Source organism: Chrysemys picta, chromosome 2, assembly GCF_011386835.1.
Source record: "Chrysemys picta bellii isolate R12L10 chromosome 2, ASM1138683v2, whole genome shotgun sequence".
Lineage (NCBI taxonomy): Eukaryota > Metazoa > Chordata > Testudines > Emydidae > Chrysemys > Chrysemys picta.
Genome location: NC_088792.1, coordinates 244,079,653 through 244,656,368, shown reverse-complemented (window position 1 = coordinate 244,656,368; position 576,716 = coordinate 244,079,653). Strand labels below are relative to the sequence as shown.

Below are 576,716 nucleotides of genomic sequence, written 5' to 3'. Positions count from 1 at the left end.
ATAATTGACAGCCCTAATACAAAGGTTACTCTCCTGTAACCAGAGTTGTTTGAGATGCATTCTGTGCACTGACACTCATGATATGTGCAGCTTGGATTGTGCAGTGCCCATTGGAATGCCCTCAGCTCTGAACAGTCAGAGGATGAGGGTATAAAAACAAGGGATGCTGCACCAACACCTCAGTTCCTTCCAACCTTGGCTGAAAATCTGGTTAAATTACCTGAACTCTGAGGAAGAGGGGAAAGTGGGCGGGGAGTGTGAAATGTATTGTCCATCATGAAGAAATCTAGTTATTTCTTTTTCACATGACCTCTGAACATTTCCTGTATGGGAGTTTAGGAAGTAGTTTTCCCTCCCAGGAAGGTGGGAATGAGGCGGAGGACTAGTTAAAAACCAATTGGAGGACTGTTCTGCCAGAGTGTACATCAGACTTAAAGATCAGATCAAGGAAATGACATTTCACACACATATAGATAGAGCTCTAAGTGACTACTCTGTCTATCTCTGCAACAGGAATGTTTCAAGGCAAGCCATAGACGGTGCTTTGTTGCAAACTGAATTTGCCCGAGAACACAATTGTATAGGTTTTCTTATAACACTCCTCAGTGTAGAAAAATTGCTGGCTTGTTTTTCCCCCTAAAGGAAACTAGAGGAATCAGGTTTAAAAGCATAATGAATCCTCTTCCCCTAGTTGAGGAGCAAGGCATTTCACATGGAGCTGGTGTCTATTCCTGCCCTCCAGCAATTTTTTTGGCATTTGTTGTTTTGCTTTTTCACTAACAGGTCTATGTCCAGCTGATTGCATTTGATGAAGATTGAATCTGCTACAAGAACAGGAGTACTTGTGGCACCTTAGAGACTAACAAATTTATTTGAGCATAAGCTTTCGTGGGCTACAGCCCACTTCTTCGGATACATCCAAAGAAGTGGGCTGTAGCCCACGAAAGCTTATGCTCAAATAAATTTGTTAGTCTCTAAGGTGCCACAAGTACTCCTGTTCTTTTTGTGGATACAGACTAACACGGTTGCTACTCTGAGTCTGCTACAGCATCCTTCAAGTATGACTAATGTTGATCTGGTTGGTTTCAGCTCTGTTGGTCTGCTAGTGTACTGTCTTTCCCTGCTAGGTGACCAGCCATGGGATAAATGCGTCATTCCCACAGAGCCATGGCTTCCTTGCCTAATTGACTGGAATGAATTCCACCCTCTTTTCCTTGTTGACATAAAACATTGCTGTGTTGTTGCCTGTAACCATTCACACTACTCAGCCTTGAAGTTAGGGAAGGAAAGGGTCCAGCAGTTTTCCCTCAATTCTGAAACACATCTGAAGCTTCTGCTCCCAGAAGATCCAGTGGCATGCATGCTGAAGTCCTGATGATGTGCTCCTCACCCTAGACTGGCAGCATCTGAGATCACCATGACAGAGGGAGAAAGAGGATCAAAAAATAGCTCTCTGCTGACATTTTCATTCTTTTGTTTGCCACTGAAGGCATCTGAGTGCCACTTTGGGCAGTGAAAGTCACATGCATTGGGTGTACATAATTCTCCAGGCAGGGTTGAAGTGATCTCATTCTTAAATCGTGATAATGGGGTTACATAAGTTGCTAATAACATAAGGTCTATCAGCCTGAGGAATAATATCACCTGTTGAAGTGAACTCTCCTGCAGCGACTGACTGTTGCACTGCAGGTTCTCATAAATTGGTGTTCTTGGAGGAAGACTTTGCCTTGAGTCAAATCCAAAACTGATCCAATAAAGGTTATATTGAGGTCAGGGTCAGTGTGGGACTTTTTACAGCAGATAAACAGCTACAAGCTCTGAACAATTTGGATGTTACCTCTGGCCTCCAAGAGATCTGCCTAGGATGTTGCTCTTGTCAGCCAATCATCTAAATTAAGGTAGATGTGGATGCCCTGCTTTCCTCAGGTGACTTGCAGCTACAGAGAGGCATTTCATGAATATCCAAGGCACTGTGGAAAGATCAAATGAGAGGACTTTGTGTTAGTAGAGATATTATCTTATTATGATTTTTTGGCATTTTCTGTGGCTGATGCCAATATGAAAATAAACATCCTTCAGGGTGAGCGTCCAAAAACAGCCATGAAGGGAAAAAGAAAGGAATAAGAGACCCAGGATGATCATGTGGAATCTGACCTTGATAATGAGTTGAATTCACTGAGGTCCAGGATTGGATGAAGCTCCCAGCCCTTGTTTCCCCAATATCAGCAGGAACTTCTTCTGTTGTCTCCATGGGTAAGAGATTTCACCTTTTCTCTTGGCATGTTCTCATGAGAAAGATTCCTGAAGAGGGACAGGTGGAAGGGTGGAGAATTGAATGTCAGCCTCATTGAATAATTTATAGGATCCATAGATCTACTCTATTCTAATCCATCCATCTGAAAAAGTTTGGTAGGTAGTCTTCAAAGTTTGGGGAAGGGTACACAGTGGTTACAACTAAGTTTAGGTAGTCCATCATACTGTCAAACTTGAGGCCTTGAGGTGCATTGGCCAGATGAAAGCAGTGCTCACTCGAGGCCATCTTCTCTAGTCCAAAACATTCAAAATCTTCAGTGCACGTTGTAAAACATCTATTTTTTCAGGGTTTGAGGTAATACAGAGATGGCTGAGGGCTCATATGCTTTGCTGAGGGTTGGTGTGTTTAGGGAGGATGTGGTATTGTTAAGGCACTTTGGTTTAGGAGAACATTTTCAAACACAGTTGCCAGAAATTGGGAACCTAAATATAAATGTAGTCATGTACTCAAGTGGCCTGATGTTCAAGAGTGCTTAGAACTCACAGCTTCCAAGGGCAATTGTGGATATTCAGCATCTATTAAAAAACCCAAGGTAGATTTGTACAAAAGCAGATGCATAGCATTTTTTGTAATAGCAGATGCATCTTTAGTCAAAATTTGAATTCCCTTACCCTTATGTAACACGTGTGTTAACTTAGTGCCACCCTCTGTTCAACCAGTGGCTTTATTTCAGTGGTGCTGTAAATATCCAGATTGTGATATGCTTTAGGATCCTTCAGATTTAAAAAGTAATATAAAAATATTTTGTTACTTACATTAAAGTCAAATTTATCATCTACCTACACCTGAAAATATCTGTAAATCAATATATTTTCATCCCTACCCTGAAATAAAATCAGACTGCTCCTCAAAAATAAGTTGACTGTATTGATTATTCTCACGTGATCTACTTTTTAATACAGTATACTTCCTATCAGGACATTCATTTGTGGCCAAGTATTTTGTGTTCGAATGAGGCATATTTTAGTAAAGACTTCTAACAACGGGGATCAATGAAGTTGGAAATGAAAATACTGCTTCATTCATTTGGAAGCCTAAACAGAATATACCATTACACTGTAACTTTAACTTTAAAGCTTTTTTCCCCCTCTGCAAAGCTCATATTTCATTATGTTTCATTATATATGTTCTCATGTGATTTGAGTTGCTCTCTAAAAACTAGTGTGCACTACAACTATTTTTATAAAATCATTTTTGAAAGGCATTCCTATTTAGAGTATTTTATTGAATGTATAATATAGTAAGACATTACTAGAGTGCACATTAGTAAAAATGTAGCTGTACTGTGTATAAACACTTTCATGACAAGTCAAGTCTTCGGGCAAATAGGGACTTGTTTAATCAGAGAAACAAGTCTTCTAGACAGCACCTTTGATTTTAGCATGCCAAGCACTGCAGTCTTTTCAAAGTAAAGCCAGTCAGCATGATTTTCATTGCAGTCAGGGCTTGGGGAGCAGTCTAACCCAACTTTGATAATATGGAGCCAGATTCAGCAATAGCATACGTAGATGCAAGTACCACTGAATTACTATTAATGTGTTGTGTCCAAAAGTATGCTAGCACCTAAAATGCCCTGAAGACCATGCTATCTAAAGACCCAGTTCTGCAATCAGATCTATGTGGGGGGACCTCTTCATAGGGATCCCTATTGACGTCTACATGAGCATAAGTGTCTGCCTGCATGGATCAGATTGCAGAATGTAGCCCTAATTTCACACAATGCAATGACAGGACAAGCCAAACGGTAGATAAAACTGGGGATCACAATCACAAGATTGAGAGGTTAGTCAACAAAGCTGTGCATACAGCATCTCCAAACAAGGTTTTTTCTTTCATGTGAAATAAAGTGTCACAGCAGCTTCATTTCTTTTAGGTGTCACAGTTGATGTGGGTTTTAAGAAGGGAATCTGAATGAGGGTGGTAACCTGGTGAACCAGAGCAATTTAGTAACTATAGGCTCCAGTGGGAAAAAAAAGGTGTGTAGATGGCTGTGTGAGAAGACTTTAGAAGTTGGGTTTCCTTACACTTTGTCTGAATTTGGTTCCATGCACATATTTTAAAAAATGCAGACTATATCAGATACGTTTCCTTCCTGGCACAGCCTCCAAATATTCTGCACTGATTATCTGGGGCATTCTGGACTAATGGGGACCAGCCACAAATTTAGAATATTTTAGAGATTCTTCTGGAAACAAAACCACATTGTGTGATTTGTAGAACCCTGAGGATGAGAACAATGAGTTTGAATTTGATGTGAAAATTTGAAGTTAATGAAGGGGTTTGAGCAGGTGGACTGATGGTGTGAGCACAGAAAAATACTTTAGCAGTGACATGTTGTGGAGGGGAAAAGATGTGAAGAAAAAACAGAAAGGAAGAGCTACAGATATCAAGGCACAATACAACTGGGAAAGGAAAAAGGGTTTTAGCTATGAGGACATTAAGGAAAAGGAAGATCTTTGAGGCAATCACCATCAACAATGGACTCCAGATCTCCCCACTGGCAGGCAATATACAATTTTTTGGCCAAAACACAATTTGTTTTGTGTTGTGAAGTTAGGGATTGAAGGCAAGATCCTCAGTTGGTATAAAACATCAGCTGAGAGTCTGGCCCTAAATTTAATACAGGGTCCCCCTGATATTCAGATTCAGAGGACAAAGGTTTTTAGTTGTTTGTTGATGCTGACTTTAATTTCTCTTTTTAGAAATAAATTTCCCCTTTATCATCTCCTTTATCAGCTTCATGCATTTGCTAGTGATTAGGAGCCAGCAATGTCCTCCTGTTTGATTGGCAAACCAGTTATCTGGGGAGGAGGAATGAAATAAAGAAGAGATACTGCTAGAGGCACAATGCCCTTTACTCTTCCCCCAAAATTAAATTACTTGAGCTTATTAATGTGTTCTGCTTTGAAGTAACCCCCTGAAAAAAAACTTTATATATATATATATACTTGAATTGCAGGATGATTCTCAAATGATTGCAGCTGAGTTGTGGACAAGACATGGAGAATTGTGGAAAAGTAATAATGGTATTATTATTTGTGGTTTATTAATTGTGATAATTTGGAAAAGCCAGAGAAGATCTATTTGTTTAAAAAAAATTGCTGGAACAATATAAACACTCATGTTTTATGTTATGCATGCTAATTTTTTTTATTTTTTTGGATAACTAGATATTTTGCTGCAGCTATTACAGTCATTAATGCCCGGGGTCCCACTGTCAGCCCCACACATGGCAGCTGCCCAGCTGACAATGTGGTGAAAGCCTGTGATGGGGTGGACTAGGCCCAGATGCCCCCTGCTGGAGGCCTCAGTGTCCTATCACACCCCCTCCCAGAGAGGAGCAGAAGAGGAGTCCTTCAAGTGCCTAGAGTGGTTGCAGGGAAGCAGCCAATGAGGGCAAGCAGGCTCACATAAAAGGAGCCGCAGGGCCAGAGTCAGTCAGTTGCTGTCTGGAGTTGGAGGAGACTGGAATGTGTTCCTAGCTGGTTGAAAGAGCAGCAGGACTACAGACAGCTCTGTGCTGGCAGGGCCTGGGGGAACAAAGAAAGAACTCCTGGCTGGCTGCTGGGGCCAAGTTAGGACTGAGTCCAGGGAGGGCCACAGGAAGAGTGTCTCCAGGGAGGAAGCCCTGCGAGTATGGCCCCATACCAGAGCTGGGACAAGTTAAAGAGTACATACTCTAGAAGGGGTTTGTTCTATTTCACATACAGATGGTGTGTGAGAATTGGCCAGAGGGCTGAGTCACTGAGAACCCACCTGAGAAACCAACAGGGGTCACCACAAACAGAGAGTGCAGGCACACACACTCACCCAGGGGGCTCTTGCAAGAGATAGGTGCCACCCCCTTACAAAGCCTAGTATTGTGGGATTTGCAATTGTGCAAATTAAGTAAATTATTTATATATAAAATTAAATTAACAATTTCTAGCGGGGTGCAGTGTCATGGTGTTTTTCAAATATATAAAATTGTGCTTCTGGAGCACTTGCAGTAGGTGAACTGAGAAACTACATTGTTCTGTAGTTTCTTAGTGTACTACCACATCGCAAAAAGAGCAAGCTCTCAGTAGTATTGAGGAGACTACTGATGACCCAGTCTTAGGAGCCTTAAAAGAAAACTGCAGTGGATTACAGAACAGTCACAGATCACTTGATCCAAACTAAAACTATATTTCTGCTAGGTAGTATATATATGAAAGATTTAATTGTTAAACAACAAAATAGCAATATTTCCTGTATCAACAGGAAGATCAGAGCTTTTGGGAGTGATGCAGGGAACTGCAACAATCACATACGTAAGAAACAGTAGTTTTCGACAGTTCCATGGGCCTAGTTCTAATAGAAATACTACATAAGAGTAACTTTACAAACACAATTAGTCTCCTTGAAATTACTGAGATTACTTGTGTGTGTAAATTTACTCCTATACATCTATGTCTGCAGGGACAAGGCCTTAAGAAAGCTCTATGAGCTTAAACTCACAATATGCAGAGCACTCAACACCCCAGTCAAGCAAGGCACTTGGCAAGACTAAGTCCTCTATTTTTTGTGGGAGTTTTGAGAGACTGTTCTGAGCCTGTGGAAGGAAGAGCAGGAGGAAAAGGGAGCAGATGGCATATTACACTATATTTGTATTTATGGGTGAAATTTTCATCTTCCAGTCTTGATGCAAAAAGCTGCACTTCCTATTAGAATGATCACTTTAAAATGGCAAACACCGGAGATTACATAGCTTCCAAATACATATCAATGGAGAATTCAATATTTTCAGATGGTATATTAAAATATGGTCTTATAATGTACTTGTTTGTTATACATATTCTTATTAGGTAATTTTTCCTGTAGTCATTTAGGGCTCGATGCAAAGCCCATTGAAGTCAGTGGAAATAATTTCCATTGTGTTCAATGGTGGTAATGACCCTAAAGCAATATTAAAAAACAATCTCATTACAATGTTCCTTTAATATGCTTGGAGATTTAAAACAAAATTAGAAACCTTAACATATATTATTGTAATGTTCTTCCTGTCTTTTCCCCTGCCTTCCTCTGTTTTGTATGCTTAGCCATGAAAAATCATTTCTAAACTTGTTTGACCTGTATTAAGACTTTGTAAGGTCACATTTGATTTAATGCAACGTATTGTGACTCTTCCTGCTGAGTTTAGTCATAAGATACAAATCCTTTGTTAGTGGTAACATCCAGCACAGCCAGATTTGTCCCAATGTCTGCACATCTAGTTTGATGATCCATGGTGTATGGAGTAACACAAGTAAGGAGCTAATTTTTTTGTTAGCTCCCCCTGAAGAGATGGTACACTTGAAATAACTCATGACAGACAAGAAGTAAAAAAAAAAAAGCCTAACCAGGGACCTGTTCTCTTTTCTTATTATTTGTACATTATCACTAGCTTTTGAAGAATTGAAGGAAATTGGAGACATGGGCTCTATCTGCAGGGTCCCAACAGCATTAGGCACAGAGAACCAGATTCTTAGCCCATACTCTGCCAGCTTTGTGCTGCTCCGGCAAAACAAGCTATCAGAAAGCCAGCTTAACCAGACATCTCAGAATTCTCTGTATGGCATACTGGTCCCTTGGAGCTACAGCCTGTCAATAAAGTTTAGAGCAGCCTCAGTATTGCTCTAAATTATGGTATTGACCTGGCCAGCATGGAACCAGACCCAGGATCTGGGGCCTGCAAATGGCTCCCTTGTTACTCTCCCCTCAGCTGCATCCAGGTCATAATGCACACATTTGAAAATCTGGGCCAGACACTTCATTTTCCTAATACTTTGCCAATGAATATACTCTCATCTATCTATACTAAACATCGTACTTAGTAAGATGCAGAGGTGAGTATGTCTCAGCACTTCAGCTTTGACCTTTCCTCAACATAATGTTAAGTCAAGACAAAGTAAATTGTCATTTGACCCGTGAAAGATATCCTTTAAGAAATGAATGCGTTGCCCATCTTTTTCCATAGAAGTGCATGAGATAATTCAGTAAATCCAACAAGCCCCTGTTTTCTTCTTTTAATGATATTTTGATAATGATTGGACCATCTGGGTATTAATTTTATGTCAATAACCTGCTCCCAATGTCAGGGCCATAGCCATCCTATTAAAAGAAAACAAACCACACAAAATTCTTGTGATGTGGGAAATCTAAAAAACATTTAAAATAATATATCTGCCCTGTTTCTTCTAATAAAGATGCCAGCTGCAGATGACAAGAGTGGAATTAATAGTAATGGTTTGTTTTAATTGTTTGCAATATCTATTGTTACCATTCTGTACTACATATAAATAAACAGCAGTTCCAACTAAATGAAACTGAATTATTCTGTATAATTTGTGAAATCTCTGCAGCAATTTATACTTTTAATGAACATAAGTACCTTTTACAAATACTTTTTGACTCCATCTCTCTCTTTATTAATCCTTTACCTCCTGAATGGGTCTGGTAGCCCTGAGGGTTTATTAGACTAAAGATTAATGGGTGTGTTTTACCTGCAGGTTTATTGTCAATGAATAATTATAATATATGCTCAAATGAATAAGGCAGCTTTCAATTATTCCTTCATACACATCAGTTTCTTCCATTTAGAAAATGCAATGTGGTCTTACATTGAAAACTTGTAAGCCCGAGGGTATCAAATCTTTGCTTCTTTCCTTCCATTACCATCATCCATTAATTATGCTGATACTTGCTGTTACACAGTGTGTCCTCTCCTCCTACATGCACACACAAACACATGCTAAACTTCTTAAAACATCTTGCTGGAATACTTTAATGAGCAGAATTTGGAACAGCAGTGGCAAGAAATAATGTTGGCAGCAAGATGGGAATTTTGACTTGCATTTCTTTTTCATACTACCTAGAGACACTTGGGAAATTACCATCAAAGTGTTCCTCCCCCATCCCTCCCCACCCCCATCAACTACAATTTCTGCAAAGAAAAAATTTCCATGGGAAATTTTCCTAATGGAAAATCAAAATGAAATGTTTCATTTCCAGCCAAGCAGACCCAGATCAAAATGCAAGTTTGACAAAACAATCAAAATGTTTCCCAGGAATTTGACATTAATCTTTGCCTACTTGACTACTGTGGCAACTCATAAGAACTGTAGGTCAGATGCCCTATTCTCCCCAATGTGCTGATTTCCCTAGAGGGACAACATCTTCTATGATGCACCAGTGTTCCCTCTGGTTGAACTGATCTAGCGCATCATGGGAGTCACATCATCACAATGCATCAGACATATGGAAGACCCAGCCCACAGATGAGAATGGGGACATGAGACACTTGTACAACTTATGAAACACTGCAGCAGTTTTGGGTGACAGTGCTTAATGATGAATCAAGCTAAAACAAACTAGTTTCAGTTCAACAGATCAAAATGACATTTCAATTCAGGAATGTCAAAATGTTTAGTTCTCACTGGAAGTGTCAACATGAAATGTTTTGACATTTTAATTTTTTTTTTATTTTTCCATTTGTGAAAAGCTTAATATTTTCACTTTTCAACCCAATTCAGGATATTTCAGATATCAGAATGTCCCATAAGAAGGATGTCCCTATTGTCTACCAGCTTTAATACTAACTCAAACAACTAGTTCAGTGAAAGGAACATGTTAGAGGAAAAACATAAAATGAAGTGTCTGTGTCTGAAACAAAATTACTATTAATAAGAAAACATGTATACTATACAATAAAGGAAGGGAGACAAAATGAGAAGCTGTAGTTTGTAGGAAAATTTTGGGCCATGTATTACCCTTTATCTTTGTACAATATTAATAGACAGGAATGGAAGATGTGTGGATCAAATGAAATATATAAACCAGAAGAGGGAAGTAGTACAGAAAAGTAATATGGTCATCCTATATTTATTTCGGATGTTCAGTTAATATTTCTGTTACAACTTAAACAAAAACTACAGGAGTTCACAGAGAAAAGTACATATGTCAATATTACCTCTGACAACAGATAATTTTGCTGAATTCTCTCAAATCCAAGTTAAAGTTTGCCTCTAATACTTTGAATTAACACATTATGAGTAGCAGGACTGGGTGAACCTCAGATGGTTTGGAGATTTGGTTCTGTCTGGATACAAATGCTCTTGTGCTTATCCTAAGCTTATCAGAAACTCTTGCTTAAAAGTCAGGCTGGAAAGCTGACAAGAACTGACTTTTTAAGAAGTTTCCAGTAATTCATAGTATTGGCCATCAGAAATGCCATGATTACTCTATCCAGGCCAAGTAAAACAAACAAACAGACAGACAGATGTGCCCCCTCCTCCCCAAAGTGCAATTTCTGATGAGTTGTAAAAAATTCAAAATTTTTATTTTGAAATATGAAGTTCAATTCAAATTTGGCTTAAATCGGTTTTTATTCTTACCAAACCAGCTGAGCTGCTCTAAGGAAATACTATTTAAAAGAAAGGAGAGTGGTAAGCTTTTGGCTTTATTCCAGAAAATCAAAGTATCCAAAGTTTTCTGTTTGGTACGGTATTTAATTGGGGCCCTTTACACTTACATACTTGATAGTAATATTTGAGAGGAAGTCCAATGAACTTACAAGCTCAGGTGAAAAAGCCACTGAGCTCGCAAGCTTAAATTTATGAATTTATGGCTCTTTGCTCAATACATTCCTCAAAATAATTCCTTTGCTTCCCCTAAACAGCATGGCTTTTATAAGACCCCCAAAGACAGCATGTTGCAGAGAGCAGCTGATCCCCAATTTCTCATTCTCCTTGAACCCTCTGCCTATACTGAGGGCCCAATGAGTTGTTTAGAGACTGAGGGAGAAAATACAGAGGAGATGGTTGTCCTCAGCCTTTCACTGTTTTTGCACCATCTACTCTGCTTCAGAGGACAGCATATGGTATGTAGTTCTGTAAGATTCTGTTTTCAGGTCCTTGTAAATTTGTCAAACGATAACCATTTGGGCTGAAATTTACCTTACTGAGTGTCAGTGTTTGTCTGATTTTTTTATTATTTTCAGCTACAATGGTCATGGGATTTCCAAGAAGGCTAGGAAAAAATATTGTTTTGCCCATGTTAAATTCCAGCAAAATTGTCTTTGAAAAGCTCTAGTTCCCCCAGGCTTTGGAGCAGGGACTTAAAATTTTGCTACCTCCTTGAAAATCTGTCCAAATTTGGTTAAGGTATAAGCCTTTTGGTGGGGTGGGGTGCATGTAGTTTGCATATGCTCAGAAAAGACTTTAGGTTTTAGCAGGTAAATTTCCCAAAGATTCCATCCACACTGAGCACGTTCCAGCTGACATCTGAGCAGAACTTTCCCTGTAGTTGCAGCTCTAGACTACTGCGGGCTGTGTCAGATCCAAGTTGGTGTACCTTAACTGAGAGCAGGCAAACTATGTCTGCTCCCTCAGCCCAGGCAGCATGGAGGAGAAAGCTCCCTGATTCAGATGGAGAGGGGATGAGCCAGACCAGAGGTAAGGGGAGTAGATTGGGAAAAAGAGCCTAGGGGTGTCTGAGTTTCCCCCACACTGGAGGCTGGTGAATGGGAAGAGGGGAAATAGGACTTGGAGTTGGGATGGGAGATTGGGACTGACTGGGCAAGAGACTGGAACTTAAAACCAGTGGGGCAGTGGGGAAGGGGAGATTGGTCTAGTGAAGAGGTGGGAGAACTGGAACTGGCTGGGCAAAGAGACTGGGACAAGGAACTGGGGTGGGCAGAGACACTGAGATTGGAACTGAGAGCCAGTGGGGTTGGGGGGAAAGAGAGTCCACAGGGCAGGGTGGAGGAGAGATCAAATGAGGAGCCTAGTGGGGACTAGCTGGGAAAGGAGACTGGGAGTCTGGAAGGTCATGACTTGAGCTTGCTGGGCATGGGATGAGAACATGAGGAGTGAAGATTGGGACTGGCTAGGTAAGGAGAATGGACCTGGGACAAGGAGCTAGTTTGAGGGGAAAACAGGGACAGGTTGGAAGGCTGAGGGCTTAAAGGGTCACACTGGTGGGGGAGATGGGCAGAGATGTGCCCACTAGACTACACTCCATTCCAGCACTTGGAATAGAACCCAATATTCCTAAATCTCACTATATCTTGGCAGGAAAAACCACGGTTCCATCCCCCTCTAGTGGTCCTGCCCTGGGGATCAATTAGGCAACCTTCATTAGTGAAGGAGACTTGTCTACATGACCCTTCCCCATTGGCTGGCATATGTGTAGCGAATAAGGCAGGTGATTGCAGAAAGTGAATGAATGGTCACATAATTAAGGCTGTGAAATGCTGCCTTGGAGAATTACATTCTATCACCGTCCATGCCACAGAGTTTAGTCTACTTCCTCAAACCACACTTTTCACAGGGGACCACTAATCATGTGTTTCTCATTTTGTGGATGCCTGACATGAATCATAGAATCATAGAATATCAGGGTTGGAAGGGACCTCAGGAGGTCATCTAGTCCAACCCCCTGCTCAAAGCAGGACCAATTCCCAACTAAATCATTCCAGCCAGGGCTTTGTCAAGCCTGACCTTAAAAACCTCTAAGGAAGGTTTAGTGATCAATGGCTCCATGTCTAGTTGGCAGCCGGTTTCAAGTGGAGTGCCCCAAGGGTCGGTCCTGGGGCTGGTTTTGTTTAATATCTTTATTAATGATCTGGAGGATGGTGTGGACTGCACTCTCAGCAAGTTTGCAGATGACACTAAACTAGGAGGCGTGGTAGATACATTAGAGGGTAGGGATCGGATACAGAGGGACCTAGACAAATTAGAGGATTGGGCCAAAAAAAACCTGATGAGGTTCAACAAGGACAAGTGCAGAGTCCTGCACTTAGGACGGAAGAATCCCATGCACTGCTACAGACTAGGGACCGAATGGCTAGGTAGCAGTTCTGCAGAAAAGGACCTAGGGGTCACAGTGGACGAGAAGTTGGATATGAGTCAACAGTGTGCTCTTGTTGCCAAGAAGGCTAACGGCATTTTGGGCTGTATAAGTAGGGGCATTGCCAGCAGATCGAGGAACGTGATCGTTCCCCTTTATTCGACATTGGTGAGGCCTCATCTGGAATACTGTGTCTAGTTTGGGGCCCCACACTACAAGAAGGATGTGGAAAAATTGGAAAGAGTCCAACGGAGGGCAACAAAAATGATTAGGGGTCTGGAGCACATGACTTATGAGGAGAGGCTGAGGGAACTGGGATTGTTTAGTTTCCAGAAGAGAAGAATGAGGGGGGATTTGATAGCAGCCTTCAACTACCTGAAGGGGGGTTCCAAAGAGGATGGAGCTCGGCTGTTCTCAGTGGTGGCAGATAACAAAACAAGGAGCAATGGTCTCAAGTTGCAGTGGGGGAGGTCCAGGTTGGATATTAGGAAAAACTATTTCACTAGGAGGGTGGTGAAACACTGGAATGCATTACCTAGGGAGGTGGTGGAGTCTCCTTCCTTGGAGGTTTTTAAGGCCCGGCTTGACAAAGCCCTGGCTGGGATGATTTAGTTGGGAATTGGTCCTGCTTTGAGCAGGGGGTTGGACTAGATGACCTCTTGAGGTCCCTTCCAACCCTGATATTCTATGATTCTATGATTCTAAGGAGATTCCACCACCTCCCTAGGTAACCCATTCCAGTGCTTCACCATCCTCCTAGTGAAAACGTTTTTCCTAATATCCAACCTAAACCTCCCCCACTGCAACTAGATCCATCCTCTTTGGAAACCCCTTTCAGGTAGTTGAAAGCAGCTATCAAATGGCCCCTCATTCGTCTCTTCTGCAGACTAAACAATCCCAGTTCCCACAGCCGCTCCTCATAAGTCATGTGCTCCAGCCCCCTAATCATTTTTGTTGCCCTCCGCTGGACTCTTTCCAATTTTTCCACATCTTTCTTGTAGTGTGGGGCCCAAAACTGGACACAGTACTCCAGATGAGGCCTCACCAGTGTCGAATAGAGGGGAATGATCACATCCCTCGGTCTGCTGGCAATGCCCCTACTTATACAGCCCAGAATGCCGTTAGCCTTCTTGGCAACAAGGGCAAACTGTTGACTCATATCCAGCTTCTCGTCCACTGTAACCCCTTGGTCCTTTTCTGCAGAACTGCTTCCTAGCCGTTCAGTCCCTAATCTGTAACAGTGCATGGGATTCTTCCGTCCGAGGTGCAGGACTTTGCACTTGTCCTTGTTGAACCTCATAAGGTTTCTTTTAGCCCAATCCTCTAATTTGTCTAGGTCCCTCTGTATTCTGTCCCTACCCTCCAGCGTACCACCCCTCCCAGTTTAGTGTCATCTGCAAACTTGCTGAGAGTGCAGTCCACGCCATCCTCTAGATCATTAATGAAGATATTGAAGAAAACCGGCTCCAGGGCTGACCCCTGGGGCACTCCACTTGAAACCAACTAGACATGGAGCCGTTGATCACTACCCGTTGAACCCGACGATCTAGCCAGCTTTCTATCCACCTTATAGTCCATTCATCCAGCCCATACTTCTTTAACTTGCTGGCAAGGATACTGTGGGAGACTGTATCAAAAGCTTTGCTAAAGTCAAGGAATAACACATCCACTGCTTTCCCCTCATCCACAGACCCAGTTATCTCCTCATAGAAGGCAATTAGGTTAGTCAGGCATGACTTGCTCTTGGTGAATCAATGCTGATTGTTCCTGATCACTTTCCTCTCCTCTAAGTGCTTCAGAATTGATTCCTTGAGGACCTGCTCCATGATTTTTCCAGGGACTGAGGTGAGGCTGACTGTCCTGTAGTTCCCCGGATCCTCCTTCTTCCCTTTTTTAAAGATGGGCACTACATTAGCCTTTTTCCAGTCATCCGGGACCTCCCCCGATCGCCATGAGTTTTCAAAGATAATGGCCAATGGCTCTGCAATCACATCCGCCAACTCCTTTAGCACCCTCGGATGTAGCGCATCCAGCCCCGTGGACTTGTGCTCATCCAGTTTTTCTAAATAGTCCTGAACCACTTCTCTCTCCATAGAGGGCTGGTCACCTTCTCACCATACTGTGCTGCCCAGTGCGGCAGTCTGGGAGCTAATCTTGTTCGTGAAGACAGAGACAAAAAAAGCATTGAGTACATTAGCTTTTTCCACATCCTATGTTACTAGGTTGCCTCCCTCATTCAGTAAGGGGCCCACACTTTCCTTGACTTTCTTCTTGTTGCTAACATACCTGAAGAAACCCTTCTTGTTACTCTTAACATCTCTTGCTAGCTGCAACTCCAAGTGTTATTTGGCCTTCCTGATTTCACTCCTGCATGCCTGAGCAATATTTTTATACTCCTCCTGGTCATTTATCCAATCTTCCACTTCTTGTAAGCTTCTTTTTTGCGTTTAAGGTCAGCAAGGATTTCACTGTTAAGCCAAGCTGGTCGCCTGCCATATTTACTGTTCTTTCTACACATTGGGATGTTTTTTTCCTGCAACCTCAATAAGGATTCTTTAAAATACAGCCAGCTCTCCTGGACTCCTTTCCCCCTCATGTTATTCTCCCAGGGGATCCTGCCCATCAGTTCCCTGAGGGAGTCAGTCTGCTTTTCTGAAGTCCAGGGTCCGTATTCTGCTGCTCTCCTTTCTTCCTTGTGTCAGGATCCTGAACTCGACCATCTTATGGTCACTGCCTCCCAGGTTCCCATCCACTTTTGCTTCCCCTACTAATTCTTCCCTGTTTGTGAGCAGCAGGTCTAGAAGAGCTCTGACCCTAGTTGGTTCCTCCAGCACTTGCACCAGGAAATTGTCCCCTACACTTTCCAAAAACTTCCTGGATTGTCTGTGCACTGCTGTATTGCTCTCCCAGCAGATATCAGGGTGATTAAAGTCTCCCATGAGAACCAGGGCCTGCGATCTAGTAACTTCTGCTAGTTGCCAGAAGAAAGCCTCGTCCACCTCATCCCCCTGGTCTAGTGGTCTATAGCAGACTCCCACCACAACATCACCCTTGTTGCTCACACTTCTAAACTTAGTCCAGAGACTCTCAGATTTTTCTGCAGTTTCATACTGGAGCTCTGAGCAGTCATACTCCTCTCTTACGTACAGTGCAACTCCCCCACCTTTTCTGCCCTGCCTGTCCTTCCTGAACAGTTTATATCCATCCATGACAGTACTCCAATCATGTGAGTTATCCCATCTGTTATTCCAATGACATCATAGTTCTTTGACTGTGCCAAGACTTCCAGTTCTCCCTGCTTGTTTCCCAGGTTTCTTGCATTTGTGTATAGGCACTTTAGATAACTCGCTGATTGTCCCGCTTTCTCAGTCTGAGACAGGAGTCCTCCCCTCTTGCACTCTCCTGCTCGTGCTTCCTCCCAGTATCCCATTTCTCCACTTACCTCAGGGCTTTGGTCTTCTTCCCCTGGTGAACCTAGTTTAAAGCCCTCCTCACTAGGTTAACCAGCCTGCTTGCGAAGATGTTCTTCCCTCTCTTCGTTAGGTGGAGCCCGTCTCTGCCTAGCACTCCTCCTTCTTGGAATACCATACCATGGTTGAAGAATCCAAAGCCCTCTCTCCGACACCACCTGCGTAGCCATTCGTTGACTTCCACAATTCGACGGTCTCTACCCAGGCCTTTTCCCTGCACAGGGAGGATGGACAAGAACACCACTTGTGCCTTAAACTCCTTAATCCTTCTTCCCGGAGCCACGTAGTTTGCAGTGATCCACTCAAGGTCATTCTTGGCAGTATCATTGGTGCCCACGTGGAGAAGCAGGAAGGGGTAGCGATCCGAGGGCTTGATGAGTCTTGGCAGTCTCTCCGTCACAGCGTGAATCCTAGCTCCTGGCAAGCAGCAGACCTCTCGGTTTTCTCGGTCGGGGCGGCAGATAGATGACTCAGTCCCCCTGAGGAGGGAGTCCCCGACCACCACCACCCTCCTTCTCTTGGGAGTGGTGGTCATGGAACCCCCATCCCTAGGACAGTGCATCTCATGCCTTCCAATCGGTGGAGTCTCCGTCTGCTCCCTTCCCTCAGATGTATCATCTACTCCACTCTCCGCATTCACCTGTGGAGAGAACATGAAAACGGTTGCTCACCTGTATCTCCATTGCTGGTACATGGACGCTCCTCTTTCTTCTTCTGGAGGTCACATGCTGCCAATTTTCTACACCATCCCTCAGTACCCTCTGCGCAACCTGCTCCAATTCTTCAGAACGTTGTGCCTGTAGAAGCATATCCTGACGTCTGTCCAGGAAATCTTCATTTTCTCTTATGCAATGCAGGGTTGATACTTGTTGCTCCAGACCTCGCACCTTCTCTTCCAATATGGAGACCAGCTTGCATTTTGTACAGACAAAGTCGTTTCTGTACTGTGGAAGAAAGACAAACATGGCACAACCTGTGCAGGTTACAACAACTGAACGCTCACCTTCCATATTACCTTCCTTCTAAGAGCTTCCTCGGCTGTTGCAGCAACTCACAGAAGCCCGCAAGATGTAAGGCTCAGTGGGCTCTCTGACAGATCCCAGGTAAACTCCCTCTGTTAGCCTCCGCTGTTCGCCGCTCAGCTGGTTTGCTGCTGACTGCCTTTTTATACCACTCAGGCCCACTCAAGGCCCACCTGGAACAAAGCACTCCCAATTCACACTGTTCAAACAAACAATCAAACAATCAAGCACACGGTCAAACTGACAAACTGTCCGCTGCAACAGACACTCAGATACTCACCTACACAGCCCCCCTAATGCAGCACTTAGCGTACCTCCAACAGACACTCAGATACTCACCAACATAGCCCCTGCAACAGACACTCAGAATCTCAGGTCCGATTTGCAGACAAGCTGAACAACAGCTGCAGCTGAAGTCAATGGGAGCTGTGCTTTGAACATACAAAATGCTCTATAATGTTAAGTACTCCAAAAATATCAGGTCCTAAGCATCTCAAATGGGCCACCCAAAGTTAGTGGACTCTGTTGACATTAATCTCTCTGTACCTCGGTGTCTTATATGTGAAGTGGGGACAATACCCACTCAGCTCAGAGGTATTATGAAAATAAATTTGTTCATAGTTGTGAAGTGCTCAAATACTTAAGCATGGTAGAATTTGATCAAAATTAGAATAAATATCAATGATTAAAAACAGTTACAAATAGAAAAAATCTTAAATAAAAATTTATACATTTTTAGTTGTTGGAAATTAAAAAGGGGGTAGAGTGGAATTAAGGTTAGGGCAGCACTGACAGTGGGGCTGCAACCTGCTCCCTGTACAGCTGAGGGGCCCAAGACACTGGGATGCAAGGTGCAGAAGAGACTGGCCTGGCAGAGCAGAGACCCTCTGGCCAGGACAGCAAGGAGGAGGAAGAGCCCTAAGCTGTTTGGGAACTGTTCCCACAGTTAGGGGGGAGGGATAGCTCAGTGGTTTGAGCATTGGTTTGCTAAACCCAAGGTTGTGAGCCCAATCCTTAAGGGGGCCACTTAGGAATCTGGGGCAAAATCAGTACTTGGTCCTGCTAGTGAAGGCAGGGGGCTGGACTCAATGATCTTTCAGGGTCCCTTCCAGTTCTATGAGATAGGTATATCTCATATATTATTGTTATGGTTGGTGAGTGAGTGAGCAAGCGAGCAGGGCTGCAGAGGGCTACCCCTCCTTGGCTGTGAGGTCAGTGAAACCTAATAAGGGGAGCCGGAGGTGGGAGGAAGGAGCCATGGCCACCCCACTTTGTATTGTCTGTGTGAGTGACGAGGGGAGGGGAGGAGTGAGCAAGGGGCAGAGCCTCGGGGGAGAAGAGGTGTTGCAGAAGTGGGGCCTTGGGGGAAAGGGTGGCATGAGGGCAGGGGGGTGGAGCCATGGTTCAGGCACCTGTGCCCCTCCAACTTTAGGGAGCTTCTGCCACTCCTGCACCTGACTCTGCAAGTGCAAGATGTGAGGAAGGCTGTGGTCCTGCTAAGGCAGAGCAGAGAACTGTGCTAGGGGTCCCCCAAGAAGGAGGATGAGTCCCCAGCTGCAGGGGAGGCCACCCCAGTGTTGAATGGCTCCTGCCTGGGGATGGAACTATTCAGCAGCAGGGTGGCTGCCCCTGAGAACAGGGCTCCCCCTCCTCACTGTCCTGCATGGAGGGATCTCTGCTCTGCAGTCAGGGCAGGCAGGGATCAGGTGTGAATGGCCCTGCGGCTGTGCAGGGAGCCCTCTGCAACCTGGGGGTCACAACTCTACTTGCTCACTTCCATGAGGACACAGACACAGAGGCAGTGACACCTAAACCCCACAGGCATCCCGACTGTTACCAGTTGATTTTATTCTACAACATCCACCAACTTTTATCGATAGAAATCTAATCCTCCCAAGCCTACAGATACTATAGTGATGAGCGCCATAGAAGAGCCCATGAAGTTAATAATTCTCTCTTTAGAGTAAGGTTTGAAAGTGTGCAGTAAATATGAGTTGGGGACACAACACACTGAACAATCAGGATAACACAAAATATAGAATTGCTGCCTATTCTGTGATCATTGTCCATCCTTTGCACTGAATGATGCAGGGGACCTGTGGGAAAAAATAATATGTGATCATGTAATTGAAGATTGTACCATCATGCATATGGACAAGAAAGCAAAATTAAGATTGCCCAGGCAGTCTTAATTCTGGCATTTCCTAAGTTTTGAGTATTTGACTGCCATTGACTTCAACAGGAAATTTCTCACTTGGAGCTCCTGTGAGGCTGTGCTCTATGTAAATCTCATTCTGCCAGGGGAAGGATTAACCTATTCCCTTCCTTTCACTAGATACTGGGGCAGTGCTGTGGGGAGGGAATTACAGAACAGGCTTATGAAATGGAGAGTGAAGCTTCATTATTGCTGCCCACGCTGTGCTGTGAAAAATGGGCAGCTGAGCAAAAAGATTTGTTTGGATTTAGACTCAAGTTTGTGCAAAGTGTTACTGCACAAACAGAGTGCCAAAAATTGCTTCTAAAAATATAACCCTACTAGAAAAAAAAATCTAAACACCATTAGTTCCAAGTCCTGCCTTTGATTCAGAGGTAAAAAATACTATTCTGATTCCATATTTGGGTATTTTCAGGATCACGCATCTTTGACAGGCATGGCTGTGCATGATTTTATGGCAGTGTTTCACTATGATAGTGAGAAATGATCTTTCAAACTGTAGTGGGGCAGTTGCCCCACTTTGGCAGACAAAGGGTTAATAGCTAGGGTTACCATATTTCAGCAAGAAAAAAAGAGGACGGGAGGAGCCCCGCCCCTGCCCCTCCCACTTCCCGCCCCCCAGAACCCCCAACCCTCCCCCCGTTCCTTGTCCCCTGACTGCCCCCTCCTGGGACCCCTGCCCCTAACTGCCCCCCAGGACTCCACTCCCTATCTAAGCCTCCCTGCCTCTTGTCCCCTGACTGCCCCAACCCTTATCCACACCCCCACCCCCAGACAGACCCCTGGGACTCCCACGCCCCATCCAACCACTCCCCACCCCCTGACAGCCCCCCCCCAGAACTCCCAACCCATCTAAACCCCTCTGCTCCCTGTCCCCTGACTGCTCCGATCCATCTCCCCACCCCTGCCACCTGACAGCCCCCCCCCCAGAACTCCCAAACACTCCCCCCCCCCGCTCCTTGTCCCCTGACTGCCCCCTCCTGGGACCCCTGCTCCTAACTGCCCTCCAGAACCCCACCCCCTATTTATGTACAGGCGTGACTACCTGCCCTTTCCTGGTTACTATATGCGGCCAGTCCGCATCCACATCCAGTAGTTAAAATAAATAAATAAATAAACTAATAATTTAAATTGGAATTTCATCCATTAATAAGTATTTATTATATAGTTAAAACCATTCTATTGAAGGGCAGATATTAAATAACACTGAATATGTTAATGTTCAAAACAATATTAAAAATTTGAAAATTTAGAGCATGGAAACCAAAATAGCTAAAATTTAGTTTTGGCAAGATACACGGAATGGAAACTCCGGGATCTTTACCTGTCACTGAATATAGCCATCATACCAATAGTGGAATATAAAACAAGTCTACATATACTCTCCTTAAAATTTTTACTTCTGTCCATTCCCAATAATTGTAACAAATCATTATTACCTTCACTCCACTTGCCACGCGCCCCAAGCACAAAACCAAAGAAGTGGATATTTTTACCTCCCGTTAAGTTTTTAATTTCTTCCTCTAAATCAAGATAATAAGCCACCTTCTCACTGTGGGCTTGTTCCAAACTTCCGGCATTATCCTCCCATCGCACTGTAACATCAACCACCACTGCTGTATCTCCTTTTATAAATATAATATCCGGCTTTCTTAACTCACCCTTACTATTTCTCAAATGGGGCTCTATCATTGCCTTCCACCCTAATTTACCAACCTTATCTACAACTGCAGACACTACTCTATTATGCCTTTTTATCCTAGCATTCTTAGTCTTATAACATTGTCCTGAGATATGGGGAACAGTCTCCCGCACTTTACCGCACCATCTACAAAGAGCATTCACACCTCCTCTTCCTCTTGCTAATGTCTCCCTAGTAGGATAAATATTTGCCCTAAGCTGCAATGCTGCGATATACGCTGACGATTTAACTTTACTAGAGTTTCTAAAAATCGAATTACTAATTAAATCATTTTTAAAATATTTTATCCCTATTCCCTGACATCTCAGTTCCGACCATCTTAAAAATTCCTCTTCCCTCCATTTCTTGGGATGAGATGTTACTGCACTAAATGACAATATTTTATCCACAAGATTTTCTCCTGCATATAGATAAGATAGGTCCATCCAATCATCTCTCGAGACAATATGTCTCCTCCATTTACGAATTAACATATTTGGGATTTGCACACTAAACTTAGTGAGAGCTAAACCACCATCCCTACCTCTAGAATAAAATATCCCATCTGTGGTACACTGAGGTAAATGTAAAATCTCTTTAACTATTTTTCTAACTAACACATCAAGATCGTCTAAAAGATTAAAAGGGGGTTCTATTAAAAGAAGATTATAAAATAGCTTCGGTAAGATGTATGTCTGTAAAATTAATATTTTTTGGGCCGGTTTTAATGGGGCCTTAATTAAATTCTCACTCCAATCTTTCAATTTTTCTTTAAGTACCGGTCCCCCTACACCTATCCAGGGATCTATTCTAGCCCCTAAATATTTTTCAAAATCCCCTGGTTGAACATATTCAATCTTCTCTGACCCTATCTGCCAATTATCCTTAGGATTAACTACATAGGTTTTATGTTTAGTTAAAATATGAAAGCCTTTCGTTTTCTTCACATTAACAGAGAGATTAGTATTTTTACAAAACTCCTCTAAGATACCCAAATTTTTGATCATTCCTTTATATGAGCTACTTAAAATTGCCAAATCATCAGCAAAAGCCAATGACGTGACACTATTACCCTTAACATAAAAACCACTTCCTTCTACTTCTAATCTAGTTAAAAGGGGATCCATAGCAATATTAAACAAAATTGGGGACAACGGGTCACCCTGCTTGACCCCCCTCCTAATTAAAATAGACTCAGTAGCTTCATCACCCACCCATACCCTAGTTGTGCAATTATCATAAAGGTCCCTAATAATATCTATAAAATGTTCATCTATACCAAATCTTCTCAACCCGGCTATTATATGTCCGTGTCCCACAGAATCAAATGCTTTAGCCAGATCTACGAACACTATTGCAATTTCATTCCCATTTCGTTTAGCCCCTTTAATCAAATTATCTAATATAGCAATATTTTCCTCACACCCAGGGGCGGATATAAACCCTTTTTGTCTACTACATATCTTAACTGTTTCCACCAGTCTTTTTGCTAATATTTTGGTATAGATTCTAATCCAAACTGACCCAATTGTCAATGGTCTCCAAGATGTTAACTTCTTCATTTCCTCCTCATCTTGTGTCTTTGGTATTAAAATCGTTCTATTTTTCTTAAATTCATCTGGTACCTGTCTATTTAGAAACCATATATTAAAAATTTTTGTAAGTATTAAGGAGTCTAAATTAAAAATATCCCACAAATTGCTCACTTTTACTTTATCTGGGCCAGGAGCACTATCTTTTCTTATTTCTGTTAAAGCTATTCTAATCTCATCCACAGAGATCGGACTCATTAATATATCATTATCCACATTCTCTGTGGATGATGGCCACCCTATCATATTACCATGTCCAATTGTTCCCAAAATATTTACATAGTATTCCTCAATTTCTTTCATAGGGATAGCACACTTAGCCTTATCTGGCTCTCCCATTATAATGCGAGTCAATCTTCTTCTATCCTTATCAAATAATTGTTGATAGAATTTATACTTAGCTTTCTTTGTAGCATATCTCCTAATTGCATTAAATTGCTTCCTTCTCCCCTCCTTTCTAATCTTCCCTTTTCCTTTATTCCTCAACTCTATTTGACTTTCATTTCTAGGGTCCTGTCCCTCTACTAATGAATAACATAATTTTTCCAACATTGCCCATCCGAGAGCTTTTGTTAAATCCTCCTTTAATAATCCTTCAATTTCCCCTAAACTATTTATTATTTCTCTTCCCTCCCTACTTTGTTTTCCCCGTTTACATATTTTCTCCACTAAATCCACTTCTGGATGTCCTTTTAGTGGGAAAATCCTCTCTCTTGGGGGCGGAATTTCTAATATATTTACTCTAATGTCCTCTACCTCAGTCACTTCCTCCCTATCTCCTGTTACCACTAACTTCTTCTTTGCTAATTCTCGTCTTTTATCTGCTATTTGTTTATTCGTTTTGGTCCTCATCTCGCTCTCAATACATTTATTTATATTCCTTTTCCCAATATATTTCCTTTCCAACTGTATAAGCTGCGCAACCTCATCTTTAGTCCATATACGAGATCTAGTTGATCCCTCTTTGATCTTACTTTTAGCAGCCATATCTTCTTTTCTTTGCTCATTCCTCACAGCAGGGTGTCTATGTCTACAGTGTTGGCTCAATCCAGATCTAGTATGAAAACCAAGCCCACAGACCGAGCACGTATGGCTCTTCATTGGGGTATCCGCCTTCTTGGGTATGCACTTGGGGTAGTGGCAAGCTATATTATGATATTGAGAAGATTTTCCACATTTACTACATACAACTCGTATGGCTTTACTTTTATGAACCACATTAATGTGTTTGGCCCATTTACCAAATGTTGGTAATATCTGGGGACATGTTGGACAATTAAAACTATCAACGGGATACTCTAAATAAAAAACCCCATCCTTCCACGAACTACTTTCTAATATATTTATATTACTACCAATACTGTTAAGATCCTTATTACGATCCCTATTAAAATCAGTACTTGATTCCCTAACATATGGATCATCAAATGTACTTAAATACTTAAAATCTGGATTAAAACTGTCCATAGTTAAATCATTAAAAGTGTCCCTTGTAAAAACCATCGGTAAGATAGATAAAATCTCCTCACCATGATCATCACAAACATTCTCCTCTACCTCCTCTCCATGCTCCACTGGGAGGACTTGATTCTCACTCTCATTCTCATGAGACTTCATTATAGTCCACACCATTTTATCCATTGGTCCAGCGACCCTGATCACACCCCTAATATATTTAACACTGTCAGCCGGGGCATCAAAGCCAACAGCGGGGGCGTTATTAACCCGGTCCAGCGCCAATCCGGTATAAAAATATAAATTACTTTTTTCCATAGCTAAAAGATTTACCCTTCTCAGGGGGAAACTAACCCTTTCCAGGGGGAAACTAACCCGTGCCTGGGGGAGACTACCCTTACCAGGGGGAATCTAACCCTTACCAGGGGGAGTCAACCCGTACCTGGGGGAGGCTACCCTTACCAGGGGGGCATCCATGTGGCACCATATGGGGCTGCCCAACCCCATCCCACACCCCACTGAATGTGGGATGTGGGTTCGTCCTCCGCAATCCGCCTGGCTATCCAAGCCAGTTACCGACTCTCACCACGAGGAGGTAGCGGTTGGACTTGCAATCCAGAGGCTTTCCTCAAAGAGGGGTCCCAAACAGCATAATGTCGAGCTCTAATGGGTGTGTGAGAAAAGGCTCAGATCTTGGTAGGGGTTGCCCCTATTGACCGGGCTCACGCCCACCCCCACCTCACCGATAACCCATTCTCTCACTACCCTCAGGCAATGTTTCCGTCCAAGCCCGACAGCTGAGAGGGTCCAGAGACGCATGGAGAGCCATTAAGAGAGCCAAGACTCCCTGTTCCTTGTCCCCTAACTGCCCCCTCCTAAGACCCCCCCCAACTGCCCCCCAGGACCCTACCCCCTACCTGTACCCTGACTGCCCAAAACTTTCTCCACTCCCCCCCAAAAGCCCCCCCCCCCCCGTTTCTTGACTGCCACCTCCAGAACCTCCCTGGCCCCCTTACCCTGCTGCTCAGAACAGAGTGTTGGGCTCTGTGCAGCCGAGCCGGACACGTGGCTGAGCTCCCCAGCACAACAAAACCCGGTCCCTGGCCCTGCACAGTGCTGCCGGACCGGGCTGCAAGGGAGCTGCCGGCTCAGAATGCAGGGCGGATCCGGCTCCTCTACAGCTGCTCCTGAGTCCAGCCCGGGACTTCCCTGCAGCCCTCCCAGCCGCTCACTCTGCTGTGCCGGGGGAGGGGGAAATCCCGAACATTGTGAGTGCTTTACAAATTCCCCCCGGACGCTATTTTTAGCACAAAAAGGAGGACATGTCCGGGTAAATCCGGACGAATGGTAACCCTATTAATAGCAGCCCTTGGAGCGGCTGCACAGAACCTGTCCAATCATAGAAGGCTTAGAGGCAGGCAATGAGGGCCTGGCTGGGCCCTATATAAAGGCTGCAAAGCAGAAGAGATGAGAGTCTCTCCCTGACAGGCAAGGGAGGAGGACTGGCTCCCAGGGATAGCACCTTAGATAGAGCAGCACTGGGCAGGCTCAGGGGAGCAGAGGGAAAGCTCCAGCCTGATACCTGCCAGGCTGAGGCCCCTGAAAGAAAGGGCTGAGAAGGTGCAAGGGCTAAAGGGGAAGTGGCCCAGGGAGCGTGAACAGTAGAGGGGAGAGGAGGAGGGCAGGACATGGCTGCCATCAGAGGGTCCCTGGGCCAGGACCCAGAGTAATGGGCTGGCCTGGGTCTTCCCCGCCACCCCTTGCACTGCACCTGGCCGTGGAGGAGCATGGCCTGATACAGACTGTGACTTGCCCCTGAGGCAAGGGGCTAGACTTTGGGGCTGCAGTTGGCCACGAAGGCAGGTGCAGATTGAGGACTGCTGATACACCCCCAGAAAGGGGGAGAACAGAGCAGGGGCAAAGCTGGAGGGCTATGTCCAGAAGACGCCGCCGCAAGCCAGGGAGCAACACGGGTCCCAGACAGCCCTGGAGAGCAGAGTAATGGGCGGGACACCACCTGCAGAGGGCGCTCCATGGCTAGGACAGAGCTAATTCCCAGAGCAACCAGCAGGAGGCGCCGCGGTGGTGAGCACGACCTGTTACACAAACATACAACAATGTAAAACGAATCTCTGGAGTGAGCAGGGCCTGCCGTGTATCACAAATGGACAATGACAATGTCTAAAGGTATAAAGAAATAATACAGATATATTCCTTCAAGGAGAAGAATCCACATATGGGTCCCATAATGGCTGGAATGAAATGTATCCAAGATGGGATAGATGAAAAAGTGGTTATGTTATCTCAACTCTGGAAATCTAACAGCAAGAGTAAATAATATATTTGCTGGCAATAGAATAAAGCTACATGCAGAATACCAAAAATCCTTTCCCAAACAGACCATCTTGAATCTCAGGTTATTTTAGTAAAGATACAGCAAGGAAAAATGATGGCTATTGTGAACTACTTGGCTTGCTGTTCTTACTAAACTACACTACATGACCATTGGAGACATGGTCTCCTGAAGTTGTCTGTTCAAGATCTATGTATAAAGCCCTTTATTGCCTAACAAGATTTGAATTTGTACTTTATGCTGCTTTAAAAACGTACCCCTAAATGGCTACTCTACATCCATAGGACCAAGTCATTACCATACAATAACAAAGGGAAGGGTACTAATGGTTTAAATTAATATGTGTAAGTATGGCATATATTCCATTTGATTTGTTTAAACAGCTGATTATCATACAGACTGTCTTGTCTGAGCTAAACTACAGAAAACACTATGTAACTGTGTTAGACTGTAGCCTGATGTTCAATGTGATTCTTGTAGCTGTTCTTAACAGGACCCTTCAGACAAACAGCTTCTCACTATGCCTTTGCTCCACATGTACAGGAGCTCTCTTGCCATTCTAACTTCCCTCCTGTAAGTAAATCACTAGTTCTGCTTAGTAAGCCAGATTTTACTCATGACAGCTCTTGAAAATATGTCCAGCTTTGTAGAGGAACAACACCAGGCCTGTTTTAGAACAGACAATTGAACATAAAGAAACCACCCTTCTCATGCATTAAGCAAGTCACTCACTAATAGTGAGCAAATGGTGGCATATGGTGGTAATACCATTTAAACCAGCCCTTTTGACAGACTCCCAAATACTTCAGTAACAACTGTCATTTGAGTTATTTCTTTCCTCAACTGTGGAGCATGGAAGGCCCAGCCTAAGATGGTTGGGGACGGGAAATATCCTTAATCTCCTGATAAAACCTCATTACAAGAAGAGTAATTCTTGAACAAGAGACTGGCAAAGAAGTAAAACTGGCATCAGTAGGAACCGAAACTAGCACTACATGCTATTAACCTGATTCAGTTTTCACACTAGTGTAACTCCATTGAAGGAAATGGAGTTCCTATACAAACATAACAACTGAATACAATAAGTTGTGTGAAGAGTCCTGATTTTAAGACCAGATGCAAGTGTAACATCAGTACAACAGGCTAGAATCCTGCCATCTAACACATTTCCCTAGCATGTGTTGTGTAGGTTAGGCTCAGACAAGACATTGACTAGATGGCAACAACCGTATCCAGAGTGATAAATCTAATTAAAATGGCCATCCAAATTCAGCCAGACAAGAATCACAGAGGCGAGGGGAAGGTGGGAACTAAGCAGCAGTGAAAGTAAGCCAGTCCAGTCCGGCATACCGGTAAGAAAGTGGCTGCCGGTACACAACTAACCATACCGGCAGGGCCGCTGATGGAGGTGAGGGGAGGAGGGAAGGGGCAGCTGCCCCGGGGCCCGGTGATTAAAATGGCCAAGGGCTTCCAGCAGCACCTGGAGCCCCTTGGCCTTTTAAATTGCCGCTGGAGCCCTAGGCTCCCAGTAGGGTCGGCTCCAGCTTTTCTGCCGCCCCAAGCAGCGCAAAAGAATAAAAAAAATAAATAAAAAAGGCGGCACTTTGGCAGCAGCTCAATGGCACCGCTTGATTCGGCAGTGGGTCCTTCGATCCCTCTCTTCCTCTTCAGCAGCACTTCAGCGGCAGCTCAAAGAGGAAGAGTGGGACTGAGGGATCTGATGCCGGATTCCCGCCAAAGACCAGGAGGTGCCGCCCCAATACCGGATGGGCCACCCCTTTGTATTGGCCGCCCCAAGCACCTGCTTCCTTAGCTGGTGCCTGGAGCCTGCCCTGGCTCCCAGCCATCACCGCCGTTACCCAGGGCCCAGAGGCCCTGGCCACTGCTGCTGCTAACACATTAATGGCCAAAGCCCCGGGCCCTTTAAATCGCCGCCAGACCCCGGGTGGTGCAGGCCGAGCAGTGCTGAAAGGCTGGCTGGGGGAGTCTGGCCCCAGCCCTGCCCCATTCCATCCAGGCCCCTGCCTTCTGGGCCCCAGAGTCGCCACCCCCCACACCTTGCCCAGGATCCCGGCTGCCCTGCATACCAGTAAGTCCATTAAATTACTTTCACCGCTGGGACTAAGGGCATGGCTACACCAGAGAGCTTACAACGGCACATCTGGACCGATGCAGCTGTGCCATTGTACTCTCTCTAATGTAGCCACTCTAAGATGCCAGGAGAGAGCTCTTAAAAAATAAAACAAACAATATTTACCCACAATTATCATCTATCCTACGTCTACGGGAATATTGTTCTATTTCAAATACCATGTTTTAGTAACTATTGCTAAAGACTAATAGCAACCACCACGATTCCCCCTTCATCCCAAAAATAAAAATAGCCATTAAAATTAACAGTTTAAAAGATAATATTACAAATTGTAGGTAACTAAAAGAACCAACTCCAACTTTTCATGCCTGGTAACTCAGAGTCATAAGTAATTAACCCAAGTCTTTTGGAAACAATTCCTTCTGAAAGCTCCCTGCTGGAGTCTTTTCAGTTGACTGGTTCTGTTTTTGATTCTGCATATCTAAGTTTTTCACTCTCTTCTGCCAATGGTTGTTTCAGTCCTGGACAGTAAATTTTCCTCTTAAGAGTTCCAAAAATACACACCCTACTAGTCGCTACCATTGATTCTGCCCAGGGTTTCACTTCAGGTCTAGAATTAGAGATTTAAGTCAGAAATCTGAGTCTGCAAAAGCTATTTAGTTCACAGTCTGCCTCTTTCTCTCTTTCTCTCTGTGTAATGGAAAGTCAGAGTTACACTAGACCAACTAATCTGATTGCCTGTGTATCACAGGCCACCCTCACACAACACTTGTACACTATCCCCAACATCCAAAATAAGATCAAAGTGTTACAACCCACAGGAGACGAGACTATTATGTGCCACAAGCAGTGAACAGGAGGGACAGAGGTGCACCACTGCTTGAGGGCCCCTCCCTTGCAATGCAAGGGAAATAATTAAGTGAGATCTACCCAGATATTCCTGGCAAGTGACCCGCACCCACAAACTGCAGACGAAGGCAAAACAAAAAACAAAAATCCCAAGGTAATTTCTTCCTGACCTCACATGTGGTGATCAGTTAGACCCTGAGCATGTGAGTAAGACCCAGCCAGCCAGGCATCTGAGATAAAGAGCATGCTCGTGCCACCTCAGAGCTCTGGCCCACCCCATCAACATTCCCATCTGCGACTATGGCCATCTGTGATGCTTTGAGGAAAGAGATTTTAAAAAGTTGTCCCAGAATACATTGAGGAGGAAAAACATCCCTTTCTGACCCCTGCTGATGGCCATCTGAAACCCTGAAGTATGAGCTTTAGTAACATAAGACAAACCAAAATGGAACGCCAGAGCTGTTGAGCCCTGCCCCCTACCATCACAAGCAAGCCCATCATACAGTTGCTCTCATAAGTTTGTCCTGCTCTCTCTTAAGACTAATTAAGTTGTTTGTTCCCACAACTCCTTTTGGGAAGGCTGTTCCAGATCCTCACCCCTCTGATGATTAGAAGTCTTCTTCTAATTTCCAGCCTGATTTTGTTCATGGCCACTTTGTACTCATTTTTTCTTGTGCCAACATTGTCTTTACCTTAAATATCTCTTCACCCTCTCTGGTATTTACAGACAACAATTAGATCCCTTCTCAGCCTTCTTCTTGCTAGATTAGTGGTTTTCAACATTTTCCATGTGCAGACCCCCTAAAAAAAAAACTGAATGGAGGTGCAGACCTCTTTTGAAATCTCAGGCATAGTCTGTGGACCCCAAGGGTCCAGAGACCATAGATTGAAAACCACTGTGTTAAACCAAACAAGCCAAGCTCTTCCATTCTCTTATCATAAGATAGGCCCTCCATTGCCCCTACTAGCTCTTCTCTGCACCTGTTCATCTTTTTAAGTTGAAGTTCATCTTTCTTGATCATGGGTGACTGATATTGTACCCAGTGTTCTAAATGAGGTCTTACCAGTGCTTTGTATAAGGCATTAATTCTTCTCTCTGTACTGGAAATGCCTCACCTAATACATCCTAGAAGGCATTTGCCTTTTTCACCGCTGCATCATGTTAGTGGCTCAGTCGTCCTGTGATTGACCCACATCCAGCTCTTTCCTGCTCTGTCACTTCCAACTGATGATTCCCCCCAGCTTGTAGGAGAAATTATTATTCGACCCTATGTACATGACCTTGCACTTGGTACTTTTGAATTTCATCCCATTTCTGTCACTCCAGTCTTCAAGGTCATCCAGAACTTCCTGAATCATATTTCAATCCTCCTCTGCATTGATGATGCCTCCCAACATTGTATCGTCAGCAAATTTCATTAGCACACTCCTAATGGTCTGTGCCAAAATCATGAATAAAAATATATTGGTACCAAGATCAATCCTTGAGGAAATCCACTAGTAACCTCCCTCCAGGCTGATAATTCACCTTTCAGCACAACCCATTGCCTTCTTCCCTTGGGCCAATTCCCTATCCATCTTACAGTGCTTGCACTTATCCCTGTCTTGTCCAATTTAATAGTTTCCCATGTGGTACCATATCAAATGCCTTACTGAAGTCCAAGTATATTAGATCTACTAAACTTCCCCTATCTCAAAAAAAATCAGTTTCTTTTATCAAAGAAGAAATATGACATGATCTACATTTGGTAAACCCATGTTGCTTTACATCCCCTTTACTTCTATAAATTATTCTTTCCGTCACAATTTGTTCTAAAACATTGCATATTACTGAGGTTACTTCCCCACCACCCTTTCTTAAATATAGGTATGACATTAGCTAGTCTCCAGGTCATATGGTGCTTCCTCTGCACAGACAGATTTACTAAAAATCCTTGCAACCAAAGTAGCAATCTCATGTGCCAGTTCTTTCGGTATTCTGGGATAGAAGTTTAGTCCCCCCAGTCTGAGTGTATTAAACTCTAAGGCATGGTCTACACTATGATTTTAATTCGAATTTAGCAGCGCTAAATCGAATTAACCCTACACCCGTCTACACAACATAGCCATTTACATTGAAATAAAGGGGTCTTAAAATCGATTTCTGTACTCCTCCCCGACGAGGGGAGTAGCACTAAAATCGACATTGCCATTTTGAATTAGGGTTAGTGTGGCCACAATTCAATGGTATTGGCCTCCAGGAGCTATCCCACAGTGCACCATTGTGACCGCTCTGGACAGCAATCTGAACTCTGATGCACTGGCCGGGTAGACAGGAAAAGACCCACGAACTTTTGAATTTCATTTCCTGTTTGCCCAGCGTGGAGAGCACAGGTGACCACGCAGAGCTCATCAGCACAGGTAACCATGCAGTCCGAGAATCGAAAAAGAGCACCAGCATGGACCATATGGGAGGTACTGGATCTGATTGCTATATGGGGAGAGGATTCCGTGATAGCAGAACGATGTTCCAAAAGACGAAATGCCAAAACATTGGAAAAAATCTCCAAGGGCATGATGGAGAGAGGCCACAATAGGGTCTCACTACAGTGCCGCATGAAAGTTAAGGAGCTCAGACAAGCCTACCAGAAAACCAAAGAAGCAAACGGAAGGTCCGGGGCAGAGCCGCAGACATGCTGCTTCTACACTGAGCTGCATGCAATTCTCGGGGGGGCCGCCACTACTACCCCACCTTTGACTGTGGATTCCGAGCAGGGGGTAATCTCAGCAATGCCTGAGGATTCTGCAGATGGGGAAGATGAGGAGAAGGAGGATGACGATGAGCTTGCGGAGAGCACACAGCACTCCGTTCTTCCCAACAGCCAGAATCTTTTTCTCAGCCTGACTGAAGTACCCTCCCAACCCCCAGACAATGAGGCCATGGAAGGGACCTCCGGTGAGTGTACCTTTGTAAATATAAAACATGGTTTAAAAGCAAGCGTTTTTTAATGATTAATTTGTCCTGAGGACTTGGGATGCATTCGCGGCCAGTACAGCTACTGGAAAAGTCTGTTAACGAGTCTGGGGAGGGAGCAGAAATCCTCCAGGGACATCTCCATGAAGCTCTCCTGGAGGTACTCCAAAAGCCTTTCCACAAGGTTTCTGGGCAGTGCAGTCTTATTCCGTCCTCCATGGTAGGACACTTGACCACGCCACGCTAGTAGCAAGTAATCTGGTATCATTGCATGACAAAGACTGGCAGCGTATGGTCCCAGCGGTTGCTGGCATTCAAGCAACATCCGTTCTTTATCTTGCTGTGTTATCCTCAGGAGAGTGATATCGCTCATGGTAACCTGGTTGAAATATGGGAATTTAATGAAGGGGACAGAGGTAGCCGTTCCTACTGGGCTGTTTTGCCTCTGGCTGAAAAGAAATCCTTCCCTGCAGTTAGCCAAGCGCACGGTGGGAGGGGGGGGATCATTGGCGCTGAGCTTTTTGCATTTGGCTAGCAGGGATCTTCCCTGAGACCAGCCATGCAGTGGGGGGAGGGGTAAAGTGATTATCCCAGAGACTTGGATGGGGCGGGGTTAGTTTGGTTTCTGCAGGGATCTTCCCTGATACCAGACACGTGGTGGTGGGGGGGGGGAGCGATAAAGCAATCATCCCAGGGAATTGGATGGGGGGAGGGGGTAGTTTGGTTTCTGCTGCTGCACGTTAACAGGAAAACCGCAGCACTCCGTCCCGAAGGCTATCTCAGATAAGGCGGCGAAAAAAAAAGGACGAGAGACACTAAATGTTCTCTGAAATCATGGAATCCACCCGCAAGAAAAGAGCTCATCTGAATGAATGGAAGGACACGGTATCAAAGTACAGGAAAGATGCCAGTGAACGTGATGAGCTCGAGATGAGAGGTGGCAGGTTGCAACGCTGGGGCTCCTGCGTGATCAAGCGGACATGCTCCGGCATCTGGTGGAGCTTCAGGAACAGCAGCAGGATCACAGAGTGCCGCTACAGTCCCTGTATAACCACCCTCCCCCCTCACCATGTTCCATAGCTTCCTCACCCAGACGTGTAAGAATGCGGGGGGGGGAGGTGCAACCTCCCACTCCACCCCAGTGGACAGCCCAAGCAAAAGGCTGTCATTATTTTGAAATATTTTAGTGGCCTTTTCCTTCCCTCCTATCCTCCTCCCAAACCCCACACCCGGGCTACCTTGTCAGTTCTCTCCCTATGTTTATAATCAATTAATAAAGAATACATGATTTTTAAACGATAGTGACTTTATTTCCTTTGAAAGCACGCTGATCGAAGAGGGGAGGGTGGTTTGCTTACAGGGAATGAGTCAATCAAGGGGGCGGGTTTTCAACAAACAGAACTTTCACACCATAGCCTGACCAGTCATGAAACTAGTTTTCAAAGCTTCCCTGATGCGCAGCGCTTCCTGGTGTGATCTTCTAATCGCCCTGGTGTCTGGCTGCGCGTAATCAGCTGCCAGGTGATTTGCCTCAGCCTCCCACCCCGCCATACAGGTCTCCCCCTTACTCTCACAGAGATTGTGGAGCACACAGCAAGCAGCAATAACAATGGGAAAATTGGTTTGGCTGAGGTCTGAGTGAGTCAGTAATGTGCGCCAGCGACCTTTTAAATGTCCAAATGCACACATTCTACCACCATTCTGCACTTGCTCAGCCTGTAGTTGAAGAGCTCCTGACTACTGTCCAGGCTGCCTGTGTATGGCTTCATGAGCCATGGCATTAAGGGATAGGCTGGGGCCCCAAGGATAACTATAGGCATTTCAACATCCCCAATGGTTATTTTCTAGTCTGGGAAGTAAATCCCTTGCTGCAGTCGTTTAAACAGAGTAGTGTTCCTGAAGACGTGAGCGTCATGAACCCTTCCCGGCCATCCCACGTTGATGTTGGTGAAATGTCCCTTGTGTCCATGTCCATGTCCTCATCACTCTCGTCGCCGCACTGCCGTAGCCTACTCCTCCTAGCCTGGTTTTGCAGGTTCTGGTTCAGCATAAACTGCACGATAACGCGCGAGGTGTTTACAATGTTAATGGCTGCTGTCTTGAGCTGAACGGGCTCTATGCTTGCCATGGTATGGCATCTGCACTGTTCACCCAGGAAAAAAGTTGCGAAACCATTGTCTGCCGTTGCTTTCCCGGAGGGAGTGGGAGGATGTACCCAGAACCACCCACAACAATGTTTTTGGCCCTATCAGGCATTGGGATCTCAACCCAGAGTTCCAATGGGCGGAGGAGACTGCAGGAACTATGGGATAGCTACCCACAGTGCAATGCTCCGGAAGTCGACGCTAGCCTCGGTACATGGACGCACACCACCGAATTAATATGCTTAGTGTGGCCGCATACACTCGACTTTATACAATCAGTTGCCAAAAATCAAATTCTATAAATTCGGATTAATCCTGTAGTGTAGACGTACCCTAAGTTTTTCTTCCATCTCAGATGTGGTCATTTCCATTTCTTGACACTCATTTCCAGCAGCTACATTGCCTTCATGCATATATTCCATATGATCTTACTTATGGAAAACCAAGGCAAAGTATTCATTTAGTTTTGGGGCCATACTAGATTATCTTTAGTCTCCTTCCTATCCACACTGCATAGTGGTTCAACCTCATCCTCCTTAGTCTCTTTTTATTCATATAACTAAAACAACCTATTATTTATTTGCATTACCTTGGCAAGAGATAATTCAGTTTGACTTTTAGCAATCCTCGCTTTATTCCTACATTTTCTAACCTCCACCATGTACATAAGAACATAAGAATGGCCATACTGGGTCAGACAAAAGGTCCATCCAGCCCAGTATCCTGTCTGCCAACAGTGGCCAATGCCAGGTGCCCCAGAGGGAGTGAACCTAACAGGCAATGATCAAGTGATCTCTCTCCTGCCATCCACCTCCACCCTCTGACAAACAGAGGCTAGGGACACAGTTCCTTACCCATCCTGGCTAATAGTAATTAACTGGACTTAACCTCCATGAATTTATCTAGTTCTCTTTTAAACCCTGTTATAGTCCTAGCCTTCACAACCTCCTCAGGCAAGGAGTTCCATGGGTTGACTGTGTGCTGTGTGAAGAAGAACTTCCTTTCATTTATTTTAAACCTGCTGCTGAAATGTAGCTTTGTTTGCTGATCAACCCCCTTTTCCATTCCCTTTAGGCTCTCTCCTTGGTACTAATAACTTTCAAGGTGGTTATTCTTACAGCTGGGTTTGGAAACATTTCCTACAAGGATTTTCTCCTCTTTCTTGGGACTTAAGGATTTAAATGCAGAGGAAGCTTGAAATTTCTTTCAGCTCTTCAGCCCAGCTGACTTCTTTAAACCAAGTCCCTAAATTTTCAAAAATCTGACCTTTTGTCAACTATGTCTTTTATTTCAACCTGGTTTTGATTATTCTTCCATTTAATTTAAATGGAATCAATTTGTGATCACTCAATCCAAAGTTATTTCCTATCCATAATTCATGTTTCTTGGCAAAAGTAAAAATTGTTTCTTAAATCCCTCCAAGAGTCCTGACCAAAACTAGATACAATCAGATAATCGGGTCTTTGAAATGTGGTCTCTGAACTAGGCAGATAAGCTATTGAACTATGTCCATTAAATCATAGCTTTGTGTTTTCAGTGGTTCATCTCTCAGACTGCAACCAATCCTCAAAGCATGTTTTGTATTTGTAACAGGAAAAAATGGTTTGGAAAGAGGAGAGATGTAGATATATCCCAGGCAGAGAGCCTGACCCATAGAGAACAGGGGTACGAGGCACCCAAACTGCAACTCCTGTGAGGCTGTGGCAGCCTTGCTGAAACAAAATTATTTGTTTTGCTGAAAAGTCAAAATATTTCTGGGGATAGGGTGGGGTAGATTTTTTCTGTAGAGCTGGTCAGAAAATGATAGAGAACTTCTGGAACCTTTACCCCCCATTCCATCCCAATCAAGAGCTATGGACAGAGGTGTCTCTCCCAATCAGTTGTGGTGGATAGTCATAAGAGGATAAGCCAGAAGTCTACGGAGGAGACAAGAATGGGTTTGGATTCAGGTTGCAACTTGGTATGTTGTTCCATAAAACAATGGAAGAAAGGAAACTAGCTGAAATTCTCTGACAATATCAGATGTAACTCTTTCAGGGGGTTAGATACAAAGACACAAAGGGACAAACTCGGGTGGAATGGATGCATCTACAAAAGTATGCACCACCCTTGAAGCCTGTTTGAAAACACTGAAAACATTCAGTTACACATGCAAATTGGCATATGTGTGTTACAATAATGAACAATTACATTACATTAGCACCTAAAAGTCCAACTAAGATTAGGGCCCCTATTAGGGTCCACAAGGTACTGTACAGACCATATTAAGAGAAAATTCCTACTGCAAAGAAATTACAATCTAAACTCATAAGACAGACAAAGGGTGTTTGAGAATGAAAGTATTAACTTCATTTTACAGAGGAATTAAATGATTTGCCAAGGTCACACAAGTCTGCAGCAGAGCTGGGAACCTAAACAGAATCTCCTGAGCACCAATCCAGTATCTAAACCACAACTACCTATTTTTATGCACATGTAGCACACTGGCAGGGGTGAATCATGTCCTCCCCTAGCAGGTGGTCTACTAGATTATAACAGTCTCCTACAGCCAATTAAGTTACTTCAGTTCAGATGACAAGTCTTCTGTTGTGGTGCTGATGGTCCCAGGTTCAAACTCTTCCAAAGGTCCATCCTGAGGATACCTACCCATTGCATCAAAGTGAAAATTTGGCTCATATAAATATACGTACAAACATAATCTAAGTTGGTATAATGGGCCATTCCTATCTGCTGGCTGCTAGGTACAGCTCAAGCTGAGAATTATTGGATGCGTGCCCAACTGTTCCACTCTAATTGCCTATAATTTGAGGCAGAAGGCAGATTGTCATATGCCTAGTTTCAGAAATCCCGGGAGAAAATGTACTGTGGGGATTGAGGGTTGTATTCAGTACAGTTATTTTACAGATGATCCAGAGGCATCAGTTGGGGCTCAAAAGAATGATTATGTAGTCCTCGGACATGTTGTCCCTAGCCATGAAAATATAACACAAATATACAGAGGGATAGCCGGTCTCCTCATTACTCCCCTGTAATAGGGGGCAATCACCTCCGGAGTGCCTCCTGCTGTTGCATGCAGTACTGTAGGCCTTTTTCCACATCTGGCACCCCCTGTAGGTTGTCAACCCTGCCTGTCAGGTCTTCAGTTGCTCAGCTCTCTGGCCAGGTCACACAGTCCAAAGGAACCCTTTCCAGGGTAGCAAAGAGTCTAACAAAACTCTGTCTGCTCCTCTCCAGGCCCTCAAAATTCAGCCCTTTCCTCAGGCTTCTAAATGAGCCTTCTCCCCCTTTTCAGGGTTTACACTCCCAATGAACTTTGTCCCTTTCTTGGGATTTACACCACTTTGCTGGTGTTGGTGGGACCCAGACCTGCTTCTTACTTCAGGTTCCAACCCAAGGGCCCTATAAACAGCATCCACGTACCACTCACTTCAATTGATTGCTGCTACTTCCTTAGGTCTCTTCCCACTTTTATCTTCACCCCTCACCCTAGGGTTAAAGTTCTCAGGTCACCTCACTCACAGCTTAAGCAAATGCAGTCAGAACCAAACTCTGGTTATCCCTCAAGCTCCTCTGGCCAGAGAGGGGCTCCCTTCTTGCCCCTCTGATCCCTGCCAGGAACTGAACTGATAAGGCCATGAAGCAACTGCTATGTGAGCCTGCTGGGCTCTGACTGTCAGCTTCCATACAGCCTGTCTAGGCAGGCCTGTGGGACCCACCTTCACTGCCCCTTTCCAGTGGCAAGGTGTAGTTTAGGGTTAACATATTTGAACATTCAAAAAAGAGGACACTCCACCGGGGGTGTCAGCCCCGCCCACGGTCCACCCATGCTCCTCCCACGCTCCGCCCCAGGTCTCACCTTCTCCCCGCTCAGCCCCGCCACCGCACCCCTCCTCCTCCCCCGGCCCGCCGCTGGCTTGCTGCGTCCCTCCTCAGTCCCCCACTCACCGCTTGCCTCCTCCCACCTGCCACTCACCTCCTCACTCCCCTGCCAGAAACCCTCATGCCCGCCCTGACAATCCCCGCCTGCCGCTGGCTTGCTGCTTCTTGCCTCCTCATCCCTGCCCGCTCACCCATAGCTGGCTCCCTCACCGCTTGCCTCTTCACCCTCCCCGCCCACCACTTGCCTCCTCACCCACCCGCCCGCCAGCCAGCCAGCCAGCCATTGGCGCCCTTGCTGCTCGCCTCTTCACCCCCCTCCCCTGCTCACCTACTCACCCCCACACATGCTGCTGGCTCACCACTTCACCCTGCCCCGCTCGCCAACTCACCCCTCCTGCTGCAGGTCCCTCTGGCTCCTAGGATCAGGGGCAGCCGAGGTGTCTCCATGTGCTGCGCCCGCCACAAGCACAAGCTCCATGGCTCCCATTGGCTGGGAAAAGTGCCAACGGGAGCTGCCAAAGCCGTGGAGCTGGGCTTGCAGATGCCGGCAGCATGCAGAGAGCCCTCTGTCCCCCCGACCCAATCCTAAGAGCCAGAGGGACCTGCTGGAGAGTGAGGTGGGGAGTCCCGCCGGTGCTTACCTGGGGCAGCTCTTTTCTTTTTTTCCTTTAAAATACAGTACATTTATCTCTAATGAAAGTTGCCATTAGAGGCCATTATCAGTAGCTGTAGTGGAAGTTTCCCCCTCTCTGTTCTATTATGCTGCTCAATTCAGTCCTGGAGTGATTGCCTCCACTTCTGAAAAGGTAGTTCACAGCCATTGTTTGCTTTGTTCTTCTGCTGAGACTGCCAATAAGGTGCTCATTACTGCTAGGTGTGGGGTTATTTACATATTCACAAGGTACTGGATGAAGACCACCAACTCATTTCAAATAAGCCAAACAGCCTTCAGATGGTAATGATGTTAAATTACTAGTATCCTGTGCGGGATTTGAACTGGTGATCTCTGAAGCTTATTAGCAATTCCCCCAATTAATGGGAACACATAGACTGGTAGAAAAATAGGCTTGGCAAGAGTACATCCAAGTTCAGGACTTACACAGAATGTCGGAGTATACTGGAAATTTTGACCTTCAGTATCTGATCTCTATTCTGATACTCAAATCTCAATTTCACTGCATGAAAAACAATGTAAATGGCGAAAAGAAGATTTTATGGGCTCATTTTCACATGGCAAACCTATCAAATTCACCAATTTGAATTTCACATTAAATGTAAAATATATGCATTTTACATATATGTATCTGCTTATGAACTCTAGTCCCCATTGGTAAAGTATGAGCTTATTATCAACTCACTGAATCTACTGTGTAGTCCTTCTCATGGACTGATTATTGTGTGTAATAATGAAAAACTGTCGAGGTGTTGAAGGAGGCTTTAAGAAGACTGGTAAGTAAAGAACAGATGATTCACCATTCACTATAAATAATGCCAGCTATAGCATGATGCTATAACTTGCAGTCCTCTGTGAGACTTGGACCCACTTTCTCCTTAGGGCCACCATGTCAAACAATATCTACAACTATCTGCCTAAAAAGCTCATAGAATTTTCCTTAATAAAATCTTAGTCTGTGCTATTAGTATTTCATAAACCCCTCAGAGAGTTGCAGGTAAAACTGCTAAAATAATACTCGAGGAGAAGTGATAGCTTGAGCTGTGAATAAAAAGGATGTGAATAATGTTGTGTAAAATATATAAGAAAAAGGACATTTTTTTGCTGAGATCACAAAGGCTCTTATCAGACAAATGGATCTGAAAGGTATAGGTCAAGCTGATTCCCTGGGAATCAGTCATTGCCATAGCACAGAATGGACACTGTCCGCTGATGGAGCTTTATCTTTTTGATGTTTTTGAGGTCCCTTGAAAGGTTAAAATACTCTCGACTATGTATTAAACAATGGGGAACGAGTCACTTGGAGTGGTTCTACTAAGCAAGGGCTATCAGTAATGTTTTATTTTAACTAAGCATACAGTGTTCGTTGGGGACGGACAGACGTGGGTTGAGTAGAAGCTTGATCCAAAGTCCATTAAATTCAATGAAAAGACTCCCATTAACTTCAATGGGATTTGGATCAGGCTGTAAGTGCTCTTTGGGATATTTATGGTAGTGTCTCCCCCTCTAAAGCCTAATTTTAGGTTTTCTTCTTGATATTGTATGCATTCAGATTTGAACAATACTGTTTCCGATTATAGTGTTGCAATATAAAAGGTATAAACCAAGCCACCATTTCATGCATCACCAAATATCAACTGTTCTTTTCTTTACCCTCTCCTCCCAAACCACCCTATTTCATTCCCTGCCCTTTACATTTGTTCCACTCATACAGTATTGAGGAAAACCAGACTAATTAGCTTATTAGAATCCAACTGCTGTTGGTAGTAAAGTATAATGTAGGCCGCAGTATAAATAAGCCCTGAGCATCAACTTTATTCAATTTCTATTTTTGTCTATTTTCACATTCAAAATTCTAGTGATACTAACTAAAAAGAGAGAGAGAGAGAGAGAGAGAGAGAGGTCTTTCCTTTGAAAGAAAATGAAAACTGCCTTCTTCAACACTAAAATCACTCCAGGAAATAGTCTTTTTCAGTAATGCACCACTGAGGAAGACCTATACCTTATGTGATGGTTTTAGGTTAGGCCAAGAATGTAATCATCACTTTAAATAGAAACTGAACATTCTTGCGTACAATCCTGGGAAATCTATAGAAGTGTCATATTTTTTAAAATATATTCTGATTTTTTAGTGAGGCTAAGCGGTATTGAATTGGTTCAGAATATATTGTGCACCTATTAGACTTAAGTGGATAATTGCCTATATTGTTTTGCATATTGAATATCAAAATAGTCCAAATTCTGCTCTGTTACGCTGACGTAAAATATTAGATGACTGTATTTGCATCCAAACAGCCCAATCTGTGATGTACAAATGCAGTCGCCTCCTGTATAGTAAAGGATACTTTACAGACCTGAGATGAAATTCTGGCTCTGTTGAAGTCCATAGCAATTTTGCGATGGACATCAATGGATCCAGTATGTTACCTCTATTCTTTTAAATATGATCAGCTCTATATTTGACTTTCCTGATTGTTTGGTGGTGTGCCCTACTTCCCTAATACTTGATCTAATTGCAGTGATGATATCTGCTTGGATTCATCAAGTGAAATCCTAGCCCTACTGAAGTCAATGGGAGCTTTGCAATTTACTTTAATAGGGCCAGACTTTCATCATCATGTTTGTACATCAGTTCTGGAAGTAGCACCTTTTTATCAGCACCCGTTGATGCTATTAATTTCATTCATAAAAAAACATCATTTCTGAAATATAGGCCTATCTAGTAGCTTACCTAACAGTGAACAGAAATGACTTAAAAACATGAACATAAATAACTGATAGTGATCCCACACTACTAATGGACTACATACCCTCTGTCTCAATGTCTCTTCTGTCACAATGGATTCAAAATTATTCTTCCCTGGATTTGAAAATACAGTTTCTTCCTCCTGTATATTACAGACTGATAATATCAACAAATGCAGAAGAAATACCAAGAACCTTGACAGATTGCATGGAAGTCTTGGCAGGCAAAAGTCCTTTCACGTCACCTTTAAAAGTGTATTTACATGTAATGCTGAACTGTGGATACATAGTCTGAGTTTTTAAACAATTTTTGAAAATATATTTATTTATTTAAAAAGCAGTTCCACCTTTAATGAGTCTTTTAAAAAATCTCTAGGTAAAGAAACAGAACTTCACTCATAATGAAAAATATTCAGGTAGACTTGTCTGTGTATAGGAAAATTACTTACCTTTAGTAACCAGAGTTCTTCGAGGTGTATTGTTTACGTGTGTTCCACTTCTGCTGGTGTACATGCACCTTATATGCTGGAGACTGGAACACTTTGGCCAACAGTGTCTGTCGGTCAGACCTGCTCTTCTGATGACTGTGAGCTACTCTCCCCTCGAGATGATAAGGGGGCAGAATGACCAACCAACCCTCAGTTCCTGCACCACTATCGAGTCCAGGCTATTAGACTCAGCAGTCGTGAGGAAAAGAGGGTGGGTCATGGAACACATGTAAACAACACATCTCAAAGAACTTCAGTCACTAAAGGTAAGTAACTTTCTTTTTTGAGTGCTTGTTTACATATTCCATTCTGGTGACTCCCAAGCTGTATGTAATAGATAGAGGAGTCTAATTAAACCAAGACTGCAAAACAGACTCTGAAACTGGGCATTTGAACAAGTTGCCTGAACTAAAGAATAATGGCTAGAAGAAGTATGTATACTGATCCAAATAGCAGCCCTACATATATCAGCTATGGGCATTCCCCTAAAAGAGGCTGCAGAAATGGCCTTTACTCTGCTAGAATGTGACCTAACATGACCTGGGCATTCTATACTGGCTACTTCATAACAGTATGCAGTGTGACACCAAATTAAAGATTCTCTGACTTGAGCTTGCCTGACCCTTGAATCTCTTGGCAATGGAAATAAGTTGCATAAGGGATGGTCTGAATGGTTTTGTTCTAGTCAAATAAAATGGCAGAGCTCAGGAGAACATTTAGAGTACATGATGAAGCCTCACCCTTGGTTGAATGCGGCTTGGAGGGGTGGGGGGAACAGGTAAGTGAAAAGACTGATTTAAATGAAAATCACAGATTATTTTGGGAATAAAATTTAGGTTGTGGCCCGAGTGTAACTTTATCCCTGTGAAAAATTGTAAATGGGGATGCCGCCAGGAAAGCTTGCAATTCACAGACCCTGCATGCTTCTATATACTTGCAATGAGGAATGATATCTTCATAGACAAATGACTCAAATGAAGGTCCCATCAGGCTGGTAAGTACCTGTCACGGCTGTATCCCCACTTTGAACTTTAGGGTGCAAATGTAGGGGCCTGCATGAAAACTTCTAAGCTTAATTACCAGCTTAGCTCTGGTCCACTGCCACCATCCCAAGGCTAATTTCCTTCCCTGGGTAGCCTTGAGAGACCTTCACCAATTCCCTGGTGAATACAGATCCAAACCCCTTGGATCTTAAAACAAGGAGAAATTAACCATTCCCCTCCTTCCTCCCACCAACTCCTGGTGAATACAGATCCAACCCCCTTGGATCTAAAACAAGGAAAAATCAATCAGATTCTTAAAAAGAAGGCTTTTAATTAAAGAAAAAGGTAAAAATCATCTCTGTAAAATCAGTATGGAAAATAACTTTACAGGGTAATCAATCTTAAAGAGCTCAGAGGACTCCCCTCTAGTCTTAGATTCAAAGTACAGCAAACAAAGATAAACACTCTAGTAAAAGGTACATTTACAAGTTGAGAAAACAAAGTAAAACTAAGACGCCTTGCCTGGCTATTTACTTAAAAGTTTGAAATAAGAGAGACTTGTTCAGAAGGATGTGGAGAACCTGGATTGATGTCTGGTCCCTCTCAGTCCCAAGAGCGAACGAACTCCCAAACAAAGAGCACAAACAAAAGCCTCCCCCCCCCCCCCCAAGATTTGAAAGTATCTTGTCCCCTTATTGGTCCTTTGGGTCAGATGCCAGCCAGGTTACCTGAGCTTCTTAACCCTTTACAGGGAAACGGATTTTGGAGTCTCTGGCCAGGAGGGATTTTATAGTACTGTACACAGGACAGCTGTTACCCTTCCCTTTATAGTTATGACAGTACCATATAAAGATTAAAAGATGGAGGGAATTGTCTTATTGGAGGAAAGACTCTCAAAAGACCTTTCACAAATGTTTAAACTGAAGGATGAGAGAAAAAAAACTGTATGGTCTTAAATTGGCGGATGATATGCAGAGATAGCAGCCAAATGAACACATAAAGAGTTTAGCAATAAACCACAGATTTTCAAGGGTAATACATACTCAAGGATATGAGGGACTGATTTCTCTTGTGCAGAAAGATTATGTTAGTAAGCCCAGGATGAAAAATACTTCCATTTTGAGTATAAGTTGTCCTTGTAGACGCTTTCTGCTCTAAATGAATATGCTCTGTAGATCAGCAGACCAATTCTTATCCAAGTCTCTTAGCCAGGCAGTTTCCATGCCAGGAGGTGTAGCAGCAACACATCTGGTTTAAATGGTGTCCCATTGTTCTGAATAATTAAATCTAGTAGAAGAGGTGTTACAGAGATATTTCTGATTTCTATGAAGTAGTATTGCTAAAGCCAGTCTGGGGCTATTGGGATAACTGAGGCCTTGTCCTGTCCGACCATCCTTAAGACACATGGAATCAGAAGAATTGGGGGGAAAAGTGTACAACAGACACTGAGTCCAGGTGATTAAGAAGGCATCTCTTTAAGATCCCGAATGCTGGAATCCCTGGGAACACACTTTGCATTTCTTGTTATGTTCCATCGCAAACAGATCTAGGCGGGTGCACCCCACTGATTAAAAATGGTTGAAACGTTTATGGACTATTCATGATTCTGAGGAAAATGCCTTCTTAGATGGCCTGCCAGACAATGTAGGCCTGGAAAGTGAAATACAGTCAGTATTATGTTGTGCTGGATACACTGGTTCCATAGAATGATTACTTCTCTGCACAAGATCATTGATCTGGTTCCTCCTTGTGTGTTTACGTAAAAATTTTTAGTGGTATTGTTGGTTCTAATCTGTACACTCTAATCTTTGATATGAGGTAGAAAGGCATGCAGGCATGCCATATCACTCTGAGCTCCAGGAGGTTGATATGAAGCCAAACCTTTCTTTGAGACCATTGAACATGTACTGTAAAGGTGTCAAGGTGGGATCCCCAACCCACCAATGTAGAATCAGGCACTACTGACTTTGTGGAAAGTGCTGGGGAGAATGGAATGCTCTTGCAGGTCTGATGTGGATCTTTCCACCAGTTGAGAGAGTTCAACACCTCTTGAAGGAAGCGTATCCCCATATCTGGCTTGTGAACAACAGGGCAATAAACCATCCATAACCATATCAGAAGACACCGAAGATGCAGTCTGGGAAATGGGGTGACCAGTGTACCTGAAGCCATGTTACTTAAAAGCTGGAAACATGACCGTGCTGTAGTACATGGGATCATTTTGCAGTTGATTTATCAACTCCAGCATGTTGTCAAATTTGGTTTATGGTAGGTATGTTCAAACCATTGTGAAATCAATGAAAGCCCCCATAAATTCTATCTTTTGTGCTAGGACTAACAGACTTTTTCTCATTTACTTTCAGTCTCAGTCTTAAGAACAGATGTATGATGTATTGAACACTGCTTATTACGTGCTCTGTAGACAACCCTCTCACTGACCAATCATATTTCTCTTTGGCGTGTGCCACTACCATAACCAGACATTTTGTAAATTCTCAGGGCCATCATCAACCTGAAAGGCACCAATCTGTACTGTTAACATGTATTGCCCACTACAAAATGCAAATATTTCTTGTGTGCTGAATGGATATGGAGCAGCTAATATGGGACTGAATTAATAAATAATTACAGGAGTGTAATATAATTAATGCCAATCAATATGGAACATGGGAAATATATTCTGTCAAACTAACTTGATTTTTTTTATTACAAATTTTGTTGGTAAAGGTAATAGTGTTTGATATAATATACTTAGATTTGACTTGGTACTGCAAACATTTTGAGTAAAAAACTAGAATGATACAAAACTAACATGGTGCACATTAAATGGATTAAAAGCTGGCTAACTAATAGGTCTCAAAATGTAATTGTAAATGGGGAATCACTGAGTGGGTATGTTTCTAGTGTGATTCTGCAGGAATCAGTTCCTATTTAACATTTTTTATTAATGACCTGGAAGACAACATAAAACCATAACTGATAAAGTTTGCAGATGACACAAAATGTGTAGGGTGGTAAATAATGAGGAAGACAGGTCACTGGTAGAGAGCAAACTGGATCACTTGGTAGTCTTGGCACAAGAAACAATACGTGTTTTAATATGGCTACATGTAAATGTATACCTCTAGGATCAAAGAATGTAGGTGTACTTACAGGACAGGGGACTCTATCTTGGGAAGCAGAGACTCTGAAAAAGAATTGAAGTCCCAGTGTACGGGTGTGGCCAAAAGGGACAAAGCAACCCTGGGATGCATAAATGGGGGGATTGTGAGTAGGAGTAGAGAGGTTATTTACCTCTGCATTTGTCACTGGTATGACAGCTGCTGGAATACTGTGTCCAGTTCTGGTGTCAAAAAGGATATTGATAAACTAGAGGGGGTTCAGAAAAAAGCCGCAAGAATGATTAAAGGATTAGAAAACATGTCTTATAGCATTATACTCAAGGAGCTCAATCTATTTAGCTTAAAAAAGAGAAGGGGTGACTTGATTACAATCTATAATTACCTATGTGGGGAACAAATATTTGATAATGGGCTCTTCAATCTAGCAGAGAAAGGTATACCACAATCCAATGGCTGGAAGTTGGAGCTAGACAAATTCAGACTGGAAATAAGGCATAAATGTTTGACAGTGAGGGTAATTATCCATTGGAACAATTTACCAAGGATCATGGTGGAGTCTCCAATATTGACAGGTTTCAGAGTAGCAGCCGTGTTAGTCTGTATCCTCAAAAAGAACAGGAGTACTTGTGGCACCTTAGAGACTAACAAATTTGTTAGTTAGTCTCTAAGGTGCCACAAGTACTCCTGTTCTCCATTATTGGCAATTTTTAAATCAAAATTGGATATTGATGCTGGATGCTCTGGGAATTATTTTGGGGAAGATCTATGGCCTGTGTTATACAGGAGGTCAGACGAGAAGATCACAGTGGTCCATTCTCACCTTGCAGTTTATGAATAAGCCTCTCTGGTAGAGATGTATGCAAAATGTCTAATAATTTATGGCCTTTTTCTTGACAACTCTGAACTGGGATCTCCAAAGCTTCCACCATTCTGTAAACCAATTCTTGAAATGACTTATAATCATGTAATGAAGATGCCTGAGGAGGAGCCATAGCCTCATAGTGTGAAGAAGAGGATGAAATATTCTCTTGAATAGTTTCAAAAACTTGTTTCTGAAATATATGTTCTTGTAAAGATTGACTGGAGAAAGGTCCATTTCAACAATATGTACAGACTGCCGTGACTGCTTTTGCATGACAGGTGGATCCTGGGGGTGAAGGAGATCTGACTCTGGAACTTGAAGCTGAGAAAGATTTTGATCTATGATAAAGCCACAGAGGCCAGCAAAATAATCCAGTATATCCACATGGATAAGATGAGTCTGGCCAGGACTGGGGGTACCAACAGGGCGCTTTTGAATTGACATGCTTATATTTATTCCTATGTCTACCCTGACCCTCAAACATATAGGTGTCATAAAAAGGTATCCCCAAAGGGTAAAAGGGTGAATCATCCCTGTTCTCAGAAAAGCATGAAGGGGAATACCCATCCTCCTCTTCTAAGGGGAGGCAATCGTGATGGGTTCTGAGAATTACCCTCTGAGTGGGGCTTACCACAGTAACCCCCAGCTGTCTTAGAAGCATCCTGTCAGGACTGAGATCCCCACTTTGAACTTTAGGGTACAAATGTAGGGGCCTGTGTGAAAAACTTCTAAGCTTAACTACCAGCTTAGCTCTGGTTCGGCTGCCACCATCAATGGATTCCCTCCCTGGGAAGCCTTGAAAAACCCTCACCAAATCCCTGGTGAAAACAAATCCAAAACCCCTTGGATCTTAAAACAAGGAGAAATTAACCATTCCCCTCCTTCCTCCCACCAACTCCTGGTGAATCAGTTCCAACCCCCCCCCTGGGATCTACAACAGGGAGAAATTAACCATCCCCCCTCCTTCCTCCCACCAACTCCTGGTGAATCAAGATCCAAAACCCCTTTGGATCTAAAACAAGGAAAAATCAATCAGGTTCTTAAAAAGAAGGTTTTTAATTAAAGAAAAAAGGTAAAAATCATCTCTGTAAAATCAGTATGGAAATTAACCTTACAGGGTAATCAAACTTAAAGAGTTCAGAGGACTCCCCTCTAGTCTCAGGTTCAAAGTACAGCAAACAAAGATAAACACTCTAGTAAAAGGTACATTTACAAGTTGAGAAAACAAAGGAAAACTAACACGCCTTGCCTGGCTATTTACTTACAAGTTTGAAATAGGAGAGACTTGTTTAGAAAGATGTGGAGAACCTGGATTGATGTCTGGTCCCTCTCAGTCCCGAGAGCGAACACCGTCCCAAAACAAAGAACACAAACAAAAGCCTTCCCCCCCCCAAGATTTGAAAGTATCTTGTCCCCTTATTGGTCCTTTAGGTCAGATGCCAGCCAGGTTACCTGAGCTTCTTAACCCTTTACAGGGAAAAGGATTTTGGAGTCTCTGGCCAGGAGGGATTTATAGTACTGTACACAGGACAGCTATTACCCTTCCCTTTATAGTTATGACACATCCCCTGAATGACAGAAACATCTAATAAGGGGGAGTCAGGTTGCATGGAAACCGCCAAATCAATTCCTGGTAATAACAAAGCCCATGCTGGGTATACTAATACAAAGCTGGTATGTTAGAAGCAGCAGCAGCAGGCTTCCAATGCACATGCACAGACAGCTGCTGCTCAGTCTGAGGATGCCTGCACTGAGCAAATCAGCCCCACAGGGGCTGTAACTGACCCAGCCCTCAGAGAGTATGATCAGAAGGAACCCCTGCTACAGACAGCTGAGAGCTGACCAGGAAAGGAGGGCAGTAGTGCTGGTTGCAAAGCTCTGCTTGGGTGCCCATAATACGAACATGGGCAAAATCTTCCAGGCTCCATCCTGCCAAACAGAGGAGTAAGGGGATGCTTCCAGAGCTTCCTTCTTCCCCGAGACACAAAGGGTGGAAACAAGCCTTTTTCTCTTTGGGGAAGTGTTGTGAGGAGATCTTCCATTGTGCTCTGAGAGGAGTGATGCCTGTTACCACTCACAGCCACAGGAGCAGGCAGAATCCCAGAGATTAAGGCAGTTGCTGGGACACTTTTCAGTGAAGACTGTCCCAGACTAGGGAAATCCCGTCCCTCCATCTGGTTCAGAGATTAGCCTCCAAGCTCTCTCTAAAAAGATCATCATCCTGTTGTCCCTAGATTTAGCTGCACTCTTAGGTTAAGTCTGCACGTGGCGCTAGGGGTGTGATTCCCAGCTCGCACAGACTTGCGCTAGTGCTCATTGAGTTAGCATGCTAAAAATAGTGTAGCAGCGGGAGCATGGGCCATAGTGAGCGGCAACATGGACTAGCCTATGCCTACATAGACCCCATGGGTGCATATTCAGCACACCTCTCCTGTGCTGCCACTCACTCTTGCTCATGTTTCAGCTGCTACGCTACTCTTTTTAGCATGCTAGCTTCATGAAAGCTAGCACAAGTATGTCTGCACACTGGGAATCACACCCCCAGCTCCAAGAGTAGACATAGCCTGAGTACAGGTTTTACAGGCCTTACATTTTAAATGTCCCTCACTTAAACAGTAAAGACAGCTTGAATGTGGGTCACTAATGGGCTTAACAGCCTTAGAGGACTTTCAGCATTTAATGTCCCACAGAACCCCCTCTCTAGGGGCAGAAAATAAACCTAGAGAAATCTAAAACCTACTAAAAACACCTCACTAATTACTACGCTATATACCTATTCTAAATAAGTAACTAATTACATAATTCTAATAAAATACACAACTGAAAAGAAGAGTTGACACTGCTATCTGTGTCATCTCACAGCCGGGAGCAGTTGAAGAGAAATGAGGATCAATTGGTCACTTCACCCCTTCTATACTTTGAGCGGGGAGAGGCTTAGGTCATCAGGGGAGTAGGTGTGACCAAAAGCCATTGCTGGCTGAAGTATTACAACCTCCAGGGCATGAGGCGCATTCATATTACTAGAAATGGAACACATGTAAACAAACACTCAAAAAAGACTATTTAAATATCATTATGCTATTTCCCTCCTTTTTTCATTTATATTTTGAATTGTTTTAAAGCACTGAAGATTAAGATCACAGTGGAAGGTGTTTTCATTTCATAATTATTCTGTGTGTGGATTTAATTTGTAGAAGAAACCACTGGGTTAGCATCCAAAAGTTATTTGATATTTTCATAGCATATCGGGAAAATTACAGAAGTTCTTCTTTTCTACCTTTTAAATTACATGTTGTTGGCAACTAATATATGCATTCTGGATATATCATCAAATAATTCTAGTTTCTGGAGAGTTAAATCTTGAAAATCAATATATCTTTTCAACAACTTGCAGTTTCTGGAATTCTCATCAATAGTATTTTCCCTGCAATAAACAGCAACAAATACAGAAGACATTTAGTCCTTACCCAATCAAGAGGTTTGTTAGCAAATTAGTGAGTGTAGTGAGTATAGTAGGTGGTACCTATAATAACAGATAGTAATTTCTACCATTTATATGGTTTAAACCCTGACTAATTAAGCTTCAACTCACCCATGTGAGTTCCGGTGCCTGAACGAGGATAAGAAAAAGTAAGAAGATAATAACATTTTTAAAAGGGAAAAAGGGAAAAGAGTTCACCTAGCAACACAAAGGTGCAGACTGCTGCTTCCTTTTGCTTCAGGTACAGAGTGAACCAGGTAGCAAGAGAGAAGAAGTAGGTAACTAAAGACAGAACAAAGCAGAAAAGTTCCGCAATTACGGCTGATGTTATGCAAACAAAGCAGTGAGGAGGAGTGTTCTGCTGTTGCCGCCTAGCTGCTGCAGAGACAAAGCAGTGAGCGGGAAGCAAGCAGCCATCTGGCCGACCACATGCAAGCAGGCAGAGAGAGAGACAGACAGACACTTTAGTCTGCACTGAGGATCTATAGCCAGCAGAAGAAGCCAAATCTCAGGTTTTGAAAGCTCTTTACAAAGGTCATTTTGGCATTGTACTTTAGCCTGGAGTCATGCCTGGTGATTGGGGATCAACAAAGATATTGAGAGGAAGACAAAATGCTGTACTATGTGTCAGCAAATTCAGCACAATTCTGGCCCAGCTTGTCTACAACTTTGGTCATCGCCTCAGCCTTCTGGGACTTTGCCAGATCTTTAGAAGGTTATATGGTTTTGATTGTAGTTGACGTCCATTCAAAATGGCCAGAAGTTTTTAGAATGACTTCTACTACAGCTACCAAGACCATTGGACATCTTTGTACCTTGTTTAGTCAATTTGGTGTACTGTTACAGTTGGTGACTCACAATGGACCTCAGTTCTGTTCTGAAGAATGTCAAAGGTTCCTAGCTTCCAATGGAATTCAGCACATACATTCTGCTCCAGACTATCCTGCTAGAAATGGACTAACAGAATGCTTTGTACAAACACTTAAACATGCCTAAACAGCTAACAGGTCTCCTTGAGTCATCAACAGAAATTGGAAAATTTCATGTTTGTCTACAGAACCACACCACATATTACTATCCAGGAGTCACCTGCAACTCTTTTCTTGAAGGACCTGTTGTGTCCTGATGGTGCCTTATGTGTAGCCAAACCCCAAGCTATGAAACTTGATTGACCATGTGAGACTCATCATCATTCTTTTAATGTAGGAGACTTAGTGTGGACTCATAACTGCAGTTGTGGAGTGAAATGGGTACCTGGAGAATGTGAAAAATGCGCAGGACCTGTTTCAGTCATGGTAAAATTATCACAGCCTTGACAAGTACCAGAGTCCAGGGATGTTGCAGGACGACTTTCTGTTCCTCCGCTCAAAACTCCTTCCATTACAACTCCTAATTTTGACAACTTGGTGGAGGAAACCTTGGTACCAGACCCAGTTGATTCTGTACTAGATCCAGTTGGTTCTTTACTCTGAACTGTTTCTGTTGTCCAGGACACTGCCACACCACTAGCATCAAGTTATCTCAAGACAGTGCAAAAACCAGTTGTGCGCCTGAACATATAAATTGTTTAGTTAGTGAGTTGCTATTCCAAGGCAGAATAATGCCTTGTAACTGTAGTAATCAACCTTCAACTTTTACTTAGGTTATATAGTGTTTCATGTTAGTCATGTAAATGATAATGTGTATATATATTTGGGAAGTTTTTTTAGAATAGAGTGAAGGAATGTGTTTTCCAGTCCCTTTAAATATTTGACCACTCTGCCTCGCCCCAGCATAAAACCTCACTTTCATGTTGTTTACAGTTCTGCTGCTGAACAATAAAGTCTCCACAGAAGACAGCTGTGTTTCTATCACCTCCCTCTGTGGTAGTGTCTATCTCCTTCTCTGTTGAATCCAAATATAACACTTGGTGAAGACCAAGTCAAATGAACTACCCTTTTTCTGAGTGGGAGAGTTGAACAAGGGTGGCAGGTTGAATGAAAAGGTGAGGGAATGTGCATCTTAGGAATTGAATGGGTCATAAACATGGATGTTTAAATCATCTGAATAAAGTGTAGGAGATTGTGAGGAAAGAAAGAAGTATGAGGCTTCATGGGTATTGAACAGAGGTCTGCTAGTCCTCAGGCAATCTTCACATCCCAGCCACCATCCAGCAGCTTGCAAGTAACTGGTGGTCTGAGTGGCTAAAGGAACCATATCCCCTCCAGAGGTAATGAGCATTGGAGTCCTGATTAAAGGAGTGCATGGCCCCACCGATTGGTCTGTCTGCACTATTTAATCCAGAAGGAGGCACAGGATGTTGTCTGGGCAACCGGGTGAATTCTTGGCTGGCTGTTATGTTGTTCTCTGCCTTTTTGCCTGACTCCTGAGCCCTGTTCCCTTGCTTGTCTCCTGCTTTCCTGACTTCTTCCTGATCCCTGGCCCTGTTTTCCAACTCCAGCCCTGACCCTCAGCTTGACTCCCAACTCAGATTCCGGTTCTGACCATTGGCTAGACTCTTGACACTAGTTCTAACACTTGGTATAACTCTCAACTTTGGCTCTGACCACTAGATATGACTGCCCAAGCTCGGGTACTGATGAGCTGAAATCAGCGAGGAAGGCTGATCAGGAGGAATTGGGTGAACAGTATGTGACAGCAATATGAGGGAGAGAGGAGAAAAGTGTTGGAGCCTGTGTTGCTCCACAGAGGAGAGAGTGGGAAAGGGGGGGAAGAAGGGGATGGAAACAGCAGGAATGGGAGGGATAGCTTAGTTGTTTGAGCATTAGCCTCCTAAACCCAGGGCTGTGAGTTCAATCCTTCAGGGGACCATTTAGGGATCTGGTGCAAAAATCTGTCTGGGGATTGGTCCTGCTTTGAGTAGGGGGTTGGACTAGATCATCTCTTGAGGTCCCTTCCAACCTTGATATTAAAAAAAAAAATCACCATTACAATCTGATTCAGGTTAAGGGTGTGTGTGACAAAGGGCAACTTTGAGGCCTCTGTAGGGCCAGGAGCTGGACAGAGCAAGATACGAAGGGACAGTTGAGATCTTTTTAGAGATGGGAGAGGCATTCCCAAGATACCAAGAAAAGGGTAGAAAAGGGAAGGATTGGCACAAGGTTAGGAAGGATGGCATGAGAAGGGCAGAGGTGATGGTAGGCATGGGTGGGAAGTTGGAGAGCAGGCCAGGGTTGGGGCAAAGGCCACCACAGGTGAGGAAGAAAAGAAACAGGAGGATGTGGGATATGGATTTGTGCTCGTGGGAGGAGGGAGGGATATCATGATGGAGGGGAGCAGGCAGAGCTAGTGGGAATTATAGAGAAGCGCTGATCTAAATAACCTCATGCAGGATTCAGTGTCCACATTTTAAAACTGTGCTCTGGATTCTGCACGGTATTTATTATTCAGCATGATGGGAACAAAGTGAAATGCATCAACAGAGCCTGCAATCCTTGCAGGAGGCCACACGTTACACCTTTGGGGCTCAGCCTAGTTTAGTTCATGGCATCGGTGTGAAAAATAAACCATATTTTCACCTGGGTAGCCATTCCATGTCAAGAACGACACATGAAATATATTATTAGAGTATTTGAAGGGAAAACACATCTGCATTCACTAACTATCTCGCTGGCAAAGTCCTGCTAAAGAGTCAAACCTTAAATTAAACCTTGGGTAATAAATCATAAATGATTTGTTTTGAAGATCCCTGTGTGCCACATACAGAAAAAAAAAGAGAGCAGAAGAGAGAGTAGGAGACAAAATCCTGGGTAATTCCATTCTCAGAACTAATTACTTCAGTGTTTAGTTAATAGAAAAAAATAGGGGTTTTGTCACTGAATTACATTGCTTTGCTCTGTGATGATAATAAGAACATTCATAAAAATTCAGGTATAAAGGACCAAAATCAGTGACTGTGTCTGAGGGAAGAAAAGCTCTAAAGCTACATTTTTAAATCCAAAAGCCAGTCATATAGACATTTGTCTAGTAATAAATTAAGCAGCACTGATGTGCATGCTTTGTATGCATTGCTTTAAACAATCTATTCATAAAAGCTTCCCAATATAGATAAATTGTCCTTTTAAGAGAAAGCTTTCTTATCAATAGTGAATCCTCACAATCAGGTATTATGTCAGATTTTTAAATCCAATTTCCTAGAAGGGGGCGGTGTGTACCAGATTAATGAAGTAAAATCAGGTTATGTGCCCTCATGCCCCCCAAAATAAATGATCAGACAACAAAAAAATTGAAACACACATAGAGAGATAACTAGAAGCAGCTGTACCATGTTACAATAGCTACTTTTCTTCTGTTCTTAGTAACCATTAAGAAGTACCAGAGTTATGCCTTTAAAAATAAACTCTTTAAGTGAGCTGTCACCAAATTAACCTTAACTCTGCCTTTGTGTGAATGCCGTGCCATACAGGCCTTAATTACATGAACAAATACTATATCTCAATAATACTATAATTTCATACTCTTAGATAATCATGTGTACCATTTTCTAGTCCTGTGTACTGCTGTATGTTTATGCAACACAAATCTGAATGTACCTTAACTCATTTTGCACACATTTTTCAGCAGCAGTGCAGCTAGAGGTTAAGTGCTGGTTGAGTCCTGTCTATACTATTTTTTGCACCATGTCAGGAAGACAATAGCATTTAAACCATTGCTAACGGTGGTGGAGATACTTCATTGTTGAAAAACAGGTGCAAAATATGCTAATGTAGATACAGTAACAGAGCTCATAGAAGTTGTTTATATGCAGCCAATACTGTGAATATTTGTATACAACAAATGCATAATAAAAATACAATAAAATAATTGTGAAAATTTGCTGATATATATAAGTCATGTAAGATCACAGCTAAGTTAGGTTTTCAGTTATGTTCCTCATCACCTGAAATCCACCTACGAAAGACTGTACTGTTGCTTGAAAAGATAATGCAGTACTCGATACTGACAATGGCAACAATTTTCAAACCTGGATCCCTCAAGTTGGGATCTAAATCCATTTTTACATACCTAAAACAATAACAGTGATCCAATTTGCACATGAAGGGGAAGAATAATAATAATTAATAATTAGGGTTGTTGAGCGATTTTAAAAAATCACGATTAATCACACGATTAATCACGCTGCTTAATAATAATTACCATTTGTTTAAAAAATTGTGGATGTTTTCTATATTTTCAAATATATTGAGTTTCATTACAACACAGACAATAAAGTGTACAGTGCTTACTTTATATTCATTTTTATTAGAAATATTTGTACTGTAATAAACAAAAGAAATAGTATTTTTAAATTCACCTAATACAATTACTGTAATGCAATCTCTTTATCGTGGAAGTTGAACTTATTAATGTAGAATTATTACAAAAAGCATTCAAAAATAAAACAATGTAATTGAAATCAATATATTTGAAAATGTAGAAAAACTTCCCAAAATATTTAATAAATTTCACTTGGTTTTCTATTATTTAATAGTGCAATTAAAACTGCGATTAATCATGATTCATTTTTAAAACATGATTCATTTTTTGAGTTAATCACGTGAGTTAACCACAATTAATCAACAGCCCTATTAATAATGCATTTATATTTCACAAATAAGTTGAGGATTCTCAAATTTAATATTGCTCAAAACCCTGCACCTTATCTGTCTGGATTTCTTTCTTCATTATACCGATCTTTCTTATACTATAGATGAGTGGTTTTTGTTTGGTTAGTCAAATGTCACTGCAGAGGAAGAATCAAATCATAGAAATTTGTCTGACTAAATACAGAGTAATCCAGATGCCAGTTAATGTAGTGCCCCTTTTTTCCATACGTAGGTGCACAAAAACAGGACATCAAAAACACAGTAGTAAATACATAATTGACATATCATCAACAATAATAATAAAGGAACAATCCTTCCCACAAAAGATTAAGACCCCACCTGTTTAGCGCATTCAGGAGAAGCCTGTGTAAACAGGTAGGTTTTATAAAGTGGCCAGGTCATCAAACTTGGGCTTTTTTGCACTAAGAATAAGGGAATAAAATTACAGAGTCAATAGGACTCCATTGGGAATGCCTTGCCCAAGGCATCACATGAACAAATCAAAGACAATAGAATTAGCACAAGCATTCTAGATGATCTCAACTACTGTCTTGGAGCAGGTCCAAAACCTAAAAGGCTTCATAGAGCAAAACCAGTGTCATCAATTGCATCTGGAAAGGAACTACAAGCCAATATAGAATATGGAGGACAGGAATAATATGTACCATGCACAAGCCACTGTTAAGTAGGCAGGCAGCCACATTCAGCACTAGTGGAAATTTGTGAGTGAATTTCCCTCTGTAGGATTCATTACGATAGTTGAGTCTGGAGGTGGCAAAGATTTAAATAACTGTAGAGAAAGAATTTGAAAGACAAGGACAAAAGCTCCTAGTCAAGTAAAGGTGGGAAAGCACTCTTGCCCATTGTTCCTATCTAGACTTCTAAAAGCAGCTGAGGATCTGACAGCCCCCAAGGTCGTGAACATGAGTGATAAAAGGTGGACATTCGTCCTCATTAAAAGTGTGGGAGTGGTTTACCACTATCATCTCCTCATTCCACTATTCTCTACCTACCCACCCATCTCAGTTCAGTCTCATCCAAACTTAAGTTGAGCCATTTATCTCAGTCAAACCATATCCTCAATCAGATCCAGGGAAAGACCAGTGATCATGCTGCTTGAGTCCAATGACACAGATATAGGTCCTGGTTCTCAGTTATACTAAGAAGTCTATGCCATTTTGGGGAGCATAAAGGGGCCTAAAAGTTAGTGGTAATTCCCTGACCAGAGTTAAACTGACATAAAAGTTCTTGAGTCCCATGCTCCCCACCTGTGGGGTAGGGGGTGGATTTACAGTGAGGACAGAGTGCACTGCTCTATGGCTATTCTCTGATTTCCAAAGCCTATGTCAGTCATGCTGTACATTCTTTAATGTACCAAGTTTAAATTTCTTGTCCTTTCCTTCAAAGCTCTGCATAGCTATATCATCTCCTACCTATCCTGCCTGCTCTCATCGCATCGTTTTCCCCTGTTCCTGCCCTTTCATTCCACCAGTGCTAGTGGCCTTGAGGTCCTGTTTGTTCACTTCACCCATAGTGGTCTCTACACTTTTTCCCACCCTATTCCCTATATTTGGAACATCCTCACTGAGCTGGTCTGCCAGACCACTACTTTCTCAGTCATGTCCCTCCTAAGCCCCTACATTGGACACAATGCACGCAAGAGATGAGTCAGTACACCTACTCATTTATTTCATGTATATTTGAAACGAAAATCATTGGGCTCACTATGCTGTACCCTAGTCTTAGCTGAGTAGCTGTGTAATCCTACTGCTATAACCACTGTCCTTCCCCTCCATCTCGTTTCTGCTGTCTTGTTTCCCATTCATCACATTATGACTGAACTTAGTTCTCTTTCTCTGACACACACACACACACACGCAGAATTACTTCAGCTTCAATTGAAATGCAATAATTAACAGGCCATAGCATGCTGCACAATAGTTTAGCATAGGAAATGATAAATAGCATATGCAATTGAAACTACAGGGGAAATGTTAAATAGGCAAAATGCAATTATTTAGGCAAATTAGCAATTGCCCAGGACACTAGTGCCAACTCTCAGACTACTACAAAAATTACATAGTACTATAATATACAGTAGTAATTATGCTTAGAATTTCTATAGCACTTTCCTCTCCAAAGTACTTTATAAGTATGAATTCATTCTCACAACACCCTTGTGAATCAGTGAAATATGCTTTGTTATACTTTAAAGACCACAGTTGACCAGGACATTGCTTTAACATCTCAGCTCCAATAGCATGTTGCCCCATAACACCATACTGGGACATACCGACTCAAAGAGCCGAGCCATCTATAGACTCACCAACAGTACCTTGCAGCATATCAAACTGTACTTGAACCACTCCTAAAACAAGTAATGTGCAGGCCCGGTGGTGCTTAACTCATGAGATAACATACCAAGTGGGATTATGGCAGAAGCCTTCTTTTTAAGAATAATCATGGCACTGTTTTCTACCTTATACATTAACAAAGATCTAAGGTGGATTTTGCAGTCCATATTATGACTATGTGACTTTTTCTTAGCTTGTCAAAATTCGATTTCTGGAGTTCAGCACAGCATCCTCAAGTGCAGAGGGCTAAAAACATGAAAAGGTAGATAGAGGATGAATAATTTGCTTCCTTAGTATCAGTTTGATCCCACTCAGTGTCAAGAGATAGTAATGGGGTAATATTAATTAGTTTGTATTCATTAGTTAATATTTGTACAGTTCTTTGAGGATACAAAGTGCTATATAACTACTAAGCATTATTACTATTAATCTGTTGAATCTCTTGTATTTGTACTGCTACTGCCCTTTGGGTACTATGAAAATTGAATACATGACTAGAAAGTTGAGTGCACGGTCATAGAAATATAGGGCTAGAGGGACCTCAAAGGGTTATCAAGTCAAGCTCCCTGCCCGGAAGCAGGATTAAGTAAACCTACACCATCTCTGACAGGTCTTTGTCCTGCCTGTTCTTAAAAACCTCCAGTGATGGGGATTCCATAACCTCCCTTGGAAGCCAGTTCCAGAGCTTAATTACCCTTAGAGTTAGAATGTTTCCTAATATGTAACCTAAAGCTCCCTTGTTGCACAGTAAGCCCATTATATCTTCTTCTACCTTCAGTGGACATGGAGAACAACTAACCACAATCCTCTTTAAAACAGGCCTTCAAAACTTATGCCCCCCCGCCCCCTGACTAAACATGCCCATTTTTTTAGACCAAGTTTTCTAAGCGTTTTTATCATTTTTGTTGCTCTCCTCTGGTCTCGCTCCAATTTATCCACATCTTTCGTAAAGTGTAGAGCCCAGAGTTGCACACAGTACTCCAACTGAAGTCTCATCAGTACCAAGTAGAGTGGGACAATTACCTACCAGGTCTTATATAGGCTACCTCTGTTAATGCACCTCAGAATATTAATCTTTTTTTTTTTTTGTAACTGCATCACATTGTGACTCATATTCAATTTGTGATCCATTATAACCCCCAGATCCTTTTCAGCAGTGCTACCACCTAGCGTTATTCCCCATTCTGTAGCAGTGCATTTGATTTTTCCTTCCTAAGTGTAGTACTTTTCACTTGTCTTTATTGTCATCTTGTTGACTTCAGACCAATTGTCTAATTTGTCAAGGTCATTTTGAATTCTAATCATGCCCCAAAGTGCTAGCAACTTCAATGTATTACTAACCTCTGCTTAGGCCATGCTGCTGCTGTCAGGAATACTTGGAGACGTTGCAGAATTACCTATTGGAGAGTCTCTTTCCTGTTTCAGATGGCTATCTTCTAGTATGAATAGAGGGGGTCTGACCTCACTTATGCTGGTGTTACACTGGTGTCATTTCACTAACTTCATTGGTGGTACTACTGATTTACCCCAAAGTGAAATAAAAAAATCAGGCCCATTCTTTGTCTCTTCACAGTATTACATGTACTGTTATTGTTAGCACTGACAAGAAGATCCACTGTTTGTGTTAATGCCCAGAACAGCTCCTTAACTAGCTTTGCTGCTGCTGCTGCTCTGTTTGTATAGGTTATTGTTACCCTTCTTGCTATCAGCATCATAATAAAGAGAACATTTTTCCCTTTTATGGTAACTTCCATGCAAGTTTCCCAAGCATTTTATAAACGTTAATAGATGTAGCCTTGAGGTAAGTATTCCCTCTATTTAATGGAGAAGAGACCGCTGCTCAGAGAGGCTAAGTGACCTTCCCAAGATCCACACTGCTAGACTCTGGGAGAGTCAGAAATAGAATTGTTGTTTTGACTCCCAGTCATCTGCTTTAATAGTCCAAATAGTCCGTGCCGCCCAAACCTCCTCCCCTCCTCCCCGAGCGCCGCGCCGCATCGGGCCGCCCAAATCCTGAGCGCCATGCCGCGCCGGGTTGCCCAAACCACCTTCCCTCCTCCCCGAGCGTCATGCCGCCCAAACCCCCTCCCCTCTTCCCCAAGCGCCGCGCCGCGTCGGGCCGCCCAAATCCCGAGCACCATGCCGCGCCGGGCTGCCCAAACACCCTCCCCGCCTCCCCGAGTGCCGTGCCGCCCGAACCCCCTCCCCTCCTCCCCGAGCGCCGCGCCGGGCCGCCCAAATCCCGAACACCGTGCCGCACCGGGCTGCCCCAAACCCCGCCCCTCAAGTGCCGGGCCTCACCGGGCCACCCAAATCCCGAGCGCCAGGCCGCCCCAGCCCCCGCCTCCCCCCCCCAGTGCCGCACCGCTGAAACAAAAACAAACAAACAAAAACCTTGAGCGCCCCCCGCCACCCCAAGATTGGTCGCCCCTTCCAAGGTGCCGCCCCAAGCACATGCTTGGTCGGCTGGTACCTGGAGCTGGCCCTGCCCTCACCTGTGTAAAACATTGGCAGAATTTACAATATTGTCCCCAGTTGCCTGTGGTTATCCCCTTAAAAAACCCACGAAGACACTTTGCCCCATCTTGAGTGCCCCCCCCCAGAGGCCAAATTCACCGTGCTTAGGGTGTTCGGAGAGATGTGTGTTTGCCAAGGGACAGTGAAAAAGTTATCCATTTGTAAAAAGAGGTGTATTTTACTACAATGATTCGATGCTGTGTGTGAACTAACAATCATGCTTCTGTTTATTGTTTCTCGAGCTTCTGCAGATGTGGTTTTCTGGGGAACCCTCTACACGTGGCAGAGCACCTCCATCAGAGAAGGAAGCAACCAAGGCAGAGCAAGGAGGACATGTTCTGAGAGGTGATCCAATCCTCAGAGGCCGAAAAAAAGAGAACACAGGGAGTGGAGAGAGACTTTGAAGGAAAAATTTAAAATAGAAAGGAGGACAGAAAGGAAAGTGAGGAAAAAATTGTAAAGGGCCAGGAGCAGATGATAAAAGTGATGGAGGAACAAACAGAAATGTTGTAGTCCCTAATCACAATCTAGCAGAACAGAGGCATTCCCCTTCCCCACCAATATAGAATTGCTTTCCATGCCCTCCCCCAATTCCTCCCACATGTTTCTTGCAACTTCCTGGAACGTCTTGGTATCCCATTCACTCCACCCCTTCAGACAGCTGATAGCTGCACTTACACACAGCTATGAGAAACTACACTGCCCTGCACTCTTGTCTCCCTCCCCACCAAACGTTTTTTGTGTGTTGTTAATTGACATTTAATAAAAACAAACTCTCTGAGAGATAACCAATCTTTATTTGTCTCCTACACATGGTGTTTGCTGCTGGTAGTAATAAAGAGTGGCAATTTGATCATTTGCTGACTACAAATCCCGGTCAGGAATCATCACAGTTTTCATGAAAGGCAGTAAGTTAACAAATCATGGCAGAGTGCTGTATAGAAAGACACATTACTGGTGCTCATTGTCAAAATGTTGCCTCAAAACCTCCTTGATTCAAATAGCCCCATGTTGTGCACCTTTAATAGCCCTGGTATCTGGCTGCTCAGAATCAGCCCCCAGGCGATCCGCCTCTGTGCTCCACCCCAGGGAAAACTTCTCACCCTTAGCCTCACAAATATTATGGAGCATGCAGCAGGCTTCTATGATCATGGGAATATTTTCCTCATTTAGGCCTAACCTGCCATAAAAGCAGTTCCAGCATGCTTTTAATCTGCCAAAGGCACTTTCTATGGCCATTCCGCACCTGCTCATCCTATTGTTGAAGCACTCCTTGCTGTTGTCCAGGTTTCCCGTGTAAGGCTTCATGAGACGTGGGAATAAGGGATACACTGGGTCTCCCAGGATCACTATGGGCATTTCAACATCCCCCACTGGGAATCTTCTGGTCTCAAAAGAAAGTCCCTGCTTGTGAGTTTTCTGTACAGACCAGTGTTCCTGAAGATGCGTGCATCATGCACCTTGCCAGACCACCCCACATTGATGTCATTGAAACACTCACAGTCATGGTGATCTTCAGGTGCCTGCAATACCATAGAGAATTTCCGCTTTCTATTGATGGATCCATCACAAAATGGTCTGGGGCCAAAATTGGGATATCCGTGCCATCTATCGCCCCGCCGCAGTTAGGGAATCCCATTGCCGGAAAGTCATCCACTATTTCATGCACATTGCCAAGAGTCACAGTCCTTCATAACAGGATGCTATTAATGGACATGCACACTTGCATTAGTGCAGCCCCAACAATGGACTTCCCAACTCCAAACTGATTCACAACTGACGGGTAGCAGTCTGGAGTTGCCAGCTTCCACACAGTGATCATCACATACTTCTTCACCGAGAGGGCAGCTCTCATTTTGGTGTCCTTGAGCCGCAGGAGGAAGGGCAGGGGGCGAGCTCCACACACAGTTCTACATCTGAAAATTCTGCAGCCACTGTTTGTCATCCCAGACCTGCATAATGATGGGATCCCACCACTCTGTGCTTGTTTCCCAAGCCCAAAAGTGACAGTCCACCATGTGCAGCTGCTCTGTGAATGCCAAAAATAATCTGGTGTTGTTTCTTTCCCTGGCACACAGCAGGGCAGGCAACTCTGATTCCTGTTCAGATTGGGAGTTCATGATATAATGCATGGCCAAAAGCTGAAGTACTCAATGCTGGTTTTGCCTCGGTCTTCACAGACAAGGTCAGCTCCCAGACTGCTGCACTGGGCAGCACAGTATGGGGAGGAGGTGAGCAGCCCTCCATGGTGAAAGAACAGGTTAAGGACTATTTAGAAAACCTGGACATGCACAAATCCATGGGGCCGGATGCAATGCATCAGAGGGTGCTGAGTGAGTTGGCTGATGTGATTGCAGAGCCACTGGCCATTATCTTTGAAAACTCGTGGTGATTGGGGGAGGTCCCAGATGATTAAAAAAAGGCAAATGTAGTGCCCATCTTTAAAAAAGGAAGAAGGAGAATCTGGGGAACTACAGACCAGTCAGCTTCACCTCAGCCCCTGGAAAAAGTCATGGAGCAGGTCCTCAAGGAATCAATTTTGAAGTACTTGGAGGAGAGGAAGGTGATCAGGAATAGTCAACATGGATTCACCAAGGGCAAGTCATGCCTGACCAACTTGATTGCCTGCTATGATTGTATAACTGGTTCTATGGATATGGGAAAAGCGGTGGATGTGATATACCTTGACTTGAGCAAAGCTTTAGATACGGTCTCCCTCAGTATTCTTGCCAGAAAGTTAAAGAAGTATGGATTGGCTGAATGGACTATAAGGTGGATAGAAAGCTGGCTAGATCGTCAAACTTAACGGGTAGTGATCAACGGCTCAATGTCTAGTTGGCAGCCAGTATCAAGCGGAGTGCCCCGGGGTCAGTCTTGGGGCCGGTTTTGTTCAATATCTTCATTAATGATCTGGATGATGGGATGGATTGCACTCTCAGTTCGCGGATGACACTAAGCTGGGGGGAGAGGTAGATATGCTGGAGGGTAGGGATAGGGTCCAGAGTGACCTAGACAAATTGGAGGATTGGGCCAAAAGAAATCTTATGAGGTTCAACAAGGACAAGTGCAGAGTCCTGCACTTAGGATGGAAGAATCCCATGCACTGCTACAGGCTGGGGACCAACTGGCTAAGCAGCAGTTCTGCAGAAAAGGACCTGGGGATTACAGTGGACAAGAAGCTGGATATGAGTCAACAGTGTGCCCTTGTTGCCAAGAAAGCTAACAGCATATAAAGCTGCATTAGTAGGAGTATTGCCAGCAGAACGAGGGAAGTGATTGTTCCTCTCTATTCGGCACTGATGAGGCCACATCTGGAGTACTGTTTCTAGTTTTGGTCCCCCCACTATAGAAGGGATGTGGACAAATTGGCGAGTGTCCAGTGGAGGGCAACAAAAATGATTAGGGAGCTGGGGCACATGACTTACGAGGAGAGGCTGAGGGAACTGGGGTTATTTAGTCCGCAGAAGAGAAGAGTGAGGGGGATTTGATAGCAGCCTTCAACTACCTGAAGGGGGGTTCCAAAGAGGATGGAGCTCGGCTGTTCTCAGTGGTGGCTGATGACAGAACCAGAAGCAATGATCTCAAGTTGCTGTGGGGGAGGTCTAGGTTGAATATTAGGAAACACTATTTCACGAGGAGGGTGCTGAAGCACTGGAATGGGTTACCTAGGGAGGTGGTGGAATCTCCATCCTTAGAGGTTTTTAAGGCCCGGCTTGACAAAGCCCTGGCTGGGATGATTTAGTTGCTGTTGGTCCTGCTTTGAGCAGGGGGTTGGACTAGATGACCTCCTGAGGTCTCTTACAACCCTAATCTTCTATGATTTTATGATGTGTTCATAACAGTGGCCACAACAGTAGAGAGCAGTGTGGTATCCATCTGTTCAGACAGAGATGATGGGCGCACAGTAACCAGGGGCTGTTGAAAAATTCCGTGAAATGCAGTCAGAAGGCCTTGAAATGATGGGACGGACAAAACTGCATCGTGGGACTTTGAGCCTGCACCCATGATGCACTATAATCCACTTCACCTTTCCACAACTCCTAGCTGCAGAAAGTGGCAAGTAGCATTGTGGGATAGCTACCCACAGTGCACTGTTCTCATTGTTAATCCTAGAGCACCAACTGTGGACATGCTCTGCCAACAGTAGGAGCGTTGTGTGAACATGCACAAGCAATGTGATTATAACAGTTTTTGATTGTCGGCATAATTTGCATTGACAAAACTGGATAGTGTAGACAAGCCCTCAGTCACTCCCAGACCAAATCAGTGTATTCTACTATACCTAATGTTATTATGCCTCATCTCCCTAAACGCTGGCCTGGACTGAGTAGTAATGGAAGTACATCTGTGCCTCTATATGTCTGCTTTAACTAGTGTAACAGTAGGTCCCTTGTCCTCTCTGTAAGCCAGACACTAGAAGAAGACATCACATGAACTTCTACGCATATAGATATAAAATGTACTGGCTATCTACATGTCTCTATTTATACCACACTTATCGTTGAGGTATCCAAGTAGCTTACAAGAAAATAAAACAGGTGGTTCATTGCCAATGTTTTTCCCCTCCCTTCCCATCCCATAGTAGTGATGAGCATTAATTACTAGAGGACAGCTAAGGCACACAGTTGTTTCTTGCTTTTGGATCTAAAATCAGTTTGATTCATGTCAAAAACTGAGACAACCAGCTTATTTTGCATAAGTCACTTAATAGTTATTCAAAGCTTCACTCTTTATTTGGCCTGTATTTGAACATGTGAGTAGAGGTGAAAGGGTCCTTAACCCATTACCTCTACCCAGAGCTATCCTACTCCTATGGATCAGATTCTGAGAAACTGTCTCATGTTGAATTGTACCTTACTCCAAGGTAATCCCAATGGAGTAAATTGGAAAAAGAGTATCAGAACTGGCCCTGTGTGAGCTAGGGAAACTTCGGTGGTGCAGTATATACATTTTAATTATTGAAAGAAAAGAACATTAGAAGTTGGTACTAGTCTTGACTGCAGCTGTAGAAAACTGTAATGAGGTGAATGTTTTACATGAGAAATTAGCGTTTCCTTTCCTAAAATGCACCAGTGGTCTCCAAGTTCTATTTGTGCTTGAGAGATAAGCCAAATGCCATTACTCTGTCCTGCAGTAGTCTGTATTTTTAGAACAGATGAAATAACCAACACTTGCATTTTTTACATCTGTGATATGAGCCAATAACCCCATGAAATTGGATGAGCACTAACCTTCTGTAAAAAACGATTAGCCCTATGTTCTAAGATAAAAATAATAAAATATGAAAAATATTTGATGGACAAGAATTGCTTTTTCTAAGATGACAATTATGTTTCTTTGTGAAATTTTTAAGAGCAATATATTTTTTCCAGAAATATATGAAGCAGTGAGTAACATTTATGATTTTAAAATTCAGTGAAATACAGAAGGCAGCCTCAGAGTGATATACTTTTCTCAAAAATAATGTGCTAACTGATATTTCTATTCATGCCTTTCATTTGTAAAAATACTCTGAGTGAGTGCATGCAGGGCAAATTTGCCAGTGGTGATATGAAGGAGACACTATGCCTTAAAGTTCCTGTGCTGAGCTTGATGCTTTAATAGGCATTCTAAGAGAGTGCATTCTACGTATTGTTGGACCTCAAATTAAAACTTGGTTTTTAGATATTATATTGTATTTGCTTGGGGCATTATGGAAAGTTTTTATTTTTTCAAAAAGAATATTTTATATAGAATGCATTTGAATTTGAAAGGTAAGTATAAGCTTGGAACACTTCAACAATTTCAGCTTCAAGCTTACAATAGTTCTTTCTGAATACTTTATACTTAGGTTCTGGCTTTTGTTTTTTATTTTAAAAAATACTTAAATGGCTCACAGTACTAATTTAGGCTTTCATTAAAGGCACATATTTAAAGTAACAGTATCTGCATATAGTCATAAGACAAACACGATACGAGGTAAAATTTCCAAAACTGTCTACATGACTTAGGCTCCTAAGTCAGTTTTGAAAATAGAACTTAGGCACTTAGGCGCCTATGTGTCACTGACAGTCAAATGGGCTTAGCCTCCTAAACGTGACTTTGGCACTTTAACATGGGATGTAGGAGCCTTAGACCCTTAGGCACTTTTGAAAATGCTACCCACTGGGTTGACAGCAGAAAGAATAAAATACCAAAAGAGGTGAAAGTGCAGCCGTACATTAAATGTTAGACTGGTATCTTTAACAATCTATGCAGTATGTGTTGCTGAACCACACGAAGGCTATTAAGACTTTAGAGTAGATATTAACATGGGTCAACAAAGACAACAGTCCTCAAAAATCTAAGCTATGAAAGATTTAACACAAAGCAGTAGAACTTTACAATGCAGGGTGGCTTTCTGTATTCCAAAATTTATTTTATAGTACAAGTATTAGAGCTTCTAGATATTATTTCCATAGTACCTAGGAGCTCTAATCATGGACCAGGACACCCTGTGGTAGTCACTGTACAAACAGAACCAACAGATAGTCTCTGCCCCAAACAACTTACAGTCTAAGTACAGAGTAATGTTATATAAGTACAGAATTCCATTAATATTGGCAAATAATAGAGAAGAGACATTCTTTCAGCTGAGATGGAGGCTCAATGAGGTGAGTCATTGAGTGTAACAGATACAGAAAAAGCTGTAGCTGAAGAAAAAGCAAGAGCTGAAGAGTAATGAGTAAAGAGTAAAGCCAAGAGTAATGAGATTAAGGGACAGAGAAGAGTCCAATGCAAGATGAAAAGAACAACTGGGAAGAAAAATAATGCAAAACAAAAATCTTTATGGTAGTCTGGAGTAACGGAGGGTTTAAAAACAAGGAAGTCAGTTTGAAACTGGATCTTGAAGTAAATAGGGAAACAGGAGCAAAAGTAACAGAGGGTCCTGTGGCACCTTTGAGACTACTTCTGTTAGTCTCAAAGGTGCCACAGGACCCTCTGTTGCTTTTTACAGATTCAGACTAACACGGCTACCCCTCTGATACAGGAGCAAAAGTGTACTCATTTGGAAACAGGAGCAAAAGAGTCATTCTTCTTTGTATCTGTAAGAAGTTGAGTAGCAGCATTCTGTTCATGATGGAGTCTGGAAAACTGGGACTTGGGGAGCCCATAAGCAAGGAAAGTTACACTTGTGAAGCTGAGAGATAAGAGGGATGACGATTACCTCAGAAGAGGACCTGGGACAATGGCATATATGGAAAATAGTGCCAAGGTGGTGACAGATTTGCAGAAAGTTGAGGAAGGTTGAACAGACCTTTCTTCTATCTGTGCCAGTTCAAGGAAGCTTCACTTCATCCTGTTAGACTGACAGGGCCACAGTGATCCATGCATTTGTTCTGTCTAATCTTGATTACTGCAGTGCAGAGATAAAGTTGCTGATTGCAAAAAGGCTCTAATTTATTCAAAAAACAACAGCCCGTTTATGGTACTTAGCAACACAGTCCAATGAAAGCGCATCATCCTGTTCACATACTCTGCTTCTTACACTGGTTCCCAATTGAAAAAAAAAAGAATCCATATTCAAGGCTTCAGTCCTCATCTTCAGAACCTTCCCTGCTCCCTGTAAATGGCCTAACCTATGTAAAGGATTGTTTCTTCCTCAACAACCATGACTGCTTTCAGCGGCTACATCCCACTGGAACAATGGAACTGTCAGCCATAAAAGTGAGAATAGCAGCCCAGGAGATAGACAGCTTTCTTGGCAGCTGGCCTAAAACTGTGAATCTCACTCCCAGAGTTCATCAGAATGCCTTCAAGCATAACAAAGTGTAAAATACACTTTTTTTGACCTAGCTATTCCGCACTACCCACATACTTCAAAAACAGAAAAAAACTAAAAATGTCCCTTCTCTGAAGGATGGAAAGTGAGAGAAACTGAGGTCATATGTGTTTCTTTTAAAATTTGCAAGGCTCCTAAATACTATGGTGATGAAAACAGTTAAAACATAGATTGGATAGATTAGATAAAATAGATAGGGTAAAATATGATACTAAGCGTATGGAGAGCAGAGACAAAGTTAAGATTTGAGTTAGGAAGGGAGGAGATGGAGTTCTGTTTAAGACTCTCCTCCTCTTGAACGAAAGAGACACTTGTGTCTTTAGGAAACTTAGCTGAAGGAAGATGAAACCAAATCTCATGTTTACCTAATGAAAACCAGCCAATAAGATAGAGATGGAGGTTCCCTCAAATGCGTCAAAGAATTATAAAAACAGATTAGAATCACTGGCATAAAATGAACTCTAACAAGATCTACAATGGCTGTATTAAACATACTGTTAAAATGATCAAGAGGGTAGGGGTGAAAGGCAGACAGAAAAAAATACCCAAAGGATTTAAAATTGAATCTTGTGGAAAGATCTTGGGTCACAGAAGAAGTCACTATTAGAGACAAAGGAAGTGTGATTTGATAGGAGAAAGAAATCAGAGGTGCCTCTGTGTAGCTATGGATGTAGTCCAGGAAGATGGAATTGTCCACATTGCTGAAGGCCACACCGAAGCCAAGGAAGATGAGTTGTGAGTAGATGCCAGAATAATTCAAATCTACTTTTTTATATTACAGATTATGTGAAATATACTCAGAGGTGAAAGTAAACCGGTACGGCGTACCGGCAAGAGCCAGTATGCCGTGCCGGACTGGACCGGCTTCCACGGCAGTGATTTAAAGGGCCCACTGTGGGGAGCCCCAGACCCTTTAAATCACCGCCGGAGCTCCGGCAGCTGGGCTCGGGCAGGGATTTAAAGGGCCCAGTGTTCCTGCCGCTGCAGGGAGCCCCAGGCCCTTTAAATCACCGCTGGAACTCCGGCAGCCGGGCTCAGGCGGGGATTTAAAGGGCCGGTACTCCTACTGCTGCGGGGAGCTCCAGGCCCTTTAAATCACTGCCAGAGCTCTGGCAGCCGGGCTCCTGTGGTGATTTAAAGGGCTCGGAGCTCCGCGGCGGCCGGAGCCCCAGGCCCTTTAATTCGCCCCTGAGCCCCGGGGTGATTTAAAGGCCCTGGGGCTCCCAGCCACAGCCGGAGCCCCGGGGCCTTTTAATCTTGAAAGGCTCCACCTCTTCCGGTTGAGGCCACGCCTCTTCCGGTTGAGGCCACACCCCCACTCAGGACTCCGGTGTACCGGTAAGTCCTTTAAGTTACTTACACCGCTGAATATACTTTGAGGAAAAGTACAGTTTTCTCCCTGCAAAGCAGAGTAAATTTTCACAACAAACCTGAATCCTTGGATGTCAGTTTCCATCTTTATTTTGAATGATCCATTTGACGCAGGGTGGGCCAGCTCTGTAGACCTTATTACTTGAAGAAAGGAAATTTTCATGAAAGCACAAATAATTTTTCCTCTTCTTGTTTGTGATAAGGTCTACAGATCCATTACAGACTTTTATAGAAGCGTGCCTTCAGGGTGGGAAAGCAGGATCATTCTTCAAATATAGAAATCCAAAATGATATAAAATACCTCCTCCATTTTCACCTGGGCACTAAGGTGTAGAGAAGACTTCTGCCAGAAGAAGGGAAATGACATTGTCTGAAACTGGATGACTAATATGTAGAATTTGGTGAAATAATGGCCTAATGGCAGATCTCAGTACAGGGGACATGAGGTATTTTCCCATATATATCAGTGCTCCTAAAGACTGAATATTGATGCTTAACTGAAGGAAGACTATTTTTTGAATTTACTGAGGGAAAAATGCTATCAGAGCTGTAAGGACTACCTGTCTGAATTAAAAGTAGAATACTACGTTCTCTTTGTGCTAAATTATCTGTTTGAACTCATATTTAGCTGTGACACTCAGAGTACTTTTCCTAGACCTGAAGAGGAGCTATGTGTAGCATGAAAGCTTGCCTCGCTCACCAACAGAAGTTCGTCCAATAAAAGATATTACCTCACCCACCTTGTCTCTCTAGGTCTCATTAGAGAAAGCTACCAACTTCAAATAAAAACTTCCTCTGACAATATAGTACCCGTTGGGAGGCCTACTTTAATGGTCAGGAAATATAATCTAGTTAGTGTTGTAAAGGAGCAGAATGAGGTTCCAGGAAACTGTTCTCCCCCAGCACAGGACAGTTCATCTCTAGGGTTGGGCTGATCATGTTCTTCCTACTTATTATGAAAACCCTGTAAAAAGAAACTGACTCTCCTGAGCAGAATAAGTCTGTTATCCATGAATGGGGCCATACTCTGAGACCGCATCTGAATCATGATGTGCCAGATGGTAGATTAACTGTCTTTCTGGTACCCATTCTCTGAACTGATCTGGGTGGATCCCTTCAAAAAATCTGATTCTCTGCATTCATCAGTTGTGGGAAATGGAGTATATACAAATGGAGCTAGATCTCTGCCAACAAATGAGATACAGTGAGATGCGGAAGGGATGCCCCGAACTACCAGATCATATGAGCTCTGGTTCACTGAAGCATGCCTATGTATGAGATCAGAATTCTTAAGAGGCTCACATAAGAACTTTTTTTGTTCTGTGATATCACTTGTTTTCCATTAGACCATCTTTGTATGTCAACATTCTTCTGGCCTTAGCACAGGCCTGTGACTGAGTTATGGTGATACCACATGTCTGTGTTTGTCCTGAAGCTAAGATATTCCAAGAACCAGATCGTTCTGTGTTTACTTCAGCTTTCTCTCTGTACAGTGCCCCAATTAGAAAAATTGTCCCTGCTGACATAAATAAATTTGCTTCTTCCATAAAGCCAATATTATTGCTACCTTGACTGTGGAGAGAGAGAGATCCTGAGAGCACACATAAGATCAAATAGTAATGACTGAAGTTTGGAGAAGAAAAAAGGCTGTCATCCACCTGCACTGCGTAAGAATTGTGTGAGGATGGTAAAATCACAGTGCTTAAATGATAAGACGGCATTACCAACTTCTTTAGTTGTTTCAGGCAGGGACCTGCTCTGCTTGTCCCCAGTTCTCTGAAGCTAGAAATAGAAGGAGGAACCAGTTGCAGTGCTCTAATCTAAAACAGATGATGGATTCCATTCATACTGTGGCCTTTTCACAGGTTGCTGAGACTGGGAATGGGACAAAGCTGTTCCTAAAATTCTTGCATAGCTCTATAGTGTGCCCCCTCTGCCCAATGACTAGTCACTTCATTCGTTCAAAGCTATAAGTAGCCCTTTTGCTCCCAAACTGAAAGACCCTGGCACCAATTGGGGGTCTAATTACAGATAGGCTAGGAGACCTGCAAATAGTTCTGAGGCAATAGAGGGCAACTATATACCCTGCACTTATTCTAGCTACCTCTTGCAAAGGTACTTTTTACTGTTGTCCTTCAAGGATTGCTTCAATTTGCCATGTGATCTGTATTCCTTTCTATAGTGTCTGTCAAGAGTCAGGATAGCAAATTCACTTTTTTGATGATTCTGAATAGCATCATCTTTCTGTAAAATTTCCCACTGTATCACAAAGATAGCAGGGAACTAACATGTCTGAGCATCTGATCCCAAGGGTCAAGCCCCACATAATTGCATGAAACAGATTTGAATTCCATTCCCCCCACCCCCTTTCTTTCTATGGAGAAGTCCTCAGGCCATGTAATTTTTATGTTGAGAGGAACAACCATTGAAATATTGACCACCCATGTTATCTTTACTTGTGAATGTATACAGAGGAAGGTAGGGTGTCAGAAATTCAGGTTTTTTTGTTTATTTTTGTTGGCCTGATGCCACCTGACAGTGTTCATGCCTAAAGGAGAGGACTGAGACAACTTTTGCCTGGACTTGGCCACTTGTGAAGGCTCTGTATACTGAGGAGGCCACTTTTTCAGTTAAAAATCTCTACCAGATGCAAATGCCAAGTCTCTGATCACCAGGAAAATAGCCACATTTATCTCCAGTAGTGATAGAAGGTTAAAAGTTCATTGGTACGTGTTGACCAGTTCTTTTTCCTGCTATCCAGAATGCACCGCTTCACAGACAGGCACTTGAGATGAAGAATTATGTTGTTTATTTGCTGCTTTAGTGAGTGATCGGTTCACTGGAACAGGGCACAGCATAGGATTAAGTACAAGTGCTAGGGTTACCATACGTCCGGATTTTCCCGGACATGTCCGGCTTTTGGGGGCTCAAATCCCCGTCCGGGGGGAAATCCCCAAAAGCCGGGCATGTCCGGGAAAATCGGGAGGTCAGTCGGGCCCGCAGGGAGCCGGTCAGCCGGGCCCGCGGGGAGCCGGGGGAGCCGGGCCCGCGGGGAGCCGGGCCGGCGGGGAGCCGGGTCGGCCGGGCCCGCGGGGAGCCGGGTCGGCCGGGCCCGCGGGGAGCCGGGCCGGCGGGGAGCCGGGTCGGCCGGGCCGGCGGGGAGCTGGTCAGCCGGGCCGGCGGGGCCCGCGGAGAGCCGGGCTGGCAGGGAGCCGGGTCAGCCGGGCCCGCGGGGAGCCGGGCCGGCGGGGAGCCGGGTCAGCCGGGCCCGCGGGGAGCCGGGCCGGCGGGGAGCCGGGTCAGCCGGGCCCGCGGGGAGCCGGGTCAGCCGGGCCGGCGGGGAGCCGGGCCCGCGGGGCCGGGAGCCGGGGGGTGCACCGGGCCGCCGGGGTCCGGCAGTGCTGGGCGGGCCGGGGGTGGTCGGCCGGGGCCGGCACCCCAGGGCCCGAGCTGACCCAGGCTGGAAACGCCGGGGGGCCAGCCTGGGCCGCGCCTTCTCCCCCTACACCCCCCTTACCTGCTTCAGGCTTCCCGCGAATCAAATATTCGCGGGAATCAGGGGAGGGGGCGGAGACTTTGGGGAGGGGGCGGGGTTGGGCGGGGCTGGGGGCGGGGCCGGGGGCCGTGGAGTGTCCTCCATTTGGAGGCACAAAATATGGTAACCCTAACAAGTGCACACCCACAGTCAGGTGCTGGCCTTAAATACATTGTTATAAAGTTATTCATTATCTATTGTACAAACACTTTTTCTGCCTAACACTAGGATTAGTTTACTAAATCAGTTGTTTACCTAATCAGGTTGCTGGCTCAGCTTTTTACCTGCCTGTTCTTTCCTTGACAGACAAGTAGGCATCTTTTCACGTCCCAACACCTAAAATATACCTTCTACGTATTACATCCTACAGTGTGTATTAAGGTAACTTCTGGCCTTATGAAATGGAGGCTGGGATAGAAAGAAAGAAATGGTGGGCCAAGAGGCCTCTTACTGCCTTACAAGATTATTCGCACTGGGACTGCTGCCCCTCTCTCATTGCTCCATGGCCAGCTGCTGTGGGGAAGAATTGGTGGTGGTATGGCATGGCAACCTGCAACAGAAGCTGGAAACAATAAGCTAGATATTCGAGCAAGGTAGGACCCTGTTACAGCTAGTAATGACAGCCCAATAGTTAGGACATGGAGATCCACAGCAGCTGTTGTCCCTAGATGCCTATTAGTTTTCCTTTTAGGTGTGGCAGGAAATCTCTGTTACACCTTCCCAAGGTGCATGAAAAGGGATATATAGCTACAGTTTGTCTAGGACAGCTGCAGACCTCCTAAGCATAGTTTTATAATACTCAGTCCCTCCTGCCTGACAGAGTGCCTATTCTCTGATGGGGATTTGCTTGTTTTAAATATATTTGGTTATTTGATTCTGTAAATCTGATTTGGAATGTTGGCCTTCCTCCCCTAAGAAGGAAGAATTCTCTCTGGGAGGGGAGGGGAAGGCATGCATGCTTGGAGGAATCAGCACATGGCTATGGTCTAGTCTTTTCTGCATTATCTCATGCTGCACTCTGTGAGCATGAAAAGGATAATCTGGCACAGAGGATTATCTGCCCTGCTACACTCCATCAAGGTGAGCAGAAGCAGCATGCTGCTTTTATTATTCACTTCCCCCGCATTGGACAATAAGATAATAATCTCTCTCTCTCTCTCTCTCTCTCTCTCTCTCACACACACACACACACACACACACACACACACAAAGTTCAAAAATCAAAAGATCAATTTTTTTTTAAATCCTCATGAGTTTTTGGGACAATCATGAATTTTGGGGTTCTAAGTCATGATCTCTTGTAATTGGCAATATTGTGGCTCTCTCAAGGAAGATGTTGGTTCAAGGATGGGCTCCCCAGAATCTCTACCTCTCTGTATTGTGAGTATCCACAGGGGCCAGATAGGTTTGTGTGCCCCTGGAGGCCTCATCCTTGGATAGGTGTAGGGAGCCCCAGGCGGAGGGTCTGTCATAGAGGTGGCAGCAGGGGGAGGGGACTGAGCCCAAAGCTCCCTTACTACACACTCTGGCCATTGGCCGCATCCATGCTGCATCTGGCATCCTCCATCCATGACCCATGGGGAAGCAGAGGGGAGCAGGATGAAGTAGTTGAGCTCAGAGGTATGGCTGTTGATGTGAACTACAGGGCCTCAGGCAAGATCTGCTGTCCAGTGTGCTGCTCTCCTGGCTTCACTCCCCGCAAGGAAATTGGGGGGGGGGGGGGGGGAGGGGCTACCTGCCCCAGAGCCAGTACTTTTCCAATTGCCTGCTTGGGGTAGGGTGGCTGAGGCAATCCTGCCCAGACTGGGCTGTGAGAGAAACTGCATCTTGCATGCAGAGCCAACCAATTTCTTTAACGAGACCCCCAGTAAGGGGGTAAAGCAAGACAACAGACCCTTCCTTTTGCCTCTGTTTTTTACAACCTTGTTGGCTCCTTGAAGTCAGCAGTTCATCAGCCACTAAACACCTCAGAAGGGGAAACAGAGATGAGGGGGACAGCTTTCTGGAAGGCAAATCCAGCCCGGGGACACAGCTGAGAGCTAGATAGATGTGATATTGAGCTGAACTGCTCATGTAAGTCTTGAAATGAAGTCTGGGAGTTTCCTGAGAAAGCTGTGCAGCAGGGAGGCCTGGGGGAACCACCAGCTGCTGGGGAGGCAGAACAAACTGGAGGAGATGTCAGGAGGCAGAGTGACTGCTGCTAGTGACTGACAGGTCTGGTCCTGCCCCAAACCCGCAAGTAGGCTGACATACTGATTGCTGTGGATGGGTGGACCTTAGCATCAGGGTGAAGGGGCGTGAGGGAGATTGCTGCACCACTGCAAGATTTAACCCTAAATTAGATAAAATAATGATAGGGAAGGGACATTGAACTATTTATGTAATTTGAGTAGTTAAGATAAAACAAATGGCTTGTTGGCTCCAGTTTCATTTTTAATATACATGGACTGAATTTATAACATATTTTATGTTGTAAGGTTGATGTAACAAAATGGCTGGATATTTACCACATTATTTAATTGGTTAAAATTAACTTTTACTGAAGTATGCTATTGCATACTGTTGGTGTAAAGAAATGCCTGAAGATCCATTCATATTTTCGAAGAAAGCCTTTTCATACCTCACAATTTCCATTGATAAATTTGCCAAAAATATTGAAGCAAATGCAAACACTGGTAAAACTTCAGCGTACTTTTATATCAAGTCTTACAAGGCCTTCCATTTGTTTTAATTAATATCAAATAAAAATATTAGTTTCTGATTTAACTGACAGTGCCAATTATTGTAGTAGTTTCCCTGTTTGGCAGAATGTTGCTGGGAATACAAGATACTCCAAGTAACTGGGGCAATTCAGAAAAGAATATTAAGTATTAATGCAGCTTAATTAGCAGTAATAATATACAATAAAGAATACTGCAATTATTAATCAGGATCAGGTCCCTGTTATACTAGGTAGTATACATATTTACTGAACAGTTATTACAATAACATAGGGTGAAAAAAATAAATTCTGTGTAGAGTACCAGTGCAAGGCTTACATACAAATTTTAATCCCATTTAAATCCAGAGGCTTTGTGCTGTCCCTCTACACAAGGGTGAATTTCATTTCATAGTGAATACAAGAACATCCAAGAAATTGTTTCTATTTTCTCAACAGATTTTTTTTAAACACACACAGAAGACTTAGAACAAGTTCAGTGAGGCAATAACTGAAAATTTCTAGCACATGCAGATGTACTACCTGTACTTAAGACACAAGTTGACCAAACACAAATCAATTAGTTCTCTGAGGAACTGACAGCTTGCTCAGGGGAGCCACTTCTGAGCTGGAGATATACCTGGATTCTGACTTGATGAAGGTACATTGACAGAATATATTGTGCTAGTTTAAGAAAAATTAAGAAAAACCTTAACACCAAATGACAACAAACAAAAGGATTTCATAAAATCTCATTTTAAATATTCTCTGACAGAAAAGTAATTTGATCATCTTCGTTTCAGCTGCCAAAGGCACTCATTCTATACCCAGTGCATCCTTAATATCTATATAGCTTGAGAAATGGAGACTAGAGACAGCTGCCAACAGGTTTAGTTCAATTTGACATTATAATATAACCCTGCACTTTTGTGCTTTTCTAATATCTATGCAATGAAGCAAGATATACATAGATGACAATGAAAACTAGAGGTAAATAAATCTCTCTCTGTAACATTTATTTTTCTTCCATCAAAAACCATTTAAAGAGAATGTCAAAGTGACATTGTTAAGCACTTGAGTGTCAGCAAGTGACAATTAAGTTTGCAAATGCAGCCTTAGTTCATTGCCCTTGTAACATTTAGTAAGGCTTTCGATACGGTCTCACATAACTTTCTCATAAACTAGGGAAATACAGCCTAGATGGAGCTACTATAAACTGGGTGCATAACTGGTTGGAAAACCATTCCCAGAGAGTAGTTATCAGTGATTCACAGTCAAGCTGGAAGGGCATATCGAGTGGGATCCCACAGGAATTGGTCCTGGGTCCGGTTCTGTTCAATATCTTCATAAATGATTTAGATAATGGCATAGAAAGTACACTTAAAATCTGCAGATGATACGAAGCTGGGGGGTTGCAAGTGCTTTTGAGGAGGATTAAAATTCAAAATGATCTGGACAAACTAGAGAAATGGTCTGAAGTAAATAGGATGAAATTCAATAAGAACAAATGCAAAGTACTACACTTAGGAAGGAACAATCAATTGCACAAATACAAAATGGGAAATGACTGCCAGGGAAGGAGTACTGCGGAAAGGGATCTGGGGTTATAGTAGATCACAAGCTAAATATGAGTCAGTGTAACACTGTTCCAAAAAAAAAAAAAAAAGTGAACATCATTCTGGGATGTATTAGCAGGAGTGTTGCAAGCAAGAAATGAGAAGTAATAATTCTTCAATTCTATTCTGTGCTGATTAGGCCTCAGCTGGAGTATTGTGTCCAGTTCTGGGAACCACATTTCAGGAAAGATGTGGACAAATTGGAGAATAACAAAAGGAGAGTAACAAAAACAATTAAAGGACTAGAAAATATAACCTATGAGGAAAGATTGAAAAAAATGGGTTTGTTTAGCCTGGAGAAGAGATGACAGAGAAGCATAACAGTTTTCACATAAAGGGTTGTTACAAGGAAGAGGGTGAAAAAATTCTCGTTAATCTCTGAGGATAGGACAAGAAGCAATGGGCTTAAACTGCAGCATGGGAGGTTTAGGTTGGACATTAGGAAAAATCTTCCTAACTGTCAGGGTAGTTAAGCACTGGAACTAATTGCCTAGGGAGGTGAATCTCCATCGTTGGTGGTTTTTAAGAGCAGGTTAGAGAAACACCTATTAGGGATGGTCTAGTTATTACATAGTCCTGCCTTGAGTGCAGGGGACTGGACTAGATGACCTCTCGAGGTTCCTTTCAGTCTTACACTTCTATGATTACTGAAGAAACCAAGGACATGGTACAGATACTGGAGTGAATATTGTATACATCCTGGGTTTTGAGCCAATGTAATTTTGTGGCTGAGTATAGGGAGAAAAATTCTACATTTGAGGAAAAGGTTGATATTTTTTAATGGGAGATTTGTTTTAAAAAGATAAAAGTGGCCGTTGTCTGAATCTTCTCAGAGGTTTGGAATGTTAGCAGTCCCACCTGGGATGGATTAATGATCAGAGTGACAGTGAGTGAGTCAAAGGTGCACAATAAATGTATTTTTCTGAGTGACTTTGCAGTTTATCATATCAATATTACTGCTGCCTATGTGATATATATAGGGAACCCAAGAGAGTGTGGTGTGGTAAAAAATGTTTTATCAACATGAATGATGTGAGTCCTTCCAAAAAAGTGTCAATAAAACCTTTGTATCACACTATGTACTCTGTCTATGCCATACATATTACAGAAAACTGTTTTAGAGTTGTTTTACAGAGCTTCCAATTTTTTATTTGGATTATTTTTGTAATCCTCCACCTGCCTATAGTCATATGCTTTAGTTACAATGAGTAGGGTTCCGTATCTGTCATGGAGGTCGGGGAAGTCATGGATTCCTTGACATCCCATGACCTCTGTGACTTTTGCAGGGACCAGCTGGCTCTGGGGTCAGTTGCTCAGGTGGCCCCTGGGACAGCCACACCAATTGTTGCTCTGGCGACCCTCGGCAGCGGTCCCGGGGAGGCTGAAGCAGCTGCAGTCTGCGTCTCCAGGCAGCGGTCCCCATCCATCCAGCTGGAGCAGCCGCAGTCAGGGGCAGCGGTCCCCGCCAGTCCGGCTGGAGCATCCGCAGTCCGGGGCAGTGGTCCCTGTCAGTCTGGCCGGAGCATCTGCGGTCTGGGACAGTGGTCCCCAGCTGATGGCTGGAACAGCCGCATTGCGCGGTCCCAGAGCAGCCACGGTCTGCTCAGTGGCTCCCAGCTGCCCCACTGGAGCAGCAGCAGATCGCGGCCCCAGCAGCTGTCCCCGGGTGGCCAGCACGGTCCTCAGCCCCTGGCAACTGGTGCCGCTGGCCCCGGGTGGCCCCCCCTCAGCAGCAGCCCCCCCATGGCCCTCCATCAGCCCCTTCTCCCAAGATTTAATCACAGGTATTTTTAGTATAAGTCATAGACAGGTCACACACCGTGAATTTTTGTTTATTGCCCAAGACCTGTCCATGACTTTTAGTAAAAATACCCATGACTAAACTGTAGCCTTAACTATGAGCCCAACTGTATATGGCTCCAAGAGAGCCTTAAATACACACAGAGCTGTCCTAAAATAACTTTGAATCAAAGCCATGGCTTTAATTGTTTGATATCATGGGTTGTTCAAGTGGTAGGAATCTTCCAGTTCCCAGTGGGAAGATGGCTGGCTAGATCGTCGGGCTCAACGGGTAGTGATCAATGGCTCCATGTCTAGTTGGGAACTGGTATCAAGTGGAGTGCACCAAGGGTCGGTCCTGGGGCCGGTTTTGTTCAATATCTTCATTAATGATCTGGAAGATGGCGTGGACTGCACCCTCAGCAAGTTTGCCGATGACACTAAAATGGGAGGTGTGGTAGATACACTGGAGAGTAGGAATAGGATACAGAGGGACCTAGACAAATTGGAGGATTGGGCCAAAAGAAATCTGATGAGGTTCAACAAGGACAAGTGCAGCTGCACTTAGGACGGTAGAATCCCATGCACTGCTACAGACTAGGGACCGAGTGACTAGGCAGCAGTTCTGCAGAAAAGGACCTAGGGGTTACAGTGGACGAGAAGTTGGATATGAGTTGACAGTGTGCCCTTGTTGCCAAGAAGGCTAACGGCATTTTGGGCTGTATAAGAAGGGGCATTGCCAGCAGATCGAAGGACGTGTTCATTCCCCTCTGTTCGACATTCGCCTCATCTGGAGTACTGTGTCCAGTTTTGGGCCCCACACTACAAGAAGGATGTGGAAAAATTGGAAAGAATCCAGCGGAGAGCAACAAAAATGATTAGGGGGCTGGAGCACATGACTTATGAGGAGAGACTGAGGGAACTGGGATTGTTTAGTCTGCAGAAGAGAAGAATGAGGGGGGATCTGATAGCTGCTTTCAACTACCTGAAAGGGGGTTCCAAAGAGGATGGATCTAGACTGTTCTCAGTGGTAGGAAATGAAAGAACAAGGAGTAATGGTCTCAAGTTGCAGTGGGGGAGGTTTAGGTTGGATATTAGGAAAAACTTTTTCACTAGGAGGATGGTGAGGCACTGGAATGGGTTACCTAGGGAGGTGGTGGAATCTCCTTCCTTAGAGGTTTTTAAGGTCAGGCTTAACAAAGCCCTGGCTGGGATGATTTAGTTGGCGATTAGGTCCTGCTTTGAGCAGGGGGTTGGACTAGATTACCTCCGGAGGTCCCTTCCAACCCTGATATTCTATGATTTTATGATGGAAATCTCTACCCTTCAATTATACAAAGTTCGTGTTTATTTCCCCACAGTGCTGGGAAATATCAGATTTTAAAGTTGGCAAGGCTCTATTTGAATTAAGAAAGAAATATTACCTAGTAGACCAATACTCAATTTGAAAATTATACACACACACACACACACACACACACACACACACATATCAGGCGTGGCCAAACCGCAGTTCGTGACTCACATGCGGCTCTTTTACAGTTAAACTGCAGCTCACGAAGGCCCCCCCCCACGGTCCTCCCCCTTTTTCCTCCTACGAGACTGGGGCAGGGGGAGCTTCTGCCCTGTGGCAAGGTGATAGGGGTAACGGCTTCTGCCCTGTGGGGACTTGGGGCTTTAGATCCATGGGAGGGGCACTTCTGCTGAAGCCCTGGGAGGCGCCCCCCAGAAGCCTCAAGCCCCAGCAGGCATATCCCATGGCTCTCAAATGTCTGAAGATCATATGCGGCTCAGAGGGTCAATAAGTTTGGCCACCCTGATTCATTTTATATATATATATATATATACACACACACACACAGTCTATATCTATAATGTTACACTGCTGCACAAGACATTAATAGTCACATCATAAAACATTGTAAACTGCAGTAAACTCACCATGGGACTTTAGATGAGTTAAAACAAATAATTTCCCAGAATTGAAAAGTGATTCCCTTTGGCAATTCTCTTTGATATATCAGTTCAAGCACATAGCACCCACACCTTTACAATGCACAATCAAATGGATTAACAGAAAAGTCAGTAGTAATAGCGAAGTGTTTGATCAAAACGTCACTGGCAGATTCAAGCGCAATACTGCCAAGCCCAAGTATTCAAAAATTATGAGTCAGGATGAAAATAAATAAAATGATATTTTAAATAATGAGATTGGTGTAAAAACTCATAATATTTTGGGGATTCTTTTAATTTGTCTTCTGTTTTCTGAGCCTGTAGGGTGCACTTGCTTCATATTTTCAAGTTTTTCTCTGCACCAATGAAGGCTAGAAAGTTACCCTTTTAACACACACCGAAATTCTCAAAATATCTTGATTCCAGCAGCTGGGGCTTTAAGAAAACACACCAAATATCTTGAGATTCACTATTAAAATTATGTATGTTGGCAGATCTACAAGTATTCCACATTTCCCACTGTTAGAATATCACAACACACCACATCACGCTTTATTGCCTTGCAAGATCTTATGGACGGAAGTACAAAAATATTAGTGTCAACATCTAACAAGTTTTTTGAGCCAAATTCCATTTATCCTGAAGTAACTACAAGAGACAGAACACCTGGAATCTATAACAGAAGATATAGTATAACAAGAATGTCAGCCAGTTGTCCCATTGTAAATGAAGAAAAAAACAGTGGCTGGCAACCTATCAGCATAATAGTTTTACCATCTGCACCATCATTATTTGTCATAACCATTCTGGAGGGTTGGTCCTACAGAAAGAACACAAGACATCTAAACAAATACATCTAGGATGCTACTAATAGTGCACATGTGCTGAAAGAAGCAACACATGCCCACCCAGTCACTGACAGTAAAAAAAAAAAAAAACCCTGCACAAAAATTAACAGAAACAGGCTCCAAATGACAAATCAACCTTAGCAGACAAATAAAATAAGGAGTTTGTGGTCAGAAAGCCATTGAGGTTCAGCTGTAGTAATATTCTTGATAGGCAATCACTGCAAATCAGAACCAATATTTCAACTACGGTAGAACCTCAGAGTTACAGACACCTCGGGAATGGAGGCTGTCCATAACTCTGAAACGTTCGTAACGCTGAACAAAGTGCAGTTCGGGCTACAGATCCAGCAGTTGACGCTCCAGGCCAGGATTCAGCAGCAGCTGAACCCCTACTCAGCCCCACATGATTTTGTGTGAGTGACGGACTGTGTGAGAGAAAGAAAACAGCATGTCCCTTTCTGGGGTGGGAGGGGTGAAAGCTGCCCGGCGCTGTTCCTGCTCTGCTGGCTCAGGCTGCCTTGGGCTGGCAGCCCCAGTGTCTTGCTTTAAGTGGCTGCCTTGGGGGTGGGGATGGGCTGACAGGCGGCCCACATGTACCTTCCTTCAAGATGCAATACAAGCACAGTACAGTACTTGCTTTTTTCCATTTTTGGGGGGTTGCTGCTGCTTCCTGATTGGTTACTTCTGGTTTCACATGGTGTCCGGTTGACGGTCAGTCCTTAACTCTGGTGTTCGTATCTTTGATGTTCTACTGCACTGAAGTTTTACGTTGCCGTCCCTGATCTATGTCGAACACAGGGCCAGCTCCAGGCACCAGCGAAGGAAGCAGGTGCCTGAGGCGGCCAATAGAAAGGGGCGGCACTCTGTCTGTTGTTGGGGAGGCATGTCCGGGTCTTCAGCGGCAATTCAGTGGCGGGGCCTTCACTCCCTCTCTTCCTCTTCGGCGGCACATCCGCGGCAGCTCAATCGTTTTTTGTTTATTTTCCCTTCGCCGCTTGGGGTGGCAAAAAAGTAGCATGGTGAGGTTTGCATGGCGATTGGGGACTTGAATGTGTCCACAAGTTATATTAAAATTTACTTATTTCTATTTTTTTTCAGCTGAAGTCTTTTACTCTAGGAGCATTACAATATTTTAAATAAAAAAAACCTAACAATATAAAGTATATGCTGCACTCACTGATTGACCTGTACATAGAATTAAAAATAAATGTACGCTATTGGAATAAGTAACAAAGCTCCCTTTAATGATGTTTCAGTAGATATATCAAATTTCAAGATGGTCTTGGGTCTGGCTCTCCCTGTTTGTTAATAAAGTGAGCTCAAGACAGGCTCCCAGTGGGTCTGCCTCAAAATGCATTTTTATCCCTCTAAAGCCTAAAGATATCACAAAAGCCATCATAGCCCCCCACTTTAAATATACTATATTGGTCAGTCTTCAACTACCAGAGAAAAGAAAATTGCCTTCCAGGCATGCTACAAAGCCTAACAATGCTGGGTAGGAGCAGACCTAGGTGGGCAGCAAGTGCCTCATGAAGAATAAAAAGTGTCTTTCAAACTGAGGCTCCAGCTCAAGTGCCTCCAGTGAGCACAACTTCAGTTATATTTATTGCACAAAGAGACAATAATTCCTTTCAGGTCCCAAATCATTGATTGTGAGTGATTTTTCAGACCAGATTCGTTACATAAAATAGACCATAGAATTCCATCCAGTAATTCTTGAATCCAACTCAACAACTTGAACTGGAGTGCATCTTTCTAGAAAGATGATATAAAGACTCCAAGTAAAGGAAAATTTATCACATCCCTTGCTAATGTTTTCCAGTGGTTGATTACCCTTCCTGTTAAAAATATCGCATCTTATTTCCAATGTCTGTTTTTCTGACTTCAGCTTCAAGCCAATGGATCTTCTTATGCCTTTGCCTGTTAGATTAAAGAGGGCTCCACGAGTAAATATCTCCTCTCTATGTAGGTAAGATTTAGGGCTGTAGAGATTTAAATCAACATCTTAAACTGCACCTGGAAACCTACTGGCAGTCAGTGCAGATTACAGAGCAAAGGTGCAACATGCTTTCATTGTGATACATGACTTATTAAGCAGAGACCCACATTCAGCACTACCTTCAGTTATTAATATCTCTATTCTCCAGAAAGAGTTCCAACGTGCATGATCTGTCTTTTGGGACTATTTAACTCAAAGACATATCTTAAAGGTAGGCTGCAAGTAGATGTGACAGTTTATCTGAAATAAGACTGGCAGCCAAAGAGATTGGGATAACATTATATAGCAGTAATATGAGTTTGCAGTTTAGTGACCAACACACTTTGGGCAAGATTCAGTTAAAGTACTTAGTTACACCATGTGGTAAACTAATACAAAATACTTACTAAATACATAAACAAAAAGTTTGTGCTGGAATAAGTCTTATAGATAAGACAATTAATGCATTTGGTATAACTCTCTAAATTTGGCTTATTATGCACAACATTGCAAAGATTGTTGTTCAAGCTGTCTTCACTGTGATATTAATATAGATTTAACTGGCAATAAGGATACTAATACCTCTCAATACAGGACAGTGTAAATTTATTGTATTTGATTTAATGCATACAAAGGTGAAATTCACATCAGAGAAAAGCAACTGCGCAGGTCCTTGCACATCACTTAATCTGCCATTTTAAGGTCTTTGGTGAGATTACAGGTCCTCAGAACTGAGATGAATTTTATCGATAATAAATGTGTAAATTTAAACATCGTAAGTGTTTATTATGTATTATGATAAGGGTCGAATCTTGAATTCTTTCCTGTTTTCCTCGACTACTTACTGGAGAGAACAATTATATCTTGCTTCATTGTTTAGACATTAGAAGAGCTCAGACCAGGTACACAGTGTTATTATCTGGTTAATTCCTATCTTATGAATGATGTTAATGGGAAATTTTCCTGCGTGAGGACTGAGAACACTGAATGAGGACTCCGAGGTTTGAGCCAGAGTCTTGTTTTTTATATTTGTATGGCAGTAGCATCTAGTGGATCCAGTTAGTCAGTTAGAGTCATACAATAGGTGTGATTAATAAAAATAATAAGACAAACATGAATGTATTATTATTATTATTGGGCCAGATCCTCAGGTGATGTAAATCAGCATAACTGTGTTGCCTCCAATGGACCTATGTCTCTTTATATCAGCTGAGGATCTAACCCAATATATTGCTATGGCAGGAGCAATCAGACAGGACAGTTACACACCGTCATACAAGTTCTTTTTCTTGGTGTGTAAGCAGTGTAGTCTTTGAAGAAATGTTGTAGTTTTGTGATGAAGATTTCTTTAGGGGAAGCTGTTACAATCAGCAGGAAAGTTTTCTCTCTGCCTAATCTCTCTAACTAAAATCAATTCATGGTGCAGTGTTACTCCCTGGGAACTAGGTATTGGTGTTTTAACTGAGATTCCTGAAAGATGGGATTGCCGGCATGCTGTCTGACCCCCGCTGTTTAAGGACTGGTGTATATTGTGTAAAATAAACAAGTTGCACTAAGAATATCCCAGGCTCCATGTCACTGCCTTCCTCTCTAATTGGGAACTGATCTGTAAGGCCATCTGCTACTACTTGGCACATTGGCAACAATATTTAATTCTTAGCACCGTATCACAGGGGAAGATGCTGCATTACAAATGCAGAATTCTGGACTGAGGACTTTACAATCAGATATGAGCTGATACAAACCAAACATTTTAAGAATGAAGCACAAGTCAGGATTGGGACAAGAAATAGCCTTAGGAGATTGATGACCGAAAGCTAAATTAAATAAGTAGATTTCAAAGCGAGACTTGAAGAAAAAGACAAAGAGCACTTGGTGCCCAGGACCAGAATCATAGTTCCAACACCAGGGGGCAGCATGATTGAAATTATGAATTCAGGAGAGTGTAAGGAAAAGAAAAAGGGAGCATTAAGAAAGAGAAATGGACAGCATGAAGAGCACTGAAGGAGGTACAGAACTAAATAAGGACTGAGGCACAGGTACAGATGAAGCCATGAGAACATTAAAGGTGAAGATGAGGAACTGAATTTGACATGGGAAAGGACAGGAATCAATGGAGGGCTTAAGAGGGTCCGGACAAAGCGTTAGAAGAAAGATTATTTTAACTGTGGCATTTTGGATAGGCTGGAGAGAAGAAAGCTAAAAAAACAGACAGGAGGCTGGTCAAGGCAAGAGGTGACCAAGGCACAGACTAAGGTTTCTAAAGATGGGACAAGAGGAAAGGGCTGATTTTAAGGAGGATATAAATCAACTAGGGACTTCTACGATGCCCATGTAAATCAAGTGGAGTCTTTCTATTGGCTTCTGTGTTTGCATCTCCAAATAGAAAGTGTAGGCTGAACAAGGGATTCTATAGGTAAAGTAGTGGAAAGACTAAAATGGTAAAGAAAAGTTGAACAAAGATACTGAACCAATGTGGGAAGAAATTATAAGAAAACAATGATTCATCCCAGAGTCTGAGAACAGACACATACTGTAACTTTTATGATTGCATTCTTACTGTGACTCAGGGATAAGTGAATTGATTGACTTACTGAACATTTTGTTTTGCCGGCTAGGCTTTCAGAGACAAAATAAAACATGCCTGACATCTAACAAGTGTCAGTGTAGGTTGATAATTGCTGTCTCTGATACATCAAAGTATGTTTTTCTTAAAAAAAAACTTGGACAATTGTAATGCAGTGGCAAACTGGTTAAGATTGTACATTAAACATATTTTCAACTTGTTCTTTAGCAAGGCAGAAATTACTTTATCTCTTGAGATAAAGTAATTTATTCACTGTTTATCCCTGGATCACTTGAAAGGAAATGTATGGGACTACAGTATTAATTACGTATAAATTTCCCACTAAATGCTTTGCAAGTAATGTAATTACCACTTCAGTATTTGTAACTGACACATACTTTTTTGCAGTTTAATAAACTTGTGAATTACTTTAACATTAATATTACTAATAGGAAAAAAGTACTGAAAAGTGGTAATAGTTAATGAAGTCACTAATTGGCATAAGCCAAGATGGTTTCATGTACATGCCAGTCTACAATAACTTTAATATTTAAATATTTTTACTAACTCCATTATGCAAATCCTTAAAAATAACCTCACCCACTTTCCCCCCCAAAAAAAGAGAAAGAAGGGGAATGATGAGAATGTATTTAGTTTCTGTGTTATTGGGGGCAACAATTCATCGGGAATTATAGAATAATCAACATCTTGCAAATGAAACATTGTTCCTGCTTCCATAAATCCCCCTATAGTCATATTTGCAAGTATCTAATTGCACCTAATATTTATTTACAAGAACATTCATGGACACCATTATAAATTCCAGTGTGAATTAATATCTGGAAGAACATATGCTGCAAGTGCCCTGGCAGCCATTTTGAAAGCTCTTTATGGATTAGGTGATGGTAGGTTAAGGAAGGAATGAGGTTGAGGAGGAGATGGGAAAAATAAAATTATTAAAATAAGCAGCATTAGCAAAGGGGGGGAGGAGAGATTGTACAGGGGGGCACTGGCAAAAGGTTCCCTAATCTTTAAGGTACATAAGAACATCAGGGTCAGGGATGCTTCTGAACATCATGCTATGTGCCTAGAGTGAGGTATTGAAAGGTTCATAAATGAACCTCCCCCTACCCCCAAAAAGACAGAGATGACGAGAGTACCACTGAGCAATTTTGGACCTACAAATTGAAGGAACAGGAAGCTGCCTCCACAGATGAGCTCAGTTCCTTACCAACAAAAAGCCCACCAGTAACCTGATGTCCTATGTATACCAACAAGTTCATGTGTGGGTGTGACATAGCACTGTGTGTGCCCCCTTCCAGGCCCCAGCACATGTCCTGTATCCCCAGTGCTCTGTGTTCCACTGTGTCACCCCACCCAAGGCTGTGTCACTCAATTTGTTCCCCTGGATTTTGTGTCACCATTGCTCCCTCTTCTCCACCTCCAGTGTCACCCAAATACCTGTATCCTATTTGTGCTCTATTTCTTCCCCTGTGCACTCCCCCCGCAGTGTTCTGTGTCCTCCAGGGGGGTCTTCTGTCCCTCTGGATCCTCCCCGCAATGCTCTATGTTCCTCCTCTCCTGTCCTTTTTGAACCAGTCTCCCCAATATGGTATGCCTGTCCTTACAGCAGTTCCTTCCTCGGTCTCTTCTCATGGTCTCCAGGCAGGAGGAAAGAATCCCTTCTGCTGCCAATGAGCACAGACCTCAGGAGCTATTCTGGATCCTTCCCTCTGGTTCCCTATGTTGACTGAGTTAGGTACTCCTTCTGCCTTTTATCCTGAGTGAAATATCCACTTCTGCTAGGCAACACCACATAGGATGGACGGGGCAGATGCATAGCTTGTGCTCACAGCAGTACATTTAGGGCTGGATCCTGTCTTCCATTCCCTATCATCCAACACAAGATCAAAGTTATGGGAAAGGAGAATGGGAGACCGTGTTTCCCCCCAGCCTGAAAGCTGGGCAACAATGCCACCTCATCCCCATTTACATCCAGTTGTTACACCTATGAGTAGGTGAATCATCAACTTCAGAACTGTAATCTCTGAAACTTGGGACCTTTAGGGTGTGGTTTATTTACCATTACTGACAATGAACATGTCTGGCTTTTGAGCTGGCAGCAACTCTGTTGTGGTATGTTTTAAACGTTGTCATTCCAACACCATTTTGGTGCCAGCTACAATGGCATTTGGTGGACAGTGAGCTGCAGGGATCCCCAAGAAATTTGTTCTTACAGCCATCCAACACCACAACAGCTAACATGATAGCAGCCCTTATAGACAGATTGATGGCAGAAAGAGGACTATTTATTTGGTGATAGTAGGAAGGCAGTAATGGGCTGGTTCCTTGCAAGGGAAACCTTTGGTCTTTCAGTTGTTAATCAGCTCACTGACAGAGAGATAGAAGATGAAGCTTTCTGTCTTTACTGGTGACTATATCAGTTCTTACCAAAACAGGCAATGGCTACACCCTGCGAATCAGAACATCAATACCCAGACCCATTCTATTATATAAGTATAATAAAGAACACTAAAAATAGACCTTTCATGGAAGGCCCTTCATCTCTCAAGTCCTCTTCTCCACCCATAATGGTCCTATTGGGATCCAGGAAGTGCTAAAGGATCCCCCCCAGCCTAATGGGGGGTGTCCACAGGACCTGGTGACCAAAAAATTATGGGGGACAACTAATAAAAGAACAGGGACAGGAGTGAGGTCAAAGGGTCAAACGAAGTGAACCAGACCCATAATGGTGGTGGGTTGGGAAAACAGATCTTGAAAGTAAGGGTACGTTCCTTGGGCTTGGAGATCTTTCTCCTCAACCTTGTCCCAGCCATTATTTCCTTCCCTCCCCATCACTAATACTCCACTGGGATCGCTCTGCTGTCCAAAAGTTGGTTGGTTTTTTTTCCACTTCAATGGAGCTGAGATTGTATTAAAGCTCATTAAAGGGCAGGCATGCCTTCCTGTTCCAGAGAGCAAATTGAGGTCCTGAGCTTTAATGAACTTCAGCAATGAAGAAATAATGCCAGACTCAACATTTCATCTTTTGTTATTTGGCAGGTGCTTTTTTCGTTTCCTTTGCTGCTCCTCTTACTTTATGTTCTTAGAAAGTTAAGACATCTGTACACAGGACATTACAGAGTAACTAGCAGCTCATCTGTTCCATCATACTAAATACACATTAGAAAGTAGAGAAACATAACTTGAGAGTAATTCTAGAATGACATTTGCAATACAAATAATGTTTAGCTGCTCCAGTTTCTTCCATGCATTTTTCCCTTCATGTGCCAAATTTCCAACCTCTGCTCCTTAACACCTATTGCTGTCAAAAAGACAGGACAGTCAGATAAGAACAGTAGAAACACCTCAGCTATGTCACTAACATCATCTGCAATACTTTAGCTACTTGAGCATATGCCATCATCAGATACAAGATATGGGGCTGAACTCTTACCTCTTTTGAATATAGATTGTAAGCAGTTTGGGGCAGGGCTCGTGACTTTCTAGTCCAATAAATCTTCAGACACACTGAGCCTTATTCTTTGCTGTCTTGATGGGACAGCTATTGAAGTTAGACATTTTAAAATCAGCAAGCCTGGATAACTTGCATTCAAGAGTTTTAAATGAGCTGACTGAGCAGCTCACAATCATTAATGTTGATTTTCACTAAGTCTTGGAACACTGGGGAAGTTCTGAAAGGCTAAAAGGAAACTAGATGATCACAATGGTCCTTTTTGGCTTTGGAATCTATGAATATAACCCTGTGGTGTAAAACATTATCATATCTGACTTGTAATGTTTTATATCCAATATTCACTCATGTAAACTGGGTACAAGCAACCACACAAGATGTAAGGCAGTGAAGAATCAGGTGTCCTCTTATTGAAATTAAAATGATCTATTTCCTGAACATATATTTTAAGAAACTTAAGGCTAAGCTACATTTATAAGATTAGTTTTCTAGCGTTCAGCTGAGTGTCTTAAGAGAAAGGCTTATGACTTCAAGCATAGTTTATTTTAATAAAATAAAAGTAGTAAATACATGCAAAAATATATAATGCTAGACACTCGCACTCACAGTTCTCATCTCTCATTACCAAAATACAGTTATGTTTAGCTTTTTAAAATGAGAGAACACCAGAGTAGTGCTCAGATTTGTTTTTAAGATGTCACTTTTCACTGGATGAAGAACCAAAATAGTGCATGGGATATTTCAGCTACTTATATGAAGTAAGAGTGATTTTTGTGCTTATATTATACATCCCATTCTGTCTCTACTTATTTCAGTGCAGAACGATAGTAATGAGCCCCCAAACCCAAATAAATACTTTATAGCTAATAAAAGGGAACTGGCTAAAAATCAAAATGTTGTTTGCTCTAAGGAACCTTTTAAAATTTGGGAAAAATAGGAAAAAAAGGCAGATTTGTGGGTTCAAGAGTGCAATTTCAAAATAGTCCAGTACTTAAATTAAACCACAATCATAAAAATGTAAAATTTAGCATCATTACTAGAAGCATTTCAAATGTCTCTATTAGCTAAATGTGTAAAATATGGGTGAAGGATGAAAGTTGAAGAAACAAAGGAAATTTTTAGCCTTATATGAGAACAATTGTTCTAAAGATTATTGGTGTAGGATTCAGTGAGGATGTAATTTTAATTATGTATGTATGTATTTAGGATGAAATCTTGCCAGCTCCATACTTGCCATGGAAGGTCCCAAATGTAGTGAGGCCCCTATTGGTCTCTTTCTGAGACTGCATCAATTAACTGATTAACTGTAAAGACAAAGGAATGGTCTACACTGGGGGGGGGGGTGTCGGCCTAAGATACGCAATAGTGTAGCTGAAGTCGACGTATCTTAGGTCGACTTACCTCGCATCCTCATGGTGCGGGGTTGACTGCCGCCACTCCCCCGTTGACTCCACTTTGCCTCTTGCCGCAGTGGAGTAGAGGAGTTGACGGCAGAGCGATCGGGGATCAATTTATCGTGTCTACACTAGAAGCAATCCCCGATAGAGCGTTCACTACCCGCAGATCCGGGTAGAAAGAAATTGATGTGTCAGCACTGTTAGTGATTTCACCTCAATCATTTTTGTACAAATATCAAGCTAATGTGGTTATTTCATAGGGTTGGATAGTAAAGAAGTTAATGATTGAAAAGCCCTATTAGACCATCTTATCCAACCCATTCTCGGTGAGGAATGACTTCCAACAGCACATCATTAACTGATAAGGTAGCACTATCAGGAAGAGTTTGAAGACACTTGATTGAAGTGTATAAGCTTATAATGGAAACTGTTCAATCCCTCCTTTTTATACTGTCCTATCTTGAAAGGATAACGCCTCACTCAATGAAATTAATGACTGGCAAATTTACAACAAAGGGAGAATAAAAAGTATATATTCATAAAACATCTAGTCAGCTCATAGAATTCACTGTCACAATCAAATGATATAGTCGAATTTAAATATGATTAGCTAATTTTATACTAAATAATATTTACAGAGAAGCATTCTAAAATAAGGGTAAACAGATCTCATGCTTCCGTCATACACTAAATTATCATCAGACAAAAGAAGGAGCTTTCCCACTTGTAATAAGCTATACCTCTCTAGCATCCCCTCGGGGAGAGAAGCAGCACCCACTCTGTCTATGTGTCCAGGGTACAGCCCTTCCATCTGTCCCCTTACTAGGCATGGGTGGGTGTTAAAGTAGTCCACATAAAAGGTCAGAATGCTTCCACAGTCTGCAAAAGTCAAGCCCTGATCTTTTGGGAAGCTAAAGAGAAAAGGTCAAACTGAAAGGAAGTGGCCCCTCTCATTTCTGAGAAGGCACTGAATCGGGGCAGATGCAAGGCTCTCAGGCTGTTTTCCTGATCAGTAACTCCTGCTTCCAGGGGCTGGGGAGCTATGAGTTGCAGTCTTGTTCTTTCAGAGTACCAGCCTGGACAGAGCCAGGGTCCTCCCTTTTAAGGACTTGCCCATCTTCAACCTTGACAAGCCTCACAGGGGCACCAGGTTGAGGTGTACTGGGCCCAGAATAGCTTTTTAATCTCTTCCTGGCTGCGGTGGGAATCTGCCCCACCACACCACCCCTGAAATAAATAAACAAATATAACTGAACACGTATATTTATTTGTTTTACTTTTCTTTGTAATATTAGCTATTGGCTATGACCACAAGTAGGACAACAGACTTGTATGGCAAATCTTACAAATTTTCCATTCAGCTCTACTAGTGTATCAAAAAAAGTTTTCAACAGAAATTGGGAAATGCTTTGACATATTGTGGGGGAAATTTAGTGCTATTTTTAAAAAAAAACAGCTCTAGTTACTATGACTCAGATCTAGAAAGGGGTTTAGATGCCACTATGAGACACAGAAACCCTGCTCAGCTGCTGCCTAACCCCATAGGAGCCTAAACTCACTCCACTCCTAAAAACCCTTAAAATTTGCACTGTTAAATTGCTCTAGGAACTAAAGTTTCTGCCTCTGGGCACATGCACTGCTGCCTCAGGCAGGCATCCAGCTGCATAATTCATACCTCAGCCCCACAGCATCCCCAAACCAGGTGAAGATAGGAGTGCCTCGCATATTGCTTGTGGGGCCTGATCTGGTAGAGCTGCACTGAGCACTTGTGGGAGTCACTGGTTCAATTCCCTCCTCATGAGACGGGATTTGAACGGAGGTTCCCTATCCCTCAGGTGAGCACCCTAACCACCGGACTATAGGACATTCTGATGTGGGGATCTCCCTATATTGCTGTTCCACTTTGTGTTCAATAAATAAATAATTGGGCCAAAGAGAAAGCATAAGAATGATTGCTGCTGCTTCTCCTCCTACTCCCCCCAGTCATTTTATGTGGAGTTAGGCAGGCACCTGAGGGGTTCTCTCAAGAAATGGTTTAGGTACCTAAGCCACCTGACTCCAAGAAAGAGGTTTCTGGCTGTGCATTGCAAGCAGACTTAGGTGCCAAACTCTATGAGAGGGGTGGGGCTTAGGGCACACCTCTCTTATCAGCATCTCCCATTGGCTAGCTTAGGCGCCGGGAGCTGCTTAGCATGCTGTGTTTGTGGATCATGTTCTCAGGCACCTCCTCCTCTCCCATGCATCATATAGGGAGCGTAGATGCCTAACTCAGACTTTGTGGATTCCAGTGATCTACAAGGTGCCTAAAAATTTTACTACAACACCTAAGTGATTTTGTTGATCCAGTTCTATTCCCAAATAAAGGCACTGTCACTAAAAAGCTTTGAACAATATAAAGATTAACATACCGTGGCATAGTGAATTTACCTTTCTTGCTCTATTTCCACTTAGAAATAGAGGAAATACCACAATATATTTAATTACTGTAACTCAGTACATGTTAACATTAAAAAAAATTATTCGGGGCAACCACTGTGTAACTGCAACAGACGTGTTTATAGGGTTTTAACTTTTTATTTCCTTTCAGCTACTCAGAGGAACAAATATCATCCAGCAAAGACTAAAAACTACCCTGCTTGCTCATTATGCTTAAATGAAATTTAGGTGTATAATGTTTTAATATATCCAGAATGGAAAAGAAATGCCTGATATCAAAGATAAGCTGAATTGGTTCACTCACTACTGTTAAAGTGTAAAATACCAAATTTTGGAGGGGAATCAAACAAATGCAGCATTACTTCTTGCACTTAATTATATAAAACACACAATGACTGAAGCCACAGATAATTCACTCTAAAAACATTGTGCCGAATTATTAAAGGATGAAATTCTATTCCCTTGCAAAAACCTTATGTAAGCTGATTTTGTACAGGAAGACCAAGGGAGGGGTTTGGAGAATGGAAAATATTACAAGGCTTATGGACTTTAGTACTACCTGCAGCCCACTGTCCCCTTGAGCATGCACATGCACACATATACTGTGTTTGTAACCTGTCAATATACACAGTTCACATAACTCAGGAAGTCAGCAAAGCATCAATTTGCATTCAGAAATTATTTTGGCAACCTTAAGGGTTAGAAGATTAAATTCTTAGAAGATTAGTAAAGGATTGGACCAAATAAATGTCTCTTCCTGCTCACTGTGACAGACCTGTCCCGCTAATGAGATTTCAGATGCCCCATGACTACTCAGTTGAAAAATGTACCACAACGTTTTGGATTCTTTCTATCTTCAGCTGTATCTTACTGGGCATTTGTAAAGTATATGTAAGTATTAATTTTCTTGCATTGTGATGTACCTATCTATGTAAATTTAATGAGAGGTTTTGATTTTGTATATCGATTGTTTTCTTCACCTTTAAATTTAATGAGTACGCCTGCCTGCCTTTTGGAACAGTTCAGGATGGATGCTATTAGAAAGTTAGTCAGAGACTCTGTGGTCTCTATCTTATGGAGATTACAGAAAACAAAGAAAGAAGCTAGAAGTATGTAATCTAAAATAGAAGTCATTCAGGCTGAAGGTACATATTTTGCGGTTTATGAAAACATAATACACATGTCAAGGCTGATTCCCCACTCTGCCACTTTGAGTGCAGAAGGTGGGGGCCTGCAAGGATTCTAAAAATTAATACTGGCCACTCCAGGCTTATATAAAACTCCCAAAGTTACAGCTTTTTTCTGACCTTGGATGGCTAGATGCTGCCATCACCCAAGTGCAAAAACCCCTTTGAGAACCCAGGAAAGCGCACTTGGGAATTCCTTCCTATGGGGTACACTCAAGCCCTTTCACCCACCCTCTGGGGAAGAGATGAGAAAGAAAACAAAGGAAATCAGCTGTTGCCACCAGCTAAGTAAACAACATCTGCACAAACCACTTAGGAAACAAAAATCCAATCCTGTTGTTAAAAAAGGTAAATTTTATTAAAAACAAGAAAAAAATACATTGGAATTTAGGCTTTTTGCTAGATTAAGAAAAAAATTTACAGGAATTAAGCATCAAGAGAGCTCTCTTGAGGTCTAGCAAAACAAAAGCACCTGGGGTTAGCACAGAGGAGTCCACAAGCAATAAAGAAATAAAAAGAGATAAACCTAATCACCTCGTCCTAGACATTTCCTGATCTACTTACATATCTGGGGCTTGGTCTACACTACCCCCCTAATTCGAACTAAGGTACGCAACTTCAGCTACGTGAATAACGTAGCTGAAGTCGAAGTACCTTAGTTCGAATTTACCTTGGTCCACACTCGGCAGGCAGGCTCCCCCGTCGACTCCGCGGTACTCCTCTCGCCGAGCTGGAGTACCGCAGTCGACGGCGAGCACTTCCGGGTTCGACTTATCGCGTCCAGACTAGACGCGATAAGTCGAACCCAGAAGTTCGATTGCCAGCCGCCGAACTAGCGGGTGAGTGTAGCCAAGGCCTGGGGTTTCAATGAGTAGTTTCTAGGTATGATCTGATGATTTTTCATACCTGGACCAAGCTCTTACAGCATAGTTCCAGCCCTGTCTCTGCTCTCCTGGAGAACACAGACAAAGGGGAAGTTTTTTCCCAATTTTAAAAAGTTCTAGCCTTCCCATTGGCTCTTTTTGTCAGATGCCCACTCCCTTCCTTTTATCTATGTTCTCTTTAACCCTTTACAGGTAAAGTATGTAGAAAACAGCTACTAACAGGGATTTTATAGCTAGCTGGCTGGCTGGATGTCCATAAAAGGGAGTTACCCACCCTCCCCCCCTTTCATTTATCACAACACATAACCTGAAAAAACTATATAGGCAAAGATGGTGACTGCAAAGGTTTTGAAACTAAATTGTAGGTAAAATCTACAGAAGGGAAAACTGAAACTGGAATGCAGGCTTTGAAAGAATTTAGGGAAATTCTTTTTCTATGAGCCAATTTGTCTTTGATAATGTAGTTTATTATTACAAAACATGCTGACCTACTTCTTTCTGGTTAACAGAAATTCAGAACCAGTCCATGTTATAGTTTTATCATATATTTATATTTTCTTCTGAACTCATATTTTATTATAGTTCAGTGTGATTTGACATTGCAAGCTCAAAAGACAGTTATGTTTATAGCCATTCTTGTCCAGATTCTACAGAGAACTAGCAGGTATAATTATACTCAACATGTCTGTTAGGTGTTGTGGCATGCCTTTGTGTAGACTAAAGTCACATTTTATATAATATTCTACTATCTTTGTTTTCTTGTTGCTCAGCAGTGAGTCCTGTGGAGAAGCGGAAAGGAACATTATTTCCTGTAGTTCACCATCTGTAGATGAGGTGATTATTGTTTTAATTGCTAAGTAACTCAATTTCTGCCCTGTTTGATTTCATCCAGCATAGAGAGTTTGCTTTCTCCTCTCATCACTATTTCGCTTTAATTCGTATTTTACTCATGCACCAATGTAGAAGTACGTGAAGGTTTCTAACAACTAACACAATAGTAGGTACTACAGGTGGCACAATTGCTGATTCATAGTTGACATGTTTTGTGTAGCTCCAAGTGTGACATTAGGTAATTGGCTAATTTGCATATAACCTTAAACATCTCTTTTAAAACGTGTATTTAATGTTGGTGGAGTTACATTATTGAGCTGACACCAGATTTCCCATGCAGAAACTGAGTACAATATGACTTAGGTCATAAGTGAGGTATTAATACTGCCCCCATAAACATATCCTCATGAAAGCAAGTTGGTAACCATGTTTTGTACACTCAAGCTATCTATTTGGTTTCACACATGCATCCTTTGTTGGTCCAGCCATATTTTTAAGAAATAGTCTATCACAAAGAATTATTGAGAATTAAGGGACAAAATATCAAAAGGTAGAGACTAAGATATGCAAAAAATATATGAGTGTATGTGCATATAAAAATCTGTTTACAGTAGACGCATAGAGAAATTTGTGCCTGTAGCTATCCATTTGCACACCTAATGAGGTAACTTGTGCCCACAATGTAGTTGTGTGAAATCCTACTGGGGGAGTTTATCAAAGGCACAAACGGGAATTGGGGCTCAGCTTCCATTGACTTTCAAAGGGAGTTGGAAGTCTATTTTCCCTTTGTATCTTTGAAAATCTTCCCTTACATTTGACATGAACATATGTTCCCCATAAGATCTACAATTTGTGGAAGTCTTAAATCCAATAAACTCAGCACTGTATTTAGGGAAGTTGAAGGGTAAATCAGTCTTTTGATAATGGGCAGTAATTAGTGACTGAAAATTGAGTTTTCTTTTGAATAATATTTTCAACTGTGATGGCTGAAAAATAGGGCATTTTTGAAACTGCAAATTTACTTTAAATGTTAAATATGACCTTTTATAAAGTAAAAGCCATTACACTTGACCTCCCAAGGCCTTTTAAACTGCTGATAGACAGCTATGCTTTAAATGTTTCACAAAATGCTAAAATACCCTGAAAATCTTTTCAAGTCATTTGCTGTATGTTTAAGGTCCATTATTTAAAATTTGCAAGTTCATGTAGTTCAAAGTGAATTAAATAATCAAAGGAAGATGAAAATCATTAATCAAACATATTGCCATGAAGTGAATGTGAATATATTCAGATATTCATGTTTCCTAATTATTTTAAGAACTTTTGAAAATACCAACATCTCATTGGTTTAAGACCCATTTCTACTGAAATCTGAAAAGGGCACCATTTGCATCCTATTAAATTATGTTTCTACAGTACAATTTATTTGTATATAGCATCACTGAAATGCAGTATAACAATGCTCTATCCAGAGTCAGGCAAACTAAAGAGAAATTGATGGCGTAAAGTTGGTATTTAAAGGGAAGAAATGACTCAATAGTTCAGAAAGAGAGAGAGGAGTGGGAGTTCTAGTAGGATGGAGAACAGGAAGTCAAGGTTGAAAGGATTGGAGAGAGCAGAAATGAGGACAGAAGTAGAGAAAGAGGGCATCCTTGAAGTTGTTTAGATTAAATACATTTAAGCTGATATGGTTTTGTTTGCTGGGAAAAGAAAGTAACCCAGCTGCAGAATTCTGGTGATTCCCTTGAAGTTTAGGCAGCAGGAAATTAAGAGACCATAAAAGAGGAAATTGCAATCATCAGGAAAGGAAATGATTAAGGAATACGTGAGGATTTTAAGAATTTGAATATGCCAATGAAGGAGAGAAGAGACAAACCCACACAATTCAAACTTTACCTATTTAAGCTGTCACAAGCAACCTCACGAAAGACTCTGCTCAAGGCAGATCCTCAGCCAGTGTAAATTGTCAAGCACCATTGAAATCAGTGGAACTATGCAGATCTGTGGTCTAGTCTCTGCATTGTCTAGGAGGACAAATTGCTGCCAGAGGTAGATGTGTAAATGGATCTCAGCTAATTTAGTGGTAGCATTAGAGAGACTATAGTGAAATTATACTCCTGGGGTAAGTAAACAGTTTATTTTAAAAAAGGTAAGACTATCCTTTTAAAAGATCTATGTCTGTGTGAATTTTGATTAAATGTTTTGAGAAAGTTACATGATGTACCTTTTGGAGAAAAAAATAATTTGTAATGTAAAAAAAAAAAGTGATTCAGTTTGAAGGAAGAGCCCCAAGAATACAGGTCCAGATTCTGATACACTGACTGATGATAACAGCAACTTACACCGCAATATCCCACTTGAAATCAGTGGGACTACTTGTTGAATAAGGTACTTCTTGATGCAAGTAAAGATGATGAGTGTTCAAGTCCAGGGTAAAATCCTGGCTCCAAGCAAATCAATTGAAAAACTTCCATTGACTTCAATGGGACCAGGATTTCAAAGATACGTGTAAGTTTAACTTCAGATTTAATTGCAAGTTTGTATCAGGTTAAAAATTAGAACATGTATTAGTGGATAATTATAGTTTAAATCTTTTTTTCCTCCAGTTTGGATCCACCTGGTTTAGATAGCCATTAGTGATGAACCTGAGCAAGACAGCAAGAGGGTGCAGGAGAGTGCACTAAAATGGGTTGAATCCTTCCTGATGGGATGCAGCCACCAAATAGTGATGGGAAACTGCACCTCCACCACTAGATCCCTCACTTGTGGAATCCCACAAGGATAAATTCTCTCTCCAGTCATTTCAAACATATCTGCATGCAACCATTAGGTGAACTAGTCAGACAACATGGACTCAAGTGATAGCAATATACAGGTAACACACAGCTCTACCGATCCTTTACCATATCCTTTACATCACTACTACCAAGATGATCCAGTGCTTGTACAAGACCAATACATGGATGACAAACAGTTGGTTGAAGCTGAACCTGAGCAAAACAACGGTGATACTGATATGCAGAGGAAAGAATTTGAAGAATTTGTAGCCATAGTGTCATCGCCTTTGTTTGAAGGCTCATACCCACAACTGGTCAATTCAGTCTGTAGCTTAGGAGTGCTCCCAGATGCCGCACATAGCAGCACAGAACCAAAGAAATGTAGGACTGGAAGGGACTTCGATATGTTATCTAGATCTAGTCCAATCCCCAGTACAGAGGCAGGATTAAGTATTAGCTAGACCACTCCAGACAGGTGTTTCTGGAGTAACCTGTTCTTAAAATCCTCCAGTAATGGAGATTCCACAGCCTCTCTAGGTAATTTGTTCTAGTGCTTAACTACCTTGACAGTTAGGAAGTTTTGCCTAATGTCTAACCTAAATCTCCCTTGCTGCGATTTAAGCCCATTGCTTCTTGTCCTGTTCTCCATGGATAAACAGAATAATTTGTCACCCTCCTCTTTATAACAATTTTTTATGAAGTTGAAGACTTCTGTCCTGCCTCAGCCTTCTCTTCTCCAGACTAAACAAACCCAGTTTTTTCAATGTCTCTTCATAGGCCATGTTTTCTAGACCTTTAATCATTTTTGCTCCTCTCTCCTGGATGTTCTCCGGTTTGTTTACATCTTTCTCAAAGTGGACACAGTACTCCAGTGGAGGCCTTATCAGTGCTGAGTAGAGTGGAAGAGTTACTTCTTATGTCTTGCTTAAAACACTCCTGCTAATACATCCCAGAATCATGTTTTGTTTTGTTTGTTTTTGGCAACAGTATTACATTGTTGACTCATATTTAGTTTGTGATCCATTATAATCCCCAGATTATTTTTTGCAGTATTCCTTACTAGGTAGTCATTTCCCATTTTGTATGTGTAAATACAGTACTTTGCATTTGTCATTATTGAATTTAATCCTATTTATTTCAGATGATTTCTCCAGATCATTTTGAATTCTAATCCTGTCTTCCAAAGGATTCACAACCACTCCCAGCTTGGTATCATCCACAAACTTTATAAGTGTACTCTCTGTGCCATTATCCATTAAAAATATTTTCTATCATTTTGGTTAACTGGGAGACTCTGTCCCATTCTAGTGGATGGTGACCTAGCCACAGTTATTTATGCTTTTGTCACCGTTCAGGGGTACTACAGAAATGCAACATACCTGGGCATGAAGCCTCCAGAACTTCGGAAGTTCCAGCTGGTACAGAATACTGCAGTGCATCTCTCTAGTGACATTGGCTACTGGAAACACATCAAAATCTACCCTTCCCTCCCGACACTGGCTTCAAATCACATTCAAGGTCTTGGTTCTTGTCCTCAAGGTGTTCAGTGGACTGGGTTCCAAGAGAACAACTGAAGCTCTGCGATGAAGACTGTGGTCAACAACTTTGCTCCTATTGCACAACAAAGATCTCTACAATAAGAGTAAAGTTCATCTGTGAGAGAGACAGAACTTTCTCAGATGCCAGTTCAAGACTGTGGAATGAACTCGCACATGAACTAAAGACCATTACAAACCACAACACTTTCTACTCCAAATGCAAGGTGCATTTCTTTGACCTAGTCTTCTCTAACTTACAGACATGTTGCTATAAGTTAAAAAAAACATTCCACTGCACGTACTTCTTCCCCTAGGGAGAAGAGAAGAGAACAAACACATGACAGCTCTTACTTACATTACTTAATGCACTGGGGGGGGGGGCATTTGGAGACTATAGAATAAGAAACTGTATAGAATAACCTAGACTAGAAAGGATGAAGTTCAACAGTTCTATACATTCTGTATGAACAAGCATCCAACCCTGCTGTGAAGTTCTTTGTTCTGGAAACTGGTTGTAAAGTTTGTAATAGGCTCTTTAAAAAACTATTTCCAGTATTCTGTTGGTACTGACTGTGGAAGCTCAGACCTCAGCAGTGCTTAGGAGGGTTTTTCCATGTTCAAAATATGTGGATATTACAGACTGATAGAGATAAAGTGGTTCAGATTTCAGTTGAGGTTTGCTTATCTTTGTATGTGTCTATATCCATTTCTGGTCCCAGTCAAAACCAGAAAGCTTTGGGATACATGCATTTTGTTTTAAATTTTAGTTTTTCTGAAATCCCCCCGCCCCCCACACACATTTTAATTATTAATTCCATGCTCATAACTGTAGCACAGCACGTTAGTAATTTCATGCTTCACTCATTTTATCCAAACCACTTTTTATAACCTTCATGCTAATTCAGTAGCCACAAGAGGCACAGCAAAACTGTAAAATGGCTGGGACTAGCCGGCTGCCAGGTTGGTAGTCTCAGAGACACCAAAAGCTGATAGCATAGGGACTAAATTATCTACTTTTATGTGGCAGTTCCTCCAGATTAGGAAGAAGCACCCTACTGGGAAATTATGGGGAGACTGGCAGTGCCATTATACTGTGCACATTGTATCTGTTTGGTATGTAAGTAGAGAACTTCATTCTTACTCTGACAAAAATCAAATAAAAGAAAAAAAGAGGGTAACAGCTGTGATTCATGTCAACCAATTGAGTTAAATACATACATTTGTGACCACCATTAAGAAGTCACTCACCCACTGCAACAACGAGGAGTCCGGTGGCACCTTAAAGACTAACAAATGTATTTGGGCATAAAGTTTAGTGGGCAAAAACCCCACTTCTTCAGATTCATGGAGTGAAAATTACAGATGCAGGCATTATTATACTGACACATGAAGAGAAGGGAGTTACCTTACAAGTAGAGAATCAGTGTTGACAAGGCCAATTCAATCAGGTTGTATGTGGTCCACTCCCAATAATTGATGAGGAGGGGTCAATACCAAGAGAGGAAAAGTTGCTTTTGTAGTGAGCCAGCCACTTCCGGTCCCTATTCAAGCCCAAATTAATGATGTTAAATTTGCAAATGAATTTTAGTTCTGCAGTTTCTCTTTGAACCCTGTTTTTGAAGTTTTGTTGTTGTTGAAGGATGGCTACTTTTAAATCTGGTATAGAATGTCCAGGGAGATTGAAGTGTTCTACTGGATTTTGTATGTTACTATTCCTGATGTCTGATTTGTGTCCATTTATACTTTTACGTAGAGACTGCCTGGTTTGGTCAATGAACATAGCAGAGGGGCATTGCTGGCACATGATGGCATATATATCATTAGGAGATGTGCAGGTGAATAAGTTCCTGATGGTTCCTGGGTTAGTGTTTCTGTGGCGGGGTGTGTAGTTGCTGGTATTTGCTTCAGGTTGGGGGGCTGTCATCCATTGTCACTCACCCTCTGCAACACCATGGCACCCCCATATTCACCACTGTCATAAAATTATGATATGTTGTGTACAAAGTATGCCTTGTGAGATATCATTCTGAAAATCTTGATCTGCTAAAGATTAATATCTTTTTATATGTGCTATCGTATGTGAAGTTATGAAGTTTTGCTATGTATGTGTTACTGAAAGATGTTGTGAAGTTGGAAACACTCACAACTAGCCTTTCAGGTATAACAATGGAGTAGCCTGATAGTGTTAATTGCTGTAATCAATACCCATCTAGGGAAAAATCCACGATTGCAGGAACTTGATATAAGGAAGTTTCCTCAGAGGGAGCATGTCGACAATAGAGAATGTTTGGCCAATGGGTGCAGATCTCCCACATCACATGCATAGACTTTCCAGCAAGCTGGAAGAACCTATAAAAGATGAGGAGTGACACCATGACTGGTCTTCACTCCCCCCGCAACTCAACACCTGAAAGAACCTCTGGAATACAAAGGATTTTGAATGGGGGGAGGGGAACCCAAGCTGCAAAGCAGATGCAGCTTGTGCCTCAAGAATCTGTTAGCCTGCATGTATCATCAGTCAGGGAGAGATATTGCTGATTCAAACCCTATCTAGTTTGTAGGAGACTGAGATTGCGATTTTGTTTAAATTTCCTAGGTAAACTGCTTTGATCTGTTTGCTATCACTTAAAATCTATCTTTCTGTAGTTAATAAACCTGTTTTATATCTTAACCACTGTGTCTTTGAGTGAAGTGTTTGGAAATCTTAGCTCTGGTAACATAGCCTGTTGCATATCTTCCCCACATCGAGGGGGAAGCAGACTAATTTAATGAGCTTACAGCATACAGACTCTTGTGCAGTGCAAGATGGTATAATTCTCAGTGTATACTCCAGTAGGAGTACAAGGCTGGGGAGCTTGGAAATTGGTTGGTGCCTCTATTGTTGGCTTGGAAATTGGTTGGTGCCTCTATTGTAAAGACTAAGGTGACTCAGCTGGGTGTGTGGTGCCACATGCAGTCACGTTGGGTGATAACAGTCCTCAAATAAATAATGGTGTGAGCCCCCCCCTCCCCCCCCCCCAGAAACCTGGGAAATTAGATATACCACTCTGCACACCCCATCTCAATGGGCAATACATCCCCACTCACAAGCACTGAGTCCAGAGGTTTAAAACAAAGACTACCTTATTGGGGCAGTGGAAGGGGCAACAGAATAATTTGAAGAAAACCCAAAATTCATGAATTAACAATGTTAGGTAAGACAACCCTCCCCCCACAGCCTTAACAATAGTCCCAACCTCAGTCCTTGTCTGCTGTCATAAGTGGCTGCTGCATTCAGTTAGTGGTCCTGGGTTAGTGGAATATAAGGATTCTGGCAGGTCAGCGCTACCTGTTCTGTTCAGTCACCTGACCCATCTTTAATTGCTGGGTAGAGAGGCACATAGAGTGTCCCTTAGATAGGCTGCTGCTCTCTCTACAGCTTCAACCCAAGTGACCTCATTCTGCAGCATCCATCTGTAAAAGGGATATTGTCACTCCTCCACCCCCCCCCAAGCACCTCCTTTCAGTTGAAAGTGTGCAGGCTGCAGCCTGCCTCAGTTTCTCTCCAGAATGGGGGTGAACTCACCTCTCATGAGTGCCCCCTGGCTAAGTGAGTGTGCCTGTGTTTGTGGTGTTCCAGGGTATAAGTCCAACAGGGGGCCTATCGCAATGCGCTCTGTAAGGTCCTCAATCTGTAGCCTTATCTCTGGGCTCACTCCTCAATCAGTCCAGTGAGGCTATCACAGTACCCTGCTTCAAACTGTGTCTCAGCCCCTTCTGTGCTTTTTCAAATTGTCCCTGATCCTCAAGCAGTCCCGGCCCTCGTAGGGGCCACATCCCCATAGGGTTCCCTCCCTGGAGGCTCTTTGCCTTTCTAGGCCTTCCTGGACCCACCTATTAGTGACCCAGCTGAAGAGAGTTCAGTTTCCCTTCTGGGGTGTATCAAAGTCCAGGCCACTTTCCCAGTGGCTCAGGGGACCTGGGCCTATCCTTTACTCTGAGTCTCAGCCCATGGACACTATAGATAACAGCCATCCACCATGCCCCTCTAAATAAACTGCATTGCTGCTAAAATTCCCTGGGCCACTTCTCCATGGTCCCAGTTCATTCTTTGCCCTTATCTCAGGGCCTTGTCCTGCTTGAGTCCCAGCAGCCAGCCTGGAACTCCTTTGCATCTTCCCCACCCCAACAGCAGTGCTGTCTCCAGGCCCCTGTAGCTCCCTCAGCAAGGCACACTCCTCCAGCTCTAGCAAGGAATTGAACTCAGGCTGGTTCTGCAACTCTTCTTATAATAACCTCCTGGGCCCTGATTGGCTCCTTCCCATACAGCCACTCTAGGCAGCTTGGAGGAACTCTCTACTGCCCTTTACAGGGGCAGGGTGTGGCAGGGTCATGAGGCCTCCAGACCTAGTCCATCCCAACATACCCCCTCAATGAAGTAACAGATCACTGGTAACAGCCAGTCAAGGAGAAGCAAGTCAGATGCTCTACTTTACAACAGAGGTCAAGCCTTCTGAAAAGAGCACTTGTACAATGGTTTAAAGACTCTATCTCAGAGCCCAGGTAAAACTTAAGCCCCAGAATAATAGACTCTAGGTTCCATCAGCAACTCCTTCTGCTGTAACGCCTCAGGCTTCTCTGCTGCCTGGAGAGCTCTTCAGTCTTTCCCCTGCTTGTTCAGGGTCTCTCCTAGGCTTCCCTGCCTAGAGAGCTTTTGCCTAGTCTAGGATCCTTGGGAACCTCTTTTTTCCTCAGGAGCTTTTCTAACTGAGCTCTGCTAAGTTTTTTTTTATTAGGGCCAGATGCTCCTTACTTATTAATTGCCTTCCAGCTACTTAGAGGCAATTAACTATCCCCAGTTTAACCTGGGTTGGCTCATTGCCTTCAGTAGAGCCTGTCACAGGTAGACTGGGCATCTGACTCCCTTAAAAGGCCAAACCTGTTACATCGCTGCCTACCAGTGCTCTCCGTCACCTCAAAGCCACCTCAGCTCTGTGCCATCTGTCGCTTTGAAGCTTCCTCTGCTCAGCTCTTTTTGGAGGGATGTCTTTCCCCTCTCTCCCCCTTCTGAGTGCTATTGCAGTTCCCTTGCCCAACTGTGCCTAACTGCAGTCTTAGCCCAAGAACATTTAGTGTCAGTCTTTCATGCCTTCATTTCCCCCACAGGGTCAGTAGCATTTTATTGCCTTCAACCTCAAAACTTAACTGGATGTTAACCAAAATGCCCCATACTTGTGTCACATAGGGTATGTCTGTACTGCAATTAGACACCCAGGCTCTAAAACCCTGTGAGGTGGAAGGCTCCCAGAGCTCGGGTTGTAGCCTAACCTCGAACGTCTTCACTGAAATTAAACAGCCCCTTAGCCTGAGCCCTGTGAGACCAAGTCAGCTGGCACAAGCCAGCCGCAGGTGTCTAATTGCAGTATAGACATATCCATACTCTCTACGGCGTCAGGCCACCAGGCTTAAAGGTGCACGAGGTTTCCCTCCAGCTAAAAAAAGAAATTTTGGAGAGTCAGGTTAGATTTACCTCCTACTGTATCTTCAAAGCTATTGACTATCCCCACAGCTCATTCACTTGTTATTTATAGTGAAACAGAACAATAAAGTTACTTTGGGTACAAGGTTTTTGACTTGAAATATAAGAAAACAAAATGGCCTATCACTTTCTCTTTTAACTATTACCACCTTTTATTCAAAAAATGTAGTGACAAAATTGAGCCCTATTGATTATAAATGAAGGTAAACACTTAAAAAAATCAAATAATTATTTACATATATTGCAGGATTCCTCAAATTTTCTAATTTTAGGCTACTGTGATTTAAAAAAAATAGTCTGCTGGGACTAAACAATGTCACACATTCTACAACTAAGACTTATCCGACTATGATTTCATCCTGGGGGGAAACAAAACAATAACCAAAAAGTTTCATCCTTTTAGTCAAATCATTATATCAGCTTTTATTTGCCATTTTAGTGTGAAATGAGCTGGAAATACTTGTGCCTCTTCCTGGAGTTCATGAACATATCTGTAGTCGACCACAGCAAGCCTGGGCCAATTTCAGAAAAATGACAGTTGCTATTTAGTTAAGTAGACACAGGCTTCAGGAGCACAGTTGTGATTTCCAGGTACAGTGCTTGCATCTCAGAAACATTTGCCCTTTGGTAGCCAAAAGTTGAGATGTTTGCTAAGGCCATTGCTATTCAGTCAGTGCCTATGTAATTCCAATAGCATAGGGACAATACAGAAGGCATGTTAAAAAACAAACGAGACTGATAAACAGATAATCAGTGAACCATTTTGGATACATGGGGAAGAAGAAGGTGTATGGTTAGGTAATTTTATAAGTTAATTTGCATTGTATCATGACTACCTGTTCCCTCATGGATTTTGCACCTTGAAAGGTGTAGTCCTTATAAAGACTGTTTGGACAATTTTTGGACATCCCTCGCCTACAACATCTAATGTCCAAGGAGGATGAGGAAAGTAAGGAGTCAATTAAACCAATACAGTTGTTCCTGCTTATATAAGATGTGAATTTGGCATCATCTTCAAACATAGTTTATTTCCATTCTCGCTAAAAATATTTTGGCTTTTCCTTTTCTGATATTTGCAGAATTTTGTTGTCAGCAGCAGGACCCATCTTCTAGCTATTGACACTGCTTTCTGGAAACCCCTATGTAACCCACGGGAGAGTGCGCTGCAAGTCTCCCGCTGTGCTCCATCTACAGAGGATATGATCTATTACAGCCTCAACTAAGGAGAGTTGATTCTTTAGCTCAAGCTGTAGCAGCTGATGTTTTTAGTTCTGTAGGTAATTGGTTCAGTCCCTGGAATGTCAATCCAGACACCAGCCATCACATTAGTAGGGGTTCACCCAACATATGAACCACTGTAGGCCTCAGATGTTCAGGATGAACTTTCTCTTTCTAGAGGAACTATGTAAACCAGTGGTTAGTGTCCCCCACTCTGTGCCCAATCTATTGAGATCATGAGTATGTTACAGCTCTCATCTACAGAGCCTAGCTCTTGAGCTCAAGCTGTAGAGATTGATGCTTTCAAACTCTGGAGCTCTCCAGTTCAGTCTCTCAGGTCAACCAAGATGGCAACTTTCACAGACTCAAAATTTTATATAAAATCTCTGTAGTAGTTAATGATACTTTTTCATTATATCCTTTACCCTTTATGCTGAATATGCAATTTTAAATTAAGAAACGTATTTGACATATTTTTATAAAAATAAGTATAATATACTTTATTATGGAACCATCATTTTCTAAAATTTCTAAAATCATCATCTTTCAGCATATGGCAGACTGAACAAAGACAATATTTCTACATAATTATAAAAAATTTTCATAATGACATTTATCAGTTCATTATTAGTAGATTTCTGTATTGTGGAAGTGAGCACATAGTACTGAAACCTGGGCTTAGACACAAGCACCAATAAGTGGGCTGGGAAAATAAGAGAGAACACTTCTTGACCTTTGAAATTTAGAAATGGGATAATATCTGGCAATGTCATGTGGCCAAATTGAGTTGAAAAGAAAGCAGAGTTATTCTCTGAGGCCCTCTGATGTTGATCCCTGGATTAAGCCTTGGTTGGTTCCCAGCTTTGAATATGTTAATAAAAGATTTGGCCACCGGTTGTTGCATTCAGTTTGAGAAGAGCATGGAAGCTAACCCAATCCAAAGATTCAGTTTATGCTATCTTGCTACAGTGGAAAAGCAGTACCTTAGGACAAGTTTATTATAGGCAAATACATATATATTAGTTCACACCAGATCATCAAGTTGAAATTTCCTACAAATCAGCAACACAGCACTGAACATGTTTGCCAAGTTCAATTAACAAGAGAGCTATACAGATACCTATTCTCCCACAGGGATGTCTTACATTGAGGCAAAATTCATCCCTGTGCAGAGGTCAGACCAAAATCTATGCACCACTTCAGTCTCACTGAAGGCCTTGTGCTCACCTTTAGCTTGCCTTACCAACAGTAAGTAAATCCATATCTATCAGACGCATAGTAAATGGCAGTCCCTGCCTCAGAAAGTTACAAGTTACATCCAGTATTCCTATTCAAAATTTAATTCTGGTTCCTTACTTTATAAGGTTCTGTAATTTGCTAAGAATTGGAAATAGATATACCTCAGTATTATACTCTTGAATTTAGCATTGAGTAAATATTCATGCATGATTTTACTTACATCATTTAGAACCAAATCATGATACTGGCATGAAGCTCATATGATCATATAACTTAAAGAAGGAAAATAAATCAAATCCATTCTCCCCTGCCATGGCAGAATATTATTTTCCAATAGAAAACCATGTCAATGAATACTGGCTAAAATGTGGCCCTGTCCCAATAAATTACACCAGGAAATAAATCTATTTTCAAAGAACAAGGATCATAGAATCATAGAAGATTAGGGTTGGAAGAGACCTCAGGAGGTCATCTGCTCCAACACCCTGCTCAAAGCAGGACCAACCCCAACTAAATAATCTCAGCCAGGGCTTTGTCAAGCCGGGCCTTAAAAATCTCTAAGGATGGAGATTCCACCACCTCCCTAGGTAACCCATTCCAGTGCTTCACCACCCTCCTAGTGAAATACTTTTTCCTAATATCCAACCTAGACCTCCCCCATTGCAACTCGAAACCATTGCTCCTTGTTCGGTCACCTGCCACCACTGAGAACAACCTAGCTCCATCCTCATTGGAACCCCCCTTCAGGTAGTTGAAGGCTGTTATCAAATTCCCCCTCACTCTTCTCTTCTACAGACTAAATAAGTTACCTCAGCCTCTCCTCGTAAGTCATGTGCCCCAGCCCCCTAATCATTTTTGTTGCCCTCTGCTGGACTCTCCCCAATTTGTCCACATCCTTTCTGAAGTGGGGGGCCCAAAACTGGATGCAATACTCCAGATGTGGATTCACCAGTGCCAAATAGAGGGGAATCATCACTTCCCTCGATCTGCTGGCAATGCTCCTACTAATGCAGCCCAACATACCATTTACCATCTGGGCAACAAGGGCACACTGTTGACTCATATCCAGCTTCTCGTCCACTGTAATCCCCAGGTCCTTTTCTGCAGAACTGCCGCTTAGCCAGTCACTTCCCAGCTTGTAGCAGTGCATGGGATTCTTCCATCCTAAGTGCAGGACTGTGCACTTGTCCTTGTTGAACCTCATCAGATTTCTTTTGGCCCAATACTCCAATTTGTCTAGGTCACTCTGGATCCCATCCCTACCTTCCAGCATATCTACCTCTCCCCCCAGCTTAATGTCATCCGCAAACTTGCTGAGGGTGCAATCCATCCCATCATCCAGATCATTAATGAAGATATTGAATAAAACCAGTCCCAGGACCAACCCCTGGGGCACTCCGCTTGATACCGGCTGCTAACTAGACATTGAGTCATTGATCACTACCTGTTGAGCCCAACAATCTAGCCAGCTTTCTATCCACCTTATAGTCCATTCAGCCAATCCATATTTCTTTAACTTGCTGGCAATACCGTGGAAGACTGTATGAACAGCTTTGCTAAAGTCAAGATATATCATGTCCACTGCTTTCCCCATATCCACAGAGCCAGTTATCTCATCATAGAAGGCAATCAGGTTGGTCAGGCATGTCTTACCCTTGGTGAATCCATGTTGACTGTTCCTGATCACCTTCCTCTCCTCCAAGTGCTTCAAAATGGATTCCTTTGGGACCTGCTCCATGATTTTTCCAGGGACTGAGGTGAGGCTGACCAGTCGGTAGTTCCCCAGATTCTCCTTCTTCCCTTTTTTAAAGATGGGCACTATATTTGCCTTTTTCCAATCGTCTGGGACCTCCCCCAATCACCACGAGTTTTCAAAGATAATGGTCTGTAATCACATCAGCCAACTCCCTCAGCATCCTCGGATGCTTAGATCCGGCCCCATGGACTTGTGCATGTCCAACTTTTCTAAATAGTCCTTAACCTGTTCTTTCACCACTGAGGGCTGCTCACCTCCTCCCCATAATGTGCTGCCCAGTTCAGCAGTCTGGGAGCTGATCTTGTCTGTGAAGACCGAGGGAAAAAAAGCATTGAGTACTTCAGCTTTTTCCACATCATCTGTCACTAGGTTGCCTCCCCCATTCAGTAAGGCTCCCACACTTTCCCTGACCTTCTTCTTGTTACCCTTCACATCCCTTGCTAGCTACAACTCCAATTGCGCTTTGGCCTTCCTGATTACACCCCTGCGTGCTTGAGCAATATTTTCATACTTCTCCCTAGTCATCCGTCGAAGTTTCCACTTCTTGTAAACTTCCTTTTTGTGTTTAAGCTCACCGGAGATTTCTCCGTTAAGCCAAGCTGGTCGCCTGCCATATTTGCTATTCTTTCTGCACATCGGGATGGTTTGTTCATCATCTAGTCTGTTTCATTAAGGCCCCAACCTTTCCTGCAATGAGCTCCATGTGGGTGCAGGCTGTGGCAAAGCAAAGCTCATTTGAAAATTAGGGCCATAGTAAAAATGGTTATAACAAATATCAAGGTTTATATGCTAGCCACAATCATGCAGGATCAAGACCTCAGGACAATTTGGAAGAATTAGTCACTGCTAGAAATAGTCGCCGTAATCTGTAGAGCATTGAATCAGCACTGAAAAATGTTGAGGTGTAGGAATGTAACTGAAGTTAAATGAAATTTCAATATACAGCAGAACTTCATGTTTCATGTGCTACATAAAAGAAACTGAGAGCTGGGGCCTGTTGGATTTGTACCCTCCAGGCTAGGAGAGTCTGGAACTTACTGTTTTGCCCAAATGTAGAAGAAAAGGAAGTTGCTGCTTGATACTAACTTTCTTTTAATTTCCTGAAGAGACTGACCACAGCTGCGTTTTACCACTGGATCATGTGTGCCTGAAGAATTCCTAAAGAATAATTGGAAAATGGTTAAAGTAAAAGGTTTTACTTAGCACCTTTGTAGTTAGATAACATTGTGGAGAAAGAAAATATTTGGCACTCATTAAGTCCTGGAGATTTGATTAACAGCATTATAGAAAGAGAACTGAAACTAGTTCACCAAAGAGTAGAGCATATCTTTCATCTTCCACCACTGCTACTTACAGCTTGACCTTAACCCAAGCTCTTTTGCTACAGCAGGTGTGATAGATGAGAGATAATAAGAGACTAGATGGTTCAGAGAAGAGACTGTTGCTTTAACAGCACAAAAGCTAGTGATCATATAACAGTTGCCAGGCATCTCTCAAAGGAGGTCATACTTTGAACTATTTGCTCTCCCCCAACCCACACACAAGGTAAGCCGGTTGAAGCAGAGATCCTTTCAAAAGCATAAACTATAGCCTAACACACACTTCCCTTTTTCTTCACTCCATTGTTCTTTGCAAGATGGACTGCATATATTAAACTGCTGGTTGAAGAATAAATCTTGCTATTCACAAAAAGATTGTAGAGTTAGCTCACCTCCATGGTAATATCAGACTGCCAGGCATGTATTTGATAGACAATTTGTCAGATTTACCTCCTGAATTGATAAGGACATTGCAATATAAATATATAAGATATGGAAGCCAAACTGGGAAACAGCATTGCTATGTACTTTTTAATATTTTGAATGTCTTTGAGATTTGACCCTTTTCTGAATTTCAAATATTCAGAACACATTCGGTGCATTTATGCTGGTACTTGACTTCACGAACATTGGCAGATTGAACAGACTCTTTCAAAGGGGCATCATTCATTTTAGTCATGATATTTAAACATTTATGTGACCATTTACATTTTGAAGAAACGTTCAAACTGCAATCCTCACAATACCTTTGTGAAAATGTGTAACATTATCTCCATTTTACAGATTGGGACACTGAGACACATTGAGTTTAAGTGATTTAAGACTACACAATAAATCATTATCAAAGGCAGGATCACAGTGTTATGTTGCCATGTGGCAGGTAGGCTCTTTTTCACCTTTGAAATCAGAAGACTTCAATTTAATTGAATTGAGTTAAACTGGATGGTTATTTAAAGCACAACTAAGAAGTGAAGGAAGACTTACAAAGATGTGTCCATGGTTAGTTTTAAAATAAATGAATACACTGGGCTATACAAACAAGGCAAGACTATAAACTGTCTAGTGTTTTTAAATTGAGTAAAACTGTCATGATTAAGTGTATTTTCTTCTCTAATTATCCCCTTTTTGGAAAGGAAAGTAATTCACCCTCATTTGTTATCATCATCACCGCCCCCACCCCACTGCTTAAGGAATAGCTGTTTTTAAAAGGCTGGTAAGGGTTTGTTTCTGATAATGGAAAAGATACAAATTTGGCCTTCCACATAGCGATTTGTTACTTGGAGAAAAAGTGACATTCTGCTTTCTAGAATTTTTATCAAAATATATTTTTATATTGTAGCCTCTCTAGCCTGCAGAGCTATCCATACAGCATTTCCACAGTAAAACATTGCCACTGCGGCATATAAAAACAAGGGAGCATGATTAAACATGGCAAGATGGTGCAAGGGTTGTTTCATATGTGTTTTTAAATAAGGAAGCAAGCTCTATCAATTCTTTGAGCCTATTGGGGAGTGGGGAGGTGAGCTTCCATGACTGTGTCTTCAGACATCTATATCTGTGCAGAAGGAAGAACATGGGTTTAAATTCTGACTTGCTGAGAAAATATGTCATTAATTGATTTACTCATATGGAAAACTCATGCAATGGGTAGAGAAGAGTGCACACATTTACGAGAATAAATACAGACATAGGGGAGCCGCAGAGAGTTTCACCATAGAAGGACATTGAATATGGATGTAATGCGGTATTTGTAGAACACCATGTAACTGATTTTTAAAAAAAAACACAACCAAAGTTAAATGGCATTCAAAAGGACAGGCCAGCCCTTCAGCAATTTGATCCCAGGCAAAGCTGCAACCAGAAAGTTACAGCTGTTGAAATCAAGTCAAGAGTAGAGTCAGAGAAACCAGAGATGGAGCCCACCAGAAAACTACAATTGTACCATTTGGGAAGAAAAATTCTTATGTTCTCCAGGTTACTTTCAGGGAAATAAAGCTACTAAGCACACACTGAATGTGGCCAAAGAACTGGTTCTAATACTACAGAAGGGAAGCAAGAGAACATAACCAGGAGCAAACAGCAAGGGAAAACACCAAAGAGAATATGCATTTGCAGGCACTTATTTACTCCATGTAATAGGATGATAGTCCTGTATCCATTGGGTAAGTAACAAAAAATCCCTTCAAATCGAACATGCTGAACCAGTGTTAGAAGTAGCGTGAATGTCTGTGTGTCATTTCCCCCAATATACCAAGGCTAAATATCCTGAATAGGAATGCAAAGCTGTTAAGTCAACCCTGCATTAAGTTTCAGGGAAATTACTGCTCAGCTAGGCTGGCTGTTGTGTCCTATTAACTCCAACCGCCTATTAAAGAGTGTTTCTGCATCCAGTAGGAACTAGACCACAGGTGGGCCTGGAGGGAAATGCTAGAAGCAGAAACAGTCAAGACTGAGGTGGAAGCTTAAGCTAGATTCATGTTTTCTAATTGCTCCTGAGCCATCAATACAAACACTCCAAAAAGGGATACATTTTGAAGACTAAATCAGAACTTGTGTGCTCTGTTGAGGATGGAGTAGGGACTCAGCCCATTCAAAATATTTTATTATTTATTTTTTTAAGTATAGTCTTATTGTTTAGAAACATGAATGTATCCAGAGAACACAAATCTATGCAGATATTTTCCATTATTGGGCCCATCCTTCATTCCTTGGGCCCTCACCACACCCACTAGATTTCAGCAGATGTTCTGGGATACAAGGAATGAAGGCGCAAACCCATTGAAGCATCTGGTACTGAAATAGCCCTTTAGTCATGATGGTGTGGAGTCTAGTGCTTCCCAGAGCTCTCAGGTGTGCAAGGTTGAGCATGTCCACAGATACACCTTTTCAGGCAATGCAGATTACACTTCTCTCTAGAGCTAGCTGACTCCTTCGTGCAGGTGCTGAGGAGTGAGGAGAAAGGTCACACTTTCTCCTGTCCTAATATGGACTTTCACTTTGTGCTGGAAGAGGAGCACAGCAGGAGAGGGGAACAGTGGAGCTGGCAGCAATGGAAGGGCGGTGCCAGGACAGCAGAGAGCAGAGCCCAGGCTGCAAAGATCAACCCTACAGGAAGGGGACCAGAATGACCCTGTGCAGCAGGCAGGATGACTCATCTGAGCTCACACTGCACTCTAGAAAGCACCAGAGAGTGTACTATAAAGGGAATTAAAAGGTACTTACATCCTAAATTGAGTTGGGTTGGCTGGACAATTGATCAGGTCAGCGAGCATTAATCTGTATATTTAGGCATTGGAGACTGGGCCCTTTGCCCTATTTTTAGAGGAAGATAAATGTGTAACTCCCTTTAGTAGTCTCCTGGGATCATTCGTGGTACTGAGGGAGGGCTCACTCCAACTCAGATAAAGGTGTTATCCTATGGGTAAGGGTAGTCTCCATTTCTAGGGGTTAGTTGCCTGTCTCCCAAAAAGGGGCTTGGTGCTGAGTTAGAGGCACATGACCTGGTATCCCTTCAACCAACCCGAAGGAGTCACCATCTGATAAACATAATTGGCTAATTTAAGCGGTGGAAATTAACCAGCATCCATATACAAACTCTAAGGAAAAGATGGATAATAAAACATAACACTACAATATAGAATTAACAGCTTAAACTTCTTCACCAAAGGCAAGGTTTCACAATACTTTGAAATCTAACTAGAGATACTACTTCAATGGCTTCAGTGTACGAGCAGTGATAAGTTTATGGAAGGGATGGTATGATGGGATAGCCTAATTTTGGCAATTAATTGATTTTTGACTATTAATGGTAAATATGCCCAATGGCCTGTCACGGGAAACTAGATGGGGTGGGATCTGAGTTACTACAGAGAATACTTTCCTGGGTGTCTGGCTGGTGAGTCTTGCCCACATGCTCAGGGGTTAGCTGATCGCCATATTTGGGGTCGGGAAGGAATTTTCCTCCAGGGCAGATTGGCAGAGGCAATCTTTTTTTGCCTTCCTCTGCAGCATGGGGCATGGGTCACTTGCTGGAGGATTCTCTGCACCTTGAGGTCTTTAAACCACAAATTTAGGACTTCAATAGCTCAGAAATAGGCCAGCGGTTTATTACAGGGGTGGGGGTGGGTGAGATTCTGTGGCCTGCATTGTGCAGGAGGTCAGACTAGAAGATCATAATGGTCCCTTCTGACCTTAAAGTCTATGAGTCTAAGTGAATGAACAACATCCCATAAGCCACAAAATATCACAGGAAAAGCTCTTCTTTAGTAGGGATTCTGTATGTATCACTTTATTAAGTTATTTGCAATGGTGTTGTGGCCATATTGGTCCCAGGATATTAGAGAGACAAGATGAGTGAGGTAATATCTTTATTGAAATAACTTCTATTGGTGAGAGAGAGAAGCTTTTCAATTGCACAGAGCTATTCTTCAGGTCTGGGAAAGGTACTCTGGGGCCAGGTTTACACTATAGACCTATCTCGGTATAACTAGATTGCTCAGAGGTGTAAAAAATCCACACCCTGGAGTGACAGTTATACTAACCTAACCCTCTGTGTGTAGACAGTACTACATTGACAGGAGAGCTTCTACTGAAGCCACCACCTCTTGGAGAGGTGGATTAACTATGCCAAGAGAAGAAGCTCTCCTGTGCTGTATGTGAAGACAAGCTCAGAGTATCACAACCAAATACAAGGTGGAACAGATTAGTTAGCATAGTATCAGAGTAACAGCCGTGTTAGTCTGTATCCGCAAAAAGAAGAACAGGAGTACTTGTGGCACCTTAGAGACTAACAAATTTATTAGAGCATAAGCTTTCGTGGACTACAGCCCACTTCTTCGGATGCATATAGTAGTTAGCACATTTCAAGGGATCATTCTAGGTGAAGTGGCTATTAACATCCCTGCAATCAGAGAATAAAAGAGGTGGGTTGGTGGTTTACAGATTCTTGTAGTAACCAGTGTCTTTATTAAAACTGGTCTTTTTAATAGCAAAGTTATGTATTTAAGCTCAAAGGCTCATCTTTTGTATGTGTTGTGCAGGTTTCCCTTGAGGACAAGGACTGAGATGTCATATATGGAGTGATAATTTTGTGAAAAGTGTTTGCCCATGGTTGATGCAGTGTTTTTGTCTTTTGTCAGTTTCCTGAGTGAGTTCATCTGAGAGCTTATTGATTTCTGGTTTCACCCACATAGTTAAAGCACTGAATGAGGTACACCACATGCTGTGATAGGCTTGGGTAGGGCTCATGGATTAAAGGTGAACATAAGACCATAAGAACGGCCGTACTGGGTCAGACCAAAGGCTCATCTAGCCCAGTATCCTGTCTACCGACAATGGCCAATGCCATGTGCCCCGGAGGGAGTGGACCTAACCAGCAATGATCAAGTGATCTCTCTCCTGCCATCCATCGTCATCCTCTGACAAACAGAGACTAGGGACACCATTCCTTACCCATCCTGGCTAATAGCCATTAATGGACTTAACCACCATGAATTTATCCAGTTCTCTTTTAAACGCTGTTATAGTCCTAGCCTTCACAACCTCCTCAGGTAAGGAATTCCACAAGTTGACTGTGCGCTGCATGAAGAAGAACGTCCTTGTATTTGTTTTAAACCTGCTGCCTATTAATTTCATTTGGTGACCCCTAGTTCTTGTATTATGGGAAAGGTGCATTGGGGGTGCTGTTCATCATCAGAGCAATGGAGATATGTCTGAAGGTTTTGCCTCTGTTTTTCAGGCAGAGTCTGATGCACTTTACTAAGATCAAACAAATAAGCATGAGGGGGCAGGGATAAGGGCACATGAGAGAAGAATTCCAAGTAATAAACAGGATAAAATTCCAGCCTCGAGGCAAGAGGGAACCAGTGGAGATGAAAAGGCAAAAAGAAGAGAGGAAAGAAAGATAAGAAATCAGTTCAAAACTCTTATCACTGAGAAATCAGCATGTAAAGTATGAACCTGTTCCTTATATAAAATATGTAAAGGATATATTTCCAGAAGAATATTACAATAATCTGTGTAAGTGAAGATATCCACAATGGCATGCACCAAAGGGTTTTATCTGTAAAATCTAAGTAGTAATATAGCAGTTTTATACAATGTATTTATTGCTATCTACATTTTAATTTGGAGGCATTAAAATGCCTTTTAATAATGGTTTCTCAACAGTCAGTTGATTTGTTGTTATAAGTCTCTTGAAAGAGACTGAGCATTCTGGTCCATCAGTGTTATATGTCGAATAATGACCTTCCTCCTCCTTGCCCTCAACCTCCTCCCCTTTTAAAAAAAATCCTTTCATATTCTACTCTCAGAAAGGCAGCATTGGTCCTAGACAGAGTAAAGAGATCCATGTTCTGTTCTAAGCACTGCTGGGGGGAGGGATAACTCAGTGGTTTAAGCATTGGCTTGCTAAACCCAGGGTTGTGAGTTCAATCCTTAAGGGGGCCACTTAGGGAATCTGAAGCAAAATTAGTACTTGGTCCTGTTAGTGAAGGCAGGGGGCTGGACTTGATGACCTTTTGGGGTCCCTTCCAGCTCTATGAGATAGGTATATCTCCATATATCATATCACCAGGGCCATAACTAGAGCAGGGCAGGCACTCGGGGTGCAACATTGGGTTGGTGTGCAGGATCGCACACAATGGTGTCAGCCCCTCTTCCCCCCTCCCAGGATCAGGCCCAGCAGTGTCCGGCCACAGCCCAGGGTGCTCAGAGCTCAGGGCCCTCTCCCTGCAGGATCAATGGGCTCAGTGACCCCGGCTGGAGCAGGCTCTCCCCAGCACTAGGACTGCAGTGGCAGGGCTCTGACTGGTGGGAAGAGCTGCACTCTACATGCAGCCATGCACTGGAGGTAGGAGGTCGGCTGCACCAAGTGCCTGGGGGCACTGTGCAGGAAGGGGGTTCAGGGAGCTAGGACCACAAGGGGGTGCAGGGGTTAGGGACAAAGGGGGGTGCAGGATGGGAATGGACTGATACCTGCATGTCCTCAAGCGAGGTTAAAAGCCGCAAGGATTGATAGCTTGTTTGTGAAAGCACCAGTGTCTGTGGACTTTAACATTTTTATCAGTGCAGGGCTGTTTGTTTGTCTCAGACATAAGGGAAAGTGCTGCCCGGGGACACCACCATTAAAAGGCTCTTTCTTTGGTCAGGTGCAAAGCTGCTAGGAATTAACCTGGTAAGCATATCCAGGCTAACAGAAATCTAGGGGTGACCTATGTAATATGCAAGAAGTTAGTGCAACAAGTATGGTTTGTTCTCTATGTCAGCCTCTTGCTGTCCTCTTCCTCCTCCCTAGGCCATTGCCATCTTTACTGTGCTTCTGATTTTGTAAGCTCCTCCAGGGAGCATTCCTGTCTTTTTTATCTACCTATAAATACTCAGCACTTACATCGCACCTTTCTCTGAAAGATCTCAAAGCACTTTACAAACAAGTGTAAGTGTAATTACAAATGAGGCAATTGAGGCCCCTACAATTTAAGCCTGAGATTACATGGTGGGTCAATGGCAGAACCAGGAACTGAGCTGACCTCTGCGGGCTCCTAGCTCAATGCCCAGTCTATTCAGCCACGCTGCCTATGCTTGCAGCACATAGGCATCTTAATAAACAAGTCTGCACTAAGGCAATGTTCCTCAAACCCCAGTCTCCTCTCCACTCACATTGGACAATTGTGGATTCATTAGTCAATGTTTGTAAATCACAGACTCGGGAGATTAAAAAGACCAGTTAGATCATCCAGTCCTTCTCCCTGCCAACACAGGATTGTGCCCACTTGTGCATTTATTAGTAATTGGTCCAGGAGAATTTTAAATGTCCCGAGCAATAGGGTTTCCACTGCTTTCCTCAGGAGATCATGCTGAGGACATGAAGAGCTATGTTACATTGTTCTGCAGCATCAATCCAAAGCATTCCTGTTTATAACACTTAGCTGTTAGACTGCATTTTCTAGCTCTCAAAAAGTAGGATCCATGAAGCAGGTGCCTAAGCTGTCTGATTCCAGGTGGTGAGTTCCTGTTTGGGGACTGCTAAACTGACATAGATGCCTCAATGCAGCTTGAATGTAGGTGCCTATCTCTGAGAAAGGGGCAGGGCTTAACACATGCCTGTTGTTGGCCTCTCGCATTGCCTAGCTTAGGTAAGAAGCAGCAATGCTGGCTTTTGTGGATGGCATTCTTAGGCACTTATCATTCCCCGTGCATTGTACAGGGAGCCTAGAAGTCTAACTCAGCTTTGTGGATCACGCTGCGTTGCTGTGAGTTTCTAGGTGCTGTGACACTCAGCGTTGCAACACGTAAGTGCCTTCATGGATTCCACCCTAAGTACTTTACAAAAAGGGAGTCGCATCATTAACTTCATTTTGTAGATGGAGAAACTGACCAGGCAGAGTGACTTGCTACAGTGATTAGAACTGGGAGGCAGATCAGATTCCTAGACTTGCGCCCAGCCCAGTAGACCCTAGTTGCTATCAGTACTCTTGCTGTGCTTTGCACCATTACTGCAAAATTCTGCCATGGGAAATGCCAGGTATTAATTATTACTATTATTTGGGTGTCATTGTTTCCACTCGCACTTCCTATCAGACAGCCCCTGTGCCTTTGCTGATGGAGAATCATGTCTTGCTCTTTTAGATACTGTTCATTTGCTTTGGGATGTGGCCTTATAATTTCATTAGAAAAACAAAACAGGCCAACGCCATTTCTTTTTGTTTTGCTTTCTCCCTAGATCTTGTCCTCATTTTGATTTGCAGGTAAAATGCCGGTGGCTTAGATATGTGGGTGGCTTTTTTAAAATATATACTTCAGACAATACAATGAGGAAAATAACAGGGCCTAGGAAAGAGGAAGATACCTACTTTAGCTGAGACATGTTTTAAAAGGGTTGTGTGTATGTGGTGGGAGCTGGACTAGCCATAGCCTGCTGTAGAAAATCACATTTCATTTCAATTCCCCAGGATGAAAAGGTGATGCTGGCTAATTTGAACCCAGTCATTAGGACCCCATTTCAAAACTCAGAGTCAATTAAACTCTTTTCTCCTCCCCAGCTGTGAGCCTTGGTTTGTTGTTGTTAATCAAGAAACAGGGAAATTGCTTTCACCATAAAACTTGCACTTTCTTTGCTGGAAGCAAAACACTGATCTGGTTTTGCCTGATGGAAGAGGTTTTTATGACTGCTGGAGATGAGAGTGGGAATGTCCCCCAGAAGAAAGCAGTTTAGTACCACTTCCATGCGCTAGGATGGGACAGGCAGATTACTGACCAAAGTCGGAGGGGCCCAGCTGGAGTCCAGCGACGGTGGTGGATCCCAGTCACTGGGACATGTACTACCAGGCAGGATTCTCTCTCTGGAAGCCACACGTTGGCATGGGTTTTAGTGGGGGGAGGATTAAATTCCAGAGAGGCACATTTGAAATCTTATAAAATAGATATTACAGAATCTTTATAAAATAGCTACTACAATCCCATTGTAGTGACTCCATTGTAAACTCTAGCCTTAGAGATATGGTTGCAGAGCACTGGAATATTGCTTTCTGTAAGGGCTCCTAACTCATGATCTCTGATTTACGTGGGGAAGCTTCCCTTTATTTCCCATGTACACATTCTGGAGATATGAACTACTCTAGTTTGCACTCTTATAATGCCTTCACTTCACCAGTGAACTATACCTTCCACCATCCCTTTAAGTATCATCCTTTTTTTGTATAAGGGAAAACTGATGCACCAAAACATATGATCTGCCCAAGATCACAGAGGAGGCAAGTGGCAGAGTTACAGAGCCGTAACCAGCATGGGGTGAACAGGGCAGCCATCCAGGGTGCAAAGCCCTGGGGGCAAAAAAATGATGAAAAGAACAGTAGGGGGCACAAAAACACTTGCTCACCCTGGGTGCTAAAATGCCTGGTTATGGCTCTCTCTGCTGCTGACCTGCTGTGTGTCCTGAGATATGTCATTTTACCCCTCTCTGCCTCTGATTCCCCTCCTACCTTTTGTCTTAGCTACTGTAAAATCTTCAAGGCATAAATTGTCTCTTACTATGTCTTTGTACAGTGCCTAGAACAATGGGACCCCGATCTTGACTGCAGCCTCTAGGAATGACCATAATACAAATAATATTAATCCATTTATACTGGTGTAAGTACATTGACTACTTCAATCCCATTTTACTAATATTGGCTTCAGTAGTTGCTCTGGAGTTCACCAGCGTAACTGATAGCAGAATCTGGACAACAGTATTTTAAACACAATGGATTTTTTTAAAAGTTACCAGTTATAAACATAGGGAAAATAGTTTTAGTACAATATATTTAAACTATTATAGCAAATAGATATTGACAATCACTATGCTGCACTTAAACAGAAATCATTACTCTCCACTCCGCTAATGTAACAAACTGTAAAGTGCTACCTGTGTCCACATTCTCCATTTCAGGGATGCAGGGGCTGAGCAGGACTTCCCCTGCAATTGCTTCTCCCAGGGGCCACTGTTCAGAACTGATAGTAGAGAGTCACTGTCTCTCCTATGCTCTTAATGCTCCCTCTTCTGGCATTCAAAGCATGGAGAAGGAAACAGTCTCACTTGCACGAGAAAGGGGGCAGGGGGAAAGGATACAGAGCAGGAGCTCAGGATGGAGAGAGACAGAGTTAGAACAAGAGCTGGGAGGGGAAACAGGAGCAGTGAGAACGTGGAAGAGCAGGGCATGAGACAATAAGGATAGAAGCACAACAGGACAAGGAGAGACTGAGAGTTCAGGAGAAGGGAGGTCTAACCACTAGAACACATTCCCCTATAGAACCTGGAATTCCTGAGTCTGCACGTTCCTTTGCTCTCTAGCAATTAGCTGTGAAAACCACTGGTAAAGTATGTGTCCCCATCCCTCTGAGAGGCAGATCTAATGCTAAAGTGTAGAGGACCATGATTTGAATCTAAAGATCCTGGTGATGACACATGTAGGTTGTGAATATGGTTCCACATGATGAAATGTTTGGGTTTTTTTTCAATTTTTTTTAAACATAAGATAACTTTTTTAATGTAACTTCCAAAGCCAATGTTAAGGTTGCAAAGTCAAGTACTCAAAAGTTAGGACAGGCCAGAATTAAGGTTGCTGGTGCAAAAACACACAAATGGGCTAAAATATTATGATAGTCTTTAATTACATGATATTGCACTATTTTTTTTCCACGAGATCCTTGACTCATTCAGTGCACAGGACAGATTATGCTCAGGGGATGAATCAGGGTTATTGCCCCTCCACAGTTAGGGAATGCCATTTCTGCAAAGCCATCCACTATTTCATGCACATTTCCTAGAGTCACGGTCCTTCGTATTGTGTCCAGTTTTGGGGCCCCCACTACAGACAGGATGTGGACAAATTAGCCTATCCAGAAGAGAAACTAAAAGCTGTCCATTGTATATTAGCATGTTTCTCCCTTTGTATCAGTTAATTTGATATTTAAGGGTACATCTACACTACAGCGGGGAGTCGATTTAAGATACGCAAATTCAGCTACGTGAATAGCGTAGCTGAATTCGACGTATTGCAGCCGACTTACCCCGTTGTGAGGACGGCGGCAAAATCTACTTCTGCCGCTTTTTGTTGGCGGCGCTTACTACCACCTCCGCTGGTGGAGTTAGAGCGCCGATTCGGGGATCGATTGTAGCGTCCCAACGGGACGCGATAAATCGATCCCCGAGAGGTCGATTTCTACCCGCCGATTCAGGCGGGTAGTATAGACCAGACCTATGATAAGTTCTCTGTTGCCAGAGCAAGTTGCTTTGAAGTCCCATTATAATGAATACTTTGACATTTTAGCAGCTAAGTTAAAAATAAATAAAGGTCCATAGCAATAAATATTCAGACTAGTTATAAATTAATGGACATGAGGTTCTTCCCAGTTTGTAGAAACAGGTCATAGGGGCCAAAAGGCCTGCCAAAAATTAACAATAGGTTTGATAAAGGTATCTTTGAAGTCCAGTAACCATTGTCTGGATCAGTATGGCATTACTTCATGAATTTTCAATGTCAGGGCATTAAATTTATAGAAAGAATTTCATGAAGTTCTATTATTTAATGTGACAGAGCTGTTACAGGCATTTTAAGAGACTAACAGGTACCTTCTGAAAGTTGAATGAAGAACTGATTTGTTAACATAATGGAATTTAACCACAAGCAGGCAGTCACAGTAATGATGTGTATGGTGCTTTTGTGAGAAGAGGCTAGATGTTTTATAAGAAGTGATGCAAGCATTTTACTGGATGTTAACATACTAGAATGTATGACTGTGTGTAAGAAAGGGGTTTAGCCCAGGTTGCGGATTAGCCTCTAAAAGATTTGAGACATCACATAAAATACATTATATACATCAGTTTCTAAATCGATAGTTGAAAACCAATGTAATTTTATTTTTCACCCAATTTGTAACTCATCTCAGGTATGAAAATGGGTTCTGTAAGGAAATGGTTCTTAGCTGAGTTTTTGTACCTCATTCATCGTCCCATCTCAAAAAAGATATATTGGAATTGGAAAAGGTTCAGAAAAGGGCAATAAAAATGATTAGGGGTATGGAACAGCTTCCATACGAGGAGAGATTAATAAGACCGGGACTTTTCAGCTTGGAAAAGAGATGACTAATGGGGGATATGATAGAGGTCTATAAAATCATGATGGGTGTGAAGAAAGTAAATAAAGAAGTGTTATTTACTCCTTCTCCTAACACAAGAACTAGGTGACACCAAATTAAATGAATAGGCAGCAGGTTTAAAAAAAACAGGAAATATTTCTTCACACAACGCACAATCAACCTGTAGAACTCCTTGCCAGAGGATGTTGTGAAGGCCAAGACTATAACAGGGTTCAAAAAAGAACTATATAAATTCAAGGAGGATAGGTTCATCAATGGCTAATAGACAAGATGACGGGTTTCAGAGTAGCAGCCATGTTAGTCTGCATCCGCAAAAAGAACAGGAGTACTTGTGGCACCTTAGAGACTAACAAATTTATTTGAGCATAAGCTTTCGTGGGCTACAGCCAACTTATTCGGATGCATAGAATGGAACATATATTGAGGAGATATATATACACATACAGAGAGCATGAAAAGGTGGGAGTTGTCTTACCAACTCTGAGAGGCCAATTAAGTAAGAGGAAAAAAAACCTTTTGAAATGATAATCAAGATAGCCCAGTACAGACAGTTTGATAAGAAGTGTGAGAATACTTACATGGGGAGATAGATTCACAAGTACTCCTGTTCTAAAAGACAGGATGGGCAGGGATGGTGTCCCTAGACTCTGTTTGCTAGAATCTGCGAATGGGCGACAGGGGATGGATCACTTGATGATTACCTGTTCTGTTCATTCCCTGTCGGGCACCTGGCACTGGCAACTGTCAGAAGACAGGATACTGGGCTAGATGGACCTTTGGTCTGACCCAGTATGGCCATTCTTATGTGATCATCTTAGGGTCTCGGTGCTTTGTTATACAGATTCCTTTCTGCAAACTTCTTAGAGTGCCAGTTGATCAAAGCTTTCTTGCAGCAGAATCATGGAGATTTTTGGCTGTCATATACTGTATATGGTACAGTACTTGGATAAGGTAGTAATAACATTTTGCACTTATATTGCACCTTTCATCTAGATAGCTGGGTGTGCTTTAAATGTGACAATGCCCTTTACAGACAGGAAAACGGAAGCCAAGATTGGTCAAATGATTTGGCTGTGGTCAAAAGGTGAGTCTGACTGTGGGGAATCTAAATCGCTGATTCCCAGTGCCCTGGTCTAGCCACCGGAATACACTTCCTCCTTTGGCTTCATCCCCAAAGGATCTAACCTAAGAACCGCATTGTCTTGTCAATGTTTATTACCTTTACACCGTTTGTTCTTTCAGTCAAAGTGGAGCTGGCATATAAACTCGTCCAAGTAAATCTCTGTTACAGTTTCTAGCAGCGTTGTCTCTTCACATCTCTATCTCTCTGACAACTGTTGCTGGAGAAGAACCTAACTCTCATCAATTTAGAGGCAAGACATTTCTCAATCTGGCCTCATTTTCCATGAGGGATTTGGTGGCTCTCAAAAACAAAAAAAATCACACTGGTATCTAGTATTTCCTTAGTAAATTCAGCTTGGGTCGGGGGGAGAAATAATAAGCTAATACATTTGGGGAAGAAGAAGAATTTTTAAAAAAATTGTATTTTGTGTCAAGAAAAAAAACTGGAAAAAGTAATGCCTAAAGAGACTAAAGAAAATAGTTAGACAACAAATCTAACCTGAGTTTGAATTCTCATATACTTTCAAAAACAAATATAAAGTCCACTACATTTTTGAGCATCATACACAAAGTCATCAGGTCACCATGCAGAGAAGTAATAGTCGCTTTATATAGCTGTGGTGTGACCACATTTGGAATATTTCATTCATTCATGACCACCACCTTACCACAAAGGTATTTCCAAACCAAAATTCAGAGAAGAACAACAACAATTGTTAGGCGCTGGAGGAAATGATATAGTCAGTGGCAATCCTCACCCCCCACACACACCATCACCAAACCCTATGTTTATGCAGAGCTAAGGTAGCTTGCTGGTATGTGGTCCCCTTGCAGAATGCTGAATTGAACAAGACTTAAACTTTTGAAAACCAGGAAATGCACAGTTAAGGATTGCTCCATGCTGCCTTTACTCTGCCTTCTTTCAGCAATGCCCCAATGCAACCCATTAACACAAATACCATTACTCTGCCAAACCCACACATGCTGTTGCTGAAATGTACAAGCTCTTCACCTCCTTTAACAACTCATTCACTCTCACTCACCAGGATTCTACCTAACACTGTTAAAAGGGCCAAAAGAAAAAGGTTGCCCACATCACATTCCCTCTACCCTCTTTGACAAATGCATCAATACACATAGTGCCAAGGGCCAGCATGCGTATGTGAGATCAGATTCAGGAGGTTCCAGATCCTGGCATACAATCCCACACTTAGCCAACTCCACAGGAAGAATACCACCCATGTACAGTTTAAGAACCACTTCACAGCCTTTAACAACTCCTATATACTTACTGACAGGATTCCATCTCAGCCTACACTTTCACTTAAGCACCATCAAAATGTTAGAATCTTCTCATATTCCATCTCACCTCTGACAGTGTTTGTAATGAAAGCCCTGTGCATTGCTGACATACTGTACACCATAGGCTCCAACTTTCTAATGTGCCGGGGGGGGAGGGCTCCCCTGGCTCGGCCTCAGGCCCCACCCCCACTCCGCCCCTTCCTCCAAGACCCCACCCCTGCCCCACCTCTTCCTGCCCCGTTCTGCCCCCTCCCCTGAGCATGCCCTGTCCTTGCTTGTCTCCCTCCTGGGAAGGCATTGATGGGAGGCTGCCACTTTTTTTTTCTGGGGGTGCTCAAGGGGGGAGCACCCACGGAGTTGGCACCTATGGCCTACACAATTCAGCGAAGAAATGATGCATAATATATCCTGAAGGCACATATGCACCTCTTCCTTTTCATCAAATGAGAGGATGCAAAACAGATCTCCTCATATCATTATTACCTTAAAGTGTGGGACAGAGTTGTAATCCATAGATCTTACAAACGCACTTCTACCAAGCCGAGCTAACTACTGCTTCCAGGACAGTTACAGCTGATACTGGCCACACTCACTTTACCTAGAAAGCATGCAGATTCTAAACACTGAGACTACTCTTTTATTACAAAGGGCATTGTCATTAGTGGACTGTGATAAAAGCCCTACATCCTTCTAATTATATAACATAGCAGTTCTGTACTGAAGTGATCCATACTGGATCCTGAAGATGCACATGCAGCATTTCTCTTCGTTCTCACATCAGACGGTACAAAACATAGATCTCCTCATATAATCACAGCTCTGTCACATATCTCATAGTAATCCACACATCTCCTATATCACAAAAACACCATTACCAAGCAGGCCTGACTACTGCCACCACCACTTGGCGCAGGTACACCCAACACGCAGACTGCACCTGGGGTGTTTGCAAATCACTCCCATTGGCTATTGCCAGCTCCAGTGGAAGAGAGGGTACGTGGCGTGGGCAATCTTTTCTTGGTTTTGTTTTTGCTGCTCCCCTTTCGGCCCTTTAGTAGGGTTTGATGGAATCCTGTGGGTGATACTGAATGAGTCGTAAGAGGAGAGGCAGAACTTGCATATTTCAGTAACTGGGGATTGGCGTAAGGTTATTATACATTTGGGTTTTCCTGGACGTAGCCTCTTTTTTGAGCTTCCTCTTTTTTTTTTCCTGGGCAAATTTTTCAAATAACAGGAAATGTCCTGGGTTTTGCAGAGCAGAGAAGCTGCAGCTCAGGAAGAGCCCCAATTGGTCCACTTCCTGATTGGTCCATTCCCCTGCAAGCCACAGCTGCCAGATCCAGCCCACCCAGGCCCCAGCTGCCAGCTCTGGGGAGGTTGTCCCACAGGGAGGCACTGGCTGACGGCTGTCACTGTGTCCTGGGCTTGCCCCAGCTGCCCTGCCACCGTGACCGTGAGCGACACTGCCCCCTACCTCCAGTGAGTACCCCCACCACAAGTACTCCCTCCTTTCCCGTCACCCCGCCTTCCCCCTGCTTTCAGCAGTGTCCTCCTTTTGGGAACCTGAAATATGGTGACCCTAGACTGGCAGAGTAAAGTTGTGTGTGTTAATGGGGCATAATATGTGTCACAAGACAGGGTTCCTTCCTGCTGTATTCTTCTCTGCAAACTGTCCTAACACACATAAGTAGCAACTCCAACACCAAGTACTTCATTTATAGTATTTTATACAAGTCCTTTCCCCCCACAATATAAGATTTTTACCTTCTTCGTAGGCAGATATCTCACATCCCTGAGATTGCAGGCTTCTCTGGTTCATCCAGTCCTTAACCACTTATCTCCTCATTTTGGCCCATGTGGGGACATTTGCCAAGTGGTGGCAGCCTTAGACTACTCATACTCCATCACACTGGGGCGTTGCTGAAAGAAGACAATCTTTTTTACCTTATTCTAGTTTAAAATCTAAAGGCTTACCTAGATCAAAATCTTAACTTCCAAGCCTGGTGATTCAAAGCCTCCTGGGAGGGGTTGGCCACTTGGCAGCTGAGTAAGTGACTCCTTAGTGATACTTATGGATCAAAAAGATAGACTGTAAAGACCAGGACCCAAGTAATGTAAAGGAGGCGGGAAGGATGAGTGACCTAGCCACAGGTATAAATTTTAGAGGTCTCCTATCAGAGCCCTTTTGAGCAGAGAGAGCCTGCAGCAGACAGAGAGCACAATGACAGACTGAGCTGCCAAGGTAAGGAGAATCTGGCTGCAGTCAGAGTGCAGCTGAGGGATTTTAACAATCGGAAAGGTACCTGACAGAATAAAGAAAACCAAATACACCTAAGAAACTTAAGCTATCAAAACAAACACCATAAGAGTAAAAAGGCAGGCTGAAGACCAGCAGGAGAATGTGGGGGCTACCCCTTATTGCACTGAGTGCAACATGTATGAATATCTGCCTGGTGGGCAGGTGGCGTGTGTGTGTGTGTCTGCAGTGCAAGAAACTCATGGCTCCCAGAGACTGACAACGGGCTCTTTAGACTGGAGTGGAGTGAACTGGAGATACAAAGGGAGACAGAGAAGTAAATAAAGAAGACCTTCAGGGACAGAGTACCATGGTCTGAGAGCCCACATGCTGACAAGGAGGATTAAAGTCTCAGAGCAGGAAAACATCAAGCTGGAGCGGAGGGAAATGGTCCCATAGTTAGGACCCACATTACAGATGACATTATGATATCCTCTTGCACCGAGGATATCCCTTCAGGGCTGAGACCCCAGTTATTAGAAAGAGACAGGCAATAAAAGTGGGGAATTCAATTATTAGAAATATAGTTAGTTGGGTTTGTGGTGACTAGAGAACTATATGGTAAATTCCCTGCCAAGTGCAAAGATAGCAGCACAAAACATCTAGGGTATGTCTACACTACGAGAGTAGTTCGATTTTACTTAAATCGAATTTTTGGAATCGATATTGCAAAGTCGAACGTGTGTGTCCACACTAAGGACAGTAATTCGACTTTGTGAGTCCACAGTAACGGGGAAAGAGTCGACACTGGAAGCGGTGCACTGTGGGCAGCTATCCCACAGTTCCCGCAGTCCCTGCTGCCCATTGGAATTCTGGGTGGAGCCGCAAATGCCTTCTGGGTAAAAAAAATGTGTCCAGGGTGCTTTTGGGTAACTGTCGTCATCCGTCCATCACTCCCGCCCTCCCTCCCTGAAAGCGCCGGCGGGAAATCAGTTCGCGCACTTTTCTAGTCAGTGACAGCGCGGACGCCACAGCACTGCGAGCATGGAGCACGCTACGACCATCGCTGCAGTTGTGGCCGCTCTCAACGCCTCGCGGCTTATCATACACCTTTCCCTGAGGCAGATGCAGATAAGTCAGGCGAGGAGGCTACGGCACCGCAGTGAGGGCCTGAAGTCTGAGAGTAGCACAGACCTCTCAGAAAGCACGGGACCCAGCGCCGAGGACATCACGGTGGCAATGGGTCATGTTGATGCCGTGGAACGGCGATTCTGGGCACGGGAAACAAGCACTGAGTGGTGGGACCGCATAGTGCTGCAGGTCTGGGATGAATCCCAGTGGCTGCAAAACTTTCGCATGCGGAAGGGAACTTTCCTTGAACTTTGTGAGTTGCTGTCCCCTGCCCTGAAGCGCAATGACACCCGGATGCGAGCAGCCCTGACTGTCCAGAAGCGAGTGGCCATAGCCCTCTGGAAGCTTGCAACGCCAGACAGCTACCGGTCAGTCGCAAACCAGTTTGGGGTGGGCAAATCTACCGTGGGGGTTGTTGTGATGCAAGTAGCCAAGGCAATCGTTGATGTACTGCTGCCAAAGGTAGTGACCCTGGGAAACGTGGAGGCGATCATAGATGGCTTCGCAGCGATGGGATTCCCAAACTGCGGTGGGGCCATAGATGGAACTCACATCCCTATCCTGGCACCGGACCACCAGGCCAGCCAGTACATTAACAGAAAGGGCTACTTTTCCATGGTGCTGCAAGCACTGGTGGACCACAGGGGACGTTTTACCAACATCTAGGTGGGATGGCCGGGCAAGGTTCATGACGCTCATGTTTTCAGGAACTCTGGTCTGTTTAGACGGCTGCAGCAAGGTATTTACTTCCCGGACCACAAAATAACTGTTGGGGATGTGGAGATGCCTATAGTCATCCTCGGGGACCCAGCCTACCCGCTAATGCCCTGGCTCATGAAGCCCTATACTGGCGCCCTGGACAGTGAAAAAGAACTCTTCAACTACCGGCTGAGCAAGTGCAGAATGGTGGTGGAGTGTGCTTTTGGCCGTCTCAAGGGGAGATGGAGAAGCTTACTGACTCGCTGTGATCTCAGCGAAACCAATATCCCCATTGTTATAGCAGCTTGCTGTGTGCTCCACAATCTCTGTGAGAGCAAGGGGGAGACCTTTATGGCGGGGTGGGAGGTTGAGGCAAATAGCCTGGCTTCTGATTACGCACAGCCAGACAGCCGGGCGATTAGAAGAGACCAGCAGGACGCGCTGTGCATCCGGGAGGCTTTGAAAGCTAGGTTCCTGACTGAGCAGGGTAACCTGTGACTTTTAAGTTTGTGTACAGAGAAGCTGAACCTGCCCCCGTTTCTTTACCCAGTTAATGTTGACTATCCTCTCCAGTTACATACCCCCTTCACCCCCCTTCCAACACACGTTTCGAAATAAAATCAGTTCTACTTTGTTAATGAACACCGTTTTCCTTACTACTGTTTTCGCAGGAATTTTTTAAAACTGGGACGCAGACTGTGGTGGGGAGCGGGTGTAGTGTATTGACGCAAATGAAGCTTCTAAACTCAAGGGTTGACAGGCTCCGCTGTGGTGGGCTGGTTGTTTCAACGGAGCCTGTCACCCCTCCTGATCGGGACTGTGTGTATGGGGCGGCTATGTGACTTTGTGGCAGGGGGAGGACGGTTACAGATCTCCTGCTGCGTGGCTCTGTGATCCTGCATAAGGACCACCGCTTAAGATCTGTAACTGCCCTCCCCCGCCACAAAGTCACAGAGCAACACACCCCCCACCACATAACATGAAAACCACCTCCCAGACTGACCAGGGTAACTAATCACTGCACTGTGTATGTGCCCTGCTGCTGTACCTGCCCCCGCCTATGTACCCTGCCAAAGGTGACTGTCCTGTCCAATTACCAACCCCCTTTCCCCTCCTCCTCCAAAAGAACATGATGGAAACAGTAGTTAACAGAAACGTATTTTTATTATCAACTACACATGGAACTGGGAGGTGAAACTTGGACGGGGGCTTGTGTCAGGCGGGAAGGAAAGAACTTGTCAAATTTTGGGGAATGAGAGCCTTCTGCTACTAGAGCTCTCTGCAGGGGTGGAGTGAGAGTTATCACGGACTCTGCCGCCCCTCCTTCTTTGGACTTTGGGTGAGGTGGGTATGGGACTTGGTGGCGGGGGAGGGCGTTTAGAGATAGACTGCAGCGGGGCTCTGTCCTCCTGCCTCCGTTCCTGCAGAACATCCACAAGGCGCCGGAGCGTGTCCGTTTGCTCCCTCAGTAGTCCAAGCAGCGTTTGAGTCGCCTGCTGGTTTTCCTGCCGCCACCTCTCCTCCCGATCCATGTTTGCTTGGTGCATTTGGGACAAGTTCTCCCGCCACTGGGTCTGCTGTGCTGCCTGGGCTCGGGAGCAGGCCATAAGCTCCGAGAACATGTCCTCCCGTGTCCTCTTCTTCCTATGCCTAATCTGCGCTATCCTCTGGGAGTGTGATGCCAGGCTAGGTTGTGAGACAGTCGCAGATGTGGCTGTGGGAATGGGAAAAAGGGAGTGAATTCCTCAGAAAGATAAATGTAGTTGTGAACAAAGAACATAGTCTTTCTCTGTGAACAAGACCATGCACAGCACCTATCACATGCGCACTCAGCACAAGGTCGAATTCTCGGCCTTCGCATTCAGTGCCTGGGGTCTTGCACAGCACATTTGAGAAGCGGGGCAGGACAACGGAATTTCTGTTGCAGGCAGACATGGTAAGCCGTAGACTTGTGGCAGCTTAAAACTTTAATATTAGCACTGGCCTCATTTCACATTGAAAGCAATGTCAGTCCCTGCTGCCAGCAATCCGGCAAGCAGGAACTCTGCCCCTGTCCCACCCCGTCGCAGCTGTCCCCGGGAACGATCCCTGTAGGCTGCCCCTCTCCCGCCTCCACCGCGTGGCTGCAAACCAGCGGTTACAGTTCTGTAAAGGAACGGGCAAGCAGTCCCAACACTAACATTCCCCTACCTAATTCAAAGCAGGTCACCATGAGCGACATCACCCTCATGAGGATCTCTGACAGCGAGAAAGAGAGAATGCTCCGGGAAAGCCTCCAAAGACCAGGGCCGTATGCCGCCCTGCTGTGCAGAGCAATGATTCCCGAGTACTTGATTGTCTCGTGGCGCGGCAACGTGTCGTACTACGGAGGACCCAATAAGGCCGCTCTCCCCAGGAACCTGATGCAACGGCTTTCCAATTACCTGCAGGAGAGCTTCATCGAGATGTCCCAGGAGGATTTCTGCTCTATCCCCGGACATATAGACCGCATTTTACTCTAGCTGCAGTAGCAGTGACTAAACAGTAGAGCGGCTTGGGCAGGACAATCATGCAAAACCGGACATTGCTAGATTTTTTTTCAATAGTTGCACTGCCCATGACTGAACCGTTAAGCGCCTAGGGCAAACTAATCATGAGAACCCATTTTTTTTATTGTTAATATTCCTGTTCTGTTAAAAATAAATGTTTAGATGTTTACAACACTTACTGGCTGATCCTTCCCCAGATTCTGTGTCCGGGGTAACGGCTGGGGACGGTTGGTAGGGGATCTCTGTAAGGGTGATGAAGAGATCCTGGCTGTCGGGGAAATCAGTGTTGTGAGCGCTGTCGACTGCCTCGTCCTCCTCATCTCCTTCCTCATCTTCCCCGTCCGCTAACATGTCCGAGGAACCGGCCGTGGACAATATCCCATCCTCAGAGTCCACGGTCAGTGGTGGGGTAGTGGTGGCGGCCGCACCTAGGATGGAAAGCAGTGCCTCGTAGAAACGGGATGTCTGGGGATGGGATCCAGAGCGTCCGTTTGCCTCTTTGGTCTTCTGGTAGCCTTGTCTCAGCTCCTTGATTTTCACGCGGCACTGCGTTGCATCCCGGCTGTATCCTCTCTCTGACATGTCTTTAGAGATCTTCTTGTAGATCTTTGCATTCCGTTTCTTGGAGCGCAGCTCAGAAATCACGGACTCATCGCCCCACACAGCGATGAGATCCAAGACTTCCCGATCAGTCCATGCTGGGGCCCTCTTTCTATTCTGAGATTGCATGGCCATCACTGCTGGAGAGCTCTGCATCGTTGCCAGTGCTGCTGAGCTCGCCACGATGTCCAAACAGGAAATGGGATTCAAACTGGCCAGACAGGAAAAGGAATTCAAATTCAAATTTTCCCGGGGCTTTTCCTGTGTGGCTGGTCAGAGCATCCGAGCTCGTACTGCTGTCCAGAGCGTCAACAGAGTGGTGCACTGTGGGATAGCTCCCGGAGCTATTAGCGTCGATTTCCATCCACACCTAGCCTAATTCGACATGGCCATGTCGAATTTAGCGCTACTCCCCTCGTCAGGGAGGAGTACAGAAGTCGAATTAAAGAGACCTCTATGTCGAACTAAATAGCTTCGCGGTGTGGACGGGTGCAGGGTTAATTCGATGTAACGGTGCTAACTTCGACATAAACGCCTAGTGTAGACCAGGCCTTAGATAGCATTATAGTTAGTGCTAGGGAGGAGCCAGTGGTTATTGTACATGTAGGTAACAGTAAATAGGGAAATGTAGGAGAGAGGTCCTGAAGACCAAATTTAGGCTAAGAGATTAAAGTCCAGGACCTGCATGGTAGCAGTTTCTGAAATTCTTCCAGTACCATGTGCAGGGCCAGGAACAGTAGCAAGATCTCAATGCATGGCTAAGGCAATCCTGTATGAAGGAGGCATTTAGGTTTATTAGGAACTGGGAAACCTTTTAGGGAAGGAGTGGCCTATCAGGAAGAGATGGTCTCCACTTAAACCAAAACAGACCCAGATTGCTGGCACATAAAGTTTAAAAGGTTGTAAAGGTATTTTTAAACTAAGGACTAGGGGAAAGCCAATGGGTGCTGAGAGCACATGGTTCAGGCAGAAGCAATTCTTGCTTCAGTCCTAGGTGGAGTGCAGGATCTGGTCCAAGTGGTGAATATAGCTGAACCACTAGTAATAATGACCAAAATATAATTATATTTAACATTCTTACAGGGGGGATACCAAAAAACTCACTACATTAGCATTTGATTTTAAAAAGAGTAGCTATTCAAGAATGAGGACGATTGTTAGATAGATGTTAAAAGGAGCTGTCACAAGGGTTAAATGTCTGAAAGCAACATGGGAACTATTTGAAAGCACCATCAGAGGCTCAAACTAAATATATACCCCAAGTCAGAAAAGTCCATAAGAGGATCAAAAGAATGCCACCATGACTAAACAGCAGAGTAATGGAAGCAGTTAGAGGCAAAATGTCATCTTTTAACATTTGGAAATCAAATCGTAGTGAAGATAATAGGAAGGGGCACAAAATGTAGCTGGTTTCGTGTAAAACTATAATAAGGCAGGCCAAGAATGAATTTGAGAAACAGCTTGCTAAAGATGAAAAAAACAAACAAGATTTTTTTTTAAGTACGTTAAAAGCAGGAAGCCAGCCAAACAGAGACTAGGGCAACTAGATGACCAAGGTGATAAAGAAGCACTCAAGGAAGATAAGGCCATTGCAGAGAAGCTAATTCTTTACATCAGTCTTCACTACAGAGGATGTGAGGGAGATACACATGTCAGAGCTATCTTTTGGGGACAACAGATCTGAAGAACTGTCGCACAGTGCTGTGTCAATAGAAGAGGTTTTAGAACAAATTGATAAATTAAACAGTAATAAGTCCCCAGGAGCAGATGGTATTCATCCCAGAGTTCTGAAGGAAATCAAATATGAAATTGCAGAACTACTAACTGTGCTATGTAACCTATCACTTAAATTAGCCTTGACTGGAGGATATGACACCAATTTTTTAAAAAGGCTCCAGAGGCAATCCCAGCAATTACAGGCTGGTAAGCCTAACTGCAGTACCAGGCAAATTGGTTGAAACACAGTAAAAAACAGAATGATCAGACACACAAATCAACACATGTTGAGGAAGAGTCAACATGGCTTTTGTAAAGAGGAATCATACCTCACCAATCTATTAGAATTCTTTGAGGGAGGTCAATAAATGTGGACAAAGGTGATCCAGTGGATTTCGTGTATCTGGACTCTCAGAAAGGCTCTTCAGCAAACTAAGCATTCATGGAATAAGAGGGAAGGTCCTCTTGGATCAGTAACAGGTTAAAAGATAGGAAACAAAGGGTAGGAATAAATGGTCAGTTTTCCCAATTTGAGAGAGATAAATAGTGAGGTCTCCCAAGGATCTGTACTGGGAACAAATGCCAGTTTATAGAGCTTTCTGGTTGGTGAAGTGCTGGATAAAAACAGCTTTTATTGCATTTGGAAGGGATGGATAATAAGACAGAAAATACATCATGATATCAATCAGGGGTGGGCAAACTTTTTGGCCTGAGGGCCACATCGGGGAACAGAAATTATACGGTGGGCCATGAATTATATGGCACCCCACAAATTTGGGATTGGGGTGTGGGAGAGGGTGAGGGCTCTGGTTGGGGGTGCAGGCTCTGGGGTGAGGCTGGGGATGAGGAGTTTGGGGTGTAGGAGGGTGCTCTGGGCTGGAACCAAGAGGTTTGGAGGGCAGAAGGGGGATCAGGGCTGGGGCAGGGGTGTGGGAAGGGGTGCAGGTTCCAGTTGGGGGTGCAGGCTCTGAGGTGGGGCTGGGGAATAGAGGTTTGGGGTTCAGGAGGGTGCTCTGGGCTGGGATCAAGGGGGTTGGAGAGCGGGAGGGGGATCAGGGCTGAGACAGGGGGTTGGGGCATGGGGAGAGGCTGAGGAGTGCAAGCTCTGAGCGGCGCTTACCTCAAGCGGCTCCCGGAAGCAGTGGCATGTCCCTTTTCCGGCTCCGTCTGCAGGCACTGCCCCTGCAGCTCCCATTGGAGTGCTGGAGGGGGCCACTGGAGCACATAAGAGCATGGCCATGCCACGGCTTCCGAGAGCCGCGTGGTGTGGCCCCTGATCGTTCACCCCAGCTGGAGCACCGGACCAGGGCCAAATCGCATAGTGTGGCCCCCGACCCAGCGCCCCAGCTGGAACTGACCAAATTAGTCTAAGAACTGCATGAAAGGTTTCAACAACATGAAATAATCAAACTAATTAAATCAGGGTCTTTTCAAAACTCTCTAATACTGTCCTTGTACAAAAAGTCCTTCCTAGAAATTGCTTGTCCTGAACAAGTGTTCTATCAAGACATAGATAATATATCATTAGCGCAATCTTGGAATGCTAAATCAAGGTGGAGGAGAAGCTGGCTCTTTATGGGGTCTGGGGCTCAAAATCTCCTGTGTCAGATTTAGTCCATCTCCCCAGGTGGAGGGAGAGAATGAAAGGACTACATCACTGGGGCGGGAGGGTGTCATGTGAGTAAGAAGCGAGCCTACAGGGAGCAAGAACCAGCGAGGAAGGCTGGAGAGACTAAGCCTTGTAGGAGAAAAGTCTCAGCCAGGACAGGACTAAGAACCCCACACTGAAGGTTGTGACCCAGCAGGAGGCTGGGTGAAAGATCTGTGGTGTTTTGAATGTTACATTAATAAAGGGGAAGGTTCTTAAGGAACAACTTGTAGCATGAAGAATGGGTAACAGGGGGAAAAGGGGCAGCAACAGAGTCTAAAGCCAGACCCACCCTGACCTGCTACCCAGGGGTAGTGTCCTGACAAATCTATCTGAATTGCAGTGAGTCGGCTGCTAGGCAGGCAGCCCTTTTAATAAATTTGACACCAGAATAAGGGACTCAACTGCCTGCTTGCTTCACTTGTGTAGGAAACTAAACCCCTGGTGCCAGTGGGGAAAATGGAAATTCCTTCCCATGAAAAGTTTCACAGTATTTATTTACTTGTCCCAAATCAGGACACAACACTAAAGTATAATTTTACATTGAATCAGCACTTTTGGTGTAAAACCATTCCATTGTAACATTTCTGACCAGCTCTAAGAACTGCCAAGGGTCTGTTTACTTCCAAAGGAACACAACACACTAACTCAGTGATAGCCAGGTCCTTAAGGAGCTTGTTAAAGAAGGCTTGTCATAGATCCTGGTGGGACCTTGAAGGTGTCAATAAGTCAAAAAGCATCTAGCGATTATTCTGAAAAATAATAAACATGTAGGAATATTGGTTAATTTTGGGGTGAGAGGGAGAACAAACCAAACACACAGTGCTAAGATATCCCTTAACCGCTGTTGATTTGACACTGCTCAGAGGCTGAGCTGTCTCTGGTCAGCAGCATGCTGTTTTCCTTTACAGTAAAAGAATGCATGGAGTGCCCAAGTACAAGAAGCATTAAAGGCACAGGGAGAAACATTCAGAGGATGTTTTTCTTTTACAGGTTTCACTTGCTATACCACAAAGCTTAGTGCCTGAGGCTTTATGGAAATAAGTGTTGGCTTAGTTCAACTAGAAATACAGTTAGCAAGTTAGAGAACCCCACTACTTTGAAGCAAAGTTAATTCTACTGTTTCTACTTGTACTGTAATAGTCTCAAGCCATATAGAATGTTTCTAGAACAGAAGAATAAGAAGTTAACTGATTCTTAACTCCTGTGATTTGCATAATGCCATTATAAAACCTATTTTGAGCCAGATGGAAGCTGTGTCTAGATGCTGATCGGTGGGAAATGAGTCTCTGCCAAAATATGGTACAATCATACAGCCAAACTTAAAAGATAAGAATTATGGCCAACATTTTCAAACCTGGATGCCTAAAGTTAAGCTACTAAATCCAACAAATCAGCTGAAAAGCAGAATTGTTCCTAGGAAGTAGTAAACAACTAATTTCTTAGGTGTCTCTTTTTCCTGCAAATTGCAGAGTGTTATATTGCTGCTTCTGAGTTGACTATATATTGTAGCAGCTGGCAAGTAACCAGCCCTGCAGTGTGAATAGCTATGTTTCAATTAAAATAATTTAAAAACTTTCCTGGCAGGTACTTAGACACTGCTTGGAACTACAGCCCTATGTCTGCACAACGCTGAAGATCCATCTGCAGAATATGCCATGTGTCACTTTCTTGATTTAAACCCGATATGGAAGGGAATATATAAGAAAGCTAAAAAGAGAGGAAGGAGAGAGAGAGAGAGAGAGAGAGAGAGATGTGGCATTTCATAATTTTTTGAAGGAAAGGCATGACTATCATTTACTTTCTGCCAGTAGGTTCCATATTTTCTCAGTTACAGGGGGGAGGGATAGCTCAGTGGTTTGAGCATTGGCCTGCTAACCCTACGGTTATAAGCTCAATCCTTGAGGGGGCCACTTAGGGAGCTGTGGCAAAAATCAGTCCTTGGTCCTGCTAGTGAAGGCAGGCAGCTGGACTCCATGACCTTTCAAGGTCCCTTCCAGTTCTATGAGATAGGTACGTATATCTCCTTATATTACAGTATACTAAGCTCTCTCTCAAAGATGTTTGATTGCTAGCATCTATTCCAGTAAATTCCCCACAGGATTTCATGCACACCAACTCTTTCACAGACTTGGTTGAAAACTGCAGAAAGTATTTTTTGCAAACAAACCATGTTTGAATATTTTCATGAAAACAGTCAACATTTTGAGATTTTCTTTTAAATGGCCACTCTCTAAGGTGGCTTTAAAAAAACCCACCACATTTATAAACTTTTTGAAAATGTTTGAATTGATGAAAATATTTTCAAAAAGTTTTCAAATCAGCTCTGATTCCACCCGTTGTGACTGCATGTACAGTGACAAGGGAGAACACAGGACCTTTGGCTCTGTTTGCACATTTGTGAGCAAATCTAACATTTCCTCTAGCAGAGGGCAATGGCTTACTTAGACAGTTGTTATTGCATTAAACTTCATGGGACATGCTGATATTTGCAAGCTACTAGCAGGTAGATAACTGCAGTGGCTGTGATTAGTGTCATCAGCATTTACAAATGATTACCGCCTCCATTTTTCCAAGATGATGTGTTTTTAAATGGTGTCCAGGCACAGGGGTTTGCCCACACAGAGCTCCATCCAGGATTGGGGCCTTAATGCTCAAGTGACTAAGTCATACAAGACTCCAAGATGTTCCTCACCTCATTGCTGAAAGTGAACATAGATGGCAAGTGGAGGAAATTTCACTCAAGGATCTCTGCAGAATGGCACAGCAATATGCAATTAGAAGAAACAAATGTGCAGCGAAGTTTTGTGTAATACTGGGCTTAAAATGCTGGTGGCTGACTGGAACCCACTTTTAGTTTCCAAAAAATAAATCTGTACTAATGCTCCCACTGTTGCTATTGCTGCTGGGAAACCTTTTGGCAAAAAGGCCTACTGTAGATAAGGCCTAATTTTGTTTTCTTTTAAACTGTGCTAGAGAAATTAAGAGGTTGGAAAGGGAAAACCTCTCTCTTCAAAACATCTTCCTTTTCTGATCTGGCCTCACCTATTGATTTTTTTAAAAACCCTTCAGTTATTTTCTCCTCCTTTCTCTGTCCCAGTCTCTCTCCGAACTCCTTGTACTTCAATATCTCTTTGACACTTTTTGTTCTCGCTCCCCTCCACTATTTTCCCAAATGGTCAAATCTTGTCTTCCATTGCCCAGTCCAGTTTTTCCAAAAATACCTTCCTCCATCAATCCTACAGTTCTTCTATTTCTCTTCATTCCCCCTCACTCCTGCTAATAAGTATACCCTACAACCTCTTTTGCTTATACTGTCAAGGGCTGGGAGACAGTTGAATGATGCATCCAGTGTCTGCCACATTCTTTGTGCTATCTCAGTTTTCCTTCTCACCTGTTCTCCCCTGTGTTGTACTCAAGGCACTAAGTGGTAAACCGAATCTGGTATGGGGGTCATGAGAAAGAGGCACCATCTACAACACAGCAGCAACTGAAACAGCAATATCTAATAGATGGAAGAAGAAACTGCAGCAAAAACATTGCTCAGGTCCAGACAACATACTGCAGCATGAGATTTCAAGCAGGTCTATGAGATAGTCTTCTAACAGAACCATGATTAACTTCAAATGTGATGCTTGATAACATACACTAGAAAATCTGTACAAAAGAACTCACCATTTCATTCCTCATTAGTTCTACTAACTCAGGTGGCTAGAATACAGTTAACTCCAAGTGAATCTGTGGTCATACTGCCCTTGTAGTTCATCAGATTTACGGGAATCACTGCTTCTAAAGACAATCAACACAAGCATCAGCAGACCAACCTAGTATCCAAATAGCAGTGTTTTGCACTTCCATGCAGGAGACTCAAGTGCACTTCCCACTCTCAATTGCTGGGGCTACAAATGCTGATCACCTGTGGGCAGAAAAGTGACAACTTGCAGCAGGTGTGTTCATGGATTCTAATGGGAGTCTCCTCCAGTAGCACACTGAGAACAAGGTGGCTGCACATAGAGCCTCAAGGCTGAAGGCTGGTAGTGTAAAGGGGACATAAGTGATCATTTAAGAGAAAATACACTAGTGATCCAAGTCCCACCTCCATAAAGCCTGCTTTGCAGCATATGCTTTACTAGATTGTACAGTATATATGATTATTCACCATTCAAAGTCCCCTGCAAGACCCAGATAAAACAGAGTGAGTTAAGAAAAGAGTGCAAGAGTACAAATTTAATTAAAAATTATGTAGGCTATTATGCTGAGACACATTTTCATGAAGTAGAGTGACACAGCTATGATATTTATATAAATTGACGCCGGCAAAATTCTAATAATCAGTTTGAAGTCATCAGAAGTTTGCTATTTACTTCACTGGGACTAGGATTTTATTCAAAGAGTTCGTTTCAGAACAATTTAGTTAGCTTATGCAAGACTTAAAACATGTTATACAATGAGAAATGACTATTATCATAATATTCAATGATTTCGCAATAGAAATGTGCATAAATGAACACATCTAAGGGTGTTTTGCACCTCAGTGGACATTAACAGGGACTGTATTTGTGGTAAGCCCCTGGAGAAGGGGAAAAATCTTGATGAGAAAGGATTGAAAGGGGAAGCATCATTGCATACTCACCCAAACAGGAGTTACTCCTGGGGGGATTTTGCATCACTGCGTCTGCGCAGAATTCATGTCCCCCACAGATTTCTTTGCTGCCCCGCAGAAACATGACTTCTGACAGGGAAGGAAAGGGAATACACAAGAGCAGTCACACACCCTCCCTGGCAGTGCAGGCAGGTTGGTTTGGGTGCCTGAAGGAACTGGTAGAGACGTAAATTACTACCAGGGGAGGCTGGGCAGTCATGCATGGGAGAGAAAGAGACACTCTGTCCCCTTCGCTCACTATTTTAACATGCTTGGAGGGGCTGGGCTTCGGGATGTTTCGATGAAGGTATGTGTGGGGCAGGCTCTGCCCCCTCAGACAGAGCAGAATGTAGTAGCCTACCTGCTTAGTGAATTGTTCCCATGGTCTCTGTGAATTCCCCCAGGACCATAAAACAGATGTAAAAGTTTTAAGGCTCCTTTACATTGCCACAGTGGTGTAAAGGATGGTATGGCCTTATAAATGCTTATGGTGCTTTAGTGATTAGAACTGGTCTAAATTTTTGGACTGAAAAAAATTCCTATCAAAATGTGGTCCATGAACTGTTTGCTACTGACCTTTCTGGAGATGGTCAGTACCCAGTATAAATTGTGAGTTTGATTCTCCAGCCCTTACTTTCTCTTCAGTTGCCTATGATGTAACACTGAGCATATTGCTGCATATATTTGTTTACTAATAACTAGAAATAAAGCATCAAACCTAGCTACATTACTATTAGGCAAGGGAGCCTGGGGATTTTCTCCAGTGCTCCCCACTCCCATTCTCCATCCATTGTATTGTAGTTTGAATACATTACTGAAATAATTGAAACCAGAGTGATTATATTGTGTTATTTTGACAAATAAAATATGCAGAATTTTGAAGAATTTTAAAATATTGTATGCAGAATTTTGAATTGTTTGGTGCAGAATTCCCCCAGGGTACTCTAGTCTAGTCCTCTACATAATTAAAGAAGAGGAAATGTTCATTTTATATCTAAAGTGTTACTTAATAATCCATATAGTGTAAGATCTTTAAGCATTTCAACATCCTCTATCAAGAGTGTAATGAAAATGGATTAAGGTCATGACTGTGATGATTGCAAGGTTGTAGTTAATGTTTAGCCATGATATGGTGGGTGTTTGAGCAGTATGTTCTGAGTATGTAATGAGTCAGAGCTGTCTAGTTCAACAGTTGGAAACAATTCAGCATAACATTTTTTTCCTCACGCTAATTTGTCACAGGAAAACTTTGTCAAGCTCTCAAGTCACAGTCCTGATCCCCAGAAATAAGAATGGAACCACGGTTTCTTTCATTTCCATTTCACAGTTTGCAGTGCCATATGCTTTACTGTGTTAGTCGAAGGATATCCACTTCTACACCATGATCTGCACTTGCTGTGCGAAGTGGGTGTAAAATGCTACTTATACCCTACAAGTCAATTCACACTTACTCCTGTAGTCATGCTACCAAGTATTCCAACGTGTGGGAAAAGTGGGTTGGACAACATGCTTTCCTCAACCAGCCCCACCTCAAGTCTTGTAAACAAGAGAGAGGTTCTCTACCCCATCTTGGAACCAAAACTGATAAGTTTCCTTTTCATCTTGTCCTTTCTTTTATTATCTGGCCCATTGCCTCTTTTCCCACTGCTATCAGCATTGTAGAAAGAACATGTGACTAATCCCAAAATGGGCTAGGACCAATTAACAAGCTTCCCTGACTGACAAAAAAATCATCTAAAATATCATAAAAATTTAGGGCTTTTTTTGCAACTGCATCTCATTGTTTACTCATTTAATTTATAATTCACTATAACCCCCAGATCCTTTTCTGCAGTACTAAAACGTAGCCAGTTATTCCCCATTTTGTAGTTGTGCATTTGATTTTTTTCTCAAGTGAAGTACTTCTCACTTGTCTTTATTGAATTTCATCTTTGTGAATTCAGACCAACTCATTAAGGTCATTTTCAATACTAATCCTGTCATCCAAAGTGCTTGCAACCCCACCCACCTTGCTGTCATGTGCAAATATTATAAGCATAATGTTGTCTCCGTTATCCAAGCCATTAATGACTATGATCTTTTCCTAATGGATCACCACACAGCAGAAGGCCACCCTCTGTTTTTGTCAGGCCCAGGAAAACATTAATTGGTTGGTTGCTCCATATGCGATATTAGAGTTTGTCAGTCAGCATAGGCGGGTGCTGTGATGTCATTGCATAGAATGATAATGCTAAGAATTACAAGCAGCCACTGTTTCATCAGTCTGAGTATGTAAAGTATTTCTACCTACAGTCTTCCAGGCAGTCTCCTCAGAATATCTGCATGTGTAAATATTTATGACATACAGAAAAATTCAGATTTTAGGAACAGACTGCCTTTTTTGGTTATCTTTATTTTAATTTTTTACCACAACTCAGCCATCTTCTTCTTCTGGAGATTTAAGTTTGTTTCAATCTGATTTTCTTATCTTAGGTTACTTATTCTGTATGATTACCACCCATGATGTAAACACATCTTAAAAAGAGAAATCATCCTTCCTAGTCTTCAGTTGGAGCTTACATATACCTTAGTATCATCCTTGTTACAATGTCATATCCATAAAAAATGGCATGTCCTTCCTCCTTGCAGATCGAACTACACGGCCACAAGTGAACCCACAAGATGCTGTGTCATCACGGTCAATTACAAGAGACAGCCATAACCTCTGCTGTAAAGAAGTTCTGAGTCTCTCCCCCCCCCCCCATTTTTAGATGATTCCCACTGTTTCTGAACCCCTTGCTGCTATAATAAATGTATACCATCTTTATTTATTCATGCTCTGGTTCCTCTTAGTAACCCATGAAACTCTCCAATATTTTAGTCAGATTGTAATACTGAGCCTAAAATTCTTTCTCAGGGCAGGCTTTTCAAAAGCACCTCAGTGATTTAATTGCTTTTGAAAATTCCAGTATCATTTTTATTCAGTCTTTACTCTGGCACATTCCTACAGAAGTTAGTGGGACAAAGGCCATGTCTATACGTACAGCACTGCAGTGACTGGTGAAGACACTCTATGCCAATGGAAGAGAGCTCTCCCGTTGGCATAATAAAAGTACCTCCGCGAGCGGCAGAAGCTAGGTCAGTGGGAGAGCTTCTCCCCCCAACATAGTGCTGTGCACATGAGCACTTATGTCAGTGTAATTTATGTCTCTCAGGGAGGTGTTTTTTTCACACCCTTGAGAAACATAAGTTATGCCGACATAGGCTGTAGTGTAGACATAGCCTGAATAAATGTGGAATTAAAACAAGGCTCCTATGCGCTCCTGCGTGAGAATTAACTTTGAAATTTATGTATTTTCAGTTTCCTACACCCTACAATGTAGAAAGTTTCTTTTGACTTATTCTGTTCTGGGGTTAGGCTGCCAAACACTCCAGACCCCATGGAAAAAATTAGAGATTGCCCTCCTGTATGTGCAGATCACCATGACCTCAGTGGATGTTAGGGATTTTTAGGAAGCAAATGAAATTGGCACAGCTGTCCCTTTTCTTTTCTGCACCAACAGGCTTCTGCCCATTTTGGACTATAAGGGTCTAACAGGATTCCTGACTCTAAAAAAGCACCCTCTAACAGAAGCCACTAAAGTCAATAGATATTGACTCCTGTCGTGCAAGGGAGGTTCCTGTGATGGGTTGGATCACAGAAACCCCCTTGGGAGCTGCCAACCGATGTGCAAAGACTACTTCTATTCCTGTTTTCCCTGCCAGCTCAGGACTCCAGCACCCTGTCTTGCTGAGCCAGACACTCCCACCTGCTCCAACAAAGACCCAGGGTCTGAATTACTTGCCCCAAAGCTGCAGGTTTACCTGAAAACAGCTCACAGAAGTGTGCTTGTCTTTAGCACTCAGATGCCCAACTCCCAATGGGGTCTAAACCCAAATAAATCTGTTTTACCCTATATAAAGCATATGCAGGGTAAACTCATAAATTGTTTGCCCTCTATAACACTGATAGAGAGATATGCACAGTTGTTTGCTCCCCCAGGTATTAATACATACTCTGAGTTAATTAAGAAGTAAAAAGTGATTTTATTAAATACAGAAAGTAGGATTTAAGTGGTTCCAAGTAGTAACAGACAGAACAAAGTAAGTCACCAAGCAAAATAAAATAAAATGCACAAACCTATGTCTAATCAAACTAAATACAGATAAGATCCTCACCAGTTCCAGAATGCTCCCTTTTACAGACTAACCTCCTTTTAGCCTGGGTCCAGCAATCACTCATACCCCCTGTAGTTACTGTCCTTTGTTCCAGTTTCCTTCAAGTATCCTGGGGGTGGCGGGGCTCCTTCTTTAGCCAAAGACAAAATGGAGGGATCTCCCCTGGGTTTAAATAGACTTTCTCTTGTGGGTGGAGACCCCCCTCCTCACTCCTATGCAAAGTCCAGCTCCATGATGGAGTTCTGGAGTCACCTGGGCAAGTCACATGTCCATGCATGACTCAGTCTTTACAGGCAGAAGCCATTGTCCACATGGTATCTTGTATGTCTCCAGGAAGACTTCTTATGTGGATTGGAGCATTCCAAGATGCATTGTTCCCCAAATGCTTCCTGATCGGGTACTTAACCTTGCAAATTCCTTCCTAAAGAAGCTGACCAAATGCCTCACAAAGCTTACTTAGAAATCAAGCAAGTATACATAACTTTGAACACATGAATGGTGCCTGCATACAACTAGGATGAACATAACCAGTAGATCATAACCTTTACATAGATATGTTACATGGCATATGTAGCAAAACCCTAGTCCAGTTATATCATACATACATTTATAAGCACCCCCCCCACACACATAAAGCCTTATGTGGTACACCGTCACAGTTCCTTTGAAAAATCCCAGCCTATACTTAAGGGATTTAAGCATCCAAATTCCAGTAGTTTCTAAGGGATTTGGGCACCTAACTTGCATAGCCTGCTTTGAAAATCCCATTTACAGTCTTCTGTAACCCATGCCACCAGCTTGATGACAAGGGCCAAGAAATAATAAACAGTCTTTTACCAAGAGTCCTGTGTGTCACCCCTTTATTACATGGTGTTAGAACAAAAACTAAATTTTCAGCAAAAAGGCATTAGAGATCTAAAGTATTTTCCAATGGGAGCATGAAGGGGACTGCAAAATGCTAGATAAAGCCATGCTAAAATTGCAAGCACTGTGTGATCCACACAGGAACATCATATGAACTAATCAGCAACTATGTTATTTGTTGTATAACTAATCAACCAGGGCAAAACAAAGATACGGAAAACTTCCATTTCTTTCAAAAAAGTCAATAGTTGGAGGACTAGTGGAAATTCTGTTTCCCAAAAGAAAGTATTAGCAAGGAGCAAAATAAATTAAATGCATCTAATTAAAATATACCAAGGCATACAGAGAAGAGTAAACAAATGGAAGAGGCAATTATAACAATACAAAAGTGTCTAAGCCCTGGTCTACACTACAAAGTTAGGTTGACACAGGGCAACTTATGTTGACCTAACTATGTCAGTGTCTTCACTAACATTTCACTCCCGCCAATGTAACTTGCCCACTACACCAACTTAGTAACTCTAACTCCATAAGAACCATATAGTCAATGTTGATGTAGTTATGTCGATGCAGTGTCAATGTAGGCAATGCGTGGCTTATATCGACTGTTGCTGGCTTTCAGAAGCCATCCCACAATGCCACACACTGACAGTTCAATCAGTGCAAGCGCTCCTGGTGAGGATGTGCACCACCAAGACAAGAAGCAAAGTGTAGACACACACAAGTGATGTAATTACTGCGGCAGCTGTATGCCACTGCAAGTTAAGTTGACTTAATTTTGTAGTGTAGAGATGCCTTACAACAAGGAGAGCAGTACCAGGTATGTAATAAGAGCACACATCAATGCCTAGTCAAATAGGTAACTTTTCTGCTTAATGGAAATAGCAAATAATTGTTTTGGTTTTTTTTTAAAAGCAACCTACTGGATTTGAGGGGTCCATACTCAGTATTATTAGATCACCACAACACACCACCCAACCCTTTATTAGGTTCACTGCTCCCTCCACCTCAGTAGAGCTGAAGTACTGCAGAGCAACTAGAAAGGTGATTGGTGGGCTTGGGAAACATGCTTCAGAGGTAGACCTCATTTAGTGCAGATACCTTTCTTCTCATGGAAGGAGCATGGGGCCCTGAGTAAAGACTTCTTGGTCCAAAAGCAGCTAAGAAAATAAATTGTGCTTACGGCATTGCTAATTACTGTTAAAAAAACCAAAAGCAAACGTAGAGACATCTATTTGACCCATGCCCATATGCCAATCTTCATTCAAATACAGACGCTCCCTGGGTTACACAAACCCAACTTACACAAACCCGCACTTACGGAAAAAGTTCCGTAAGTTCCGTATGCGTGTTTTGTTTTTTTTCGTAATTGTCAGGTATACATACCCGACTTATGCAAAATTCAACTTATGGAAGGTGTTCCAGAATGGAACGCTTGCATAAGTCGGGGAGCATCTATAGTTAAAAATGTTTTCTGTAAGTGAAAAATAAAAGTCCTAGTACACAGTGAAAGGAAAAGTTGCCTGGGGACAATGTGTTTTACCATTTGTTACATGGCCTTTGGATCCCACTTTGATTTTAGAAATTTTAATGTGGGAGCTAAACGTATCTCCTCAAATAATCCTTGATTGTTTCATGCCTCTGTCACTTGTGGCTTGTCTCCACATACAGTGTTACAGCAGCACAACTATGCTGCTGTAGCACTTTAGTGAAGATTCTACTAAGCCAATGGGAGAGTTTATCCTGTCACTGTAGTTAATCCACCTCCCCAAGAGGCAGTAGCTATGTGGGTGGTAGAAGTTCTCCTGTCAACAGAGCACTGTCTACACGGGGGGTTAGATCAGTTTAACTACATTGCTTCAGGAATGTAGATTTTTCACACCTCTGAGTGATGTAATTATACTGATATAGGTCTGTAGTGTAGACCTGGTCTCAGTTTCAGATTCTCTCTCATTGTTTGCCCTCCAAGGTGAGTCACGGTGCTTGGGAACAGGTTTGCTTTTATTACAGAGAGAAGATGTGTAGTCAAGAAAAATGTAAAGAATATTTGACTCCATGCTGGAGTTGGCTTCATCTAGTTCCCAAACATGCCAGTTTTATTTAGAAGCCGAATGATGGAAGGTTTCTGTGCTCTGCACCTGTGCTTTCTTTAAAAAAGAGCCATCATGGGGCTGTCATGATGTAGTTTGTGGAAGAGCTCCTTGCTAGAGTTGAGACTCCAGCACCTACTTACAGTTTTTAGCTTATTCAGAGCCAGAAAGAAGAGACCACTGGATTCCTACAAAAATTGCTGCCATAGGCTACATGCTTTTAAATTAATGCATTTTTAACAGAACTGTGCTACTTAATATTTAGTTACACATTGCATTGTTTGTATCAGCATTAGCGAACAGCCACGCTGACCTATGTAGTGATCCTGCCGCATCTCAAACTAAGCAGGGTTGGGCCTGGTCCGTACTTGGATGGGTGGGTGACAAACACTTAGGACTTGATTCTCCACGGGTCTTGCACCTTGTATAGCCATTTATATCTGCATGAAAGAAAACCTAAACAGAATGAGTGGACCTGATTCTGAACTGCACCTCGCAGGAGATACAATGCAGGAGTGCACCAGCTCAGGAGGGACACCTGTGCAACTCCTGAATTCTGAGCTATGGTAGGGACCTGCTCAGCTGCCTGGGGCTGTCCATCCTAACTTACAGTGGCTCCACACAGCTGCTTAGAGGCCATTCAAGCAATTGAGAATAGCTGGAGAGCAGAACACTCTTGGCCAACTCTTTACTGGATGGCACCACCGGACATTATGCCATCCCTATGCTATCAGAAAATGGCCAGGTATTTCCCTAACGATCCAATCAGAACATGGTAAGAAGCTAGAACCCAGCCCACAATGAGGGCCACAACATTTTACACTCACTTTGCACAAGTGAGGTGTAGGCCCTCAGATGCTACAAAAAGGTGGGTATTGATGATTCAGTAGGTGACACCTTTTATTTTAACAAATACCTTATTGTTTGGTACAGTAATGGCCCCTGGCCCCTGGAAGCACCCCCTTGTGGATCACCATTAGAGCACTTTAGGGGAAAGTATAGATTATTATACAATAGCCCCTTTTAACAGTTGTGAATTAATTTACATTAGGTACCAAAATGTTTAATACAAGACTGAGGTGCAGTTTATAGCAATCAAAATCAGTTTATTTTAAGCATGAGGGTTACAGATAGGAATGACAACCATTTCCTAGAACAATCAATTTAACACACAGTATAACATTCCTGCTCTTCCATTAAGTAAGTGACAGTAAATGCAGTGTACTCATCATAAAGTTTCTTGGAAGCATTTCTCATTGTTTCCTTCTGTGGCTCCAATAGGTAAAATCAGTAAAGAGCTATTGTAGACAACTTTAAGTAAACACTGTCTGTTTCAGTTTCTCACCCCCAGGTCTGTATTCAGAAGTCGTCTCATGCCCTGATTCCTGGACATTTATATGTTATTGACTAACCAAAGGAGGCATTTTAAATAGGGTTGGCATCAGCTGATGGCTTCGTTTATATAAAAATATGTTAACCACTAAGGCACTAACAAATTGATGTTTTCAGAAGGCTACCAAAGATGTACAAATATAACCTTCACAGCCAGCTGTGTATTACTTTTTTCTTGTGCAGAGCCTTGGGATGAAAGGTACTTTATACGTGTATGCACTGATGTTTTGATTCAACCTTGAGCTGTTCCAAACAAAATCAGCAGTATATTATACGTGTGTGATAATGAACGCATCTATTCACCTTACAGTATGACAGGATATGAACAGTAGTTTTAATATTGAAGAATAAGTTCTGCACATTCTTGATATGCTACCTAAATTTCTATAGTTATGTGTATTAGACATGACAATTGAAGATTGTAAATATAAACCTTCCTGTAACCGAAATTCTTAATTACCTAAAGGTAAAGAAACCAAAAGGATTTTAACATTATGTTCATGCTTATAGTAGGAACAGTTTCTATAAGTGAAGTTCCAACTGAAAATTACAAATCTGTTTAAAAACAAACACTAAAATATAATGCACATCAACTGCTCTCCCCCCCCCACACACACACACATACAATGTATATGGCAATATCAGAGGGTATGTCTACACTACGGGATTAATCCGAATTTACAGAATTCGAATTTTGGAAACAGATTGTATAAAGTTGAATGTATGCGGCCACACAAAGCACATTAATTCAGCGGTGTGCGTCCATGTACCGGGGCTAGCGTCGATTTCTGGAGTGTTGCACTGTGGGTAGTTATCCCATAGCTATCCCATAGTTCCCGCAATCTCCCCCGCCCATTGGAATTCTGAGTTGAGATCCCAGTGCCTGATGGGGCAACAAACATTGTCGCAGGTGGTTCTGGGTACAGCCTCACCCCTCCCTCCATTTCCTGGGTGAACACAGCAAACGCCATACCACGGCAAGCATGGAGCCCGCTCAGCTCAAGACAGCAGTCATGAACATTGTAAACACCTCGCGCATTATCGTGCAGTTATTCTGAACCAGGACCAGAAAAACAAGGCAAGGAGGAGGCGGAGACGGCAGCGCGGCGACAAGAGTGATGAGGACATGGACATGGACATGGACACAGAATTCTCTCAAACCGCGGGTCCCGGCGCTTTGGAGATCATGTTGTTGATGGGGCAGGTTCTCTCCATGGAATGCCAATTCTGGGCCCGGGAAACAAGCACAGACTGATGGGACCGCATAGTGTTGCAGGGGTGGGGCGATTCCCAGTGGCTGCGAAACTTTCGCATGCGTAAGGGCACTTTCATGGAACTTTGTGACTTGCTTTCCCTGGTCCTGAAGCACCAGAATACCAGGATGAGAGCAGCTCTCACAGTTGAGAAGCGAGTGGCGATAGCACCGTGGAAGCTTGCAACGCCAGACAGCTACCGGTCAGTCGGGAATCAATTTGGAGTGGGCAAATCTACTGTGGGGGCTGCTGTCATGCAAGTAGCCAAAGCAATCATTGAGCTGCTGCTACAAAAGGTAGTGACTCTGGGAAATGTACAGGCCATAGTGGATGGCTTTGCTGCAATTGGATTCCCTAACTGTGGTGGGACAATATATGGAACCCATATCCCTATCTTGGCACCGGAGCACCAGGGTACCCAGTACATAAACCGCAAGGGTTACTTTTCAATGGTGCTGCAAGCACTGGTGGATCACAGGGGACGTTTCACCAACATCAAGGTGGGCTGGCCGGGAAGGGTTCATGACGCTCACGTCTTCAGGAATACTACTCTGTTTAAATAGCTGCAGCAAGGGACTTACTTCCCAGACCAGAAAATAACCATTGGGGATGTTTAAATGCCTATAGTTATCCTTGGGGACCCAGCCTACTCCTTAATGACATGGCTCATGAAGCCATACACAGGCAGCCTGGACAGGAGTCAGGAGCTGTTCAACTACAGGCTGAGCAAGTGCAGAATGGTGGTGGAATGTGCATTTGGCTGTTTAAAAGGTCGCTGGTGCACTTTACTGATTCGCTCAGACCTCAGCCAAACCAATATCCCCATTGTTATTGCTGCTTGCTGTGTGCTCCACAATCTCTGTGAGAGTAAGGGGGAGACGTTTATGTTGGGGTGGGAGGCTGAGGCTAATCGCCTGGCTGCTGATTACGCGCAGCCAAACACCAGGGCGATTAGAAGAGCACACCAGGAAGCGCGGCACATCAGAGAAGCTTTGAAAACCAGTTTCATGACTGGCCAGGCTACCGTGTGAAAGTTCTGTTTGTTTCTCGATGAAAACCCGCCCCCTTTATTGACTCATTCTCTGTAGGCAACCCACCCTCCCCCTTTGATCACAGCTTGCTTTCAAAGGAAATAAAGTCACTATCGTTTAAAAATCATGTATTCTTTATTAATTGATTATAAAAAGAGGGAGAGAACTGACAAGGTAGCCTGGGTGGGGTTTGGGAGGAGGATCAGAGGGAAGGAAAAGGCCACTAAAAAAAGGTTAAAATAATGACAGCCTTTTACTTGGGCTGTCCGCAGGGGTGGAATGGGAGGGTGCCCGGAGCCTCCCCCCCCCCGCGTTCTTACACGTCTGGGTGAGGAGGCTATGGAACATGGGGAGGGGGGAGGGGGTTATATAGGGGCTGTAGCACCAGTCTGTGATCCTGCTGCCATTCCTGAAGCTCCACCATACGCCGGAGCATGTCTGTTTGCTCACACAGCAGCCCCAGCGTTGCATCCTGCCTCCTCTGATCTTCCTGCCGCCACCTCTCATCTCAAGCGTCTCTCCTCTCCTCACATTGGTCCCTTCTGTCCTCACATTGGTCCCTCCTGTCCTCACGTTGGTCCCTCCTGTCCTCACGTTCACTGACATCTTTCCTATACTTTGAAACCGTGTCTTTCCACTCATTCAGATGAGCTCTTTCATTGCGGGTGGATTTCCGCAAACATCTCATCTCGCGTCCTCTTTTTCCGACGCCTTATCTGAGATAGCCTTCGGGATGGAGGAGGGAGGCTTGAAAAATTTGCAGTTGCTGGAGGGAGGGAAAAAAGGAGAGAATTTTTTAAAAAGATACATTTTACAGAACAATGCTTATACTCTTTCACGGTGAACAACACTATTCACATTACATAGCACATGCGATTTCTGTGCAAGGTCGCATTTTGCCTCTTAATATTGAGTGCCTGTGGCTTTGCTGCTAGAGATCACAGACGCAGGTCTGGGCAACAGAATTTGGCTTGCATGTGGCCATGATAAGCCACTGTCTTTCGGCTTCTGCATCCTCCTTTCCCACATACCAAGCAAAGCCTGTTGAGTGCTGCGGTTTTCCTGTTAACCTTCAGCAGCAGAAAACAAACTAACCCCCCCCCCCATCCAATTCTCTGGGATGATCGCTTTATCCCTCCCCCCACCGCATGGCTGGTATCAGGGAAGATCCCTGCTAGCCACACGTGAAAAGCTTAGCGCCAATCCCCCCCGCCCCTCCGCGCTTGGCTTACCACAGGGAAGGATTTCTTTTCAGCCACAGGCAAACAGCCCAGTAGGAACGGCCACCTCTGTCCCCTTAATTAAATTCCCATATTTCAACCAGGTTACCATGAGCGATATCACTCTCCTGAGGATTACACAGCGAGATAAAGAACGGATGTTGCTTGAATGACAGCAAACACCGGGACCATACGCTGCCAGGCTTTGTCATGCAATGATACCAGATTACTTACTACTAGCATGGCGTGGTCACGTGTCCTACCATGGAGGACAGAATAAGGCTGCACTGCCCAGAAACCTTGTGGAAAGGCTTTTGGAGTACCTCCAGGAGAGCTTCATGGAGATGTCCCTGGAGGATTTCCGCTCCATCCCCAGACACGTTAACAGACTTTTCCAGTAGCTGTACTGGCCGTGAATGCATCACAAGTCCACAGGGCAAATTAATCATTAAAAAACGCTTGCTTTTAAACCATGTTTTATATTTTAAAAGGTAAACTCACCTGAGGTCCCTTCCTTGGGGTCATGGTCTTGGGTACCGGCTTGGGAGGCTTGGGAGGGTACTTCAGTCATGCTGAGAAAAAGATCCTGGCTGTTGGGGAGAACGGAGTGCTGTGTGCTCTCCGCAAGCTCGTCGTCCTCCTCCTCCTCCTCCTCTTCCCCGTCTGCAGAATCCTCAGGTGTGGCTGATGAGATTACCCCCGCCTCGGAATCCACGGTGAGAGACTATCAAATGGTAAGTAAGTTGAGAGAATAATTCATAGCATAGTTTATTCCAATTCTCATTTTACTTTCCCAAAAATGTCTGGAAGCAACTTTGGTAATTCTAAATACACTTAAGGAAAACCTAATAATATTTACAAATACATTTTTGGATTGTAACTTGTAGGCAGTTCCAAAAACATGCTATTGAGAATTTGAACTTCAAACTCAGTCGATTTCTGTTCCCTGACTGCATGAGCATAACAGTTTCTGGTGCAAATACCTTTATAAGTCCAAAATTCACTCCTAGCAAACATTGTCTAAAATACAATTACAGTGCATTGGTTCTGCAAACTTTCTAGCTAATAAGTGTCGGGTAGAATATTTGTGGGAAGCCAATGTAAAGAGGGACATGAGCACAGGGGAGGCTAATTCAGAGTTTTATTTGAATAAGTAGTCATTAAAAATGTTGTGGCATTAATCTAGCTCTATTAGTAAGTATAGGTTTTGTTTCCTTCCATTCTCTTTAAATTCTGCCTGACTCTTAAGGCAAAGTAACAGATAATAAGAGTTACCCCCACTTCTCACAAGTCTTCCCACTAATGCCTTGCCTTCCTACATGTTCATATTTCTGCCGTTTCCAGTCCTGCACTCTGCTGATCAATTGTAACAAAACCATCACACACATGCCACAACTAGAACTCTTGTATTCAAGTTCCAACCCCTTCCTTCTCCCCCACCAAATTCTAGTAGGTCCAATATCTTCGGTGGGCATCATCATTCATGTAATAGCAACACATTACACCATGATTCTTCCCTCCAATTCTCAACTGACACCTCACAAATCTTTGCTGGCCTTTACCTTTGCACTGTTAGCTGCACAGATACAAGAGCCAGGAAATGTGTTATCAGCTCATGCTGATTCCAAAACAGCATTCAAGTTAATACCACCAGTGTAACTACTGCTTTACTTCACTTCTATTTGCTGCCATTAGCACATCTGCTCCTTCCTGCCTTTTGTGTCTCCATAAAATTGAAAGCACGCCTTTTTTTTGGAGGCCATAGTTAGCACTGGTAAAGAAGATACATTGTTCTTGTCAGCTCTTGGGTTTCTCTTCCATTTTGCCACAATCACATCCAACTTCAATCTCCTTTTCAGATTTTTGTTAATTCCATCTGGAGGGAGGGGGGACAGGGAGAGACCCTATAAAGTTAAAACATATCATGAAGTTGATTTTCATCAATTCACTGTTGATAGTCTCTTTTACCATTTTCTGTCTTTTTCCATTATCCTGTTGGGTCCATAGCCATCTCCTAACTTTTCTGGTTGGCAGAGTGTACTCTGCTGATCATGTCATTAAGATTCAGATTGAGACCATATGTTTCAGAAAGCAGAATTCATCATTGACCTTTAGCCCTTCCCTCTGATGTGAAATACACACTGTTTTCTTACAAAAAAACCCCAATATTTTAAAGAGAGGCAAATTTTACTGGTTTTCAGGGCATATTAACTGTAAAAGTCTCCACATATCTCTGCAACAAAAAACTTACCATACATTACGCTTACTCGTTGATTTTGTTTATTGCATTTTGAGAAAATTTCCTCCTGGTGAATGCAGATTAAACAGAAGCCTGACTGTCGATACAGATCTCAGAAAGGATGCCTGATATTAAGGTGCATTTTGACAGCTATAAGTTAATATATCAGAAGTGAGAAACTGGGATATCATGAGAAATTCAGATCTTTGTCTTTAAAAACATATGGGCTAGAATCTCAACAGCAGATATTAGTTGACAGTTTTATTGAAATCAATGGTGTAAAGATGATTTACACCAGCTAAGGATCTGTCCCATATGTTCTTAAAATGTGGTTTTATCCTAAAGAGCAACTAAAATTGGTGTATACTTAACTGATCTGCTCCTGCTGCATACTGACAGTCACATCTGCCTACTTCACTGATTAAAATAAGTTCTTTCTGCTTTTTACTCTTGTTAACACTGCAGAAGCAACACCTATTGGAGACTGTAGCAAATTTTATTCTGGTTCCTGCAATATCAACAGAAACATTACCAAAGTTCCATTTAATTTTGGTGATGCAGGAGCCAGAAGGTACCCAGACTGACTTACAGATTCCAGGTTGAATTTTCAGGGCTGGAATTGGAATACATTTTTTGTGTGTGTGTGTGTTTTTAATTTAAACCAAGGAAATTTGATCTAGATTTCATGAAATATAAATGTTGAACTAGTCCACATGCAATTTTTGCAAAGTCACATTTCGGTGTAGGACCATGCTTTAATGTCGCCAAGGTTTGCTTCTTCCATTTGGACTATATTATAAAAATTGTGCTCTGCTTTCATACACTTTAATTACCTTAACAGACTTTTCTTTGGACTGCCTGAAAGTACCTTAGTTCAACTTCCCTCCGCTCCACTTTATTTTCCAAATTCAATAAAACTTCTAATGCCAGCTCCAGCTGCCTGTTTATTACAGGACTAATTTTCAAGGTTAGTTATTTGCTTTTAAGTCTCTCAAAGGCCTTTCCCTTTCTTACGCCACTGTGGTTGTTCCTCGTACACAAAAAATCATGCACAGTTCCTGTATAAGATGATTTGTTGTGAATAACAGTAATTAGTTGGGTCACCCTGATTGCACTCGTTTTGTGATACCATTTGGGTGACAGCGACTATGCACAAATAAAAGCGGGAGCAAAAGCTGAGACAGGATTGGAACAAGGCCAGGTGCAGGGCAGCGTCTACTCTAGAGCAAGGCTGGATGGAGGCCAGAGTCCAGGCTAGATCAGCACAGAAGCAGGGCTTGGAATGTGGCAAACACAGCAAGACAGAGAGCCCACAGCTACACATAATGAACAGCCACTAGCCCTTTGCAGCTGCTGGGCTTAGGAGCAAGCCATCTGACTGCCTTAGCCAATCCAGTGGTTCTTCTGTGGCCCAGCTGCACGCATTGGACAGGGCCAGCACAGCTGCAGGCCCTCACTCCTGACACAGCCTTTATGTCCAGGAATGAGTTGGACACCCCAGGTTTCTATGATTCAGTGATCAAGTAGTTGTGCCCAATGAAATATGTCTATATGTGGTCTAAAATAATAATCAAAGACCTAGCCTAAGGGCTATTCCTGCAAAATTTCAAAAACTTCATTGGAGTAGCCATGAAGGTAAGTGGTCCCGAATCTTACTTTTAGACTGAAATCTACAACAGTTAGTAGAGTGGGGAGAAACTTCTGCTTTACATTGTGCAAAATATTATGGTATCATCCCACAGAACTGTCTTCATGCCAAAACAGGACAATCAGGTTTTGGTGCACTCTGTTCTGTACCATTTCTGTTGTGTTTGATTACTTTCCAGCCACTCGGGGCTTGTTTGAGGAAAAACAAGATGGTCTTGGAGTTTGCCTGAGGACTGAGAGAAACTGAGTAAGGACTTCAGCTTTGTCCCAATGTGAATTACAGTGCTGCCTCCTTGGTGCAATCAGTGGGAGTTTGCCAGAGAAAGGACCTCAGGATTTGACTCATTGATAAAATGCACTAATTCTTCTTAACATATGCACAGCGTTCCTCTGGTGGCACGTTCCTTGGTCCACTGGTTGGATCATTAGATTCCCTGGCCTGGGCCGGGTACTAATGGGGAGTGTGACATGAACATTGATCCATGCCCCCCATACAGGAATTGATTTAATGTAAAGTATTATTGAGGAGTCAACTGAAAAGTACAGTGTTATTTCTAGGTCTTGTAGATTCCTTGGAGGAAGACAGAGTTTGTTGTAATGCAAATTTTCCTTGCCTCCCTGCAGAATTTCATTTCCACTCAAAGAAATTTGATTTGAAACGTCTGTTATATATAATGATTATCTGGATGTTGTCCTTAAAGTTTTATGTCATTGTATATTTTCTGGTTCTTGACTTAACTAAAAAGATATTGTGCAGATTTAATTTTATAGGCTAATGTATCACCACCATGTTTCAATTTAAATGGAACAGATTAGCAAGTCAAACAATAGGCCATTTCCCAGCACAAAGAGAAGACTCTGCTGTATGCAAGTATGTTTGCAAATGTGTCTCATAATCTTGGATTTGAGTTTTGGAAACCTGCAGTCAACCTCCTACTTACATCTGTGAACAAACATATAAGCGACTGGAGGGTTGTTTAGACTAAACAGATGGATAGTCCTAGTACGAACAGATTGCAGGAGAGGCAGAGTGTGGGATGCAGCGTCACCCCCCCCCCCCCCCATGAACTGCAAAACTCATGCTGCCTGAGGAAAGGCATCCTTTCTATCCAGCAATTAAGGCTCCACATCTTGCCTTTCCTGGGATGGAGACAAATTTTCCCCTCCACCTTTCTATAAAGTATTTTAATCAGCTGGATTCATTTGCATCTGGCATCTGCACTGTGGAAATGACATCCTAATATTTGCCAGCCTTCAGGGCATGCTGCAGGCCCATCTCTTTTGGGGAGATAAGGACACATTTAGGGCTGGTATCTACGGGGGAAGGAGATAGTCTCTGGACTTGATTTCATTGTGATTGTTCATTTTCTTTGGCTGGGGAGTGAGAAGGAGCTGCTGCCTTTACGTTTGATTTGACTGTGTTTTTAATTCTTTGTAAAGGTGCCTGGAGCCCGGGATAGGTGCTATTATGGGCAGACTACACCACCAACTAAAGTGAACACACTGTACAAAAAATGAGCAGGTGGTAATACCAGTCAGCTTACAACTCATCTTCCTTGCTCGTTGATTTGATCAGGTAGCTCCCCTCTTTGAATCTCTCCACAGCTCCATATCCACCATCATATCAAATTTTCAGCTTCTCATTGTCTTCAAAACGCTGCATAATTCAGCCTTTCCCTACTTATCCTGTGTTTTCAAGTTTCATGTTGCTCCCCAGACACACACACCGGTGCTCCCAGCCTTTCCCTGCACACCTGCTTGCCAGCAGCTTCTCACACAATCACATCAATGCTTTCTTCCAGAGGGCCCCTATAATGCTTAGTATGACCACCTGAGCTCATCCACAAGGTCCCTACCCTGACTATGTTTAGGTTGCTCTTAAAAACAGTTAATGTAGTGGACTGCGTATAAATTATACATAATTTGCCCATTCTTGTTCTAGGTCCTTTGTCCCTAAGGCCTGTCTACTTACTGGTCCTTAAATGGTGAGTGTCTTAGCACACGAATTGTTTCTTTAGTGTTTTGAGAGCACCTAGCATAGATTTATAATAGTATTAATCCTAACTCTGAATGGCAGTTGAGTCTATGATATTTTAGTACAAATGTATAGGGATTACATTCACATAATGTAGAAATTAAGCACATTTTAGGGGTAATGAATGTAGAGATGTTCAAAGGCTGGTCGGATACAGTATCTCAGAATAGTCTGGGGTAGAGAGAGGGCCAGTTCTTAAAATGGTGTAAGATGGCATCTCTCCATGGAAGTCAGCAGAGCAATGCTGATTTATACCAGCTATGCATTTGGCCTCAGTTTTGTGCAGGTTCTGAAAATGAGGCATGCATGATTTCTTCCCCAACTCTTTTCAGAAGTCCAAGTCATTTATTGGATCTAGCTACCTCCCTACATGTATATCTGTCTAAAGTATCTAGTTGTTCATAGCATACACATCACAGTGACTGCTGAGCACTTAAAGAACTTTTTCTGATCTGTCCTGCTCAGCTGTGCACCCTAGCACTCACACAGTAACAACCCTAGATATAAAGGGATGACAAATCGGAAAACCAGGAATATCGCACTCCATTTAAAAAAAAAGTCTTTCATATTTTATATTTCTAAAATACTCAAAGGCTTGTTCCAGTGGCAGCTTTCTGAGCATGCTATAATATCCCTTTAGCAAACCCTATTTCATTCCATAAGGAATAAAGACTTAATCTGGAGGAAAAACCATAAGTTATTATTTAAACATTGTTTCAATCTTTCTAGTGAAAAGATGAATAATTGAAGTGACAAAGGCCATTATGTTTTGTACTTTTGCTCTCCTTTTTTGAATATTGAAATCCTGGTGACATTTTCGGCAGTGATGTCAAGGACAAATGAGAATAAATGTATTCTAATAATCTATCAATTCATTCAGTGCCACCATTAATATTGCTGTGTGAGTCATGCCGCTGTCTTTAATAATAATAGGGCCCTGATATTACAGTAGTACGAAGTGAATGCAAACACTACCAAAAAAAATGGTAGCACATTTACAGTCATTCACACATAGGATTCAACGCAGGAGGGGAATAAAGCCCATAATTTGTGTTTTGGTTTTTTTAAATGATTAGATATTAGGGTTTTTTCATCTGTAATGTTACCAAGAGGGAAGAGATGGCACCATTATCTTCTTTTGGAACACCAAATACCTATTTTTATAAAAGGTTTAACCATTTGAATGTCTATTCTGTTCCATGTATCTTGAATAGTCAGTGTATATTCAGTTGAAGGCCGTAGATGCTCCGTTATCTTCAATAAGTGCTATATTGATTTTTCAGTTCTGATGACAGTATAATATCAATTGGGAACAGCAGTCAGAGGAGATAGAAATTCAGACTCTAAGGAAAGATAAGTGGGAACTTTGATATTTTGATTTTTCATACGAGACCCTCTTTATTTTGTTTGTGATGATTCTTTACAATCATCGACATAACAAACTTCCCAAAATGAACTGCCTCCAAACCCAAATTCAAGAAAAAGTTGAATGAAAAATTACACAGAATGAAAAAAAGGACCCACAACTGTAATTTTCCAGTGTCTCATTTCTTTATGTTCTCAACCTCCAGAATGCTAGCTCATGGGAGGATGTTATGGATTTTTAAATAAAGTTGCTCTGCTATTTTCTAAATATTAATTGTGTGCATATGTCAATGCAATGAACATGAAATCTGCCAGCCAAACAGTTCTGGAGAATTAAGTCATTTATTTGTCCTTTGATCCAGTAGAGTGCTGTCAATGAAAATTTCTCCACAATGATTTGCAATGTGCTTCAGCTGTCACCTGGCAGAACAATGTCTATGAGTAGAGTAGTTTTGTTAACTCAGGGATGGAGATAGTCTCTATGTGTGCCTAGTACAATGCCAAGCCCATTGTCAAGACTTAAATTACATGAAGCAATAATCATAGCTACAATAATGAATGATAAAGAATAATTGAGGTTCCACCTGTCACCTCTGCTGAGCTTACCAACAAGAAAAGTTGCCAGGTGTTTACAACTGGAGAGTTCCAAACTGTATCATTTGCAGTGGAGTTCTTATAATAGAAGAAGACACACTATAGCTGTCCACTGCCCTCTTGCATAATACAGGGCATAAATTTTTCACCCAGTAATTTCTTCAGTCTAGGGAATTATTCTTTCTTGCTATGTAAATGAACATTATCAAGCCCACTAAGTTGTGGCTTAAAAAGAGTATTTTTTTTAGAAAGAAACCCACTGTCGATTCAAAGACAAGAAGATTAAGGAAGTTTTCAACATCCCTCAGACCCATTAATAATGATTAACTATCCTCATTATTTAAAAGTTGCATTTTATTTCAAGTTTCAATTTTTCCTACTTCAACTTCCAAACATTGGAATTTGTTATGCCTTTATTCCCTGGATTAAAAGGCCTCTAATTAATTACCTCTAATGAGATGGCCTGGATATTCTACTGTGTCCCAGTGGCTTGTGGATACCAGAACTGGATACAGTATTCCAGGAATGGTCTCACCAATAAGAGCATAAGAATAGCCATAGTGGGTCACACCATCTAGTCCAGTATTGTGTCTTCTGACAGTGGACAGTGCCAGATGCTTCAAAGAGAATGAATAGAACAGTGCAATTATCGAGTGATCTATCCCTTGTCATCCAGTTGCATCTTCTGGCAGTCAGAGATCTGGAACACCCAGAGTATGGGACTGCATGCATCTTGACTAATAATCATTGATGGACCTATCCCTCCTGAACGTATCTAATACTTTTTTGAACCCTGTTATACTTTTGGCCTTCACAACATCCCCTGGCAATGAGTTCCACAGGTTGACAGTGTGTTGTGTGAAGTACTACTTCCTTATATATTTTTTAAACCTTCTGCCTATTACTATTATTGGATGAACCCTGGTTCTTGTGTTATGTAAATGTTACTCCTGTAAACAACACTTCCCTCTTCACTTTCTCCACACTATTCATAATTGTATAGATCTCTGTCATATCCCCTCTTAGATGTCTCTTTTCCAAGATGAACAGTCACAGTCTTTTTAATCTTTTCTCATATGGAAACTATTCTGCCCCCTAATCATTTTTGCTGCCCTTTTCTGTACCTTATCCAATTCTAATATATCTTTTTTCTGGTGGGGTGACCAGAACTGCACGCAGTATTCAAGGTGTGAGCGTACCATTGGTTTATAAAGTAGCATGATGATATTTTCTGTCTTATTAGCTGTCCTTTTCCTAATGTTTTTTTAACCTGTTGCACATTGAGCAGATATTTTCAGATAACTAGCTATGATGAATCCAAGATCACTTTCTTGAGGGGTAACAGCTAATTTAGACCCCATCATTTTGTATGTATAGTTGGGATTATGTTTTCCAATTTGAATTACTTTGCACTTACCAATTTTTCATCTGCCATTTTGTTGCCCATTCAGCTTCTTTTGTGAGATCCCTTTGTATCTCTTCACAGTCTGCTTTGGACTTAATTATCTTGAGTAATTTTATATCATCTGTAAACTTTGCCACTTCACTGTTTACCCCTTTTCCAGGTGATTTATGAATATATTGAACAGCACAAGTCCCAAGACAGATCTTTGGAGGATCCTCTTTCCATTGTGAAAACTGACCATTACCCAGTGCTCAGTACAGAGTTGATGTCAACTCCATACTCTTTGTTGCGGGGGACATCGCATAAATGAGAGAAGACACAATGAATATAAATATTTAGTTTTTGTGTGCAGTCTTTACTGAGTAACTTAACGCTTGCCAGTTCTATCTTTTACCTGGTGTCTGGGTTTAAAATCAGGAAGGAAGTTTTTTTACTGGATTTCCTTGTTTCTTCATTCCTTAAAGATCTCAGACCCTATCCCTACTGTCAGAAATTGTGGTTATTACAGTTCCCTTTCTAGACTTTTTGCAAGAAGGGAACCTAATAATTTAAGTCATGAAGTGCAACACATCCTTGTGATATGTCTCAAAATGGATCTAGTTAACCTCTGGGCAAAAGTCACTGGGTCCAGTAACACTTTGCCAGCTGGAATTCCCCGTTCTTGTATTTCTTGTCCAGATCTGATTTTTCAGGCTGTTTCATTCTTTGTTAAAAGGTCAAATGATTTATCTGTAACTGGTTATATCTTGCTTTTTGCATAATTTTCTTTAAATGCTGAGTAAACTCTTCAGTGCCATGAAGTTTTTCAGTAGTTGTCACCCACTTATCCATTTTAGTAGAAGTGGTTTTAAGTTTCTTATCCACTGAGATCATTGTATTTTGTAAGCTCTGTGTTTCAGCACATAACATATTTCAGAGAACATACATTTTACTGTGGTATCTGAAACGGTTTCCAATAGAAGTTTGTCAAACCTGATGGTAGTAACTTTTGGCTTTCAGAACTTGCCACTCATTTTCTTATCACAACACAACATTTCATCAGGAAATTTACTTCCCCTAGATGAATTCAACTGCTGACACATGGAACAAACATTAGGCCTGATTCACCACTACACATTCCAATGTTATACCTGTACAAAGCCATCAAAAAAGTCTAATGTTGTCAGGGGAAATGGGGTGGATATGCCAACTCTAGGGATATCCACCAGAGAAAGTACTAAAATGAGAGTTCCTTGCAGCCAGACACAATAATTTACTTTGACAGTGAGACCATTCAAAAGTAAGGAGTGTGTCTTGGTAGAATCAGAACAATAAAGAAACTTGTTTGGTGAGGGGAGGGCAAACTTTGCAGCCTAGCAATGATGTAAATGTGTTTATGTGATCACTTCCTGCTTAATACTCCCAGCAGGAATTACTTTATCTTCTTGAGCATTATACTTTAATTCCTGTTAGCATCTATCCTTCAATCCTAATTCATTTGAATCAATGTACTTTCCCCCTCAGTATGGACTCCAAGATCAGGCTCCCTCAACTGAACAATTTTCTAAATGATATTTCATTACATGGGGGAAGACCCTTAAAAACCCTTATTTTTTTGAAGTGGGGAGATTTAATGCGTACTGTGTTTTGCCCTTAAGATTCTTTTAAAATAGAGTTGTGTTCTTGTTTTAACATGAATTAAAAGCTTGTCAATTAACTCAAGTCAATTAACAGAACTGTAAATGCTAGTCTAGACACGCCACAGATTTGTGTTTCCAGACACACATTTGTGGTTTATCCTAAGTTTAGTCTACAAACAGAGATCCAACATACCCATAATCCTTTATCTCTCAGTCAGAGATACTAAGGTTCTTATGTGTTACACTGGTGCCATGAGCTCTATGTGGGAATAAGTTTCTTTTTCAATGTACTGTAGTATCTTCTCTCAAGCTGATAATATACAGCATAATTTAACACACTTGATTAATGTTTTGGCTCAACAAATCTTCATCTTTACTTTTGCTCTTAGTGTATTTATTGCTTGGGCTTTCTTGTTATTCCTTTATAATTTAGAGAAATTGTTATTAAGGGAGGCCATAATTTTTGGTTCAGAAAACAGTAAATAAGGGGAATTTCTCTGTATCGCTAAAATGGTCTTTTAGTTCATTTTAAATCAGCTTTTAGAGCATACTTTTATTTCCCAGATTACTACCAACCATTAGAGAGAGAGAAAAAAAAAAAGAATTAACCCAGACAGCTAAAATGTAAAGGGAGGGCTCTTTCATGTTTGAAAAAGATACTGGCAAATTTTAAACAAAGAAATGGGAATGTAATCACAATGCTTGCTGCAAGAAATAGCAAACATAAAAATCACAACTGCTAGTATTTTAACACTCTCTCTTTACTTTTGTATAGAGCAAAATCACACTTTATCAAAATCTACTAAAGTTGCTGTCTGCCTCCTTCCAGGCACCAGGATCTCATTCTTCACTTGAAATTGCTATATCAGATGTTTGATCGGGGGAAAAAATGCTGAACACAACTTTTCCTGTGATTCTGCATTGCTAAGCTGTCACTTACTGATGGATCTATACCTAGGATTGGCAGTGCTCTGTCGAGACCTGGTTTAGTAATATATTATAGTCATAAAGCAATTTGAATATGTTACAATGGACAACGATTACCTTCTGGGTTTTCACATTTAGGCAGAGAGTTGGATAAAACATATAAATACCGTTGAGCATGAATGAGCCAGAAGAGGCTGCTGTGAGCCCCTTTTGTTAACAGAGCTGGCCATTAGGCCCAAGAAGGAGAATATAATCTTTCCTTTTTTGTTAGACAAGTTACGTTTCGAGCCTTTTTCCTTGCAAAGATGGCCTTGAAAATGTGAATTGATGTAACCCAATTGTAAAGGGTGTAAAGGAACAAGCAGTTAGACTCCCTTTCTGCAGCAGGATGCTGAGGGGCTGAATGATTCTTCCATCCATCCATTGTCTTCCGAGACAGAGCTTACACCAGTTCCAGATGATAAGAGGCCCTCTGCTGCGCTAACATCTGATGGGACTGGGTAGCTGAGGACAAATGAGCAGCAGCTGATTTCCTATAGACACTACTCTGGGTATAGTGCAAAACTGGAGCAACTGTATCTGGCATGAGCTGTAATTGTCCATGCAGAGGTCTGTAACCTATGCAGGCAAAAAAGATCAACACTTGCGTTTCAGCATCCCATGTATTTACTGCAAGTATGTAAGCAAGAAGTATCGAGAAGGCACCATTGTATAACGACTTTCCAAAATGGTGCCATCATGGTAACCAATGATTTACATGCACTTATTCTATTTCCAGTATAAATAAGGATTATGTGCATTTTTGAAAACTAAATGACAGAATTGCTGTGCACCTTGAGTGGGACAGTACTTCCTGAGCGAACTCTGTGAGCACCATAGCCCACATAAGTGAAAATTGTCTTTGGCTGAGTGAGGCCAGGGAGGAGCCAGCAGATTTCCAGTTGAGAGAGGCTTAAGGTGAGTTGCCATTTGGATTCAACATACTCTATTTTAAATGACATAGTTAAGTAGATGCTTTGGTTGCGGCTTTCAAAGTAGTGCAGGGGAGTTAGCCACATATCTTCACTTAAAATTAATCCACTACACTGCCTTGAAAATCTCAATCTTCACTAATACCAGCTGCTTTGGCAGCTAACCAAGGTGGTAAAGCCCTTCAGAAATAGAAAATGTTAAATAATGTTATCTGAATAGCTAAGATCAGCATAAGTATAGCAGCCATTCTTTATTAGATTTATTGTAATTGCCTGAGCTGTCTGATTACAGGCTTTCATCCTCTATTTTGAGAAGTTACAGTCCAAGGCAGACACTTCAGAAGTATGATCTGGGGTCATACTGAGGGTCCGTTTAAAGGTTAACTTGGATATACAGAATTTGTTGCAGAGAGGCAGTGGTCTAGTAGATGGCACACTGGCCTGGGACCCAAAAGAGCTGGTTTCTATTCCCAGCTCTGCTATTGGCCTGCTGGGTAACATTGGGCAGGTCACTTCTCTGCTGTATGCCTCATTTTCCCCATTTGTAAAACAATTGGGATAAAGTACTTTTGAGATCTACTGACAAGAAGTGTACTGCAAGATAAGAAGTGCATTGTGCAGAGGCACATATAGTATTCACTGATACATGACAGATTCCCCTTGATTTCTTGGATTTACCTTTCTTAACTAGGTTGGTGAGATGCCAAGCCTCAATTTGCTCCAATATCTAATCAGTTATGGCTTCTGGAGAGTATCCCATCCATCCAGAAGATGTAGTCTTATCTGTGATGGGATTTGAGGCCTAAAGTGAATAAAACAATAGGGATTCCAAAGCGTCAGATCAGTCTGGAGAAGTCAACAATATTAAAAAAAAATAAGTTATTTGAATTAATGCTAGTTGTTGGGTTCCTCATATTGCAATAGCTCCACTGGAATTACGTTGTGGTGAAACAATATAGTACTAAGACAAATTTTGTTGAGAGTACTGGAATGACAGGAAAGCAATTTTCAGTGTAGTGTACAAACAGTGATGCATAATTCTCAGGATCATTTATTCTATTTTTTAAATATATATTCTACACAATAAGATAGGAAGTTTGATTTTATTTGTAAAGCGAAACATGTAAAATGTTACTAGTGTTTATATAAAATACAGCATCATGGCTATATAATGGCGTACGAGGAAAATATAATATTACACATAACAGATAATAAAAAGTCTGTCATCCTCTTACATAATTTATTTTAGTTACAACTATAGAGAGCTACTTATGAGCTTTTAGATTTTTTTTTAATCTTTCTACTGATAATATTCACATCTAAGGTATCTGATATGCTTCTAACTTTTACCGTGGAAACAACAGAATGAAAAAATATCTATATTTATGAATTCATCCTTTTGATCCATAATAGCAAACATGCAATTTGAAGCTATATAAACAAGACAATAAAAGCCTTGCAAGAAAGTGCTGATTACTGTATAAAGGGACAGCAGCAAATTGTCAGTATTGCTGTCACTGCTGCCGTAGTCTGCTTTCTTGTTCTCAGGGGTTCTCAAACTGGGGGTCGGGACCCTTCAAGGGGTCATGAGCTGTCAGCCTCCACCCCAAACCCTGCTTTGCCTCCAGCATTTATAATGGTGTAAATGTACTAAAAAGTGTTTTTAATTTATAAGGGGGGGTCACACTCAGGGGCTTGCTATGTGAATGGGGTCACCAGTACAAAAGTTTGAGAACCACTGTTCTAAATCCCTTGGTGTGAATGCAGTTCTTCTGGGTACATGGTGTTTCAGAGAGAAGCAGGATGAAGTCTCCAGCTTTCAGAGAGAGAAGCAGGATGAAGTCTCTGGGTTTCAAATCACAGCAGTGTCACAGAAGAGTAAAAAAATTGTAATTGACTCACTTATTTCACATTTAAAATTTCATGTCAGCATGTTAATCTAAGGCACAATCCTGCTTTATGCAGAAGAGAGATGTGCAGTGCTGTATATGCAACATCAGTAGATGGGCTGCCAGCAAGTGCATTCAAAATCCAGAGCACCATGGTCCACATAGTGTACTGGAGTCTGTGCCTTCACTGTCTTCTTCCTGAGTGTAAAGCACCCCAAAGAGAGGATGCTGTGGGGAAGAGAGTGAGTGTTTCTGGAATAATAATGCTGAGCTGTGGCCCACAATATGGTAATGAGGTGCATAAATGCCATTTCCCAGGAAAATTGGTATTCTTATGAGGAGCAGAAGTACAGGTGGTACCAGGATGCTTCACCACCCAACCGCCCAAAATGAGCAGGATTGCTGTGATTAATACCACAGTCCCATGTAAGAGACCCCTCAGACTCTTCTAATATACCCAGCTCCCTTCCCATCCCTTCTTTGGTGTTCTTTTGGGTATTTTCACCCAGTGGCGTAGCCAGGTTCTAACATCAGGGGGAGAGAACACATAAAAAAGGCGCCACCCGACATATCAAATTACTAATTACATACTTTTAAATTCGTTATACATATTTATTTGTACTTAACATAAAAACACAAGAATGATCCAGCCATGGAAGGGTTGCACAGCTGGCATTTCACAGGAGAACTTTAGATTATACTGAGATATACTTTAGATTCTAGAAAGTAAATCACAGAATACAATAGTTTGTAATTGTCACCCCTTGCCCCCGGCGCAGAGCGGTGGCTCGGCTGTGGCAGAGTCATTCCCCAGGCTGCCGCTGCTCGCGGAGAAAAGATGACGCTGAAGAGAGACCACAAGAAAAAAACATCCCCCCCAACCCCCCTTTTCCTTCCTTCTCCACCTCCTCCGCTGGCACCAGCTGGGCTTCAGAGCCACCAGGAGCTCTGCCCACCAGATTGTGGCTTTTGTGCTGTTCTGTCGAGGTCTCCTTGGATGTCCTGATGTGAGAAAACTGAAAGCTTGGAAGCCGTGTTAACTTCCAAGTGACAGGTGCCTATTGTAGTGCTGCATGCTTGGTTTCCAGCCAATGGTTCCCTTATTTCTTGGTGGCATATTAATTATTATTAACAACAAGTCCAGTAGGGCCTAGAAGCCTCATGTGAAGTCAGGGCCCCGCTGTACTAGAAGCTGTACATATAGAGTACAAAGAGTTTACAGAGGGTGAACGAAAGGAAGTATCCCCATGATTTGGGGTATGTTTACACTGGAAAAGGGAGGTGTAATTTCCGGCTTGTGTAGACATACCCGTACTAGCGCTGATCAAGCTAGTGTGCTAAAAATAGAAATGGAGCCACAGTGGTGCAAGGAGCTAGCCATCCTGAGTGTGATCCCACCTGAGACCCTTGATAAGCACTCAGGTGACTATCCCCTCCTGGTGCTCATGCCATTACACTTCTATTTTTAGCACTCTAGTTTGATCCGAGCTAGCACCAGTATGTCTCCTCCAGATGGGCATGATGCCTCCAGCTCCAATGTAGACGTACCTACAGATGGAGAACAGAGGCACAGTCAGACTAAGTGACTTGTTCAAAGTTACCCAGGGAGTCACTGGCAGAGCTGTGAATTGAACGCATGCCTCCTGCTTCCATACAGTTGGATTGCCGCTTCACCTGGAGGTCTCAGAACAGTAATAGGCTGATTAGGCCTCAACTGGAGTACTGTGTCCAGTTCTGGGCACCACATTTCAGGAAGGATGTGGACAAATTGGAGAAAGTCCAGAGAACAGCAACAAAAATGATTCAAGATCTAGAAAACATGACCTCTGAGGCAAGATTGACACCATCGGGTTTGTTTAGTCTGGAAAAGAGAAAACTGAGAGGGGACATGAAAACAGTTTTCAAGTACATAAAAGGAAGAGAGAGAGGAGTAGAAAGAAAAATTGTTCTTCTTAACCTCTGAGGTTAGGACAAGAAGCAATGGGCTTAAATTGCAGCAAAGGAGGTTTAGGTTGGATATTAGAAAAAAGTTCCTAACTGTCAGGGTGGTTAAGCACTGGAATAAATAGTCCAGAGAGCAACAGAGGGTCCTGTGGCACCTTTGAGACTAACAGAAGTACTGGGAGCATAAGCTTTCATGGGTAAGAACCTCACTTCTTCAGATGCAAGTAATGGAAATCTCCAGAGGCAGGTATATATCAGTGTGGAGTTAACAAGGTTAGTTCAATCAGGGAGGGTGAGGTGCTCTGCTAGCAGTTGAGGTGTGAACACCAAGGGAGGAGAAACTGTTTCTGTAGTTGGATAGCCATTCACAGTCTTTGTTTAATCCTGATCTGATGGTGTCAAATTTGCAAATGAACTGGAGCTCAGCAGTTTCTCTTTGGAGTCTGGTCCTGAAGTTTTTTTGCTGTAAGATGGCTACCTTAACATCTGCTATTGTGTGGCCAGGGAGGTTGAAGTGTTCTCCTACAGGTTTTTGTATATTGCCATTCCTGATATCTGACTTGTGTCCATTTATCCTCTTGCGTAGTGACTGTCCAGTTTGGCCAATGTACATAGCAGAGGGGCATTGCTGGCATATGATGGCATATATAACATTGGTGGACGTGCAGGTGAATGAGCCGGTGATGTTGTAGCTGATCTGGTTAGGTCCAGTGATGGTGTTGCTGGTGTAGATATGTGGGCAGAGTTGGCATCGAGGTTTGTTGCATGGGTTGGTTCCTGAGTTAGAGTTGTTATGGTGCGGTGCGTGGTTGCTGCTAGTCCAGAGAGGTTATGGAATCATCATCACTGGAGAGTTTTAAGAGCAGGTTAGACAAACACCTGTCAGGGATGGTCTAGATAATACTTAGTCCTGCCACGCGTGCAGGGGACTGGACTAGATGACCGCCTGAGGTCCCTTCCAGTCCTATGATTCTACTGTTGTAAATGTCCTGTGTCCCATGAGCATGAGCCATTAAAGAGCTGCATGTTCATGTAGTGCATTGTGATGGTGTCACATAATGACTGTGCCCCATGGACACACAATAGTGTCCTGCAGTGAGGCATCATCACAACTAAAGATGCAAACAATGCAACACAGTATCATGGTGCCCTGGCTATCATACCAGTACTTGCCATTGATGCTCTTCATGTGTTGTGCTTTATAGAATACATCCGTACAGACAGAGAGACCATTCATCCCAGCCTGAAATGCAGCTGCTTCTGGGGTGGAACTTGCACCACAACGGTGTGACAGAGGCAACAAAGTGAAAAAATGTCTCCTCCTGTCACAACTGCAGGGGTAAAATGGGTCAGCATGATGCAATCGCCCACACTGGCCAGGACAGGAGGGTTAAGCAGTGAGAAAGTGGACTCTTTAGTGATCACACATGGTCAAGACGTTGGTTTTAAGCTTCCTCTGAGAGATGGTGGCACAGTGTCCCCTGAACGTCATGCTTCCGCGCTGATTCAATACTGAGGGAAGGTCTCGCTTCCTGCATCACCAGCCCAGGAGCAAGAGCTCACCCAGGATCGTTCAGGAGGTGTTTGCCTTCCCCGCCGCGCAGCCGTCTCACTCTGCCGGGAGCTGCTGGGGCTGGGGGCCAACGGGGCTACTGCTCTTCAGCCCCCTGCGCTGCGCTGCCGCCCCTTCCCCTCCCGGCAGAGCCTACCCCTGCCTGGGCAGCATGCACCAAGCGAGGCTTGGCTTAGCGAGCCGGGCAGCTGTGGGCGGGGGGGAGCCTCCTCCTCCTCCCCCCCGGGGGAGCCAGGCAAACCTTGCTCTACATGGAGCTGCTGGGGCCAGGGACCAACGGGGCTGCTGCTCCTCAGCCCCTCCCTCCCTCCCACCGCCATGCTGGGGGGCTGTACTGCCGCCCCTTCCCCTCCCGGCAGAGCCCACCCCTGCCTGGGTGGCGTATGCCACAGGGGGCTCGGCTTAGCAAGCTGCGGGCAGGGGGAAGCCTCCTCCTCTTCCTCACCCACAGGGAACCCGGCAACCAGCTGACGCCGCCTGCAGCCTGGGAGCGAGCGAGCCTGGCTGGGGATGCAGGGGGGCGGTGCGGAGCCCAGAGCCAGTCGGTGGCCGCATGCAAAACCCAGCTCCGGATTCCGAATCCGGAGCCCAGTGCTGGCTGCCCGGAAAGGCACCACTTTTTGAAAATGTGCTCAGAGGAAGCGGCCACTTCCCCTGCACACCTCTAGCTACGCTACTGTTTTCACCAATATGTTATAAAACTTTCACATTATTTTAGCAGCAATCAGAAATAAAGGCAGAATGGAAAAAAAACACGGACATCAATGGAGCTGTGCCAATTTACACCAGCAGGGAAATTGGACCCTTATTTACAGTAATTTGTAAGTGTGAATTTGAAAATAAGGGGCCAGATCCTTGGCCTTTTTGAGTCTCCTTTTGTGCTGCTTACACAGGCAGCTGAGGATTTCTCCATATCTGGCTTTATGACGCCTGCTTTCCAGCCCTCATCAAGTGCAGAGGGCATGTTGGGGGCAACATAAACATTTTTTGATGTAGTTTTTTATGCAATTTCCTAAGTTTTTTTTTTTAAGGGACATGGAAAAAATCCAGAAATTCCATTTTGTCAACCTATCTGCAGTGTTGGAACCTTTACATATAAAACACACAGCTCTGCCAATTGAGCTATTGCAGTAACCTATAGCAAAATGTTATAATCCTCCAAGTAGAGACCATCCAGTGACAAGAGATGAGATACACATTTTGCCAGTGGTTTTCACAGATATTTGCTGACAGCAGAGGAAGGTTGAGTCTCAGGAAATCTGGGTTCAATTCCAAGTTCTGAAGGGGAGTGTGTTTTGGTGGCTATAGGCCCTTCCTTCCTCCCCTGTCCCAACCCTGGCTCCTGTCCCAGTCTTCCCCCCACCCTTGTCCCTCATCCCCTGTCTCCACCTCCCATAGCTTCTCTCACTCTCCTTTCACTCTTTTTTCCTTCTCCCTGGGGCACACTGAGAACACAAGATATAATCCCCCTGCTCTTAACTCCAGTACTCCATGCCACAGCAGCTCCTGGCAGAAAGGAGAAGCAACTACAGGGTAAGTCCTTCTCAGTCCTGGTCTCCTCAGGGTTTCAGCTGAAATGATTCAAGTTTGGCAAAGTTATAAGCAATGAAAGTGGGGTCTTATAATGGAAAATGTTAGACTAAACTAAAAGGGTTGCTACCAGCTCTACCTATTATATATGTACCGATGTTTGATACTTAGCTGGGAACTGTAATTCAATTAGAATTTTGTGGTAAAGAACAACATTTTGAATCTTCACAACCAGCAGGTCACTGGCCCCGGGCCACTCCACGTCTTTCCAAAGCAACAACAAAAGAAACAATATAAAATCCAAACTGGAACAAACAAACAGAAACTGAGTGGAACATGTTTATTGTGAGTATCCCGTCTATTTGTTTGCCAAGCTTTTCTTTTAAAAGCAAGGCTCTGCCCTCTGGTGAAATTCATCCTTGTGCACAAGGCCAGCAGAAAGCTAATGAACCACTAAACTCCCATTTAAGATTTTTTTTTGAGTGCTTAAATGAAACATAAGAGATGCATTGGTCTTGGGGTGATTTTCACCTTCTGTTAATAGGTTAAGATTATAAAAGATTTTGAAAATGAAAAACACACGTAAGACCAGAAGAAAGAGTTAGTTTTGCTCTCTAATCATGCATAGAGTATGTTACTATCCAAATATCAAATTTCTTATTCAGATCTTCTCTTGCGTTAACTTAATAAGATAGATCTGCAGCATAGTTATTAGCTCAAATAACCTCAGAACAGATATTAATTTGGGATTGAAGGATATAGAGTCAGACTCATAGACTTTAAAGCCAGAAGGGGCCATCGTGATCATTCTAGTCTGAAGTCCTGCACATTGCACGCCACGGAATCTCACCCACCTACTCCTGTACTAGACCCCTAACCTTTGGCTGAGTTACTGAAATCCTCAAATCATGATTTAAAGACTTCAAGTTACAGAGAATCCACCATTTACACTAGTTTAAACCTGCAAGTGACCTGTGCCCCATGCTGCAAAGGAAGACAAAAACCTCAGGCTCTCTGCCAATCTGACCTGGGGGAAAATTCCTTCCTGAACCCAAATATGGTGATCAGTTGAAACTTGAGCACATTGGCAAGACCCACCAGGCAGAAACCAGGGAAAGAATTCTCTGCAGTAACCCACCTAGTGCCCTGTCTCCAGCCATTGGGCATATTTTGTACTGGCAGTCACAGATGGTCCTCATGCCATTATAGGCAGATTCATCATACCAACCCCTTCAGAAACTTATCAAGCTCAGTCTTGAAACAAGTTAGGTTTTTTGCCCTCACTGCTCTCCTTGGAAGGCTCCAGAATTTCACTCCTCTGATGGTTAGAAACCTAATTTCCATTTTTTTTGGGTCCATATTGGTGCTTAACATAAATAACTTCTCTTCCTCCCTGGTATTTATCCCTCTGATATATTTATACAATCATATCTGCCTTCAGCCTTCGTTTGGTTAGGCTAAACAAACCAAGCTCTTGAAGTCTCTTCTCATAAGGTAAGCTTTCCATTCCTCTGATCATCCAAGTAGATCTTCTATGCACCTGTTCCAGATGAGATCTCACCAGTCCCTTGTATAATGGTAATAACTTTTCCCTACAGTTACTGGAAATACCTTGCCTGATACATTCTAGGACTGCATTAGCCTTTTTCACAGCCACTTCACATTGGCCTCTCATAGTTATTCTGTGATGGATCAATACACCCTGGTCTTTCTCCTCCTCTGTTACTTCTAGTTGATAAGGCCCCAGCTTATAATAAAAGTTCTTCTTGTTAATCCCTAAATGCATAACCTTGCACTACTAAATTTCATCCTATTTCTTACTCCACTTTTCAAGGTCATCCTGATCTTCTTGTATTATATTCCAGTCCTCCTCATATTGGCAATACCTCCAAACTTTGTGTCATCCACAAAATTTATTAGTTTACACCCATCTTTTGAGCTAAGGTCATCAATGAAAATGTTAAATGAGACTGGTTCCAAGATCAGTCTCTGATGGACTCCACTAGAACTCCCTCCAGTGTGACAGTGAATCTTTCAATATGACCCATTGTAGTCTCCCCTTTAACCAGTTCCTTATCCACCTTTCAATTCTCATATTTATTCCCACATTCTGTTTCATACATTCCATCACTTCTAATTTCTTTAGAGTCTGCCTCATCATTAATATACAATGCTTCTCAACCACCTTCCCCTTTATTTCTGTCTTTCCTGAACAGCACTGAGATGGGGTGTATCTACTCTGCACTGGCCCAACTGAGATAAACCACACACAGTGGGTGGAAGAGTCCCCACCCCCTCACCTCTGCTGGGCATGCTCCAGCTGGAAACATGGTATAAAAGGGAGTAGCTCAGCTCATTGTGGGTGAACTGAGGAAGAGGATGGATGTGTGCTGCAGGCTCCTACAGAGGAACCACTGGCTCTTCAGACCACAGAGGTGGTGGACCCTGACTGCACTGGGGAGGACCAGCCAACCACAGAGAATGATGGTGATGCTGAGCCATGGCTGGCTGAAGAGATGTCTGTGATGTACTTTGTGGTAGGAAGTGACCCAGGGAATGTGTAAGGAGCCGATACTTGAACTCCCATTAGGGAGTTTACCGGCCTCATAGGGTTCTGGTTCAGAACCCGGTGGAGTAGCATGGGCACGGGTTCCCTTACCCCTACCCTGCACTTGCTGCTAGGCATGGCTGCAAGGGGCAATTGACTGATTGTTTGCTCTGCTCCTTCCAGGGGGGCCAGAGTCCTTGTACAGCTATTGTTTGCCCCTGCCAGGAAGCCAAGGGACTATAAATGGTCCATTTGTTTCACCCTGCTTGGGGCCCCTGAGTTACTGTTGGTGATAGCTTGACTCCACAGGGAATCTCTGGTACTGTGTGACTGGCCACTAGGCCATGCTACTCTGAGAGCCAAGGCAGCTTTAAGGATTCTGGCCACTAGGTCATTCTACTCTAAGAGCATGGGTAAATTTAAGGATTCTGGCCATTTGGCCATGCTACCCTGAAGACAGGGGACATCATAGTGACTCTTACCACTTAAGCCGTAGCTACCGCTTTAATTGTCTGCCTCAACCCAACACCACACAAGAGGGTGTATCTATCCCGTGACAATCACATGCCCTTCCATCCCTGTACTCCAGTCATGAGTACTATTCCACCATGTTTCTGTTATCCCTATAATATCTGGTTCCACTTTCTATACCAGTATCTCTAGTTCCTCCATTTTGTTACCCAGGCCCCTTGTACAGACATCTGTACATTATTTCTGCTTGGCTTCATCCAGAGGTAGTCATTCTACTGCCAGTATCACCTGCCTGACTGTTAGTGTCATTGGTACTGGCACTGTCTTTCCTCTTGATGACGGTTATCATGCCCTCTGCTGCTCCTTTCTTCATTTGCCATATCTTCTCTTACTTGATTGGAATCAGGGGTGGCGATTACATGAGCATCTCCCAAACATCTCCACCAAATTCCTAGTTTAAAGCTCTTTTAATCACTTATGCCAACCTCCACGCCAGAAGTCTATTTCCCTCTCTACTTAGGTGGAGTCTAGCCCATGACAACAGTCCTCTGCCCATGAATGGTGGTCATGGTGGACAGGGGTAAGAGAAGAGCCATGAATGATTAAAGGGTTAAAAAAACATGTATTATAGTGAGATCCTTGAGTCTGCCAATCTCTTTATCTTAACAAAGAGAAGGTTAAGGGATGACTTGATTATAGTCCATAAATTACCTCCATGGGAAACAAATATTTAATAATGGGCTCTTCAATCTAGCAGAGAAAAGTATAATATTATCCAATCATTGGAAGTTGAAGCTATATGAATTCAGACTGGAAATAAGGTGTACATTTTTGACAGTGAGGGTAATTAACCATTGGAACAGTTTTCCAATGTGAATTCGCAATCCCTGAACATTTAAAAATCAAGATTGGAAGTTTTTCTGAAAGATATCCTCTGGAATTATTTTAGTGAAGTTCTGTGGCCTGTATTATATAGGAGGTCAGACTAGATTATCACAATGGTCCCTTCTGGCATTGGAATCTATAAATCTGTAACTAGTACAGTAACATGTAGCTTTCATTCAGCCACACAATAAAGGCAACTGACCACTCTAAAAAAAAGCTAACAAGTAAACTCCTGGTATAACTAGGGTGAACCTCACAAAGTAGAGAATCAGGATTCAGTTTAGATAAATAGCCAAATGTTTGAATGCTTATCTCAAGAGTATAAAAATGAATGGAACCTTTCCAAGATCTCTTCCTATATGCCTCCCTGCTTGTCTCTTATCTTTGATGTGGGAAGTATTCAGCTTCCCTCTGGTGACTGCTGTACTCAGAAGAAGATTCTGTTTACCTCCCATTGTGTTAATCCAATCTTACACCCAGTGTAATTAGGTTGAAAAAAAAAAACCAGTGGTGAATCAGGCCTTGAGAGTTAGTGTCCAGTTCTTCATCCATCATCATCTCTCAACCTCTTTGCTTTACTGCTCTTCAACCTCTAGTCTTCCTGTCACAGGGTGACACTGGCCCTTTAGGGCCAATGCACCCGTGACACCTCAGAGAGTGCCTGGGCCATGTGAAATGGGAGAGCTGCCTGACAGTCAATCTAATAAAAAGCAGGTGAAAGCTGTCTGGAGACAGGAGATGGTCTCTGGGGAAAGTTGTAGAGTGCAGAAAGATATCTACAAGCCTTTCCTGGAAAAGGGGATGAATTGTCCTGAAACCAGTGAGGAGGCTGTCCTGCTGACCTTCAGATAGCCAATCCCAGAGAAGGTTTATAGAGGGCTGAAGGCTAAAAGCAGCAGAGGGAGATGCCTGGTGGCTCTCTGAGCTGGAGGGCCAGAGAGGGCTAAAGGTTTGGAGTGAGGCATAGTGCATGTGATGCTGACGGACCAGGTGCCCTCTTATACTAAGGGCCCATACCTCACTGAACACTTACAAATGCATAGCTGGAAACCAGTCTTGCTTACCTGTGTGTTAGCATTATCAAAACAGATATTAGATGTTAAGTTGATAAAAATATGTTTAGACTTTTTAAGATGCTTGTAGGATGCTGCTTGTTTTGATCTCACTTATAACCTTTATAACCCACGATATAAAGTTATATTGGATGTTTGCACTGTAAACCTCTATAATTGTATAACTAGGGCCCTATCCAATTCACGGCCCATTTTGGTGAATTTCACAGTCATAGAGTTTTAGAATTAATCAATTTAACATTTTCAGATGTTTACATCTGAAATTCCAGGGTGTTGTAACCATTGGGGTTCCGACCCAAAATAGGGCCGGGGTGGGTCGCAAAGCTGTTGTAGGAGGATCATAATATTGCCACTCTGACTTCTGTGCTGCCTTCAGATCTGAGCTCTGAAAGCAGCAGACAGAGAACTTCCTGTAGCCAGGGGAGGTTCCCGGAGGTGGAGGTGGGTCTGATCTCCCCCGTGCTGCTGGGAGCGCCCCCGGGCTCCTAGCTGTTTGTCCCGACTGGGCTGGGGCGGGGCGGGGTGAGACTTCCTCTTCCCCTGCACAGCTGCTCTCGGGGAGGTGTGGGGAGATTAGACCCGCCTCCGGGTACCTGCCCCTACTGCAAGAAGCACCACGGCTGTGCTGCCTCCAGAGTTCAGCACTGAAGACACCGCAGAACTGAAAGCAACAGCCACAGAGCTTCCTGCAGCCAGGGGAAGTACCCAGAGGTGGGTCTGATCTTCACACAAGAGCAGTCATGCAGGGGAAGAGGAAGTCCCTTCCCTCCCCAGCCTGGCTGGAATTAGCAGCTGGAGCCTGGTGCACTGTAGGAGCCCCTTGCTGGGGCACCTCAGCCCTGTCCTTCTCCCTTTCCTCCAATAGCTAGAGTTCACAGCAGAGGTCTGATTTCACGGTCCGTGCCATGTTTTTCACACCCATGAATTTAGTAGGGCTCTATGTATAACTCACCAAACAGGAAGAGAAGCATTAATCAAGGTAAAATGCTCATCCTGTATAAGATATCCCAATGAAGGCTAATGAGGTATCGTATAGCATCAAGGGACAGAGGCCCTGTTGACTGCATTCCTAACTTCCTCCAGGATGAAGAGACCTATGCATGAACTCATCCCATCAGTTTGGACCCTGGGGTGAAGGGAACAAAAATGCCTGACAAGGAGAAACTGGATCTTTTAGGCTGTCTGGACTCTGGGGGCAAAGATTGCTAAACAGAAGCCAGAGATCCCCAGGCTTCTTGGCATGGGTTAGCCCTAAAAGACATTCAGCACTGACAGATTGCTACAACTCTGTCACCTTTTGGAACCATAGGGTGTAACTGATTTATGTATATATTCTTGCTTGCTTTAACCTGTAAATAGCTCTCTCATTTTGTTTTTCTAGTTAATAAATCCTTAATTAGTTTACTATAGGATTGGCTACAAGTGTTATCTTTGGTGTGCGATCTGAGGTACAAATTGACCTGGGGTAAATGACTAGTCTCTTGGGACTGGAAGCAACCTGAATTTTTTGTGATCTTTGGTGTATTGCAACCAAAGATCACTAGGTACAGCTTGCCTGGGAGGTTATAAGTTAACTCCACAAGGGTTATATATACTTGAAAAGTCTAAGAACTATTTCTAGGAACTCTGCAAGGGGAAACTGAGGTAGGTATGCATGTCATGGTCACAGTTTGTTTCAGGAGGATGCTATAGGTGGGGCATCTTATGACACTTTCCCATTTTGAATTTGTAGTAGGTGTTTTCTTTTCCTTAAGCATGGTATTTTGCTCTTATCTCGATGAAATCTTAACTTATTTATATAAGGCCATCTCTAACAGATCTCCAAATCATGCTGTCATCTCAGTTTATCTTCCACAGTCTCTAGAAGTCTTTCCTACTTTGGTATCATCTGAAAATGTTTATTTTTTAGATCCTCTGTGGAAAAAAAAATCCCCTTCTGTATGACTTGAGGCACAAGTACATAATTTAATAAAACACATAAAATGTAAGTAATTCTACATCTTCTCAGTGGCAGAAGAAAAGATCATCCCCCACAGATAATGAAGTTCCCCTCTCACTTCATCAGTCCTGCTTGTCATCCCTCTCTCATATGCCATCGTACCCTGGAAGCCAAAAGACGGGATCTGATTCTGATCCCTCAATTTCACACCAGTGTAACTTCATTGGAGTCACTCCTGATTTACACCACTGTGTTTGGGAGAAAACTCAAACACATAGATTAAATGTATATTATTTTGTCCTCTGAATCATTAACAAAGATGGCAGGAATATCAGTCCTAACCCAGGACCCTGTGTTTAATCAGCTTCTAACCTTTCCCCATTTGAGGTTACTCTTTTTGTTACTGATTTATGAGACACATTTGTATCCATGCTCAGCATCCCTCTAATTTTAGATCTTAGTGTAGAACTCCAATACAAAGTCTTTACCAAAGTGTAGGTAAACTTAATTTACTGCATCACCTTTGTCCATCGAGCTTGTAATTTTATCAAAGGAAACGATTGGCACAGTTTAGGATGGTCTGATTTTTATGAACATGTATTACTTATGATACATAATGTCCACATCTAAATGCTTACATATTGATTCCTTTATTATTTATTCTAATAACTAATATAGTAGTAATAACTTACAAACCTTTTTATACTGTGTAAAACTATCATTTAGACATTGATCTCACTCCAGGGGATTTTCATTACCAGTTTTTTCAGAGGAACACCATTCATTTAATCTTATTACATTTTAACCAATTTTCCTTCTGGGTTTTTAATTGGGTTTTTTATTATGCTGAATTTTGTCCTGCTGAAATGTGACAATACTGAACAAATCTGTTTATTCACTAAACAGGGACAGTTTGAGTGCAAACAATGCAAGTTTCTACACTGGGGGTGGGCAAACTTTTTGGCCCGAGGGCCACATAGGAGAATAGAAACTGTATGGCAAGCCATGAATGCTCACAAAATTAGGGTTGGGGTGTGGGAGGGGATAAGGGCTCTGGTTGGGGGTGCCGGCTCTGTGTCGGGCCTGGGGATGAGAAGTTTGGGGTGTAGGAGGGAGCTCTGGGCTGGGACCACGGGATTCGGAGGGTGAGAGGGGTATCAGGACTGGGACGGGGTGTGGGAAGGGGTGCAGGTTCCAGTTGGGGGTGCAGGTTCTTGGGTGGGGCTGGGGATGAGAGGTTTGGGGTGCAAGAGGATGCTCCAGGCTGGGATCAAGGGGTTTGGAGAGCTGGAGGGGGATCAGGGCTGGGGCAGGGAGTTGAGGCGTGGGGAGAGGCTCAGGGGTGCAGGCTCCCAGCGGCCCTTACCTCAAGTGACTCCCAGAAGCAGTGGCATGTCCTTTGTCCAACTCCTATGCAGAGGCGCAGTTGGGCGGCTCTGTACACTGCCTCATCCGCAGGCACCGCCCCTGCAGCTCCCATTGGAGCGCCGGAGGGCGCTATTGGAGCACGTAGGAGCCTGAGTGGGGCCATGCCACGGCTTCCAGGAGCCTTATGGTGTGGCCCCGACCCTGTGCCCTGGCCGGAGTGGGGCCGAGCCGCATGGTGCAGCCCCTGACCCAGCGCCCCAGCCAGAGTGCCGGAGCAGGGCAAGCCCCAGACCCCGCTCCCCAGTGGGAGCTCACGGGCTGGCTTAAAACAGCTTGCAGGGCGGATTCAGCCCGCAGGCCGTAATTTGCCCAGCCCTGTGCTACACACTACCCTCACCAGTGTGCCCCAGGCAGTTCTAGAGGATCCACCTTTGGGCATGAGAATGCCATCCAGTTTCCATGTCCTTGGCCTGTCTCTTAAGACTGTCAATGTGTGTAGCCAGTCATTGTCCTTTTGGAGGTTATTCTGTGACACAGACAGCTATCCAATAAGAGCTGAATGGAGACTGCCAACTCATTTTACATCTGGCTGAATGTCTGGTGTCCATCAGTTACATTAATGAAATGGGATTTATAAATCACTCAGATTTAAATACAAAATGCAATTATCTCCATATGACACACAGTCATTTTTCTTATAGGCACTATCAAATTCATTAGTACTATTTATTTAGTTTATTAAGTACCAGCTCTGGGGTTTGAGATATACAAGACCAAACACAACCCAAGATGCGTGTTTATAGTCTGAGGCTCCCTTCCTATGAGCTGCTGAATCTCTCTCAAGAGGTGTACAGCACCCTCAACTCCCATTGACTTAAAAGATTGTTGAGGATATATGAAAACCTCGGGTCCTAGGGTACAGATGCAGATAATTGCAGATAGGCAGGACATACTGGAAGACTGAAAGCAAGGTGTTGACTTTATTTCCACCCCCTTTTTTGTATTATCTTTCCTGGAACATAAATAAAGTCAGCTCTACATTCATGTGCACCATAAACAATGTATAAGTCAATCTAATCGTTAAGCTCCAAGTGATAGAATTGTATATGATTTGGCATGATTAGACATGACCATCAGCCAGCAATGCCATCAACACCCTTGCCCACACACTTTGGCACCCAACACCACTTTACAGCTATGAAAAGTAGTGAGAGTCGGGTATTTCATGGAGAAATCATGGGAAGCTTTTGGCTCCTGCGTACAAAAAGCCTAATCCAACTCCCACTGAAATCAATGGGAACCTTTCCATTGGCTTAATTAGGAGCTGGCATGGATTTTGCAAAGACAAGCCCTGAGTACTGAGATTTGGAAAAAAAAATATCCAACCTTTTTCTCATTTCTAATCTTTACAGGGACAATACCTGGACTTTTTTAAAGTCTATGAAGAAACCACTTCCCCAACCACACACAAAAAATATAAAATTAACATGAAAAATGTCAGGTATATACATCATTTTCTGATATTTGGCCATCTCACTTCTCTCAGAAACTCACTGGGCACAAAATGAAATGCGTCAGAAACATCAAACATTTGATTAAAAAGGGTATCAACACTATTTCATTGCTCTGTATTCATCCAGGCAATGATAGGTCATTTGCTTATTGCGCTAACCTGTGTAAAAAGTATAAAAATACGGGTCTATGTTGCCTGAGGCATTGCAAGTGAATCTTATGAGTTATTGAAAACCATAAATTGTATTTGCTTGTGTCACTAAGATCAGCTAGTTTGAGATAAGGTGGAGAATATTGAATCACTGCCTTTTTGAATCTTATAATAATATATGTGACCTCATTGTTCATTGTCATTTATAACCTCCATACAATTACTTGTATGTAATTTGCCCAGTATTTGACTTTTATATGGTTGAATAGTATAATTTTATTATATTTATTAATGTGTTTGTGTATGTCAGTAATGACAGAGTTATGTCAAGTATTTAGTGTGCCTGGTGTTCTGCAATGCTTCTGTGCTATTTTCTGTAGTAGGAGTCAGAGATTGTGACACTTAATTGGGCGCTGAAAGCAGGGCTGGCTTTATGACCCGCGGGGCCCGATTCCAATACCCGGCGGGAGTCCGGGGCTTCAGCGGCACTTCGCGGCGGGGGGTCCGCTCTGGGTCTTCTGCGGCACCGAAGGACCCCCCGCCGCCGAAATGCTGCTGAAGACCCCTGGAGCAGACCCCCCCACCGTCGAAATGCCGCCAAAGACCCCCGGAGCAGGACTCTCTTAGGCGCGTGGCTCTCTTAGGCATGGGGCCTGATTCTGGGGAATCGGGTGAATCGTCTTAAAGCCGGCCCTGCCTGAAAGTATGCTGTAATGTGCTTGGATACAGTCTAGTTTTCTCAGATTTGTGTTTGCAGTTTATATTCAATAATTAGTCTAATTAGCAGGGGCAGCAGGTTTGTATAATTTTTGGTGGTGCCCAGAACGGGTCCAAGTCCCGCCCCTTTGCACCTGCATATTGGTACACATAACAAAATGAATGGGTTGGGGCCAAGAGATTTGGGGTGTGGGAGGGGGCTTAGGACTGGGGCAGAGGGTTGGGGTGCGGGGAAGTGCGGACTCTGGCTGGGGATGAAGGGCTTTATAGTGCAGGAGGGGGCCCAGCGCTGGGGCAGAGGTTTGGGATCTGGGAGGGGCTCAGGGCTGGGGCAGAGGGTTGGAGTGCGGGGAGGTAAGGGCTCTGGCTGGGGATGAGGGGTTTGCGGTTTGGGAGGGGCTCAGGGCTAGGGCAGAGGGTTGGGGTGCAGGGGTGAGGGCTGCGGGGTGGGGCTGGGGATGAGGGGTTTACAGTACAGGAGGGGGCTCAGGGCTGGGGCAGAGGGTTGGGGTGCAGAGGGGTGAGGGCTCTGGCTGGGGACGAGGGGGTTGGGTGTGGGAAGGGCTCAGGGCTAGGGCAGAGGGTTGGGGTGCGGAGGGGTGAGGGCTCTGGCTGGGGATGAGGGGGTTGGGTATGGGAAGGGCTCAAGGCTAGGGCAGAGCGTTGGGGTGCGGGGATGAGGGCTGCAGGATGGGGCCAGGGATGAGGGGTTTACGGTGCAGGCGGGGGCTCAGGGCTGGGGCAGAGAGTTGGGGTGCAGAAGGGTGAGGGCTCTGGCTGTGGGTACGGGCTCTGGGGTGGGGCGGGGCTGGGGATGAGGAGTTTGGGGTGCAGGCAGGCTGCTCTGTGACTGGGGCCAGAGAGGAGGACTCCACAGTTCCCCCAGATCTCTCCCCCAGGCAGCATACTCACCTGGCACCATCATTACATGTGCTTCTAGGGGCTGTGCCCCTCTCAGGTCCAGGAAGCCCCCTTGCCTTCCTTGTGGTGGGTGCAAGGTGGGGAGAGGGCTGCCATCACGTATGCGCCTCCTCCCCTCCTCCCTCCATGCAGCCGCCCCCTCAGCCTGCCACCGGCGCTGCTCCCTTTTGTAGCCAGCAGTGGCCAGCGAGGGAGCACAGCGCAGAGCAGCAGGGAGGTGCATGGGGTGGCAGGTGAGGCCAGGGGAGAGACCTGGCCCCGAACATTGGTGGAGCTGGGCTCCTGGGCCCTGAATTTGCTGGAGCACAGGCACCACGGGCCCATATAACTCGCCACCCCTGCTAATTAGTACTCTGTATAGCATTACCACCATTTTCTTACCCAACAGCCCAGAATGTTCCAGAAATACTTTAAAGTAAATTAATTCTACCTTTGCACTCATTTTTAATATTTTCCAATATGGTCCCTCCAAGAGAGCATGTTACCAAATACCACACCTAGGAATTTGTAAATTTTCACTATATTTAGCTGTTGGTTATATAGATATAACTTTACATCTTTTTGGATTTTCCATTTGTGAAGACCATTATCTTAGTTTTTTCTATGGAGGATCTGAAGCCCCACCTGTTTCCCCATTCTGCACTTCTCTTAAGTGTATCGTTGATTCATTTGGTGGTGCTTTCAAGGTTTCTGGTTTTGGTCCATATTGCACAGTCGTCAACAAATAGTGTGATCCCTATTCCTGTACCCATCTCCTGGGAGAGGTTATTTATTATGATGTTAAAGAGGGTTGAGCTAATTACACACCCTTGTGGAGTTCCATTTGCAATTGAATATATCAGGGTTGGCCAAACTTACTTACCCTCTGAGCCACATACGGAATCTTCAAAACCTCGAGAGCCAGGCACACTGCCAGGGCTCAGGGATTCTGCACTGCAGAAGGGTGGTGGGGCTTGGGGCTTATGCCCCATGGGGGCCCCAGCAGGTGTGTCTTGCAGGGCTGAAGCCCCGAACTCCAGTGCCCAGAGTCAGGGCAGAAGCCCCGAGCTCCCCCACTGCCAGTCTGCGGGGTGGAGAAGGGGGCGGGGTCTGGTGGGCTCCAGGAGCTGCACTTTAACTGTAAAAGAGCCACATGTGGCTCACGAGCCACAGTTTGGCCACGTCTGGAATATATGTTGGAAAAAGTTTTCCTATTTAGACTTGTATAGTTCTTTTGCTTAAAAAGTCCCTTATCTATCTGAACGTTTTTCCCACCGTACCCATGGAGGCCACTTTATGAAGTAGTTCCTCTCTCCATAACACATTTTTCTATGTCCAGGAAGGTGACTATCATGAATTCTTTGGTTCTCATGTTTTTTTGTGCTTCTGTCTCTATCCTTACAATGTGGTCAATCACACTCCTGCCTCTTCTGAACCTGCTTTGCGTTTCATCTATTAATCAGTTATTTTCTAGGTATGCTAATAATCTCTCCATTACTGCTCTTTCCAGGGTTTTGCCTAAATGTGCTGTGAGGACAGTCAGTCTGTATGCCTTGTGCACTCAGCTCAACTTACCCGGCTTCCTCACTGGGACAATAATCACATGTTTCGGGTCCTTAGATATTTCATCTATTCACCATATTATATAATTTTAGTATCACTCTCAAGTTTCTTTCACTTGGATGTTGAGGCATTTCAAAGCTTATCTTATCTTCGGCTGGTCTGGTACTTTTGCTCCTTATTTTTGCTTTTTGGAGTTCTCTCATACTAAAATTTTCATTTAAAATTATATCCACAACCTTCTCCCACCTCTTCACTATCTCTTAATTATCTTTAATGAACGTTCTTTTCCTCACCCTAATTTCTTCTGAGCCTCGCTATTATTGACATTTTGAAACATGCTGACTAGAATTTCCATTTTTTTCTTTGCTGGAGCTTATTACTCCAGGCCCTGCACTGCATGGCTTGGCATTATGTGTCTGTTATTCTTTATTCCATTCATTTTTTAAATTTTGTTTATATACCTCTGCTGTATTGGTATCTGTATTTACTTTCCCACAGTATATTCTCCAGCTTTCTCTTTTTGCCCTTTTTGTAGCCCATTGTGCAACTGTCTTACTTTTTAATATTTCATTATGTCCTTGCCATTTAAGGAATTTTTTGCTCTCTTGCATGCTTTATTCCTTTCCCTAATTACCATTTCACTTTCCTTGTTTCACCATGGAGCACTTTTCCTATCTTTCAGTAGTGTTGGTATCCTAGGAATAGCTAGGCTGTCTGTCTTTATGATTCCCTTTGTAACATTACAACATAATTCCTCCGTGTCTTCATGTGGACATTGCTCACTCACATTCCTCACTTTTGTTTCTACACAGCTTTTCATTTGCTTTTTTTAGATTCCAAGTGGGGGTATTATCCTCGTCTTTGGTATTTCCTTTTCCTCAATACATAATTAACGTCAGGAAGTGGTCACTACCCATTGCCTCCTTTCTGTAAATTTCCCAGCTGTGTTTATTTGCTATAGTGCTAGAAGCTATTCCCAAATCCAGGCAAGAGAGGCTTCTGTGTGCTGCATTCAACCAGGTCGGTGCTCCATCAGTTAATATTACTAAATTATTGTCTTCCCAAAATTGCTCTAGACATCTTCTGTTTATATCATTTTTCTTACTTCCCCACAATCTGTTGTGACTATTCAGATCACCACAGATAATGAACAGGCATGTGACATCTGCAATTAATTCTTTCCAGTCCATAGCCTCTAGTTTCCTGAATGGGTTATAAACATTATAAAGTCTTAGGGATGCAGACTTGTTTTGAATCAATGTCTCAATAGCTTTATATTCAATATTTAGCTTTTTAACATCTACTTCAAGGTAGTTCAGGTTCTTCTTAACAAAGGTGCAGACAGTCCCACCCTTTCCTATTTCTCTATCATGTCTATATATGCCATATCCCGGATTTCATAGCCAATTTTTTTCTATTTGCCAAGTCTCTTATATGCATATTATATCAGGCTTTCCTTTTGTATCATTTTTCTTTAATTCTTACCTATGCACTATAGAGCTATGGGCATTCCAGCTGAGAGTAGTCACCACCATTCTTTTAACCTTAAATATTTCCTTCCCTTAGGAAAGTATGAAGTTATTCACCTGGTAGGTTGTTAGCCCACAGGTACTTTTGAGCTGTTTTAATTACAATTCTCATTTTCTGTTTTCTTTCCTGTTTGAGATGTACAATTTATTACTTCAGTCATAAACTCAATGAATCTTTCTGTTTCTATAAGTAGTATGCCATCTCCTTTTATCCCAATGTCACTCATTACTTCCTTCCTATGAATTTGTTGCTGGCGATTCCTTTTCCCCTTATCAGATTTCCTTTTTTCCTCTTTTTTTTTTTTTTTTAGGCATTTCCTAGCAGCTTCTGCATATGAGATGTTATTAGTAATTTTGGTTTTTTTTAATTTCTCTAGCTCTTTGCCTCAGTACATCCCCTATATGCTGAGCTGTTTTCCTCCACAGTTGCAACATTTTAGTTCTGGCCCTTCCTCACAATTATCATATGAATGTTCACCTCGACACTTACTGCACTGTATTTTTCCTTTGCAATTATTTGCTATGTGACCAAATCCTTGGCACCTGTAACATCTCACAGGAGGAAGAATATAGTGCTTATAGCACATCTACACTTATAGCATCTACACTTAAAATCCTCAGAGGTATGGATTTTTCCCATCCCTGAATGACATAGTTTTACCGACCTGATTTCCTAGTGTAGACCAGGCCTCAGTCTGGTAGCATTCTTCCCTTAAATGTGACCAGCACAGGTCTCGAGGACTTGCTATCACCGCATTCTGCTAATTAGCCTCTTAGCAGATATCATCTTATCTTCATCTAGTCCTTGCTTTATTTCTTCTTCTGACATTTCAAGTGGCATATATTACCCATCTTGTTCCTGTGAGGAATTTGGGTATCTGATAGCTTATTTTTATTGTACATAGCATCTTTGTCTTAAGGAATTTCCCTATTTGTTTTTTATTTTTACATTACACTAACAAGATTATTTCTTAGATCTTACTATCTCCAGCACTTTTTTGACCCACTTTAAAGACCTCCAAAAGTTTTTTTCTCTTACTTAATTGGCCTCTCAGAGTTGGTAAGACAACTCCCACCTGTTCATGCTCTCTGTATGTGTGTATATATATCTCCTCAATATATGTTTCACTCTATATGCATCCGAAGAAGTGGGTTGTAGTCCACGAAAGCTTATGCTCTAATAAATTTGTTAGTCTCTAAGGTGCCACAAGTACTCCTGTTCTTTTTGCGGATACAGACTAACACAGCTGCTACTCTGAAACCTCTCAGGGGCTTGATATCCCTATCTTTATGTCCTTACCTAGGGATTTTAATACTATTTAATTCTCCTCATTTCCCTTTCCTGTCCATAGGCACCGATTCCATGGGTGCTCCAGGGCTGGAACACCCATTGAAAAAAATTAGCGGGTGTTTAGTACCCACCAGCAGCCAGCTCCTTCAGCCCCCATCAGCGCCTCCCACATGTCGGTGGCCCTGCCAATGAACTCCTCCTCCTCTCTCCCAGGGGGAGGCTCGGGGACGGGTTGTGCTCAGGGGAGGGGGCGGAACTGGGTGGGAAGAGGCGGGTCTGGGGCAGGGCAGGGACAGGGCCTTGAGGGAAGGGTTGGAGTGGGGGCGGGACCAGGGGAGGAACGGGGACAGGAAGAGGTGGCGTGGGGGTGGGGGGTTGGGGTAGAGTGGAGGCGGTGCCTGGGGCTGAGTGGAGATTGAGCACCCCTGGGGAAAAGAGAAAGCTGGCACCTGTGCTCCTGTCCTCCTATTGGGTGGCCTTTGTTCTGGTTTCAGAGAATCTACCCTTTTCCTTTTCATGGTTTGCATCCAGTCTTCCTCGGTGCTTTCCATAGCCTCATTGTCTAGCCTGATTTCCGTTTCATTTGTTATCTCTTCCCCCTCCCTCTGCCTAGCCTGTCAGCCAAAGCCTCAGCCAGCAGCAGCTCAGCCAGCCAGCAGCCTACCAATCCCTGGCTCAGCAACCCCAGCCCTATCACAGTCCGTCTCCCAGGGGCTGGAGCTGCCCAATCACAGCCAACCCCTCAGCAGCCAGCTGAGCAGCCCTCCAGCCCCCTTCTTCTTTGGTTCTGTGGTGTAGCAGATTCACTTCCTGAATCTATATGACCACAATGCACTGTGCTTTGTGTCTTTTTCATGACTTAGAGTCTTGCATCTTTCCTGGTATTCTTAAGGAATTGCAGAAGAGTTTTTTTTATTGGCCCCATTTTCCTTGTATTCTTGATAGATATTGGAAGGAAAATTTCTGTTAATTTAAAACCTCTGAGTTTTCTATATAAACACCTCCTTTCACTGGTACAGTCTATATAATCCCAAATGAGATGATCTGTTATTTCATGAACCTTACATGTTACACATAATCCACCTTTGAGCATGTTAAATAGAAATAAATTACTATTTAACCCACAATTCCCTGTAAAAATTCTAAATAGAGACATTTCTCTCTTCCCATCAGGGCCTTGGATTATATCAACATTTTCAACTGTTGGGCATACTTCTCAGAATTTTTTCCCCTTTTTTTCACTGCCCCAACAGTTGATGTCCAAACCCTGAACTGGCTTGCAACTGACTAGTAACTGTCATTTTCCGGTTTCTAAATGGAAATACCCACTTGTTTCTGCACAGGTATGGGTTTCCAGTAGCCTGGTGCTGGAGGCTTCATGTAAGCTGCTCACACAGCTCCATGAAGGTCTGCTTCCTCATTCTACAACCACTGGTCATCATCCCAGGTTTCCAAGATAATATAGGCTCATCACACCAGGCTGGTTCGTTGGGACCAGAAGCAGCGGACCACCCATGGCCATACTGCTGTGATCCCACCATTCAAAACATTTGTTTCATGGGACATAAGTGCATTTTCATTCCCTCTCTGAGTCTGAAATCTCTCTGGACCAATTCCATTAAGTAATGCACCACATGAACGTTTCCCGTGAGCAGGAGCAGAACATCATCATGGGCTTGCTCCACATCTCTAATTCAGTTTGGCAGAAGGGAGAGATAACAGGGAGCTGCCATTGTCAAATGCATGACAGTGGTGTACAGTTCCAGCAACATGCAGCAAGGCCATTCCTATAGTGTCTCCTGTGATGCACAAGACTCTGGGATATCGCCCCTTAAATGTTGGCGCTGACATAGCATACCAAAAAGGAGTGGTGTGGATGAGGGTATATGCCTGTGCACAGCACACACCTGTGCCCAGCTCAACATATGTGGACCCTCTGTGTGGGTATGGAATACACAATCTAGCAGTACACAGACAAGGAACTGCATACATACACAAGTGTGGACATAACCTTACTCATCCCTGATCAGGTACTATTTGTCTGGTTTATCATGATGGACCTGGAAAACCTCTAGGAGTGAAACTGAAATAAAAAGAGTATCTGAAGTAGCATCTGCAGATTTCCCAAATGACAGCAAGCCAGCTCCTGAGGGAGAACATAATACTGTATTCTTCATAGTGTTCTTGATGTATCACAGCAAACAGGCTTACCTCCTGCTCATGAATTACTGGGTAATCTTGTACAGACAGAAATTGAGGATGCTGAGATAAAATGCTCATTGAATCCTAAAACTGAAGAATTAATTTTAATTTCTGCTTTCTCATATCAGAAATAAAAGTCCTTGAATTGCATAGTCTAGAAGTGGCAGACAATCTTAATATACCAGAGTGATATTGAAAACTTATTATGTACCACTCCTGATATCTTCCTTTCTGTCTAGTCTTTCTTTGAGTTATACTAGGCCAGATACTCAGCTGATGTAAATGGGAGCAACCACATTTATTTTGGTGGAGCCATTTTTATTTACACCCTAATCCAGCATGTCTCACTGCCAGCTCAGATTCATGATGGTGACTGTTGTTCTCCTTATCTTTTCTCCAAAGCCTTCCCCTCTGCCTCCTTTTCAATTTCTGTTCACATTACCACCATCTTCCTGTCAGCCTCTTCAAAGTTCTGGTGCGTTTTTCCCCCCCTCACCTTTTTCCCACCTACCCTGGAAGTCACCAGATACTTCTGTAACAGGGATGAATTTATGTGTTACTAGACAGAAACTTTATAGGTATAAATAAATGGTCCAATGTTTCTGAAGGCAACTAGTAACAGTAAAAGTCTATATAATAACAAGCTTATTTTGGGAGATACTGCTCCTATAATAGCTAGACTTGCTAGAACACAGCTGGTAAATGGCACTTAGGAACATAGGAATTATTCAGTGTTGCCAACTCTAGTTTTTCATAGTTCCCAAAGCCAGAAGGGACCATTGCGATCATCTAGTCTGACCTCCTGCATATCACAGGCCACAGAACTTTCCCAAAATAATTCCTACAGCATATATTTTAGAAAAACATCCTATCTTGATTTTTTAAAATTTTCAAAAGCAACAGAGGGTCCTGTGGCACCTTTGAGACTAACAGAAGTACTGGGAGCATAAGCTTTCGTGGGTAAGAACCTCACTTCTTCAGATGCAAGTAATGGAAATCTCCAGAGGCAGGTATATATCAGTGTGGAGATAACGAGGTTAGTTCAATCAGGGAGGGTGAGGTGCTCTGCTAGCAGTTGAGGTGTGAACACCAAGGGAGGAGAAACTGTTTCTGTAGTTGGATAGCCATTCACAGTCTTTGTTTAATCCTGATCTGATGGTGTCAAATTTGCAAATGAACTGGAGCTCAGCAGTTTCTCTTTGGAGTCTGGTCCTGAAGTTTTTTTGCTGTAAGATGGCTACCTTTACATCTGCTATTGTGTGGCCAGGGAGGTTGAAGTGTTCTCCTACAGGTTTTTGTATATTGCCATTCCTGATATCTGACTTGTGTCCATTTATCCTCTTGCGTAGTGACTGTCCAGTTTGGCCAATGTACATAGCAGAGGGGCATTGCTGGCATATGATGGCATATATAACATTGGTGGATGTGCAGGTGAATGAGCCGGTGATGTTGTAGCTGATCTGGTTAGGTCCAGTGATGGTGTTGCTGGTGTAGATATGTGGGCAGAGTTGGCATCGAGGTTTGTTGCATGGGTTGGTTCCTGAGTTAGAGTTGTTATGGTGCGGTGCGTGGTTGCTGGTGAGAATATGCTTAAGGTTGGCAGGTTGTCTGTGGGCGAGGACTGGCCTGCCTCCCAAGGTCTGTGAAAGTGAGGGATCATTGTCCAGGATGGGTTGTAGATCACTGATGATGCGTTGGAGAGGTTTAAGCTGAGGTGATGGAAAATCCACAATGACCCTTGATAAATTGTTCCAATGGTTAATAAACCTCACCAACAAAAATTTATGCCCTTTTTCCAGTCTGAATTTGTCTAGCTTCAACTTCAGGCTATTGGATCATGCTATATCTTTCTCTGCTAGATTGAAGATCCCATTATTAAAGACTTGTTCCCCATATAGGTACTTATAGACATTGTCACCCCTTAACCTTTTTGTTAAGCTGAATAGACTGTGCTTCTTGAGTCTATTACTATAAGGCGGGTTTTCTAATCCTTTAATCATTTTTGTGGCTCTTCTCTGAACCCTCTCCAATTTATTACCATCCTTCTTGAATTATGGACACCAGAACTGGACACAGTCCAGCAGCTATCAAACCACTGCTTGATTAATGGAGCCTTGCAAAATTGCCAGGAACATGCTGCAGGACCTTAGTTTGACAAAAGCCTCCAAAACATAGCTCTCTGCTAAGGCCAAAGTCTGGGACACAAATTATGCAGGACTAGGACCAGAACTAAGGGGCACATGCTCAAGATTAGCACTGGAAACTTAGAGCTTTGTGAGAATCATTTTTGTAACATAAATAACGTTAGATACATTCTCAGTTTCATGAGTCAGCATTGCTGAGGTCAATAATTTGTAATGATAAAGATCCAGATACCACTCACTTTGTGTAAATCACATGTAAATCTGTGTCTAAAATAAGGGTCATCCACTGTAATAAGGGACAGGGTTCCTGTTTGGTGTCACTACATTGGATTTATTTATATAACAACTTTAATTCCAAAGTGCTTCAGAAAGCAAAACGAAGGGAAATGTAATGCAATAGTGAACAATAAAATTGACAAATAAACTCAGCCACAGAGGATCTACATAAGATGTAAAATTGCTAGTATAGACTCTGACATACAATATACTGTTGCTTTTCCAAAAACAAAGGATGACATTTGCATTATCCATAAGGAAGGAACATGCAATTGGTCATTTCATTGATTCAAATCTCCAGTGTTAACATTTATTTTAAGTAAATGTTGATGCTGCGTCTATTGTCCACTCTTGCATTCTAAAATCAGTTCTTTTCTCTGGTAGCAGAAATCAATATTACAGAGCAACTGCTTTTATAGTAAAGCTGGTAGTGTATTTAACACACAAAAATGTTTTTTAAATCCTTTCTATTGATAATTCATGCAAAAGGAGACAGATTTTAGTTATTTCAATTGAAGTTGGAGTACTGGGTATTGAATGCATTCAATAGTATTTATGCTCTAATAGTATAAACATTTGGAAATTATACATTCATTTTTTTTAAAAAAATAAAGTTTTAAATGTCATAATGAGTGAAAGTATTTTCCTTTTTAGACTCTTATTTAGTTTGTAGACAGGTAAAATTTGTATTTCACTTTTGAGGCCCAGAATTAAATGTAACCTTTCTTTCAGGTGGAGTTGGCAGCAACCAGGGCCAATTTCCACTCACAGTGGTTGTCCTTGATCACTGAAAGCCCAGAGTTCAGAGGTGCATATGTGTTAGTTCACCTCCCACCCTGGTGTTGGGGAGAAGGCACCTTGCTTGCTCCACCATCTAACCACTTGCTCTGGTGTCACCGCCCTGCTCGCTGCTCCACTCTGCCGGCTACTCACCATTCCTTTGGCCACCCTATCAGCTGCTTGCTGTTCTTCTGGTCAACGTTCTGCTGGCTGCCCTGCCAGCTGCTCCACTGGCCACCCTGCCAGTTGTCACTGATGCAGGCTGTCACCTTCTGCTGCCACCTGCTTCTCTGCTGTGACCTCTGGAGTTTGGTCGGTCTCCTGAGGTTCCAGCCAGCTCTTAGTGATTTTCAGCTCTTACTGGGGGAACCTCATTGTTGAAACAGATTGGTCAGAAACACTGTCCTACAAGTGATTTCAGCTGTAGTGATCACTTAACAAAACAAGAGACTCCTAATGGAGTCTTAATTAGCTCTATCTTGGAAAGGCAGGATAAATCAGGCCTAGGACTCTTAAGCAGAGCCCACATCTCCCAGCAGGGACACCTGTCCCCACCCCTTCTCTCTCTCACAGGATACCACAGGGGTCTGGCATCCAAGGCACCTGCTTAGCGAGTTCAGTTCAGTTGAGGGTGACACCTCAATCAGGGCAGGCTAAGTACAATTCTGCTGCCCTTTACTCATACAATAAGGGTATCAACATTTCATTACCGTGCATTCAGTACTGAAGTGATTTGTAACTCAGCACCAGCCAAAGTTGATCATTTTGGCAACACAGCTCTATCTGCTGGATACCTAGACAGAGTGGGTATGTTCATGTAAATACAGTCCAGTCCTGAAGACGTTTTCCCTCCTCAGCTAGCTGTCAGGGAGAGCTCATTCAGACCCTGCTTACATAAAAATCATACATTAAGACTAGAATAGGGCAATTTTTAAATATATAAATCAAATAGTCTCTTCCCAAATATTTTACCTGAATAAAATAACTCTACATTGTATTTTTTTCCTTGATAGTCTTCTTGACCAAACTGGTTCATATGCTGCTTGGGATCATGATTTTGAATATTAGATGTATGCCTATTTCTATTCAGCATGAATTTTAAAAATGACCAGAATTCAGAAATTCTTTTGTACACCACATGCAGTGGGATATAGTCCATAAGGATGTTGACATCTCCTCACCACAAGTGGTCACCATTTGTAAATTTGTAGAGTGAAAGACAGATTAAAGAAGTATCGGTCAGGTAAACCATGTGAAGTCAGGACCTACACAACTTTTCTTTCTGTCATCTCCTCTTTTTCATCTATGGACATTCTTATATGTCCTAAGTTCACATACTCTACCTGACCCATACTACTTGGGTTACAAGTCATGTTGCCTTGCCAGTAGAAACAGTCTCAGTGAGACAACTGATGATGTAGTTATTTCTCCCTCAGCCCATGAATAAGTAAGGTTGATAAAAAGTACTTTTTCCTCTCTTTCTCCATTTCTTTTGTCCCTGGATCCATGCAGCATTCCTCCTATAAACCGGAGATAAAAGGCTAAAGTATATCCTAGCTATTAACAGAGAGATATCTGTGCGTATAGAAACGGCATCAGTTCCAGGATACCATTGCATGCTATCATCAATCCCAGCATCCATAAAAACAGAGCACAAAGAACTTCAGTGGTGTCCTCCAAACCCACAACCTGAGGCCTCCATAATTTGCAAGCCTGGCTCCCCAATAGAGGGTTCTTCATGCCTTGTGGGCCATCTAGATATAACCTTCCTGTGATAGTTTATACTTTCTTGGAGTTAAATCTCCCGTTGTTCAGTTTGTTGGAATCTCTATGGTTACATTTTACTTATATGTAAGTGCAGGGTCATAATGTTTCCTAAATTATTTATCAGAGGACAGATATCTAGGTGTATTTAATGTAGAGCAATTACTTTCTTTAGATGATTTTAAAGCTTGCGATCCACTGTTTTATAGGTGGTGAATGGGGCTTGATAATTTTCCTGATTATACTAGCATTATCCTCCTAATTTTTTTTCCAGTGAAAATGATAAGGAAAAATGACTAACAGTATCCTACATCTGTCAAGCAAAACGTAAGATCATAGGTAAAGGAGGAGAAATTGAATTCCCCATATCCCTTACACTGATCTCTAAGTATAGCTATCACATATATAGATATTATGAGTTATGTCTTGCTTGATTAATGTATATTTGTCATTTTTTCCTCATCTTTTCCATAGGGTGTTGTGTAGGTTTTCTATATATATATACACACACACAACATATATAAAAATACACACACCCACTCTTTAAGATAGAACCTTTATCATTAGATTAGTTAGATAGAACCATTAAGCTTACTATGGAGGAGTGGAAAGCCTAGAGATTTCTCTGCGGAGACCAAAAGTTAAGCTACTATTCTGAAGTTAAATATTGAAATTGCTAACCAGAAAGATGATATAAAAGAAGGCCAATGGTAGGCTACCACTTCTTTTTACTACATCTTTAACTAAATTATTCATCTTCTCAATCAAAGGAACACTACCTTTTGGTTGTAATACAACATCAGGTTCACAGCGGGGTGCCAAACCGTTTCTATAACTGTAGATTTACCTGCAATTAGCAAGTGGAGATTTTTTTCTCACACGTTGGCAAAATAAAGACTATAGGAATGCAAGATTATAAATTGGCTGCAGCTGTCTTACCTGTGTTCAAAATTTCCCCATGAATGCATTGCTTGAAATTGTTTGGAATAGCTGTATTTTTAATACTTTAATTAGCCTTTAATACTATGGATATAATTAAAATCTGTAAATCCTATACCAATCAGCCTTCACAGACTTCCTGCCTACTAGATAAATTAGCAGGTGTCCTCAACATCTGTAAATTAGCACAACACTTTTTATTCCCCCTCCCATATTATAAACATTCTATGAAATTCCCCTCTGCCTCTCTGTACCATTTAGAGAAATGGAAGATGTGATGTTACATTGCTGTGCTTATGCTGTCCCATAAATAAATATGACATATTATTGATCTTCTGAACTGTGTAACAATTGTTAACAAGAATGAGAGCTTGTGAGGAGTGTGATTTTCACCCGAAATACTTTGCATTTAATGATAGCAATGTGAAGAGGTATCTTTTTCTCTGATTCTTTAAATACTCATTTCAGAAAAATTGTAAAAGAAATACCCCACAAAAGTATAGGAAAGTGGCCATAATGGGTGGTAATTGTCCCATCCTTTGAATTACACAATAATAAGGATTTTCATACTTAACTAAGGATCAGATCTGGAGCCTTACCCATGTAACCATTCCTTATTCAAATAGTAAACATTGGCAGAATTAAGTAAAAAAAGCCAGATTTTTAAAGCTCCCATTGAGAATTAGGTGCCCAAATACCTTTAAAAATCTGGCCCTGAGTACATATTACAGAATATGGGCCAGATTGCTCTCAAGAGGCTTTTCCTCCTTTTGCATCCCCCACACAAAGACCAGGCATAAGAGCAATTTCTGCGTTCAGAGAGTAGATGTCACCATGCAAAGGGTTAGGTACTCATGCTTAGATACCACAGCAATGGGTGCGATAAAAACATCAAAGATAGATAGTGTGCACGCTTGTACTATCCACTGGGGAGCTGAGAGAGAAATGGTGTCGGTAAATCACAATCCTATCTGGAAATTCCTGCACTGCAATCTTGAGTGTGAAATTACAGTCTGGGCCCATGTATTTATATGGTAGCCTGCAATAGCTTCTAAGTTAGACACACAGCCTTCTGTGTCATCTTTTTGCATTCCAAGTAGAGGATTCTATCATCCTGCCATTAAAATAAATTCTAGGGCTGTCAAATGATTTTAAAAAATAATTGAAATTAATCATGAGATAAAAAATAGTTGAGATTAATCACAGTTTTAATTGTACTGTTAAACAATAATACAATAGCAATTAAAAATTCAGCATCGAAGCATGTCTTCTGGAATGGTGGTCGAAGCATGAAGGGGCATATGAATGTTTAGCATATCTGGCACATAAATACCTTGCAATGCTGGCCAAATAATGCCATGAGAATGCCTGTTCTCACTTTCAGATGACATTGTAAATAAGAAGCAGGCAGCATTAGCTCACATAAATATAAACATACTTGTTTGTTTTAGCGATTGGATGAACAAGAAGTAGGACTCAGTGGACTGGTAGGTTCTAAAGTTTTACATTGTTTTGTTTTTGAGTGCAGTTATGTAAAAAAAATTATAATTCTACATGTGTAAGTTGCACTTTCATGGTAAAGAGATTGCACTACAGTACTTGTATGAGGTGAGCTGAAAAATACTATTTCTTTTGGTTATCTTTTTACAGTGCAAATATGTATAATAAAAATAATATAAAGTGAGTACTGTACACTTTGTATTCTGTATTGTAACTGAGATCAATATATTTGAAAATGTAGAAAAAAATCAAAAAAATATTTATAATAAATGTAAATTGGTATTCTATTATTGTTTAACAGTGCAATTAAAACTGTGATTAATCATTACTATTTTAATCCATTTAATTTGTTTTGTGTTAATTGCTTGAGATGACTGAAATTAATTGACAGCCCTAATAAATTCAAACCTCTCCAATACATTAAATGTGGTGCCAATACTCCTGTCTTAATCTTGCCCCATTAGAGGTACTACAGGATTCTAAAGTAGTGGATGGTTGTTGAGTCAGAAGAACTGCAATATTTTTATTGTTAATGTACTTAGCATCTTTTGTGGTTTTTAAAGGGCTTTACAGAATTACAAATTATATATAGATTAACAATAAGAATCATTTCAATCTACCATTGAAAAGCATCCACTTTTGAAGAAGTACATGACAGATATTATAATTGTACCCATCAGGAACGAGAATTGTGGTGGTTCCACCCACAGTGTAAATTTCACCCATGTGAGTTGCCAGAGTGAGATGCTCCTCCCAGCAGATTGTGCAAATGTTCAAAATATGTTTGGTGCCCCCTAAGTGGGGCTTGAATATGCCTATGGGCTTTGCTAAACTCCTTGGGTTTCTTCTTGATTGGGGTGGGGGAGGAAGAGTAGTTGTGTCTTCCAAATGCTATCCACTGTGGCATGAAAATCAGATGTCACTTGCAGTAAATTGCCCACATCTGTGATCCTTCCTCTCCTTTCATACAGGAGGGATGAAATAGTTAACAATATTGATATTTAAATTATTATCACTGGACATAGGTTAGCACCTCATTCCACTGAATGGGGAAGTTCACAACACTCAGAACAAGAAAAATCATCCTGTAGGAGCTGCGGAACAGAGCAGTGTTTGTCATGTATCTGGCACAAGAGCCATTGTGCCATTGCAGGATGGATTAGGTCAGGGTAGGCCTCCTTAAAGCAATGAAAGGTGTTTATGGTGTCTTTGAGAAGGACTACCATGCATGCACTTACTATTGACTACAGCATACTCACTAGGGAGCTGGCCACACTCCTAGCAGGCAGACCACAGTGCGTGGTATGTAGGCTGGTGCATTAGATAGGCATATCCTTAGTATTCTCCATATAGCTATAGGAGTATCCTTATCTGTGGATTGCATGAGGGAAAAGCCTTCCTATGCGTTCTCACTTCTGTTAAGCACCAACATAGCATAGGGCATCATTTCAGTCTGGGTATAGTTACTGAAATACACACACACTTGAATAACTTTGTCATAAACTTCACTCGATCTGGGTAAATTAACCTGTGTTAAATTACATTAGATTGAGCTGCCAAGACTTTAACTACATCATACAGTCACAACTGATTAATGATACCAGTCCATGCCAAAAAAATCCAAGCTCATTTGTTGTCTTTCATAAATAATATAGAAATTATTGCTGTCTGCACAGAAGAAGAAACATGCTGTCTACAAAGAATTAGTAAAAGTTCCTAACAGATGAGGAGCTAATTGATCTTTAAATTATTCACAGAATTCCTCAGGGTTTTCATTCGCCCCAGGAGGTTCCCTCCCCCCTCTTATTATAATGCCTTTATCACAATTATAATTTCTTATGAAGCTGTAGCTTTTGTCTCGTGTTTGAATGAAGGATTGAGTCCATTAACATATAGATCTTTTTAAAAAAGCAAAGATCTGACTAATATGATGGCACATAGAAATCAACAAGAGTTTCTCAACTTATTGGGATTTTGTAGGAATTACACTGGTATTGTCAAGAAAGCAAGGATAGATCTATCTGCATAATTATCAGTCAGCAAGCCTGTATTTTCACTGACATCATCCTATTCTTTATTAAAATTCCTGTTAGCCCTAAATAAAATAAATTCAGCTAGATGATTAATGAGCTCAGCCTTGGTCTCTGTGTAATTTTGTATGTATTTCTCCATCATGAGAATATTTATGTATTGCGTCTAATGCCATAGCTCATTTTTCCAGAAGGTCCCTTTTTATCTCAATATTTTAAAGCCATGACAGAGCTAATTATCTGTCTCTTGGAGATAACTGTAAGAATATTCCCAGACACCATATCAAAAAGAAAAGCTACACCTGGCTTTCTGCTACTATGTTCACTAGCTTCCTTCAGTGGGTATGTATTTTTAGTTTTTGTAAAGACAAAGGAGTAGGTCCTCATCTGGTGTATATTGGTATAGCAGAAAGAGAATGTGGTCCATAGCATCCACATTCATTGATAACCTCATTGTTAAATTAAAGAAAATACTATATCAGAAGCTATTATTGCAATGATGACCAAGTTTTCCAAACAAGGTATCCAAACTATGTGTGCCAAGTATGTGCAAGTGGAACTGCAGGGGAAAGCCCATAAGAAAAAAATTGTTTGTGCAAACACTGGTTTGTATGTAATTGTTGCACGTCTTTACAGATGCATATATTGCTGGTACAACATAGCTTATATTTTTAAAATCTGTCCCTAATAGTAGATGATCATTAAAATTAAGCAATGCAATTACATTCAAGAGTGGGTGTCAACGCTGGATATACTCAATATTTTGTGCCTATGTATTATGACATCTTGTTCATCTCTTTATAAGATCTCCCATTGTTCTGAGCCACCGCAGTACTTAGGCAAGATAAAGGGCCTGGTTCTCCATTGGGATCCACCCAGAGGGGCCTCCCCAGCCTGCACAGAGCCAGCATGGAGCCTGCATACAGACTCTATTCCAGTGCCAGTCCTGCCTCCTGCTACAGGGCTATCAGGGGGTGAGCTGGGCAGAGACAGAGATGAGCCATCTGGAGGATGGGAGGAAAGAGTGGTTGATACACATTACACTCCATCTGTTCTTTGCTTCCCATCTTTGCCTCCCCCCATCTCCCCACTCCTATTCTTATCCCATGTGCAGAGATGGAGCAATTTTGCTTTAGCTAAAGTGTTTAGCTTTAATTTTGTCACGTTGTTAGATCTTTATGGCTGCATCCTTCCTGTTTTGTGTGTTTTTTTATATATATTCTATGGTGGTGCCTCGAGGCCCTGGCAAGGAATCAGAGCCTTGTTGTGTTAGGTACTATATACATAAAACAAAGAGCCCTGGTCCCAGAGTTTTCAGTTTACACCAACAGGGTGGAATTTTCACAAGTGTTCAACATTGGCCTGACTCTGCTCCCATTGAAGTCAATGGAAGTTTTATCACAGACTGAATTGGAGCAGAGTTAGGCCAATGCTGAGTGTTGTTGAAAAACTCACCCATGACGCATAGATGTGCTGTGGGAAGTAAAGAGAATGGAGGGGCTCCTTCTAGCAACTATGCAACTGCAGGATAGGCCTTCAACCAAGACTCAGGCTACTGTGTCCACCAGAACATCCAAGTCCAACTAGAAAATGGAGTGGCCATCTAAGGGACACAATTGGGCCCCCCAGATGAGCAGTCTATAGATTGCAATGTGCAGCGTGTAACAACTGGTGATGCATGCAGACCCTATTCCTGTGCCTACTGAAGTCAATGGCATTTCTCCCGTAGATTTCAATTGTGCAAGATCAAGCCCTAAAGAAGTAGTCAGGTGTGCCCCACCACTTTCCTCCCTTCTTATCCCTCAATGCTCCTGCTTTGTGCGAACAGAATATTTCTGAGAATGTGTACACAGCCAATACCACTCTGCTCTCCCCGTCCACCTTCCCACAAGGTTCCAGATAATAAGAGTGAACATTTTCCCCTTTGTTTGGCTTAACGAGAATATTTAATAAAATAAAATGTGGAATAGAAAACTGTTTCAAAACTCTTTATTTGGCATCACAACAGCTCATTTATTACTTCTCTACGTTGTTACACTGTTACAAATGTGTGAGAGAGCCTCCCAATAGAAAGGCAGCATTCAGATAATGGAATGGTCTCATCTCTAGATCCTATCAGTAACAGCAAACAGTTACAATGTGTTTGTGATGTGGTGTCTTAGGCCAGGTCAACACTACAGCTTATATCTGTATAATTATGTCGCTCGGGGTGTGAAAAAACTACGACGTCATTATAACAACCTAACTCCCAACTCCTGTGTATATAGGGCTATGTTGACAGGAGAGCTTCTCCTGTTGACATAGCTACTGCCATTAGCTATGCTGATGAGAGAAACTCTTCTGTTAGTGTAGGAGCATCTTCACTTAAGTGCTTCTGTGGCACAGCATATTGTTTGTGCCAATGTCCAACACCCAGGTACTGCAGCTACATTTCAAAGGCAAATAACTTGACTGAAGAACAAAAAATGAATGACCCCAGCACAGTACAGAACATGTGTTCACAAAAGCTGGAGGTTTCTATTTTTACTGGCTGTCTTTCTTTTTCTTTCCAGTTGAAATGTATTTAAAAAAATCAGAGGTGATTATTCTGGATTTTAAAACCAGTCTGGTTTAAACCATTTTTAATACCAGCCTTATTGCACATGTTTAACAGCTTGTGTTTCAAGTTTCAGCCCAATGTGAATTTAAACAGCTGAACCATAAACCTGTTAGAGAAATGAAATTGTAAAGGAAACTATTCCAATCTGCTCCTCCTTCTTTTCCCCTTTTGACACTTACCCAACCCTCACAACTGCTACTCCTGTTCTCTAGGATACTCTCTAACCTTCTGGCTACTTTCTGGACATTCATTGATGCTCCCAGATTCTTTCTGACCCTGGTCAGGTCAACCAGCTACTCCTTAGCCAATTCTAAATCATCCTCATTCTTCTCTGATGCTTCTCTGCTCTCATCCTGTGAGAAGCAATGCTATCTAGTGATTAGTACAGGGTGCCCACTTGGTGTTCGGAGATTTGTGGGCCTAATCCAGCTCCTTAGAAGTCAATGACAAAATCCCATTTGACTTCATGGGTGAAATCCTGACTCTCTTGAACTTAATAGGAGTTTTACCATTAATTTTAACAAAGCTAGGATTTCCATCCAAAAGTATGGAATGGGGCCCTGGTGTTTTATTCTCAACTCTGCTACTGACTCACTGGGAGTGACGTGAGGGACAGATTCACTTACACTCTTTGGGACACATTTTTAAAGGAGTAGGTGACCACTGGAGTTAGGTCCCTAGCTGCTTTTGAAAATCCCAATAAGTGCCTATCTGCAGCTTTAGACACCTAAATATCTTTGTCAAGTATCAGAGGGGTAGCCGTGTTAGTCTGAATCTGTAAAAAGCAACAGAGGGTCCTGTGGCACAGGACCCTCTGTTGCTTTTTACTAAATATCTTTAAAATCTTGCCTTTTGTGCCTCAGCCTCCTCACCTATGACATAGGAATAGTAATACTCATCTCCCTTTTTAAAATGCTTTGGGATCTTCAGCCGAAAGGTGCTTTGTAAGCTGGTTTGCTTACTCTCTCGATCCATTCACATAAAAAGTGAGAGGTAAGAGGCATCCAGCTGAGTCTACAAAGAAAATATTACACTATATATGAATCTCTATGGACATTTCCATCAATATATACTGTGTTTCATATATAACATCAAGTGGTCGGGCAGGATACCAAACATCCAAGTCCTGAACCGGTGCTGCATGACTAGCATTGAATCCCTAATCATACAGACATAACTTCAAAGGACTGGTCACCTCATACGTATGGGTGATGTTCAACTTCCCACACCGTATTATATGGACAGTTGAAAACAGGAGCATGTATGCTGGAAGGCCATCAAAAAAAATATTAGGACACACTCAAAGCTCGCCTAGAAAGCTGGTCAAGTCAACCCAAACACATGGGACGCTGAGCAAAGAAATCAGGCTGTGGCAAAAACATGCAGCCACGTCTGCCTGATGTGTGGACTCATCTGTAGATCCCTCATGAGTTTACATTCCTACAAGAAGATGCACTGAAACAAACTGACTCTCATACAATCAACTATGATGGGAAATACTAACAACAATCTACTGGGATCCAAGGGCCTTCAGTCAGGGCCCTGTGTGAAAGGAATAATTACATTTTGATTGGATTTTCATATAACACACTGACATGCCATTCTGTTTGCTGGGACTCATGCACTCAAAATCCAGTAACCCAAAATACCACCCAAAATATCCATGATTCTGTTGCTGATGATTCTTCTGACCTGGTCTGCATCACATAAAGCACCCAGGCCTGGTGTTACCTTACTCCTCGTACCCAGGGTACATTATTCACCACATGCCCAGAACAAGGGAGGACAAATCTTGTGATGGACTAGCCATTCTATTCCCTTCTGGATTCAAAGGCTTCCCAGGGGAACTGACAGAGATTCTGTTTGACATGGTTAGGTTTCCAGGACTCATTGTCTTAAGGGTTTCAACTTCTATGGGGGCAATGTCTCTGACAGGATAGCCAAAAACCTATCAGAGCGCTCCACCTCAAATTTCTCACAGTTTTCTCTGATCCCAAATACAGCTGGCCATATCCTGGACTTGATCCCTGGGCTGGATTTGAACATAAGAAATGCAAGAGTTATACTGAGCAGACAGTTTTCTCCTGTTTTTACTGTTTATTTTGTTCATAATTTGCTACATTGTCTCTCTGCATGGGCTCTTAGCAGGAGGGAGTTTGGCTGATAAATAGCAGAGTAGCTTTGCAACTCTATTATTCTTTAGTGATAAGGGAGGCGTGCTTCTTGATGTAGTGTTCCAGTATATGTTTTCTTTGTGTGTGGTGCTTGTCCATATAATGTACCTAGATTTAAATCTGTATGCTAATTCTATATTTATAGCTCATCTAACCCTTCCCATCCTTTCACATATTCCTACCCTTGCTGCCCCACATGTACTTTCCTGGTAAATTGCCATTACTAAGGAGACAGCTCAGCTTGTTGTTTTACTTTGAAAGGGTGTGTGTGTCGAGGCTCTCTAGTATTAAACAAATATCTTCATAGAAGTTCAAGGAAAATACCTATTGGATCATCCTATCCATCTCACTGCCAGTATACAATTGTTGCACACAGTACTTTTTCCAGTTCCCTGTCCATTGTAACTTTCAATGGCTCCAGTAATGAGGCTTCCACCATTTGTTTTGCAGACTATTGCACACCTAATTGATCTCACTGCTAGGGAATTTTCTTTTCAATATTCATACTAAAATTTCCCTTTCCTAATTTTATTATGCCTAGTGAAATTGCCATTTACCACACTAAATAATTCCTCTGGTCCTCGGTGTTTACTCCTTTCAAATATTTATAAACTGTTTTCATGCCCTCCTCTCTCTCACTTGTCAGGAGTCAGTCCCTGCCATGAAGAGCTTACAGTCTAAACAGACCAGACAGACAGATAGTGGAGAAATGGATATAACACAAGGAAAGATAACGATGGAAGGCAGCAAATGTCATATTTGTTCCATGTTTTTCTTTAGTGGGGGGTCAGTTGGAAGGGAATTAGCTAAATTGAATGGCAAGAGAAGGCAGGGGGCATTGCAAGGAGGGGATAGGCTGGGGAGGAAAGAGTGAGGTCCAATGTGGAGTAAAGCTGGAGGTAAAGAGACTGTGAGGAAGGGGATTGCTGGGAGTTGGAGCAAACAGCCAATCAACACAGGCCCCTGAAAACTTTAGAAAATACTCTGAGTCATTTGGACAGGATATGTCACACTGTCATGCCTCAGTTTCCCCACCTCTATAAAGTGCTCCTATGACCATGTATTAACTATTGGCAAAGGTGTTTGGCACCTGAGATAGCAGTTTATTTATACATGTAAATAAATAAAATTAATACAAAAAAACCCCACCAGAGCCTAACTTATTTTCTTCAAATTAAAACCAAAACAAAAAACTCTTGAATTCGGACTTTGTATACCCTTTATACTCAAAGTATATTATAGCTAATTGTTTATAATGAAAGAAAAATATAAACTAACTCGAGCAACACAAATACTACTCCTATTATACTGCTTTAACTTACTGAATATACATTTCAGAAGCCAGCTTTCTGCCTTGAAGATTTCTCTGTGGATGGCAGAGGCAATTCATGGTGGGAAACTGATCTTCATACAAATGTTTCAGTGAAGTATTTGTCTCTCGCCCCTAAACATGTAAAGGTATTAATTCTTTTTTAAATGACATTTGCCAAAACAAAGGCTGAAAAGAAGATACTGGGTTTATTCTCCAAGTTTTTACACCATGTAATTGAATATCCCCTTTCACATCGTGTAATCCAAATGAAAAGTTTTCCTCTAAAAATAAAAATAAAGGTAAGATGAACTTCAGGATGCCTCTAGCCTGGACTTTTTAATAAGGTTATTAAGAAATTTGCACCAACTAGTTCCTGCAGAACTTGTCCTCCAGCAAGCTCCTAAATCCCTCCCCATCAGGCTTCAAAGCAGGATACGGTTGAAACAGCACTGCCTGGTGCTGAGAGAGAATTATAGTGATAGAATTACTATCCCATGGTGATGTTCTAAAATCTCTCAGCAATCTTTGAAACCATGAGATACTGAGGGCAAGGCCTAAGATGTGTAAGTGGAGTCTCATTGAGCTGGCTTCACCCATTTCTCTTGGGGAGATCCCAAAGCATTTGTGGTGAGCAGCATCTTTTTCTCACTGAGCACTCTCACCTCTGGGAGGCCACAAGCCTCAATCCAGTCCCCTCTCTAGGTGAAACAACTAGTTCTGATTTTGAGATTCTGGGACAAAAGTGCCCACAATATGCTGATAGCATCCATCGCTACATCTTGTTCTGAAACATAGCATTATCACATACACATTCCAGTGCCTTTGTGAGAAAATTACCAATACCTAAATGCCTCAAGGATAGTCTGGGTAATATAGAAGTGATGTTGCCAGGAAATGTGAATCAATCTGAGGAAAGACCAGTAGCCTTGACATCACCTTCCACTGAAGATGTCTGCCTCCGATTGTCAAGACAATGTGCAGGTTCTGGGTCATCCTGGAGTCATTACTAATGCTAGGATAAGAGAATTGGTCAGAAGTACCTTTCTCTATAATCAGCTATCTGGGGACATAACAGTCTACCTATGAGGCAAGACAGACTACTCCCATAACAGACTTCTCTGATCTCCCCCAGTTTCCCCATTAATTTCTGAATATGCTTCCAGATCCTGGTGCCAGTCTTTAGGACACTCAAAGGCACAGGTTCTTGTTAGCACCAAAGACATGGCCTCTTTTTGTATAACGCCCATAATACCTTTGACTGACAAGCACAGTGCTCCTGACAGAGCTCAGATTGAGACTCTAGGAAGTCTGGGGCCAAGTGTTCTCCCCAGCTGGCCATCAGCAGTGGAACTCCCTTGCAATGCTCAATAGCAGAATAAGCCCAGATCTTACCATATGTAGGCCTCCTCTCTTTATACCCATCTGTTCGTTTGTTTCCTTCGCACTATAACAACAACTGCAGAGTGGCCGGCACACTTTCTTCATGAGACAAGCAAGTTAGATCATCCTCTCTTAGGGGCAGTAAAAGCAATGAAAGCTTTTGCCAGTTTTATTCCTGACCTTTAATCTTATATTCTTTACTTGTATAAAGAAAATGCATTGCCTTTTGCACTACGAGCTTTTACCAAATTGTTTTCAATTGCAGCAAACATGGTTCCATTAGTATTAAAATGTTGTAAACACCCACTAAAAGGTTTCTTCTTAGCTTTATTGTAGTTTTAGTATGACTTTACTAGTATCATTTCAGAGACAACACAGCACTGAGCCCTAGGGCTGTGTTTTCCCACTGATTTGACAGATAAAATTTATTATGTTTTTAAAACACATCAGTATGTTCATAAAGCTTGTTAAGAGAAATAAAAGAATCTTTGTGTTACATAACATTGTCTTTCTTCAGCATTTTAATTTAAAGCAACTGCAGCAATAAAGAGGGAATGTATTTCCTTTTCTGTGTTTAACTTGCGAAATGTAGGCTGTGCGTACCAGACATGGGTTGCTCCATGAATTAATAAAAACAAACTTAATTTTCATTCCCTCAACTTATGAATAGTGCCAGTCTTATATTGAGATGTCTGTGCTATTATGTGCTTAAGAAAATACACAAATTAACGGCGAGGCTGCGGGGGCCCACATGTCTAAAAAAGCAGTTTCAAAGAGACTGCACGGTAAGGTACTAAGCTGTTGAGTTGTGTTTTACATTTTTAATTTATTTTTTAGTATCACATTTTATTTGAAGTGATTGCCTTCCAAGGCACAGTGCGGAAATTGTAATAGAATGGCAGATGCCTACATTGTGATTCTACTTTCCTGAAGACACAAAGGCCACCAGCAAAAACATAGCAAAATTCCCCAGGTTCACCTTACCTAGAGGTCCTGAATCTGATGTTATTGACACCAGGGCAATTTAAGAATGACTCTATTGACTTCTTGGATTTGAACCTATGTAAGTAAAACCAGAATCCATTTTTCTCTGTCATCACAGTCCTATATATGTTCAAAAAAGCACCTCCTGCCTTTACGCAGTAGTAGACAGTATCTTCACTCCCTCTGATTAGCAGAAAAATGTCTCCAAATGTCAGAGAATGGGAAATGGACCGTTAGTGCTAGTGTCTACAAGAGCTCATGTCTAAAACTTCTCTCATTCTTTTTAAAGTGAATTCAGTGCACATGGAAGGTGACAGCTTGATGATTCTGGAAATTCACCACAAAATAGATGCATGGGCAGTGACAATGGAAGTTTCTCGACTGTCTTGCCAATGTGCCTCAAGCCTCTTGTATGGGGACTGTCTCTAAAGGTGAGAAATTATTGAAGTCTGAATGGCCATTCGATTCTGGATCTCATAGCTACGAGTGTCCAAAAGAGAGCAAATTATTATAATCAAGATTTTTAATGTGAGCACTTGTCCACTAAGACAGAGACTGTAACATGAACAGCCACCAGATGGTAACAAGGTGATCTATGTGAAAAACTTGCAGATGTGTTGAGTGAGGTCCAATGTGGAGTAAAGCTGGAGGTAAAGAGACTGTGAGGAAGGGGATTGCTGGGAGTTGGAGCAAACAGCCAATCAACACAGGCCCCTGAAAACTTTAGAAAATACTCTGAGTCATTTGGACAGGATATGTCACACTGTCATGCCTCAGTTTCCCCACCTCTATAAAGTGCTCCTGTGACCATGTATTAACTATTGGCAAAGGTGGGTCGTGATCCTGCATTCCTTGTGTATCCAGAACTTCCACTGACTTCCAGATCAGACCCATATACAGTGATATAGTTTGAGTAAGTGTTTGTCTGTTATAGAGATTAGAAGCATTGTGCCTTTGCTGGTGTACACTTTAGCTTCTTTGATGACCAATAAAAGAGGTAGAAAGCTAAAGACCAGACTGTGACCCAGGCTTTACTTCTGTACTAGCAGGCAAAGGGACAAAAAGGAGTTATCTGCATTGTAAGTCAAATGTGGATATAGAACAGCCACCTATGGGCAACAGGTGGGGAGTAGCCAGAGCTTTGGTTCCTTTCCACGCAGGTCACCAGCCAGCACAGCCGAAATGAATACTAAGCTGCATTAGGGAATGGACTAGTGCAATTTACTTCCCCCATGCAGTAGGGGTGAAGAATGGACTGAGCTGTGATTCTCAGAGTTACAATTTAGTCCCTGCTCTGCTCCTGGGGCCTGGCAACTAGAAGCTGCTGCTTCCTTTGGGGGGACTGCCGGATGCAAATCCCAGCCCTAAGAGAGCTCATCAAGCTCTGATATGAATAAAAGGAAAAGATGAATGAAAACGTTATTTCACATTTCCTCGGGATGGGAGGGGGTTAATTCTAAGATCTCTACTACATACAAAATTTCCCCACTCCACCTCCCCTTCACGTCAAAACCTTTCCTGCTTTTTCATCCACTTCTGCCCAAACGTTAGCTTTTCAGTCATTCCTACCAACTTTGCTTCTTGCTCCTTCACTACCTTCACAGCCACTGCTCCAACTACATCTCCATCAGCCTCATAGAGTGGAACCTTCTTGAGATTTTATTACTACAAAGCTCCAGTACAGGGTTTCTCAAACTGGGGGTCAGGACCCCTCAGGGGGTCATGAGTTTATTACCTGGGGGGGTCGTGAGCTGTCAGCCTCCACCCCAAACCTCGCTTTTCTCCAGCATTTGTAATGGTGTTAAATATATTAAAAAGTGTTTTTTAATTTATAAGGGGGGGGGTCACACTCAAAGGCTTGCTATGTGAAAGGAGTCACCAGTACAAAAGTTTGAGAACCACTGCTCCAGCAGAAGCTCATGAAAGGTTGTTTTCCATAGTGATCTGGCAATCACTGACTAGAATTCCATTCTGAATGTGGTCCCTTCACTTAAAGAGATTTTCAGAAGTAGGAAGCATGACCAAAGCATAAATGGAGAAAGAATCTTTTCCAGCCCATCACTGTAAGTTACTATTTGCCCTGTCCATCTTATGGTGAGTGCCAATAAAAATTGGATATTTACCAGTGGTAGTTGTTAAATTTACAGAGTAATTCAGTATTTCCTATGTGAAGTATAGGGAGTCACAAATCCACAATAAAGATAAATGCTGTGGTGTGGTAAATGTCCATTCTTCATAGATTCATTGATTTCATAGACTCCAAGGCCAGAACAGGTCATTGTAATCATCTAGTTTGACCTCCTGTCTATGACATAGAACTTCCCCCAAATAATTCATTTTTAACTGGGCCATTTAAAAAAAAATCCAATCTTGATTTAAAAATTGCCAGTGGTGGAGAATCCACCACAGTCCTTGGTAAGTTGTTCCAATGGTTAAATACGCTTCCTGTTAAAAATGTACAGCAGTATTTCTATTGGGAGCCTCTGTCACAGATTTGTACTATTGGAACAACATACAGAAGTAATAAATGAGCTGTTGTGATGCCAAATACAGAATTTTTAAAACTGTTTTCTATTCCACATTTTTATTTTATTACATATTCTTGTTAAGCCAAACAAATGGAAAAATGTTCACCCTTATAATCTGTTACCTTGTGGGAAGGTGGAGTGGTGAGAGAATTGCATAAGCTCATTTGGCCACAGCATCACACTGGGAGCTCATGTTCAGATGACTGTCATCCACAATCTCCAAATCTTTTTCAGAGTTACTAATTCCCAGGATAAGGTCCCCCATCATGACATATGCCCTCCATTCTTTGCTCCTAGATGTATACATTTAGCTATATTAAAACATATATTGTTTGATTGCACCCAGCTTACCAAGCGATCCAGATTGTTTGGTATCAGTGACCTGTTCTCTTCATTATTTACCATTCCCCTAACCTTTGTGTCATCTGCAAACTTTATCAGTGTTGATTTTATGGTTTTTTGCAGGTCATTGATTAAAATGTTAAATAACTTAAGGCCACCAACCTATCCTGGCAGGGCACCACCAGAAACACACCCACTCAAAGACAATTCCCCGTTCACATTACATTTTGAGACCTCTCAGTTAGCCAGTTTTTAATCCATTTAATGGGTGCGATTTTAATGTTTTACCATCCTACTGGTGTGCTATACTTTCATTTTTAATGTTGCCCAAGCTATTTTCATATTTATAGGAAACAGAAAAAGGCCATATATATAAACTGGGTATCGTATGCATGAAATTCTAGCTGAATTGAAATCAATGGGAATTTTGCAATTGCCTTCTGTAGGGCCAGGATTTCACCCAATATATATTTGCTCTCTGCTTTATTAGGTGAAAACTATGTGCTACACAATATCTGAAACTGATAGTAAAGTGTACTAAAATTACCTAAATCACTTTAAGATGCAACTTGCATTGTAAAAGGCAGAATAATCACAACTTCATAGAGTCTGTGGCAAGAACAGGCCATTAGTTCAAATATTGTATGCACATCTAAAGCGGCATGGAACTTCATGGCACAAGTCATGGTGAATCCACTGAAGTTCTGCATATTACAATAGAGTCCTAGATCTATGACTAGGAATGCCAAAATTGCAATATAACTGTTACCCATAGTAAATAGCAGTGTGATAGGGTCTACAAGCCCCATACAAAATACAAGTAGGAAGGGGTTTAGAATCCTCCATGCCTGCAGACTGCAAAATCAGCCCTGCCCTTCAAAATCAGCTGTGAGAAATGTCCTTTACGGAGACAGACAAGGTGGGTGAGGTAATAATTTTTATTGGACCAACTTCTGTTGGTGAAAGAAACAAGCTTTCAAGTTATAGAGTTCTTCTTCAGGTCACAAAGAACTCTGTTTATCTGGAAATCTTATGTCTCTCACCGACAGAAGTTGGTCTAATAAAAGATATTACCTCACCCACCTTGTCTCTCTAATATCTTGTGACTGACACAGCTACAACAACAGTGCATACAAATTATGGATAGACAAGCACACAGCTGCTATAGCTAATGAATGCAAGCCTAATGTAGGAGGGAGGAACAGGACAGGAAGGGAAGGGGCAAAGAGCTTGGGATTTTAAAAGAGCATATACTCTCTGCCAGAGGAGCTAGCACCAGGCTGCCTCTGAGAGACTTATAACCCCTTGAAAGTACAAGGGAGGTAGACAAAGATGAAAATCCTGAGGACCAAAGGCTTTTTTTGACTCATTTTTATTATGTTTATAGACTCTGCCTTTTTGTTGTTGCTGCTGTTGATTTGATTTAAACCACTGGTGCCTGGGTCCAGGACTGATCCAGGATGCTTGAAGTGGGACTTTGTGTAAGGCAGTGTCCATCATTATTGACAAGCAGATAATAAATGGAGATATCCCATCTCCTAGAACTGGAAGGGACCTTGAAAGGTCATTGAGTCCAGCCCCCTGCCTTCACTAGCAGGGCCAAATACTGATTTTGCCCCAGATCCCTAAGTGGCCCCCTCAAGGACTGAACTCACAACTGTGGGTTTAGCAGGCCAATGCTCAAACCACTGAGCTATCCCTCCCCCCCGCAAGATGTCAAATTATATTCTATATTCTGACAATTGTTTTTTCTTTTCAATTTGTGATTGTTAATGAACTTGTTTGTTCGTTGTTGTTTTTTTCATTTCAAATAGTTACCAAAAGTGAAGTAACAAAACTCACATTTCCTTCTTTGTCAGAAATGTAAAGAGCCAGTGTAGGTGTGAGAGTGGATGTGAGAAGGTTAGTCAAAACTAGCTACCCAAAACACTCCTTTAAATGCCCGAATCAAATTAAACGCATATAGGTGGACATATCTCTAATTGTTTTAGCTTGCTGATATGAATAGAATTGTTCATCATAGAAATAAAGGGCTGGAAGGGACCTTGAGAAGTCATCAAGTGCAGGACCTGCACTGAGGCAGGATCAAGTAAACACAGACCATCCCTGACACATGTTTGTTCAAGTTGTACTTTAAAAACCTCCAGTGATGGGGATTCCACAACCTCCCTTGGAAGCCTATTCCAGAATTTAACTATCCTTGTACTCAGAAAGTTTTTCCTAATATCTAACCTAAATTTCCCTTGCTGCAGATTAAGCCCTTTACTTCTTGTCCTATCATCAGTGGACATGGAAAACAATCCCAGTCCTCTTTGTAACAGCCATTAATATATTTGAAGGCTATTAACAGGTTCCCCTTCTCCCCCCCCCCCCCCCAGTCTTTGTTTCTCAAGACTAAATGTGCCAAGCTTTTTAACCTTTCCTCATAGGTCAGGTTTTCTAAACCTTTTATCATTGTTGTTGCTCTCCTCTGGACTCTTTCCAATTTGTCCACATCTTTCCCAAAGTGCAGCACCCAGAACTGAACCCAGTTGTCTAGCTGAGGCCTCACCAGTGCCAAGTACAGCAGGACAATTACGTCCTGTATCTGAAATACAACACTCCTATTAATAAACCCCAGAATAATATTAGTCTTTTTTGCAACTGCATCACATTGTTGACTCTCATGCAGGTTGTGATCCACTATAACTCCCAGATCCTTCTCAGCAGTACTACCACTGAGCCAGATATTCCCCATTTTGTATTTGTGCATTTGGTTTTTTCTGCGTAACTGAAGTACTTTGTACTTGTGGTTTACTTTTTCTGTTTTGTTTGTTTTTAAAGAAATTAATAACCATCTGCTAGCAGCAGTTTGTGCTCTGGCAGAATTTTAGAAAAGGACGACGCCTCCTGAAAATACCTTGTGGTTCAGGAGTGTGTGGGACGGTCTCATAATGGAAAAGTTCCTGGATCATCTGAGACAGCAGGAGAGTAGGCATGGCTACCATTTCTAGAATATGAAAATAAGACAAGAGAAACAAAGATTTGGAAATGGCAGACCTGAGCCAAATCCTCCTCTGGTGTTAATTGACATAGTTCCATTGACATCAGTGGTGCTGCATAGATCATACAGGGTGAGGGTCTGGCCCATTATGTTTATACTAATTATGGGCCTGGTACAAACCCAGGGAAGTCAGTGGGAGTCTTTCCGCTGCATTCAGTGAGCTCTGGATCAGGACCTAAGCTGCTTGGGATGTGTCTACACTGCAAGTGAAGATGTGATTGTAGTACAGGTATGCATATCTATGCTAGCTTTAATCTAGCTAACATGGGTAACAATAGTACTATAGCCATGACAGCATGGGCTTCAGTGTGAGCTAGCAACCAGAGTACAAGCCCGCTGGGGAGCTTGGGTACATACTGGTATCGCTAGCCCTGCTGGAGCCTGTGCTACCACATCTATGCTATTATCCCCTGTGCTAGTAAGATTAATGTGCACTATAAACATACCCTGTGATAGCAGGTTGATATCTGGGAGGTCACAAAGAAATTCCATGTCCGGCTGTAAAGAATTTCACTGTTTCAAAGTATGGTTTGCAATATTTTTCCTTTGAGTTTGAGGGCTTCCTGTATGCTGAGTGTGATTCAAATCTCAGCTCTGCAGGTTAAGTCAAAAATCCCAGTTTGATGTGTGCCAAGTTTCTTAATCTTTTGAACCAAGCAAAGAGGTCATCCTATGGAGTAATTTCCCTGGGGGAAAATTGAAAATCAGTAGAGAAAACACGTAAAATGATCTTGAGTTAGTGGGTTGCTACATACCGTTGCTGGAGATTTCTGAACTTTACAAGGTTTGCCTGGTGTGAAAGGAGCCCAGGATTGTAGACAACAAGACAAAAGATTAAACACCACAGAGACAGAACTAGGCGGATAAGGTCTGTTTTGGTGAATTTCAAGGATAAAAATAATAGAATGCTTCTTTTCTAACTTTAAGCCACTTTTCTAAAAGTTACACATGAACCAATGCGACAGGAAAGATAAATTTCTTAATATTGAGATTCTATATTGGAAAGCCTGAGGCTTCTCTAATTTACATCTATTTCAAAGTGCCTCGGGGGACAAACCGACAGCTCAGGATTGCTATGTCAGACACTTTCGGCTACACTTCTCTAGTTACAAACTATAGAAATGATCCCTGAAACTATAGTCTGGCCATGCCCTATTTTCCCTGCCATATCACAGTAGGGAAGTGTAAGTGCCCTCACACCAGCCATACCCCTCTGGAGAATCATACATACATTGAAGCAAGCTTCCTGGGCTCATTACAGTGGCTGCTGGGCCAAGTTCCACCACCAGTGTGATTCAAAATGGCTGCTGTGCACTGGAGAATATGATCCTCTATGGGCTGTCTGTGTCAGCATTTGGATTTAGTAATATTAAAGGTCCACATTTCTTTAAAAGTGTTTCAAGATGTGTAGTGAGACAACATGGGTGTGGTAATACCTTTTATTGGACCAGCTTCCACTGGTGAAAAAGAAAAGCTTTCAAGCTATTCAGGGCTCTTCTTCAGGTCTTGGGAAGGTATTCAAAGGGTAAGTCTACACTGCAGTTAGACACCTGAGGCTGGCCCATACCAGCTACTCAGGCTTGCAGGGCTCAGGCTAAGAGGCTGTTTAATTGCTATGTAGATATTCAGGCTTGGGCATTAGGACCCTGTGAGGTGGAAGGGTTCCAGAGCCTGGGCTACAGCTTGAGGCTGAATGTCTACACTGCAATTAAACAGCCCCTTAGCCTAAGCTCTGAGTCAGCTGCCATGGGCTAGCCACAGGTATCTAAGTGCAATGTAGACATACCCATAGAGTCACACCTAAATACAAGGTGGAGCCTATTGTTTAGCATAAGTAGTTAACCCATATTCTAAGAGATCATTCAAGGTGAAGTGGCCGTTAACACCTCTGCAGTCATAGGCTAAAAAAGAAGTGATTCATTTTGTATCACTTTTGTGGTTGTGATAACTATTATAAACTTCTTTATATCACTAGCACTAGTATAAATTTCAAGCATTACATCAACAACACTTTACTGCACTATGCAGTAGTGCTGTAGACATGTCAGTCCCAGCATATTAGAGCGACAAGGTGTGGGAGGTAATATCTTTTATTGGACCAACTTCTGTTGGTGAGAGAGACAAGCTTTTGATCTTACACAGAGCTCTTCAGGACCTGAAGAAGAGCTCTGTATGGCTTGAAAGCTTGTCTGGTCCAATAAAAGATATTACTTCACCCACCTTGTCTATCTAATTATACTGCACTAGCAGATATCCCTAAACTCTTCCTACACCAATACCATTGTTCCATAATAACTAATATCTAGTACCATTAGCTCAATGTGAGCAAAAGCAGAAAGAACATGTGAAACTTAACAAAACAAGGTAATATGTGGCACAAATAAATACTGATGAGGTATAATGTTTTTTATTTTCTCTGCTTTCAGAGGTCCTTAAAGTAAATGGCAGTTTGGTAAGTAGAGGCTAATAGCGCTAATCACCACCAATTAAATTCTCTCTCCTCTGTTCTTTAAGCAAACAAAAGTCCTTTGTGGTAGGTGCTTTTCATTTTCCCCTGCTCTCCAATAGCCCAGTGGAGAGCAGCAAGGAGTAGCAGAGCAGGGAAGGAGGAACTAGAATGAGCCAGTACCTTCAGAACAACACTATAGAGTTCTGTCAGAGAAGGATAGGCATGTGGCCTTCTATCCCTAAGGACATGTCTACACACACAAGTTGTAGCGCTTTAACTATACCAGTGTACTTAAAGCGGTATGACACAGTTCTACCAGCATAACAATTCTGTCAGGTATAGCTTATTTCTGTACGGGAAGGGCAATGAGCTGTATCATAATAAGGTACCGTTATACCAGTATAATTGCATCCCCACTAGGGCTTTTACTGGTATAGCTATTTTGATAAAAATATCACACCCTAACTGGTATAGTTATAGCAGTGTGAACTAGGCCTTAGAGAGTTCCTTCGTCCTCTGAAAGCTGAGCTGGTTGCAGTGTTCCAATTGAAATGATTTTTTGCTGAAGTGTGATTTTTTTTTTCAAAAATGGATTTATTTTTGAGAAACCTTGGTGACCTCTTTGAAAAAAATTCACATAGATTTTCAATTAAAATGATCAGTTACATTGAAATAGTTATCAAAATGGTTATCGGTATTTTTAATTGCTCAACAATCAGGCTTAGGAGTTTCAATGACATTTTGGTAAAAACAATATTTTTAAAATTACCAACAAATAGTGGGGGGAAAAAAAGAAAAAAAATGGGTCTGTCACCTGTAGAATAAGGAGTCTGGTGGCACCTTAAAGACTAACAGATTTATTTGGGCATAAGCTTTCGTGAGTAAAAACCTCACTTCTTCGGATGCATAGAGTGAAAGTTACAGATGCAGGCATTATATACTGACACATGGAGAGCAGGGAGTTACTTCGCAAGTGGAGAACCAGTGTTGACAGGGCCAATTCAATTAGGGTGGATGTAGTCCACTCCCCATAATGGATGAGGAGATGTCAATTCCAGGAGAGGAAAAGCTGCTTCTATAATGAGCCAGCTCCCAGTCCCTATACAAGCTACCCCCTGATACTTGACACCTGATACTTGAAATTTCAATGTTTTTCTGCCAAGTTGTTTTTCCATTTTGCCTCTGGGTCTAAGCTAAGGGCATGTTCATAGGCTGCCATGTCAGTACCCAATGGGGTAGAATCAGAGTACCCCAGAGTCTGGGCATAGATGCATCCTCAGTGTGCAGCTCCACCTGCCCTTCGGGAGAAGCACACTGGGCCCCAGTGAGAGAAAGCTGACATAGAGCCACCAAGGAGATGGCCAGCCCAAGATTTCAAGGAGACAGCAGGTACTAGGGGTCTGTGACCAGGGGAAAAGGGGAAGTGTATGTGTGTTGAAGGGGCTTGATCTGTAGTGAAAGGAGGCTCTAGGATAGACTGGGATATGGCAAAGAGGGTAGGACTGAAAGAAGGACCAGAAGGTCTTGGCTGCTGGCTTTTTTTTTCAGGGGGGAGGCAAGGGGCAGAGTGGGGGCGGCAGTTTGCTCATCTTCAGGAGAAGCTGGAGAGCAGTGGTGGGAATTAGAGCAGACAGATTATTGGGGGAGGGGCCAGAACCCCAAATTCATTAGTTGGCTCATGGATTTTTCCTTGGAGATCAGACATGACTCTGTGTAAATATGTGGGTGGGAACATGGGGAAGGGGTCAGGATGGTCAGCCACCCTGCTTAAGGAGAGTTTGTATCTAATAGCCAAGCCCTCCATCACTACTTATTTTGGACACCAGCCCAGTTTACATTTGATTCATAGCTCAGGGGTTAGAAGGAAACTTTATCTTTGGGCAAGTTATTTATTCCAGAATTGATTGCTGCAGGATTTAGTGCACCTTCCTTGGAAGCAGCTGGTGTTGCTCACTGTCAGAGACAGCTTACTGGTCTAATCATACTGGCAATTCCTGTATTCCATTCTTTTGTTCTGCCTCCATAAATTCCTTGTGTAGTTTCAGCTAGTTGTAGAACTTTCAATTCCTGCTCTAAATTGCTGACCTCCTGCAGCAATGGTGGCTGTTCAGTGGTTTTTATATAATCCTTATGTCCTCCAGAGAAATGATGTGAAACTTGTTTAAGTTGTTCGGAAAATGCTTTGAGATCCTGGAATAAAAGGCTCTATAGAAATGCACAATGTTATTCACAGATTTGTATAATTAAAATTACTATTGTTGGTGAGACAAGGTGGGCGAGCCCTTTTGTTGGACCAACTTCTGTTGGTGAGAGAGACAGACTTTTGAGCTCACACAGAGCTCTTCTGGACCCTGAAGAAGAGCTCCGTGTAAGATTGAAAGCTTGTCACTCTCACCAACAGAAGTTGGTCCAATAAAATATATTACCTCATCCCCCTACCCCAGTCTCTAATATCCTGGAACCAACACAGCTACAGCAACACTGCATATTACACTGGTCTACAATTTTTGAGACGTCGTCTGCTTCAGAGATAAAATGTGCTATTTATTATGTATTTTGATGTGCAGAATTCAAATATGACAATTAAAACAACTGATTGGCTACTGTTTCTAAGATATTTAAGTTTTTACATTTTATGTCTATGTATATTGTGTAGATAGTAGAGTTTTAATCATAAATTGTAAACCTAGGTCTTTTCATGTGTTTATGGTTGCTTTACATGATAATATTTCACCTGTACTGTTTATGTAACACTTTAAAAATCAGCAAAAGGGTTATATAAATAAAATTTATTATGAAACAAAAGGCAAAAAACTATTATGTACATAGTTTAGTCCTATTCAGTGTCTACTCGGCGCTTCTTGGCTTGTCTCTTGTATTCATTAAATGGAGCATCTCTTGTCACTGACCAGCAATAGTCTGCAAGCATTGATGGGCTCCATTTGCCCTGATAGCGTTTCTCCATTCTTGCAATGTCCTGGTGAAATCGCTCGCCGTGCTCGTCGCTTACTGCTCCGCAGTTTGGTGGAAAAAAATCTAGATGAGAGTGCAAAAAATGTATCTTTAGTGACATGTTGCAACCAAGGCTTTTGTATGCCTTGAGGAGGTTTTCCACCAACAAACTGTAGTTGTCTGCCTTGTTGTTTCTGAGAAAATTTATTGCCACTAACTGGAAGGCTTTCCATGCCGTCTTTTCCTTGCCACGCAGTGCATGGTCAAATGCATCATCTCGAAGAAGTTCACGAATCTGAGGACCAACAAAGACACCTTCCTTTATCTTAGCTTCACTTAACCTTGGAAATTTTCCACGGAGGTACTTGAAAGCTGCTTGTGTTTTGTCAATGGCCTTGACAAAGTTCTTCATCAGACCCAGCTTGATGTGTAAGGGTGGTAACAAAATCTTCCTTGATTCAACAAGTGGTGGATGCTGAACACTTTTCCTCCCAGGTTCCAATGACTGTCGGAGTGGCCAATCTTTCTTGATGTAGTGGGAATCTCTTGCATGACTATCCCATTCGCAGAGAAAACAGCAGTACTTTGTGTATCCAGTCTGTAGACCAAGCAAGAGAGCAACAACCTTCAAATCGCCACAAAGCTGCCACTGATGTTGGTCATAGTTTATGCATCTCAAAAGTTGTTTCATGTTGTCATGGGTTTCCTTCATATGGACTGCATGACCAACTGGATTGATGGCAAAACATTGCCATTATGCAGTAAAACAGCTTTAAGACTCGTCTTCGATGAATCAATGAACAGTCTCCACTCATCTGCATCATGAACGATGTTGAGGGCTGCCATCACACCAATGTTGTTGCAGGCTACAAGATCACCTTCCATGAAGAAGAATGGGACAAGAGCCTTTTGACGGTCACAGAACATGGAAACCCTAACATCACCTGCCAGGAGATTCCACGGCTGTAGTCTGGAGCCCAACAGCTCTGCCTTATTCTTGGGTACTTCCAAATCCCTGACAAGGTCATTCAGTTCACCTTGTGTTATGAGGTGTGGTTCAGAGGAGGAGGATGGGAGAAAATGTGGGTCCTGTGACATTGATGGTTCAGGACCAGAAGTTTCATCCTCTTCCTCTTCCTCATCTGACTCAAGTGAGAATGATTCTGGTGCATCAGGAACCGGCAGTCCTTCTCCGTGGGGTACTGGGCGTATAGTGGATGGAATGTTTGGATAATGCACAGTCCACTTTTTCTTCTTTGACACACCTTTCCCAACTGGAGGCACCATGCAGAAGTAACAATTGCTGGTATGATCTGTTGGCTCTCTCCAAATCATTTGCACTGCAAAAGGCATAGATTTCCTTTTCCTGTTCAACCACTGGCGAAGATTTGTTGCACAAGTGTTGCAGCATATGTGTGGGGCCCACCTCTTGTCCTGATCTCCAATTTTGCAGCCAAAAGAAAGGTGATAGGCTTTCTTAACCATAGTGGTTATACTGCGCTTTTGTGATGCAAAAGTCACTTCACCACAAACATAGCAGAAATTATCTGCACTGTTCACACAAGTACGAGGCATCTCTGCTCACTTTGGCTAAACAGAAATGTGTCCCTTTGCAAAATCAAACACTGACAAATAAGAGAGCATGACACTGTATAATTTCTAGAGCTGATATAGGGCAATTTGTTCAGCAGAGTGATGTAAGCTTTGTTATGATTGCATCATCCATGACTTCTAGGAATAACATGATGCAATTCATATCATGTATGACGCAATACCAGCTTCAGATTGCATCATTCATTGTTTTGCCTAAAAAGCAAGTCCAAACCCAGTCATAGATTTATTCATAGATCCAGTCCAAGATGTATTTTAGTCATTTCTGGTTTAAATTGAGATCCCTTCCCTTTATAACTCACTTATCCTCCGCCATTCCGAAGTCAAGGGTCGTATATACTGACCCAATAGCATATCTTGAAAACTAGAGCCAATCAACAATTTTAAGCATCATTTTTGTTCTCAGTGACCCAGAATTAGTAGAGTTTGACTACATTTATTTCAGAAGAATTTTGGCTGTAGAGCAGTGTTATTATTGGTGTTATTTGTATTGCAGTAGTGCCTAGAAGGGATGAGAACCCCATTATGCAAGACACTGTATACACACATAATGAAAAAACAGACCCTTCCCCAAGACAGTTACAATTTACATTTACAAATTATCCATTATAGTTGATCTACTAAAGAATCTACCTACACTGTCCAAAACAAACATTCCAGGTTCCAGGCAATTGTAAATATCCAGTGAAAAAAGAGCAGATTTTCTTTTTAAATTCTGATGCCAAGTTATGTCGCATGAAATTTAGAAAAAAGCCCATTAGTTCTAGACTAAACATATGCCTGCTATATTTTTTAACTCAAATTCATGTCAGCTAGTAGAAATGAAGTGGACACTAAATTGTCTGCAGTATTCATTAACTGGAGCACTGCAGACTAGACGCATTCTTTTGGAAAAACTGAAGCCATCTACATTCTAAAATTTGACTCCAAAGAAAACTGTGTGAAATGAGACCATTCAATAAAGACACATACCTTCAGAAGAAGAAAAAATATCAGCCAAACAACACTTTGTAAATGGCAAAGAATATTACTCGTTTCCTTCTCTTTATGGATTCTGCCATGCATAAGTACAGATGCATTCATGAATATGCAAATTTTCAGCATTAGGTTGGGTCCCACTGTGATTCCTGCACATAATTAGAAGCTCATCATTAATGATTTATGAGTGGCTGCTATGCTATCAGCACTTAGAAATAAAAGAAAACTACTGTATGCATGTTTTTATTTATATTTTAGCAGGGTTATTGCTAACAGTAGTCAAGTTATGGAAGGCCTGCAAGCAAAACATTAGCTCTTCCCTTGCAAAAGAAAAGGTTGTAACATATACAGAGACAAGGTGGGTGAAGTAATATCTTTAAGTGGACCAACTTCTCTTGATGGAAGGGACGAGCTTTCAGGCTTCATAGAGCTCCTCCTTAGGTCTTGGGAAGGAGGAAGAGCTCCTTGACCTAAGGAAGATCTCTGTGAAGTTGTTGTCCATTCCACCAACAGAACTTGGTCCAATAAAAGATATTACCTCACCCCCGTCTCTCTTATATCCTGGGATCTACACTGCTACAGCACTGCAAACATAAAGTATATGAGACTTAGATAAATTGAAGAGAAACAAAAGAGCAACAGTGGTGGTGGAGGGGAAGGAAAAGAAGTTCTCTAATCAGAGGAGTAAGGTGATGGCGGCAGAGAGAACCTAAATAGCATCCATGATTCAAATAAAAAGTTCACAGTGCTGAGTAAAGGAAAAATCTACTTTATTATTTCCCCAGTGGTTGAAGACAAAGGCTCAACTGCAGAGTAGAGTAGCTGAGTGCAGAAGAAATTAATACTAACACTGTTTCTTTTCAAAATATTTTGTCTCATTTTTAGACCTTTTCAAAATGACTCCTTTAGCTACATAGTGCAAAGTAAAGATGGAAGTCGGGGAGATTGGATTGTCTTCTCCTTACCCTGCCCTTACACTCTCTTTCTAATTCCTTCACTTTTCGCTGGTTCTCGTCAGTTGAGTGGAGCTGCTTTGCACAGGGGCTCCCCAAGAATTTTTTCCCATGTGTCAGGAGTTGTCTGGCTGTTCCAGGCCGGCAGTATTGCCTAATGGTGATACTCTGGGGCATAATGCCTGCTGGTGAGAGTTCAAAGGGGCCACTTTGCCTAGCAGCGCTATCAGAGGGAGAGTGACCTAGTGGCAAGAGTCCAAGGGGGCACTTCACTTAGCAGCACTATCAGGGATAGACAGTTGGCACAGTTGGTTTTGTTGTTCCAGACTAAGCTCCGGACCCACCAGTATAGGAGCTGGGTTTAGCTGAGGTCCCAGTTCTGGTTCTTGTTGGTACGGGGTTATCAACAGATTTTCCTGGGCCTTCCAGGCCTTCAGGAGGTTAACATGGTATATCTGCATCTCCTTTTGCCACCCCGGCGGACAGATTTCGTAGTCCACAGGCTCCACCTTCTGAATTACCTCTAAGGGACCTTGCCACTGGGCCAAGTGCTTTGATTCCGATAACAGGGACAACAGAAACATTCTGTCTCTGGTTTGAACATCCACAGTCAGGCCCCCCTGATTATATAGCTGCTCCTTGGTTTGTTGGGCTCTCAGAAGGTTCTCTATGGAAAACCCATCTGTGGTTAGATGTTGATAGATGTTTGGCTGCGTGTGTGTTCTCTGTGTGTTGCCCCAGCTCTGCGCAGACAGCTGGCATGGCAGACCTTGAGCGAACTTCCCAATGACCACAAGATTCGTTAAGGGATGAAGGCACCTAGCCAGGTTTATTGTCGATGATCCACAGTACTAGTATCCTGCAGATGCTACCGGACCACTAATACATGTATGCCTGTAACAATGGACGCAGCTCAGTCAGTGGCAGGACTTTCCACTGCTCCCTAGGCTGGCCAAAGATACTCCCTCTGAGATACATCTTTAAACCCCTATACAAACAAGTTATTACTGCCCCTTTGACGTAGTTAGTTACTGACCCTTGATATTGCTAGTTATTACCCACCATCTTGGACATGTTGGTTCGATTAAAACATTTTTATTACATACTGTTATTCTGACCTTATCTTTTAGGAGGGGTCAGTGTGTTCTTGTTATTCATGGGGAATATTTTTGTACCATTTTTGATATTGTGATGTTTTGGTACCACTTGATATTGGGATGCATTTTCGTGAGCACTCTGTGACTAGCATTTCTTAGGAATGTGTATTTCTGCAATATCAGCCCTATTTTTGCTAAATTTTGTGAGCAGGTCCTGCCTCCTACCAGGCCTTTATTACAAGGGCTTATGTCTCAGGCTCTCTTCCTACTACATTCCCCCATTTTTGTTTGTTTGTTTTTTTTTAATGGAGAGGATGTTTACCCCTTGTTTGGGAAAAGCATAATGCATGGACTGAGGATGACCCAGCGGGCAAAACGCTGTTATTTTGACATTGTTATTTGCATGGATTTCAGTGTGCTATTGAAACACTCCACCAGCCCATCAGGTTTGTGGATGGTATATGGATGTCTTGAGGGCCTGGATCTTCAGTACTCCACACAGCTCTTTAATCAGCTTCGATGAAAAACTGAACTCCCCGTCCATCAGAATTCATTTCGGGATCCCAAGCCTGGTGAAGACCTTCATGAGCTCACGTGCTATGGTGGGTGCTTTCATCATACACAGTGGGATGGCCTCTGGATACCTGGTGACGATCACCAGAATGATTCGGAATCCAGATGCACATTTCTCCAGAGGTCCCACTAGGTCCATCTCTATCTGCTTAACAGTACTCCCACTACAGGGAGTGGGATCAGGGAAGCCTTTGGCATCCATTTGGCATCCATTTGGATCCCGTGAGTTCAGGGTATGAGGCGCAAAACTCTCAAATTTCTTGGTGGATGTCTGGCACCAAAAAAAAGTGTAGCATTTTCTCTCACCCCAGGTGGCCGGCGCATGGCACTGAGTGGGCCAGGCATAGAATCTATCATCTCTGATGCTTGTGCCTCCATCTGCTTCTCTGGGTTCAGCTGTGCCAGCAGTGGTACCATAGACATTGGGCCAGCACCCATGGCTGGGTTCTGGGAGGATACTCCTCCTGTTGAAACCTCTGTCTGTACGTCTCAGGGTTGATTCCAAGTTGGTTTGAGTATTGCCTCTGTTGAGCAATAGTCAACATGGTTTCTGTAAAGGGAAATCGTGTCTTACTAATCTATTAGAATTCTTTGAAGGGGTCAACAAACATGTGGACAAAGAGGATCCAGTGGACATAGTGTACTTAGATTTCCAGAAAGCCTTTGACAAGGTCCCTCACCAAAGGCTCTTACGTAAATTAAGCTGCCATGGGATAAAAGGGAAGGTCCTTTCATGGACTGAGAACTGGTTAAAAGAGAGGGAACAAAGGGTAGGAATAAATGGTAAATTCTCAGAATGGAGAGGGGTAACTAGTGGTGTTCCCCAAGGGTCAGTCCTCGGACCGATCCTATTCAACTTATTCATAAATGATCTGGAGAAAGGGGTAAATAGTGAGGTGGCAAAGTTTGCAGATGATACTAAACTGCTAAAGATAGTTAAGTCCAAAGCAGACTGTGAAGAACTTCAAAAAGATCTCACAAAACTAAGTGATTGGGCAACAAAATGGCAAATGAAATTTAATGTGGATAAATGTAAAGTAATGCACATTGGAAAAAATATACATACTATACATACAATATGATGGGGGCTAATTTAGCTACAACAAGTCAGGAAAAAGATCTTGGAGTCATTGTGGATAGTTCTCTGAAAATGTCCACGCAGTGTGCAGAGGCGGTCAAAAAAGCAAACAGGATGTTAGGAATCATTAAAAAGGGGATAGAGAATAAGACAGAATATATTATTGCCCTTATATAAATCGATGGTACGCCCTCATCTCGAATACTGCGTACAGATGTGGTCTCCTCATCTCAAAAAAGATATACTGGCACTAGAAAAGGTTCAGAAAAGGGCAACTAAAATGATTAAGGGTTTGGAACGGAGAGATTAAAGAGGGTAGGACTCTTCAGCTTGGAAAAGAGGAGACTAAGGGGGGATATGATAGAGGTATATAAAATCATGAGTGATGTGGAGAAAGTGGATAAGGAAAAGTTATTTACTTATTCCCATAATACAAGAACCAGGGGTCATCAAATGAAATTAATAGGCAGCAGGTTTAAAACAAATAAAAGGAAGTTCTTCTTCACGCAGCGCACAGTCAACTTGTGGAACTCCTTACCTGAGAAGGTTGTGAAGGCCAGGACTATAACAGAGTTTAAAAGAGAATTGGATAAATTCATGGTGGTTAAGTCCATTAATGGCTATTAGCCAGGACGGGTAAGGAATGGTGTCCCTAGCCTCTGTCTGTCAGAGGATGGAGATGGATGGCAGGAGAGAGATCACTTGATCATTGCCTGTTAGGTTCACTCCCTCTGGGGCACCTGGCATTGGCCACTGTCGGTAGACAGGATACTGGGCTAGATGGACCTTTGGTCTGACCCGGTACGGCCTTTCTTATGTTCTTATATGCCTCCTTCACTTTGATGTAATCTAGGACTTCCACCGGGTCCAGGCTTAGGTATGCCACTTGAATGGGCCCAGTCAAGTACAGGGCCACCAAGGTAGCCCAATCTGCTGTTGGCCAGCACAGCACGGTGGCTACTCACTCAAAGGTAACTAGGAAAGCCTTGGGGTCATCTCCGGTGCCCATTTTCGTGAGCCTTATGAGTAATCCTGCAAGGAAGGTGTTGCCTCCAGGCGCTGTTGGGCTGCCTGCTGTAGCTGGCTCTCCAGCACCTACTTTAAGAGCTTTTCTGAATCAATGATTCCTTGTCTTTATAATCTTCTAAGAGCTTTTCTGAATCAATGATTCCTTGTCTTTATAATCTTCTAAGCTCCCTGCTGACCTTATAACAGGACCTGGTTGTTGCCCGTGTTCTCCACCTTCAGTTGAGGGTTATCTGAGACTCCCAGGCTAGCAGTATCACCTAACAGCAATATTCCAGGGAGTAGTGCCCACTGGTGAAAGTCCAAGAGGCCACTTTAGCTAGCAGCAAGAGTGGGGAGAGTAGGGGAACCTGCGTCCGGCCTACTCCACCAGGTTCCAAACCAGAACCCTTCGAAACAAGGTGCCCTGACATGGGATTCTAGTCCCTATACCCCAAAGTGTGTTCCATGGGTTGTTTCCTACCCTTGTCCCAGTCACTCCGGCATCATTTCCAAAGTTAGATGTGCGATGTCTCTTGTGTGCTTTCTGTTGCCTCTCCAGTGGCTCCTCTGCTGGCTACAGAAAGCTGTCCCTCTCAGCTCCCATGGTCGGCTGGCTTTCTGTGGTGCTGTTGGCAGCTCAACCATGGTGACTGCTTGGAGTCCTGGCAGCTTCCTGGCAGAAGGCTGCCACATATGACTTCTCTCCTCCTCAGTCAGCCCAGATTGAGCTGAGCTGCTCCCTTTTGAATGCTCCCATCACTAGACGCATGCCCAGCAGGAGTGAGGGGGACATGGCCACTTGGGACAAAAACTGTTCTGTAACCCTTGATTTGCCAGAGTGGGATTGGTATACCCTGTCACACCATGGCAATCACTATCTATCCTTGTGGAGCCACCCCCGCTGCAGCCGGTGGCCCCTGCTGCAGCCGGTGGCTCCATAAGAACATAAAAATGGCCACACTGGGTCAGACCAAAGGTCCATCTAGCCCAGTATCCTGTCTTCTGACAGTGGCCAATGCCAGGTGCCCCAGAGGGAATGGACAGAACAGGTAATCATCACGTGATCCATCCCCTGTCGCTCATTTCCAGCTTCTGGCACACAGAGGCAAGGGACACCTGTCCATCCTGGCTAATAGCCATTGATGGACCTATTCTCCATGAATGTATTTCTTTCTTTCTTGAATCCTGTTATAGTCTTGGCCTTCACAGCATCCTCTGGCAAAGAGTTCCACAGGTTGACTGTGTGTTGTGTGAAGAAATACTTCCTGTTGTTTGTTTTAAACCTGGTGCCTATTAATTTAATTTGGTGACCCCTAGTTCTTGTGTTATATGAAGCAGTAAATAACATTCCTTATTTACTTTCTCCACACCAGTCATGATTTCATAGACCTCTGTCATACTCCTCTTAGTCGTCTCTTTTCCAATCTGAAAAGTCCCAATCTTGTTAATCTCTCCTCATATGGAACACATTCCATACCCCTAATAATTTTTGTTGCCCTTTTCTGAGCCTATTCCAATTCCAATATATCTTTTTTGAGATGGGGTGACCACATCTGCACACAGTATTCAAGATGTGGTCGTACCATGGATTTATGTAGAGGCAATATGATATTTTCTGTCTGATTATCTATCCCTTTCTAAATGATTCCCAACATTCTGTTAGCTTTTTTGACTGCTGCTGCACATTGAATCAATGTTTTCAGAAAACTATCCACAATGACTCCAAGATCTCTTTCTTGAGTGGTAACAGTTTATTTAGACCCCATCATTTTATATGTATAATTGGGATTGTGTTTTCCAACATGCATTATTTTGCATTTATCAGCATTGAATTTCATCTGCCATTTTGTTGCCCGGTCACCCAGTTTTGTGAGATCCCTTTGTAGCTTTTCGCAATCTGCTTTGGACTGAACTATCTTGAACAGTTTTGTGTCATCTGCAAATTTTGCCACCTCACTGTTTACCCATTTTTCTAGATCATTTATGAATATGTTGAATAGTACTGGTCCTAGTACAGACCCCTAGGGGACACCACTATTTACCTCTCTCCATTCTGAAAACTGACCATTTATGCCTACCCTTTGTTTCCTATCTTTCAACCAGTTACCGATCCATTAGAGGACCTTCTCTCTTATCCCATGACAGCTTATTTTGCTTATGAGGCTTTGGTGAGGCACCTTGTCAAAGGCTTTCTGAAAATCTAAGTACACTATATCCACTGTATCCCCCTTGTCCACATGCTTGTTGACCCCATCAAAGAATTCTAGTAGATTGGTAAGGCGTAATTTCCTTTTACAAAAACCATGTTGACTCTTTTCCAACAAATTATGTGCATCTAGGTGTCTGACAATGCTGTTCTTTACTATAGTTTCAACCAGTTTGCCTGGCCTGTAATTATCAGGATGAGCATTGGCCTGCTAAACCCAGGGTTGTGAGTTCAGTCTTCGAGGGGGCCATTTAGGGATCTGGGTCAAAAATCTGTCTGGGGATTGGCCCTGCTTTGAGCAGGGGGTTGGACTAGATGACCTCCTGAGGTCCCTTCCAGCCCTAATATTCTATGATCACCTCTAGAGCCCTTTTTAAAAATTGGTGTCACATTAGCTATCCTTCAGTGATTTGGTACAGAAGCTGATTTAAATGATAGGTTACAAACCACAGAGTAATTCTGCAATTTCACATTTGAGTTCCTTCACAACCCTTGGATACCATCTGGTCCTGGTGACTTATTACTGTTTAATTTATCAATTTGTTCCAAAACATCCTCTAATATCACCTCAATCTGGTACAGTTCCTCAAATTTGTCACCTAAAAAGAATGGCTCAAGTTTGGGAATCTCCCTCACATCCTCAGCCATGGAGACTAATGAAAAGAATTCATTTAGTTTCTCTGCAACAACCTTATCATCCTTGAGTGCTCCTTTAGCATCTTGATCGTCCAGTGGTACCACTGATTGCTTAGCAGGCTTCTTGCTTCGGATGTACTTACATTTTTTTTTTTTTTTTTTTTGCTATTTCTTTTTGAGTCTTTGGCTAGCAGTTCTTCAAATTCTTTTTTGGCCTTCCTAATTATATTTTTACGTGTCATTTGCCAGAATTTATGCTCCTTTCTATTTTCCTCTCTAGGATTTAACTTCCACTTTTTAAAGAATGCCTTTTTGCTTCTCACTGCTTCTTTTACTTTGTTGTTTACCCAAAGTGGCCCTTTTTTTGGTTTTCTTGCTATATTTTTTAATTGTGGGTATACGTTTAAAGTTTCCATTCAGCTTGCAGAGATTTGACTTTTGGCATTGTACCTTTTAATTTCTGTTTAATTAACGTCCTTGTACACGAGTTTGCCAGGGCTCGACCCTCTCCAGGCGATGGGGAGCCACACCGACTCACTACACACCGGGGTTGGGTGCTCTGTCCAGCGGTTGGGTTCCCCGTTGGACCACGCTGTCCTGAGAGACACGATAAGCCCGACCCGAGCTTCGGGCGGACACCAATGTTATATCAGGGTTCAGACCCTCAGTCCGGGCTGAGCAACAGTATGAAGTATTTAGGCCCAGGCCCTAGGTCAGGGTGGGGCAACAAGCACTGGGGCAGGCCCTCAGGCCCTCAGTCAGGGCTGAGCAACAGTACCAACTAAGCCTCAACAGGCCTGGGAGAGGGGGAGACTGCCACCCACGGATTGGGTGGCAGGGGGGATGCAGGCCCTCCCACTCCACTGCGTCCCAGCCCGGGGCCCTAGCAGCGGCAGAAGGCCCGCTGCTTAGTCAGTGGGGATACTGGCCGCAACACACTGACATAGGCTCTGGCAATGCTGCAGCCAGACTGGGGTCGGCTGCCCCCGGGCTACTTCCACACTCCCCCTCTGGGCCTACCTGGGGGCTGGTGTCAGCCTCGGGGGGATCCTGGACCATGGGTTCGTCTGGCCAGGCGTCGTTCGGTAGGTCCGGCAGCTCCTCTGGGTAGCGGGCGCAGGGCAGGCCCAGCGGCTCCTCTGGGTAGCAGGCGCAGGGCAGGCCCGGCGGCTCCTCTGGGTAGCGGGTGCAGGGCAGGCCCGGCGGCTCCCGGCGGCCGCCCCGGGCCGCAGAGGTTTCCCAGCCCTGAGCTAGGCTGGAGACGTTTGGTCTCTTCGGAGGCTGGGGCCTGACTGAGTTCTGAGGGCCAGCCTTTATACTTCCGGGTCGCTGCCCGACCCCCTGAGGGGCGGGCCCAGAGCTCCCTGGCTCCGCCCACTGCGGCCCCCAGATGAGCCCCTCCCCCTCTGGGGCGCCGGGGACCCACACTGACTCACTACAGTCCTCATTTTTGTGTAGTTCCCCTTTCTGAAATTAAATGATACCGTGTTGGGATGCTGTGGTGTTTTCCCCACCACAGGGATGTTAAATTTAATTATATTATGGTCACTATTACCAAATAGTCCAGCTATATTTACTTCTTGGACCGGATCCTGTGCTCCACTTAGGACTAAAACAAGAATTGCCTCTCCTCTTGTGGATTCTAGGACTAGCTGCTCCAAGAAGCAGTCATTTAAGGTGTCAAGAAACTTTATCTCTGCATCCCGTCCTGAGATGACATGTATATTGTCAATATGGGGATAGTTGAGATCCACCATTGTAACTGAGCTTTTACTTTTTATAGACTCTCTATTCTCCCTGAGCATTTCGCAGTCACTATTGAGATCCTGGTCAGGTGAGCAGTAGTATATCCCTACTGCTATACTCTTATTATTTGAGCATGGAATTTCTATCCATAGAGATTCTATGGTACAGGTGGGTTCATTTAAGATTTACTTCATTTGATTCTATGCTCTCTTTCACATATAGTGCCACTCGCACACCAGCATGACCTGTTCTGTCCTTCCAATATATTTTGTACCCAGATATTACTGTGTCCCATTGATTATCCTCATTGCATCAAGTTTCTGTGCTGCCTATTATATCAATATCCTCATTTAATACAAGGCACTCTAGTTCACCCATCTTATTATTTAGATTTCTAGCATTGGTATATGAGCACTTTAAAAACTTGTCACTTTATAGCCGTCTGCCCTTATATGATGTAATTGAATGGGACTCTTTATCGTTTGACTGTTTTTCATCAGTTCCTACCTGTATTTTATCATCTTCCATTCTCTCCTCCTTACTAGGACATAGAGCATCTCCATTAATAGATCCTCCCTAAGGGATGTCTCTGTCCGAACCACATGTTCCTCTGTACCTGTCGGCTTTCCCCCAGCCCTTAATTTAAAAACTGCTCTATGACCTTTTTAATTTTAATTGCCAGCAATCTCGTTCCATTTTGGTTTAGGTGGAGCCCATCCTTCCTGTATAGGCTCCCCTTTCCCAAAGATTTCCCCAGGTCCTAATAAATCTAAACCCCTCCTCCCTACACCATCGTTTCTTCTTTGCATTGAATCTCTCCAGTTCTGTCTGCCTAATTGGCCCTAAGCATGGAACTGAAAGCATTTCAGAGACTGCTACCATAGAGGTCTTTGACTTCAATCTCTTATCTAGCAGCCTAAATTTGGCCTCCAAGACCTCTGTCCTATCCTTCCCTATGTCACTGGTACCTACATGTATCACAACCACTGATTCCTCCCCAGCACTACACATAAGTCTAGCTAGATGTCTCAAGAGATCTGCAACCTTTGCACCAGGCAGGCAAGTCACCAGGTGGTTCTCCCGGTCATTGCAAACCCAGCTATCTATGTTTCTAATGATCAAATCCCCCATTATACTATTACCTGTCTCTTCCTACTAACTGGAATTCCCTCCCCAGGAGAGGTATCCTCAGTGCGAGAGGTTGCCAGAACATCATCTGGAAGGAGGGTCCCAACTATGGGATTATTTCCCTCTGCTCCAGTTGGATGTTTTCCTTCCCTGAAACGTTCATCCTCGTCAACAGCACAGAGACTGTCAGACAGGGGGTGGGACTGTTCTACTGTGTCCTGGAAAGTCTCATCTATGTACCTCTGTCATAACTATAAAGGGAAGGGTAATAGCTGTCCTGTGTACAGTACTATAAAATCCCTCCTGGCCAGAGACTCCAAAATCCCTTTCCCTGTAAAGGGTTAAGAAGCTCAGGTAACCTGGCTGGCATCTGACCTAAAGGACCAATAAGGGGACAAGATACTTTCAAATCTTGGGGGGGGGGAAGGCTTTTGTTTGTGTTCTTTGTTTGGGAGTGTGTTCGTTCTCGGGACTGAGAGGGACCAGACATCAATCCAGGTTCTCCACATCTTTCTAAACAAGTCTCTCCTATTTCAAACTTGTAAGTAAATAGCCAGGCAAGGCGTGTTAGTTTTCCTTTGTTTTCTCAACTTGTAAATGTACCTTTTACTAGAGTGTTTATCTTTGTTTGCTGTACTTTGAACCTAAGACTAGAGGGGAGTCCTCTGAGCTCTTTAAGTTTGATTACCCTGTAAGGTTAATTTCCATACTGATTTTACAGAGATGATTTTTACCTTTTTCTTTAATTAAAAAACTTCTTTTTAAGAACCTGATTGATTTTTCCTTGTTTTAAGATCCAAGGGGTTTGGATCTTGATTCACCAGGAGTTGGTGAGAGGAAGGAGGGGAATGGTTAATTTCTCCTTGTTTTAGATCCAAGGGGGTTGGATCTGTATTCACCAGGAGTTGGTGGAAGGAAGGAGGGGGGATGGTTAATTTCTCCTTGTTTTAAGATCCAAGGGGTTTGGATCTGTATTCACCAGGGAATTGGTGAAGGTTTTTCAAGGCTTCCCAGGAATGGAATCCATTGAAATGGTGGCAGCAGAACTCTCCCACTCCTCCTCTAAACTCCCTCGCAAAACTCCGTTGTTAGCTGCTCCTGTTCGCTAGCTCCTCTGGTCGCTTAGGAGCAGGCTTTTTAAAGCCCTGGTCTTCCTGAGTAACCCCACACCCTGGTTAAGGGTTGATGGGTGCTAAAAGTCTTAGGGATCAAAGCCTCGTTAAGAAGCTCTCAGCCTTGCCTAGCAGGCCACTAGGCTCAGCACAAAAACAAACAGACCACACGGTATATTTCAGTCAAGCATCAAGCACACCCACACACACAAACAAAACAAACTTACCCTAAGGGTCACATAATCGCTCCTCCTTCACCTGGAGAACTCCATCGCAAAACTCCCCTGTTAGCTGCTCCTGTTCGCTAACTCCAGCGTCTCAAGCACCAAGTTCATGCCACACTCGCCCTGGCAGAGCTGACGAGAGGGGGTAGAGGGATATTATACCAAGGTCTTGAGCTCAGGGGAGTTCCAAAAACATCAGTAGCATGTGGGAAGACGTGGGACCCCAGATTTCTCACAACAGGCCTGTGCCATTCCCCATCTCTGACAGGGGTCATGGGCTGCTGGAAATGGAGTGAGACCATGCAGGCCCCCAACAGTGAACCCTGGTGCAGGAGCCAGTTCCACAGCAGCAGCAAGGAGAAGCAGACCTGGCCTCCCCACTGCCCAGTGTGCCCACTCAGGTTTGGCCCCACAGCCCTTTCATCATGCTGGAGAGGTGGCAGCACCAAAACTGAATGAGTGGCATTGTGACCTGGTGCACAGGGCTTGCAGTGCCACTCACTTCATTTTGGCCCCCACAGGCCCTCTGTCAAAACAGATGGCTGGTGTGGCCAAACCTAAGTGGGCAGTGGGGCACCTAGTGCTGCTTTTCCATGCCACTACCAGTGGTATGCCTTCTGTGTACAGCTCTGGGCGCCATTGGGTTTGCACTTGCTTTCCCTGTGACCCACAAGTATGCTTCTTCTCTTCAATTTCAACAGTCAATCAGGGTCTAAGGTCCCATGTCCACCCTTGGATTCAGATCCTTCTGTTTGAATCACTGACAAGACTAAAATCATGCAAACATCAAAATATGTGATAGTTTGATTCAGATAAATGTCCAAAAGTTTGGAAGCGTCTCTGAAGTTTGTCCACTTTTTCTGAGGCCTACGGTTCCTTCTTCTGATGTTGCAATGTATTCCCAGCTTGATTCTTCCATTAGGCCAACCAAGTAGGCACTAGCTTCTGTTTCTTCATTGTTGCCCCACTGCACTCCTTCTCTATCTTTCCTCGCCTCCTTGCTAACAAGGAGAGGTACACTTTAGACGTTGCAGAAAGAACAAACTCTACTGTGTAGTCACCTCACTTCTTGTGGGGACAAATGAGACACTTCAAAGAAAGTTGTATTCCTCAATATAATTTGTCAAAAATTTTCACTTAAAATACTTGCAATTTTTCAACCAACTCTACACCTGGCCAATGTGTCATTTTTAGAATAGCGGTTGGGGTGGTTTAACTTAGATAACTCCAAGCAGGGGGAGGGATAGCTCAGTGGTTTGAACATTGGCTTGCTTAAACCCAGAGTTGTGAGTTCAATCCTTGAGGGGGCCCCTTAGGGATCTGGGGCAAAACCAGTACTTGGTCTTGTTAGTGAAGGCAGCAGGCTGGACTCAATGACCTTTCAGGGTCTCTTCCAGTTTCATGAGATAGGTATATCTCCATACGTTTTTCTATTAAGTAATCTCTTGGCATGATTTCACCAACACATGGGTATAAAGGCCCAAACCCAGATCCACAGCCCCTTTTGTGCAGTGTTACATTTTCAGCCTATGCCACCCCTTCTACATCTCCAGAGATAAGAGGGATTTAAGATGCATTTGCACTAAAAAATGAAATGCAACAAAGCCTGTAAGTTCTACCTTCTGGGTTCTTCCAACCCTAAGCCCTGACCCTGCAACCATAGCTGTGTATAACAATCCCTCCAACCACGTGGAGTCCCACTGAAGGCCCATCTATGCATAGGTGCAAGGTCTTTTGGTGTTTAATATACTAATGCTACTTTTACACCATGGATGTATATGACCTGAGGATAAAAATATTCTGCATTAAATCCTGACATAGTGCATCATTTTCTGGTAAAACAAGCCACACAGTCTGGTGACAAAGGACAAGCATTCCCACATGTGATATAGGGAAAATTCAATTTTCAGTTCTCTGCTGAATGATATAAAGCATGAAATGCAGTCATTTACACTGAAAATGATTCTTGTAAATTGATAACCACCATATTTTTCAGATTCATAAAATACAGTATAGAATGAGTGTAAAATTTGAAATGTAGTAGATAGTGGTTATTACTTGAGGCATCCTCGGTCTCTGCTATAAAAAAGTCAACATCATTTCTGTTGTCTGTCATTACAACAGATTGCCTTTGATTTCTACAACAGGTAATTCTCTTTCTGTTTATCTGAGGGAAGCATAGATACATTTTTCTACCTTTTGATTGTTCACTTTGCCATTTAAATTATATCAGATGAGGTCTGGTGACGATCCTTGCATCAAAAGCTTATTATTGGACTCTCAGGGTATGTCTACACTGCAATTAAAAACCTGCAACTGGCCCATGCCTGCTAACTTGGGCTGTTGGGTCTCAGGATAAGGAGCTGCTTAATTGCAATGTAGTTGTTCAGGCTCAGGCTGCAGCCCAGGTTCTGTGTCCATCCCACGTTTATGGGTCCTAGAGCCCAGGCTCCAGCCTGAGCCTGAATGTCTACACTGAATTAAACAGCCCAAGTGCTGTGAGCACGAGTCAGCTGGCACAGGCCAGCCGCGGGTGTCTAATTGCAGTGTAGATGTACCCTCGGTGAGTAGGAAGTTCTTTTCCTCTTAGGCGATTTTTGAACATGATGCTACGACAAAAGCTAGAGAACTTGGACATATAACAAGTTGAATATCCCCAACCAAGAACAAAATCAATTACAAATAAATATAGACTTTTTCTTATACACCCTTGTAATCATATAGAAACATATTTATTAGAAATGGATCTGAGCTGCAAAGTTCAGATCCATGTCCAGACATGGGTGTTTGGCTTAGTTCCATCTTTAATATTTATTTGATAACTTTATTTAAATTTATTTGATAATATTGATTTGATATTTTTCTCTATATAACAATAGACAAAAAACTTTGTTGTGAAGTAGTGAGGATTGCTACAGACACAGTATCTGATACAAACCCACAAATGCAAGGAAATGAAAAGTTAAGCCACCTAACAGTACATACTTCTGATTCTCCACCCACATGCACACACCTTACCATCACCAAAACCATCATACATCACAGACCAATCACTGCAGCTTTAACTCTGCACCCCTTTCACCTGTCTGCACATAACCCGTTTATAATTTTCAGAAAGGATTGTGTGCAGAAGATCAGTGATGGAAGGTGGGCAACTCCCATCAATCTTTCTGGTGTACACCCAGCCCAGTCAATCAGGATTGTGTGCAGGTGCTCACTATCAATCAGGTTTGGGTACACAGTAATTAGCCTTTCCGTTACCACCAGAAAATGGCTAAAAATTAGCCTAAATCCAACACTGCATTTTTATAGCTATTACCCATTTCACCAGATCTACTCAAGAATCATCTCTCTGCCAAGTTTTGTTTGACAGAATCTTTTAAAAGATTTATTGGTCAACAAGGAACAGGGATTCCTATTGACAGTTTTCAGCCACAGCCTACATTCAAAGACTTTCCTATTAACAATTTATGAAGAGAAACCAACCAAAAGCTACAGAGAAAATTCAGAGAGCTTAAAAAACAACTCTGTGGGAAATTTCCTACTAATTGGCCACCTGCTTATAGAGAAAAACAATTTATGCCCATTTTTAAGATCATTGTGGAACACTGCTTTACCTATGGAGTCTCTACTCAGCACCTCCGTAATGCCCAGCGGAGGCATAAATAAATGCAAATTCCATCATGTTTCCCATGAGCATGGGAACCTGATTATAACAGCTTAAGTGCCAAGAGAAAAAGCTTAGTTAATAGGTTCTTGGTTTGCTTTGCCTTCCAATTCATGACACAGGTCTTTTTGACATGTTTCTGTTCCTACCAGGGAAGCAAAGAAAAGTTGAAATATTCACATCATCCAGCTCAGCAAGAGATTAGATATGCATGGTCTCTGAGCCGGAACAGGGTCTGAAGAAAGAAAGAGCTTGAGGGAGCACAGCTACCTATCCTCTTCTCAAAGCAAAAGAAAAAAGTTCCCTCACTTCCTTCTCTAGCCAGGTGAGGACTGCAGACAATGGAATCTAAAATGGGAACAGGAGGAGCTGCTGTTTGACTCAGTAGTTTCTGGAGCTTTCGACCTCCCTGAGAGTGGGTGCAGCAGGAACAGAATTTGATGCAAGAAGATCCACATCTTCTAAAGGACCATGTCTCACAACTGGATCCCATCATCAGCAGATAAGTAATAGATTATTCATGTATTTTGGATAATAGCTCTCTTTCAGAAATCTTAAAATATTCAAAATCCTAAGAAATTGCAGTGGGTATTTCAAAATTTTCCATGGAAGATTCCTATCAGCATCATCCTTCCAAGCTCTCTTTTCATTTGTTTTAATATCAGTACAGATTCTACATCCTAGTCAAGTCTAAATGGTGGCTTTTCTAGAAATAGGGATGGGAATGATACAAAGGTTAACACATTGCACTGATTTTTTTTATCTATTCCAGAAGAGATTTCTGGAGAGGAAATGTTCTGACCCTAAAACTTCTAACACTATATTTGTGATTTGTCATATGGGAATCCCTGATAATAAGAAATGTGATTTTATCTGCTGCAAGACATTTCTTGTTTGTTAATTTTAAAACTGGGATTTGTCCTGATTATTTTACATTTTTAATAAAGACACCACAGCTTTTCCAGTATGGGATGCAGGATCATCACAATGTTGTATCCAGCAAAGTTTAGAGTGTGTATGGGCTCAAGACATTTGTTTTGCATAATCCTGGAGAAGCAAAGATATTTGTGCAAGAAAGAAAATCAGCGGTCTCAGAAATTGTTTCACAGTCATTGTCTGGAGATTCAGTCTTGGACACAGATTGGTGTGTGTGTTGTGATAGGGTATATAAACCTTACATTGGACAGGGCTATGGAGCTGCTTTGGGCTCAGGTAGCCCCGCCCTGCCACAGCTGCAAGTTGTGCACAGGCTGGAGGAGGAGCTTAAAAGGGGAGCAGCTGAGTAGAGCAGGAAAGAGAACAGACCTTCAGCCCCTGAGGAAAGGAATGACTGAAGGTAGCAACTTCCCAGATGGCTGCTTCCTGATGGCCCTCCCTTGAGAGAAGGGAGGCCAGATTCTGATGCACCTTGAGAAAGAATCATTCCCTTCTTTTTCCTATTAGCTCAGTTTATTTGCATTAATTCCCTTTGCTTTTTATTCATGGACTATCTTGGAAGGGGAGAAACTTTAAAGCCATCTGGCCGGTGGGCCAAGTTGCAGGAACAAACAGACCACTGTAGAAGTGTCCCCTCCACTGGCAGAAGTTACTTGACAGGAAGAGAGCTGTTGTGCCATGTTTGACCATAAGGAGGCACTAGAAGTGAGTAAAACTCCTTCACGCTGTGTGTGTGTGTGTGCGCATGCGCACAGGTGTGCATTATTTGCTACTTTCATATTCTATTCCGAGACCAAAACTTTGGTTTTATTATTTTGATCAAGAGAGAACTATAGTCACTGATTCTGTACCTGCATCCATATGAGGTCCCCTTGTGTCCCCCTGATGCCCCACTGACACAGAATCTAGCCATATGGATCCAATTGAAGGATCTGGATCTTAAATATAAATAATAATTGTCTGTATCTTCCTAGGTTTCTTTGATTTGGGGATTTGTACAGATTTTGTGTGTTTTTTTTTTTTTTTTTTTTTTTTTTTTTTTAAATACTGTGCATAGCAACTGCAGCATCTAATACCCTATTGGTCTCATCATAGATCTGTGGCAGACTGGACCTTCAAAGGAAGCACAGAGCTGCCAGCTGCTCTATATGGCGCTGACTTGTGGGACCAGTACTGTGCAGTGGAAATTTTATTTGAAATTACATGAAAGATCCTTCCTTGAAATAGCTTTTAGTATTATTCTTCCTTGGGACATTATGTATTAGATGGTGACTAATGGAACAACCACTCTCTTCACTTACTTTGTTCAAATATGGTGCAAAAGGACTCCATGCAAGAGCACTAATGAGTAGTGTTTATAATATAGCTGAGTGAATGAGTTGCAACTATTAACTGATTCAGTGAATTCACACTCTTTCTGCTCATGGAATATTTGCAAGCAGATTGCAGTTCCCTCAAATTTATTTGTTACAATTAAATAACTTTTGTTTAAACTTGTTTTTACCTTTAGGGACTGATCACAAACTGTTCTTGTAGCATATTTGTTATTCATATTGAAGTGCTGTTAATTAATTTGGTCAGATAAATCACATGGTATGGGCTTTATTTCCTGTCTGGTAAGTATTCAAGCAGTTCCAGAGGCGCTGGAACAGTTTTTATAGTGGGGGTGCTGAGAGCCATTGAACCAAACTGTAAACCCTGTATATAATGGTAACCACTTCAAGTGAGGGAGTGCAGCAGCACCCCCAGCACCCATTGTTCCAGCACCTGGTGCAAATATTCTGAAAGCAAATTCTACATTTGCATGTGTGATTGTACTAACACACGAAATTCACATTCCACAAACATTTTTGAAAGTAAAATTCATTCTTGCAAACACTTTAAAAAAAAATAGAAAAGTGACATAAATGTAGTTGAAGTAAATTTATTTAAAAATTCAACTAAAGATTCACAGAATAGTTTGCACTATTTGCCCTGCTCTGGTTTATAACTGTTGCACTACGAGCATTTTCTTTTTTCTTTTCCATAAACTATGAAATGTCTGTGAACTGTCATTCCCTATAAGTCTCCTATGTGTATTGAACCATTTAAAATTGTTTTCTGTGTGCTATATAATGTCTTTTTAGTAATATTTAAAAATCAATATTATGTAATATTTAAAAGAAAAGTCTTAGCATGAATTTTTCATGTGCACATGCAACCATAATCTGATTGTTTTGAATATGACAGTCTAAGGCTTTGTCTAAATACTTGAATAGTTGACCATGTACATGCTTATGCATGTTCCCCATACCCTCACTGAGTCTCCTCTTTGGCTGTGCTGGAGATGGGTGTACACATGTATACCCACAAACACACTGCCGCTTTTGTTATGTGACAGTAGCATAACCATTTCAGGAGGCAGTATCCCAGGGTTCTGTGCATTACAAGAGACTCTCTAGCTGGATCTGAGAAGATGGGGTTTTCAAACTGTGCAGGGGCTGTTGATGGCACCCGCATGCAAATACTTTGCCCAACAAAAGGGGCGAGTGAGTATGTGAACTGAAAAGGTTACTTACTCCTTTTGCAGGACTTGGCTGACCACAGAGACAGATTCATGGATACCAAAGTGGAAAACACTGTAAAGGTTAATGACACCAGGGTGTTGAGGAGATGGGGAGTGTACTTGAAGGGGGGAGAAGGGACTTTATGCCCCCCAAAATGACATTGTTCACTCTAGTGTGTTTGCCAACAATTATGTGAGGAGGGGGGACCCTGAACACCTGCTCCTAACTTGGCTCTTTATCCCTACCCTGACATCAAGAACCCTGGAAAAGGAGAGTTCTGTTGCAAACTCAGTAACTGCAGAGTGGTCATTGGCATCCAGAGAGGTACATAGGCAGGGCCAACAAGCTTTCAGGCTACCACTGTGACCAATGCTGTTTGCATAATCATCACCTGCTGCACTCTGCATAACGTATGTGTGGGTAAAGAGGAGTACTTCTGTTCAGAGTGGGCACTGAACGGGTCTGGTTTACAAACTCTGTACAGGCAGCCAGATCCCCACCATGTGCACAATGATCCTGGTTCCCAATGGGCAGGGGAAATCTGGGAAGTCATGTGTACATATCTTGGGACATCAGGGAGAAAAAAGGGTGACATCTGCCTGTGCCAAGGGACACCTTCACACCCCAGACAGGTGCTGGAAAAGCACATGATGGAACACTGGCACATACTTGTGGGGATACATAGCTTTGTGAGGGTTTTGTTCTCGTGCAGCCAATTGTCATTTGCTGTTTGTTCCATGTCTTTTCACTCATTACAGACAATAATAATGGTGCCTCCACAGGATTAACACCTTGGCAGTTGGGTTCATGCTGTGGAGAGTGGCAGATGAGTAGTTTTGTGTGTATTATGTACAATGCTTTTGTGTTAATGGTCATGTTTGTTCACAAGGCTGTTATTGGGAGCACTCAGTCTATCCTAACAACCTGATCAACATTTGTTAGACTGTGTGGATTTCCTCCCCATCTCTTCCTTCTCAATATCCATTGTGTGTGGGTGGGGGGAGGAAAAGGGGAGCTTATGGAGCACTAAACCCAAGGTTGAAATTGGTTGAGTGCTTTTTTGGTTTTTTTGAGGGGGTGTAGGGTGGGGCTGTTTAATCACTGTACAGTGGCAGATGCCATAATTCTTAGGTTTCATCTACAGTAGAAGCACTACAGTGGTAGCTGCACTGCTGTAGCACTTCTGGTGAAGACACTCTAAGCCAATGGGAGAGAGCTCTCCCACCAACATAGGGCTGTTTACACCAGCGCTTAGGTTGGTTTAACTAAAGTTTTTCAAGGGGTGGCTTATTCACACTCCTGAGCGACATAAGTTATTCCAAGGTAAATTCTAGTGTAGATTAGGTCTTACTTTAGTTGTTTCATCATTCTGTATACAAACCAAGCCATAAAGATGTTTCTCTACCCAATTTGTGTTGAGTTCTGCTACTTTTAAAACTACCAGTGCTTTCTAAGCACATAACCGTGCACTTTCTCCATCCTTCCTTTGGAATTCAGATACTTATGGACCTGGGGGCAGGTGAAGTTACACAAATTCAGAGTGGAAATAAATTGTAAAATTTTAAAAGGGCACGTAATTAGCCATTGGAACAACTTAACAAGAGTCATGGTGGATTGTCCATTACTGACCATTTTAAAATCAAGAGTGGATGTTTTTCTAATAGATCGGTGGTAGGAATTATTTTGGGGAAGTTCTGTGACCTGTGTTATACTAGAGGTCAGACTAGATGATGTCAATGGTCCCTTCTGGCCTTGGAATTGATGAATAAAGCCAGCATATGTATTTATTTTTATTTAGATTGTGGTAGCACTTAGAAGCCTCAACCATGATCACAGACCCAGTGCAAAGTACTGTACAAAGATAATAACAGACAGCTTACAATGTAAGCAGACAAGATGGACAATATGTGGGAGGGGGAAGATAGGCACAGAGAGGTGAAGTGATTTGCCCAAAGGCATTCTGTAAATTAGTGTCAGAATTATGGTGGGACAAAAGTCTCCCCATTCCTGATTCAGTGCCTTATCCCCTAGATCATAATCCCCCTCTAATCAGGCCCCTTTTGCAGATTAGTCTCTAGTGCAGCAGGAGGCATTCTTAGTCTAAAGTCCCCAGAAGGAATCCTATTTTGATTTGACAGGTTTTGAGAGGGAGCTAGCCCTGACTCACTCTCTGCCATGAATATATACATGGGTATAACATTTGTAACATATACAGAACCTTGTATCTGAGGAATTCAAAGTACTTTATACATATTAGACAATTAAGCCACACAACAGTTTTTAATCACCTTATGGAAACCCCTCTTTACTGACTAAATTGGTTATTGCTCTTTCAATCTCTGTTAACCTAAAAAATTGGGTGAGAATCCTGGGTTCCTGGACATTTCACATTGAGCCCTGCCTATTGGCAGCCCAGGCCCTCTGCCAATTCATGGCCCACTAACCAATTACAGAGCACAATTTGCCTCTTCTGGGTGACCAAGCTCCTTGGGCCCAGTGATGTTCTGTGCTGGGGGAAAAGGATGTTTGACGATGTAGTCTTGCATCTTACAAGAAATGCATCAGTTTTTGGTGAAAGTATGCTACAGTGGTCCTTTATCTGGTGTATTCCCCCAGCTTCTCTTCTGAGCAAATATAATATGATTCATGTGATGCAAGGTCTGCACTCATCCAAGCAATATGGGAATTTTTGGTGCCTGGTATGTTTCATGGGTCTGCATGGGTTCTTATTACCTTATTACACAAGGCCATATGCTAAGTGCTAGCATCGAAGAACAGAACCAGAACACCTCTGCATTACAGAACAGGTGGGCACACAAGTATCTTGGTAATGTATCCTAACATGACACCTTCCTTTTGAAACCTCCTGAAACTAATCAGTTAGCCAGTTGCAAAACATACAGGAAACAGAGTGGCCAGAACAAACTACAAAATTTCAGAACACCTGGACTGCCAGCCCTTTATTTTGAAAATTCCACTGTTTTCCAGTGCATCCCAAACTGAGCATTATAGTTCCCTGTTGCATGTCCAAAGAGACCCCATTCTTGAAAAGTGCCCTGCACATGTGCTTTTCAACTCTGTTAGTAAAAGGCTAACCTTCAAACATGATGCTTTTCAACCTTTTAGCTGATGCCTTGCTTACTTCATAATACTTTCTAGAGCACACAGATAACAGATCTTGAGTTTGCTGAGTTATTTTTCTTAGAACAAAAGTTATGCAAATTAACTCCTTTTTCTCTCCAGCTGATGATTTTCTAATTGATTAATTCTATACGAAGCACTTCTCTTGTCTTGCAAAAAAAAATGATTATATAAATATATTAGACAAACAATATAATGGGCTTTAAAGTTTTCACCTGTGATGTATATTTTATACATGGCCTGCATCAAAGGGACCATAAAGAGCTATTGATTTTTGTCTTTATTCTGTTTGCCATTTTGTATTCCTGGGTTCATTAATCACTTAGTTTGCATTTATCAAAAGAAAAATACTGACTCACAAAGAAATGGTAAATAAGGTTTTCTGTCTCTACACTTACAATAGGAGAAATTATTAAGATGACCATCTCCATAGTATCTGAGTGTCAGGAAAGAAATATATGTAATAGATTCATGTGTTTTAAGGTCAGAAGAGACTGTTAGATCATCTAGTCTGGCCTCCTATGTAACACAGGCTATAGAATTTTACTCCTATTCAGCCCAATAACTTGCAGTATGCAATATGATATCCACCCATGGCATTTCAGGTAATTTGGAAAATACTCTAACTTACTTGTCAGAATGTAGCATAGCATATGAGGAGTACAAAAATGTTATCAGGCACCATTAAAAATATGGAGTTGGAACTAATATTGTTTCTATCTGACTCACATCATGCCTGTTCAACAACTCTTTCATTTTGTTGTTGTTCAACTGAATTAACTCCACACCAATTTGAGATGGGGAGATGCTCAGTAAACTACCTTTCCAACTGTCTGCGTTGCATTTCACACTGTTCTGGACCGGGGGTGCTAAAATACTTTGTGATTAGAATGTTAGAAATGAAGAATAGTATGTGTTTCATCCGGTGGAGTGGAACAGAAGCAGAAATCCAAAATTGAAATGTACAGTTAATTACAGATTCCCCCACACACAAGTGCACATTTATTTCCTGCACCTGTACATTTACTTCGGGGCCAAGTAGAACTGTCTCTTCAGTCTTCACACTAGAGAATAGTTATGTTTTTGGAGTATATAAGTGGAGTTTATCATCCTCCTTATTACAGCCTGTTGCATTACATATATAGAGGTCACCCTTGGGCAGATGGTGATCTTTTATAGGACTTTCCCAGGAAGGAGGGCTGAGAGAAAGTAACTTCATGGACCTGGTTTCCCACCTCACATATGCTAGTGTAAATTACTTACTCCATCACAGTCAGGGCCGGCTCCAGGGTTTTGGCCACCCCAAGCAGCCAAAAAAAAAAAAAAAAAGCCGCGATCGCGATCTGCGGTGGCAATTCGGCGGGAGGTACTTTGCTCCCAGCGGGAGTGAGGGACCGTCCGCCGAATTGCCGCCGAATACCTGGACATGCTGCCCCTCTCCGGAACGGCCGCCCCAAGCACCTGCTTGCCAGGCTGGTGCCTGGAGCCGGCCCTGATCACAGTCAATGCAATTAAACTAAACTAGTGAGCAGGCAGTGTTCTGAGCATTCAAGGAGGATCAGGCTGTGAGTAGAGCTGTGCAAATAATGGATTTTTCAGGTCACTGACAATTCTGAAAAAAATAAAAAAAGTTCCAGTTTTGCCAAAAATGAAGTTTTTCAAAATTTCCAGAAAATCAATACATTGGGGGGGAAATCATTTTTGGTTGAACAAAACATTTTGCTCGACCCCAAAATGAAATGTTGCATTTTTAAAAAAATTAAATATAATTGAAGAAAATTTTGAAACAATCATTGCTAATCAAGAAGTTTCCTTTAGACAATTGCAAAATAATACATTTTGAATATTTTTTTGAATGTTTTTAGGGTTGTTGGGTTTTTTTAACAAAAAACGTTTAGTGAAATTGTTGTGAATTTGCTAAACATTTTGATGTAACTGAAACTGCATTTTTTTTTTAAACCAAAAAAAAAAAAATCATTTTGGTAGGAAAAAGTTTGCCCAGCTCTACTTGGGAGTTTGGATTCTTCAGACAGATGGGCAGGACCCAGTGCACAGATCCCAGAATTCTCCATGCCATTAGCCATTCCAGGGATGGGGGTGATGGCAGGAGGAATGATGCCGAAGAGGAGGCTTACTCCATGTGCTTCACATGGCTTAGGCAGGTTTCTCATGTGGAGAGTCCCTTCTTTTCTCGGCTGTTGACCACATGAAAAATTCCCCCTTCTACAGCTGGAAAGAGGGTCCCCAATAAATGTTATTTAAGGGAGGGATTAAAAAAACCACCACCACTCAATTAAGAAAATTCTTCTTCATCTTCACCTTGACGATCAATCAGGGTTGGCAGTTCTTCTGCATCTCTAAGTGTTCTTGTCAAATGTATCTTCCAAGCTGACATTTAAACTTTTTCATGTCCTCCTTCAGGGTCTCAGGGCACCTTTGTCTAGGTCTTCCTCATGATCTTTGCCCCATGACTGCTAGTTCTTGTATTCTTTAGCCAACATATCCCATATCTCATTGTCTTACATGACCCAAACATCTCAGTTGATACTCCCTCAGCTTTTATGGGATAGGGGCTACCTGCATTACAGCTCATATCATTCCATTGCATAGCCTCAGCTTACATCTCACCCAACATCCACTGGAGCATTCTTATTTTGGTGGTGTGAAGGTGTTGTTCTTTTCTTTCTCATTGGCTAGCATTTCAACCCATAAGTCATGGCTAGCCTGAACATGATCTTATATACTTTTCTCCTTAGTGTCCTTGGCATATTCTCATCTAATAGAATTTGTGTAAACTCCCTCCATTTACATCAAGTGTTTGTCATGCAGTTCCTACCATCCACATTGCCATCATGGCTCAACACTGAATCCAGATATTTACATTGTTGCACAGACATTAACTCTGTCATGTGGCTTCTTGTTGTCCCTCTCAATGAAACATTGCATGTATTCCATCTTTTGTCAGCTGATTCATAAGCAATTTTATTCTAATGTAGTCATACATTGTTATAGGTCCCTTTCCAGTTTGTATTTGTTTTCTCACAACATAATGACATCAGCAAAATCAAGTTCTGTGCAGCCTCTTCTCTAATCTCCTGCATCAAGGTGTCCATTACAATCACAGCTAGGAATGGGCTTAAGGCTGATCCTTGATGTAGACCTACCCTCACAGTGAATGACTCACCGTACCCTCAGCTGCTTCTCACTACAGTTGTGTTACCCCTTGTACATGCCCTTGATAGTCTGAACATATGTCTCTGGCAGATTGTGACTGTAGGTATCATAAGAAAATTCTCTAAGAATTCTGTCATAAGTCTTCTCTAAATCCACAAACAGTACATGCAGTTCCTTTTTTCTCCCTGTACTTCTCCTGCAATAATCAAGCTGCAAACACTGCATCCATTATGGACCTTCCTGGCATAAACGTGAGTTTGTTTTTGGAAGGAGCTGGGTCATCAAGTAAACAAAGTCTTTTTTCTTGATAATTCTTTTGAGCCGTTTTCCCCATGCGACTCATTAACTTGATGGGTCAATAAGTACTACATCTTTGAATTTCTCTCTTTTGTTTAAAGATAGGAAGACATGTGCTCTTCTGCCATTCATTGGACATTTTTCCAGTTCAGAGGGTTAAGCTGAAAAAGTTCATCATCATCACCACTCATTCATATCCTAATGCTTTTAAATCCCTCAACTGGTATACTGTCATGTCCCACTGCCTTCTCATATTTAATCCTCTTTAGCGCTGTTTGAGTCTCCACCATGGTGGCAGGTTTTATGAGGTTGTTGCTTACACATACTTCCCTCAACAGTTTCTTCACATTCTCTTAATTGAGCAGTTTCCAATAATACCACTACCACCCCCTAATTTTTTCAGGGTCTTCCACCACTACACTGCCATTTCCATCTTTGGCACATTTCACAGCTCCTCTTGTGGTTCTTTTGGCTAGTCTTGCCTAATCTATATATTCCTTTTCCCCTTCCTTTGTTAGTAATCCTGGGTATAGGGCTTGAAATGCCTGACCCTTAGCTCCTGCAACTGTTCTTGTTGCCACTTTCTTTTCCAGCTTGTATTCCTCATAACTGTCCAACATTCTTTCTTTCTGCTATTGCTTACACCTTTCCTTCTTCTTTACTGCCTATTGCACATCACTGGACCATAACCACATCTCCTTGCCATGAAACGTCCCTCCTTTCATTTGGCCACAGGCAGCTTATGCACTTTCTATAAAATGTTTGGATATTTTCCCAAAATCTTATTGGTATCATCATGGTCAGTTTGGTCATTGCCCAACCTCTGTAGAACTTCATTCTTAAATCTAAGACTAACTTGTCCATCCAGGAGCCTCCCCCACTTTTATCCTTTGTTCCACAACTCCTCTTTTGTCTTCCAGTAGTCTTTTCATCCAGAAATCCACTACAAGCCATTTCAGTTCCTCTTCAATCTGCCCTCCTATGATCACTTTAGCCTCATGTTTTTTAGATCTCTTGAAATGCTGCTCCTCCTTTACAAAGTATGTATTGACAACAATTAGGCCATGAACTCTGGCTAACTCTAAGGCCTTGTCTACACTACGAGAGTAGTTCGATTTTACTTGCATCGAATTTTTGTAATCGATATTGCAAAGTCGAACGTGTGTGTCCACACTAAGGACAGTAATTCGACTTTGTGCGTCCACACTAACGGTGATAGCGTCGACATTCGAAGCGGTGCACTGTGGTCAGCTATCCCACAGTTCCCGCAGTCCCCTCTGCCCATTGGAATTCTGGGTGTAGCCGGCAATGCCTTCTGGGTAACAAAATGAGTCGAGGGTGCTTTTGGGAAACTGTCGTCATCCGTCCATCACTCCCGCCCTCCCTCCCTGAAAGCGCCGGCGGGAAAACAGTTCGCACGCTTTTCCAGTCATTGACAGCGCGGACGCCACTGTACTCCGAGCATGGAGCCCGCTGCGACCATCGCTGCAGTTGTGGCCGCTCTCAACGTCTCGCAGCTTATCATAAAGGTTTCCCTGAGGCAGATGCAGAAAAGTCAGGCAAGGAGGCTACGGCACCGCGGTGATGTCCTGAAGTCTGAGAGTAGCACAGACCTGTCAGAAAGCAGGCGACCCAGCGCCGAGGACATCACAGTGGCAATGGGTCATGTTGATGCCGTGGAACGGCGATTCTGGGCACGGGAGACAAGCACTGAGTGGTGGGACCGCATAGTGCTGCAGGTCTGGGATGAATCCCAGTGGCTGCGAAACTTTCGCATGCGGAAGGGAACTTTCCTGGAACTTTGTGAGTTGCTGTCCCCTGCCCTGAAGCGCAGTGACACCCGGTTGCGAGCTGCACTGAGTGTACAGAAGCGAGTGGCCATAGCCCTGTGGAAGCTTGCAACGCCAGACAGCTACCGGTCAGTCGCGAACCAGTTTGGGGTGGGCAAATCTACCGTGGGGGTTGTTGTGATGCAAGTAGCGAAGGCAATCGTTGATGTACTGCTGCCAAAGGTAGTGACCCTGGGAAACGTGGAGGCGATCATAGATGGCTTCGCAGCGATGGGATTCCCAAACTGCGGTGGGGCCATAGATGGAACTCACATCCCTATCCTGGCACCGGACCACCAGGCCACCCAGTACATTAACCGAAAGGGATACTTTTCCATGGTGCTGCAAGCACTGGTGGACCACAGGGGACGTTTTACCAACATCTACGTGGGATGGCCGGGCAAGGTTCATGACGCTCGTGTTTTCAGGAACTCTGGTCTGTTTAGACGGCTGCAACAAGGTATTTACTTCCCGGACCACAAAATAACTGTTGGGGATGTGGAGATGCCTATAGTCATCCTCGGGGACCCAGCCTACCCGCTAATGCCCTGGCTCATGAAGCCCTATACTGGCGCCCTGGACACTGAAAAAGAACTCTTCAACTACCGGCTGAGCAAGTGCAGAATGGTGGTGGAGTGTGCTTTTGGCCGTCTCAAGGGGAGATGGAGAAGCTTACTGACTCGCTGTGATCTCAGCGAAACCAATATCCCCATTGTTATAGCAGCTTGCTGTGTGCTCCACAATCTCTGTGAGAGCAAGGGGGAGACCTTTATGGCGGGGTGGGAGGTTGAGGAAAATAGCCTGGCTGGTGATTACGCACAGCCAGACAGCCGGGCGATTAGAAGAGACCAGCGGGAAGCGCTGTGCATCCGGGAGGCTTTGAAAGCAAAGTTCCTGAGTGAGCAGGGTAACCTGTGATTTTATAGTTTGTGTACTGAGAAGCTAAACCTGCCCCCGTTTCTTTACCCAGGTAATGTTGACTATCCTATCCAGTTACATACCCCCTTCACCCCCCCTCCAACACACGTGTCGAAATAAAAATAGTTCTACTTTGTTAAAGCACACCGTTTTCTTTAATACTGTTTTAGCGGGAATTTTTTAAAACTGGGACGCAGACTGTGGTGCGGGGCGGGTCTAGTGTTGTGATGCGAATGCAGCTTCTAAACTCAAGGATTGACAGGCTCCGCTGCGGTGGGATGCTTGTTTCAACGGAGCCTGTCACCCCTCCTGATCGGGACTGTGTGTATGGGAGGTCTATTTGACTTTGTGGCAGGGGGAGGACGGTTACAGATCCCATGCTGTGTGGCTCTGTGATCCTGTCTAAGGACCGGCGCTTAAGATCTGTAACTGCCCTCCCCCGCCACAAAGTCACAGAGCAACCCACCCCCCCCAACATTACATCAAAACAACCTCCCAGACTAACCGGGGCAACTAGTCACTGCATCACTGCACTGTGTATGTGCCCTGCTGCTGTGCCTGCCCCCGACTATGTACCCTGCCAAAGGAGACTGTCCTGTCCAATTTCCAACCCCCTTTCCCCTCCTCCTCCAAAAGAACATGATTGAAACAGTAGTTAACAGAAACGAATTTTTTATTATCAACTACACATGGCATTGGGAGGTGAAACTTGGACGTGGGCTTGTGTCAGGCGGGAAGGAAAGAACTTTTCAAATTTTGGGAAATGAGAGCCTTCTGCTACTAGAGCTCTCTGCAGGGGTGGAGTGAGAGTTAGCAGGGACTCTGCCGCCTCTCCTTCTTTGCACTTTGGGTGAGGTGGGTATGGGACTTGGTGGCGGGGGAGGGCGGTTAGAGATGGACTGCAGCGGGGCTCTGTCCTCCTGCCTCCGTTCCTGCAGAACATCCACAAGGCGCCGGAGCGTGTCCGTTTGCTCCCTCAGTAGTCCAAGCAGCGTTTGAGTCGCCTGCTGGTCTTCCTGCCGCCACCTCTCCTCCCGATCCATGTTGGCTTGGTGCATTCGGGTCAAGTTCTCCCGCCACTGGGTCTGCTGTGCTGCCTGGGCTTGGGAAGAGGCCATAAGCTCAGAGAACATGTCCTCCCGTGTCCTCTTCTTCCTACGCCTAATCCGCGCTAGCCTCTGGGAGTGTGATTCCAGGCTAGGTTGTGAGACAGTCGCAGACGGGGCTGTGGAAATGGGAAAAAGGGAGTGAATTCCTCTGAAAGATAAATGTAGTTGTGAACAAAGAACATAGTCTTTCTCTGTGAACAAGACCATGCACAGCACCTTTCACATGCGCACTCAGCACAAGGTCGAATTCTCGGCCTTCGCATTCTGTGCCTGGGGTCTTGAACAGCACATTTGAGAAGCGAGGCAGCACAACGGAATTTCTGTTGCAGGCAGACATGGTAAGCCGTACACTTGTGGCAGTTTAAAACTTTTATATTACCACTGGCCTCATTTCACATTTAAATCAATGTCAGTCCCTGCTGCCAGCAATCCGGCAAGCGGGAACTCTGCCCCTGTCCCACCCCCTCGCGGCTGTCCCCGGGAATGATCCCTTTCGGCTGCCCCTCTCCCGCCTCCACCGCGTGGCTGCAAACCAGCGGTGACAGTTCTGTAAAGGAACGGGAAAGCAGTCCCAACACTAACATTCCCCTACCTAATTAAAAGCAGGTCACCATGGCCGACATCACCCTGATGAGGATCTCCGAGAGCGACAAAGAGAGAATGCTCCGGGAAAGCCTCCAAAGACCAGGGCCGTATGCCGCCCTGCTGTGCAGAGCAATGATCCCCGAGTACCTGATAATCTCGTGGCGCGGCAACGTGTCGTACTTCGGAGGACCCAATAAGGCCGCTCTCCCCAAGAACCTCATGCAACGTCTTTCAAGTTACCTCCAGGAGAGCTTCATCGAGATGTCCCAGGAGGATTACTGCTCTATCCCCGCACATATAGACCGCATTTTACTGTAGCTGCAGTAGCAGGGAATACACAGTAGAGCGGCTTGTGCAGGACAATCACTGAAAACCGGACATTGCTAGATTTCTTTTCAAAACTTGCACTGCCCCTTACTAAACCGTTAAGCGCCTAGGGCACACTAATCATGAACAACCCATTCTTTTAATTGTTAATATTCCTGTTTTGTTAAAAATAAATGTTTAGATGTTTACAACACTTACTGGCTGATCCTTCACCAGATTCTGTGTCCGGGGTAATGGCTGGGGACGCTTCGTAGGGGATCTCTGTAAGGGTGATGAAGAGATCCTGGCTGTCGGGGAAATCAGCGTTGTGAGATCTGCCAACTGCCTCGCCCTCCTCATCTCCTTCCTCATCTTCCCCGTCCCCTAACATGTCTGAGGAACCGGCCGTGGACAGTATCCCATCCTCAGAGTCCACGGTCACTGGTGGGGTAGTGGTGGCGGCAGCACCGAGGATGGAATGCAGTGCCTCGTAGAAACGGGATGTCTGGGGATGGGATCCGGAGCGTCCGTTTGCCTCTTTGGTCTTCTGGTAGCCTTGTCTCAGCTCCTTGATTTTCACGCGGCACTGCGTTGCATCCCGGCTGTATCCTCTCTCTGCCATGTCTTTAGAGATCTTCTCGTAGATCTTTGCATTCCTTCTTTTGGATCGCAGCTCGGAAAGCACGGACTCATCGCCCCACACAGCGATGAGATCCAAGACTTCACGATCAGTCCATGCTGGGGCTCTCTTTCTATTCCCAGACTGCATGGCCATCACTGCTGGAGAGCTCTGCATCGTTGCCAGTGCTGCTGTGCTCGCCACGATGTCCAGACAGGAAATGAGATTCAAACTGGCCAGACAGGAAAAGGAATTCAAATTCAAATTTTCCCGGGGCTTTTCCTGTGTGGCTGGTCAGAGCATCCGAGCTCGCACTGCTGTCCAGAGCGTCAACAGAGTGGTGCACTGTGGGATAGCTCCCGGAGCTATTAGCGTCGATTTCCATCCACACCTAGCCTAATTCGACATGGCCATGTCGAATTTAGCGCTACTCCCCTCGTCGGGGAGGAGTACAGAAGTCGAATTAAAGAGACCTCTATGTCGAACTAAATAGCATCGCAGTGTGGACGGGTGCAGGGTTAATTCGATTTAACGGCGCTAACTTCGACATAAATGCCTAGTGTAGACCAGGCCTAAGATATCCTCACCAGCTTCATTTGTGGTTCCAAAGCCTCATCCTCTATAACAATCTTTGTGGCACTCACTGTGTTCTCCCACCTGCCCATTGAGATCCCGTCTGACAATAAAATACTCAGCTTGTGATACTTCACTTATCACTCGTTCTAGCACTATCTGGAATTCCACCTTATCAATCGTACAATCAACCTGGAGCATTTATCCTCAAACATTAAATATTTGTAATCTGCCAAGTGCTATCCTAACTTTCATTAGCTGGTAATTCTTTCTTTGGATGTCCACTACCTTATCCTGTAATATTTCTGCTGTGGTTATTCCTTCTCTGTTCCTACTTGCTACTGAGCATTATTTTCAAAAAAAGAACAGGAGTACTTGTGACACTTTAGAAACTAATTTATTTGAGCATAAGCTTTCATAGGCTACAGCCCACTTCTTCAGATGCATAGAATGGAACATATAGTAAGGATATCTATCTATCTATCATGAAAAGGTGGAAGTAGCCATATCAACTCTAAGAGGCTAATTAATTAAGATGAGCTATAATCAGCAGGAGAAAAAAATGTTTATAGTGATAATCAAGATGGGCCATTGAAGACAGTTGACATGGGGTGTAAGGATACTTAACATGGGAAAATAGATTCAATCTGTGTAATGACTCAGCCATTCCCAGTCTCTATTTAAACCTAAGTTAATGGTATCTAGTTTGCATATTAATTCAAGTTAATCAATTTCTCATTGGAGTCTGTTTTTGAAGATTTTCTGTTGCAAAATTGCCACTTTTAAATCTGGTACTGAGTGACCAGAGAGGTTGAAGTGTTCTCCTACTGGTTTTTGAATGTTATGATTCTGATGTCAGATTTGTGTCCATTTATTCTTTTGCGTACAGACTGTCCAGTTTGGCCAATGTACATGGCAGAGGGGCATTGCTGGCACATGATGGCACATATCACATTGGTAGATGTGCAGGTGAATGAGCCCCTGATGGTGTGGCTGATGTGATTAGGTCCTATGATGGTGTCACTTGACTAAATATGTGGACAGAGTTCGCATCAGGCTTTGTTGCAAGGATAGGTTCCTGGATTAGTGTTTTTGTGTGGTGTGTGGTTGCTGGGGAGTATTTGCTTCAGGTTGGGGGGCTGTCTGTAAGTGAGGACTGGTCTGTCTCCCAAGATCTGTGAGAGAGAGGGATCATCTTTCAGGATAGGTTGTAGATCTTTGATGCGCTGGAGAGGTTTTAGTTGGGGGCTGAAGGTGATGGCTAGTGGCGTTCTGTTATTTTCTTTGTTGGGTCTGTCCTGTAGTAGGTGACTTCTGGGTACTCTTCTGGCTCTTTCAATCTGTTTTTTCACTTCAGCAGGTGGGTATTGTATTTTTTAAGAATGCTTAATAGAGATCTTGTAGGTGTTTGTCTCTGTCTGAGGGATTGGAGCAAATGCAGTTGTATCTTAGAGCTTGGCTGTAGACAATGGATTGTGTGGTTTGTTCTGGATGGAAGCTGGAGGCATGTAAGTAAGTATAGCGGTCACTAGGTTTCCAGAATAGGGGGTGTTTATGTGACCATCGCTTATTAGCACAGTAGTGTTCAGGAAATGGACCGCTTGTGTGGATTGGTCTAGGCTGAGGTTGATGGTGGGATGGAAATTGTTGAAATCATGGTGGAATTCCTCAAGGGCTTCTTTTCCATGGGTCCAGATGATGAAGATGTCATCAATGTAGCGCAAGTAGAGTAGGGGCGTTAAGGGACAAGAGCTGAGGAAGCATTGTTCTAAGTCAGCCATTCGATGCATCTGAAGAAGTGGGCAGTAGCCCACGAAAGCTTATGTTCAAATAAATTTGTTAGTCTCTAAGGTGTCACAAGTACTCCTGTTTTTGTGAATACAGACTAACACGGCTGCCACTCTGAAATCTGAGCATTAGTTTGTACCCTTCCCTGATATGTATGTATTTTGACCCCTTCCATTTTGTTTCTTGTATACACACAACATGCTGTCTCCTTTTCAACATCTTGGCTACATCTCTTGATTTCCTGGTCATTGATCCCACATTCACGGAAGCCAAATGTAGCTCTTTGGCTCACTTCATTAGCTACATATGCCCAGAATGTGGTAGCCTCTTCCTACTTTCGACAGCTGTTACGTGAAGTAGTCATTTGTTGCTTCCATGGGATGCCCTAGCATTGTACTGGTATACTCCCTGAAGCCAAAAACTTATAGTACATGTGTGATTGGCACAACTTTTACAAACCAGCTGGGCATACCTGATGTTCTTGGTTTGAAATTGGAGTCTCTTCTCTGAGAGACTGCCTACCAAGCCTCATCTGCCCAGAGCAGTCTGGTTATAAGGCACCAAACACCCACCTTTCACATTCTCACTTTCAGTTCAGAACACCTCCATGTTGAGAAGGCAAGTGGTATGAGGTTAGCTGTCAGAGGTTATATATTATGCCAGCCGCATGGGGCACTTCTAGGGAGTGAGAGCTAGTACTCAAACTCCCTTTAACCATGACCGCTTTTTAGGAGGTTGATTTCTTGATTAAGAAAATTCCTTTAATTGCTGAGGTAAAAAGCTTATGGGTAATTCATACTTAACTCTGTCAGTCACATTGAAGATGGCCACATGGTGTTGCATTGTTCTTCTGCCACTGCTGTTTAATCCTGATGGATTTTCCTACGTGGTAAAATGATTGATTCTTCTGGTAACTTTGAAACTGTTCTCACTATAAATATTTTAACAAAAATGATAGTGCAGCCTTTGGAATGTCTTCAGCAAATCTTTTTTTCAAATATTATTTATTATCCCACTTGCTATAACACACATTCTCAGTGACAAGTTTCTTCTAATAATGTAATTATGTACATTAAGCAATTGTATCCATATGGCTGCGTTTCCAGGATCCCTCTTCAAATGAAATGAGTCACAGCATGTCATGATTGGAACGTGGGTGGTCTGACCTAGTGGTCAGTGCAGGAGTCGAGAGTCCGGCTGAATGAGATACCAGGAAGTCAGAGTCTGAGACAGGCCAGAGCACAAAACCAAGAGTCAGATGTCAGGAGGCAGGTAGGATAGATTACCAGGAGATCAGCAGCACATAGTAGGAGCAGATATTTCAGGGGACACCGTCCAAAGCAGGGGGAATCCAGGTGCATGGACAACTTCCTGTTCCTGTGCTTAGTTTAAATAGAAGTTGGGAGCCAGTCAGGACCCCCAGCTAGGGTTGCCAACCCTCCAGGATTGTCCTGGAGTCTCCAGGAATTAATCTTTAATTAAAGATTAATCTTTATGTCATGTAATGAAATCTCCAGGAATACATCCAACCAAATTTGGCAAACCTACCCCTCAGCATTCCATGAATCGGTGCATAGGACTGGAGTCCTCTATCAGAGTTCAGCTTCTATTCTGACCACAGTTAACAGGTCAGTGGGTGGCAGGTTGGAATTGACTCACATCTAAGAGCCCTGTGCCCCAGGTTTTAGGACATGCAGTCGCTGACACAGTGGACTCTTAATTATAGGTGTTTTAAATTGCTAATAACTTTGCCAAACTTTAACTGTGTGGGCTGAAAATTTCCATGCTAGGAGTCTGCCTCAGTCTAAATTGTTTTGGAAAATTTTAGCCATAATGGTTCAGCCATTTTTCAGAACCGTACATTGAAAAATACATAGTAATACTCATTAAAAAAATGTCAGCCTTTTCTTTGAACAGCTCTGGCACCTCCATGCTTTAGAGCAGAGACTTAAATAAGGCAGGAGAATGCCCTGTGTATCAGGGGTTTGCCTTTTGCCATTCCTGTAAAACAACTTCCCAAATTTGGCCAAATTATAAGACTTTGAAAAATCATAGCTCACACATACTCAAAGATGCTTATAGGTTAGCCGATAAATTCCCTGAAGATTCCATCTGCACTCTGCATGTTCCATCCAAGGACTGAGCAGATTCCAACACTGCGTGTTAAAATGATGCCAAATAATGGACTTTCTGGAGGTTTTTTTTAGTTTACTTCATTTAAAAAACTCAGGAAATTCCATACAAAACCCTCTGTTAAAAGAACAGAGCTTAAGTGAGTTGACCAAGATCACAAGGACATTTGTTGCAGAACCACAAATTAAACCTGGATCTCCTGAATCTCAGATTAGTGTCCTAATCACTAGACCAGCCTTCCTTCCTCTTGGTGGAGTCCTTCCTTGTCAACTCATTTCCCCTTCCAATCCCCTGCCATTGTGTTCACTAGCTGTCTTTTGGCAACAATGCAGTAGTATTTTCATTCATTCTGCCTGTTAAGGGTAAGGACCCAGGCAGGGACAGACACATCATTGAGATGAATGCATGGCTTCCAGATAATGTTGATGGGAGGGCTTTGGCTTCCTTTAACATGGGATGCTGTTTCAGGAAGGAGGATTACTGGGAAGAGATGGAATCCACCTGATGAAGGGGAAGAGCATCTTTAGATGCAGACTCGCCACCCAAATGAGAATGGCTTTAAACTAGGTTCACAGGGGGCAGGTGACAAAAGCCCATAGATGACCTAAAAAAAGCAACCTTAACAGAAGACTAAGTGTTGAGAGAGATATAGAAAATTACAGGAGGGTCATAGGAGCAACAAGAAGATAACAGTGGTGGAATTGGCTCAATCTTAAATGTCTATAAACAAATCAAGGAGTATGGGAATAAACAAAGACTATGACATAATTGACATCACAGAGATTTGGGAGATAAATCTTACAATTGCAATATTAATATAGAAGGAAGGGAATTGCTTGTTCAGGAAGGATAGGCAGGGAAAAAAGGGAAGAGGTGTTGCATTATACATCAAGAATATATATATCAGTCTAAGTTCCAGAAGGAAGTAAAAGGCAGACCAATTAAAAGTCTTTGGATGAAGATAAAAGGAGAAAAAAACAAGGGCAATGTCATGGTAGGGTTCTACTATAGACCATCTATGAAGTTAACTGCATCCCAGTTTAAATGTGGTCTAGATGAAATAACTATAAGGTGAGTCTAGATGAAAAAAAAACAGGCTTAAAGAGCACTTATCAATTGTTCACTGTCCAACTGGAAGGACATAGCTAGTGGGATCCTGCAGGGGTCTATCCTGGATCCAGTGACTATTAGTGACTTGGATAATGAAGTGGAGAACACCAAGATGGGAAGGGTCGCTAGCATTTTGGAGGGCAGGATTAGAATTCACAAGGACCTACATAAATTGGAGAATTGGTCTGAAATCACAAGATGAAATTTAATAAAGACAAGTGCTAAGTACTACACTTAGAAGGGGAATAATTGCCTAGGCAGTAGTACTGCAGAAAAAAAGATCTGTGTGTTATAGTGGATCACAAATTGAATATGAGCCAACAATATGATGTGGTTGCAAAATAGGCAAATATATTTCTTATATATACCGACAGAAGTGTTGTATGTAAGACACAGGAGGTAACTGCCCTGCTCTATTCAGCACAGGTGAGGCCTCAGCTTGAGTCCTGTGTCCATTTCTGGGTGCCACAGTTTAGGAAAGATGTGGACAAGTGGGAGAGAGTTCAGAGGAGAGCAACAAAAATGATAAGTTTTAGAAAACCTGACTTATGACAAAAGGTCATAGGCATGTTTAGTCTTGAGAAAAGAACATGAAGTGAGGACCTTATAACAGTCTTCAAACATGGGATGTTATAAAAAGGATCAATTGTTCTCCATGTCCAATGAAAGTAGAAGTAATGGGCTTGAGCTGTCACAAGGGAGACCTGGGTTAGATATTAGGAAAAACTTTCTAACTATAAGGATACTTTATTGCTGGAACTGGTTACAAAGGGAGGTTGTGAAATCCCCATCATTGGAGGTTTTTAGACCTAGACAACACCTATCAGAGTTTGTCTAGGTAAACTTGCTCATGCCTCAGCATGGGGGGATGGACTAGATCAGTGCTTCTCAAAGTCGGGCCGCCGCTTGTGCAGGGAAAGCCCCTGGCAGTCCAGGCCGCTTTGTTTACCTGCTGCATCTGCAGGTTCGGCCAATCGCGGCGAACTGCGGCCAGTGGGAGCCGCGATCGGCTGAACCTGCGGATGCAGCAGGTAAACAAAGCGGCCTGGACTGCCAGGGGCTTTCCCTGCACAAGCGATGGACCGGCTTTGAGAAGCATTGGACTAGATGACCTATCAAAATCCCTTCCAGCCCCACATTCCTATGATTCTATGACAATTATTCAATCTTGAAAAATATAGATAGATTTAACTTTCTCTGGACACTATAAAGCAGTGAGGAGTTGTATTTCTCTGCAATGATGGAGTCTTATCAATGAAGAGAATATAAAGGCATTGGCTTTGGATTTTTATCAGTTACTTTCTCCATAGAATAAATGCACTGAAACACGATGAGCTATTGTAATTTACCATTTTGTCTGATGATGCTTTAGAAGTGTGAGATCAACTGAAAAATTCTCTGAAATTAGATGCCCATAGATGAGTGGCAAAGTATAAAATGGGTGTGGTTCAGTATTTTATTATATTTAATATTTTAACAATGTGTATGTATGTGTATATGTGTATGTGTGTGTATATACACAATAGTATATGGGATATATGACAAGGAAATTATACTTGTTTCCAAATCTGCCCATGACTTAGTTATAGCAAGAAGACTTTGTGGGATTATTCGACTAACAAAAAAGATACATCTGCTTTACAATGGCAGACGGCATGCTATTGCTCACACACAATGCACAGGCTGCCTAAGGGTTGACGGAGGAGCTCAACAGTGAAATCCATAAAATGGGACCAAAATTAGTCTTGGTGAAATGAAAAACTGTTATGAAAAGTCATACATGGGTAGAGCTAATCAGAGCTGAAGGTGTGAATATTAATGCCTAAATACCATAGATGAATACTTATTATTTGTAAAGTTATTTAGACCATCAGAAATTACATGAAGCAAGTCAAAAGGGGAGTGTGGCTTAAATATACCAAGTCATCAGGATATAAATGTAATTGTGAAGAGCAATCATTTAGTAAGAAAAGGGTCTACAGCCAGTGAATCCTTGTAATGACATTGGTTCAGAAAGATTCCTTTACCAGAAAGTGAAGTAAAAAGATGCTCCTACCAAAGAGAAGAGTGATGTTATTGGAATTATTTTATTATAATGCATTTTATACGAGACAATGCCAGTGGACATATTAGTGATATATGACAGTTGCTTAGTCTGTCTGCATTACTGCCTAATCCCATGCTGCTTCATGGTTATTTAATGAGAAGCAAGATTGGACGGTCCCAACAAAACCTGCAATACAATAAATACAATAATACTAATAATTTAAAATGATGTAATTAATCATCATTATAGACTATATTTGCCACTGAATATACCAGTGGAAAAAAAAAAGATATAGCCCCAGCCTAGAGAAGGGATGGATTAAATACTGTTTCTAAATGCTATATAAGATCAGGAAAATGCATCATTATATCTACTAATCACTATAGCATCACAGCATGTACACAGCACTCCACTGTTGTAGAACTCCTCATAGCAAAAACCAAAGAAAAGGGACCAAATTCTGTTCTCAGTTACACCAGTGCAAAGCTGGAGTTCATCAGTTCAACCACTGAAGTTTCTCCAAATTTACATTGGTGTAATTGATAACAGAATATTACCCTCTCACTTTAATTATATCACATTCCTTCATGTTTCCAATTAGACCTTTTTCCTGACCCAAAATATGGAAAGCTTTTCTTGTAATAACCAGGGCTTTGTGGATTCTTTGTTATAATGGTAAATGCTCATAGGCACTAGCAAGCCTTTTTCTGCTCCAACTAGATGCTTGAGATAACAAAACATTAAACAGGAGCTCCCTCCCAACAATATTTTTTGTGCTTTCTCATTTGACATAAATGTCTCATGTTTAACAACTGCTACTGGTGGCCATTTGTGCTGATAGTTCATATCATAAGGGAGTTCCTTGCCAACCCACCCTAGGAACTGGCACAAGGCATGTACTGCAGATGGCTCAAAAGTGGCACATGTACAGCTAAGTGTAATTTTTTGTGGGGGGGGGTAGCTCTGCAGCACTAGCCAAAGGTTTGGGGAAGGGGGTCTCCTTTTTTCTACATGCCTCTTTTATGGCCAAATTCATAGCTGAGATAAACAGGCACAATTCAATTGAAGCCAATGGCATTGCACTCATTTATGCCATGACTGAATTTTGCCCTTCCTTGCAATCTCACTACTACAATAGAGCAATTTGGAGTCAGTCATTCCCAGCCAAATATATATTTTACTATTGCCTCACTAATCTAGACTGAATTTCTGCCAAAATATCTATACCAGAGTTAACTGAATAAATATTACAATCAATTCAAGCTTTAATCATGAATCCTCCACTGAGGAAGCATCTCCCCAGTACCAGCTTTCCCTTATAGATGATCTTTTCTTATGGAAGACTTTGACTGAGCTGTCTTCCATGAATCCTTACTGACAGGCGTGACCTGTGGCTCTAGTCTGGCTTCTCCTTTTTTCTCTTCATGCAAACCTGTTGCCTCAATGGCATATTTATTGCTGCTCTTGCAGATATATGAACTATCCCAAGCATAACCTGACCACAGATGGTAGAAAACTCACTTTAATCAATCTCTTGCTGTGTTCCTGGAACTATAACTGGCCTGGCCCCAGCTTCATAAGCTTATTATGTCAATACCCAGGCTGTCCAAAACATCAGTTGCATGGGGCACTAATCTGTTTATTCTGTACAGTGAGATGTACACTATTTTCACAATGCGGCTTTCAAAGGGGAAAATGTTTCTTTGCTACTCACTGACACTTTGCTGTTTGAAGGGCCACTAATCTGTCTGGCCTAAGGATTCCAGTGTGTATATTGTCATTTCCTAGCAGATGAGCAGGTGGTGCAGAAAGCTGAGACCTTTCAACAGTTCTTATAAGTTTATTTTGTGGAAATCCTTTGCTTCACAAATAAATATTTAAAGCAGCATGGATTGGCCTAATGACCAACTAGATAGCACTGTAGCCTGGCCACATGGAGGGCTCATCTTTGGGATTAATCCTTCATGGTTCTGCTGAGGATGGGGATTTTATACAGCTGACTCATTTGGCCTCTTGAGGAAGATGCAGAGCCAGATCCTGGCCCCGTTTCCACTTGCTTTGTGCTGCTCTGGCAGCCAACAAGTGGAAAGCAGGTTTAACAAGCTAGACAAGGATTTTCTCAGCATATAAGAATGGGTGATGAACGGCCATCAAAGTCAGCTCTGTTCTACCCCTCCCTTCTGGCCCTGGTACAGAGGGCATGGATGGGAGAAAGGGGGTGTGGCTGAAAGTGCCCTGCTGTTTGACAGTCTTGAACTTCTGGAATAGAAGCTCTTGGTGTTATGAAAGAACTGGATTTGATATAATTTGTGCATCTTGTGCACTTAGCCCCATCAACTGGAAGTGAGGACACCGCAGAGTCAGAAAATCTAGCTTTGCTTAGACAGACAAAAGCAGCTGCAGTGTGTTACTAACAAGGACAGATTATTGGGGGGGTAGAAAATTGACCTTGGTCTGGGTGCCTGTGTCTGTAAGGTTTTTTCTTTTTTTGTTGGAAGCTGCTCTGCAGATAAGTAGAAATTATGATCTTTGCTGTTGCTAAGGAAACTCCAGCCTATTAGACGTTATTATGATGGCTTTGTTTTGAGTTAAATATAAAAGAGTTTAGTTAGTATATGCACTTTGAAGAAGCTTGGGAGAGAGGTTTAGATTTTGTACAAGCAAAGAGACTGGCATCAAACTCCCCAGTGGCTAGGAGAGAGGCTTGCCATCGAAACCCTGCCATTGAATCACTCAATACCACCTCAAACTTTGAGTAATTATTTTTGGGGTGCTTCTAGATTATTTCTAATTTTGATGTGTGCTTTGTGCTCAATAAAAACAAGGATTTTTTGAGTGGAAGCACTCCTGTGTGTACCCATCATTGATCAAACAGAGGTGCTGTGTCCCCCACTGATTTATTGCCTGACACCACCTGAAAAACAGATTAGTTACCAGAGATTTGGGTTTGGATAACTCTGGGCAACACTGGGGACTATTGCACCTGGCATAATTTAGAGCAGCCCTAAAACTGCTTTACATTGTACCTCTTGACTAAACCACTGTCTATCAGTCAAAGATTAGGGAGAGAGCCTAGAATCTGATGGCCAGCATGTACTCCTTTTCATACCACTAACCTTTTCTCAAGGGACAGCACAAAGTCTAATCTATTAGTCATGGAGGGAGTGTTTTATGCAACAACTGCTGCTGAGACACAGGAAAGAGGAGTGGGAGATATTGATAAGTCACCCTTGTTACCATGAGCCTGACTCTGTAGTGGTTTGGACAGAACCACAAAAACATTTAAAAATGACCTAAAGCAGTGTCTCTAGACCTAAAACATTAGTACTTCTCTAAAACCTCTGGACGTGCAAGGCTAAAATCTCTTTCCCAATCATTTAATTTTCCTGTTTCCAATCCTGTGTCTGATTGCAACTGCTTAGAGGTTTGGAAAGTTAGAGTAAATCCTCGGGAAATGGATTAGTGGGCAGAGGTCAGGTGAGACAGTCAAAGGTGGGGAATACATGTATGTATTAAATCACTCTACAAGCTGTCACATGGCTGTGCAATTTATCACATGGCTGTCCTTTTCCACTATTTGCTAACATTGGGGGGATGAAAGAGGAGGCAGCTATATTTATAGAACCAGACATTATAAAGAAAGAAATCACAAGACAAATAAAGGTATCCTCTCCCATTTCAAGTAATGTATTATCCCAACGTATAACACCACAAGGTCAGGTGAAAAAATAACTTAAAGTACTGTAGCACCATACTGATTCCCTAGTGAAACCTTCTCAAAGTTTGTAGGTGCGTGTGATGAGGCATACAAACCCCACACTGGACAACAAGGAATTAAGGAGCTACACTGAACTCACATAGCCCCACCCTGCTATACCTGCAGGTCATGCACAGGCTGGATAAGGAGCAGACCAGCAAGGAGAAAGTCATGCACAGCTGGAAAGGGAGCAGATGAGCTCACTTGTTGGCAGACTAGGGAAGAGAACAGACCTGCAGCACTTGGGATAGGGCTAACTAAAGGCAGAAGCTTTCCAGACAGCCACTGTCTGAGGGCCCCTTCTTGCAGATCCAGCTTGTTGATTACAATAAGGCCTCAATAAAATCCTCATGATTTGACCCTATAGAAGGAAAAAGTTAACAAGGAACTATGAAATGATAAAACATGAGGAAAATCCATGAATAACCTGTATGCAGATGGGGAATACCATTGAAGTAATGGGTACTACTCTGATAAGGACAACCAAGAGTAAGGGTTTTCAGGTTCAAGGTTATGGAGGTATATATATATATACTGGTTTATGTATATCAATGACTGGGTCATAACCACACTTATTTATTGAGGCTCCATTGGATTGATGGGGTTGCTCATTGTGCCACCAGTGTGCCAACTCACCATGCAAGTCTTCCTTCCATGCAATGCAGGATCAAACTCTTAGGGCATTATCCTGCAAGGTGCCTTCAATACCAATAAAATAGAGAGGCTCGTCTCTCTCCCTGACGTTCCCCATTTGTAACATGTGGATAATGGTACTCCCCTTTGTAAAGCACTTTGACATCCTTAAGTGAAAGGCAGTAAGTGCAAAATATTATCATCTTTAACTAGAAACACAAAGGTGGTAAAGTAAGTTAGCGACAGCAAATACTCTAGGACAGTGCCTCAGAAGTGCCTGGGTAGTGCTCAAAGTGCCTAGGTGAGGGATTAGAGAGAGAGAGCCATTTTTCTGCCTCAGCTCTCCACACCCATCATAGTAGTCTCTAGGGACTGATTTGGACGCTAAGTTACAGCAGCCTTAGGATTGCTCTAACTAGTGCTAGTTGGAAGAGCCCTCAGGGTTGTTCCACCAGCTGAGGATCAATAGAGCAACCCTTACAACACTCCTAGTATGCCTATACCAGGGGAGAAGAATCAGGCCTGAAGACTCCCTTACACAAGGGAAATCCTCATATGTCCCTTTGGGTTAGCTTTAAGTTCCCTTTGTGTCACTCTGGCTACACAAAGGGGACCTAGTATGTGCAGAATCTGGGTCTGTGTACAATACAAATGCTCCAGGTTGGCTTCATCAGGTTGTGGGAGGAAATGGGATCATAACATAAGAGGAGGAGATGAGTAGGTATTACCTCAAGTGTGAGGACAGGCCCCACCTTTAGAAAATGCCTGAGTTATACATGATGTCATTTCATTCTTCAAGTGTGAAGGGAGCATCAGTCATAGAAACATTGGTCCAAGTTCATCCCCCATTGAATTCACATTGAAATCTGTGCATCCCTTTTACCTGAATACTATTCTCACGGAGGCATACTAAAATTAAGGTCCCAATTGTGCAAGAAATTATGCATATCCTTAACTTTAAGCATCTGAGTGGCCCCACAGAAGTTAATAGGACTACTTACATGCTTAAAGTCAAGCAGATGTGTAAATCACTTGCAGAACAAGACCAAAATGTGCATGGAGTTTTAGTGCATGGTAGAGAAGTTCCCAGAGTGTGCCATGATTAATGCAACTCAAGTCAGAGGATCTGCATTCCTGGGAGAGATCGTTATTGAGGGGACATCAGGGAAACAAGGAATGGGCGAAGTTAGATTGGAAGCAACTAAGCCATATGTTTAGAGCAGTGCACAGGGTTTAATAAAGTTCCACTTGTTTAACTTCACCTGCATTCAGCTTTAATCTTTGCTAGTGAAACAGAATCAAAGCATCATGAAAAAGATATGAGTAAATCAGAAAATAAAGACTAAAACATAATGGGTACAATCCTGGCCCCACTAAAGACAATGACAAAACTCCCATTGATTTGTGGACCCAGGATATCCACAATATTATAGACCCGTATTGTACATAATGATCTCACAAAATACAGGTTTGAAATGCAGGTGAGTTGAGTAACAGATGCATAATATTGTGGATAACCTGGTATGCCTCTAATCTTGTCCACTTTTTGTTTTGCTGACTGACTAAAGCAACTTATTGAACATTCATTTACTAGACTTTCATGTTTCCCTGTATTTCATATGTTGTTCTCAGAACGTTGCCTCAGTCTAGGACGTAGTGTACAATATTAAAACTGAGTGAATTTTTTTTTAAATAGTAAACTTGCCAAAAATGCACCAAAATCATTAATGGATTCTGGTCAAATTTGGCAAATAGTTTCATACAAAAAAAACTTGATTTCTTTTCTGAAATATCAAAATATTTCAGTCTCAATTTTTCAAAATGAACTGTTTTGACACTTCATTCCAAAACACAATTTTCAGAATAAAGTGTTCATTTAAAAATGTTATTTTGAGTCAACATTTTGAAAATTGAGCTTAAGCTCCTAAATCACTTACACATTTTTGAAAAATTTTACCTCAAAACTTTATAGTTCCCAGTTATTCTTAGGGTTACTATTGGTATATAGGTTCTTAATAAATATTTATTTATTAAACACTTTTAGTATAGTAGCTCCCAGTGCTCCTGTCAGGACTGAGCCGCTGCTCTCCAGCTGCCCAGCTCTGAAGGCAGCACTGCCGCCAGCAGCAGTGCAGAAGGGTAGCAATAACCTTGCAATTGTCCAACAATTCCTTTTTGGGTCAGGACCCCTACAATTACAACACTATGAAATTTCAGATTTACATATCTGAAATCATGACATTTGCAATTTTTAAAATCTGTGAATTTTTAAAAATTGATCGTGAAATTGACCAAAATGGACCATGCATTTGGTAGGGCCCTACCCATGTGCTCTGTCTGTAATTTCCCAATATCTAGGTTGTAAGTGAGAATAAGCCTCAAGGAAAAAAGCTGCATTTTATCTTTTGTTCTCCTTTCTGCCTATGTGTGTGTGTCCTGTTTTTTCTTAAAGAAAACAGGATTGGACTGCAACAGCTCAAGAACACCTAAATGCTCTCTTTTTACCTCTAAAAACAGTTAATACCATCTATAAGTTCTTCTAAAAATATGATATTCCCTTATAGAACATTCTGTACAATTAAAGAGAAAGAATAAGGGAAATGGTTCAAATGAAAACCTTACTTAATTATTTAAACTTCAAGTGCTTTAACTGATTTTTTTTCTTTCCCTGTTCATTTAAAATATGTTTAATAGTGGTTGTTACAATCAGAGTAAGTCAGTGATAATTTGACACAAAACAGCAGACCACAATTAACTGGTTAATGTTGTATCTTTAAACAAGGGTTTTATTAGCATGTAATCCATTATTGGGCTGAAGACTCATCAATACAACTGCAAAGGTGCCTGAGGGCTAGAAACTCATTTATTTTTAAGTAAAGCTGAGATTCTCATGACTCCAGGAGCTAGAACTTTACGAAAAACACTGTAGGTTGCAAGAGTTGGCAATACTGCTTGCAGCTACATTTGTGTGCATGTGAACACACACACACACACACACACACACATGCCTCTAATGCTGTACTGTGTGCTCTTTGGCTATAGTTGAGAATACATCTCAGCTTCAAAGAATTGTATACTGTATGCAAGACACACACCAGTAATGATGACAACAGAGAAAGGTAACTGTAATGGAGTGAAGGATGAGGGTTAAAATAATTGAAGATTCTTTTATTTTCTGCTTCTTTTTGCAAATAGGACACATTTGGACTAGCCAATAAGGGGGAGGGGGGCAAAATCACATTGGTCAATATCAGTTCAACCCAGGATTATTTATAATTCTAAAGTCTCCAAGACTTTCAGTCACCTATTAATTGGCCTTAGTAAAAGCCTGAGAGAGATCAGGAGGAACACCAAACTCCTATATGAGGCACCTGTTTCTCAAACTATAACCTGAAAATTGGGGACAAAAAGAGAGAGCACAGCTGTCCAAACATATCCATGTCACCATCCTGTAAAAGAAATCCATCCACCAGAGAGGTGTCTATATGAAATATTAGTAGAATTGAGGCACTTCTGAGTAGAAATGGGAGGCCCCTATGGTGCTGCTGCCAGTTTTCCACTGAAACCCTTCCAATATTAGTTAGATACAGCCTTAGGCTGAAATATCCATGAAAATGATCTGTTCTCTCTCACAAGCAGAGACAAGGGTATTAAGCTACCTGCTGCCAACTTGAATTAATGACTAATGCAACACCAGGGCAATTAAAACTCTTAACATTTTAATGTCGGCATTAAAAACACCCCCATGATTTTATTAACCTCCCTCCATTTCCCTCTGCAAATAAACTATTCCATGTCCCCATTTTTTTTTCACCAAAAGCTATTTATCACATATTATGGGGCCTATTTTGTAACACTGAATTACACCATTGTTATGTTAGTGTAATTCCATGAAAAACACAATGGTGAATAAGACCCTATGTATTTACTACACATTACTCCAGCATCTTATTTATATTTTTGGACATAAACTAAATATACATGCAGACCAACTTGCCAGATATTGATCTGGGTGGCATGTAACTTGCAAGGCTTTGGGATTTGCCATGATAAGGATGACTCCAAAGTCTTACATTTATACCCTAAGTCTGATATTTCATATGCTTTTTATTTATCCTAAATGGTTTATTCTTTGAAACATCCATGAGTAGCTATTTCATTCTGTGCACTTATTAACCCCCCCACAATTAAATAAGTTCTCTACACATAAATGTAAAACAAAACTAAATGGTTTTGTCATCCCAACCATAAGTAAAAATACAAGTTAAGTATACAATATAAATCTGTTCTGCAGATGTGCCTAAAACTGTAAGGATACTTCCATGTTCTTACATAGCCAAAACATATATTAACCTTCATACAATAGCATTGTGGCAGTGTTGTATTTTAGGTGAGAGTGGATTTTATGTATTTAAAGGTCAGAAGGGACCATTAGGTTATCTAATCTGACCTCCTGTATAACATAGGCCATAGAATTTCACACAGTGATTCCTAAAAGCCCAGTAACTTGTTTAACTGGAACATGTCTTTTGGAAAGACATCAAATCTTAATTTAAAATGGGACAAAAATCCACCGCAGCCCTTGGTAACCTCTTCCAATGATTAATTGCTCTCACTGTTAAACTGATGTGTCTTATTTGCGGTTTGAATTTCATTATAAGCCTTTCAGGTGCTTAAAAATAACCTGGGGCTGACATTTCACACTTTTTTAAAAGCCTAAATGGTATAGTCTTTGAAACCTACAGTTATTTATTTACAAATCTGTTTGGCTGTTTGAGTTATTCAAAACATCATTGTTGCTATTATTTATTATGATACCAAAATCTAGTCTTGGATACACTTGTGTAAATAGAGAGTAACCCCAGATTTCCACCAGTGTAGACTTGGCCTCTGTGTGGTTACCTATATACAGACATGTGCATATGAATACATACCTGTGAAAACACTTGTACTTATTTTTAATATAATGACCAAAGCATGTAATACTAACTTATACATTCCCTCACTTTTCCTCTTTTTCTTTTTTTTAGAAAAGACAAAGATTAAATGCAAAATCTTTACTGTCTAGCAGCTCCAACAAAGTTCAGGGCCTCATTGTTGTAAGCCTCATTGTTGTAGGAGGTCCCTGTATCACCTTAGATGCTCCACAGCTAGGGAAAAGGTAAAGCATTTTCCTCAACTGTTTTGCTCCACAGGTTTGCAGGACAAGGTATGGCTTTTCCTCCTACAGACCTCCCAAGGTACAAGGAACATGGGATTGTGTGTTCTTGTGGTGTCAAGCCCAATTATCATCATTTGTTTGGTAAGCTATTATTAGCATGTAATGTTATAATACTGTGTACTGCATAGATATCAGAACTCACTTTAATACAGATCTTTTGCTTATCACTACAGTATTTGGTGTCACTTATTCCACCCACGTGTGTTTCTGCTCCAGATCTCTTATGCTTTTTACTTTAGTAAGAGTATTTCATGCCACTTTTAGCAAAAGCTTCCTGGAAATATAGATAAACTGTGAAATATGCACTGCCCCAGTCAACCTTGCCTGTAGCCTACTTCACAGAGTCAAGGAGGTTAAAGAAGATATTGCCCTTCTAAATCCATGCTGTCTATTTCCCATTACGTTTCTGCTTCTCTGTGTAACTTCTGTTTATCCCATTGAAGTTCATATTTGGGAGCTATTGAGGTGAAGATAAGAGTAAAACCCTTCTTTAAGTCCTCATCATACAAATTAAATTTAAGTGAAATCTCCTGGAATTGCTGCTGAATAAGTTCTTCCCTTATACATCAAAGAGAAACTCTACAAAACTGTATACTGCCCTATTGACTGGCCAGGGATGTTAGTGGCTTGATAGCCAAATAAATCTTTCATAGATGACAATTGCAGCAGAAAGCACTTCACAGTGATGCCAGAACAGCATGCTAGTTGCATATTATCTATTTAGGATGAAATGACGTATATAAAAGGATATGAGCATACCTTTGTATGTGCACACTTAAATAAATTAGAATTATACAGGAGAAACACAACATTACAAGAATCAGGCAGGAAGAAAATGATGATTACAATAACAATGCTTTGCATTCCGAATGAATTCTATATCCCAATTTTCCATCCTATTGTGTTTGCATAAGCAGCATAAATCTGTACCATGTGATAAATTGAAAATATTTGGGCACATCTAACATAAGTGTTTTGTTATTAGTAGGGCTGTATTTTTGCCATGAAGATATTTCAGAAAAATAATAGGAATAGACAGGTGGTAGTGTAAAGGGGGACAGTTACAGATATAAATTAAAAACACCAAAGGTCACAGACATCATTTTGGGACAGTTTACAACAATCAGTGATGTATCTAATCAGGAAGTAGGTAGTAACAGGAAAAGATACTTTATGATTAGTCACTGGTTTAACAGATCTTACTTAGGGCCTGATCCTGTAATGGGACTTTTTATGGGCTTGGGGTCTGTACCAGCAGAACACATTGCACAATCAGGGCCTTATTTAGAAGGATTGTGCCTAGATAAGAGGCAAGGCAGCCAATGTGGTGAGAATGGGCTGGAAGACTTGGAGAATGGGTTAGATCTGACTGATTTTTCTGGACACCCGTGCAGAAGATATGGGAATGAACCAATTGGGTTAGTGGTATGTGAGAGCATGGCAAATAAATGGAAAGGTCTTGAAAGGGAATATAAGGTACTTTTCTACTGTAGTTCATTTTACATGAATATTTGTGTGTTTTATAAATTCTGAAACCACAGAATCCATGGCAAAAGTGCAGACTTAGTTACCAGTGAAGAATGATGCTTAAACTTTTATTTCAAATATTTATCAATTTTTAATGGATATTGGGATTCTGATCTCACACATGTGTAAATCAGGAGTAACTTCCCTGTAGACAGTGTATTTATACTGCTGTATGGGATCAAAATCTGGCCAATCGAAACTGACTGCTCACAGAATACCTAAATGTTTAATGGCTCTTATTGTTTCAGGTTCTGTGTGCTAAGTAATAACATAAGGATTGCATGTTTTAACATTGAACTGGCTCTTTTTAAGAAAACTGTTTATAGGGATGCTGCAGTTGCAGGCAGCAGCATGTGCAAACACACTGATTTCCTAGTATCTCCTCCAAACTCTTTTCTCCTGAAACCTCTGCCCCAAGTTCCAAGCAGATTGCTATGCATAGAATAATGTGTACATCAAGTATGATATTATTAGATGTAAGTATCATTCAGAGTATCAGTGTTGCCTTTTGGTGAGAAAATTATATTCAAGTACCATACCAATATTTGAGCTGATGTTAGTTGGTGTTGCCAAGTCCCACAATATTTTTTTTTCTTAAAGCCCCCGCTCCTGGGGCCAAGTGATTACATGAGACACTCAGCTTTTAAATTGCTAGCCTTCATGTTTATGGAGAAAGGCTTAAGTGTACCTCCGTAAAGGTTCAAAAATCAGGAGGCAAAGAAAAATCCCCCAACTTCATTATGTTTAAAATGTCATGATTTTTAAGCCGGTCACAATGTTTTTGGGGTGTCACTCATGAATTTTGAATGCCTAACGTTAGCAGTGCTGCACTATACTGGAGGTTGTTGCAGGGGCTGCTTCTTGTGCCTGGTAGAAGTGTGTTTAAATAAAAACCCTCCGAAGTTTTAGAAAATAAGATCCAGGTCCTCACTTGGTTTTGAGCTGGTGTTGAGCCATATATGGAACTATGCCAATTTACACCAGCTGAGGATCTGGCCCATATGTTCTGGCTAGCATTCTTCTCCCATCCTAATGGGAGAAGGCCCGTTAGTTCCCCAGATATGTGGGCACATCCTATAGTCATTACTCAGGCAAAGTCCCCACTGAGGTCAATAGGAATTTTGCCAGAATAACGACTGCTGGATCAGCCATTTTTTGAGCTACTTCTAGTCATACAGGTACTCCACTGTGTTCCCACACAATAACTAAAATTACCAGTTGGAGTACTTTGTAAAACACTTTGTGCTGCTTTGAATATGAAAGGCACTGAATAAAACCAAACGTTGTTATATTCAACTTTTGAACAAGGAATTGTCCAAAAACAAAGTCAAGAATGGAACCAAGGTCATCAATCTATCACACCTCACAAGACATTTTAGATTTCATTCTCGTCCATTTGTTAACTTGACAAATTTCAGTCTCTGGAAAAACAACTCACTTTGTTAAAAGGTGAAGAATGAATGATCTCAAATATTTTTAAAAAATGTAATTGATCCTCTGAATAGAAAAGGGGAAAGAAAACCTGAAGCTACTTTTCTCTGATATGTTGTTCAAAATATTGTGTATACCTTAGTACCAATATGAAATATATTAAAATTAGTTCCATACAGCTGTATTACAACTTAAATCTATATTTAAAATAACCATTTAATGTGGACATGTGACATGGTACTCAAGGAGAATCACCAAAGTTGCTAGCCATTTAAAGGGGTATTGCTAATGATTATAACTCTATAACTATTATTCTATTATAAACTCCATATCGCAAAACTATTATTATTAGTCATTATGGCATGCCTCTGAATTTTTGAGGCTAATAGTTATTTTGAACCAAAGAATGTTCCATGCATAATGGCCCAAGTGTATTCTTTGTATAATTCAATATCTGGTTGAAATCCCTCTGAAATTTATCAAGAGGCACTATTGTGCCTATTCTACATGAAATAATGATAAAGGGATATCAAGACTGAAATAACCACTAGTTTTTAATCTTGTTGTTCGTTGTAGTTTTACATCTTTTCATAAGTTTTATATATACTAGAAGTGTGATTCTGGAACCAGTCCCATTTACAGGAGAGGAAATTAAAAACTTTCCAACTTTAAACTGCTTGATATTAAGTTGCCAAAAGTGTTCTAGTGTGCTTTCTCTTCAGCATAAGTATTACATATATATTTCTCCACCCCACCCCTTATAAAACAATCTACTATGATGGAGAACCTGGTAAATGTCTCCCTTCTGAAACTACCATAGATCTTCCATATCTTGTAATATTCTGATTAGTCTCCTGAAATGACAGTGTGTCTGTATGCATGTGTTGGTGAAAACTGCATATTCTGTTTAGCACCAGCCAATAACCAATTACATGGATTTATAATTTATCACATGGATATCACCAGCATGTATATAATATTTCCACACACAAAAATGTATTAATATAGAGTTAAGTTACTAATACATGCTGTCAACAGGAGTAAAAATTAGTTTGCTGGTCTAGGGTTTTTTGACTTCTTCATAACATGTATTTTTGTCTATACATTTCCTTAATTTTAAAAAATTAAACATTTTGTTTCATACAACACTGAACTAAGAGAATCCTAAGGAGAATTCTACTATTCAGTATTTCTAATGCTTTTGATACATACGGTCTACTTTCAATTTATTTAATTTTAACTGTTCAGTGAAAATTCACCACCCTACCAAAGCCCTATCAAGCAAACCAGAGCCCAGCAGCCAGTTAAATTGAGTTTACAGCTGCTTTGCATTCCCAGAGCAGTGCAAAGTCCTGTCTGGAGTGCCCTCTTGCAGCAGACCACAGCACACCAATGGCACCTGCCTCAGTTTCTCTCCTTCAGAGTCCCCAGAAATTGTCCAAACAGTCTCCGCAGTGGGATTAATTTATTACAAAAGAAAGCCCAGTGCACATAAAACATAACCCAAGTCCTATAAAAATACACCATGAAGAGCTCTCTCACCATGCCCCAGCTCTTTGTACGGCTCCGATATCCTTCACCACAACTTGCTCCCAGCTTTCAGCCCTCTCTGGTCCTCCAGCTTAAATTCTGCAACTCTGAGTGCCAGGAGGCAACTCCCTCTGCTGCTGTCAGCCTTCAGCTCTTTCCCTCCTCTTCTGGTTATTGGTCTCTGGCTCAGGAGGGTCAGCTAGCTAGTCCCTTCCCTGGCTTCCTAACCCCCAGTCCCTTTCAGCCTCCTACAGTGGCTTCAGCTCTTTAAACACAGCAAGCTAGTGCCTCTGCTGGCTTCATATTTCCTCCCTTTTTCCAGAGAGGGCCTGCAGAGAGCTTTCTGCAGCTTTCCCCAGAGACCATCCCCTCCCAGGCAGCTCTCACTTGCCCCTTTTGCTCACTGATTCTCACCGGCTACTCTGACTTGCCAAGTCCCCTGCCTCAGGGACCTGATCCTTTATAGCTCCTGGTGCTGCCCTGCCTACTTAGCTGGCTAAACTGGGATCATCTGTTCTGGTACATGAGAGCAGGGCCGGCTTCATTTACAGGAATCAGCCACGCTCTGAAAATGGCCCTTCCTTTAAAATTGACTTACTGGTTTAGAAGGCTCTGTGAGACCAGTACTATGTGAAGGCAGTGAGAGCCCAGGCCCTGAATCCCAATATCTCTGTAGGACAAGTGCTCCTCTTGTGTTTCAGCCTCAGCTTTTTCCTTGATGTGCTTTCTCAAGGCACAGTGAATCCAAGGTGGCAGTACTATGAACAGCCTCTCTTGAGAGCAGGGAATCTTTAAAGAGCAGTAACTGTTGGACCAGGTAATTTACCAATGAGAATTCTTGAAATATATGTCTACTCTCCCTCATATTTCTGAGTCATTAAAAACAGTAGAATTGTTTCATGCAAAACAGCTGTACAGGAAGAGTGGTGAGTAGTTGAGTTACCTATGATATCACAATGGCCCCACTCAAGAGTTACCAGAGCTGTTAACCTGAGCCTATTCTGTAGGTTTATATGGCCCAGAACCACAAAGATACTTAGGCACATAAACCTCAGACTTAGGAACCTATGTCTGTTTTAGGCAACTAAGCCCCAGTTTTGGCTCCACTGCAATCCACAGAACTCCCATTGAACCCTGAAGGCACCTAAACTCGCTCAGTGCCTAAGTTTTCAGGATAAAATTCCCTTGAATCCTAACTTTCAGTCTCTGGGCACGCGTACTGCTGCTTCCCTCTAGGTGTCCAGATGCCTGTCTCCCTCCTGAGCCCCAGACGAATGCACGAATGGAGGAAGATAGGCACCCTAACACCTAAGTCACATGCAGTGTATGATCACATGCAGAGACTCACTCTCTCTCTCCCCCCTCTACCCCTCCTCCATGACTTCCACTGTGGATAAATACTTAAATAGACATTTAGGCCAGAGAAATGATTCTGCAGCGCAGGGGTTAGGGCATCCACCGGCAGTGTGGAAGACCTAGGTTCTAGTTTCCCCCTGCTCTAATCACTTTTTCATTGAGCAGGAGAGACTGTGGGAGCCCTACATCTGAGATATTCAGTGGTTAGAGAACTCTCCTGAACTGTGGGAGACTCTTGTTCAAATCCTTTCCCACCCTCTGGCAGAGTGGAAAGTTGAACCTGGGTCACTCCCAGGTAAGTGTACTAACCACTGGGCTAAAAGTTAAAAGGACACCACGCCCTCCTCCTCTCCTGTTTTCTATGAAGCCAGGCAGGTGCCTAACTCATTCCCACAGGAAGCACCTAAGCCACCTGACTCCAGTGTCTGGTTCCTGTTTGTGGATCACTACGCAGAAATAGACTCTGCCCTGTGGCTTTGACTTAGACACCTATCTACATAAGTATCAGGGTAGCTGTGTTAGTCTTAATCCACAAAAACAACAAGGAGTCCGGTGGCACCTTAAAGACTAACAGATTTATTTGGGCATAAGCTTTCATGGGTAAAAAACCCACTTCTTCAGATGCAACTATCTATATAAGGTGATTATTGGCCTCTCCTATTGGCTATCTTAGACAGCTGGCTTCCTCCCTAGCATGCTGGCTTTTGTGGATCACATTCTAAGACACTTATCTCTTCCCATTCATTGTGCAGGGAACCCATGCCTGTAACCCAGGCTTGTGGTGTTCCAGTGATTTTTTTTTTTTCTACATCCTTGTTACAACTCCTAAAGTCCCTTTGTGTCCCATAGTCACAAAAATTAGATAAACATCCTTAATAACTTAGCTTAATTGCAACTAACTTCTTTAAATATACTCTATGCACAAGATTTCAGTTAATTTTAACTATATAGAAAGTTTGAAGTGTCTGCGTTATTCCATTGTTACAATCATCCGGGACAAAGAAATGCTGACACAGATGCTAAGTTTCTTAAAGGACTGGATTTTTAAATTAATTTTAACTCACAACCCAATGAATGGATTTCCTTCTATGTTATCCAAAATTCCTTTTGTACTCAAAGAGTAACTGTCATAAGGTAGGGAGTTTACACTGTATTTTTCAAAACAGAGTTTGAATTGCTGCCTTAAATACAAAATGGAACTCAGTCTTCACTATGGAGCCAAAAACAGTGCCTCTATAATACTCAGAATCTTAATTCTGACTTTTCATTCCTACATTATTTAATAATTTAATGACCATGAGTACCTCAAAGTTAGAATCCCCACGTATCCTACACCAGACTGAGAGAGAACATGAAGATGATCCTATATTTGGAGTGTTTTAGAAAACAGGCAAACAAATTTCTTCTATAGATTTACATTAGGACTTAAAATAATATCAGATCAACAGTGTAATGTGCTGTACCAAACAAAATCTTACATAGATATTATGAAGTGTAAAGGTGAACTATATACACATGTGTATAATTATACTTTATATAACCAAATAAGTTATCAGGTCAGACTTAAGGCTGTGTAATTTTTCAGTAGTTTGATGTGTGCTTTGTGGGTGATTGGATTACTGAAGGGAAGCGGAGTGTATTTAAAGAAGTTATCTGTGTTAGTATACTTACATAGACAGCAGTAAACTAATGCTTAGAGACTGATATCATGTTAGGTGTAAAAAGTTTCTGATTATTTTATGATTTCCTTTCTCTTGATGTTTCCATTTTTGAGGAAATACACATGAGCAACTTTAAATTAAGTTTTTGTGATAAAAGTTCCTACTTTTTGAAATGTAATTAGGGAGAATGAGGATTCATGACTAGAAGGCTTGCATACAGGTTTTAGCTGGAGAATGGGGTTGTGATCCATTCAAAGAATTATATTGTCACATGGTGAAAGTGTAATGGAGAAAAGATTTTAAAAAACCCAAAACCTGCATGCATGCTAAAAAGCTTACTGGCGGTCACCCCAACTCCGACATCAGATTCTGCTAATGTCAGTCCTTCAAAATCCACAACTGGGTTTTCCCTGTGTTTACAAGTTTGTAACTGTCTAAGATTCAGAACCAGAACCCAGCCTGGGCAGATCAGTTATTTCTTTATACATCTCAGATCTTTGATCTTGTCTTCAGGAACAGGTAAAGAGCCACTCCTCAGGATATAGCTTCAAAAGGCTGAATTTAGGCATAACTGGAGGTGGAAGAATTTGCATTAACCTCTTCCTAGATATTTCCTGGAAATACACTTTACACAAATTATCCCCATTCTGGTCTGGTATATTTTCAACCCAGTCCTTTGAACTTCCAGGTCTCACATCACATCCCCGCCTGTAGAGAAGTTACGTGCAATCTGAGCCAACAACTATATCTAAACTTTTCATTTAATGCAAAGGAGCCCAAAGATACTTAAACTTCATTCAATAAGGTCTCCCAAGGATATGCAGAAAATTGAAATATCTGTCACATCTCCCCATTAAATCTGCACATGCCTGTTGATGAGAGCTTTAATCAATGCTTCAGCTTCCTCTTTCTAGAGCTCAGGTCAATTTGTCACCAAATCCATTTGTCACGTTAACAGAAGCATCCAACAACTCATGTGACAAACAGATTTGATGACAAATTATCATAAGAGCAGTCATACTGGGTCAGACCAATGGTCCATCTAGCCCAGTGTGCTGTCTCCAACAGTGTGCAGAACAGGGCAGTTGAAGTGATCCATTGCTGTTTTTCCCCTCCTGGTCCTGGCAGTCAGAGGTTTAGGATCATCCTAAGAATGGGGTTGCATTCCTGACCATCTTGAATAATAACCATTGATGGACTTATCCTCCATGAAGTTATCTAGTTCTTTTTTGAAGCCAGTTATACTTTTGGCCATCACAACATCCCACAGCAATGAGTTCCACTGGTTAATTATGCATTGTGTGGAAAAAGTACTTCCTCTTGTTTGTGTTAAACCTACTGCCTATTAATTCTATTGGGTGATGCCTGTTTTTTTGTATTGTGCGAAATTGTAAATAACCCTTCTCTATTCACTTTTCCACATCATTCATGATTTTATAGACCTGTATCGTTTCCTCCCATGTCATTTCTTTTCTAAGCTGAACAGCCCTCACCTTTTTAGTATCTACTTGTATGGAAGTTTCTCCATACCCTCTATCATCCTTTTTACTCTTTTCTGAACCTTCTGCAGTTCCACTATATTCTTTCTGAGCTGCAGTGACCAGAACTGGACACAGTATTCAAGGCGTAGTCCAGCTGTTGCTTATGGGCTTATCCAATCAGGGAACAGGTAAACTATGGATTTATATAGGGATACAATGATATTTTCTGTCATATTTTCTATCCCTTTCCTAATAGTACCTAACATTCTGTTCAACGTTTTGACCACTTCTGCACATTGGGCTGAAGTTTTCAGAGAATTAGCGATGATGAATCCAAGATCTTTCCTGAGTGGCATCAGCTAATTTTTTTCAGACAGAAAATCTACTTTCATACACCAGCTTGTGCCCTTCCAATGTGGCTTGAGCAGAATTCTTTTAGCATTCCATTTTCTGTTGAAAAAGTTGTATCTAATTCAGAGCAGATTAATATGACTGATTTGACTTTTTAAGTAAGAAAAACAGCCCTAAAGACCCCAAGTGCATCCAGGGGTGTGCACAAGGGGTGTGAGAGCAGGGGCACAGAACTCCTCTGTCTCCTGACAGCACCTCTGGCTCTGGGGCCGTACTTCTCCAAAGGCGGTCAAATTTTTATTCCTGTGCATGCCCCTGAATGCATCTGCCACACACAGCTGTTGAACACACCAGCTGGTATTTGGACTTTAAAGTACAAGCTGCGTCTTCAGCTTTCTCTTACTGGCATAGTCCAGCTGTTGCTTATCAGCTTATCCAATCAGAGAACAGAAGAAAAACCCATGTGACTTATTTAGTACTAAATCCACTTGACAATATTTTTGATGAATGCCTTTCTGACTAGTCACTGGAGGGGCCACCCTGAGAATGCTCAATCAGGGCAAACTTCAAAGAATGGGGCAGATGATCCCCCAAACTGGTGGTTTATTGTTATAATTAGATTCATCAAGCCAGTCACAAAACCGTTTCTGTAATACCTTCCTGGTTACCAAGAGGCTAAAATACAATCCCCCTTAAGCAATCCGACTTTTGTCTCCCACCAGACAGCCAAGTCAAATATAGAGGGAAATACTTAAATTCTTATTCACCATATATAAAGTTCTACCAATCCCAAGGGATCAGACACATTACCCAGCAGGTTGACGAATGTTTCAGTTTTTACGCAAATACACGCTTACAGCCAATTCTTATTAAATAATCTAAGATTTAATAAAAAGGGAAAAAGAGTTACTGTGGTTAAAAGATCATAATACATGAAGATATCAATAAAGTTCTTAGGTTAGTTTCATAGTAGAGATGGTGAGGTTGCTGATTTATAAAAGTCCTTCCAGAATCACTTCAATAGGCTATAGTCCAACAGGCAGTCCATGTGTAGAGTTGGCTCAAATTCTTCCATGAGAATTTGCAGGGATATTTCAGCATAGGCCTGGAGATTTCAGTCTTGTGGTTTGAACTTCCCTTGACAAAGTTTAAGCAGATCTGAGATTAAAAGGATCAGGCCCTAGAGTTCTTTTATAGTTCTCTAGCAGGCTATGGTAGCCATTTGATAGCAGACATCACAGCAGGCATTCCTTGGATGAAGAATAGGTAATATACTTTGTTGCTTTGAAGTAATCTCTATTTCCTAGGCACATAGCAGTTACTAGCTGCATTCATTAGCATAAGGTAATTAACAATTGAAGCAGTTCATAGACAGTTTACTACCAAACTTCAAAGAAAAATATAGACTATGATATTATTACACCACCAGTTTAATCTAAATGTTAATATTCCTTTTCATCTCTGAGTCGATAGACTATAGAAACAAACAGGAACAGAAGTTTATCATCTACAAGCTAATTAGATCACATTGATAAACTTCTAACAGATACAGGTAAATAGGCATACAATTACTATCTAATTCACTGACAATGCAGGCTTATATTTTAAAAAAGTTATCAAAGCTGGGTAAAGTTGACTAAATATCTACGATCAATGTCCCTGTTTACCATTTCAATACTTCTGTAATGTGTTCTTAAAGGTTGATTTAGGGTCACTTAGCCTGCTATTTGCTTAACCCTAACTGGCTCAGTGTCACAGTATTCAAGTAATAAATTCAAATAAATCATGATCTGCTTCTGGATATTCCCTAATCAGAAGCAAAGGATAAATTCACCTAATTAATTTTTTTTGCAGATAATTCACTTGACTCTCATATTTCAGGCTGCTTTTGCTGAATTTCTGTTAAATGTAGAGAAAAGTTGGTTTCCCTAGATCTTGTACTATTTCTCTTTCGTCTAGTTTGCATAATTGGTATATGGATTCATTATGTAAATGACATAATTTGCTGATCAGACTGGTGTGTTGTGTTTGTGTTTTGTAAAAGATTTAAATTCAGATATAATAGCACCAAAAACATCCAACCAGACAGTCAGACTATGCATGTGGACAATTGTGCCTTAGCCTTATAGAACAAAACAATTTAGCAGACTCTTGTGAATATGCCCCTAACATGTTATCCGTAGGACCTTAATTTGCAGTCTTTAGTGGTGGTTGTTTCTAACTGAATAAAAACTGTAAGACTAGGCCCTAGTTGTCCTTTTCCAGGTGGAGTGAGTATTGTAATTGACCAGAGCTTGTGTTTCAGACCACTCATGTTAACCACTTGAGTGTGTTAGCAATATACTCTGTGCCTCATCCAAGTCAGTGGGAGTCTTTCTACTGACTTCAAAGGTTTTGGATTAGGCCCTGAAATTTGTTCTGTGGTTCATTCCTTTGTTCTTTCCTCGCTTCTAGATAAATATCTAAAATACTCCAGATTTCTCCTTCAAATCTTCCTCAAAGCAGCTGCTTCACTCATGTTGTTTTCTTTTTGTCCCATCACTTCCTTACGGAATGGAATTAGCACCATATTTCATCAATGTCTACTCAGTTCTTGGTTCTCCTTTTGCCAAATTTCACAGAGCAATTGCATGAATCGTTGTTCCTCTAACCTGTCCTTTGTAGTCACAAATGCACATTCTTTGGAATTTAGGGATAGTCCTAAATGAGATACTATATCCTTTTCAACCATTTACTGTGTTTTCTGCATTTTCATGACTGCTGAATGTGCCACTGGCAGATTTTTCTAAATACCATTGTCACTATCGCTTTCCTGACACAGTATAGGACACAGCAGGATTCCATCACTAGCACAATCGCTTCCTGTCCAGCTCTTGTTAGTTATTATATGCTGTTTATTACATTAATTGGGTATAATCCAAATTCCCACATCATTTAACTTCTTGTAGTGCTAACTCCTGAAGCAAATCATCAGGCTTGCTAATAAAGATGATATCATCGCCATATTGTCAAATGCCACATTTTTTTCATGATTTTTTTCATGATTGATTATATTGTGAGATCATTTTGAACATCAAAGTAAATTTGCATTCTGTATAAAGTTTGAGCCAATGCAATGACAGAGCATAATTACTGAGTTGAATTCACCATGCCTTTTTGATATGGAAAGATGTGTTTAAGGGTAGTGGAGCAGAGAACAGATCATTTTGCTGTATGCAGTTTCGTAGTGGTGGCTCACACTTTAGCAAATAGTTCAGTCCTTCAATATCTTTCGGATTGTTCCATGAAAAACTCTGGAATTATAATTATGAAGAAATTCTGCATATACTATCCATATACTTATAGCACTATACAGGTTTTGCACTACGAGAGCTAAGGAAAGAGAGGACTCACATAATTCCTTAATCATCATTAAATTTACCAATTTGTAGATGAACTTTGTCTGTTTTTAAATGATGAAAATGGAACCTGCAGTATTTGCATTTAGCATCAAAAAGTGGAATGTTGCAGTTTGAACTAGAATAGCAATGTTATTGCCCTCTAGTGGGCTTCTTTATTTGCAATTGTGTAGTTATCCTGAAATGAGAGGCTTTAAAAGCACATGCTCTGTGACACATAATTATAAGTGTGAACCAGAAAATATCCATGATTTGAAAATATCCTATGATTTGATTTTTAGTGGATTATTTCTATGGTCACAAAACATATGTTATATTAAAGGAGGGAAACATTTATTTTACTAAATCAAACAATGAATAAAGCCTGTTATTCCCAAGGATTCAAAATCCACACAACAGAGGCACCAGCCAAGCAATCAAACAGGATTGCATATACCTCAAACAGTACAATTAGACTGAGTTGGTGATTGTCACTTGAATGCTACAATACATGTATTAATCAAACTCAATCATCCCTAGCCATTATTCATGCTTTCCTGCAACTTCAATGCTTGGTTTAATGTCCCAAATTAACCAGCATATAAAAGGGGCATGTCTTGTGTTGGGGATAGCGAGTAAGCCTCAGATTTAATTCCATCAATCAAAAAGTGAGAGAGAGTAATTTTAAAGACAATAAAAAAGCTATTTTCAGGGCTTTTGGGGCTACAGTAGAAAGGCTAAAGTTGAAAGGGACAGATTTACAAAGATATTTAGGTGCCTAAAGATGCAAACAAACATCTAGTGGGATTTTCAAAAGCACCTAAGCATGTTAGGTGTTTAATTCCTATTGGTTTCAATGGCATTTAGACAGCTAATCATCAGAGGCTTGTTTGTAAATCCCATTAGGCATGTGGCTGCATCTTTAGGCACCTATATACCTCTGAATCTGGCCCTTACACCAAAGAATATGACCTATATGTTTCATGTTTTTATTTGGATGAAGGAGTTAGTGTTTTGTGTTTTGATAAGATCTACCTATTTTTTTAAATAGAAAAGTAACTTAAGGGGAGTAAAATGTAGCTTCACAAATACTGTATATCTGAATGGGTTCTGAGTTTTGTTGTTTGTTTGTTTTTACCACTAAAGAGGACAGAGTATAATAATTTACCACTTTTTAGGTGTGCTGTGGCTGTTTTTGACCAAAGAGATGGCTTATTTCTGGGACATAAATAGCAAAACAAATGCCTATAGAATTATTAACTATTTCAACAAACTGCTTAGCACAGGATAGAAGCAGGGCCACAACTCTGAAAAATTCGGATCTAGGTTACATTAATGTAAATCCAAGTGCCCTTACTTGGAAGCAAATGGCGCTATTCTGGATTTACACTGGTAAATAAGACCACTGTTTTTTTTAATTCTTAGAACAAAACCATGTGAATAAATTAGGCCCAGAGCATTTAATTTGCTTATAAGTAATGAATACTATTTAAAACTTGTGAGTTTAAAGGCAGACAGAACGTACATCAATTATGCACAAGGAATTAGAAACAAATTGCTGTATCCTGTATTTCTCATGTTGCTGTAAATATATATAAAATCTGGCACAACTATAATTTATACCCCTTCTGCTTCAATCATTTACATGTATAGTATGCTCAAAATCACCTTGCACTTAATACCAGATTTTTAGAGGTTTGTAATAACAGTTAAATATTGTTTTAAAGATTATGTTGAATCTCTTGTTTAAATTGTATTCGTAAATTGTTTAATTTGCCAACAATGATCTCACTTCTATATACTGGCTGTTGATTTTGGCAAAAATAATACTTATACTAGGGTCCTCAAATGAGGAAAAGAGGACTGTGAAAGCAGAAGGGTCTACAGTCTAAAACTTTGGACTAAACAGAGTCTTTGGACTACACTGAGCCTTATCCTGCATGGCTGCATAATTATGTCTCTGTGGGGTCTACCTGGACCTTGGGTCCAGGCATGAAGTAGTGAGCAGACATTGTAGGTCCAATACTGTTCCAGAGAAGGTGGATGGGAAGGGCAGGAATTGGGTGGAGGTTTGTCTCTGACACCCTTGTTGTAAAGCACAAGCCAGCACAACTGAGCTAGCATCAGGGTGTTTTTTAATTTGCTGCTGCTCTAGGCCAAGTTCAAATCACTGTCCTCTGGGAGCAATGGAGAGGAAGGAGGGGTATGTGCCTTTGAGAGGCATAATTCCCTCTATCTGCCGCACAGCTATGCCCCACCCCCTACATCAGTGATGAGGCAACGCTACCATCTTGCTCTTTGTATCCAGTAATGCTGATAAGATACATTCCTCATTTAAGTCACGAATCTGCCACCCTTTCTCAGACAGAGTGGTACCTTATTCTGTGAAAAGGCCCTAATTTCAGGGGGATTAGTTCATAAAGTATTACTCAACATGAATAAGGGTGGCAGAATCTGAGCCCATTGAACTATTTGAGTAGTAAGGTATTACTGAACATAAGGTTGGCAGAGTCTGGCCCTTAGTTTTAAGAGACTCTGTACTCCCTACACTGCAAAAGATGCATTGTACTTCTCTGGTTGCTGTTACTCTTTCTGTATCTTTTTATGAACACAAAGGATCTCACTCTTTTCTCCTCTGAAGTATGCATTATTATTAATGCAAGGCTGTAACTGATTCATAGCAGTTGCCTTGAAGAATTTAAATATAGCAATAATCAAAGTAATTGTTCAACAAATGACTTTAAAAAACAGACACAAGAAATAAACTTGCAGGTATCATTAAGTTAAGATATTTGATATTGTAGGTTGAATCCTAGCCTCATTGACGTTAATGACAAATTTCCCACCTTATTACTAAAGGACACCAAAATTTGATTTTTCAGACCACTTCAAATACTCACTTAAAGAGACATAGGAAGGCAACAGGCAATGTGTAGGTTAAAGGGAACTTACAGGGAGATGACTCTTCTTTCTCATTCTATTCTGGTCCATTTCTTCATTCTTGCATCACCATATTCCTGGTAATCTCCCTTTGAAAGATATGGTCCTTGAGATCATTTCTCTTAGCTGCTATCATGTAATGTGCAATGCTGAGATCACATCATTCTGATTGTTGACTTCATCCTCCCTTTCCCCATCTCTGTTACTTCATCTTTTCCTTGGCCTTTGCATCAACCAGGATGTTTTCAGGATGGCATCATGTTTCCTCCATTCACTTTGATGTCTCAATCTCTCTTGCTTTGTACATGTAAGCAATCTGACCTCTCTCCATGTCAACAGAGCTACTCAATCTTCCTCTTTCAACCAGACTCACCACTTCTTTATTCCTTTTTCTACTTCTCTGATTGTATATCACCTCCTTTTGCACTCCTAGTTCCTTATTATGTATGGACCAGTTTGTGACCGACTTTTGCATGGGTTTCACAATCATAGTACAGAGACTGCACCCACCTTGCACCTGTAGGGTGCAAATTGCTCCCCCAAAATGGGGAGGAAACCAGCTATGGCTTGGAGGGGGAGTGGAGCAAGATAGATGCACAAGGAAGGATGCATGAAAGTTGCAGTCTGGCCCCCTCACTTCTCCTCCAGTTTCCCCCTTACTCCTTTTTTCATATCCTTTTATTTCCTTCCTCCATTTGAGGATACGTAAAATAGTCAATGGGTAACTTTTTGTTAAGACATGGCTTGCAGTAGTCCTATAGATTACCTATACTGTCTACACAGGAAAAAAAGAAATGTGGTAGCAAGTCTCCGAACCTGGATCCACTGACTTTAGGCTCGTGCTGCAGGGCTAAAAATAGCCGTGAAGGCATTTGGGCTCTGGCTAGAGCTCTGAAACCCAGCAAAGGGTAGGGTCTCAGATCCCAGACTCCAGCCCAAGCCACGTGAGCACAAGTTTGGTTAACCCAGGCTCTGAGATTTGCTGCTGCACAGGCTTTCTTTTTTGTTTTGGCTTGATTTGTTTTTTTTTGCTGTGTAGATGTAAGTCTTCTACAGACAACAGCCACAGTAATAGACTTCAGGGTAGACTAGCCACTACATTAGTCATTAGTTGTGTAAGCCTCAGGAAATCTCAGTGCACCCTTGGGACTACATTGCCATCTGTACAAAATCTGAAATCTGTGACGTTTTAAAACTTACTATTGATGACCAGTGAAATATTCAGTGTTACACAAAGCACTTGCATTAGATGTGCTGCTTGGTGTATGTAGGATTCCTAAAAAACATTATGGTGAAATGGACAATAATCAGAAACATTTGAAAGCAGGGAAATCTAGGTTTTCAGTCTGGTCTAATACGTTGACTAACAGCATCACCTCAAGCAACTCACTTGGCCAACTTGGGTCTGTGTCAGCAGTACTGTGAAACTGGGTAAAGACACAACTTTGAACAAAAAACAGATGCAGCAGCTGAATCACTTCTTAGAAAAGAGAGAATGATTCATTTTTGTTTCTGTCCAAACCAGAGCTGATGTCTCTGGCCCAAATATCACAGATGCAGATGCAGTGATTTCTAGCTCTGTGTTTTTAATCTTTGATAAATCAACTTAAAGTTCATGCAGTGCAAGATTCCATGTGATCTCCTTGGCAATGTGAAACAGTATCTTGGCATAATTCCCCCCCGTAAGTCCCTTTCTCATAGTTCCATACACAGAGGAGATCCTCTGCACATGGGTTCTTCCCTCCCCACAGGTGGATCAGCCACCTACTGGGCCCCATCTACAAAGGGAGGAGTTGGGGAGTCCCTGGATCAAAAGACTGAGCAGGTTAGGGAGATGGCTGAGATATGAGGGGGATGCATATCATCTCCCTTCAAGCTCCAGGGAGATTACAGGGATAAAGGAAAAGCCTTGCTTCTCACACAATGGGGCCCTGGGAGAAGCTTGAGCCATGGGGAGAGGAGTTGCTGAGAAGTGCAGAGCTGCAGCAGATGGCACTGGCCTCCTCAGAATCTTTGGAGGGGGAAATTCAACCCTTAAAGCCTAATCCCCAGTCCATACTTCTGCATAATTAGTTGCATAAAGTGCTTTTGCTTTGCTTTCTTCTCTTCACTGCAGGCTCTTTCCTTGAGCTGAAGAAGTTCCCAACTATGTTGTATTGGAGTTGTCATGACTAATAGTTCTGTTTACAGGTTCAAAATTCACTTTTCATGAATATTCTCCAGAATTTACTTAAAATTAGCTCCCTCTGTAAAAAAAAAAAAAAAAAAAAAAAAAAAAAAAAAAAAAAAATCCTGCCAGTTCTTCTAGTTCACTAGAATATTCATGGAAAGCAAACACAAACAGGAAATGAGCACAGCTGAAGTTAATATGTTTAAAAATTGAAGTGGATATTTGCAGAAAACCTTTCCTCTATTCACCAGCTCCAGTTAATGGAAGTTACTTGCATAAATCCCATAGCAATATGAGAAGGATACATAGCGCAATGTCATGCTCCTTCATGTCTCATTTTGTGTGCTGTTTTAAACAGCAGGGTTGGATACTTTGCTCTGCACAACTGTACTTTCTACTGCAGTACTTAAACCAAAGGTCCCCAGATTACACCATGAACCATGAATGGCAGTGACACAGGAACACTTTTTACAGTGGGGTTGCTGAAATCCAGTGGTCCACAAACTTTGCACCCCCTTACCTCTGTCCATGCCCCCTCTCCCCAGAGCTGAGGCCAGGACTGGGCCATGGCTCTGGGAAGGTGGGGGGGACGCAGAGAGGGGTAAAAGGGCTGAGGCTGGGACCATAACCGGGGCCAGGAGCAGAGCCCCAGGAAAGGGGCTGGTGGCAGGCGGGAGCCCGGGTGCAGGGCTGGCAGCAGAGCCCCAAAGTGGGGTCAGCAGCACAGGAACCATGAGTGTGGGGTCGGCGGCCAGGACCCCCCACAAGACCTGGGGGTGCTGCAACACCCCCCTCACCCCTAGTTCCCATGCCTATGATCAATGGCTGGGGGTTCAGAGAGAGCTGAGTGGCCATATGATGGGGGCTCCTCCTCCTTGTTTCCACCTACTAAATGCATTAAAAGAAAGCTCAAAAGGATATTTCCTAATCATAATTATTTTAGCAGTGAAGCAATTGCTTTATTTGCCACAAAGGTTTTATTTAATTGCTAACAGGAATGGAAGTGGTCCCCAAAACAAATCTTTATTAACACATGGCTAGTGCTTTAAAAAGGTTTGAGATCCCCTGGTTCATGCCATGAAAAGTCAATGGGGCATCTTACAAGTGATCACTTTCTGAATTATAGTGTCTGCAGAGGGTGAACTTCACCCTTTCCCCCTAGGTAGCACTGACTAGTAGAGGCAGAGTTCGGATGCTGTACAAGTGATGGTTATTATTACACCCAATGAACTATGAATTTCTGCAAGTAAGATCACTTCTGAAAGCTACACATGCTGTACTTATCCAATAGTAACACCCCAACCATAACACTGTCCTCATCTCACTTATACTAGCAGGTCCTTACCATCAGTCAAGTACATTTTTAATCATTAAATGAAAAGCTTGTTTCCTGAAGCAAAAGAAGAATCTGTGCTCTAACAGGCATCAAAATGAGGGAAGAAAGTATTAATATTTCAACCACTGCTCCCACTGAACAGTCAATGGGTGAGCATGCAATGATACCCAACGTATGAGGATCTTTCCATCCAAAAATAAAACTAATATAGTTGGAGAACTTTAAATTGTAGTAAATAATCTTAAGGTATGAAGTGGACAACTTAGGGCTGGTCCACACTAAGCCCCCAGTTCGAACTAAGATACGCAACTTCAGCTACTTCAGCCATGGGTCACACGCGGCAGGCAGGCTCCCCCGTCGACTCCGCCTACTCCTCTCGCGGAGCAGGATTACTGGCATCGACGGCGAGCACTTCCGGGATCGATTTATCGCATCTAGACAAGAGGCGATAAATTGATCCCAGAAGATCGATTGCTTGCTGACGAACTAGCGGGTAAGTATAGACGTACCCTTAAAATCTGGCCCAGGTATATAATCTTCCCCCTTGAGATGTGGAAGAAATTACTATCTATAGGAAGGAATAGTTCTATATTTTAATGTAGATTAAAGACACATTTTGTTTGGGTTTTGACTTCATTAACCCTTGGTTATAATGTATGAAAAATTAACATTACATTTTACTTCTGTAAAAACTCGATGAGAACATAATTTACACAGACAAGTTAAGAGTCTTCTCCCCCCCATCCACTCTTCATAAATTTTCCCAGATCTTCAGCCCACATCCTTGCCCCTCTTCCTCCTTTCCTCCCCACCACCCCCAAAAAAACATTACATGGAACTGATTGGTATCTGTAATCAGGGTCGGCTCCAGCATTTCTGCCGCCCCAAGCAAAAAAAAAAAAAAAAAGCCGCAATTGGCGGTGGCAGTTCAGCGGCAGGCCCTTCGCTCCTAGAGGGAGCGAGGGATCTGCCGCCCCCAAATTGCCGCAGGTGCCGCCCCCTCCCTTGGCTGCCCCAAGCACCTGCTTGTTAAGCTGGAGCCGGCCCTGCTGTAATGCATGGAATGGAAATATTCATCACCATAGCAATAAAATGCCTTGGTGGGGATCAGAGCACTCATCTAAAATGTGTGGAGCAAAAAGGTTACACAGATTTTGTGCCTGAAGCATTAAAATAAACAATGTGAAGAACTGATTGTATTCTATTGAAGGGTCAGGAGAATGAAAATATCTGAGCAACCATTAAATTACTGCGGTGCCTGCTGCCATGATCTCAAGTATCACCAAGGAGTTTGGTACCCAGAAAATGCATATCTGGTGTCTAATACTATATTTTTTCAAAGTAATGGTTAAAAAATATGTGGTATATGTTGGCGTATCATGTCACCTGTATTTATTATCCTCTAAAACGGAAAAAGTTAATATGGGGTCAAGAAACTGTATAGTCTGTTTAGGAAAAAGACTTTAATTTTGTTAAATGGCTAGTAAAAATGCTTTCTAAATGTATAACAGATGCATTCTTGCACCCAAGATAATAAATAAATAAATTAGATTTAAGCACCAAATTCTGCAGACTGTGAAGTTACTTGGTATACGTATTGGTTTAAGCGAAGAAAAAACTTAGCCCTCAAAATCATTATTGCATTCCTCGCCATTTATATTTTTTACTTGCTCTTGTTGGATACTTCTGTGTGACATGCTGGCAATGTACATGGTTGTACTGTGCTATGGGAGACTATCCAGGTCAAATCTAGGCATGTAGACATTCAAATCAATGGAGCTATGACAATTTACACTAGCTGAGGATGTGCCCTGTAAAATAGAATTTGACCCCTTTGGTGTATATATCTGTTTTTACACCCATTAGATCTGAGAAAGTAATATTGAACAAACAATTTATTATATATTTCACCTCTTTTACTGTTCATGAACTATCTGTGAACAGACTGCAACATTATCAAATGTATTTATTTCTCAAAATTATTTGCAAATGTCTTTAGCAAATGATTTTTAGTCTGGAGATCCTTTGCAAAACAGTTTATTGGGAATGTTCAAATGTTCTTTAGTCACTTAATTCATTTGATTTGAAGAATGTACCCAATTAATAAAGTACAAATTTTGAATTGCATAATTGATTGTAAATTAGCAATTTGAAATGTGACTGATCACTTACACAATTTGAAAATAAACTTCCACTCTGTGAATAATTTTCATTTTTGTGAATATTTCCACTAGTAAAGCTTGTTCACAATATTTTCAAAAGCCAAAATAAAAATGAACACAAGAATAGTCAAAGCAATTTTAAAAGAAAATTTAAACTAATATATTTTTAGCATTCACTCAGCTCTATTATTTAAATAACAAAAGAAACACAAACTATAAAGAAAAATAAGAGTTCTTTGAAACCATTGTTTTGCACATTCAATTCTATATATATATATCTATATATAGATATATATATAGATATATATATAAACACATTCAATTCTCTCTCTATAATATAACACATTCTATTAAGCACTATACATATTCCAACATCACGGAGACCTGCACATATGTCTGTGAGATGAGAAAGCAAGAAGTATGTGACTTACACTCCCGAATTTCCCTTCACTTCTTGTCAGCTCTCTGGTTTCCATCTATAATGGAAACCTGAAACTCTACTCTTCATATCAAAAGAAATGTGTGCGCACACTCTCTCTCTCTCTGACCTACGCCCATGTGCGTGCACACACAGTTGGAACCTTCTTGATGTGTACATTACAACTAAAGCCACTACTTAATTCTAATAGTGCTACTTTCATCCTGCTGAAATCCCCAGTGTTTCTTTCCTAGCCAAGTCAGGGCCCATTCCTTCAAGGTCCAGAGCACTTCCTACAGGACACCATGTGCCTTCAATGCCCCCCATTTTGGTAGCTAATAGAGCTAGTTAGGAATTTTCCTTCAGAATGATTTTCCAACAGAAAATATCCTTTTTGCAAAATTGGAAATTTTGTTAGGAAATTTATTTTTTCCATCAGGAAAATCAAAATGACAGCTCCCCCTGGAAGGCTATTGTCAATTCCACTTTCAGTGGCCAATGTCCTCTACAGTGCTCAGCCTGTTGGCTTCCCCCACAGACAGAAAGTCAAAGTGACTGACAGCCAGCAAGATGGAGAAATCCCATGTTGGTTCTCCCAAAATGGATTTTTTCTGAAAATCCCTTCCCATGAAAGTTTTCCTTTAGAAATTGTTGTCCCCATGTGGGATGAATTTTAAAAAAAAAACATGGCATTTTAGAGGAAGAACTTTCCATTTTTCAACCTGCCCTAGTAATTAAATTTATTGTAAATCCCCATTAAAATTAATGAGAACTAGGCATCCGAATCCTCTAGGCAGCTTTAACAACCTTAGCCTAAAAGTATGATTGCACTGTGTAGAAGCCTCTGTGAAGTTAAAGGTCATATGATTATACTGCCTCTTCTTACCCAGGCCTAGCTGAAGGAAATATGCTTCAGTTCTTTATTGGGGTGTCTCTCGATGGTAGGAGTGTGAAGTGTTGTCCCCTCTTGCTATTTTATCATGAGTCTTGCAATATTGGGGGGTGGGGATGGTTTTTGTTTGTTTTGAGGCCTGATTTGTGATTTTTAGAACACTTGGGTTGGCAATACTCACTGTTTAAAAGTTCTTTGGTTTCCTAAGGTTGCTATTCATTTTTGTAAGAGGGACAGCTGCCTCCTGAGTACCCCCTCATGGCCAGAGGTCACTCAGCAACATCCTGCCTTTGTTTTTCCCTCCTTGGAGCCCCTACTAACTCTCTCAGTCCAAAGGTAATAAAATCATTCCCTTTCTGGGGTCCAGTTTATTTAGTTCTCTGTATACATGCTGGCCCTTTTGGTCTCCCAACCCAGTTCAGTCTCTCTCTCTCTCTCTCTCTCTCTCTCCCCTTAAGTAAGCAGTTCCTAGCCCTCCTTCCTAGAGCTGAGTACTATCACAGTCACTCCCAGGCTTTTCCTGGCTGAAGTCCAGCATCCTGGCGTTGACTACTCAACTCCCTTTGGATCAGGGTCTTCCTGGCAGGAGCCTTCCCCCTTCTCGGCAGCTTCCTGTTGCCCTTTATAGGGGAATTTTCTGCCTTCCATCCATGCTGTTAACATGGCACAGATGGCCTGGAGCAGTTCTTTCAATGATCCTTGTGTAGTGTCTGCTTGGGGTGGATTTCTTTTTTTAATTATTATTCCTTTCTCTTTGTATATGGTAGTGTATAATATTTTGATAATAGTCTTTTATGTTTTATGTGAATTAAGGTGTTTTTCTTGTTACCTTTCTCTCTCTCTCATATGTATAATACCTATACATATCCCATCGTAAAACTGCATTGTGAGGATGTTAAAGCTGCCCGTTTAAGCTCTCAAAATTCAAAAACATACGAAGTTGAAGTTGTACATGCAACCTGAATGCTGCTCCCTTGTGCATATGCATTCCTATGCAGTCTTTGGTTACATGATCACCTACTATTTCTCAAACAATACAATAAAAATACATAATTTTGGAGTCATGCACTATGAACTTCTATGAGGGAAGGGCTTTCCTTTTGTCACTTGCAGGCCTGTCTCTAGGAGATAGGTACCACTCTCTTAGGTGGGTTCTCTCCCTCGCTTCTTGCAGGTTGGCTTCTTTACATGTTTTTTTTGCAAGTGGACTCTCTTCAAATTAGTTTCCTATTATTAATGATGCTCTCTTCTTACCAGAACAGTGTGGAATTTTCCTCTTTAAATAGTTCCTACATTGCTCCAAAATCTCTCACAAGTAGTCTATAAATTTAAAATGGTTTTACTCAGGAGCCCCAGGTATTCAGTGATTCTGAGACCAGTGAGTTTACCTCTTGGGCCCCCTTTGCAGTAGAACTTTGCTCCAGAATTTAAGCTTTCATTAGACAAGTGTTTTGCTGTCAGGGTTGCAAGGATATCTGATGCTGTCCGATTGCAAGTGCAATCTGATGCACTGTTGTCTTCCCAAGTTTACAGCACAACAGCTCTGAGAGGTGCAAATCAAACCATTCATCTCCTTAGCTATTAACTGAAATCTACCAATTTTGACTTAAATGTCAACATTAACTACTTTATTGCTCAAGTATCAGGGGGTAGCCGTGTTAGTCTGTATCCACAAAAACAACAAGGAGTCCGGTGGCACCTTAAAGACTAACAGATTTATTTGGGCATAAGCTTTCGTGAGTAAAAAATCTCACTTCTTCAGACCCACGAAAGCTTATGCCCATATAAATCTGTTAGTCTTTAAGGTGCCACCGGACTCCTTATTACTTTATTGCTGTTCATTTTGGCAGAAGCATCCAGCTCAAGGGCTCACACCATAATCCCCAAATAACTCTTTAGTAGCCAAATGTCAAAACTGTGCCGCTAGCTGTCAAAACCTCAGCTTCCCACAACAACTTCTTATTATAGTGTCAATACAAAAACACTGAAAGCTGATAATGTGGCGGGGGAGGGGAAGTGTACAATGAATGTAATTTGACAACAAAATAAACAACATAGGAACAATTTAGCATGGTCGGCTTGTTCGTTACTTTTTAATTCATTCATTAAAAAAAGTCCATTTTAAAATTTAAATTAAGCTGCTGCAGAATTTCCATTCCTCTGCACCTGGGTGCCACAAAATGCAGGAAACATGCCTCAGAATTTAGGTGCAGCTTGATACAAAGTTACAGGGGCCTTATCCTTGTCGCATGAAACCATGTATGGGACAGCCCACCCTTTGTTTTTATCCTAAATAGCTGCCTATTCACTTCTTTCTTGACCAACTGGCATCCTCTGGGAGATCTGTTGACACTCTTAGAAAACTTGTAGGAGTTGTTGTCCCTTCACAAATTGTTCTGCTGTGCAGGAAGATCCTCTCAGGCCTCCTTGCTGCTGGCTCCTCAGGTTCTGTACGAGTCACCTGTTGCTACTGAGCATTATTTATTTGTATTTGTTTCTTTCTTTAGCTTTTAACAACACTTATCTCATACTCAAGGTGCCTCATATAAATTAAAGAGATGATATTCAACACAAACTATTAAGATCTTACAATCCTTATTGAATTGGCATTACAGCATTACCACAAGCTCAGTGAGTAATCATTGCCACAATCCCAGTGCCATCTGGCTCATTTGCGAGTGCTCAGGCATAAAGAGCCCTTGCGTTGAAGTCACAAATGTGGAGAAATTGCTGGGAGAGCCGATGTTTAGGAGCGCCTGTGTTAGGAGCGCCTGTTTTTAAACTCCACATAACAAAAGCTGAAGAATGGAGATTATGCGGGGAGGGAAGAGGAACCAAGAGGAATAATTGTTTTAAAATTTAGAAAATAAAATTAAATGTGAGGATACACACAGACTAGGTGGGTAGCACGTGACTTAGGAATTTGAATGCACCCGTGGGATTTCCATAGTTACACTCCATTCTCCATAGCTACAACTCCATTCTAATAATTTTTAAAACATGGTTTCATTAAATAATTAATTTTTACTAATGTTACCACATTTTTCCTTCAGAAATTTTTCCTTTCTTAATGTATCTTTTTCTCTATCTTTTGTAGTGTGTTTTTCCTCAGTCCTAAATTTCATACTCTGCTCTACAGCTTCTGGACATTAGATGTAAACACCACCATATCCCAGCTATCTCGGTGCTTTGCAGAGATCCTCATGTGGATGAAGAGCACATGGTGAAAGTCCAGCCTCTCTGTCACAATCACCCATAAATACACTGCTGTCCCCAAGCTGTTTCCCTATATACACAAACACATTTTCTCTTGCCTCCTCCTTTGACACAAACTCAAACTCCCCCATTCTCTGTGAGGCACTCACATACATTCCTGTCCCCAGTTTTCCCTGTTCTATTGCATATAGGTTCTTATTCTGTGCTCATCGTCGTAGTATCTGAGTGCCTTCCAGTAGCACATTAAGCAGCTTGACTAACATCTGTCATGTGTTTGGTGTTTTGCCCTCTCCACATGAGGAGAAGGGTATGCAGCTAAGTGCTTTTTTGTGGTAGCTTGTCTTTGTTTTTTGGGGGGCGGAGGGGTGTTATTTTGTTTGTTTTTTTCATATATATATTTGTGATCCTACTCCACCACACACACTTCTATTTTTTGTTCCCCCATATAAACACTCCTGGCGGTATTTCTCTCTCTTTGAAGATCTCCCTTGCCCTACACACTCCTGGGCCTCTTCTCCCCAAACACACATATTCATGCACTCCTAGTCTGAACCATTCCAGTTTTTTCAACCCTAATTCAATAAGGTTTAATTAAATAAAGTTTATCTTCATCCCATAAAGTTTGTTCGGGATATTACAGGATATTGTCAGTCACTCACACTCTGATGAGGATAATGGACAGCATTGGGCCAGTGACATATCCTTGTGGGACCTCAGTAAAAACACCACATTTAATGACCATTCCCCATTTAACATTTACATTCTGATCTCTATCATAGAGTCCAAGGCCAGAAGGGAACACTGTGATCATGTAGTCTGACCTCCTGTACAACACAAGCCGTAGATCTTCTCCAAATAATTCCTAGAGTATATATTTGAGAAAAAAATCCAATCTTCATTTAAAAATTTGGCAGTGATGGACAATCCAGTGTGACCCCTGGCAATCAGTTCCAATGGTTAATTACTCTTTCTGTTAAAAAAAAGTATGCCTTATTTTCAGTCTGAATTTGTTTAGCTTCAGCTTCCAACCATTGGATCAGGTTATGTCTTTCTCTGCTAGACTGAAGAGCCCATTATGAAGTATTTGTTTCCTGTGTAGGTACTTTTAGACTCGAGTCATCCCTTAACTTTTTTTTTGTTAAGCTAAATAGACAGCTCCTTGAGTCAGTCACTGAAAGGCAGGTTTTCCAATCCTTTAATTATTCTGGTGTCTTTTCTCTGAATCCTCTTCAGTTTATCAACATCCATCTTGAATTGAACTGGACACAGTATTTCAGTGGTGGTTGCACCAGTGCCAAATGCAGAGGTGAAATAACTTCTCTACTTCTACTCAAGATACCCTTGTTTATGCATCCAAGGATCACATTATCCCTTCTGGCAACACTGTTGCACTGGGAGCTTATCAGGGAGCCATATGCAGTTTTTAATCCATTTACTATGCACTACATTGCTTTTGTATAATGCTGATTTTTTTTATCAGGATGTGTGGTCAAATACCTTACCGAACTCTAAGTCTGTTATTGCAAGAGTTTATCAACCAAACTTGTGATCTCATTACAAAAAAAATCAAGTTAATTTGACAGCACCAATTTTCCATAAAATCAGTCTTGTCTTGAGGTTGCTCATAATGACAAGTGTATCCAGAGCTATATAGTGAAGGTCTATAAAGAGAGCTGTGTAAAGGTAGTGTGTAATGAGGGATATATAAAGATAATTATATTACAAGTGGACATTAGGGAACGTATCGAGAGATTTATACGAAAGGTGCATATAGAAAATTGTGTAGAGGTTTTCTTAGCAGGGAGGAGGCTGGGCAGTATATAGACACAAGGTTAATGTTGTCCCTCACATACAATTTAGTGTCACAGTACACTTGGCAAGCAGGGCAGTTTATGAAAAGGGAGAAGTGGGCTCCAACACATTCTTATGAATTGAGGGAATTAAGGAATTTACAGATTTGTCAAACTTCACTGGGCAGGAGAGTTCCTAACTAGGGTGTGTGTGTGTGTGTGTGTGTTAAACTCACTCATCCCACAGCCTTTCTTGGAAATCCGTTCCAACAGTTGTAACAGCTTGTGAGAGAGCCCCTGCTTTAGAGGGGGGATCAGGTCATTCCAGCACAGACTGAAAGTAGCCTTTCAGGATTGTCTCCTTTAAGATGTATGTGAGGAGGCTGACTCTGGAGGAGGAGTTATGTAGATTACAGATGAACATTCTGGAGTGGAGGAGAGAAGAGAGAGGAGAGGCACAAGCACAGGCAGGGCAGGGGAGCACAGGCAGCCAAGCAGCAAAGGCCTTTCCGTGCAGGAGGGGGAGGAGGAGGAGGACACAGAGGCGGCTGCTGTGCAAAGGGAAAAGCCTTGCAGGAGCTGCAGCTGTACTTGGACGCCACATTCCCTCCTTACGGGACTGAGGATGAGTAAGAGCTGACCCTGCTGCTGCTGCTATCTGTGTTGTGGAGTGAAGTGTCTGTTTCTTCTCCTCCTCCTCCTCCCCTGTTGTGGGTGAACCTGCATTAAGGGTTCTTCACCAACACTGGGGACTGTTTGTTTGTGTAAGGGGAAGGAGAGAGAGCAGAGAGAAAGAGACTCTTCCATCCACTGAGGCGCAGTTCACTATGATCTTACTCGCATTCAGCACTGGAAGCCGGTTGGATTTCGTACATCATTCCAGGGGGTTTTTCTTGCAAACCTTGCTTTGGATTTTATGTGCCCCCGTGTGCACAGCGGAGCAGTATTTCAATGTGGAGGTAAGATCAGCCGGGTGTATGTGTGAGTGTGTGTGTGTGTGTTTCCTTCCTCCTTCCCTTTCTTCCGAAGGCTGTTCCCCAATATTTGGGCTGATTCAGTAAAACAGCTCCCCAGCCATGTCTCCGGAGCAGCCAAGACACACATGCACATTGGCTTTGCTTTCCTGCAGCAGCCAGTTCTCGGATCCGAGTTCCCTTGTCTGATGGATGCCTGTTAGCCGGAGAATCCCGTTATCCTCGGCAGCCCAGAGCTAGACCACATCATTGTGCCCGGGATATGCCGGGAAGATACGAATCCCTAAACACAAGCCAGTGGCATAATAAAAGGAGCAAGGGTATATAATACCCAGACAGCTCGGAGAAAGCTGCAGGGATACCTTTGACTTCAGATGTCTTGCTGTTTTAAACAAAGGGGAAAAAATAAATGAAAGAGAGTCTAATGTGGAGGAAGGGGGGAGGGAAACTTGATACGTTAGTATATCTCCTTGTCAAATATTTAAGCACAAAAGCTGGTCTTTTTCTCATTTAAGCATGACTGAATACTTGTTACTAGAAATGCCTAAATAAATGCTATTTAGTTGCGACTAAAGTTGGAGGGTGGGGAGAGCCAAGAAGGAATTATATATATATATATATATATATATATATATATAAAGTAGAAAAGCGAATTAAAATGAATAGTTTCCCTAGGAATTTTGCTGCCACAGTGAGATTTCAGTGTATGCCCCCCATTTCCAACCCCTATTCTAATCCACCCCAGTTTTTCAGTTTTGATTTTTTATGTTATGCTTTCCATTAAGAAATATTTGTTACTATGTCTCCTTTGTGCATATTCTTTCTTCCCTTTTTTCCTTGCCTTTCATGGTGTATCTTGATGCATCCTTTTCTGCAGTTTGGTTTCCTTTAATCTGATTTTTCAGTACTGTATAATACTTCCCTCTCTTTTCTTCCCATCCACTCCGGTCCTTCACTTTCCTTTCTTTCTTGTTCTGTGTATGTCTCCCTACTTTACACATTTCTTTCATTCTCTCGCTCACACTATAATTCCATTCTTTTGTTATCTGCCCATACTCGTCACTTGCTTCTCTCCCGTCCATCCTGCTTTCTGAACTTTCTGCTGCATCCATAGACCATACAGACCATTTGTTCCTATCTCCAGACTGTCTCTCACCCACACACTTGTATTCCCTGAACTCTTTCTCTAGCACAAATATACTCTTGTCCCCAACATCTCTCTCTCTCACACACACACATACATGCACACACACACACACACACACACACACACACACATTTCCTCTTTCTCTTACATAAACTCCTGTTCCCCTAGCTCTCACCCACTTACATACATTCCTGCCCCACAATGAAGAAATCTCCCTCAGACACACCCCTGTCCCATATCTCCTCAACCCCAGACACATCTGTACTTCATATCAATTATGCCTCATCCAAGATCTCCCCAAACACACCTGGTGTCTTCCACAAAAAATCTCTTCCAGGGTAGACATTGGGTCTACCCCCAAAAATCTCCCCCCAGACAGACCTGGTCCCCTTCCCCATCCATGTTCCCCCCCTCCACACACACACTCGCTCACTTCTAGTCTCCCCCTGTGCACTGTTGGTCTATTCCTCCAGGATCTCCTCCCATACACAATACAGGTCTCTCTGGCCAGGTCTACACTAACCCCCTAATTCGAACTAAGGTACGGAACTTCAGCTACGTGAATAATGTAGCTGAAGTTCGAAGTACCTTAGTTCGAACTTACCTTGGTCCACACTCGGCAGGCAGGCTCCCCCGTCGACTCCGCGGTACTCCTCTCGCCGAGCTGGAGTACCGCAGTCGACGGCGAGCACTTCCGGGTTCGACTTATCGCGTCCAGACTAGACGCGATAAGTCGAACCCAGAAGTTCGATCGCTCGCCGCCGAACTACCGGGTAAGTGTAGCCAAGGCCTTAGTCTCTCCTCACCCAAGTTCACCTCTCCCACACACCCATTTCTGGTCTCTTCCCGTCCCAAGATTTCCCCACTGATCCAATACTAGTCTCTCCCTCTCCACCACCAAGAGTTCCCCCCACCACACACATTCTCCAGGGGTCACTTTCCCAAGATCTCCCCACACACACTCGTGGTCTCCTCACATCAGTCTCTTCTCATGTAATCCTGGTCTCTCCATGCCATCATTAAGATTTCCTCCCCGCTCAAAACTCCTGGTCTCTTTTGCTCCAAGATCTCTTCCTCTGCCATTTCTGGTCGCTCGTCCTCACACACACACACACACACACACACACACACACACACACACACACACACACACACACACCTTTTCTCTTTCCCCTAATATTTCCCTCCCCCTTGTGTTAGATTGTAAATTCTTTGGGACAGAGACCATGTCTTTCCATCTGTTGTACAATATTTAGCCCAATGGAGCCATGATCCTGATTGTGGCCTTTGGAGGCTACTGCAATATAAATAATAACACTCACTTCTAGTAATTTTCTTAATTTCCCTCAGTATTTTTCCTCGCATGCAGTGCTGCTCTGTTTCCTTCCCCCTAATGTTTCTCCCACCCTTCCGAGCTGACGTGCACATTTTGATTCTTCTCTCAATCATGTCTCCTGCTATACTGCTACTTTCTCAACTTCATTCTTTCATTGGTGGATATAAAAAGAAGCATAGAGGAAGAGAGGAGACAGCTTTGTGTACCCTTTCCTGTCTTCCCTTAGTGGCCCTCTGCTGGGGATATAAAAGAAATTTCAGCTACAGAAGAACTTCCTCCTCCCTCTGTAAACTTATTTGCTGGCCACTGGTTCTGCTGGAGAGATGGGCAGTAGATGGAGTTATGGTGGGAGGAGAGAGAGAATGTCATAGTCTAGTGGGGCACAAAGGGGAGGCCAACCACAACACGTGAGAGGTTTTCAGGGGAAAGAGGAAAAGCCAATTTATTTTTTCCCTTCTCTTCAATATGGAAAATAGCAGATTTTGAGGGGGAAGTACAGTACCACAAGGAAGGAAAGCCGAAGAGGGGGGGAAAGTGCTTGTACTCATGAAATGCCATTCAGGTTCTCTATTCCTTTAGAGGTGTCTCATCTCCTGACCCTCCCCTTCTTCCTGAAACAAAATGTGTTCCATGCTAGCACTTCCAAGGTATTTTCATACCCTCACAGCTTTTCAGTTGTTTTTTGTTGTAATATCGAGAGGTGCCACAATCACAAAGCAGAAGGTAATGTGAGGCAAAGGACTTGGCAACAATGTGGTGACACTGTGCCATACAATTCTGTGTGTCAGCATCAGACCATAAAACACTAACACTCTATAATAAATCAGTAAAATGGAATCTGACAAATTCATTCCAAAATCCATTAAAATACACATAGAAATTAGGGTGCCTTAAAAAACTAGTGCCATCTCGGTTGAATTCAGTTCCACTGAATACATGTATTTGGAAAACAGACTGTGATGTGAAAATTTTTATGCTAATTGAGGTTTCATGTGAATTTAGAATTTTATTTTTTGATTTTTATACTCTCTGATTACAGTAAAATTTGGAGGAAATATTGATGATAGGTATTGAGCATTGGAAATTCTGACTGATATAGTCTAACATTTTAGGTATTGAATAAAATTTGTATAGAAATGCTGACTTTCTTGGTTTCCAACTTGAGTTTGTAAGACTGAACCAGAGCACGTCTCAAGGGATACTACTGAAGTTCAAAGAGATTAAGTGTAGGTATCATCTTCTAAGACAAAAAAATAGGAACCTGAACTTTATAATTGGCATGACCATTTTTTAAAAATCATATTGGTTGTTTGTAAAACTTGTTCTTGCTAAACATCCAGATGGAAGTGGGTGAAGGTTCTGCTTCCAATGATAGCTGACGTGTAATTTCTGAAACACGAATGTCAATGATGACTTTCATATGGTACATACTGTTTTAATAACTAGACGTAGCTGAGTATGATGTAGGTCAGAGTGAGAAATGTAAATGACAGTCATTTATTTATTGCATTAACCATAGTATTGCTCTCACATGCTCTCTGATGTCAATGAAAATTTTGCAGTGGATTTAGATAAGGGAGGGCTGTAAATCCACCATTTATTTCAAGTATTCATGTGTGCTTTGAGTAACAATATTTGAGATCTAGGATTCATGTAAGACTAGTTTTAGGAAGTTTTAGCTTTTATTTTCAGAGGTTCCTGGTCATCACTGGAGTTTTGGGGATCACTTTCTAAGGTGTCACCTGGATCAAAGGTTAGGGTTAAGGTCCAGATTGTTAATTCCATATTACTCACATAAGTACTGCCATCAAAGTCTGAGGTTTACTTGTGTGAGTGATTGTGCACCAGAGGTTTTCAGTGTTTCCCTAAATTTTTAGTTCAGTCTTACTCTACAAGTCAGATGCATCAATGGGATAGTAAATGGGATAATAGCTATTAACAAAACATTTAAAATTCCGATTTTATCCTACAAATTGAGAGCTTTCAGTATAGAATTCTTGTAATGACCTGGCTGGATTTTCCCCTTTGAAAATCTATGTAGGATAATGGAATTCCCAGGCAAACAATTTTTTTCCACTGGTTCTTCATTATGTTAACTGTTTCTTGCATTACTAGATACTAAATACTTCTAGTGTTTATAGGCAATTTCCCTGTTAAAGACCCAAGCAGAACTCTAACACTCATAGGGTAGTTACAAATATTAAAGAGTAGAATGTGACCCTTAAACTTGTAATTTTGTTGATAACTATTTTCCTAAAGTTGACATTTTCTATAGTTTAAGAATTTCTGTAATTATTTTTATTTATATTGCATTAACAACAGTTTCACCTTTTTAATAGGTGTGGGTGGGGTGGGGGAGGGGACGAATCAAAACCCATTGAAACAAACTACCTATATCAAAAGACAGGGTAGGAGCACCTTCCTCTCCCCAACTCTCATCCTGCCTACCCCTACTCATATTGAGTAGCCCCATCCAAGTTATTGCAACTATTCATGTGAGTAAGGAGTACTGGGTGAAGAAGCGTTTGGAGGATCATGTCTAGTCTCGCTAACTGCATCAGTGTTGTGGGAAATACTAGAGGGAAAAGTATGGCTCATCATCTCTTTTCTAAAGCAGACTGTTATACTATATTTTCCGTCTTCTATTGCTAAATATATATGCTTGGGTCCCTAAGGGGATTTTAAAGTGAGTCCTATTTTAGTATGAGCAACACCTTAAAACAATACAACCTTCTTTTTCTCCTTCCCTCCTTTTTAAGTAAGTGTGACAGTTAAATTGCTTATTGTGGAACAAAACGCAGTGGAATCAAAACTTCAGAGAAATGCTGTCTGGTAGCATTTTTCCATGGTAACAAGCAGATGAGAACCTCTTTGTTTTCATTGTTAACAAACTTTACAATTAGTGTCCTACTCTTGCTGAATGGTAATACATGACCTTTTCATCCCTACGCATTGGGTTTTTATAAACTTTAAAAAACTGATCATTTTAAATCTTCAACCTGTAATTGTAAGGGAATAAACAATTGGCAAGAAAAAAAATCTGCCTCTTCCCTTTTATGTGCTTTTCAACTGGAATACTTAATTAGAATTGCAAGTGCTATGCGGTATTGTAATAAGAGCATGTTACAGAGCAAGCCCGGAAAATACATGTAAAGAAGGAGTTAAAGGTATTCCTGACATTACACACTGCCATGTGTATTGAAAGGAACTTGATAGGCCCTTCATATTGTTTTTATTTACAAGCATTACACATTACATTCAAGTATTTTAAGGGTCCAGTCGTTCACTCCTTACTCACTGAAGTTGTGAGTATATTTATAAAAGGATGCTAAATGACCATTTGTTAATATTGACGGTGGGTGTAGCTAGCTAGCTGAAGTATATTACTCAGTAGAGAATTTAGATATAATGTAGTATAGTCAGTACTTACTTAGAAAAAGCAGGTACAAAGAAATTTAGCTGTAAAGGCTTCTGATGAACAGATCTATATATCTAGCATTGTGCCGCAGCATTAATATAAATGGATGTTAATCAGAAAGTTATAGCTCAGGTAGCTAACGGAAGGCGTTTCACACTCTTCCATCATAAAAGGCAGATGGTACTATGCAATGAATTGGCCTTCCTTTCAGTGAGACTATGAAATATGCATGGAGATTATTGTTTGGATTATTGCATTGCCTGCTATAATTCAAAACATAATTCCTGTATTTAAGAATACCAACAGATTAATGTACTACTGGAGTGAAATATTATTTATTATTGGTATTACAGGAATACACAGGGGCCCAGTCCTGGATCGATCTCCATTGTGTTAGGCAATATGCAAACACAAACAAAGATGGTCCCTGTCCCAAAGAGTTTACACAATCCAAGTCATATGTTAGTTCTTTAGGGCTTCTATGGTTTTAATGACAGGGAACTATTTAGAATTAGAATGAATCCTATCTACCATTACAAATAGTCAGTTGTTTAGTATTTGAACATCAAATCCATTAGTAGCTCTCAGTTTTATGAAAGAAAAGGTTTGGTTAAATAAAGTATTTTGTGAACATTGCAAGATAAACATAGCAAACTGCAGTGTATTTATCTTTTATTTCATAAGATATTTATAAAAGAATTATTGAATATATTGTCCTAAAAATTCTGCTTCCATCACGCAAGAGGCCATCCTACAGTAAAATATTGTGAAAATAATACATTACCATTCATTGTTTTCTCAGAGTGGGTATACTATTTTTAAGTGGTTTAAGATTTATGCCTCTCTGTCAATTTTATTTGAATCCATCTAAAAGGTCAGTGCTTGCTCTAGGCACCTTAATTCTGCTTATGCACATGGCAGGGCTCAGTTGTAAGAGTTTATAAAGATAAAATGGTGAATTATATAGTTTCAAAACATTTTAACCTGTATCTGTTCTCTCAGTTTTAAAGTCTTTCTCCTTCTTTTACCTTAACTCATGATTGTTTTATGATGTTAAAATCCTAGAAGACTTCTTCTTCTTGATGTTGTTTGAAGATACTTAATATAACTGATCTTTTTAATGCTCTTGTTTAATCATGAATGCTGTTCACCTCTCCATATTGGATTACAGTTTATTGCCTGACCCATTTTCCATCTCCACTCCCTGCCACTCACCATAATGTGAGGGGGTGGGTTGACTATGCTTGGTTTGATATCTCCGGTGTGTCAAATGACAGATTTGGTTTCAGTTTGTATTAAGAAGACCTATATTGGAGTTCCAAACATGATTCTGCTTGCTGCAGAAATGGATTTTAAAAATAATTATATCAGAGAGAGCTTTATCTTTTAAAGAGAGGTCATGTTATTTGGAACCTTTTGTTTATTTATTGGTTGCTTGGCAACTATTCATTCATGCTACTGCTTATGACCATTCACTATAAGCACATTTTACTTTACAATAAGGACAATTACACTGTAACAGCTTCTTTCTGGGAAGAATTAAAATTGACAAACTATAGAAATGGAAATACTTAGTTATATAATTTTATATGTTGATTGAAACTGTTGTGCACTGTTTCTGTGTATTGACAACAGCTGTTTTATACCACTCGAGAAGTGACTGCCTTTTAGTGATGGGTGAAGTAATTCTTTCATACCTCTTGGAGTGTTATAAGACATAATTAACTAATGGGCTTGATCTTGTATTTTTTGCACACTCAAATCTCCCATTGATTCCACAGGCAGGTTTAACCATCTGATCCAGCAAGGATTCTATTGATTTTAATGCATTGAGTATTAAAAAAGAGGCAGTCAGAAACCTTGCAGGATCAGGCCTCAGATTTCAAGTGGTGCAGGCTTGCATCTGGTGTTTGAAAAGTGCTTTAAAATCCTGAGCTAAAAAGCAGTAAATAAATTTTATTACTACTACAGTGGAGGTATGGCTGAAACAATGAGTCACAATATTTTCTGTAGAAAATTCAGTGGAAAACAATGGAAACTTTCATTGCGGTGTATGATGACAGATGAATAAAGCATATGATTTTTGTATTGTGGAGGAAGATTATTTTTGAATAGTTTTCTGGTTGTTCTTTATGGGCCAGCTTGCAACTGGCCCTTGTGTGGATCTGCAGTGGGAAGGGGTAGGGTGAAAGGATCTTTACTCCCGCGCCCCCGCTCAGTCCCTGCATACTGTCAGGAACACAGGATGCTTCCTACATGTGCTCTAAAGGATGCACACCAGAGCCATAGGGAGGAGGTGGGTCTGTCTCTGCCCTCACTACCCAATTGGCCTGCAGATGGTGTAGCCCAAGGGTCTGCAACCTATGGCACACGTGCCAAAGACGGCACATGAACCGATTTTTAATGGCACGCTGTGACCGCTGCTGGCCCTGCTCAGCTCGCTGCCGAACCCCGTCAGCAGGCTGAGCGGGGCCGACGGCCGGGACCCCAGCAGGCAGGAGCGTGCCATTAAAAATCTGCCTGGCCCAGCCCGCTCTTCTCCACCCCCTGCCCACCGCTCTCTCTGGCGGGGGCACGGGGCAGAAGCAAGCTTGGTCTTGCCGGCTGCTGCTGTAGGGCCAAGCTTCCCCATACCTCGCCTCTTCCCCCAGCATGCTGTTGTGCCCCGCCTCCTCTCCCTCCCTGCCGCCTATGGCCCTTGTGAGGGAGGGGAGAAGAGGAGTCCCTGCGCCCTTGCTGCTCAGACCAGGAAGGAGGCAGAGAAGAGGCAGGAGCGGGGCCTTGGGAAAGGAGGGTGGAGGCAGGGCGTATCCCTCCAGCCCCCTGCCGTGAGCCGCTCAGGGCAGGGGGCTGAGAGCACTCCCCAATCCCAGCCCACCCCCCCAGCCCTCTTCCCTGACCCCTGCACCCCCTCACACTCTAGCCCCTTGCACCGCCCCCAGCCCTGACTCTGGCACACCCCCCCCCCACACCCAGTCCCTCCACACCCCATGCCTGGACTCCTGCACCCCCTCACATGCCCCCAGCACTCTGCCCTGACTCCTGCACCCTCCTCACACACACCCTGCCCTGACTCTTGCACTCCCCACATCTCCACCCTGAGCACCAAATGGGAGCTCCTGCACCCCCCCCCCCATTCCCACCTGCACCTCTCGCACCAAATGGGAGCTGCCCAGGTAAGCACTCCACACCCAAATCTCCTGCTCCAACTCAGCCCCCTCCCTCATTCAAGCTCCTGGCCAGACCTTGCACCCCAACCCACAGCCTGCTCGTTCACCCCCATCCCTGTGCTCAGTGCCCCCCCACCCTCAGCTCAGTGCAGAGAGAGAGGAAGAGAATGGTCCAAAACCAGGGAGAAGGAAGGTACCCACGCTATGTGGGCAGGGCCAGGACCCCAGACCGGCAGCGGGCTGAGCGGGGACGGCAGCTAGGACCCTGGCTGGCAGGAGCCAGCGGATGGAACCCCAGACCGGCAGCGGGCTGAGCCGCTCAGTCCGCTGCTGGTCTGGGGTCCCGGCTGCCAGCCCCGCTCAGCCCGCCGCAGGTCTGGGTCCTGGCCCCTGGCCTTGCTCAGCCCGCTGCTGGTCTGGGGTTCTGGCTGCCAGCCCCTTGCCAGCTGGGGTCCTGGCTGCAGGCCCCGCTCAGCCCGCTGCCAGCCTAGGTGAACGGAACCCCAGGCCAGAAGCAGGCTGAGCAGGCTGGTGGCGTAAGATCAGCATTTTAATTTAATTTTAAATGAAGCTTCTTAAACATTTTGAAAACCTTGTTTACTTTACATACAACAGTAGTTTAGTTATATAATATATAGACTTATAGAGAGAGACCTTCTAAAAAACGTTAAAATGTATTACCGGCATGTGAAACCTTAAATTAAAGTGAATAAATGAAGACTCGGCGCACCACTTCTGAAAGGTTGCCAACCCCTGGTGTAGCCTGTGCATCAGAGAGCTGGGAGAAGGCTTGTGCCCTGATGAATAATCCGTCCCTCTGATTCCCTTGGGATGGTGCAACTCCACCACATCCTTTCCTTAAAGGCTTGGCTTATATGGCACACACTAACCCTAAATGCTGTAGGATAAGTCCATGTACCTCATCTGCAGTTCCATCCGCATTTTCCCTGATATGACACAGTTGATTCTGTTTCAGTAAGATGACTTCATTCATCCTTCTCTTCTCCCCTCCCCAATTTTTTATCATTACAAAATATCAAGTTAGTTTCACACCTTTGTGTAGAAGATTGTCCTCAGACAAATCTACCCTTTGATTATTTCCTCACCTTCTGGAAGAAAAGCCGACTTCTTTGTTTCACTGGTCCTGTTTTTGTTGGACAACAAACACATCTCTGCCCTCCAGTGGGGGATGCAGACTGATAATGGGGAAGATTCCTCTTTCAATGAAATGGCAGTTAAGGGGCAAAGGGGAAATGACCAAATACTTAGAGCAGGGGTGGGCAAACTTTTGGGCCTGAGGCCACATCTGGGTATGGAAATTGTATGGCGGGCCATGAATGCTCACAAAATTGGGGGTTGGGGTGCAGGAGGAGCTGAGGGCTCTGGCTGGGCGGTGCAGGCTCTGGGGTGGGGCTGGGACAAGGGGTTGGGGGTGCAGGAGAGTGCTCCGGGCTTGGATCAAGGGTTTCGGAGGGTGGGAGGGGGATCAAGGCTGGAGCAGGGGGTTGGGGTGTTGGAGGTGGTCAAGGGTGCAGGCTCCAGGCGGCGCTTACCTCAAGCAGCTCCTGGAAGCAGCAGCATGTCCCCTCTCCGGCTCCTACACGGAGGCGCAGCCAGGCAGCTTGGCGCGCTGCCCCATCTGCAGGTGCCGCCCCTGCAGCTCCCATTGGCCATGGCTCGCGGCCAATGGGACTGTGGAGCCCCTTTGCTCACCCTATGCATAGGAGCCAGAGGGGGGACATGCCACTGCTTCCGGGAGCCGTGCAGAGCCACAATACAGGCGGAGCAGTGCAAGCCTCTGGTTCCAGTGCCAGAGCGGGGCAAGCCCCAGACCCTGCTCCCCGGCAGGAGCTCGAGGGACTGATTAAAACATCTGAAGGGCCAGATGTGGCCCCTGGGCCGTAGTTTGCCCACCCCTGACTTAGAACATGGATAGGTAATACAACAGAAAAACAAGCATCCCTTTTATGGAAGGGATCACCCTTCTTTGACAGGTCTAAATGGATTTTCATGCAATGTTCCAGGGAGAAATTGTCTTCACTTTTGTGCTGTGTCTTGTCCCTTGGATGACAATCCTATTGTGCTACCCTTCCCTGTTCCAGCCTTGGGTTGCTTGATGTGCTGTTAGCAGAGCTGTTTAACCCTCTGTCTTCTCCATGAAGCTGAAGCTGAGGTTGTGGCAGTTTATTGACATGCAGTGGTTTGGATGTTGTACAAATCTATCATGATGAAATTTCATTGTTAACTGCAAGTAAAATTAATGATCTGTCTACAAAATAAGACTATTATATTATAATTAGTTGATATCACCTTGATCAATCAGTCCATCAGCCCTCACAGAGAGAGTGCTGATTACAACAAGTCATTCGTTTTGTTCTAGCCCCATGGTTTTCAAATTGTGGGTCGTGAACCAGTACTGGGTCGCGGAATGTAAGGCACTGGGTTGCGACTGCTCTGGTCAGCACCGCCAACCAGGCTGTTAAAGTCCTGTCGTCAGTGCTGCCCGGCTAAGGCAGGCTAGTCCCTAGCTGTCTGACACTGCACTGCGCCCCGGAAGCGGCCAGCAGCATGTCCGGCTATAGGTGGGGGGGCCACGGAGCTCTGTGCGCTGCCCCGAGCACTGGCTCTGCACTCCCATTGGCTGGGAACCAGCCAATGGGAGCTGGGGGCGGGGCACGGTGCCTGTGGGCAAGAGCCACTTGCACGACTCCACCTAGGAGCCCGACCTGCTGCTGGCTGCTTTTGGGACACAGCTTGGTCCACGGTGCCAGGACAGGCAGGAAGCCTGCTTAGCACCCCTGCTGCGCCACTGACTGGGAGCCGCCTGAGGGAAGCCCATGCCCCAACCCCGTGCCCCAATCCCCTGCCCCAGCCCTGAGCCTCCCCAAACCCTGAGCCCCTTCTTGCACCCCAAACCCCTCATCCCCGGCCCCACACCAGAGCCTGCACCCAGAGACCTGACCCCCTCCTGCACATCAACACCCTGCCCCAGCCCAGAGCCCCCTCCCACACCCTCAAGTCCACATTCCCCGTTCTGTTGTGTCATGGGCATCAACAATTTTCTTCAACTGGGTTGCCAGAAAAAAAGTTTTAAAACCACTGTTCTAGCCAGTCCTTCAGCCACCCGCTGGCCAGGTTGTCAGTGGCACCGAACACCCAATCGGTATGGTTCACCGCAGCCAAGAACCCCTGAGCGATCTGCCCACCTCAGCCTCCCAAGTAGCTGGGATTACAGGCATGCACACTGAACCTGGTATTAAAATTAGTAATAATATTAGAATAGCTAAATCTACAGAATGATTCAGGTCACTGAGACAGGGCTGTTCTCATTGCTTCTTTATAATTTGAAAAATGTGTTCTGTTTTTTAGTTTCCTGACTGATAGTGAAGTGCTGTATTCTGATGCTACTATAACTTCTTTCTACAACATATATAAAATGATTAATTTTTCTCTGTATCTTCCATATGCTTTCAAATGGAAGAGGGGAGGCAGTGTGGTCCAGTGCTTAGTGCACTGAGGCAGCAGTTCTAGGAGGCAGCAGATTTGGTTTATATTCTCACTGTTCCTTTCTGTGACTTCGGCAAGTCAATTTCCCTTTTTCTGTGCCTCAGTTTCTCCATGTGTAAAATGGGAACACTGTTGCTTCCCTTCCTTTTTAAAGTGCATGGAGACCTACAGATGAAAAGTGCTATAAAAGAGCTAAGAATTCTTTCTTTCTTTCTTTCTTTCTTTCTTTCTTTCTTTCTTTCTTTCTTTCTTTCTTTCAACATAGAATAATAATAATACAATAATTAATATGTAAATTATATTTAATTTTAGTTAGCTGTGCTAGAAGATTCCTACACATCTCAACAAGAATACCCAAACATAATTTATTTTATTTTAATTAGGCAGTTTTCTCAAAAGCAAGTGGCAGAACAGAAAAAGCAACTACAATTTCCACAACAACATTCCAGCCCACAAACATTTGCAAATTAGAGCTGTAACATAGTAGTGAATGCTTGCAATAAGCTTAAATGGGAACTTGCTTTACATCCTCCAGATTCCACATCCACAATCCTTTTTGGATTGAAACTTTTTGTGCTTAGTTTCAGCCCAGAGGTGAATTTTATTGGGAACATTTAAGTAAAATCTGTTCTGTTTCTCTTTTGCATAATCCAAGGCTGAAAACAAATACTTGACCTGATCTAAAACCGACTGAAATCAATGGAACGACCCCTATAAGCTTTAGTGGATCAGACTTAAATTTTCCACTCTAAGAAAAATTGAAAACAATGTTATTTTAATTTCAATCTGGGTACTTATATGGCTTCATCTCTATAATATCTGCGTGCCTCCCTTTTAATTTAGTTATTTATTTGGATTTTTATGAAATACAATAAAAGAGAACCCTTTTAGTGCTCTGGGCTCCTTTGACAACATTTTTTTTTTGAAATGCATTAATGAATACCCATGACTTTAGCCTACTATTTTACTAGGGTTACCATCTGTTCGTATTTCCCCGGACATGTCCGGCTTTTGCGTCTTTAAATAGCCGTCCGGGAGGAATTGGTAACAAGGGTAAAATGTCCAGGGTTTTTTTCTCCCTCGCCTCCCCCCCTCCCTTCCATGCAGAGTGCGGCTGCTGATTGGGCGGCTGGGCCGATTGACCCACTCCCATTGGCTTCCAGCAGCCAGAGCCCTCCCCTGCTCCCTCCTCCCTCTGCCTGCAGCCCTGTGTAACACACAAACCGACCCACCGGGCAGCGTGTTTTACAAACACGTGGAGCTAGAATGGTAAGGGGAGTCCGGGGGGGTCAGTCAGGGAGCGGGGGAGTGTTGGATGGGTCCCCGGCCTCCACCTGTCACCCCCCCTCTGTGCATTCCCCCCCCCGTGAACCCCCTCTTCCTGCCTGCCTCTCCCTTGTCTGCTTGTACTGCCAGAGCCAGCAGCAACTGCTGTCTGCTGCCCCCGGGTCCTAGTGCCCCCATCCACTAATGGGAAGACAGGCTGCCCTTACCCTGCCCTTCCACCCTAGCCCTGAGCCTCTCCAGTGCCCCAAACCCCTCAGCCCCAGCCCTCATCCTCCCACACCCTAATCCACTGCTCCATCCCTGAGCCCTCTCCTGCATCATGAACCCCTCATCCTCAGACCCACAGTCCTCACCCCTGCATCCCCTTCTATCCCCAAACTCCCTCCCAAACCCCCTTCCCCCCTTCCCACACACCCCCTCCTGCCCTCAAACTCCCTCCCAAAGTCTGCACCCCCTCCCTTTGCACCGCCTCCTACCCCCAAACTCCATCCCAGAGCCTGCACCCCTCACCCCCTCCTGTACACCCACCCCCTACCCCAGCCCAGAGCCCAGCCTTAGGCAGGTGGGGGGTGGGTGGGTTCTGGGCACCACCAAAATTTCTACAACCCTGCCACCCATGCAAGTGGATAAGGATCGGGGCAGTCAGGGGACAGGTAGGGTCCTGGGGGGGGCAGTTAGGGTGGGGGGTTCTCAGCAGGGGGCAGTCTGGAGACAAGAAGCAGGGGGGGTTGGGGTTCTGAGGGGGGCAGTCGGGGTGGGAAGTGGGAGGGAGTGGATGGGGGCAGGGCAGGGGCGGGGCTAGGGCGGGGCTTCCCCCCAGTGTCCTCTTTTTTGATTGTGGAAATATGGTAACCCTAATTTTACAGATGGAGAACTGAAGCATGGAGTGGTTAAAGACTTGCCATGGTCACCTGGGAAGTGGACCTAGTTTTCCTGAGTCCCAGTCCAATGCCTTAACCAAATGACCACCTTTCTTTACACATAACTGCTACTCCTTTTCTCCCCCTTGTTGTTTTCTTTATCGGCCATTTTCATCTCTTTCCATTTTTTCTTTTTTCTTTTTTTTTAAGTCTGTCTTGTTACAGATCCCTGCCTGCAGTCATGGAAAATCATCAATTGTTATTAAATCATAGACTCATAATATGTACTTGCCTACCCTGGGTACATCATGCCACTCACACCATCACAGCTACATTGCTGTTTTTAGTGCACTTCCTTGATCATAGAATGCATGGGTATGTCTAACCATGCTGGAGACTACACCTCTAGCTCCAGTATAGATGTACCTTTAAAGATTCAGCACTGGGTGCCCTTGGTGGACCATGGAGGGGGAAGACCAGTGCAGTTGCTTTGAAAGGGTGACAGATGTCCCTTGAAACTAAATGCTGACCATTATGTTAATTCATTTTTAATTATATCTATTATTTGTATGACAGTAGTGCTCAGGGACCCCAAATGAGATCGGGGCATCATTGTGCCAGAGCAATCCCTGCCTTCAAGAGTTGTATGATAATCACGCTACAGCTGGCTTACCCAGGCATACGCACACAGAGGAACCTAACTTTCTTCGGAACATTGGAAGATTGTTGTTAAAAATATCATTGCTATTGTTAAAAAAGCATCATCCATGTTACTAGCTCGCAGTTTTATTGAGAGTCCTGTAATATTTGGTGTTCTTCTTAAAGCCCCAGCTGCTGGAACCAGGTTATTATCCGAGAATCTCAGCTTTCATTAAAAGAAAGTAAGTTTCTAGCTCTCATGGTTGTGGAGAACAGCCTGGAAATATAATCTGTGTATATTAAAGGCACAAATAAACCCCAAATTTATTATTTTTAAAAAACACCTCACGATTTGTAAGTCACGGTCATGATTTTTTGGGTCTTGACTCATGATTTTTGAACCATTTTGGGTTGGCAGTGCTGCATGCTATACATGTTCAAAGCACAGTTTTCAAAGGGTGGAAACTTATACATATCCAAACGAGGCCCTTCTTCTGGGAGAATTAGTTCCCTACCTTCATTCAGTTTTTGACTGCCTTCTCTTTCCACGTTAAAATTGCTTACAAGAAAATGTTTTAAGGTTTTTTTCCCCCCCTAATGTTGAAAGTGGTTTTTTTCCCCACATTCCTCTTTCTGAAAGAAACTTAAACTTTCAACAACAAAAATCAGTCTTGGGCTCAGACCAGGCTTGGAAAATTTCAGCCCAATGCAGTAGGCACTGCTCTTGGAAAGTTATGAGCGACTGAAGACAAGAAGGGTTTAAACAATATTAATGTGCCAGATATGATCAAATCAAGGAAATTCACTCTGCCCTATTAGCTTTAGGCACAATTTAGGAAGGAAAGGACAGAGTGAGAACCGTAACTCTCAGTGTCCTCGCTTTGTAGATGTAAACCTGTCCTTAATGCATAGGTTACATTATAAAAATGTTTAGTTTCAAAGAAAATAAATATTTTTCATAGCAATATCAGTTGCCTGTGAGAGCACATTTCAGGACTATGAACACTTGATCCTGACACCATGTCAGCATAATCTACTTCTAACCCTTGTGCAGCAATGCCACCTTTATTATCAGTCCTGCCATGGCAGTACCAGCTCCATTTCAGACGATCCTTTAACAACACAGGCCTCATTCCTGGCTCTTGAAATGCAGCACCAGTTCTGCTCCAGTCCTCCCACTTCTGTGTTGATACTTTCTCCTGTGCTATTTTGGTGCTATTAAAACTTGCCACTTCAAAAGCTTAAAGGGTTTCTTTTCAGTGCTGTCAAACACTGGTTTTCAAAAAGCTTTCTGCTAACCGCTGTAATTATACAATTTGCAAAACCTCGTTAAAGTGTTTAAAAATGGCCTGCCTGCTGGCCCTGTGCTCTCCACTACTGTGAGAGAGACAGAGATTTGATTCCACGGTCCAGTCTCTAATTCTCTGCACCAGCAGGGATTGGGAGTGTGGTGGAGATGTTGCACTTAGCCCTCCTCACTCTCTGTGACATCAGGGCTTCTGATTTCTGGGGGACCTAGGGTTCACAGGTGTTCAGTTTTTGACCGGAACGCCCGGTCAAAAAGGGACCCTGGTGGCTCCAGTCAGCACCGCTGACCAGGCCATTAAAAATCCGGATGGTGGCGCAGCGGGGCTAAGGCAGTTTTTGCGTGACTCCCGGAAGCAGCAGCATGTCCCTACTCCGACTCCTACGCATAGGGGCAGCCAGGGGGCTCCGTGCGCTGCCCCCAGCCCAAGCACTGGCTCTGCAGCTCCCATTGTCTAGGAACCTCAGCCAATGGGAGCTGCAGGGGCGGCGCCTGCGGACTGGGTAGTGTGCAGAGCCGCCTGGCCGTGCTTCTGTCTAGGAGCCACAGAGGAGACATTCTGCTGCTTTTGGGAGCTGCTTGAGGTAAGTACCACCTGGAGCTTGCACCCCTGACTCCCTCCTGCCCCTCACCTCTTGCTCCAGCCTTGATCCCCCTCCAACCCTCCGAATCCCTTGGTCCCAGCCTGGAACACCTTCCTGCAACTCAAACCCCTCAGCCCCACCCCAGAGCCCACACCTCCAGCTGGAGCCCTCAACCCCCCTAACCTCCAACCCCCTGCCCCAGCCCTGATCCTCCTCCCACCCTTTGAACCCCTCGGTCCAAGCCTGGAGAACCCTCCTATGCCCCAAACTCCTCATCTCTGGCCCCACACCAGACCTCACACCCCCAGTCGGAGTCCTCACCACCTCATACCCCAACCCTCTGCCCCAGTCCAGAGCCCCCTCCCACACCCTGAACCCCTCATTTCTGGCCCCACACCAGAGCCTGCACCCCTCACCCCTTCCTGCATCCCAACCTCCTGAGACAGCCCGGTGTAAATGAGCGAGTGAGGGTGGGGAGAGCGAGCGACAGAGGGAGGGAAATGGAGTGAGCGGGGGGCAGGGTCTTGGAGAAGGGGCAGGGCAGGGCCTCACAGGAGGGGCGGGGTGGGGCAAGGGCGGGGCAAGGGTGTTCCATTTTGTCCAAATAGAAAGTTGGCAACCCTAGGGGGAGTAGAGAGCAAAAAGATGTTTCATTGCTCTGTACTAGGGCTGTGATCATGAACACTGTTTATATTCATGTTCTACATTTAACCACCAGCTAGAAACTGATTATATATTACCAATGAATTTGACAGGAGTTGATTCAGATAATAATATAAACATTCTTCCAACCTACCTAAAAGACAGATATATGTAGGTAATTTAAACTAAAATAGAGATGGCTGAAAAATTTAGAAGAAACACTTTTCTGTTGGAAAATGCTGTTTTGTTGAAGCTGAAATGTTTCATGGAATATGTTGATTTCAATGAAATTTTCATTTACTTTCATTTTCATGTTCTTATTTTGTTTCATTCCAACTTATATAAAATAATCAACCAAATCCATATTTAATATTTGAGATGATATAGTGTTTTGACTTTGTTGAAACAAAACATTCCAGATCATTTTGCTGTCACATCTAAAGATTTCAGAATTTTTGCTCTGTGAAAAATTTCAACTTTTTCATCACACTTCGGGATGAAAACAAATTTCAGAATGTTGGCATTTCCCACACAACATAAACTTGTTCTTTGAGCAGCTCTAGGCTATAATATTTGTGGCTATCTCCCTATGTATCTAATGTGAAACATTCTTTCTATGTAGGAGATATCATTCAGTTTTCCCTTTTCCTTTTTCATTTGCCTTTTGAGAATTAAACAACTTGCAGCTACTCTGAGTATAGGAATAGATGTTTATTTAATTAACTGCCCAGATAGTGCTTTTTGCAGATGGTTGTAAGAGGAGTACTCACACAGGTTGTTGATACAGGGGAGGGACTATTGACTCTTAACCATGTAAGCAAAAGTTTGAAAACTCCCTTAATGATTGGTCTCTCCCAGGGACCATGAGATGGATAAGGCCAGATAACTGTCTATGAACGCCCTAGCTTTTATGTGGCATTCTGCTTGTCACACAGAGGAGCTAACATCTTTAGGTATGATTCTTTGCTAGTCTTAATGGGGTCAGATTCAGCCTGTGAGCTCTATCCTTTAAGAGTGTTTCTAAAGAAGTTGGGATGAATTTAGTTCATGATGTCCAGTGTGGCTGGAGTGACCTGATCCGATTAGCTGGGGAGTCCCAAGAGCACTTGAAACAGACACAGATCATATTAAAACCCTTGTCTCATTCAAGATGAAACAGGGAGACTGTACAATTAGGTTGTCCCTTGGGTGCCCTATAGAGCTTCTGGTTAATGCTGAATGTGGGTTTATGCTGAATGAACATGGTATTGAGGCATCTTTGAAAACAGTCTGACTGTGTTATATATAATATCTCGTGCTGGTTTCCCATAGGACCGGATGTAGAAATGCTGATCTATCACTAAGTAAGTTGTGCTTACTACATTACTCACCCAACTGAAACCAGAACTACTGGAAATCTCATTAAAAAAATTCTTCTAAAGACATTTCCAGCACAATTTCTGAACCAAAGAGTTTGGATAAGCATCCATATCAGAGCTCAGCCTCAGTCCTTTCAAGGACTACTCTTGTGATGACAAATATCAATCCCATGTCAAACTGAGTCATATGCTGACAAGTTGACTTTCAAGCTAACTGTGATATGTCAGAATGTACAAAAATCAGTATCAGATCTACTGATTCTTGCTAACATTTGCCTAAATTAACTAATCTGGCCCAGGTTCACCTCTCCTGCACAACAAGGCTTCTCACTCCAGGGGATGGCAGGCACTTTCTTGAGCTATTCACAGCTGAAAGCAGTTTTACCTTTCACCAGGACTCCATAAAGGTCCTGGCAGAAGAAGCTGCAGTAGCAGTGCACTGAACAGGTATATATTTAATGTGCTTTAACCACAAATCTTCTGTGGAACCATGCCATCCATTTTTGGAACAGTGTTTCCCCCCTCCCTGCATTATCTCATAGCAAAGGGAAGATTGCACCTTGGATCTCCATTGGAAGACTTCCCTCCACCAGGGCCTCCTGTTCTAGAGTCAGTGTACAATGGCATGTACTGGCACAAACCCTGGCTCACTGCCTCTGGCTGAAGTTTATCCATAATCGAAGCTTCAAAATCCTGCCACAGTTTTGCTGCCTTCTGGGACATCATTTCAGTTTCAAAAATGTCCTTTCTATGGTCAAGTGACCAGAATTGCAAACAGCATTCTACTTCTGGAGCCTGATACTCCATTGCCTTTCACCTTGTGTAGCCATTTACACCTGTGCAGACAGAGTGTAAAGGCAGTAGAGAATAAGACCTCTGAGCTTATTACTTACTAGTGTTGTGTATTGTGACATACTACATTTTAGCTATATACGTTCCATACAGTTCCTCTCTCTATGGTAACCCCTTGTTTGCATTTTCAGTTTTTCCAAAATCATGCCAATAATTTTAATGTAAAATAGATTAAAATTGTTTCCCAGTGAGCTATTTCCTCAATGATTGTTTTCTTTTTAAAAGTGAGTTTAACATGGTTGAGAGCTGTAGGGTTAACCATACTGGATACTGAAGTCCTTATGTTCAGGATCGGCCCAATACGAACAATGGCAATGAAAGCTTATCAACCGTGCCCTGCTAATGTGATTCAAAAGTGACCTGGAGGCGCATACCTAATCTGAAGCTGGGTACGTAGTAGACACATTCATTCTTTATCTTGAAATGTATTGAGACCACCATCTCATATTACATACCAGCAGACCCCTTGCATCCTTCAGCAGCAATGATATTGGGTCTCTCCTTACCTGGGCCAGATTTAGAACACATACTTAGGCCTTGGCTACACTTACCCGGTAGTTCGGCGGCGAGCGATCGAACTTCTGGGTTCGACTTATCGCGTCTAGTCTGGACACGATAAGTCGAACCCGGAAGTGCTCGCCGTCGACTGCGGTACTCCAGCTCGGCGAGAGGAGTACCGCGGAGTCGACGGGGGAGCCTGCCTGCCGAGTGTGGACCAAGGTAAGTTCGAACTAAGGTACTTCGAACTTCAGCTACGTTATTCACGTAGCTGAAGTTCCGTACCTTAGTTCGAATTAGGGGGTTAGTGTAGACCTGGCCTTAGATGGTAAAAGCTCTTTATCTCGTTATCCAAGTCTTTCAGTTCCCCATCCAAATATGTTTGAATGTGTTCACTCTGTTCTGGCTCGATCCTGCTTGGTGCTGCCCCTAATCCAGCAATGCATATGTTGAAGTGCTTGGCTAGATCAGGGCCAGATTGCCCAGCTTCTTGCAGAATGAAGCCCAGTGTGCCTATTTTCTGTCATTAGTATAATTAGCCTCTTTTGATACCCTCCTGAGTTTCATTTACTGTATAAACAAAAACAGGACTAATGCCAGCCCTTTGTAACACTTTGCTTGTTACCTCCCTACATGTTGAATGGCTTCCTTTTATTGGCACCCTCTGTTCCCTTTTCCTAATCCAATCCTTAATCCCTTTGAACAGTTTTTCCCCTGATAAACATGCTGTCCGACCTTGAGTGAAAATGTTGTTGTATGGCACAGTGGTAAATACATCTTTGAAATCAAGGTAAATAAGGTTTTCTATGGCTTTCTCTTGTTAGCCCTAAAGAACTACAACTGTTATAAGAAAGTAAGCGGGATTCTATTCTGGTCTGTGCATAATCAAGAGAATTATAGAGCTAAATTCTTCCTGAAACCACATCTGTGAAACCACATGGAAGACAATGTGCTAAATTGTGCTCAGCCCAGCAAGGACACACAGGAAAACAGAGGGTGCAACAGTAGGTTTGGGCTGAATCCCACTGAATAGCTGATGCATTACTCCCAGCTAACAACACTTCATTTTCTGGGAGGAGACTTGAACCACAAAATTATTGGAGAAAGTACAAGGGACGTCAAATGAACAAATTGTAGGAATTGCTGAGAAAGATCTGAGGCCTAAAAGTTCCATGCTAGCCTGATAATCAATAGCCGTTTGCTGTAATTTTAAGATAGTTTTGATGTTTCTTTTCCTTATTTAAATGGAAAAGTTACTTTCATAACACCACCGAGATGTGATTAGGGTGAAATTCATCCAAGTGCTGATGTAGAAGGCCTGCAGTTACTGTGGAGGGGTATCAGTAGTGGCTTTGAAGAGATGATCCCATGTTGGCTCCAAATAGACTAGTTTGGAGAGAAGCACTAGAGTCAGGCTGGGTGGGGGGAACTAGGGGAAGAGCCAAAGGACCTAAGCTTATAGTTATGACCCACTGGCCCCAAACCCTGACAACAGGAGCCAAGGATGGATAATGCCAGCTATTCCAGCCCATAGGCAGGTCAGCAGCCATGGAAGGGCTGCAATACAGCCCTGTGGCCTGTCCATGGATTGGAGGGGTAGATTCTGTGCCCCGCACCGACATGCATAACCCACACAGAGTTCCTACCTCATGTAGGGAAGCCTGCCCAACCCTCTGCACAGGGAGTAGGGGAGCGATGCTGGTGCTGCCAAGAAGGAAGGCAGAAGAAACCATGCTATCACTGGATACTTTCAATGCTGAGCACATTGGCCCACTTCTGCAAAGCACCTAAGGACATGCTTAACGTTAAGCATGTTGTAACACTGGCAGACCAAATGCCAGCTCATGCCAAGGTTCCAGGCCTCCTTGTAAATAACTCATTTCTTTTCTTAGTTAATAAATCTTTAGTTAGTTTATTACAGTATTGGCTACAAGCCTTGTCTTTGGTTAGAGATCTGGGGTGTAACTGACCTGGGATAAGTGACTGGTCCTTTGGGACTGGAAGTAACCTGAATATTGTTGCGATTTTGGTGTAAGGGACCATCTGTCAGAATGACAGGCATGATATATTAGAGTGGGGATTGTCTGTGATTACATGTTAAGGCTGTTATACTGCTTTACTGGTTCACACTTGTTACTTGGTTGGTGAAATCTAAATATAGAACATACAGCCTGTTTGGAGTTTTTGCCCTGTTCCTGGACCGTCTGCCCAGAGGTTTGCACTCATGCTCATGAGTCACTCCAGACAGCCTGGCACATGTGAGAAGTCCCATTTATGTCATATCATTCTGCCTTTACAAATTAAAATGCGAACAATAAATAAGTAGAATTAACAAAAAGTATAGTATGGGTGGGAAAATCCAATGTGATTTCCTGGTGCATGCAAGAGGCATCGAGTCATGGAGACATGACTTGATTTCAGTGTGTCCAGAATTTCACCCCAGGGTTTTCACTGTCATCTCTTTTACTCATGATACAAAAAATACAGTTAAAAAGGGAGAAAGGAGTCCGGTAATACCAGATAATATACTATAGTTACCACAGTTACAAGAGGAAATGGGATGTTTGGAGAATTACAGTCCAATGAGTTTGACTTTGATTTGGGAGTAGAAATTGGAAATTCTTATGTCCTAGATTGCAAAATATTTAGAATTGTATTAAATATGAGAAAGTCAAAAACAAGTTCATGCCTGAGAAGTTTGTTGGTTATATTACTGATTGTTAAAAATAAGAGTGAAGCAATAAACTTATTTCTGCAACTAAAGTAATCAGCTCTGACTCTAAATATATGCAAGAAACATGCTGAGTATGAAGGTGCCATTTTACATTCTCGGCTCAAAGAATAGCTGCACTTTAAACAGTTGGCAATAACAGACTTAGAGTCCATCTCAAGGTATATTTCATTTACATATATATGCCAGATGCACAGGATGAAGGATGAAACGTGCTTTTATGTTCCCCCCTGAAATAAGAAATACCTCATTTTAACCTTAAATTCAAAACAGTTCACTCCCAGAACACCTCAGAATGGCCACCAAATCTCACCACCACCGCAACAAAATGTAAACTGCACTTCTTTGACCTAGCCTCTCTGCTAGAGATACAGCAGCAGTCTCTTCTTGGAAAGTTCTCTGCTTATTTGGGGGCATTCTCAGATCTTTTTCAGGGCACTCTTCAACTGGCTTTACCTGCTGTTGCTTCACCCCAGGGAGTCGAGGGTCCTTCTTCTCATTACATCCAATCTTATTTTCTATCACCCTTTTCATCAAATGTCTCCCTTATACTGAATATCTGTATTGCGGATTGTGTTTCTGCAGGTGTATTAGCTTTCCTGTTTCTAGGATCCAAACTCAGCTTGTTATTTCCTGCCTTGATAATGACATACAGTGCACCATACATAACAGTATCTTTCTGCCCACAGTAAAATATAGCCAGAGAGAGAAATGTTTTACACTAGCTGTGCTTCACTTCTACTCTCCAAAGGAGAGTGTGCTCATTTTCCAGAATTAATTTTAATTCTTTAACCAACAAGCGATTTGAGAAAAAGAGAACAGGGATCAGAGAACTCAACGACTCCATTTCATAGTCCCCAAAACATATCGGATCAGAAAGATACCTGCAGGAAAAAAGGTGAAAATGTTGCACAGGAAAAAGGAAGTATGTGGCAGGATGCATGCTTTGTTTGAATACTGAGGGTGGGGGGTAGTCATTCTACAAGAAGATGGAATTAAACTGTGCTGGTATCATGGCAAATAACTATTAATTAAGGACTAGATTGTGCCTTTAGTGTAGGCACACTGCCCTAGGGGGTAGCTAGGGAAGGAATTGGGTCTCAGACCTCAAAATCACTTCTGTGTGCGATTTGAAAAAGCAATTTCTGCTATACCTGATCAGTTGCAGATTACTCCCCATCCCGCCCCCACAAAAAAACCTGTGCTGGCTTATACATTGGGCATAGAACCAAACATCCACGCACTCCTCTCTCTTCTGGGAGGAAATATTGGGTGTCAAGATGCAGGGAAACTGTGGTGGGGAATTGGGCGGAGAGTCTTATACCCCTTCATGGTCAAGGAGGGGCTAACCACAATCTAGACATATTTTTTCCATGTATAAACTACTTTACATTGTCAAAGTGCTTGACAAACCTTAACTAAAAATCCTCCCAATATTGGTAATAATACTGTGAAACAGCAATATCTCCTGCAGTTCCTGCAGCATTTTATCACACATTTATTATACCCTTATATATACTCACTAGAAAATATTAATAGTCACTCCAGTCACAACTTCCAATCATTCTTCCAGGATCCTGATTATTGCTCCTCAATCCTCAGCGTATAGCCTTCACTGATCATCCATCTAGGCCTGTCTAGCTCTCCACTTCAGCATTCCTCCCTGTACAAGTGAATAACACCTCTACATAATGTTATGCGGAAATTTCACATGCCACAAAATTATTTGTCATTTTGCTGTCAAATACAATTTTCCTCGGGTGCTTATTGAGTCCATCACACATGTATGAATGGGGAAACTGAGACAGAGAGGTTCATTAACTGGCGAGAGATCAGGGCCATAGTATATGGTCTCAAGGCTCTGCTCCCGTATCTGGATTCCCCTCATGGGCTGATCATCAGAGCATGTCAGCCAGGTCCTATGTCAACAGACAAAGGGGGAATAAGGTATATAGTCCTTCAAAGAGAAGCTGATTTCGTGATGACTTGGGCAGAGGAGGAGCTGCAGTCAATTTGCTCCCTTCACATCCAAGGGAAAATCAATGGTACAGGTGATTGACTCAGGAGGCAAAAGTTAGATCATCCAGAATGAGAACTATATATGGAGGTGTTCCATCCACTGGGCTGGGTAGAGTGATTCAGAGTACAAGTTTGATACAAATACGTAGTGTCACAGTTTCGAGGTAACTGCACTTGTATCTCCTTTGTGATCCACTCCAGCAATAGATCTGTTTCCCTCCCACCTGAATCACAGGATTTCAGTGTTCTTTTGCCTGTGGGTTTACAAAGCCAGGGACCAGACATCTTGTTACAAAGATGGTCAAAGAGACTCATACAAGAATTCCCTTTTCCTGTCTACACCAGAACACAAGGAAAGATCAGGAGAGAAGCAGCACTGGTAATTCTGGTAGTCCCGTTCTGGTCAAGGAGGTCTTGATTCTCTGACCTCCTTGATATGACTCACAAACCTCCCATCTGCTTTCCATCTAGAAGGGATCTGATATTACATTGGCCAATCATGCGTCATAATCCAGACAATCTGAGCCTACTTGCCTGGCTCTTGAATGGAGTTGTTTAAGTCAAAGTGATTATGCAGAAGAGGAAATAGCCACACTTTTAGCTTCCAGAAATAAATCTTCTAGCTCAGTGGATTCAGCGCCCTTGTTGAATTTTATCCATTGGGGCCAGGACAAGGGTCTCATCTCCACATCTGTATTGGTACCACAGATTCCTGAATTTCTTCAAGATGGACTCAGGCTAGGCCTGGCAGTTCAGACACTCAGGGTACGTGTACACTGCATCTGGGAGCATCCCAGCCCAGGTAGACAGCATCACACTTTCAGGGTTTGAGCTAGAAGGCTAATAGCAGTGTGGACACCACAGCTTAGGCGGCAGCTCGGACTCTCAAGCCCACCTGACCTCCTAGGCCATTGGGGACTCTTCTAGCTCCCAGTACCAACAAGAGGGACTCTTAGGGCAAGGCTACACTACAAAATGAAGTTGACCTAAGTTATATTGACATAGAGCCACTGCAGTATTTGAATTGGTTTTACGTGTCCACACTACACTCCTTGTGTCAGCGGTACGTGTTCTAACCAGGAGCACGTGCATTGATTTAACTGCCTGTGTGGAACAGTTTCTGAAAGGCAGCAACAATTGATGTCAGCAACGCAGTGTCTACATAGACACTGCATCAACCTAATTACAACGACTTAAGGGCTACACCTCTCGCTGTGGTGGAGTTATTAAGTCGGTGCAGTGGGCAAGTCACATTGGTGGAAGCTATGTTTTAGTGTAGGTGCTTACAGAGTTAGGTTGACTTAAGCTGCCTTACATTGACCTAACTCTGTAGTGTCAACCAGGTCTTAATCCTGGGGCTGTTTCCCCCAGTTGCCTTCCCGCATCTACTGCCTATCAGAACAGTTTCTCTCTGGACCTACAGACTTCTTCCCCAGCCCAGCACCCGGAAGATCAACTTCTCTTCTAGCTTAAACAGGACATTTGAGGGCATGTGCTCCTCAGGCTTGGGTTCTGGTGGCTGTTAGAGCTAAGGGAGTGTGGCTGGCTGGGTGAATGTATATGAGTCATAGAGGCTGCAGAATGGGCTGGGTAGAGTGATTCAGAGTGCAAATTTGATACATATACATAGTGTCACTGTTTCAAGGTAACTACACCTGTATCTCCTTTGTGATCCACTCCAGAAGCACCCAGTCAGGTTTCAGGCCTCCAGCCATCACCTGTCTCGGCACAGGAATCTGTGTTCCTCTTCCTTCTGATTCAGGGTTTTCAGGCTGCACAGCCTCTGCCATACAGTGTGATATCCCCAACAAACCAGTCTGTTTAATCCTGTAATTTGCTTGTGAAGGCAGGTTGGTAACTGGTGGACACTGTTGTAGCCCCTGGAGAAAGAAGACCAGCAACTATGGGTCACTCTGTCAGACCTGCTGGGGAAATCACAGTGAGGTCAAGATGGACTGCAAGCTTAAACCCAGAAGACCAGAAGGAAGAGAGACGTGCATGTCTGCATGGGAGAAGTGGCGACTCGAGCCTGAAACCTTAAGTGAGTTGTCCTGAAAGGAGAACATGAGGTAGGGGTCAGAGGTGCAGCTAACCCTGAAACTGTGACACACAGCACATCACTGCACTGGCAAAATACATATTAATAGCCCTGCTATTGAATTAGTATGCTATTAATGTCCTATAGAACCAGTTCCCTTTACCGGCAAATAGGTAAGAGAGCTAGTGAGGTAAGCACGGAAGGGGTAGTAGTTTTGCAGAGTATTCTGGAACATGCTGCAGAATATGGTGAAGGTTAACTCTTATTCTAGATGATCACAGAATGTAGAACACCTTAAGGTTCTTGAAGTACACTTGTAATGTAGAAGTAATGTGTTATCCCTTTGTATGTTGCAAGAAAAACAAAATGATCTAAGAAAACTGTTACCTAGCATGAAGAAAGTACTTCAGGGTAAAAAGTTAAGTTAGAGTTTAATCAACCATGAGTACTTCAGCATAGATTTTTTTTGGTCTTTGATAAAAGATATAAACATGTTATTGTTTAATTGTCATGTACTATTAACTCCTTAAGAAATAACATGAAGGTTTGAAGGTAAACATTTCAAAAGCATCTTTTCCTCTTTGATGTAATTTACTGTATATGTGAATATTATTTCTGTGAATATGACTATTGGTTTTTCAAGAACAATGACAGAATATTGACTTAATATTTTTGAGCAAGTATGTATAAGACAAGTGAGGACAGAAGAAGAGGACAGTGAAAATAAGTTATGCTCTTTATTACATTTTATTTTAACCTTGGAATCCTTTATTTGTGCAATCACTAATAGTTCTGTTTAAAGAATTGAAAGAGTGTGTATGTGTATGATTTCATATGGTATATTAAATAATATGATTATTAACCACAAATGCTAATATATAGGATGGTTTGATGGGTCGATGTGTTTTGTTAGAAGAGCAGCAGTGAAAGATTTTGTTAATAATATGGTTCTTAAATATGCTTTTTGCACTTTTCTACCTGTAAAATAGTGCTTCTATCAGTGCAAATATAGCCTATTTCATGAGACATTTGTCATCAGTTAAGCCTCTTGTCTTGATTACAATGAAGGCCCTTTTATACACTTATTTTGTTTCTTTAAAAATAGACATACAGTACATTGGTAAAAGGGACAAGGCAGGCTGTTCAGTATGCCATATTTTGTATACATCTCTTTAGTGGGGAGGACAATGAGTATGAAGCTGCCTGTGGGTCTCCATGGCGACCTTGGTCTTGGACAGTTGCCTGCAGAGTGGCCCGCTCACAAAACACCATGCCCTGATGAATTATTTAGCTCTACTGAGAAAAATATAGCAACAGGCTCCTAGCAAGTGACTGAGGAGAACAGTCAGGTGACATCAGTGTGCTTAGACTGATGTGTTCTGGGGTTCTCATCGGCTAACAGGATGATGAATTTGCTTTTGCTTTTATTAGAGCTTCACTGTTTGTGTTTATCTATGAAGGATCCCCATATTTTGTCAGTGAGGATGAATAGAAGACTGCATAATATTCATTCTGTTGCCTGTCAGTTTTCTTTCTTTGATATTAGTCCTATAATTATCTTGGAACAGTTTCAATGATTTTGTTCATCATCTTTTTTATGATATGTCACCACAGACAGTGATTATACCAAATGATGAAAGCAGAGTTTTGTGTATCATACAGCATGGGGAGATCCAGAAATTAGTAGTGTGCAACATCACAGTCGGTATGTTTGTGGGTTGTTTTTTTTAATAATTTTTCATTATTTTCAAAAGGATTTTGTATTAGTTGAAGTAACCTTACACAGTAACTGCCCCACATTTTATTAATGCTCTATTGCTTGTGGATGTATACAATCCCAAATGCATATGCAGACGCTGAGGATTTGTTGAGCATTTACCTATAGTGTGTAGAGTTAAAATAAAACAAAATAGGAAAGATATTATTATTTCTAGCCTTATTCCCTCTTATAAGTAGAGCTGGGCAACATTTTTTGGACTAATGGTTTATTTGCCCAAAACATGTAGTTTGATTCAGCCTGAAGTTATTCACACATTTGACATGAATTCATCAAATAGTTTTGGCCAAAACAATTTTTTCCAGGATTTAGATGCCATTTGCAAAATGGTGCCAGGAATAGGAGGTGATGGGTCCCACCTTATGACTGTTAGTCCAGTGGTTAAGGTACTCACCTGGGATGTGGAAAGCATAGCTTCAATTCCATCATCTGCCTAATGCAGAGAAAAGCAGCAGAGGGTCCTGTGGCACCTTTAAGACTAACAGAAGTATTGGGAGCATAAGCTTTCGTGGGTAAGAACCTCACTTCTTCAGATGCAAGTAATGGAAATCTCCAGAGGCAGGTATAAATCAGTAGGGAGATAACGAGGTTAGTTCAATCAGGGAGGGTGAGGTGCTCTGCTAGCTGTTGAGGTGTGAACACTAAGGGAGGAGAAACTGCTTCTGTAGTTGGATAGCCATTCACAGTCTTTGTTTAATCCTGATCTGATGGTGTCAAATTTGCAAATGAACTGGAGCTCAGCAGTTTCTCTTTGGAGTCTGGTCCTGAAGTTTTTTTGCTGTAAGATGGCTACCTTTACATCTGCTATTGTGTGGCCAGGGAGGTTGAAGTGTTCTCCTACAGGTTTTTGTATATTGCCATTAATGATATCTGACTTGTGTCCATTTATCCTCTTGCGTAGTGACTGTCCAGTTTGGCCAATGTACATAGCAGAGACGCATTGCTGGCACATGATGGCATATATAACATTGGTGGACGTGCAGGTGAATGAGCCGGTGATGTTATAGCTGATCTGGTTAGGTCCTGTGATGGTGTTGCTGGTGTAGATATGTGGGCAGAGCTGGCATCGAGGTTTGTTGCATGGGTTGGTTCCTGAGTTAGAGTTCTTATGGTGCGGTGCGTGGTTGCTGGTGAGAATGTGCTTAAGGTTGGCGGGTTGTCTGTGGGTGAGGACTGGCCTGCCTCCCAAGGTCTGTGAAAGTGAGGGATCATTGTCCAGGATGGGTTGTAGATCACTGATGATGCGTTGGAGAGGTTTAAGCTGAGGACTGTAGGTGATGGCCAGTGGAGTTCTGTTTGTTCCTTTTTTGAGCCTGTCTTGTAGCAGGAGGCTTCTGGGTACACGTCTGGCTCTGTTGATTTGTTTCTTTATTTCCTTGTGTGGTTATCGTAGTTTTGAGCATGCTTGGTGAAGATCTTGTAGGTGTTGGTCTCTGTCAGAGGGGTTGGAGCAGATGCGATTGTACCTCAGTGCTTGGCTGTAGACAATGGATCGTGTGGTGTGTCAGGGGTGGAAGCTGGAGGCATGAAGGTAGGCGTAGCGGTCGGTGGGTTTTCGATATAGGGTGGTGTTAATGTGGCCATCGCTTATTTGTACGGTGGTGTCTAGGAAGTGGACCTCCTGTGTAGATTGGTCCAGGCTGAGGTTGATGGTGGGGTGGAAGCTGTTGAAATCATGGTGGAATTCTTCCAGGGTCTCCTTCCCATGGGTCCAGATGATGATGTCATCAATGTAGCGTAGGTAGAGAAGGGGCATGAGTGGACGAGAGCTGAGGAAGCGTTGTTCCAGGTCAGCCATAAAAATGTTGGCATATTGTGGGGCCATGCGGGTGCCCATAGCGGTGCCACTGGTCTGGAGGTATATATTGTCACCAAATTTGAAATAAGTGTGTGTGAGGATAAAGTCACAGAGCTCAGCAATAAGTTGTGCTGTGTCATCATCAGGGATACTGTTCCTGACAGCTTGTATTCCATTTCTGTGTGGGATGTTTGTGTAGAGAGCCTCTACATCCATGGTGGCTAGGATGGTGTTTTCTGGGAGGTCACCAATGCATTGTAGTTTTCTCAGGAAATCTGTGGTGTCACGGAGATAGCTGGGAGTGCTGGTGGCGTAGGGTCTGAGTAGGGAGTCCACATATCCAGACAGTCCTTCAGTGAGAGCGCCAATGCCCAAGATGATGGGGCGTCCAGGATTTCCAGGTTTGTGGATCTTAGGTAGTAGATAGAATAACCCCGGTCGGGGCTCTAAGTGTATGTTGATTTGTTCAGACTAACACGGCTACCCCTCTGATACTTAATGCAGAGAAGAAATTTGAACATGAAATGAGAACAGAGTCTCCTAAGTCTCAGGAGAGACTGGGCTATGGAAGAGTCTTGTGTGGGTCTGCCTCAATCTCTCCTGTTAAAGCTTTTCTACCTTTATGAATAATAAACTAGTCCTTAGAGTCGAACTCGGCTTTCCTACATCCCAGGTGAGCATCCTGGCCACTAGGCTGTTCTCACAGTATGCTTATGGGCTACTCACTATTCATTGTCATTCACTGTGGCATTCGTAGTCATTCATAATGACAATGAATAGTCATTTGTTATGGGTTGAACAACATGTCTCATTCAATCCCAAAGGATCTTTTTTGATATGCTGACTTTTTTTTTTCAATTTTCAGATTTGATTTGACCCGAATCAGGTTTTTTTTTAGACTGCCAATGAACTGAAATATCAGTTATTCACTGAGCTTTTATTATAACTATAGGGAATATCCGCTCAAACCAGTAACACCGGAGGGCGGGTGGAGATAATACACATATTTAACTGCATGTACTGTGTGCGCACAGGCACTACTGACTTGCACACTGATTTTGTGAATGCACTTTTTGAACATTTGGGTCAGATTCAAAATGTTGTTGTCTTATGCCCTGATTGTGCAAAGAATTATGTGTGTGCATAAGCATCTGCAGTACCGGGCTATAGTCATCTCCAACGGATTCAGAAACCCAATCTATAAAGAGAGTTGAGGGTTTACTTCCTTAGGGAAAATTGCATATTTTATGCTGCTGCTAAACAAATCCCTGCTTCATTTTCCCTTATCCCTCTATAATTTTACAGCAGTGATGTGACAGGCTGCAGGGTCCGCCCCTGAAAGGATTGTAAATTAGCTGTTTGAGAGACAGAGGGGAATACAGCCTTTGGGAAAGTAGCATTCTCTGGGTTGAACCCAGGCTCTGGTAGTTTTTGTTGCTCATGTCAGTTATTTTTTTTTATTTCTGATTATGATCATTACCCTTGGAAGAAACCCCTATTGACCGTTCTTTGTTCTTTTTCTGTTGTGCCAGTCCACCAACTTACAAGTGCATCTTGCTTTGCATCTTTGCATCTTGCTCAGTTTATTGTTCCTTGGTCCATAAACAAGTAGACTCTGGCTGAGGGGGAATTAAAAGTTAAGTAAGTTCTAATATTATAAAAATGGAATAAAATGCATACAAATGTGATTATGCATCCAGCAGTGCAATTATGTGTCCATATATATAATATACACAGTGCATATAAAGCATATATATTAAAAACAGCAGATGCACACTTCATGTAACCCTTGAAAATTCTGAAGTATTTACTTTATTTTCAGTTGGATCTTCCTGTGGATCATGTATGGCTTTCTATGAGTTGCAAGGTTTCCTTCAAACTTTGTATTCTTTTGCGTATTGAAACTGGTATCACTTTACATTAGTGTGGTCATGTCAGAGAATCAGTCTATGTATATCAATGTTAGTTTCAATGTATGAATGTGAAATGGTATTCTGAGCAGATTTTCTACCAGTTTAAAAAAATTAATGGAGACATCCTATCTCCTAGAACTGAAAGGTCATCAGGTCCAGCCCCCTGTCTTCACTAGCAGGACCAAGTACTGATTTTGCCTCAGATCCCTAAGTGGCCCCCCTCAAGGATTGAACTCACAACCCCAGGTTTAGCAGGCCAATGCTCAAACCGCTGAGCTAGTCCTCCTCCATTTGAGAAGCTTCTTTCTTGCTCATATAGAACAAAGAAACAATCTCCCCGTTTTATATGATATGCATAACACTAACTAAAGTAAGATTGCATCCATGAAAGGACATAAGGAGTAAGGAGCTCACCAAATCAGTATATTGATATAAAGTAAGTCAATCTAATAATCACACTCCTCATTTTGGTTCAGTCATGGGCTACTAGTGAAAATAAAACATGCAGGAATTCGGTGAAGGAAATTTTTTAGCTCCTAAACACTTCAAGAAATCACATATCAAATCTCTTTAGCATGTCTAACATCTCTGCAGATGCCAGCCCCAAATAAAAACCAAGTAATACACAGCCCAATTATAAGCTAATAAATACAAGTCTTTGAGAAGCTTACGAAGTCAGTGTGAAGATGTGTGGTACACTTCAAGCACAGGCAGCTAATGATATTGAAAAGAAATGTCATTTTTATTGGATAAACTTAATACAGTCATTGAGCACCACAGCACAGGACCACAAATGTCTTCAGTACATAAAGAAGCACACAAATATCTGACCTACAAAGACACTAAAATTCCACTACTTTCTCTGCAATCATTCACAGGCACTGTCCCCTTGATTTTTTCTGTTACTACTTAGTTCTTCAATTTTGGTTCTCTCTTTTTATAGGAAAATTTCCCAGCATGCTCTATTGTAGGAGCTGAATTTTTAAATCTGGAAGAGGCAAATGGAGCTATAAGATGCTCCTATATGGCTAATTGTTGTAGCTTCCATATTCATTTATTTAGCTAGTAAGTACTTTTGGTGATTCTGGGGGAGATGGAGAAGCTGTGTATTTGCAGATATTAAATTTTTAAAATACTTTGGTGGCTATATTGTCAGTGGTGGATGCTGTCATCTTAAATTCATCTTAAATTTAGCCTAGCATTTAAATGTTATGCAAAAAAAAATTATAAAACTTAAAGCAAATAGAAATGCTTTCATACATTTTCTAAATCTAGTGAAAACAATTGTTTGCAAAAGTAAAATACAATAAATATTTTACTGAAACTCAACTGCAACACTGAGAATCTGAATGTGAAAGTGATCGTAAACACCGGTGAAACATTTTTGACTGAATTTCATGGAATAATCTGAGAAGAATCCAGAAGATAATCAAAGAGCCTAAAGGGTAACAAATAGACTGGGCTTTTAATAGTCTGTTAATAATACAGTTAACAAAATACGTTTGTTACAACATATGTTTTTAAGGTTGGTGGTATCTCTTTAACAGTCCTGAAGTGTTGCACAAATCTTTAACAACAGACATTCAAGGTTGTTGACCTGGCAAAAGCCTCAGTCCAAAAGGCATAAGCTGAGATCATAGCAACCTCAATACCTTTGATTATTAGCTAAGAAATAATCACGTTTATGGTATGAGGATGACCATCTCTTCCAACTCATAAAGTTGGACAAATATGAAATTCTAAAAATTATTTCTGCAGATGAATAAGGTGGGTTTTTGGTTCCAGTATGTGACACTGCACTCTATGTTTTTATGAAAATATGCTGATGAGTGTGAATATAATGTAACTAAAATATGCTTCAAGCGAAAGGTCTCTTGTAAGGTATCATTACACAGTTTATAATCTCCTGAATGTGTTCATCCTATTTATATGAATGTATCATTCTTGTTTCTGAAACTAGAAATATGAAATATAACTCTGAGGGCCTATTGTAATTATGCAAAGTGTGGGCCATTAATGGTGGTTTGGAATCTTGATGCTCCTATTAACCAGGACAGTTGACTGTAGATGGCTCTACTTTACTTGTAAGTCTTCCTGTATACCTGTGTGCTGGCAAGTGGGTAATGAAGTCTTAGAGTGACATGTGATCATGTCACCTGAACTGGAATCCCTCTTTAACCTGGTGCTTTTCCATTTAGAAGGAGGGGTGGGAACACAGAGAGGGACAAAAAATTCTGCCTTATGCAAAAGATATATAAAGGGGTGGAACAGAACAAAGGGGGTGGGAATCATGAGAAATCCCCTAGCTACCACCTGAGCTGGAACAAAGACTGTACCAGGGGAAAGGATTGGGCCCAGGCTGTGAAATAAACTTATTGAAACATCTCTGAGGGTGAGATTTTATCTGTATTCAGTTTTCTTACTGTATTAGACATAGACTTGCGTGTTTTATTTAATTTTGCTTGGTAATTCACTTTGTTCTGTCTGATATTACTTGGAACCACTTAAATCCTACTTTCTGTATTTAATAAAATCACTTTTTACTTATCAATTCACCCAGAGTATGTATTAATACGGGGGAGGGAGAGAGCGGGGCAAACAGCAGTGCATACCTCTCTATCAGTGTTATAGAGGGCAAACAATTTGAGTTTACCCTGTATAAGCTTTATACAGAGTAAAATGGATTTATTTGGGGTTTGGACCCCATTGGGAGTTGGGCATCTGAGTGTTAAAGACAGGAACACTTCTTAAGTTGCTTTCAGTTAAGTCTGCAGCTTTGGGGCACGTGGTTCAGACCCTGGGTCTGGGTTGGAGCAGACTGGCGTGTCTGGCTCAACGAGACAGGGTGCTGGAGTCCCAAGCTGGCAGGGAAAGCAGGGGCAGAAGTAGTCTTGGCACATCAGTTGGCAGCCCCAAGGGGGTTTCTGTGATCCAACCCGTCACATAGTGAATCAGCATTTCTGTTAGGAAGAAGAGAATATTTGAATATACTCTCCTGATAAAATCTGTAGTCCTACTGAAGTCAGTGGAGATTTGCCACTGATTTCAGTGGAGGAAGGACTTCACACTCCATGTTCAAGCAGCTCTCGATGTTAGGCACCTGTGAATCTTGATCATAATGCTTTTGTGAGTATGTTGAATTTATTGCTAACTGGCTCACATGTTTTTGGAAGTCAGGTGTGTGGCATCAGAAATTCTGATAGCCTTAAAATACTAATCATACTAATATTTTTCACACAATGCACAGTCAACCTGTGGAACTCCTTACCAGAGGATGTTGTGATGGCCAAGTCTATAACAGGGTTAAAAAAAAAACTAGATAAGTTCATAGAGGATAGGTCCAGGCTGGGCAGGGATGGTGTCCCTAGCCTCTGTTTGCCAGAAGCTGGAAATGGGCAACAGGGGATGGATCATTTGATGATTAACTGTTCTGTTAATTCCCTGGCATTGGCCACTGTCGGAAGACAGGATACTGGGCTAGATGGACTTTTGGTCTGACCCAGTATGGCCGTTCTTATGTAATATACCAATAATTAAAAAGTGATTTGCAGACAGTTAAAAAGTATAATTTAGTATTGAATTTACAATGTTTTCTACTTTTTCCCCTTTGTTCTCTTCTGTTGTTATTTTCAACCCAAATGTTTGGAACAAGAACAAAGTATAGTAATAAAAGAAACATATGAGGTTTGCACATCGTTAGTTTTAAATTAAAGTTTAATGAACAGTTACTATTGGATTCAATTACTTTTTTACTTCTTCTTAAGCAGACATAATGGATGACACATTCCTTTTCAAAAACACCCAAGTTACCTGTAAGATAAAGAGAAATTTCTGCTCAACATAATAGTTAAAAAAATTAAAATCTAATTGTAGAGAACATTGGTGAATGTTTTCTCATCATGTATACACTTTCTGAAACTAAGAGCATTTCTATAAGTCAGCATTTAAAAACGTCAGTTCCTACTCAGATACTACTTTTATTTCATAAGAATGTAATACTGTTACATCTGCCACTTGCACCGGTGTACACAAGAAGATAGTTTTGCCCTGATTGACTTCTATGGGATTTGGCCCTATGTCCTTAAATTTAAGAGTGAATTGAAAGAAAATACGCTAATTAACATTTAACCAACTGCATGATCTCATAGCTTTGCTGAAGCAGAAGACTGCAATCCATAATTTAAGAGTATGTAATGTAGTCTCTTTAGTTTTAGGCAATTAAAAACAAGGTTATTTAAGAAATACATTGCATATTAGTCAAGCTAGCCTTTAAAAACACAGTGCAGTTGGAATGCGGGAGAAAAAGTTTCTATTGTAAATCATGACTCAAAAAGGGGCACTTAGAATTCTTGTTTTTATGTGCAGTGGGCCTTGTCTCCTTTAAACACTGATTAGCTTAATCCTCTTCTGGAATTTTCCATCAGATTGAGTTGAATATTTGCATAAATAAAATTGAGAAAAGGAAGCATAGAATTATTCTCATATCTCGTTTAAGCTTCTGTAAAGACTGTGGAATTATTCCTAGAGGAGGATGAGCACGTGAGGCAAAAGTTGCTGCGGGGCCAATTCAAGGATTGACATACAAAATGTAAATTTATGTTACTGGTATTTAGAACAGAAACAAAGTTTAGGCCACATTCTGTGCCACTGAACCGCTCAATGTTCAGTTGTGGTGGCCTAGATCAAAAATACTTGTGGCAATGCACTTTCTAGCATGCTATTTACTGATCATTGCCATTATGATAAATTTCGTATTAGCTGTTTCCGAAACAAAAGCATTAAAGCTTAAATTAATCCACATATCTGTTACTCATCATGATTAAACCTGAAATGGATAAATGTAGACTAACTGCAAGAATATTGATCACTAAAATATGCATTTGTAAAGGTTTGGCTTGAAATTCCTTAAAGCTAAATGGTATAAAGAATAGAAATGATAAAGGGATATTACGGCAGAAGTTCCCAAGCTCTGGTTCATGGATCACACTGGTGGTGTGAAGAGCACTTGACAGTAGTCCACAGAGAGCTGACTGGACATCTGATGATGACTCTCCTTGTTTCCAGCTGCTAGTTTATATTCAGTTGTACAACTCCTCTTTACAGCTATTTTGTATTCTTTGCTTTTTTCCATATATGTTTAGCTGGTAATTAGCATAATTGATGAGATGAAGGTTAATGGATTTGAATCTTTGAATAGGAAACTGAAGTCATCAATTCACAAGCCAGAGGTAGTATGTGTAGCTGTCTTCTGGGTTTTATTTTATTTTTTCATTTTCTGCTTTGTCAGATATATCTGAAACTATTCTGCTTGCAGGACTTAACTTCTAGAAAGGCTTCTCTACACTAAAGCTGTACTTTACTAATATTGTTAAAGTGGTACAATCTTCCTAGTATGGGCACAGTTATATAGGTATTAAAGTGCTTTATACCAGTATAGCTATTCCTGTTTAGGAAGGGAAATAAGCTATACACTACCAGTATAAGTCACTTTTATACTGATATAACTTTGTCCACACAAGGGGCTGTATGAGAATAGCTGTTCTGGTAGAAATGGCACCCTCCCACTTAAATAGTTATCCTAATGCAAAAACTGTTGGCCTTCAGGTCTTCCCTGAGCACAAACTGCCAGTTGTGATGAAAAATGTGGTGCCTTGCAATAATCTGCAAAACATGTTAGGAAGATACCTAGGTTTTTATAAAAAAAAAAAAATTCTGTTGTGCGGAATTTGAGTGCAGAGTTGGCAATTGCTTGTTTCCATTCATGTGGTGTTTGCAATTCCATGGTTTCATCTGCATTCTGGGTGAGGGGGAAAGTCTAGATAATTTGGGGGCTGTTCGTAAATTGTTCCTTAATACTTAGCCTCGTCCAGAAATATTGTTTGCAATTATTGTTGTTGATAGTGTATAATTAGTAATAATATAATAATTAACTGTCAACTTAGCTTTTCAAATAGTTGTGTGCACATAAAGGAAACACTTTTTAAAAGCATTAGTCCAGTTCCCACTAGCAAAAGTACAACTTCTTCAGTGCAGGTATCTGAGCATGCTCTATTTGACCACTGACTTCTCTGTGTGCATTTGATGGAGTCTGACACTTCTTTGCACAGGTGATCACATTTACAAGTGCAAATCTCATATTTCTCTTTCAGACCCTTGTGGACTGGGGGCTCAGTGTCCGGGGAACCTTGTTGGAGTTCTTTCTCTTCCTCACTCTCATTGTGGAGGGAGAACTTCTACTTGATTGGAGTGGCCACTTTGGCTCCATGAGAGGGGGCGAGTTGATGAATGCCAAAGTAAAATAGTCAATATTTGTCAAATGCTGGATTTTAGTATTCCTAGGCCTCCTATTATAACAGTAGCAATTCTAATATTGCATGGTAGATCATTGTTAATTCAAAATTCACAGCTCTCATTTTGGCAGGATGATTTGAATTCTTTCTGTTTCTAAGGTGAATATGAATTTTGCAGGTGAGCTTATTGGACTCACATCTTCCACTCAGTTGTGGGTTGTTATAGCCCCGATTCAGGAAAGTACTGAAGCAAGTGTTTAATTTTTTGTCTCCAGAGGATTTAAGGAAAGGCTTAAAGCTTTGCACATGTTTAAGTACTTTGCTGAAATGGGGCCCATCAGTGCAGTTTGCACTCCATTTTTATATCCATGTGCTTTAGCTCTGAAACATTTGTTCCCTTTGTTGATTTCACAAACATCTTGTGATGAATTAATATGTTTTCATAAACTCTGATTTTCTCAAACATTTTATTACGTCAACTGCTTATCAACTAAAGTGGAGTTTAAAGGGAACATCTATTACTGTCTGCCTCACTCTGAATTGTGAATACTGACAGCCCAGAATGAAAGACGTGCCTTACAAAACTGTTCCCTTTCATGGTAAGAAAGATATATGAAAGGCCCAGTCCCACAAAAACTTACTGTGGGCCATGATGCTAATGTTAATGCAAAGTAGCTCCACTGACATACAAGAGTAGGGAGGAGCTCTCTGCATTAGGTGCTTTACAGAGAATGGAGCTAGTACGTGAATATTAGGACTAATCATAGTGGGAGCTTATTCCTGGATACATTCTTCCTTTTGGCTTTTCTGATGGGGATGCAAGGAGCCTCCTACCCTTTTGTGCCCGTATACAGAGCCGGGCATACTGTAGTCCTTGTGCTCTCCTGTTCCTATCTATTCCAGACACTGGTTCTCTCCCAAAATCTGGTGCAAGCTGGGGGCAGGGTGTGGTAGATAGCTCCTGTCAGTTTCCTTTGTCAGCACTGAGAAATAAATTAATCTCTCACTTTTCTATTCTGTTCTATTCTATTCTACATTGATTCTTATACCACACTTAACACAATATCCTTCAATAGTATGGGCATGGCTACACTTTCAGATGTAGAGCGCTGGGAATTAAACCAGCCTTCAGAGACCGCAGCAGGGAAAACGCTGCTGAGTATTTACACTCTCAGCTGGAAGCGCACTGGCATGGCCACATTAGCAGCTCTTGCAACACCACAAAGTGCAGTGCATTGTGGCAGCTATCCCAGCGTTCAAGTGGCTGCTTGAACGTGCTTTTCAAATGCGGGGGGGGGGGGGGGGGGTTAGAGTGTGACAGGGAATGTTTTGTGTGTATGTGGGGGGAGAGAGAGTAGGTTTTTGGGATGCTGAGAGTGTGTCAGCATGCTGTCTTGTAAGTTCAGACACCTCTCCCTCCCATCCCCTCACACACTCACAGCAAGCAGTATTCCACACTAATGGCTTGCTTTGTCCCGGAGCAGATAAGCATGCTGGCTGTCAGAAACGGAGCTTTGAAAGGGCATATCCATATTCCTACAGCCAATTCCAAAACAATGACAAGAGTGGCCACTTGACTTAAGGTGATTATGGGACATTTCCGGAGGCCGATCAAAGCGCAGTAATGCAACAGCTCATTCACACTGGTGCTGGGGGGTTTCAGCCGAGGCACAACAAGCGTTATGCTTCTCATGGAGGTGGATTACCAGGAGTGCTTCAGCTGCAGAGTCCAGGTGCTCTAAGTGCCTTGCCAGTGTGGACGGGTTGGGAGTTAAGGCGCCTGGGGCTGCTTTAATACGCTCTAACTTGCAAGTGTAGCCAAGCCCTATGTTAAACTAACTGTGCAAATGTATTCCAACGATATCTCGGGAGAGACACAGAGAAACAAGACAATCCAAGATGAAACTCTAGAGGGGCCTTCTCTCTCTATTCCTCTATGGAAGTTCCTGTGGAGCAGATGTGACAATCACACTGCAACCTGTCATCTCAGTGTGACTCTGACACCTCCGAGAGCAGCTTCAGACTGTCCCATCTGCTCCATGGTAGGCTCCCTTAGAGGAAAGGGGAGAGATTCTCCTCAGAATTTTAGCTCAAGTTTGTTTTTCTTCTCTTCAGTCTCTCTGCAGCTTGTGTTCACACTTCATTCTCTGCCCACTTTCGCCCTCCATTCTTTCCTCGCCCTGTGTTCCTCCCATTCTCTCCCTCCTTCCATGCCTTTTATCTCCTCTGGTCCAGTCTTCATTTTCCCTTCTCCTTCTTCCCCACCTCCCAGCCAGGGCTGGGGCCACAGTGTGTCCTTCCTGTGGTACTTCATGTAGAGCAGGGAAAGGGTTTTAGGGATGCTCAGTCCAGTGAACTTCTGGGATCCTGGAAATTTAGTGTGAAGCAATTCAGCCCCCATCTCTGTGCCCCCCAGACATTGAGTCTAGAAGGAAAATGTGCAGGGAGCAGTTATTATGGTGATTGGCACTATAGAAAATCCTTAGATAGGAAAGGAAACTTCGCCCAAGAAGCATCTGCTCTCCTGGCAGAGAAGATGTTGGAATTGCCTTCTTCAATCCATCTGAACTCAGACCAAGAGACAGCAGGACCCAAGTTCACACTTTTTGAAAATGTGATTTAGGGCGCTAGATAAGTGGCTGAAACAGAGAAAATGTGGCATTCTTATTTTGCAATAATCACGCATTTGCTGACTAATTATGGTTGGGTTTGGCTTGGCATTCTAGAAAACTATAAACTATGAAATATATAGGAAAAGATCATATGTGATTCCTTGTAACACCAGGTAAGCCACCAGTTGTTCTAATGAAGGAAATGTGTTCCTGGTTCATTCCTAGTGATAAGTTATGGAGCAGCTGTACTTTATGAAGAGAAGTCGAAATCAGAGAGGCAGCAGTGCACGTAGCTAAGGGCTGTTAACTTGGTTAATGCGTTAGCAATAATAGATGATCCACCATATATGTATACAATATGTTTTTAACCCCATGCTTGTGTACACACTGGTATGGTATATATCCTACCACTTTTCTGAAATGAAATATTCTGCTACACGTTAATCATCAGATTTGCTAGAACAGAATAACTCCCCTAGCCAAATAGAGCAGAAAGAGAATTCCTTGAATACACTCGTACCTCTCACCAGCCGTACTGCTCAGCTGTTGAAGCGGATTGCTACATAAGAAGGGTGGTATTTATGATTCTATAATTCTTGCATTTCTGTTTTGGAAGCAGTGGTTATTGAAAATAAATATACCCCTACCCCGATATAACGCGACCCGATATAACACGAATTCGGATATAACGCGGTAAAGCAGTGCTCCGGGGGGGCAGGGCTGCGCACTCCGGTGGATCAAAGCAAGTTCGATATAACGCGGTTTCACCTATAACGCGGTAAGATTTTTTGGCAGAGGACAGCGTTATATCAGGGTAGAGGTTTCCTAAAAGTTTTAACCAGAAAAATATAAAAATATATGTTTAATAATTACTTTATATTAATTCATAAGTATGGGAGGGCAGCATAGATGAGTTTTCTGAGTGCTGTGGTCAGTAGGTAAATGAGTGTAGGATGATTGGAAGGAAAATTGCACAATAATTTTCTTTAACTCTTGAGAATTTTGAACAGAGCAAGCAAGACACATTTTGCTTTCTTTGAATTATTTTAGGGTTGTTAACCTTCTGAAGACTTCCTACGGTTGGCAGAAGAAGAGTTGTTCCAAAATCTTTTGGCCCTTATGTGTATGAGATGTACAGCCAAATAATTCCATATTATAGAAAAAGTTTGGGGGATATTTTTCCTTTCAAAATAAAGCCCTTAGAAATCATACTTTTTGAAAGTGTTAAAAGGATGCATGTTTAAGCACACACAGGTCAGGGGATGACAAAGTGAATGTTGCCTGCTGGACATTAATTCTGCCCTTTTGTAAATACTCATTCATAGAATCATAGAATATCAGGGTTGGAAGGGACCTCAGGAGGTCATCTAGTCCAACCCCCTGCTCAAAGCAGGACCTAATCCCAACTAAATCATCCCAGCCAGGGCTTTGTCAAGCCGGGCCTTAAAAACCTCCAAGGAAGGAGATTCCACCACCTCCCTAGGTAACGCATTCCAGTGCTTCACCACCCTCCTAGTGAAATAGTGTTTTCTAATATCCAACCTAGACCTCCCCCACTGCAACTTGAGACCATTGCTCCTTGTTCTGTCATCTGCCACCACTGAGAACAGCCGAGCTCCATCCTCTTTGGAACCCCCCTTCAGGTAGTTGAAAGCAGCTATCAAATCCCCCCTCATTCTTCTCTTCTGGAGACTAAACAATCCCAGTTCCCTCAGCCTCTCCTCATAAGTCGTGCTCCAGACCCCTAATCATTTTTGTTGCCCTCCGCTGGACTCTCTCCAATTTGTCCACATCCTTCTTGTAGTGTGGGGCCCAAAACTGGACACAGTAGTCCAGATGAGGCCTCACCAATGTTGACTAGAGGGGAATGATCACGTCCCTCGATCTGCTGGCAATGCCCCTACTTATACAGCCCAAAATGCTGTTAGCCTTCTTGGCAACAAGAGCACACTGTTGACTCATATCCAGCTTCTCGTCCACTGTGACCCCTAGGTCCTTTTCTGCAGAACTGCTACCTAGCCATTCGGTCCCTAGTCTGTAGCAGTGCATAGGATTCTTCCGTCCTAAGTGCAGGACTCTGCACTTGTCCTTGTTGAACCTCATCAGGTTTTTTTTTTGGCCCAATCCTCTAATTTGTCTAGGTCCCTCTGTATCCGATCCTTACCCTCCAGTGTATCTACCACGCCTCCCAGTTTAGTGTCATCTGCAAACTTGCTGAGGGTATGTCTACACTACGAGAGTAGTTCGATTTTACTTAAATCGAATTTTTGGAATCGATATTGCAAATTCGAACGTGTGTGTCCACACTAAGGACAGTAATTCGACTTTGTGAGTCCACACTAACGGGGAAAGCGTCGACATTGGAAGTGGTGCACTGTGGGCAGCTATCCCACAGTTCCCGCAGTCCCCGCTGCCCATTGGAATTCTGGGTGGAGCCGCCAATGCCTTCTGGGTAAAAAAATGTGTCGAGGGTGCTTTTGGGTAACTGTCGTCATCCGTCCATCACTCCCGCCCTCCCTCCCTGAAAGCGCCGGCGGGAAATCAGTTCGCGCACTTTTCTAGTCAGTGACAGCGCGGACGCCACAGCACTGCGAGCATGGAGCCCGCTGCGACCATCGCTGCAGTTGTGGCCGTTCTCAACGCCTCGCAGCTTATCATCCACCTTTCCCAGAGGCAGATGCAGATAAGTCAGGCGAGGAGGCTACGGCACCGCGGTGAGGGCCTGAAGTCTGAGAGTAGCACAGACCTGTCAGAAAGCACGGGACCCAGCGCCGAGGACATCACGGTGGCAATGGGTCATGTGGATGTTGTGGAACGGCGATTCTGGGCCCGGGAAACAAGCACGGACTGGTGGGACCGCATAGTGCTGCAGGTCTGGGATGAATCCCAGTGGCTGCAAAACTTTCGCATGCGGAAGGGAACTTTCCTTGAACTTTGTGAGTTGCTGTCCCCTGCCCTGAAGCGCAATGACACCCGGATGCGAGCAGCCCTGACTGTCCAGAAGCGAGTGGCCATAGCCCTCTGGAAGCTTGCAACGCCAGACAGCTACCGGTCAGTCGCAAACCACTTTGGCGTGGGCAAATCTACCGTGGGGGTTGTTGTGATGCAAGTAGCCAAGGCAATCGTTGATGTACTGCTGTCAAAGGTAGTGACCCTGGGAAACGTGGAGGTGATCATAGATGGCTTCGCAGCGATGGGATTCCCAAACTGCGGTGGGGCCATAGATGGAACTCACATCCCTATCCTGGCACCGGACCACCAGGCCAGCCAGTACATTAACAGAAAGGGCTACTTTTCCATGGTGCTGCAAGCACTGGTGGACCACAGGGGACGTTTTACGAACATCTACGTCGGATGGCCGGGCAAGGTTCATGACGCTCGTGTTTTCAGGAACTCTGGTCTGTTTAGACGGCTGCAGGAAGGTACTTACTTCCCGGACCACAAAATAACTCTTGGGGATGTGGAGATGCCTATAGTCATCCTCGGGGACCCAGCCTACCCGCTAATGCCCTGGCTCATGAAGCCCTATACTGGCGCCCTGGACAGTGAAAAAGAACTCTTCAACTACCGGCTGAGCAAGTGCAGAATGGTGGTGGAGTGTGCTTTTGGCCGTCTCAAGGGGAGATGGAGAAGCTTACTGACTCGCTGTGATCTCAGCGAAACCAATATCCCCATTGTTATAGCAGCTTGCTGTGTGCTCCACAATCTCTGTGAGAGCAAGGGGGAGACCTTTATGGCGGGGTGGGAGGTTGAGGCAAATAGCCTGGCTTCTGATTATGCCCAGCCAGACAGCCGGGTGATTAGAAGAGCCCAGCAGGACGCGCTGTGCATCCGGGAGGCTTTGAAAGCTAGGCTCCTGAGTGAGCAGGGTAACCTGTGACTTTTAAGTTTGTGTACAGAGAAGCTGAACCTGCCCCCGTTTCTTTACCCAGTTAATGTTGACTATCCTCTCCAGTTACATATCCCCTTCACCCCCTTCCAACACACGTTTAGAAATAAAATCACTTCTACTTTGTTAATGAACACCGTTTTCTTTATTACTGTTTTCGCGGGAATGTTTTAAACCAGGGACGCAGACTGTGGTGGGGAGCGGGTGTAGTGTAGTTACGCAAATGACGCTTCTAAACTCCAGGATTGACAGGCTCCGCAGTGGTGGACTGGTTGTTTCAACGGAGCCTGTCACCCCTCCTGATCGGGACTGTGTGTATGGGGGGGCTATGTGACTTTGTGGCAGGGGGAGGACGGTTACAGATCCCCTGCTGCGTGGCTCTGTGATACAGGATAAGGACCGCCGCATAAGATCTGTAACTGCCCTCCCCCGCCACAAAGTCACAGAGCAACCCACCCCCCACCACAGAACATGAAAACCACCTCCCAGACTGACCAGGGTAACTAGTGACTGCACTGTGTATGTGCCCTGCTGCTGTACCTGCCCCCGCCTATGTACCCTGCTAAAGGTGACTGTCCTGTCCAATTACCAACCCCCTTCCCCCCCTCCTCCAAAAGAACATGATGGAAACAGTAATTAACAGAAACATATTTTTTATTAGCAACTACACATGAAACTGGGAGGTGAAACTTGGACGGGGGCTTGTGTGAGGCGGGAAGGAAAGAACTTGTCAAATTTTGGGGAATGAGAGCCTTCTACTACTAGAGCTGTCTGCAGGGGTGGAGTGAGAGTTTGCACGGACTCTGCCGCCCCTCCTTCTTTGCACTTTGGGTGAGGGGGGTATGGGACTTGGTGGCGGGGGAGGGCGGTTACAGATAGACTGCAGCGGGGCTCTGTCCTCCTGCCTCCGTTCCTGCAGAACATCCACAAGGCGCCGGAGCATGTCCGTTTGCTCCCTCATTAGTCCAAGCAGCGTTTGAGTCGCCTGCTGGTCTTCCTGCCGCCACCTCTCCTCCTGTTCCATGTGTGCTTGGTGCATTTGGGACAAGTTCTCCCGCCACTGGGTCTGCTGTGCTGCCTGGGCTCGGGAGCAGCCCATAAGTTCCGAGAACATGTCCTCCCGTGTCCTCTTCTTCCTACGCCTAATCTGCGCTAGCCTCTGGGAGTGTGATGCCAGGCTAGGTTGTGAGACAGTCGCAGATGTGGCTGTGGGAATGGGAAAAAGGGAGTGAATTCCTCAGAAAGATAAATGTAGTTGTGAACAAAGAACATAGTCTTTCTCTGTGAACAAGACCATGCACAGCACCTATCACATGCGCACTCAGGACAAGGTCGAATTCTCGGCCTTCGCATTCAGTGCCTGGGGTCTTGCACTGCAGATCGGAGAAGCGGGGCAGGACACCGGAATTTGTGTAGCAGGCAGACATGGTAAGCCGTAGACTTGTGGCAGCTTAAAACTTTAATAGTAGCACTGGCCTCCTTTCACATTGAAAGCAATGCCAGTCCCTGCTGCCAGCAATCCGGCAAGCAGGAACTCTGCCCCTGTCCCATCCCCTTGCGTCTGTCCCCGGGAAAGATCCCTGTATGCTGCCCCTCTCCCGCCTCCACCGCATGGCTGCAAACCAGCGGTTACAGTTCAGTAAAGGAATGGGCAAGCAGTCCCAACACTAACATTCCCCTACCTAATTCAAAGCAGGTCACCATGAGCGACATCACCCTGATGAGGATCTCAGACAGTGAGAAAGAAAGAATGCTTCGGGAAAGCCTCCAAAGACCAGGGCCGTATGCCGCCCTGCTCTGCAGGGCAATGATCCCTGAGTACTTGATTGTCTCGTGGCGCGGAAACGTTTCATACTACGGAGGACCCAATAAGGCCTCTCTCCCCAGGAACCTGATGCAAAGGCTTTCCAATTACCTCCAGGAGAGCTTCCTCGAGATGTCCCAGGAGGATTTCTGCTCTATCCCCGGACATATAGACCGCATTTTACTGTAGCTGCACTGGCAGGGACTAAACAGTAGAGCGGCTTGGGCAGAACAATCATGCTAAACCGGACATTGTTAGATTTTTTTTCAATAGTTGCACTGCCCAGGACTGAAACGTTAAGCGCCTAGGGCAAACTAATCATGAGAAACCCATTTTTGTTATTCTTAATATTCCTGTTCTGTTAAAAATAAATGTTTAGATGTTTAAAACACTTACTGGCTGATCCTTCCCCAGATTCTGTGTCCGGGTTAACGGCTGGGGACGGTTGGTAGGGGATCTCTGTAAGGGTGATGAAGAGATCCTGGCTGTCGGGGAAATCAGCGTTGTAAGCGCTGTCGACTGCCTCATCCTCCTCATCTCCTTCCTCATCTTCCCCATCCGCTAACATGTCCGAGGAACCGGCCGTGGACAATATCCCATCCTCAGAGTCCACGGTCAGTGGTGGGGTAGTGGTGGCGGCCGCACCTAGGATGGAATGCAGTGCCTCGTAGAAACGGGATGTCTGGGGATGGGATCCGGAGCGTCCGTTTGCCTCTTTGGTCTTCTGGTAGCCTTGTCTCAGCTCTTTGATTTTCACGCGGCACTGCGTTGCATCCCGGCTGTATCCTCTCTCTGACATGTCTTTAGAGATCGTCTCGTAGATCTTTGCATTCCGTCTTTTGGATCGCAGCTCGGAAAGCACGGACCCATCGCCCCACACAGCGATCAGATCCAAGACTTCCTGATCAGTCCATGCTGGGGCCCTCTTTCTATTCTGAGATTGCACGGCCATCACTGCTGGAGAGCTCTGCATCGTTGCCAGTGCTGCTGTGCTCGCCACAATGTCCAAACAGGAAATGAGATTCAAACTGGCTAGACAGGAAAAGGAATTCAATTTTCCCAGGGCTTTTCCTGTGTGGCTGGTCAGAGCATCCGAGCTCGGACTGCTGTCCAGAGCGTCAACAGAGTGGTGCACTGTGGGATAGCTCCCGGAGCTATTAGCGTCGATTTCCATCCACACCTAGCCTAATTCGACATGGCCATGTCGAATTTAGCACTACTCCCCTCGTCGGGGAGGAGTACAGAAGTCGAATTTAAGAGACCTCTATGTCGAACTAAATAGCTTCGCGGTGTGGACGGGTGCAGGGTTAATCCGATGTAACGGCGCTAACTTCGACATAAACGCCTAGTGTAGACCAGGCCTGAAAGTGCAGTCCACACCATCCTCCAGATCATTAATAAAGATATTAAACAAAACCGGCCCCAGGACCAACCCTTGGGGCACTCCGCTTGAAACCGGCTGCCAACTAGACATGGAGCCATTAATCACTACCCGTTGAATCCGACGATCTAGCCAGCTTTCTATCCACCTTACAGTTCATTCATCTAGCCCATACTTCTTTAACCTGGCAGCAAGAATACTGTGGGAGACCGTATCAAAAGCTTTTCTAAAGTCAAGGAATAACACATCCACTGCTTTCCCCTCATCCACAGAGCCTGTTATCTCATCATAGAAGGCAATTAGGTTAGTCAGGCATGAATCCATGCTGACTGTTCCTGATCACTTTCCTCGCCTCTAAGTGTTTCATAATTGATTCCTTGAGGACCTGCTCCATGATTTTTCCAGGGACTGAGGTGAGGCTGACTGGCCTGTAGTTCCCCAGATCCTCCTCCTTCCCTTTTTTAAAGATGGGCACTACATTAGCCTTTTTCCAGTCATCCGGGACCTCCCACGATCGCCATGAGTTTTCAAAGATGATGGCCAATGGCTCTGCAATCACATCCGCCAACTCCTTTAGCACCCTCGGATGCAGTGCATCTGGCCCCATGGATTTGTGCTCATCCAGTTTTTCTAAATAGTCCCGAACCACTTCTTTCTCCACAGAGGGCTGGTCACCTCCTCCCCATACTGTGCTGCCCAGTGCAGCAGTCTGGGAGCTGACCTTGTTTGTGAAGACGGAGGCAAAAAAAACATTGAGTACATTAGCTTTTTCCACATCCTCCGTCACTATGTTGCCTCCCTCATTCAGTAAGGGGCCAACACTTTCCTTAACTTTCTTCTTGTTGCTAACATACCTGAAGAAACCCTACTTGTTACTCTTAACATCTCTTGCTAGCTGCAGCTCCAAGTGCAATTTGGCCTTCCTGATTTCACTCTTGCATGCCTGAGCAATATTTTTATACTCCTCCCTGGTCATTTGTCCAATCTTCCACTTCTTGTAAGCTTCTTTTTTGCGTTTAAGGTCAGCAAGGATTTCACTGTTAAGCCAACCTGGTCGCCTGCCATATTTACTATTCTTTCTACACATCGGGATGGTTTGTTCCTGCAACCGCAATAAGGATTCTTTAAAATACAGCCAGCTCTCCTGGACCCCTTTGCCCTTCATGTTATTCTCCGAGGGGATCCTGCCCATCTGTTCCTGAGGGAGTCAAAGTCTGCTTTTCTGAAGTCCAGGGTCCGTATTCTGTTGCTCTCCTTTCTTCCTTGTGTCAGGATCCTGAACACGACCATCTCATGGTCACTACCTCCCAGGTTCCCATCCACTTTTGCTTCCCCTACTAATTCTTCCCTGTTTGTGAGCAGCAGGTTAAGAAAAGCTCTGCCCCTAGTTGGTTCCTCCAGCACTTGCACCAGGAAATTGTCCCCTACACTTTCCAAAAACTTCCTGGATTGTCTGTGCACCGCTGTATTGCTCTCCCAGCAGATATCAGGGTGATTAAAGTCTCCCATGAGAACCAGGGCCTGCAATCTAGCAACTTCTGTTAGTTGCCGGAAGAAAGCCTCGTCCACCTCATCCCCCTGGTCTGGTGGTCTATAGCAGACTCCGACCACGACATCACCCTTGTTGCTCACACTTCTCAACTTTATCCAGAGACTCTCAGGTTTTTCTGCAGTTTCATACCGGTGCTCTGAGCAGTCATACTCCTCTCTTACATACAATGCAACTCCCCTACCTTTTCTGCCCTGCCTGTCCTTCCTGAACAGTTTACATCCATCCATGACAGTACTCCAGTCATGTGAGTTATCCCACCAAGTCTCTGTTATTCCAATCGCATCATAGTTCCCTGAGTGTGCCAGGACTTCCAGTTCTCCCTGCTTGTTTCCCAGGCTTCTTGCATTTGTGTATGGGCACTTAAGATAACTCATCGATCGTCTCTCTTTCTCAGTATGAGACAGGAGTCCTCCCCTCTTGCGCTCTCCTGCTCATGATTCCTCCCAGGATCCCATTTCCCCACTTACCTCAGGGCTTTGGTCTCCTTCCCCAGGTGAACCTAGTTTAAAGCCCTCCTCACTAGGTTAGCCAGCCTGCTTGCGAAGATGTTCTTCCCTCTCTTCGTTAGGTGGAGCCTGTCTTTGCCTAGCACTCCTCCTTCTTGAAACACCATCCCATGGTTGAAGAATCCAAAGCCTTCTCTCCGACACCACCTGCGTAGCCATTCGTTGACTTCCACGATTCGATGATCTCTACCCAGACCTTTTCCTTGCACAGGGAGGATGGACGAGAACACCACTTGTGCCTCAGACACCTTTATCCTTCTTCCCAGAGCCACGTAGTCTGCAGTGATCTGCTCACGGTCATTTTTGGCAGTATCGTTGGTGCCCACGTGGAGAAGCAGGAAGGGGTAGCGATCCGAGGACTTGATGAGTCTCGGCAGTCTCTCCATCACATCGTATATCCTAGCTCCTGGCAAGCAGCAGACCTCTCGGTTTTCCTGGTCGGGGTGGCAGATAGATGACTCAGTCCCCCTGAGGAGGGAGTCCCCGACCACCACCACCCTTCTCTTCCTCTTTGGAGTGGTGGTTGTGGAACCCTCATCCCTAGGACAGTGCATCTTTTGCCTTCCAATCGGTGGAGTCTCCTTCTGTTCCCTTCCCTCAGATGTGTCATCTAGTCCACGCTCCGCATTAGTACCAGTGGAGAGAACACGGAAACGATTGCTCACCTGTATCTCCATTGCTGGTACATGGACGCTCCTCTTTCTCCTTCTGGAGGTCACATGCTGCCAAACTTCTTCACCATCCTTCTGTCCCTGCTGCACCTGCTCTGAATCTTCAGAACGGTGTGGCCGTAGAAGCATCTCCTGATGTCTGTCCAGGAAATCTTCATTTTCCCTTATGCAACGCAGAGTCGATACTTGTTTCTCCAGACCTCGAGCCTTCTCTTCCAATATGGAGACCAGCTTGCACTTTGTACAGACAAAGTCGCTTCTGTCCTGTGGAAGAAAGACAAACATGGCACAACCTGTGCAGGTTACAATAGCTGATCGCTCACCTTCCATATCACCTTCCTCTTAAGAGCTTCCTCAGCTGTTGCAGTAACTACCCAGAGAAACCCGTAGATGAAAGCCTCAGTGAGCTCTCCCCAGGCGAACTCCCAGGCAAACTCCCTCTGTTAGCCTCTGCTGTTTGCCATTCAGCTGGTTCGCTGCTGACTGCCATTACAGTACAGTCTAATTGCATGATCTCACATGCAATGTGATGTACGTTTTTCCTGGAACCTGAGATACACATTAGCAGTATCTTGTCATATTTTTTATCCTTTCATTAATTTCTTTGTTAGAATGGTCCAAAGAACAATGTCTTCACTGACCGACCTTTTTATCCAAAAAGCTCCCTCCTCTCTAAGGTAGGCATTTTAACAATTGAGAGCTAGATTGTGCCACCCCAGGAGCAGTGCAATGAAGGAATGAGGAGTGAGAGGCATGACTCTTTTTGCTCCCTTGCTCTTGCTCCAGAGGTGTTAATATTACAATACCCAGATGCATTACATTACTCAGATGCACTGGCCATCACACAAATGGGTGTGTAGTCAAGGCATCATCTCCACCCATCACTCCTCATCCACCTGCTGTTGGGGAGGGAGTAACAGATATATTCTTAAACCTGTGGATCCTAGGGTCGAGCCAGGCTGCACAGGAGTGTGTGTGGTGGGACTGCAGGCTCTTACTCCCGCATGGGTGTGCAGCCAGCCCTTGGTCATTGGTAGGACTGGTCCGAAATTTTCAGACAAAACAAAGTTTTGTTGAAAAATTTAAGTTTGTCAAGCCTGAAATGATTGGCCCGAAACACCTGTTTTGAGCAAACTTTTGGTGCATCCCAAATCCTGGCGGGCTGTTGTACAGTCAGGTGCTTCCATGGTCTGTGGCTTGGGCAGACACATCAAGGGACTGCTTTTGTACAAACCCTGCTTGAGTCAGGGTGCCCAGGATTTCCTGGCTTTGGCCCGGGATCAAGCTCAGTCTCCCAGGGTATCCGGGCCCTTTGCTGTATAACCGAGGGCCTGGAAGCCCTGGGAGACTCAGCTTGATCCCGGGCCAAAGCCAGGAAATCCTGGGCACCCTGACTCAAGCAGGGTTTGGCTACTGGGTCTACAGCATGGCTTTTGGAAGCCCTGAGAACCCCAATTCAAGTCAGGACTTGCAGGCTAACTGCTGTAGAGCTGAGAACCATAAGCTCCTGGAATGGGGTCCCATAGTCTGTAGCTCTGAGGTAGACTGGCCTGGAAGTTCATTTTCTTTTTCCCCAGTTCAGGCTCTGAAATGATAAATCAGTTATTCACCCAGCTCTGGTCAGCAGCCATATATATTCTTTTCAACCAGCAGCACAACCTTCTTTAGGTGCGTGTTCAAAGCTGCAAATGTAGGTCCCAGCAGCTGCAAAGTCAAGCTTCAGTCTCATATAGGGATCTGTAAGTGTGGACTCTTATGCCCATGCATATGGGACCTTTACTGAATGGGGTTCCTACGTGGAAAATATTTGCTAATACATTTGTACTCTTACTACATTTTGTTGCATTTAATCTGTGTTACTGTATATAATTGAACCTAGAAAGGAATATTGGAATGTCTCTGGTGATATCACAGAATACAGGCTTTATGTTTTGTATAACATATTTGTAAATTTATTTTGTTATGATATTGTCTATTTGAACCTCTTGGATTATAAATCCTAATATACTCTGACTAACCCATCTGAAATATCCCTAGTAATTATTTTTGGACTTCCGCAATTTTTCACTTATAGTGGAATTGTACAGTTTCTCTGTTTTATATATGAGACTGCATTGCTTTGGCTTGTGGAACATTTCATGTTTGTCAGTGCAGTAAAGCTATGACTGAAATATTGGTTGCCATTGAAGAATTCTTTGCAAACTTTAATCTCAGAGGTTCCATTAGGTTGCTTCTTTGCTAATTATATCTGGAAATGGAGGCATATCTCATTCCATTTCAACGGTAAATTGAATAAATGGGTTCAGTATTTTTATCATGCTATAAGAAAGTAACACATTCTGTTTTTATAGATAAAGGGATATTTTGTATGCTAGTTGGGGCTGTATATCAAAAATAAAGCCGAGACAAACACAATAACAATCTATTCAGCTGTTTGAGAACTATTCATTAGCTCTTTGTATGGGTGGGAGGAAATGTGATGTAAAAAAAAAAAATTAGGATCGGTCTTTAAAAGATTACAAAGCCTGTTTTTTAGTTTTATGAGAACAAAGAATATAATGGTTTGGGATCATTTTAGGGCCAGATCCTGCAAACAGATAATACCCAGCATAGTGCTCACTAACATGTGTGTCCCATGAGAAGTTGGCTCCATGAGCAGATTTTAGGGGGATAGCCTGCACCATAAATCCGCCACGGGAACCGAGACAAGTGTTGCAGGAAGTGCGGCTACCCCAACAAGACGCTGCCCCACGTCCTGTGCAGCTGCAAACCCCACTCCAGAGCCTGGCAACTGTGCCACAACGCCATCCAGAACCGCCTAGTGAAAGCCATCGCGCCACTCCCAGGGGAGATCTCCGTGAACTGCACCATCGCCAGTACTGACAGCCAGCTACGACCTGACGTGGTTGTCACCGACGAGGCCCAGAAAAAGATCATTCTCGTCGACGTCACGGTCTCCTTTGAGAACAAGATCCCGGCATTTCGCAAAGCCTGAGCTCGTAAGCTGGAAAAGTACGCCTCCCTGGCTGGCACCCTGAGAGCGAAGGGCTATGAGGTGCAGATGGACGCCCTGATTGTCGGAGCCCTGGGCGCCTGGGACCCCTGCAACGAACTTGTGCTGCGGACCTGCGGGATCGGTCGACGCTACACACGTCTCATGCGGCGCCTCATGTCTCAGACGCCATCCGATGGTCCAGGGACATCTACATCGAGCACATCACCGGCCATCGACAGTACCAGGAGGCGTGAGCCAGAGTGACATCGTTCTCCCACTACGAGAAAGAGACCAAGTGACCTTCTCCGTTGGATCATATGAACTGGAACCATAAACTCTCTGAACATTAAATCTCACCAAATGAAGGTCAGTCCATCCTCATCATCATATCCACTCATTATTATCCACACCCGAACATAGCCACTTTATGAACTTCATACCCTCATATCTCAATGTCTGTACTTTGACCCATCAACCTTTTACCCCCAATCGGGGATATTGCAGATTATGTATTCCTCATGCCACTTTATCTTAAACCGAACTTTGCACCCTCGATAATCTGTATGTTATTCCCTGATAACCAGAAACTTCTATGCTCAAACTCTGTTCACTATTTTTTTTTAACATCATCTTAATAAAATTTTTAAATCTGTTTTTAGTCCATTTCTTGTATTTCTGGTTTCCTGACAGTAGAAACAGTTGCAGTGAGAGAAAGACAAGAGATAGCAACTATAACACAAAGAACAAAGCTGAATTATATGTATGACTTGATTAATTCCTCCTGAAAAGAAAAGATTTTCTAAAAATTAATGAAGCTGCTCTAGGCATCCTAATGGCATTTTGAAATCTTGTTCTCCTATATGTATCACCTATTTAAGGAAACTTAATGGGTAAAAATGTATGACTTCATTTTGCAGTTCTTATGAAGCCCTTACTTGGGCAAAACTCCCATTCATTTTAACAGGTTAAGTGGCAATTTTGCCTGAGTGAGGAAAGAATACTTTGGCTCATTATTTTACAAGAAAGAGTTGGTGATAGACAATTGATCTGCATTCATGTTAAAAAGAAAAAAAATGCTCTGTTAAAATGCATTGGTCATTGCTCTGTTCGGTGTTTATGATTGTTTCACCTGCTTTCAAATGTAAATTGCAAGCACTTTGATGAATGGATTGAAAGGTTGTTTAACATCACCAGAGTTTCTGTTTCTGAATTATCGTCTGAAAAGCTATTTTGTGATTTCCTAAAAAGAAACTCAACAATTAATAAAAAGCGTGTATTCCTGTTTCTGCTACAGAAATACTAGACACAGGGTCAAATTGTGCCCTTAGCTAATTGGTGTAAATCAAAGTGTAAGTCTGTTATCAGTGTCATTACTCTGGATTTACACTGGTGTAACTCAGGGCAGAATTTAGTCCATAATGATCTACTTGGAGAAGAGCATTCGGATACCTGTGCCGATCAGCTACCTTGATGCCTTTATTGATGTGACATGGGAACTGAATACTTATTGGAAGAAAGACTGCAGTAGATCCAAATCCTGGTCAGATTAACCCTGGGCAATCCTGTCCCTGTGGTAAAAATTATGACTTGCAGTACATGCTTTTCCTAGGCCTGGTGTTTTCATATCTAGATCTCATTATGTGGGACAGGTTCCTTACAAAGTTCCTTACAAGTTCCTTAGTTGTTCATTCTGGTTGTGGTCTTTAGCGGGGCTTGGAAATCAAGGTCTTCTCTTGTCCATTAAAAAGAGACATTGATTTTGTAGCTATACAGAGAGAAAATTATGAAAGGAATCCCCCTGCTACGCTGCATTGGGCTTACTGTGACTTTGGATGCAAAAGGGACATGCTCAGAGTGTGAAGGAGCTTAGAGCCAAATTTCCCTAAGAGAAAACAGACTTTATACTGACTTTCTGGAATTCTGGGCAGTCCATTTCATTCTGTTAAGTTTCTGGAAAAAATGCCATGCAAATATTTGATAGAAATGACAGAGAACTTGATCAAAATGACTTTCACTTATCAGTAAAAGCCATGCAATACAAGACTTTCAGGACAGAAGCCCTTATGATGTTCCCTTGGGGGGAGTAAAACTTAGACCTTCTACTGAGGTACATAAAGGCAGGGATGGATTTAATTAATTCACCCTTAAAGAGTGATGGTTCTCATCTGATTTCAGAAATCTGATGGAGAAATATTGGACAGCTCTGTGAGTGACTGATGATATAATGATCTTAAACATTAACAAGTTCACAAAGCCCGTAGAAGAATCTACATAATTGACATTATGACTTCAGTGGGAATTGCGGGGTGCTCAGCAGTTTATCATATCAGGAGACAGGAAACTTTTTTAGGAGCCTAACTTCAGGCACCCATTTAAAAAAAAATTTGGGTGGATATATTTAAGAGAGGATTGGCCAGGTTCATAGGTGCATTTTTGTTCCAAGGAGGAATAAATGTCATACCTTCTGTAGTTGAATTTTGGCCACTCTTCCTTCTGGAGCTTCCAGGAGTACTGGACAAACTGCAGCCTAGAACTACAAGATAGACTCCTGCTGCTGAATGGCTAGTGAAAGCAAGGTCTTTGATTGGGTGGGTTCAGTGCATTTTTAACACAAATAGCCAATGCCTCCCTGCAGGATTCTACAAAGTGCTTGTTGGGTCCCTGTGCCTCAGGAATCGTGCTGTCATTGGCAGTCTCATTTATCATCACAGAGTTTTAAACTTTCAGTTTTTGAGCCAGGTGACTGAAGTGGTGGTTACCAATGGCAAAATATCACTAGCATCCCCAATCCCTACTAGTCTGCTTTAGTTATGGCCATGCGAGAGACATCTAGTGTTATCTTGTCTGGTTAGCTTTTCTGGCGATAAAGACCAGCTCTCCCACATTGATTCTATTATTACCTGTCAACATTTTTTGATACACTTGCCCATGAGATAAGAAGGAATTCAGATGTTTGTTATTCATTAGACTCTGATGGTGCAGTCTCTCCTTTTCTGGTGCCTGATTGAGGTAGAAGTTCTCTTCTCTCCCTCTCTCTCACTATCTTCCTCCAATAGTGGATTTCATTTGTGGTACTTCTATTAACAGATTTTCATAACAAACTAGGCAGGGATTGGAGCAGGGAGCAGGAAGGGAAGGGAGTAGGTAGGTAGGTAGGCAGGCAGGCAGGGGAAAGGCACTCCACTGGAAGATCTTCTGTTTTGGAGATTAATCTCTTCTCAGTTTTCCCTGGACTGGATTGATGACCTTTAAAGTCCATCTATGCTCTCACCTTTTTGTTAAAGGAAAGCTGGTTGTGAAGGAGTGCTGAATTAAGAGGAACAGATTGGGTAACTTGCTGGGGATGTTGTCTGCACTATTCCATTGTATTAAATAGAAATCATTCTGGAGATTGGTTTTGATGCAGCCAGTAGTTGACAGCATATTGTTTACATTGATTTTAATTGTGTTTTAATTAGGTAAATGAACTCAGAAGCTTAGGCAGTGGGTGTATGCTATAAACAAAACACAAAATAAAATGTTCTAGAAGCTTCCACTCATCAGGCTGGTTGACAAATATCAGTTTTAGGTTTTATAGAAAAACAAAATATACTTATAACAAAAAGAGAACTTTGGAGATACCTCCCAATATACTATATCGACATGCAGGCAGCATGTTGTAAATTAAATCCATTATTTCCATCCCACCTTGTGAGTATATCATGAGGTCGCTCATGGTGAAATCACTTAATCATTTGTTTTATAACTTAGAATGACTGAGAGCAGAAGGCCTTATTACATCAGATAAAGTGTTGCTATGTACAGCAGATGCCATGCCAATACAAGATACAGAATCTATTGGGACATCCTTCCATATGGTCTGTGGTAAGCTAAACTGATGCTGATGCCCACTGTATTTTACATTTTTTTTTTTGTGAGTGAATCTAAATGTTGGCTAGTTAAACCTGAGTAATCATTTATTACAGATTTACAATTTATTGCCATTTTAGATGATGAGATTAGCTATTGATTTTGGTTAATTTTCTTATTAAGATATTCCATACTATTCTTTCTTATATATCCCTTACATTCCAAAGTATGTGTATTTTAGCTGCAGAAAATAGCAGTCTTTTCTAAACAGTGTATTTTTATTCCACACTGATTATGTTTTGAGTTTTTATGTTCAATTGTTACTGTACATTTAATTTTCTCTGTCTCTTTCTTGAAAAGCTTGTTCTAGTACCATATAAGTGACTGCAGCTGGAGAATTTAATGTAATCCTCTTGGATAGCTCTTCCCTGTTTGATTGTTTGAGGCTTCCAGAATTAACTGTTCATGTTTATTTTTGATTGTTCAGAATCTGATTACTAGCGAGGATTTTAAAAATTCTGAATTATGAGGTCAAAAATAGTTTGCTGTAGAATGTTCTTGGCTTTGCTATGCTTGCCTTTTTGTTTTCTTATAATTGTACTGGTTTGACCACATTGTCAGAAAGTTGTGATGACTTATCCGGCTCAATTTTAAATGTCTTGCTGTTTTCTCTAAAACTTCTTTTTCATTCCCTCTGCAATGGCTGATGTAGGTGGAGAAAGCTATTTAATTAACCTTGTCTCTATAAAAAAATCTTTGTGCTTTGCTTGATTTCATTCATCTCATCAAAAATGACAAGTACTCTACTTTGTTATATATGCCAGGTCTACTGAGATTTCAAGGGGATGAGGGGGAAGAGAAGGTTTGTAAATGACTCCCACAACTTCATTAATGTTCTAACCAGCTATTTTTTGTTTTTCCCAGTTGTTTATCTACAGCTTATTATCTTAAAGTTAAATATAATTGCCAAGTTTTGAAGAGTGCATTTGTGTCATTTCTCACAAGTGGAGTGAATTTTTGGCTGGGAGAAGAGAGGTTATTTCCTCCAGGGTGGATATGAGTTCTGATGACTCCTCTCTTCCAGTGCTCTCAGTTGGCCACATGCAGAAGGATAATGGCCTCACCTCAGTATGCCTAATGAAATCAGGCAACTTACCTGTCAGTGAGGAGATGACAGTTATAGCTTGAGTCCAAAGGTCCAAGAAAGGTTTTGCCTTCTCTCCTTACAAAGACTTGGGCATGTTTTCTTTTTCATAATGGACACAGCCATCCCAATGTTACATGATATTCTTGTTGTAAAAATTTAAAAAACCTCTCTATGGATTCCTAGTTTTTCTTTTTAGTTCCATTTCATATTCTCTATTTTTCTTCTACGCCTTTGTGCATGTTTCTTTACTCTTGTCCCCAGGAGCGGCGCCAGGGTTTTTGGCGCCCTAGGCAGGGGTCCTTCCGCGCTCTCGGTCGTCATCGGCAATTCTGCGGCGGGGGGGGTCCTTCCGCGCTCCCGGTCTTCGGGGCACTTCAGCGGCGGGTCCCAGAGCGAGTGAAGGACCCACCGCAGAATTGCCACTGAAGACCCGGAGCGTGGAAAGACCCCCCCGCCGCCGAATTGCCGCCCGCCCAAATCCTGGTGCCCTAGGCGACCGTCTAGGTCGCATAAATGGAAGCACCGGCCCTGCTTGTCCCAGTGTCCACACCATAAGGTGCCATCCTGCAGCCTGCCTTCATACATATCCTGTGCCACTCATTTGTCCCACCATCCTACCTTCAATTTCCCACTGATTCTCCATACTTACTTCCCATTGTGTTCTGTTCCCTCCATTCCCTCCACTTCCTATTGTGCCCCACCCTACCAGCCACCTCATTCTCTTTCCCATTTACAAAAGTATTCCCAGCTGAGAGAGTGCTGGTAATCTCAAAAATGAGAATTTGGTACGTTGATTCTTCAGAATTTGGTTCGTTGATTTGGTGTCCTCCTTGCTCCAGTAGACTCTAGGGATAACCGCTGGAGCAGGTTTCAAAGTGCAACAGAGAAATGGCTAAGAAAAGTAAGCCCATTATAGGTAGGGATAGCAAAATATACCTCACTGGCGAATTAGAACATTGATATGAAATTAAAACTTGGAACAGGCAAACGTCCACTGAGGAGAATTTGCAGTGGAAAAATGCCACTGTGGTAAGCTGTACTGTTTTAGGAATAAACTGAAATGGAAACATGCTTTTCTAAACATTTTCCAGGACTATTAAAGCATTAGACAACCAGCCCTGCTTATCCCTGAACTCATCAGCTAAAGGCAGCTGTATTTGAACCTCTGACCTTAATTTAACTTGACTAGGCTAAACTGTGGCTGATGAGCTACTGAAGAAGTTTAATCCCACAATACCAGGTTGCTAAAGCTATTACTGTAAGATCTACCATTTGAAAAATATATTTTTCTATCTCTACCTGACTGCTGAGTCAAATACATACAGTTTAGAGATATGCAGAAGTTCTGTAAATGTGGTTAACTGCTTCACCAGGACAAGTGAAACACAGTCTGGGTCAGCTTCGTTTCCTGGTAGAACAGCTAAATTACAGGGAAAATTTTATGTATGCAGTAGGACTGTCAAGCAATAAAAAAAATTAATAGCGATTAATCGTATGCTTAAAAAAATTAATCACAGTTAATCACACGATTAATCACGCTCTTAAACAACAATAGAATACCATTTATTTTAAATATTTTTGTATGTTTACTACATATTCAAATATATTAATTTCAGTTACAACATAGAATACAAAGTGCACAGTGCTCACTTTATATTTATTCTTTATTACAAATATTTGCATTGTAAAAAACAAAAACATGTATTTTTCAATTCACCTCATGCAAGTATTGTAGTGCAATCCCTTTATCATGAAAGTTGAACTTACAAATGTAGAATTATGTACAAAAAACCTGCATTCAAAAATAAAACAATGTAAAATTTTAGAGCCTACAAGTCCACTCAGTCCTATTTCTTGGTCAGCCACTCACTCAGGGCTTGTCTATACTTACCGCGCTGGTTCGGCGGCAGGCAATCGAACTTCTGGGTTCGATTTATCGCGTCTTGTCTGGACGCGATAAATCAAACTCAGAAGTGCTCCCCGTCGACTCCGGTAATCCTGCTCGCCGCGAGGAGTACGCGGAGTCGACGGGGGAGCCTGCCTGCCAGGTGTGGACCGCGGTAAGTTCGAAGTAAGGTACGTCGACTTCAGCTACGTTATTCACGTAGCTGAAGTTGCGTACCTTACTTCGATTTGGGGGTTTAGTGTAGACCAAGCCTCAGACAAACAACGTTAGTTACAATTTGAAGGACATAATGCTGCCTGCTTCTTGTTTACAATGTCACCTGAAAGTGAGAACAGGCATTCACAGGGCACTGTTGTAGCTGGCGTTGCAAGATATTTACGTTCCAGATGCGCGAAAGATTCATATGTCCCTTCATGCTTCAACCACCATTTCAGAGGACATGCTTCCATGCTAATGGTGGGATCTGCTTGATAACGATCCAAAGCAGTGCGGACTGATGCATGTTCATTTTCATCATCTGAGTCAAATGCCACCAGCAGAAGTTTCATTTTTTTTTTGGTGGTTTAGGTCCTGTAGTTTTTGCATGAGAGTGTTGCTCTTCTAAGACATCTGAAATCATGCTCCACGCCTCGTCCCTTTCAGATTTTGGAAGGCACTTCAGATTCTTAAACCTTGGGTCAAGCGCTGTAGCTATTTTTAGAAATCTCACATTGGTACCTTCTTTACGTTTTGTCAAATCTGCTGTGAAAGTGTTCTTAAAACGAACATGTGCTGGGTCATCATCCGAGACTGCTATAACATGAAATATATGCAGAATGTGAGTAAAACAGAGCAGGAGACATACAATTCTCCCCGCAAGGAGTACAGTCACAAATTTAATTGACGCATTATTTTTCTAACGAGCATCATCAGCATGGAAGCATGTCCTCTGGAATGGTGGCTGAAGCATGGAAAGGGCATACAAATGTTTAGCATATCTGGCATGTAAATACCTTGCAGTGCCAGCTACAAAAGTGCCATATGAATGCCTATTCTCACTTTCAGGTGACATTGTAAATAAGAAGCAGGCAGTGATATGTCTTGTCAATGTAAACAAACTTGTTTGTCTTAGCGATTGGCAGAATAAGACGCTGGACTGAGTGGACTTGTAGGCTCTAAAGTTTTACACAGTTTTGTTTTTGAGTGCAGTTATGTAATAAAAAAAATCTGCATTTGTAAGTTACACTTTCATGATAAAGAGATTGCACTTCAGTACTTGTATGAAGTGAATTGAAAAATACTATTTCTTTTGTTTATCATTTTTACAGTGCATGTAGTTGTAATAAAAATAATATCAAGTGAGCACTGTGCACTTTGTATTCTGTGTTGTAATTGAAATCAATATTGAAAATGTAGAAAAACATCCAAAAATATTTAATACATTTCAATTGGTATTCTATTTTCATAAGTGCGATTAATCACAATTAATTTTTTTGAGTTAATCACGTGAGTTAACTGTGATTAATTGACAGCCCTAGTATGCAGTGTTGTTGTAGCCTTGTTGGTCCCAGGATATTAGAGAGAAAAGGTGTGTGAGGCAATATCTTTCATTGGGACCAACTTCTGTTGGTGTGAGAGACAAGCTTTTGAGAATTCTTTGTAGCTCAGAAGCTTGTGTCTCTCACCAAGGGAAAACTTATTCCGTTTCTGAACATTATAGTTTTCTTATACAAACTCTATTTGAAAAATAAATATTGCCATGCTGGCCAAGCACCAAAAATGTAGAAGTCATTTGAAAAGCATCTTTACCTTTAAATAAAGACAATAAGAGAATATGGAGTAAATTAGTCCTTCTTGGGTTTGTTTCTCAAGGCCATTCCCTTCCTCTCATTCAAATCCCCCCAAAAGACCTACCTCTATTGCGACTCCTACAATTATCAGAGTGTGGTTATAAGAGAACTTGAGATTGTCTGTATGTGTCATATAATTAAAAAAAAATAGCCAACATTGTGTCACTAAAATTTTGTATTATCAGGATGTCACCACTTTGTCCTCCGTGTTTGCTTGCTGCCCTCCGTCTACTACCTTTTGTCTGTCTCTTTGGAATACGGGCTCTTTGGGGCAGGGACTGTGCCTTCTTTGTTTGTATAACACCTAGAGCATTGTGGGAACTCCTGTAAATCAATAATAATATAGGGTCAGAATCCTAGCTGGTGTAAATTTTCATAGCTCCATTGACTTCAAGGGAGCTAGAACAGTTCATACAAGTTAAGCCTCTGGTGCCCAGTATTTCTCCAAAAATAAAATAGTGTAGCTGACAGGTTAAATCTGACCTGCCTTTTAACTGTTGTCTTCTGTTGGGGTAAATTCTTCAGATTAAGATTGTTTAAATTTGTTTTTTTCAACCTACTATGTTGTTGTGGGCTTTTTTTTAAAAAAACACTGTTTTTGTGGCTCTCTCGAAAATATTTTAGTCCCTCTCTTAGCTATGCGGGAACGGTTAAAAAGTAATCATTATTCTGAGAGCTAAGCTAACATTAATCAATTATGCTAGTGCACAAACAAAGATGTATTGGAAAGTCAAGGAACTCTACAAGCTGAAGTTATTCTTGTTGTTAAACAAATACAAACATGTAAATTTCAACTCCATTCAAGACACAAGAAGACAAATCAAAGTTTTCCTGACAGAAGAGTGCAGCTCTCATTCTCCACGTAGTGTCTGTGCTGCCTGAACACACGTTGTTGTGCAACCTCCCTTTCTTCCTTCAAATCTCTTCTCAATGCCCATTTCCTTCCACATATTCCCTTACAGGGACCATCTTTTCCATGGCAACCTAATCAAATATAAGGCTGGGAATTTTCAAATTTGCCTAAGGAGTTAGAAACCCATCTCCCATTGACTCTCACTGGGCAGTTAACTCCCTAGTGCCATTTGGAAGTCCCAGCCTAAATTAATTAAAACAGATAAAGGAGATAATACTTGCAATCTTACACATATCCAAGAAGAATCTTAAATAAATCACATGACCCTAGTTCAGCACTTCTATCTGGTGAGTCCAAAACGTAGCTTTCATGAGGGCAACCAGTTGGGGGCTCATCAACCCACTCAACCATCCACTCAAAATAGGACTTATTGCAGTCTTAGGTCTATGCAGGAAACTCCACAGAATCTCCACAAGGAGAGAGAGAGAGAGAGGGCAGGAATATTTAGAGATTGGAGGGAGTCCAATTGAGGGAGTCCATGTCCCTGCCCAGGCAGGATTGTGCCTTATAGTGCATTTTTTTCTAGTAATTTGGCCAACCTGCTTTTGTATCCTTCCTCAGATTGGCACAGGAGCATTCCTCTGAAGCAGGTTCAGCTCTCCTTTGTACTCCTTTAACTTAGGGCTAACTGTCCTCGGGACTAGCTGGCCATTGCACTCTCAAATTTTGCAGTCCTCTGGCCAGTATAGCCATGTAAGTGCTCATCAGGATTTGATCCATAAAAAGTTATGTTAGTCACCGTGGAGCAATCAATGTTCTTACATTTTGATTCCCTTTTTTTATTGGGGAAGTAAATTTTAACACCAGCTAACCGTGTTTGCAGTGTTTAATCATGCAAACAAATTCCTCCACCCTTCCCCAGCTCTTCCATCTCTCTGTAAAAGAGCTGATGAATGTCTTTTTTTGAAATGGCCTTTTAAAAAACGGATTACATTTCAACTTTAACTTTATGTTGTACTTTTACTTTTCCCAAACCTTTTTTTCTAATATGTCCATCTTTGCCTGAAGGCTTGGGATGGGAGCATTGGAAGGAGAGACAGAGATCAGGGTAAAGGTATGTACAGAAAGCAACATATATCTCTGCTGAAAATGAAAAATACTTCGTTCTTGACAGGACATGACTATGATACTGAACTGCTGAGGGCCCTCTTCAATTTTGAAGAGAGAAGTTGAATAAAATACTTTGGTTCATATACTGCTCTCTATAGTAGCACATGGATCGAGGGCTGTATGGGATGTTTGCAAGGGTAATAGAACAGTACTGTCCATTAACTGTACTAGTTACTATAATAGGAGAAATGTAATTGTCCATTAAGTTTATCTCCATTGTGAATTTGAAACATCACATGTAGAGGAGGAGTTAAAACTGAGCACTATAGAGAAAAACTACAGAGCTTAAAAGAATGATCTCAAAGCAAACAGGGACATAAGCTTTCAGTGGTGTTCGGGAATTCAGGCAGGCAAGCATTATTCATATAGCATGACTGGCATACACTGTAGTACATGAACAAAGAACAGGTTTCTGGCTTGGATAACTTGTAGTCTAAGAGTGAAAGTTCCTCCTCCCACATTAAATGCAAATACTGGGGTTTTGTACTGTGCAAGATGGAATTTATCCTGCTGTCCTGTGAGCAGGTCAAGGGCTCTCTATGGTCACTGCTTTAGCCTGGAATTGCTGTTAAGGAGTCAGTCAGTCACTTGTTTTGTGTAATCACCAGTGATGTAGTCCCTTCCCAGCATTGCCTCCACATACTTGTGGCTAGCATGGAGTCCCTTTCTGTAGTGTGCAGCCTCTCTCTCTGCCTACACAAACAACTCCACCTGAAGCTTCAATGCAATGGATTTCCCTCTAAAGGTATCATGGGTACAAAAAGTTCAGATAACAAGCATAGAATGTTAAACAGTCATTGTAGTTGACACGTTTTTTTTAAGGGAATCTAAGATTTGTGCACAGGAGAGGAGTTTTGTTCTTCACCCTTAAGCAAGCATGAAACTTGAGGCCTCTATTTGCCCCAGAGCAACCATAATTGAAGAGTAGCAGGGTGACCTATGTATTCATAAATGAAACTACAAAGAATACTTTTTACATCCCTCTTGAATACCTTGGTATCTTCCACACTTGACACTGTTTGTAAAGCGTGGCAAATTATAGGATCATTTTGTTGTCATATGTATTTTGATCATGCTTTGTGTTGTCTCATTTGTTTTTTGGGTCAGGGCTTATACAGTTTAGAAATCTAGTAAAGAAGCACAGAAGTGTTTACTTCCTCCAGTCTACTGAAATTGAAAAAAATTATCTTAGGGAATGTCAGAGAACGATGCTTTTTACAAATCACTAAATAAAAGGATCTCAAGTGCTTTGGAAAATGTACTTTAGAATAATTAATACACCTTTGTGAGATAGCCTTGGAAAACTCTGAAAAAAATTGTCCAGTTCAGGTACAAAATATGCTTCCTCCTTCCTAAGACCCCTTTTACCTGGATGATAGTTTTTCCATGACCATCAATTATATTTTACTTCTTTATCAAAAATAATAAAACAAATCATGAGTATCGATTTTCATAACTAGAATTATTCCCATTTTATAATCGGTAAACTAAGCTTGGTGTTTGATTTCTCTAAGGTCATATATAAAATATAAGGCAGAGTCAGCAGGTGTTCTAATCTTCAAGATTGTGATCTAGCCCATTAGACATATTGTGCCTGAATCTGGGTTCATATGGCTATAATTCTGCAGTCAATGGCATAACAACTATGTAAAAATGATGCAACACAGTGGAAATTCAGGCCCATCTTCTCTATTTAAATGTGTTTTAAAAGGGTCCTCTTTGGAAACAGAGTGCATTTGGCTTTTGTTTAATCTAGATTCTTTGATAAGTAGTAATCAGCCATTGAAGGAACTGTTGCATTTGTGGTACGTACACAGTACAACCTTGCAAGCTGGCATTTCTCTATAGCAGTGGTTCTTAACCTGGGGTGCATACACCCCCTGGGGGTGCGAGATGCCCTTTCTGGGGGTGCGAGACATGCCAGATAGAAAACACAAATTAAGCACAGGCACTTAAGTACAACTACTTTGTTTCATCAAACCTATGTATTTATTAACATTATACATTTTTTAATGATTACTGCATTACATTTTAACTGCGAAATTAAAATAAATAAATAATTCTATCCCTTTCATTCTATAGTTATGATATATCTAGGTTTAAAGAACTGACCTACTTCAACGATTTTTGATAAGGGGTGCGAGAACATATTTTTGAGAACCAAAGAAGTGCAGGCAGCAGCAAAGATTAAGAACCACTGCTCTATAGTGAACCACCATAATTTGTGACATTTGAATGCAGCAATTTCTTCCTGATTTCCAGTAGAGGTTTATTATCAGAATTGTGAAATGAGGTTGCATGAAAAATCCTTCAGAGCATTTACTAATAACAAGTGAGAAAGAAATGAACAAAGTACTTTTTGTGTTGCTTTTCAGTATATTGCCTATTTGCTGAATCACAAAATTCAGTAATTCACTGAATTTGCTTTCGTTACTGCATATGTCACAGTATTGCGCTTGGGCTGTTCACCACCCAGCACTTTGGGCCAAATATTACAGGCCTTGTTCAGTCCTTCTTAAGGCAAAATGCCTCTAAAATTCAATGGGAGTCTTGCCTGAGAAAGTAGAGGAGGTCTAGGTATAAAACTGAAGTTTGACACCTGCATTCAGCAAAATACTTAAGTATGTGACTAACTTTAAACATGAGAGTAGTCCCTTTGGCTTCAGTGGATTTCTCACATGCTTAGTGTTCAAGTACCTGGGAAAATCAGGACCTTACTGAACAGGATAAATGAAGCCTACAATATACACAGCTCTAGGGATTATTAATATACAGTTAATGAATATAATATTTTATTGGAAGTCTGTGTGGAGAAGTGTTTAAATTGCAAGGAATATCAAATCTTGGAAAGCCAAGACAATTTTAAATAGTACTCTTAGCAGAACAGTAATCATATGATTACACCTATATGTGGTCCTAATAGCCCTATCATACTGAGATGTCTCAAGCCTACATTCTAATTAAAACTTCTGAAAAGGTATGACCGTATGAAATATTGCTTCTTTTTTTTTTTAACCTGGCCATCCTCTTGATCTGCTTAAAAACACTTCATAGCCAAAGGATGGTTTTGAGAATGCCAGGCTTATTATTTAAATGAATTATTTTTCAGTTATTGACTCTGGACACTACAGCATAGTGCTATATCTTTAATTACACAGCCAGGGACTGCAAAATGCAGTTATTTGATTAGATAATCAAGAATTTAACCTCTGATTATGTTAAGTATAGTGAAAGGTGGAGGTTCTTTCATGCAGTCAAACTGATTAGGTGCTGAAACCAAACTCTGTGTAGCTGACATTTTACCCTTAGATATTTCAAATGAATTGTTGATGTACATGTTAAAATGGCACTGCACAAAAACACATACAAAAATGTGGTCTCTGCCCTAGCTGCTTACAATCTGACTACAGTTAATTTAAGGAGAGTTAATAAATCTGTCCCTGAGCACTAGTTTAAAAATTTTTTTTCGGGTGAGAGCCAATCTTAGCATTTTGGGTTCGCTCTATGGAAAATGTTATGCTGTTATGTTTTCCACCTTTTCTTCTAATGTAAACATACCAGCCTCTTGTCCATAGTGTTCACACCACTATGTACAGGGAAAACATGAAGACGTTACTTTGAGAGGCTCTCAAATTGTCTCATTATATAAGAGAGAGGAGATTTTCAGGTCCTCCCCAGTCTCTTGGTACCAGAGAGCTGGAATCCAACTGCTTGTGCTGATGCTAACATTAACAAAGATTTTAAGGGACAATTCTTCAAATAAGATGGGCATATGGGTCTGGTAGCTTCCTGGGTATGGGAGAGTTTAGGATGAATTTTGGTATATTTTAGCATTAATGTAGCACTTTGCAAACATTAACCAATTACTGTAATCATCACCACCCATATAAATATTAGTGTTCTAATTTTACATATGGGGAAATTGAGGAAAAGTTAAGTGAATCTGCCTGAAAGCCACAGCAAGAGTACATCAGTGCCTCATTTGCACCTTAACTGGAACTATGATATACATCACCTGGGTCAAGATGACTGGGGATGATGTCAAAAGGAAACAGCTTGTTGTTTGGATCCTGGGAGTTAGGAAACCATCTTTTTTTACTGGCTGGGTTATTACTTGTAAACTGAGAAAAGCTATTGAGAAACAACAAACACTGAGCCCCATGATGCCATTTTCACAATGATGCTTCTCAGAGTGGAACCTCCCTTCAGAATTGACTGCTGTCACCTATTCGAGAACTAACATTTTATTATGCTACAGAAAAATGCAGTTGGCACAGTTGGGGGTGATACATCTCTCAGTGTATGAATTCCATTTTTGTTTTGTGAATGCCAGTTGTATTTGAACCTTTGTTTTGAATGCAATCTTGGGTCTGGCTTGCTGTAGCAGGAACGTGACACCTGGTGGAAAAAAGTCTGTGTGGAAAGCTGTGGTGGAGCAATTATGGCCCATCAGTATTGAACAACTTCCCCACTTGGGCAAACTTCCCCACTACGGGCACGGCTATGGATTTGGAATGATTAGGCCTGTGGCCTAACGTTGAGAGGGTGGGAGGGGGTTGGGGAGTGTTATAGCATGGCAATTCTCCAGCAGCAGAGCAGGGGCAGAAAAGGTGACAACATTACTGTAAGAGAGACATGATCTCTAAACGAAGAGAGCCATTTCGCTGCCAGGACTTGGCCTCCCCAAAAGGACTTGATGAATCCTAAGGACTCACAAAGGGATGTGAGATCACAAAGGAGAAATACATTCAGGAGTTTGTTGTTCTCCGTAGATCTGCAACTCTCTTGTGCTTTTTTTAAGATAAAGTGTCTATGTATCAGAGTTATCTTCACTAAGCCTGTGTTTCCTTGCTTTACTGCATATTGTCATTGAAGAGGTTAACTAGAAACCAGAACTCCCACAGCCAGCTGGTTTATTGGGGGAATGTGGCTCAGCAACTGAGGGATTTGGGAAGGTTGAGGTAAGGGTTCCAGAGCCTAGGTGGCTGGATAGCAAGGTCTTTTGCCCAAGAGAGGTGAACATGAGGTCTGCACCTGGGGAGTATGCCTGAGATCCAGAGCTAGGAATAGAGATCAGTCATTACCCAAACCCAGGAAGCACAGCAGTGCATGGAATTCAGTGGTTGAATCCCATCACAACAGATTGGTGTCCATTGAAAGAGTGGGACTGGACCAGATTGTGCCACATTACCGGGTTGTGCCAACTATTTAATGGAGTTATAACAGGAATGAACCAGCTTAAGATAGACGTGTGCCTGTTGATAAACATAGAAAGGAGAAAGCAGTGCTATTTAGCTTCCTGAGACTAAAGAGAAAATATCAGTCTTTTTAATTGTAAACATCTGCATATCACAAGAACAAGAGGACAATGGATGGAACTGAATGGCTGTAAATTTAGAACCAAGCAAAGGAGATGTAGTAGGAAGTATTTAATAAGTCTGTGGAATTCAGAGGAGGTTATCAATCTAAATTCTTTGTCTGGCTTTAAAAAAAGAAGGCTGGATAATTTTGACCACCAATATTATTTGTAGCTATGCAACCTACAGTAAAAGGGTGCAAACTGAGCACCGGCAGAAATTAGGAATGGCATTTCCACAATTCACAGGTAGCAATATTATGTCTTTTACCTCCCACTAGAGCAACAAGTTATGACTGCTACTAGAGACACGTATGACCACTTCTTGCAAATAGTTTCTGAGCTGTTTGGAAGTTGTCTTTGGACCAATGAACTCCCTTCACAGAGAACATGCAGGAGGGAAGTCATACCTTCGTGGCCTGCTGTGGTGTTGGTGATACTTTATTCCCTCAGTGATTTGGGAAGGCAGGCCTGTTGGGGAAAGAATCATGGTTGACTGAAGATAAGAAGAAAATCACAGGCCCCACCCTCAACCAGACCTGCAGAGCACTTGTTCTCCTTGTGTCCTTGAGGCAGACCTTTCCCTCTGACAGCTTGACTGTGTCCTCTTCAAAACATACAGTTAAGTTCTCAGTGCTCTGAGTGTTGCTACCCCTTTGTGGGGAGTTAATACCAGAAATTAATGCTTCTGTGACCAACAATAGTGAGTGCAGAAAGTCCCCTACCAAGGGGAGCAAGCTACATACAGTAGCTGCTCCCTGTTTCTAGCTTCTGTCCCAACACCCACAGTATCTCTAGTGTACAGAGACATTTCTATGAATAAGGGTAAGGACATAAAGGTGCTGCAGAGCTACTTTACTCCTCCAGATAATTCCAGACAACATCCTTGGACATGAGTTCTCCTCTGCGTTAAAAACGGTGCTAATAACTGCTTATATGGGTTTTTCACACAGCAACAGGGGAGAGTTTTAAAAACAGGAAAATGTGATTATAGAGCCACAATAATTCATGCAGGAATTATGGGCAGGTGTAGAACCTGCAACTATTGTTAACTCATATTTTGAAGCTGACTACATGACATGTTGCATGCGGTGTTGTTGTAGCCGAATTTGTCCCGGAGATTAGAGAGACAAGGTGGATGAGGTAATCTCCTTTATTGGAGAGATATCTGAAAGATATTATCCCACCCATCTTGTCTCACTATATGCCATGTTGACTATATCCCTTTAAAACAGAGATCACCATTATAGAAGATATTGTAGACACGTTATTTTTCCTTCCACAATGGGAAAGGCTGGTTCTAATCTTGAAAGGGTTTTGACAATCAGCTAAACACACTGGAGTGTTTTTGAACAAGGTGACAATAGATTATACTAGGGGTGTTGCCATTGATAACAACGTTTCTCACTAACCACAAGCAAAGGAGATTTACCATCAGTTGTAATTAAACAAGGCAAGAATTTAAAACGGCTTGTTGCTGTAGTAGGCTTAATTTATAAGAGCTACAAATCACAGACTTGCTAATTTTTTTTTGCATTTTAAAAATCTTTCCCTCCCTTAAAGGGACACTATTAAGCTGAAATCTAGTCCTCTTCTGAACTGCAGTAAACTTCTTTTAAAAAAATTCCTGTCTTAGGAAAAGCAATTCCATGTTGAGAGAGCATGACCCAGTGGACAGAGCACTGGAATCAAAAGATCTGGGTTCTCTCTGCTTGACCCGCTGGGTCACTTCCCCTCTCTGTGCCTCTGTTTCCCCGTTTGCAAAAGGAGACTAGTGACACCTTGTTTCATACAGCTGTTAGAAATCTATGGATGAAAAGGTCTATATTAAATATTGCTGTAATTTATTGCCTTCAATGGTGTGTGGATCTAAAGCTAGATTGTGGGTGGCAAGACTCAAATTCCAGGTTAAGATCTCAAAAAAAGCTTAATTCATTTATTACATTTTCTGTAGACAATTGTGTGGTGCTTGATTGGACAGAAGAGGATTGCAGAACCTTATGATATTTTTAACTTGATTACAAAAATCAGTCTGTTAGTCTGAGACAAACAACTCCGAAACAGTTAGTGATCATTGTTCTGCTATATGAAAGACAAATCAGCCATAATATTTAAGACACGAACAAGGAAATACTACTTTGGGTGGCTCTCCTGTTAATCTGGTGTGTTTCATTGTTACATTGACAGGAATTCCATTATGTAATACATCATCATGGCTTATCAAAATGCCAACTACCAAAAAAAGGGAGGATATTTGTGGAGTTTATGAAAAATGTCAGTTTTCTAGTAAGAATAATATTTTGTTCAGATAATTAGATTCATAATAGAATCATAGAAGATTAGGGTTGGAAGAGACTTCAGGAGGTCATCTAGTCCAACCCCCTGCTCAAAACAGGACCAACCCCAACTAAATCATCCCAGCCAAGGCTTTGTCAAACCAGGCCTTAAAAACCTCTAATGATGGAGATTCCACCACATCCCTGGGTAACCCATTCTGGTCCTTCACCACCCTCCAAGTGAAATAGATTTTCCTAATATCCAACCTAGACCTCCCCCGCTGCAACTTGAGACCATTGCTCCTTGTTCTGTCACTTGCCACCACTGAGAACAGCCTAGCCCCATCCTCTTTGGAACCCCCCTTCAGGTAGTTGAAGGCTGCTATCAAATCCCCCCTCACTCTTCTCTTCTACAGACTAAATAAACCCAGTTCCCTCAGACTCTCCTCATAAGTCATATGCCCCAGCCCCCTAATCATTTTTGTTGCCCTTGGCTGGACGTTCTCCAATTTGTCCACATCCTTTCTGTAGTGGGGGGCACAAAACTGGATGCAATACTCCAGATGTGGCCTCAGCAGTGCTGAATAGAGGGGAATAATCACTTCCGTCGATCTGCTGGCAATGCTCCTACTAATACAGCCCAATATGCCGTTAGCCTTCTTGACAACAAGGGCACAGTGTTGACTCAAATCCAGCTTCTCATCCACTGTAATCCTCAGGTGCTTTTCTGCAGAACTGCTGCTTAGCCAGTCGGTGCCCAGCCTGTAGTCTGTGCATGGGATTCATCCATCCTATCCTGGCTGAACCATATCAGATTTCTTTTGGCCCAATCCTCCAATTTGTCTAGGTCACTCTGGACCCCATCCCTACCCTCCAGTGTATCTATCTCTCCCCCTGATCTGCGAACGTGCTGAGGGTTCAATCCATCCCATCTTCCAGATCATTAATGAAGATGTTGAACAAAACCGGCCCCAGGACCGACCCTGGGGCACTCCTCTTGATACTGGCTGCCAACTAGATGTTGAACCATTGATAACTACCTGTTGAGCCCGCCGATCTAGCCAGCTTTCTGTCCACCTTATAGTCCATTTATCCAGTCCATACTTTTTTTTAACTTGCTGACAAGAATACTTTGGAAGACTGTATCAAAAGCTTTGCTAAAATCGAGGTACATCACGCCCACTGCTTTCCCATATCCACAGAGCAAGTTATCTCATCATAGAAAGCAATCAGGTTGGTCAGGCATGACTTCCCCTTGTTTAATCCATGTTGACTGTTCCTGATCACCTTCCTCTCCTCCAAGTGCTTCATCCTTGAGGACCTATTCCATGATTTTTCCAGGGACTGAGGTGAGGCTGTAGTTTCCCGGATTCTCCTTCTTCCCTTTTTTAAAGATGGGCACTATATTTGCCTTTTTCCAATCATCCGGGACCTCCTCCGATTGCCACGAGGTTTCAAAGATAATGACCAATAGCTCTGCAATCACATCAGCCAACTTTTTCAGCACTCTTGGATGCATTAGATCTGGCCCCATGGACTTGTGCATGTCCAGCTTTTCTAAATAGTCCTTAATCTGTTCTTTCACCACTGAGGGCTGCTCACCACCACCACCACCCCCATACTGTGCTCCCCAGTGCAGCAGTCTGTGAGCTGATCTTGTCTGAGAAGATCCAAAATCTAAAGGACCGATTATCTTGCTTGTTGTAGAGAAACCCATAGAAATGGCCTCGATGGGTCTGAAAACCGAAACTGGAGGGATTTTTTTGAAATCATCCTTTCTAATTGCAAATAATTTGTGTAGCCATAAAGTGGGCAGGGCAGCGGATTGGGCAGGAAACAAAACCTCCCAGTCCTGCAGATGCAGAGGATCCACAGGAAATGGAAGCCCTAGATCGCTGCAGGAAGTTCCTAGATTTGGGTTTAAATGGCTGCTGCACTAATACAGGGGCGGGCAAACTTTTTGGCCTGAGGGCCGCATCGGGTTTCGTAAATTGTATGGAGGGATGGTTAGGGGAGGGGGTCGTGGCCTGGCCCCCAACCTCCTATCTGTCCCCTACCCCCACCCCGGGACTCCTGCCCCATCCAACTCCCCCTGTTCCCTGACGGCCCCTCTGGGACCCCTGCCCCATCCACACATCCCGCTCCTTGTCCCCTGACTGCCCCCGGAACCCCTGCCCCTAACTGCCCCCGGCCGCCCCATCCAACCCCGCTTCCTTCCTGACTGCCCCCCGTTTCCTCCCCGACCACCATCCACATCCCCACCCCCTGACCACCACCCCGATCTCCCTTGCCCTCTATCCAACCCCCCCTGCTCCCTGCCCCCTTACCGTGCTGCCTGGAGCACCTGGCGCTACAGCTGCCCCAGGAGCTCACAGCCCCGCCGCCCAGAGCATTGCGCCGGCAGCGGAGCGAGCGAGTGAGCTGAGGATGCGGGGAATGAGGGACAGCAGGGGAGGGGCCAGGGGCTAGCCTTCTGGGCCAGGAGCTTGGGGGCCGGGCAGGACAGTCCTACGGGCTGGATGTGGCCCGCGGGCTGTAGTTTGCCCACCCGTGCACTAATACCAGGTTCTTGTACTCAGGTGGCTAAGTAAATTTATTATAGGAGATGAGATTCACGAGTCAGACAAATGGATGAATGATCATGAAAACTTTATTTAGTACTCAGATACAAGCAAGCAAATATAATTGCGATCACAGAAAAATCAGTATAAGTATGGTAAAATGGTTTCCTGCTGTGAGGTTTCACTCCAGATTCTTTATGAAAATATGCTTACGATGTGAATATGACATAACTGAGATATACTTTATGCAAGTAAGATGTTGGAATGGTTGTGATTTACTGAATGTGATTATCCAATTTGTATGCCTGTGTATCTGAAGTTAGGAATATTAACCATGTATCTGTATTTCAAGTGTGTTACTTTGGGTGTCATCCCCAACCAGTGCTTCAGGTACAACAATGGAAGAGCCAGACGGGGCTAATGGACCATTAGCAGAGACTATGGACTGTGAAAGAGTTTAGTCTTCCTGTGGACACTGGAGAGAGCTTATGAGCAATGGCTGCCACCGCCATGCAGAGACATGGGTCCGAGTCACCTGATACTGGATACCCTTCCTCCCCTTTTGGAATGCCAATGGTTTTCCACTAGGAGACAAAGGGTTCCCGCTTTACACAAGAGCTATATAAGGCAGGGGAGTGACATCATCGTGATTCTCCTTTGTCTCCCCACCCAAAGAGACACTGAAAAAAAACCTGGAAGAAAAAACTGAACTCAGGAGGGAAGGGTTGAACCCAAGCTGGAAGGGTGTCTAGCTTGTGAGTAATAATACCTGAGGTCTCAAGAGGGAGACCAGTGCAGCTACCTTTCAAGACTTTCTGTAATCTACCTGCAACAATATGTAGGGTGAGAAATACTATCTGTAACCAATTTCTTTAGTGAAACTAGTTTAGTATGTGTGTTTGGTTTCATTTGCTTAGTAATGTGCTTTGTTCTGTCTGTTATCTCTTATATTTACTTAAAATCCACCTTTGGTAGTTAATACACTTATTTCTTGTTTATAATAAAACCCAGTTTATTCAATTTCTAACCGGGGAGGGGGGCAAGGAGTGTGTACATCTCTCTTCACATTGAGGAAGGGGGTGGATTTTTATGAGCTTGCGTTGTGCAGATTTTTCTAAACAGCGCAAGACAGTATTATTTTGGGTTTATCTCCCAAGAAGGTGTGTGCACGTGAGTGCCGGGGGGAGTCCTCTCACACAGAGCTGACTTCAGTCTGTGTCTGCAGCGGGGTGTGTCCCTACCTGTGCGTCTGTGCTGCCAGAGGTTGGAGAGCCTAATTCAGCAAAGCAGGGAGAGGGAACCCAGGCTGATTGAGAGGGGAGGCTCAGTGAAATCCCAGTACATCAGGTGGCATCCCAGAAGGGGGTTCCAAGCCATCACACCTGCATTGTGCATATGGAGGCCATCAGAAACAAAGCTGAAGAAGAAGATAGTGAGTGGAGCATGAGTGGACAGTGACAATCTGGTTTCCACTTTCCTATCATCGTGATGTCACAACAACGGGTTGGTCTGACCTTCCTTGTATACCCTTTTTCTTTACATCCTGTATATATCCAGACCCCATATTTAATTTAGGTCTGATCCCCCTGCCCATGTTTGTTCCAGGGGACCATAATTAAGGTTCTGATTACTAGCATAAGCTATTTGTGTCATATATTCCCTAGTGTTATTGATATGTAAATGTGGTTTCTCCATGGCTATGTACCTCCAAATTCTCCTAAAAATGCATTATTTCAAGCTTAAACTGCCCTTTTGTGGTTTTCTTATTTCTTATTTATCACAAGATGCATATTGCTGGCCCATTCTTACTGTTCTCCTGCGGAAACTGCGCTGCCAGGACTGAGTCCACCATGTTTTCTTTTAGCAGCAATGGGGAGGGGGGAGCTAGTGATGATTTTAATATGTTTGCATGAGCTAAAAGACTGATTTTTGAGGAGAATGAGTATAATGGATAGCATGGCAATCAGGCTGGTTCATATGTATGGCTGAAGTGTCGTTATATGAATCCCTTGTATACAAAAGTAGGCAAACCAGCAAATTTTGCATGACTGTTGCATACCAAGGCATACGTGTGGCATTTGCTCTGGTCTTGCTGGCTGTGTAGTGGAGAATTCACAGAGAGGAATCTTGTCCACTGAAGATGCCACATACCTGACAGAAGGAGACCCACAAACAAACCCTGGCTAGTTGGTCCATACTTTTTGCAGATATGCATGACCCAAGACTTTAAGTGGATGGCTGTAGTGGTCTGCAAAGGGCCTTACAATGCTCCTTTTGAAATGAATGGCAAAGCTCCAATTAACTTGGATGGGAACAGAATGAGGCCCTTACAAAGTACTAGAATTTTGATAGCAACTGCCTAGACATTGATTAACACACTGTATGAATGTATTATAAGTGTTGTTATCTGAATATGTCAAAAAGAAAACTTGCTTAGGAATGACTAGTTTTTGGAGTAGAATCTCCAAATATTGTGTAAGGCATTACCTTTTTTAAACTTGTTTCTGATAGGCTGCTGATGGACCTAACCTAGTTGCCAAATGGGGCTTTTTCCATTTAGAAAATGAGAATTGATCTTGTCTCTTGCATTTGAACCAGAGTTTTACAACAGAGCCTGTCTCTTTGACCTTAAATAATACAGGCAAAGTCTCATACAACTAGATCTAGTGTTAATGAAAGCATAGTTTGACAAGCTGCCATATTAAATGAGAATTTAAATCAAATATAACTCCACAATTGGAATGAGGTAGAAACAGGAGTTGTACAATGTTGTTCAAATTCACTTTTGCCGTAACTAGTGGAATATTTTTTACTTTTCAGAAAAGAGGCTGTAGGCTCTTTTAGGTGCACTGCAAAGTCATTAGTGTGTGAAATTAGTATAATTAACTTCTAGATGTTTGCTAGCAGTTATTGATAAATTGGTTGCTGGGGACTCCTGTTTATTTGAGTGTGAGGATTACAGCATGTAGACTTGCTCTTAATTATTCATCATTTTAAAATAACTTAACCAAAGCCAAATAAACAAAACAAAGTTTTTTCCCTTAAAAACATTTTATTTTTATGTAACATTTTTGGTTTCATTGGTGGAGACTGGAGCTTTGGACAGATTTTTTACTCTTAGGGTTCTGAAAGCATCGCTGTCTCTCTCATTTATATGACAATATAAAAAAGATAAATTAAATTACTAAAAATAACTCTTCTGCCTAGACAGAAATACATAGGTGCAAATTAGTTTGAGAATTAAATATAAACCTTAGGGACATTAGGTGAACAAAGAACTAATTGAAGGCTGTGAGTGATAGCCACGTATCTACTTCATTAAAACAGAGCATCAAACCCAGCTGATTTAAGAAAATTAAAATGAACTATAGCAGGCCATTTTGGATGTTACCATTTGGATAAAGTAAGTACAACCACAAACTAGGGAATCTGAGTGTGTGTTACAGAAAGGACACAATTGTGAAGAAGGCTTAGCCAGTTTATGGCTATCTGCTTTCTGAGCTGCAGTGGACAGTTTCTGATTCTCCTAATGGGCTGCAGAAAAGTTGAGCTGCTGTGACTCCTTTCTTCCCTTGTGCGCTTTCCATTCCACAGCCTGTATAAGCTGGCGCTGAATTTAGTCTGGTATATCTGTGCCTCTTTAAGCAAAAAGAAGGATCTGGACAATAATAGAATATTTGCACTGTTGTTGTAGCTGTGTTGGTCCTCAAGAGAAATCTGCACAATGCCTTTATGAAGGCACTTATGGGAACTTAAATTCATAACTCTGCTAAATACTAAAAGAAATGGATTTAACAGGGACACTGGTGTTATGGTTCATTACAGTTTGTAACACACCACATTGTCTGATACATCGGCGGTGGGTGAACCCCTGGCTTGGAGAGGCTAGACCCCCCCAGCCCCACCCCTTCCACCTGAGGCCCTGCCTCCTCCATGCCCACCGGAGCCCAGCCCCCACTGTGGCCGCTGGCCCCTGCCCAGTGCGCCCAGCCCCTCCTCCCCCACACACTTTGTGGCCGATGGCCCCTGCTCCAGGCTAGCGCCCGCAGTCCCAGAAATCCAGGCAGCATGTCCTCACCCTCCTCTGGGCCATTCCGCCCAGCCTGACCCCCGACTGGCATGCCCCAGTCTCCCCAGGCTGGGCCCGACCTCTGGCTGGCCGGCCCCCCAGCTGAGCTGCCAGCCCCAGCACTGGGCAGGTGGTGCTGCCAGAGTGCCCCCAACCCCAGCGCTGGGCAGGCGGCATCGCCAGAGTGGTCCTAGCCCCAGCGCTGGGCAGGTGGTGCGGCTGGAGCAACCGCAGCCCCACCGCCCCCCACAGTGGGGGGATGGTCAGGCAGTGTGGCCAGAGAGATGGGTGGGCAGCGCGGCCCCAGCACTGGGAGGACAGGCAGCGTGGCATATCCCCCAGCCTGCCTGCCCAGCCTTTGGCACAAAGAGAACAGCAGGCAGGATGGGTCCTGGGGGTGGAGTATGGGCGGGGACCCATCAGGTTGTTTGGGAAGGCAGAGCCTTCCCCTGCCTATGATAACCAATAACCACTGCCCATGGTCTGCTACCCTTAATTGTCCACTTCAAACCCTGTATGCATAACACTCTAACCCCCAATTGCCCACTTCTCTTCTAGTGACTGCCTCCCACATGTTCTCTCTTCTGCTCAACATCTGCCCCAACTTGTGTTTAGCTCAGACACTCTGTTTCTTTCCCCAGACCTGAAGAAGATCCCTGTATACCTCAAAAGCTTGTACCTTCCATAGGGTTGCCAGGCATCCAGTTTTTGACCAGAACGCCTGATCAAAAAGGGACACTGGCAGTTCCGGTCGGCACCACCGACCAGGCCATTAAAAGTCCAGTCGACGGTGCAGCAGGGGCAGACTCCCTGCCTGCCCTGGCGCTGCACGGCTCCTAGGAAGTGGCCACCAGGTCCCTGTGTCCCCTAGGCGCATGGGGGAAATAGGGAGGCTTCGTGTGCTGCCTGCGCCCCGAGTGCTGGCTAAGCAGCGCCCATTGGCTGGGAACCACAACCAATGGGAGCTGCAGGGGTGGTGCCTACAGGTGCAAGGGCAATGAACGGAGCCTTACTGCCCCCCCATGCGCCTAGGGGACGCAGGGGCCTGGTGGCCACTTCCTGGGACTGCGGTAAGTGCCGCTGGGACCCTGCCCCAGCCCAGAGTCCCCTCCATCACCCCAACTCCCTACCGGAGCCCGCAACCCCCTCACATCTCCACCCCCTGCCGCAGCCCTGATCCCTCTCCTGCACCCAAATCCCTCATCCCTCACCCCACCCCAGAGCCCACACCCCCAGCCAGAGCCCTCACACACACCCTGAACCCCAATCTCCTGCATCACCCCAGAGCCCCCTCCTGAACCCCAAAATCCTCATCCCCAGCCCCACCACAGAGCCTGCACCCCCAGCGGGAGCCCTCACCCCCCCACACATCCCAACTCCATGCCCCAGCCTGGAGCCCTCTCCTGCACCCCAAACCTCTCATCCCTGGCCTCTTCCCAGAGCCTGCACCCCCAGCCAGAGCCCTCACCCCCTGTGCCCCAGACTGGTGAATGTGAGTGAGGGTAGGGGAGAGCAAGTGACAGAGAGAGTGGGGATGGAGTGCGTGGGGGGGGCCTCGGAGAAGGGGAGAGGCGGGGCAAGGGTATTTGATTTTGTGCGATTAGAAAGTTGGCAACCCTAACCTTCCACCAACAGAAAAGTTGGCCCCAAAAAGATATTACCTTATCTACCTTGTCGCTCTAATAATAGAATGCTAATTTAATTCTTGTCTAGAATTTCTCTGGATAAACAGAAAAATAATGTTGTCATAACTATAAAGGGAAGGGTAACAGCTGTCCTGTGTACAGTACTATAAAATCCCTCCTGGCCAGAGACTCCAAAATCCTTTTCCCTGTAAAGGGTTAAGAAGCTCAGGTAACCTGGCTGGCATCTGACCTAAAGGACCAATAAGGGGACAAGATACTTTCAAATCTTGGCGGGGGGGAAGGCTTTTGTTTGTGTTCTTGTTTTGGGAGTGTGTTCGTTCTCGGGACTGAGAGGGACCAGACATCAATCCAGGTTCTCCACATCTTTCTAAACAAGTCTCTCCTATTTCAAACTTGTAAGTAAATAGCCAGGCACGGCGTGTTAGTTTTCCTTTGTTTTCTCAACTTGTAAATGTACCTTTTACTTGAGTGTTTATCTTTGTTTGCTGTACTTTGAACCTAAGACTAGAGGGGAGTCCTCTGAGCTCTTTAAGTTTGATTACCCTGTAAGGTTAATTTCCATACTGATTTTACAGAGATGATTTTTTTACTTTTGTCTTTAATTAAAAGCCTTCTTTTTAAGAACCTGATTGATTTTTCCTTGTTTTAAGATCCAAGGGGTTTGGATCTTGATTCACCAGGAGTTGGTGGGAGGAAGGAGGGGGGATGGTTAATTTCTCCCTGTTGTAGATCCCAGGGGGGTTGGAACTGTATTCACCAGGAGTTGGTGGGAGGAAGGAGGGGGAATGGTTAATTTCTCCTTGTTTTAAAATCCAAGGGGTTTGGATCTGTATTCACCAGGGAATAGGTGAAGGTTTTTCAAGGCTTCCCAGGGAGGGAAAAATTGAAATGGTGGCAGCGGAACCAGAGCTAAGCTGGTAGTTAAGCTTAGAAGTTTTCATGCAGGCCCCTACATTTGTACCCTAAAGTTCAAAGTGGGGATCCAGCCTTGACAAATGTTAAGATCAACTGTCAGCCCCAAAGCAAGGTAATTGTTAACAGTCTCCTTTAAGCAATACCTCTTCAAATCCACTATGTAGGTGACTAAACAGTCTTTGTTAGTGAGCTAACCTCAAGTGCCTCAGTATAATTTCATGAACAAGTTTTTCTTCAGTGTAGAGTGAACTTAAGGAATATGTTGTTGAGTTTCTTCAATGTTTTGTTGGTAATAAGAAAACGTTATGTTCTTTTCCAGAGTAGGAAGTAAAAACAGTTGACATTTTGTGGTTCAAATAATGTAGACTAGTAGAAGCAAACCAGAGATAACTTATTTTTTCAAAATCAAGGGTTAGATAAAGCGGTAAGTAATGAGACTGATTCACCCTGATGTCTGACCCTTTATTCTCTTTTTTTGTTTAGAGTGGATTTCTCCTGAAACTTGTATAAATCTACAGATATATCAGTACAAGCACTTTTTCCAGTACCTTCCTCACCTCTTCTTTTCATTAGGTTTGCAACTACAGTTTGTTTTCAGACCTAGATTTCTTAGTAAATTAGAACATTAAAGCAAAGTGATGCATCTGTTTCCTGAAGAATGTAAGATCCTGTTGAAACCAGTGAACCTTTTGACATAATGAGCTTTCTCTTGTTTTTAGGAGGCTGGGAGTGGAGTTTGCCTTCAGCTTCTTGGCTTGTCTAATGTGTGCGTGTGTTTGAGTCACGATCCCACAACTTGTTTGACTGTTATTAACTGTTATTTGACTTGTTATTAACTTGTTATTAACTGTTTGACTGTTATTAACTCTTATTAACTTTTATTGACTGTCATTTGACTTGTTTTTAACAAAGATTGTGATGGCATTGCTCAATGGCTACAATTTCATGGCTCCCTCCCTTGCTCAATTTCTATGTGTTTTCCCCCTCTCAGTGTGTCACCCAATATTAAGTTTTAATTACTTATTTTACTTAATGAACATTTCTTCCCTCTTTCCTCCTAATTCAGTCCCCCCCTTGGGAACTCAGTTTGTGTAATCCCAAATTTAGAACCAAATTAAGGCCCCTTTGAAACTGTGGCTTCAAATAATGTAATGTGGTAAATATATCTTTACAATCTCATAGGTAGCCAATCACATTGCTGGCTTCTTGCGCTGTAATGAATCAAATCCAGCGTTCTTGAACTGACCTCTAAAGCCCTCATAGATTAGGCCTAAATTACCTCAAAACTCACCTCTTCTTCTGTAACCAGCCACAGCTCACTATATCTAAGAGAACCCAGCTACAGACTGGAGGGAGAACCTTCTGAACAGCAGGCTTAAGACCTTGGAACGCCCCCACCATGGGACATCAGGAAGAGCCTTCCCTTCACCATTTTTAGGCCATTCTGTAAGACACAGAAAACATGGTCTGACTCTCAATAATAAAAGACTTTAACTGAACCAAGAACAAGGCAGAGAACTGAATTTAGCACCGCTGGGGAAGTTTTAAATATTTCTAAGCACTTAATACTGGAGTGATTGGCACTTTTGTAAATGTTTAGACTGTAATTAGATTGCTAAATCGTTGACCATTTTTCAGTGACAGTGAGTAAAAGAAACTAGCTCTTAAAAGTATAGCTTGCTTTATTAAGCTATTCCCTTATTGACTGAAGCATGCAATACATTTGTTTCATAAACCAATCAGATTTGAGCATATACACTCTTGCACACTTGAAATAGTCTCATGATACTGCAACAGCATCCATCAGATACAACAATTAAATGTAAATTGAGCATTTGATGTAATGGAAATAATGTCCTTGTAATAGTCAGTTGTCACAGTATCCATATTTTCAATAAATGTCTCTGCTTTGCATCAGCATTTATGCAGCAGCAGTAAACTGATATCCTCTGCAAATATTTTGTGCTATTGGCACTAAATCTTTACTTAGGCCTAGTCTACACTAAAATGTTAGGTCAACCCAGCTGTGTTTCTCAGAGGTGTGAAAAATCTACACCGTGGAACTATGTACTTCATCCGACCTAAGCTCTTGTGTAAACAGTGCTAGGTCGATGGAAGAATCAATCTGTTGGGCTAGCTAGCACCTCTCAAGAAGGAAGATCACATACACCGATGGGAGAGCCCCTCCTGTCGGCATAGGCACCATCTACACTGAAGTGCCATAGCAGCGCAGCTGTAGCGTTTCACATGGAGGCAAGGATACTTCTGGAGGTATCCTACTATCCCGCGTGAAAAATGTCCACAGTGCAATAGGCCATGAAACAGTGTCAGGAACGCCTCTGTTATATGCCATGGGCTTCCCTGGGATGTCTACTGACTAAGGTATGTGGGATTTGGTCCTAACTGGTCTTATGTTCTGTGTACTTCCCAGTGGTCATTTTACTGTAACCAATGTAAGGAATGAGGATGTTTTGTTTTTCATTGTAACCTTTGCAATCCATAATTTTCTCCTGCTACTGTAGAAAATCCAATTAAGATTCTTGTCACAATTGGGTCAAGGACCATGATTGACAGATGTTCACTTAATACTTTGTACTTTAAGTCAGCAACAAGGCACTTGGCATTCTGCTGCTGTTATGCAGCCAACTACCTAAAGCACTGACAAAATAACAAGTGAAGGAGGTTGAATTCTAAAAAAGGAAATCCAGTACAGCACTTAGATTTCTGTCTGTTCCTTTATTGTTACATTGTTTATTTACTTTGAGTGAACATTTATGAGGATTTCATTACATTATATGATATTTTAAGCATGTGTTCCATGCACTTTGTAAACATTTCATTGTTCTCCTTGTGTGATATTTTACTTCCTTTCTGATGTAAAAAAAAAATCATTATAATTTGGGAAGGGAATACACATGCACAGTTGTGCATTTAGAGACTGATCCCACACCCATTGAATTTAATGGCAAAACTCCCATTCACTTTCATGTTTCAGGAATACATCCTTATATTTGAGGGGGGAAGGGGGAGGGGAAGGGAAGGGCATTGCAGATGTGGTGTGTAGCATAAGGCATTATCCAAAGATATCACATATCTAGTAGGCAGGGAACAGAGGCACTGAATTGGCTCAGATGGAGTCATTTGCTGGATTGGCCCGGTTTAGTGTACTAAAGTACTCCTCCATTGCACAAACTTTACACTAGTGTAACTCCATTGGCATTAATAGTTACTCCAGTCCTGATCTACGCCTGTGTAAAGGAGAGGAGAATGAGGCCTGTTGTTTCAGGCTGACTAACTCAGTAAGAAAAATTGTATCATTTCATATTCAGAAGGATTTCTTTTGCAACAATACTTGTTAGGAACCCCCTCCCTCCCCCCGAAAGCTTAAATTCTGCAAAGATCAATGACCACTAGAGAAGCCGCTGAATGAGCATTCTGATTTTGTTCAGCTCTCTTGGAGGCGTGTGTGAAAGTGTAGGTTGTTATGTTTTGTTGTCTTGAATGATAAATGAATTTCCATACCCAACCCAATCTTCATTTGAAAATGCCTCACAAAGGGAAAGAAAAGTTAAAAGAAAAAGGAAGTTGGTGGCAGTAAGGAAAGATGTGTCAAGAGTTATAGCAGTGTAACATTACATTCTGCTTAATTTGTTCTTACACAGCTGATGGATGATACGTGAAAGCCTGTTCTGTACGAGTAGTTTTCTGTTGGTAACAGTTAAAGTGATTATGTAAAAGGCTTTGTTTACTTCTTACAAAACAGTGACATTTTCCTCTTAATACTTTACTTTCTGCTGGTAACACTTTAATGGTTCTGAAAAATGAATATCAGGCCTCCAGGTAATGTTGTTTTTTAACAGAAATTCACTAATGCTGTAAGTTTAGACTTTGAAAGCATTTTAAGTATTCACTGTTTTGTAAATAATGCAATCTACCACATGCAGAACTTCTCCTTCTATCCATTACATATATATATTTCCTGGTCCTATCAACAAGTTTTACTTCTGGCTGAAAATAATGAAGAGTGCAGTTTCCCCTAAAATCAGTATTCATTGTGCTTCATTTATTAGTGTTGCTTTTGACTTCACTTTTGAGACCAAGTCTTCTTCACCAGAGTAGAATTTTCATAGTCAGTCTTATACCAGGGTCTGCTGTATGGCAGTGAATCAATGAGTTGCACTAATGCCACACTAGATGACTGTCCGTTAGATTTATGTGTTAGTTTTTTCTTTTATATTTAAGTATCTGTGATTATTATGATGTGATCTGGTGCTAACACATGGAGGACAGCAATCTTATATCTTGTTATTTCATGGTTCTGTCCTTCTAGAAATATTTTAAAGTTTATTTTTCAGGAGTTCTCTCATAATTTAACCAAACAGTTCATCCATTAGGAAAATATTGTCTACCAGAGAACCTGGAGGTGCTGCACAAAAATTGGGAGACTGATCATTGGCCAAATTTTGTTCTCAGTTATACTGATATAATCCAGAGTAATCTCAAGGACTTTAGTGTTTCCAGCTCAATAATTTTAATTCCAAAATTGGATGTGTACATTAATGCTGACTTTGTAATTATGCCTTCATGCATCCCTGTTTCCTCCTGTTGCATTTATACCAATCTACATTTTAACTGCATATCATACAAAGATTGAGATATTTACAAATGCGAAGTGTCTAACCTAAAATCAAAATCTAACATTTGAATCTCACAAATTAAATGTAACTAATCTTAAAACATAAAGCATCATGTATTATGAGTGATTATGTATCAAATCTCTTTATATTGCATAAATAATTTTTAAAATAGCCATTTCCAAGATACTCAGCTTGTCAACCCAACATTTTGCCCTCTTTTTCCATTGCCATGTTTTTTTTCTGTTTTCCATGCAAGGAGGAGTTTAGAGCCCTTAAAGGACAAAACCAGACAGGCAAGAGGAAAGAGATTTCACAATTCAGGAGAACAAGTGTGAAAGGAGATAAAATACTGCCTTTGGGGGAATTGGTGCAGGAAAAGGTGCTTGTTTTGTGGCTCTCTTGAACCTCATGAGAGTGTGCACATCTAGGGCTGGTCCAGTTCTGATTAAAGCCAAGAGTATTTCTATAGACATTACTGAAATATCTGAGTGCCAAATAATCTTTAATGTATTTATCTTAATGGTATTTCCCCCTCCCCCTCCAAAAAAGTAGGGAAGCCGGGGTGCTGGAACAATTTTTTTAGTCGGGATGCTGAGAGCAATTAAACCAAACTAAACCCTGTATATAATGGAAACGGCTTCAAGCCTAGGGTTACCATATCCAGCAAATAAAAAAAGAGGACCCTCCACGGGCCCGGGCCCTGGCCCCATTTCCCCACCCCAGCCCCGCCCCAACTCCGCCCCTCCCCGCCCTAAGTTCGCCCCCTCCTCCCTCCCACTCCCAGCCACGAGGAAAGGACTGCCCCAGCGCTACCGGCTTCACGGTTTGCTGGGCAGCCCCCAGACCCTGCGCCCCCGGCCGGCGCTTCCCCAGCGCAGCTGGAGCCCGGGAGGGGAAGCGCCCAGCCGGGGGAGCAGGGTCTGGAGGCTGCCCAGCAAACCGTGAAGCCGGTAGCGCATGGGCTTCGGGCAGCCCCCTTGCCTCCGGACCCTGCGCCCCCAGCCGGGCACTTCCCCTCCCGGGCTCCGGCGGCGCAGGGTCCGGAGGCATGGGGGCTGCCCGAAGCCGGTAGCACTGGGGCAGCTCAGCTCTTAAACAGAGCCGAAGAGTCAGGGGAGGAGCAGAGCCTCCAGCCGCGGCGGCTCTGCTCCTCCCCGACTCTGTTTAAGAGCTGAGCTGCCCCAGCGCTACCGGCTTCAGGCAGCCCCCATGCCTCTGGGCCCTACGCCGCCGGAGCCCGGGAGGGGAAGTGCCCGCCGGCGGCTGGGGTCCGGAGGCAAGGGGGCTGCCCGAAGCCGGTAGCGCTCAGGCAGCCCAGCTCTTAAACAGAGTCGGGGAGGAGCAGAGCCGCCGCGGCTGGAGGCTCTGCTCCTCCCCTGACTCTTCGGCTCTGTTTAAGAGCTGAGCTGCCCCAGCGCTACCGGCTTCAGGCAGCCCCCATGCCTCTGGGCCCTACGCCGCCGGAGCCCGGGAGGGGAAGTGCCCGCCGGCGGCTGGGGTCCGGAGGCAAGGGGGCTGCCCGAAGCCGGTAGCGCTCGGGCAGCTCAGCTCTTAAACAGAGCCGAAGAGTCAGGGGAGGAGCAGAGCCGCCATTTTCCCGGACATGTTTGGCTTTTTGGCAATTCCCCCCGGACGGGGGTTTGAGTGCCGAAAAGCCGGACATGTCCGGGAAAAAGAGGACGTATGGTAACCCTATTCAAGCCAAGGGGTGCAGCAGCACCCTTAGCACCCCTAGTTCCAGCACCTATGCAGGGAAATGCTGTTATCTCCATGTCACAAATGGGGAATTGAGACTGGAGGGAGACAAGGTGTGAATGCACAAAAGGACTTTGTTTTTGTGACTCTCAGCATCATAATGCTGAACTTCTAGGCTCCTAGAAAATCACTGTGATTCAAAAAGCTGAGTTAAGTGCCTAAGCTCTTTGTACAAGGAATGAGGAAAGATAGTCACCTGAGATGGGCTCCACACACTAGGTAGGGAACTGCTTAAGCTAGGCAATGGGAGATGCTGACCAGAGGCAGGGGTGCTAAACCCCACCTTTGTCTCGGAGATAGGTGCCTAAGTCCAGGCTGCAGGGAGACACCTATCTCTGCTTGGAATTCTCAGCTGCAAACCCTCTCTTGGCAGTAGGGGCCTATGTCATTTTAGCAAGGAGGAGCACTTCTTAACTTTTAGTCCATTGGTTAGGGTACTCACCTGGGATGTGGGTGATTCCCCCTCCCCCAGTTCAAGTCCCTGATCCACCTGATGGCGAAAAGGGATTAGACCAGGGACCACTCAGCTCTGTCACCATTGGGTTATATATCTGATATTCTGATGTGGGGCTCTCTCCGTCTCTCATCCTGTTGAGGCTGTTCCCACTTTGGATAAATAATGAAAGAATCATTGGGAGTGGGGGAACTGGATCCTGGGTGTCTCATACTTCCCAGATGAGAGCATGCGTTAACCACCAGGCTACAAAATCAGTCTCATGCTTGGGCTCTCTCTCCCAAATGACTCTTTGAGAGTGAAAGAGAGTGCACAAACACATCCCAGGTGAGTATCCTACCCACTGAGCTAAAAGCTATGAGGAAGGTTCTCCTCCTCCTTGGTCCTTCTCCCCATGCCCTCTCCCCAGCCATTTTGTGTGAACTTGCCTAAGAGGCCTGATCCAATAAGCATCCTCTGAGCACACCTACTGGTCAGGCCCCACATGCAACTTAGGTAACCAAATGCCTATCTTCCCCTGGTATGTGTATTACTCTGGGGCTTAGGTGAGAGATAGGCATCTGAGCACCAAAAGGGAGGCAGCAGTGTGTCTGAGGAAATTTTACTGCATGTGCTCAGGTGCCAATGGAGTTGAGAGGTCTACAGGGTTCAGCAGGAGTTTTGTGCATTGCAGTGGTCCCAGAACTGGGGCTTAGGCATATCACTAGTTTTGTGGCTATTCAGGCCTAAGTGACTTTCCCAAAGTCACAGAGGAAGTTTGTGGTTGGGTAGGGATGTGAATCCAGGCCTTCCAAGCTATCACCCTAACCACTGGACCGACTTTCTTCTAGTCAACTGCTCTGTGGATACATAAGCTGAGTAGGAGCTCTGAATAAACTCCTAAGTATTACAATTAATTCACTCTTGCATACTTCCTCTCAGTATCTGGAGTCAATAAAATGTCATTTTGTTTTACTTGAATATAATATCCATTAGAGACATATTTGTATTCTATCGTGCATTTTTAGAATTATTTTACCAGTATGAAAGCTTATTGAATGATGATGTTGTATATAGTTTTTGCTGTATAATTCCCTGTATCTCAGAGTCGGTGCAGCTTTGCTTCATATGCCAGGGGACTCTGACACATAATGTAGTGCCAGTTTTCTGCAGAGATTATGAGATTTTGATTGTATTTGATGGATGGTGTAACCTTATATAAAATAGGTAGTTGTAGTGATGCACTAAATGAGGAAAGTCAGTGGTTTAAGGGCAAAAGGGGCTCAGATCCACCCCAGATATACGGCACTAATTTGGATTATTATTATTATTTATTTAATATTTATATTACAGAAATGCCTAAGGAAACTGAAGCCCTATTGTACTAGGCACTTTGAAATAGATGCTAGCTTTAACCTGATTCATAACGGGGCAGGAATTAATAGGCAATATACTTTATTCGTAGGTTAAGTTAGGGTACGAGCTGTCAGGGAGTTTGGCAAGTTAGGGCCGGTCTTCACTACGGGGGGGGGGAGGGTCGATTTAAGATACGCAAATTCAGCTACGCGAATAGCGTAGCTGAATTCGACGTATCGCAGCCGACTTACCCCGCTGTAGGGACGGCGGCAAAATCGACCTCTGCGGCTTCCCGTCGACGGCGCTTACTGTCACCTCGGCTGGTGGAGTAAGAGCGTCAATTCGGGGATCGATTGTCGCGTCCCAACGGGACGCGATAAATCGATCCCCGAGAGGTCGATTTCTACCTGCCGATTCAGGCGGGTAGTGTAGACTTAGCCTTAGAGTAGAGTTATGTTGGAGGATGGGGGTGCTTGTCACTGGGTTTCTGAGAGGTCTTGGTAGCTTCTGAGCTTCTTCCTCTTCTCACCCATTGGCCGTCTTTCCTCCCTTCGCACCATCTTCAAGATGACCTCTAAATTCATCAGCCACTGTTCTGAGTCCTCATCCATCATTTTGATAGGTTGTGTCCTGGCACACAATGGAGATGTCCCTAATCCCCATGTTGCATAATTTGGTAAACCCCAGGATTTGGAATGCTTCAAGTACCATTATTTACTAAAGCAATTCAGTGGAGACCCAAAGTTTCATAGAATCATAGAACTGGAAGGGACCCCAAGAGGTCATCTAGTCCAGTCCCGTGCACTCAAGGCAGGACTAAGTATTCTAGACCATCCCTGACAGGTGTTTGTCTAACCTGTTCTTAAAAATCTCCAATGATGGAGATTCCACAACCTTCCTAGGCAATTTATTCCAGTGCTTAACCACCCTGACAGTTAGGAAGTTTTTCCTAATGTCCAACCTAAACCGCCCTTGCTGCAATTTAAGCCCATTACTTCTTGTCCTATCCTCTGAGGTTAAGAACAATTTTTCTCCCTCCTCCTTGTAACACTCTTTTATGTATTTGAAAACTGTTATCATGTCCCCTCTCAGTCTTCTCTTCTCCAGACTAAACAACCCCAATCAATCTTCCCTCATAGGTCATGTTTTCTAGACCTTTAATCATTTTTGTTGCTCTTTTCTGGACTTTCTCCAATTTGTCCACGTCTTTCCTGAAATGTGGCACCCAGAACTGGACACAATACTCCAGTTGAGGCCTAATCAGCGCACAGCAGAGCGGAAGAATTACTTCTCATGTCTTGCTTACAATACTTCTGCGAATAATCCCAGAATGATGTTTGCTTTTTTTGCAACAGCATTACACTGTTGACTCATATTTAGTTTGTGATCCACTATGACCCCCAGCTCCCTTTCCACAGTACTCCTTTCTAGGCAATCATTTCCCATTTTGTATGTGTGCAACTGATTGTTCCTTCCTAAGTGGAGTACTTTGCATTTGTCCTTATTGAATTCCATCCTATTTACTTCAGACCATTTCTCCAGTTTGTCCAGATCATTTTGAATTTTAATCCTATCCTCCAAAGCACTTGCAACCCCTCCCAGCTTGGTATTGTCCACAAACTTTATAAGTGTAGTCTCTATGCCATTATCTAAATCATTGATGAAGATATTGAACAGAATTGGACCCAGAACCTATCCTGGGACCCCACTCGTTATGCCCTTTCAGCATGACTGTGAACCACTGATAACTACCCTCTGGGAATGCTTTTCCAACCAGTTATGCACCCACCATACAGTAGCTCCATCTAGGTTGTATTTCCCTAGTTTGTTTATGAGAAGGTCATGCGAGACAGTATCAAAAGCTTTACCACATCTACCACTTCCCCCCTATCCCCAAGGCTTGTTACCCTGTCAAAGAAAGCTATCAGGCTGGTTTGACATGATTTGTTCTTGACAAATCCATGCTGACTGTTACTTATCATCTCATTATCTTCTAGGTGTTTGCAAATTGATTGCTTAATTTTTTCTTTCATTACATAGTTCCTTTCATTACATAGTGGAGTGCTGCTAGGAATTGGAGTGGGGATGGACAAAGATACCAAAGCGATAGGCAGTATCATAGATAAGTACGTGGATGGGCAGACTGACTTGTTGGTTGATGATAAGGCAACAATAACTCCAGTCTCAGTAGGGATGGGTGAGGCCACCCATACAAAACTGTATCTGTTCTGCTGTGTGTTGCTTTGTAGTATTCCAGGCCACATTTTTAGAGTGTAAACTTTTCAGTGCCATACTCTATTAATCATTCAGTACATGTATTCTTTATATTGCACTATGTAATTTTATGGCATTGTATGCTTACATGACAGAAGGAGGGAGGGAAAGAAACAATTTTCTAGTAGCATTTGTTCTTTCCTTCTCTCTCATATTTTTGGGGGGAAGCAGGATGATGATTAAATTTATTGTTTTGGATTAGTGATGCAATAAAATATTAATACAGAAAGCTTTATAAAGTGCACACCCCTTAGTAAAGAGGAACTGCAGGTAATTTAATCATCTATTTCTTTGCTTCTTTTTTCTCTTTACTTGAATCTAGCCAATCTCAATAGAACAAATGAGGGTTCTGTGAAGTTCTTCTTTGTCAGTTTGCATGTTTGGCAATAAAGTTATAAAGAAATACAGTTAATATGTAACCAGGTTTGACACTCACTTTGGGGCATTCCAAAAATAGTAATTAAATATGATAGAGAAAAATAAAATAGAAAGCCCGGTACTTCTTTATCCAAATCCTGTATATTCATCTTACAACATGAAGATAAGAGATCATAACAGTGATGCAAGTAAAGAGTAAATCCTCCAAAATCAGTCGAGTAAATCCAGCATAAATAAGAGGAGGATCAGGCCTATTGTTAGGAGATTTGAGGTTTTATGGCCAGTTCTTTGCACATTATTTTTACAAAATATAAAGCAGGAATAAAAAAAATAGAATTTTGTGTGTATTCCCTTTAAAGTAGAACTTTAATACCTATCTGATGCAGAGGGCCTGATTCCTGAGCTGTGTCCAAACTGTGCCCATTACAGTAGGTGAGAGGGAACCATAAAAGGAGCATTTTAAACAAAGTTTTAGTCATAAATTAGCAAAACACAAATGAGGAATATCAGAGGTGGATAGGTGAGGGCTAGGTAGGCAGATTTGTGAGTCCCCAGTGTAGAGGTGATAGCTCAGCTTGTGGGAGAGAATGAGATGATGCTGATCTGGAGAATAGAAATGGGGGTGGGGGGGAAGAGAGGTCTGCATACAGAGCCCTAGCGGCATCTGTCCAAGGTCGGAGGAGGCAGTGTCTCCAAAGGACATAATGGAGCAGTCAAAGGGTTAGAAGAGAACCCCAGGAGCATTCTGTCTCAGGAGCTCAGAAAGGAGAGAAGGAGGAGGGAGTAGTGAACAGTGTCAAAGGCAGTAGATGGATCAAAGAGAATTAGCACAGAGAATACTGGTGAGGGGAAGGTCTTAAGGAACTTTGAGAGCAGTTTCCGTACAGTGCAGTTGAAGGAAGTCAGATTGTGGGAGGATTGAAGAGAGTGTTGAAAGAAAGGAGTTCAAAGGTATGGGAGCAGACCACTTTTTCAAGGGGCTTAAAGGCAAAGGGGCTGAGGGAAATGGGACAGTGATAAACTGAGGCTCAGTGGTGCTGGAGCAATTTTTATAGTGGGGGTGCTGAAGGTGGAAACAATGTACCTGGGTTAGGGTTGCCAACATTCTAATTGCACAAAACCGAACACCCTAGCTCTGCCCCTCCCCCGAGGCCATGCCCCAGCCCCACCCACTCCTTTAAGGCCCTGCCCCCTTCTCACAATATTCCCCCTCCATTGGTGGCTCACTCTCCCCCACCCTCACTCACTTTCACTGGGCTCAGACAGGGGATTGGGGTGCGGGAGAGGTGAGGGCTCTAACTGGGGATGCGACCTCTGGGGTAAGGTCACAGATGAGGGGTTCAGGGTGTGGGATCGGGCTCTGGGCTGGGGAAGGGGGTCGGAGTGCAGGAGGGGGTGAGGGCTCTGTGGGTGTGGGCTCTGGGGTGGGGCCAGGGATGAGAGGCTTGGGGTGCAGGAGGGGGCTCCAGGTTCAGGGGGGGCCTCAGGGCTGGGGCAGGGGGTTGGGGCTCGGGGTCGGGGTGCAGGCATAGCTTGGATGGCTCCTGGTCAGTGGCACAGCGGGGCTAAGGAAGGCTTCCTGCCTGTCCTGACTCTGCGCTGCGCCCTGGAAGTGGCCAGCAGGTCCGGCTCCTAGGCAGAGGCATGGCAGGCAGCTCTGTGCGCTGCTCTCACCCACAGGCGCCGCCCCCGCAGCTCCCATTGGCCACGGTTCCTGGCCAATAGGAGTGCGGAGCCAGTGCTCGGGGCGGAGTCAGTGTGCAGAGCCCTGTGGCCTCCCGGCCTAGGAGCCGGACCTGCTGGCTGCTTCCAGGGCACAGCGTAGTGCCAGGAGAGGTAGGGACTAGCCTGCCTCAGCTCCGCAGCACCACCGACCGGACTTCTAACAGTCTGGTAATCTGTGCTGACCAGGGCCTCCAGGATCCGTTTTCGACCGGGTGTTCCAGTTGAAAACTGGACACCTGGTCATCCTAATTATATATATATTGGACCAGTTCAAGTCCTTGATTTGAATAAACCCCCAGATGTGTGGAAGTTTGTGAAAAGCTTATGTCAACTTTTATGGGTGTTTTTTCTCCTTTCCCATCCCTCTTCTGTCTTCCATTCTACTCCCAATTCAATGACATTCTTCTCTTCCTTCCCTCCTTCTGACCCCACTCACAAGTCCCTCTCCCACACCTCCAAAACCCTGTGAGGTGGCCAGTGGAGAGGCCTTAGAACTGGCATTCTCCCTACTAGGATCTTGCTGCTACTCTGCTCAGATACCATATATAGTGCAGTTTCTCTGGATGAGTGACATCCCCAAATCCATGTTTCCAGTCCATCTTCAGAGAACCCACAAAATTCATGAAGGCAGCAGACAGGTTAACAGGGATTGCTAGATATCCCAAGACTCAGAGGGATTTCTGAAAGAGATGGAGCCATGTTGGAGCTCAAGAAGGAAGCAGTTTGAAACAATGGTGAGAAAATCTAGTTTGTCTCCATCAAACCTTGGGCTGAAATTTGTGTTATTTGTTACTAGATTATATCACTGTCTCCTATTAAATTCCTTTATAAACTGAAAACATCAGTGGGGTATTCCTTTTGTTGGGTATTGTGGATTTTCCATTAGCTGTCTTAAATCAGCTTATGGGCATTACAGATGTGAGCTTTTCTGGGACACACAGGCTGGATCAGTTTTGGCTTTCATGTTTGAAACGGTAGGAAATCGTGTATTATCTGGGTAATGCAGTGAAATGTTACTTTCTGTCATCAACGTGCCCTTCGCAAAATGTGGCTTTTTTTTATTATATTGACCAAAAAGTAGATGCATTATACAATCTTAAAAATATTTTTTTAGAAGTTCCTGCTATCATTGCAATTAGATAAATGCCAAACTAAAATGTGAAATCAAATCTCATCTGTCCTGTTCCATTGTCTGACTTTGTTTCTGCAGCTGTGTTAAAGTAATACTGTCAAGGTAGCTGGAATTTAGTCAGAAGCTGATCTACCTTGACACTTATAACATCTGGAAGCTCTTGTCTTTTGAAAGTCAAAGATGTATTTGTTTCTTCTTCTTCTTTTTCTTCAAATTAGAGATGTTTTGGTTTAAATCCCTAGCTGTGACTAGGGCAGGGTTAGGACATCTTGAGGGATTCATGGGCAGAAATGGCTTTAAGTCATCTTGGCTTTGCATTGGGCTGGTCCTAAACACAAGTTAGTGCAAGTCAGAGCACTCCTTATGCTGCTCTTTTTGCCTGTGGACTCATTAGGGGAGCTGGTAATTACCAGGGTTCAGGGATACCCTGGATGTGCCTCCTTTCACCTGACCACTCATCCTGGCTAACAGGGCCGGCTCCAGGGTTTTGGCCGCCCCAAGCAGCCAAACAAAAAATACCAAACCAAAAAAAAAAAAAAAAGCCGCGATCGTGATCTGCGGCAGCAATTTGGCGGGAGGTCCTTTATTCCGAGCAGGAGTTAGGGACCGTCTGCCGAATTGCTGCCGAACAGCTGGACGTTCCTCTCCGAAGTGGCTGCCCCAAGCACCTGCTTGGTAAGTTGGTGCCTGGAGCTGGCCCTGCTGGCTAAAGACACTGATGGCCCTGGGCAGAGGCTTGTCCATGGATCACACACTGGAGGGTAGCATTCACTGCACCTTTAAATAGGGTTGCACAGCAGTTGTTCTCTGCAGGAAATCTAGGAAAAATACTTTACTTAAATTAGATCGTAAACTCTTTGGGACTATGACCTTTTCTTCCTATGTGTTATTACAGCTCCTAGCACAACAGAGCATGTCTAGAGCCTTTGGGCAGCACTGTGGTACAAATAATTGAAGCACAATGCAGTGCAGAACCTCTCGTAAAGGGCCATCAAGTTGCAATTGATTCCTTAATGCTGCTGAACAGTTTGTGGTCATTGTTATGACCTAGAATAATATCATCTGAAATATCAGATCAAAGTGGAAGCAGCCAGAGAACTTCAGAAGACCTCAAAATAATTGTTAACACTAGTTAGCTTGCTAGTTATTTTTTATGTGCTCAGTCCCCACTTAATATCTGATTAGGGAAGAACTTGGCACAAACTGAAGAACTAAAAGACAATCATCATTTTCTTAGCAGGTCACCTTTAAGGTGATTCACCCCCCCCCCCTCCTCCTCTCCTTCCATTAGTAGTTAGAGATTCTTAAGCAACTTGCATGCTAGAGTGTCATGCTGTCTGGAGTGGCTCATGACTGAGAGTGGCAACGTCAGGGCAGACTGTCAAAAGCAGGGCAGACACCCAAAATGGGTGGTATGTTCTATAATTAGATTGACCCAACACAATGATGCATGTGAACTAGATCACTGTAACAGTCTTTCTTACCATGGAATCACAGACAGTCCCCTTGGGCTCTCCAGCCTATCACTTACACCAAAACTCACAAAATATTCAGGTTGCTTCCAGCCCCAAGAGACCAGGCACTTACCCCAGAGCAATTTGTATCTTAGATCTTATACCAAAGAAAACACCTCTAGCCAATCCTGGAATAAATTAATTAAAGATTTATTAACTAGGAAAAAGAATTAAGAGAGTTATTTACAGGTTAAAGCAAACATACATGCACAAATGAGTTTCAGTCTATGACTCAAAAGGTGACAGATGTAGTAATCTGTCACCACTGAATGCCTTTTTCAGGCTTAACCCAGGTCAACCTAGGGAAGCTCTGCTTTTTGTTTCTTAGCTCCAGCCCTTATGTTCAAACAGGAAAGATGAAAAATCTTATTGTTAGCTATTTTTATTTCCCTCTTCCAGCATTCAGACCATGGGACAAGGCCTTCTGCATGTTTCCATAGGAATGGGGCAATCAACAAAGGTTTTGTCTTATAATGGCCCATTTAAATGTTGATAGTTCTCCTGGATGGTCGGAGAGGGCCACTCTTCTTATCTGAGTTCACAGGTTCAGAGCAGGCATTTTTACAATTATAAAACAAGCTTATATTTTACCTTGTAGCATGGAATACAGGCATTACAAGTGAGATTAATGCAAGCCTCAACTTACAAGCATTTAGTATATTATAAACACTAAATACATTCTTATAAGACTAATACCTATTTTGAACAAAACTACTATACAGGTGAGCTGGCTTGGCTTCCAGCTATGAGTTTCTCAGTTCTTAGCTAACACCTAAGGCCTTGGCCAGAGCTGGCACTGGTTTACCCACATCACATAGACACTCTGGAGAATGGCACTGCAAATTGTATGTGGGAGAGGCATTTAAAAGAGGTCATAGCAAGTATACTACAAGAAACTGGAGGTGAATTTTCCACCTTTTGTTCATTAGGCAGCACTGAAGCAGCTAATAGATTAGGAACATTTTTGAGGTTACCCAATCTGTCTTTGCACGTATTCATTTAACAGGTTAGTTTTCGGTGAATATTTGTGATTGGTGTGTCTAACAATTACAGGTTTAGTTCCTATCACCATAGGATCTGGGCACCTTATTTGCTATCTGAATTCCATTTTTAGTGTTTGTGCCTTTGGATGTAAACTGTCACCCAAAATAAATGACCGGAACTGCCTAGTTGAGATGCTAAATATGATTCCTCTCAAATTCTTGTTTAGAGTCAGTAACAAATGCAAAGAAGAAACTAATGGATATGCATGCAAGAATTGTGGCCCCATTGTCTCTGGGATGTTGCCTTTAGATGGCAAGCTGCAGCTAATGGCAGCTGGCTAGAATAGGGTCTATGAAATAGTCTGTGTTTATTGGCACTGTTTTATGGCCTGACCCCGTGCCTTTGAAATCAATGGGAGTTTTTACTCTAACTTTAGTAGAAGTACCTAGGCCCTTGTTTTGTAACTTTATTTAGTGTTGTTCTAGCTGTCCTTTCTACCACCCTTAGTTTCTACACAAGGATATCTATAACATTTTTATGTTATACTTGTCTCTGTACTTCTATCAAATTGTCAACAACAAAAACCTCTCAGAATACCCACATGTTATCTGAGGGCTGTAGCTACCTGACACATTACGGAAAAACTGAACTCTGAGCTCAGAGGAGGCACAACACAGTGATGGTAATTCTACCTGCATATCACAACACAGAGAGCCATAGAGACAGTCACAGTGTTCCTCCAAACCAGTGTGGCAGAATGCCTGATGAGGGCCATTGGATGCACAGAGAAGTTCAAATAACCTGTGGGGGATGAATCAACAGTTCCAGAATTAGATTCAGAGGCTAGCGACCTGGCTTGCAGGTTTTTGATTATTCTAAAAGGTAGCTAGGGAAACCAGCAATTTAGTGCCTGTTTTTCAATCAAAGCTAAGATATATTTGCAAATAACTTCTAGCTTTCAAGTTGGGTCAGTGGTAAAAGGAACACTATAAATTGATTTTTCACTCATTCACTATCACTCATGTTTCTGACAACTGCTGGTCAATGTCTTTTCAAAAGGTTTTATCCACTATGCTTTAGACCAGTGCTTCTCAAAGCCAGTCCACCGCTTGTTCAGGGAAAGCCCCTGGCGGTCCGGGATGGTTTGTTTACCTGTCGTGTCCTCAGGTTCAACTGATCGCGGCTCCCACTGGCTGCGGTTCGCTGTCCCAGGCCAATGAGGGCTGTAGGAAGCGGTGCGGCTGAGGGATGTGCTGGCCACCCTTCCTGCAGCCCCCATTAGCCTGGAGCGGCGAACCACGGCCAGTGGGAGCTGTGATCGGCCGAACCTGCAGACGCGGCAGGTAAACAAACCGGCCCGGCCCGCCAGGGGCTTTCCCTGAACAGGCGGTGGCTCGACTTTGAGAAGCACTGCTTTTAAACCATTGCCACTGTGGGTTGGAATGGAATGGTAAAAGTGAAATCAGTGTTGAAATATCCCAGTGTTGATCCTTGGTACTCAGGAAGTTGCCCTGGTACCTTGCGATAGGTCAGGCTAAAGGAAAGTATCCACCTAATCCAGCCAGCTGAATTGCATTGTTAAGAATGCTGCGAGCTAAGTTGTGCCTCTGCACTGACCTTAGTATGGCCGAACATGTGAGATTCTCAACACAGATGGCATTGCTCAGAGGGTCTTTGTCAGATTCGTTGTCACTGCGACTGTCTCTCTGAATTTGGGATCAGTATAATATATTCCTGAAAAATATTAAATGAAAATCTAAGCATCACCCTACACCATTATCTGAAAATAGTTCTAAAAATAATATATCTTACAAATACAGATTGCAAAGCTTATAAAAATGTGGCCAGTAAAATCAGAACCATCTTTCCAAAACACCTATCATAGTTTATTCAACCTTCTTAAATATTTAAAGCCAAAGAACTATCAATTTTTGATCAAAATAAAAATCAAGAAGCTGATGCATAGCCTAGCTCAGTGTCACTCCTGTCAACCAGGTTTCACAAAAGCAAAACATCTGGTGAGGCCACTTTAATCCCAATTTTAATAATATCCAGTTTAGATAATAAACTTCTGGCTTTCATGAGCATTATGCCTAAGCCTTTCCTCATGTGGAAGTCTGCAGGAATTTGTAACACACAAGGGAGGACATCTGGGTCTGGATTTAATACCATGTTTCCTCAGCTGAATGGTGAAAAAACAAAGTAAACTTAAGGGTTTATAAAAACCAAATTGGTTTACGATTCATTTAGTTAATTGGAGCACAGTTAGCAACTGGAGCTTGGGCGTTATTAGTAGTATTAATAGCATTACTTTGATACATTGTAATATTGCAAAGCATGGACCTGGTGGTTTTCTTAAGTGTCTGCAGATTTGGTTGTAAAGAAAGAGAATATTGAAATGAAAACTGAGCTGCTGTTGCCGAGATCAGTTACAGTAAAATGATAGTATTTAAGGTGTCACATGAATCTATGGGTCTTGTCACCGATAACAGGGCAAGAAAAATGTCTGGTAAGAACTGTGCTCCTGGAGATTCCCTAACTGAATTTAAAGCTTCTTGCCTTGCTGTCAATTTGCTTGATTTTTTTATCTAGTAAATAACTCCCAAGTATATAACATAATAAAACTTAATGTCAAAGTAAATTGGAATGTGAACACATTTTATCAAACAAAAGACGTTTTTAAAGCAATGGAGGTAACAGAAGTACCCGTGATAGTGAAGGATAGAGAGTTGACCACAGAATCAAGTGCTGATCATTAAAGTGTTTCCAAACTCAGATAGAGCTAATTTAATAGTAATAAAAATTAAAAAGCAAATGCATTGTGAAATTACGAACTCTCTGCTACTCAACTGCAAATAGAGTGAATCCTTGTCATGTAAAGTTCACTGGTTTAATCAGAACAGTGCATCAGAATTCCATCAGTAATTCCAGTTAAAATATGGAAGTTTCCTGTTTTTTCTTCACGTTTCTTTTTATAATTTCATGTAAATTGAACATGGTTTAACAACCTACAGTATTTTATAATCCTTCCAAACAGTAGTTTTCTCAAATGGATATTACACTGTTCCAGAAATTATTTTCAGTGGGTAAAAGATTTGTTCATACCATAACTGAACCTCTGGGTGTTTGAAATAGCTAAACAGGTGGCACTCACCCATAAATTCTTAAGTATTAGCCATGCTCAATAATGCTTGACCCAGCAATCAGTTTTCCTAAAGAGGATCACATTCCTTGATTTAATTGTTCAGAGTTCTGATTTTAAATATGAGGAATTTTAAAAAGCCAATGTGCTCATGTGTGCGAGCCTAACAGCAGATTGATCAGGATATGTGGCAGCATACACATTGTGCAGCTGAGATAATGGGTCTTAGTGACTCACATAGGTGCTTTTGAAAACGTTACCCATCATATTCTCATCCATATTATTATTCCTTGTATAGCATGGCACTTTACAAATCTAAGGAAGATGCCTCCAAAAACTCACCATTTAAGGCTCACGAGGCAATGATGAAAGTAGGAGTTAGTTGGGTAGCAGCACAAGGATGAAGGGATCACTTGGTAGTTTTATCTACCTGATCTAGAGATCAGGTTGTTTTATCATGCCCATCATGGTGATGTTGTAGCATCTGTCTGAGTGTTTTAAGGAGCCTCTCTCTCCCTCTCTCTCTTGACGTATACATGCACATGTATATATACATCAAATAAAATTGACTGTAGTGTATAACCCACTCCGAAGAACTTAGTCATTAAGAGGGACTTAACGGAAGAGTGGTTGATGGTGTATTAGATAGGGTCAGAAGGGATCCAGACGTTCAGCACCACATGAAAGAAACTACAAAGGTAGACTTCAAATGAATGACTTGGTCTGAACAAAGAGGGCCTGAAGAAGAATATAAGGAAATAGGATCCACAGTGTGCACAGCTTAGTCTAGTTGGCTGGACGTGGAGTTGAGAGCCAGAATATGTTACCTTCCAGTTTCTGCTGTGACACAGAGTGTGTGGCCTGGAGCACTTTCAATATTATTATTTTGTTGGTTCCTGCTATGTTCATGCTCAGCATTCATTTCCCTTTCCCCCCAATTCTGTTGCGGTTAGAGTATTAGTTAATAAAGAATACATGAGCTGAGTTACAAAATAATAAATGATTGCATTGAGAGATTAATTTGAATAAACTTAATCAAAACTGTCTGAGCAGGGAAGAGATAATTCCAGTTCTGTCTGGTTCCACAGAAAATCCACCCCATCAAAGCTTTCTAGCAGGATATCAAATGATGACAATTATATCTTCAGAGGAAATTCAATCATCCACGGAAGGTATTACATTGAATACTAGCATCTTCTGCGTACCGCTGGCTTTTCCAAATTACTCTCTCCTGGGTATAAAATACATCACCTTAGATTGCTCATTCCCCTTAGAAGAGAGATGTGTAGTATTGACTGAAGAGAGAACAAATAATTCTGATATGCATAAAATTAATATTGAAAGCAAAAATGATTTTTTTTAGAACGTGTCTAGATTATTACGATGCATATAGTCTTAGAATAGCCCCTTTAAGCAGTCCAGGAGTGACACTATCTGTACACGCATAGACATGTGTCTAAGATCTAGATTTTTAAAGGGATTCAGGTGCCTAACTCCCTTTAAAAATCTGAACGTAAATCTAATTTTCAAAAGTGACATGCATTTCGCAGCCTAATTGAAAGTTAATGGGATTTAGACTCCTAAGACAGTTAGGTGCTTTTGAAAATTTTACCAAGGACAAATAGTGGCATCCACTGCCTGTCTATAAAATTCATTAATTTACATACCTCTTTTATAACTTCTCTCACTCTTCTCATTTAAAAGAAATGTCTTACTGCGGGTAACAAAAAGTTTCAGTATAGTCTCTAGTACAGGGGTCCCCAACGTGGTGCCCGCGGGTGCCATGGCGCCCGCCGGGCCATCTATGTGCACCCGCCTACTGGCCGCTGGACAAACAGCTACCGAAATGCCACCGAGAAGCGGCAACGTCAAGAAGCATTGCCGCCAAAATGCCGCCGATTTTCGGCAGCATTTAGGCGGCAATGCCTCTTGATGACACTGCTTTTCGGCGGCATTTCGGCGGCGACGCTTCTTGACGTTGCCGCTTCTCAGCGGCAATTCGGAGGCTGCTTATCCGGTGGCCACGGTCCTCGGTCCGGTGCCCGCCACACGGAAAAGTTGGGGACCACTGCTCTAGTACATGCCTAATTATTCCCTATGTGAAAATGTCACATTGAGCTTTCTTTTTCCTGCCAGGAGACTGACCTGCTAGTCTGGTAGAGCTGAAGTAAGACATAACATTTTGTTTTTATTTTGTGCAACTGGCACTACATGCACACCTAGGTTCTGAAATAAACTCCACACTTTGGGATCAGTGTTGCTCTTGGTTAGGAGAACTCACAGATTTGCCTCCATGTGATATTTAATAGAGCTGTTTGGCAGTGGGGGGAAAGTGCCAAACATTTCACAATAATTTTTAAGAGGTTTTTTTGGTGTTCAAAAAATGTGGAAATTCAAAATTCTGAAATTTGAATAATTTAAACCATCTCTAAAGTTGGGGCGAAAATGGGGCGAAATATCCCATAAAATTCTTGTCTACTTTTATTTTTCATTTTTGTAACATTGGAATTTCATTGAAATTGGAAAATAATTTGATCAGCTCTAATATTTTATATATATATATATATATATATATATATATATATTGTTGACTATACATATATATATTTTTGTAACTTTGAAATTTCATTTGTTGACTATATATATATATATATATATATAGTCAACCTTTTTTGCCAGAGGATGTTGTGAAGGCCAAGATTATAACAGGGTTCAAAAAAGAACTAAATAAATTCATGGGTGATAAGTCCATCAATGGCTATTAGCCAGGATGGGGAGGGATGGTGTCCCTAGCCTCTGTTTGCCAGAAGCTAGGAATGGGCGACGGGATGGATCACTTGATGATTACCTGTTCTGTTCATTCCCTCTGGGGCTCCTGTAGGGTTGCCAACTTGCACCTCCCCTTCTCCAAGGCCCCACCCCCACTCACTTCATCCCCCCTCCCTCTAATGCTTGTTCTCCCCCACCCTCACTCACTTTCACCAGGCTGGAGCAGGGGGTTGGGGTGTGGGAGGGGGTGAGGGCTCTGGCTGGGGGTGTGGTCTCCAGAGTGGGGCCAGAAATTAGAAGTTCAGGGTGAGGGAGAGGACTCTGGGCTGGGGAAAGGGGTTGGTGTGCAGGAGAGGGTGAAGGTCCATCTGGGGGTGCAGAGTCTGGTGTGGGGCTGGAGATGAGGGGTTTGGGGTGCAGGAGGGGGCTCCAGGCTGGGGCAGGGGGTTGGGGTGCCGGAGAGGGTGTGGGCTTCAGGAGGGTGTTTGGGTGCCAGAAGGGGCTCAGGGATGGGGCAAGGGGTTTGGCTCAGGGGAGTGGGTTTGAGGTGTGGGCTCCAGCTGGGCAGTGCTTACCTCAGGTCGCTTCCAGAAGCAGCTGGCATGTCCAACTCCTAGGCGGAAGGGCCAGTGGGCTCTGCGCACTGCCTGAACCTCCAGGCGCCACCCCTGCAGCTCCCATTGGCTGCAGTTCCCTGGGTAGGGGCAGCACGCAGAGCCCCCGTGGTTGCCCCTGTGCCTAGGAGCCAGACACGCTGGCTGTTTCTGGGAGCCATGCACAGCCAGGGAAGGCAGGGAGCCTGCCTTAGCCCTGCTGAGCTGCCGATCCAACTTTTAACAGCCTGGTCAACGGTGCTGACTGGAGCCACCAGGGTCCCTTTTCGACCGGGCGTTCCAGTTGAAAACCAGATGCCTGACAACCCTAGGCACCTGGAATTGGCCACTGATGGCAGACAGGATACTGGGCTAGATGGACATTTGGTCTGATCCAGTATGGCCTTTTTTATGTTCTTATATAAGGAAATTCTTTGAAGACAAATTCTGGAGAGGATTTTTTGTCAAATCTGAACATGATTTTTTGGATGGTCCTTTTTTGTTTTATAAGTATACACAAAAAAGCTGTATTTCAAAACTAGGATTTGTATAGCAGTTTAAAGATTGGAAAGACTTATATTTACATAATGAGAATTTATAAAGTTACTTTCAAATCAACTTTCATAGAAAAGTTTTCTGGTTGTTGAATGAGTAAGAATAGAATTTTTGCTAATTTGCAGTCAACGTGGAGACGTAATGAACTGATTTTTGTGAATTAGAAGGTGAACAACAATTATATGTCATCATAAAGTACTTAATTTCTTTTGATAAATGTGGTTGGTTTTAATTATTTATAATAATAACCCATCATGTGCTAATTAATTCAGTATAGTTTATAATGACGATGAAGTCTTAGTAATGTTGAATCTTCATTGCTGAGAAGTAGGGTGACATTTATTTTGAAAGAATGATATAATGTGAAGTTTCGTAAAGGGCAGAATAATGAGGCTTGTTTGTACAATGATGACCCTCAATACAAATGATGTTCAGTCTGATAAAGAAAGGGGCATGTTTTCAAATCTGGACCAAGTGGGAAACTACACAAGTGTGTACATGCTCATGTGCAGGATAAATTCTGCATTTGGATGTGCAAAAGTGTTTTAAGCATGTAGTTAATCTCTGTATATGAATGCGGTGGGGTGTGGCTGAGCAACAGATGTGCACACATTTGTGTAGTTCCCTATTGCAGAAAACTAAAAATTTGGCCCAAAAGCTTCCTTAGCCCCCAACTCAGCCATCCTTCCCTGTTCAGCTAAACACTTAAGCAACGTGAGGCATGTGCTTAACTCCCCTTGACTTCAAAGAGACTTATGTACGTGCATAAGTGCTTTACTGAATAAAAGGAAGGATAGTCCAGTGGGAACTGGGTTTCTGTAGAGACTGCTAATATTGGTTTGTTACCTTCCTGAGAGGTTTTTGTGTCCGTTTCCCATCTCAGCTCTGTAAAGAAGCCTGTGATCTCACATGATGTCCTCCCCCTCAGCAAGTGTCAGGGAGCTCACCAAGGTGGGAGCTGATGCTATCAGGGCTCATGTGGGCCCAGCCCTCAAATTTACCTTCTCAGTGGGTCCTGGGAGTTTCAGTGCAGCACGAACAGAGCAGCAGGGTGAGCTGTGTCTGACTTCCTGTGTGACCTTGGACAAGTCACTTGGCCAACTCTCTGTGCCTCAGCTCCCCATCTGTAAAATGGGGATAACAATAACGTCCGACATCCCAACCATAGGTGTTGTGAGAATAAATTCATTAAAGATTGTGAGATGCTCAGATATTATGGTAAAGGGAACCATATAAATACTGTTGATAACATAGGGATAGACTTAAACATATGCTTCAATCAGGGCCGGTTCTAGCATTTTTGCCGCCCCAAACAGCGCAAAAAAAAAAAAAAAAAGCCGCGATCGCGGCAGCAGCTCTACCGCCACTTCATTCTATGGCGGCAATTCGGCGGCAGGTCCTTTGCTCCCAGAGGGAGTGACGGCCCCGCCGCCGAATTGCAGCAGAAAGGGCCGGATGTGCCGCCCCCCTCTTCATTGGCCGCCCCAGGCACCTGCTTGCTAGGCTGGTGCCTGGAGCCGGCCCTGGCTTCAATGCTTTGCTGAATTGGGGCCCATGTTTCCACAAAATGCAGCTTTTGCAGAACTTCAGTTCTGCACTTGAGTTAGTCTATTTCAAAGCTGGCCATGGTGCCTTTCAAGTACAGAGCAGTCACTCTGGAAGCTTTTTGAGTGGCAGAGTAGTTCCTTAAAGGTGCTACATCCTCACTGAATTTGAAGAGTCTGAGATTTAAGTTTTCACAATATAATCTTCCTTTGGCAAGAAGGTCAAAACAGTCTTTCCGAGCAGCTTCAGCTGTTTTTTCCAGCACTAATAGTTTTCAGATTTGGGAGCTCAAGAAAGAAAGGAGAACATGACAATGAGTGTGAAGGAACAATCTTTCCAAGGTGTTCTAACACAATGCTGGGTTCTGTACCTACTGGACGGTGTCTGAAACATCTCAGAACCTTCACAAGAATGGGGAATTGAAAGTAATTTCAATATATTTTGTAGTATAATAATGAGAAGTAAAAATTTTAGAAGGGTCAGTGCATGTCTCTTATTATGAAGAGTGTCATGTACAGAACTTGACATTTCAGCTTCTGTAGTCACCCTATAGAAATAAATAAAATAAATTGCTTCTTCTGAACCTAAACACAAATGTATTTTGACATGACACAAACATTTTCAGTTATACTTGTAGGAGCCACAGGATGTGTAGGCACGCATCCCTGCAGCTTTCTAGCCCTCTGTGGGAAAGTAAAGCATTTGCACATGTACCCTGTCGGCCAACTCACCAGCCAATACATCACATATCGTTCGGAAAAGCAGAAGAATTTCAGTCTCTTTCTTCAGGGTTTTCTTTATTTAACAAACCAGATCAGTGTCCACTTAACTCCCCAAAACTCAGGTCAGGCTGCATGGCATTTCCTACAGCTTTGCTCCATTAAGTTTCCTCGCTTGCTTCTTGAAGCTATCTCCTCTTAGACCTTCTCCTGGCTGATGCATCCCAGGTCCTTCCTCTGACCCCGCATCTCCATCCCTGACTGAGTAGGTTCCTCTTATAGGATGTCCTGCCTTCAAACTGTTACATGACCCTTGATCACCTTGAAACAGGCTGCTCGGACATGTGTGCGCACATCAATAAAAATGGAAGGGAACAAAGTTAAAACTGAAAAAGGAAACCCTTTTTTTTATTAACATAATTAACGTCTGTAACTCATTGCCACAATACAGCCAGTCCAAGAGCCTAGTAGGATGTTTAAAAAAAAGACTTGAAAATGATTGTATCCCTGATTGTGTTAGAGTAAAAACATATGAGGGATAAAATCCCTGCCTCTTTAGGACAAAAGCCAACTATTAACTGATTGGGGCAAGAAATTTCCTCCATGGCCAAGTTATTCCCTAATTGTCCAGTAAGGGGTTTCAAACACCTTCCCCTGAAACATGAGGAAGTCGTTACTGTCAGAGAAAGAATACAGGTCTAGACAAACCATCCCTGATATACTCTTTTGTGGTAGTTTCCATGTTGCTCTTATTTATTCATTTTTAAATTATTATTTTATTAAAATCGAAACACAGACCTTCAAAACACTCATCTCCCCTCATTTTGTGCTATAGGAATAATATTCCCAATACTGTCATGTACAGCCAATTAATGACTTTTGCAGTTATCAGATGCTTTAGCTTTACTTTGTTTTTCAGTCATCCGTGAAAGCCATTTGAGACCGAGGCTAGAGTATGCTTCCACCACAAACATCCTCCCTTATTTAAAATATTGATTCAGTGTGCTGGATACCTAGTAAAAACTAATATAAAAGTAATAATCTACCATTTTGAGGAGTATGGGAAGCAGGTTTTAGAAGCAATCAAATGGTTGCTTGACAGATATGGTTTAAGCATGGCTGCATAGGATATTACTTCAAGGTGCACTCCGGGAGGAGTCCTGCAGTAGGAGGAAGTCTGAAGGGCCTCCACTATCTGGAAGCATAACCCTAAAGCACGAGGTGCAGGTAGAACAGGCTGATCAAAAGACAAATTCCTTGCTCCGATGAGAGGACAGTGAGAGGAGTCTAGGGAGAAGGAGAGTTGGTTAGATCAAGAGAGGATACCTGGGAAAGGAAATATATAAGAGAATCCCTGGAGAGAAGTGAGGGACCAAAAAACCTATGTCCATCTGGAATCTGATATGCCTTCTGAAGTCCCTATTGCTTGAGACTTTTTTGTGGAACTTCACAGCCAATGCAAGCCTATTCACAGCCTAGTCATGTCTCATTTTTTACCAATTGGACTGGAAGAAGAGGCATGTACTGATATTTCTTTTCTAGCGACCGAGGTTCCCAGGAATCATAATACTGGACCTTGTGGAAAGCACAACTGAGGTAATTCAGTGATTCTGTAAACCATAATATCTACTGGAAAGGGAGAGGATGCTGAAAAATCTGGGAGGGTGATGTCTCTGGGCCTGCCCAAAGACTCCAGCTTTCAAAATTTCCTCTCACTAATACATGACTAATAAATATGAAACTCCACCCTTAGGACAGGAGAAAGAACTTTGTGCTTCTCTCATGAACAGGACTGGCTCCAGGTTTTTTGCCGCCTCAAGCGGCGAAGCGAAAAAAAAAAAAGATAAAGCTGCAATCGGCGGCACTTCAGCGGCAGCTCTAGTGTGCTGCTTCATTCTTCGGCGGCAATTCGGCAGTGGGTCCTTTGCTCCGAGAGGCACTGAGGGACCCGCTGCCGAATTGCCGCTGAAGACCCCGACATGCCGCCCCTTTCCATTGGCTGCCCCAAGCACCTGCTTTCTTTGCTGGTGCCTGGAGTCGGCCCTGCCCATGAAGCATCTCCTGGTTCATGTGAGAGGGAAGGGTCTCCACTACTGCTTCACTAGATCTTCTGGCTCCTGAGAGGAGTGAAAGGGGAAAAGTCACTGCTACTCTTCCACCCTCCCTATTTTTTGGCTCTATCACCCTGTGATTAATCCCAGTATTTGTTGCTGTTCATATATATATAAAAGACCTGGATAATCAAATATTCAGCTCACACATTTATATTTAACGGTGCTACCACTTTTCCAAAGCCGGTTTCTTATTTTCAAAGCCAAAATTGCAAAAGTGTGTGTACTTCTGTGTTAAACTCAATTCTGAGTGCACACATCGGTATATACACACAGTCTGGGAGGGTGCACATGTACAAGTCCTCAGCTTGTGCCTGTGTATCAGGAATTGTACACTAGCGAGTTGGACCTATGGAAACATATGTGTACCCTTTTGAAAAGGTGGACCTAGCTGCTGGATGATAGGGCTGGCCCATCTCTAATTTGCCAGTAGTTTATAGTAGATCAAGTCAAAATGACTTACGTTAAATTGAACACAAATGAGTATCTAATAAGATGCTGCTTGAAATATTTAAACATAATGTTCACAGAATTAGCATGCTAATGACATCGCTACAAGAATACAGAACCTATTATGTTTAATCATTACAAATGCAGTTTCTAAAATGTATTAGATGGCATTGTTTTGCATATTATCTTCCTTAATTGTATGGAAGATCATGCTTCTTAGAAAAAAAATGTTTCTCTCACTCCCCTTTCATCATCTTTAAATTTAGCTGTATTTTTTGAGCTAGAAAGATAATGCATGTACAGAGAAAAGCACAATGCATAAGTTGTTATAAAATGAAATAATTTTACCCAAGTTTACTGTAAAGAAAACAATGTTCTCACTTTTAATGAGCCATTTTTTTCTAATTACTACTCCTGCTGGACGCTGGGGACCTCTTGCTGAGCCTTACAAGGTGCTGAGCCCCCTCAACTCCCATTGAAACCTATGACAGTTGAGAAAGCTCAGCAGTGCGCATTATCAGGCCACTAATTAAGCCACGCAAAAATTGCACTACTGCATTTCAAATTGAAGTAATGATGAGAGTAGCCCCATAGGGGAGCTAATAAGAAACAGTCTCCTGGTTTGCTTTGAAGCAATTACTGTATATCCCTCCTTGTTCGCAGGAATCACCTTGTCACGTCACCCGCTGGCATGAATCCACCATTCACCACTCCATCCCCTTTTACTTTAGTACTCCTGCCCCTTATCAACAACAACAAAAGGAATTTTGAAAAGTGACATAAAAAGGAGAATTGCAGATGCACTGAAATGTGTGTTGTCTTTCTAGTAATCGTAGAAGGAGTCCATACATCTGCTAAGTAAATGGGATTCAGTTACTTTTCAAGTGAACACATTTGATGGCTTCTAGGTTCATGAAAGTGAGGGTTTAGTACAGCTAGCCACAATGGTCATGTTCTGTCATCAGTCAATGGATGTTTTGTACCAGAATTGACTGTGGTCCATAGCACAGCAAGCAGGCTAGCAGGCAGGAGCTATACAATCTTCTACACATAGTTCTGTCAATGTACCTCATCTGTAACATACTTATCAATCTAGTCATGAAGCCAGTTGTGACACATTTTATGGTGATTTTGAAGTATGGGCAAATGTCGAACAAGGCACTAAGATGAATCACTAAACTCATTTTCATGTGTGACCTAAGTAGGATTTGAACCATGGTGAAAAGCCAGTCTATTAACAAACTGTCATATTTACTGGACCAGAATCAACGTAAAGGAAATGGAAACTGTTAAAGGGATATACAAATATCAATGTATTTATCTGGCATTGTCACCATTGCTGTTTACAGTACAGAGCTACTGCATGGCTCCATGTAAATTACACATAAAGCAGAGAAAAATAAAATAAGGGTTACCTGTGGCGAACATCAGTGAGAACGGTTGCAGGTAAGTATATAAAATTGCAGTAGTAGTTTCCATTTGGCTGCTACCTTCTCAGGAGCAGTCACCCTTCTCCTACAGAACTCTCCTAGGGAAGTGGGGAATTTTAGCTCCACAACACTGTCTCCCCTGTCCTTGGAATCCCTGTGAAAACTCTTCTGCTGGAGCACTATAGGATTAACAGTCTTCCAGCATTGGAGGCAAGGCTTCAAAGGTGGGGTAGATGGGAATGGAGTAGTAGATTAGCCATTTTCCATACAACCATCTCCTGGTGACTCCTGTGGTTTCTGATTAGAAATCCAATCCTCACTTACTGCACAGCTACAGATGGTGTCTGCCTGGGGAAAATGGGGTTCAGAGCAATTGAATGACAGACATAAACTGCTCTCAAGATTGGGGGTTCCTTTCCCCAGGAAATCCGTAGGTTGGGGAGATTACACTCCTTGCCTCCTCCACTAACCCCCTAACGCCTCACCTGTAGAGGAAGATATGATGGAAACTCCAAAGACTGAGCCTTGCACAATTTTCTGTGGTCTTTTCTTACCCTCTCTTGTATTTCCATAGGAGACTATGATTTGGTTATAGTCATATGCTTTATTTTCCTTATAAAATCCAAGCCCATCTATCTTCTCCAGGCTTCTAAAGAAAACAGGAGTAAAGTTTCTCAAAGAGCCATTATGGCACTTAAAATATTATAATTTTATGAAATAATCAGATAAAAGCCTGATTCTAAACTACAAAACTTTGTTTAGCAGAATAATAGGCAACTTTGAACCACAGCATCTCTAAAGTTTAGGTCTCAAATAGCTGACTTTTTTGAGAAAAGAAGAGACAGGCAGAAATGAGAAATATAAGGTTTAAAAGTAACTTTAGTGTGAATTTATTTTAAAAGGCTATTTTGATCATGGGATTCCCTCACACAAGCTTGGAAATGATTGCAAATATTATAGAATTTGAAGTTTTTCTATCAGAAGCTTTTAAAAATACTGAACAGCAATGAATATAACCTTTTACTATCTCTACATCCCCAAAGTATATATCTGAACTGAAACTTGAGCTGCTAGAATATGTATTGCAAGGAGTGGGGACAGGATTAGTTGTGGAAGAGAAAGAAGAGGCAATAGCTTCCATTTCAGTGACGTACTTTGGGGTCCAATGCTGCTGTCACGGAAGTCAGTTTTGCTGTTGATTTCAGTGGGACTAATTTGGATTATTTTTCTCTACAGTTGTAGAATTTTACACATTGACTGTATGCACCTGAGTGTGCAGCGTGGTATGGTATTTGTTAATTTGCTTCGGTCTGGTTTTTATTATTTTGCAGATCTGGTCTCAACTGAAATATGAGAACACTATTGTTTGTATTTATATTTAAGGATATATTTCTAGAATTCAAAATTTGTTTTTGCTTAGGGATGTAAAAAGATAGAAAAAAATGATGAGGAAACGGGAAATTAAATAAAAGTGCTATTGAGACCAACAAGAAAAAACGGGTTGACTAACACAAGTTTCCTATAGATGTTTATCTTGTAATCCATAAATTTGCTGATGCAAACTTAAAGCCTTGGAAAGTGCAATAGTAGCTACTTTATCTAATAGTTTCAAATACCAAATGTCAGATGTGGTTTAAATAATCATTTCCCCAAAGGAACTTTGCAGCTTGACCTTTTGATTTTATTACAATGGACTACCTTCCCATGAGCCTTTTTAAAGTAGCATGCCACCATCTGTTAGTACATTATGTATGTATGTATTTCCTGTGTAAATGTCTTAGAACAAAGTTTCTACACTTTTATTAAACCATCTATTGGGACATATCCAAAGGACAGTTTTTTTTATGTCAGTATCATATATGTAGCTACATATACAAAATTACATTAGCAGGAATGCCAAACAGCAATGCAAATTTAATTTTATAGCAGTAATGTATATACAGTAGTTCCTATTTTTCTTATATAGACAATGAAGCTAAATTCTTATACAGGCAACAAAGTATTTCTACCCCCACATAGCCAACATAGGCAAAACTGATGGGTGCTTCTTTCAGGAAGTAATTGACAGGCTGCAGTGATCGTTCACAGAGCTCAGAAGATTCTGCAGCATTTAAAATGAGCACCAAGCACCTTCAGTCACTTCTTTGCTTCTTATGAGATGGTGGCAGCAGATGTAGATTGTCTTTCTTTTTCTTTATCTTTATCTTTTTCTTTTGGTATGGTGAGGGCGTATGTCTGTGATCATTTTTTATATCTTAGTGGAATCTAAAATAGAGGAGGTGAAGAAGAGAAAAAAAGTGTTAAATTGTAGGAAGAAAGCAGCAAGCTGTATCTGTCCCCTGCTTACTATTAAAGCCAATGACTTGGAAGAAATACCCCTCCTCCCAAGTACACTACAGATAAAGCCTGTGTATATAGATTAGATAGATTTAGACAGAAATAATCAGCTTGGAGGTGAGGTAGTGCAAATGTATGGGGATCAAAGAAATGCTAATACCAAGGCATGCTAGGGTTTATCCCCTCAACTTGCTGTAATCCTCTGTAGTGTAATGATGAGAAAGAAGCACTTTGAACTCTAGTTATTGCTGTACTAGAGACCTCATTAAATCACGATAGCAAGTATATGGCACTTTACACGTTCCAAGCCCTTTACAAATCCTTGCAACCCTGTGAGGAGGGAAGTAGGTAAATATTATCCATGTTGTACAGACTGATCAACAGAAAGGTCAAGCAAATTTCCCAACCCACACAGAGAGTCAGTGGCAGGATTGGTTCCTGACTGTCAGCCTCATGCTCATTCCTCTAGAACACACTGCATGTATGCTAACTCTCTTGGTGTGGCCAGCAGTGCTCCATGTCCTGGGCAGCTGCATGAGCAGTTCTGTTGTATGTTCCTGCCATTAGATAGGCCTGTACAGAGCAGGCTTAGGTGGTGGAGCATAGAAAGGCATAACGACAGAAAGGATGCACATGAAGTGGTACACAAATGGGGGACATCTGTTGGAGAGCACACAGAGACTGATGGATATCATTCACAGGAGAAGTGAGGCAAAGCAAGGGGGAGAGAGAAACAGGATTTCAATAGGAGGAGCTGTGAGGGAGCTAAATGGGAAGAGGGGACCCTTAGCAGATGCCCGAGGCTAACTCCTGGGTGTGAAAGAAGGGGGAGAAGCCCATGTCCCCTCCGTAGAAAGTCCCCTGGAGAAAGGGGAAGCCCTACAGCCCCGGTATCTCCCTCTCTTAGGTAGGTCAAGATGGAGGTAGACCCACCATTATCCCTCTGAGACGGCTTCTCCCCAGGACAATATCCATAGATAAGGTGAGCCTGTTTTGGACATGGAAGATTGTGAGGCTTTAGGGGGAGCCTGTTTAACGTTATATAAAGATCCAACCCGCTGGGATGTTTAGCTGAGTAGAAGCTGACCGTATATCTTTGGAAGCTGCATTACAGAAACCATTGAGCAAAAACTTCAGAAAATGATCGTGAAAATGCACAAATACTCTTTCATCATGAAAGAGGAAGGGACTCCCTCTTATTTTGTGTTTGTTCAGACTAGCACAATAGGGACACTTCTCAATTAGAGCCTCCCTCTCTCTCTCCCCAAACAATCATAAAATGGGACACCTCTTCAGTTTCCTGATTCTCTGGGAATCATTTATTTAATCCTCAAGATAGGAGCAGACACTTGCAGACCTAAATTAGAGAGATTGGGAAACGTTGTGACTGTTCAGGAGCATGTTTGGTTTTGCTCGTAGAGTATAGGTTATCCCATTTCAAAGGACTTGGAGTGGTACTTTGCATATGTGTGGGTCATGACAGAAATAATAGAGGATTAGTGTACTGAATATGGGCTCCTGTCCTGGATAATTCTGTCCCAATGTCTTTCCAGTTCAAAGAAAAGGAAAGGGTACTCTCATGGGATTGCTTTTCATGTTGTTGGGTCAGCAGGAACACAGATTGCAAAGGATTTATTCTCAGGTAAATTCAGGAGCATATGTCCCTGAGAGGGGACATAATAGTTTTCAAATACATAAAAGGTTGTTCCAAGGAGGAAGGAGAAAAATTGTTCTTCTTAACATCTGAGGATAGGATAAGAAACAATAGGATTAAATTGCAGCAAGGGAGGTTTAAGTTGGACATTAGGAAAAACTTCCTAACTGTCAGGGTGGTTAAGCACTGGAATAAATTGCCTAGGGAGGTTGTGGAATCTCCATCATTGGAGATTTTTAAGAGTAGATTAGACAAACACCTGTCAAGGATGGTCTAGATAATACTTAGTCCTGCCATGAGTCCAGGGGACTGGACTAGATGACCTTTCGAGGTCCCTTCCAGTCCTATGATTCTATGATTTCAGAGTTAAGTTTTGGTGTGAATAAAATTGTTATTTTATGGAATTATCTGGCTGCAGGACAGATTTTCATATGCATATTGTCCTGTCCCACCAGATTTATCTGTGTTTCACCCTGGATATATTGTGCACAATAGCTCTTGCCTGTGGTTTGGCCATCTCACAGAAGATCCGGAGAGACATGACAGAGATATCGCAGCAGCCCTCAGTAAAAAGAATGTCATTAGCTGTATACATGGAAGTCTGCCCCCTCTAGGGACTTTTCTGTGGATTTAATCAAAGTAGGCATAAACATGGTTCTACAGGCTTTCTAGGACTTAGTTCTAGAAGTTTCAAGAGTTTCTCTTCACCTTTTCCAGCATCTTACTTATCTGGCCAATTTCTTCCATACAGCACACTCCTCATAAAAGTATTCTCATTTTCTAAGAGGCTACAGAAAATCCAGCAAGCCATAAGGAGGATAACATCTCTCAACATATGCTCTCTGAGGGAGTGTTTACATCTACTAGGACTGTTAGTTTCATGTCTGGAGGTGGTTCCATGGGCTTGGGTTCATAATAGACTTCTTCAGAGATTTTTGTTAGTGAGTGGAGAGCATTGTCCTGAATAATTTGTGAAGTAGGTTCTCAGTCTTCAGTCAGTAATAAATCCACAATTGTTGTGGATAATTGAATCATGTCTCCCAAAGAAATTTCCTTCCAGGACCAAGCTTTTGGTCATAATATGTCACAACTGGTCCCAACCCACTCTCTAGCTGGATAGCAGTTTGTTGCTGTTGGGTCCAACTGCTGAATCCCATGTTCTTCCAAGTACCCTGGGTCTGGGTAGTGACTGGGAGTTTCAGTTGCACTCCCCGGTATAGATCCCATGTCCAATAAGTGGGACCCCACAGCTGTCTTGACCCTGGAACCAGTGCCACAGCCCTCCTGAACATTTTTACTCTTAAACAACAGTACAGTGTTAGATCTTAGGAGAGCAACTATTCTGAACACATCCCTCCTCATTGTGACTATCTCTGACAGTCCTGGGTTTGGTCTGAATCCTTGGACTACGCAGCCCGTGTGTCCATCTTGGGGTGACTGTCTTACTTCTGCCGCGGGAATGGCTTCTTGCTCGGAAAAGCAGCCTTTGTCAGCTTTCTTACCCAGGAATTTCTATTGGGGAGTTTCCAGGCACTGGCCCCTGGCCCCCACACCTACCGAGTTAGCTTCTGGGTAGAAAGTCATTCAAAATAAATGGCTCCTGCTAGCTGCAGACCTATTGTTCCACTCCAGTGCTGCTGACCCTTGATTGCTCTGTCACTGATTCCCAGACATAGGTGTCTCCAGTGGATGTCAGTTCCCTGCTACAGGATGGATGATCTAATCCACAATGAAGGTTACAATCATAAATGACATTCATAAAACAACTTGGAATTCATTGCATGACGCAGACATATTCCCGAACTGTCACAATGATCGTTTGTACTGGCAATGGGGCTCAGAAAGCAATCCAGTTTATTTCAGTAATTCACTAGACAAGAACTCAGTCACTTTTTTTCCTGTCTGGAAAGAGAGGACATCTGTTAAATTTTCAGGCCATCAGTTTGGTTCCTCCTTTGTTCCATCTAAACACTTGTTTTGACATCTTTGCAGTAGCAGAGAGGATTGTTGTTTGTGAAGTTCTGAGGATAGTTGTTTCCATTTAAGTTTTTTTCCACCCCAATGTGAGGTTTCAAAGAAGGGGATTGTTTATTACATCCAGATCAGTGGGTTCTGAAGATTCAGGATTTCTTTGTTGTTAACTTGTTTCCTTTATCTCAGATTCCACCAATCAGTAACACACCAGTCAGAGTTGTTGAGTTCATTTGTTAATTGTTATAGGTATTATCCATGTTTATAGATACTATTAACAGGCTAGGATACCATCTCCCACTGTTTATGTTGCTGTTATTTATGTCATATTAACATGTTATCTTTGGTAAGTTATAGAAATGTAGGACTAGAAGGTACCTTGACAGGTCACCTAGTCTAGTCCCCTGCACTGAGGCAGGACTAGATATTATCTAGACCATCTCTGACAGGTCTTTGTCTAACCCAGTGGTGGGCAATCTGCGGCCTGTATGCGGCCAATCAGGGTCATCTGATTGTGGGCCGCGAGACATTTTGCTGACATTGACCATCGCAGGCCTGGCCCCCCGCAGCTCCCAGTGGCTGCGGTTCTCCATTCCCAGCCAATGGGAGCTGCGGGAAGCGGTAACCAGCACATCCCTGCCCACCGCTTCCCACAGCTCGCATTGGCCGGGAACAGCGAACTGCGGCCACTGGGAGCTGTGGGGGGCCGTGCCTGCGAACAGTCAATGTCAGCAAAATGTCTCACGGCCCGCAATCAGATTACCCTGATGGGCCACATGTAGCCCGCAGGTTGCCCACCACTGGTCTAACCTGTTCTTAAAAACCTCCAGTGACGGAGCTTCCACAACCTCCCTAGATAATTTATTCCAGTGTTTAACTACCTTTACAGTTAGGAAGCTCCCTAATGTCTAACCTAAATCTACTTCGCTGCAATTTAAGCCCCGTCCTATACTCGATGGTTAAGGAGAACAATTTATCACTCTCCTCTTTATAACACCTTTTTATATGCTAGATGACTGTAATCAGTCTTCTCTTCTCCAGACTAAACAAACCTGTTTTTTCCAGTCTTTCCTCAGGGTCATGTTTTCTAGACCTTTAATTGTTTTTGTTGCTCTTCTCTGGACTTTCTCACATTTGTCCACATCTTCCCTGACAGGACACTCCAGTGGAGGCTTGTCGCTGCTGAGTAGAGCGGAAGAATTATTTCTCGTGTCTTGCTTACAACACTCCTGCTAATACATTCCAAAATGATGTTTGCTTTTTTTGCAACAGTGTTACATTGTTGATCCATATTTAGTTTGTGATTCACTATAAACCTGAGATCCTTTTCTGCAGTTCTCCTTCCTAGGCAGTCATTTCCCATTTTGTGTATATGCAATTGATTGTTCCCTCCTACATGGAGTACTTTGCATTTATCCTTATTGAAGTTCAACCTTTTTAATTCAGAGCATTTGTCCATTTTATCAAGATTATGCTGAATTCTAATCCTGTCCTACAAAGCACTTGTAACCCCTCCCAGTTTGGTATCGTCCGCAAACTTTATAGGTATACTCTCTATGCCAAATCATTTATGAAGATATTGAACAGAACTGGTGGGACCCCACTCAACATACCCTTCCAGCTCAATTGTGAACCATTGATAACTACTCTCTGAGAACAGTTTTCCAGCCAGTAGTGCACCCATTTTATGGTAGGTTCATCTAGGCTATATTTTGTTACTTTGTTTATGAGAAGGTCATGAGAGACAGTGTCAAAAGCCTTACTGAAGTTGAGATAGGATGATATCTACTACTTCCCCCCATCCAAAATATGTGTTATCCTGTCATCCGAGGAAGCTTCATACTGAATAGATATGCTGCAGAAAGCACCCCAAATTTCTGTGCTCTTTGAAGGGCCACTGCTGTTTCTCGGGGCATTAAAAAGAGAAAGAGCCCTTCAGTACAGGACTGGTGAAATCAGAAATATAGGGGCGAGGAGGTGGGGGAAGCAGAGCAGAAATTACCCTATAGTGTTCTCTGTAAATAATAGTTTCTGGTCTGCCTCATCAGCTTATCACTGAAAAGTCAGTGTTTGTTACAGCAGGTAATTAGAATACACCATTATCAGCTTACAACATGCACTATTGAGGCAGCCCTAAGAAGGCCGTATAATGGTTGAAGGACTGTAGTGTAACTCAAGAAAATCCATTGGTGTACATTTTCACATAGACATATGGTAACACTTACAAAAGTGCCTCCTTGACTTAGGAGCCTGTGTCCCATTTTCAAAAGTGACATAGGCATGTAGGTGCCTAAATCCCATTATCTTTCAATGAATCTCAGGTACCTAAATACCTGAGAAAGCTCCTGCTATTGAAATCCTGTTTCTCCCTCGCCCTTGCTTTAAATAAGCATTGTTTCCTGTGTCACTTAGGCACTTCATATACTTAGTTTAAAATTTGTGGGATTCTATTTTTTCATGTCAAATGCTTCAGTCCCAATGCTTTATTTCTTCTTAAAATACTCCCCAAATAATTTTGTTACAGCCTGATGCTTATTGGTAACCTAGTAAGAAACCAGTATGCATATGCAGTGGAGGGGAAAAAAACTGGTTACGAAACACTTCAGGTTTCCAAGAGGCTATTGTGAACAGTGAGTAAAAAACATATATATGAAAACTACTTCGATAGAATCCTTTTCGGTTACATACAGATTATTGCATGACGGGAAAGTTCTGTACTTGAGATAACATGCATCTTTTTATATTAATCTCATAAATGAGTGAAATCTATTACAGACTTCATCACTTTTAACTAGGTAACAGAGTTGGTGCAGTCTTCATTGCAACCCCAGTCATTACATGTATGAGGAGTGTACTTCACTATGTTCTTGTTTCATGATAGATGAGCTCCCTAGAGTATAAGACGGGTTCTGAAAATATACTTCCCTGACAACACTGCATTATCACTCCTGCATTGGATTAGAACGTAGGATACATCTAATTTTAGTTCTGGGGAAGGACAGTTTCTGCAAAGATGGACCAGAATTGCTTTTCTTTACCTCCTATTCCAGTTATCTCATTTTCTTGCTTTCCTCTGTTTGTGATTTCACTCAAAATTCCAATGTCTCCTCTATAGTTACCAGCATTTGAAACTTTTTCCCAGAGGATGTTCTCTGAAAAAGACAAGGTTTAGGAGCCTCCCAGCTACTGGAGGGATGTGTGTCCCTTTTGCTGAATTTTAAATGAGGTGTTTTGTGTATATCTTAACTATTGGGAACTCAAAACCTAAAAGATTTTGAATGAGTTATTAAAAATTTCCTCTCCTACCAAAGGGGGGGGGGGACTATAGAAGTGAAACGGGAGCCATCAGTTCCTATATTTGCAGCCCTCTATTTATTCCCTTGTGTTGCTGCATGATGCTTCATTGGAAGGGCACAACGATGTAAACTGATATGTATGACAGCAGTGGAGCAATCCCAAAGATTCAGCAGTTGGATCAGTTTAGAGACATATCCTCAAGGCTTAGCTGAACCTGCAGAGAAACCTCTCCAGAGGAGATTCATGTGACCTTCCCATACACTGCCAGTGGTTTCCCCTACTTGTTATTGTTCTGAAGACTGAGGGAGGATTATGGTAGCCTTCTACTCACACACTGGTCTCTTCTTGATCTTTGAGGGGTATTCTATCCTCTTCTCTCTTTCTCTTGTACCCACTGTGGTGCTTCCTCTACCACCACTCTACCCACTTTTCTCCCACCCTGTCATGGGGTGTATCAGCCTGCCCTGCTTTCTCCCCTTTGCATTCTTGCTCTTTACCACTTCCCTAATGGAGGGGAGTGGAGCATCAGCTTCTAGTGAAGTCAGGCACTGGTAACTCCCTCTATATCCCTCCCTCCCAGCTTGCAATGCTGCCTGTGCTATGCCGTGAAGCAGAGTCAGAATTGGAAGTGGGGCAGCCCTAGTAGGGGATCAGGGATAGACTGCCTCGGAAGCCTACACTGCAGTCAAAAACAATGTGCTCCTGCCATCTGGGATGAGCATCTGCATGGAAAGCACATCTCAGTCTCTGCTCCACAGGGTACAAATCCATATTTGGAATACCAGAGGAAGAAGCTGGTACTGTCTCAGGCAACAGCAAAGTGTTGTTAAGAACGACTTTTCTTTCGCACTTTACTTAATTGGTTTGTTTTCATTTCCTGCATAGTTCTCACTCTCTGCAAGTCTTTGCTTCCCCTCACCTGCTCTGTTCTGAGGTGATAAGTGAGCCCAGAAAATAACCTCATTCTTGGGTCTCCATAGTGTCACCATCAACTTTCTGCTTAGGGGAGCTGTACTTATTCCCTTTAATGTCCACCCACTGTGTCTTTAATTTGCTGGAGACTATGTTCCCCATTTCTCTATCTCACATTTCACTCCCTGCGGCCCCAGCCTAGGGAGTGAGAATCCAAGAATGAAAACAGATGTGGATCTCCTGTAGAGGGCACTGCAACAGATAGGATTTTTATTATTTGACAACACTACAGGGAAGTTTTGAAATTCAGAGACCTGATCAACCAGAAGGTTCACAGAGAGCAGAAATGTATAAAGTAAATGAACTTTGGCCCCAAATGTGGAAGCTGCAGTCAAATGGGACCTGGCAGTATAATCTCGTCCATTGCATAGAACATTGCTATTGGGCTGAGCCGCATTTGTACTTTGAGATAGTATGTTGAGGGAGCAGTGGGCAGGGCATATGCTAATACTGACCTGGTAGGACACCTTCCCTTTTTGTACAGCCAGATGAGCACAGCATCATCCTTCTGATTGAATACAAACTATGGATATGGTAGGCAGGTACAATTTAAGCCTACTTGAGTTAAGACTTCTGAGCTGCTGATAAACATGAGGATTTCATTTCAGTCACATATAACAGTCTTGTTCCTGCATTGGCAATGACCCATGTCTTCATCTTTCATGGATGGTTGATGGTTAATAAAGTTATCACCATCAATGATTTGATCAACAATAAGGCTTTCAACTTTGCATGTATAACCAATACTTGGATGAATGACACAGGGGGACCTCAGTTGGTGCATTTTTATCCGGCCAGGCATATGGTCTAACATGAGGCTAAGTAGGACTGAGGAGGTGTGGCTCTACATTTTTCATCTGATTCATTTGATATTGATATTGTTGACCACAAAGTGTTGCTGATATATCTGTGCTCCCTTGCGAGGGTGGATGGAGTTGCTCTAGGGTGACTGCTTATGTGAGAGGTCGTAAAGGATAGTTCTTTCTCATGTGTCCTAAGTGTTCTTTCATTCAGAGCATCACAGTGTCTAGTCTTGTCACCCCAACTTTAGAAGGTTGGTAAAGGAACATAATTCAGTAATCAGGTGGAGAGAGAGAAGCCTGAAATTTATTTATGATGGGGAAGCCCCAAATTAATTGATTAGAAAAGCTTGCTTGGAGGTAGAGCTGTGGATTAATGAATAAGGTGAGTGCAGGAGGCTTGAATTGACAAATTGGGGCTGCATCAAGAGAGCCCTCTATGCCTCAGTTCCCCATCTGTGAAATGGGGGTGATGGCACTTCCCTACCTCACAGGGATATTGTGATGATAAATACATTAAAGATTTTGAGCATCTCAGATACTGTGGTGATGGAGGCCATTTTGGTATCTTGGGTATAGAGCAGTGGTTCTCAACCAGGGGTCCGAGGCTCCCTGGGGGGCTGCAAGAAGGTTTCAGGGGGGCTGACAAGAAGGACCAGCCTTAGAGTCGCTGGGGCCCAGGGCAGAAAGCTAAAGTCCAACTGCATGGGGTTGAAGCCTGTGTCCTCAGCTCCACCACCATGGGCTGAAGCTGAAGCCTGAGTAATGAAGCTTTGTGGGGGGTCCCTGTGGCATGAGGCCCCAGGCAATTGCCCTGCTTGCTACCCCCTAACGCCGACTCTGGCTTTTATATGCAGAAAACCAGTTATTGTGGCATAGGTGGGCCGTGGAGTTTTTATAGCATGGGTGTGGGGGAGCTCAGAAAGAAAAAGGTTGAGAACCCTTGGTATAGAGCAGGGGTCGGCAACCTTCGGCACACAGCCCATCAGTGTTATCTGCTGGCGGGCCGTGAGACATTTTGTTTACATTGACCATCCACAGGCATGGCCCCCTGTAGCTCCCAGTGGCCGCGGTTCGCCGTTCCCGGCTAATGGGAGCTGTGGGAAGTGACACAGGCTGCAGGGACGTGCTGGCTACCATTTCCCGCACCTCCCATTGGTCCCAAGACTCTGCTTCACACAGAGCTGAAGCCCCAGCAGGTGCGCCCCAGCTCTTGAACTTATGAAGATTGTTGTATGCAGCTCGGAGGGTCAGTCAGTGTAGCCACCCTGGCTATAAAGCCATAAATGGTTTGGGACCTGCCCCTCCCCCAGTGTACCATACTATCACAATTGGGAGCATCATAAGCATCTGAGCTAGATTCATGTTGATTTAGAAAGGAGGAGGCTGTTGGCAGGTTTTCACCAGGAGTGAGCGTTGGCTCTGGTACTTCCTCCTGTCCCTTCTCCCCACCCTTTTGCCTATGAAAGTAAGGACTTGTTAACCTTTTTTGCATGTTTCAAACCCATCTTCTTCATGGCTGTTTCAGGAGGAAATAAGAACAGTGTCATTGTGTGTAAGAGCTATTGTGGATTTATTGTTATAGTGGGCAAATATTATTATGAACCATGTGGGTAGTCAATTATATTTGACATATGTGTGGTGGAGTCTATAGTTTGTCTGCTTTAAAAATTGGTGGAAGTGCCTAGAGCCAGGGATAAATGCTTAAATTGTTACTTGAAATAAATAAATACTGTAAATAATTGAAGCTGGCACTTGCAGATAATAATGAGAACTGGCTCAAGGATATAAACTGCTCTTGGTCTTAAAACAGCAGAATCCTTAGCAAAGTTGGTGAAATAAGAGCCCCAAAGAATTTCTTCTTTACAAACTAACTAACATGATTTATGTTTGGTGAATTAAAAGCTTCATCAGATATGACATGGAGACTAACTACTAGGTAATATTTTACTTAACTGTAATTTCTATGTAATAGGAACTGTACTTGTCATTGCAGGTATGGTTACAAAAGTATGGCTACCTTCCACCAACTGACCCCAGCATGTCGGTGTTGCGCTCTGCAGAGACCATGCAATCAGCTATAGCTGCCATGCAGCAGTTCTATGGCATTAATATGACAGGAAAAGTGGACAGGAACACAATTGAGTAAGTAACTGGCACTGAAGTGCTCTCAACTTTTATATTTCAACAAAATAAAGCAGGACTTTGTAGGAACTTGAAAGCACATGAACTGCAATGACTGGGATATCCAAAGAGTGCAGCAATTTCAAATGGGGAATGAAACTGTCATTTCTTTTTTTCTGCTCTATTTCATACTGGCCAGTTGGCAAATTTCCACTGTCAGCCCTGCCTTGCCCTTTGCTTTTGAAGTGTGATTAAAAATAAAGGATTGGAGGGTTAACTGTGGGAATGGCTAATAGATAACACAGAAGGAGACGCAGAAGGCAGCTGATAGTGGATAAGAAAAATGTCAGAAAAAGTATCCTGGAGGTCATAAAAATTTCAAGGGGACTCTCCCTTTGGTGGAAAATCTTCAGGGAAGATTCCTTTGTCTTCCTCAATGCAAAAATCTTTCAGGCTGTCAACTGGTCCATTCATTTAATGATTTCCAGTGACATAAACACACATGATCATTTTAATATAAAATAGATTTTTAGTTTTTCAAGCTCTCTGAAATGCTAGTGATGCTGAGCGTATAACGTATGATTTCACTGCCATTTTGAGTTTTATATCAGTATACACAGCCTAACTCTGTGTAACATCATGATTGAAATTCATGTACAAAGGCATAAAGCAATGTCAAATAAAAAGAATAATAATAAAAGTATAGTAGTGCACGCTTAAGAAAACAAACCTGGAAACTTGTAACAAATGAACTGTTTGCTTGCCTTATCTCTGTTGAAAGTTAATGGGGATTTTATTTCTTTTTTTAGATAAGTTATTTTGCTTGACTATCAAGAGAGGAAAAATATAGCACCATGGCAATATATCCACTGGTTATTACATGCAAATGAATCCATATTCCTATTCTAAAATTAACAAAAAGCTTTCTGAAAAGAATTCTTCTCCCTTGTGCCCAGCCCTCCCCCACGCCCCTACCCCCCTATGTGGCATTTGTTGTTATTCTTTCATGGTAAAATAGCGGACAGGAATGATTTTTTAATCACGTAGCAGTTTAGGAAAGAGTCTACCTAAACTCCTGATGCCAAAGAAGGATTGGAAAAATCATTGTATCCCACTAGCACATGCATTATTGCACTGAAAAGCAATAAAGCGAAGCAGTTTTTAGGGCAGCCCTAAGGGGAGGTGAGTGGGTCAGACATCCCTGGACTTACAAATTTAAAAGACCTTGTAACAGATAATGCAGCAGGAAGAGAAACAGAAAGTGTATGCTGCCTTGTGAAATAGCCAGGTTCAGAAGTATGTTTCGGATTCAGCCTCCAGAGTGGTGATTACAGATCAGGTTCCTTGCAGAGCTAAAATGATTGAGCTATGCAGGGAGAGTGCAGCTGCGCCACCTACTATAGGGTTTTTAAAAGCTGCATTAGTGGCGGTTTTGAGGAAGGAAAATAATCTGTTGTGAGTTGGCAGCAAGGGAAGGATAGGAAGTGGCAAACAGGGGAAAGGTAGTGGCCATTCTCTGCTATTGGCTGTCAAGCAGCAGATATAAAGAGGTTCAGTCTGAAAGAAAAATATTTGTACATGCACAAAAATTTCAAACTAAGCTAAATTAAAGTGGGCATGTTAGCTAGAAAATTGGCAAGCCTATTTTATTTCTGTGCCACATGGGATCCAAGTAAATTTGTCTTACACAGCAATTCCAGTCTTTTGTTTTGTGTTCTCTTGTATACTTGATCATCTGTCTTCCTCAGTGTAGGTAGTAAAGCATGATGTGCTTATTCACACACAGAAGTACAGTGTACAGACTCTGGAATATTGTCTTTTTCTCCTAGGCACACGTAAGCCACTTGGGGTGAGTTCTGCATTCACTTACACACATTTCCTTTGACTTCAACTAGGTTGCATGAGAGTAATTTGAAGGCAGAATCTGGCCCATCGGACATTTATATTGAGAGAGGAGCATACGCACTGGGCCAAAGCTGGCCCTCAGTTACATCCATTTGACCACTGAAATCAATGGAAGCTCTACCTATGTAACTAAGGACAGAATTAGTCCTTTCAAATTATTCAGCTATTGTAATATTTTGGAACAGTCTGATCTTGAGAGAGGAAACACTTTTTTCCCCAGCTAGAAATATCTGACAATTTTACATTTCTTCCTTTGTGGATAATAAACCTGGTAATAAAAGTTTGGGAACCAACAGACGACACTCACTGTACAAAATAAATACTGCAATGAGGACCTAGTAGAAATAGAGTTTGTTCTCATCTTATTACACAGGGCTTTATCTGCCTATTTCCCTATCGTTGAGAAGAGATTACAGCATACCACTTAGTCATCAGAGGACAAACAATTAAAATAACTTAATGCAGTTTCTTGATAGGAACCAACTTTGGGAATATTAGCAGAGAAATATATGCAGTGACAGCATCATCAGTAGTCTCTTGGGAGGACTTTGTTTTTGTATGAAACAAAATATCCCTTAAGGAATATTTTGGCATACAAAAATATTACAGGTGTTCACCTGTCCCTTTTTACATGCTATTTCCATAATGGCCTTCTTGGTATATTTTGGAATTTGTTTATCAGGGAGCTTGAGAAACCTGATAACTGTTTTATAGATGGGGCTTGGGAGAAAGAGATGGAAAAGAAAGAAATCATTGAATGCCAACTGGAAGGAGATTGTATAAACAAAAACATAATCACATTGATAAATCCAGTAAGAACATTGTTTGGCATTTGCATTAGTATTTTACATGATGACATCCATATATTAATAACCACAGTCAACATTTCATACAAATGATGTTTTCAAAAGTTAACACATTTGATCAGTTTTCTACATTTTCACTTCCCTGAAATAAATCAACAAAAGTCTAACTTACTGTAGTGAGCTATGGCAAAAAGAGTAGCTATGCTATTCTGCAATCATCTGATGTACATTTCTGCCAAAACTGTATTAATTAAAACACAGGTGCTCTAGAATAAGTGCTCTAGCGTAGAGAATTGCCTGCCCTGGTGATAGTATTATAGTTCACAAGTTTCTAAATAGAATGTGATGTTTGACAAAGTTCATGAAAGAAATGTTCTGTAATTGTTTCTTTTCTTTTTTTTTTTTTAGTCAAATAATGAGCATGCTTTTAGTAATACCCTTTTCAGAAGCTCTCTACAAGCCGGTTTCTGCACAAACAATTACGATATGGTGGAGTTCCACTTCTCCATGGCTTCTTCTGCTTATATATTAATTATCAGTCTAATACTCAGAAATGATAATGAGCAGAAATTTTGAGCTATTAAATCAAAAACAGTGGTTTGTTTTAGTAGCTGCCATAGCAGTTGATATGAAAACAATGTACGAGGATCAGCCATGCACATTTTCTGAGCTGAAGCCTTAAACTTGGTTCTCTAGACTAGCTGTGGATACGAACTACTACAGAGGCAGCACACTTAGTCCCTGGCATGAAATGGAACATCTTACATCAGTCTCCAGAGACTCCCTCTGCCTAACACAAGGAGGGAAGGGAACCACATCCATCTTTGCTGACTAAGGGCCTGATCCAGAGAGTGCTGAAGTTAATGGAAGATTTCCATTGACTAGTGGACTTTAAATCAGACTCTTGTGGAAAATGATGTAATGCCATGGTTGGGTGGGAAGGAAATAAAGGATAAGAGAAGGCAACTCTGAAGAAAAAAACAAAACAAAATACCCTTCAATGGGATCTTTAAATTTTCAATGTTTCTTTTTCTGTTGCTGAATCTAATGTTGATCTTTGCAACTTGTTTTGGTAGTCAAGGTTGTTCCTTCTTTAAAAAATGGTCCAAATCATTCCTCTGTTTCTTTCTGAAAAATATGATACTCACATACTTTTTTGATCTTAAATAGCCTTAACAACTGAGAGCACCTGTTAATAGGGCTGGCCAGAAAACAAGTATTCCATTAGTGAAAATGTTTGAAGTTTTGAAATTTATTTTTATTCCACATCAGAACAAAAATGCAACCTGACAAAATTGTCCATGAAAAAATGAGAGAGAGAAAGAGGGACTCTTTCCCCTCTTGGCAAATGATAGCCAATAGTCCATTGGTTACACACTTACCTGCAAAGTAGGAGACCTGGTTTAAGTCCTGCTGTACCTGATTTGGAACAGGACCTTGAATCAGTGTGTCCCACAGCCCAGTGTCCTAGCCACTAGATTATAGACTCAGCTTTTTTCAATTTCTTCTGTTTGAACTGTTCCATTTTGTATAAATTAAATATTCATGTGACCAGCACAAGAGAGACTTATTTTATAGCTTAGTGGTTAGGGAACTCTCTTTGGATATGTGTGATCTAGGTTCAAAACTGTATCTGTGAAAAGTTTTGGTTTTGACAAGTTGGCATTTGCCAACTCAAAGTTTACTCAAAAAGTTGCTGTCCACCCCTACTTGTGAAGTATAGTCTATCTAGTGCTCTGCTTAGCTTGAATAATAATCACAGACATATTCAGTACAAGGTTCTCTAGATTTACAAAGTTAGAGTGGAATTATATGAAATCTGGGGCTGCTCTGTGTATTTATTGGGTCGTATTTAGCTCTCATTTACTCTGGATCCACCCCGGTGTAACTTCATTGACTTCAGTGGAGTTTCTCACTGTTTACATTGATGGACCAAGAGCAGAATTTGTTGTGCAGTATCCTGTGGCCAAAGAAAATACTTTAGTCACAAGTGCTGTCAATCTGGCACCTTTCTTAAGTGCTGAATTCACTTAAAATAATACTCTAAAAAAGCTGTTACACAGATGAGTTATACAGGTTAAAATATAGGTGTAAATAATGAACTAAGGGAAAATATTCCTAGAAAGCCTCTGTTTTCGTAAACAACAGTTATTTCCCTTTTGTTGCTTGAGAAAATATTTTATGGTTGAAAGTCCATTTCTGTTTTTATCAATTTAAGCTGTTTCCAAACTGACCAGAAATGCAGGGGGTCAATGCGCTTTATAGTTGTCAGTTCGCCTACTGATACAGAGGGGAATTGGGGGAAAGAATATACCCAAAATACACAAATGTAATGACCATTAGTGGTGTTCTCCATGTGAAGCTTCCCTGCAATCAGTGGGAGGATAGAGATGTTAATATTAATTATATCATTTTAAGAATAAAAAAGACCAAGAGGAACTTGTATACCATAAAGTGTTTATAATCTGCATTTACTCTTGTGATAAAGAGGATGTGTATTGATGATTTGCATTTGGACTCTTAACACTGGACATTGAAGAAATCACTTAAAACGTTGAGGTACCAAAAATAGCTGAGCTGAGAGTATGTTGTCAGTTTGCTAGGAGTCTAACCTTAATGTGCACTAAAATAAGAAGATTGCAGCTCCTCGCAGGTTTATTATAGAGGGGTATGATTTGCTACAAGGCTAGAGAGCCAACATGTGATGTGCAAAGGCCTCAGTTTGAATTAGAGTGGGATTTATAATCTGTGTGAGCCACACTTCTCCCTTTAACATAAGGTTAGTAGTCGTGAACACGGTATGATATGTAGGTCATAATTTGGCCATTCCAATTTAAAAGCATACAAGCATAATGTATTTGACAGATTTATGACATTTTAAAACCTTATGTGGAAGTAATTACTTTTTTTTTAAAAAAAGATGTAATAAATCATGGTGTTTGGGGATTTGGTAAATTATTTAGATTGTAAAAACCTGATGTGAAATGATAGAATGCTGAAATTTGAATTCCCATTGGCTACTAGTTGTTCTCATCTTTTATACTAAATCCCTCTCTTGAGTATAAAGCCTTTTGCAATGCTAACAAAATTCTCGACAAGAATATTGAAACTTTGACATAACTTCAGAGCTCATTCCAATAATAGCTTTGAGGATTCATTTTCCTATTTACAGCTTTGGATATTTACAGTGTCTTTCAGGTGAGACAACCCTGTTATTAAACACTGATCTCCATCAGTTAAGATGACTAATTTAAAATTGGGCATCTTTTCAACTGATTTAAAGACAGCAACTTTAAAATACTATGTTTTGAAGTGATTTCTTAATATGTACCAGAGCCTGATTTTTTCTGTACAGCGTTTCTAACAAAATATAATAGTTCTGTGTTTTTTGCTTTATTCCTTGCTTCTTTCATTTGACGTAGTGATATCACCTTAAGGTGAGAGAACTTGTCTTTTATTACTTATATGTCTGGTTTTACAATGTGTGTTTTCCTTTACATAGTATAAATATGTCCTGTAATTTAAATGCATAGTAACTGCATGTTGATCTAACATCTACTCAAAATAAGTTTTATTGACAGCATGTATATCTAAAAACAAGCAAAACTCTGAGCCAATTTTTAATCTCATTTACTCAGATGTAATTCCAAGGCAATTCCATTGAGAAGAATGGTACTCCCCTTTATTTCCACGGTTGTGACTGAAATTTGAATCTGTGTTGTTATTATTTTATTATTAGAATACATTTTAGCTGTCTGTCATAATATATCCCTGCGAATTACTGACTGTGACCAGAGTCCCAGGGGAGCCAACTGAGGTCACTCAATTAGGGTGAACTGCAAAGAATGGGGCAGGCAATCCCCAAAGCTGATGGATATTCTAATACTTAGATTTACCAAGCCAGCACAAAATAGCTTCTGTAATTACCCAGAAGCCAACAACACAATTCCCCTGAAGTAACCCAGGCTTAGGCCTCCACCCAGACACCCAAGTCAAATATGATGAGGATTACTGAAAATCTTATTCATCATATAAAAGTTCTACCAATCCCAAAGGATCGGACACATTACCTCCCAGGTTAATGAATATTCCAGATCTTACCCAAATACACACTTACAGCCAATTCTTATTAACTAAACTAAAATTTATTAAAAAAGAAAAGAGAGAGTATTGGTTATAAGATCAATACAAATAGAGATATGAGTATAATTCTTGAGATTCAGATTCATAGCAGAGATTATGAGCTTTGTAGTTGCAACGAGTTCTTTCATAATTAGTCCATGGGTTATAGACCAATGTTCATATTCAGTGTGTTCCAACTTAGGACTGGGATCTCAGCTTTACAATTTAAGCTTCCCCTGCATGAAACATCAAGCAGGTCTGAGAAGACAGGATCAGGACCCGAGCAATTTTCTAGCAGCCAGTTGACCATACAGTCCTGGGTGAACAATAGGCTTTCGATGTAACCTTCTGTTTCCTAAACCTCACCGATAATTAACTACATGGATTAACATAAGAAAATTCAACCGTTAAGCAGTCTATCACAGACTTTAAAGAGACATATTTTCACCCAAGATTCATCTAAATGTTAATATTCCCTTTTGATCTCTGAATCATTAGCTATGGTGACAGACAGGAACTGTTTGTTTACATGGCTAGCATTTAAGATATAAGTAAACACACACAATATCACCTCTAGTTCTCTAACAATACAGGTTTGCACTTCAAAATTCTAGCCTATCTAGCATGGAATGGCCCTAGTTACCATTTCTAACATGTCTCTACAGATTGACTCTGGGTCAATTGGCCTGCAAGATGCTTAACCTTTCTGGCCACATGTCACACTTTGTATAAGATTTGTTGCAATTATATAACAGTGGTAGCAATAATGATTTGCATGGTTAAATTTTAGTCAGATAACGTCACACTGGCCCTCTGTTATTATTATTTTATTATTAGAATAAATTTTAGCTGGCAGTCGTAGTATATCCCTGCAAATTACTGACATCTGCTTTGCGTAATGTAGGTTGTTTAAAGACATGTGAAACCAGCTGTAATGCAGAAGAATAGTTTAGCAGGTAGGGGGAAAGTAAAGGATTATAGATTATGTAGCTATCTTTGCAGAGGCTAAGGAATCCTCCTGAAAATATTTATGGTAATCAACTGTTTCACGCACAAGACATGAATCTGTAGTTAGGTTTTAAAAAATGAATTATATTTATTCTGTAATTTATCTATAATAGTAATTTTTAATCATGATGACCAAAACTTCAAGCTTGTTTGCCTGAAGTTAGGCATCTAAAGCCATATTTAGGCACCTAAATAGATGGTGATATCTACCTCTGAAAATCAGGCTATTATTTAGGTGCCTAAATATGGTTAAGTGTCTGACTTGAAGCAACCAAGTTTGAAAATTTTGGCTCCTATACTTATGCTACATTATGGAGATGTTACCGGTCAAGGTCTTTGGAAAGATTGACCTGACCCTGCAACCCTTACTGACGTGAGTAGGCCCTGCATATACTCCCATGATTGAATAATCATGTTATGATATAGATATGTCTCCTTTATGTGGTAAAAAACATAACAGCTAAACTTTTTAAACTTGGTTGCCTAAAGTTAGGTACCTCAACTCATATGTTGTCATCTAAATAATAGCTTAATATAATAATATACATGCATGCCTCTGGTGTATATAATGCCTGACATGCATAGATGTGAATGTATGTGTATATAAATATCTAACATTTGGAAGTTAGCGTGACCTATGTTAGAGAGGAACACCATATTCCATTTTCCTGTCTTTAAATATTTAGCTAATCTACCATATGATTTGCATTGTATTAATTAGAATGCACACTTAATTCCCTGAGCATAGGATTGAAAATTTACATCACTAGTACTGTTAAACCTCTGTTTGCAGTTTGTTCGACAAGATCTGTTTTCTTTAGCACTTCAGTGGTGTCATTGGAACACATCTATAAAAGTGCTCCTTATCACAATAGCATGCACTGTTTCCACTGTGGCTAACCCCAAAGACTTTTCTTAATCTCTCTCAGTTGTACTGGACTAAGAGCTTCTGTAGGACCAATTTAAGGCTGCTTTTTAATTCTGTATGTTGGGGACTGATATAGTAAATGTAATTTAAATATTAATTGGATGATTGGTCAGGTGAATTCTGTCAACCAATCAAAGGGTGGGGACTTAAACATGTATATGTATATATGTATACGGACAGTGTACATTGTATACAGATAAATGCAATTTATAGAAAGGGTGGTTAAACTCTTGCCTGAAATGAAAATCTGTTCTCCAAGCTAATACAGCTTTTCAGTAATGGTATAGTAAGGACAATGGCATCAGAAAACAACAGATACAGCTAAAGCATCTACATCATTAATTATTTGGCATAATAGAAATCAAGTAAATGGAATAGAAAGTTGCCACAGAATGTCTTCCACTTAGAAAATAAATGTCTTGTTATGTGTGTGGCGGCACTGGACAATTACTTTGTGAGTGTTCACTTCCATTGCATAATCTCTGTGGTCTGGATTCTGATACTTTTATTCATGGTAAATAATTACTCCACAAGTGAGAAACCAATCATTCAACTAGAACATGAATATCAGAATCTGGTATTTTCTTATGTACACCTAAATCAGACCATCAAACCAAATCATTATAACTCTGACATACACTTAAAACTTAAAATATTTGAAACCCACCTTTCCAAGTAAACACCTTCCACAGAAACACTAGAGCTTCTTCAACACACTTTCATGTTGCTCTCTATTTTTCAGCAATTGGCACTAGCTGGTTGAACTCTTATGGGACCTGGCAAAAGTGGATCAGAACCTTTGAAGTTAATGCTATACAGTGCATTCAAAATTATCAGGCAAATTCTTGAGTTTGAGAGGCTACTATTCAAGGTGGCTATTCTTCCTAATATAGAGGGACAGTAGGGCAGCCAAATATTTAATTGGGGAGCTCAATGATGTAATTACTTTAACAGTCCCAGAGTCTTGGATAAAATCCCTTTATGTTTTTGGAGTGGACCATTTGATGAAAGGAAATTGGGCTTATCCAAACATAAAGACACTGTGACAGAAATGAAAGAATATGAAATGAAAAATTATGATTAAAGAATCAAAACTTTAAATCGTCGTGTAAATATTTTAACCTCACCTATAGTCAATAATCTATAATATAGATTCTCATTATCTCATTAGAGTCAGAATAAATTATTAATGCTAAAAGACTTGGCCAGATGAGAGACGCCAAAGCGCTATTATGCAGTGATTGCGGGGAAAGAAAAATTAAAAAATAATGGGAGAGGAATGTATATTTGAACAGCATGGGACGGGGTGAAGTTCTGATGCCCCATATTATTCTCCCCCCCCAACAAAAAAATCTTTAGTCATGTAACTTTTCATATTTATAATCATTATTGTGAGTAAATGTAAAAGTGATCAATGTATAACTTTTAAGAGGTATTGATACTGCCGTCTGTTGGATAAGTCTGTTGCGATTTGCTTTCTGGCCTGAATATGGCTGATAAGTGTAACTGTGCAATACTGATTTCTGCAGTTGGATGAAGAAGCCTCGATGCGGTGTGCCTGACCAGAGAAGAGGTAGCTCCAAATTTAACATTCGCCGAAAACGATATGCATTAACGGGACAGAAGTGGCAACACAAACATATCACTTACAGGTACAAAAAAAAATCGATAAACCTTTCGGTGATATCACTGAGCATTTTATTAAAAGAAAACAAATGTTTTTTAGATATTATTTTCTAAATGTCTACTATGCATTGTCAAGATGTTGATGTGTGATATACAAATATTGATTTCAGTATCCCTGGAGTAACTACTCACATGCTGCAAATGCACGGAATGAGTTTCTTGGATTTAAATTATCTGCATTTAAACAGAACATTCTTTGAAGCTTGCAGCACCAAATTAACCTCCAATGTCCCCTCTAACTGTACCTTTCAACCCTCTTGGAAACTTCTCAGGAAAAGTCACATTGAATGCAGGAACAGTCTAATGGAATTGGGGGCTCTAATTTAAATATGCAAATTAGGCCATTGGAGGAAGGCAGTAGCTGCAAATGCAGGTGCCTGCAGGTCTATTTCAAAATATAAATGAATTTGATTAAATGTTGGTGAGTCAGTAACACAGCCGTCTCATGCCCACACAGTAATAGGCATGGGGGCGTGTATTTATCAGTGAAACTCTTGATCTGACTTGCAATTTACAGGACGTGTTGCATGCTTTATCAAAGCTGACCTTGGCTTGGCAAATAAAATATATTATGCAAAAATATGTACCTGCTGTAGTGCTGTCAGCCAAAAAGTGTCATGGGTACACAGTATGTGGCCCATAAAATTGTCAGCAAAGCAGAGATTTTTATGTAGTCCTCTAGAAATTTAGGATAATCTCTTCAGGATTATGGGATCCACCATGGCACTGAATGTTCTCTGGGATAAAAGCATCCTAAAATTCATTCACCAGCTATTTACAGTACTATATGATGCAGAATGGACCTTTATGATCATCTAGCCTGACCTCCTGCATAACACAAGCCATAGAATTTTACCCAGTAATTCCTTTATCAATCCCATATTTTCTGGTTGAGAATGCTTTTTTGAAAGACATTGAATCTTGATTTAAAGACTTCAAGTGATGGGGGAATCCCCCATATCATCAGTGAGTTGTTCCAGTAGATAAGTAACTTGTGCTTTTATTACTGAGTATTGTAGTCTATGGGAATTGAAGGTGCTCGGCACCTAGCAGGAGTATGTCTATTATATTATTTTACATTTATACACATTTTTAACATCTTAATCTAGGGGATTAAATGTGAAGTGTGTGTTTAACATTCTTACTCTTTGTTTGTAATCCCAAATCTCAAATCAGTGGGCCTGATTCCGGCTTGACTAAGCCCTGGCTGGGATGATTTAGTTGGGAATTGGTCCTGCTTTGAGCAGGGGGTTGGACTTGATGACCTCCTGAGGTCCCTTCCAACCCTGATATTCTATGATTCTATGATTCTCCCCCCCATTACACCATTTTGATGCCACTGTTAAGTCCAGTAACTGAAATATCATTCTGCTCTGCCACCCAAGTCATTAATCATAAAAGCAGTACAGAGGTGGATTCCAATATTAATCTGTTTGGTAACCCTCTAGTAACCTTTCTAACTTGAAGAATTTATGGCTATTCTTTGCTTCCTGCCCTTTTTGCAAAATTTTCACTCTGCTGCATCACCTTATCATATGCCAGTGCCATTTAACATTAACCTCCCAGATCAAACTTTGCCAGAAGTTTTCTAAAATTGAAGGTATAATTTCAACACTCCAGTGTTAGTAGCAAGCACTACTTTTCTTTCAAATGAAAATCAGCAAGAGCTCACAGAATGTACTTTCTATAGATTGGACATTCAAAAGTGTTCAGCTTCTAGAAACCACTAGCCACTTTCTGGCTAGTGGTTTCTAGAATATATCCTCAGGTGCTGTGTTTAAATCAAATATTCGTTGTTGTTTTTTTTAAATTGTCAGACCTTTTTAAATAGTAAAATATAATTGAGATCATATGTAGATGCATAGAAATGTAGGTCTGGAAAGGACCTTGAGAGATCATCTAGTCCAGTTCACTGAGGCAGGAACAAATGTACCTAGACCATCCCTGACAGATGCATCACATTGTTGGCTCATATTCAGATTGTGATCCACTATAACCTACAGGTCTTTTTCAGCACCCAACTAGCCAGTTATTTCTCTTTTGTAGTTGTACATATGATTTTACTTTCCTAAGTGTAGTACTTCACACTTGTCGTTATTGAATTCCATCTTGTTGATTTCAGACCAATTCTGCAATTTTTCAAGGCCCTTTTGAATGCTAATCCTGTCATCCAAACTTCTTTGCAACCCCTCCCAACTTAGTGCCACCTGCAAATCTAATAAACATAATCTCCACACCAGTGTCCAAGTCATTAATGAAATTATTAACTAGTACTGGACCCAAGACAGACCCTGCAGGACCCACTAGATATGTCCTACCCAGTTTGACAGCTAACTATGGATAACTATGGTTTTTCAACCAGTTGTGCACCCACTCTTATAGTTATTTCATCTAGACCACATTTCCCTAATTTATATATGACAATATCATGTAGGACTGTGTCAAAAGCCTTATTAAAATCAAGATATGTCGCATCTGCCACTTCCCCTTTATCTAGTAGCCCAGTAATTGTGTCAAAGAAGGAAATCAGGTTTATTTGGTATGGTTTATTCTTGACAAATCTTGCGTTGGTGATTACGTATCACCCTAGTAACCTCTAAATTCTTACAAATTGATGGTTTAATAATTTTTTTAGTATCTTTTTTCAAGTATTGAAGTTAGGCTAACTAGTCTATAATTCACCGGGTCTAATTCACTCCCCTTTTTAAAGATAGATGCTATGTTTTCCCTTCTCCAATCCTCAGGGATCTTACTCAAGGAGTTCTCTAAGATAATTGCTAGTGGTTCCAAGATTACTTCAGTTAGTTCCTTAAGTATTCTAAGGTGAATTTCAACAGGCCCTGCCAACTTCAATATGCCCAGTTTATCCATATATTCTTTAAACTGCTCTTTCCCTATTTTGGCTCGAGTTCCTTCCACCTTTTTATTAATATTAATTGTGCTAAGTATCTGACTACAATTTATCTTTTTAGTGAAGACTGATGCAAAATAGGTACTAAACACCCCCACCTCCTTGATAGCATCCATTTTAGATCTTCTTCCCCACTAAGTATAGGACCTACACTTTCCTTCATCTTTCGCTTGCTCCTAATATATCTTCAAATTGCCTTTTTTATCCCTTGCTAGGTTTAACTCATTTTGTACCTTAGCCTTTCTTCTTTTGTCCCTATGTGCTTGTGCTATTCTTTTGTGATCCTCCTTAGTAATTTCTGTTTCACTTTTTATAGGATTCCTTTTGGTTTTTCTGGTCATTAGAGCTGCTGATGAAACCATATTAGCCTCTTACTATTCTTCCTATCTTTCCTTTGCATTGAGATAATTTGCAGTTGTACCTTTAATATTGTCTCTTTGTGAAAATGCCAGTTCTCCTGAATTGCTTTTTCCCTTAGATAACCTTCCAATGGGATCTTATCTATCAGTTCTGAAGTTTTTAAAGTCTGCTTTTTTGAAATCCCATTGTCCTTATTCAACTGTTCTCACTCCTTCCTATCTTTAGAATGATGAAATCTATCATTTCATGATCACTTTCACCCAAATTGTCTTCCACCGTCAGATTCTCAACCAATTCCTCTGTTAGTCAGAATCAAATGGCTGCCCTTACAGGTTACTTCCTCCACCTTCTGAAACAAGAAGTTGTCCCCAATACATCCCAAGAACTTATTGGACATGTTTACCTGTGTCTTTTGTCTTTCTTTCTGTATTTTCTCTTTGTCACTGTTATTTTGGCCCCAAGAACTTTTGGCCAAACTTTTGGAACTTTCTTCTGGCACCCACATTGAATTTAAAAAAAATAATGCAACTGGAAACAGGGGGTGGGGGCAAAGCTCATATAGGTAGGTTTGGAGAAGTAACAGTAGAAAATATTAATGGTATTATATGATTTTTGAACTTGTATAGCACTAAAACGATTCTGCTTTTATCTACTATAATTTTAGACATCTAAGTGCTGCAGTTTACAAAAACTGAATGAGTACAGTATAAGAAGCTGAATAGAATTGTGTCACTGCTGAATGGATCCTTTGGTCCATTCTCCTGTAGAAGAGGAGCATTGGGGTGTCCAAGGGCTACTTTAGCTATTATACTTAAGTTGTCACTTAAGTTCACAACTGATTGATTGCCTTGTCGTGGCAGGATACCCTTTGAGTGGTAAATAAAAATATCAGTTCAGCCAGACAAAAGACTTGCATGAAAATGTATGGGAGGAGAGTATGTGTTTAAAACAGAGAGTCCAGAGAAGTGGCTCTCAAACTTTCCAACTACTGTACCCCTTTCATTTCATTGTACTTACATTTCAGTGCATAGTATATAGAGAGTATAAACAAATAATTGTATGAATTTTTAGTTTGTACTGTCTTTGCTAGTGATTTTTATGTAGCTTGTAAGTAAAACTAGGCAAATATCTAGCTGAGTTGATATTTGGAAGACCCCCTTGGAAGACCTCCGCATACCCCTAGTTGAGAATCACTGGTCCAGAGTGCTAGAAAACTATTTTCCCATTCCAAAGCAAGCCAGAGACTAATGTGATACAACCTTGATTTTGTCTTAAAGTTTGGGATTCTGTTATATAACCAATGATTTAATGAACATAATACTGAGTCAGGGAAGACGTCTGTGATACTTAGAGAGGTTTTCTTTTTAATAGAATGTTCAGCTCACATGGAGACATTTTATGAGCTTGTCACAATAACAACCTCCTCTTATGGCTTCAGGAAATAAACCATTTAACTTTTTGAACATGATACCATGATGTAAATCAATGAGAATAAAACTGTCATCTTTATAATAATGAATATCAAGGTGGATTTGGTTAGAAAAACACATTGGAGAATTATTGACCATAAAATCTCCATAATCAGAAAGATAATCGTACTATTCATAATTTGAACTCTAGCATTAGGAGTCAGACAAAGAGGAGTCTGGAAGGAGCCCTCAGCCCGTAGTAAATGTTTAGAAATGAAGTAGCAATATGCTAATCAAAAGGTAAAGATGTATCTTGAATCAAGCCTGTTATATAAAACTCAAGCTTACTTTTTAAAGCAGGGTTACTCACAATTAATTTAATATATTAAACGCCATTCTGCAGCTCTGCTTTGTATTCCTGAGTTTAAATCAGTTTTTGATTGTTCTGCAAGATGTATAATTCAGTTCAACTTCAGGGTTTATTTAACTGATGTGGGTCAGTGAGGGGCCTCATCCAGCGCCCATTAAAATCAATGGCTCTTTCCATTGACTTCACTGGGTGGATCAGATCCCAGGTAGGTGACCCTCTTCTCTATCACCAATCATGATTAATTTCTTTCTGTGTGAGCTCTGCTCAGAGTATGGCGGGAGGGAGGCATTTTATGCTGGCCAGTTATGCCACTTAATTACAGATGTGAGCTACCCTATGGCAAGGAAATTCTCCTCTGGCCAGTTAGCAACAGATTCTGCAACCTTGTATTGCCTGAGTAGCCCTAAATGGATGGAATAGGGAATCTTCAAGAAACACCCTTTAAATGAAGAAACATAGGAAGTGGCTATAGGTCTTGAAGTCTTAGAAAAGTAAAAGTTCCATGAAGCACAACTGACACGCAGGAAAACAATCAAATATTTTGAATTTGCATAGAGACAGATTGCACTTAAATGTACAAAGCATAAATACATCAATTTATAGATGATGATTGCAGGGGGACTAACGCCTGCATATTGACTTTTAATATACACCAGCAGTCAACAACAGACTGTAAGGATAAACTGTGCATTGTTTTTATTAAACATGACAGTATTATTTCAAACTCCAAATGAAAAAAGCAGGTCAAGATGTGAACTGAACATCTTTTCTTTAAAATAAAAAGAAGATATGATGGAAAATGTTAACCATTGATTTTTTCAGGGGTCCTGAGTGCTGAAGTTAGTTGGAGTTGTGGGCACTTGTTAACTCTGGAGAAATGGTAACTAGGGCCATTCCTTTGATTTACACTACATAAGGAGGACTCGGAGCTACTACAGAGAATTCTTTCCCAGGTGTTTGGCCGGTGGGTCTTGCCCACATGCTCAGAGTCAAACTGATTACCATATTTGGGGTCAGGAAGGATTGGCAGAGGCCCCCGGGGTCAGAATGGTGGAGGCCCTGGGTTTTTTTGCCTTCCTTTGCAGCATGGGGCATGGAACACTTGCCCATTTAAACTAATGTAAATGGTGGATTCTGTGTAACTTGAAGTCTTCAAAGCATGGTCCAAGGACTTCAGTAACTCAGCCAGAGGTTAGGGGTCTATTACAGAGTGGGTGGGTGAGGTTCTGTGGCCTGAAATGTGTACGAGGTCAGTCTAGATCGGGGTCGGCAACGTTCGGCATGTGGCTCGCCAGGGTAAGCACCCTGGCGGGTTGGGCCAGTTTTATTTACCTGCTGACGCGGCAGGTTCGGCCAATCGCGGCCCTCACTGGCCGTGGTTCACCGGCCTGGGCCAATGGGGGCGGCGAGAAGCAGCGCGGGCGAGTGATGTGCTGGCCGCGGCTTCTCGCTGCCCCCATTGGCCCCGGGACGGCGAACCGCGGCCAGTGGGGGCCGCGATCGGCTGAACCTGCCGCGTCAGCAGGTAAATAAAACTGGCTCGGCCCGCCAGGATGCTTACCCTGGCGAGCCGTGTGCCGAACGTTGCCGACCCCTGGTCTAGATGATCATGATGGTCCCTTCTGACCTTAAAGTCTATAAATTTTATTTATTTCCTATAAACAACCAGCTGTAATTCAGTTGTAATCATTTATATCCTATAGGAGTATTTGAAACTTTCCAAACACATGTAGGATAAAGTACCACTCTCATAATCACATTACTTTTACATGCATACATGTTAATTATTGTTGTTGTTTGGTGCCAGGTTGAGGACATCTCATTTGAAACCATTGGGACTACTTGAGTAAGTGCTCATTAGTGTGAATAAGGGCTCCACACTCTGGCCCTAAGTATCTGAGGTTATTTAGTTTACTCTGTCACTGAGCATACACTGTAAATAGTAAAAAAAAAAAAAAGGAACTTAGAGATACACAATTGAGTAGTGATATCTCCATATGTGGAGAGAGTGATTAAGATCTTGTAAGGAAGGATGTGTGACTATATATGTAGCTTTGAAGTTTCTCTGGAAGACAAAAATGTAGTACTTGGAAAATGCCTTGTTTTCTAGTACCTCAGGGTCATGAACATTTGTGTGGGCCGATAAACAGATCTTGAAACACTTGGGAACTCTTACATCCTTTGAAACTGATTAAACATTCTGGGTACGTACCGGGACACAACAAAAATACATTTGGGACTAGATGAACAAAATAACTTGCCTGTGACTTTATGAGCATCTAGCCTTATATGCGGTGTTAGAACTGAAGTGATCTTTTACAGCTACAGACACCTGTACGTTTATTCTATGCATTGTTGTCATAGGACATGACAGTATTACTTCAGACTCTCAATGAACAAACATATCAAGACTCCAGAAAATAGAAATTTATAATAGAAATACAAACTATTCCTTATAGGAAAACTCCCATGTATTGTTATGCTACTTTAGGGCCTGATCCTTAAGAACTAATGGGACTGCAATGAGATGACTCCTGGTCTTAAGCAGTATTAACATTCACTAGTAAATGTTGTTGTGGAATCAGACCCTTACTTAGGGCTTGATCCTGCCTCCAATATATTGGTGAGTGTTTACTTATGTGAGTAATCCCATGGAAGCCAATAAACTACTCACATGATTAAGTGCTCACCAGTATGAGAGCAGGTTGCACAATTAGGCCATTTATGATTATTTACTAGATAAGAATAGAATCCAAAAAAGAGATTTCAACATTCTTTTTGAATTTCTGGTCACTGTTTCATTTCTACAGTTAATTAATGAGATTGTTTTCCCATTAGTGGAGGTTGAATTTTAATATATTCCATCAGGGGCATGGATTGTAACATGAAGTAAGATTGAAAGAAACAGTGTTGCCTCTAGAATAGTTTGGAAATCCTATCATTTTTAAATTGACTCTAAAATTTCTCCATTTTTTTTTAATTAATATGTCTTAGAATAACTTTTTTTTTTTCAGTGTGCTTTAATGGCAAAGCTAATTCTTTCTGACCCATTTTACACCAAATTGCCAAGATGGTCATTTCCTGTTGGATTGTTAATTACTGTTTGTTTTATTTAAGACAGAGATATTTTAGAGACTAACAAATTTATTAGAGCATAAGCTTTAAGAAGTGGGCTGTAGTCCGCGAAAGCTTATGCTCTAATAAATTTGTTAGTCTCTAAGGTGCCACAAGTACTCCTGTTCTTTTTGCGGATACAGACTAACATGGCTGCTACTCTGAAACCAGAGATATTTTAGCGTGTCATTCTGAACCCCTCTCTGTTTTTTTTATTCAGTGCTTACTTGGACAAACTCCCTCTAAAGACACTGATGTTTAAAGTCAGTGGAAGTTTTGCCTGTGAAGACAAAATAAAACTGAGTAAGGACCCTAGGATTTGCCCTTTAGTGATTTCCTTTCTCTTGTAATGATTGAAATACACTTCTACCCCGATATAACGTGGTGGTGGGGAGCCAGAAATCCCTACCGCGTTATAGGTGAAACGCCGTTATATCAGGATAGCGGCAGCAGGGGTCCAGTGGTGATTTAAAGGGCCTGGGGCTCCCGACAGCAGCCGGCGCCCCGGGCCCTTTAAATCGCCGGTGAGCCCCGCTTCTGCAGCCCCGGGGTAGCAGCAGCAGGGCTCCGGCGGTGATTTAAAGGGCCCGGGGCTCCCTGCAGCAGCTGGAGCCCCAGACCCTTTAAAGCGCCGCCAGAGCCCCGCTGCTGCCGCACTATATGCGAACCCATGTTATATTAGGTCATGTTATAGCGGGGTAGAGTTGTATACTTATTCCCTTATTCCTTTAATTCAATAACTATGTAATTTACTTGAGTTCTATGGCTCACTCCAAACTCCAGGACCTCCAGCAAAGCTTGCCTATATCTCCAGGACCCTTTTGTTATGTGTCTTCTGTTTATCAAACCATTCTCCCTCTGTCTATAGAGAAACAATTCTTGTTTTCCAAGACCTCTCCTACATGGAGTTTTAAGTTTGAGTTCTCTTCCTATGTACTTTTTCCATTAAATTATCTGATACCTACCTCCTCTTTCTTTACCTACTATTTTTACACTGATGATTCACAGTTGTATATATCTTTCAGTTTCTTTAATAACTTCTCCATGTTCACTCTTGTTCCTGGCTTGACCAAACAAATCTGTGGCTTTATTTCACTTTAATTCACCTCAATATCTCAAAGGAAAAATATCCTTTTTATTAGGCAAAACAATTATGCTCAAACATAACTTTTTCCTAAATGCAGACCTCCATTTTGTCTTAACTATCTGTATGCTTGTATCATTCTTACTTTAAAATTCGCTTTTCCTCTCACAGCTCCTGTCTCAAATCTTCCTATCTAAACTGCCATAACAACAAAGAAGTGTGCATGTTGCCACTGCCTTTACTTGGATATAGCTGAAGTCATCATCCATGTTTTCATCTCCTTGACTATTCCAACTTCCATCTCTGTGGTCTCCCCAAGTCCCAATTCAACATATTCCAGCATCTGTAGAATGCTGTTGCCTACCTTCTCACATCTACAAAGGTAAACACATAAGCCTTATCCTCAGGTAATTTCAATTGCTCCTCATCTGAGTATCCAGAACAAAATTGCCCTTATTCTTTGTAAAAACCCTCTATGAACTTCTTGCAGACTACCTCATGAGCCATGCATTGCATTCTCTGCACTCTTCATCTGCTTATCTACTGAAGACTTCTTCTCTTTACAAAAATCTCACCACTGTTGGCACAATTCCTATTTTCTGGAGCAACTTCCTCTGTATTTATGTCTTCTAGAATGTCCACTTACTTCAGCTCTTGTCAGAAAACAGGTTTTCTCTTCTTTCTGTGGACTCATAATTTATTTCTCCCTCTGATTTCATTTGTTTTTAACTTTGCAATTGCATTATTTGACTTTTCAGTGCATTTTGGGACATAGTGAATATGAAAGAGTCTATACAAAATGAAGTTGCATTATATTGCATGATATTGCTATGGCAATGCTGCACTGTAACATTTCCCTCTATTTTCATGATATTGCTTAGAATGACAACAAACCTCACCATTTCTCAGTTCAGATGTGACACTCACTTCTCCCACCCTCCTTTCCTGCTAAGCAACCAGGGCCGGCTCTAGGCACCAGCAAAACAAGCTGGTGCTTGGGGCGGCACATTTTTAGGGGCAGCATGGCCGGCGCCAGAATGCCGCCCCTAAAAATGTGCCCCGGCCACCCTAGCTCACCTCCGCCGCTGCTGCCACGGCGCGCGAAACAGCTGATTTGCGCACCGCTACTTGCCCTCCCTCCCAGGCTCTCAAACCCAGCCCTGCCTTCTCCCCCCAGGCTCTCAAACCTGGGAGGGAGGGGGAGATCCCGAGCGGCCGTTTCGCGCGCCGCTGCTCCCCCTCCCTCCCAGGCTTGGGCGCCTGGGAGGGAGGGGGAGAAGCGGCGCCCGCGCCGCAGCCACTCGGAGTCTCCCCCTCCCTCCCAGGCTCTCAAACCCTCCGAGTGGCTGTGGAGCGGGCGCCGCTTCTCCCCCTCCCTCCTAGGCTTGAGAGCCTGGGGGGAGAAGGCAGGGCTGGGGATTTGGGGAAGGGGCGGAGTTGAGGCGGGGCTGGGGGTGGGGTAATTAAAGAAAGGGGGGGGGCGGCCAAAATTGTTTTTGCTTTGGGCGGCAAAAATCCTAGCGCCGGCCCTGTAAGCAACATATAATACATTAGGTTTTTTGAGATATATACTTAAACAAACACACACACACACACAGCTTTTCCCTCTGAGTGGAGGAATGGACAGCCCACCACACGAAAGATACTCCTCTGTTATATCAGGTGTCACCGAGCTGCAGTAGCGCATGGAAGCTCTCCGCCGCCCCACTGTCCAGAAGTGAGTGAGCAGGGCCGTAACAGAGGAGCTGCAGAGAGCTCCCTGCGCTACTGAAAGGCCAGTGACTCCTCAGTGATCCCTGCACCTGGCTGCGGTCCTGGTGGGGAAGAGCAGAGTCCTGGCCGGGACTCTCTGCTCTGCACTTTGAATCTGCAGGGATTCAGTGTTACTGGCCCTGTGACGATGCAGGGGGCCTCCTTCACCCGTGCTATCATGGGAGTGAGTGCGCAAGGCAGAGTAGAGATCCTGGCCAGGACTGTGAGAAGGAAGAGGATGTACCCCTGGCTGTATGAGAAGCCACCCTGCAGTTGAATGGATCCTGCCGTCTTGATTATCCAAACTCATCCGAATAAAATCCATGTCCCCCATGGTATTCGGATAATCAGGAATATACTAGCAAAAGTTTCTAGTGTCTACTAGGCCTAAGATGCCACAGTGCTAGGCATAATATAAGAATCTGAATATCATAGAATAGTTATCAATTCCAATGTGCTGATTAAGCATAACTTCCCTTACCTTACAGCATATTGGTTGCCTAAAATGAAATTTACTAAAAGGTGATGTTTGCCCTTTTTGTATTACAGCGGTGCTAGCAATAGAGGATCCATTGTTTTATACCTCAGCACAAATAACCTGTTAATAAAGGGGTAAAATATATCCTATATGCCCAGAAAGGTGATTAAATTACACCATGCTGACAGTAAACTGTGAGCTATGGAAAAAGGCCTGATATCTATACCTCCAAGAGGATCCATGCGTAACAGTCAATTAAGCTGATTATATTGTAGAAGAGCATAGCTAATTAATAAAGAAAAAATGTTTCTTTTTTACCACATCTTTTTTTTTTAAGTCAACTGATTTCATCTAAAATTTACCTCCGTGGTGAAACACTAGTTCTCACTTCTTTAAAGATTACCTATGTCAGCAATCCTGAAATAATAAAATATTGGAACATAGATTCAATTTAAAAGTGTTATTCTTAAGTTTTACAGATTTTAAACAAGCTAGTAAATTACGAATTTCAGGGTTCTTAAAACGTCTGCTCAATAAAAGTATTTGTCTATAACGTGTTTTGTTACTCTTGGGTTTGGATCCTGGAATCCTACCCTTTAATTGTTCCTTTCTTTCTCATTTTTAATAAGTTAAAAGAGTTAAAAGAGTTTAACGGAGAAGAAAAGGTAAAAGAATTATAGTCTCTGTCCAATATGGCAACACGGTTGTGAAATAGGAAAATCACAATCAGCATCTCTGATTTGGGTTTAATCAATTGATTCTATAACTGTGTGAATCAAGATCACACTTTACTTGAAAAAGGGTTTTAGGTTACAAAGAGTTATCAAGATGACACTAAAAGAAGCTTAAGCTAAAATTTATCCGAAACTAGTGACAGATTAATGAAGTAACTTGATGGAGAGTGTCTCTGGGGAAATAGTGGCATAAAATGAAATCTGTATTTGACCAGAGGCAATCCATTCATTTCAATAAGACAAGCAGTGAGACAGGAGAAGCAAAAAAAAGGTATTCTGCTCAGTTTAGCTTTGATTGATGGCAGAACCAATGAGAAGATAAGGTTTTAACAAGTTATTCAGATTTAGCCCTTGTTTAAATTTCATTATAAGTTAACCTTTTCATATCAAGTATGAATCTAGAATTGGTTGATGACTTATGATGGATTGTTAAGTGGACTTTTTTACCCATTCAGACAAATGTCCCACACTGTTATCCTTCTGTGCTTTTCATTTCTTTAGAACAGTGTCCCAACCCATGCCGTGCAGCTCTTAGAGGATATCTGTGTTTGGGGGAGCTGTGGGCAGTGTCATGGGAAATCAAATAAAAATATAAATCTTTAGGGGAAAAATCAATAGATTTAAAATTATTTTTAAAAATGGCTACCCCACCTCAGCCCTGTGTAACGGGTTTGTCAAAGCCGTGAGAACTCTAGCTAGTGATCCAGTGAGACCAGTACAGCAGGCCACTAGAGTCCCTGCTAATAAAATATTAAATCTGTATACTGAATTTACCCTAGGTAAAGCAGTACAAACCCCATTAAAAACATCTATTTATTATGTACAATAGACACTACAAGTATCCATGCCCACAGATGTCATTGAGTTGGATCAATTGTGATAGCTTCACATGCACGCATCGTTCAGGCTTTGTTGGGACTCCCTTCTGGGCTTGAGTTGGTTCAGAAAGATGGATGATCATTTAATAAAAAAACTCAGTGGCTATTGGCATACGGACAGCGGGAAACTATTTTAATGATAGCGAAGGAAGAAAAAGAAAATGCCAAAGTATGATGGCAAATATATGACATCTGGCTTTATGCTGACTGATTCCAAATCATCAAGTGAGATATGTCCTGAAGAGCTAGTTACCAAGAGTATGATGCCCCCAAATTTGCTGCGACATTTGGAAAACAAACATCTGTCACTGAAGGATGAAGATGTTCTTTCTTTTCTTTTCTTTTCTTTTTTCTGGGGGGGGGGGAGAAAACCTGAGACCTTTATAAAATCAACAAGATCCAATTACTCAGACTAGCAGTGTCAACATGAAAGCCCTTTAGACATGATATTGGATATCTGTAGAAATCATATAGCAATGAAAGGTCCATTTCACTGAAGGAAACCTTATTCTTTCATGGGCAAAAGACATGGATTCAGAAGTTCTAGTGCCTGAAGCAGGTAATAAATTGAAAATAGTGTTTGTGTCAAAAAAGAACAACAACAACAAAACATTGAGTTCTTCCCTATTAGATGTATAAGAGACAAGGTGGGTGAGGTAATATCTTTTATTGGACCAACTTTTGCTGGTGAAAGAGACAAGGTTTTGAGCTACACAGAGCTCATTTTCACATCTGGGAAAGGTACTCAGAATATCACAACTAAGTACAGGGTGCAACAGATTGTTTAGCATAAATAGCACATATTCTGAGAGACTATTCAAGATGAAATGGCCTGTTAACACCTCTCCAGTTATAGGACAAAAAAGGAGGGGTTAATGGTTTACAGATTGTTGTGATAAGCCATAAATCCAGTGTCTTTATTAAAACTATGTTTTTAATGTCTAGCAAAGCTATGAATGTAAGCCCCCATGCTCATCTTTTGAAGGTGTTGTGCAGGTTTCTTTTGAGGATGAGGCCTGAGAGGTCAGATATTGAATGATGGTTTTGTGAAAAGTGTTTGCTCATGGGTGCCTTTTATTATTTTTCTGTGTGAGTTCATTTGAGAGCACAGTGATTGTCTTTACCACATAGTTGTTATTGGGGCATTTACTGACTGGATGACGTACACCACATGTTCTGATAGGCATCTGTAGAACCTATGGATCTTGAAAGGTATGTTGTGGGGAGTGTTGATCATCATACCAGTGGAGATATGTCTGCAGGTTTTGCATCTGTTGTTATGGCAGGGTCTGGTACCACGTTTCAGTTCATCTGACCTGGTCTGTGTGGAGCTTGCTTCTGAGTATGAGCTTGGTGAACTGGGGAGTTGATTGAAGGCCAGAAGAGGGGGCTTGGGAAAGATTTCTTTCAGCATATGGTCCCCATTGAGTATGGGTTATAATTTTTTAATGATACCACTGTGGGTTCTAGTGCTGAGTGCTAGGTGACAACTATGGGTGTGCGGTTGAAGGTTTTTTGTCCCCCCCCCCTGTATTGAAGCAGGTTCTCTTGGGGTATTTGGGTGCCCCGTTCCACGATGTCTGAGAACAACTTCTTTCTAAACTGACAAAAAGTGACTATTTAGTAATTTACCTGTTGGTCAAAAATTATGGGAACTGTGTATTTCCTCATTCTTTCCTCCTGTGCAACCTCTTTCATCAACAAGAAAGCCTCATCCATCACATGGAATTTTGACTGTGTTGATAATTGTGTCCCTCCTATGTGATTAAAGTTCCTATTTCCAATCTTCATAGTTATTTCTGATTTAGTTACAGTTACAAAATGTTACCAGCTCAAGGTTAGGATTAGAAGTTTCATAACTCTCTCCCCAGAACACTTCTTATTCTGGAAGGAGATTGCCAGGTCTGAATGTTTGGAAAACCCTGCTTTAAGAAGTATCCTCAGCACACTCTGGTGACATATAGTGTAACTGCTCCCCCACTGGCATATCCCTAACCACTGTTGCTCCTGCATCTGTAAGTTTGATACCTTGTGAATAAGGTTTCTTGTACCTCTATGTGTGTAGTTGTCAAAAGTCTCTCTCTTCTAGCGAGGGAAGGTGAGCAGTGGTTTTATACTTATAGCTTGGGTATTATGGGGCAGTCCTTAGGCCTTTTCACTTCTTAATTTGCTATTTCAGTGACATGTTCAAAATGAAGTCTTTTAAGAGATTATCATTGTTTGCAGTGCAGTAACACCTAGACTGCAAGGGGTGGGGGCACCGTTGTACTAATGCAGTGAACTTATATAATGAACTTGTTGCTTCCAACAGGACAACAGTTTTCCCAGTTAGTTTATTTACCACTATAATACCTATAATGCAGACACATTTTTCCCAGGTCCCCTTCTGTTGCATATTTTAAGCAAGATTCTCAATAAGACTACTCTGGATCTACACCAGTGTAAATGAGATGAAAATCTGCCCCTTTTTAATCAGTCACAGACACATTTACTACTGTTACATACATTTTAAAATACACAATTATTATGGGAGCTTTCCAAAACACAGTAGATATTAAAGAAAACTTCAAAAGACATTCTATTATAAACAAATAGTTTATATTATTTTCTTCATATGCTACATGTTTAAATGTAATTCACCCCTCTGCGAGGCTGTTTTGGAAATCAAGAATGTCTTTTGTTCTAGTGTGTGAAGTGTATGTTGTGGAAGAGCCATAAATAATTGACTTTTCTTGAATTTGAAAGGCAGGATTTGGAGAACTATCAGAAGTATCTTGATAGCTAAAGCCTGATGGAAAGGGTGCCTGAGGCTATTTAATCTTTGTGAAAGTGGCATAATACTACAGTGACCTGCACAATTTGTTGTTTAGTAATCAGTGCCAGACCTGTGTAGAGTAATCACTATGAAATTAAAATGTGTAATATGTTAATACAATCTACCCCCGCTCCCATTCGTTCGGCCAGGCCGCCTTGCAATCCCACAGCGGAACCGAAACCAGGAAAGAGGCCCAATAGACTGCACGCCCTTATTAGGGCATAGTGCTTATCACAGGAAACTTATGAGGGATGTATTGGGGGGAGGGATAGCCCACTGTGTTGGGGGGAGGGATAGCTCAGTGGTTTGAGCATTGACTTGCTAAACCTAGGGTTATGAGTTCAATCCTTGAGGGGGCCACTTAGGGATCTGGGGCAAAATCAGTACTTCCTGCTAGTGAAGGCAGGGGGCTGGACTCAATGACCCTTTGGGGTCTGTTCTAGGAGATAGGGTATCTCCTTATATTATTATTATCCATAGTGTTACCACACAAAAAACGTTTCTGCAGTTTCCGCATTATATTGCCCTTCCTAATAAGGGGACGACAGTAGGGCCACTAAAAAAACCAATCAACGCGTGCCACATTTACTTCCAAAAGACTATATACTTAGTCGTTCCTGTATAGCAATTAGAGGTGTCCCAAAAATGAATTAACATCAATACCAGTCCAGGTCTGATCAACTTGGGCTTGACCCTTCCGCTCCCGAATCCAGCCTAGAGAGTGCGTCGTGGAGCCGGCTCGAAGTCATAATGTATATGCTTTTCCATCTGGCTGTTGTTTGCATGGTCGTAAGTAACTAGTCAACTGTTATTGCTTTGTCTGTGGTTACTTTGTTTGTTACCCCCCACTGTGTTTAAAGTGGAAAAGGACTTTGATTGTTAATGTGTTTCCTTTCCCTTATCTTACTCGTTTAAATTCGGTTACATAGTACTTGTCAGTGTTTTTAATTTAGTTACCTAGTAATTGTAGTTGTTTAAAAATCAGCTACATAGTATTGTAATAAGCTAATAAGAATTAAAAAAAATTAATTAACATTTTTATATAATCATCATCATATAATAAAATTAAGTTGCATTCATCTCTCCTCGTCCCGGGTCATTCAACTCAGTCCTTCACCGAGAACCCTCAGAGAACCACAAGCCCATTTTGGGTAGAACATAATATAGTACACAAAAAAGCTGTATTAAGATAACATTAAAGGCCTCACTCAAATCCACTTAGGCTGGGCATTTCAAAATTAAACTTTTCATTCTACACTTAACTTACACCACTGTGCCTAAGGTTTGTAATCTGTATGTCAAGGGAAATTCCACAGAGAACAGTGTGAATTGAGTGAAAATCTGACTTGCCAGCATTTTGAAGTATCATCTACCACCAGATCAATGTTGGTTCACTATTCTGCTAACACTATATTTCCTAAAAAGGTGCTAGAAAATGTAGTTATAATATAGCATATGAATAGAAGTTGCTTCTTAAAACTGAAAGTCTTGGGCATTTAAAAAAAATGTTGGAGGTGCTGCTAGAAGCTCCATTGTTAAGGTTATTTTAAGATTTGCAGTTAAAGCAGGACTAAAATCTGTTTTTTAAAAACACTTTATGATTCTTCAGCAAATTGATACACTAATGGCTTGATCAAAAGCCCCCTGAGGTCAGTGGAAAGCCCCCTCCACTTCACCTCCCCAACTGATTTGAACAGTCCTTGTTTCAGGCCCAAACACCTCAGGACAATTTAATTTTCTATTAAGTTCTTTTGATCAATAATCTTTAAAGTGTAAAAAGCAAACCTTTTTCACAACATGCAAAAGTGCATTTCAGTGAAGTTCTGAAAAATGCTGCATATTCTTACAAAGGAAAACAACCTATACTTCAAAAAAAAATCGAAATATTAACAATTCTGGAAATTAGTAGTTGAAGGATTCAGTCAATTCCCCACCATCATATAATTCATCCTCACTCATTAGCTCACCTGCCATACAGCCCTCTCGAAGTTTAAATTTGCTCTCTAAAACTTACCACAACAGCAAATTGCTAGGAGATTTTAAATACCACTTCCTATTCAAGGGATTCATTTCCCTTATCTTTAACAATAACATATAGTACAGTATTGTTCACTACAAAAAATCTTAATATAGCCTTGATCTTGCAGTCAACTCTGCAAAGACCTAGGGAGCCACTCAGACAGAGCTAATTTCAGAATCAGGGTCTTTGTTAGTTGCTACAAGAAATAGTTAATATGATTAATAAATGCCAGTCAAGACGGTTTTATGAAAAATAGATCTTGTCAAACAAATCAGATTTCATTCCTTGAGGCGATTACAAATTTGGTTGTAAAGATAAGTGCGTAGCTGTAACATACTTAGACTTTTGTAAAGCATTTGATTTACTACCACATAACATTCTGATTAAAAATTAGGACTACATGATATCAATAGAACACACTTTAAATGGATTGAGAACTTGCTAATTGACAGATCTCAAAAAGTACTTGTCAATGGGGAATCACTATCGAATGGGGGTGTTTCTGTTGGGGTTTCGGAGGGGTTAGTACTGGGCCTAGTGCTAGTCATCATTTTGATCAGTGTTCTGGAAGTAAAAATAAAATCACTGCTGATAAAATTTGTGGATGACACAAAGATTGGTGCAGTGGTAAATAATGAGGATAGAGCAGTCCTACAAAACCATCTGTATCACTTAGTAAGCTGGCCCCATTCAAACAAAATGTGTTTCATACATCAAGGAACCAGGAATGTACACTATTCCTACAGAATGGGGGACTGTATCCTACAAAGCAGTGTCTCTGAAAAGGATTTAGGGTCAGACAACTGAAGGCGAGCTCTCAGTGCAGTTCTGTGGCAAAAAAAGGCTAAGGTGATCTATACATGTATAAACAGGTGAGTAGGAGTGGAGAGATGATTTTAACGCTGTATATGATGTTCAAGAGACCATAATGGAAGGTGCAAAGGCTGAGGTCTTGCATAACTGGCCGGGGTATATTGTTTCAAATAGTCCTTTGACACTCATAACACTTCCTAGGTTTACAGCAGTCACCTTTGAGGTTACATACCATTCCACAAGAATACATAAACATTTGCCAGGCAACCCTGGTAATTACAGGCCGGTAAGCCTAACTTCAGTACAGGCAAATTGGGTGAAACTATAGTACAGAACAGAATTATCAGACACTTAGGCCTAGTGTACACTAAAAAGTTAGGTTGACCCAGCTGCATAACTCAGGGGTATGAAAAATCCACATCCCTGAGTGACGTAGTTAAGCCAACCTAACCCACACTGTAGACAGCACTAGGTCGACAGAAGAATTCTCTCATTGACCTAGCTACTACCTCTCAAGGAGTTGGATTACCTACAGTGAAGAGAGAACCCCTCCCATCAGTATAGGGAACGTCTGCAATGAAATGCTACCGCAGTGCAGCTGCTGTGCTGCAGCTATGCCGCTGTAGCATTTCAAGTTTAGACAAGCTATAGTTGAACATGATTTGTTAGGGAAGAGGCAACACAGTTTTTGTAAAGGGAAATCATGCCTCACCAATCTATTATAATTCTTTATGGGGGTCAACAAGCATCTGGGCAAGGGTGATCCAGTTGATATAGTGTACTTGGACTTTCAGAAAGCCTTTGACAAGGCCCCATATCAAAGACTCTTAGGCAAAATAAGCAATCATGGAATAAGAAGGATCTCATGGATCAGTAACTGACTATTGTCCAGCATATTCATAAATTATCTGGAAAAGAAGGTAAACAGCGAGGTGACAAAGTTTGCAGATGATACAAAATTACTCAAAATAGTTAAGTCCAAAGCTGACTGTGAAGAATTACAAAGGGATCTCAGCAAACTAGGTTACTGGGCAACAGAATGGCAGAAGAAATTCATTGATGATAAATGCAAAGTAATGCACATTGGAACATTATAATCCCAAATATACATACAAAATGACAGGATCTAATTTAGCTTTTCAGACTCAAGAAAGAGATCTTGGAATCATGGTGGAAAGTTCTCTGAAAACATCTGCTCAATGGGCAGCCTCAGTCAAAAAAGCTAACAGAATGTTAAGAATCATTTGGAAAAGGATAGATAATAAGACAGAAAATATTATAATGCCACTATATAAATCCATGGTATGCCCATATATTTAATACTGCATGCAGTTCTGATCACCTCAAAATATATATATTAGAATTGGAAAAAGAGAAGGGCAACAAAAATGCTTAAGGGCAACAAAAATGATTAACAGTATGGAGCTGCTTCTATAAGAGGAGAGGTTAAAAAAGATGAGTACTGTTCAGCTTGGAAAAGAGACAACTAAAGGGAGATATGATAGAGGTCTATAAAATCATGAATGATGAGAAGAAGGTGAATAAGGAAGTGTTATTTAGCCCTTCACATAACACACAAACCAAGGATCACCCAATGAAATTAATAGGCAGCAGTTTTAAAACAAAAATAATGGAGTAATTTTTCACACAGTGCACAACTTGTGGAACTCATTGCCAGGGGATGTTGTGAAGGCCAAAAGTATAACTGTGTTCAAAAAAGAAATAAGTTAATGGAGGATGGGTCCATCAATGTCTATTAGCCAAGATGGTCAGGGATGCAACCCTCTGCTCTGGGTGTCCCTAAATCTCTGACTGCTAAAATCTGGGACAGGATGACAGGGGATGGATCACTCGATAACTGCCTTGTTCTGTTCACTCCCTTAGAAACATCTGGCACTGTCCACTGTCAGGAGACAGGATACTGGGCTATATGGACCATTGGTCTGACCTAGTATGTCCATTCTTATGTTCTTACAATGAACTCATATGACACTTAAACTTAAATCAATAAGTTTTGTCCAGTATATTTCAGGAAACTGCCATATCTGTCACTCAAATGGAAAAGTGGTGGTTTCTCCATTTCTTGATGTTTTCAAATGAAGCTTGCATGCCTTTCTGGAAGATGCAAAGACAAGTTACTGGGTACAATACATTTGTAACTGGGTGAAATATAATGGGCTGTGATATGCACAAGGTCAGACTGGATGATCATCTGGTCCCGTAAACTCTATGAACATATGAGTTTAGAAAACAGAAACTTGAAAGATCTACATACACTTGCTTAAATACAACACATCATAAAATCAGACACATTTCATAATACCAAAGACAGATCTTTCCAGTTTTATTCATAAAATATTTTTCTTCTCCATCAATACATCATACTGAGAACTTATATAACTCAACTTAAAGTACTCTGAAATGGTATTTCTTTTAAAATCTTTGCTGCACATTTAATAAACCACATGTCAAATCAACAGTATTCATCCAAATGCAATAGTTCCAGTACAGACACAAAAAAGGGGGGAAAGTAAGGCTTGAATGGCTGGTATATATCAGGTACAAATGTTTTCTGAATAGCAGTGGGGAACTGGATTGATTCCAAATTGATTAGTTTGGGACTCTGTGTGTGTGTGTTTATTAATTTTAAATACGTATTTTTGGTAAAGATTCCATTGTAGCCAGGGGTGAAAGTAATGTTAAATTATTACCGGTATGGAGGCTGGCTTCGGCTCCCGGAAGGGGAGGGGCATCAGGGAGAAGGGGCAGGGCTGAGGGGGTCAACCTCCCCCAGCCAACCCATCTGCGCTGCCTGGCCCCTGCCGCCTGGGGCTCCGGTAGTGCTTTAAAAGCGCCCAGGGCTCTGCAACTACGTTAATGCACTGCCGTGGCAGCGGTTTAACGTGGGCTGTGTACGGGGCGGTATTGGCTTCTTACCGGTATGCTGTATCGGCCCATACGGCCCACTTTCACTCCTGATTGTAGCATACTTTCCACCATCGCTCATTTTAATCAACATTGTTTGTGAATTCTGTACATTTCTCATGGAAATTAAGATGGAGTACTTGCTTTTGATGAAATAGCTTAGAACAAATGGTCTTGTAACATTACGGATTCCTGAAGTAGTTCAAACTTTTCTGTCAAATGATTCTTCCCATGGACTGTTTAATTTAACAGAAGGTCACTGTGTGCTTAATAAGACAGCAAAAGGACATCTTAACCTGTAATGAAATGGAAAAAAATGTTTCTAATTAGGAATTAGTTGTGTAGTTCTGAATGTAGCAAGAATTGTTTTTAGGGCCTTTTAAGTTCTGGTTGGTGGGCACAGTATGGTATTATTCTGTTGTTAATTGTAACCACTAAGAAATTAAAATCTCATTTAAATTGGGAACATTTGCAGTTTTTGATCAGAATGACATGCAGTCCTTTGGCTGAGCTTGATTCTAATTGTGTTCCAAGAGAGAACTGGCCAGTGGTTGATTAATCCAGTTACCCCACTGTTAAGCATTTTTTTCTTCATAAAATATTTTAATGATCTTAGAATAAGAATTCTGTACCGCTGAGAATCAAATAACTAACCCATAATGAGATCTAGCATAAAAGACTGCACAGATTAATGCAGTAATTTCTCACCTATTTATTTAAAGCTATTTTTCCTCTGAGGACATAATGCCTTACCAGCACTGTATATGTCCGTGCCTGCATTAATCAGAGTAAAATGAACGTGAGTTGTGTCACTGTGCACTCTATCCGATTAATTTGCTTGTGTGTTTGTTTGTTTGTTTGTTTGTTTCAGCATAAAGAACGTCACTCCAAAAGTAGGTGATGCCGAAACCCGCAAAGCCATTCGCCGTGCCTTTGATGTGTGGCAGAATGTAACTCCTCTGACATTTGAAGAAGTTCCTTACATTGAATTAGAAAATGGCAAGAGGGATGTGGATATTACAATCATTTTTGCATCAGGTTTTCATGGAGACAGTTCTCCCTTTGACGGGGAGGGAGGATTTTTGGCCCATGCTTACTTCCCTGGGCCAGGAATTGGGGGAGACACTCATTTTGACTCAGACGAGCCATGGACTTTGGGAAATCCTAATCATGATGGTAAGAACAGATTTCAGTTTAAAAATAGTGAATTCAAGTGTGGTGTGCATTTCCACAATAAGAAAACAATTTCCATACTATCCTGGGGCACGGAAGGACCTGTTGGTGTTTCACTAATTCCACATTAGTGTGGAAATATGTCAATCAATATGTGGTCTGTTAGGGATCTTCGACATGAAACGATTTTTTGTAAATGTAAGTTACATAATTGTTGTTTCTCTTTGGAGATAGATGAAATTCCTTGTAGGAGCTACTGAGTTCATCCAACCATTGAATTATTTATGTAATGTACCCTTCATGTGCATTTTGTTTACCATATTATCTTTAATTAGGTTGAGGAAAAATTGAACATTTAATAACAGGGATATTATGACACAAAAACATCAGTTAACAACAGTAACCAATAGCTAATTAGGACCTACAACTTGGTCTGCTATTTTTTGCCATGGTGATGCCATGGCTTGGTGCAAAATCAACCCTTGATTTGCCATTTTAGGAATATAGTTCCTTTATCCCAGTGTCTACAGATCCATTCTTGAAATTCAAACTGGCAGTGCTTGAATACTTCATAAGCAGCTGATAACCATTTAATTCTGCCTGATTAGTTGGGATGACTCATCAAATTAAGCTTTGTTAGTTTATTATAAGATTTAGTTAATTGGATGAGTAAACCGGCTTCTTGCAAGAAGCCTGGATTAAAGTTGGCCACAGGTTATTAAGATAATGAATTTGGTTGTCTTCAATAGGACCTCTATCACACATGAGGGAGGGGTTGGACAAAGTATCTTTAGAAATCTTTATTTTGTCTGCAGAAAAAAATTAAATATCTGCTGAACTGACGTGATAGATCCATTAACTCAGAAGAAAAAATTAAAATCAGCAATTAAGAACACACACATAATGCTGCTCAGTTTGATGGGAATTTCTGGCTTTCATTTTTTTCCTCAGGGATTTTCCAAGTCAGAGCCTCAGTTTATTGTTAAACACCATTTTCACTTAGGTGCTAGCAACAAGGCTTTAAGTTATTATTTCATTACTATAGATACAGGGTATGGTAACACTTCTAATGGTGCAGTTCTTTCAGTGTAGGAGGCTCAATGAGACAGCAATGCATTGATCTAGACTGTGAAGTCATTAACTAACAGAATGTCTACCAGAAACTTCATTTATATGTTGAATGAAATCATAAATTCTTGACAATGCAGTAAAATCTGTGTGATTGTATTGCTTGTATTTTACCCCCTTTATAACTTAAAATCTCTGCTCAGAACAGACAGAGTTTAGTTAGGTGGAGTTAATAGTAAAGCTGTTGCAGATTCAAATTACAATATTGCATATACCAGTGGTTCTCACCCAGGGGTCCGAGATCCCCTGGGGGGCCATGAGCAGATTTCAGGGGTTCCGCCAAGCATGGTTGGCATCAGGCTTGCTAGGGCCCAGGGCAGAAAGCCAAAGCACCACCACATGGGACTGCAGCCTGAGTTCCACCACCAGGAACTGAAGCCTGAGAAACTTAGCTTTGTGATGCCCCCTGTGGCATGGAGACCCAGGCAATTGCCCTACTTGCTACCCCCTAATGGCGGCCCTGGCTTTTATATGCAGAAAAACAGCTGTTATGGCACAGGTGGGCCATAGAGTTTTTATAGCATGTTGTGGGGGCCCCAGAAAGAAAAAGGTTGAGAATCCTTGGTATATACAGATTTTACTGAGGAAACTGCACAGAACCTCCTATTGTGTGCTTCCTTTTAGTCATCAATTTAGGCCCCCAAAAGAATCTGAGGATTGATATGCACTTGAAAGTTATTTTGGATTAAAGCAAAATGTGAATTTTAAGAGCAATTGCTGTGCCTGTAGTTTAATCCCATCAGGAAAAGACACTCTTATTCTTGAATAAGAGTGTCCACATGGGGTCTGTTGCTGAATGACTGTTGTGGGATAGTGGTTAATATCCCTATGTAGACAAACTCTAAGACTTTTTAAGAGATACATTTCAGTAAGGAGAAAAGAGTGGGAGAGGACTGGAGAGCAAAGGGTTAGCAGAGGTGTGTGAATCCTATCCCTAAAAAGAAGTTTCTTATACAAATTAATACTTTGACCACTTAGAGGGGAAGATCTTGGCATCTGTATCAAGGCTAAACTATTATACCATGGCAGGTATCACTGAAAATTAATATACTTATTATATTATCCATTCACAATTTGCATTTTCTACAGTTAATATCCCGTGTGTTTTGTGTATCCATTTATATTTAAGGAGGGGATATTCCTGTTAAAATGGAACATACTGTCAGGAACAAAACTGGCTGGTGATGTTAACCAGGATTCCACAGTATTGTGAGAAATGAAAGAGACAATTCTCTTAGAAAAATAAGAATGCTTCCAAATTTTGGGGACTGCTGGATTGGTTGTTGAGGATGATATATAATGAAGTCTGAATACCTTGCCAGGACTCAGTGTCAGTGCGCTGAAAGGCAGAGGGGTGCAAAGCATATTCTTCATAGATAACCTTTATATTTTTAAGATTCACTGCTTATATAGCAGTTCTTGTATCATGTAGTACAGTCATTATCTAGTATAGTCTATATCATTTAAAAATCTAGTAAAAGAGCAGAGAACGTCAGTGACAGATATTAAAAAAAAATCTACCCCCAAAATGCTGCAAATATTACTTAGCTAAATGAGTTTTTCTCTCTCTCCTGTTCTACTGCTCTAGAGTGGTTTGGAAAAAAACCAGAACAGCTTGGTTATTTAGCAAAAATGCTAATCAGGGACCCTCTTGATAAGTACCAGGCTCATTTTCCACAGTATATTGCGCTGCTAATGAAGGCAATTTGAATTCTGTCTACCTCAAAAGAGAGAAACAACTTCTTGGAGTGCTAGTAAAACCTTAATACATTGTTATGCTGTTTTCGATAAATTTTGTTTGGGTTACCCCTACATTTGAAGCTCTTGAGTTAATGCAAAAACAACAAGAAAAATCAAGTTTTGTTAGAAACCAAAACCTGACCTGAAGGAAACGTACAAATTAGTTCTTTGCACCAGCCCTCTGATTGTGGTTATATTCTAATGTAACTTTATACTGATTGTCACAATCATGTTTTTTTTCCTTTAATGTCCTGGTGTTCTGAGTTTTCTCATTATGCTCTCTTTGTGTGGGTTTATTAATGTCATGGTCTGAAATGACACATCCAAAGGAATATGACTTTCCTGTATTTTAGTGCTGCTTATCTCCATTCTTACCATAGTAGTATATTTAGGGTTACCATACATCCGGTTTTTCCCGGACATGTCCGGCTTTTTGGTAACCAAACTCCCATCCGGGGGGAATTGCCAAAAAGCCGAACATGTCCGAGAAAAATACCGCCGGCCAGGCACTTCCCCTCCCGCAGCTGCTGTGTGGCTCCCCTGACTCTTCGGCTTTGTTTAAAGCCGAGCTGCCCGAGCGCTACCGGCTTCGGGCAGCCTCCATGCCTCCGGACCCTGAGCCGCCGGCCGGGCACTTCCCTTCCCGGGCTCCGGGGGCGCAGGGTCCAGAGGCACGGGGGCTGCCCGAAGCCGGTAGCGCTCAGGCAGCTCAGCTCTTAAACAGAGCCGAAGAGTCAGGGGAGGAGCACAGCAGCCGGAGCCCGGGAGGGGAAGTGCCCGGCGGGGGCGCATGGTCCAGAGGCAAGGGGGCTGCCCGAAGCCCGAGCGCTACCGGCTTCACAGTTTGCCCTGCGCCCCCGGCTGGGTGCTTCCCCTCCCGGGCTCCAGCTGCACTGGGGAAGCGCCGGCCAGGGGCGCAGGGTCTGGGGGCTGCCCGGCAAACCGTGAAACCGGTAGCGCTGGGGCAGCCCTTTTCACATGGCTGGGAGGGAGGAGGGGGAGTTAGGGCGGGGACTTTGGGGAAGGGGCGGGGAATGGGTGGAGTTGGGGCTGGGAAGGGGCGGAGTTGGGGTGGGGCCGAGGGTGGGAAAGGGGCTGGGCCAGGGCCCGTGGAGTGTCCTCTTTTTTTATTTTTTAAATATGGTAACCCTAGTATATTGCTATGGACCACAAAGCTATCAAGTCGCATATGTTGTGTGGAGAACTGCACTCTCAACCCTCCCCACACCTGCTTTCTGAAGAAAGAATAGGAGAGACTCGTGGAGCAAATGGGCTTCCACTTACACAAAGTCCTCCTCTCTCATAACTCACCAGTCGCTGTGTCTCTAAGACCATTTGTTTCTATGGGGCAATGCATATTGGACTGTATCCTTCTCCACCCATCCTTCATGTGTCACTTGTTATTTTAGGCTTCAATTCTTCCAGGTGTTCCATGTGAGTGGGCCCTTTCATACAGGTGCCCCATTTATTTCTGGTGTCTCTCTGTACAGTATCAGATCAGGGCCTTAGATTTCTATAAGTTTTCTGGGCTGAAAGTGACTCCATATATGTCTATTCCACACCTAATGTAATGGGGCCCTAATCCTAATTAAACAGATGCTTTATTTAAATTTGTTTTAAAAAAAAGAAATATGAATTTTTCAAGCTGTCAGCTGGTGAGAGATGGATCATTTTTATGACTCCTTGCCATTTAGATGCTATATATCACCTGCTTTTCCTAATGGAAAGTTTAGATACTGGACAATGGGTCCAAACCCAGAAAAAGACCTTTTCCAGAGTGTGGCACTGTTAGGGAAATATGGTATCATCAAAATCCCCAACAAGAGCCTATCTCAGAGAATTCATCTAATTATACAAATATCAAATTGTAGTCATAAAATTTAAAGTCACAAGACAAGAAAAAGAGCTGCCTTTAGAACTAAATTTTCCTGCTGCTGTCAGAAAAAATCCTCTACAGTGCACTGCTTCCCATATTTATACATTCATAGAAATGTAGGGCTGGAAGGGACCCCAAGAGGTCATCTAGTGGGTTTCCCTCCACCCTAATGTGAGTCAGGAACAATAAACCTAGACCACCACTGACAGATGGTTTGTCCAACCTGTTCTTAAAAGCCTCCAATGACGGGGATTCCATAACCTCCCTAGGAGGCCTATACCAGAGCTTAACTATCCTTACAATTAGAAAGTCTTTTTTCCTAACATCTAACCTAAATCTCCCTTATTGCCAATTAAGCCAGTTACTTCTTGTCCCCCTTCAGTGGACATGGAGCACAATGGAGAATTGGTCACCGTCCTCTTTAACAGCCCTTAATACATTTGAAGACTGTTATCTGTCTTCACATTGAAACTGAAGATCACATATTTCTTGTTGGATTTCTTGTTTCTTGTGACAAGGCTCTCCAGCAAAACATCTTAATCTGGTCACTGTTAAATCCGTAGATTGGATGTTTTTGATGCACTGTGAGCGACAATAAATCAACACTATTGAGGTGGCAGGAGATAGTTGAGCCACTGAAGAGCCAATTCAGTAGTAGCTCTGCTGTATTCGAGAGTCACAAAGCCCCCTATTCCTTCCATACCTCTGTAGTGCACTATTCTATGATATTTCAATACATTGATAAGGTCATACAAAACAAATGCTATGCTTGAGACACAGGAGATTTCATGTCCTTAAGATATAGAAGAGTTAAGTTCTGTTCACCTACATTGTGCTGTCTTTGTAAGTGAGGGTCAAACAGTCTTTATAAATCTGTACCAAACATTTACTTAAAATTCTGAATTTGTCCCTCTTGTAAGTTTACAAATAGCAAAATAAATTTTAAAAAAGAAGAGTGCATTTATGCAGTGACACAACTTAGGACAGAGATCCACCTCTCAACTTTACTCAGTTAAGAGAATAAAATACATTGGCCAAAGTAGTACTGAGAGTGCAAGTAGCTCAGTCTTTCTCTAGACAGACACACACACACACTTACTTGGAATAATGCAAATATTTTAAAATATTTCCATTAATCATCTCCAGATATTATTTGCAATGGTCACTAGGCTTGATTTCACTATCTGGGGCCCACAGTGACAAAAAGTTGTTTGAAGGTAGAGGGATGTAGTGGTCCAAGAACCGTTAAGTGCAGCCCAGAATGTGGGAGATGCTGGAGTAGTGGTTGGGTCAGGAGCATAACCAGGACATACAAGAAATACGTTGGTTCAGCACATATTGTAGGTAGCCTCTTCTGATGGGGCTTTCATGGAAAGCCTGACATATAATTAATGCTTCCATACCTCTTAGAGCCTCCAGGGCTAGGGGGTTGTAGTTAGAGGTAGAATTCCTTGACTCAATTCTAATTTGAAAAGAGACAGAGACAAATACTTAATGGATCGTGGACCTTTTGCCCTTTCAAAGGAGGAAGACTAGAGGGTCTGAACTAAATGTTCCAGAGTTATGGAAGCTCTTAGGGACCAGCTCCATCTGTTTAGGAACCTATGGGGTTGAATCACCACAATTCTCTTGATAACCTTCAAAGATTACTTGCTGGATCAAGTTCCTGTAGCTTCCTAATATTCTCTGGCACCCCTTCTAACCCATCAAAGGCAGATTCTAACTACTGAGTTCTATCTGAAGCTTCATCTTGGTAGATGGTGACAGGGAAAGAAAGAGAAATTGTGATAAATCTTGGCAGTTGTTGGTTACTGCTGCCTGTCTATTGGAGGAAAGAGAAACTATTGCCATCAGTCTGTCTTGATGACTAAGATGCAGAAATAGCAGTTATAGGTAACAGATTCTGTGTATTTAAAATCATGGCCAAAAATGAATTTGAAGTATTCTTGACAGTTAACAGCGTGTCGGTTCCTCTTCCTTACTATTCCCTTGCATCCTTTTCTTATCTTTTTTCCATCTATCTCTTTTCTACCTTGATTGCATGTTTTATTGTAAACATAATTCCTATTAAATAGGACAAGTTCTTAGGTAAAATCCTAAAGATAAATGTAAACTAAAGAGAGATGAAGATGTTTATAGATCAGGACATCATGGATAAAGACTTACACACCATAAAACTTTTAATAAAGAAACTTAAATTAGAAATGCCTTTCTGGATACAATCCCATCACTAATTCACATTATCTTACATTTTCTGCCTTTTTAATTTATAGCTTTCCTCTCTTCACCAATGTGAATAAAAGCCTCTAACTTTCAAACATAGGCTTTGTCTATACTAGAAAAGTTGCATTGGTTTAACTAAGTTGATTTCAAATTGATCTAGTTGCACTGGTTCATGTCCCTAATGTAGATGCACTTAAACCATTTTAAACCTTTGTTGAAATCAGTTTAATTTGCTTTGGTAAATTGCCTAATTTATTTAAACCAATTTAAGTGCATACACTTTACAGATGTGGACCAGTGTAACTAGATCAATTTTAAATTGGTCTAGTCACCCAATGGTAGCTATTTAATATAAACAAGGCCTTAGAAACCTTGCTCTGGGAAAACGGGGAAACCTTCCCTTCCTGTACTTTGTAATCTGAGCAGTGTTAGACAACAAGGTATAGTACTTAAAATGTCATTTGCTGCCTGGAGAACTGTCTACATTAGCACTCCTACTGTTGGTAGCAATGATGGGAAACTGCAGGCAAAAGCAGAGCGCAGACCCCCTCAAATCTCTGCTTAGATCTATATAGTGGGTCTCAGCTCTCTTAGTCTAGTCTCCCTGTATGCAGTTCACACCTGTGAAAAAACAGAATCTTGGAGTCAAAGTTGAATATGTGGATCTGAGGAAATTTTTTTGGCCCTATTGCAGAATCACCAGTACCAGGACTGCAGAAGCTCTGCAGAAGTCAGCTCATCCTTCAAGATACAGCTAGGATTCTGAGAAGTAGTGACAGTGAAAACTTTTAAAATAGTAACAGAAGATAAGCAATAAATGTTTTGCTAACTGTTTGCATTGAAATCCAAGGAAAATATGTTCACAATGGGCTTGCATTAGAAGAGAACATTTGCAATCTATATGTACGTAAAGTTTGTCCTATGGAAAACCTTTGCAGGGATTAGGTTATTCCTCGTTAACTATTTAGTTCCCTGAAAAATTATTGATCTTTTGCAAACTATTAGCAACAAAAATGAGTTGCCTATGCACATGGTTTGTAGATTCCCAAGCAAAGGTTTTTCAGACATGATGTAAATACAATGTCAAGTGAAACATACTTAGAATCTATTTAGTACCTAGACTGCACTCACTCAGTTTGCCCTGGGTAGTTTGCTAGCAGCCAGGTGAAATTGATGAAAATCCTGATCTCTGAACTGCAGAGATCAGCTTCTAGTAAATTTCACTTTGCTGCCAGCATGGTTGACACAGTGGTGCAGATATGTGCTGCTGGAAACACAAACTAGTGGAGTAGAAAAAGAAGTCTCTTGAGGGAGCTTTCTGTCTCAGTAGTGTTCATGTCATGTGCAATGTTCAGTTATAATAAGAGCCAGTACCTCAGGTTAAAAGAAACTCTAAATTACAGTATCTACATTCCTGCCATTTCATATAGTATGCTGCTCTTACTTAATTGGTCCTTTTCTATATAGTATTTATACCATGCTTAGCAGCATAGTATCTGAGCATCTTCCAGTAATGCATTAAGCTATGTGACTAACATCTGTCAAGAGTTTGTTCTCTCATCCTCTCCCCAGAGGGAGAGGTGTGTGCAGTGGAGTGCTTTGTTTTGGGTTTTTGTTTTGATTATATACATACTTGCACCTTGCTATATATTTGTTAGAAAAGGCAAGGTCAAAAAAATTTACCGTACACTTAGAGCAGAAGGTGTATTTGGTGTAATACTAGACTATTGATGATTCTGTACAAATGTGAAAAACACAAACCTGGCTATTACAGTAATGACATTTGATGATGATGATGCCAATCTAATATTTCAAAGGGCTGCTTACTAACAGAAAAATGACTTTGGAAGTTGCAGATGAAATGAGGGAATTGCTAGTTCTTTTCTCTTCATACCTTTTCCCAAAAAATCACCTCTTCTTATCCTGCAGATAGCCACTATCCAATTCCTTCAAAGTTTTAAACCCTTCATGCCATGAGACAATATTTTCTATTGCTAAAATTCATTTTTGGCAATAGATGCACCCAGAGGAGATGGAACACCCACTGCATGATGGAAATGCAAATGCAAATCAGTCTCTCACACAGCAACTGTAAGTTCTGTTGATGCACCCTCATAGAGTAATCTATCCACAAGGCTCCTGAGTCTCCCCTTGACTGGATTTTCCTACACATTGTGAACACAGCCTCCATTTATTCAGTGTCCAAATACCTTAAGATCTAGCTTGAAACGGTGACTCTGAAGTGTTCAGTGTCTGCTGCATAAAATTCCTCCTTGAGAGTATTACCACTGGGATATAAAGCTATGCTTGAGAACAGAAACACCACTTCAGCCATTCAAGCGATGGAAAACTTGTTAAAAAAAATTACGCTGGTTGGTTTGTGAGGACTCAGTCATTAGGCATAAGTCTGTACAGTCAGGAGAAGAGGATCTGTCTGCTAGACTCTATTTACTGTCAGGAAGCCAGAGGATGGAAAATATTAAGAGTTGGCAAGGTATGAGCTCATTTTTATTGATTTTTTTTTCTTTCATGGAGCACTCTTCTAGCTTTGAGAAAAGTGCTTTTGTTTACATGTCATTAAAAAAAATCTGTTAAACACCAGCAGTCAGCGAAGACAGAGTCTTGTGGATGAATCTAGCACAGTATTCTAGATGTTTAGTTAGTTGGCTGCTTTTAATGTATCCCAGGGTCTGTCAATGTGCAACATCATATGCCTTGCTCCCTTCTTGGTCTAAAATGGAACATGACGAGACTTAGGTGGAATTTTTAATAATATAATTAAAGCAATAAAAAGGTAAACTGCTCAGGTCATCTCACACTAAGCATTTAGCCTTTTTAGCAGCCAGGTGGTATTTATGCTGATGCTTAATTGCCAAACAGAGATTGTCATTATCAGGGCAATGCACCAGAAAGGTAGAGAGACCTGACCCAACACTCTGAATGTTCTTTCTATTCTCTTTGGGCAGATAACATAATTTTTCCAAAGACTTCTTTGTCCCATAATTGGATGCACGATAGGGAAAATGAGACTTCACCATCCTGCCTTGTCAAACTCTGTATTTTATTTAATCACATGATAATATCTAGAAAAGTGAAAAAAATGTATTTGGAATGTTTGGTAAATCAAATTTTTGGTTGAATCCAACTACGTTTCTATCATTTGTTTGCTTTTCTCCAAAAATGTGTGTGACTGATTTTTTCTTGAAAAAACATTGGGGAAGGGGATTTTATTCATGCAAATAAGACTGTTTTGAATGAATGAGCATATGTGATGTAAACAAGTATTTTCATGAATATATTCATGATCTTATGTGGCCCTATACATACCCACAATTACGTGATGAACGAGATTCCCACTGTCCCTACCTACTATTGTGTGAGAATGTAACAAGAGAAAATTGAATGTAAAATCTACTATATGCTGTTGTCATCAGTATGGCCTCTGAGCAGACTGAGCAGCACCCATATTGATCTCTGGCTAGGTCTTTAAGGTGGTCTGTATGGAGAGGACAATCTACTATACTGCCTGTAAATAATGCCAGCTTGTATCATACCTCTCCCTCAGTCATGAAGGACCTAGCTAATTTGAAATCTGGGTCTATGTACAGGACAGAGGCAAATACAGTGCCCAGGCTAAGATGAAAAAGGAAAGGAAATGATTAAAATGTTGTAACATTTTCTAGCTCTCCTCACCTCTCTGTCTTGTGAAAGTGCTCCCCATTTTTTCACAGTCAACATCTCAATATTTTCTTCAGTGTTGCTCCTGTTTGCATCCACTCAGGGAATAAAAAGGTATGTCATGTGATCTAGGGGACCAATCACATAGACCAGTTGCCAGATTTTGAATTTCAGATACCTGAAGAGTTACTAGTAGGGTTGCCAATTTTGGCTGAACATATTCCTGGAGATTTCCTCACATGACATAATCTTTAATTAAAGATAAATCTTTAATTCCTGGAGACTCCAGGCCAACCCTGTAGGATTTGCAGCCCTAATTACTAGCTAAGGAAAGCTTGTGAAAGACCCAGATAAGTTGCTAAGAACAGTTCCTCTATAATTACAACAAATTCATAACAATCATGATCAGTTCACAACTAAAAGACATGATACATAAATTGTTTAACATGAATGGTTCAGGCAGCTCTACTAGTAACTAAAAGCTCATTTAATCCAATGGGAGGGGACAAAGAAGGGAGAAACTTTCTCTAGGAATCCCCAGATTGTTTCATTGGGGGGGAAGTGTCATTTGTTCCCAGGGCTGGTGCTACCATTAAGGCGAACTGGGCAGTTGCCTAGGGCGCCAAGATTTGGGGGCGCCAAAAAGCGGTGCCCCCAATTTTTTTTTATAGCGTTCCTCCCCGAGCACGCGGTCGCCGGTCCACTTCTCCCGCCTCCCAGACTTGTGGCGCCAATCAGCTGTTTGGCGCCGCAAGCCTGGGAGGAGAATTAGAGCGGGGACGGCGTGCTCAGGGAGGAGGCGGAGCAGAGGTGTGCTGGGGTGGGGTGGGGAGGTGCCGCACAGCTCCCCAGGCTGGGGGAGTGCCTCAGGGCGGGGGGGGGGGGCAAATCTGCTGCAGGGCTCCACACCCCAGCTCACCTCTGCTACGCCCCCTCCACAAGCACGCCATTGCTCCTCCACTTCTCCCGCCTCCCAGGCTTATGGCACCAATCAGCTGTTTGGTAACGCAAGCCTGGGAGAAGAATTAGAGCGGAGGCGGCATGCTCGGGGAGGAGGCAGAGCAGAGGTGAGCTGGGGTGGGGAGCTCCCGCACGGCTCCCTGGGGGGGGGAGTTGCCATGGGGGGGGGCGCCTCAGGGCAGAGGGGGGGGAAGCTGCTGCGGGGGAGGCGCCCTCAGGGCAGAGGGTGAGTGGGGAGTTGCTGCAGGGCTGGGGGGGCGCAAGGTGGGCGCGAAACTTCCTTGCACTGGCCCTGTTTGTTCCTGTTTGGTATGAGCATTAGGTTTAGCACCACAAACCCATAACTTCTCTGAGATCCTGGCAGGGCTCAAGCTTTCTGATTGATACCAGGGCTTGACTTTCAAGGGGCTCACCTTTCAAAAGTTCTGAACTCCTAGCATCACTGCCTGACAATATCTAGTAGTAAACCAGCAGTTTAGGGAAAAGATCAGAGCAGGGAGATCAGAACAAGGTAATTGGAAAAACACTTTTTCCGCATTATTTCTATTCCTTTCATGGTTTGCTAGTGTGCATGCTCCGAACTCCTGGTCAGATCATTCATGATTGCACAGTACTTTTGAATATCAGGTCGTTTAGGCCATGCTCCTGCATTCTTAAAGTGAATGGGAGCTTTGCCTCTGACTTAAATGAGTGTAGGATCAAGCCCTAAGTTTGAAACCTAAATATAGTCTTAGAAGCCAACATTTAGGCCTGACCCACACACAGATTTTGTACTGATAAAACTATTTAAGTTGGAGGCATGATTTTTACTTAAATAGTTTTATCAGTTCAACTGTAACCCATGCCTGTTTGGTGTGGTGCTCTGTCCCCCTCTGGTGACACCTAGACCATCTAGAGATTGATGAGTCTGCTACAGCAGTGGTTCTCAACCTTTCCAGACTACTGTACCCCTTTCAGGAGTCTGATTTGTCTTGCATACCCCAAGTTTCAACTACTTGCTTAAAAAAATCAGACATAAAAAGATAAAAGTGTTCCATCACACTATTACTGAAAATTTGCTTACTTTCTCATTTTTACCATATAATTATAAATACTTAAATTAATTGGAATATGAATATTATACTTACATTTCAGTGTAAAGAATATAGAGCAGTATAAGCAAGTAATTGTCTGTATGCAATTTTAGTTTGTACTGACTTCACTAGTGCTTTTTATGTAGCCTGTTATAAAACTAGGCAAATATCTAGATGTGTTGATGTACCCGCTGGAAGACCTCTGCGTACCCCCAGCGGTACATATACCCCTGGTTGAGAACCATTGTGCTATCTTTGCTAAGAGCCATCTGGATTTTAGCTCATGCAATAGAGACTCATACACTAAGCTTCCGAGGTCTGAGGTTCGATCCTGCCCAATGGCAACTGGGTCTGTCATCATTATACAACCACTACCATGGACACAGTTCTATTGATTTAAAGGTGCCTTATACCAGCATAGTTCATTGCCTTTCTCATATGGGAATGCGATATATGGTTTAAGCCCCTTTATCCTGGCAGATCTGCATCCACACTAAGGAGGCTGAACCACTTTAACTATATTAGCAGAGTTAAAGTGATACAGCTTTTATGTATAGACATGCCCTTAGTTGCCTATTTTTCAGAATCTTGGCCTGTGTTATCCCTTTTTTAAATAGAATAGTCTATGTAAGCATCCAGTACAGACATGGGAAAATGAACCCATTTGTACAAAGGTATTACAGCATTTGTTTAAAAAAAAAATCTTAGTTTCATGAGCTCACATGTCTTTGGCAGGCACAAATTTAGCATGTACATTTAACCAGATCACACCATTCAATACATTAATAAATTATAAAACAATGAAAACAAAAGTAATAGATTTGTCATCCAATTTATTTGCCTAGATTTTAGAATATTATAGATATTTGTACCATTTTCTTTGAAGTCAGCAGACTTAGAAAATGTATCTATTTTTCAGATCAGAGTGTTTTTTAATGTTTTTTTTTCTAAACACTTTGCCTGTTATGAAGCTAAATTCCAGGTTTTCCTATCTTTTGTCCAAGGTGGAAGAAAAATACAGACAATTCCATCATGACACTTTTTTAATATGAATTGAATAGGAAATTAAGGAAAATATAGATCCTATGGAAGAAAAGGACTGATCATATTAAATGCCATAATATCTATCAGAGCATATTTATTTTAACTTTAAAAAAAATCTAGCTAATATGCAATTGGTGGTCAGAGTAAATTCATAGAGCAGGTTTGAGAAACCTGTTTTTGATGATTTGGGTGTTGTTTGAATTGAAGACTAACATAACCACTCTCAGTAAGGAACAGTGGATGAAATTTGGTTCAGTGAATAGGACAAGCACAAGACCTGTCTGCATATTAAATTCCACTTATGCTTAGTTTTGGAGACTTTAGTGATCCTTTTGCCTTATGCTGGTCCTTTGTGTAGGGGTGAATTTCACCCACTGTGAAGGTTGATAGCAGGAGTTTTTGACCTTTCTGCCAAAAATTACATATATTTCTCCAAATGGTAGGATAGATTGGATATTAAATGAAAAAAGTCATCCCTTTAAAACAAGGACTGCCAGAGACTTAACATCTCGGTACTTGAGTTGGATGACGTAAAAACAAGCCTAAATTTGTTGGGTTTGAAGTCAAAAGCTTGATTTTAGCAGAGGCACAGGAACTCTTGCTTGCATGCTCCCCAAGCCTTATACTGATGGAACTGGAAATTTGTCCATTTCATTCCCATGAGTGATATTCAAAGACAGAACAGTGCAGGAGAGCAGAGAATTGAACGGTGCGTGCTCTTTTCATATGTATATCCATATCTTCAATCCCAGCATAAATTCATTCTCAGGGCCTTCAGAATGAAGTGTAAAACTCACTTCTTTGGCTTAGCATTCTCTGAGCAGCAACTAAAACCAACAACAAAGAAGAGAGAAAATAGGGGAGAGTATAATTAGATACGATTGCTACAGTATTTGAAATACTTGCTGCACTGAGACTACTGCAAGAGCAAAGGTAATATTATTTAGTTACTTAGTCATTTGCGATTTTATATGAGATTTCCAAGTCTTTTTTAAAGGCATGAACTTGAAACTGATTTTGTTGAAAAGTGGGAATTCATGAAAATCTCCTTTGTTTTTTCTTGGTTCCCCCTCATAAATATGCAAACTTGTGATAAAAAAATTCAACCAGTTCTATTTTAAATCTGCAGTTTCTAAAGATATCAATCACTATGCTCTACTGGGATAAAAGAAATACCTTTAAAAACTATTCTTTGAAAAGATTTTATTACCAGCAGAATATAAATGGGACTTTAAAAGTTCAGTACTTACAGAGGAAGTTAGCCTCTGGACTATTTACAGCAGTGGATCTCAAACTTTTGTACTGGTGACCCCCTTCACATACCAAGCCTCTGAGTGCAACCCCCCCTTATAAATGGAAAAACACTTTTAAATATATTTAACACCATTATAAATGCTGGAGGCAAAGAGGGGGTTTGGGGTCGAGGCTGACAGCTCACAACCCCCCCCCCCCCGCCATGTAATAACCTCACGACTCAGCAGGGGTCCCGACCCCCAGTTTGAGAACCCCTGATTTACAGCATGGTTGCAACTGGTTCACAGGCAAATATATAAAATTTAATGCTTTGTTGAATTAGTGTTCTTCTGCATAGTGCACCTGCTAATCTTGGAAGTTTACAGTGACTGTAGATCTACTTCTCTTACAAGCATAATATACAAACAAAAATAGCAGGAGTTAAACAGTAATGATCTGTATTTCTAATCTGTGTAGTAAGCAATTTGACTCCAGATGATTGAGCTATATATGTGTGGCATGTGGGTTATGTAGTGTGCATAAGCCAGATCTGATACTAGGAGCAATTTGAAGGTGTGCCACCACAACGAGGGTTCCTCGACGCATTGAGACTAAGGCAAGTGCATTGCTTCCAAAGCTCTGTAAATGCAGGGGGCGCACAGCCACTGCTTCACCTCTGCTTTCACTCCCTCATGGGATCTGCTCTTCTTCACCTCTCAGTTTCTGGGGAGGTTGATGTTGGTTTAAGGACCAATCTTACTAGTCCTCGGACTCTGAGTGTGCAATGACTGTGATTGTAGAGAGATAATGGGAGAAGACCTTTGCATCAGAGCTTTTGGGAAATAAAAAATGAAGAAATAAATAAATACCATCATGCTTGAACTATTTACTAGGCAGCACTGGAATGCTCTGCACGGTGTAATAAATGTAATCAGTGAGGTGGCAGGAAAGAGTGGAAGGATGATCCACAGGTTAGGACACTAGCCTTCTATTCAGAAGATCTGAGTACACATAGACCTATGGGAGAAGGTGAACTCCTTGCAGATGTCTACCTCTTTTCATATGCAGCTTTACTAATCATACTAATGAGCTTTTATAATAGATTCAGTCATGTGCAGAACCAACAGAACATTGGCAGACTGTTAAGAAATCACTTTAAAATATCTAGTGCATATGTGTAAAACATGTTTTTTTCCTAAACTCGTATCACTGTAATAAATCAAAAACAATTATCACTCAAAGGCACATCTGCAACCGGGGAAATAATCTCTCTGTCAAATTTCAAGCTGCACTAGTGACCTGTTGGCCTGTTTTTAAAACAATAATTATTTTTTTAAATATATACATGATGGGAAAAGTGGGAGGGGAGTCAGTTTACTCTTGATTTTTTTCAAAATGGCTGAAACATTTTGACTCACTTTCCACAAAAAGACTAATATTGAGGCTTCCAGATTTCACTGAGAGTGGCAAAAATTTGAGTTACAAATAATTGAAAACAATATCTTAGATTGAAAACACTTGTTAAACTTTCACGAAAGTCTTCCTATGTTTTACCAAAATAGTTTTATAAGCAATTGAAACAGTTTTGATCTGAGGTTGAAGGAAGCAGAGCATGAAGTTAACCACAAATGAGGTTGGAAGATGCAATGTTTAGGGATTTACAGAGCCTAAATCCTTCCATACTGACCCTTGTGGAAGAAAGAAGACTTGCAAGGGACCATTCAAGATGGGAGTCGTTTTCACGCCATGTGAACCTGCTGCTGCTGCTTGTGCCACTCTTGGGGGGGTGTGTGTGTGTGTGTGTGTGTGCGCGCGCGCAGACAGACACATGTTTAATTTCTCAATGCTGAAAAGAGTCCAACAGCTAATCTAATAAAGAGGGAGAACATCTGTGATATCATTGTCTGATGAAATAACCAGAAACATTAATGCCGTAGATTTATAACATTTTTTCTGGTTGCTATGTAAAAGCAAGAATCCTACTGTGAGCTTTTCAGAAGCTAAACCAGCTGGAGTTCGGCAACTGTAATCTGATCATTCCATAGTGAGAATGAAGCGAACGATGAAAATTAAAGCAGTAAATATATCAAAACAAGTTCCTGGTCAGCACACATAATATTTGCTGAAAAAGTTGCCAACCTGGGTTCACAGTGCTCTGAGTTTTAAAATCCTTCAGTGTGGTAACACGTTACTTTGGGGTGTTGTTTTGTAAATACTGGGAATGCAGTAGAAGTCTCTCCTGTACAGATTTACTTTTCAGCACAATGTGGATTTAATCTGAAATTATCAGTGTAGGCATATGAAAAATAAGGCATTTCACTTAAAAATAGGGCTTCCTTTCGATTAATGATCTCTTACCAAATAATCTGCTTTTTCGGATACAATTTTTTTAGTTTTCAACTTCCTTTGGGTTTTAAAATAAAAAAATGTGCACTAACTCCCATAAGGGTAAAATTCACACCCTCCCCCACCATGCAGAGGATCAATGCAAGACCTATGAACCACTTAAGTATTTAAAATAGAGTTTAGGTGGGATTTAAGTGATGTATAGTCTTTGAGCTCATCTCCATAGGGTTGACTTTCATCCACCAAAGAGAAGAGCAAGGCTTATGGTCACCTTCTACACTAGACCAAGCCATCCTGCCAGGATAGCTCAGGAAAGCTGGGTAAAGTTGGGGGCATGAAGAGAGGTGTGATTTACTGTTGCTCCAAAAAGAAGTCCAGGTGATGAATCCAGGGACTGTTACACCAGCAAGCTCACTGCCCTCCTCAAATAGTCTCTGGAGATCGGGTTTGTTAATGATCTGCTGCTCACATATTCACAAGCTTGTTTTATCATGTAGCTTGCAAAAATAGTGGCTATTTGAACAAACCAAAACATCAAGCCCAAATCCCACACGCTGCTTGGCAACTGAGGTAATATGATGAATAGTTTTTTGTTTTGTAAAGTAAAGCAGATTTAAAGCCTAAAATGTTATATAATTTCATACAAGAGTATCCATGTAAAAATAAGCACTTTGTCTCAACCACTTGCATACAGGTACATTCTTATTTTCTCTATGAAATCAAATCTATAAAAACAAAAAACAAAAAGAAGGGCATCCAATAGTATAAAGCTAAAGTTCATATCAGACCAAATCTGCAGTGGGCAGAGGGCACATGCATTCTGGATCTCTGAAATACGTTTTGCGACAGATTGTAGGATAAGAACAGTTGATGTAACTGAGAATATTGCACTGATTATATATCTTATGTATCCTGCTTATTTTAATTCCCAGGTACTCATAGCCTGTTGACAACTTTTGCTCCTATTAAAATTAAGGTTTTCAGGATGGTGCTTTACTTAACATGGAACAGTGTGTGTACTGGTATGAAATTGCAAGTAAAATTTAATTACATTATCACTAATTATTGAAAAACTTTGAGGCCTATGTACTGTTTCTTCTCAAGATCCTGTTCTGGTTCACAGTAAAGTCAATGGCAAAATTCCAGTCAGTTGCAGTGAGAGCAGGATGGGTCTCAGAGAACAGAACATTGGAAGTAAAGGTTTGGTACTGTTAATCTGGGGGCTTTCATACTCAGAGCAGGAATATTTCCAGTCCGTGCAATGCTGATGAATAATATTATTGCTCTGGAGTGGAGAACATGTGCTATGCAGTCTTTCTTCAACCACCTGCAAATACTTGGACTAAGTAGTTGGGCAGTGAACATAAAGTGGACTGAAGTACTTGCTTCCACTTGATGCATGTCAGGAGTTGGGTGATTTGGGACACTCTTCTGAGATTGGCTGAGACTAGAAACATTTGAAAAGTGATACTTGGCCTGGAGAAGAGGAAAGAGCAGAGCTTCTGTTATCCTTTTGCACTCTCGTCAGCTAGTCACAGTGACTATGTGACTCTGGAAGTGACCGTCTGCTCCCCAAGCCAAAGGGTGAATATGAAAGTAAAAGCTGTTGCTACAGACAGGGCCGGCTCCAGCATTTCTGCCGCCCCAAGCAAAAAAAAAAAAAAAAGCCGCAATTGCGATCGGCGGCGGTAATTGGGAAAAAAAAAAAGCTGCGATCGGCAGCAGCATTTCAGCGGCAGGTCCTTCGCTCCTAGAGGGAGTGAGGGACCTGCTGCCCCCGAATTGCCGCAGGTGCCGCACCTCTCCCTTGGCTGCCCCAAGCACCTGCTTGTTAAGCTGGTGCCTGGAGCCAGCCCTAGCTACAGATTAGAAAAAATATGATTATATAAAGGAAAAAGAGGCTGAGAATGAAGCCTCCAATGAAATCCCTATGATCTCCACTTAAGTCCTGTCCACACTGGGGTACAAACAATGAATCTTGACCTGGCTAAAATTCAGTTTTAAACTACTTTAGAACATCTGTTGATAAAGTTTTATGGCAAAACACAAAATTTCTAATAATTTCTTGAAATGAACTGGGGACAACTTTTTGTTCCAGAAAGTGGGGGAAGTAACTAATGGGGGCATCCATTTTAGAGTTTGTTCTAACCAAAAGGGAGGAGTTGCTAGCAAATATGAAGGAGGAAGGCTCTTTGGTGAAAGCGATCTTGAAATGACAGATTTCATGATTCTAAGGAAAGGAAGGAGGGAGAGCAGTAGAATAAGGACAACGGATTTCAAAAAAGCAGACTTTCACAAATTCAGAGGACTGGTAGGTAAGATCCCATGGGAAGAAAATCTAAGGGAAATTTAGTTCAGGAAAGCTGGCAGTTTCTCCAAGAGACAGTATTAAAGACACAACTATAAACTATCCTGATGTGAAGGAAAGATAGGAAGAATAGTAAAAGGCCAATCTGTATCCACCGGGACCTCTTTAATGACCAGAAAATCAAAAAGGAATCCTACAAAAAGTGGAAACATGGATAAATTTCTAAGGAGGAGTACAATGACATAACCATGTAGGAACAAAATCAGAAAAGCTAAGGCACAAAATGAGTTACATAAAAGGTAAAGGGACGTAACAGGCAAGAAGAGTTCTTTAAATACATGAGGAGCAAGAAAAAGACAAAGGAAAGCTATTGGTCCTCTGTTTAGCAAGGAAGGAGAGCTAATAACTGATGACAGCAAGAAAGCTGAGATTTTAATGCCTATTTTGCTTCAGTCGTAACTAAAAAGTTTAACAGTGACCACATACTGAACACAATTATTATTAACAACAAGGGCGAAGGAATGCAAGCCAAAATAGGGGAGGAAAGCAGGTTAAAGACTATTCAGATAAGTTAGATGTATTCAAGTCAGCAGAGCTTGATGAAATTTATCCTAGAGAACTTAAGGAACTAGCTGACACAATCTCAAAAACACTAGCAGTTATCTTTGAGAACTCCTGAGGATGGGTGAGGTCCCTGAGGACTGGAGAAGGGTATATATAGTATCGATATTCAAAAAGGGGAACAGAGAGCACATGGGGAATTATACACCAGTCAGCCTAATTTCAATACCTGAAAAGATAATGGAACAAATTATTAAACAATCAGCTTGTCAGCACCAAGAAGCTAATAGAGTTATAAGTAAGGTTAAGATTTTGTCACAGTTATTTTTTGTAAAAGTCATGGACAGGGCACGGGCAATAAACAAAAATTCACAGGAGCCCATGACCTGTCTGTGATTTTACTAAAAATAATTGGTGGGCAGGGCGGGGAGGGGGGTGGGGGTTGGAGGTGAATGATAGCTGGACCTCCATGGCTGTAGACTGACAGCTCGAACCCCACCGCCCTTGTGGGGGGCACAGCCCCTGCTCCAGCCATGGGGGGAGAGGGGTGTACAGCCCCAGCTCTGGCCACAGCTGAAGCTTCATGGAAAGGGTGCACAGCTTGGGCTCCAGCCCCAACTGCAGCCATGGGGCAGGGGCACATAGTCCCATCTCCAGGCGTGGCGGCAGCTGTGGGGGTGAGGGGAGGAGGACAGTGCACAGCCCTGGCTCTGGTCCTGGCTTCAGACCCTGACAGCTGAAGCCAAAGAAATCCTGGAGGTCCGTTAAAGTCACAGAATCCATGACTGCCGTGACCTCCATGACTAAATCGTATCCTTAGTTATAAGCAACAGCCTGCATGGACTTCTCAAGAACAAATCATGCCAAACCAACCTAATTCCCTTCTTTGCCTGACCTAGTGGGTTCGGGGGAAGCTATAGATGTGATATATCTTGATTTTAGTAAGGCTTTTGACAGAGTCCTACATGACGTTCTCATAAGCTAACTACCGGTAGGTGAATGCCGTCTAGATGAAATCACTATAAGGTGGGTGCACAATTGCTTGAAAGACCATACTCAAAGTGTAATTATCAATGGTTTTCTGTCAGACTGGGAGGGCATATCCAGTGAGGTCCTGCAGGGATCATCTTGAGTCCAGAACTATTCAATATTTTCATTAATGACTTGGATAACGGAATGGGGACTATGCAGATGACACCAAGCTGGCAGAATTTGAAAGCACTTTGGAGGACAGGATTGGCCTGGCCTTGACAAATTGGAGAATTGGTTTGAATTCAGCAAAACCAATTCAGTAAAGACAAGTGCAAAGTACTTCACGTAGGAAGGAAAAATCACATGCCCAACTAGAAGGGGGCATAACTGGCTAGTTGTTATTATATTATTACTATATTATTATACTATATATTACTACATTAGTATAGTTGTTATTATTCTAACTGGGTATATTAACAAGACGCAGGAGGTAATTGTCCCATATTTCTCGGCACTTATGAGGCCTCAGCTCAAGCACTGTGTCCAATTCTGGGTGCCACACTTCGGGAAAGGTGTGGACAAACTGGTGGGAGTCCAGCAGAAATCAACAAAAATGATAAAAGGTTTTAGAAAACCTGATCTTTGAGGAAAGGTTAAAAAAACTAGGCATGTTTAGTCTCAAGAAAAAAAAATGAAGGGGGACCTGATAGTCTTCAAATACGTTAAGTGTTTTTATAAAGAGGATGGTGATCAATTGTTCCCCATACCCACTGAAGATAGGACAAGAAGCAATGGGCTTAATCTGCAACAAGGGAGGAAAAGCTTTCTGACTATAATGGTAGTTAAGCTCTGGAATAGGTTTCCAAGGGAGGTTGTGGCAGCCCCATCTTTGAAAGTTTATAAAAACAACTTAAACAAACCCCTGTCAGGGATGGTCTGGATTTACTTGGTTCTGCCACAGTTTGGGGGCTGGACTAGATGACTTGTTGACTCCCCTTTCCGACTTATATTTCTATGATTTTATGATTCTATAATAGCTCCATATATCATGAAGATATTTAAGGTCAAGTGTTCATATTGTCATAGGTACTTAGAATAAGGTTTATTTTTACATGGCAGTAATAGACAATATTTGAAAAACTGAAGGTGCTATCAACTTGATACTTAGAAATATTTCTTATTCATTCTAATTTGTGTGCGTGTATATGTGTGTGTTGGGTGTTTTTTGTTGTTGTTTTTTTTGCTATGTTGTTTTGAAAACCAGTCTTGCATCTTGATTAGATTCAGAGGTGAAAGTAACTCCAAAGACTTCCTGGTATGGGGGCCAGCGCCTTGGGCGGAAGAGGTGGGGCTGGGGGGATCAGCATCCCCCAGCCAGCCCTTCCATGCCCCTGGCCCGCGCCACCCGAGGCTCCAACGGCCTTTTAAATCACCGGCCCCGGGTAACTGCCCCTTTTGTCACTCCTCCCCTGTCGGCGGCCCTGCTGGTAGGGACTGTACCGGCAGGGCCACTGATGGCGGGGAGCAGCAATGTTAAAGCGCTGCCGCGGCAAAGGACCCTTCTTAAAGCTGCGGCAGCACTTTAACGTCGCTGTCCCTTTTCCCTCTGACATCTCTTTTTGCCCTTACGTCTCACATTTACTCTGGCTCTGTTGGTGGTGGTGTTGCTACAAGAAGCCAGACACTAGGGGCAGTTAACACTACTACTTTACACAAGTAGTCTCATTGATTTCAGTGTGTCTGTTGCATGAATGAAGTTTGCAGAATTAGGGTTTAAGTCTCTATTTTAAAAAGAAAGCTCCTGAAGAAACACAGAGTAATTTTTTGAGTGGATGGGGGATTAGAGGGGCGGGGGGAGATAATTAAACAATAGACAACGTATAGTCCTGATCCTGCAATATACTTTGTGGTGGAATTGCAGAATTAGGGCCCATATTTGTAGTTTTCAGCAAGGCTGCAATAATTGCAGAGATCAGCATTTCTAATTATTCTCAGCTCTTTGCAATAAAAATGGAATGTTGCTATGCAGAGGAAAAGACTTTAAAAAGTGAAATCAGTTCACACATCTCTGATTTCTTTTGTGGATTTTCAAAAATACACAAACAAAACGTGACCTTGCCCTGTTTGTTTTCTAGTAAATAACACTGTCTGAGTTAATCAAGGAGTGATATGCAACAAGTCAATTCAATGATTTTAATCTTTTCCTTTTACTAAGTGAAAATACTGCATATTATTGTATTATCGAGACCTACTTAAAATAAAAAGCTCTAATTTTTATATAACCACTTACTTCTGTAAACAGATCACACAGTGAGGAATCTATTAAGACCCCACTGTAAAATATATACATAGAGGTAACATCCTGGTTTGAGAGAGATAATGGAACATCCACCTCTTTCTTTATCCTCCTAATGATTTCACTTAGGATGATTCAGAAATGGACACCATGTACAGGTCATCAGCAGGGGCCTGACTGTAAGCAGTTGGGAGACTAAAATTCTTTGCAGGGCTTGTCCTAAATAGGTAGTATACAGTTTATGAAGTTTACCACTTATGGTAGCAATATTTTCCTTTTAAGCTCAAGCCTACTTCCCAATGCAAATGCTTTTATTCAGTCTCATTATAGGATTCAATTAAAATTCGAAATAGCATGCAAGCTAGCCATGACTATCAAGACTTGTGTTTAGTAATACAAAAACAACAAGGAGTCTGGTGGCACCTTAAAGACTAACAGATTTATTTGGGAATAAGCTTTCGTGGGTAAAAACCTCACTTCTTCAGATGCATAGAGTGAAAGTTACAGATGCAGGCATTATATACTGACGCATGGAGAGCAGGGAGTTACTTCTCAAGTGGAGAACCAGTGTTGACAGGGCCAATTCAATCAGGGTGGATGTAGTCCACTCCCAATAATAGATGAGGAGGTGTCAATTCCAGGAGAGGAAAAGCTGCTTCTGTAATGAGCCAGCCACTCCCAGTCCCTATTCAAACCCAGATTAATGGTGTTAAATTTGCAAATGAATTTTAGTTCTGCTGTTTCTCTTTGAAGTCTGTTTCTGAAGTTTTTTTGTTCAATGATAGTGACTTTTAAATCTGTAATAGAATGACCAGGGAAATTGAAGTGTTCACTTACTGGCTTATGTATGTTACCATTCCTGATGTCCGATTTGTGTCCATTTATTCTTTTGCGGAGGGACTGTCCGGTTTGACCGATGTACATGGCAGAGGGGCATTGCTGGCACATGATGGCATATATAACATTAGTGGATGTGCAGGTGAATGAGCCCTTGATGGTGTGGCTGATGTGGTTGGGTCCTCTGATGGTGTCGCCAGAGTAGATATGGGGACAGAGTAGGCAACGAGGTTTGCTACAGGGATTGGTTCCTGGGTTGGTGTTTCTGTGGTGTGGTGTGTAGTTGCTAGTGAGTATTTGCTTCAGGTTGGGGGGTTGTCTGTAAGCGAGGACTGGCCTGCCTCCCAAGGTCTGTGAGAGTGAGGGATCATTTTCCAGGATAGGTTGTAGATCGTGGATAATGCGCTGGAGAGGTTTTAGCTGGGGGCTGTATGTGATGGCCAGTGGTGTTTTGTTATTGTCCTTGTTGGGCCTGTCCTGTAGTAGGTGATTTCTGGGTACCCGTCTTGCTCTGTCAATCTGTTTCCTCATTTCTCCAGGTGGGTATTGTAGTTTTACGAATACTTGATAAAGATCTTGTAGGAGTTTGTCTCTGTCTGAGGGGTTGGAGCAAATTCGGTTGTATCTTAGGGCTTGGCTGTAGACAATGGATCGTGTGATGTGTCTTGGATGGAAGCTGGAGGCATGTAGTGGTCAGTAGGTTTCCGGTATAGGGTGGTGTTTATGTGACCATCACTTATTTGCACTGTAGTGTCCAGGAAGTGGATCTCTTGTGTGGACTGATCCAGGCTGAGGTTGATGGTGGGGTAGAAATTGTTGAAGTCCAGGTGGAATTCTTCAAGGGCCTCCTTTCCGTGGGTCCATATGATGAAGATGTCATCAATGTAGTGCAAGTAGAGGAGGGGCACTAGGGGACGAGAGCTGAGGAAGCGTTGTTCTAAGTCAGCCATAAAAATGTTGGCATACTGTGGGGCCATGCGGGTACCCATAGCAGTGTCACTGACTTGAAGGTATAAGTTGTCCCCAAATCTGAAGTGGTTGTGGGTGAGGACAAAGTCACAAAGCTCAGCCACCAGGCGTGCTGTGGCCTCATCAGGGATACAGTTCCTGACAGCTTGTAGTCCATCCTCATGTGGAATGTTGGTGTAAAGCGCTTCTACCTCCATGGTGGCCAGGATAGTGTTTTCAGGAAGAACACCAATGCATTGTAGTTTCCTCAGGAAGTCGGCGGTGTCTCGAAGATAGCTGGGAGTGCTGGTAGCGTAGGGTCTGAGGAGAGAGTCCAAATAGCCAGATAATCCTGCTGTAAGAGTGCCAATGCCTGAGATGATGGGGGGTCCAGGGTTTCCGGGTTTATGGATCTTGGGTAGCAGATAGAATACCCCTGGTTGGGGTTCTGGGGGTGTGTCCATGTAGATTTGTTCCCGTACTGTAGCTGGGAATTTCTTGAGCAGATGGTGTAGTTTCTTTTGATATTCCTCAGTGGGATCAGAGGATAGTGGCCTGTAGAATGTGGTCTTGGAGAGTTGCCTGGCAGCCTCCTGTTCATAATCTGACCTGTTCATTATGACTACAGCACCTCCTTTGTCAGACCCTTTGATGATAATGTCAGAGTTGTTTCTGAGGCTGTGGATGGCATTGCGTTCTGTACAGCTGAGGTTATGGGACAAGTGATGTTGTTTGTCCACAATTTCAGCCTGTGCACGTCTGCAGAAGCACTCTATGTAGAAGTCCAGTCTGTCATTTCGTCAGGAGGAGTCCACACAGAGTTCTTCTTCTTGTAGTGTTGGTAGGAGGGTTCCTGTGGGTCAGTGCACTGTTCAGTGGTGCGTTGAAAATATTCCTTGAGTCAGAGACGACAAAAGTAGGCTTCCAGATCACCGCAGAACTGTATCGTGTTCGTGGGGATGGTGGGACAGAAAGAGAGTCCCCGAGATAGGACAGACTCTTCTGCTGGGCTAAGTGTGTGGTTGGAAAGGTTGACAATGTTGTTGTGTTTAGTAATGTGTTTTTGCACTGTGTACTCTTTACAAGGCTATTTGAACAATGATTAATACCGTCATTTGAATCCATAAAAGAATCACCACATCTCTTTCATCATACAGTGATAATAATTCTTCATTTGTTTAAAAGAAAAAAAGTCTACTGCTATTCTAGTGTTCCCCTATGTTTCATTTTCATATGTTGGCTCTTGATTTTTTGGTAAAATCTGAATCCACTAACATGTCATTTGGTGTCCAGGATTCTGTATTTGTATTACTTTATTGGTCGTATTATTCTAAATCATTTCCTCTTTTTGTTTCCATAGGAAATGATCTATTTTTAGTTGCAGTGCATGAACTGGGGCATGCTCTAGGCTTGGAGCATTCCAATGACCCCACTGCAATCATGGCTCCATTTTACCAGTATATGGAAACAGACAACTTCAAACTACCTAGTGATGATTTACAGGGCATTCAGAAGATATATGGTATGTCATTTTTTTTATTACACATATTAAATAGTTTGCTTAAGAACATATTTGAGGATATATATATATATATATGTATATGCTCTGTCAGCTGTAGTCCCAGAGACTTTGATTTCTTGCTGTGAGAAAGCCATGGATTTTGATGAAGATTTCTTATTTAGTCCCACACTATTTACAGCTTGCATCTAAATCTGCACTCAGCTGGAATGGTAATCTTAAATATTTAAACTGCTAGTAAAGAATATCTATAAAGGGATCCCAAACTATTAAAATATTAAGAAATGAAGGCCTTAACCATAACCGGCTCATTTCCAAAGTTCTCAATATATCAGTTATAAAACTGTGCAGTTCCCTGGGTAAAGCAGTTTTGTGGTCCCAGCATCTCCCTTCTTCCTCCCATTCTTATTGCAATAAATATAGCAAATTGATTTCAAAAGCTTAATATTAACAACTCAAGGTTTTGCACAATATAGCGGGGGGAGAGGGTGTCCTGTTCTTTAAAATGTATATCATATTTGGTTATTGTGGCCTAAAATGAAAGAAACATCCACTGTAAATAATTTCTCATGTTATTTTATTCAGTCAAAGAAAGCAACATAATTGGAAAGAAAAAAGGCAATTTACTCATTGCCGGTTTAAGGTAACTCTGACTTCCACAGGACTGCCTCTGACATTTCCACAGGCAACTTTTTTAATACATAAGTTTTAAAAAGCTTGACATACACAGTTAACCATTAAAGAATCTGCTTTTGCTAAATTAATGGAGCATTTACATTCTTACAATGAAAAATCTGTTCTATCTGTATGTTAATGCCAAGTGACTGGTAGATATCATTTGCATTTGCAAACGATGTCATTTAAGTTCACTAATTTGTTTTGCATTCATTAGTTTTCCAATTTAAATGTCTAAGTGGTAAGTGTTCTCTCAGGGTTAAACTGACTTTTAACAAGGTCACATTTCTTGCTGATCTTTTGCTGTTAGGAAAGCCGGATGAGTTCGTACAGAATAATGGTGCATCTCTGATTAGATACCAAATACATCTATGCTAAATATTATATTATTAAGTGGTGTTATACTCTGGATGTTCCAGAAAGGAGATAAAGTGATTGTCTAGTTAAAATTTATTGTATGTGGTTAACCGAAAGGAGGTTGTTTCTCATGAACTCATAAGTTGGTAGTCTAGACAAGGACATTTTGCCCATATACTAAATAATAAACTCTAACAGCTGTATGCTAATGAACTTTACTCCTGGGAAGTGATGCCTGACATCACTACCAAATTGCATGTGGAAACTTTAGTTTGGATTTAGAATCATTCAGATATTAGCTACTGCAAGTTAATTCCTTTGCTGCCTGTGCTAAAATCAAAAGGTGATTTGGACTGAATGTCTGAAAAAAATCTTATCCAATGAAAGTAACTGTGTTGATCTACACTATTCATCACAGCCTAATTAACTGTAAATTATGAATGCCATGCTCCTTAAAATTATGAAGGAAATAAATGTCTTATTAAATTTCACTGATGGTAGTTCGAGTTGCTTTAAATATTCAATCAGTAAACATTTATCCTAGTTAATTTACTTTCTTTGATCAAGTACTAGACATTCAGATTTCATTTATGTTAGATTTAGTTTTGTCTCAGGTTGCAAAGATGCTCCTTAACCTACTATCATACAGATGAATTAAAGCAGACTGTTTTGTCACGTACAAATAGACACTGCAGTTAAACTGATCTAGATAGATAGCTACATACAATGGGCAGACTTTAAAAGTTTGTCCTATTTCCAGAGATATTACAGGTCCTACAGAGACGTCCTATATTTAAAATGGAAAATATCACTAAACCCAATAATATCTCTAGAAATGGAATGAAGTTTCTTAGCCTGCCCATTACACATAAGGGTTTTTATCAGCATGAATCTAGAATGACCATATTACTTACAAATAGCAAAACTATGAATGGACTAATCAGATCATCCTAAATGAGAGCCATTAAAACCTTTATATTGCACCACATCATGATTTATTCAGTATATGTCAAATAGTTTACAGCACAGATATTTTAGAAATGTTACACAAAGTGTTTTCATTATTATTATTTTGCACTATTTTTAAGTTTGGACAACCTTTTCAATCCATCCGCCTGTAAAATCTAATGTCAGGGTTGCCATGAGTCCAACTGTACAGGATTCATAGGGGAAAATATTAACAATGGATTTCAAACATTTCTTAAAAAAAAATCTAAATATATTTTCTGTATACATAAGTGCCTAAACTTTAAAGCCCAGTCTCAAGTCCTTCCATGGCTAGAAAGGTGCTTTGTGCCACACTGGGAGCTGGGAAAATATCCTTTCCTGTGACCTTCTCTTTGTATCCCTAATGGTTCAATCCTATCACTAGTGCAGAACTCAGTTTTACCAGACTGCCAACTTAGGCCAGTATTAGGGTTACCATACGTCCGGTTTTTCCCGGACATGTCCGGCTTTTCGGCAATCAAACCCCCGTCCGGAGGAAATTGCCAAAAAGCCGAACATGTCTGGGAAAAATACCGGCCAGGCACTTCCTGTCCTGCGGCTGCTCTGCTCCTCCCCTGACTCTTCGGCTCTGTTTAAGAGCCAACCTGCCCGAGCCAGCGCTACCGGCTTCGGGCAGCCCCCTTGCCTCCGGACCCTGCGCCGCCAGCCGGGCACTTCCCTTCCCAGGCTCCAGCTGCTCTGCTCCGGCGGCTGGGGTCCAGAGGCACGGGGGCTGCCCGAAGCCGGTAGCTCTGGCTCGGGCAGCTTGGCTCTTAAACAGAGTCGAAGTCTGAGTCAGGGGAGGAGCAGAGCAGCTGGAGCAGGGGAGGGGAAGTGCCCGGCCGGGGGCGCAGGGTCCAGAGGCAAGGGGGCTGCCGAAGCCCGAGCGCTACCGGCTTCATGGTTTGCCAGGCAGCCTCCAGATCCTGCGCCCCCGGCTGGGCACTTCCCGTCCCGGGCTCCAGCTGCTCTGATCCTCCCCTGACTCTTTGGCTCTGTTTAAGAGCCGAGCTGCCCGAGCCAGCACTACCAGCTTCGGGCAGCCCCTGTGCCTCCGGACCCCGAACCACCGGCTGGGCACTTCCTTTCCCGGGCTCCAGCTGCTCTGCTCCGGCGGCTCGGGGTCCGGAGGCAAGGGGACTGCCCGAAGCCGGTAGCGCTGGCTCGGGCAGCTTGGCTCTTAAACAGAGCCGAAGAGTCAGGGGAGGAGCACAGCAGCCAGAGCCCGGGAGAGGAAGTGCCCGGCCGGGGGCGCAGAGTCCGGAGGCATAGGGGCTGCCCGAAGCCCGAGCGCTACCGGCTTCACGGGTTTGCCGGGCAGCCTCAGACCCTGCACCCCCTGCTGGGCGCTTCCCCTCCCGGGCTCCAGCTGTGCTGGGGACGCGCCAGCCGGGGGCGCAAGGTCTGGGGTCTGCCCGGCAAACCGTGAAGCCGGTAGCGCTTGGGCAGCCCTTTTTGCGTGGCTGGGAGGGAAGAGGGGGAGTTAGGGCGGAGACTTTGGGGAATGGGCAGTGAAGGGGTGGAGTTAGGGTGGGGAAGGGGCGGAGTTGGGCCGGGGCCGGGGTGGGGAAGGGGCGGGGCCAGGGCCCCGTGGAGTGTCCTCTTTTTTATTTTTTAAATATGGTAACCCTAGCCAGTATAGTTGGAGGGGTAGGGAGAGAAATTCCACCTCTGCGGTTAAGAAGGAAATATTTTGGAGTCTGGTTGATTTATAAAACAAAGAGGCAGCTACAGAAGCAGCTCAGAAGCATAGAATATTAGAAGTAGTTCAAGAAAAGACAGATTAGTGGGAAGACAGCAGGTTAATGGGTCAAAGGTGCATAATAAATGCAATTTATCACATGCCTGTGTCATTTATCACATCACCACAACATGTGCTGTCTGTGTGGATGGGTGGATGGGTGTAGTTATTAGAATATTTAAAAACATGGGTTGGTGGTGGAATTATTACATGCTGTTAGGACAAATTTCCCACATTTTACGTAACCAATGAAAGTTTTGTTCTCACCAAAGCAGTTCCATAAGCTTTGTTCAAGCACAAATTGTTTACCGTATGTAATCTTAAATTTTGGTGGATTTTGTGGTCTGTAAGCTTGTTGGGGAATAAAGGAGGAAGGTATCAGAATTCCAGCAGTCATTTTTTTCTTCATAAGTAACTTGACTTTATGTATCCAAAGCACACATTGTTATACTCTATCTTCACAGATCAGAATTTGGAAAGAGCATGTTACGCCAACTAAGCCATTCCTCTGCCAATGCAGGAGTATTCTTTGGGGTATATTTTTGTAGAGCTGTCTGCAGTTCGATTTACAGTGATCTAAATTTAATGTTCTGCTGCTAACATTTTTAAGGTCCACCTGACAAGATCCCACCACCAACAAGACCTCTGCCAACAGTGCCCCCGCATCGTTCTGTCCCTCCAGCAGACCCTCGGAAGAATGACAGGCAGCCTAAACCGCCTCGACCGCCCACTGCTGACAAACCTTCCTATCCTGGAGCCAAACCAAACATCTGTGATGGGAACTTCAACACTCTAGCTATTCTTCGCAGGGAAATGTTTGTTTTCAAGGTAGGACGCTGTGAATTTTTTAGTGTTACATCAAGTGTCTACATTTCTACTTTTTTCAGGAAACAAGCTTTCATTCATCATGACTCCACTTTCCCAGCCCTCTCACAGTTAGAAAGTTCAAGAAAAGAAACTAAAGAATAAACATACAAATGGCTTAAATGTCTAGCAGAGCATTGCTGTAATGTTCTATTTTTGGAATACATTCAGCAGAAGCTATAATGCCTCAAAATTTAAGGGTAAGTAAATGCAGCATCTTATGCAGAGATTAAAAAAACAGCATAATTCAAGGCATGAATAGAAGCTGATAGGAATGATTTTGTTGGGAACTTAGCCACTTCCAGGCACATTGCAATTATTGTGTCTTCAGCACACACTTCTTTACAAGGACCCTGTAATTTAACTTTATAATTAGATCAATCATTTATAAGGGATGTTTGTCATTGTGTAATGGTTGCTTTGATACATGTTTGAGTAAAGGTCTTTGCTATAAGAACTTCCTTGCAGATGTTTTATTGTTTATTTCAATTAATCATTTTGTCTGGAGCTGCATATATATGGTGCATCTCACACCAACTGGACTAGCCTTTTGATGGAGAGGCTTCACTAACGGTTCAAAGCCAACAAATCTAAGCAAAGCCATTTGTTAGAAGAATGATCTAGCAGAGCACCTTGTATAATTTCCAAATTGTATTGCAGGCTACAGAAATAACAGAATCATTATTCAATCTTTTAAGTAAATTAATTTTCTGACAGTTATTGTTGTGCAAATTACCTATTGCTTATTGCTGGCAATATTAATGTAATATATTATCTTGGAATCCACAGAGATGTCCCAAATTTGGCTGAACAATGGACTAGGTGGAATTTTTGTTGTGTAAATATATGTCACAATTCTTTTTGATTTCAAAATTATACCTAGTGAGAACAGGTGTTTTCCTCCATGAAGTTTTTCTTCCAAGTCCTAGGGGAAAACATTAGCAACAGGATTAATTTGTCCTATCAGATTGACCTTCTGGTCCATTAATCCAATATTTTGCCATAGCCTTTGTCTGCTTTTCTTCTGTGCCCTGTCTTTGCAGAGATTGATAGAATACTCGACACATTTTCCCCTTATGTACCCTCTCCAAAGAACCTTTTATCAGTACTCAACAGATCTTGAATTGCTTTAAGACTTCTTTAAAAATAATTTACTTTTTTTGCTGATTATTTTATGTTAATTAATTCAAATTATTGGGTTCTCTTCACAAGCAAAGGGCAAGAGATGAATTATTTTTTCCATAAAAGACTAAGGAGTTTGTCAGTCCTTCTGAAAAAAGGAAATAACCTATCATTTGAATATTTGGCTTCTCTTCAAACTTTGTGTGCCTTTCTTTTGGAAGTGCTATACCATCAATCTTTGTGAATAAAACAAAAAGGTTAAGGAAGAATCTAATTTTCTGAAATACATTAAACAGGATATTAAAATACCTACTTCATCTCATATCATCCATCTCAAGAACAACAGAACATAGTCTCATTTATTGTAGGCATAAGTCAATAAATACTGACATGATCTACCACTAATACAAAATTGCCTGCCTACCTAAGCCTGTACTTTCAGACAAATAGATTCACCATAATTCCTAACTAATTTTTTCCTTTATATGTGAAAATAAAAGTTGTAGCAGTTAAGAGAAAATCATTTTAATTCGGTTTCACTTACTATCTTAAAATATTTTATTTACCATACATTATGAACATCAAATCTGGTTTTATGTTTCAGTAATAAGCAGATTTCCATTCACGCAGAGTACATAGGTTCATATTTGGGGCCTGACTTTCTACAATGTATATGCAATTCCAGGACTTTTTACCAGCACAATGACACATGTAATTTGTGCTTGCAAATTGCCAGTTAGTTATCCAAATAATAAAAAAAAATATTTATTTTTTATTTAAATTTATAATTGTGCTTGCAAATTGCCAGTTAATTATCCAGTTGGTCATTGGCAAACTAAAATACTATTTTTTTTTTATGTACTCTCAGAATTGCTTATACAAATTGGATACACTTCGGAAAATTTGGCCTTTAAGACCATCTTAGAAACATCCGTTTCTAGTTGGATATTTCCAGAGTGAAAGTTAATAAAGCTATTTTTAAGAGAAAAGTACAATTTAAAGATTTTTTTCTCATCCCTTTTAATTGAGTTTTCTCATTACTTTTACAATATAACCATTCTGCCAACTAACCGTATTTGATAGATTTGTACAGTATTTTAAAAGATGATTTCAAATAAGAGGAAGAGCTGCCCCTGCTCTGACTCAAACTATAAATACCAGAGCACAGCAGCTCACTTGTTTAAGACTTCCCACAGATCAGCAAGTGTACTTAATTTTGTGGATGAACCTTTTGAGCAACAGTGTTTAGATTTCTAGGGAGAGCAAATTACCATTCTTCAAATACACTGCAATTAGAGCCACATACGTGTATTGTTCCAAAAGGACATCTCCTCAAAACACTGGGGAATCCCCTTGCCCTTAGAAATACCCCTGCCAGTTCTGTCACGTGGGGGAGAAGTTTGCTATTGAGAAAAAAAGGAAAATCATGTTTTAGCTAAAGGAAGTATAGGAATAACATTTATAGTTGGCTTGAAATTTGCAGGAGATCAGACTAGATGATCACGATGATCTCGTCTGACGTTAAAGTCTATGAGTCTATAGATGAAATTTTCAATAAGGTTAAGGACAAAGTCGATTTCTAACTTGTGGGGGTTGCTTAATCATGCTTGAAGAGCTACAAACAACAAATGGGATAGCAGAATTTTTGAGCACAACAGTTTTTATCCAGAAGCTCCTGTTAGCCCCCACAATTATGCTGACTAGGATGAGTGTTTAGCTTTCACTCTTACTTTCATGTTTTCTTTCAGCTAATTTCCCCTCCCTGTTTAGTTATGCCTCCCACAGGGATGTAGCAAATGGCTGAAAAACAAAAGAAAACAAACTGGTACTTCTCTCATGGGGAAGCTATGCAACTTGTCATGCCATTGTCCCTCTGCCTTTAATGCAGAATCTCTCTGTCACTGTGTATAGCACTCTGTATCTGTATCTGTATTTCACAGTCTCATCTGCTCCTCAGTCTCAGCAGAAAGAATCTTCTGACAGTCAGTACATCTGGGGCTATCTGCTTCATTGAAAGGAACTTCATTTTCTCAAATCATTTGGCAAGATCCATTATGCAGGTGGTTATTTTATAAATTTCCTTCACTTCCCCTGTTCTGTATCATTCATTCTGCTTTTTCAGTCTTCTGAAGCAGAGAGGCAGAGTTTAAAGCTAGTCCAGTATTTCTGATCTGTGGGATCAACGATGATCAATCACTTCAGACAAACTATTTCATAGTTAAAAAATGTTTAATGGCTATACCATTTCATTGCTTCCCAAGGGTTCCAGATGGAGCCATCCCAGTCATTTTTTCTAAGTATTACTCAGGGCAATTTCACGTCTTTTGATTTATTCGACACCATGGTTATTCCTTACCAACAAGAGTGCCTACCAGCTCTGCCTCCATCATCCTCATCCTCATTGTCAGTACTGTGCTTGTTGGCCTCTTAGTTGCATGAGTTTTCACAAAATCCCTGGCTTTTGTTGCAGCTCCATCTGGAAATTATCTTCTGAAATTTCAATGCGGTGGATGGTAGAAGATGGATTTTAGGCAGGACTGAATGGGCTGTGTTTTATGAGCTTATAATACCTCCTTCACAACTTGTAGAAATATGTTGTGTGACTCTACACATTCTGAGAAACATTGAAAAAAAAGTATTTATAAAGTACAAACAATATTATGCTTAGTTTTCTGGCAATTAAGTGGTAGTTGTCATTACCCCTTCACATTAGTCTAGACCGCAGTTGTATTCACATAAAACTATATGGATGTAATTAAAATTCCATTTCAGAATTGTGTATTTACATAGAGTACCCTATTAAACTCAAATAAATAAAAAGAAAATCTGTCTTCCAATCTGTGGTAAACAAGTGAGGAATTCTGAAAGAAATCCGCCATGAATTATAGGCTTTGGTATTTTTTGGTAGTAGCAGGAAAGAAAAGAGTATAAGGGTGAGGAAACAAATATTAAACAGAAGAGACAAAGAAACAACAGCAATATGAGACTTAACTTAACATGAACTGTGAACCTGTGTCTTCTAACACCATGATGAAACATTGGTTTAATTCTTTCTCACAAGGAAGAGTATCACCTACAAAGGCAGTGAAACCACTTCCAGCAGCAGTAGCAACAGTGAGAAGATCATAGGAAGATTTATTGAGAAACTGAAAGGGCCCACAATTTATGCTTCTGTGGAATAGATTAACAAGGCATAGGACAGACCCTGTAAAAATGTTCACACTTAAGTCGTTCCACTGAACTTAATGGAATTACTGAAGTGCTTAAAGAAACTCATATGTGTAAATGTTTGAAGGATTGGGGCTATTGTCCCTAAAAGTCTTGTGAGTTAAAAATATGTATTGGTGTTAAACATGCACATTAGCAAGGCCTTGTTTCTTATTTAGTTTGAAGCTAATAAAGCCCACTGAAGCAAATATCTGAGAATAGATCTTTATAGAATGTAACCCAAAATACCAGAAATTTATCATTTTCATAGAGTTCCTTTTTTATTATTATTTTTGTGGAAGGGCTGAGGGGGTCCTCTTTCCCATACTCACTTTATCCTTGGGAGCACAGGAATACAGAAGGGCCCATTTTTTATGTATTCCAAGGAATTATGCACCTGAAAAAATAAGCATTGAAAATCAGAAATAATAAAGATGTAAAATCCAGAAGCCATAACTATAACTCCAGAATAAAGCAAGTTACAGAATGCAAATTCCAGACTCAAGCTAGTGCAAAAAAAAAAAAAAGGTACATGTTATAAAGGTACATGTAATTAGAATTGTTCGCATTGCCAGTCGTTGGTCATGTCTATTTTTTTTTCTCCATTTCTCAAAGGGCCAGATCCAAAGCCTACTTAAATCAGTGGAGATACTCCTGTTGACTTCAGAGGGCTTTGGAGCAGGTTCAAACTGCATATTTTACACAATTCCAAATACGAGAGACACTAAAGCAGATATAGTGCTACAGAGTGCTATGGAAGAATTAGAAAAGAGATTAAAATACAGACTAACTGATTTACATTACGGGCTTGATCCTGCAACCACCACTTATATCAGTCATTCAGATAAGCAACTGATGGGCCTAATCACATGACTAGAAGTTGCAGAATCAGTCCCTTACTTTTTTCTTCATCCTTTTACAGCTCTCTACTAGAATACAGTAATTATTTATAGCATAATTTATTCTTCAGTGACCCGCCTACTTCCACAAAACTGGTGAAATTAACGAACAAACAACATTTCTAGTTGAATACAGATCAAATTTAGAGGACAAAAGATATTACATCCTTTGGAACCTGCCTTCTTTTAGGGGCCTAAGGGAAAGTTTTTTTTCAAATCTTTTAACTGAGTGAACTGATTAAAAATATTTGGTTGGCAGGAAAACAAAAAAGTGCAGCCTTGACAAAAAAATAATTACAAAATCTCACAGCAAGGAATAATCTAAAATTACACTGAGACATATCTTCAATTTTGTACCACCAGCAAGTGTTATCTTGTAGTATTAACAATACATTGTAATTGGGGCTACAGTCTAATGGAACCAAAGGGAATAATTGCAAAAACACTTCAAGCACAAGGCTTAATTAAAATTTCTTGTTCTACAAAATCATGGTCTTTCAACTAATTTAGGTAAACATTTTGGGAAACAATTGGAATTGCTTGTAATATAAGCTTTATCCAACAGTGGTATTAATTGTTCTGAAAATATTTGTGTAACATCAACTAAAGCTCTATATTCTAAACATTTTCATTTTTTTCATTTGCTCTTTATTGGGGTGGAGGGGGCTTTTCAATGTGTTAGGCAATTGACAGTGCAGGTATTGTTCAATGGGGTTGAAAAGAGACTCGGTTAATTTATTCCTCTGAATTATTTGTTTTCCTCTCCAGTCTCTCTCCTTTTGGAAGGATTTGGTGTCGCAAATGGTAACTTAGAGCAATATTTATATGTTTGTTTTTCAACTATTAAGTGTTATTACAAATCCTATTGCCTCATAGAAGAGAAACTTTATATATATTCACCAAAATGCTAGTGGTATGTGTCTGGTTTAAATGTTTTTGAAGCTTCATCCGGTTGGAAAATTGGTATCTTATGGATGGGGTAATCAAAAATACAGGTACCAATGATATGGACACATAACCTTTCTGGAGAGCTGTGCAGAGTTGCTAGGTGAAATCCTGGCCCCGTTGAAGTCAATGACAAAACTTCCATTAACTTTACGGGAGCTGGATTGCACCTATTGTTTGTGAACACGTTTAGTGTGACTGGAACAAACACCGTTTTGAACAATGTGTATTATGTAAAATAAAACTCAGGTTTTTTGCATGGAATTTCTATGTTAAAACAAAAGCCAAGCAATGTCAAGCATTGAAAAATTAGGAAATGCCAGTTTTATGGTTGCCACACAACCTTAATTCTGTTCCCCATTGGTGTCTAGCCTGTGTAGTCAACTGGTCATGGGACTTGTGTAAATGATTGGATGCATATAAACAAGGAGGCTTTCTTCCCCAGTGAGGTTTGGGGGAACTCCTTCTCCATGTGGTAGCCCCTGAGGGGAATGGGATTCTCGGGCCATGTGCCGAGTGCAGTAGTGTGGTTGGAGAGAGTTAAACCTGGCCCAACCTGGCTCTTTCTCCCACCCTCAGTGCTCCAGGTATTCTAGCAGCTCTCAAGCATTCTCAGTAAATTGTGTGAAGGTGGGGGTGCTGCTGGTGCTGCTTTGAAAGTGGCGTGGGTCCAGCTCTTTAGAATGCTTGTGTTCAATTATTGTTTTGAAATGCTACCAGCTCTATGTATAATTACATATAATTTATAATATGAAGTATTTGGTTCCAATGGTTGAACAAACTTTAAGTGTTTTCATGAAATTGCCAATGCAGTTGGATGGTGGTACAATATCTTTTGCAAAGCCAGCCAAACAGAATTAGGAACATGCAAACTTTATATATGTCGTTCTACTGTCATCTTTGATGATATCATCACTGCTGCTAGTATAAGAACAAAGACATAAACAAAGCAGAAACATTTATTTATTTATTTGCATTCATAAAGGTATCACCCTGTGTTCTGGTTGATAGATAAAAAACACAACTAACAAACAAAAACTTTTAACATTGTTTCTAGGTGTCTGGTTGGGTTTGCAAAGAAACCACTATTTTATTTTGCTGACTATGATGAGCTAGATTTTCAGAAGTTTTTAAAGAAACCAACAGCTTTTCAGCTGGTTCAGTACTAGCCCAAACTTGATCAATTAGCTGTTGAATCTGTATTTTTTCTGGTCAATCACCATACAATGTTGTTCCAAATCATCCTGCACTGAATTCCATGCTCTCATGTATGGCTGGATAAACCCATGCCATTTAGATGACTAACTCTTTTTGTTTTACAGATAAAGTGTGTGTGTGTGTGTGTGTGTGTGTGTGTGTGTGTGTGTGTGTGTGTGTGTGTGTGTGAGAGAGAGAGAGAGAGAGAGAGAGAGAGAACTGCTCTTAACATTCTTTATTAATATATTTTGGATTGTATATTTAATTATTGTTGTCTATCAAACCATCAGATCTGGCCATTGTTATTATGTAATTTGAAGAGTATACCTATTGTGAGCCCTCAGATAGCTAATTAGGTCAATGAAAGGGTACAACTGCAGCTTTGTTCAGAGCTGTATTTGATGTGGAATTCTGCTTGGTACTGTTTTCCGTTTGTGACACGTACTATGTGGTTTCAATCAGATTATATGGTGTCCTTGGAAATTGCTGGCCTCCACTGAGCTCTGTTGCTTGCCCCTTTTTCCCAGTTGGAGATATTGCACAGCTTTCAGTTGTCCTTCGAAGTCTTTGAATGGTTTCTTCTGGCATTCTTGTGAGTGTTGTGTCAGCCCAGTTATTTTCACAAATATTCAATATGTATTTAGATATACAGATATGTACGTATTTGTGTATATAGTTAAATATGAAACTCCTATTAACATCAGTAATATATTACATGAACATTTACATTAATAGCACATAATAATAAGTATAATAGCAATGTCTAGGCTGAAAAGCCCGTTGCATAGAAAATAGTGAACATTGTCTTACCTGCATTTGTGAAAGTATATTTCCGAGTGCCCCTTCCATAGTGTGCCATGAATGTCTCAATAACCAGATATCTTTTCTATGTATAAGTTGCTGAAATCAAGGCCATTCTATAACAGCTGGATTTACCACTTTCCCCAGTGCCCTCCAGTAGGAGTTTGAGCAGGGATAAGCAGCTTTGAGCTCCAGCTCAGTTCAAAGTGAGTTCTGCCAGTGGAGGCTGGCTGGGACATTGTCTGTTTTTCTCCCTGATATCTTTGCCCAGCCTGCCCTACTAGCTAAATCAGAATGATGGTGGTTTGGTTTACCTGTCTGCCCATATCATTTGTTTCACCTGTAGTGTGATGCTTTATCTCCGGCATGAGAGATGAGCCTGCTACTTTCTTTAACTATTACTACAAATGTCTCTGAGTCATAACCCTCTCTGTGATGACTCAGACACATTTGCAAGTCAGGTAGGCCTGAGGAGTGCAAACCTGTTCTATGTTTATATGAGCTTGTGTCTGTTACTTGGTCAAAGTCATTTTTTTCAAATATAAAGACTGATTTACAGTGGCACATAGGCTGTGGGCCTGGGTGGCAAAAAGTTCACCCAAAGAGTGGGAGAAGACATGCACCGCAACATAAGCTGTTTCACCAATGGTCCTAGACCTAGCTGGGGAAATTCAGAAAGTAATCTTTTCACCCAAGAATGACCTGTGATAAATGAAAGTTAATGTTCATGTGACTCATTACTGGTGCAGGGTTTGCTGCAACAAACGGATGGAAGGAACGCAGTGGAGCAGACCTTCTGATTCTCAAGAGGGTTGACAGTATGCCTTAGTTGGCAGCACTCTTTTTTGACCAGAAAGAAGGTTTCTGTTATAGGCCCTTTACTAATATGAGCCCTGCCAGTGCAGAGTAGTTCTAGGAAAAGTTGTGCAATTAGGGGCTGTGTATCTTTGAAAGCTTTTTTACGCTGATGCCTTTCTATCTTTTCTTTTCCTATCTTTATCTTTTCTGCACAGGTTTTCAAATCCTTTCGACACTTTTCATCGAGAGAGAAGGATAATCTCAGTATCCTGACTAATCTTTTTCTCCCTAAAGAGGTTGTAATGTACTGTTTTATTTGAAGAAAGTACAACATAGGATATCAAATTTGATTTGTGGAATGAAGGCCTAATTTATGAGACAAGAGTAATGACAGTAGGATTTATCTAGTTTTGAGATACGATTAAGAGGCAACATGATCGTTGTATTTAAACCAGCAATTAACTTGAAGGACTGAAACTGGTGTATGCTCAATGCACCTCTGGTGGCTTCATCACTGAATTTGGTCTGCTGGTTAGATCATTAGCTTCCCCAGCTTGGGCCAGGTACTGATGGGGAGTGCAACATGAACGCTGATCTGTACCTCCCCTCCCTCTTCCCCTCCCCCCCCCCCCCGCAGGCCTTACTGAGATTATAGGATAAACTAGATCTCCCAGAAAACTCCCCTGGAGGGGGATGTGATGGCACAAGGGGTCTGTACTCCATCAGCACCCAAAAATGGGAGGTGCAGATTGGGGAGAGGATAAGGCCAGATTGGCCAAGGGCTGGAACAGATTCAGCACATAGCCCAGGAAGTTTGCAAGAGCAGATCTCATATGGAGCCATAGTCACAGATTAAAGCTGTCTTCCCCTGGTGGAATCCCAAAGGGTGGCCATCTGAACACCACCCTGTTTCCCACTGAGTGGTTGGGAACAGATGGGTCCATTTCACAACACCCTTTACCACCAAAGCCCAATAAAAAGGTGAAAAAGGTGTACACCAGAGATATGTATATAACTGATCTGAGGAGGTGGTTTCTATAATGGTGAATACAGGTGAAATGGACGTCCTTTTGAAATGGTGAAGGAAAATAAGAATATTTGTAAACAAAAATTGAATAACTTCATTTGATTCGACTGATTAAGAGTGTACAAGCTAGCCTGATAATATGGAGCAGCTGATCCCTTTGAGGATCCATGATGGTCATTTATGCAGTACATGCTTTTTCACCAGAAGGGATGAAGGGGGTTTTGTATGTTTCTCTCAATGGGTACAGCTTTGGAAAGTGTTTTAAAATACTTTGATTATGAAATTCAGAGCATAAATTTGAATTCCGTTCTACAAACTACTGATATTCATAGACGAGCCAGTCTAGTCCATCTTGGGTAAATTAAATACTGTAAGAGATAATCCAGATAAATTGTATTCTCCTGGAGTGAAAATTTAACCAAATTGCTAAAGGAAAAGAAGGTGTTAAATTAAAAATCTCCTAAAAATTATAAAAGAAAGAAAAATTCCTAGTGAAGAAAATTGATGAAAATAGTGAATTTCTTGAAAATCGGATAATAGACACAGTGACACAAAAAGAAACTCCAAATAGTGAAAGAGTAACTTCAAAAATCAAAGAACACGTGACCAGACAATACTGGGAGTTTACTGAAAATGCTAAAGACTTTTTACCAACTTTTTTATCCTGATACTTTCATAAGATTCCTCGGAGCTATTGTAGCCAGTCATTTGTAGTAGCTAACACAGATCATTATTTACTCAAAATTGATATTTAATAATTAATAACTGTACTTAAAATTGATCATCATTTCATAATTCTTGTGCCCAGTGGCCTGGCTTCTCACTCCTATTCTCCTACTTGAAATTGTTGGCCATGAAGCACGTGAGAAGATGCTCTAGGCAGGCTACTCCACCATCCTATAGAAATTAAGTGGTAATGATAGTCTTTTTGTAGTATTTGTTTTTTAATCATTCTCTGGAATTCAACAGGTAATTACTTTGTTGTAAGGAATTCTATAGGAAGTTTTAAAAAAACTGTGGATAGGAGATTATTCTCTGTTATATTATAAAGGGGTTTACATTAATTGTAGTTGCATCCTATTGATTTCATCTGTGTTAAACTACATAGAGCTTTTCCGTATAGAGTAACCTTCAGTCACACCCCCACTTCACACTCGCATGCATAAGAACAGCTGCACAGCATTATATCATCTAGCTCCACCCTATATGCTGCCATTCAGTGAGTTCCCAGGCCCCTGCTGCCTGCTTCATTATGTATTGCTCACAGGCAAAAGTTTCAAATATTGGCTCTTACATTGCATCTTCATGTACATATGCAAAACCTCCCACAAGAGATGCAGTTTCATAGAGAGATATTATTTAGGTGTCCGGTTACCCATTTTTTGCCCATTTGCAAGCTTCGTGCTTGAACAAGTTGTGGCTTCATCATAGGCATCACTGTTAAATTATATTGGCCCTCAATATATTTTATACTTTAATAAGGCCCTTTGTTCAAGACCAGGATAAAGTTTTCCCATTTTAATTGAGGAAATGTTATATATTTCTAGTATAGATGTGCCCAGTTCGGCCACCTTTCCTCATGTTGAATGCCATGTTACTTGAGGAATAGTCCCAGGTAATTCCATGAAATCATGAACATGTTTGTGTATAGGTGGCAGAACCGGGCTCAGCAAAATTTGCAGCATCTCTTATGTAAAAAGGCAATCACTGTGTTTGGAAATAAACAGTCAACTCCTCTGAAAACTTCTGATATTCATGTTGATGAACTGTGGCATCTTGTACTGTAGGTGAATGGGCCATTATCTACAGAGCCTTAGAGGAAATGGGAACATTCCAGAGACTCCTTGCTGCTAGTCTAGATATTTCTGCCTTCAGTGTGTCTCCGTTGTGTCTGTCTGGTTGTTCATGTTGAATGGTCAGCGTGGGGCAATTGAAGCATTTTATTGAGATTTAGTCATTTAAAATCTTTGAAAAAACCAAGGGTTTAAATGTTTAATTACATTGTGGGGATGGAGAATACACACAACAAGCTAGTTACTAAAAATAGAAGAGAGATTTACATAGCTGGCAAAAATAAAACTTGGTGGGATGATTCTCACAACTGGGACATTACTGATACCAACGTGGTAAGTAGAGAAGTGATAGCACTGGAGAGTACAGTCTCTGGCTGTAGGAAGTCTGTAATATTGTCAGACCCCAGAAACTAAGCAGTTAGGCTGAGTGAGTTCTTGTAGGCAAGACCTTTTGCGAAGAGCCAGGTGTTGTTGGAAGTACTGTTGATGATGCAGTAGGTGACAATCTTCTGAATCAGGATTGAACCAGCATTTTTCTGGGGCCCATTGTACTGCTGAAGGTGCTGACTTTCAAATAAGATGCAAAATCTAGTAGCACCTGCCCAAAGAAAGAAGCTGTGGCATGTTTTGCAGGTATTCTGCATACCAAATATCCCCTGGAAGTTTCAGCTGGATATAGCGCTTTTACTTTCTCTCCTAAAATATTTTGTAATATTGCTGGGAGGCCTGCATATCAGTGATCAGCGAAAATATTTCTACTACAGTTTGTAAAACACTTTGGAATCTTTTTGGATAAAAAGTGCTAGAGTGTAAAAATGCCATTGATACAGTCTATGTAGAAAAAATAACCAGCAAGGATAGGTGGAAATGTGTCAAAAATATTTACAAAAGCTGAGATACAATTTGATAATGAAGATATCAGCTAAATATTTTGAGTAACATACAAGGAATTTAAAACAAAGGATGTATTACAATGGGCATTGTTGTAGATTCCAGTTCTGGAGCAAAGGGAGGATAAAATATTCCAGGATTACTTATTAAGGAGCACACCCTTCAGAACATGTTCCTAAATGAATTAATGGCAAGTAAAAAAATCTAAGTAGAGTTGATTGATTAATTTAGTAGAAAATAATGAGTGATGAACCCTTTTACTTTAGAAGTGTTTGGATTATGATACATTTCTCTGGAAATATGCCACTGTTAAAAACATTAATTTCTCTGACATTCCTGTATGAAAAGTGCTGGGAACATTTTCCTTAAAAAAAAGAAGAAGATTTTGAATGACCTCTTCTGGATGTTGTTCTAAGCATAGGACATGATTTTTCAGATTTATTATGCACATTACTTTGTGTATCTAATTTATACATCTAAATACCCAATGTGAACAGGCAACTCAGGTATCTGTGCACACTTACAGCCAATCAGAGGCCCAAATTTCCATATGCATCAGCAAATATCCAAACTGCACAGAGTACCTTATTGTATACCTTAGGCACAGCTAACGGAGTCTTATGGTACCATGTGCCTAATTTAGAAAATATGCTTTGTTATATACAACATATTTGACAAAAGTAAAATCTCACACCCAAAATCCAATCTCTTGTTCTGAAAAAAATTATTTGTGTGATATCCTTTTAATCTTGCTGATTCTCAACAAAATGAAAAAAAATGAACTGAACAAATAATCTTGTCTTGCAGATGTGACAGGTGTGTAAACAAAAGATGAAATATGGAATTTTTTCTAATATGTGTGGGTGTGCTGAGAGCTTAGTTGAAGAATTACATATTTCCTAAATATTTTGTTTGCCAGAAGCTTTACAGTCCTCTGTGTATTATACATAAATATAGGTGTCCTAGATGAAGCCTGCATGATAATATACATTTAGGGATTGCAATATGGTAGAAAATATAATATTAGGATGGTTCATTCAGAATGTAAATGAAATAGAAATTTCTGATCCCTTTCCATTGGATCAGAACCCATTGTTACAGGAGTGAAGAGTGCTATAGTAAAAATCCCCTGTTAACTGAAATAACTCGCATCCCAAGAATTTTAAATTCCAAACACAAACACAAAAAAGCAAGAGCTTTTGAAAATCTATGATTGGCTTGGATAGCAGCTGATGGACAAATGTTTACTCCCCCAGCTAGTGCTAAAAATACTGTCCATACAGATTTTATAAGATGTCCACACCATAGGTTCATCAAATAATATTCAGTAATTATTATCCTAAAATTAGTAGTTGTATTTCCTTTCCCAACCACAGGGTCTAAAGGAGAGGGAGATCAGTTTTCCTGGGGTAGGCCTGTCTCCTGCAGCAGGTGTTCTCCACCAGGCAGAAGCCCTGGATAGCATAGAACAAGAAGAGTATTTGGAGTAGGGAAGCCTAGCATTTTGGTATCCATTGGGGTATGGTCAGTTTTACTATTTCCCCTGTGAAGTCAATTGGTCAGTTTTTGTTTATTCACACAGTTACAAGTGCTTCCTGGTCTTTGCAGCTGCTGAGGTTATTCCCTATTTCTAAATGGAAGTAGTCTCTCCCTACTACTCCGGGAGTGGAGTCTTTGTGTCTGCTCAGCCCAATAAACATATAGTCCAGGGGTTGGCAACCTTTCAGAAGTGGTGTGCCGAGTCTTCATTTATTCACTCTAAGTTAAGGTTTCGCGTGCCACTAATACATTTTAATGTTTTTAGAAGGTCTCTTTCTATAAGTCTATAATATATAACTAAACTATTGTTGTATGTAAAGTAAATAAGGTTTTTAAAATGTTTAAGAAGCTTCATTTAAACAGCAGAGCCCCCCCAGACCGGTGGCCAGGACCCAGGCAGTATGAGTGTCACTGAAAATCAGCTCATGTGCCGCCTTCGGCACGCGTGTCATAGGTTGCCTACCCCTGCTATTGTACTTGCCAGGTATGCTCATGGAAAAGTCATAATACAACATGGGTTTCGCCTCAGTTAATTATATGTCACTCACCCAGGAAAGGACCTGAAAAGATTTGTAACAGAATCTAAAGATAGTGGGGAAAGGATGGAGCACTTACATGCACCAGACAAGCAATTTGAAGTATGGAATGGAGCAAAAACTTTTGGGAACAATAAAACAATAAAAAAAATTATGATATAAACCCTACAGTTTGTTGATGAGTAGGATCATGATAATAAATATTTCTCTCAATTTTATATAATTGATCCAGTGGTAAACAGGGTTAGTTGAAAACATCAGCCAAAAATAAACTGGTGACATGATTCTATTTCTAGTTAGCTGGTTTTGTTTATTTCATAACAAAGTTTCGATGATCCAAATGTATTGCAATCCATTTTGATTTAGTGCTTTCCGTGTGTTATTTGGATGGAGACAACTTACTTCATTATTGACGGTTTATTACTCCTTGGCTGATATTTTCAGGATTATGCTGCTGTTGTCCCTGCAATCATATTGGCAACATACGTGGCAAAGCTTCCATTGACTTAACTGGGTCCATTTTTGTGTGGCACCTTGTATTAGTGTATACACATAATCTTCTGTCGATTTGGTGCTGCTGATAGGTATTCAAAATTATTATCATTTATTGTGACAGTCACATACTATTAAGAATATTGCATATATTAGTACATATATTTATTATAATTGTAATACAACATGTAAATAATTTGATGGGAGATGGCTTGGTGACTGCCTCCATCCTACTGTGCATATTCATAGCACCCCAGTGGAGCAGCACAAGACCTATGTGTAACACCGACAGAGCCCGGTCGTCGACAGGTAGGATCGAACTGGGGACCTCTGGAGCTTAATGCATAAGCCTCTACAGCATGAGCTAAAAGCTATCTGCCTCTTAGCCAAGGCTGTAGAGCAGACTCAGTGTATCTCTTTCTCTAAGTGGTCTCGGTGCCACTAGATGGGACAGAACACCACACCCAGGAAGTGTGTGGGTTACATATGCACCACTGAAATTCACCTTAAGCTTTATTTTAAAGGCATTATCCAGAGTGCACAAAAAGGGCTGTTGCAGTCAGCACATTTGGATTAGCCTCTAAACCATCAGAGGTGAAAAGCAGGTATTGAACAAAATTCATGGTAAAATCAAATGCATCCTCTCTCTCCCTTGATGCTGGTGTACTGTGTGCCTGTGAACTGATTTTTTTCGGTGGACCAAATATCATGCAAGTCACATGAAAGAGCATCGCAGAATGAAGAATATGCATCTGTCAAACAAGGACAAGGCCTTATGTCTTCTTTTTCTCTGTGTTAAACCTAAGGCACTCCTCTCTGGAACTGAAAGACTAGCAAATCTGAGAGCATAATTTTAGCTTTCTGAGTCTTGAAAATCATTCTGAGCCCCGTTCACTGTGCTGGTAGTGAACATATTTTTCTTAATGTGGTGTTAGGTAAACTTCCCCTCTGCTCCTGCATAACAAGTCTTTTTACTGAATGCCAGTAGCTACAAAAGTTGCTGCTCTAAAGATTTCCAACTGTCTTTCTGTCCCCCAAGTCTATGCACATGTTTTTAATGTCTATTGCATTTGGTAGTTTTCCTATTACTGTAATTCAGGGTACAATTCATAGTTACACAGTTATAGATTAGGTATAAAAATAAAGGGCAAATCTCCACAGATTTTACAGTACATTAATGTTTTACTGTTGGCATTGGTTATTGGTAGAGGAGAAGGAGAAAACGATGTGCTGAGAGGCAAAAAAGGTCCATTAATTTGCCCTGAAAACTCAACTGGATTTTTTATTACAGTGGAATTGAAAGATCTGCAAATTGCTTTTATTTCTCCTCAGCATCAGCATTGTTATGAGTCTCTAAAGGAATGTGAAGGACAGTTTAGGGTCAGCATAAAGACCTACATTGAAATAAAATATTCATAGCAATACAGATTAGTGAGCTCATTTTTAAAAATGAGAAGATAGCGATATTTGTAGGTGGCAAATGGACATAGACAAAAAGAAGACAGCAAACTCTTCTCTCGCGTTTGGAAATGTTTAAAAAAAGAATTCAGTAAAGCTCTAGACTTAATGTTCATAAAGTTAAATAAGAATCCTGTGATACCTCCTAAAAAGATAACATCTCACCAATGGACTTTGAGACACTACCTTTTGCCTGTTCCAAGAATAGGAGGAAACTCAGGTATCTAATACCATTCTGTGGAAACCATTGGGAAATACTGATTTTAATGGTGAGCACTATAATCTAACACCTTTCATCTCACAGGTTTTCACAGCTGTTTACAAACAATCCTCACAATACTCTAGAGAGGTAAGAATATGTTATTAACATACCCAATATATAGATAAAGAAATTGAGCCACATAGTGGTCAAGTGACTTGCCTCAAGTCACATAACAAATCAGGGGCAGAACTGACAATAGAATCTTGTTTTACTGATTCATATTCCCTATTTCTAAGTATTAGGGCACATAGAAACAGATTAAGGTTATTTATTCCATCCTCTGCCAGTGCAGGATGGTTAGCATATAATGTCTTTGTCTCAGTCTACTTTTGAGTAACTAGTCATAAGGCTTTACTTCTCTTTCCTCAAAAGAATATTACAGACTTCAGCTACCCTTATGGATAGAACATTTGCCCTAATGTCCAATTGCAATGTCTCATTCCTCAACTTCACCTTAAAATTTCTAATTATTCTTCTTGCTGTTTCTTCAGCCACCTTAAAGAATTTCTCTCCTTCCTTAATGCTGACACTCTTCCAATTCTAATATATATTATTCCCATTGCCACTCCCCTGTTAAATTTTCAACTCTGCTTTTGTGTGATCTGAGATAACTGATCTGCCCAAATCAAATTGTAGCTGATGCATTTTACTTAATTTCACAAAGTGATCACTCTATCTATGACCTATCAGTCCTCATCCTCAAAGGAAACCTGAATAACAGTTTCAAAAGACAAGCCTGGGAGCTTAAATTCATAATTTTGCTAGACACTAATAAACGTGGACTGTACAGAGACACTGGATTTATGGCTTATTACAACAATCTATAACCCACTAACAATGCCCCCTCAAGCTGTCTTCCTTCTCCCTTCTTTTCTTCCCCATCTCCTGGGGGGATGTTAATGGGCTACATCACCTTGAATGGACCCTTGAAATACATGTTAACTGCTTATGCTAAACAGTGTGTTCCACCTTGTAGTTAGCTGTGATGCTCTGGGTGTGTCTACAATGTAATTAAGAACCTGTGACTGGCCTGTGCCAGATGACTCTGGATCACGAAGCTTGGGCTAAGGGGCTGTTTAATTGCAGTGTAGACTTTTGGGCTCAGGCTGGAGCTGGGGACCCAGCGAAGTGGGAGCATCCCAGAGCTTGGGCTGAAGTCCAAGCCTGAATGTTTACACCACAGTTAAACAGCCCCTTAGCCTGAGTCCCATGAGCCTGAGTCAGCTGGCCTGGGCCAGCCTCAGGTGTCTAATTGTAGTGCAAACATATCCACTGGGTACCTTTCCCAGACCTGAAGAAGAGCTCTGTGTAAGGTTGAAAGCTTGTCTCTCTCACCAGCAGAAATTGGTCCAATAAACATTGAAATTTTCTTTTAGTATTTGGGAGCTTTTCTAGACTACATTCACATTTCTCAGGAGCAAATCACTTTCCCATTTCTCTATTACCTAAATCATACTGAAGACACTTTATATGCATATTCTGCCGCTGTGTATTCTTTAAAATTACCACTAAACTTTGTCAGATAACTTTGTTTAAGCTAAAATGAATTGGGTCATTCCGTTATTAATTTTGAGGCTATTACCTTCTGATGCGCTCATCAGAAACAGAACTCTGGTCTTGTGGGAGCTGAAGTGAAGTGAATGCAATTCCTTGTTTGTAAGAAAGTCAGTGTCTCTCCAAAGCTATGACCTGCCTGGGCCAGAAAGAGCAGTTTGGGTTGCAGAGAGAACTAAATGATCTAAAGGATAGAAAGAACAGATACATCTTGTTGCTTGCCACCACAGCTTCCTCATCTTGACAAAGAGATGACAAAGAGTTCACAAATACAAAGAGAACATAAGATTCTCATAGGATTTGTATTCCCTCGGGGAAAAATCAGTCTTAAGGACTATCCGTCTATGCATATGTGTGCACTTACACACACACACACACACACACACACACAATGTATTCCTTCTTCCCATGTTGCAATCCATGATTCTGCTCCCAGCAGCCAGCTCCAGGAGTAAACTACATTCCCTGGAGAGTTCTACCAGCAAGCCCTTTGCTTGTGGGCAATTTCTTGGGATCAGCCTGAACTGAAAAATAAATAAAGCCAAGGTTAAGAAACCTTAAATGATTATGTATTTTGGCACAGCCCTTGTTGTTTAAGGTCAAGCAATTGCAGATTAAACATAACTACCCTTGAAGTGCTGCTAAAGGAGAAATGGTCACAATAGAATAAAGAAATACTTTTACTGTACATCCAGGGAGAGCTGCTTTATGTAATTGCACATTCTTTGTTTTTATTCTTGCAAATAAAAGAGAAACATAATCCTGAAGCATCAGATTAGCATGATGTGTACAGCCTATGTCTTTAGTTCACAACCAAATGTTGATGTAAATACAGAGGTTTGAACAGAAAATTAGAGGCTTTCGGTGTCCTGCTGTTGGAGTGTGGCAGTGAATCACTGCCATTAGTGATTAAAGAAGAAATACCTGGAGAGGTAAAATTGGATTCTTAGACTTTAGTGTGATGCACTAGGTATGTGGTTTACTGCTGCACTGAGTGTTCTCTTCTGAGAGGGCAGTTGTCAGTAAGATTGATTAGATAGCGTCACAACTGGTAATGTGTAGGTAGATGGCTTTTACTAAAAAGCATAGTCCTCAGTGTGCCAGTCATCCTCTCAAAACATGGACTGTAGGAATAGAGCTTGCTTTAATTGTGACACTTCACAGTCTAACTTGGCAATCCACTCCAACATGCTATTTAGGCAAGTAAAAAGTTTTGTTTGAGTTTTTAAGTGTAAGCCTTGATCATTTAACAAGAGAAAGGCATGGAAAACAGAGAGTGAGAGAGAGAATATGAATCATTACCTCATCCACATTGACAAGTTTTTTTTATTCTAAATAAATCAAGCTATCTGTTTATATCAAAGAAGAAAATTAATCCACATGATACAATATAATTTGATGTTTTCTACTGTCTTTCATGTGAATGGTGTTTCAGAAAGCTTTAGAGTTCAATAATACATTTGTACAGTTGAATAATGTATAATAGCACAGGGAAAGATGTTAAGAGAAACAGAGGAGACAGTATGGGTCACATCCTCAGCTGGCATAAATTGGTGTAGCTCCACTGATGTCATTGAACTCAATGTTGCTATGCCGATTTACACCAGTCAGAAGCTGGCCCTGTATGTTTACAGTTGAGATTTGAAAAGAGAGAGACGTACTCATTGAGGCAAAGAAGGTTGTTCCAGATGGTAGGCACAACAGGGGAGAAGATTTTTTGCACCTATAGTGGCCAGATGTAAGACATGACATAACTGAGTCTAGTGCTGCTGTTAGATATGCAAAGGAGATGAAGAATGGAGCAAAGAGACAAGGGATATGAGATAGGTTAGAGCCAAGCCTCTAGAGAGGATTAAAGAACATGAAGAGCAATTTTGAATTAGATCTTGAAATGAATGTCCTGATAAAGAAGAAGGGAGTCAACAAAGGCCTGACACCACAAACAGCAAGCTAATGGCTTTCAGAGACTGCTGATGCCTACTTTACATTGTGATAATTGACTCTCTGAAATCAAGAGTCAAAAGACAGAAAACTATGTGCAACTCACTAAACAGCAAACATCTAGCTATTTAAAAGCAGTAGTCTCTGATCCTAAATAGAAATAGAGATACCAAAAACTGGATCGAACAATTCAGGTAATAGGAAGTGTGCTTTTTCTAAAATGTACCCAATTAAGGACACCTTTTTTACATGGCAGCTCTTTAAAATAAGTCTAGCACTGAATGGAGACATTCATCTCTAATATCTCAGGTGGAAAGTTCTGTGCAGATCAAGTACTGGTATTTATGAACAATAACACTCTGGACGTATTAAGTTCTTATTGACCGTAGTGAATTATCTATTGAGGAAAAGACATAGAAAGCTTGTATGTCTAGCATTGACTTATGACAAAAAATATAACCTCCTGGGGTTTGTGCAATTTTATATACTGTGCAAATGGTTGAAAACTGTCCTGCTTTTGCCATAATCATGTCTATTGTAATGATGTGCACCATGTTATAGCAAGATAATAGTCCTTTATTGCCTCACTAAATAACTTAGGCAATAAATAGCCTAATATTTTCACTAGTAAAATAAAAAAGCCCGGGCTCAGTACAGTTTTCTGTGGTTTAACAAGCTGATCTGAACTGTGGCATTTGTGATGACCAGGGAAGCAACTGCTCACTAGCCCTGTCAGCTAAAGATCCAGATTAATCCTTTGTGTAATTCCTTTGGCTTCAGTAGTGTTACAGCAGAAATGACCATGGCAGTGATGTAATGACAGAAGCCAGTAGCCAGTGCAAAATTAGAAAAACAAAAATATTATGCCTGGCAAGTCCAGTCAGCTGTATTAGTACTTGAAAACTGAGGGAATATCGAGTGGAGTAAGGGGTACTCAGATCTTTAAAAAAAAATAATAATGGTGTCAGTGGGAGTTTGCTGGAGAAGAACCTCAGGGCCAGGTCCTAAGATGGTTATAATTAAGATATTTATAAGTGATGTTGAATACAATTTACCTAATGGAAGGAAGTTCTGGGTGCCTAAATAGGTTGTCAGTATTACTTTAAAGGCTTAGATTGCTCTTTATTTTTTGACCTTTACAAAAGTGTGCTGTGTTGGGTAGAAAGCAGCGCACTGACCTTCTTGAACCAAGCTGTAAAATGAATAATCTAGATAAGAAGACAAAACAATCTAGGATAATGGTAGGTTTGTTTTTGTTTTTTAAATACGCTGATATAAAGTAATGAAGTAGTGCTAATGAGTAAAACTGGCAACAACTGGAGTCTTCCCTGTGCTGAACTCAGAAAGTCCCTCAGGAGTTTGGCAGTTACTTATACTGCATTGTGTAGGCCAGTGGGAATTCTGTGACCCATCCTTCTCTTTCTGTCAGAAGCAAATGCTCAATTTGGCAAAGAACTATCACACCTTTTTTGTTGACAACGGCCTATATGGATCCAAGGAGAATCTTATTTGAGTTAGACTGTCCCGTATAGTCTGGAAAGTGGTGGTGGACAGGACTGTGTTATTGCCTGGAGTTATCTATATTTCTCTTTTTGTTTGGATCTTAAAAGAAAATAGAACATTGTCTGTCTGAGCCATGATTCCACTGAATATTAGCAAATTACCACAGGATTAAGTCATCATCATCATCATAGTATTTAGCCCTATGTTGTTGTTGTTGTTATGGAAAAAGATTGTTTTCCCTTTCTATGACTACAGAAATTTATAGAGATAGTTGCAGTACAGAGTCACCTTTCACCATTCCCCAACATTTTGACTGAATTTCTTCATACTCATTTTTTTTAACTCTGTTACAATTAAAATACAGTTGGAATGTTGTAAATTGTATCTTTTGGCAGCTTGATGCTACAGACTAAATCCAAGCAAAAGGAGATTAGAGCTATGTAAAGTCCTCCCTAAAATGCATGACTGTGATTTACAAAGATATGCTTTAGTGTACCAGCTGAAATTCTAGCTTTATTAGCTACCCTAAAACTTTATAAGCTTTGCCTATAACAGGTATGTCCAAACTTTGCTAAATGTGAGGCTCCCATTTGGAAACTGCTGGAAGCCTGAGGACCTCACTGAGGCTTCAATCCGACAAAGCACTTAAGTACGGACTTAATTCCATCTCTGTTTAGCAAGGCACTTTAAGCACTTGCTTAACTTGATGTGCTTTGCTTAATCTGAATTTACATCTTATTCGATGCCCATTAAAGTCAATGGACCAATTTCTGGGAGAGCTAATGGGAGTTGGCTCAGGCCTGTAGTGCAAATACAATATTTTTCTAAGATTTATTTTTATAACTGGATTTTTTTAAAATCCAGATGAACAATCTGAAATATCTTGCTTATGAGGCAAAATGACAAGGTAGGAAAATTCCATCCAGCAGATGTGGCAAAAGATATTAGAAATACAGCAATTCCAAACCGTTGCTGCTTGTTTGCTTCTTCTTCTTTAATAACTGATCTCTGAGATATTGTCTGTGTTATGAGGGTTTTATAGAAAATTTGGGGATGACAAAAAGCCATTTGGCCTGTTGAGACTTATCGTTACATCATTTGTCCCAGAACAGCACCTAGTCATTCTTAGATTGATGATGCCTCAAAAATCTTGCCTGCAAAACCATTCTAAGCATTTATTACTGTCAGAGCGAAAAAGTGCTTCCTAAAGTCTGTTTTGAGGATGTTTTTCCTTAACTTTTACTTACAATAAGCTTTCTTGTCTCATCGTTGTGCTATAATGAAAAAGTAACTGAAGCTGACATTCTCTGCACCAGCTTTCAGAACATATGCTTCAATTAGGTCTTCCTAGATACTTGTTTCTCTCAGTTATCTTTTTTTTTTTCCTTTTGCTTGTTCTCATACTGGAATTTAGGCAATTAATCCTAAAAATTGTTTTGCTGCCCTTCCTTAAGTGTCGTAATATATCTTACAGTATAAAGTGGCTAATACTGAAAATAGTAGTCTAGTGTCAGACAAGCATAGTGAAACTGTAATGTATAATTGTATTGCACGAGCAATGATACAGCTAGAAATTAAAAGGATTTTTTTAATAGAACTATTTCCAGCCAGACATAATTTTTTCAAAAGAAATCCTTTCATACTGAGAAATCTATTTGAGTAATTTTTGCTAGGTTAACTTGCTCCTATAAATCTGGGATTAACAGAAGAACATAAGACAAGCCATATTGGGTCAGACCAATAGTTTACCTAGTCCAGTATGCTGTCTTCTGACAATGGCTAGGCCAGATGCTTCAGAGGGAGTAAACAGAAAAAGGTAGTTATTGAGTGATCCATCCCGTCGTCCAGTCCCAGCTTCTATCAGTCAGAGGTTTAGGGATGCCCAGAACAGGGGTTTGCATCCCTGACCATCTTGGCTGATAGCCATTAGTGGACCTATCCTCCATGAACTTATTTAATTATTTTTTGAATAATACAGTTATACTTTTGGCCTTCGCAATATCCCCAGGCAATGAGTTCCACAAGTTGACTGTGCACTGTGTGAAGTATTTCTCCATTATTTTTGTTTTAAACCTGCTGACTATTAATTTAATTAGGTGGCTCTTGGTTTGTGTGTTATGTGGAGGGGTAAATAACAGTTCCTTATTCACTTTCTCCACACCATTCATGATTTTATAGGCCTGTATCACATCACCCCTCATTTGCCACTGTTCCAAGCTGAACAATCCCACTGTCTTTAACCTCTCCTCATACAGAAGTTGCTCCATATTCTTAATCATTTTTGTTGCCCTTCTCTAAACATTTCCCAATTCTAATACATCTTTTCTGAGATGGAGAGATCAGAATGCATGCAGTATTCAAGATGTGGGCATACCATGGATTTATATAGTGGCATTACGATACTTTCTGTTTTATTATCCATCCCTTTCCTAATGGTTCCTAACACTTCGTTAGATTGCTTGACTGCTGCTACACATGGAGCAGATGTTTTCCGAGGACTATCCACGATGACTCCAAGATCTCTTTCTTGACTGTTAATAGTTATTTTAGCTCCCAGTATTTTGTATGTACAATTGGAATTATGTTTTCCAATGTGCATTACTTTGCAATTATAAACATTGAATTACATCTGCCATTTTGTTGCCCAGTGGCCCAGTTTGTGAAATCCCTTTGTTACTCTTCACAGTCAGCTTTGGACTTAACTACCTGAGTAAATTTGTATCATCTGCAAACTTTGCAACCTCACTGTTGTCCCAGATCTTTTATAAATATGGTGAGCAACACTAGCCCCAGTACAGATCCTTGGGGGCCCTGACTGTTTACCTTTCTCCATTGTGAAAACTGATCCTCTTATTCCATGACTCCTTACTTTGCTGAAGAGCCTTTGGTGAAGGACCTTGTTAAAGACTTTCAGAAAGTCCAAAAACAGATCTACTAGATCACACTTGTCCACATTTATTGACCCCCTCAAAGAATTCAAATGGATTGGTGAGGCATGATTTCCCTTTACAAATGCCATGTTGACCATTTCCCAGTATATTGTGTTCTTCTATGTGTCTGATAATTCTGTTCTTTACTCTCATTTCAACTAATTTGCCTGGCACTGATGTCAGGCTTATTGGCCTGTAATTGCCAGGATCCCCTCTAGTACCTTTTTAAAAAAATTGGCATTACATTAACAATTCTCCAGTCATCTGGAACAGAGGCTGATTTAAGCAATAGGCTACATACCACAGTTAATAGTCTGTGGTAGGTTCTTTGGTATTCCCTCCCACCCCCAAATGTTAAATTTAGTTATATTATGGTTGTTATTACCAAGTGGTTCAGCTATAGTCACAGTTTGTACCAGATCCTGTGCACCACTTAAGTCTGAAGTAAGAAAAGCCTCTCCTCTTGTGGATTCCAGGACCAGCTCTCCAAGAAGCAGTCATTAATGGTGTCTAGAAATTTTATCTCAGCATCCCATCCTGAGGTAGCAATTACCCAGTCAATATGTGGATAGTTGAAACCCACTATGACACTAAACGGGGGGAGAGGTACATACGCTGGAGTGTAGGGATAGGGTCCAGAGTGATGTACACAAATTGGAGGATTAGGCCAAAAGAAATCTGATGAGGTTCAACAAGGACAAGTGCAGAGTCCAGCACTTAGGATCGAAGAATCCCATGCACTGCTACAAGCTAGGGACCGACTGCCTAAGCAGCAGTTCTGCAGAAAAGGACCTGGGGATTACAGTGGATGAGAAGCTGGATATGAGTCAACAGTGTGCCCTTGTTGCCAAGAAGGCTAACGGCATATTGGGCTGCATTAGTAGAAGCATTACCAGCAGATCAAGGGAAGTGATTATTCCCTTCTATTCGGCATTGGTAAGGCCACATCTGGAGTATTGCGTCCAGTTTTGGGCCTCCCCACTACAGAAAGGATGTGGACAAATTGGAGAGTGTCCAGCGGAGGGCAACAAAAATGATCAGAGGGCGGGGGCACATGATTTAGGAGGAGAGGCTGAGGGAACTGAGATTGTTATTCTGCAGAAGAGAAGAGTGAGGAGGGATTGATAGCAGCCTTCAACTACCTGAGGGGGGGTTCCAAAGAGGATGGAGCTCAGCTGTTCTCAGTGGTGGCAGATGACAGAACAAGGAGCAATGGTTGCAGTGCGGGAGGTCTAGATTGGATATTAGGAAACACTATTTCACTAGGAGGGTGGTGCAGCACTGGAATGGGTTACCTTGGAAGGTGGTGGAATCTCCAACCTTAGAGGTTTTTAAGGCCCGGCTTGACAGAGTTCTGGCTGGGATGATTTAGTTGGGGTTGGTCCTGCTTTGAGCAGGGGTTTGGACTAGATGACTTCCTGAGGTCTCTTCCAACCCTAATAATCTCTGATTCTATGATTACCATGTCCCACTGATTGTCATCATTCCACCAAGTTTCTGTGATGCCTATTATATCAATATCCTCAAGTTCACCCATCTTAGTATTTAGACATCTAGAATTTGTATACAGCACTTATAAGAACATAAGAACAACCATATTGGGTCAGACCAAAGATCCATCTAGGTCAGTATCCTGTCTTCCGACAGTGGCCAATGTCAGGTGCCCCGGATGGAATAAACAGAACAGATAGTCATCAAGTTATCCATTCCCTGTCGTTCATTCCCAGCTTCTGGCAAACAGAGGCTAGGGACACCATCCCTGCCCATTCTAGCTAATAGCCATTGATGGAACTATACTTCATGAATTTATCTAGTTCTTTTTTGAACCCTGTTATAGTCTTGGCCTTCACAACATCCTCTGGCAAAGAGTTTCACAGGTTGACTGTGTGTTGTGTGAATACTTCCTTTTGTTTGTTTTAAACCTGCTGCCAATTAATTTCATTTGGTGACCCCGTAGTTCTTGTGTTATGAGAAGGAGTAAATAACACTTCCTATTTTCTTTCTCCACACAAATTATTATTTTATAGACCTCAATCATATCCCCCCCACCCTTAGTCATCTCTTTTCCAAGATGAAAAGTCCCAGTCTTATTAATCTGTCCTCATACTGAAGCCGTTCCATACCCCTAATAATTTTTGTTGTCCTTTTCTGAACTTTTCCAATTCCAATATATCTTTTTTGCAATGGGGCGATCACATCTGCATGCAGTATTCAACATATGGGCATACCATGGATTTATATAGAGGCAATATTATATTTTCTGTCTTATTATCTATCACTTTCCTAATGATTCCCAATGTTCTGTTCACTTTTTTGACTGCCGCTGCACATTGAGTGGATGTTTTCTGAGAACTATCCACAATGACTCCAAGATCTCTTTCTTGAGTGGTAACAGCTCATTTAGACCCCATCATTTTATATGTATAGTTTTCAGAGTAGCAGCCGTGTTAGTCTGTATCCGCAAAAAGAACAGGAGTACTTGTGCCACCTTAGAGACTAACAAATTTATTAGAGCATAAGCTTCCGAAGAAGTGGGCTGTAGTCCACGAAAGCTTATGCTCTAATAAATTTGTTAGTCTCTAAGGTGCCACAAGTACTCCTGTTCTTTTTATGTATAGTTTATATGTATGCTTATAAAATTTTTCAATATTTAGTTGTCTGCCTTCATATGATGAAAGTGAGTGGGACTCGTTTTCATTTGACTGTTTCTCTTCAGATCCTATCTGATATTATCAACTTGTATCTTCTCCTCTGTACTAGGATCTAGAGAATCCCCATTAATAAATCTTCCCCTAAAGGATGTCTCTGTCCAAACCATGTGCTCCTTAACACCTGTCAGCTTTCCCCCAGCCCTTAGTTTAAAAACTTCTCTACAACTTATTTTAATTTTACACACCAGCAATCTGATTCTGTTTTGGTTTAGGTGGAGCTCATCTTTCCTGTATGGGCTCTTCCTTTTACAAAAGTTTCCCCAGTTCCTAATAAACCTAAATCCCTCCTCCAAACACCACTCATTCAGACGCTGCAGTTCTGCCTATATAACTGGCTCTATGTGTGGAATTGGAAGCATTTAATCTTTAATCTCTTACCTAGTAACTTAAATTTGGCCTTCAGGACCTCTCTCCTACCTTTCCCTATATCATTGGTACCTACACGTGTTACGACCACTGGTTCCTCTCCTGCACTGTACACTGAAACACCCCTTCTATTCTGGATGCACTTAGACAGTTTCTATGTAAGGTTAATATTTTCTTCACAAATTTGTGAATAATTGCATCAATGGAAAAATGAACTAGACAGAGTTGTGACTTATACTTGAGAAGGATGATGAATACAACCCATTGTATGCCTGCTCCAGCAAAAATATTAGTTTGGTTTCAAAGCTGCACCAGTTCCCAGAACACTACAGATCTGGTTTGCTTGGCAGGCTGACCTATTCAGACAGAAGGTCTAGGCTGCCATGCAACAGAGATGTGACAAGATGCGATATTTTTCTGTTTTGTTTTGGGTTTTTTTCCCCAGCAATAATTAATTCTGTATTATTTCTTATACAGTTGGGATTTCATGTTAAAGGGTAAGACGAGGGATAACCTTTACTTGTCACAGGAAAGTGGTTCAGAATGTTCATTACTTCAGGGCTATCATCTGTCGTAGAGTAATTAGGTTTGCAGTCCACATACAAAAGGGGTAAGCACTTGATCAGGGCCCCCTATCTCAACATGTTGATAAGGTTGCACTGGAAAAAGCATAGGCGGCGAGTTCTATGGGCCCCTGGAGCCTGCACCCCATCCCTTTCCCACACACCCCCTCCCACCCCTACTCCCTCCCCAGCCCAGGAACGGCACCGCAGGCCTCCTCCCCCCCACCCAAAATCCCTCCCAGAGCCTTAGGGAGGTGGGGGGGTGGAGTTTTGGGAGGCGAAGTTTGGGGGAGGGGCCTCTGGATGTTTTGGGCACCACCAAAATTTCAACAAACCTGCCGCCCCTGGGAAGAAGTTGTGGTTACCAGTGTTGAAGAGATATAGCAAGGGCAGCTTTTCCTGCATTCCCCTAGTGCTGACAAAATAACTTCCCTACATTCCCCAGTTTGAGCAGTGCATCCTCAGCATGGATCAGTCACTCAGCAACCATAGTTTAGCCCAGTGGTTTAGCAACCCGAGGACCCCATTTTGATTTTAAAATTTTCCGTGGACCCTCAAGCCCCCCGCTCAGCCGCAGGCCCTGTCCCCACTTCATCCCAGCCCCAGTTTGAGAAACGCTGGTTTAGCCCATAGAGATATGCCATTGTAAACAATGACAATACAAGAGAATTGAGTCTACGGTATTGACTGCGCCATGGGAAACGTAACCTTTTACCAGCTCGGATACTGTTTAGTATCACGTATAAGGACGGAAAATCTTTGCCATGTGATGATCCATGTGCTGTGAGCTGTTGGTCTTAGTGCAATTCTTAGTGGAATGACTGCTAACAGAGGCCAGTGCCAACAGTTTTGATGGTAGATTTGCAATGTGGACACCAGTCCACAAAGAACTGAACTATGACCACCACATTCTAAATCTCCCATCACAAATGTTGATCCTGGTCTCCTTGTTATCAGTCACTGCAGAGAAGAAGTGAATCAGATTGCAGAATGAACTATCCTCACAGCCCTGGAAATAGTCCATTCAGACCAGGGCTTGACAGGCATCATTCCACTGACTGCCCTGAGCTTTGGTTTAGGCCCATTGTCAGGATGGGGTGGGGCAGATCACAGTGGTGCTCCCTAGGCTGTATCTCTTCTGTGCAGAGAGCGCTTCAGTCTCCCGGGATGTCCATCTGACACTTTTCAGATTAATAATAAATTCACATCTTGGGGAACATACAGATCTGGGCAGGGCCAGCTCCAGGCACCAGCGAAGGAAGCAGGTGCTTGGGACGGCCAATGGAAAGGGGCGGCACATCCGGGTCTTCGGCGGCAATTCAGCGGCGGGTCCCTCAGTCTCTGTCTTCCTCTTTGAGCTGCCGCCGAAGTGCCGCTGAAGAGGAAGAGAGGGAGCGAAGGACCTCCTGCCGAATTGCCGCAGAAGAATGAAGCGGCGCGATTGAGCTGCCGCCGAAGTGCTGCCGATCGGCTTTATTTTATTTTATTTTTCGCTTTGCAGCTTGGGGCGGCAAAGCAGCTGGAACCGGCCCTGGATCTGGGTATCTGCAGTTTTAGAAGATGACATGAAATTGATTGTTCACCAAATATATGATGGGGCTGCTGCCAGGCACTCACTCATGTAACTTAGTACAGGATTCGGAAATATGCAATGAAGTACTGTGGGCTGAAATTTGGCCTTGATTGTTCACTCAAACTAGGGGCTTTGAAAAGAAGCAAATCAAGAGGGGAAAGCCTTTTTAAACTTTTATTATAAACTCTTCTTAAACAAATTTCTGACAAAGATTTCTGTTAAATTTACTGGGCTTTCCTACAGAACAACAAATTTAACTAGAATAGATGTGGGTGTCTTGTGCACATCTTACTTTTAGACATTGCAAATATATCAGATATTCAAAAATTAGTGCTGTAATTCAAACATGGACCCCAAATCTGTTCTTAGCTGCCCCATTGTAAGCCTAAAATAGTTCCATTGTGTTCTACCAGTGTAACTGAGTGGAATTTGAGCAGTGGTAGTTTGCAGTATACACACTCTCCTGCCTTTCCTTTTTAAGCAAAATGGACATCTGTTACAGGACTGTCAGATATTTGGTAAGAAATATCCTCAAATTTCTGCCTCTCCTTTGAATGCACCTTTGCTTTGTTTGTGTTTTTTATTTTTGTTTTTAAAAAATCATTAGATCACTCTTTAAGAGGGACATTTTTTTCCTTCCATTTCTCTGCTGAGGGAAAACTCAGTTCTGTACTCCTTCATTATTAATGTAAATATGGTTAGACAAATAGGAAAGTTTGTTGTCCTAAATTGACATTGAATGGCTTTTCTGTCTCTCAGAAACAGATCAACAAGTATAGAGACCTCCAATGTGCTAAGAGATGCATTTGTTTGCTTTCCAGGATCAGTGGTTTTGGCGTGTTAGAAACAACAGGGTGATGGATGGATACCCCATGCAGATTACCTACTTCTGGAGGGGTTTGCCTCCAAGTATCGATGCAGTCTATGAAAACAGCGAAGGGAATTTTGTTTTCTTTAAAGGTAAGAAGGGCAAGAAATCTAGGTGACATTTAAAGGCCTGCTGACACCTCATAGAAACATTTTAAAACTTTCTTCTTATAATGAAGTAAAATCTTGTTTATTTTCACTAGTGGCTTGTCATATCCATTGCAAATTCAGAATGTAGAGAATTAGCAAATAAGTGAACAGATAAAAAACAAGCATCTAACATACTTTGCACACTTGGCAACTATTGTTATTATTAATGATAATACTTTATATTAGTGATTTTGGGGTATATTTTGTAAAAGTAGGTAAGTCTTACTAGTAAAGGCCATACAGCAATGATCTGCTATTAAATCTTTGCTCACACTTTTTGTGTGTGAACTACAGGTTGTCTGGATTAAGAAAGTATGAATGAGTGAGTTTCTTTATATTTTTTCTAGTTATCTTTCTTCATTTCTCTTATTACTAGGGCATTTGCATATTTCTAAGTGGCATCTGTTCCTGTTGCGTATATTTTATCATGTGTTATCTGTGCCACATTGTAATTATTTGCTCTGGAAATTATGATGCTACAAATTTGAGGTGGGAAATGAATTATTAACAGATATCCCTGTTTCATGCAAATGTCCCTAGTCATTTTTTTAAAAAAGAGGAAAAACCCCAGAAAATAAAGTTATGTGGATTGAATTGTTGCTATGCAATTTGTTTTTTTGAAAGTTTTACTCCAGGCATCAGCTGTTCTTTAAAATTAAAGTTCTTAAATATGCATCTAATTTAGATTTAATGTGAAAATTATACTTTATGGTAGATAAATAGTAGTTTATCATTGGAATCTGTTCATTGGGAATGAAACCAATGTAAAAGCTAATTACTTTATAAGGTAAGAACTGTGAAAACAAAGGAGAATATGATTTGAGAATGAGAATAGTTGTGAAGCTATCAGAGTTAACTATATGGATTGTGACTGGCTCTGTTGTTCTTTTTCATATAATTATGCCTATGAAAAGGCAGAAGAACAATGCAGACATTTTCCCTGCCATTTTTCAAAATATGAACAAGGTTATTAGGTCAAAAAATGGACCCACCTGTACTATAGTAGAACTAGTGTGGAGATACAAGAAGCATTTCATTCACTACTCAAGTATGGTCACCTCTGGAGTGTGAAGGGGTAATTGTAATTGTGCAGAAATACTACACAACAGTTTAATACAGGCAATGAAGATGAAAAGAACTTGCACCTTGTTTGAGACATAGAAGTTACAGGTCTTTGTATTTACTTTATTTACTATATGATAACACACAACATGTGCCCTTTATTCCAAAGCCAGCTCATAAAATGTATACCATATGATAAACTGAATTTTATTTTCCACCTTTAACCTTCTCAATAACACTCTGCCTTCTAATCTTTCTCAGTTACGACCAATGTTCTAAACCTCTAAACAACAATTGGCATTTTCTAATATAAAGGTTGTACTGTACCACAAAAAAGATTGTCATGCATCCCTCTACTCCCATCCTTCCTAATGAAGTGCTTTTAGGAGCGTGTTATGACTGAACTAATCAGCAAGCAAGAGGCAAAGATCTGTCAATCACAGGTAGTGTATAAGCACCAGTCTACCCATTTCTTCCTGGTTGTTTGCCTTCTGCATGCTGGAAGGGTAGAGCAGCAGCTGTCTCAGTATTTCACCCACTGTGCGCTCTTTCATTCTGCCTTATTCGTTCTTCTCCTATTCTAGCCCAAGAAAAGATGAAGAATCACAGAAGCAAGGATAAAGGGAAAGGGAGAAAAAAGCAGCACAAAGAAGACATCAACTCTCCTGTGTCTGCTCTCTCCAGGGCCCCAGTTACACAGAGAGTAAAGCAGCAGAAGAGAGAGATTTACCTCCTATAGCTGCTTCCATCCAGTAACCAAGGAATCAGGGAGGAATTGACCAATGTGCTGCATATCAGCTCCTCAACTCCTCCTGTCCCCACCTTTCAGCCTAGCCACATTGTTGTAGGGTGTTGGTTCTATCTAGGTCCCTGGTTAGGTGTTTTCTGTCTGGGTTTCTATAGGGTTGCCCATCACTGTGTTATTTAGAACCTCTCTCTGTCAGTGGCTAGTGGATTTCATAAGCCCAGCTACCACAGACTTTCTTTTAACAAATGTGTCAGCATTTCCTTGGCCCTTAAGGCCATTTGTGTAAACTCCAGTAATCATAAGTGGTTTGCACAGATGAAAGTCATAATATGAAGTAAGTTATAACGTGCAGGCTTAATTCAGCCTGCAGAACCTTTATTTATGGTGATAATATGAGAAACAGAAAGAAACCATTTTAACCCCCAGGCCATGGATGAGTTTATCAGCATGACAACTAAGAAAGCGGAAAAAGCCCTGTTTAGCTGCAAATGGAACTGAAAATTGAGATGCAAATCAATTAGACTCAGTGAACATAGAACCTCATAACACCTTTTTTACACAGTCGCTTTTTAGGGTGCTTGAAGGCCAAGGGTACTTTTCCCTCATAGTGACCCCACTCTTCCTATTGCATTCATTAACAGATGATTCCTACCATACATGGCCTGAATTTCAGTGCAGAGTGCAGACCCAGGCCTTCCTCAGTATTCCTCAGATCCAGGATACCAGGATGCCTGGGAGGACAAGCCTTGCAACCCTGCACAGCAAGAATCACTTCCACAAGCCCCTTGTTTCCCTATAGCTGGAATCCTCAAAATGTCAGTACTCTCTTTTTTATTTAAATGGCCTCTTGCTGCACTCTGCCATCACAGGCATCACCTCTGAGGAATAAAGACCAGCCATTGTAGTTCCTTGGCTACTGTCCCATGGGACAGAAACACACCGTTTTCTCTGAAGATCTAGATTGTATATTTCTAGTCATTGCCATGCTCTTTTCTGCCTTCTCAGCCTGCTTTGCATTGCATTAATGTGTGTAGAGCAGAGGCCAGAAGGTAGGTTTCTCATTCTCCAAGGCTTATCCTGTTATATTAGTTGTCTTGGAAACAGCCCACTTCCCCTTTGTTTTCAGAATCCTCCACAAAGATCTTGTCACCCTCTGTTGACCTGGATATAGAGGTCGGGTGCATTCTTGCCACATCTCCTCAGTTGTCACCTTATTTCTGTGTGTGGTATACAGATCCATTTGTGCCTCTGAAACTGGAGTGTAGAAGTCCATGCAAAGATCAAACTGTCAGACCTCTCTAACTCTCAACTGGAGTGTAGAAGTCCATGCAAAGATCAAACTGTCAGACCTCTCAAGAAGATCAAGATAAAGTAACAATGGACTACAGAGTTCCCTAAGGACCCTCTTCTCTAGGCTCACCATTCTGCATCATAGTAATCGTCTCCCTTACACTGTAGTCAAAGTTGCAGATAGAAATTACCAGGCCCATTCTTTAAGCCTATCTTCCTTCCCTACTCAGTGAACCAAAAGGATATTTACCTACTATCCATCTGCTGATCCAGGCTTTGTTTATTCTTCTTTGCTTGTCCAGTACAGGGACAGAATCATTCAGTATGAACAATGGATACCAAAATAATTTGTGTAAAGTATAGCTACAGTTCCCTGGGACAGAAGCACAGACCTGGGATAAAGTTTAACTCCTCCACTTATGGTGCCTAGATAACATGCAGGCTTAACAGTCTGGTGGCTGAGCAGAAGCAGTATTTATAACCATAGGTTTCTTAGAGGAAGTCTCTGGTTGCTTCTCTTGAGGTCAGTAACACATACCGTACTCTCAAATCTCTGCTTTGTGCTGGAGAAAGAGGCAAATATATATTTATGCTTCCTTCAGAACATCCTCTGCTTCCTATGGGCAGGCTTCAAAAGGACCTCAAAGTGAATTTTCCATCAAAATTTCTCTCTTTTCTTGCTTTGGAAGTTTTGTTATTAAAAGGAAGTAGGTGGACTAGGACTTATATGATTGACAGATCTTTCTCTCATGTTTTCGGATCTATGGAGCAATAACACTGACTGTAGGGGCTGTTGCCTGTAGGATGGGAGAAAAGAAGATTGAGTCAAACGCAGTTGTCAGTAAGTAATCTTCACCTTGTTTTTCCCAGCAAAATTGCACTGATTCTAGATCAAGGACTAGCAATATGCAACCCAGGCCCAGTGACATTTTTAAGATGCAGCATCTTGTTGGACAGAAAAGCCTGCTTTCTGACATGAGAAATCTGAAAACAACCCTTCCTAATTCCGTCCCAATGATCTATAATGTATTTGATTTGGGCCCTCAATGTTTAGGAGACAGCAGACCTGAAATTTGAAACAAGTAGATTATTAGAAAACCTACTTATGATAATTTTTTTTAGGTTTTGAGGGTTTGGTTTTATTTGTTCGTACTCAGTCATCTCTCCCTCCACTTGTGCAACTGGATTAATGGCACTAAGGCAATTCTGCTTTAAAGAAGAAATATAAACCAGGAGCTAAATAAAAATCTTTAAAACAAGCTTACATTTTCCAGCAGACCTATGCTGTTAAATACAAGGCACAAACAGATGATCTGTAATGGTGGTGTGGTATGCAGGTGTTATTTGCATTCCTTTGGGACCGTCTTCATAATTTACAGCTCTGCTATCCCAAATTCATACTAATAAATCCTATCAGCAGATCTGTATATTTTCTGTATTGTCTGTCTGTGGAGACCACTGATTTTAGGGGCATATTTAATAAATTATGGCTACTTGTAAAAAATTTGCTGCTTTTGTGGAATCAAGTCTCCCTTTCCCCACAGAGCATTGAGACTTTTTGGTTTTCAATGTGAACTAGTTTTATGTCCCTTCAATTTACATTAATATTTATTTATACAAGGAAAAACATTTGTAAAAATTCAGTAGCACACTTGGAGAGCATGGCTATAAAGCAGTGCTTGCTGTTTTGGGGAGCTGAAGACACGCAGCCTTCTTTCTTGTGGCTCGTAATGCATGCAAGGTATGTGGTATAACATAGAAGGCTGCTTATAAAAAACAGATATTTATATTCTTATTGTTATTCAGTACTGGCATCTATACTGAATAATGATAATAAAATAACACCAGAAAGGTACATATATATTTTTAAAATGGCAAAAATGTAGATAGTAAAGTTTATTCTGTGTACCTTTTGGAATTTAAATAGTGTTAAAAATGAAATTGTCAAGCCATCTGCATTGTTGAAACCTACGGCCAGCCAAATGTAGCAATGGAAAAGCTGTTGTAAAATTCATATTACCACTGCCACCATAACTCTCAATAATTCTTATCCCACTACTTGACAGTTTCATTTTGAAAGCTAAAATGTACTTGTAGTGGGGCATCACGAAGCAGTAAATAGGGAAGTGACAGGGGCCAGCTAGATAAGTAGAAGGACTTGGAAAAGCTTAGAGGAAAAAGGGAGGAGGACAAAACATACTGGGATTGAGGTCCAAAATATGCGAAGATTGGGGAGAAGAGAGTTCCAGAATGTGAATGAGGAAGACAAAGAGACATGAGTGTAGATTTTTTAATGTATTTTATTGCTATGAGTAGATTTTTTTCTTAATATTTATTATATTAAATACTTTAAATACTGTACATAGCACTTATAAAATGCACATACCATAATTCCATTTTTGCATAATGATGACATGAAAAAAATACTCCACTTAGTTCTTGAGAACTCAAGAAACCTTTGATTAATTCATATCCTGATTATATACAAAAGGGGATGTAGTATAGTTGATATCTCCTGTGTGGTTGGTTGTAATGGTAAGTAGATAATTAAATAGTCTAAAATAACCAATATTTACTATCAAAACCTCAGTATGCTAAAGCAAACATATATATTCTTTTTGTGTGTGTCCTGTATTTCTAATCAATTTTCAGAATGGCGACAATAGATTTTCAAAGACTTCAGGTAGTTACAATCACAGTCCATTTTTTTCAAATTGTTTCCCTGTGGTGTTGAGTATTTAGCTAAGCATTATTGCAAAAAACCAAAACATTTTGACTTTATCACTTGCTTCATTCTCAGACTGTGACCTTACCATCTTGCTTGTTGTTATATTAGGGAATAGATGGTGAAAAATGAAACATTCAGAAGATTGACCAGACTTTATGAAACAGGGTGATTTATTAAAATCTATGAGACTAATAAATCCACAAACCAGACCTGAAAGGAACAACTTGGTAAAACAAATGTAGTGCTTGCTGCTGCCAAAGAGATATGTCACTTGCCTTATTATATGAGTGACCATGTATCTGGAAGAAGGATCAAACCATTATTGTTCAAATAGTGTCTGGTTTTCTTTCCTTATTTTTATTGTAATCATAATGAATAAACAGGTCTTCAGTACATTGTTCCTATAACTTATAAAAGAAACTAGATATAAACTAAATGAAAGCAAATAATGAGTAATGCGACTTAAGCACTCATTTTGGATACATTTTTGAAGTCACTTCAAATTAGCTCACTAAAACTATAAATAAATGGAATTAATCCTAGTTACAATCAAACTCTGATCTGTAATTTAAATTCCCCTTAGTATTCAGTTCTGAGTGTGAAAGCGTCAGATTCTTGCTGAGACTCTTCTGAATTGCAGTTCTCCTCCCACGAAATGCTTCCCTGACCAACAATCAACCACTTTCCAATATCATGTCTCCATGTGAGGGAAGAACAACGACAACAAAAAGCTGCAGCCAGACAGAACACTTGGGTTTCATATTTATAATGCTTCCCATTAATAATGGTCACAGTTATAGCAGACTAAACATATCTTAGAATGCAAATATTAAATGCTCTCTAGTTATAACCAATAGAGGTCTTGCCCATAATTGCTAAAGTGCTCAGTGTCCTGCAGTCTCAGGTTTAAGTTCTCTCCAGTTACCCTCAACAGTAAACTTGCTTAAATAGAAGAAAGAAATGTGCTAAGGAGGATTTCATTAAGAGCCTCACTCTAGTCTTGCCTTCCCGCTTTTTTCACATATGCGCCTGCTCCAGCACCCCCTGGATATACAACAGATATTCGGCTCAGTTATTCTGTCCTTTTATAATATTCATGTTCAGCCTGGTTATTTCAGGGGTTGAGCATGCATATGTGAGAGCAAAATTTGACTCATTGGATACAGTTGGCAATTATCATTTTCTAACAACTATTCCTTGTGAGACATGGAAATAGTAATATTGCATACATTGTAGAACATGCCTCTTCATGCTGCCCAGCAACTGTCATTTTGAATGATCTTCTAAAACAGAAATGACCTGGCACAGTATCATTCATTGAATACCATCTGTTGTTTGCACCATAAGTACCAACTGCAAGGGTCCAGAAAGCACGATCCTTCTCTCAGTATTGAACTTGCAATTATGATCCCTTTCTGAAGCCATCTATTTATATACAGCCAAGTGAACCAGTAGTTTTGAGACTCAGAGGTATAATTCAGCTGAGAAGGAGAACTGTGAAATACTAAAGGTGTGGCCAACTGAAATGAATGTCTGAAACCCTCAGGATAGAGCCTTATCATTCCTAGGATTAAGTTTTGTTGAGCATCCTAAGTAAATTAAATATAATGGCCTTTAGGTCAGCACAGACCTAATCTTTTGTGCATTTCAAAGGATCACTCTTCATAGGCTAGCTCTTCTTTATTTTCTGTACTTTACAAAGCTCCCTGCAGGTCTTCTCTGAACGCTTTCTTCCTCTTGCCTGGCACATGCAATAGCTGTGAAGAAGATCAGTGTTTCTCAATGTATAATGTCAAGCTGGCGTCTTTGGCTGTATCACGTCACCTTCATTTTCTCATCTTCCAAATATATACACGTTAACAACCTATAGAAAAGAGACTTGACCACATCTTTGTGTCTTACACTGAGCATCCCCTGCTAGAAATGAAAATGTAATCATGGCTTACTTCCTTCTAGGGCATTTCTAGAGAAGACACCAAACTATGCAGGTGACAGCTTGAACATCTGAAGAACACAGTTTTATTGTGGTTCTTGTCTTATTGCATATTGGAAAATTAAACATAAGTTATCTTTATTATTTTTTTAATTCAGTAAAAAGTTCAAGTGTTATGATGAACATACATGTGGGTTCATCACTCTTTTCCTTGTGATTTCTTTTGTCACAAAGGTGCTAAAAGCTGCTTCAGTATTTTTAAGGTCACATTAATGTACCTGTGCCAGATGAGTTTTCTACATTTTGCTTAAGAAGAGAGAGTCTGCTTATATGTGTCTAGGTCTCTCTATCAGACAAGAAATGAAGGGAAGCCTTTCCATGAGAATCTTATGTAAGACTCCTTTCAGAAAATCTTTCTTTTCATTATTGGAAGGCAGTATTAGGTTCACAGTATAGGAGCAAATGGTGGAGAATATGAGAAAACTAGGTAGAATGACAGGAATTTCCTAGAGAAACTATACATTTCATATGTTCACACTTCTTTCCTCTGGTGCTGATACATTGGAAAATGTACTGAATCAGGCTTCTACAAATGTCTCCTAAAGCTAAATGCACCACTAGTGACCTGGGACTTTGTGTCAGGAAAAGTATCCTCAGGCGAGCTGGAATGCCTCTGCTTGAAAGTGCGGGTGACAAGCAGCTGCAAAGAAACTGATAAAAGATTTACTTTGCAAACCCAGCATGGGAGGGATTAAAACTGTATCCCCTTTCCTAATTAAAAATGTGATGAAAAGGAAAGCATGCTGTAAATTGCTGAGGTACAGGTGAGGGGATAAAGCCTTCCTTTACTTTTTTAAAGAATTCCCTTATTTAATACCACAGAGGGATGACTAAAATATAAAACAAACTGTGAATACAGCTTTCTGGATTTTCCATCCCAGTGATTCTGGCATAGACTTGATCCTAGGTCTTTGGGGCGAAGTTAAGTTTCCTTATAAAATATTTACATAAGAGAGTGCCTAAGGGTAGATAAGTGTTTGTGAAGCAGCCTGCCCAGCCACATACAGGTCTGTCACATCTTACGCGCATTTAACATGCGCGATTTCAACTTTACGCGGTCTGCAAAAACAAAAACAAAACAAAAAACAAAAAAAAAGAGAAAAACAGTTCTAATACTATACCTGTAGTGCAGGCAATTTCACCCGCCATTGAATCAATGGGGTTTTGGCTATACGCGGTTTTCGCTTTATGCGCTAATTGGATTGGAACCCCCGAGTAAGATGAGACAGACCTGTAGTTATTACAATGAATAGTATGGACTGCCACTCTTATGTCTGTCATGTGCCACTGGGATATCTGCATAGATGTGTAGCTAGGCAAATGCACTTTAAAACATCTTTTCCATTGGCTATCATAAATAAGGGTGTTTCTAGATATAGTGGGTTAGGTTTACATTTTTTGGATCAGTTTCACCACTGATTTATTCCAATTTACATTAGCATTAATGGTCATGGTTGAAACTCCACTTATTGGCAACTTAGAAGTGATTAATAGGACTGTTATGACTTCAGAAAGGGAGACACTGGCTGAAATAAGTTCAGCAGAGGCAAATCCACTGATGCACCAGCTCCACTCAGAGGGTCTTGGGGAGCTGCAATGAATTTCAGATGGGTTCCACCTGTTTTATGCCACCTATTTATGGTCCCTGACCATTGGTCTTCATTCTCTCTCTTTGTATGGGAAGGCCCAAGAGGTCTAATGATTTTCATTACCTTTCTCTGGACTTTTTCTATTATGCCAGTCTAAAGGATTGTCAAGTTGTTGACAGGCTTTCTAAGTAAGTTACTCCTCACACCGATTAATATTGTTATTAGTAATAACATTTTTAACAACATGCATGTCCCTAATGTTATATATATAGAGAGAGGATAAATACATGGTCCTTACCCAATGGAGCTTACAATCTAGCATAAACAGGGGAGACACTGAACAAACTAAGATTTTGGGATGTTACTATTCCTAAGGTATGCATCATATTAGGACTCCTCCCCGACCTTTAAAATTAACATAGATTGTCTTGGGTTGCCATGAGAATATGAGCCATTATTGAAGTGACTGTCGTAAGAAATCTAGTGATCATCTAGTCTGACCTCCTGTATAACACATGTCATAGAACTTCCCCAAAATTATTCCTACAGCATCTTTTCTGGAAAAAAAATCCAATTTTGATTTTAAAATTGCTCGTGATGAAGAATCCATCATGACCCTTGGTAAATTGTTTCAATGGTCACTTACCCTTAACATTAAAAATTTACATCTTATTTCAAGTCTGAATTTCTCTAGCTTCAACTTCCAGCCATTGATCATATTGTGCCTTTCTCTGCTAGATTGAAGAGTCCTGTGATGCGGTGTATAAACCCTGCACTAGAACTGACAGGGATAAGGAGCAATTCTCGGCCCAAAAGACCCTGCCCAGCCACACCTGCAGAAAATGCTCTAGCTAGAGATGGAGCTTAAGAGGGAGCCAGACAACTCAGAAGGGGCCTGACAAGGCAGGGAGAGGTGATGGGTTTATAGGAGTTGATCAGGAAAGAGAAATAAAGCTATCTGACAAGAAAGAAAAGGCAATTTTGTAGTGGAGGAAGTCAGTATCCTCCCTGGACTTTCACCAGACTTCTGTGACTTGAGAGGAGATTGAAAAGAAACAGATGCATGGGGGAAGCTGGAGTTGTAGACTGGTGGAAAAGACTGAGTGGTGAGGAAGAGGAGCACAGATTATAACATTTTCAAAAGTGATAATGTGTCTTAGGCACCCAAGTCACTTTGGTGCATTTGAACATTTTTCTCAAAGGGTAATATTTTCTTCCAATTGACTTCCCACTTTTCCTCTCTTTGCATGCCCAATGGAAGAAAAGTGATAGATGATATGTTCAAATATTTTCCTAAAATACTTTAAAAATGAACTAGTGTATCATGTGTACATTTTAACTCTCTGTATCACAATTAGAGCACATGGTAATAGGAGTATATGGTCTCTAGGAAAATCAGAATTTCTAGGAGTTATGCATTTTTTTTAATCTAAATGTTTCCTTATTCAATTTTACCCTAAAATTCACCCTGCTTTCCTTGTGAAAAACATATCTGTTGTGTAGTGTTTCTCTTGTAAAATGGATTACATTACACCATCTCCCGAGGTGACTTCATTTTCAGTCTGAGTATGATTCTTATATGGATTGTCTGCACAATTTTCTGGGGTAGTATTGAATAAAAGATGCTGTACAAATATAAGATATCTGTCGGCTGTACCTTATTTTATTTAGCAGTGGCTTCAGTAATAAAACATTTTCTAGTTTAATGTATTTAGCAGAATCAGCATATTGCTTTATTCCTTTGAGTGTCTTTCTTATTTCCTTAGAGTATTTTAATTGTAATACTGAAAGATCTGGAAGTTAACATATATATCTGCTTTTGTTCAGGTAACCAGTTCTGGGTCTTCAAGGATACCACTCTCCAGCCAGGGTACCCTCATGATTTGATAACACTTGGAAGTGGAATTCCTCCCCATGGTATTGATTCAGCAATTTGGTGGGAGGACGTTGGGAAAACCTACTTCTTCAAAGGAGATAGGTTGGTAGAGGAATCCTAGAAGGAAGTTATTTGATTGATTAATGTCAGCCAAGACATATTTGTTGTTTCCTCATATTTCCTCAAAGAAACAATTTGATCCATTTAGACTATTAAATATTAAGTGTGGGTGTAATTCACCCTAGTAGAGAGGGCCATCACAAGGCATATGCATTACTTAAAGCCTATTGTGACGACTTAAGTGGTGCCTTTACTTGTGCTATCCTTCTACAAAGGGCTGAGTTTTCCTCTTCAATTTCTGTAATTTATTTCACCAAAATGTTGTTGGGGAGAGGGAGAGATGGAGATGGGACAGGGGTATTTGAAATCACTTTTTTTTTTTCAAATTTGAGACTTCTTTTCAGATTATTTTACTCTGAGTTTTTATATTTTTCTTTGAATTTTCCAGGAGAAATTTTGTTTTTGTATGAGCTCACTGAAATGTTGGGCCTCTTTTATTGGTGGGCAAACCTTTTAAGAATCAGCAGGAAATTCAGAATTTCAACTAATTTAAACTTAAATATTCAAAGTAATGCAATTAAAATGTAATTTCAGTTTACTCACTCATAGTTCTCTGATCTTCAATCTTAACTTCCATTTTCCTCATGCCTCCCCTCCCTTCATTTCTAATCCCTACCATGTAAGCAGGAAGGGCCTGATCCAAAGCCTGTTGAAGATCATGAAAATGGCTTCTATGCTACTATTTAGAAATGAGGTCGGAAAGGGAAAAAAGTCAGAGAACTACTTGAGCAGTTTAGGACCATGCTTTAATTGAATTACTGTTAAATAAAGTTTACAGTCCCTTTACAGGAGGCAACATGTTCTTGTGGTTAAGAAAGCACAGAACTGGGAGGTAGGAGATATGTGTTTTGTTCCAGATGTGAAACAGATTTGCTGTGTGACCTTGGGCAAGTCACTTAACAACTCTGTGCCTGGCTTTTTACATCTATAAAATTAGGCTAAGAATATTTATCTACCTTACAGGTGCATCGAGAGGAGTAATTGTTTTGTGAAACACTTTAAGTGATGTGACCTTGTAGACATACAACACATTATTATTATTATTAAAATTATATTTGTGTTTGTTGCTTTCTTTGAAGCACCTAGCTTCAAAAAACAAATTATTATTACTATTATTACTACTACTATTATTCTGTGTTGTTTGAATTTCAGTATTTTAGGACATTAAAAGTATTGTTGGGTATCTGAAGAAATATGTTTTAATATGCTGTACAGTATGTCAGTCATACTGCTGTTAACCATACTGGTGTTTTGTTTGTTTGTTTTGGTGGTACTAGGTTAACAGTATGCTAAAGAGCACCACCATTTTTAAAAAATCTATAGATAATCTTCAGATTTTGTAAGCATTCATGGGAAAGGAAGTAGGCAACTGAACCAAATTTCTGGTGTTTGAAACATATGTTTTCTTTCAAATGTATTCCAAACAATCAGCCTCCATTGTGAACAAAACCAGTCCTACAATTTGCATCTTGTGGATGAGAAGATATTTTATTTAAGTTTATTATCAGTTAATAGTTTTCTACCTGCATGTTTCTGGGAAAACATGTACATTAAGAGTCTTATGTGAGCTATACTTTCTTTAGGCTTTACTCAAAAGAGACATTATATAATAGATTTCCATGCATAGACAGCTAGTTCAAGTCAAGACCTTCCTAAAAATCCTGTTAGCAGTAACACAAACTAGAGAACTATCAAAGGAAACTTCTATTGATGGAGAAGTTGCTACTTAGAGCCATAACAAGCATAATGAGGCTCAGCAGGATAGAAAATGCAATACAGTATGTAAGGAGAAAATCGAAGAACATGAGCCCTGCAGAGATAATTGAGCTATTATAGAATATTGACCACCAGTGGGAATAAACCCATATCCCACTAAGCTTCTCAGTATGTATTGTTTATATCACAATTTTTTCTTAATGTAATGTTAGGGTTGAATTCTCCTGCTGATTTTAATTGTATAGATAAGCCTGTTATAGGTTATTTTTCTGAACTAGGTACAACACAATGTTGCTTCTTTTGTAGCATGAAGTAGAAATGAAAGACAGGAAAGAGGTTATGCCAGTGTCAAAGTAGGAAGGTATGTTTCTCCAAGTACAGTTATGTAATACAAGGAGCTCTAGGTTTACTTTGTCCTGACAGTAATATGTGGTGTATGGGCTCCATAAGAGAATCTAGACATAGCTTTAAAAGTCCCAAGAAGTGATATAAATAAAAAGTATGCAGGATGGTTATGAAGTCTTAAACATCAGCTATAAAGTTTATGACAACATGAAGATTATTTTCAACCCAAATTGTTCATAGATTCATAGATTCTAGGACTGGAAGGGACCTCGAGAGGTCATCGAGTCCAGTCCCCTGCCCGCATGGCAGGACCAAATACTGTCTAGACCATCCCTGATAGACATTTATCTAACCTACTCTTAAATATCTCCAGAGATGGAGATTCCACAACCTCCCTAGGCAATTTATTCCAGTGTTTAACCACCCTGACAGTTAGGAACTTTTTCCTAATGTCCAACCTAGACCTCCCTTGCTGCAGTTTAAGCCCATTGCTTCTTGTTCTATCCTTAGAGGCTAAGGTGAACAAGTTTGCTCCCTCCTCCTTATGACACCCTTTTAGATACCTGAAAACTGCTATCATGTCCCCTCTCAGTCTTCTCTTTTCCAAACTAAACAAACCCAATTCTTCAGCCTTCCTTCATAGGTCATGTTCTCAAGACCTTTAATCATTCTTGTTGCTCTTCTCTGGACCCTTTCCAATTTCTCCACATCTTTCCTGAAATGCGGTGCCCAGAACTGGACACAATACTCCAGCTGAGGCCTAACCAGAGCAGAGTAGAGCGGAAGAATGACTTCTCGTGTCTTGCTCACAACACACCTGTTAATACATCCCAGAATCATGTTTGCTTTTTTTTGCAACAGCATCACACTGTTGACTCATATTTAGCTTGTGGTCCACTATAACCCCTAGATCCCTTTCTGCCGTACTCCTTCCTAGACAGTCTCTTCCCATTCTGTATGTGTGAAACTGATTTTTTCTTCCTAAATGGAGCACTTTGCATTTGTCTTTGTTAAACTTCATCCTGTTTAACTCAGACCATTTCTCCAATTTGTCCAGATCATTTTGAATTATGACCCTGTCCTCCAAAGCAGTTGCAATCCCTCCCAGTTTGGTATCATCCACAAACTTAATAAGCGTACTTTCTATGCCAATATCTAAGTCGTTAATGAAGATATTGAACAGAGCCAGTCCCAAAACAGACCCCTGCGGAACCCCACTCGTTATGCCTTTCCAGCAGGATTGGGAACCATTAATAACAACTCTCTGAGTATGGTTATCCAGCCAGTTATGCACCCACCTTATAGTAGCCCCATCTAAGTTGTATTTGCCTAGTTTATTGATAAGAATATCATGTGAGACCATATCAAATGCCTTACTAAAGTCTAGGTATACCACATCCACAGCTTCTCCCTTATCCACAAGACTCGTTATCCTATCGAAGAAAGCTATCAGATTGGTTTGACATGATTTGTTCTTTACAAATCCATGCTGGCTGTTCCCTATCACCTTACCACCTTCCAAGTGTTTGCAGATGATTTCCTTAATTATTTGCTCCATTATCTTCCCTGGCACCGAAGTTAAACTAACCAGTCTGTAGTTTCCTGGGTTGTTTTTATTTCCCTTTTTGTATATGGGCACTATGTTTGCCCTTTTCCAGTCTTCTGGAATCTTTCCCGTCTCCCATGATTTTCCAAAGATAATAGCTAGAGGCTCAGATACCTCCTCTATTAGCTCCTTGAGTATTCTAGGATGAATTTCATCAGGCCTGGTGACTTGCAGGCATCTAACTTTTCTAAGTGAATTTTAACTTGTTCTTTTTTTATTTTATCTGCTAAACCTACCCCCTTCCCATTAGCATTCACTATGTTAGGCATTCCTTCAGACTTCTCGGTGAAGACCGAAACAAAGAAGTCATTAAGCATCTCTGCCATTTCCAAGTTTCCTGTTACTGTTTCTCCCTCTTCACTAAGCAGTGGGCCTACCCTGTCTTTGGTCTTCCTCTTGCTTCTACTGTATTGATAAAAAGTCTTCTTGTTTCCCTTTATTCCCGTAGCTAATTTGAGCTCATTTTGTGCCTTTGCCTTTCTAATCTTGCCCCTGCATTCCTGTGTTGTTTGCCTATATTCATCCCTTGTAATCTGTCCTAGTTTCCATTTTTTATATGACTCCTTTTTATTTTTTAGATCATGCAAGATCTCGTGGTTAAGCCAAGGTGGTCTTTTGCCACATTTTCTATCTTTCCTAACCAGCAGAATAGCTTGCTTTTGGGCCCTTAATAGTGTCCCTTTGAAAAACTGCCAAGTCTCCTCAGTTGTTTTTCCCCTCAGTCTTGATTCCCTTGGGACCTTACCGATCAGCTCTCTGAGCTTAGAACATATGTACTAAAGAAAACATCTATAGAATATGACATGTCCAAATTAATCTATGTGCGGAGAGAGGGGGATTGCCATAAACGTGTATTCTTAAGTGAACCAGGGAGATAAGGGAGATAGTGCTCCTGAGAAAATTGAATGAGAGCGCTAGGAGGAGGGAAAGCGTACAGCTCAGTGATATATTTCTTTCTTATTGGAATGCAACAGCGTCTGTTCGGGTGATGACAGACTTGCACCTTTTGACCCATGACCCTGTTTACAGTAACCCCATGCGGGGGTGGAGGTTGTTTTTGTTTTTCTGCATTGTAAAGTTTAACTGTTTTTTCTTTTAAAAATCTTAACATTACTCTAAATGGCTGAATGCCTAAATAACCAGCATTAGATAAAGCACATTAGCAAGTGTGCACTTCTATTTTATCTTGTGTGTGTCTTTTCCCTTTTCCAATTCCATTAAATGCACCCCCATAATTGCTAAGCCACCATTCTCTGAGGAGCCCCAGTCTGTCCTGTGCTATCAATGCACCTGTAATTGACACTGGCGGAGGGAGTCTGCCCATTGGAATTTGGGAAGTCTGGCTTTTCTTTCAGAGATTCTGATTTTGTAAAAGAAAAAAAATGTATTTTTAATCCCTTTGGGTGAAAAAAATAAAAAAAAATAATTTTAGAGAGCCACTGAATATTGAGGAAGACCTGGACTGAGCTATTCCTCACACTGTAGACAGGTTCCCTGCTCTAATACAGTTCTTAAGAGATAACTACAATCAACCCATACACAATGAGATTTCCTAGCAATGCAGAAAAGTCAGCAATCACAAGGCTGCCAGGCCTACACCAGCTAGGTGCTCCAAAGGAACTATTTTTAACCAGAGCACCTATTTTTGAAAGCTCAAGAGGACCACCTATCTCAGACATCCTGGCAGGAAGAAGGACAAGGAACCCAAGGAGGGGGAATACTAAAGAACGGAAGCAGTTAGGGAATTATGTAATGTTCGGAGGAGGAAAAAAGGGAGAGAGGACAACAAAGAATTCAGGGAAGAACAAGGAAAGAGAAGCAAGAAGGAAAAAAGAGGGCAAGAAAAAATAAACATAGAATAAGTGAAAAGGTCAGACAGCCAGTAATGATAGAAGGGAGGAGGGAGAGAATACAAAAAGGAAATTGCAATGTTAAACACAAAAACACAGCAAGCCAAGGAAGAGAAAAACAGTTGGTCAAAAAAAAAATGGGGAAGAGAAAATGGAAAACTAAGGAATGCACCATTAAAATGGTGAAGGAAAAAAGGTTTGATGCACTTAATATTTTAGACGTGTGTTGATTATTTCTATATGTTGTTTCCCCCATTTATTATAGTGCTCTGAAGGATATCCAAAAGCTCTGTTAATATGAGGGGACAGAATGATGTTGCTAATGGGACTTGTTGGAGTCTGATTACTGGTGAATATGTAACTAGATTAAGGGATCAGGCTTTTAAAAATATTTTATGCCACAGTCAGAAAATTTATTTTTATGAATGCCAGTTATTTTCTTTTATCAGTTTTAAATTTGTCACCTTTTAATTTCACTGACTGTCAAGAGCTAGAAAAAAAGCCTTTCAGTGAGAGTTTGAAAGATCTCAGTCTATTTTGCTTATCAAAAAGAAGATTAAAAGGTGACTTGATTTGAGAGTATAAATATCTTCACAGGGAGAAAACACCAGGTACTAAAGGGCTCTTTAATTTAGCAGAGAAAGGCTTTACAAGAACCAATGGCTGGAAGCTGAAGCCAAACAAATTCTGGAAGATATGAAAAATTTATGGAAAGAATTTAATATGTAAATTATTCAAAAACCCATGGAATTTAATAGAGAATCCTTTTTAATGTTTTTTATGTAATCATCTTATAGAATTATATAGCAGGAATATAATGAATTAAACTATGGATGATTATATATATATATATATATATATAGGATGATTCTCTGTTAAATTGTAGGAACTTTGGATAAAATAATTTGATTTAGAAATAACGATGTTATGATCACTTACAAATACTGTAGTGTACTGAGCATATGCAGTAAATCACTGAACTTTTCTTAATGATCATAGCATACACAAAAGTTCCATGTTGCAAATGTTCAGGAGGGGGTATTTGATATTTTTCTTAAACAGCAACTATTCAAGAGTAGGAAAGGGCAGTTCAGACCTGGGGATTCTACAGCAAGCTTCAATACATCCTAACAAGCTTGGATTTTCAAGCAGAGGGTGCACTACATAAAATAAGATGCCATTATTATTATCCGACCATTACATGTAGTAATGCCTTCCAGAAAGGCATCCAGTCTTCAAAGACATCAAGAAATAGAGAACCCTCCACTTTCCTTGGCAGTTTGTTCCCGTGATTAACACCCTCTCTGGTAAAATATATACCTAATTTCCAATTTGAATTTGAATTTGTTTGAATAAAACAATTATCCGAAGAAGTGGGCTGTAGTCCACGAAAGCTTATGCTCTAATAAATTTGTTAGTCTCTAAGGTGCCACAAGTACTCCTGTTCTTTTTGAGTATTACCATGAAACCACATATTTTTATAACCAAAGATGCACACATACATAATTTTGTATTGCTGACTCCAAACATACGCTGAATATTAACACTGCTCCATCGGTGTAAATAAGATCAATTATTTATTCTTATTTCTAAGTTCAAGTTGCCTTGAACTTGTGTGCTTCTGATTTCTACACTGAACTTTTTTTTCCTTCCGACCAAAGAGACACACAAAGTATATACCATTTTCTATTATTTTATACATATTGTATGATCATAGATATAACGAAAGACTATTGTAGTGAATACACTTAAGGAGTAGAGTTAAGCTTGCTGTGGGAGCTTTAACTCTGAATTCACTGGCTTTTGTATGAGTAAGATCTCAATTGAAACATAATGTAGTTTTTTGCATATATCTCCTTGCTGTGTTGTTGTGCAGAGGCCCTAGGCACCAGAATTGCTCTGATTATAAATAAGGTGCATGTTGATTTAGTTGTCAAACTGGAGAAGTCTTTTATCTTCGCTGTACTTCCTTGAAACAGCTGTCCAATCAGCAAGCAGGATTAAATTTCTTTGTTACCTGGTAGTATTGCTAAACAGGAGAGCTCTGGTTGCCCCAGTTTCAGTTGTTAAATGCAGCACTTTGTTAGAAAGAAAACAGCATGCAATTAGCATATCAGCTATCTTTATAAATGCATATTTGGTGATCTATTTTTATTTTTTTATTTTTTATTTAGGTACTGGAGATACAGTGAAGAAATGAGGTCCATGGACCCTGGTTATCCAAAACCAATCACAATCTGGAAAGGTATCCCAGAATCTCCTCAGGGAGCCTTTGTCCACAAAGAAAATGGTATGCAAGCACTTTCCTAGCTTAGTCATTTCCTAACATCTGTTATCATGGTGTAGAGATGTGTAGAAATGATTGGCTAATCAGGCTGGTGGGATGGCTGACCTCTCATTATTTTGCAAACAGGGGGTGTTTCATGCTGTGGAACTCACTCTCTTCTTAAATTGTTACATATAATTGTTTGATTCGTCTATTTAAAATCACAATGAGGGAGAGAAAAGATTCTTAATTTTTATATAATAAGCTTTCGTTTGGGTTTGGGTTATTTGTTTTGGTTTTGAAGGATTTTAGTACTTCATAAAAGAAGTTTCCTACCCAAATGTATCTGTTTGAATCTCCATGTTGTTAATAGTTCATTAGGATAAAAGCTCTTCGATTCATTGTGCTGCACTGTAGTCCAGAACCAGGCTCTTTCAGTATATGAATAGAAGTATCCTGAAGAATCTGTAAATCAAAGATGGCATAAATGTATAAAGCAGAGCTGCAATTCACAGAGACTTTGAAATTCAGCATGCCATGCTATTACCTGCACCAAGATGGACTATCTCATGCTGCAACCCATAGTTGCCACACCTCCATATGAATGAGAGCAGCTGAAATCTGCTCCATTTTATGCAAATTAAGTGCTGCCCTCAGGCTAACGGCAATTTGCCAGCACAGCCCTCAGCTGCATGAAGTTAGATGTCTTTGCTGTAAACAAAAATATGCGCTTGCAGTCACTTTTCATTGCTGCAAATATTCAAGTATTACTACATGTATGATTAATTTATTAGTGATGGAAGGTTGCGGTTTTTTGGTTTTTTGGTTTTTCAGACAGTGCACATATTTCTTGCTATCTTATTTTCATTTCCCTTTAGTAGATTAAATATAAAGCTTGCTTTCCTAGTGTAGTTCATTTCAAGTCTTCATTTCTTCCTATAACTAGATGAACTAATTTGCTGTGGAAATATGCTAAATCACTTCCTTGCTTTGTCTCTGTTTCATCCATCAACAGAAACTCTCTCCTGATTCTGGCATTTGGCTAGATTTTTTTTTTTTTTTAAACAGGAAAGTAGGTCAGGCAGGCTGACAGTCTGCATATATCACACTCAATAGCTAGCTCTCTGTGTGTATACATATATATGTATAAATATCTATGCACACATATACATAATGGATTTAGTCTTTGCTCCCTTAAACAAATGATAATTTAGACATGCTTCTTAATATTTGCTTACTTCATGAAACTATAATCATATTATTTTTCTGGATAGAGTAGACTCACCATCACATGTAAAGTGTCAGTGCTGTGCTCAGTGGATTATACACGTATCTCCTATTAGCAATGAAAGTTGTCTTCCCCTCACACCCAGGCAGACATGGTCTGAAAGTGCTGCAGAGACAAAGCGCTTATCCCTGGAGCAGTGGGAGCTCTTTGAGTCACCCTGCGTCAAACCCTGTGCCCAACTCAAGAATAGCACTGATGGACTTTCCACTGGCATGCAACTGCCAGAAGAGCAGTGAAACATGACATCAGTTCTTCAGGGAGAGGTAGGAAAAAGAGGGAAAATAAGAGATGCTCAGGACTCTTGGAGAGCCTTAGAGGAGCCCCGGAGGAAAGTCCCTGAAGACAGGATAACAGGTATTTCTTTAAAGAGGATGATTACATTGGCGATTGCACATGGAGACAATGAAACTAGAGAAGATAGAAAAGAAAAAAAACAACAGCTTAGTTTATAAGAATTCTGATTACATTTTGCCCCAAACCATTTTCCTTCCACTGCTTAGATAAAGATTTGACATGAAATTTTACCAGATTGCTTTAGGGAAAAAACTTAGGAAGAATTTCTGCCAGTTAACCCATATCATCTGAAAGAATGTATCTTTTTTTATCCTCATCCTTTTAGTTTCCTATTAAAAACTGAGTTGGGTTTGCTAGAGATGGCAGATGAGTGGAGCTAAATCCATCCTCCAGAAAATTATACAAAACAACAATAGTAATCTGAGTAGAATCGCACGAAGGAGGGGTGTGTAAAAGCTGGCAATCCCAGACCCTCTGCTGTTGCCAGCTCAGCACTTTGAATGCTTTCTGACTCATTCGATGATCTAGAAGCTCAGTAAGCCATGTGTGATGCCTGTGAAGCTTTCCCTGCTGCTTCTGCACTGTGGTCTTGTCTTCTAGTGCAGCAGCAGGAACCCTTACCAGGCAGGAGCAGACATGGCAAGCAGCAAACTTTCCTTCTCTATTGCCACGTGGCCTGCATTCACAAGAACTGCTCAACCCCAGAGTACATACAGTTGCAGCTCCTTCTGCCTCCTGTGCAACACAGCACCCACTCCCCCAGAGATCCCTGATGCGTGGGAGAGGAGCCAGGCAGTAGCTGGAGAGAAGGGAGATTCAGAGGGATGGGAAGGAGTGGGAGCTGGATAGGTTCAAGCAATTAATGCCAGGGCCATGAGGACTGAAGTCAATTGGTTTTCTGAGTGGTAAATCTTTATTTTTCTGTTTAAATTCTGTAGCCTCCTTGAATAATAACTTTGCCAAGTGCCTATAGCTTTGTCTGTCTTTGCAGACTAGTAGGTGGTATAAACTTGTCACCAGAATTTTCTGGGAGAGATATTAAAGCTCATGCATCAGGGCTTAAGCCATTCTCCATTAGAGATCAGGATGAGACCGAAAGTCAGGTGTGTGTGGGGGGGCAGACTGTGGATAGGTGCATACTGCAGGGTTCTCATTCTTTCTTCTGAACCATCTGGTTCTGGGCACTGCCAGAGACAGGATGCTAGATTGGATGCACCTAGGGTGTGACACAGCATGGTAATTCCTGAATCCCTATGATTTTATTCCCTCATTTGATCATGCAAGTCTATAAAGTTTGTTAATATCAGCATCATTTACCTTTGCCAAAGCTGAAGTCTTACTAAGAGTCAACATGTGCAGTGCTTTTCAAAAAACACATTATTTTATGGAAGATATAAATGTGGTTCCCTGTTGTAAACTATAGCTACTCTAATTTTCCATTTGTTCATGAATAAATGAACAAACCTTTTGCAACTCAAATTTGGTGGCACAGTAATAACAATAGTGATGTTTTATGCTGTGATCCAATGGAATGGAAGGTATTTTGTGACCAAATAACTTAACAGTAGTTTTGATATAGCTCACTATTTTTCTTTTTATTCAGCCAAACATATACCTTTCTAGCAGGGCCGGCTCTAGCTTTTTTGCCGCCCCAAGCAAAAAAAAGGAAAGGGCGGCCGGATTGCCGAAACAAAAAAAACAAAACAAAAAAACGGCAGTTGCAGGGAGCGCGTGGAGGGCGGCCAAGGCGGCTCTCAGGGGGGTGAAGGGCGGCGTCCGCCTGCTCCCTCCGCCCGTGGGCAGCCAAGCACTGCAGCCCACTCGCAGTTGGGCGAGAGGGGCTCCCCCCCTCCGGCCTTGGAGTGCCTCTCCCGGCCGGGCAGGCGGAGCCCCTGGGGGCTGCAGGAGGTGCTGGCTCAGCTGCTTCTTTAAAGGCGGCTCGGCTGGGCTCAGAGCAGCATGGGAGCAGAGGCCGGTGCAGGCAGCAGGGAGTGGCGCGTCCTGGGGAGCCCGGCAGCACAGTGAGCAGCGGGGATTTCTAGTTCCTGCTCCCCGAACCAGGGTCCATGCCCCTGCAGGGCTGGGCTGGGACTAGTGGAGCGCGGGGAGCCGGCCGGGGGCCCAGGGGGGCTGCCAAAGCAAAAAGAACCACGGCAGGGCAGCCGGAATGTGCCGCCCCAAGATTGGCCAGAATGCCGCCCCTTACAATGTGCTGTCCCAGGCACATGCTTTCTCGCCTGGTGCCTGGAGCTGGCCCTGCTTTCTAGCTAGAGCTATAGATATGGAGATACAGATACACACAGAGTCTTAGACAATAAAACTGAAGGGAACCATCTGCAGTGTAAAATAATACCTACTCAACTGTCTGCAGAATAATTAGAATTAAATAAATAGTGACTGCAAAAAGATTTTTTTTTAATTCCTCACATTGATAAATGTGCAGGTGTGAGGGGACAAAGGTTTTTTTGTGTAGTTCTGAATTGGAAAAGAAATATAGTAAAATGTCTTCTTCTGCACAACTGAAAGTGCCTGACTTTTGTTTGAGTAAGAGATTAATATTCTCTCTAATATCTAGTCCACTAATCTTTCTAGCAAGCATTCTTAGTATGCCATTATTAGTATGACAGGTGATACCCAATCTGCCTTCTTGCTCCTACTAGCCTTTAGCACTGTAGGAAAGAACATGAGGCTTATCAAGTAAAGCTCAGAAAACCTCCAGCTGTATGCATTCAGGTCATAAACAATAGGAGGGAGTGCGCACCCATTGTGGTTTGTTTCATGCCAGATCAATGCCATTTTTCAGCTGGGATAGTAACATAATTTAGGTTTTTGGCAGGATATTAAGATTTCTTTATGTAGACATATTTCGTAATTTATATTCAATTGCATCTGAATGATCAAATACCAGTTCCCTGCAGAAAATGTGAAGCTGGGTACACCTGTTCTCTCTTGGTAAAGCTGCTGTTCATTCATATAGTGTTTCCTCCATCTGAAGTATAGCAGCAGGCTAAAATGACATTGAAGAGAGTCAGTTCTTATTTCAGCCTGGTCTAGCACAGGGTTGGAATTCATTTAAACTGATCTCCCATCCTGAGAGGGACTCTGACTCCTTGAACTATTGGGACTCAGCCCTGGCAGTGCGGTATAATTCTAATTGTGGTCAAGTGTTCAATTAACGGATGAATCATTAGGCCCCTAAATTCATCAATTATTTTCCTCTAGCATGTCTTCATAGTCATATTATTAGAATTAGACTAGATCCGAGTTTATTCAAATAGGAAACTTGAGGTTTAAGGTTTTTTAAAGACAAGAAGGAAGTGAAGTTCTGCCTTGGATGCTAGTTTGGACAAGAGCTTTCTTAGGAGCCATATACCTATTGCCAAGAAGATCTGAAAACTTCCTATCCTGATCTGCACCTGAATAATCCATATTACTTTAACTTTATAGATTCCGGTGCTCAGAAAATAACTCAGTGTCATTTGGTGAATATTGAAGACTGTTTAACGTCAGTCTTTATAAGCAGATTGTCAACATGACCATGAATAACTGCACTTTTGTTTCCCAGGCTTCACATATTTCTACAAAGGAAAGGAGTATTGGAAATTCAATAACCAGATGCTCAGGGTGGAACCTGGATATCCCAGATCCATCCTCAAGGATTTTATGGGTTGTGATGGACCAACAGACCGGGACAAAGACCGACACAGCCCTCAAGATGACGTGGACATTGTCATCAAACTGGACAACACAGCCAGCACTGTGAAAGCCATAGCCATTGTCATTCCCTGCATCCTGGCCTTGTGCCTCCTTGTCTTGGTTTACACTGTGTTCCAGTTCAAGAGGAAAGGAACACCCCGTCACATACTGTACTGCAAACGCTCTATGCAAGAGTGGGTGTGATGTAGGGTTTTTTTCTTTGTCTCCCAGGAGTTTGTGGTAACTTAAGATTCAACGTAAGAGCTGTTGTGCGGTTTCCTAGCTAGGAGCAGGCATCTGTCAGCCTGAATCAGAGCTGATCTTTAAAACCCAGGGGGTTGCCTGTCCTGCACATGAGTGGGGATTCACTCTACTGGGAAGCTTCCATGATAGACAGTATCTGCCGTTTCTTCAGTCCTTTGTCTTTCTTTGTCATTCGGTTCCAGGCCTTTCCTCTGCACGCTCAATACCCAATAAACTATCAGGATTAACTAATGAAGAGGAAAAAAGAAAAGAAAAATACAATGTTTCTACTGTTTTTCTCCTAAAGCCTGTTCCCCTTTGAAAATAATTTTGCTGAAAGTAAACTTTTTTTTTTTTAAATTAAAAACAACACAACAACCCACAATTGAACTTTCAGGAAAGTGTGAAGACCCAAACAGCTTTGTCTCCAAAGAGGATTGCTTTCTGTCTGCTGTGGATATAGTTGTATACTCCTACACATGATTTTTGTCAAGTGGGAGACCTGGATGACACGCAGGACTTCAGACTGTTCGGACAGCCATTTTCCAACAAACAAGGGGCCAAAATATCTGCAATATAGTAACAGCCTTAATGATACATTCATTTTGTGTTTTATACAGCTGTTCTGAGCTACGTCCTCAATGTTTTAATACATTTATATTCATTACTATATTTCAAACAGAACCTTTTTTATTGTTTCTTTCTTTTGTTGATTTTCCTGCATCATTTTTTCCCAAGCTGTACCAGGCCAACTGCCCCCAGGCCTTTCATAGGTCTGTCAGGAACACTCATTCCAAAGCATAGCGAAAAACAGCATGTCTCTGAAGTGGATTGCATTGAACTAAAGTGACAGTCATGTTGTAGAGAAAATTGACACTAGCATTACATTGGTGTAACCCTTTGAGAACTATAGGATTAGTTTTTAGAGTCTGAAGGATGCTAATCTTGGTTGCTATGGAAGTATTGGACTGCAGAAGCGGTATGTGGAAATACAGGTCAATGAAATTCAGGTTTTTAAAACAGATATCTTGAAAGTGTAAGTAAGGGCTTTCAATTACTTGCATTATTGATAAAAAGCATTTATAACAAACAAACAGAAACAAAAATATATTGCCAGCTACTTTCTGGTAAAACAAATACTTATTTTAATAATTTCTAGCACTCACACAGGATTTTTTGAACTGGCTATAGTTTTACAGCTTAGCCTTTTATCTTAGACATATTGAATCTCTCTTAAACTGTGTTGCATGATAATTCAATTTGCCTTGGTACATGAATACATGAAGATAGTGTTACAGTTTGAAAGGAAAGTTAAAATGATGACTCTGATGTTGCATGAATATCGGGTGAATTACCTATTGCATGTTTAACATAGTTCTCAAAGGGTTAGTCAGATCTCTGGCATTTAGCTGTACATTAGATCACTGACAGAGCCAAGGGACCACCAAAGCATTTTGTCATTGTGTGTAATTTGTGCTAACAGCAGTATTGTCATTTTCATGTGACCTGCAGAGCAGGTTTGTATCAATATTTTTTTCCTAGAGAAAAGTCAGCAACTGACAGACCTCTTTATTGATTTTTAGGAGCTGCTTCTTGCAGTGATAGGCTTTACAGTCATTGGGCTGTGAACTTATTAGAGATGGTCAGAATGAATGCACCCCATGAGTCGGACACCTGGCTTTGTATGAAAGCCAGGATTTGAGGGGAGTTGCTTTTGAAATAATGAACAGCTTGCCTTGAACTTGATCATTGATCTGTTGACTGTCATTACCAAGTTAAACATTGTCTTCTGTGATAAGCTTCACTGTCTGACTTTCCTTAAATTGCACTGTCCTATGTCTTCGCTCTTTGACCTTTAACTTGCAAACTGGCACAAACTGAAGATAATCTGGTGTTGCTAATCAGTTTGGATTAGTTTTTTGTTTTTAAATGGCCTGATATTCATTATCCAAGATTACAGAAAAGCATTGAAGTGTTTTCTTAGGAAAGAAGTGACAGCAACAAAAATATTTATGGTAGATCTGTAGATGGGCATTTTGCTATATATACATGCACACTCTAAAAATGAACTACAGTAGAATTTTTATTTAACTTGAATACAATTTTCAGTATAAAATTAGTAATTTCTACAAATAATTAGTCATTAGTGACAAAGTTATAAGAAAAGTACTTCAATACTTGAAACAGCCAGCATTGGCTTTTACATAAAACAAGATTTTTATACTAGATTCAACAGATTTCTTACTGATTTCCTAATATACATTACTGGATCATTTTTTAGAGAGTGTAGGTATATATATACATATAAATATATTATTATTATTATTATTATTATTATTATGATTATTTTGGTAATGGATAGCTTGACTGCCTTGAATTTATATTTGTATTGAGCCTAGCATGAAAAATTAGTATGCTTTTTTGTTCAATTACATGATTTGATTTTGATTTGAAGACTTATTTTATGATCATGTGTGGCATGCTATAAAGCATCGCAAACTGTTATTTCTTAGAGCATAAACAGAAATATATATACGTACGGCTAACAAAAAAGAACAGTTAGAAAAAAAGGTATAGTTTTACAGCAAATATGCAATGCAGATGGCATTTTGGCGATATTTTGTAGAGGTACTGTATGCTGTATGTTATAAGTGCACCAGTATCAGCCCGTAGCATTTCTTCAGTAGATTCATTTCAGCTGTTGCTGAAAATGTAAAGAGTGCATTCACAACTACAAAGCATAGGATAATATTTACTACCCATGCACTCATTTAGGGAATTCAAAATACTATGCCTGTCTGTCATTTTTTTTAATCCACTGGGTGACTTTTGTTGTCCACAAACACCTGTAAATTATGTTCTGCTACAGATAGAACAAAAGGACTCATGTTTTTGTTCTGAATTTGTCCCTTGGATAGTTGGTGGAAACCACTGACAAAATTATTTAACCTGCAGTTGATTTTCCACTGCAACAAGAGAACCAGACAATTTGATATTACCCCTAAAACAGAACAGCATCTCATCTGTTTTCTTACTTAACTATTTCACTTCACTTTCAAAGTCTCTCTCATGGCAGCTTTGACTTTTTGTGCAACTGTTTCCCAGAGAATAATGAAGTGCTCAGCATGCTGACTGTTGTTCATTGATAAGGTAACAAAAAAATGTTTGTATTTGGAGAATTTAACTTACAGTAATTATGCTGGAAGATAAGTGTGATAATCTAGTGCTTGATATATGGTACATCATAGATACATGAATGCATAATAACTTGATTCTTAATCTATTTTCTTTTAGGTAAAAGTACACATATATATTATATACAGAGAGAGGAAGAATAAAAAGAGTGTTGTATGGCATGTTTATGCCGTGCAGGTTAAGATTGTGTCAGCATTTCTATTATTATAAATTTCTATATTCAATAGGTTATAACACAGCCATTAAAATTTGCTTCAAGCTGAAAGATCTAGGAGAAGTTTATGTTCAGTCTAATTTCAAAAATGTATATTTGGTTGCTTTTAAATTATAGGAGTTCAAAATAAATGAGCTATTTTCCCAGGTTTAGTTTTGAACTCATATAAATCAAAAACACCTTATGATTTAAGAAAATGAAATTTGATAAACAGTTATTCCACAGTACAGTCTAATAATTGATAGTGTCAACAAAGAATAGAATAAAACAGATGAACTGAGTTTTGAACGTTAGGTTTCTGCTCATGTGCAGTAACTTTTTTCCTAATGTTTTTAATAAACATAGCCATATTAGTATTGTCGCAATCTACACTGTGAATATATACAATACTAAATATGGATTTCATCAGTCTATTACAGTCTGGCAAACTGATTATATAGGTTTTGTGTAAGTCAAGAATAACAAAAAGCTATTTCCTATAGACAGAAAACACTTAAATTAAATTTTATCAGAAAATAAATTTAGCAGAATATGTATTTGTATATTTACTTGATAGGTTGAAATGGAAAGACTCAGATGGCTCCAAATTAGCCCTGTCAAATTCCCTGAATAAATAGAATACACATTTTGTAACATCATATAAACAATTTTTCTTTTTCTTTTCTTTTTTTGGAGTTGAGTTGGGGAGTAGGTTAAAAAAAAGGTTAAGATTGTGAAACACTGATGAAAGCCAAGAAATTTCAAAATGGAGGACCAGGCTTCCCTTGCCCCACAACAGTGTGTGTGTGGTTCCCCTCCACCACCCACCCATCCCAGAACTCCTGACTTTATAATATTGTGGGTTAAGAATAGAGTGTAAGACTTAACTCTGAATTCCTTGGCTTTTGTTAGATTATGATGCAGTCCTGATGTTAGTTAAATGCAGCTTTTGGTACTTAGTTCAATATATGGAATCAAATTCTGACTTGTTGGTAGGAAAAAGTGCATAGAGCAGAAAAGTAGTTGTGCCTATAAGCAGTGGAACATTACACTCTCATTCTAGCTTTTCACATTTGTATTATTGGTGGGGGCATGGCTTGAAAAGAAACATAATCAAATGGTGAAGATCAAACAGTGCATGTTCCATCCATTATGCATTAAAGCAAGTAGGGACCCAAACTATCACACACATAGCAGCACAAGTTGGAACCATGACAACAGGAACAGACTGAAGCAGAAGGAAACAGCTTCCAGGGTTCTTGTTTTGTTGTGAGTCCTATATCCCATGCAAACTCAGGCTTGGCCTATCTGCTAGTTTGGCAGCGGCTCCGGAGGTGGAGGAAGCTATGCATAGCCAGAACCGCCTCAGTCAGGCAGGCAGTAGGAGAGGGGAAAGAGCCAACGCTGGGATTAGTATCTGCCTTTTATCTGTGCTTGTGTCCCTGGCTGCCTTTTAGCTGCTGTGCTTCCAGCCTCTTGAATGAATGATTTCAGAACCACAGTCACCATAGAATGGCATCTTCATCAGTGGAAGGTGCAAATGGCCACCTGTCTAGTTGGGTGTTGAACCGTGCTGTAAAGCAAATAGTCCCTCTGTGTGTCCTAAAGAACTGATAGGACACAGCTAGTGTAGTGATAAAAGCATGACTGACACCTCTCTGTTGTAACACTCAACACACTCTATTTATTCATAGCACACTGATTGTGGGGTCAAAATAGTGGTTATGTTATTTTGAGGTGAGGCTGATTACATGGAGCCATGTCAGGGGCAAAAACACAGCCAAAGCACATCATATATACATAAAAGTAACAATTTCTATATGCCCATGAAAGTCATCACAGTATCCCTCCATGTTCTCATGACAAAATACCGTGGCAGGACATAATCATGTTCCTATTTCTCTAATCCACTCTTGTACTTTGCCTACCAGCTGGCACAAAGAAACTGAGCTCATATAACAGTCCCAATCAGCTTATCACCATCATGGACTGCAATGGCTGACCCCATGCAACAGCTGAGCCTGGGATCATCTAGTGTCACATAATGTAGATTCCCTGTGGTACAATGTTATTTTATAGATGAATGTGTAGAAGGAATAGCTCACTAATAATTAGGGTTCCAGATGTTTGAGTAACATTAACACATGATCATTGCAAGTAAATGTTGTCACTACCTTAGAACATTGTTCCAAAGTATTGGTTAACACTATGCTAACCACGGATACATGGTATAAAATTCTTGTTTTCCTAACGTAGATCAGCTGTAGCATATCAGCCACCAGTTGTCTTCATTTCATCAGTGTTTGTTTGCATTCACAGAGGCTATGCATACTAGATATCTCATCCCATGGTATATGACATGTACAGTGTGTAGACACCACACTGTACACTGCTGTAATGTGTCAACAATCAAGGGAATGCTACAGAATAAATAATGAAACCTGTGCAAGTGATAGCTAAAGAAACAAGGATGACATCCTAAAGAGAGAGCTATCCACACTTCTCTATGTATGCACTATACTATGAATTGCCATCACAGCAAAAACCCATAAATGATAGGTGTTACACAGTGTAGCCATTATAAATGATATACATCAGCCTTGCAGTCAGGCAGCATGAACTCATAAACCTATGCAGAATGACAGCATTCACAAACTACTATCATGGTGAGTAATCCATATTAACCGTGAAGCCCTGATTAGTCAACAATGATCCTGAACCCATTGAACCACATGTCCCAATCAACTCACATACCACCTCCTTCATAATTGCTGCCCCATTCAATCACCAGCAGTGGCACATGGTCACACACCAGCCAGTCTCTGTTTTTTCCCATTTTCAGGGACAAACCTGAATTCACAGTCTTAGTCACCTAGTCACCTCTTGCTGTTACAGTTGCCATATTTCATCATGTGATACTAGTACAGAGAGAGTGATCATATTGAATCCATGACATGCCCCAGATAGTATGTACATCAACATCCTTCCTCACACATGATTTACACAATACAGATGTTGTCAGTTATGGTTCCCTTTTGTTTCAACATGATGCTGAAGTCAGATAGTCACATAACTCTATACACAACTGGTCATTGGCCCTCACCAGCATAAACCCACATTTACCAGTGACTTGGGTGAAGCACTTCATTTTTCACTCAGCAGGCAAAACATAATGTATACAGACGCTCCCTGGGTTACACAAACCTGACTTACGGAAATCCGCACTTACGGAAAAGGTTCCGTAAATTCCGTAATTTTATTTATTTATTTATTTATTTGCGTAATTGTCAGAGATACATCCCCGACTTACGCAAAATTCAACTTAGCCAAGGCGTTACAGAATGGAATGCTTGTGTAAGTCAGGGAGCTTCTGTACCTGCAAATTAGTACCATTCCCTTAATGGTTAAGCACTTGCAAGCACTGGGGTGTGACGTCATAAAATAACAATTTTCTGTTTGCATTATCATTCCAGTGTGCTCGCATAATGCAGCTCTTGTCCTTATGAGACACATTTGCCTGCACTCCCATAAACCATGAGTTAGTATGCATGTGATGAACTGACAGTCACCCTAAAAACATACATATGTGCATGACAAACTAATCACTGTGTTATATGAACAAATTATGAATCCAGTACTGCCATTACTATGCTCAGGTATGAGCTGTGGTAGAATAGTCAGCAATATAAAGTGATTGCTGATAGTGCTCTGAGTTTTCCAGTGTGCACTATTACATGATATTTGTGCATATACTAGCAAGCAGTATTATAGGACTGCATATCCCGATTAATAACTACACAATCCCAAATTTATGCATGCGGTGAATCTGAATGCAAACTGTTATGCCCAACATATGTGCTCTTATTGGATACTGGCATAAGAACAGTGGATGCTCTTCTCGACCACATATTGGCACCAATAGGTTTCATTCCCTTTTTGTCAGATGTCTGGAGGTATACATGGATAAATGCATTCAGAGGAAGAATCTCTTGATGAGATACATTCAGTAGGTATTGCCAACAGCTAGTAGTGCTGCTGTGTTGCCATGATCATATGCCGTTTTAACTGATCTTGTCAAACTCTGCTATTCACTGCTATGTGTGATATAAATTCTGTTTTTTGTCAACATACCTGCCAGCTAACTACTGTATGCAGGTAAACAATTGCTACCAAATTATGACATGGCCATGTGCCAAAAGCTAGATGATACCCCTAGAATAACCCTACATGGCCATGTCCTATCAGAGTTCATTGTTTGTCAATATCCACGGTGATCTGAAATATCAGCTTGATATGATGTTATACCCATGCAACCATCATCCTCATGTTGAGCATGCATGTTCAGTTAGGAAAGGAATCCAGTACTCAACAAGCCTGTAATGGTGTCAATCAATTATACATCATTTAATTCACTTTTTCTCTATATAATTCATTTGATAAAACATCGTCTATTAACTAAGTTTCTAGCACCCATTTACTACCATCTTTAATGCACAGTTCCAATGCCATGAGGCTGTCTCCTCTCAATTCACCATTTATACATCTGAGCCGGTAATGTAACTCAGTATTTCTGTTTTAATATACAAGGATGAAAACCATCACATTGCATTATATCTGTGTCTGTGGTCCTTCTTCAAATTGTACAAGATATATGGGCTCTCACCTTCTTTGTGTATGTTGCTTTGACAGAGGCATCCTTGGCTCACAGTGAGGACAAATACTGTTACCCAGCACCACCCACTTACATCTCTCATAAAGGAAATAATTAAAATTATTCATGAGGAGTCCCTTCCACCACTGCCAGTGACCACAGTTGAGTCAACCAGGCCTTCTGATTAAAGGTTACTGAGATATAGCAGTATACGCATAGACACCTGACCACTGTTCATCTCTAGGAGGAGATACCAACAACAAATGAGTACAGGTCAGTCTCTATACCCAAACCTGAAAACAGTTTCACTGGAATAGAGGAGACCTAGGATTCTAGACACAGCCAGAATGGCCTTCAACCAGTCTCAGTAACCTTACTCCAAAAAGAATAGGCTAGATAAAATGTGATAGAGAGATAATCAGTGTCAAAGTTTACTTGTGCAAGAGCCTAGTGATGGCTTGTCTTAGTGACCCTGGAACCCTGCTCTCTCAATCAGTAAAACCAACTGAAAACCTACCGGAGATAACATATCGTTCATCTTTCCTCATGGATATGGTAAAACTAGTCTGAATCCAATCCAATTTGTCACAGTGAAAAGTATTCAACTTTGTTTTCAGATGATGGCATCCTAGATTCACTGAGTTTTCTGCCATGTGAAGAGCTCCACTGGATAAGACTTCTCAGATGCTATGATGGAAGAGAAGAAACACTTCTTTCCCTCCATGGCAGCCACAGTGTGTGATATGTTTCTGTGATACGTAGAAGCATGGCTATAATTACTGGATGAATTGCTTGTTCCTCCATGTATGCTGATGCAAGCCTCTGATCCATTGTTTCTCTTCATTGTGAGTTTCCTACTGAATAAGGTGGTGCCTAATGTTCTCCACTTTAGCTAGAATAGCAAGCAGTAACAAGTGAACTATGTGGACTGGGAGGAGGTGTTAAAATGTTGTTGTCAATGTCTCATTGGTCACTCTACCATAGACATCCACAGTTGCAATCAATCACAAGGAAATCCACCCCTTTTGTGTTTACTGCTGATGTGATGGTGGCTACTATTATTTGAGTCATTTCATGTGCATACTTGAGGCATCTTGTGCACACCTTTCACTAAAATTCCGCTAAACAACATCAACATTTTTTACACATCCAATTTTAGTATTTCAATCTTTCTTATCCACGGAGTTGATTTGCTGCATCCATATATTCCCATGGACAGTCAAGCTTCTGGGTATTCAGGCATGATTTTTAAAGTCTCCTTCAACCATTGCCCATTGCTTCTTTCCTAAACTGTGGATAAAAATGTGTTGCATAGCCTGCATTAAGCATCACAAACTGCTTGCTCAGATTATCACAGCTGGTTTTGTACATCTTTCCTGAATCATGTTACAGCAGTAGTGTATTATCTTGGTGTCAGCCCATGTGCATTGTCCACACGTGTTCACACTGTGATAGCTGAGCTGTCCAGGAGGCTGCATTTCAACAATGCTAGCATTGTTCTGCACATACGCCCATCATTTCTATCATGCTACCAGTACTTGGCAGCTGCAAATATTGTGATTAAAGTTCTCTCCTTCTAATATTATTTTTCTTCTTAGGAGTAGGTAGTCTACAGTTATACTATTGAGGTGTTGGGGTATTTTATTTCTGACGCCTCAGTTCATTCACACATATCCACCAGCACTGTATCATAATGTATTGAGCCAACATTATTAAATAGTGGGACCCTTTCCTAATCATTGTGTTACTATCTTGTTTCCAGTCTCCACTAACTCATACCTATCCATAGCACATTTATGCACAGGTCTCTGTAACATCTGCTATCATGCACAGGGTTTAAAACCCTGGAAGTGGTAACTTACAGCTTTCAGGGTGAGTCACATGTGTTTGGGCATTGTAGGTCTGTTGTGTGAGAAAGATGTGATTGTTCACACAGAAGCCATTGCTGAGTGGTGTGGGGGGGAGGTCTGCTCCTTGCCAGGTCTGTGGTTAGTGCTGTCATTTGCTAAAGCATATGATTCTGGGGCTGTTTTCCCTAGTATGTTGGCAAGCGTACATTGATTAGGGTACATTGTTTTGATGCTTCACACAGCTCTTGTTTAAACTGCTCTTTCTCCTGAATGCCGTGCATCCTGCTTTCTCTCTGTGCTTTGTGCCCTAGTATCCGCAGTACCTCAATTGCTGCTTCAGTTCTAGTGAGTTTGTTGGTTCTGATCTCAGTAGCCTTTTCAGATTTCCATCTAAATACCACTTCTTCCTGCCATTAGCTGTTCTCTATACTTGCTGTAGAAACTGATTTTCTTCCAATATGTTATGAAGTGCATATTACAACTTAGTGGCCCTTTCCACATTGCTGTGTGCTTGCTTTACTCCACCTCTGAGATAGAATAAGATGTATGAATGGAGTTTTCATGTGCATACATGGGTTTTGGTGCAATACTTAGGCTTAGAATATGTTAGATGGGTTTTTAGGCATGACATAATCCACATTTGGACAAACCAAAACTCTTTTCAAGCTTTGCACCCTAAACCACACACAGCAACTGGTCATGTGACTTTAGATAGCCCTACAAATAAGCCAGAATATAGGTGTAGTGATTTCATAGTGTGCTGCACATTTTCTCACCATATTCTGTTTTTGCTGCATAGCTCCATATACATTCCATGCCAGAGTTTTGCTCATTATGTTCTGTTTTGGCAACAAAATAACTGGAGCATTTTTACTTGCTTTCTCTATCTAAATTTCTTTTCATGATTGTTATTTTATTTATTCTATTGCTCACACAGCATTCTATACAGTAATCTTTTTATAACTGACATATGTTATTCTTTCAGGTAGCTTCTACTGACAAACACAGAGTTTGTGTGCAAATGCAAGGCTGACTCAATGGTGCTAAAGTGTATTATGTCTGTCAGATATAATCAGGCAAAATTTTGTGGTGCTTAGACTGATTTTTTCATTGATTTTATTGATCAATACATTGGACAGTGTTTTATTATACACAAGTTGTTCTTTATTAGTAAATCAAGGCCTCATCGTGCATTGTTAAATAAAATGGGTTAATTAAGCTATGTAACAGCTCACCAAGCTATTATCTCTTTAACTCCTTATAACATTGCGTCATTAAAGGTCAAGGGGTCATGATATTAATCTCATTGCTGTAGACCATTAACATAACTGAACATTTTCAACAAAGTACTTATGTTTACAACACTATAACCCTTTGACTGCTGCGGCAACCTTTAACCACAAAAAAAAAAAAAGTCACATGCTAGAATCGTTATGGTTCTTGCCATGGCAATCAAAGAGTTAAGGGCTGTGCAGTGATTTGTTTTATATTTATTAATTTATATTTATTTTTGTTTTCATTTGAGGAGGGGGGTTTGGGGTGGGGCAGTTCTTGTCTGCTGTAAGTGTCTTAACCAAGGGAAGGGTTAAAATGGCTTTTTTATACTATTGCATCTTATGTACTTACCATTGTTTCATTGTGTTGTAATTAAAAAAAAATCTGTCAATAAATAAGAACAGGAAAAAAAGTTTCTTAAAGGCATTGTGGTTTTACTCAGTGTGTATAATTACTGCGAGTTTCTTAGCTCCTCTTGTGTCAGGAGAAATAGAGCCTTCCCCGATTCATTCAGCAGAAATAGCTCAGTATTACACAGGATGAGATGTGTGTGATTCAAACACATTTGCTGTGGAAAGCAGGAACATATCCAAAACAAATTAGAAATAAGAAGGGCTCTGGTGCTTTTACAGCATGACAATGCCTGACAATCATAGTCAGAGCTTTTTGGTGGCTAGTCCAAGGATCTAGAGCAAACTGCCTCCAGAGCTCTGAACTAGCTCAGACCTTTGTATTTACTAGTATATAAACGTAAGCATTATAACAAGAAATCCACCTATGACTTTCCACCTGCAGAGAGGGGGGAGAGAGCGAGAAGGAAGAACCATATGTGATAGATGCTAGTCCTGTCGCTCAATACACTACTGGAAGGCACCCAAATGCCACAGTCATGGGCCCAATATAAGGAATAGAATAGAATAGAACAGAATAGAATAGAGGAAAGCTTCACTGGTGGTCTGGGAATAGTCTGACCAGTAAAACATCAAAGTCTGAACAGAATGTTATGGAGATCATATGAATCAACCCTGAAGTTGCTGGAACTCAAATCTTTTAAAAACAAAATGTCCTTTAGCTAGTTTAGGACACTATCAGAAGAGGAAAACCTTATTAGTTACATGTCTAGTGATCCATACTTGGAACACTATATCATGCTAAGGTTGCAAAACAGTTTCTAGTTTAATCCTATTTTATATGCTTATTACTTTCTGAAATAGTCACTTTTTAATGATGAATTTTTGCAGACTTGAGTACGCCTGCAGGTTGTATGGGATTTTATTTTAATGTTTGGGCAAAATCCCTTCAGATGTACTTGAGTTACAGTAGGGAGAATAAGAGAAATACTTTACCTGTTGTGTAAAAAAGAAAAAAAATCAAGCCATGCTTCTTTGAACAGAGCAAACAGAAAAAAAATAGATTGAGATTGCAAGAACACTTTTCCTTGTTAGGGATTAAAGCCAAGCCTGTTCTTAAATGTAGAGAAAAATATTAAAAATAAAGATGTTATGAGACTGAAAAAAATCATTTCTGAACTGCTCAGTTGGCTTTTGTGAAGAGTTCAGCAAAGCCTGATATGACCTTGCTCCCTTTGTGGTATCAAAATGCCCATCCTTCCGGGCTTGACCAGGGGATTTGGTTTCTGTTCTTAAGATGTTGCTGGAGCAATTTGCCTTTGGGTAATTGTAAGTGGCTCAATGAAAACAGGGTAAAATCCTCCCAACAATACCTTCTATGAACATGGACGGTAGATAATCAGTGATCAAATTAAGTAGCCTGTCATTTGACTGTAGCCTCTCTTCGCATTTTTGCTGCCTCCTACAATATTTTGAAAATACTAAATTTTCTTTTTAAAATCCATGTTTTATTTTGTTTCCAATGCTGCCACCATTATTCTGACCCTCCTATTCCTTCCCTGCTATTCTGGGTTACAGTCAATGGTTGTGTCTTGCCTTAATTCGATTGTAAGCTATTCAAGGCAGAGACTGCATTTGTACAGGCCTAGCACAATGAGACCTCAGTCACATTTGAGACCTGTGGGTACTACATGTTCAATAAGAGAAAAAGAAATTATTTGACTTGTAAAATAATTAATTTTATTAGCACCTTTCTTGTACCTGTCTCAACCTTGAAGTTGCCTTTTTTATATTTAAAAACACATATTTAAAAAAAATACATTAAATAAATCTTTAAACCAATCCCACAGAAAACCTTCTCAAGCCAGCATGATCTCCCTCATAGACTTCATCACTTTCACTATCAACCCCACTCAATTTTTCTCCCTCCTAGCTGAGGAAATGCCTGCACACACTGACAGATCATCCAGTGTCCTAATCAAATCCAGGCTATGGTTGGTTTATTGAGGAAGAAACTGGCTGATTTTATAGCTGCTTGCCTTCAGGGTCCAGTTCATGCTAAGCCATTAGAGGACAAGAAGTGAGCTGGCATTTCATAATTGGCAGCTAACCATTCAGTGTCTAATTCAGGGATCGGCAACCTCTGGCACGTGGCTCGCCAGGGTAAGCACCTTGGCAGGCCGGGCCAGTTTGTTTACCTGCCACATCCACAGGTTTGGCCGATCGCAGCTCCCACTGGCCGCGGTTCACTGCTCCAGGCCAATGGGGGCTGCGGGAAGCGGCGGCCAGCACATCCCTCGGCCCGCACCACTTCCCGCAGCCCCCATTGGCCTGGAGCAGTGAACCGTGGCCAGTGGGAGCCATGATCGGCCAAACCTGCGGAGGCTGCAGGTAAACAAACCAGCCCAGCCCGCCAGGGTGCTTACTCTGGCAAGCTGCACGCCAACGGTTGCTGATCCCTGGTCTAATTATAATTGTGTATGCTGATGAATGTTAAAAATGTATTTGAGGATGCCAATCATCTGGGATCCATTATCTCCCCTTTCCATCTCCAAACCTGATTTTTAAATCTTATGCCCAAGTCCACCAGCCTATCTCAATGGGCCTCACTCATGCTCAGAGCTGCTACTGCTGCACAGCCTGATATAGTATACGCTAACAGACTTGTGATGATCAGTGGTTTTAGTACAGGTATATGTATATCAGTGGGCAAAAGCACTCTCCTTCTCTCACAGCTCTCCAGACCATGCCATGCCACTGGCAAAGGACTGTTTGTTTGTTTTTGTTAAAAGCAAATGATTTAGCACCTGCCAATGAAGAAGCAGCCCCCAGCTCCTAGGAGCCTTCAATCTTTTTATGAAAGGAAAGGCAGTCAAGCACCGACATTTAATAATAGGGCTTTAGAGTGCATATGGAGCACTGTCCAGTGTTACTGGGGAAAGTTGGCCATTCCGTGATGCTACTGAGCTTTGTATGGACAACTGCGTGTGATTTCTTCAGGAATTGTGGGGGTTTTTTTTGGGGGGGGGGGGGGCGGGAGTGTATTAAAGAATAAGTCTTCCAATCAGGAAACAGAAACAACACCATATGACTTAGGTGACCAGTCAGACTATATGAATACTAAATTGTGATAATAAATATTTATAGAATAGTTTTCCAGCAACCCACAGGCTAAAATTTGTTCATACAAACAACTTGCTCAAACAATTGCAAACCGTGACTAAATTAATAAAAACCACAACCTGCTCATGAATAATTTCCAAAGAGGCTAAATTCATGGAGTTGTTCCTCCAGCTTTATGCAGCATCTAGTTGCACACTGGTGACTTCTCCTGAGGGAAAGCCTAGGATTGGAATGACAGGAGTGTTTTGCAGGTCAGATATTAAGCGCAATGGCAAAACAGTGTGGGTTCCTGCCTGAGCTATGGCTCATTTAAGTGGGCCACATTTTAATAAACACTGTATCCAATATCCTAAAGAGGTTCAGCCAGGAGGTAAAGCTACTTCTGTCCTCAGTAGAAAACCAGAGGAAGGACTACAGATGGAAAACCCCCAGGAGTGAGGAGGTTTACAGGCTCAGGGAAGTGTAGTTTACTCCTCTCTGTAGAACCTTCTGGATCACAGTGAGACTTACTGGAAAGACTTCTGTTTTCTTAAGTGAGCATTGGGTCAGGCCCAGAGTGTAGACCATTGTAACTTAAGTATCATTATGTTCCTGTGCATTTCTTCTATTTTATTTGGTGTCCAAAATTTAGCTGTTATAAAAGCGGTCAGAGGAGAGAAGAGTGGGTAACCTGTAAGGTAAAATAGCATCGAAGATGAAGAGCACTTCAAGAGCCCATATTTTTCAGAGATATTTTTATATGAATATTTGGTTACTGGAAAGTTTCCAACCCAAGGTGGTCATCTTTACTGCTGCACAGTTCCATGTACTGATGTGAAGTTTGGTTTGAAACTCATTCATCCTTTCACAAGTCACTGCAAGAAACACCTCCTAAAGAGCATGCTTAATTGCCCAGCTGTTTGTGTAAAATTACCGTAATTAATCACAGTATTGATTATGTTTCTTCTGTTTTCCAGCACTCTTCTGTTTTAAATGGTCCCCTGAAGAGATATGTAGAGGCAACCTTGTTATCCATGACTTGCTAGTCTATTGTCTAATCATTGATAGAAGATTCATTGTGCAGTGTTTAACTATGCCTTTTGCACTGAGGTCTCTAGATATTTGATGCTTTAGTTTTTGATACAGAACAGGTTATCTATACCATCACAACTGACATCTGTGCCTGCATGTCCTCTGCTTTTACATTAGGAAACTGTAGCTTACTCACACCTGGCATCATCCTTCTACATGTCCTTGCACCTAGTCATTTTTATCAGATTCCCCTCCGGTCATAGATTCAGGTTAGAAGATAATGAAACATAGTGTTTTTTTCTGTTGGCCTCATTCATTTTGTAAGAAATTACTATATTCACCACCTAGTGGCTTGCTCAACTGGAGTTTGCCTGAATAAGGGGGTTTCTTCTTAAAATAGAGCCTTTCAATGAAATATAAATGGGGCTTCAACCTTGGACCCCCCTGCCCCAAAATCTGCAGCCCTAGCAGTTTTTCCTTGCTGTGCAACAGTCTACTGTAGTCTGTGAATCCCTGAAGAGCATGGGAGCAGAGAGACAGCAAAAGCAGCTACTAGACTAGTAGCATTGGAAGATCCTGCTTCATTCTTCATGGTAATTGTGTTAAAGGGAATGAGGAATGTCAGGAATACTAGTGGAATGCGGGGGTGAGGAACACCAGTGTGAAAGAGAATGACAGAAAGAGAGAGGAAGAAAGAAAAGAAGGAACCTCCACAAACATTTTTCAGTGCTAGGATATCAGTCATCTAGCTGCCTGAATACACTAGAACACTATGCTAATGCAATTGGACACTGGAGTGAAACACTGGTCCCACTGAAGTCAATGGCAAAACTCCCACTGACTTTAATGGAGCCAGGATTTCACCCAGAGTCTCCTGTTAAACAGAGACAGGAAGGGTTGTGATGTTTCCAGGTGCAACTCTTCCTGCCAGTGCAGATGTGCTCTTTTCTCCAGTGTTTGAATCAGCTGCAGTGGCCGTTTGCAGACGTTCTTACTTAATTGCATTGTTAGGGGCTTTAACAGCTTAAGTAAGGTCATGTTTGGCTTAGGGCCCTCCAAAATGTAGCTGTAAATACGAAAGGCCATAGTTATTATTTTTAGTAGTATGTAAACCTTCCTTCTACACACAGATGATGAAGTCCTGAAAATTATTTGTGCAGTGAAGCTTCTTGTAAATATCACACTGAATTGCGCTCTTAGAAACAGTGCCCTTGGTACTAGCAAACTGATTTCAGTATTCATATGTCTTCAGCCAATATATATTGGCTCTTCACCTCACTTTAGCAGCCTGTGCTATGTCCTCTTCTTTAAGAGCTTTCAAGGTTTTTCAGGGCCCAGACTGGGAAAGGACCATGCCTGGGTGGATGGGGGAGGTACAATTGCTGCCTCTGAAATTTCTTGAGTATGCGAATCTCTTCCTGCTAGCACTTCCTCGAGTGCAAATTACACCAGTAAGGTAGGGTTGCCAACTGTCTAATCACACAAACCCAAACACCCTTGCCCCGCCCGCTTTCCTGTTCCTTCTCCAAGGCCCCGCCCATTGTCCGAGACCCCACCCCGCTCACTTCTTCCCCCCGCCCCCATTGCTTGCTCTCCTCCACCCTCACTCATTTTCATCAGGCTGCAGCAGGGGGTTGGGGTTAGGGTGCGGGAGGGGGTGCGGGATCTGGGCTGAGGCTGAGGGGTTCGGAGTGTGGGAGGGGGCTCTGGGCTGGAGGAGACGGCTGGGGTGTGGGAGAGGCTGCGGGTGCAGGCTTCAGGACAGGGCTCAGTGCAGGGGCAGGGGATTGGGGTGGAGGAGGGGGTCAGGGATGTGGGCTTGGGGTGGGAGTTTGGGTGCAGGAAGGGGCTCAGGGCTGGGGCAGAGGGCTTGGGGTGTGGGCTCCAGCCAGCGGTGCTTACCTCGGGTGGCTCCCGGTCAGTGGCACAGTGGGGCTAAGGCAGGCTCCCTGCCTGCCCTGGCCCCATGCTGCTCTCGGAAGTGGCCAGCATGTCCCTGTGGTCCCAGGGTGGGAGGGATCTCCACACGCTGGCACCACCCCGAGCGCTGACTTCGCAGCTCCCATTGGCTGGGAACTGTGACCAATGGGAGCTGTGGGGGCCCCGCTGCACCACTGACTGGGAGCCACCCGAGGTAAGCGGGGCCAAGGAGCTCTGTGCACTGCCCCCTCCGCGCACCGCTCCCAGAAGCAGCCAGCACATCCCTGCAGCCCCTGGAGGGCAGGTCAGTGGGATCTGCACACTGCCCCTGCCTGCAGGCACCACCCCTGCTGTTCCCATTTGCCACAGTTCCCGGCCAATGGGGGCTGTGGAGTCGGTGCTTGGGGCCAGGCAGCGCGCAAAGACCCAGTTCCGGAGCACGCTGAGCCCTCTGACTCCTCCCCCTGCCAGGGGCCTCAGGGAAGTGTTGGCTACTTACAGGAGCAGCGCAGGGCCAGGGCAGGCAAGTGCCCTGATGCACCGCTGGACTTTTAGCAGCCTAAAATCTCCCAGTTTGGCGTCAGTAGCCTCCTGGAGATAGAGCCCAATTCTGGGAGACTCCGGGCGAAACCAAGAGGGTTGGCAACCCTACAGTAAGGGCAAGGTGGAGCCTGGGTCATAAGCCTGCCTTCTTTCCGCACCATCAAGCAGAGCTTGTAGCCCAGTGGGCCATCTTACCTGTATTATATTTATTACTTTGTTATTTTGCTTTATTATATTTAGTAATAATGTAAGAAACCTACAGGCTTTTATTTTGTAAGATTTGGCTTTAGTAGATAGTGTCAGGCTTAAGGCCTATAACCTTTGGTATAGATAAATTTAAGTAACTTATAAGTTATAGGGAACTGAAAGTAGCATTCAAGAGGGGGGATTTTGTTTAGAATACTGACATTAGCCACCCACAGAACACAGCTGACACCAGCACAGAACATAGCTGACACCAGCATCTGGAAAGTTTCTAAGAATCTTCGACTGCAAAGCTGCCATGACAGCAAATTGACGTGTATGCTAATAGGGTAACATCATACATATACTAACCTATAGAAAACGGACACCTTAAGGGGAGAAAATACAAATAAGGACCTTTATTGAATATGCATTGGTCATCAGCGTATCCTCTATAAAAGCAACATTTTGGGGCAGCAGATAGGTTGGAAAAATGTAGACCTTAGAAGGGGCCAGAATAATGGCCAATGGGAAAGATGAGGACAATGACGGTGATAAAAATAATAATGGTTAAGTATAAAAAATAAGGGTGTAAGTATGGACGTCCAAATGTATTTTTTGTATTATTTTTATTTGCTTTCTTAAGTTTAAGTGTGTGTATAATCTTTGCTAAATTATTAATAAATCATATATTTATATATATGGAGAGAGTTCCTATAGTGTGAGTTTCAGAGTAGCAGCCGTGTTAGTCTGTATCCGCAAAAAGAACAGGAGTACTTGTGGCACCTTAGAGACTAACAAATTTATTGGAGCATAAGCTTTCATGGGCTACAGCCCACTTCTTAGGCTGTAGCCCACGAAAGCTTATGCTCCAATAAATTTGTTAGTCTCTAAGGTGCCACAAGTATGCCTGTTTTTTTTATAGTGTGCGTGTTGCACCTGTGCACATCGGGGTTCCCAAATTCTATAATAATTTTACAATAATCTTACTGGGCCTAAACTTGGGACAAGAACCTGTTAATCCTCAAATTACAATTATATTTACCCAACTTTGGGTCAGGCTACAAGCTGGACACACGTGAATGGGGGAGCATAAAGGGTGTAGTAAGGAGTATGCTCAGTGAGCACAACTCTTTGCATGGAGACAACATAGGGCAGTGGGTTTCTGCACCACCTCCATCTTAACCTACACCTTATAAATATATGGAGATATACCTATTTCATAGAACTGGAAGGGACCCTGAAAGGTCATTGAGTCCAGCCCCCTGCCTTTACTAGCAGGACCAAGTACTGATTTTTGCCCCAGACCCCTAAGTGGCCCCCTTAAGGATTGAACTCACAGTCCTAGGTTTAGCAAGCTAATGCTCAAACCACTGAGCTATCCCCCCAGCTGAACTAAGCTTAAATAAAGAAATATGGCTATGCTGCATATCACAAGTCCACTGCAATTGTGTGGACACATGAATGAGAATACTGATCTTATTGTAAAGTAATGGAACATGAAAATGCTATTTGTCCTGCAAAAAAATGGGGGGGGGGATAGAATAACACTATGTAGAAATAAAACTTTTTAGCTTTGTTTCATAGTTGCAGGAAGATGCTCAGAGAGCAGACGCTATTGTATGCCTCCCTTGAATGAGAATTTGTACTCCACACAATTTTTCCCCAGACAGGCTATTTATTAAATGGAAGTACATCCAGCAGTTAAAGAAGAAGGGGGGAAATATAATCTAGCCCAATGTTATTGGGAAAGTCAAAAACTGCCTGAGTGCGAGATTGCTCAAATCCTATGACATGAAAGCAACATTGCCAAATGCCATAATGCCCTAATGGACTTTGAAAACTCAAACTGGGAATTGTAATCTCATTTAAATGTTAATTAAAAGAATTGAATTTAAGTGGTTCGGAGAGACAAGAAATTGAAAGTTCTAAAGATTAAATTATTCCATTGACCGGTCAGGGTGTGTGGAATTGTGCATTATGTATGAGTCTCTGTTGGCTTGGGCTAGAGAAGATCCTTAAGAGACTGAGATTCTAGTCACAGCTCTCTCTTAATTATAAGGGCTTATTTATGTGTGCCTCTCTATCTATGGAAATATGCCTCTAATGGTATTACATGGAGGGCTCCTTTCCTTATATATTAAACTTATTATTTTAACATTGGAAATTATGTTCCCTCCACTTATCTGTCCATTCAAACTCTGTTTATAGTGTGGCAAAAGTCCTGGTCCACCCGCCATGCAGCCAGATTGTACTCTGGGGAGAATTCCTGGGCCTGGGGATAAAGAGTCTTCCCCTCCACTTACACTATGTAGCATTGAAGATGCTCCATAGCTGCATCTGTAGCCTTGGGACTGTAGTGAGAACTAGGAGAGGAAGGCTAGCCATGTGGTAAAGCACTAGACTAACTCTGAAAATAAGAAGACTTGAATTCAAGTCCCAGCACTGGCATAGATGCCTTGTGTGAACTCAAGTAAATCACTTTATATCTATGTGTCTTTCTGCTTTATTCATCTAGTCTGTCTAGAATGAAAGGTTTTTGGGGTAGGGATTGTCTCTTACTATGAGTCAGATTGGGATGCCCTTACTCCACAAGTAGTTCCACTGACTTCAGTGGAAACACGTCTGCTATAAAGTAATATTCCATGAGTCCATGGGTATCAAAAACTGGTCCCATGTATATTTGAAGATCTAGTCCCATGTGTATTGTGTGTCCGACCCCTCTAGGTGCTACTGTAATAAGAATCAATAGTAATACATAGAGGGGCCTCCATACTATTTGTACATCCATGACATGGGGTAATAGCAGGTGGATCCATTTAGTTACCAGTTTCCATCCTTCATGCAGCCCATACTCACCCCATCTAAACTGCAGCTATACAGCTGTGTGCAAGGGGTGTCTACCCTCTGTGTTGTCTCTGTGAACCCTGTCTCCTTGGCACAGAGAACCACACCAATTCCACTGGAGGAGGGTTGTTCTTCAGAGTTGTGAAGAACAAGGCAGGATTTGCCCCTAAATAAATACAAAATGTTTCAAGATAACACGATGTAGAAAAATGTTGAGCAGACCAGCTCCTCCCACACAGCTTTACCAATGTCCTTAATTTTAGATGTGAATTTAAAAACAAGATCCCCTTATGAGTTCGGTCTTTGACCTTTCAGTGAGACGCTGCAACAGATTTAATAATGGTGGTACACTCTGATTAGCATAGAATAAGCCACAAAAACATGTTGGCCCTTGGGAGCTACCATGATAACAGTAGCATATTTTGCATGGGGATGTCTTGAGTGTCTGCTTTAAACAGGTAAAGACTGTTCAGTGATTTGACATTTTCTCATGGACAGATGCACTAAAAAGAGCCAAGAAAGATGCAGGTGATGGATGACACATTTTTAATCCTAAAAGAATGAACTTTGTCAATAAATTTGAAAGAAAGTCTTTCACTGAGTGAAAGTGCAGCGTTTGTTCCGGTGGTTCATATTTTTGCCAGTACTTTGAATAAGGCCAAGAAAAATTGATTTTGTCAGTAGACTACATATTTCATACAGAATAGAATAACAGTGAAATAAAAATCAAAACAAAATGAGTCTGTCCAAAGAAAGTGCTGACAAATAGCTCCAGCATTAGTTCCTTCTCCTCTCCTGTCAGCATTGGAGAAAATAAAAAGACATGCATTTCTTGTCAATAACAGGCATCCCAAAAGTTTTAAACATTAAATGAGAAATAATGTAAGCATTTATTTAATTTAAGGATGGTTTATTTCCCAGACATGTATATATGTCTCCATGATAACACCAAATAGACCAACACCACTGATTATAAAAACAAGATTTCTTGCATATGAAACCCTCATTCATTAACTGAATCCATTGTAATGATTTCAGTAATGGTCCCCAAAACACCCATTAAGGCTATATACTTGCAATTTTGAAACCAGTTAAAATATCATAGAATGGAAAAGGGGCAAGGTTCAAAGTGCTCAAATAGCAATGCACAAGCAGTAGCTGTTTTTGAAGGGGGTAATGAGTCATACACACAGAGTGAAAGGAGAATAGATAGATAATCCATACACACCTATTATGACCCTTTTTGGCCCCAATTCAGCAAAAAACATTTAAGCCAGTGATCAACTCTATCCCTATTCAGCAAAGCACTTATATGTGCTTAAGTGTTTTGCAGAATAGGGATGGACTGCTGAATTGTGACCCATTTGCCTTCGGTATTTGGTTGTACTGGAGGAGGATTAGTCAATAATACAAATCCATATCTGTATTCTACAATGTCTCTTAATCTTGACCATGAACCTAAAGTATGATGGGATTTTATTCACAGAACACTGATGTATCTAACTGCAGGAAATTATATGTCACTTGGAAGATTATGCTACACCAAATGCTGTTTATTAACATAGTGATGCTAAAAGTTAAATACATTAGAAACTTTAATTGATTTTGGAATTTTTTTGTTTTCTTCTTAGTGTCACCACAGACTAATATCGCTCAAAGATTGCATTTATTGTAAACATCACCCAGAGGTAATACAGTATTACACAGCTTAGCAACTTTTGAGTTTGAGAGACAAGCGAAACATGCCAAATATCTGGTAAAGAACTATGTTATATCCTTGCCAGATTCCATCTATAGTGTGCCTCTCATTATGGTGTCTGAGTGCTAAATACAGAATTAGATCAAAGCATACATTTTCCAAATAAGTACACAGAGAATCCACTGTACTGTGTTTCACTGACTTTTTTGCTGCAATGTTTTATGATTGTCACTTATTATTATTTATTTTATTAGTATATGAGAAACATTGTCCTTCTACTGCCATTGTGATTGAGAAGGTTTACTCAGGAAGAGTCGCCTTCCTTTGTGGCCTGAAGATAGGTTGGCTCTAGCTCATATTGATCTTCATGGTGAGGTGGATAGCTGAGATCCCCATGCCAAAAAGGCCCATACCCCCAGGCCTTCTGCCCTGTGAGAGTTTCAGCCAACAAACGTAGTTGTTACAGTGAGACACAGAAGATGAAACAATCTCTAAAACTGCTCCATCCTTTAAATCCTATTGCATTAAGAGTTCAGGCTTGCAATGTGCTGGGAACGTCCTCTGAGGTATTAAGCGCCCTCATTTCCCATTAAAGTTGATTAAAGTCGATGGAAGTTGAGGACACTATAACTTTTTGTCTAGTCAATCCATATAGGGTTTTAAAAAATAAGTTCATGGACCTTGAAATGGGTCTGGAAACAAAATGGGTAGCCATTCTGTGTCATGAAAACCATTCCTTAAAGTATTGCTGCCTTTATCAATTTAAAAATTTAAAAATAAAGCATAAATTGCAAGCACAGATGAAAAAAGCTGCCATACTTGGAAATATTTACTAGTTTCTGCAAGCAATTCAAAGAAATATTCATTACCATACATGAATTGCAGTCTCATAGAATAACAGAAAAAAAATCCTTTCAGAGCAATTGTGAGCTATACTTTGGATGTATCTGGCTCTCCTAATATTCAAAATTAAAACTTTATACTTTAAAGTTGTACTCAGGTAGACGTGTGCAGCCAATTAATCTACGTTTGTGAAGTGCATGAAAAAAAATTTCCTTCATTTTTCGGCATTAATTCAAGATTCCGTGGAAACGAAAAGTCTCTGGGCCTCTGGAACTCATCATAAATTTAATGGTGACACAGTTAACCTAACTTCCCCTGTTGGAGCACACTGTATTAACAAATGTCTCCTAAGACTTCCTAGAATACACACCTCTAAGTTTCAAAATGAATGTTTTCAGACCCAACAGAACAGAGAACAAAGATCTCCTTTTACCATGGATGCTGTTGAAAGACATTTCAGTTTTTCCGTCAACACTAGGAGCAGCCAAGATATTTAGCCAGAGAAATTTATTTTTTTTCCTGTGCCTGTTAGCATCAGGATAGAGATTCTAATGAATCTATTGTCAGTAAACATAGGGTTTTTTCTTTTTCAGATTTGGAATATTAAGAGAGAAGTCAGTCATGCATGTGAATATACCACTGTTCTTGGTTTGACAAGCCTAAGTTTGTCAGTTAGGAGACATTTTTTTTTCTCAGGCTGCATTTTAGAGGCTGAACTCTGGACCTAAAGAAGCATTCAGGCTACATTTATTTATTTCAACTCCAGTTTAAAGAGGTACGCCTCTGTGAGGAGGTACCATTGCAAACCTGTCTCAAAAACAGCCAACTGTAGCCTCCAATCCCTACCTTTCCTGAGGTTTGGTTTTATTAAGACAGATATTATAACACAAAGTTCAGCTCAAACCTTATAACCATCCTTGGCCGATCCTCCCTTTGCACTTTGTTTCCTCCATTCACCTTCTATCAGGATTGGTTGATATATCTGTCTCAGAGTGTCCCACAGTTCCGGAGCCAGATCAACAACTGCTAACTGGGTCAGGGGTTTCAGGCAAAGATGGACAGTCGGTAAGGAGGCTTCAGGAGTTACTTGCACTGATCTTAGTGCTAATTATTTGTATCCTGCCCTGAAGGAATAGGACCTGAAGTTTCTGGGGTATTTTTGCATATGATGATTCATGGATCCTTTTGAATGCGTCTCTCCTAGAAGTTAGATTTAATTTCTAAATTTTCTCAGCAGACTGAATAGGGCTGTCCTTCAGGGAGACAGATGGCATCACCAAGATGACAGTACCAAATTTTAGCTTATGATACATGCTTGCTATGCTGTGTACATAGTTTTAGAATCCATTTAACTGAACTGGGCACAGCTCACAATACTGATTTTAAATAACTGGCTATAGTTGGTAGTGGTGAAAGTCTTCTTACATAATCCAAAATGACAGGTGAATGCAAGTTATGGAATGTTCTTCAGTAGCCTGAAGAATTTTACCTCACAATAAATATCAGATGGATGAAAAATTTGTTTTGCACATAAAGCCAGTCTCTTTACCTAATTGTAACAATAGGTTATGCTTTGTCATCCTGAAAAAGTTAATTTAAATGCCAGGCCTATAAATCTGCCCGGGTCAGCCTCATCTATATGCATACCGATGACCTGGGTCTCACAAGACCCAAAAATGTAGGCAGGCCCTAAGGTGAATAGCATTCATGTTACATAACACCTTTTTATTTGGAAAGGTACAGATTTGCAATACAAGTTCAACCCTAATCTTTTGCACTTTAAATATAAAACTGACATATAGGCACCTCATATAAACCTAAAACTTTGCTTTTGGTTTACGTGAAATTTTGCTGTGATTGGCAACTAAGAACATCTGCCATCAGCTTTCAATTGCTTGGTGTCTTCATCCTACAGATTAACTTTTTCTTTTGTTTATTTTTTAAATGAATTACAGGAAATCCAACAAATATGTCAATTTGGTTTGAGACTGGAAGGAACAGGATAACTAATTGTAATGGGTCCTGATCTGCCTGTTTAAAGCTGCCCTGGGTGGGATGACACATACATCAGCTGTGCATGTTCCCTCCAAACTGAGGAAAGCCAGACAAACCAAGCGACGTATAAATTAAAGGGATATGAATCACTATGGCAGCAGAAAAGGATTTACAAACAACATAAAGAGGCTTGCTCATCGACATTTGTGACACTGAGTCTCATGGCATGTGCTTTAAACTAGCTTAATTTGTATTTCTGAGAAAGTGGTGACTTCAAAAAAGCTCAAGGCTTAGTTTAAAAAGGAATTTATCTCCTAGCATTATTTGTGAACCTAAGATAGGATGTCACAAAGTGTGAGTGTGCTCAGATACTGCAGTGATGGGCAGCAGTATAAAACCTTAAGACAGTTATTGACTGATTACTTAAATACCAAACAAATATCTAAAACCCTGTTCACACTTTGGGTAACACAGTTTTAACTTGATTTCCATCCACACCTAACAAACATATAAACCATAGTATGAGCATATAATGGTGCCCATGAGTAACTATGGAGGGTTGAGCATAGCTAGAACTAGCATGGTTCTTTACAAAAATATCTGCCAATACTGGACAGGGAAACCATGCCACATTCACAGCAGCAACACCCAGTTTGGAAATCAGCTGTGAGTCAAATACCACCAAGGCAGAATCTTGCTTGACGATGTTCTAGAAAATATTGTTGCTAACATAATTAAATCCACATAGCGTCGGCTTTGTGTCACACATATACATTAATTTAGTAACATGGACAACATTAAGAATCTGATTTTTTAATAACAAATTAGATGCATGGATAAAGGGTGATAGGCACATGACTCTCACTGACTTTGTGCTTTTCAAAAGCACAATCTAAATGTGCATGTGCCATTACTGTGATTGCACGTGGAGACTGGGTAATTGTTCGTACAAATGACTAACTATGATAATTTACAGAGTTATATGATTTGCACAGGCAATTGTGGTATGTGCCCAAGTTGCTGAAAAATCAGGCAATTAGGGTCAATAGGATTCCCATTTTAATTGTTGTATTGTGATTGGTCAGTACTGAAACAGAAGAATAATAAACCATTTCATAGTAAACATCGTTTTCAATATAGCATGAGCAAAACCACGTGTACTGTGTAAGCATGAAGTGTGTTTATGAGGGAGGGTATCCCAGATAATTCTTTTCAGCTTGGCTTTGTTCACCAACTTCTATCTCTGTTGTTGCTTGTTTCTTTTCTTGTAATCACTACTTGGCACTAAATTAAGAGGTTTGCCAGGTTTTTGACTTAAGAGAACATAATTAATCCAAAATAGGGGTTAAAATATTTCTTCACAATTCTCCGCCCCTGTGCCCCTAATGGTGACATGAGGGCTGCATTCTAGTAATTTCTTTGGAGTTCCCCCAAAGTTACGTCATTCCAAATAAGATCCTTATCAGCCCCTCAGGTCCAGTTAGATCAGAAGAAGGCTTCTTTGTGAGGGTAAGATTCAGATAGCTACCCTTAGTCTTCTAATGGCAGGTAGGAGTTGCTAAGACCCTTAGGTATCCATCCAAGCATAGACTGATCCCAGAACCACCCTTTGTTAACCTTTCCAAGATGAACCATAATGCATAATCATGATAGCAAATGGGACTTCGTTATGTCAGGTAGAAGACAGACAAAAGTACCAAGAGTAATAAAGCCAAAACCATCTCTGACTCACCTCTTCTTCCTCCCTGTCTCATCATAACCTTTGCTATTGGTCCCCTGACCAGAAAAAAAAAGTTGAAACTAGGAAATCTGTTTCTCCTCTTGGCTGCTAGAATCAACAATTCCGGACCCTAATAGGAAGTAATGTTAGTAAATTCCTCTGGTTGAGAAACCTAGATAAGAAAAATTCTTCCTATCATTGTTTCAAAGTCTTACATTATGTCTGTAAGTAGCCATTCTTTGTATCATTGCTTTTTCTAGTAATATCTTAGGACCTAGTCATTTCCCCACTGAAGTGAATTGCAAAACTCATATAGCAACAGAGAGTCCTGTGGCACCTTTAAGACTAACAGAAGTATTGGGAGCATAAGCTTTTGTGGGTAAGAACCTCACTTCTTCTTCAAAGTTGCTGAAAAATCCGGCAATTAGGGACTTGCATCTGAAGAAGTGAGGTACTTACCCACGAAAGCTCATGCTCCCAATACTTCTGTTAGTCTTAAAGTTGCCACAGGACCCTCTGTTGCTTTTTATAGATTCAGACTAACACGGCTACCCTTCTGATACTTAACACTCAGATAAACTTCCGTGGAGACAGGATCGAATCCTTTTGCATTTGTTCTGTTTTACGAAAACCAGAAGGAGAGGAAGAATCCATCTCCTTTGGGGGTTGGACTAGATGAACTCCTGAGGTCCCTTCCTACCCTGATATCACTGGTCTACAATTTTTGAGAAGTCGTCTGCTTCAGAGATAAAATGTGCTATTTATTATGTATTTTGATGTGCTGAATTCAAATATGACAATTAAAACAACTGATTGGCTACTGTTAATAAGATATTTAAGTTTTTACATTTTATGTCTATGTGTAGTAGAGTTTTAATCATAAATTGTAAACCTTGGTCTTTTCATGTGTTTATGGTTGCTTTACATGATAATATTTCACCTGTCCTGTTTCTGTAACACTTAAAAAATCAGCAAAAGGGTGTTATAAATAAAATTTATTATGAAACAAAAGGCAAAAAACTATTATGTACATAGTTTAGTCCTATTCAGTGTCTACTCGGCGCTTCTTGGCTTGTCTCTTGTATTCATTAAATGAAGCATCTCTTGTCACTGTCCAACAAAAGTCTGCAAACATTGACGGGATCCATTTGCCCTGATAGTGTTTCTCCATTGTTGCAATGTCCTGGTGAAATCGCTCGCTGTGCTCGTCGCTCACTGCTCCGCAGTTCGGTGGAAAAAAATCAGATGAGAGTGCAAAAAATATATCTTTAGTGACATGTTGCAACCAAGGTTTTTGTACGCCTTGAGGAGGTTTTCCACCAACAACCTGTAGTTGTCTGCCTTGTTGTTTCCGAGAAAATTTATTGTCACTAATTGGAAGGCTTTCCAGGCCATCTTTTCCTAGCCACGCAATGCATGGTGAAATGCATCATCTCGAAGAAGTTCACAAATCTGAGGACCAACAAAGACACCTTCCTTTATCTTAGCTTCACTTAACCTTGGAAATTTTCCACGGAGGTACTTGAAAGCTGCTTGTGTTTTGTCAATGGCCTTGACAAAGTTCTTCATCAGACCCAGCTTGATGTGTAAGGGTGGTAACAAAATCTTCCTTGATTCAACAAGTGGTGGATGCTGAACACTTTTCCTCCCAGGCTCCAATGACTGTCAGAGTGGCCAATCTTTCTTGATGTAGTGGGAATCTCTTGCATGACTATCCCATTCGCAGAGAAAACAGCAGTACTTTGTGTATCCAGTCTGCAGACCAAGCAAGAGAGCAACAACCTTCAAATCGCCACAAAGCTGCCACTGATGTTGGTCGTAGTTTATGCACCTCAAAAGTTGTTTCATGTTGTCATAGGTTTCCTTCCTATGGACTG

The 576,716-nt window shown here is 41.9% G+C and overlaps 3 protein-coding genes and 1 pseudogene across 5 annotated transcripts; 1 reads left to right on the top strand and 3 right to left on the bottom strand.

Moving 5' to 3' along the window:
- Positions 1-218,438: 218,438 nt before the first annotated feature.
- LOC135981972 (small nucleolar RNA U3) lies at positions 218,439-218,527 on the bottom strand (annotated as a pseudogene).
- A 23,576-nt stretch (positions 218,528-242,103) lies between these two features.
- On the top strand, positions 242,104-552,047 carry MMP16 (matrix metallopeptidase 16). 3 transcript variants are annotated; one of them, XM_065585862.1, is made up of 11 exons: positions 301,987-302,120; positions 360,466-360,579; positions 426,822-426,970; positions 437,248-437,370; positions 459,939-460,243; positions 486,824-486,985; positions 491,353-491,570; positions 522,536-522,674; positions 533,969-534,119; positions 541,829-541,944; positions 547,068-552,047. In XM_065585862.1, exons 2-11 carry the CDS (start codon positions 360,523-360,525, stop codon positions 547,400-547,402), a joined length of 1,755 nt encoding a protein of 584 aa, XP_065441934.1. In that variant the 5' UTR covers positions 301,987-302,120; positions 360,466-360,522; the 3' UTR covers positions 547,403-552,047. The 3 variants fall into 3 exon arrangements, with proteins under 3 accessions (XP_065441935.1, XP_005299432.1, XP_065441934.1); XM_065585863.1 differs by lacking the exons at positions 301,987-302,120; positions 360,466-360,579 and adding an exon at positions 242,104-242,442; XM_005299375.5 differs by lacking the exon at positions 360,466-360,579 and having other exon boundaries at positions 301,594-302,120.
- Positions 254,298-256,815, bottom strand: LOC135981761 (uncharacterized). Its single transcript, XM_065585861.1, has 2 exons — positions 255,862-256,815; positions 254,298-254,867 (listed from the first exon to the last, which is right to left on the bottom strand). The coding sequence occupies exons 1-2, from the start codon at positions 256,436-256,438 to the stop codon at positions 254,392-254,394; spliced, it is 1,053 nt and encodes a 350-aa protein (XP_065441933.1). The 5' UTR covers positions 256,439-256,815; the 3' UTR covers positions 254,298-254,391.
- On the bottom strand, positions 348,443-350,583 carry LOC135981760 (myb/SANT-like DNA-binding domain-containing protein 7). Its single transcript, XM_065585860.1, has 2 exons — positions 350,007-350,583; positions 348,443-349,012 (listed from the first exon to the last, which is right to left on the bottom strand). The coding sequence occupies exons 1-2, from the start codon at positions 350,581-350,583 to the stop codon at positions 348,537-348,539; spliced, it is 1,053 nt and encodes a 350-aa protein (XP_065441932.1). The 3' UTR covers positions 348,443-348,536.
- Positions 552,048-576,716: the final 24,669 nt, after the last annotated feature.

Excerpts from the sequence above, each read along its gene's own strand:
- LOC135981761 (XM_065585861.1), bottom strand. The coding sequence starts at position 256,438 with ATGCAGAGCTCTCCAGCAGTGATGGCCATGCAGTCTGGGAATAGAAAG. Across the intron at positions 254,868-255,861 it reads ATCTGGTGAAGGATCAGCCA|CCCCGTCTGCGACTGTCTCA; the intron begins GTAAGTGTTGTA and ends CCATTTCCACAG.
- MMP16 (XM_005299375.5), top strand. The coding sequence starts at position 301,989 with ATGATCTTACTCGCATTCAGCACTGGAAGCCGGTTGGATTTCGTACAT. Across the intron at positions 486,986-491,352 it reads GGGCATTCAGAAGATATATG|GTCCACCTGACAAGATCCCA; the intron begins GTATGTCATTTT and ends AACATTTTTAAG. Across the intron at positions 541,945-547,067 it reads CTTTGTCCACAAAGAAAATG|GCTTCACATATTTCTACAAA; the intron begins GTATGCAAGCAC and ends TTTGTTTCCCAG.
- LOC135981760 (XM_065585860.1), bottom strand. The coding sequence starts at position 350,583 with ATGCAGAGCTCTCCAGCAGTGATGGCCGTGCAATCTCAGAATAGAAAG. Across the intron at positions 349,013-350,006 it reads ATCTGGGGAAGGATCAGCCA|CCACATCTGCGACTGTCTCA; the intron begins GTAAGTGTTTTA and ends CCATTCCCACAG.